Genomic DNA, 570726 nt, shown 5'->3' with positions numbered 1-570726 from the left:
GCTGTGAGTGTGTTTCTCAGAGAGAGAGAGAGAGATGACAGAGAGCTGTGAGTGTGTTTCAGAGCGAGAGAGAGAGATGACAGAGAGCTGTGAGTGTGTTTCGGAGAGAGAGAGAGAGATGACAGAGAGCTGTGAGTGTGTTTCTCATGGAGAGAGAGAGAGAGATGACAGAGAGCTGTGAGTGTGTTTCGGAGAGAGAGAGTGAGAGAGAGAGATGACAGAGAGCTGTGAGTGTGTTTCGGAGAGAGAGCGAGAGAGAGAGAGAGATGACAGAGAGCTGTGAGTGTGTTTCAGAGAGAGAGAGAGAGAGATGACAGAGAGCTGTGAGTGTGTTTCAGAGCGAGAGAGAGAGATGACAGAGAGCTGTGAGTGTGTTTCAGAGCGAGAGAGAGAGAGAGAGATGACAGAGAGCTGTGAGTGTGTTTCGGAGAGAGAGAGAGAGAGAGATGACAGAGAACTGTGATTGTGTTTCGGAGAGAGAGAGAGAGAGAGATGGCAGAGAGCTGTGAGCGTGTTTCGGAGAGAGAGAGAGAGAGAGATGACAGAGAGCTCTGATTGTGTTTCAGAGCGAGAGAGAGAGAGAGAGATGACAGAGAGCTGTGAGTGTGTTTCGGAGAGAGAGAGAGAGAGAGAGAGATGACTGAGAGCTGTGAGTGTGTTTCGGAGAGAGAGAGAGAGAGGGATGACAGAGAGCTGTGATTGTGTTTCAGAGCGAGAGAGAGAGAGATGACAGAGAGCTGTGAGTGTGTTTCTCAGAGAGAGAGAGAGCTGGGAGTGTGTTTCAGAGAGAGAGAGAGAGATGACAGAGAGCTGTGAGTGTGTTTCGGAGAGAGAGAGAGAGATGACAGAGAGCTGTGAGTGTGTTTCTCAGAGAGAGAGAGAGATAACAGAGAGCTGTGAGTGTGTTTCAGAGCGAGAGAGAGAGATGACAGAGAGCTGTGAGTGTGTTTCTCATAGAGAGAGAGAGAGAGATTACAGAGAGCTGTGAGTTTGTTTCGGATAGAGAGAGAGAGATGACAGAGAGCTGTGAGTGTGTTTCGGAGAGAGAGAGAGAGAGAGAGATGACAGAGAGCTGTGAGTGTGTTTCTCAGAGAGAGAGAGAGAGACGACAGAGAGATGTGAGTGTGTTTCAGAGCGAGAGAGAGAGATGACAGAGAGCTGTGAGTGCGTTTCAGAGAGAGAGAGAGAGAGATGACAGAGAGCTGTGAGTGTGTTTCTCAGAGAGAGAGAGAGAGAGATGACAGAGAGCTGTGAGTGTGTTTCTCAGAGAGAGAGAGAGAGAGAGATGACAGAGAGCTGTGAGTGTGTTTCGGAGAGAGAGAGAGCTGTGAGTGTGTTTCTCAGAGAGAGAGAGAGAGATGACAGAGAGCTGTGAGTGTGTTTCAGAGCGAGAGAGAGAGATGACAGAGAGCTGTGAGTGTGTTTCGGAGAGAGAGAGAGCTGTGAGTGTGTTTCAGAGCGAGAGAGAGAGATGACAGAGAGCTGTGAGTGTGTTTCGGAGACAGAGAGAGAGAGATGACAGAGAGCTGTGAGTGTGTTTCGGAGAGAGAGAGAGAGAGAGAGAGATGACAGAGAGCTGTGAGTGTGTTTCTCAGAGAGAGAGAGAGAGAGAGAGATGACAGAGAGCTGTGAGTGTGTTTCAGAGCGAGAGAGAGATGACAGAGAGCTGTGAGTGTGTTTCAGAGCGAGAGAGAGAGAGAGATGACAGAGAGTTGTGAGTGTGTTTCAGAGCGAGAGAGAGAGAGAGAGATGACAGAGAGCTGTGAGTGTGTTTCTCAGAGAGAGAGAGAGATGACAGAGAGCTGTGAGTGTGTTTCTCAGAGAGAGAGAGAGATGACAGAGAGCTGTGAGTGTGTTTCTCAGAGAGAGAGAGAGAGAGAGATGACAGAGAGCTGTGAGTGTGTTTCGGAGAGAGAGAGAGATGACAGAGAGCTGTGAGTGTGTTTCAGAGCGAGAGAGAGAGATGACAGAGAGCTGTGAGTGTGTTTCAGAACGAGAGAGAGAGAGAGAGAGATGACAGAGAGCTGTGAGTGTGTTTCAGAACGAGAGAGAGAGAGAGAGAGATGACAGAGAGCTGTGAGTGTGTTTCGGAGAGAGAGAGAGATGACAGAGAGCTGTGAGTGTGTTTCAGAGAGAGAGAGAGATGACAGAGAGCTGTGAGTGTGTTTCAGAGCGAGAGAGAGAGAGGGAGATGACAGAGAGCTGTGAGTGTGTTTCTCAGAGAGAGCGAGAGAGAGAGAGAGAGAGATGACAGAGAGCTGTGAGTGTGTTTCTCAGAGAGAGAGAGAGATGACAGTGAGCTGTGAGTGTGTTTCAGAGAGAGAGAGAGAGAGAGATGACAGAGAGCTGTGAGTGTGTTTCAGAGCGAGAGAGAGAGAGAGAGAGATGGCAGAGAGCTGTGAGTGTGTTTCAGAGCGAGAGAGAGAGAGAGAGAGATGACAGAGAGATGTGAGTGCGTTTTGGAGAGAGAGAGAGAGAGAGAGACAGATGACAGAGAGCTGTGAGTGTGTTTCGGAGAGAGAGAGAGATGACAGAGAGCTGTGAGTGTGTTTCAGAGCGAGAGAGAGAGAGAGAGATGACAGAGAGCTGTGAGTGTGTTTCTCAGAGAGAAAGAGAGATGACAGAGAGCTGTGTGTGTGTTTCGGAGAGAGAGAGAGAGCTGTGAGTGTATTTCAGAGAGAGAGAGAGAGAGAGAGATGACAGAGAGTTGTGAGTGTGTTTCAGAGCGAGAGAGAGAGAGAGAGATGACAGAGAGCTGTGAGTGTGTTTCTCAGAGAGAGAGAGAGATGACAGAGAGCTGTGAGTGTGTTTCAGAGAGAGAGAGAGAGGGAGATGACAGAGAGCTGTGAGTGTGTTTCGGAGAGAGAGAGAGAGAGAGATGACAGAGAGCTGAGAGTGTGTTTCAGAGAGAGAGAGAGAGAGGGAGATGACAGAGAGCTGTGAGTGTGTTTCAGAGCGAGAGAGAGAGAGAGATGACAGAGAGCTGTGAGTGTGTTTCTCAGAGAGAGAGAGATGACAGAGAGCTGTGAGTGTGTTTCGGAGAGAGAGAGAGAGAGAGAGATGACAGAGAGCTGTGAGTGTGTTTCAGAGAGAGAGAGAGAGGGAGATGACAGAGAGCTGTGAGTGTGTTTCAGAGCGAGAGAGAGAGAGAGATGACAGAGAGCTGTGAGTGTGTTTCTCAGAGAGAGAGAGATGACAGAGAGCTGTGAGTGTGTTTCGGAGAGAGAGAGAGAGAGAGATGACAGAGAGCTGTGAGTGTGTTTCTCAGAGAGAGAGAGAGATGACAGAGATCTGTGAGTGTGTTTCTCAGGGCGAGAGAGAGATGACAGTGAGCTGTGAGTGTGTTTCAGAGCGAGAGGGGAGAGAGATGACAGAGAGATGTGAGTGTGTTTCTCAGAGAGAGAGAGAGATGACAGAGAGCTGTGAGTGTGTTTCAGAGAGAGAGAGAGATGACAGAGAGCTGTGAGTGTGTTTCTCAGAGAGAGAGAGAGATGACAGAGAGCTGTGAGTGTGTTTCGGAGAGAGAGAGAGAGATGATAGAGAGCTGTGAGTGTGTTTCGGAGAGAGAGAGAGAGAGAGATGACAGAGAGCTGTGAGTGTGTTTCAGAGCGAGAGAGAGAGAGAGAGATGACAGAGAGCTGTGAGTGTGTTTCAGAGAGAGAGAGAGAGAGATGACAGAGAGCTGTGAGTGTGTTTCGGAGAGAGAGAGAGCGATGACAGAGAGCTGTGAGTGTGTTTCGGAGCGAGAGAGAGAGAGATGACAGAGAGCTGTGAGTGTGTTTCGGAGAGAGAGAGAGAGATGACAGAGAGCTGTGAGTGTGTTTCGGAGCGAGAGAGAGAGAGAGAGATGACAGAGAGCTGTGAGTGTGTTTCAGAGCGAGAGAGAGAGAGAGAGAGATGACAGAGAGCTGTGAGTGTGTTTCAGAGAGAGAGAGAGAGAGAGAGATGACAGAGAGCTGTGAGTGTGTTTCGGAGAGAGAGAGAGATGACAGAGAGCTGTGAGTGTGTTTCTCAGAGAGAGAGAGAGAGAGAGATGACAGAGAGCTGTGAGTGTGTTTCAGAGCGAGAGAGAGAGAGAGATGACAGAGAGCTGTGAGTGTGTTTCGGAGAGAGAGAGAGAGAGAGAGATGACAGAGAGCTGTGAGTGTGTTTCAGAGCGAGAGAGAGAGAGAGAGAGATGACAGAGAGATGTGAGTGTGTTTCTCAGAGAGAGAGAGAGATGACAGAGAGCCGTGAGTGTGTTTCTCAGAGAGAGAGAGAGATGACAGAGAGCTGTGAGTGTGTTTCAGAACGAGAGAGAGGGATGACAGAGAGCTGTGAGTGTGTTTCAGAGAGAGAGAGAGAGAGATGACAGAGAGCTGTGAGTGTGTTTCTCTGAGAGAGAGAGAGAGAGATGACAGAGAGCTGTGAGTGTGTTTCAGAGAGAGAGAGAGATGACAGAGAGCTGTGAGTGTGTTTCGGAGAGAGAGAGAGAGAGAGATGACAGAGAGCTGTGAGTGTGTTTCAGAGAGAGAGAGAGAGATGACAGAGAGCTGTGAGTGTGTTTCGGAGAGAGAGAGAGAGATGACAGAGAGCTGTGAGTGTGTTTCGGAGAGAGAGAGAGAGATGACAGAGAGCTGTGAGTGTGTTTCTCAGAGAGAGAGAGAGATGACAGAGAGCTGTGAGTGTGTTTCGGAGAGAGAGAGAGAGAGAGAGATGACAGAGAGCTGTGAGTGTGTTTCTCAGAGAGAGAGAGAGATGACAGAGAGCTGTGAGTGTGTTTCAGAACGAGAGAGAGAGAGCGAGATGACAGAGAGCTGTGAGTGTGTTTCGGAGAGAGAGAGAGAGAGATGACAGAGAGCTGTGAGCGTGTTTCGGAGAGAGAGAGAGAGAGAGATGACAGAGAGCTGTGAGTGTGTTTCGGAGAGAGAGAGAGAGATGACAGAGAGCTGTGAGTGTGTTTCTCAGAGAGAGAGAGAGAGATGACAGAGAGCTGTGAGTGTGTTTCCGAGAGAGAGAGAGAGAGAGATGACAGAGAGCTGTGAGCGTGTTTCGGAGAGAGAGAGAGAGATGACAGAGAGCTGTGAGTGTGTTTCAGAGCGAGAGAGAGAGAGAGAGATGACAGAGAGCTGTGAGTGTGTTTCAGAGAGAGAGAGATGACAGAGAGCTGTGAGTGTGTTTCAGAGCGAGAGAGAGAGAGAGAGATGACAGAGAGCTGTGAGTGTGTTTCTCAGAGAGAGGGAGAGATGACAGAGAGCTGTGAGTGTGTTTCGGAGAGAGAGAGAGAGAGATGACAGAGAGCTGTGAGTGTGTTTCAGAACGAGAGAGAGAGAGAGAGATGACAGAGAGCTGTGAGTTTGTTTCTCAGAGAGAGAGAGAGAGATGACAGAGAGCTGTGAGTGTGTTTCAGTGAGAGAGAGAGATGACAGAGAGCTGTGAGTGTGTTTCGGAGAGAGAGAGAGAGATGACGGAGAGCTGTGAGTGTGTTTCGCAGAGAGAGAGAGAGATGACAGAGAGCTGTGAGTATGTTTCGGAGAGAGAGAGAGAGAGAGAGATGACAGAGAGCTGTGAGTGTGTTTCTCAGAGAGAGAGAGATGACGGAGACCTGTGAGTGTGTTTCGGAGAGAGAGAGAGAGAGAGAGAGATGACAGAGAGCTGTGAGTGTGTTTCTCAGAGAGAGAGAGAGAGAGAGAGATGACAGAGAGCTGTGAGTGTGTTTCTCAGAGAGAGAGAGAGATGACAGAGAGCTGTGAGTGTGTTTCAGAACGAGAGAGAGAGAGAGATGACAGAGAGCTGTGAGTGTGTTTCAGAGAGAGAGAGAGAGAGATGACAGAGAGCTGTGAGTGTGTTTCTCAGAGAGAGAGAGAGAGAGATGACAGAGAGCTGTGAGTGTGTTTCAGAGAGAGAGAGAGAGATGACAGAGAGCTGTGAGTGTGTTTCGGAGAGAGAGAGAGTGTGTTTCTCAGAGAGAGAGAGAGAGATGACAGAGAGCTGTGAGTGTGTTTCGGAGAGAGAGAGAGAGAGAGATGACAGAGAGCTGTGAGCGTGTTTCGGAGAGAGAGAGAGAGATGACAGAGAGCTGTGAGTGTGTTTCAGAGCGAGAGAGAGAGAGAGAGATGACAGAGAGCTGTGAGTGTGTTTCAGAGAGAGAGAGATGACAGAGAGCTGTGAGTGTGTTTCAGAGCGAGAGAGAGAGAGAGAGATGACAGAGAGCTGTGAGTGTGTTTCTCAGAGAGAGAGAGAGATGACAGAGAGCTGTGAGTGTGTTTCAGAACGAGAGAGAGAGAGAGAGATGACAGAGAGCTGTGAGTTTGTTTCTCAGAGAGAGAGAGATGACAGAGAGCTGTGAGTGTGTTTCGGAGAGAGAGAGAGAGATGACGGAGAGCTGTGAGTGTGTTTCAGAGAGAGAGAGAGAGATGACAGAGAGCTGTGAGTGTGTTTCGGAGAGAGAGAGAGAGATGACAGAGAGCTGTGAGTGTGTTTCGGAGAGAGAGAGAGATGACAGAGAGCTGTGAGTGTGTTTCTCAGAGAGAGAGAGAGATGACAGAGAGCTGTGAGTGTGTTTCGGAGAGAGAGAGAGAGAGATGACAGAGAGCTGTGAGTGTGTTTCGGAGAGAGAGAGAGAGATGACAGAGAGCTGTGAGTGTGTTTCAGAGCGAGAGAGATGACAGAGAGCTGTGAGTGTGTTTCGGAGAGAGAGAGAGAGAGATGACAGAGAGCCGTGAGTGTGTTTCTCAGAGAGAGAGAGAGATGACAGAGAGCTGTGAGTGTGTTTCGGAGAGAGAGAGAGAGAGAGATGACAGAGAGCTGTGAGTGTGTTTCGGAGAGAGAGAGAGAGATGACAGAGAGCTGTGAGTGTGTTTCAGAGCGAGAGAGAGAGATGACAGAGAGCTGTGAGTGTGTTTCGGAGAGAGAGAGAGATGACAGAGAGCTGTGAGTGTGTTTCTCAGAGAGAGAGAGAGATGACAGAGAGCTGTGAGTGTGTTTCTCAGAGAGAGAGAGAGAGAGAGATGACAGAGAGCTGTGAGTGTGTTTCAGAGCGAGAGAGAGAGATGACAGAGAGCTGTGAGTGTGTTTCAGAGTGAGAGAGAGATGACAGAGAGCTGTGAGTGTGTTTCAGAGTGAGAGAGAGATGACAGAGAGCTGTGAGTGTGTTTCGGAGAGAGAGAGAGAGAGAGATGACAGAGAGCTGTGAGTGTGTTTCTCAGAGAGAGAGATGACAGAGAGCTGTGAGTGTGTTTCGGAGAGAGAGAGAGAGAGAGAGATGACAGAGAGCTGTGAGCGTGTTTCGGAGAGAGAGAGAGAGATGACAGAGAGCTGTGAGTGTGTTTCAGAGCGAGAGAGAGAGAGAGAGAGAGAGATGACAGAGAGCTGTGAGTGTGTTTCTCAGAGAGAGAGAGAGATGACAGAGAGCTGTGAGTGTGTTTCGGAGAGAGAGAGAGAGATGACAGAGAGCTGTGAGTGTGTTTCAGAACGAAAGAGAGAGAGAGAGATGACAGAGAGCTGTGAGTTTGTTTCTCAGAGAGAGAGAGAGAGAGATGACTGAGAGCTGTGAGTGTGTTTCAGTGAGAGAGAGAGAGAGATGACAGAGAGCTGTGAGTGTGTTTCGGAGAGAGAGAGAGAGATGACGGAGAGCTGTGAGTGTGTTTCGCAGAGAGAGAGAGAGATGACAGAGAGCTGTGAGTGTGTTTCGGAGAGAGAGAGAGAGAGAGAGATGACAGAGAGCTGTGAGTGTGTTTCTCAGAGAGAGAGAGATGACAGAGAGCTGTGAGTGTGTTTCGGAGAGAGAGAGAGAGAGAGAGAGATGACAGAGAGCTGTGAGTGTGTTTCGGAGAGAGAGAGAGAGAGAGAGAGATGACAGAGAGCTGTGAGTGTGTTTCTCAGAGAGAGAGAGAGAGAGATGACAGAGAGCTGTGAGTGTGTTTCTCAGAGAGAGAGAGAGATGACAGAGAGCTGTGAGTGTGTTTCAGAGAGAGAGAGAGAGAGAGAGATGACAGAGAGCTGTGATTGTGTTTCTCAGAGAGAGAGAGAGATGACAGAGAGCTGTGAGTGTGTTTCTCAGAGAGAGAGAGAGATGACAGAGAGCTGTGAGTGTGTTTCAGAGAGACAGAGAGAGAGAGATGACAGAGAGCTGTGAGTGTGTTTCTCAGAGAGAGAGAGAGATGACAGAGAGCTGTGAGTGTGTTTCGCAGAGAGAGAGAGAGATGACGGAGAGCTGTGAGTGTGTTTCAGAGTGAGAGAGAGAGAGAGAGAGAGAGATGACAGAGAGCTGTGAGTGTGTTTCAGAGTGAGAGAGAGAGATGACAGAGAGCTGTGAGTGTGTTTCGCAGAGAGAGAGAGAGATGACGGAGAGCTGTGAGTGTGTTTCGCAGAGAGAGAGAGAGACGACAGAAAGCTGTGAGTGTGTTTCGGAGAGAGAGAGAGAGATGACAGAGAGCTGTGAGTGTGTTTCGGAGAGAGAGAGAGAGAGAGAGATGACAGAGAGCTGTGAGTGTGTTTCTCAGAGAGAGAGAGATGACAGAGAGCTGTGAGTGTGTTTCTCAGAGAGAGAGAGATGACAGAGAGCTGTGAGTGTGTTTCAGAGTGAGAGAGAGAGAGAGAGAGAGAGATGACAGAGAGCTGTGAGTGTGTTTCAGAGTGAGAGAGAGAGATGACAGAGAGCTGTGAGTGTGTTTCGGAGAGAGAGAGAGAGATGACAGAGAGCTGTGAGTGTGTTTCTCAGAGAGAGCGAGAGCTGAGAGTGTGTTTCAGAGCGAGAGAGAGAGAGAGAGATGACAGAGAGCTGTGAGTGTGTTTCGGAGAGAGAGAGAGAGATGACAGAGAGATGTGAGTGTGTTTCTCAGAGAGAGAGAGAGATGACAGAGAGCTGTGAGTGTGTTTCAGAGAGAGAGAGATGACAGAGAGCTGTGAGTGTGTTTCGGAGAGAGAGAGAGAGAGATGACAGAGAGCTGTGAGTGTGTTTCGGAGAGAGAGAGAGAGAGAGAGAGATAACAGAGAGCTGTGAGTGTGTTTCAGAGAGAGAGAGAGAGAGATGACAGAGAGCTGTGAGTGTGTTTCAGAGCGAGAGATATGAGAGAGAGATGACAGAGAGCTGTGAGTGTGTTTCAGAACGAGAGAGAGAGAGATGACAGAGAGCTGTGAGTGTGTTTCAGAACGAGAGAGAGAGAGAGAGATGACAGAGAGCTGTGAGTTTGGTTCTCAGAGAGAGAGAGAGAGATGACTGAGAGCTGTGAGTGTGTTTCAGTGAGAGAGAGAGAGAGAGAGATGACAGAGAGCTGTGAGTGTGTTTCGGAGAGAGAGAGAGAGATGACGGAGAGCTGTGAGTGTGTTTCGCAGAGAGAGAGAGAGATGACAGAGAGCTGTGAGTGTGTTTCGGAGAGAGAGAGATGACAGAGAGCTGTGAGTGTGTTTCTCAGAGAGAGAGAGATGACAGAGAGCTGTGAGTGTGTTTCGGAGAGAGAGAGAGAGAGAGATGACAGAGAGCTGTGAGTGTGTTTCGGAGAGAGAGAGAGAGAGATGACAGAGAGCTGTGAGTTTGTTTCAGAGTGAGAGAGAGATAGATGACAGAGAGCTGTGAGTGTGTTTCTCAGAGAGAGAGAGAGCTGAGAGTGTGTTTCAGAGAGAGAGAGAGAGATGACAGAGAGCTGTGAGTGTGTTTCGGAGAGAAAGAGAGAGATGACAGAGAGCTGTGAGTGTGTTTCAGAGTGAGAGAGAGAGAGAGAGATGACAGAGAGCTGTGAGTGTGTTTCAGAGCGAGAGAGAGAGATGACAGAGAGCTGTAAGTGTGTTTCGGAGAGAGAGAGAGAGAGAGATGACAGAGAGCTGTGAGTGTGTTTCGGAGAGAGAGAGAGAGATGACAGAGAGCTGTGAGTGTGTTTCAGAGCGAGAGAGAGAGAGAGAGATGACAGAGAGCTGTGAGTGTGTTTCGGAGAGAGAGAGAGAGAGATGACAGAGAGCTGTGAGTGTGTTTCGGAGAGAGAGAGAGAGAGAGAGAGAGATGACAGAGAGCTGTGAGTGTGTTTCGGGGAGAGAGAGAGAGAGAGAGATGACAGAGAGCTGTGAGTGTGTTTCAGAGTGAGAGAGAGAGAGATGACAGAGAGCTGTGAGTGTGTTTCGGAGAGAGAGAGAGAGAGAGAGATGACAGAGAGCTGTGAGTGTGTTTCGGAGAGAGAGAGAGAGAGATGGCAGAGAGCTGTGTGTGTGTTTCGGAGAGAGAGAGAGATAACAGAGAGCTGTGAGTGTGTTTCGGAGAGAGAGAGAGAGAGATGACAGAGAGCTGTGAGTGTGTTTCGGAGAGAGAGAGAGAGAGAGATGACAGAGAGCTGTGAGTGTGTTTCGGAGAGAGAGAGAGAGAGAGATGGCAGAGAGCTGTGAGTGTGTTTCAGAGCGAGAGAGAGAGAGAGAGATGACAGAGAGCTGTGAGTGTGTTTCTCAGAGAGAGCGAGCGAGAGAGAGAGATGACAGAGAGCTGTGAGTGTGTTTCGGAGAGAGAGAGAGAGAGAGAGAGATGACAGAGAGCTGTGAGTGTGTTTCAGAGAGAGAGAGAGAGAGAGATGACAGAGAGCTGTGAGTGTGTTTCTCAGAGAGAGCGAGAGAGAGAGAGAGATGACAGAGAGCTGTGAGTGTGTTTCAGAGCGAGAGAGAGAGAGATGACAGAGAGCCGTGAGTGTGTTTCTCAGAGAGAGAGAGAGATGACAGAGAGCTGTGAGTGTGTTTCAGAACGAGAGAGAGAGAGATGACAGAGAGCTGTGAGTGTGTTTCAGAGCGAGAGAGAGATGACAGAGAGCTGTGAGTGTGTTTCGGAGAGAGAGAGAGAGAGATGACAGAGAGCTGTGAGTGTGTTTCTCAGAGAGAGAGAGAGAGAGAGAGATGACAGAGAGCTGTGAGTGTGTTTCTCAGAGAGAGAGAGAGAGAGATGACAGAGAGCTGTGAGTGTGTTTCGGAGAGAGAGAGAGAGATGACAGAGAGCTGTGAGTGTGTTTCTCAGAGAGAGAGAGAGAGAGATAACAGAGAGCTGTGAGTGTGTTTCAGAGCGAGAGAGAGAGATGACAGAGAGCTGTGAGTGTGTTTCTCATAGAGAGAGAGAGAGAGATTACAGAGAGCTGTGAGTGTGTTTCGGAGAGAGAGAGAGAGAGAGATGACAGAGAGCTGTGAGTGTGTTTCTCAGAGAGAGAGAGAGAGAGATGACAGAGAGCTGTGAGTGTGTTTCAGAGCGAGAGAGAGATGACAGAGAGCTGTGAGTGTGTTTCGGAGAGAGAGAGAGAGAGAGAGAGATGACAGAGAGCTGTAAGTGTGTTTCTCAGAGAGAGAGAGAGAGATGACAGAGAGCTGTGAGTGTGTTTCTCAGAGAGAGCGAGCGAGAGAGAGAGATGACAGAGAGCTGTGAGTGTGTTTCGGAGAGAGAGAGAGAGAGAGAGAGATGACAGAGAGCTGTGAGTGTGTTTCAGAGAGAGAGAGAGAGAGAGATGACAGAGAGCTGTGAGTGTGTTTCTCAGAGAGAGCGAGAGAGAGAGAGAGATGACAGAGAGCTGTGAGTGTGTTTCAGAGCGAGAGAGAGAGAGATGACAGAGAGCCGTGAGTGTGTTTCTCAGAGAGAGAGAGAGATGACAGAGAGCTGTGAGTGTGTTTCAGAACGAGAGAGAGAGAGATGACAGAGAGCTGTGAGTGTGTTTCAGAGTGAGAGAGAGAGATGACAGAGAGCTGTGAGTGTGTTTCAGAGTGAGAGAGAGAGATGACAGAGAGCTGTGAGTGTGTTTCGGAGAGAGAGAGAGAGATGACAGAGAGCTGTGAGTGTGTTTCTCAGAGAGAGAGAGAGAGAGATAACAGAGAGCTGTGAGTGTGTTTCAGAGCGAGAGAGAGAGATGACAGAGAGCTGTGAGTGTGTTTCTCATAGAGAGAGAGAGAGAGATTACAGAGAGCTGTGAGTGTGTTTCGGAGAGAGAGAGAGAGAGAGATGACAGAGAGCTGTGAGTGTGTTTCTCAGAGAGAGAGAGAGAGATGACAGAGAGCTGTGAGTGTGTTTCAGAGCGAGAGAGAGATGACAGAGAGCTGTGAGTGTGTTTCGGAGAGAGAGAGAGAGAGAGAGATGACAGAGAGCTGTAAGTGTGTTTCTCAGAGAGAGAGAGAGAGACGACAGAGAGCTGTGAGTGTGTTTCAGAGCGAGAGAGAGAGATGAGAGAGAGAGATGACAGAGAGCTGTGAGTGCGTTTCAGAGAGAGAGAGAGATGACAGAGAGCTGTGAGTGTGTTTCTCAGAGAGAGAGAGAGAGAGAGATGACAGAGAGCTGTGAGTGTGTTTCTCAGAGAGAGAGAGAGAGAGAGAGATGACAGAGAGCTGTGAGTGTGTTTCGGAGAGAGAGAGAGCTGTGAGTGTGTTTCTCAGAGAGAGAGAGAGAGATGACAGAGAGCTGTGAGTGTGTTTCAGAGCGAGAGAGAGAGATGACAGAGAGCTGTGAGTGTGTTTCGGAGAGAGAGAGAGCTGTGAGTGTGTTTCAGAGCGAGAGAGAGAGATGACAGAGAGCTGTGAGTGTGTTTCGGAGAGAGAGCGAGAGAGAGATGACAGAGAGCTGTGAGTGTGTTTCGGAGAGAGAGAGAGAGAGAGAGATGACAGAGAGCTGTGAGTGTGTTTCAGAGCGAGAGAGAGAGATGACAGAGAGCTGTGAGTGTGTTTCTCAGAGAGAGAGAGAGATGACAGAGAGCTGTGAGTGTGTTTCGGAGAGAGAGAGAGAGAGAGAGAGAGATGACAGAGAGCTGTGAGTGTGTTTCTCAGAGAGAGAGAGAGAGAGATGACAGAGAGCTGTGAGTGTGTTTCTCAGAGAGAGAGAGAGAGAGAGATGACAGAGAGCTGTGAGTGTGTTTCGGAGAGAGAGAGATGACAGAGAGCTGTGAGTGTGTTTCAGAGCGAGAGAGAGAGATGACAGAGAGCTGTGAGTGTGTTTCAGAACGAGAGAGAGAGAGAGAGAGATGACAGAGAGCTGTGAGTGTGTTTCAGAACGAGAGAGAGAGAGAGATGACAGAGAGCTGTGAGTGTGTTTCGGAGAGAGAGAGAGATGACAGAGAGCTGTGAGTGTGTTTCAGAGAGAGAGAGATGACAGAGAGCTGTGAGTGTGTTTCTCAGAGAGAGAGAGAGATGACAGAGAGCTGTGAGTGTGTTTCTCCGAGAGAGCGAGAGAGAGAGAGAGAGAGAGGACAGAGAGCTGTGAGTGTGTTTCGGAGAGAGAGAGAGAGATGACAGAGAGCTGTGAGCGTGTTTCAGAGTGAGAGAGAGAGAGAGAGAGATGACAGAGAGCTGTGAGTGTGTTTCAGAGCGAGAGAGAGAGAGAGAGAGAGATGACAGAGAGCTGTGAGTGTGTTTCTCAGAGAGAGAGAGAGATGACAGTGAGCTGTGAGTGTGTTTCAGAGAGAGAGAGAGAGAGAGATGACAGAGAGCTGTGAGTGTGTTTCAGAGCGAGAGAGAGAGAGAGAGAGATGGCAGAGAGCTGTGAGTGTGTTTCAGAGCGAGAGAGAGAGAGAGAGAGATGACAGAGAGCTGTGAGTGTGTTTCGGAGAGAGAGAGAGAGAGAGATGACAGAGAGCTGTGAGTGTGTTTCAGAGTGAGAGAGAGAGAGAGAGAGAGATGACAGAGAGCTGGTAGTGTGTTTCGGAGAGAGAGAGAGCGAGAGAGATGACAGAGAGCTGTGAGTGTGTTTCGGAGAGAGAGAGAGAGAGAGAGAGATGGCAGAGAGCTGTGAGTGTGTTTCGGAGAGAGAGAGAGATGACAGAGAGCTGTGAGTGTGTTTCGGAGAAAGAGAGAGAGAGAGAGAGATGACAGAGAGCTGTGAGTGTGTTTCGGAGAGAGAGAGAGAGAGAGAGATGACAGAGAGCTGTGAGTGTGTTTCGGAGAGAGAGAGAGAGAGAGATGGCAGAGAGCTGTGAGTGTGTTTCAGAGCGAGAGAGAGAGAGAGAGATGACAGAGAGCTGTGAGTGTGTTTCTCAGAGAGAGCGAGCGAGAGAGAGAGATGACAGAGAGCTGTGAGTGTGTTTCGGAGAGAGAGAGAGAGAGAGAGATGACAGAGAGCTGTGAGTGTGTTTCAGAGAGAGAGAGAGAGAGAGATGACAGAGAGCTGTGAGTGTGTTTCTCAGAGAGAGCGAGAGAGAGAGAGAGATGACAGAGAGCTGTGAGTGTGTTTCAGAGCGAGAGAGAGAGAGATGACAGAGAGCTGTGAGTGTGTTTCTCAGAGAGAGAGAGAGAGAGATGACAGAGAGCTCTGAGTGTGTTTCGGAGAGAGAGAGAGAGAGATGACAGAGAGCTGTGAGTGTGTTTCAGAGAGAGAGAGAGAGAGATGACAGAGAGCTGTGAGTGTGTTTCGGAGAGAGAGAGAGAGATGACAGAGAGCTGTGAGTGTGTTTCTCAGAGAGAGAGAGAGAGAGATGACAGAGAGCTGTGAGTGTGTTTCGGAGAGAGAGAGAGAGATGACAGAGAGCTGTGAGTGTGTTTCTCAGAGAGAGAGAGAGAGAGATAACAGAGAGCTGTGAGTGTGTTGCAGAGCGAGAGAGAGAGATGACAGAGAGCTGTGAGTGTGTTTCGGAGAGAGAGAGAGAGATGACAGAGAGCTGTGAGTGTGTTTCTCAGAGAGAGAGAGAGAGAGATGACAGAGAGCTGTGAGTGTGTTTCAGAGCGAGAGAGAGAGATGACAGAGAGCTGTGAGTGTGTTTCGGAGAGAGAGAGAGAGAGAGAGAGAGATGACAGAGAGCTGTGAGTGTGTTTCTCAGAGAGAGAGAGAGAGACGACAGAGAGCTGTGAGTGTGTTTCAGAGCGAGAGAGAGAGATGACAGAGAGCTGTGAGTGTGTTTCTCAGAGAGAGAGAGATGACAGAGAGCTGTGAGTGTGTTTCTCAGAGAGAGAGAGAGAGAGAGATGACAGAGAGCTGTGAGTGTGTTTCAGAGCGAGAGAGAGAGATGACAGAGAGCTGTGAGTGTGTTTCGGAGAGAGAGAGAGAGATGACAGAGAGCTGTGAGTGTGTTTCTCAGAGAGAGAGAGAGATTACAGAGAGCTGTGAGTGTGTTTCAGAGCGAGAGAGAGAGATGACAGAGCTGTGAGTGTGTTTCGGAGAGAGAGAGAGCTGTGAGTGTGTTTCAGAGCGAGAGAGAGAGATGACAGAGAGCTGTGAGTGTGTTTCGGAGAGAGAGAGAGAGAGATGACAGAGAGCTGTGAGTGTGTTTCTCAGAGAGAGAGAGAGAGAGAGATGACAGAGAGCTGTGAGTGTGTTTCAGAGCGAGAGAGAGAGATGACAGAGAGCTGTGAGTGTGTTTCTCAGAGAGAGAGAGAGATGACAGAGAGCTGTGTGTGTGTTTCGGAGAGAGAGAGAGAGAGAGAGATGACAGAGAGCTGTGAGTGTGTTTCTCAGAGAGAGAGAGAGAGAGAGAGATGACAGAGAGCTGTGAGTGTTTTTCTCAGAGAGAGAGAGATTGAGAGAGATGACAGAGAGCTGTGAGTGTGTTTCGGAGAGAGAGAGAGATGACAGAGAGCTGTGAGTGTGTTTCAGAGCGAGAGAGAGAGATGACAGAGAGCTGCGAGTGTGTTTCAGAACGAGAGAGAGAGAGAGAGAGATGACAGAGAGCTGTGAGTATGTTTCAGAACGAGAGAGAGAGAGAGAGAGAGATGACAGAGAGCTGTGAGTGTGTTTCGGAGAGAGAGAGAGATGACAGAGAGCTGTGAGTGTGTTTCAGAGAGAGAGAGAGAGAGAGATGACAGAGAGCTGTGAGTGTGTTTCTCAGAGAGAGAGAGAGATGACAGAGAGCTGTGAGTGTCTTTCTCAGAGAGAGCGAGAGAGCGAGAGAGAGAGATGACAGAGAGCTGCGAGTGTGTTTCAGAACGAGAGAGAGAGAGAGAGAGATGACAGAGAGCTGTGAGTGTGTTTCAGAGCGAGAGAGAGAGAGAGAGAGATGGCAGAGAGCTGTGAGTGTGTTTCAGAGCGAGAGAGAGAGAGAGAGAGATGACAGAGAGATGTGAGTGCGTTTTGGAGAGAGAGAGAGAGAGAGAGACAGATGACAGAGAGCTGTGAGTGTGTTTCGGAGAGAGAGAGAGAGATGACAGAGAGCTGTGAGTGTGTTTTAGAGCGAGAGAGAGAGATGACAGAGAGCTGTGAGTGTGTTTCTCAGAGAGAGAGAGAGATGACAGAGAGCTGTGAGTGTGTTTCGGAGAGAGAGAGAGCTGTGAGTGTATTTCAGAGAGAGAGAGAGAGATTGAGATGACAGAGAGTTGTGAGTGTGTTTCAGAGCGAGAGAGAGAGAGAGATGTCAGAGAGCTGTGAGTGTGTTTCTCAGAGAGAGAGAGAGATGACAGAGAGCTGTGAGTGTGTTTCAGAGAGAGAGAGAGAGAGAGAGATGACAGAGAGCTGTGAGTGTGTTTCGGAGAGAGAGAGAGATGACAGAGAGCTGTGAGTGTGTTTCTCAGAGAGAGAGAGATGACAGAGAGCTGTGAGTGTGTTTCAGAGAGAGAGAGAGAGAGAGATGACAGAGAGCTGTGAGTGTGTTTCAGAGCGAGAGAGAGAGAGAGATGACAGAGAGCTGTGAGTGTGTTTCGGAGAGAGAGAGAGAGAGAGATGACAGAGAGCTGTGAGTGTGTTTCAGAGCGAGAGAGAGAGAGAGATGACAGAGAGCTGTGAGTGTGTTTCGGAGAGAGAGAGAGAGAGAGATGACAGAGAGCTGTGAGTGTGTTTCAGAGCGAGAGAGAGAGAGAGATGACAGAGAGCTGTGAGTGTGTTTCAGAGCGAGAGAGAGAGAGAGATGACAGAGAGCTGTGAGTGTGTTTCCCAGAGAGAGAGAGAGATGACAGAGAGCTGTGAGTGTGTTTCTCAGAGAGAGAGAGAGATGACAGAGATCTGTGAGTGTGTTTCTCAGGGCGAGAGAGAGATGACAGAGAGCTGTGAGTGTGTTTCAGAGCGAGAGAGAGAGAGAGATGACAGAGAGATGTGAGTGTGTTTCTCAGAGAGAGAGAGAGATGACAGAGAGCTGTGAGTGTGTTTCAGAGAGAGAGAGAGATGACAGAGAGCTGTGAGTGTGTTTCTCAGAGAGAGAGAGAGATGACAGAGAGCTGTGAGTGTGTTTCGGAGAGAGAGAGAGAGATGATAGAGAGCTGTGAGTGTGTTTCGGAGAGAGAGAGAGAGAGAGAGATGACAGAGAGCTGTGAGTGTGTTTCAGAGCGAGAGAGAGAGAGAGAGAGAGATGACAGAGAGCTGTGAGTGTGTTTCGGAGCGAGAGAGAGAGAGATGACAGAGAGCTGTGAGTGTGTTTCGGAGAGAGAGAGAGAGATGACAGAGAGCTGTGAGTGTGTTTCGGAGCGAGAGAGAGAGAGAGAGAGATGACAGAGAGCTGTGAGTGTGTTTCAGAGCGAGAGAGAGAGAGAGAGAGAGATGACAGAGAGCTGTGAGTGTGTTTCAGAGAGAGAGAGAGAGAGAGATGACAGAGAGCTGTGAGTGTGTTTCGGAGAGAGAGAGAGATGACAGAGAGCTGTGAGTGTGTTTCTCAGAGAGAGAGAGAGAGATGACAGAGAGATGTGAGTGTGTTTCAGAGAGAGAGAGAGAGAGAGATGACAGAGAGCTGTGAGTGTGTTTCGGAGAGAGAGAGAGAGAGAGATGACAGAGAGCTGTGAGTGTGTTTCAGAGCGAGAGAGAGAGAGAGAGAGATGACAGAGAGATGTGAGTGTGTTTCTCAGAGAGAGAGAGAGATGACAGAGAGCCGTGAGTGTGTTTCTCAGAGAGAGAGAGAGAGAGATGACAGAGAGCTGTGAGTGTGTTTCAGAGAGAGAGAGAGAGATGACAGAGAGCTGTGAGTGTGTTTCGGAGAGAGAGAGAGAGAGATGACAGAGAGCTGTGAGTGTGTTTCAGAACGAGAGAGAGAGAGGGATGACAGAGAGCTGTGAGTGTGTTTCAGAGAGAGAGAGAGAGAGATGACAGAGAGCTGTGAGTGTGTTTCAGAGAGAGAGAGAGAGAGATGACAGAGAGCTGTGAGTGTGTTTCGGAGAGAGAGAGAGAGAGATGACAGAGAGCTGTGAGTGTGTTTCAGAGAGAGAGAGAGAGATGACAGAGAGCTGTGAGTGTGTTTCGGAGAGAGAGAGAGAGATGACAGAGAGCTGTGAGTGTGTTTCAGAACGAGAGAGAGAGAGAGAGATGACAGAGAGCTGTGAGTGTGTTTCAGAGAGAGAGAGATGACAGAGAGCTGTGAGTGTGTTTCAGAGCGAGAGAGAGAGAGAGAGATGACAGAGAGCTGTGAGTGTGTTTCTCAGAGAGAGAGAGAGATGACAGAGAGCTGTGAGTGTGTTTCGGAGAGAGAGAGAGAGATGACAGAGAGCTGTGAGTGTGTTTCAGAACGAGAGAGAGAGAGAGAGATGACAGAGAGCTGTGAGTGTGTTTCAGAGCGAGAGAGAGAGATGACAGAGAGCTGTGAGTGTGTTTCAGAGTGAGAGAGAGAGATGACGGAGAGCTGTGAGTGTGTTTCTCAGAGAGAGAGAGAGAGATGACAGAGAACTGTGAGTGTGTTTCGGAGAGAGAGAGAGAGATGACGGAGAGCTGTGAGTGTGTTTCGCAGAGAGAGAGAGAGATGACAGAGAGCTGTGAGTGTGTTTCGGAGAGAGAGAGAGAGAGATGACAGAGAGCTGTGAGTGTGTTTCTCAGAGAGAGAGAGATGACAGAGAGCTGTGAGTGTGTTTCGGAGAGAGAGAGAGAGAGAGAGATGACAGAGAGCTGTGAGTGTGTTTCTCAGAGAGAGAGAGAGAGAGAGAGTGAGATGACAGAGAGCTGTGAGTGTGTTTCAGAGAGAGAGAGAGATGACAGAGAGCTGTGAGTGTGTTTCTCAGAGAGAGAGAGAGATGACAGAGAGCTGTGAGTGTGTTTCGGAGAGAGAGAGAGAGATGATAGAGAGCTGTGAGTGTGTTTCGGAGAGAGAGAGAGAGAGAGAGATGACAGAGAGCTGTGAGTGTGTTTCTCAGAGAGAGAGAGAGATGACAGAGAGCTGTGAGTGTGTTTCGGAGAGAGAGAGAGAGAGAGAGATGACAGAGAGCTGTGAGTGTGTTTCAGAGCGAGAGAGAGAGAGAGAGAGATGACAGAGAGCTGTGAGTGTGTTTCGGAGCGAGAGAGAGAGAGATGACAGAGAGCTGTGAGTGTGTTTCGGAGAGAGAGAGAGAGATGACAGAGAGCTGTGAGTGTGTTTCGGAGCGAGAGAGAGATGACAGAGAGCTGTGAGTGTGTTTCAGAGCGAGAGAGAGAGAGAGAGAGAGAGAGATGACAGAGAGCTGTGAGTGTGTTTCAGAGAGAGAGAGAGAGAGAGAGAGATGACAGAGCTGTGAGTGTGTTTCGGAGAGAGAGAGAGATGACAGAGAGCTGTGAGTGTGTTTCTCAGAGAGAGAGAGAGAGATGACAGAGAGCTGTGAGTGTGTTTCAGAGAGAGAGAGAGAGAGAGGTGACAGAGAGCTGTGAGTGTGTTTCGGAGAGAGAGAGAGAGAGAGATGACAGAGAGCTGTGAGTGTGTTTCAGAGCGAGAGAGAGAGAGAGATGACAGAGAGATGTGAGTGTGTTTCTCAGAGAGAGAGAGAGATGACAGAGAGCTGTGAGTGTGTTTCTCAGAGAGAGAGAGAGAGAGATGACAGAGAGCTGTGAGTGTGTTTCAGAGAGAGAGAGAGAGATGACAGAGAGCTGTGAGTGTGTTTCGGAGAGAGAGAGAGAGAGATGACAGAGAGCTGTGAGTGTGTTTCAGAACGAGAGAGAGAGAGGGATGACAGAGAGCTGTGAGTGTGTTTCAGAGAGAGAGAGAGAGAGATGACAGAGAGCTGTGAGTGTGTTTCTCAGAGAGAGAGAGAGAGATGACAGAGAGCTGTGAGTGTGTTTCGGAGAGAGAGAGAGAGAGATGACAGAGAGCTGTGAGTGTGTTTCAGAGAGAGAGAGAGAGAGAGAGATGACAGAGAGCTGTGAGTGTGTTTCGGAGAGAGAGAGAGAGAGATGACAGAGAGCTGTGAGTGTGTTTCGGAGAGAGAGAGAGAGATGACAGAGAGCTGTGAGTGTGTTTCAGAACGAGAGAGAGAGAGAGAGATGACAGAGAGCTGTGAGTGTGTTTCAGAGAGAGAGAGATGACAGAGAGCTGTGAGTGTGTTTCTCAGAGAGAGAGAGAGATGACAGAGAGCTGTGAGTGTGTTTCGGAGAGAGAGAGAGAGATGACAGAGAGCTGTGAGTGTGTTTCAGAACGAGAGAGAGAGAGAGAGATGACAGAGAGCTGTGAGTTTGTTTCTCAGAGAGAGAGAGAGAGATGACAGAGAGCTGTGAGTGTGTTTCAGTGAGAGAGAGAGAGAGAGAGATGACAGAGAGCTGTGAGTGTGTTTCGGAGAGAGAGAGAGAGATGACGGAGAGCTGTGAGTGTGTTTCGCAGAGAGAGAGAGAGAGAGAGATGACAGAGAGCTGTGAGTGTGTTTCTCAGAGAGAGAGAGATGACAGAGAGCTGTGAGTGTGTTTCAGAGAGAGAGAGAGAGAGAGAGATGACAGAGAGCTGTGAGTGTGTTTCAGAGAGAGAGAGAGAGAGAGAGAGATGACAGAGAGCTGTGAGTGTGTTTCTCAGAGAGAGAGAGATGACAGAGAGCTGTGAGTGTGTTTCGGAGAGAGAGAGAGAGAGATGACAGAGAGCTGTGAGTGTGTTTTAGAGCGAGAGAGAGAGAGAGAGATGACAGAGAGCTGTGAGTGTGTTTCTCAGAGAGAGAGAGAGATGACAGAGAGCTGTGAGTGTGTTTCGGAGAGAGAGAGAGCTGTGAGTGTATTTCAGAGAGAGAGAGAGAGAGAGAGATGACAGAGAGTTGTGAGTGTGTTTCAGAGCGAGAGAGAGAGAGAGAGATGACAGAGAGCTGTGAGTGTGTTTCTCAGAGAGAGAGAGAGATGACAGAGAGCTGTGAGTGTGTTTCAGAGAGAGAGAGAGAGAGAGATGACAGAGAGCTGTGAGTGTGTTTCAGAGCGAGAGAGAGAGAGAGATGACAGAGAGCTGTGAGTGTGTTTCTCAGGGCGAGAGAGAGATGACAGAGAGCTGTGAGTGTGTTTCAGAGCGAGAGAGAGAGAGAGATGACAGAGAGATGTGAGTGTGTTTCTCAGAGAGAGAGAAATGACAGAGAGCTGTGAGTGTGTTTCAGAGAGAGAGAGAGATGACAGAGAGCTGTGAGTGTGTTTCTCAGAGAGAGAGAGAGATGACAGAGAGCTGTGAGTGTGTTTCGGAGAGAGAGAGAGATGATAGAGAGCTGTGAGTGTGTTTCGGAGAGAGAGAGAGAGAGAGATGACAGAGAGCTGTGAGTGTGTTTCAGAGCGAGAGAGAGAGAGAGAGAGATGACAGAGAGCTGTGAGTGTGTTTCAGAGAGAGAGAGGGAGAGATGACAGAGAGCTGTGAGTGTGTTTCGGAGAGAGAGAGAGCGATGACAGAGAGCTGTGAGTGTGTTTCGGAGCGAGAGAGAGAGAGATGACAGAGAGCTGTGAGTGTGTTTCGGAGAGAGAGAGAGAGATGACAGAGAGCTGTGAGTGTGATTTGGAGCGAGAGAGAGAGAGAGAGATGACAGAGAGCTGTGAGTGTGTTTCAGAGCGAGAGAGAGAGAGAGAGAGATGACAGAGAGCTGTGAGTGTGTTTCAGAGAGAGAGAGAGAGATGACAGAGAGCTGTGAGTGTGTTTCGGAGAGAGAGAGAGAGAGATGACAGAGAGCTGTGAGTGTGTTTCAGAACGAGAGAGAGAGAGGGATGACAGAGAGCTGTGAGTGTGTTTCAGAGAGAGAGAGAGAGAGATGACAGAGAGCTGTGAGTGTGTTTCTCAGAGAGAGAGAGAGAGATGACAGAGAGATGACAGAGAGCTGTGAGTGTGTTTCGGAGAGAGAGATGGAGAGATGACAGAGAGCTGTGAGTGTGTTTCAGAGAGAGAGAGAGAGAGATGACAGAGAGCTGTGAGTGTGTTTCGGAGAGAGAGAGAGAGAGATGACAGAGAGCTGTGAGTGTGTTTCGGAGAGAGAGAGAGAGATGACAGAGAGCTGTGAGTGTGTTTCAGAACGAGAGAGAGAGAGAGAGATGACAGAGAGCTGTGAGTGTGTTTCAGAGAGAGAGAGATGACAGAGAGCTGTGAGTGTGTTTCAGAGCGAGAGAGAGAGAGAGAGATGACAGAGAGCTGTGAGTGTGTTTCTCAGAGAGAGAGAGAGATGACAGAGAGCTGTGAGTGTGTTTCGGAGAGAGAGAGAGAGATGACAGAGAGCTGTGAGTGTGTTTCAGAACGAGAGAGAGAGAGAGAGATGACAGAGAGCTGTGAGTTTGTTTCTCAGAGAGAGAGAGAGAGATGACAGAGAGCTGTGAGTGTGTTTCAGTGAGAGAGAGAGAGAGAGAGATGACAGAGAGCTGTGAGTGTGTTTCGGAGAGAGAGAGAGAGATGACGGAGAGCTGTGAGTGTGTTTCGCAGAGAGAGAGAGAGATGACAGAGAGCTGTGAGTGTGTTTCGGAGAGAGAGAGAGAGAGAGATGACAGAGAGCTGTGAGTGTGTTTCTCAGAGAGAGAGAGATGACAGAGAGCTGTGAGTGTGTTTCAGAGAGAGAGAGAGAGAGAGAGATGACAGAGAGCTGTGAGTGTGTTTCAGAGAGAGAGAGAGAGAGAGAGATGACAGAGAGCTGTGAGTGTGTTTCTCAGAGAGAGAGAGATGACAGAGAGCTGTGAGTGTGTTTCGGAGAGAGAGAGAGAGAGAGAGAGATGACAGAGAGCTGTGAGTGTGTTTCTCAGAGAGAGAGAGAGAGAGAGAGATGACAGAGAGCTGTGAGTGTGTTTCTCAGAGAGAGAGAGAGATGACAGAGAGCTGTGAGTGTGTTTCGGAGAGAGAGAGAGAGAGATGACAGAGAGCTGTGAGTGTGTTTTAGAGCGAGAGAGAGAGAGAGAGATGACAGAGAGCTGTGAGTGTGTTTCTCAGAGAGAGAGAGAGATGACAGAGAGCTGTGAGTGTGTTTCGGAGAGAGAGAGAGCTGTGAGTGTATTTCAGAGAGAGAGAGAGAGAGAGATGACAGAGAGTTGTGAGTGTGTTTCAGAGCGAGAGAGAGAGAGAGAGATGACAGAGAGCTGTGAGTGTGTTTCTCAGAGAGAGAGAGAGATGACAGAGAGCTGTGAGTGTGTTTCAGAGAGAGAGAGAGAGAGAGATGACAGAGAGCTGTGAGTGTGTTTCAGAGCGAGAGAGAGAGAGAGATGACAGAGAGCTGTGAGTGTGTTTCTCAGGGCGAGAGAGAGATGACAGAGAGCTGTGAGTGTGTTTCAGAGCGAGAGAGAGAGAGAGATGACAGAGAGATGTGAGTGTGTTTCTCAGAGAGAGAGAGATGACAGAGAGCTGTGAGTGTGTTTCAGAGAGAGAGAGAGATGACAGAGAGCTGTGAGTGTGTTTCTCAGAGAGAGAGAGAGATGACAGAGAGCTGTGAGTGTGTTTCGGAGAGAGAGAGAGATGATAGAGAGCTGTGAGTGTGTTTCGGAGAGAGAGAGAGAGAGAGATGACAGAGAGCTGTGAGTGTGTTTCAGAGCGAGAGAGAGAGAGAGAGAGATGACAGAGAGCTGTGAGTGTGTTTCAGAGAGAGAGAGGGAGAGATGAGAGAGAGCTGTGAGTGTGTTTCGGAGAGAGAGAGAGCGATGACAGAGAGCTGTGTGTGTGTTTCGGAGCGAGAGAGAGAGAGATGACAGAGAGCTGTGAGTGTGTTTCGGAGAGAGAGAGAGAGATGACAGAGAGCTGTGAGTGTGATTCGGAGCGAGAGAGAGAGAGAGAGATGACAGAGAGCTGTGAGTGTGTTTCAGAGCGAGAGAGAGAGAGAGAGAGATGACAGAGAGCTGTGAGTGTGTTTCAGAGAGAGAGAGAGAGAGATGACAGAGAGCTGTGAGTGTGTTTCGGAGAGAGAGAGAGATGACAGAGAGCTGTGAGTGTGTTTCAGAGCGAGAGAGAGAGAGAGAGAGATGACAGAGAGCTGTGAGTGTGTTTCAGAGAGAGGGAGAGAGAGAGATGACAGAGAGCTGTGAGTGTGTTTCGGAGAGAGAGAGAGAGAGAGAGAGATGACAGAGAGCTGTGAGTGTGTTTCAGAGCGAGAGAGAGAGAGAGAGAGATGACAGAGAGATGTGAGTGTGTTTCTCAGAGAGAGAGAGAGATGACAGAGAGCTGTGAGTGTGTTTCAGAGAGAGAGAGAGAGATGACAGAGAGCTGTGAGTGTGTTTCGGAGAGAGAGAGAGAGAGATGACAGAGAGCTGTGAGTGTGTTTCAGAACGAGAGAGAGAGAGGGATGACAGAGAGCTGTGAGTGTGTTTCAGAGAGAGAGAGAGAGAGAGATGACAGAGAGCTGTGAGTGTGTTTCTCAGAGAGAGAGAGAGAGAGATGACAGAGAGCTGTGAGTGTGTTTCAGAGAGAGAGAGAGAGATGACAGAGAGCTGTGAGTGTGTTTCGGAGAGAGAGAGAGAGAGATGACAGAGAGCTGTGAGTGTGTTTCAGAGAGAGAGAGAGAGATGACAGAGAGCTGTGAGTGTGTTTCGGAGAGAGAGAGAGAGATGACAGAGAGCTGTGAGTGTGTTTCAGAACGAGAGAGAGAGAGAGAGATGACAGAGAGCTGTGAGTGTGTTTCAGAGAGAGAGAGATGACAGAGAGCTGTGAGTGTGTTTCAGAGCGAGAGAGAGAGAGAGAGAGAGATGACAGAGAGCTGTGAGTGTGTTTCAGAGCGAGAGAGAGAGAGAGAGATGACAGAGAGCTGTGAGTGTGTTTCTCAGAGAGAGAGAGAGATGACAGAGAGCTGTGAGTGTGTTTCGGAGAGAGAGAGAGAGATGACAGAGAGCTGTGAGTGTGTTTCAGAACGAGAGAGAGAGAGAGAGATGACAGAGAGCTGTGAGTTTGTTTCTCAGAGAGAGAGAGAGAGATGACAGAGAGCTGTGAGTGTGTTTCAGTGAGAGAGAGAGAGAGAGAGATGACAGAGAGCTGTGAGTGTGTTTTGGAGAGAGAGAGAGAGATGACGGAGAGCTGTGAGTGTGTTTCGCAGAGAGAGAGAGAGATGACAGAGAGCTGTGAGTGTGTTTCGGAGAGAGAGAGAGAGAGAGATGACAGAGAGCTGTGAGTGTGTTTCTCAGAGAGAGAGAGATGACAGAGAGCTGTGAGTGTGTTTCGGAGAGAGAGAGATGACAGAGAGCTGTGAGTGTGTTTCAGAGAGAGAGAGAGAGAGAGATGACAGAGAGCTGTGAGTGTGTTTCGGAGCGAGAGAGAGAGAGAGAGATGACAGAGAGCTGTGAGTGTGTTTCTCAGAGAGAGAGAGAGAGATGACAGAGAGCTGTGAGTGTGTTTCGGAGAGAGAGAGAGAGATGACAGAGAGCTGTGAGTGTGTTTCTCAGAGAGAGAGAGAGATGACAGAGAGCTGTGAGTGTGTTTCAGAGTGAGAGAGAGAGATGACAGAGAGCTGTGAGTGTGTTTCGGAGAGAGAGAGACAGATGACAGAGAGCTGTGAGTGTGTTTCGGAGAGAGAGAGAGATAGAGATGACAGAGAGCTGTGAGTGTGTTTCAGAGTGAGAGAGAGAGAGAGAGAGAGATGACAGAGAGCTGTGAGTGTGTTTCGGAGAGAGAGAGAGAGAGATGACAGAGAGCTGTGAGTGTGTTTCTCAGAGAGAGAGAGAGAGAGAGAGAGAGATGACAGAGAGCTGTGATTGTGTTTCAGAGTGAGAGAGAGAGAGAGAGATGACAGAGAGCTGTGAGTGTGTTTCTCAGAGAGAGCGAGAGCTGAGAGTGTGTTTCAGAGAGAGAGAGAGAGAGATGACAGAGAGCTGGGAGTGTGTTTCAGAGCGAGAGAGAGAGATGACAGAGAGCTGTGAGTGTGTTTCAGAGAGAGAGAGAGGGAGAGATGACAGAGAGCTGTGAGTGTGTTTCTCAGAGAGAGAGAGAGAGATGACAGAGAGCTGTGAGTGTGTTTCAGAGCGAGAGAGAGAGATGACAGAGAGCTGTGAGTGTGTTTCGGAGAGAGAGAGAGATGACAGAGAGCTGTGAGTGTGTTTCGGAGAGAGAGAGAGAGATGACAGAGAGCTGTGAGTGTGTTTCAGAGCGAGAGAGAGAGAGAGAGAGATGACAGAGAGCTGTGAGTGTGTTTCTCAGAGAGAGCGAGAGCTGAGAGTGTGTTTCAGAGAGAGAGAGAGAGAGAGAGGTGACAGAGAGCTGTGAGTGTGTTTCAGAGTGAGAGAGAGAGAGATGACAGAGAGCTGTGAGTGTGTTTCAGGGAGAGAGAGAGAGAGAGATGACAGAGAGCTGTGAGTGTGTTTCTCAGAGAGAGAGAGAGTGGAGAGTGTGTTTCAGAGAGAGAGAGAGAGAGAGAGAGAGATGACAGAGAGCTGTGAGTGTGTTTCGGAGAGAGAGAGAGAGATGACAGAGAGCTGTGAGTGTGTTTCAGAGTGAGAGAGAGAGAGAGAGATGACAGAGAGCTGTGAGTGTGTTTCAGAGTGAGAGAGAGAGAGAGAGATGACAGAGAGCTGTGAGTGTGTTTCAGAGTGAGAGAGAGAGAGAGAGAGAGATGACAGAGAGCTGTGAGTGTGTTTCGGAGAGAGAGAGAGAGAGAGATGACAGAGAGCTGTGAGTGTGTTTCTCAGAGAGAGAGAGAGAGAGAGATGACAGAGAGCTGTGAGTGTGTTTCAGAGCGAGAGAGAGAGAGAGAGATGACAGAGAGCTGTGAGTGTGTTTCGGAGAGAGAGAGAGAGAGATGACAGAGAGCTGTGAGTGTGTTTCGGAGAGAGAGAGAGAGAGAGATAACAGAGAGCTGTGAGTGTGTTTCAGAGAGAGAGAGAGAGAGAGAGATGACAGAGAGCTGTGAGTGTGTTTCAGAGCGAGAGAGAGATGACAGAGAGCTGTGAGTGTGTTTCAGAGAGAGAGAGAGATGACAGAGAGCTGTGAGTGTGTTTCAGAGTGAGAGAGAGAGAGATGACAGAGAGCTGTGAGTGTGTTTCAGAGAGAGAGAGAGAGAGAGATGACAGAGAGCTGTGAGTGTGTTTCTCAGAGAGAGAGAGAGCTGAGAGTGTGTTTCAGAGAGAGAGAGAGAGATGACAGAGAGCTGTGAGTGTGTTTCGGAGAGAGAGAGAGAGATGACAGAGAGCTGTGAGTGTGTTTCAGAGTGAGAGAGAGAGAGAGAGATGACAGAGAGCTGTGAGTGTGTTTCAGAGTGAGAGAGAGAGAGAGATGACAGAGAGCTGTGAGTGTGTTTCAGAGTGAGAGAGAGAGAGAGAGAGAGATGACAGAGAGCTGTGAGTGTGTTTCAGAGAGAGAGAGAGAGATGACAGAGAGCTGTAAGTGTGTTTCGGAGAGAGAGAGAGAGAGAGATGACAGAGAGCTGTGAGTGTGTTTCTCAGAGAGAGAGAGAGAGAGAGAGATGACAGAGAGCTGTGAGTGTGTTTCAGAGTGAGAGAGAGAGAGAGATGACAGAGAGCTGTGAGTGTGTTTCAGAGTGAGAGAGAGAGAGAGAGAGAGATGACAGAGAGCTGTGAGTGTGTTTCGGAGAGAGAGAGAGAGATGACAGAGAGCTGAGAGTGTGTTTCAGAGCGAGAGAGAGAGAGAGAGAGAGATGACAGAGAGCTGTGAGTGTGTTTCGGAGAGAGAGAGAGAGAGATGACAGAGAGCTGTGAGTGTGTTTCAGAACGAGAGAGAGAGAGGGATGACAGAGAGCTGTGAGTGTGTTTCGGAGAGAGAGAGAGAGAGATGACAGAGAGCTGTGAGTGTGTTTCGGAGAGAGAGAGAGAGATGACAGAGAGCTGTGAGTGTGTTTCAGAGAGAGAGAGATGACAGAGCTGTGAGTGTGTTTCAGAGTGAGAGAGAGAGAGAGAGAGAGATGACAGAGAGCTGTGAGTGTGTTTCGGAGAGAGAGAGAGAGAGAGAGATGGCAGAGAGCTGTGAGTGTGTTTCGGAGAGAGAGAGCGATGACAGAGAGCTGTGAGTGTGTTTCGGAGAGAGAGAGAGCTGGCAGAGAGCTGTGAGTGTGTTTCAGAGCGAGAGAGAGAGAGAGAGATGACAGAGAGCTGTGAGTGTGTTTCTCAGAGAGAGCGAGCGAGAGAGAGAGATGACAGAGAGCTGTGAGTGTGTTTCGGAGAGAGAGAGAGAGAGAGAGAGATGACAGAGAGCTGTGAGTGTGTTTCTCAGAGAGAGCGAGAGAGAGAGAGAGATGACAGAGAGCTGTGAGTGTGTTTCGGAACGAGAGAGAGAGATGACAGAGAGCTGTGAGTGTGTTTCAGAGCGAGAGAGAGAGAGAGAGAGAGAGATGACAGAGAGCTGTGAGTGTGTTTCTCAGGGAGAGAGAGAGATGACAGAGAGCTGTGAGTGTGTTTCAGAGTGAGAGAGAGAGAGATGACAGAGAGCTGTGAGTGTGTTTCAGAGAGAGAGAGATGACAGAGAGCTGTGAGTGTGTCTCAGAGCGAGAGAGAGAGAGAGAGAGAGATGACAGAGAGCTGTGAGTGTGTTTCTCAGAGAGAGAGAGAGATGACAGAGAGCTGTGAGTGTGTTTCGGAGAGAGAGAGAGAGATGACAGAGAGCTGTGAGTGTGTTTCAGAACGAGAGAGAGAGAGAGAGATGACAGAGAGCTGTGAGTTTGTTTCTCAGAGAGAGAGAGAGAGATGACAGAGAGCTGTGAGTGTGTTTCAGTGAGAGAGAGAGATGACAGAGAGCTGTGAGTGTGTTTCGGAGAGAGAGAGAGAGATGACGGAGAGCTGTGAGTGCGTTTCGCAGAGAGAGAGAGAGATGACAGAGAGCTGTGAGTGTGTTTCGGAGAGAGAGAGAGAGATGACAGAGAGCTGTGAGTGTGTTTCTCAGAGAGAGAGAGATGACAGAGAGCTGTGAGTGTGTTTCGGAGAGAGAGAGAGAGAGAGATGACAGAGAGCTGTGAGTGTGTTTCTCAGAGAGAGAGAGAGAGAGAGAGATGACAGAGAGCTGTGAGTGTGTTTCTCAGAGAGAGAGAGAGATGACAGAGAGCTGTGAGTGTGTTTCAGAGAGAGAGAGAGAGAGAGAGATGACAGAGAGCTGTGAGTGTGTTTCGGAGTGAGAGAGAGAGAGAGAGAGAGATGACAGAGAGCTGTGAGTGTGTTTCTCAGAGAGAGAGAGAGATGACAGAGAGCTGTGAGTGTGTTTCAGAGAGACAGAGAGAGAGAGATGACAGAGAGCTGTGAGTGTGTTTCGGAGCGAGAGAGAGAGAGAGAGAGATGACAGAGAGCTGTGAGTGTGTTTCTCAGAGAGAGAGAGAGATGACAGAGAGCTGTGAGTGTGTTTCGGAGAGAGAGAGAGAGATGACAGAGAGCTGTGAGTGTGTTTCTCAGAGAGAGAGAGAGATGACAGAGAGCTGTGAGTGTGTTTCAGAGTGAGAGATTGAGATGACAGAGAGCTGTGAGTGTGTTTCGGAGAGAGAGAGAGAGATGACAGAGAGCTGTGAGTGTGTTTCAGAGTGAGAGAGAGAGAGAGAGAGAGATGACAGAGAGCTGTGAGTGTGTTTCGGAGAGAGAGAGAGAGAGATGACAGAGAGCTGTGAGTGTGTTTCAGAGTGAGAGAGAGAGAGAGAGATGACAGAGAGCTGTGAGTGTGTTTCTCAGAGAGAGCGAGAGCTGAGAGTGTGTTTCAGAGAGAGAGAGACAGAGAGAGATGACAGAGAGCTGTGAGTGTGTTTCAGAGCGAGAGAGAGAGATGACAGAGAGCTGTGAGTGTGTTTCAGAGAGAGAGAGAGAGAGAGATGACAGAGAGCTGTGAGTGTGTTTCTCAGAGAGAGAGAGAGAGATGACAGAGAGCTGTGAGTGTGTTTCAGAGCGAGAGAGAGAGATGACAGAGAGCTGTGAGTGTGTTTCGGAGAGAGAGAGAGATGACAGAGAGCTGTGAGTGTGTTTCGGAGAGAGAGAGAGAGAGATGACAGAGAGCTGTGAGTGTGTTTCAGAGCGAGAGAGAGAGAGAGAGAGATGACAGAGAGCTGTGAGTGTGTTTCGGAGAGAGAGAGAGAGAGATGACAGAGAGCTGTGAGTGTGTTTCGGAGAGAGAGAGAGAGAGATGACAGAGAGCTGTGAGTGTGTTTCTCAGAGAGAGCGAGAGCTGAGAGTGTGTTTCAGAGAGAGAGAGAGAGAGAGAGGTGACAGAGAGCTGTGAGTGTGTTTCAGAGTGAGAGAGAGAGAGATGACAGAGAGCTGTGAGTGTGTTTCAGGGAGAGAGAGAGAGAGAGATGACAGAGAGCTGTGAGTGTGTTTCTCAGAGAGAGAGAGAGCGGAGAGTGTGTTTCAGAGAGAGAGAGAGAGAGATGACAGAGAGCTGTGAGTGTGTTTCGGAGAGAGAGAGAGAGATGACAGAGAGCTGTGAGTGTGTTTCAGAGTGAGAGAGAGAGAGAGAGATGACAGAGAGCTGTGAGTGTGTTTCAGAGTGAGAGAGAGAGAGAGAGATGACAGAGAGCTGTGAGTGTGTTTCAGAGCGAGAGAGAGAGATGACAGAGAGCTGTGAGTGTGTTTCGGAGAGAGAGAGAGAGAGAGATGACAGAGAGCTGTGAGTGTGTTTCTCAGAGAGAGAGAGAGAGAGAGATGACAGAGAGCTGTGAGTGTGTTTCAGAACGAGAGAGAGAGAGATGACAGAGAGCTGTGAGTGTGTTTCAGAGCGAGAGAGAGAGAGAGAGAGATGACAGAGAGCTGTGAGTGTGTTTCAGAGTGAGAGAGAGAGAGAGAGAGAGATGACAGAGAGCTGTGAGTGTGTTTCAGAGTGAGAGAGAGAGATGACAGAGAGCTGTGAGTGTGTTTCGGAGTGGGAGAGAGAGAGATGACAGAGAGCTGTGAGTGTGTTTCTCAGAGAGAGAGAGAGAGATGACAGAGAGCTGTGAGTGTGTTTCGGAGAGAGAGAGAGAGATGACAGAGAGATGTGAGTGTGTTTCTCAGAGAGAGAGAGAGATGACAGAGAGCTGTGAGTGTGTTTCAGAGCGAGAGAGAGAGAGAGAGATGACAGAGAGCTGTGAGTGTGTTTCGGAGAGAGAGAGAGAGAGATGACAGAGAGCTGTGAGTGTGTTTCGGAGAGAGAGAGAGAGAGAGATGACAGAGAGCTGTGAGTGTGTTTCAGAGAGAGAGAGAGAGAGAGAGATGACAGAGAGCTGTGAGTGTGTTTCTCAGAGAGAGAGAGAGCTGAGAGTGTGTTTCAGAGAGAGAGAGAGAGATGACAGAGAGCTGTGAGTGTGTTTCGGAGAGAGAGAGAGAGATGACAGAGAGCTGTGAGTGTGTTTCAGAGTGAGAGAGAGAGATGACAGAGAGCTGTGAGTGTGTTTCAGAGTGAGAGAGAGAGAGAGAGAGATGACAGAGAGCTGTGAGTGTGTTTCAGAGTGAGAGAGAGAGAGAGAGATGACAGAGAGCTGTGAGTGTGTTTCAGAGCGAGAGAGAGAGATGACAGAGAGCTGTAAGTGTGTTTCGGAGAGAGAGAGAGATGACAGAGAGCTGTGAGTGTGTTTCTCAGAGAGAGAGAGAGAGAGAGATGACAGAGAGCTGTGAGTGTGTTTCAGAGTGAGAGAGAGAGAGAGATGACAGAGAGCTGTGAGTGTGTTTCAGAGTGAGAGAGAGAGAGAGAGAGAGAGATGACAGAGAGCTGTGAGTGTGTTTCGGAGAGAGAGAGAGAGAGATGACAGAGAGCTGTGAGTGTGTTTCTCAGAGAGAGCGAGAGCTGAGAGTGTGTTTCAGAGCGAGAGAGAGAGAGAGAGAGAGAGATGACAGAGAGCTGTGAGTGTGTTTCGGAGAGAGAGAGAGAGATGACAGAGAGCTGTGAGTGTGTTTCTCAGAGAGAGAGAGAGATGACAGAGAGCTGTGAGTGTGTTTCAGAGCGAGAGAGAGATGACAGAGAGCTGTGAGTGTGTTTCGGAGAGAGAGAGAGAGAGATGACAGAGAGCTGTGAGTGTGTTTCGGAGAGAGAGAGAGAGAGAGAGAGAGATGACAGAGAGCTGTGAGTGTGTTTCGGAGAGAGAGAGAGAGAGAGATGACAGAGCTGTGAGTGTGTTTCAGAGTGAGAGAGAGAGAGAGAGAGAGATGACAGAGAGCTGTGAGTGTGTTTCGGAGAGAGAGAGAGAGAGAGAGATGGCAGAGAGCTGTGAGTGTGTTTCGGAGAGAGAGAGCGATGACAGAGAGCTGTGAGTGTGTTTCGGAGAGAGAGAGAGAGAGATGACAGAGAGCTGTGAGTGTGTTTCGGAGAGAGAGAGAGAGAGATGGCAGAGAGCTGTGAGTGTGTTTCAGAGCGAGAGAGAGAGAGAGAGATGACAGAGAGCTGTGAGTGTGTTTCTCAGAGAGAGCGAGCGAGAGAGAGAGATGACAGAGAGCTGTGAGTGTGTTTCGGAGAGAGAGAGAGAGAGAGAGAGATGACAGAGAGCTGTGAGTGTGTTTCAGAGAGAGAGAGAGAGAGAGAGAGATGACAGAGAGCTGTGAGTGTGTTTCTCAGAGAGAGCGAGAGAGAGAGAGAGATGACAGAGAGCTGTGAGTGTGTTTCAGAGCGAGAGAGAGAGAGATGACAGAGAGCCGTGAGTGTGTTTCTCAGAGAGAGAGAGAGATGACAGAGAGCTGTGAGTGTGTTTCAGAACGAGAGAGAGAGAGATGACAGAGAGCTGTGAGTGTGTTTCAGAGCGAGAGAGAGAGAGAGAGAGAGATGACAGAGAGCTGTGAGTGTGTTTCTCAGAGAAATAGAGAGATGACAGAGAGCTGTGAGTGTGTTTCAGAGTGAGAGAGAGAGAGATGACAGAGAGCTGTGAGTGTGTTTCAGAGTGAGAGAGAGAGAGAGATGACAGAGAGCTGTGAGTGTGTTTCAGAGTGAGAGAGAGAGAGAGAGAGATGACAGAGAGCTGTGAGTGTGTTTCGGAGAGAGAGAGAGAGATGACAGAGAGCTGAGAGTGTGTTTCAGAGCGAGAGAGAGAGAGAGAGAGAGAGATGACAGAGAGCTGTGAGTGTGTTTCTCAGAGAGAGAGAGAGATGACAGAGAGCTGTGAGTGTGTTTCAGAGCGAGAGAGAGATGACAGAGAGCTGTGAGTGTGTTTCAGAGTGAGAGAGAGAGAGAGATGACAGAGAGCTGTGAGTGTGTTTCGGAGAGAGAGAGAGAGAGAGAGATGGCAGAGAGCTGTGAGTGTGTTTCGGAGAGAGAGAGAGATGTCAGAGAGCTGTGAGTGTGTTTCGGAGAGAGAGAGAGAGAGAGAGATGACAGAGAGCTGTGAGTGTGTTTCTCAGAGAAATAGAGAGATGACAGAGAGCTGTGAGTGTGTTTCAGAGTGAGAGAGAGAGAGATGACAGAGAGCTGTGAGTGTGTTTCAGAGTGAGAGAGAGAGAGAGATGACAGAGAGCTGTGAGTGTGTTTCAGAGTGAGAGAGAGAGAGAGAGAGAGAGATGACAGAGAGCTGTGAGTGTGTTTCGGAGAGAGAGAGAGAGATGACAGAGAGCTGAGAGTGTGTTTCAGAGCGAGAGAGAGAGAGAGAGAGAGAGATGACAGAGAGCTGTGAGTGTGTTTCTCAGAGAGAGAGAGAGATGACAGAGAGCTGTGAGTGTGTTTCAGAGTGAGAGAGAGAGAGAGAGATGACAGAGAGCTGTGAGTGTGTTTCGGAGAGAGAGAGAGAGAGAGAGATGGCAGAGAGCTGTGAGTGTGTTTCGGAGAGAGAGAGAGATGTCAGAGAGCTGTGAGTGTGTTTCGGAGAGAGAGAGAGAGAGAGAGAGATGACAGAGAGCTGTAAGTGTGTTTCGGAGAGAGAGAGAGAGAGAGAGATGACAGAGAGCTGTGAGTGTGTTTCGGAGAGAGAGAGAGAGAGAGATGGCAGAGAGCTGTGAGTGTGTTTCAGAGCGAGAGAGAGAGAGAGAGATGACAGAGAGCTGTGAGTGTGTTTCTCAGAGAGAGCGAGCGAGAGAGAGAGATGACAGAGAGCTGTGAGTGTGTTTCGGAGAGAGAAAGAGAGAGAGATGACAGAGAGCTGTGAGTGTGTTTCGGAGCGAGAGAGAGAGAGAGAGATGACAGAGAGCTGTGAGTGTGTTTCTCAGAGAGAGAGAGAGAGATGACAGAGAGCTGTGAGTGTGTTTCGGAGAGAGAGAGAGAGATGACAGAGAGCTGTGAGTGTGTTTCTCAGAGAGAGAGAGAGATGACAGAGAGCTGTGAGTGTGTTTCAGAGTGAGAGAGAGAGATGACAGAGAGCTGTGAGTGTGTTTCGGAGAGAGAGAGACAGATGACAGAGAGCTGTGAGTGTGTTTCGGAGAGAGAGAGAGAGAGAGATGACAGAGAGCTGTGAGTGTGTTTCAGAGTGAGAGAGAGAGAGAGAGAGAGATGACAGAGAGCTGTGAGTGTGTTTCGGAGAGAGAGAGAGAGAGATGACAGAGAGCTGTGAGTGTGTTTCTCAGAGAGAGAGAGAGAGAGAGAGAGATGACAGAGAGCTGTGATTGTGTTTCAGAGTGAGAGAGAGAGAGAGAGATGACAGAGAGCTGTGAGTGTGTTTCTCAGAGAGAGCGAGAGCTGAGAGTGTGTTTCAGAGAGAGAGAGAGAGAGAGATGACAGAGAGCTGGGAGTGTGTTTCAGAGCGAGAGAGAGAGATGACAGAGAGCTGTGAGTGTGTTTCAGAGAGAGAGAGAGGGAGAGATGACAGAGAGCTGTGAGTGTGTTTCTCAGAGAGAGAGAGAGAGATGACAGAGAGCTGTGAGTGTGTTTCAGAGCGAGAGAGAGAGATGACAGAGAGCTGTGAGTGTGTTTCGGAGAGAGAGAGAGATGACAGAGAGCTGTGAGTGTGTTTCGGAGAGAGAGAGAGAGATGACAGAGAGCTGTGAGTGTGTTTCAGAGCGAGAGAGAGAGAGAGAGAGATGACAGAGAGCTGTGAGTGTGTTTCTCAGAGAGAGCGAGAGCTGAGAGTGTGTTTCAGAGAGAGAGAGAGAGAGAGAGGTGACAGAGAGCTGTGAGTGTGTTTCAGAGTGAGAGAGAGAGAGATGACAGAGAGCTGTGAGTGTGTTTCAGGGAGAGAGAGAGAGAGAGATGACAGAGAGCTGTGAGTGTGTTTCTCAGAGAGAGAGAGAGCGGAGAGTGTGTTTCAGAGAGAGAGAGAGAGAGAGAGATGACAGAGAGCTGTGAGTGTGTTTCGGAGAGAGAGAGAGAGATGACAGAGAGCTGTGAGTGTGTTTCAGAGTGAGAGAGAGAGAGAGAGATGACAGAGAGCTGTGAGTGTGTTTCAGAGTGAGAGAGAGAGAGAGAGATGACAGAGAGCTGTGAGTGTGTTTCAGAGTGAGAGAGAGAGAGAGAGAGAGATGACAGAGAGCTGTGAGTGTGTTTCGGAGAGAGAGAGAGAGAGAGAGATGACAGAGAGCTGTGAGTGTGTTTCTCAGAGAGAGAGAGAGAGAGAGATGACAGAGAGCTGTGAGTGTGTTTCAGAGCGAGAGAGAGAGAGAGAGATGACAGAGAGCTGTGAGTGTGTTTCGGAGAGAGAGAGAGAGAGATGACAGAGAGCTGTGAGTGTGTTTCGGAGAGAGAGAGAGAGAGAGATAACAGAGAGCTGTGAGTGTGTTTCAGAGAGAGAGAGAGAGAGAGAGATGACAGAGAGCTGTGAGTGTGTTTCAGAGCGAGAGAGAGATGACAGAGAGCTGTGAGTGTGTTTCAGAGAGAGAGAGAGATGACAGAGAGCTGTGAGTGTGTTTCAGAGTGAGAGAGAGAGAGATGACAGAGAGCTGTGAGTGTGTTTCAGAGAGAGAGAGAGAGAGAGATGACAGAGAGCTGTGAGTGTGTTTCTCAGAGAGAGAGAGAGCTGAGAGTGTGTTTCAGAGAGAGAGAGAGAGAGATGACAGAGAGCTGTGAGTGTGTTTCGGAGAGAGAGAGAGAGATGACAGAGAGCTGTGAGTGTGTTTCAGAGTGAGAGAGAGAGAGAGAGATGACAGAGAGCTGTGAGTGTGTTTCAGAGTGAGAGAGAGAGAGAGATGACAGAGAGCTGTGAGTGTGTTTCAGAGTGAGAGAGAGAGAGAGAGAGAGATGACAGAGAGCTGTGAGTGTGTTTCAGAGAGAGAGAGAGAGATGACAGAGAGCTGTAAGTGTGTTTCGGAGAGAGAGAGAGAGAGAGATGACAGAGAGCTGTGAGTGTGTTTCTCAGAGAGAGAGAGAGAGAGAGAGATGACAGAGAGCTGTGAGTGTGTTTCAGAGTGAGAGAGAGAGAGAGATGACAGAGAGCTGTGAGTGTGTTTCAGAGTGAGAGAGAGAGAGAGAGAGAGATGACAGAGAGCTGTGAGTGTGTTTCGGAGAGAGAGAGAGAGATGACAGAGAGCTGAGAGTGTGTTTCAGAGCGAGAGAGAGAGAGAGAGAGAGATGACAGAGAGCTGTGAGTGTGTTTCGGAGAGAGAGAGAGAGAGATGACAGAGAGCTGTGAGTGTGTTTCAGAACGAGAGAGAGAGAGGGATGACAGAGAGCTGTGAGTGTGTTTCGGAGAGAGAGAGAGAGAGATGACAGAGAGCTGTGAGTGTGTTTCGGAGAGAGAGAGAGAGAGAGAGAGATGACAGAGAGCTGTGAGTGTGTTTCAGAGAGAGAGAGATGACAGAGCTGTGAGTGTGTTTCAGAGTGAGAGAGAGAGAGAGAGAGAGATGACAGAGAGCTGTGAGTGTGTTTCGGAGAGAGAGAGAGAGAGAGAGATGGCAGAGAGCTGTGAGTGTGTTTCGGAGAGAGAGAGCGATGACAGAGAGCTGTGAGTGTGTTTCGGAGAGAGAGAGAGCTGGCAGAGAGCTGTGAGTGTGTTTCAGAGCGAGAGAGAGAGAGAGAGATGACAGAGAGCTGTGAGTGTGTTTCTCAGAGAGAGCGAGCGAGAGAGAGAGATGACAGAGAGCTGTGAGTGTGTTTCGGAGAGAGAGAGAGAGAGAGAGAGATGACAGAGAGCTGTGAGTGTGTTTCTCAGAGAGAGCGAGAGAGAGAGAGAGATGACAGAGAGCTGTGAGTGTGTTTCAGAGCGAGAGAGAGAGAGATGACAGAGAGCCGTGAGTGTGTTTCTCAGAGAGAGAGAGAGATGACAGAGAGCTGTGAGTGTGTTTCAGAACGAGAGAGAGAGAGATGACAGAGAGCTGTGAGTGTGTTTCAGAGCGAGAGAGAGAGAGAGAGAGAGATGACAGAGAGCTGTGAGTGTGTTTCTCAGAGAAATAGAGAGATGACAGAGAGCTGTGAGTGTGTTTCAGAGTGAGAGAGAGAGAGATGACAGAGAGCTGTGAGTGTGTTTCAGAGTGAGAGAGAGAGAGAGATGACAGAGAGCTGTGAGTGTGTTTCAGAGTGAGAGAGAGAGAGAGAGAGAGAGATGACAGAGAGCTGTGAGTGTGTTTCGGAGAGAGAGAGAGAGATGACAGAGAGCTGAGAGTGTGTTTCAGAGCGAGAGAGAGAGAGAGAGAGAGATGACAGAGAGCTGTGAGTGTGTTTCTCAGAGAGAGAGAGAGATGACAGAGAGCTGTGAGTGTGTTTCAGAGCGAGAGAGAGATGACAGAGAGCTGTGAGTGTGTTTCAGAGTGAGAGAGAGAGAGAGATGACAGAGAGCTGTGAGTGTGTTTCGGAGAGAGAGAGAGAGAGAGAGATGGCAGAGAGCTGTGAGTGTGTTTCGGAGAGAGAGAGAGATGTCAGAGAGCTGTGAGTGTGTTTCGGAGAGAGAGAGAGAGAGAGAGATGACAGAGAGCTGTGAGTGTGTTTCTCAGAGAAATAGAGAGATGACAGAGAGCTGTGAGTGTGTTTCAGAGTGAGAGAGAGAGAGATGACAGAGAGCTGTGAGTGTGTTTCAGAGTGAGAGAGAGAGAGAGATGACAGAGAGCTGTGAGTGTGTTTCAGAGTGAGAGAGAGAGAGAGAGAGAGAGATGACAGAGAGCTGTGAGTGTGTTTCGGAGAGAGAGAGAGAGATGACAGAGAGCTGAGAGTGTGTTTCAGAGCGAGAGAGAGAGAGAGAGAGAGAGAGATGACAGAGAGCTGTGAGTGTGTTTCTCAGAGAGAGAGAGAGATGACAGAGAGCTGTGAGTGTGTTTCAGAGTGAGAGAGAGAGAGAGATGACAGAGAGCTGTGAGTGTGTTTCGGAGAGAGAGAGAGAGAGAGATGGCAGAGAGCTGTGAGTGTGTTTCGGAGAGAGAGAGAGATGTCAGAGAGCTGTGAGTGTGTTTCGGAGAGAGAGAGAGAGAGAGAGAGATGACAGAGAGCTGTAAGTGTGTTTCGGAGAGAGAGAGAGAGAGAGAGATGACAGAGAGCTGTGAGTGTGTTTCGGAGAGAGAGAGAGAGAGAGATGGCAGAGAGCTGTGAGTGTGTTTCAGAGCGAGAGAGAGAGAGAGAGATGACAGAGAGCTGTGAGTGTGTTTCTCAGAGAGAGCGAGCGAGAGAGAGAGATGACAGAGAGCTGTGAGTGTGTTTCGGAGAGAGAAAGAGAGAGAGATGACAGAGAGCTGTGAGTGTGTTTCGGAGCGAGAGAGAGAGAGAGAGATGACAGAGAGCTGTGAGTGTGTTTCTCAGAGAGAGAGAGAGAGATGACAGAGAGCTGTGAGTGTGTTTCGGAGAGAGAGAGAGAGATGACAGAGAGCTGTGAGTGTGTTTCTCAGAGAGAGAGAGAGATGACAGAGAGCTGTGAGTGTGTTTCAGAGTGAGAGAGAGAGATGACAGAGAGCTGTGAGTGTGTTTCGGAGAGAGAGAGACAGATGACAGAGAGCTGTGAGTGTGTTTCGGAGAGAGAGAGAGAGAGAGATGACAGAGAGCTGTGAGTGTGTTTCAGAGTGAGAGAGAGAGAGAGAGAGAGATGACAGAGAGCTGTGAGTGTGTTTCGGAGAGAGAGAGAGAGAGATGACAGAGAGCTGTGAGTGTGTTTCTCAGAGAGAGAGAGAGAGAGAGAGAGATGACAGAGAGCTGTGATTGTGTTTCAGAGTGAGAGAGAGAGAGAGAGATGACAGAGAGCTGTGAGTGTGTTTCTCAGAGAGAGCGAGAGCTGAGAGTGTGTTTCAGAGAGAGAGAGAGAGAGAGATGACAGAGAGCTGGGAGTGTGTTTCAGAGCGAGAGAGAGAGATGACAGAGAGCTGTGAGTGTGTTTCAGAGAGAGAGAGAGGGAGAGATGACAGAGAGCTGTGAGTGTGTTTCTCAGAGAGAGAGAGAGAGATGACAGAGAGCTGTGAGTGTGTTTCAGAGCGAGAGAGAGAGATGACAGAGAGCTGTGAGTGTGTTTCGGAGAGAGAGAGAGATGACAGAGAGCTGTGAGTGTGTTTCGGAGAGAGAGAGAGAGATGACAGAGAGCTGTGAGTGTGTTTCAGAGCGAGAGAGAGAGAGAGAGAGATGACAGAGAGCTGTGAGTGTGTTTCTCAGAGAGAGCGAGAGCTGAGAGTGTGTTTCAGAGAGAGAGAGAGAGAGAGAGGTGACAGAGAGCTGTGAGTGTGTTTCAGAGTGAGAGAGAGAGAGATGACAGAGAGCTGTGAGTGTGTTTCAGGGAGAGAGAGAGAGAGAGATGACAGAGAGCTGTGAGTGTGTTTCTCAGAGAGAGAGAGAGCGGAGAGTGTGTTTCAGAGAGAGAGAGAGAGAGAGAGAGAGATGACAGAGAGCTGTGAGTGTGTTTCGGAGAGAGAGAGAGAGATGACAGAGAGCTGTGAGTGTGTTTCAGAGTGAGAGAGAGAGAGAGAGATGACAGAGAGCTGTGAGTGTGTTTCAGAGTGAGAGAGAGAGAGAGAGATGACAGAGAGCTGTGAGTGTGTTTCAGAGTGAGAGAGAGAGAGAGAGAGAGATGACAGAGAGCTGTGAGTGTGTTTCGGAGAGAGAGAGAGAGAGAGAGATGACAGAGAGCTGTGAGTGTGTTTCTCAGAGAGAGAGAGAGAGAGAGATGACAGTGAGCTGTGAGTGTGTTTCAGAGCGAGAGAGAGAGAGAGAGATGACAGAGAGCTGTGAGTGTGTTTCGGAGAGAGAGAGAGAGAGATGACAGAGAGCTGTGAGTGTGTTTCGGAGAGAGAGAGAGAGAGAGATAACAGAGAGCTGTGAGTGTGTTTCAGAGAGAGAGAGAGAGAGAGAGATGACAGAGAGCTGTGAGTGTGTTTCAGAGCGAGAGAGAGATGACAGAGAGCTGTGAGTGTGTTTCAGAGAGAGAGAGAGATGACAGAGAGCTGTGAGTGTGTTTCAGAGTGAGAGAGAGAGAGATGACAGAGAGCTGTGAGTGTGTTTCAGAGAGAGAGAGAGAGAGAGATGACAGAGAGCTGTGAGTGTGTTTCTCAGAGAGAGAGAGAGCTGAGAGTGTGTTTCAGAGAGAGAGAGAGAGAGATGACAGAGAGCTGTGAGTGTGTTTCGGAGAGAGAGAGAGAGATGACAGAGAGCTGTGAGTGTGTTTCAGAGTGAGAGAGAGAGAGAGAGATGACAGAGAGCTGTGAGTGTGTTTCAGAGTGAGAGAGAGAGAGAGATGACAGAGAGCTGTGAGTGTGTTTCAGAGTGAGAGAGAGAGAGAGAGAGAGATGACAGAGAGCTGTGAGTGTGTTTCAGAGAGAGAGAGAGAGATGACAGAGAGCTGTAAGTGTGTTTCGGAGAGAGAGAGAGAGAGAGATGACAGAGAGCTGTGAGTGTGTTTCTCAGAGAGAGAGAGAGAGAGAGAGATGACAGAGAGCTGTGAGTGTGTTTCAGAGTGAGAGAGAGAGAGAGATGACAGAGAGCTGTGAGTGTGTTTCAGAGTGAGAGAGAGAGAGAGAGAGAGATGACAGAGAGCTGTGAGTGTGTTTCGGAGAGAGAGAGAGAGATGACAGAGAGCTGAGAGTGTGTTTCAGAGCGAGAGAGAGAGAGAGAGAGAGATGACAGAGAGCTGTGAGTGTGTTTCGGAGAGAGAGAGAGAGAGATGACAGAGAGCTGTGAGTGTGTTTCAGAACGAGAGAGAGAGAGGGATGACAGAGAGCTGTGAGTGTGTTTCGGAGAGAGAGAGAGAGAGATGACAGAGAGCTGTGAGTGTGTTTCGGAGAGAGAGAGAGAGAGAGAGAGATGACAGAGAGCTGTGAGTGTGTTTCAGAGAGAGAGAGATGACAGAGCTGTGAGTGTGTTTCAGAGTGAGAGAGAGAGAGAGAGAGAGATGACAGAGAGCTGTGAGTGTGTTTCGGAGAGAGAGAGAGAGAGAGAGATGGCAGAGAGCTGTGAGTGTGTTTCGGAGAGAGAGAGCGATGACAGAGAGCTGTGAGTGTGTTTCGGAGAGAGAGAGAGCTGGCAGAGAGCTGTGAGTGTGTTTCAGAGCGAGAGAGAGAGAGAGAGATGACAGAGAGCTGTGAGTGTGTTTCTCAGAGAGAGCGAGCGAGAGAGAGAGATGACAGAGAGCTGTGAGTGTGTTTCTCAGAGAGAGCGAGAGAGAGAGAGAGATGACAGAGAGCTGTGAGTGTGTTTCAGAGCGAGAGAGAGAGAGATGACAGAGAGCCGTGAGTGTGTTTCTCAGACAGAGAGAGAGATGACAGAGAGCTGTGAGTGTGTTTCGGAACGAGAGAGAGAGATGACAGAGAGCTGTGAGTGTGTTTCAGAGCGAGAGAGAGAGAGAGAGAGAGATGACAGAGAGCTGTGAGTGTGTTTCTCAGGGAGAGAGAGAGATGACAGAGAGCTGTGAGTGTGTTTCAGAGTGAGAGAGAGAGAGATGACAGAGAGCTGTGAGTGTGTTTCAGAGAGAGAGAGATGACAGAGAGCTGTGAGTGTGTCTCAGAGCGAGAGAGAGAGAGAGAGAGAGATGACAGAGAGCTGTGAGTGTGTTTCTCAGAGAGAGAGAGAGATGACAGAGAGCTGTGAGTGTGTTTCGGAGAGAGAGAGAGAGATGACAGAGAGCTGTGAGTGTGTTTCAGAACGAGAGAGAGAGAGAGAGATGACAGAGAGCTGTGAGTTTGTTTCTCAGAGAGAGAGAGAGAGATGACAGAGAGCTGTGAGTGTGTTTCAGTGAGAGAGAGAGATGACAGAGAGCTGTGAGTGTGTTTCGGAGAGAGAGAGAGAGATGACGGAGAGCTGTGAGTGCGTTTCGCAGAGAGAGAGAGAGATGACAGAGAGCTGTGAGTGTGTTTCGGAGAGAGAGAGAGAGATGACAGAGAGCTGTGAGTGTGTTTCTCAGAGAGAGAGAGATGACAGAGAGCTGTGAGTGTGTTTCGGAGAGAGAGAGAGAGAGAGAGAGATGACAGAGAGCTGTGAGTGTGTTTCTCAGAGAGAGAGAGAGAGAGAGAGATGACAGAGAGCTGTGAGTGTGTTTCTCAGAGAGAGAGAGAGATGACAGAGAGCTGTGAGTGTGTTTCAGAGAGAGAGAGAGAGAGAGAGATGACAGAGAGCTGTGAGTGTGTTTCGGAGTGAGAGAGAGAGAGAGAGAGAGATGACAGAGAGCTGTGAGTGTGTTTCTCAGAGAGAGAGAGAGATGACAGAGAGCTGTGAGTGTGTTTCAGAGAGACAGAGAGAGAGAGATGACAGAGAGCTGTGAGTGTGTTTCGGAGCGAGAGAGAGAGAGAGAGAGATGACAGAGAGCTGTGAGTGTGTTTCTCAGAGAGAGAGAGAGATGACAGAGAGCTGTGAGTGTGTTTCGGAGAGAGAGAGAGAGATGACAGAGAGCTGTGAGTGTGTTTCTCAGAGAGAGAGAGAGATGACAGAGAGCTGTGAGTGTGTTTCAGAGTGAGAGATTGAGATGACAGAGAGCTGTGAGTGTGTTTCGGAGAGAGAGAGAGAGATGACAGAGAGCTGTGAGTGTGTTTCAGAGTGAGAGAGAGAGAGAGAGAGAGATGACAGAGAGCTGTGAGTGTGTTTCGGAGAGAGAGAGAGAGAGATGACAGAGAGCTGTGAGTGTGTTTCAGAGTGAGAGAGAGAGAGAGAGATGACAGAGAGCTGTGAGTGTGTTTCTCAGAGAGAGCGAGAGCTGAGAGTGTGTTTCAGAGAGAGAGAGACAGAGAGAGATGACAGAGAGCTGTGAGTGTGTTTCAGAGCGAGAGAGAGAGATGACAGAGAGCTGTGAGTGTGTTTCAGAGAGAGAGAGAGAGAGAGATGACAGAGAGCTGTGAGTGTGTTTCTCAGAGAGAGAGAGAGAGATGACAGAGAGCTGTGAGTGTGTTTCAGAGCGAGAGAGAGAGATGACAGAGAGCTGTGAGTGTGTTTCGGAGAGAGAGAGAGATGACAGAGAGCTGTGAGTGTGTTTCGGAGAGAGAGAGAGAGAGATGACAGAGAGCTGTGAGTGTGTTTCAGAGCGAGAGAGAGAGAGAGAGAGATGACAGAGAGCTGTGAGTGTGTTTCGGAGAGAGAGAGAGAGAGATGACAGAGAGCTGTGAGTGTGTTTCGGAGAGAGAGAGAGAGATGACAGAGAGCTGTGAGTGTGTTTCTCAGAGAGAGCGAGAGCTGAGAGTGTGTTTCAGAGAGAGAGAGAGAGAGAGAGGTGACAGAGAGCTGTGAGTGTGTTTCAGAGTGAGAGAGAGAGAGATGACAGAGAGCTGTGAGTGTGTTTCAGGGAGAGAGAGAGAGAGAGATGACAGAGAGCTGTGAGTGTGTTTCTCAGAGAGAGAGAGAGCGGAGAGTGTGTTTCAGAGAGAGAGAGAGAGAGAGATGACAGAGCTGTGAGTGTGTTTCAGAACGAGAGAGAGAGAGATGACAGAGAGCTGTGAGTGTGTTTCAGAGCGAGAGAGAGAGAGAGAGAGATGACAGAGAGCTGTGAGTGTGTTTCAGAGTGAGAGAGAGAGAGAGAGAGAGATGACAGAGAGCTGTGAGTGTGTTTCAGAGTGAGAGAGAGAGATGACAGAGAGCTGTGAGTGTGTTTCGGAGTGGGAGAGAGAGAGATGACAGAGAGCTGTGAGTGTGTTTCTCAGAGAGAGAGAGAGAGATGACAGAGAGCTGTGAGTGTGTTTCGGAGAGAGAGAGAGAGATGACAGAGAGATGTGAGTGTGTTTCTCAGAGAGAGAGAGAGATGACAGAGAGCTGTGAGTGTGTTTCAGAGCGAGAGAGAGAGAGAGAGATGACAGAGAGCTGTGAGTGTGTTTCGGAGAGAGAGAGAGAGAGATGACAGAGAGCTGTGAGTGTGTTTCGGAGAGAGAGAGAGAGAGAGATGACAGAGAGCTGTGAGTGTGTTTCAGAGAGAGAGAGAGAGAGAGATGACAGAGAGCTGTGAGTGTGTTTCTCAGAGAGAGAGAGAGCTGAGAGTGTGTTTCAGAGAGAGAGAGAGAGATGACAGAGAGCTGTGAGTGTGTTTCGGAGAGAGAGAGAGAGATGACAGAGAGCTGTGAGTGTGTTTCAGAGTGAGAGAGAGAGATGACAGAGAGCTGTGAGTGTGTTTCAGAGTGAGAGAGAGAGAGAGAGAGATGACAGAGAGCTGTGAGTGTGTTTCAGAGTGAGAGAGAGAGAGAGAGATGACAGAGAGCTGTGAGTGTGTTTCAGAGCGAGAGAGAGAGATGACAGAGAGCTGTAAGTGTGTTTCGGAGAGAGAGAGAGATGACAGAGAGCTGTGAGTGTGTTTCTCAGAGAGAGAGAGAGAGAGAGATGACAGAGAGCTGTGAGTGTGTTTCAGAGTGAGAGAGAGAGAGAGATGACAGAGAGCTGTGAGTGTGTTTCAGAGTGAGAGAGAGAGAGAGAGAGAGAGATGACAGAGAGCTGTGAGTGTGTTTCGGAGAGAGAGAGAGAGAGATGACAGAGAGCTGTGAGTGTGTTTCTCAGAGAGAGCGAGAGCTGAGAGTGTGTTTCAGAGCGAGAGAGAGAGAGAGAGAGAGAGATGACAGAGAGCTGTGAGTGTGTTTCGGAGAGAGAGAGAGAGATGACAGAGAGCTGTGAGTGTGTTTCTCAGAGAGAGAGAGAGATGACAGAGAGCTGTGAGTGTGTTTCAGAGCGAGAGAGAGATGACAGAGAGCTGTGAGTGTGTTTCGGAGAGAGAGAGAGAGAGATGACAGAGAGCTGTGAGTGTGTTTCGGAGAGAGAGAGAGAGAGAGAGAGAGATGACAGAGAGCTGTGAGTGTGTTTCGGAGAGAGAGAGAGAGAGAGATGACAGAGCTGTGAGTGTGTTTCAGAGTGAGAGAGAGAGAGAGAGAGAGATGACAGAGAGCTGTGAGTGTGTTTCGGAGAGAGAGAGATGGCAGAGAGCTGTGAGTGTGTTTCGGAGAGAGAGAGCGATGACAGAGAGCTGTGAGTGTGTTTCGGAGAGAGAGAGAGAGAGATGACAGAGAGCTGTGAGTGTGTTTCGGAGAGAGAGAGAGAGAGATGGCAGAGAGCTGTGAGTGTGTTTCAGAGCGAGAGAGAGAGAGAGAGATGACAGAGAGCTGTGAGTGTGTTTCTCAGAGAGAGAGAGCGAGAGAGAGAGATGACAGAGAGCTGTGAGTGTGTTTCGGAGAGAGAGAGAGAGAGAGAGAGATGACAGAGAGCTGTGAGTGTGTTTCAGAGAGAGAGAGAGAGAGATGACAGAGAGCTGTGAGTGTGTTTCTCAGAGAGAGCGAGAGAGAGAGAGAGATGACAGAGAGCTGTGAGTGTGTTTCAGAGCGAGAGAGAGAGAGATGACAGAGAGCCGTGAGTGTGTTTCTCAGAGAGAGAGAGAGATGACAGAGAGCTGTGAGTGTGTTTCAGAACGAGAGAGAGAGAGATGACAGAGAGCTGTGAGTGTGTTTCAGAGCGAGAGAGAGAGAGAGAGAGAGATGACAGAGAGCTGTGAGTGTGTTTCTCAGAGAAATAGAGAGATGACAGAGAGCTGTGAGTGTGTTTCAGAGTGAGAGAGAGAGAGATGACAGAGAGCTGTGAGTGTGTTTCAGAGTGAGAGAGAGAGAGAGATGACAGAGAGCTGTGAGTGTGTTTCAGAGTGAGAGAGAGAGAGAGAGAGAGAGATGACAGAGAGCTGTGAGTGTGTTTCGGAGAGAGAGAGAGAGATGACAGAGAGCTGAGAGTGTGTTTCAGAGCGAGAGAGAGAGAGAGAGAGATGACAGAGAGCTGTGAGTGTGTTTCTCAGAGAGAGAGAGAGATGACAGAGAGCTGTGAGTGTGTTTCAGAGCGAGAGAGAGATGACAGAGAGCTGTGAGTGTGTTTCAGAGTGAGAGAGAGAGAGAGATGACAGAGAGCTGTGAGTGTGTTTCGGAGAGAGAGAGAGAGAGAGAGATGGCAGAGAGCTGTGAGTGTGTTTCGGAGAGAGAGAGAGATGTCAGAGAGCTGTGAGTGTGTTTCGGAGAGAGAGAGAGAGAGAGAGATGACAGAGAGCTGTGAGTGTGTTTCTCAGAGAAATAGAGAGATGACAGAGAGCTGTGAGTGTGTTTCAGAGTGAGAGAGAGAGAGATGACAGAGAGCTGTGAGTGTGTTTCAGAGTGAGAGAGAGAGAGAGATGACAGAGAGCTGTGAGTGTGTTTCAGAGTGAGAGAGAGAGAGAGAGAGAGAGATGACAGAGAGCTGTGAGTGTGTTTCGGAGAGAGAGAGAGAGATGACAGAGAGCTGAGAGTGTGTTTCAGAGCGAGAGAGAGAGAGAGAGAGAGAGATGACAGAGAGCTGTGAGTGTGTTTCTCAGAGAGAGAGAGAGATGACAGAGAGCTGTGAGTGTGTTTCAGAGTGAGAGAGAGAGAGATGACAGAGAGCTGTGAGTGTGTTTCGGAGAGAGAGAGAGAGAGAGAGATGGCAGAGAGCTGTGAGTGTGTTTCGGAGAGAGAGAGAGATGTCAGAGAGCTGTGAGTGTGTTTCGGAGAGAGAGAGAGAGAGAGAGAGATGACAGAGAGCTGTAAGTGTGTTTCGGAGAGAGAGAGAGAGAGAGAGATGACAGAGAGCTGTGAGTGTGTTTCGGAGAGAGAGAGAGAGAGAGATGGCAGAGAGCTGTGAGTGTGTTTCAGAGCGAGAGAGAGAGAGAGAGATGACAGAGAGCTGTGAGTGTGTTTCTCAGAGAGAGCGAGCGAGAGAGAGAGATGACAGAGAGCTGTGAGTGTGTTTCGGAGAGAGAAAGAGAGAGAGATGACAGAGAGCTGTGAGTGTGTTTCAGAGAGAGAGAGAGAGAGAGAGATGACAGAGAGCTGTGAGTGTGTTTCTCAGAGAGAGCGAGAGAGAGAGAGATGACAGAGAGCTGTGAGTGTGTTTCAGAGCGAGAGAGAGAGAGAGATGACAGAGAGCTGTGAGTGTGTTTCAGAGTGAGAGAGAGAGAGAGAGATGACAGAGAGCTGTGAGTGTGTTTCAGAGTGAGAGAGAGAGAGAGAGAGATGACAGAGAGCTGTGAGTGTGTTTCAGAGTGAGAGAGAGAGAGAGAGAGAGATGACAGAGAGCTGTGAGTGTGTTTCAGAGCGAGAGAGAGAGATGACAGAGAGCTGTAAGTGTGTTTCGGAGAGAGAGAGAGAGAGAGAGAGATGACAGAGAGCTGTGAGTGTGTTTCAGAGTGAGAGAGAGAGAGAGAGAGAGATGACAGAGAGCTGTGAGTGTGTTTCAGAGTGAGAGAGAGAGAGAGAGAGATGACAGAGAGCTGTGAGTGTGTTTCGGAGAGAGAGAGAGAGATGACAGAGAGCTGTGAGTGCGTTTCTCAGAGAGAGCGAGAGCTGAGAGTGTGTTTCAGAGCGAGAGAGAGAGAGAGAGAGAGATGACAGAGAGCTGTGAGTGTGTTTCTCAGGGAGAGAGAGAGATGACAGAGAGCTGTGAGTGTGTTTCAGAGTGAGAGAGAGAGAGATGACAGAGAGCTGTGAGTGTGTTTCAGAGAGAGAGAGATGACAGAGAGCTGTGAGTGTGTCTCAGAGCGAGAGAGAGAGAGAGAGAGAGATGACAGAGAGCTGTGAGTGTGTTTCTCAGAGAGAGAGAGAGATGACAGAGAGCTGTGAGTGTGTTTCGGAGAGAGAGAGAGAGATGACAGAGAGCTGTGAGTGTGTTTCAGAACGAGAGAGAGAGAGAGAGATGACAGAGAGCAGTGAGTTTGTTTCTCAGAGAGAGAGAGAGAGATGACAGAGAGCTGTGAGTGTGTTTCAGTGAGAGAGAGAGATGACAGAGAGCTGTGAGTGTGTTTCGGAGAGAGAGAGAGAGATGACGGAGAGCTGTGAGTGCGTTTCGCAGAGAGAGAGAGAGATGACAGAGAGCTGTGAGTGTGTTTCGGAGAGAGAGAGAGAGAGAGAGAGAGATGACAGAGAGCTGTGAGTGTGTTTCTCAGAGAGAGAGAGATGACAGAGTGCTGTGAGTGTGTTTCGGAGAGAGAGAGAGAGAGAGAGATGACAGAGAGCTGTGAGTGTGTTTCTCAGAGAGAGAGAGAGAGAGAGAGATGACAGAGAGCTGTGAGTGTGTTTCTCAGAGAGAGAGAGAGATGACAGAGAGCTGTGAGTGTGTTTCAGAGAGAGAGAGAGAGAGAGAGATGACAGAGAGCTGTGAGTGTGTTTCGGAGTGAGAGAGAGAGAGAGAGAGAGATGACAGAGAGCTGTGAGTGTGTTTCTCAGAGAGAGAGAGAGATGACAGAGAGCTGTGAGTGTGTTTCAGAGAGACAGAGAGAGAGAGATGACAGAGAGCTGTGAGTGTGTTTCGGAGCGAGAGAGAGAGAGAGAGAGATGACAGAGAGCTGTGAGTGTGTTTCTCAGAGAGAGAGAGAGATGACAGAGAGCTGTGAGTGTGTTTCGGAGAGAGAGAGAGAGATGACAGAGAGCTGTGAGTGTGTTTCTCAGAGAGAGAGAGAGATGACAGAGAGCTGTGAGTGTGTTTCAGAGTGAGAGAGAGAGATGACAGAGAGCTGTGAGTGTGTTTCGGAGAGAGAGAGAGAGATGACAGAGAGCTGTGAGTGTGTTTCAGAGTGAGAGAGAGAGAGAGAGAGAGATGACAGAGAGCTGTGAGTGTGTTTCGGAGAGAGAGAGAGAGAGATGACAGAGAGCTGTGAGTGTGTTTCAGAGTGAGAGAGAGAGAGAGAGATGACAGAGAGCTGTGAGTGTGTTTCTCAGAGAGAGCGAGAGCTGAGAGTGTGTTTCAGAGAGAGAGAGACAGAGAGAGATGACAGAGAGCTGTGAGTGTGTTTCAGAGCGAGAGAGAGAGATGACAGAGAGCTGTGAGTGTGTTTCAGAGAGAGAGAGAGAGAGAGATGACAGAGAGCTGTGAGTGTGTTTCTCAGAGAGAGAGAGAGAGATGACAGAGAGCTGTGAGTGTGTTTCAGAGCGAGAGAGAGAGATGACAGAGAGCTGTGAGTGTGTTTCGGAGAGAGAGAGAGATGACAGAGAGCTGTGAGTGTGTTTCAGAGCGAGAGAGAGAGAGAGAGATGACAGAGAGCTGTGAGTGTGTTTCGGAGAGAGAGAGAGAGAGATGACAGAGAGCTGTGAGTGTGTTTCGGAGAGAGAGAGAGAGAGAGAGAGATGACAGAGAGCTGTGAGTGTGTTTCAGAGAGAGAGAGAGAGAGAGATGACAGAGAGCTGTGAGTGTGTTTCTCAGAGAGAGAGAGAGCTGAGAGTGTGTTTCAGAGAGAGAGAGAGAGATGACAGAGAGCTGTGAGTGTGTTTCGGAGAGAGAGAGAGAGATGACAGAGAGCTGTGAGTGTGTTTCAGAGTGAGAGAGAGAGATGACAGAGAGCTGTGAGTGTGTTTCAGAGTGAGAGAGAGAGAGAGAGAGATGACAGAGAGCTGTGAGTGTGTTTCAGAGTGAGAGAGAGAGAGAGAGATGACAGAGAGCTGTGAGTGTGTTTCAGAGCGAGAGAGAGAGATGACAGAGAGCTGTAAGTGTGTTTCGGAGAGAGAGAGAGATGACAGAGAGCTGTGAGTGTGTTTCTCAGAGAGAGAGAGAGAGAGAGATGACAGAGAGCTGTGAGTGTGTTTCAGAGTGAGAGAGAGAGAGAGATGACAGAGAGCTGTGAGTGTGTTTCAGAGTGAGAGAGAGAGAGAGAGAGAGAGATGACAGAGAGCTGTGAGTGTGTTTCTCAGAGAGAGCGAGAGCTGAGAGTGTGTTTCAGAGCGAGAGAGAGAGAGAGAGATGACAGAGAGCTGTGAGTGTGTTTCGGAGAGAGAGAGAGAGATGACAGAGAGCTGTGAGTGTGTTTCTCAGAGAGAGAGAGAGATGACAGAGAGCTGTGAGTGTGTTTCAGAGCGAGAGAGAGATGACAGAGAGCTGTGAGTGTGTTTCGGAGAGAGAGAGAGAGAGAGATGACAGAGAGCTGTGAGTGTGTTTCGGAGAGAGAGAGAGAGAGAGAGATGACAGAGAGCTGTGAGTGTGTTTCGGAGAGAGAGAGAGAGAGAGATGACAGAGCTGTGAGTGTGTTTCAGAGTGAGAGAGAGAGAGAGAGAGATGACAGAGAGCTGTGAGTGTGTTTCGGAGAGAGAGAGAGAGAGAGAGATGGCAGAGAGCTGTGAGTGTGTTTCGGAGAGAGAGAGCGATGACAGAGAGCTGTGAGTGTGTTTCGGAGAGAGAGAGAGAGAGAGAGAGATGACAGAGAGCTGTGAGTGTGTTTCGGAGAGAGAGAGAGAGAGATGGCAGAGAGCTGTGAGTGTGTTTCAGAGCGAGAGAGAGAGAGAGAGATGACAGAGAGCTGTGAGTGTGTTTCTCAGAGAGAGCGAGCGAGAGAGAGAGATGACAGAGAGCTGTGAGTGTGTTTCGGAGAGAGAGAGATGACAGAGAGCTGTGAGTGTGTTTCAGAGAGAGAGAGAGAGAGAGAGAGATGACAGAGAGCTGTGAGTGTGTTTCTCAGAGAGAGCGAGAGAGAGAGAGAGATGACAGAGAGCTGTGAGTGTGTTTCAGAGCGAGAGAGAGAGAGATGACAGAGAGCCGTGAGTGTGTTTCTCAGAGAGAGAGAGAGATGACAGAGAGCTGTGAGTGTGTTTCAGAACGAGAGAGAGAGAGATGACAGAGAGCTGTGAGTGTGTTTCAGAGCGAATGAGAGAGAGAGAGAGAGATGACAGAGAGCTGTGAGTGTGTTTCTCAGGGAGAGAGAGAGATGACAGAGAGCTGTGAGTGTGTTTCTCAGAGAAATAGAGAGATGACAGAGAGCTGTGAGTGTGTTTCAGAGTGAGAGAGAGAGAGATGACAGAGAGCTGTGAGTGTGTTTCAGAGTGAGAGAGAGAGAGAGATGACAGAGAGCTGTGAGTGTGTTTCAGAGTGAGAGAGAGAGAGAGAGAGAGAGATGACAGAGAGCTGTGAGTGTGTTTCGGAGAGAGAGAGAGAGATGACAGAGAGCTGAGAGTGTGTTTCAGAGCGAGAGAGAGAGAGAGAGAGAGAGATGACAGAGAGCTGTGAGTGTGTTTCTCAGAGAGAGAGAGAGATGACAGAGAGCTGTGAGTGTGTTTCAGAGCGAGAGAGAGATGACAGAGAGCTGTGAGTGTGTTTCAGAGTGAGAGAGAGAGAGAGATGACAGAGAGCTGTGAGTGTGTTTCGGAGAGAGAGAGAGAGAGAGAGAGATGGCAGAGAGCTGTGAGTGTGTTTCGGAGAGAGAGAGAGATGTCAGAGAGCTGTGAGTGTGTTTCGGAGAGAGAGAGAGAGAGAGAGAGATGACAGAGAGCTGTAAGTGTGTTTCGGAGAGAGAGAGAGAGAGAGAGATGACAGAGAGCTGTGAGTGTGTTTCGGAGAGAGAGAGAGAGAGAGAGATGGCAGAGAGCTGTGAGTGTGTTTCAGAGCGAGAGAGAGAGAGAGAGATGACAGAGAGCTGTGAGTGTGTTTCTCAGAGAGAGCGAGCGAGAGAGAGAGATGACAGAGAGCTGTGAGTGTGTTTCGTAGAGAGAAAGAGAGAGAGATGACAGAGAGCTGTGAGTGTGTTTCAGAGAGAGAGAGAGAGAGAGAGAGATGACAGAGAGCTGTGAGTGTGTTTCTCAGAGAGAGCGAGAGAGAGAGAGATGACAGAGAGCTGTGAGTGTGTTTCAGAGCGAGAGAGAGAGAGAGATGACAGAGAGCCGTGAGTGTGTTTCTCAGAGAGAGAGAGAGATGACAGAGAGCTGTGAGTGTGTTTCAGAACGAGAGAGAGAGAGATGACAGAGAGCTGTGAGTGTGTTTCAGAGCGAGAGAGAGAGAGAGAGAGAGATGACAGAGAGCTGTGAGTGTGTTTCTCAGGGAGAGAGAGAGATGACAGAGAGCTGTGAGTGTGTTTCTCAGAGAAATAGAGAGATGACAGAGAGCTGTGAGTGTGTTTCAGAGTGAGAGAGAGAGAGATGACAGAGAGCTGTGAGTGTGTTTCAGAGTGAGAGAGAGAGAGATGACAGAGAGCTGTGAGTGTGTTTCTCAGAGAGAGAGAGAGAGAGATGACAGAGAGCTGTGAGTGTGTTTCAGAGAGAGAGAGAGAGAGAGATGACAGAGAGCTGTGAGTGTGTTTCGGAGAGAGAGAGAGAGAGATGACAGAGAGCTGTGAGTGTGTTTCAGAGTGAGAGAGAGAGAGATGACAGAGAGCTGTGAGTGTGTTTCAGAGAGAGAGAGAGAGAGAGAGAGATGACAGAGAGCTGTGAGTGTGTTTCTCAGAGAGAGAGAGAGCTGAGAGTGTGTTTCAGAGAGAGAGAGAGAGATGACAGAGAGCTGTGAGTGTGTTTCGGAGAGAGAGAGAGAGATGACAGAGAGCTGTGAGTGTGTTTCAGAGTGAGAGAGAGAGAGAGAGAGAGATGACAGAGAGCTGTGAGTGTGTTTCAGAGTGAGAGAGAGAGAGAGAGAGAGAGAGATGACAGAGAGCTGTGAGTGTGTTTCGGAGCGAGAGAGAGAGATGACAGAGAGCTGTGAGTGCGTTTCTCAGAGAGAGCGAGAGCTGAGAGTGTGTTTCAGAGCGAGAGAGAGAGAGATGACAGAGAGCTGTGAGTGTGTTTCGGAGAGAGAGAGAGAGATGACAGAGAGCTGTGAGTGTGTTTCTCAGAGAGAGAGAGAGATGACAGAGAGCTGTGAGTGTGTTTCAGAGTGAGAGAGAGAGAGAGAGATGACAGAGAGCTGTAAGTGTGTTTCGGAGAGAGAGAGAGAGAGAGAGATGACAGAGAGCTGTGAGTGTGTTTCGGAGAGAGAGAGAGAGAGAGATGGCAGAGAGCTGTGAGTGTGTTTCAGAGCGAGAGAGAGAGAGAGAGAGATGACAGAGAGCTGTGAGTGTGTTTCGGAGAGAGAGAGAGAGAGAGATGACAGAGAGCTGTGAGTGTGTTTCTCAGAGAGAGCGAGCGAGAGAGAGAGATGACAGAGAGCTGTGAGTGTGTTTCGGAGAGAGAGAGAGAGAGAGATGACAGAGAGCTGTGAGTGTGTTTCAGAGAGAGAGAGAGAGAGAGAGATGACAGAGAGCTGTGAGTGTGTTTCTCAGAGAGAGCGAGAGAGAGAGAGAGATGACAGAGAGCTGTGAGTGTGTTTCAGAGCGAGAGAGAGAGAGATGACAGAGAGCTGTGAGTGTGTTTCAGAACGAGAGAGAGAGATGACAGAGAGCTGTGAGTGTGTTTCAGAGCGAGAGAGAGAGAGAGAGAGAGATGACAGAGAGCTGTGAGTGTGTTTCTCAGAGAAATTGAGAGATGACAGAGAGCTGTGAGTGTGTTTCAGAACGAGAGAGAGAGATGACAGAGAGCTGTGAGTGTGTTTCGGAGAGAGAGAGAGAGATGACAGAGAGCTGTGAGTGTGTTTCTCAGAGAGAGCGAAAGCTGAGAGTGTGTTTCAGAGCGAGAGAGAGAGAGAGAGAGAGATGACAGAGAGCTGTGAGTGTGTTTCGGAGAGAGAGAGAGAGATGACAGAGAGCTGTGAGTGTGTTTCTCAGAGAGAGAGAGAGATGACAGAGAGCTGTGAGTGTGTTTCAGAGCGAGAGAGAGATGACAGAGAGCTGTGAGTGTGTTTCGGATAGAGAGAGAGAGAGATGACAGAGAGCTGTGAGTGTGTTTCGGAGAGAGAGAGAGAGAGAGAGATGGCAGAGAGCTGTGAGTGTGTTTCAGAGCGAGAGAGAGAGAGAGAGAGATGACAGAGAGCTGTGAGTGTGTTTCAGAGAGAGAGAGAGAGAGAGAGAGATGACAGAGAGCTGTGAGTGTGTTTCAGAGAGAGAGAGAGAGAGATGACAGAGAGCTGTGAGTGTGTTTCTCAGAGAGAGCGAGAGAGAGAGAGAGATGACAGAGAGCTGTGAGTGTGTTTCAGAGCGAGAGAGAGAGAGATGACAGAGAGCCGTGAGTGTGTTTCTCAGAGAGAGAGAGAGATGACAGAGAGCTGTGAGTGTGTTTCAGAGAGAGAGAGATGACAGAGAGCTGTGAGTGTGTTTCAGAGAGAGAGAGATGACAGAGAGCTGTGAGTGTGTTTCAGAGAGAGAGAGATGACAGAGAGCTGTGAGTTTGTTTCTCAGAGAGAGCGAGCGAGAGAGAGAGATGACAGAGAGCTGTGAGTGTGTTTCAGAGAGAGAGAGAGAGAGATGACAGAGAGCTGTGAGTGTGTTTCTCAGAGAGAGCGAGAGAGAGAGAGAGATGACAGAGAGCTGTGAGTGTGTTTCAGAGCGAGAGAGAGAGAGATGACAGAGAGCCGTGAGTGTGTTTCTCAGAGAGAGAGAGATGACAGAGAGCTGTGAGTGTGTTTCAGAACGAGAGAGAGAGAGAGAGAGATGACAGAGAGCTGTGAGTGTGTTTCTCAGGGAGAGAGAGAGAGAGAGATGACAGAGAGCTGTGAGTGTGTTTCTCAGAGAAATAGAGAGATGACAGAGAGCTGTGAGTGTGTTTCAGAGTGAGAGAGAGAGAGATGACAGAGAGCTGTGAGTGTGTTTCAGAGTGAGAGCGAGAGAGAGAGAGAGATGACAGAGAGCTGTGAGTGTGTTTCGGAGAGAGAGAGAGAGATGACAGAGAGCTGTGAGTGTGTTTCTCAGAGAGAGCGAGAGCTGAGAGTGTGTTTCAGAGCGAGAGAGAGAGAGAGAGAGAGATGACAGAGAGCTGTGAGTGTGTTTCGGAGCGAGAGAGAGAGAGAGAGATGACAGAGAGCTGTGAGTGTGTTTCAGAGTGAGAGAGAGAGAGAGATGACAGAGAGCTGTGAGTGTGTTTCAGAGTGAGAGAGAGAGAGAGAGAGAGAGATGACAGAGAGCTGTGAGTGTGTTTCGGAGAGAGAGAGAGAGATGACAGAGAGCTGTGAGTGTGTTTCTCAGAGAGAGCGAGAGCTGAGAGTGTGTTTCAGAGCGAGAGAGAGAGAGAGAGAGATGACAGAGAGCTGTGAGTGTGTTTCGGACAGAGAGAGAGAGATGACAGAGAGCTGTGAGTGTGTTTCTCAGAGAGAGAGAGAGATGACAGAGAGCTGTGAGTGTGTTTCAGAGCGAGAGAGAGATGACAGAGAGCTGTGAGTGTGTTTCGGATAGAGAGAGAGAGAGATGACAGAGAGCTGTGAGTGTGTTTCGGAGAGAGAGAGAGAGAGAGAGATGACAGAGAGCTGTGAGTGTGTTTCGGAGAGAGAGAGAGAGAGAGATGACAGAGAGCTGTGAGTGTGTTTCAGAGTGAGAGAGAGAGAGAGAGAGAGATGACAGAGAGCTGTGAGTGTGTTTCGGAGAGAGAGAGAGAGAGAGAGATGGCAGAGAGCTGTGAGTGTGTTTCGGAGAGAGAGAGAGATGTCAGAGAGCTGTGAGTGTGTTTCGGAGAGAGAGAGAGAGAGAGAGAGATGACAGAGAGCTGTAAGTGTGTTTCGGAGAGAGAGAGAGAGAGAGAGATGACAGAGAGCTGTGAGTGTGTTTCTCAGAGAGAGCGAGCGAGAGAGAGAGATGACAGAGAGCTGTGAGTGTGTTTCGGAGAGAGAGAGAGAGAGAGAGAGATGACAGAGAGCTGTGAGTGTGTTTCAGAGAGAGAGAGAGAGAGAGATGACAGAGAGCTGTGAGTGTGTTTCAGAGCGAGAGAGAGAGAGATGACAGAGAGCCGTGAGTGTGTTTCTCAGAGAGAGAGAGAGAGATGACAGAGAGCTGTGAGTGTGTTTCAGAACGAGAGAGAGAGAGATGACAGAGAGCTGTGAGTGTGTTTCAGAGCGAGAGAGAGAGAGAGATGACAGAGAGCTGTGAGTGTGTTTCTCAGGGAGAGAGAGAGATGACAGAGAGCTGTGAGTGTGTTTCTCAGAGAAATAGAGAGATGACAGAGAGCTGTGAGTGTGTTTCAGAGTGAGAGAGAGAGAGATGACAGAGAGCTGTGAGTGTGTTTCAGAGTGAGAGAGAGAGAGAGAGATGACAGAGAGCTGTGAGTGTGTTTCTCAGAGAGAGAGAGAGAGATGACAGAGAGCTGTGAGTGTGTTTCAGAGAGAGAGAGAGAGAGAGAGATGACAGAGAGCTGTGAGTGTGTTTCAGAGCGAGAGAGAGAGAGAGAGATGACAGAGAGCTGTGAGTGTGTTTCGGAGAGAGAGAGAGAGAGATGACAGAGAGCTGTTAGTGTGTTTCAGAGTGAGAGAGAAAGAGATGACAGAGAGCTGTGAGTGTGTTTCAGAGAGAGAGAGAGAGAGAGATGACAGAGAGCTGTGAGTGTGTTTCTCAGAGAGAGAGAGAGCTGAGAGTGTGTTTCAGAGAGAGAGAGAGAGATGACAGAGAGCTGTGAGTGTGTTTCGGAGAGAGAGAGAGAGATGACAGAGAGCTGTGAGTGTGTTTCAGAGTGAGAGAGAGAGAGAGAGATGACAGAGAGCTGTGAGTGTGTTTCAGAGTGAGAGAGAGAGAGAGAGAGATGACAGAGAGCTGTGAGTGTGTTTCAGAGTGAGAGAGAGAGAGAGAGAGAGATAACAGAGAGCTGTGAGTGTGTTTCAGAGCGAGAGAGAGAGATGACAGAGAGCTGTAAGTGTGTTTCGGAGAGAGAGAGAGAGTTAGATGACAGAGAGCTGTGAGTGTGTTTCTCAGAGAGAGAGAGAGAGAGAGATGACAGAGAGCTGTGAGTGTGCTTCAGAGTGAGAGAGAGAGAGAGAGAGAGATGACAGAGAGCTGTGAGTGTGTTTCAGAGTGAGAGAGAGAGAGAGAGAGAGAGAGATGACAGAGAGCTGTGAGTGTGTTTCGGAGAGAGAGAGAGAGAGAGAGATGGCAGAGAGCTGTGAGTGTGTTTCGGAGAGAGAGAGAGATGACAGAGAGCTGTGAGTGTGTTTCGGAGAGAGAGAGAGAGAGAGAGAGATGACAGAGAGCTGTGAGTGTGTTTCGGAGAGAGAGAGAGAGAGAGAGATGACAGAGAGCTGTGAGTGTGTTTCGGAGAGAGAGAGAGAGAGAGAGATGGCAGAGAGCTGTGAGTGTGTTTCAGAGCGAGAGAGAGAGAGAGAGATGACAGAGAGCTGTGAGTGTGTTTCAGAGCGAGAGAGAGAGAGATGACAGAGAGCTGTGAGTGTGTTTCGGAGAGAGAGAGAGAGATGACAGAGAGCTGTGAGTGTGTTTCTCAGAGAGAGAGAGCGAGAGAGAGAGATGACAGAGAGCTGTGAGTGTGTTTCGGAGAGAGAGAGAGAGAGAGATGACAGGGAGCTGTGAGTGTGTTTCAGAGAGAGAGAGAGAGAGAGATGACAGAGAGCTGTGAGTGTGTTTCTCAGAGAGAGCGAGAGAGAGAGAGAGATGACAGAGAGCTGTGAGTGTGTTTCAGAGCGAGAGAGAGAGAGATGACAGAGAGCTGTGAGTGTGTTTCAGAGCGAGAGAGAGAGAGAGAGAGAGATGACAGAGAGCTGTGAGTGTGTTTCAGAGAGAGAGAGATGACAGAGAGCTGTGAGTGTGTTTCTCAGAGAAATAGAGAGATGACAGAGAGCTGTGAGTGTGTTTCAGAGTGAGAGAGAGAGAGAGAGAGATGACAGAGAGCTGTGAGTGTGTTTCAGAGTGAGAGAGAGAGAGAGAGAGATGACAGAGAGCTGTGAGTGTGTTTCTCAGAGAGAGAGAGAGAGAGATGACAGAGAGCTGTGAGTGTGTTTCAGAGAGAGAGAGAGAGAGAGAGATGACAGAGAGCTGTGAGTGTGTTTCAGAGCGAGAGAGAGAGAGAGAGAGAGAGATGACAGGGAGCTGTGAGTGTGTTTCAGAGAGAGAGAGAGAGAGATGACAGAGAGCTGTGAGTGTGTTTCGGAGAGATAGAGAGAGAGAGATGACAGAGAGCTGTGAGTGTGTTTCTCAGAGAGAGAGAGATGACAGAGAGCTGTGAGTCTGTTTCAGAGTGAGAGAGAGAGAGAGAGAGATGACAGAGAGCTGTGAGTGTGTTTCGGAGAGAGAGAGAGAGAGAGATGACAGAGAGCTGTGAGTGTGTTTCAGAGCGAGAGAGAGAGAGAGAGATGACAGAGAGCTGTGAGTGTGTTTCGGAGAGAGAGAGAGAGAGAGACGACAGAGAGCTGTGAGTGTGTTTCGGAGAGAGAGAGAGAGAGAGAGATGACAGAGAGCTGTGAGTGTGTTTCGGAGAGAGAGAGAGAGAGAGATGGCAGAGAGCTGTGAGTGTGTTTCAGAGCGAGAGAGAGAGAGAGAGAGATGACAGAGAGCTGTGAGTGTGTTTCTCAGAGAGAGAGAGAGATGACAGAGAGCTGTGAGTGTGTTTCAGAGTGAGAGAGAGAGAGAGAGATGACAGAGAGCTGTAAGTGTGTTTCGGAGAGAGAGAGAGAGAGAGAGATGACAGAGAGCTGTGAGTGTGTTTCGGAGAGAGAGAGAGAGAGAGATGGCAGAGAGCTGTGAGTGTGTTTCAGAGCGAGAGAGAGAGAGAGAGAGATGACAGAGAGCTGTGAGTGTGTTTCGGAGAGAGAGAGAGAGAGAGATGACAGAGAGCTGTGAGTGTGTTTCTCAGAGAGAGCGAGCGAGAGAGAGAGATGACAGAGAGCTGTGAGTGTGTTTCGGAGAGAGAGAGAGAGAGAGATGACAGAGAGCTGTGAGTGTGTTTCAGAGAGAGAGAGAGAGAGAGAGATGACAGAGAGCTGTGAGTGTGTTTCTCAGAGAGAGCGAGAGAGAGAGAGAGATGACAGAGAGCTGTGAGTGTGTTTCAGAGCGAGAGAGAGAGAGATGACAGAGAGCTGTGAGTGTGTTTCAGAACGAGAGAGAGAGAGATGACAGAGAGCTGTGAGTGTGTTTCAGAGCGAGAGAGAGAGAGAGAGAGAGATGACAGAGAGCTGTGAGTGTGTTTCTCAGAGAAATTGAGAGATGACAGAGAGCTGTGAGTGTGTTTCACAGTGAGAGAGAGAGAGATGACAGAGAGCTGTGAGTGTGTTTCAGAGTGAGAGAGAGAGAGAGATGACAGAGCTGTGAGTGTGTTTCAGCGTGAGAGAGAGAGAGAGAGAGAGAGATGACAGAGAGCTGTGAGTGTGTTTCGGAGAGAGAGAGAGAGATGACAGAGAGCTGTGAGTGTGTTTCTCAGAGAGAGCGAAAGCTGAGAGTGTGTTTCAGAGCGAGAGAGAGAGAGAGAGAGAGATGACAGAGAGCTGTGAGTGTGTTTCGGAGAGAGAGAGAGAGATGACAGAGAGCTGTGAGTGTGTTTCTCAGAGAGAGAGAGAGATGACAGAGAGCTGTGAGTGTGTTTCAGAGCGAGAGATGACAGAGAGCTGTGAGTGTGTTTCGGATAGAGAGAGAGAGAGATGACAGAGAGCTGTGAGTGTGTTTCGGAGAGAGAGAGAGAGAGAGAGATGGCAGAGAGCTGTGAGTGTGTTTCAGAGCGAGAGAGAGAGAGAGAGAGATGACAGAGAGCTGTGAGTGTGTTTCAGAGAGAGAGAGAGAGAGAGAGAGATGACAGAGAGCTGTGAGTGTGTTTCAGAGAGAGAGAGAGAGAGATGACAGAGAGCTGTGAGTGTGTTTCTCAGAGAGAGCGAGAGAGAGAGATGACAGAGAGCTGTGAGTGTGTTTCAGAGCGAGAGAGAGAGAGATGACAGAGAGCCGTGAGTGTGTTTCTCAGAGAGAGAGAGAGATGACAGAGAGCTGTGAGTGTGTTTCAGAGAGAGAGAGATGACAGAGAGCTGTGAGTGTGTTTCAGAGAGAGAGAGATGACAGAGAGCTGTGAGTGTGTTTCAGAGAGAGAGAGATGACAGAGAGCTGTGAGTTTGTTTCTCAGAGAGAGCGAGCGAGAGAGAGAGATGACAGAGAGCTGTGAGTGTGTTTCAGAGAGAGAGAGAGAGAGATGACAGAGAGCTGTGAGTGTGTTTCTCAGAGAGAGCGAGAGAGAGAGAGAGATGACAGAGAGCTGTGAGTGTGTTTCAGAGCGAGAGAGAGAGAGATGACAGAGAGCCGTGAGTGTGTTTCTCAGAGAGAGAGAGAGATGACAGAGAGCTGTGAGTGTGTTTCAGAACGAGAGAGAGAGAGAGAGAGATGACAGAGAGCTGTGAGTGTGTTTCTCAGGGAGAGAGAGAGAGAGAGATGACAGAGAGCTGTGAGTGTGTTTCTCAGAGAAATAGAGAGATGACAGAGAGCTGTGAGTGTGTTTCAGAGTGAGAGAGAGAGAGATGACAGAGAGCTGTGAGTGTGTTTCAGAGTGAGAGCGAGAGAGAGAGAGAGATGACAGAGAGCTGTGAGTGTGTTTCGGAGAGAGAGAGAGAGATGACAGAGAGCTGTGAGTGTGTTTCTCAGAGAGAGCGAGAGCTGAGAGTGTGTTTCAGAGCGAGAGAGAGAGAGAGAGAGAGATGACAGAGAGCTGTGAGTGTGTTTCGGAGCGAGAGAGAGAGAGAGAGATGACAGAGAGCTGTGAGTGTGTTTCAGAGTGAGAGAGAGAGAGAGATGACAGAGAGCTGTGAGTGTGTTTCAGAGTGAGAGAGAGAGAGAGAGAGAGAGATGACAGAGAGCTGTGAGTGTGTTTCGGAGAGAGAGAGAGAGATGACAGAGAGCTGTGAGTGTGTTTCTCAGAGAGAGCGAGAGCTGAGAGTGTGTTTCAGAGCGAGAGAGAGAGAGAGAGAGATGACAGAGAGCTGTGAGTGTGTTTCGGAGAGAGAGAGAGAGATGACAGAGAGCTGTGAGTGTGTTTCTCAGAGAGAGAGAGAGATGACAGAGAGCTGTGAGTGTGTTTCAGAGCGAGAGAGAGATGACAGAGAGCTGTGAGTGTGTTTCGGATAGAGAGAGAGAGAGATGACAGAGAGCTGTGAGTGTGTTTCGGAGAGAGAGAGAGAGAGAGAGATGACAGAGAGCTGTGAGTGTGTTTCGGAGAGAGAGAGAGAGAGAGATGACAGAGAGCTGTGAGTGTGTTTCAGAGTGAGAGAGAGAGAGAGAGAGAGATGACAGAGAGCTGTGAGTGTGTTTCGGAGAGAGAGAGAGAGAGAGAGATGGCAGAGAGCTGTGAGTGTGTTTCGGAGAGAGAGAGAGATGTCAGAGAGCTGTGAGTGTGTTTCGGAGAGAGAGAGAGAGAGAGAGAGATGACAGAGAGCTGTAAGTGTGTTTCGGAGAGAGAGAGAGAGAGAGAGATGACAGAGAGCTGTGAGTGTGTTTCTCAGAGAGAGCGAGCGAGAGAGAGAGATGACAGAGAGCTGTGAGTGTGTTTCGGAGAGAGAGAGAGAGAGAGAGAGATGACAGAGAGCTGTGAGTGTGTTTCAGAGAGAGAGAGAGAGAGAGATGACAGAGAGCTGTGAGTGTGTTTCAGAGCGAGAGAGAGAGAGATGACAGAGAGCCGTGAGTGTGTTTCTCAGAGAGAGAGAGAGAGATGACAGAGAGCTGTGAGTGTGTTTCAGAACGAGAGAGAGAGAGATGACAGAGAGCTGTGAGTGTGTTTCAGAGCGAGAGAGAGAGAGAGATGACAGAGAGCTGTGAGTGTGTTTCTCAGGGAGAGAGAGAGATGACAGAGAGCTGTGAGTGTGTTTCTCAGAGAAATAGAGAGATGACAGAGAGCTGTGAGTGTGTTTCAGAGTGAGAGAGAGAGAGATGACAGAGAGCTGTGAGTGTGTTTCAGAGTGAGAGAGAGAGAGAGAGATGACAGAGAGCTGTGAGTGTGTTTCTCAGAGAGAGAGAGAGAGATGACAGAGAGCTGTGAGTGTGTTTCAGAGAGAGAGAGAGAGAGAGAGATGACAGAGAGCTGTGAGTGTGTTTCAGAGCGAGAGAGAGAGAGAGAGATGACAGAGAGCTGTGAGTGTGTTTCGGAGAGAGAGAGAGAGAGATGACAGAGAGCTGTTAGTGTGTTTCAGAGTGAGAGAGAAAGAGATGACAGAGAGCTGTGAGTGTGTTTCAGAGAGAGAGAGAGAGAGAGATGACAGAGAGCTGTGAGTGTGTTTCTCAGAGAGAGAGAGAGCTGAGAGTGTGTTTCAGAGAGAGAGAGAGAGATGACAGAGAGCTGTGAGTGTGTTTCGGAGAGAGAGAGAGAGATGACAGAGAGCTGTGAGTGTTTTTCAGAGTGAGAGAGAGAGAGAGAGATGACAGAGAGCTGTGAGTGTGTTTCAGAGTGAGAGAGAGAGAGAGAGAGATGACAGAGAGCTGTGAGTGTGTTTCAGAGTGAGAGAGAGAGAGAGAGAGAGATAACAGAGAGCTGTGAGTGTGTTTCAGAGCGAGAGAGAGAGATGACAGAGAGCTGTAAGTGTGTTTCGGAGAGAGAGAGAGAGTTAGATGACAGAGAGCTGTGAGTGTGTTTCTCAGAGAGAGAGAGAGAGAGAGATGACAGAGAGCTGTGAGTGTGCTTCAGAGTGAGAGAGAGAGAGAGAGAGAGATGACAGAGAGCTGTGAGTGTGTTTCAGAGTGAGAGAGAGAGAGAGAGATGACAGAGAGCTGTGAGTGTGTTTCGGAGAGAGAGAGAGAGAGAGAGATGGCAGAGAGCTGTGAGTGTGTTTCGGAGAGAGAGAGAGATGACAGAGAGCTGTGAGTGTGTTTCGGAGAGAGAGAGAGAGAGAGAGAGATGACAGAGAGCTGTGAGTGTGTTTCGGAGAGAGAGAGAGAGAGAGAGATGACAGAGAGCTGTGAGTGTGTTTCGGAGAGAGAGAGAGAGAGAGAGATGGCAGAGAGCTGTGAGTGTGTTTCAGAGCGAGAGAGAGAGAGAGAGAGATGACAGAGAGCTGTGAGTGTGTTTCAGAGCGAGAGAGAGAGAGATGACAGAGAGCTGTGAGTGTGTTTCGGAGAGAGAGAGAGAGATGACAGAGAGCTGTGAGTGTGTTTCTCAGAGAGAGAGAGCGAGAGAGAGAGATGACAGAGAGCTGTGAGTGTGTTTCGGAGAGAGAGAGAGAGAGATGACAGGGAGCTGTGAGTGTGTTTCAGAGAGAGAGAGAGAGAGAGATGACAGAGAGCTGTGAGTGTGTTTCTCAGAGAGAGCGAGAGAGAGAGAGAGATGACAGAGAGCTGTGAGTGTGTTTCAGAGCGAGAGAGAGAGAGATGACAGAGAGCTGTGAGTGTGTTTCAGAGCGAGAGAGAGAGAGAGAGAGAGATGACAGAGAGCTGTGAGTGTGTTTCAGAGAGAGAGAGATGACAGAGAGCTGTGAGTGTGTTTCTCAGAGAAATAGAGAGATGACAGAGAGCTGTGAGTGTGTTTCAGAGTGAGAGAGAGAGAGAGAGAGATGACAGAGAGCTGTGAGTGTGTTTCAGAGTGAGAGAGAGAGAGAGAGAGATGACAGAGAGCTGTGAGTGTGTTTCTCAGAGAGAGAGAGAGAGAGATGACAGAGAGCTGTGAGTGTGTTTCAGAGAGAAAGAGAGAGAGAGAGATGACAGAGAGCTGTGAGTGTGTTTCAGAGCGAGAGAGAGAGAGAGAGAGAGAGATGACAGGGAGCTGTGAGTGTGTTTCAGAGAGAGAGAGAGAGAGATGACAGAGAGCTGTGAGTGTGTTTCGGAGAGATAGAGAGAGAGAGATGACAGAGAGCTGTGAGTGTGTTTCTCAGAGAGAGAGAGATGACAGAGAGCTGTGAGTCTGTTTCAGAGTGAGAGAGAGAGAGAGAGAGATGACAGAGAGCTGTGAGTGTGTTTCGGAGAGAGAGAGAGAGAGAGATGACAGAGAGCTGTGAGTGTGTTTCAGAGCGAGAGAGAGAGAGAGAGATGACAGAGAGCTGTGAGTGTGTTTCGGAGAGAGAGAGAGAGAGAGACGACAGAGAGCTGTGAGTGTGTTTCGGAGAGAGAGAGAGAGAGAGAGATGACAGAGAGCTGTGATTGTGTTTCAGAGCGAGAGAGAGAGAGAGAGAGATGACAGAGAGCTGTGAGTGTGTTTCTCAGAGAGAGCGAGAGCTGAGAGTGTGTTTCAGAGAGAGAGAGAGAGAGAGATGACAGAGTGCTGTGAGTGTGTTTCGGAGAGAGAGAGAGAGGGAGAGAGATGACAGAGAGCTGTGAGTGTGTTTCGGAGAGAGAGAGAGAGATGACAGAGAGCTGTGAGTGTGTTTCTCAGAGAGAGAGAGAGAGAGAGATGACAGAGAGCTGTGAGTGTGTTTCTCAGAGAGAGAGAGAGAGAGAGATGACAGAGAGCTGTGAGTGTGTTTCGTAGAGAGAGAGAGAGATGACAGAGAGCTGTGAGTGTGTTTCTCAGAGAGAGAGAGAGAGAGATGACAGAGAGCTGTGAGTGTGTTTCTCAGAGAGAGAGAGAGAGATGACAGAGAGCTGTGAGTGTGTTTCAGAGCGAGAGAGAGAGATGACAGAGAGCTGTGAGTGTGTTTCGGAGAGAGAGAGAGAGATGACAGAGAGCTGTGAGTGTGTTTCTCAGAGAGAGAGAGAGAGAGATGACAGAGAGCTGTGAGTGTGTTTCGGAGAGAGAGAGTGAGAGAGAGAGATGACAGAGAGCTGTGAGTGTGTTTCGGAGAGAGAGCGAGAGAGAGAGAGAGATTACAGAGAGCTGTGAGTGTGTTTCAGAGAGAGAGAGAGAGAGATTACAGAGAGCTGTGAGTGTGTTTCAGAGAGAGAGAGAGAGAGATGACAGAGAGATGTGAGTGTGTTTCAGAGCGAGAGAGAGAGAGAGATGACAGAGAGCTGTGAGTGTGTTTCGGAGAGAGAGAGAGAGAGAGAGAGATGACAGAGAGCTGTGATTGTGTTTCGGAGAGAGAGAGATGGCAGAGAGCTGTGAGTGTGTTTCGGAGAGAGAGAGAGAGAGAGATGACAGAGAGCTCTGATTGTGTTTCAGAGCGAGAGAGAGAGAGAGAGAGAGATGACAGAGAGCTGTGAGTGTGTTTCGGAGAGAGAGAGAGAGAGAGAGATGACAGAGAGCTGTGAGTGTGTTTCAGAGCGAGAGAGAGAGAGAGAGATGACAGAGAGCTGTGAGTGTGTTTCGGAGAGAGAGAGAGAGAGATGACAGAGAGCTGTGAGTGTGTTTCAGAGTGAGAGAGAGAGAGATGACAGAGAGCTGTGAGTGTGTTTCAGAGAGAGAGAGAGAGAGAGATGACAGAGAGCTGTGAGTGTGTTTCTCAGAGAGAGAGAGAGCTGAGAGTGTGTTTCAGAGAGAGAGAGAGAGATGACAGAGAGCTGTGCGTGTTTCGGAGAGAGAGAGAGAGATGACAGAGAGCTGTGAGTGTGTTTCAGAGTGAGAGGGAGAGAGAGAGATGACAGAGAGCTGTGAGTGTGTTTCAGAGCGAGAGAGAGAGAGAGATGACAGAGAGATGTGAGTGTGTTTCTCAGAGAGAGAGAGAGAGAGAGATGACAGAGAGCTGTGAGTGTGTTTCAGAGTGAGAGAGAGAGATGACAGAGAGCTGTGAGTGTGTTTCAGAGTGAGAGAGAGAGAGAGATGACAGAGAGCTGTGAGTGTGTTTCGGAGAGAGAGAGAGAGATGACAGAGAGCTGTGAGTGTGTTTCTCAGAGAGAGCGAGAGCTGAGAGTGTGTTTCAGAGCGAGAGAGAGAGAGAGAGATGACAGAGAGCTGTGAGTGTGTTTCAGAGAGAGAGAGAGAGAGATGACAGAGAGCTGTGAGTGTGTTTCTCAGAGAGAGAGAGAGATGACAGAGAGCTGTGAGTGTGTTTCAGAGCGAGAGAGAGAGAGAGAGATGACAGAGAGCTGTGAGTGTGTTTCGGAGAGAGAGAGAGAGAGATGACAGAGAGCTGTGAGTGTGTTTCGGAGAGAGAGAGAGAGAGAGAGATGACAGAGAGCTGCGAGTGTGTTTGAGAGTGAGAGAGAGAGAGAGAGAGAGATGACAGAGAGCTGTGAGTGTGTTTCGGAGAGAGAGAGAGAGAGATTACAGAGAGCTGTGAGTGTGTTTCGGAGAGAGAGAGAGAGAGAGATGGCAGAGAGCTGTGAGTGTGTTTCGGAGAGAGAGAGAGATGACAGAGAGCTGTGAGTGTGTTTCGGAGAGAGAGAGAGAGAGATGACAGAGAGCTGTGAGTGTGTTTCGGAGAGAGAGAGAGAGAGATGACAGAGAGCTGTGAGTGTGTTTCGGAGAGAGAGAGAGAGAGAGAGATGGCAGAGAGCTGTGAGTGTGTTTCAGAGCGAGAGAGAGAGAGAGAGATGACAGAGAGCTGTGAGTGTGTTTCTCAGAGAGAGCGAGCGAGAGAGAGAGATGACAGAGAGCTGTGAGTGTGTTTCGGAGAGAGAGAGAGAGAGAGAGAGATGACAGAGAGCTGTGAGTGTGTTTCAGAGAGAGAGAGAGAGAGAGAGATGACAGAGAGCTGTGAGTGTGTTTCTCAGAGAGAGCGAGAGAGAGAGAGAGATGACAGAGAGCTGTGAGTGTGTTTCAGAGCGAGAGAGAGAGAGAGAGATGACAGAGAGCTGTGAGTGTGTTTCTCAGAGAGAGAGAGAGAGAGATGACAGAGAGCTGTGAGTGTGTTTCAGAGAGAGAGAGAGAGAGAGAGATGACAGAGAGCTGTGAGTGTGTTTCAGAGCGAGAGAGAGAGAGAGAGATGACAGAGAGCTGTGAGTGTGTTTCGGAGAGAGAGAGAGAGAGATGACAGAGAGCTGTTAGTGTGTTTCAGAGTGAGAGAGAAAGAGATGACAGAGAGCTGTGAGTGTGTTTCAGAGAGAGAGAGAGAGAGAGATGACAGAGAGCTGTGAGTGTGTTTCTCAGAGAGAGAGAGAGCTGAGAGTGTGTTTCAGAGAGAGAGAGAGAGATGACAGAGAGCTGTGAGTGTGTTTCGGAGAGAGAGAGAGAGATGACAGAGAGCTGTGAGTGTGTTTCAGAGTGAGAGAGAGAGAGAGAGATGACAGAGAGCTGTGAGTGTGTTTCAGAGTGAGAGAGAGAGAGAGAGAGATGACAGAGAGCTGTGAGTGTGTTTCAGAGTGAGAGAGAGAGAGAGAGAGAGAGATAACAGAGAGCTGTGAGTGTGTTTCAGAGCGAGAGAGAGAGATGACAGAGAGCTGTAAGTGTGTTTCGGAGAGAGAGAGAGAGTTAGATGACAGAGAGCTGTGAGTGTGTTTCTCAGAGAGAGAGAGAGAGAGAGATGACAGAGAGCTGTGAGTGTGTTTCAGAGTGAGAGAGGGAGAGAGAGAGAGATGACAGAGAGCTGTGAGTGTGTTTCAGAGTGAGAGAGAGAGAGAGAGAGAGAGAGATGACAGAGAGCTGTGAGTGTGTTTCGGAGAGAGAGAGAGAGAGAGAGATGGCAGAGAGCTGTGAGTGTGTTTCGGAGAGAGAGAGAGATGACAGAGAGCTGTGAGTGTGTTTCGGAGAGAGAGAGAGAGATGACAGAGAGCTGTGAGTGTGTTTCGGAGAGAGAGAGAGAGAGAGAGATGACAGAGAGCTGTGAGTGTGTTTCGGAGAGAGAGAGAGAGAGAGAGATGGCAGAGAGCTGTGAGTGTGTTTCAGAGCGAGAGAGAGAGAGAGAGATGACAGAGAGCTGTGAGTGTGTTTCAGAGCGAGAGAGAGAGAGATGACAGAGAGCTGTGAGTGTGTTTCGGAGAGAGAGAGAGAGATGACAGAGAGCTGTGAGTGTGTTTCTCAGAGAGAGAGAGCGAGAGAGAGAGATGACAGAGAGCTGTGAGTGTGTTTCGGAGAGAGAGAGAGAGAGAGATGACAGGGAGCTGTGAGTGTGTTTCAGAGAGAGAGAGAGAGAGAGATGACAGAGAGCTGTGGGTGTGTTTCTCAGAGAGAGCGAGAGAGAGAGAGAGATGACAGAGAGCTGTGAGTGTGTTTCAGAGCGAGAGAGAGAGAGATGACAGAGAGCTGTGAGTGTGTTTCAGAGCGAGAGAGAGAGAGAGAGAGAGATGACAGAGAGCTGTGAGTGTGTTTCAGAGAGAGAGAGATGACAGAGAGCTGTGAGTGTGTTTCTCAGAGAAATAGAGAGATGACAGAGAGCTGTGAGTGTGTTTCAGAGCGAGAGAGAGAGAGAGAGAGAGAGATGACAGGGAGCTGTGAGTGTGTTTCAGAGAGAGAGAGAGAGATGACAGAGAGCTGTGAGTGTGTTTCTCAGAGAGAGAGAGATGACAGAGAGCTGTGAGTCTGTTTCAGAGTGAGAGAGAGAGAGAGAGAGATGACAGAGAGCTGTGAGTGTGTTTCGGAGAGAGAGAGAGAGAGAGATGACAGAGAGCTGTGAGTGTGTTTCAGAGCGAGAGAGAGAGAGAGAGATGACAGAGAGCTGTGAGTGTGTTTCGGAGAGAGAGAGAGAGAGAGACGACAGAGAGCTGTGAGTGTGTTTCGGAGAGAGAGAGAGAGAGAGAGAGATGACAGAGAGCTGTGATTGTGTTTCAGAGCGAGAGAGAGAGAGAGAGAGATGACAGAGAGCTGTGAGTGTGTTTCTCAGAGAGAGCGAGAGCTGAGAGTGTGTTTCAGAGAGAGAGAGAGAGAGATGACAGAGAGCTGTGAGTGTGTTTCGGAGAGAGAGAGAGAGGGAGAGAGATGACAGAGAGCTGTGAGTGTGTTTCGGAGAGAGAGAGAGAGATGACAGAGAGCTGTGAGTGTGTTTCTCAGAGAGAGAGAGAGAGAGAGATGACAGAGAGCTGTGAGTGTGTTTCTCAGAGAGAGAGAGAGAGAGAGATGACAGAGAGCTGTGAGTGTGTTTCGTAGAGAGAGAGAGAGATGACAGAGAGCTGTGAGTGTGTTTCTCAGAGAGAGAGAGAGAGAGATGACAGAGAGCTGTGAGTGTGTTTCTCAGAGAGAGAGAGAGAGATGACAGAGAGCTGTGAGTGTGTTTCAGAGCGAGAGAGAGAGATGACAGAGAGCTGTGAGTGTGTTTCGGAGAGAGAGAGAGAGATGACAGAGAGCTGTGAGTGTGTTTCTCAGAGAGAGAGAGAGAGAGATGACAGAGAGCTGTGAGTGTGTTTCGGAGAGAGAGAGTGAGAGAGAGAGATGACAGAGAGCTGTGAGTGTGTTTCGGAGAGAGAGCGAGAGAGAGAGAGAGATTACAGAGAGCTGTGAGTGTGTTTCAGAGAGAGAGAGAGAGAGATTACAGAGAGCTGTGAGTGTGTTTCAGAGAGAGAGAGAGAGAGATGACAGAGAGATGTGAGTGTGTTTCAGAGCGAGAGAGAGAGAGAGATGACAGAGAGCTGTGAGTGTGTTTCGGAGAGAGAGAGAGAGAGAGAGAGATGACAGAGAGCTGTGATTGTGTTTCGGAGAGAGAGAGATGGCAGAGAGCTGTGAGTGTGTTTCGGAGAGAGAGAGAGAGAGAGATGACAGAGAGCTCTGATTGTGTTTCAGAGCGAGAGAGAGAGAGAGAGAGAGATGACAGAGAGCTGTGAGTGTGTTTCGGAGAGAGAGAGAGAGAGAGAGATGACAGAGAGCTGTGAGTGTGTTTCAGAGCGAGAGAGAGAGAGAGAGATGACAGAGAGCTGTGAGTGTGTTTCGGAGAGAGAGAGAGAGAGATGACAGAGAGCTGTGAGTGTGTTTCAGAGTGAGAGAGAGAGAGATGACAGAGAGCTGTGAGTGTGTTTCAGAGAGAGAGAGAGAGAGAGAGAGATGACAGAGAGCTGTGAGTGTGTTTCTCAGAGAGAGAGAGAGCTGAGAGTGTGTTTCAGAGAGAGAGAGAGAGATGACAGAGAGCTGTGCGTGTTTCGGAGAGAGAGAGAGAGATGACAGAGAGCTGTGAGTGTGTTTCAGAGTGAGAGGGAGAGAGAGAGATGACAGAGAGCTGTGAGTGTGTTTCAGAGCGAGAGAGAGAGAGAGATGACAGAGAGATGTGAGTGTGTTTCTCAGAGAGAGAGAGAGAGAGAGATGACAGAGAGCTGTGAGTGTGTTTCAGAGTGAGAGAGAGAGATGACAGAGAGCTGTGAGTGTGTTTCAGAGTGAGAGAGAGAGAGAGATGACAGAGAGCTGTGAGTGTGTTTCGGAGAGAGAGAGAGAGAGATGACAGAGAGCTGTGAGTGTGTTTCGGAGAGAGAGAGAGAGAGAGAGATGACAGAGAGCTGTGAGTGTGTTTGAGAGTGAGAGAGAGAGAGAGAGAGAGATGACAGAGAGCTGTGAGTGTGTTTCGGAGAGAGAGAGAGAGAGATTACAGAGAGCTGTGAGTGTGTTTCGGAGAGAGAGAGAGAGAGAGATGGCAGAGAGCTGTGAGTGTGTTTCGGAGAGAGAGAGAGATGACAGAGAGCTGTGAGTGTGTTTCGGAGAGAGAGAGAGAGAGATGACAGAGAGCTGTGAGTGTGTTTCGGAGAGAGAGAGAGAGAGATGACAGAGAGCTGTGAGTGTGTTTCGGAGAGAGAGAGAGAGAGAGAGATGGCAGAGAGCTGTGAGTGTGTTTCAGAGCGAGAGAGAGAGAGAGAGATGACAGAGAGCTGTGAGTGTGTTTCTCAGAGAGAGCGAGCGAGAGAGAGAGATGACAGAGAGCTGTGAGTGTGTTTCGGAGAGAGAGAGAGAGAGAGAGAGATGACAGAGAGCTGTGAGTGTGTTTCAGAGAGAGAGAGAGAGAGAGAGATGACAGAGAGCTGTGAGTGTGTTTCTCAGAGAGAGCGAGAGAGAGAGAGAGATGACAGAGAGCTGTGAGTGTGTTTCAGAGCGAGAGAGAGAGAGAGAGATGACAGAGAGCTGTGAGTGTGTTTCTCAGAGAGAGAGAGAGAGAGATGACAGAGAGCTGTGAGTGTGTTTCAGAGAGAGAGAGAGAGAGAGAGATGACAGAGAGCTGTGAGTGTGTTTCAGAGCGAGAGAGAGAGAGAGAGATGACAGAGAGCTGTGAGTGTGTTTCGGAGAGAGAGAGAGAGAGATGACAGAGAGCTGTTAGTGTGTTTCAGAGTGAGAGAGAAAGAGATGACAGAGAGCTGTGAGTGTGTTTCAGAGAGAGAGAGAGAGAGAGATGACAGAGAGCTGTGAGTGTGTTTCTCAGAGAGAGAGAGAGCTGAGAGTGTGTTTCAGAGAGAGAGAGAGAGATGACAGAGAGCTGTGAGTGTGTTTCGGAGAGAGAGAGAGAGATGACAGAGAGCTGTGAGTGTGTTTCAGAGTGAGAGAGAGAGAGAGAGATGACAGAGAGCTGTGAGTGTGTTTCAGAGTGAGAGAGAGAGAGAGAGAGATGACAGAGAGCTGTGAGTGTGTTTCAGAGTGAGAGAGAGAGAGAGAGAGAGAGATAACAGAGAGCTGTGAGTGTGTTTCAGAGCGAGAGAGAGAGATGACAGAGAGCTGTAAGTGTGTTTCGGAGAGAGAGAGAGAGTTAGATGACAGAGAGCTGTGAGTGTGTTTCTCAGAGAGAGAGAGAGAGAGAGATGACAGAGAGCTGTGAGTGTGTTTCAGAGTGAGAGAGGGAGAGAGAGAGAGATGACAGAGAGCTGTGAGTGTGTTTCAGAGTGAGAGAGAGAGAGAGAGAGAGAGAGATGACAGAGAGCTGTGAGTGTGTTTCGGAGAGAGAGAGAGAGAGAGAGATGGCAGAGAGCTGTGAGTGTGTTTCGGAGAGAGAGAGAGATGACAGAGAGCTGTGAGTGTGTTTCGGAGAGAGAGAGAGAGATGACAGAGAGCTGTGAGTGTGTTTCGGAGAGAGAGAGAGAGAGAGAGATGACAGAGAGCTGTGAGTGTGTTTCGGAGAGAGAGAGAGAGAGAGAGATGGCAGAGAGCTGTGAGTGTGTTTCAGAGCGAGAGAGAGAGAGAGAGATGACAGAGAGCTGTGAGTGTGTTTCAGAGCGAGAGAGAGAGAGATGACAGAGAGCTGTGAGTGTGTTTCGGAGAGAGAGAGAGAGATGACAGAGAGCTGTGAGTGTGTTTCTCAGAGAGAGAGAGCGAGAGAGAGAGATGACAGAGAGCTGTGAGTGTGTTTCGGAGAGAGAGAGAGAGAGAGATGACAGGGAGCTGTGAGTGTGTTTCAGAGAGAGAGAGAGAGAGAGATGACAGAGAGCTGTGGGTGTGTTTCTCAGAGAGAGCGAGAGAGAGAGAGAGATGACAGAGAGCTGTGAGTGTGTTTCAGAGCGAGAGAGAGAGAGATGACAGAGAGCTGTGAGTGTGTTTCAGAGCGAGAGAGAGAGAGAGAGAGAGATGACAGAGAGCTGTGAGTGTGTTTCAGAGAGAGAGAGATGACAGAGAGCTGTGAGTGTGTTTCTCAGAGAAATAGAGAGATGACAGAGAGCTGTGAGTGTGTTTCAGAGCGAGAGAGAGAGAGAGAGAGAGAGATGACAGGGAGCTGTGAGTGTGTTTCAGAGAGAGAGAGAGAGATGACAGAGAGCTGTGAGTGTGTTTCTCAGAGAGAGAGAGATGACAGAGAGCTGTGAGTCTGTTTCAGAGTGAGAGAGAGAGAGAGAGAGATGACAGAGAGCTGTGAGTGTGTTTCGGAGAGAGAGAGAGAGAGAGATGACAGAGAGCTGTGAGTGTGTTTCAGAGCGAGAGAGAGAGAGAGAGATGACAGAGAGCTGTGAGTGTGTTTCGGAGAGAGAGAGAGAGAGAGACGACAGAGAGCTGTGAGTGTGTTTCGGAGAGAGAGAGAGAGAGAGAGAGATGACAGAGAGCTGTGATTGTGTTTCAGAGCGAGAGAGAGAGAGAGAGAGATGACAGAGAGCTGTGAGTGTGTTTCTCAGAGAGAGCGAGAGCTGAGAGTGTGTTTCAGAGAGAGAGAGAGAGAGATGACAGAGAGCTGTGAGTGTGTTTCGGAGAGAGAGAGAGAGGGAGAGAGATGACAGAGAGCTGTGAGTGTGTTTCGGAGAGAGAGAGAGAGATGACAGAGAGCTGTGAGTGTGTTTCTCAGAGAGAGAGAGAGAGAGAGATGACAGAGAGCTGTGAGTGTGTTTCTCAGAGAGAGAGAGAGAGAGAGATGACAGAGAGCTGTGAGTGTGTTTCGTAGAGAGAGAGAGAGATGACAGAGAGCTGTGAGTGTGTTTCTCAGAGAGAGAGAGAGAGAGATGACAGAGAGCTGTGAGTGTGTTTCTCAGAGAGAGAGAGAGAGATGACAGAGAGCTGTGAGTGTGTTTCAGAGCGAGAGAGAGAGATGACAGAGAGCTGTGAGTGTGTTTCGGAGAGAGAGAGAGAGATGACAGAGAGCTGTGAGTGTGTTTCTCAGAGAGAGAGAGAGAGAGATGACAGAGAGCTGTGAGTGTGTTTCGGAGAGAGAGAGTGAGAGAGAGAGATGACAGAGAGCTGTGAGTGTGTTTCGGAGAGAGAGCGAGAGAGAGAGAGAGATTACAGAGAGCTGTGAGTGTGTTTCAGAGAGAGAGAGAGAGAGATTACAGAGAGCTGTGAGTGTGTTTCAGAGAGAGAGAGAGAGAGATGACAGAGAGATGTGAGTGTGTTTCAGAGCGAGAGAGAGAGAGAGATGACAGAGAGCTGTGAGTGTGTTTCGGAGAGAGAGAGAGAGAGAGAGAGATGACAGAGAGCTGTGATTGTGTTTCGGAGAGAGAGAGATGGCAGAGAGCTGTGAGTGTGTTTCGGAGAGAGAGAGAGAGAGAGATGACAGAGAGCTCTGATTGTGTTTCAGAGCGAGAGAGAGAGAGAGAGAGAGATGACAGAGAGCTGTGAGTGTGTTTCGGAGAGAGAGAGAGAGAGAGAGATGACAGAGAGCTGTGAGTGTGTTTCAGAGCGAGAGAGAGAGAGAGAGATGACAGAGAGCTGTGAGTGTGTTTCGGAGAGAGAGAGAGAGAGATGACAGAGAGCTGTGAGTGTGTTTCAGAGTGAGAGAGAGAGAGATGACAGAGAGCTGTGAGTGTGTTTCAGAGAGAGAGAGAGAGAGAGAGAGATGACAGAGAGCTGTGAGTGTGTTTCTCAGAGAGAGAGAGAGCTGAGAGTGTGTTTCAGAGAGAGAGAGAGAGATGACAGAGAGCTGTGCGTGTTTCGGAGAGAGAGAGAGAGATGACAGAGAGCTGTGAGTGTGTTTCAGAGTGAGAGGGAGAGAGAGAGATGACAGAGAGCTGTGAGTGTGTTTCAGAGCGAGAGAGAGAGAGAGATGACAGAGAGATGTGAGTGTGTTTCTCAGAGAGAGAGAGAGAGAGAGATGACAGAGAGCTGTGAGTGTGTTTCAGAGTGAGAGAGAGAGATGACAGAGAGCTGTGAGTGTGTTTCAGAGTGAGAGAGAGAGAGAGATGACAGAGAGCTGTGAGTGTGTTTCGGAGAGAGAGAGAGAGATGACAGAGAGCTGTGAGTGTGTTTCTCAGAGAGAGCGAGAGCTGAGAGTGTGTTTCAGAGCGAGAGAGAGAGAGAGAGATGACAGAGAGCTGTGAGTGTGTTTCAGAGAGAGAGAGAGAGAGATGACAGAGAGCTGTGAGTGTGTTTCAGAGAGAGAGAGATGACAGAGAGCTGTGAGTGTGTTTCAGAGTGAGAGAGAGAGAGAGAGAGAGAGATGACAGAGCTGTGAGTGTGTTTCTCAGAGAGAGAGAGAGAGAGATGACAGAGAGCTGTGAGTGTGTTTCAGAGTGAGAGAGAGAGAGAGAGAGAGAGATGACAGAGAGCTGTGAGTGTGTTTCTCAGAGAGAGAGAGAGAGAGATGACAGAGAGCAGTGAGTGTGTTTCAGAGAGAGAGAGAGAGATGACAGAGAGCTGTGAGTGTGTTTCAGAGCGAGAGAGAGAGAGAGAGAGAGATGACAGGGAGCTGTGAGTGTGTTTCAGAGAGAGAGAGAGAGATGACAGAGAGCTGTGAGTGTGTTTCGGAGAGACAGAGAGAGAGAGATGACAGAGAGCTGTGAGTGTGTTTCTCAGAGAGAGAGAGATGACAGAGAGCTGTGAGTCTGTTTCAGAGTGAGAGAGAGAGAGAGAGAGATGACAGAGAGCTGTGAGTGTGTTTCGGAGAGAGAGAGAGAGAGAGACGACAGAGAGCTGTGAGTGTGTTTCGCAGAGAGAGAGAGAGAGAGAGATGACAGAGCTGTGAGTGTGTTTCGGAGAGAGAGAGAGAGAGAGACGACAGAGAGCTGTGAGTGTGTTTCGGAGAGAGAGAGAGAGAGAGAGAGATGACAGAGAGCTGTGATTGTGTTTCAGAGCGAGAGAGAGAGAGAGAGAGATGACAGAGAGCTGTGAGTGTGTTTCAGAGAGAGAGAGAGAGAGAGATGACAGAGAGCTGTGAGTGTGTTTCAGAGTGAGAGAGAGAGAGAGAGAGATGACAGAGAGCTGTGAGTGTGTTTCAGAGTGAGAGAGAGAGAGAGAGAGATGACAGAGAGCTGTGAGTGTGTTTCTCAGAGAGAGAGAGAGAGAGATGACAGAGAGCTGTGAGTGTGTTTCAGAGAGAGAGAGAGAGAGAGAGATGACAGAGAGCTGTGAGTGTGTTTCAGAGCGAGAGAGAGAGAGAGAGAGAGAGATGACAGGGAGCTGTGAGTGTGTTTCAGAGAGAGAGAGAGAGATGACAGAGAGCTGTGAGTGTGTTTCGGAGAGATAGAGAGAGAGAGATGACAGAGAGCTGTGAGTGTGTTTCTCAGAGAGAGAGAGATGACAGAGAGCTGTGAGTCTGTTTCAGAGTGAGAGAGAGAGAGAGAGAGATGACAGAGAGCTGTGAGTGTGTTTCGGAGAGAGAGAGAGAGAGAGATGACAGAGAGCTGTGAGTGTGTTTCAGAGCGAGAGAGAGAGAGAGAGATGACAGAGAGCTGTGAGTGTGTTTCGGAGAGAGAGAGAGAGAGAGACGACAGAGAGCTGTGAGTGTGTTTCGGAGAGAGAGAGAGAGAGAGAGAGAGATGACAGAGAGCTGTGATTGTGTTTCAGAGCGAGAGAGAGAGAGAGAGAGATGACAGAGAGCTGTGAGTGTGTTTCTCAGAGAGAGCGAGAGCTGAGGGTGTGTTTCAGAGAGAGAGAGAGAGAGAGAGATGACAGAGAGCTGTGAGTGTGTTTCGGAGAGAGAGAGAGAGGGAGAGAGATGACAGAGAGCTGTGAGTGTGTTTCGGAGAGAGAGAGAGAGATGACAGAGAGCTGTGAGTGTGTTTCTCAGAGAGAGAGAGAGAGAGAGATGACAGAGAGCTGTGAGTGTGTTTCTCAGAGAGAGAGAGAGAGAGAGATGACAGAGAGCTGTGAGTGTGTTTCGTAGAGAGAGAGAGAGATGACAGAGAGCTGTGAGTGTGTTTCTCAGAGAGAGAGAGAGAGAGATGACAGAGAGCTGTGAGTGTGTTTCTCAGAGAGAGAGAGAGAGATGACAGAGAGCTGTGAGTGTGTTTCAGAGCGAGAGAGAGAGATGACAGAGAGCTGTGAGTGTGTTTCGGAGAGAGAGAGAGAGATGACAGAGAGCTGTGAGTGTGTTTCTCAGAGAGAGAGAGAGAGAGATGACAGAGAGCTGTGAGTGTGTTTCGGAGAGAGAGAGTGAGAGAGAGAGATGACAGAGAGCTGTGAGTGTGTTTCGGAGAGAGAGCGAGAGAGAGAGAGAGAGATTACAGAGAGCTGTGAGTGTGTTTCAGAGAGAGAGAGAGAGAGATGACAGAGAGCTGTGAGTGTGTTTCAGAGCGAGAGAGAGAGATGACAGAGAGCTGTGAGTGTGTTTCAGAGCGAGAGAGAGAGAGAGATGACAGAGAGCTGTGAGTGTGTTTCGGAGAGAGAGAGAGAGAGAGAGAGAGATGACAGAGAGCTGTGATTGTGTTTCGGAGAGAGAGAGATGGCAGAGAGCTGTGAGTGTGTTTCGGAGAGAGAGAGAGAGAGAGATGACAGAGAGCTCTGATTGTGTTTCAGAGCGAGAGAGAGAGAGAGAGAGAGATGACAGAGAGCTGTGAGTGTGTTTCGGAGAGAGAGAGAGAGAGAGAGATGACAGAGAGCTGTGAGTGTGTTTCAGAGCGAGAGAGAGAGAGAGAGATGACAGAGAGCTGTGAGTGTGTTTCGGAGAGAGAGAGAGAGAGAGATGACAGAGAGCTGTGAGTGTGTTTCAGAGTGAGAGAGAGAGAGATGACAGAGAGCTGTGAGTGTGTTTCAGAGAGAGAGAGAGAGAGAGATGACAGAGAGCTGTGAGTGTGTTTCTCAGAGAGAGAGAGAGCTGAGAGTGTGTTTCAGAGAGAGAGAGAGAGATGACAGAGAGCTGTGCGTGTTTCGGAGAGAGAGAGAGAGATGACAGAGAGCTGTGAGTGTGTTTCAGAGCGAGAGAGAGAGATGACAGAGAGCTGTGAGTGTGTTTCGGAGAGAGAGAGAGAGATGACAGAGAGCTGTGAGTGTGTTTCTCAGAGAGAGAGAGAGAGAGATGACAGAGAGCTGTGAGTGTGTTTCGGAGAGAGAGAGTGAGAGAGAGAGATGACAGAGAGCTGTGAGTGTGTTTCGGAGAGAGAGCGAGAGAGAGAGAGAGATTACAGAGAGCTGTGAGTGTGTTTCAGAGAGAGAGAGAGAGAGATTACAGAGAGCTGTGAGTGTGTTTCAGAGAGAGAGAGAGAGAGATGACAGAGAGATGTGAGTGTGTTTCAGAGCGAGAGAGAGAGAGAGATGACAGAGAGCTGTGAGTGTGTTTCGGAGAGAGAGAGAGAGAGAGAGAGATGACAGAGAGCTGTGATTGTGTTTCGGAGAGAGAGAGATGGCAGAGAGCTGTGAGTGTGTTTCGGAGAGAGAGAGAGAGAGAGATGACAGAGAGCTCTGATTGTGTTTCAGAGCGAGAGAGAGAGAGAGAGAGAGATGACAGAGAGCTGTGAGTGTGTTTCGGAGAGAGAGAGAGAGAGAGAGATGACAGAGAGCTGTGAGTGTGTTTCAGAGCGAGAGAGAGAGAGAGAGATGACAGAGAGCTGTGAGTGTGTTTCGGAGAGAGAGAGAGAGAGATGACAGAGAGCTGTGAGTGTGTTTCAGAGTGAGAGAGAGAGAGATGACAGAGAGCTGTGAGTGTGTTTCAGAGAGAGAGAGAGAGAGAGAGATGACAGAGAGCTGTGAGTGTGTTTCTCAGAGAGAGAGAGAGCTGAGAGTGTGTTTCAGAGAGAGAGAGAGAGATGACAGAGAGCTGTGCGTGTTTCGGAGAGAGAGAGAGAGATGACAGAGAGCTGTGAGTGTGTTTCAGAGTGAGAGGGAGAGAGAGAGATGACAGAGAGCTGTGAGTGTGTTTCAGAGCGAGAGAGAGAGAGAGATGACAGAGAGATGTGAGTGTGTTTCTCAGAGAGAGAGAGAGAGAGAGATGACAGAGAGCTGTGAGTGTGTTTCAGAGTGAGAGAGAGAGATGACAGAGAGCTGTGAGTGTGTTTCAGAGTGAGAGAGAGAGAGAGATGACAGAGAGCTGTGAGTGTGTTTCGGAGAGAGAGAGAGAGATGACAGAGAGCTGTGAGTGTGTTTCTCAGAGAGAGCGAGAGCTGAGAGTGTGTTTCAGAGCGAGAGAGAGAGAGAGAGATGACAGAGAGCTGTGAGTGTGTTTCAGAGAGAGAGAGAGAGAGATGACAGAGAGCTGTGAGTGTGTTTCAGAGAGAGAGAGATGACAGAGAGCTGTGAGTGTGTTTCAGAGTGAGAGAGAGAGAGAGAGAGAGAGATGACAGAGAGCTGTGAGTGTGTTTCTCAGAGAGAGAGAGAGAGAGATGACAGAGAGCTGTGAGTGTGTTTCAGAGTGAGAGAGAGAGAGAGAGAGAGAGATGACAGAGAGCTGTGAGTGTGTTTCTCAGAGAGAGAGAGAGAGAGATGACAGAGAGCAGTGAGTGTGTTTCAGAGAGAGAGAGAGAGATGACAGAGAGCTGTGAGTGTGTTTCAGAGCGAGAGAGAGAGAGAGAGAGAGATGACAGGGAGCTGTGAGTGTGTTTCAGAGAGAGAGAGAGAGATGACAGAGAGCTGTGAGTGTGTTTCGGAGAGACAGAGAGAGAGAGATGACAGAGAGCTGTGAGTGTGTTTCTCAGAGAGAGAGAGATGACAGAGAGCTGTGAGTCTGTTTCAGAGTGAGAGAGAGAGAGAGAGAGATGACAGAGAGCTGTGAGTGTGTTTCGGAGAGAGAGAGAGAGAGAGACGACAGAGAGCTGTGAGTGTGTTTCGCAGAGAGAGAGAGAGAGAGAGATGACAGAGCTGTGAGTGTGTTTCGGAGAGAGAGAGAGAGAGAGACGACAGAGAGCTGTGAGTGTGTTTCGGAGAGAGAGAGAGAGAGAGAGAGATGACAGAGAGCTGTGATTGTGTTTCAGAGCGAGAGAGAGAGAGAGAGAGATGACAGAGAGCTGTGAGTGTGTTTCAGAGAGAGAGAGAGAGAGAGATGACAGAGAGCTGTGAGTGTGTTTCAGAGTGAGAGAGAGAGAGAGAGAGATGACAGAGAGCTGTGAGTGTGTTTCAGAGTGAGAGAGAGAGAGAGAGAGATGACAGAGAGCTGTGAGTGTGTTTCTCAGAGAGAGAGAGAGAGAGATGACAGAGAGCTGTGAGTGTGTTTCAGAGAGAGAGAGAGAGAGAGAGAGAGAGATGACAGGGAGCTGTGAGTGTGTTTCAGAGAGAGAGAGAGAGATGACAGAGAGCTGTGAGTGTGTTTCGGAGAGATAGAGAGAGAGAGATGACAGAGAGCTGTGAGTGTGTTTCTCAGAGAGAGAGAGATGACAGAGAGCTGTGAGTCTGTTTCAGAGTGAGAGAGAGAGAGAGAGAGATGACAGAGAGCTGTGAGTGTGTTTCGGAGAGAGAGAGAGAGAGAGATGACAGAGAGCTGTGAGTGTGTTTCAGAGCGAGAGAGAGAGAGAGAGATGACAGAGAGCTGTGAGTGTGTTTCGGAGAGAGAGAGAGAGAGAGACGACAGAGAGCTGTGAGTGTGTTTCGGAGAGAGAGAGAGAGAGAGAGAGATGACAGAGAGCTGTGATTGTGTTTCAGAGCGAGAGAGAGAGAGAGAGAGATGACAGAGAGCTGTGAGTGTGTTTCTCAGAGAGAGCGAGAGCTGAGGGTGTGTTTCAGAGAGAGAGAGAGAGAGAGAGATGACAGAGAGCTGTGAGTGTGTTTCGGAGAGAGAGAGAGAGGGAGAGAGATGACAGAGAGCTGTGAGTGTGTTTCGGAGAGAGAGAGAGAGATGACAGAGAGCTGTGAGTGTGTTTCTCAGAGAGAGAGAGAGAGAGAGATGACAGAGAGCTGTGAGTGTGTTTCTCAGAGAGAGAGAGAGAGAGAGATGACAGAGCGCTGTGAGTGTGTTTCGTAGAGAGAGAGAGAGATGACAGAGAGCTGTGAGTGTGTTTCTCAGAGAGAGAGAGAGAGAGATGACAGAGAGCTGTGAGTGTGTTTCTCAGAGAGAGAGAGAGAGAGATGACAGAGAGCTGTGAGTGTGTTTCGGAGAGAGAGAGTGAGAGAGAGAGATGACAGAGAGCTGTGAGTGTGTTTCGGAGAGAGAGCGAGAGAGAGAGAGAGAGATTACAGAGAGCTGTGAGTGTGTTTCAGAGAGAGAGAGAGAGAGATGACAGAGAGCTGTGAGTGTGTTTCAGAGCGAGAGAGAGAGATGACAGAGAGCTGTGAGTGTGTTTCAGAGCGAGAGAGAGAGAGAGATGACAGAGAGCTGTGAGTGTGTTTCGGAGAGAGAGAGAGAGAGAGAGAGAGATGACAGAGAGCTGTGATTGTGTTTCGGAGAGAGAGAGATGGCAGAGAGCTGTGAGTGTGTTTCGGAGAGAGAGAGAGAGAGAGATGACAGAGAGCTCTGATTGTGTTTCAGAGCGAGAGAGAGAGAGAGAGAGAGATGACAGAGAGCTGTGAGTGTGTTTCGGAGAGAGAGAGAGAGAGAGAGATGACAGAGAGCTGTGAGTGTGTTTCAGAGCGAGAGAGAGAGAGAGAGATGACAGAGAGCTGTGAGTGTGTTTCGGAGAGAGAGAGAGAGAGAGATGACAGAGAGCTGTGAGTGTGTTTCAGAGTGAGAGAGAGAGAGATGACAGAGAGCTGTGAGTGTGTTTCAGAGAGAGAGAGAGAGAGAGATGACAGAGAGCTGTGAGTGTGTTTCTCAGAGAGAGAGAGAGCTGAGAGTGTGTTTCAGAGAGAGAGAGAGAGATGACAGAGAGCTGTGCGTGTTTCGGAGAGAGAGAGAGAGATGACAGAGAGCTGTGAGTGTGTTTCAGAGTGAGAGGGAGAGAGAGAGATGACAGAGAGCTGTGAGTGTGTTTCAGAGCGAGAGAGAGAGAGAGATGACAGAGAGATGTGAGTGTGTTTCTCAGAGAGAGAGAGAGAGAGAGATGACAGAGAGCTGTGAGTGTGTTTCAGAGTGAGAGAGAGAGATGACAGAGAGCTGTGAGTGTGTTACAGAGTGAGAGAGAGAGAGAGATGACAGAGAGCTGTGAGTGTGTTTCGGAGAGAGAGAGAGAGATGACAGAGAGCTGTGAGTGTGTTTCAGAGAGAGAGAGAGAGATGACAGAGAGCTGTGAGTGTGTTTCAGAGCGAGAGAGAGAGAGAGAGAGAGATGACAGAGAGCTGTGAGTGTGTTTCTCAGAGAGAGAGAGAGAGAGATGACAGAGAGCAGTGAGTGTGTTTCAGAGAGAGAGAGAGAGATGACAGAGAGCTGTGAGTGTGTTTCAGAGCGAGAGAGAGAGAGAGAGAGAGATGACAGGGAGCTGTGAGTGTGTTTCAGAGAGAGAGAGAGAGATGACAGAGAGCTGTGAGTGTGTTTCGGAGAGACAGAGAGAGAGAGATGACAGAGAGCTGTGAGTGTGTTTCTCAGAGAGAGAGAGATGACAGAGAGCTGTGAGTCTGTTTCAGAGTGAGAGAGAGAGAGAGAGAGATGACAGAGAGCTGTGAGTGTGTTTCGGAGAGAGAGAGAGAGAGAGACGACAGAGAGCTGTGAGTGTGTTTCGGAGAGAGAGAGAGAGAGAGAGAGATGACAGAGAGCTGTGATTGTGTTTCAGAGCGAGAGAGAGAGAGAGAGAGAGATGACAGAGAGCTGTGAGTGTGTTTCAGAGAGAGAGAGAGAGAGAGATGACAGAGAGCTGTGAGTGTGTTTCAGAGTGAGAGAGAGAGAGAGAGAGATGACAGAGAGCTGTGAGTGTGTTTCAGAGTGAGAGAGAGAGAGAGAGAGATGACAGAGAGCTGTGAGTGTGTTTCTCAGAGAGAGAGAGAGAGAGATGACAGAGAGCTGTGAGTGTGTTTCAGAGAGAGAGAGAGAGAGAGAGATGACAGAGAGCTGTGAGTGTGTTTCAGAGCGAGAGAGAGAGAGAGAGAGAGAGATGACAGGGAGCTGTGAGTGTGTTTCAGAGAGAGAGAGAGAGATGACAGAGAGCTGTGAGTGTGTTTCGGAGAGATAGAGAGAGAGAGATGACAGAGAGCTGTGAGTGTGTTTCTCAGAGAGAGAGAGATGACAGAGAGCTGTGAGTCTGTTTCAGAGTGAGAGAGAGAGAGAGAGAGATGACAGAGAGCTGTGAGTGTGTTTCGGAGAGAGAGAGAGAGAGAGATGACAGAGAGCTGTGAGTGTGTTTCAGAGCGAGAGAGAGAGAGAGAGATGACAGAGAGCTGTGAGTGTGTTTCGGAGAGAGAGAGAGAGAGAGACGACAGAGAGCTGTGAGTGTGTTTCGGAGAGAGAGAGAGAGAGAGAGAGATGACAGAGAGCTGTGATTGTGTTTCAGAGCGAGAGAGAGAGAGAGAGAGATGACAGAGAGCTGTGAGTGTGTTTCTCAGAGAGAGCGAGAGCTGAGGGTGTGTTTCAGAGAGAGAGAGAGAGAGAGAGATGACAGAGAGCTGTGAGTGTGTTTCGGAGAGAGAGAGAGAGGGAGAGAGATGACAGAGAGCTGTGAGTGTGTTTCGGAGAGAGAGAGAGAGATGACAGAGAGCTGTGAGTGTGTTTCTCAGAGAGAGAGAGAGAGAGAGATGACAGAGAGCTGTGAGTGTGTTTCTCAGAGAGAGAGAGAGAGAGAGATGACAGAGAGCTGTGAGTGTGTTTCGTAGAGAGAGAGAGAGATGACAGAGAGCTGTGAGTGTGTTTCTCAGAGAGAGAGAGAGAGAGATGACAGAGAGCTGTGAGTGTGTTTCTCAGAGAGAGAGAGAGAGATGACAGAGAGCTGTGAGTGTGTTTCAGAGCGAGAGAGAGAGATGACAGAGAGCTGTGAGTGTGTTTCGGAGAGAGAGAGAGAGATGACAGAGAGCTGTGAGTGTGTTTCTCAGAGAGAGAGAGAGAGAGATGACAGAGAGCTGTGAGTGTGTTTCGGAGAGAGAGAGTGAGAGAGAGAGATGACAGAGAGCTGTGAGTGTGTTTCGGAGAGAGAGCGAGAGAGAGAGAGAGATTACAGAGAGCTGTGAGTGTGTTTCAGAGAGAGAGAGAGAGAGATGACAGAGAGCTGTGAGTGTGTTTCAGAGCGAGAGAGAGAGATGACAGAGAGCTGTGAGTGTGTTTCAGAGCGAGAGAGAGAGAGAGATGACAGAGAGCTGTGAGTGTGTTTCGGAGAGAGAGAGAGAGAGAGAGAGAGATGACAGAGAGCTGTGATTGTGTTTCGGAGAGAGAGAGATGGCAGAGAGCTGTGAGTGTGTTTCGGAGAGAGAGAGAGAGAGAGATGACAGAGAGCTCTGATTGTGTTTCAGAGCGAGAGAGAGAGAGAGAGAGAGATGACAGAGAGCTGTGAGTGTGTTTCGGAGAGAGAGAGAGATGACAGAGAGCTGTGAGTGTGTTTCAGAGCGAGAGAGAGAGAGAGAGATGACAGAGAGCTGTGAGTGTGTTTCGGAGAGAGAGAGAGAGAGAGATGACAGAGAGCTGTGAGTGTGTTTCAGAGTGAGAGAGAGAGAGATGACAGAGAGCTGTGAGTGTGTTTCAGAGAGAGAGAGAGAGAGAGATGACAGAGAGCTGTGAGTGTGTTTCTCAGAGAGAGAGAGAGCTGAGAGTGTGTTTCAGAGAGAGAGAGAGAGATGACAGAGAGCTGTGCGTGTTTCGGAGAGAGAGAGAGAGATGACAGAGAGCTGTGAGTGTGTTTCAGAGTGAGAGGGAGAGAGAGAGATGACAGAGAGCTGTGAGTGTGTTTTAGAGCGAGAGAGAGAGAGAGATGACAGAGAGATGTGAGTGTGTTTCTCAGAGAGAGAGAGAGAGAGAGATGACAGAGAGCTGTGAGTGTGTTTCAGAGTGAGAGAGAGAGATGACAGAGAGCTGTGAGTGTGTTTCAGAGTGAGAGAGAGAGAGAGATGACAGAGAGCTGTGAGTGTGTTTCGGAGAGAGAGAGAGAGATGACAGAGAGCTGTGAGTGTGTTTCTCAGAGAGAGCGAGAGCTGAGAGTGTGTTTCAGAGCGAGAGAGAGAGAGAGAGATGACAGAGAGCTGTGAGTGTGTTTCAGAGAGAGAGAGAGAGAGATGACAGAGAGCTGTGAGTGTGTTTCTCAGAGAGAGAGAGAGATGACAGAGAGCTGTGAGTGTGTTTCAGAGCGAGAGAGAGAGAGAGAGATGACAGAGAGCTGTGAGTGTGTTTCGGAGAGAGAGAGAGAGAGATGACAGAGAGCTGTGAGTGTGTTTCGGAGAGAGAGAGAGAGAGAGAGATGACAGAGAGCTGTGAGTGTGTTTGAGAGTGAGAGAGAGAGAGAGAGAGAGATGACAGAGAGCTGTGAGTGTGTTTCGGAGAGAGAGAGAGAGAGATTACAGAGAGCTGTGAGTGTGTTTCGGAGAGAGAGAGAGAGAGAGATGGCAGAGAGCTGTGAGTGTGTTTCGGAGAGAGAGAGAGATGACAGAGAGCTGTGAGTGTGTTTCGGAGAGAGAGAGAGAGAGAGATGACAGAGAGCTGTGAGTGTGTTTCGGAGAGAGAGAGAGAGAGAGAGATGACAGAGAGTTGTGAGTGTGTTTCGGAGAGAGAGAGAGAGAGAGATGGCAGAGAGCTGTGAGTGTGTTTCAGAGCGAGAGAGAGAGAGAGAGATGACAGAGAGCTGTGAGTGTGTTTCTCAGAGAGAGCGAGCGAGAGAGAGAGATGACAGAGAGCTGTGAGTGTGTTTCGGAGAGAGAGAGAGAGAGATGACAGAGAGCTGTGAGTGTGTTTCAGAGAGAGAGAGAGAGAGAGAGATGACAGAGAGCTGTGAGTGTGTTTCTCAGAGAGAGCGAGAGAGAGAGAGAGATGACAGAGAGCTGTGAGTGTGTTTCAGAGCGAGAGAGAGAGAGAGATGACAGAGAGCCGTGAGTGTGTTTCTCAGAGAGAGAGAGAGATGACAGAGAGCTGTGAGTGTGTTTCAGAACGAGAGAGAGAGATGACAGAGAGCTGTGAGTGTGTTTCAGAGCGAGAGAGAGAGAGAGAGAGATGACAGAGAGCTGTGAGTGTGTTTCTCAGAGAGAGAGAGAGATGACAGAGAGCTGTGAGTGTGTTTCTCAGAGAAATAGAGAGATGACAGAGAGCTGTGAGTGTGTTTCAGAGTGAGAGAGAGAGAGAGAGAGATGACAGAGAGCTGTGAGTGTGTTTCAGAGTGAGAGAGAGAGAGAGAGAGAGATGACAGAGAGCTGTGAGTGTGTTTCTCAGAGAGAGAGAGAGAGAGATGACAGAGAGCTGTGAGTGTGTTTCAGAGTGAGAGAGAGAGAGAGAGAGAGATGACAGAGAGCTGTGAGTGTGTTTCTCAGAGAGAGAGAGAGAGAGATGACAGAGAGCAGTGAGTGTGTTTCAGAGAGAGAGAGAGAGATGACAGAGAGCTGTGAGTGTGTTTCAGAGCGAGAGAGAGAGAGAGAGAGAGATGACAGGGAGCTGTGAGTGTGTTTCAGAGCGAGAGAGAGAGAGAGAGAGAGATGACAGAGAGCTGTGAGTGTGTTTCAGAGTGAGAGAGAGAGAGAGAGAGAGATGACAGAGAGCTGTGAGTGTGTTTCTCAGAGAGAGAGAGAGAGAGATGACAGAGAGCAGTGAGTGTGTTTCAGAGAGAGAGAGAGAGATGACAGAGAGCTGTGAGTGTGTTTCAGAGTGAGAGAGAGAGAGAGAGAGAGATGACAGAGAGCTGTGAGTGTGTTTCTCAGAGAGAGAGAGAGAGAGATGACAGAGAGCTGTGAGTGTGTTTCAGAGTGAGAGAGAGAGAGAGAGAGAGATGACAGAGAGCTGTGAGTGTGTTTCTCAGAGAGAGAGAGAGAGAGATGACAGAGAGCAGTGAGTGTGTTTCAGAGAGAGAGAGAGAGATGACAGAGAGCTGTGAGTGTGTTTCAGAGCGAGAGAGAGAGAGAGAGAGAGATGACAGGGAGCTGTGAGTGTGTTTCAGAGAGAGAGAGAGAGATGACAGAGAGCTGTGAGTGTGTTTCGGAGAGACAGAGAGAGAGAGATGACAGAGAGCTGTGAGTGTGTTTCTCAGAGAGAGAGAGATGACAGAGAGCTGTGAGTGTGTTTCAGAGCGAGAGAGAGAGAGAGAGATGACAGAGAGCTGTGAGTCTGTTTCAGAGTGAGAGAGAGAGAGAGAGAGAGATGACAGAGAGCTGTGAGTGTGTTTCGGAGAGAGAGAGAGAGAGAGAGATGACAGAGAGCTGTGAGTGTGTTTCAGAGCGAGAGAGAGAGAGAGAGATGACAGAGAGCTGTGAGTGTGTTTCGGAGAGAGAGAGAGAGAGAGACGACAGAGAGCTGTGAGTGTGTTTCGGAGAGAGAGAGAGAGAGAGAGATGACAGAGAGCTGTGATTGTGTTTCAGAGCGAGAGAGAGAGAGAGATGACAGAGAGCTGTGAGTGTGTTTCGGAGAGAGAGAGAGAGAGAGATGACAGAGAGCTGTGATTGTGTTTCAGAGCGAGAGAGAGAGAGAGAGAGATGACAGAGAGCTGTGAGTGTGTTTCTCAGAGAGAGCGAGAGCTGAGAGTGTGTTTCAGAGAGAGAGAGAGAGAGAGAGAGATGACAGAGAGCTGTGAGTGTGTTTCGGAGAGAGAGAGAGAGGGAGAGAGATGACAGAGAGCTGTGAGTGTGTTTCGGAGAGAGAGATGACAGAGAGCTGTGAGTGTGTTTCTCAGAGAGAGAGAGAGAGAGAGATGACAGAGAGCTGTGAGTGTGTTTCTCAGAGAGAGAGAGAGATGACAGAGAGCTGTGAGTGTGTTTCGGAGAGAGAGAGAGAGATGACAGAGAGCTGTGAGTGTGTTTCTCAGAGAGAGAGAGAGAGAGATGACAGAGAGCTGTGAGTGTGTTTCTCAGAGAGAGAGAGAGAGGTGACAGAGAGCTGTGAGTGTGTTTCAGAGCGAGAGAGAGAGATGACAGAGAGCTGTGAGTGTGTTTCGGAGAGAGAGAGAGAGATGACAGAGAGCTGTGAGTGTGTTTCTCAGAGAGAGAGAGAGAGAGATGACAGAGAGCTGTGAGTGTGTTTCGGAGAGAGAGAGTGAGAGAGAGAGATGACAGAGAGCTGTGAGTGTGTTTCGGAGAGAGAGCGAGAGAGAGAGAGATGACAGAGAGCTGTGAGTGTGTTTCAGAGAGAGAGAGAGATGACAGAGAGCTGTGAGTGTGTTTCAGAGCGAGAGAGAGAGATGACAGAGAGCTGTGAGTGTGTTTCAGAGCGAGAGAGAGAGAGAGATGACAGAGAGCTGTGAGTGTGTTTCGGAGAGAGAGAGAGAGAGATGACAGAGAGCTGTGATTGTGTTTCGGAGAGAGAGAGAGAGAGAGAGATGGCAGAGAGCTGTGAGCGTGTTTCGGAGAGAGAGAGAGAGAGAGATGACAGAGAGCTGTGATTGTGTTTCAGAGCGAGAGGGAGAGAGATGACAGAGAGCTGTGAGTGTGTTTCGGAGAGAGAGAGAGAGAGATGACTGAGAGCTGTGATTGTGTTTCTCAGAGAGAGAGAGATGACAGAGAGCTGTGAGTGTGTTTCAGAGAGAGAGAGAGAGATGACAGAGAGCTGTGAGTGTGTTTCGGAGAGACAGAGAGAGAGAGATGACAGAGAGCTGTGAGTGTGTTTCTCAGAGAGAGAGAGATGACAGAGAGCTGTGAGTCTGTTTCAGAGTGAGAGAGAGAGAGAGAGAGATGACAGAGAGCTGTGAGTGTGTTTCGGAGAGAGAGAGAGAGAGAGAGATGACAGAGAGCTGTGAGTGTGTTTCAGAGCGAGAGAGAGAGAGAGAGATGACAGAGAGCTGTGAGTGTGTTTCAGAGAGAGAGAGAGAGAGAGAGACGACAGAGAGCTGTGAGTGTGTTTCGGAGAGAGAGAGAGAGAGAGAGATGACAGAGAGCTGTGATTGTGTTTCAGAGCGAGAGAGAGAGAGAGATGACAGAGAGCTGTGAGTGTGTTTCGGAGAGAGAGAGAGAGAGAGATGACAGAGAGCTGTGATTGTGTTTCAGAGCGAGAGAGAGAGAGAGAGAGATGACAGAGAGCTGTGAGTGTGTTTCTCAGAGAGAGCGAGAGCTGAGAGTGTGTTTCAGAGAGAGAGAGAGAGAGAGATGACAGAGAGCTGTGAGTGTGTTTCTCAGAGAGAGAGAGAGAGAGAGATGACAGAGAGCTGTGAGTGTGTTTCGGAGAGAGAGAGAGAGATGACAGAGAGCTGTGAGTGTGTTTCTCAGAGAGAGAGAGAGAGATGACAGAGAGCTGTGAGTGTGTTTCGGAGAGAGAGAGAGAGATGACAGAGAGCTGTGAGTGTGTTTCTCAGAGAGAGAGAGAGAGATGACAGAGAGCTGTGAGTGTGTTTCAGAACGAGAGAGAGAGAGGGAGAGATGACAGAGAGCTGTGAGTGTGTTTCGGAGAGAGAGAGAGAGATGACAGAGAGCTGTGAGTGTGTTTCTCAGAGAGAGAGAGAGAGAGATGACAGAGAGCTGTGAGTGTGTTTCTCAGAGAGAGAGAGAGAGATGACAGAGAGCTGTGAGTGTGTTTCAGAGCGAGAGAGAGAGATGACAGAGAGCTGTGAGTGTGTTTCGGAGAGAGAGAGAGAGATGACAGAGAGCTGTGAGTGTGTTTCTCAGAGAGAGATAGAGAGAGATGACAGAGAGCTGTGAGTGTGTTTCGGAGAGAGAGAGTGAGAGAGAGAGATGACAGAGAGCTGTGAGTGTGTTTCGGAGAGAGAGCGAGAGAGAGAGAGAGATGACAGAGAGCTGTGAGTGTGTTTCAGAGAGAGAGAGAGAGAGATGACAGAGAGCTGTGAGTGTGTTTCAGAGCGAGAGAGAGAGAGAGATGACAGAGAGCTGTGAGTGTGTTTCGGAGAGAGAGAGAGAGAGAGAGAGATGACAGAGAGCTGTGATTGTGTTTCGGAGAGAGAGAGAGAGAGAGAGATGGCAGAGAGCTGTGAGCGTGTTTCGGAGAGAGAGAGAGAGAGAGATGACAGAGAGCTCTGAATGTGTTTCAGAGCGAGAGAGAGAGAGAGAGAGATGACAGAGAGCTGTGAGTGTGTTTCGGAGAGAGAGAGAGAGAGAGATGACTGAGAGCTGTGATTGTGTTTCAGAGCGAGAGAGAGAGAGAGAGAGAGATGACAGAGAGCAGTGAGTGTGTTTCTCAGAGAGAGAGAGAGAGATGACAGAGAGCTGTGAGTGTATTTCTCAGAGAGAGAGAGAGAGAGATGACAGAGAGCTGTGAGTGTGTTTCAGAGAGAGAGAGAGAGAGATGACAGAGAGCTGTGAGTGTATTTCTCAGAGAGAGAGAGAGAGAGATGACAGAGAGCTGTGAGTGTGTTTCGGAGAGAGAGAGAGAGATGACAGAGAGCTGTGAGTGTGTTTCTCAGAGAGAGAGAGAGAGAGAGATGACAGAGAGCTGTGAGTGTGTTTCAGAGCGAGAGAGAGAGATGACAGAGAGCTGTGAGTGTTTTTCTCATAGAGAGAGAGAGAGAGATTACAGAGAGCTGTGAGTGTGTTTCGGAGAGAGAGAGAGAGATGACAGAAAGCTGTGAGTGTGTTTCTCAGAGAGAGAGAGAGATGACAGAGAGCTGTGAGTGTGTTTCAGAGCGAGAGAGAGAGATGACAGAGAGCTGTCAGTGTGTTTCGGAGAGAGAGAGAGAGATGACAGAGAGCTGTGAGTGTGTTTCTCAGAGAGAGATAGAGAGAGATGACAGAGAGCTGTGAGTGTGTTTCGGAGAGAGAGAGTGAGAGAGAGAGATGACAGAGAGCTGTGAGTGTGTTTCGGAGAGAGAGCGAGAGAGAGAGAGAGATGACAGAGAGCTGTGAGTGTGTTTCAGAGAGAGAGAGAGAGAGATGACAGAGAGCTGTGAGTGTGTTTCAGAGCGAGAGAGAGAGAGAGATGACAGAGAGCTGTGAGTGTGTTTCGGAGAGAGAGAGAGAGAGAGAGAGATGACAGAGAGCTGTGATTGTGTTTCGGAGAGAGAGAGAGAGAGAGAGATGGCAGAGAGCTGTGAGCGTGTTTCGGAGAGAGAGAGAGAGAGAGATGACAGAGAGCTCTGAATGTGTTTCAGAGCGAGAGAGAGAGAGAGAGAGATGACAGAGAGCTGTGAGTGTGTTTCGGAGAGAGAGAGAGAGAGAGATGACTGAGAGCTGTGATTGTGTTTCAGAGCGAGAGAGAGAGAGAGAGAGAGATGACAGAGAGCAGTGAGTGTGTTTCTCAGAGAGAGAGAGAGAGATGACAGAGAGCTGTGAGTGTATTTCTCAGAGAGAGAGAGAGAGAGATGACAGAGAGCTGTGAGTGTGTTTCAGAGAGAGAGAGAGAGAGATGACAGAGAGCTGTGAGTGTATTTCTCAGAGAGAGAGAGAGAGAGATGACAGAGAGCTGTGAGTGTGTTTCGGAGAGAGAGAGAGAGATGACAGAGAGCTGTGAGTGTGTTTCTCAGAGAGAGAGAGAGAGAGAGATGACAGAGAGCTGTGAGTGTGTTTCAGAGCGAGAGAGAGAGATGACAGAGAGCTGTGAGTGTTTTTCTCATAGAGAGAGAGAGAGAGATTACAGAGAGCTGTGAGTGTGTTTCGGAGAGAGAGAGAGAGATGACAGAAAGCTGTGAGTGTGTTTCTCAGAGAGAGAGAGAGATGACAGAGAGCTGTGAGTGTGTTTCAGAGCGAGAGAGAGAGATGACAGAGAGCTGTCAGTGTGTTTCGGAGAGAGAGAGAGAGAGAGAGATGACAGAGAGCTGTGAGTGTGTTTCTCAGAGAGAGAGAGAGAGACGACAGAGAGCTGTGAGTGTGTTTCAGAGCGAGAGAGAGAGATGACAGAGAGCTGTGAGTGTGTTTCAGAGAGAGAGAGAGAGAGATGACAGAGAGCTGTGAGTGTGTTTCTCAGAGAGAGAGAGAGAGAGAGATGACAGAGAGCTGTGAGTGTGTTTCTCAGAGAGAGAGAGAGAGAGAGATGACAGAGAGCTGTGAGTGTGTTTCGGAGAGAGAGAGAGCTGTGAGTGTGTTTCTCAGAGAGAGAGAGAGAGATGACAGAGAGCTGTGAGTGTGTTTCAGAGCGAGAGAGAGAGATGACAGAGAGCTGTGAGTGTGTTTCAGAGCGAGAGAGAGAGATGACAGAGAGCTGTGAGTGTGTTTCGGAGAGAGAGAGAGCTGTGAGTGTGTTTCAGAGCGAGAGAGAGAGATGACAGAGAGCTGTGAGTGTGTTTCGGAGAGAGAGAGAGAGATGACAGAGAGCTGTGAGTGTGTTTCAGAGCGAGAGAGAGAGAGAGAGAGATGACAGAGAGCTGTGAGTGTGTTTCAGAGCGAGAGAGAGAGATGACAGAGAGCTGTGAGTGTGTTTCTCAGAGAGAGAGAGAGATGACAGTGAGCTGTGAGTGTGTTTCAGAGAGAGAGAGCGAGAGAGATGACAGAGAGCTGTGAGTGTGTTTCAGAGCGAGAGAGAGAGATGGCAGAGATGGCAGAGAGCTGTGAGTGTGTTTCAGAGCGAGAGAGAGAGAGAGATGACAGAGAGCTGTGAGTGTGTTTCTCAGAGAGAGAGAGAGATGACAGAGAGCTGTGAGTGTGTTTCTCAGAGAGAGCGAGAGAGATGACAGAGAGCTGTGAGTGTGTTTCAGAGAGAGAGAGATGACAGAGAGCTGTGAGTGTGTTTCAGAGCGAGAGAGAGAGAGAGAGAGATGACAGAGAGCTGTGAGTGTGTTTCTCAGAGAGAGAGAGAGATGACAGTGAGCTGTGAGTGTGTTTCAGAGAGAGAGAGAGATGACAGAGAGCTGTGAGTGTCTTTCAGAGCGAGAGAGAGAGAGAGAGAGATGGCAGAGAGCTGTGAGTGTGTTTCAGAGCGAGAGAGAGAGAGAGATGACAGAGAGCTGTGAGTGTGTTTCGGAGAGAGAGAGAGAGAGAGAGACAGATGACAGAGAGCTGTGAGTGTGTTTCGTAGAAAGAGAGAGAGATGACAGAGAGCTGTGAGTGTGTTTCGGAGAGAGAAAGAGCTGTGAATGTATTTCAGAGAGAGAGATGACAGAGAGTTGTGAGTGTGTTTCAGAGCGAGAGAGAGAGAGAGAGATGACAGAGAGCTGTGAGTGTGTTTCGGAGAGAGAGAGAGAGATGACAGAGAGCTGTGAGTGTGTTTCTCAGAGAGAGAGAGAGAGAGAGATGACAGAGAGCTGTGAGTGTGTTTCAGAGAGAGAGAGAGAGAGAGAGATGACAGAGAGCTGTGAGTGTGTTTCAGAGCGAGAGAGAGAGAGATGACAGAGAGCTGTGAGTGTGTTTCTCAGAGAGAGAGAGAGATGACAGAGAGCTGTGAGTGTGTTTCTCAGGGAGAGAGAGAGATGACAGAGAGCTGTGAGTGTGTTTCTCAGGGAGAGAGAGAGATGACAGAGAGCTGTGAGTGTGTTTCAGAGAGAGAGAGAGAGAGAGATGACAGAGAGCTGTGAGTGTGTTTCTCAGAGAGAGAGAGAGATGACAGAGAGCTGTGAGTGTGTTTCGGAGAGAGAGAGAGAGAGAGATGACAGAGAGCTGTGAGTGTGTTTCTCAGAGAGAGAGAGAGATGACAGAGAGCTGTGAGTGTGTTTCAGAGAGAGAGAGAGAGAGAGATGACAGAGAGCTGTGAGTGTGTTTCTCAGAGAGAGAGAGAGATGACAGAGAGCTGTGAGTGTGTTTCGGAGAGAGAGAGAGAGAGAGATGACAGAGAGCTGTGAGTGTGTTTCTCAGAGAGAGAGAGAGATGACAGAGAGCTGCGAGTGTGTTTCGGAGAGAGAGAGAGAGAGAGATGACAGAGAGCTGTGAGTGTGTTTCTCAGAGAGAGAGAGAGATGACAGAGAGCTGTGAGTGTGTTTCAGAGAGAGAGAGAGAGAGAGAGAGATGACAGAGAGCTGTGAGTGTGTTTCTCAGAGAGAGAGAGAGATGACAGAGAGCTGTTAGTGTGTTTCGGAGAGAGAGAGAGAGAGAGAGAGATGACAGAGAGCTGTGAGTGTGTTTCTCAGAGAGAGAGAGAGATGACAGAGAGCTGTGAGTGTGTTTCGGAGAGAGAGAGAGAGATGATAGAGAGCTGTGAGTGTGTTTCGGAGAGAGAGAGAGAGAGAGATGACAGAGAGCTGTGAGTGTGTTTCAGAGCGAGAGAGAGAGAGATGACAGAGAGCTGTGAGTGTGTTTCTCAGAGAGAGAGAGAGAGAGATGACAGAGAGCTGTGAGTGTGTTTCAGAGCGAGAGAGAGAGATGACAGAGAGCTGTGAGTGTGTTTCGGAGAGAGAGAGAGAGATGACAGAGAGCTGTGAGTGTGTTTCTCAGAGAGAGAGAGAGAGAAATGACAGAGAGCTGTGAGTGTGTTTCGGAGAGATAGAGTGAGAGAGAGAGATGACAGTGAGCTGTGAGTGTGTTTCGGAGAGAGAGAGAGAGAGAGAGATGACAGAGAGCTGTGAGTGTGTTTCTCAGAGAGAGAGAGAGAGAGAGATGACAGAGAGCTGTGAGTGTGTTTCGGAGAGAGAGAGAGATGACAGAGAGCTGTGAGTGTGTTTCAGAGCGAGAGAGAGAGATGACAGAGAGCTGTGAGTGTGTTTCAGAACGAGAGAGAGAGAGGGAGAGATGACAGAGAGCTGTGAGTGTGTTTCAGAACGAGAGAGAGAGAGAGAGAGAGATGACAGAGAGCTGTGAGTGTGTTTCGGAGAGAGAGAGAGATGACAGAGAGCTGTGAGTGTGTTTCAGAGAGAGAGAGAGAGAGAGATGACAGAGAGCTGTGAGTGTGTTTCTCAGAGAGAGAGAGAGATGACAGAGAGCTGTGAGTGTGTTTCGGAGAGAGAGAGAGAGATGACAGAGAGCTGTGATTGTGTTTCAGAGCGAGAGAGAGAGAGAGAGAGAGATGACAGAGAGCTGTGAGTGTGTTTCGGAGAGAGAGAGAGAGATGACAGAGAGCTGTGAGTGTGTTTCAGAGCGAGAGAGAGAGAGAGAGAGAGATGACAGAGAGCTGTGAGTGTGTTTCAGAGCGAGAGAGAGAGAGAGAGAGAGATGACAGAGAGCTGTGAGTGTGTTTCGGAGAGAGAGAGAGAGATGACAGAGAGCTGTGAGTGTGTTTCAGAGCGAGAGAGAGAGAGAGAGAGAGATGACAGAGAGCTGTGAGTGTGTTTCAGAGCGAGAGAGAGAGAGAGAGATGACAGAGAGCTGTGAGTGTGTTTCTCAGAGAGAGAGAGAGATGACAGTGAGCTGTGAGTGTGTTTCAGAGAGAGAGAGAGAGAGAGATGACAGAGAGCTGTGAGTGTGTTTCAGAGCGAGAGAGAGAGAGAGAGAGATGGCAGAGAGCTGTGAGTGTGTTTCAGAGCGAGAGAGAGAGAGAGAGAGATGACAGAGAGATGTGAGTGCGTTTCGGAGAGAGAGAGAGAGAGAGACAGATGACAGAGAGCTGTGAATGTGTTTCGGAGAGAGAGAGAGCTGTGAGTGTATTTCAGAGAGAGAGAGAGAGAGAGAGATGACAGAGAGTTGTGAGTGTTTCAGAGCGAGAGAGAGAGAGAGAGAGATGACAGAGAGCTGTGAGTGTGTTTCGGAGAGAGAGAGAGCTGTGAGTGTATTTCAGAGAGAGAGAGAGAGAGAGATGACAGAGAGTTGTGAGTGTGTTTCAGAGCGAGAGAGAGAGAGAGAGATGACAGAGAGCTGTGAGTGTGTTTCTCAGAGAGAGAGAGAGATGACAGAGAGCGTGAGTGTGTTTCGGAGAGAGAGAGAGAGAGAGATGACAGAGAGCTGTGATTGTGTTTCAGAGCGAGAGAGAGAGAGAGATAACAGAGAGCTGTGAGTGTGTTTCAGAGACAGAGAGAGAGAGAGATGACAGAGAGCTGTGAGTGTGTTTCAGAGCGAGAGAGAGAGAGAGATGACAGAGAGCTGTGAGTGTGTTTCTCAGAGAGAGAGAGAGATGACAGAGAGCTGTGAGTGTGTTTCTCAGGGAGAGAGAGAGATGACAGAGAGCTGTGAGTGTGTTTCAGAGCGAGAGAGAGAGAGAGATGACAGAGAGATGTGAGTGTGTTTCTCAGAGAGAGAGAGAGATGACAGAGAGCTGTGAGTGTGTTTCAGAGAGAGAGAGAGATGACAGAGAGCTGTGAGTGTGTTTCTCAGAGAGAGAGAGAGATGACAGAGAGCTGTGAGTGCGTTTCGGAGAGAGAGAGAGAGATGATAGAGAGCTGTGAGTGTGTTTCGGAGAGAGAGAGAGATGACAGAGAGCTGTGAGTGTGTTTCAGAGCGAGAGAGAGAGATGACAGAGAGCTGTGAGTGTGTTTCAGAACGAGAGAGAGAGAGAGAGAGATGACAGAGAGCTGTGAGTGTGTTTCAGAACGAGAGAGAGAGATGACAGAGAGCTGTGAGTGTGTTTCGGAGAGAGAGAGAGATGACAGAGAGCTGTGAGTGTGTTTCAGAGAGAGAGATGACAGAGAGCTGTGAGTGTGTTTCTCAGAGAGAGAGAGAGATGACAGAGAGCTGTGAGTGTGTTTCTCAGAGAGAGCGAGAGAGAGAGAGAGAGATGACAGAGAGCTGTGAGTGTGTTTCGGAGAGAGAGAGAGAGAGAGATGACAGAGAGCTGTGAGTGTGTTTCAGAGCGAGAGAGAGAGAGAGAGAGATGACAGAGAGCTGTGAGTGTGTTTCTCAGAGAGAGAGAGAGATGACAGTGAGCTGTGAGTGTGTTTCAGAGAGAGAGAGAGAGATGACAGAGAGCTGTGAGTGTGTTTCAGAGCGAGAGAGAGAGAGAGAGAGATGGCAGAGAGCTGTGAGTGTGTTTCAGAGCGAGAGAGAGAGGGAGAGAGATGACAGAGAGATGTGAGTGCGTTTCGGAGAGAGAGAGAGAGAGAGAGACAGATGACAGAGAGCTGTGAGTGTGTTTCGGAGAGAGAGAGAGAGATGACAGAGCTGTGAGTGTGTTTCGGAGAGAGAGAGAGCTGTGAGTGTATTTCAGAGAGAGAGAGAGAGAGATGACAGAGAGTTGTGAGTGTGTTTCAGAGCGAGAGAGAGAGAGAGATGACAGAGAGCTGTGAGTGTGTTTCTCAGAGAGAGAGAGAGATGACAGAGAGCTGTGAGTGTGTTTCAGAGAGAGAGAGAGAGAGAGATGACAGAGAGCTGTGAGTGTGTTTCAGAGCGAGAGAGAGAGAGAGATGACAGAGAGCTGTGAGTGTGTTTCAGAGAGAGAGAGAGAGAGAGAGATGACAGAGAGCTGTGAGTGTGTTTCTCAGAGAGAGAGAGAGATGACAGAGAGCTGTGAGTGTGTTTCGGAGAGAGAGAGAGAGAGATGATAGAGAGCTGTGAGTGTGTTTCGGAGAGAGAGAGAGACAGATGACAGAGAGCTGTGAGTGTGTTTCAGAGAGAGAGAGAGAGAGATGACAGAGAGCTGTGAGTGTGTTTCGGAGCGAGAGAGAGAGAGATGACAGAGAGCTGTGAGTGTGTTTCGGAGAGAGAGAGAGAGAGATGACAGAGAGCTGTGAGTGTGTTTCGGAGCGAGAGAGAGAGATGACAGAGAGCTGTGAGTGTGTTTCAGAGCGAGAGAGTGAGAGAGAGAGATGACAGAGAGCTGTGAGTGTGTTTCAGAGAGAGAGAGAGAGAGAGAGATGACAGAGAGCTGTGAGTGTGTTTCGGAGAGAGAGAGAGATGACAGAGAGCTGTGAGTGTGTTTCTCAGAGAGAGAGAGAGATGACAGAGAGCTGTGAGTGTGTTTCAGAGAGAGAGAGAGATGACAGAGAGCTGTGAGTGTGTTTCGGAGAGAGTGAGAGAGAGATGACAGAGAGCTGTGATTGTGTTTCAGAGCGAGAGAGAGAGAGAGAGAGATGACAGAGAGCTGTGAGTGTGTTTCTCAGAGAGAGCGAGAGCTGAGAGTGTGTTTCAGAGAGAGAGAGAGAGAGAGATGACAGAGAGCTGTGAGTGTGTTTCGGAGAGAGAGAGAGAGGGAGAGAGATGACAGAGAGCTGTGAGTGTGTTTCGGAGAGAGAGAGAGAGATGACAGAGAGCTGTGAGTGTGTTTCTCAGAGAGAGAGAGAGAGAGAGATGACAGAGAGCTGTGAGTGTGTTTCTCAGAGAGAGAGAGAGAGATGACAGAGAGCTGTGAGTGTGTTTCAGAGCGAGAGAGAGAGATGACAGAGAGCTGTGAGTGTGTTTCGGAGAGAGAGAGAGAGATGACAGAGAGCTGTGAGTGTGTTTCTCAGAGAGAGAGAGAGAGAGATGACAGAGAGCTGTGAGTGTGTTTCGGAGAGAGAGAGTGAGAGAGAGAGATGACAGAGAGCTGTGAGTGTGTTTCGGAGAGAGAGCGAGAGAGAGAGAGAGAGATGACAGAGAGCTGTGAGTGTGTTTCAGAGAGAGAGAGAGAGAGAGATGACAGAGAGCTGTGAGTGTGTTTCAGAGCGAGAGAGAGAGATGACAGAGAGCTGTGAGTGTGTTTCAGAGCGAGAGAGAGAGAGAGATGACAGAGAGCTGTGAATGTGTTTCGGAGAGAGAGAGAGAGAGAGATGACAGAGAGCTGTGATTGTGTTTCGGAGAGAGAGAGAGAGAGAGAGATGGCAGAGAGCTGTGAGCGTGTTTCGGAGAGAGAGAGAGAGAGAGATGACAGAGAGCTCTGATTGTGTTTCAGAGCGAGAGAGAGAGAGAGAGAGATGACAGAGAGCTGTGAGTGTGTTTCGGAGAGAGAGAGAGAGAGAGAGATGACAGAGAGCTGTGAGTGTGTTTCAGAGCGAGAGAGAGAGAGAGAGATGACAGAGAGCTGTGAGTGTGTTTCGGAGAGAGAGATGACAGAGAGCTGTGAGTGTGTTTCAGAGTGAGAGAGAGAGAGATGACAGAGAGCTGTGAGTGTGTTTCAGAGAGAGAGAGAGAGAGAGATGACAGAGAGCTGTGAGTGTGTTTCTCAGAGAGAGAGAGAGCTGACAGTGTGTTTCAGAGAGAGAGAGAGAGATGACAGAGAGCTGTGCGTGTTTCGGAGAGAGAGAGAGAGATGACAGAGAGCTGTGAGTGTGTTTCAGAGTGAGAGGGAGAGAGAGAGATGACAGAGAGCTGTGGGTGTGTTTCAGAGCGAGAGAGAGAGAGAGAGAGATGACAGAGAGATGTGAGTGTGTTTCTCAGAGAGAGAGAGAGAGAGAGATGACAGAGAGCTGTGAGTGTGTTTCAGAGTGAGAGAGAGAGATGACAGAGAGCTGTGAGTGTGTTTCAGAGTGAGAGAGAGAGAGAGAGAGAGAGATGACAGAGAGCTGTGAGTGTGTTTCGGAGAGAGAGAGAGAGATGACAGAGAGCTGTGAGTGTGTTTCTCAGAGAGAGCGAGAGCTGAGAGTGTGTTTCAGAGCGAGAGAGAGAGAGAGAGATGACAGAGAGCTGTGAGTGTGTTTCAGAGAGAGAGAGAGAGAGATGACAGAGAGCTGTGAGTGTGTTTCTCAGAGAGAGAGAGAGATGACAGAGAGCTGTGAGTGTGTTTCAGAGCGAGAGAGAGAGAGAGAGATGACAGAGAGCTGTGAGTGTGTTTCGGAGAGAGAGAGAGAGAGATGACAGAGAGCTGTGAGTGTGTTTCGGAGAGAGAGAGAGAGAGAGATGACAGAGAGCTGTGAGTGTGTTTGAGAGTGAGAGAGAGAGAGATGACAGAGAGCTGTGAGTGTGTTTCGGAGAGAGAGAGAGAGATGACAGAGAGCTGTGAGTGTGTTTCGGAGAGAGAGAGAGAGAGAGAGATGGCAGAGAGCTGTGAGTGTGTTTCGGAGAGAGAGAGAGATGACAGAGAGCTGTGAGTGTGTTTCGGAGAGAGAGAGAGAGAGAGAGATGACAGAGAGCTGTGAGTGTGTTTCGGAGAGAGAGAGAGAGAGAGAGATGACAGAGAGCTGTGAGTGTGTTTCGGAGAGAGAGAGAGAGATGGCAGAGAGCTGTGAGTGTGTTTCAGAGCGAGAGAGAGAGAGAGAGATGACAGAGAGCTGTGAGTGTGTTTCAGAGAGAGAGAGAGAGAGAGAGATGACAGAGAGCTGTGAGTGTGTTTCTCAGAGAGAGCGAGCGAGAGAGAGAGATGACAGAGAGCTGTGAGTGTGTTTCGGAGAGAGAGAGAGAGAGAGAGATGACAGAGAGCTGTGAGTGTGTTTCAGAGAGAGAGAGAGAGAGAGAGATGACAGAGAGCTGTGAGTGTGTTTCTCAGAGAGAGCGAGAGAGAGAGAGAGATGACAGAGAGCTGTGAGTGTGTTTCAGAGCGAGAGAGAGAGAGAGATGACAGAGAGCCGTGAGTGTGTTTCTCAGAGAGAGAGAGAGATGACAGAGAGCTGTGAGTGTGTTTCAGAACGAGAGAGAGAGAGATGACAGAGAGCTGTGAGTGTGTTTCAGAGCGAGAGAGAGAGAGAGAGAGAGATGACAGAGAGCTGTGAGTGTGTTTCTCAGAGAGAGAGAGAGATGCCAGAGAGCTGTGAGTGTGTTTCTCAGAGAAATAGAGAGAGAGATGACAGAGAGCAGTGAGTGTGTTTCAGAGTGAGAGAGAGAGAGAGAGATAGATGACAGAGAGCTGTGAGTGTTTCTCAGAGAGAGAGAGAGAGAGATGACAGAGAGCAGTGAGTGTGTTTCAGAGAGAGAGAGAGAGAGAGATGACAGAGAGCTGTGAGTGTGTTTCAGAGCGAGCGAGAGAGAGAGAGAGAGAGAGATGACAGAGAGCTGTGAGTGTGTTTCAGAGCGAGCGAGAGAGAGAGAGAGAGAGAGATGACAGAGAGCTGTGAGTGTGTTTCAGAGCGAGCGAGAGAGAGAGAGAGAGAGAGATGACAGAGAGCTGTGAGTGTGTTTCGGAGAGACAGAGAGAGAGAGATGACAGAGAGCTGTGAGTGTGTTTCTCAGAGAGAGAGAGATGACAGAGAGCTGTGAGTCTCTTTCAGAGTGAGAGAGAGAGAGAGAGAGATGACAGAGAGCTGTGAGTGTGTTTCAGAGAGAGAGAGAGAGAGAGAGATGACAGAGAGCTGTGAGTGTGTTTCAGAGCGAGAGAGAGAGAGAGAGATGACAGAGAGCTGTGAGTGTGTTTCGGAGAGAGAGAGAGAGAGAGACGACAGAGAGCTGTGAGTGTGTTTCGGAGAGAGAGAGAGATGACAGAGAGCTGTGATTGTGTTTCAGAGCGAGAGAGAGAGAGAGATGACAGAGAGCTGTGAGTGTGTTTCGGAGAGAGAGAGAGAGAGAGATGACAGAGAGCTGTGATTGTGTTTCAGAGCGAGAGAGAGAGAGAGAGAGATGACAGAGAGCTGTGAGTGTGTTTCTCAGAGAGAGCGAGAGCTGAGAGTGTGTTTCAGAGAGAGAGAGAGAGAGAGAGATGACAGAGAGCTGTGAGTGTGTTTCGGAGAGAGAGAGAGAGGGAGAGAGATGACAGAGAGCTGTGAGTGTGTTTCGGAGAGAGAGAGAGAGATGACAGAGAGCTGTGAGTGTGTTTCTCAGAGAGAGAGAGAGAGAGAGATGACAGAGAGCTGTGAGTGTGTTTCTCAGAGAGAGAGAGAGAGAGAGATGACAGAGAGCTGTGAGTGTGTTTCGGAGAGAGAGAGAGATGACAGAGAGCTGTGAGTGTGTTTCTCAGAGAGAGAGAGAGAGAGATGACAGAGAGCTGTGAGTGTGCTTCTCAGAGAGAGAGAGAGAGATGACAGAGAGCTGTGAGTGTGTTTCAGAGCGAGAGAGAGAGATGACAGAGAGCTGTGAGTGTGTTTCGGAGAGAGAGAGAGAGATGACAGAGAGCTGTGAGTGTGTTTCTCAGAGAGAGAGAGAGAGAGATGACAGAGAGCTGTGAGTGTGTTTCGGAGAGAGAGAGTGAGAGAGAGATGACAGAGAGCTGTGAGTGTGTTTCGGAGAGAGAGCGAGAGAGAGAGAGAGATGACAGAGAGCTGTGAGTGTGTTTCAGAGAGAGAGAGAGAGAGATGACAGAGAGCTGTGAGTGTGTTTCAGAGCGAGAGAGAGAGATGACAGAGAGCTGTGAGTGTGTTTCAGAGCGAGAGAGAGAGAGAGAGATGACAGAGAGCTGTGAGTGTGTTTCGGAGAGAGAGAGAGAGAGAGAGAGATGACAGAGAGCTGTGATTGTGTTTCGGAGAGAGAGAGAGAGAGAGAGAGATGGCAGAGAGCTGTGAGCGTGTTTCGGAGAGAGAGAGAGAGAGAGATGACAGAGAGCTCTGATTGTGTTTCAGAGCGAGAGAGAGAGAGAGAGAGATGACAGAGAGCTGTGAGTGTGTTTCGGAGAGAGAGAGAGAGATAGATGACTGAGAGCTGTGATTGTGTTTCAGAGCGAGAGAGAGAGAGAGAGAGATGACAGAGAGCTGTGAGTGTGTTTCGGAGAGAGAGAGAGAGGGGGATGACAGAGAGCTGTGATTGTGTTTCAGAGCGAGAGAGAGAGAGAGAGAGATGACAGAGAGCAGTGAGTGTGTTTCTCAGAGAGAGAGAGAGCTGGGAGTGTGTTTCAGAGAGAGAGAGAGAGAGATGACAGAGAGCTGTGAGTGTGTTTCGGAGAGAGAGAGAGAGAGAGAGATGACAGAGAGCTGTGAGTGTGTTTCAGAGCGAGAGAGAGAGATGACAGAGAGCTGTGAGTGTTTTTCTCATAGAGAGAGAGAGAGAGATTACAGAGAGCTGTGAGTGTGTTTCGGAGAGAGAGAGAGAGATGACAGAAAGCTGTGAGTGTGTTTCTCAAAGAGAGAGAGATGACAGAGAGCTGTGAGTGTGTTTCAGAGCGAGAGAGAGAGATGACAGAGAGCTGTGAGTGTGTTTCGGAGAGAGAGAGAGAGAGAGAGATGACAGAGAGCTGTGAGTGTGTTTCTCAGAGAGAGAGAGAGACGACAGAGAGCTGTGAGTGTGTTTCAGAGCGAGAGAGAGAGATGACAGAGAGCTGTGAGTGTGTTTCAGAGAGAGAGAGAGAGAGATGACAGAGAGCTGTGAGTGTGTTTCTCAGAGAGAGAGAGAGAGAGATGACAGAGAGCTGTGAGTGTGTTTCTCAGAGAGAGAGAGAGAGAGAGATGACAGAGAGCTGTGAGTGTGTTTCAGAGCGAGAGAGAGAGAGAGAGATGACAGAGAGCTGTGAGTGTGTTTCGGAGAGAGAGAGAGGGAGGGATGACAGAGAGCTGTGAGTGTGTTTCAGAGCGAGAGAGAGAGAGAGAGAGAGATGACAGAGAGCTGTGAGTGTGTTTCTCAGAGAGAGAGAGAGAGAGATGACAGAGAGCTGTGAGTGTGCTTCTCAGAGAGAGAGAGAGAGATGACAGAGAGCTGTGAGTGTGTTTCAGAGCGAGAGAGAGAGATGACAGAGAGCTGTGAGTGTGTTTCGGAGAGAGAGAGAGAGATGACAGAGAGCTGTGAGTGTGTTTCTCAGAGAGAGAGAGAGAGAGATGACAGAGAGCTGTGAGTGTGTTTCGGAGAGAGAGAGTGAGAGAGAGATGACAGAGAGCTGTGAGTGTGTTTCGGAGAGAGAGCGAGAGAGAGAGAGAGATGACAGAGAGCTGTGAGTGTGTTTCAGAGAGAGAGAGAGAGAGATGACAGAGAGCTGTGAGTGTGTTTCAGAGCGAGAGAGAGAGATGACAGAGAGCTGTGAGTGTGTTTCAGAGCGAGAGAGAGAGAGAGATGACAGAGAGCTGTGAGTGTGTTTCGGAGAGAGAGAGAGAGAGAGAGAGATGACAGAGAGCTGTGATTGTGTTTCGGAGAGAGAGAGAGAGAGAGAGAGATGGCAGAGAGCTGTGAGCGTGTTTCGGAGAGAGAGAGAGAGAGAGATGACAGAGAGCTCTGATTGTGTTTCAGAGCGAGAGAGAGAGAGAGAGAGATGACAGAGAGCTGTGAGTGTGTTTCGGAGAGAGAGAGAGAGATAGATGACTGAGAGCTGTGATTGTGTTTCAGAGCGAGAGAGAGAGAGAGAGAGATGACAGAGAGCTGTGAGTGTGTTTCGGAGAGAGAGAGAGAGATGACAGAGAGCAGTGAGTGTGTTTCTCAGAGAGAGAGAGAGCTGGGAGTGTGTTTCAGAGAGAGAGAGAGAGAGATGACAGAGAGCTGTGAGTGTGTTTCGGAGAGAGAGAGAGAGAGATGACAGTGAGCTGTGAGTGTGTTTCTCAGAGAGAGAGAGAGAGAGAGATGACAGAGAGCTGTGAGTGTGTTTCAGAGCGAGAGAGAGAGATGACAGAGAGCTGTGAGTGTGTTTCTCAGAGAGAGAGAGAGCTGAGAGTGTGTTTCAGAGAGAGAGAGAGAGATGACAGAGAGCTGTGCGTGTTTCGGAGAGAGAGAGAGAGATGACAGAGAGCTGTGAGTGTGTTTCAGAGTGAGAGGGAGAGAGAGAGATGACAGAGAGCTGTGGGTGTGTTTCAGAGCGAGAGAGAGAGAGAGAGAGATGACAGAGAGATGTGAGTGTGTTTCTCAGAGAGAGAGAGAGAGAGAGATGACAGAGAGCTGTGAGTGTGTTTCAGAGTGAGAGAGAGAGATGACAGAGAGCTGTGAGTGTGTTTCAGAGTGAGAGAGAGAGAGAGAGAGAGAGATGTCAGAGAGCTGTGAGTGTGTTTCGGAGAGAGAGAGAGAGATGACAGAGAGCTGTGAGTGTGTTTCTCAGAGAGAGCGAGAGCTGAGAGTGTGTTTCAGAGCGAGAGAGAGAGAGAGAGATGACAGAGAGCTGTGAGTGTGTTTCAGAGAGAGAGAGAGAGAGATGACAGAGAGCTGTGAGTGTGTTTCTCAGAGAGAGAGAGAGATGACAGAGAGCTGTGAGTGTGTTTCAGAGCGAGAGAGAGAGAGAGAGATGACAGAGAGCTGTGAGTGTGTTTCGGAGAGAGAGAGAGAGAGATGACAGAGAGCTGTGAGTGTGTTTCGGAGAGAGAGAGAGAGAGAGAGAGAGATGACAGAGAGCTGTGAGTGTGTTTGAGAGTGAGAGAGAGAGAGATGACAGAGAGCTGTGAGTGTGTTTCGGAGAGAGAGAGAGAGAGATGACAGAGAGCTGTGAGTGTGTTTCGGAGAGAGAGAGAGATGGCAGAGAGCTGTGAGTGTGTTTCGGAGAGAGAGAGAGATGACAGAGAGCTGTGAGTGTGTTTCGGAGAGAGAGAGAGAGAGAGAGATGACAGAGAGCTGTGAGTGTGTTTCGGAGAGAGAGAGAGAGAGAGAGATGACAGAGAGCTGTGAGTGTGTTTCGGAGAGAGAGAGAGAGATGGCAGAGAGCTGTGAGTGTGTTTCAGAGCGAGAGAGAGAGAGAGAGATGACAGAGAGCTGTGAGTGTGTTTCAGAGAGAGAGAGAGAGAGAGAGATGACAGAGAGCTGTGAGTGTGTTTCTCAGAGAGAGCGAGCGAGAGAGAGAGATGACAGAGAGCTGTGAGTGTGTTTCGGAGAGAGAGAGAGAGAGAGAGATGACAGAGAGCTGTGAGTGTGTTTCAGAGAGAGAGAGAGAGAGAGAGATGACAGAGAGCTGTGAGTGTGTTTCTCAGAGAGAGCGAGAGAGAGAGAGAGATGACAGAGAGCTGTGAGTGTGTTTCAGAGCGAGAGAGAGAGAGAGATGACAGAGAGCCGTGAGTGTGTTTCTCAGAGAGAGAGAGAGATGACAGAGAGCTGTGAGTGTGTTTCAGAACGAGAGAGATAGAGATGACAGAGAGCTGTGAGTGTGTTTCAGAGCGAGAGAGAGAGAGAGAGAGAGATGACAGAGAGCTGTGAGTGTGTTTCTCAGAGAGAGAGAAAGATGACAGAGAGCTGTGAGTGTGTTTCTCAGAGAAATAGAGAGAGAGATGACAGAGAGCAGTGAGTGTGTTTCAGAGTGAGAGAGAGAGAGAGAGATAGATGACAGAGAGCTGTGAGTGTGTTTCTCAGAGAGAGAGAGAGAGAGATGACAGAGAGCAGTGAGTGTGTTTCAGAGAGAGAGAGAGAGAGAGATGACAGAGAGCTGTGAGTGTGTTTCAGAGCGAGCGAGAGAGAGAGAGAGAGAGAGATGACAGAGAGCTGTGAGTGTGTTTCAGAGCGAGCGAGAGAGAGAGAGAGAGAGAGATGACAGAGAGCTGTGAGTGTGTTTCAGAGCGAGCGAGAGAGAGAGAGAGAGAGAGATGACAGAGAGCTGTGAGTGTGTTTCGGAGAGACAGAGAGAGAGAGATGACAGAGAGCTGTGAGTGTGTTTCTCAGAGAGAGAGAGATGACAGAGAGCTGTGAGTCTGTTTCAGAGTGAGAGAGAGAGAGAGAGAGATGACAGAGAGCTGTGAGTGTGTTTCAGAGAGAGAGAGAGAGAGAGAGATGACAGAGAGCTGTGAGTGTGTTTCAGAGCGAGAGAGAGATGACAGAGAGCTGTGAGTGTGTTTCGGAGAGAGAGAGAGAGAGAGAGAGATGACAGAGAGCTGTGAGTGTGTTTCGGAGAGAGAGAGAGAGAGAGACGACAGAGAGCTGTGAGTGTGTTTCGGAGAGAGAGAGAGATGACAGAGAGCTGTGATTGTGTTTCAGAGCGAGAGAGAGAGAGAGATGACAGAGAGCTGTGAGTGTGTTTCGGAGAGAGAGAGAGAGAGAGATGACAGAGAGCTGTGATTGTGTTTCAGAGCGAGAGAGAGAGAGAGAGAGATGACAGAGAGCTGTGAGTGTGTTTCTCAGAGAGAGCGAGAGCTGAGAGTGTGTTTCAGAGAGAGAGAGAGAGAGAGAGATGACAGAGAGCTGTGAGTGTGTTTCGGAGAGAGAGAGAGAGGGAGAGAGATGACAGAGAGCTGTGAGTGTGTTTCGGAGAGAGAGAGAGAGATGACAGAGAGCTGTGAGTGTGTTTCTCAGAGAGAGAGAGAGAGAGAGATGACAGAGAGCTGTGAGTGTGTTTCTCAGAGAGAGAGAGAGAGAGAGATGACAGAGAGCTGTGAGTGTGTTTCGGAGAGAGAGAGAGAGATGACAGAGAGCTGTGAGTGTGTTTCTCAGAGAGAGAGAGAGAGAGATGACAGAGAGCTGTGAGTGTGCTTCTCAGAGAGAGAGAGAGAGATGACAGAGAGCTGTGAGTGTGTTTCAGAGCGAGAGAGAGAGATGACAGAGAGCTGTGAGTGTGTTTCGGAGAGAGAGAGAGAGATGACAGAGAGCTGTGAGTGTGTTTCTCAGAGAGAGAGAGAGAGAGATGACAGAGAGCTGTGAGTGTGTTTCGGAGAGAGAGAGTGAGAGAGAGATGACAGAGAGCTGTGAGTGTGTTTCGGAGAGAGAGCGAGAGAGAGAGAGAGATGACAGAGAGCTGTGAGTGTGTTTCAGAGAGAGAGAGAGAGAGATGACAGAGAGCTGTGAGTGTGTTTCAGAGCGAGAGAGAGAGATGACAGAGAGCTGTGAGTGTGTTTCAGAGCGAGAGAGAGAGAGAGATGACAGAGAGCTGTGAGTGTGTTTCGGAGAGAGAGAGAGAGAGAGAGAGATGACAGAGAGCTGTGATTGTGTTTCGGAGAGAGAGAGAGAGAGAGAGAGAGAGATGGCAGAGAGCTGTGAGCGTGTTTCGGAGAGAGAGAGAGAGAGAGATGACAGAGAGCTCTGATTGTGTTTCAGAGCGAGAGAGAGAGAGAGAGAGATGACAGAGAGCTGTGAGTGTGTTTCGGAGAGAGAGAGAGAGATAGATGACTGAGAGCTGTGATTGTGTTTCAGAGCGAGAGAGAGAGAGAGAGAGATGACAGAGAGCTGTGAGTGTGTTTCGGAGAGAGAGAGAGAGGGGGATGACAGAGAGCTGTGATTGTGTTTCAGAGCGAGAGAGAGAGAGAGAGAGATGACAGAGAGCAGTGAGTGTGTTTCTCAGAGAGAGAGAGAGCTGGGAGTGTGTTTCAGAGAGAGAGAGAGAGAGATGACAGAGAGCTGTGAGTGTGTTTCGGAGAGAGAGAGAGAGAGATGACAGTGAGCTGTGAGTGTGTTTCTCAGAGAGAGAGAGAGAGAGAGATGACAGAGAGCTGTGAGTGTGTTTCAGAGCGAGAGAGAGAGATGACAGAGAGCTGTGAGTGTTTTTCTCATAGAGAGAGAGAGAGAGATTACAGAGAGCTGTGAGTGTGTTTCGGAGAGAGAGAGAGAGATGACAGAAAGCTGTGAGTGTGTTTCTCAGAGAGAGAGAGAGATGACAGAGAGCTGTGAGTGTGTTTCAGAGCGAGAGAGAGAGATGACAGAGAGCTGTGAGTGTGTTTCGGAGAGAGAGAGAGAGAGAGAGATGACAGAGAGCTGTGAGTGTGTTTCTCAGAGAGAGAGAGAGACGACAGAGAGCTGTGAGTGTGTTTCAGAGCGAGAGAGAGAGATGACAGAGAGCTGTGAGTGTGTTTCAGAGAGAGAGAGAGAGAGATGACAGAGAGCTGTGAGTGTGTTTCTCAGAGAGAGAGAGAGAGAGATGACAGAGAGCTGTGAGTGTGTTTCTCAGAGAGAGAGAGAGAGAGAGATGACAGAGAGCTGTGAGTGTGTTTCAGAGCGAGAGAGAGAGAGAGAGATGACAGAGAGCTGTGAGTGTGTTTCGGAGAGAGAGAGAGGGAGGGATGACAGAGAGCTGTGAGTGTGTTTCAGAGCGAGAGAGAGAGAGAGAGAGAGATGACAGAGAGCTGTGAGTGTGTTTCTCAGAGAGAGAGAGAGAGAGAGATGACAGAGAGCTGTGAGTGTGTATCGGAGAGAGAGAGAGAGATGACAGAGAGCTGTGAGTGTGTTTCTCAGAGAGAGAGAGAGAGAGATGACAGAGAGCTGTGAGTGTGCTTCTCAGAGAGAGAGAGAGAGATGACAGAGAGCTGTGAGTGTGTTTCAGAGCGAGAGAGAGAGATGACAGAGAGCTGTGAGTGTGTTTCGGAGAGAGAGAGAGAGATGACAGAGAGCTGTGAGTGTGTTTCTCAGAGAGAGAGAGAGAGAGATGACAGAGAGCTGTGAGTGTGTTTCGGAGAGAGAGAGTGAGAGAGAGATGACAGAGAGCTGTGAGTGTGTTTCGGAGAGAGAGCGAGAGAGAGAGAGAGATGACAGAGAGCTGTGAGTGTGTTTCAGAGAGAGAGAGAGAGAGATGACAGAGAGCTGTGAGTGTGTTTCAGAGCGAGAGAGAGAGATGACAGAGAGCTGTGAGTGTGTTTCAGAGCGAGAGAGAGAGAGAGATGACAGAGAGCTGTGAGTGTGTTTCGGAGAGAGAGAGAGAGAGAGAGAGATGACAGAGAGCTGTGATTGTGTTTCGGAGAGAGAGAGAGAGAGAGAGAGATGGCAGAGAGCTGTGAGCGTGTTTCGGAGAGAGAGAGAGAGAGAGATGACAGAGAGCTCTGATTGTGTTTCAGAGCGAGAGAGAGAGAGAGAGAGATGACAGAGAGCTGTGAGTGTGTTTCGGAGAGAGAGAGAGAGATAGATGACTGAGAGCTGTGATTGTGTTTCAGAGCGAGAGAGAGAGAGAGAGAGATGACAGAGAGCTGTGAGTGTGTTTCGGAGAGAGAGAGAGAGGGGGATGACAGAGAGCTGTGATTGTGTTTCAGAGCGAGAGAGAGAGAGAGAGAGATGACAGAGAGCAGTGAGTGTGTTTCTCAGAGAGAGAGAGAGCTGGGAGTGTGTTTCAGAGAGAGAGAGAGAGAGAGATGACAGAGAGCTGTGAGTGTGTTTCGGAGAGAGAGAGAGAGAGAGGACAGTGAGCTGTGAGTGTGTTTCTCAGAGAGAGAGAGAGAGAGAGATGACAGAGAGCTGTGAGTGTGTTTCAGAGCGAGAGAGAGAGATGACAGAGAGCTGTGAGTGTTTTTCTCATAGAGAGAGAGAGAGAGATTACAGAGAGCTGTGAGTGTGTTTCGGAGAGAGAGAGAGAGATGACAGAAAGCTGTGAGTGTGTTTCTCAGAGAGAGAGAGAGATGGCAGAGAGCTGTGAGTGTGTTTCAGAGCGAGAGAGAGAGATGACAGAGAGCTGTGAGTGTGTTTCGGAGAGAGAGAGAGAGAGAGAGATGACAGAGAGCTGTGAGTGTGTTTCTCAGAGAGAGAGAGAGACGACAGAGAGCTGTGAGTGTGTTTCAGAGCGAGAGAGAGAGATGACAGAGAGCTGTGAGTGTGTTTCAGAGAGAGAGAGAGAGAGATGACAGAGAGCTGTGAGTGTGTTTCTCAGAGAGAGAGAGAGAGAGATGACAGAGAGCTGTGAGTGTGTTTCTCAGAGAGAGAGAGAGAGAGAGATGACAGAGAGCTGTGAGTGTGTTTCAGAGCGAGAGAGAGAGAGAGAGATGACAGAGAGCTGTGAGTGTGTTTCGGAGAGAGAGAGAGAGGGAGGGATGACAGAGAGCTGTGAGTGTGTTTCAGAGCGAGAGAGAGAGAGAGAGAGAGAGATGACAGAGAGCTGTGAGTGTGTTTCTCAGAGAGAGAGAGAGAGATGACAGTGAGCTGTGAGTGTGTTTCAGAGAGAGAGAGCGAGAGAGATGACAGAGAACTGTGAGTGTGTTTCAGAGCGAGAGAGAGAGAGAGAGAGATGGCAGAGAGCTGTGAGTGTGTTTCAGAGCGAGAGAGAGAGAGAGATGACAGAGAGCTGTGAGTGTGTTTCTCAGAGAGAGAGAGAGATGACAGAGAGCTGTGAGTGTGTTTCTCAGAGAGAGCGAGAGAGAGAGAGAGAGATGACAGAGAGCTGTGAGTGTGTTTCAGAGCGAGAGAGAGAGAGAGAGATGACAGAGAGCTGTGAGTGTGTTTCTCAGAGAGAGAGAGAGATGACAGTGAGCTGTGAGTGTGTTTCAGAGAGAGAGAGAGATGATAGAGAGCTGTGAGTGTCTTTCAGAGCGAGAGAGAGAGAGAGAGAGATGGCAGAGAGCTGTGAGTGTGTTTCAGAGCGAGAGAGAGAGAGAGAGATGACACAGAGATGTGAGTGCGTTTCGGAGAGAGAGAGAGACAGATGACAGAGAGCTGTGAGTGTGTTTCGGAGAAAGAGAGAGAGATGACAGAGAGCTGTGAGTGTGTTTCGGAGAGAGAAAGAGCTGTGAATGTATTTCAGAGAGAGAGATGACAGAGAGTTGTGAGTGTGTTTCAGAGCGAGAGAGAGAGAGAGAGATGACAGAGAGCTGTGAGTGTGTTTCTCAGAGAGAGAGAGAGATGACAGAGAGCTGTGAGTGTGTTTCAGAGAGAGAGAGAGAGAGAGAGATGACAGAGAGCTGTGAGTGTGTTTCAGAGCGAGAGAGAGAGAGATGACAGAGAGCTGTGAGTGTGTTTCTCAGAGAGAGAGAGAGATGACAGAGAGCTGTGAGTGTGTTTCAGAGAGAGAGAGAGAGAGAGATGACAGAGAGCTGTGAGTGTGTTTCGGAGAGAGAGAGAGAGAGAGAGAGAGATGACAGAGAGCTGTGATTGTGTTTCGGAGAGAGAGAGAGAGAGAGAGATGGCAGAGAGCTGTGAGTGTGTTTCAGAGCGAGAGAGAGAGAGAGAGAGATGACAGAGAGCTGTGAGTGTGTTTCGGAGAGAGAGAGAGAGATAGATGACTGAGAGCTCTGATTGTGTTTCAGAGCGAGAGAGAGAGAGAGAGAGATGACAGAGAGCTGTGAGTGTGTTTCGGAGAGAGAGAGAGAGATAGATGACTGAGAGCTGTGATTGTGTTTCAGAGCGAGAGAGAGAGAGAGAGAGATGACAGAGAGCTGTGAGTGTGTTTCGGAGAGAGAGAGAGAGGGGGATGACAGAGAGCTGTGACTGTGTTTCAGAGCGAGAGAGAGAGAGAGAGAGATGACAGAGAGCAGTGAGTGTGTTTCTCAGAGAGAGAGAGAGCTGGGAGTGTGTTTCAGAGAGAGAGAGAGAGAGATGACAGAGAGCTGTGAGTGTGTTTCGGAGAGAGAGAGAGAGAGATGACAGAGAGCTGTGAGTGTGTTTCTCAGAGAGAGAGAGAGAGAGATGACAGAGAGCTGTGAGTGTGTTTCGGAGAGAGAGAGAGAGATGACAGAGAGCTGTGAGTCTGTTTCTCAGAGAGAGAGAGAGATGACAGAGAGCTGTGAGTGTGTTTCAGAGCGAGAGAGAGAGATGACAGAGAGCTGTGAGTGTTTTTCTCATAGAGAGAGAGAGAGAGATTACAGAAAGCTGTGAGTGTGTTTCTCAGAGAGAGAGAGAGATGACAGAGAGCTGTGAGTGTGTTTCAGAGCGAGAGAGAGAGATGACAGAGAGCTGTGAGTGTGTTTCGGAGAGAGAGAGAGAGAGAGAGATGACAGAGTGCTGTGAGTGTGTTTCTCAGAGAGAGAGAGAGACGACAGAGAGCTGTGAGTGTGTTTCAGAGAGAGAGAGAGAGAGATGACAGAGAGCTGTGAGTGTGTTTCAGAGCGAGAGAGAGAGATGACAGAGAGCTGTGAGTGTGTTTCAGAGCGAGAGAGAGAGATGACAGAGAGCTGTGAGTGTGTTTCAGAGAGAGAGAGAGAGAGATGACAGAGAGCTGTGAGTGTGTTTCTCAGAGAGAGAGAGAGAGAGATGACAGAGAGCTGTGAGTGTGTTTCTCAGAGAGAGAGAGAGAGAGAGATGACAGAGAGCTGTGAATGTGTTTCGGAGAGAGAGAGAGAGATGACAGAGAGCTGTGAGTGTGTTTCTCAGAGAGAGCGAGAGAGAGAGAGAGAGAGAGATGACAGAGAGCTGTGAGTGTGTTTCGGAGAGAGAGAGAGAGATGACAGAGAGCTGTGAGTGTGTTTCAGAGCGAGAGAGAGAGAGAGAGATGACAGAGAGCTGTGAGTGTGTTTCGGAGAGAGAGAGAGAGAGGGATGACAGAGAGCTGTGAGTGTGTTTCAGAGCGAGAGAGAGAGAGAGCGAGAGATGACAGAGAGCTGTGAGTGTGTTTCTCAGAGAGAGAGAGAGATGACAGTGAGCTGTGAGTGTGTTTCAGAGAGAGAGAGCGAGAGAGATGACAGAGAACTGTGAGTGTGTTTCGGAGAGAGAAAGAGCTGTGAATGTATTTCAGAGAGAGAGATGACAGAGAGTTGTGAGTGTGTTTCAGAGCGAGAGAGAGAGAGAGAGATGACAGAGAGCTGTGAGTGTGTTTCTCAGAGAGAGAGAGAGATGACAGAGAGCTGTGAGTGTGTTTCAGAGAGAGAGAGAGAGAGAGAGATGACAGAGAGCTGTGAGTGTGTTTCAGAGCGAGAGAGAGAGAGAGAGAGATGGCAGAGAGCTGTGAGCGTGTTTCGGAGAGAGAGAGAGAGAGAGATGACAGAGAGCTCTGATTGTGTTTCAGAGCGAGAGAGAGAGAGAGATGACAGAGAGCTGTGAGTGTGTTTCGGAGAGAGAGAGAGAGAGGGGGATGACAGAGAGCTGTGATTGTGTTTCAGAGCGAGAGAGAGAGAGAGAGAGATGACAGAGAGCAGTGAGTGTGTTTCTCAGAGAGAGAGAGAGCTGGGAGTGTGTTTCAGAGAGAGAGAGAGAGAGATGACAGAGAGCTGTGAGTGTGTTTCGGAGAGAGAGAGAGAGAGATGACAGAGAGCTGTGAGTGTGTTTCTCAGAGAGAGAGAGAGAGAGATGACAGAGAGCTGTGAGTGTGTTTCGGAGAGAGAGAGAGAGATGACAGAGAGCTGTGAGTGTGTTTCTCAGAGAGAGAGAGAGAGAGAGATGACAGAGAGCTGTGAGTGTGTTTCAGAGCGAGAGAGAGAGATGACAGAGAGCTGTGAGTGTTTTTCTCATAGAGAGAGAGAGAGAGATTACAGAGAGCTGTGAGTGTGTTTCGGAGAGAGAGAGAGAGATGACAGAGAGCTGTGAGTGTGTTTCAGAGCGAGAGAGAGAGATGACAGAGAGCTGTGAGTGTGTTTCGGAGAGAGAGAGAGAGAGAGAGATGACAGAGAGCTGTGAGTGTGTTTCAGAGAGAGAGAGAGACGACAGAGAGCTGTGAGTGTGTTTCAGAGCGAGAGAGAGAGATGACAGAGAGCTGTGAGTGTGTTTCAGAGAGAGAGAGAGAGATGACAGAGAGCTGTGAGTGTGTTTCAGAGAGAGAGAGAGAGAGATGACAGAGAGCTGTGAGTGTGTTTCTCAGAGAGAGAGAGAGAGAGATGACAGAGAGCTGTGAGTGTGTTTCTCAGAGAGAGAGAGAGACGACAGAGAGCTGTGAGTGTGTTTCAGAGCGAGAGAGAGAGATGACAGAGAGCTGTGAGTGTGTTTCAGAGCGAGAGAGAGAGATGACAGAGAGCTGTGAGTGTGTTTCAGAGAGAGAGAGAGAGATGACAGAGAGCTGTGAGTGTGTTTCTCAGAGAGAGAGAGAGAGAGATGACAGAGAGCTGTGAGTGTGTTTCTCAGAGAGAGAGAGAGAGAGAGATGACAGAGAGCTGTGAGTGTGTTTCTCAGAGAGAGCGAGAGAGAGAGAGAGAGAGATGACAGAGAGCTGTGAGTGTGTTTCGGAGAGAGAGAGACAGATGACAGAGAGCTGTGAGTGTGTTTCAGAGCGAGAGAGAGAGAGAGAGATGACAGAGAGCTGTGAGTGTGTTTCGGAGAGAGAGAGAGAGAGGGATGACAGAGAGCTGTGAGTGTGTTTCAGAGCGAGAGAGAGAGAGAGAGAGAGATGACAGAGAGCTGTGAGTGTGTTTCTCAGAGAGAGAGAGAGATGACAGTGAGCTGTGAGTGTGTTTCAGAGAGAGAGAGCGAGAGAGATGACAGAGAACTGTGAGTGTGTTTCAGAGAGAGAGAGAGAGAGAGATGACAGAGAGCTGTGAGTGTGTTTCTCAGAGAGAGCGAGAGAGAGAGAGAGAGAGATGACAGAGAGCTGTGAGTGTGTTTCAGAGCGAGAGAGAGAGAGAGAGATGACAGAGAGCTGTGAGTGTGTTTCTCAGAGAGAGAGAGAGATGACAGTGAGCTGTGAGTGTGTTTCAGAGAGAGAGAGAGATGATAGAGAGCTGTGAGTGTGTTTCAGAGCGAGAGAGAGAGAGAGAGAGATGGCAGAGAGCTGTGAGTGTGTTTCAGAGCGAGAGAGAGAGAGAGAGAGATGACACAGAGATGTGAGTGCGTTTCGGAGAGAGAGAGACAGATGACAGAGAGCTGTGAGTGTGTTTCGGAGAAAGAGAGAGAGATGACAGAGAGCTGTGAGTGTGTTTCGGAGAGAGAAAGAGCTGTGAATGTATTTCAGAGAGAGAGATGACAGAGAGTTGTGAGTGTGTTTCAGAGCGAGAGAGAGAGAGAGAGATGACAGAGAGCTGTGAGTGTGTTTCTCAGAGAGAGAGAGAGATGACAGAGAGCTGTGAGTGTGTTTCAGTGAGAGAGAGAGAGAGAGAGATGACAGAGAGCTGTGAGTGTGTTTCAGAGCGAGAGAGAGAGAGATGACAGAGAGCTGTGAGTGTGTTTCTCAGAGAGAGAGAGAGATGACAGAGAGCTGTGAGTGTGTTTCAGAGAGAGAGAGAGAGAGAGAGATGACAGAGAGCTGTGAGTGTGTTTCAGAGCGAGAGAGAGAGAGATGACAGAGAGCTGTGAGTGTGTTTCTCAGAGAGAGAGAGAGATGACAGAGAGCTGTGAGTGTGTTTCAGAGAGAGAGAGAGATGACAGAGAGCTGTGAGTGTGTTTCTCAGAGAGAGAGAGAGATGACAGAGAGCTGTGAGTGTGTTTCGGAGAGAGAGAGAGAGATGATAGAGAGCTGTGAGTGTATTTCGGAGAGAGAGAGAGAGAGAGATGACAGAGAGCTGTGAGTGTGTTTCAGAGCGAGAGAGAGAGAGAGAGAGATGACAGAGAGCTGTGAGTGTGTTTCTCAGAGAGAGAGAGAGAGAGATGACAGAGAGCTGTGAGTGTGTTTCAGAGTGAGAGAGAGAGAGAGAGAGAGAGATGACAGAGAGCTGTGAGTGTGTTTCAGAGAGAGAGAGAGAGATGACAGAGAGCTGTGAGTGTGTTTCAGAGCGAGAGAGAGATGACAGAGAGCTGTCAGTGTGTTTCGGAGAGAGAGAGAGAGATGACAGAGAGCTGTGAGTGTGTTTCTCAGAGAGAGAGAGAGAGAGATGACAGAGAGCTGTGAGTGTGTTTCGGAGAGAGAGAGTGAGAGAGAGAGATGACAGTGAGCTGTGAGTGTGTTTCGGAGAGAGAGAGAGAGAGAGAGATGACAGAGAGCTGTGAGTGTGTTTCTCAGAGAGAGAGAGAGAGAGAGATGACAGAGAGCAGTGAGTGTGTTTCTCAGAGAGAGAGAGAGCTGGGAGTGTGTTTCAGAGAGAGAGAGATGACAGAGAGCTGTGATTGTGTTTCTCAGAGAGAGAGAGAGATGACAGAGAGCAGTGAGTGTGTTTCTCAGAGAGAGAGAGAGAGAGAGATGACAGAGAGCTGTGAGTGTGTTTCAGAGAGAGAGAGAGAGACGACAGAGAGCTGTGAGTGTGTTTCGGAGAGAGAGAGAGAGAGATGACAGAGAGCTGTGAGTGTGTTTCTCAGAGAGAGAGAGAGAGAGATGACAGAGAGCTGTGAGTGTATTTCTCAGAGAGAGAGAGAGAGAGAGAGATGACAGAGAGCTGTGAGTGTGTTTCGGAGAGAGAGAGAGAGATGACAGAGAGCTGTGAGTGTGTTTCTCAGAGAGAGAGAGAGAGAGAGATGACAGAGAGCTGTGAGTGTGTTTCAGAGCGAGAGAGAGAGATGACAGAGAGCTGTGAGTGTTTTTCTCATAGAGAGAGAGAGAGAGATTACAGAGAGCTGTGAGTGTGTTTCAGAGCGAGAGAGAGAGATGACAGAGAGCTGTGAGTGTGTTTCGGAGAGAGAGAGAGAGAGAGAGATGACGGAGAGCTGTGAGTGTGTTTCGGAGAGAGAGAGAGAGATGACAGAAAGCTGTGAGTGTGTTTCTCAGAGAGAGAGAGAGATGACAGAGAGCTGTGAGTGTGTTTCAGAGCGAGAGAGAGAGATGACAGAGAGCTGTGAGTGTGTTTCGGAGAGAGAGAGAGAGAGAGAGATGACAGAGAGCTGTGAGTGTGTTTCTCAGAGAGAGAGAGAGACGACAGAGAGCTGTGAGTGTGTTTCAGAGCGAGAGAGAGAGATGACAGAGAGCTGTGAGTGTGTTTCAGAGAGAGAGAGAGAGAGATGACAGAGAGCTGTGAGTGTGTTTCTCAGAGAGAGAGAGAGAGAGATGACAGAGAGCTGTGAGTGTGTTTCTCAGAGAGAGAGAGAGAGAGAGATGACAGAGAGCTGTGAATGTGTTTCGGAGAGAGATAGAGCTGTGAGTGTGTTTCTCAGAGAGAGAGAGAGAGATGACACAGAGCTGTGAGTGTGTTTCAGAGCGAGAGAGAGATGACAGAGAGCTGTGAGTGTGTTTCTCAGAGAGAGAGAGAGAGATGACACAGAGCTGTGAGTGTGTTTCTCAGAGAGAGAGAGAGATGACAGAGAGCTGTGAGTGTGTTTCTCAGAGAGAGCGAGAGAGAGAGAGAGAGAGATGACAGAGAGCTGTGAGTGTGTTTCGGAGAGAGAGAGAGAGATGACAGAGAGCTGTGAGTGTGTTTCAGAGCGAGAGAGAGAGAGAGAGATGACAGAGAGCTGTGAGTGTGTTTCGGAGAGAGAGAGAGAGAGAGAGAGATGACAGAGAGCTGTGAGTGTGTTTCTCAGAGAGAGAGAGAGATGACAGTGAGCTGTGAGTGTGTTTCAGAGAGAGAGAGCGAGAGAGATGACAGAGAACTGTGAGTGTGTTTCAGAGCGAGAGAGAGAGAGAGAGAGATGGCAGAGAGCTGTGAGTGTGTTTCAGAGCGAGAGAGAGAGAGAGATGACAGAGAGCTGTGAGTGTGTTTCTCAGAGAGAGAGAGAGAGAGAGAGATGACAGAGAGCTGTGAGTGTGTTTCGGAGAGAGAGAGAGAGAGAGAGAGAGATGACAGAGAGCTGTGAGTGTGTTTCGGAGAGAGAGAGAGAGAGAGATGACAGAGAGCTGTGAGTGTGTTTCAGAGCGAGAGAGAGAGAGAGAGAGATGACAGAGAGCTGTGAGTGTGTTTCAGAGCGAGAGAGAGAGAGAGAGATGACAGAGAGCTGTGAGTGTGTTTCTCAGAGAGAGCGAGAGAGAGAGAGAGAGAGATGACAGAGAGCTGTGAGTGTGTTTCGGAGAGAGAGAGAGAGAGAGATGACAGAGAGCTGTGAGTGTGTTTCAGAGCGAGAGAGAGAGAGAGAGAGATGACAGAGAGCTGTGAGTGTGTTTCAGAGCGAGCGAGAGAGAGAGAGATGACAGAGAGCTGTGAGTGTGTTTCTCAGAGAGAGAGAGAGATGACAGTGAGCTGTGAGTGTGTTTCAGAGAGAGAGAGAGAGAGAGAGAGATGACAGAGAGCTGTGAGTGTCTTTCAGAGCGAGAGAGAGAGAGAGAGAGATGGCAGAGAGCTGTGAGTGTGTTTCAGAGCGAGAGAGAGAGAGATGACAGAGAGATGTGAGTGCGTTTCGGAGAGAGAGAGAGAGACAGATGACAGAGAGCTGTGAGTGTGTTTCGGAGAAAGAGAGAGAGATGACAGAGAGCTGTGAGTGTGTTTCGGAGAGAGAAAGAGCTGTGAATGTATTTCAGAGAGAGAGATGACAGAGAGTTGTGAGTGTGTTTCAGAGCGAGAGAGAGAGAGAGAGATGACAGAGAGCTGTGAGTGTGTTTCTCAGAGAGAGAGAGAGATGACAGAGAGCTGTGAGTGTGTTTCAGAGCGAGAGAGAGAGAGAGAGATGACAGAGAGCTGTGAGTGTGTTTCTCAGAGAGAGCGAGAGAGAGAGAGAGAGAGATGACAGAGAGCTGTGAGTGTGTTTCGGAGAGAGAGAGAGAGAGAGATGACAGAGAGCTGTGAGTGTGTTTCAGAGCGAGAGAGAGAGAGAGAGAGATGACAGAGAGCTGTGAGTGTGTTTCAGAGCGAGCGAGAGAGAGAGAGATGACAGAGAGCTGTGAGTGTGTTTCTCAGAGAGAGAGAGAGATGACAGTGAGCTGTGAGTGTGTTTCAGAGAGAGAGAGAGAGAGAGAGATGACAGAGAGCTGTGAGTGTCTTTCAGAGCGAGAGAGAGAGAGAGAGAGATGGCAGAGAGCTGTGAGTGTGTTTCAGAGCGAGAGAGAGAGAGATGACAGAGAGATGTGAGTGCGTTTCGGAGAGAGAGAGAGAGACAGATGACAGAGAGCTGTGAGTGTGTTTCGGAGAAAGAGAGAGAGATGACAGAGAGCTGTGAGTGTGTTTCGGAGAGAGAAAGAGCTGTGAATGTATTTCAGAGAGAGAGATGACAGAGAGTTGTGAGTGTGTTTCAGAGCGAGAGAGAGAGAGAGAGATGACAGAGAGCTGTGAGTGTGTTTCTCAGAGAGAGAGAGAGATGACAGAGAGCTGTGAGTGTGTTTCAGAGCGAGAGAGAGAGAGATGACAGAGAGCTGTGAGTGTGTTTCTCAGAGAGTGAGAGAGATGACAGAGATCTGTGAGTGTGTTTCAGAGCGAGAGAGAGATGACAGAGAGCTGTGAGTGTGTTTCGGAGAGAGAGAGAGATGACAGAGAGCTGTGAGTGTGTTTCTCAGAGAGAGAGAGGGAGAGATGACAGAGAGCTGTGAGTGTGTTTCGGAGAGAGAGAGTGAGAGAGAGAGATGACAGTGAGCTGTGAGTGTGTTTCGGAGAGAGAGAGAGAGAGAGAGATGATAGAGAGCTGTGAGTGTGTTTCGGAGAGAGAGAGAGAGAGAGAGATGACAGAGAGCTGTGAGTGTGTTTCTCAGAGAGAGAGAGAGAGAGAGATGACAGAGAGCTGTGAGTGTGTTTCGGAGAGAGAGAGAGATGACAGAGAGCTGTGAGTGTGTTTCAGAGCGAGAGAGAGAGATGACAGAGAGCTGTGAGTGTGTTTCAGAACGAGAGAGAGAGAGGGAGAGATGACAGAGAGCTGTGAGTGTGTTTCAGAACGAGAGAGAGAGAGATGACAGAGAGCTGTGAGTGTGTTTCGGAGAGAGAGAGAGATGACAGAGAGCTGTGAGTGTGTTTCAGAGAGAGAGAGAGAGAGAGATGACAGAGAGCTGTGAGTGTGTTTCTCAGAGAGAGAGAGAGATGACAGAGAGCTGTGAGTGTGTTTCTCAGAGAGAGCGAGAGAGAGAGAGAGAGAGATGACAGAGAGCTGTGAGTGTGTTTCGGAGAGAGAGAGAGAGATGACAGAGAGCTGTGAGTGTGTTTCAGAGCGAGAGAGAGAGAGAGAGATGACAGAGAGCTGTGAGTGTGTTTCAGAGCGAGAGAGAGAGAGAGAGAGAGATGACAGAGAGCTGTGAGTGTGTTTCTCAGAGAGAGAGAGAGAGATGACAGTGAGCTGTGAGTGTGTTTCAGAGAGAGAGAGAGAGAGAGATGACAGAGAGCTGTGAGTGTGTTTCAGAGCGAGAGAGAGAGAGAGAGAGATGGCAGAGAGCTGTGAGTGTGTTTCAGAGCGAGAGAGAGAGAGAGAGATGACAGAGAGATGTGAGTGCGTTTCGGAGAGAGAGAGAGAGAGAGAGACAGATGACAGAGAGCTGTGAATGTGTTTCGGAGAGAGAGAGAGCTGTGAGTGTATTTCAGAGAGAGAGAGAGAGAGAGAGATGACAGAGAGTTGTGAGTGTGTTTCAGAGCGAGAGAGAGAGAGAGAGATGACAGAGAGCTGTGAGTGTGTTTCTCAGAGAGAGAGAGAGATGACAGAGAGCTGTGAGTGTGTTTCAGAGAGAGAGAGAGAGAGAGATGACAGAGAGTTGTGAGTGTGTTTCAGAGCGAGAGAGAGAGAGAGAGATGACAGAGAGCTGTGAGTGTGTTTCTCAGAGAGAGAGAGAGATGACAGAGAGCTGTGAGTGTGTTTCTCAGGGAGAGAGAGAGATGACAGAGAGCTGTGAGTGTGTTTCAGAGCGAGAGAGAGAGAGAGATGACAGAGAGATGTGAGTGTGTTTCTCAGAGAGAGAGAGAGATGACAGAGAGCTGTGAGTGTGTTTCAGAGAGAGAGAGAGATGACAGAGAGCTGTGAGTGTGTTTCTCAGAGAGAGAGAGAGATGACAGAGAGCTGTGAGTGCGTTTCGGAGAGAGAGAGAGAGATGATAGAGAGCTGTGAGTGTGTTTCGGAGAGAGAGAGAGATGACAGAGAGCTGTGAGTGTGTTTCAGAGCGAGAGAGAGAGATGACAGAGAGCTGTGAGTGTGTTTCAGAACGAGAGAGAGATGACAGAGAGCTGTGAGTGTGTTTCAGAACGAGAGAGAGAGAGAGAGAGAGATGACAGAGAGCTGTGAGTGTGTTTCGGAGAGAGAGAGAGATGACAGAGAGCTGTGAGTGTGTTTCAGAGAGAGAGAGAGATGACAGAGAGCTGTGAGTGTGTTTCTCAGAGAGAGAGAGAGATGACAGAGAGCTGTGAGTGCGTTTCAGAGAGAGAGAGAGATGACAGAGAGCTGTGAGTGTGTTTCAGAGAGAGAGATGACAGAGAGCTGTGAGTGTGTTTCAGAGCGAGAGAGAGAGAGAGAGAGAGATGACAGAGAGCTGTGAGTGTGTTTCAGAGCGAGAGAGAGAGAGAGAGAGAGATGACAGAGAGCTGTGAGTGTGTTTCAGAGCGAGAGAGAGAGAGAGAGAGAGATGACAGAGAGCTTTGAGTGTGTTTCTCAGAGAGAGAGAGAGATGACAGTGAGCTGTGAGTGTGTTTCAGAGAGAGAGAGAGAGATGACAGAGAGCTGTGAGTGTGTTTCAGAGCGAGAGAGAGAGAGAGAGAGATGGCAGAGAGCTGTGAGTGTGTTTCAGAGCGAGAGAGAGAGGGAGAGAGATGACAGAGAGATGTGAGTGCGTTTCGGAGAGAGAGAGAGAGACAGATGACAGAGAGCTGTGAGTGTGTTTCGGAGAGAGAGAGAGAGATGACAGAGCTGTGAGTGTGTTTCGGAGAGAGAGAGAGCTGTGAGTGTGTTTCAGAGCGAGAGAGAGAGAGAGAGATGACAGAGAGCTGTGAGTGTTTTTCTCAGAGAGAGAGAGAGATGACAGAGAGCTGTGAGTGTGTTTCAGAGAGAGAGAGAGAGAGAGATGACAGAGAGCTGTGAGTGTGTTTCAGAGCGAGAGAGAGAGAGAGATGACAGAGAGATGTGAGTGTGTTTCTCAGAGAGAGAGAGAGAGATGACAGAGAGCTGTGAGTGTGTTTCAGAGAGAGAGAGAGATGACAGAGAGCTGTGAGTGTGTTTCTCAGAGAGAGAGAGAGATGACAGAGAGCTGTGAGTGTGTTTCGGAGAGAGAGAGAGAGAGATGATAGAGAGCTGTGAGTGTGTTTCGGAGAGAGAGAGAGAGACAGATGACAGAGCTGTAAGTGTGTTTCAGAGCGAGAGAGAGAGAGAGAGAGATGACAGAGAGCTGTGAGTGTGTTTCATAGAGAGAGAGAGAGAGATGACAGAGAGCTGTGAGTGTGTTTCGGAGAGAGAGAGAGCGATGACAGAGAGCTGTGAGTGTGTTTCGGAGCGAGAGAGAGAGAGAGATGACAGAGAGCTGTGAGTGTGTTTCGGAGAGAGAGAGAGAGATGACAGAGAGCTGTGAGTGTGTTTCGGAGCGAGAGAGAGAGATGACAGAGAGCTGTGAGTGTGTTTCAGAGCGAGAGAGAGAGAGAGAGAGATGACAGAGAGCTGTGAGTGTGTTTCAGAGAGAGAGAGAGAGAGATGACAGAGAGCTGTGAGTGTGTTTCGGAGAGAGAGAGAGATGACAGAGAGCTGTGAGTGTGTTTCTCAGAGAGAGAGAGAGATGACAGAGAGCTGTGAGTGTGTTTCAGAGAGAGAGAGAGAGAGAGAGATGACAGAGAGCTGTGAGTGTGTTTCGGAGAGAGAGAGAGAGAGAGATGACAGAGAGCTGTGAGTGTGTTTCGGAGAGAGAGAGAGAGAGATGACAGAGAGATGTGAGTGTGTTTCTCAGAGAGAGAGAGAGATGACAGAGAGCTGTGAGTGTGTTTCAGAGCGAGAGAGAGAGAGAGAGAGAGATGACAGAGAGCTGTGAGTGTGTTTCGGAGAGAGAGAGAGAGAGATGACAGAGAGATGAGAGTGTGTTTCTCAGAGAGAGAGAGAGAGAGAGAGATGACAGAGAGCTGTGAGTGTGTTTCAGAACGAGAGAGAGAGAGATGACAGAGAGCTGTGAGTGTGTTTCGGAGCGAGAGAGAGAGAGAGAGATGACAGAGAGCTGTGAGTGTGTTTCTCAGAGAGAGAGAGAGATGACAGAGAGCCGTGAGTGTGTTTCTCAGAGAGAGAGAGAGATGACAGAGAGCTGTGAGTGTGTTTCAGAACGAGAGAGAGAGAGAGAGAGATGACAGAGAGCTGTGAGTGTGTTTCAGAGAGAGAGAGAGAGAGAGATGACAGAGAGCTGTGAGTGTGTTTCTCAGGGAGAGAGAGAGATGACAGAGAGCTGTGAGTGTGTTTCAGAGCGAGAGAGAGAGAGAGACAGATGACAGAGAGCTGTGAGTGTGTTTCAGAGAGAGAGAGAGAGAGAGATGACAGAGAGCTGTGAGTGTGTTTCAGAACGAGAGAGAGAGGGATGACAGAGAGCTGTGAGTGTGGTTGAGAGAGAGAGAGAGAGAGATGACAGAGAGCTGTGAGTGTGTTTCTCAGGGAGAGAGAGAGAGAGATGACAGAGAGCTGTGAGTGTGTTTCAGAGAGAGAGAGAGAGATGACAGAGAGCTGTGAGTGTGTTTCGGAGAGAGAGAGAGAGAGATGACAGAGAGCTGTGAGTGTGTTTCAGAGAGAGAGAGAGATGACAGAGAGCTGTGAGTGTGTTTCGGAGAGAGAGAGAGAGATGACAGAGAGCTGTGAGTGTGTTTCGGAGAGAGAGAGAGAAATGACAGAGAGCTGTGAGTGTGTTTCTCAGAGAGAGAGAGAGATGACAGAGAGTTGTGAGTGTGTTTCAGAACGAGAGAGAGAGAGCGAGATGACAGAGAGCTGTGAGTGTGTTTCGGAGAGAGAGAGAGAGAGAGAGATGACAGAGAGCTGTGAGCGTGTTTCGGAGAGAGAGAGAGAGAGAGATGACAGAGAGCTGTGAGTGTGTTTCGGAGAGAGAGAGAGAGATGACAGAGAGCTGTGAGTGTGTTTCTCAGAGAGAGCGAGAGAGAGAGAGAGATGACAGAGAGCTGTGAGTGTGTTTCGGAGAGAGAGAGAGAGATGACAGAGAGCTGTGAGTGTGTTCAGAGCGAGAGAGAGAGAGAGAGAGATGACAGAGAGATGTGAGTGTGTTTCTCAGAGAGAGAGAGAGATGACAGAGAGCTGTGAGTGTGTTTCTCAGAGAGAGAGAGAGATGACAGTGAGCTGTGAGTGTGTTTCGGAGAGAGAGAGAGAGAGAGATGACAGAGAGCTGTGAGTGTGTTTCGGAGAGAGAGAGAGAGAGAGAGATGACAGAGAGCTGTGAGTGTGTTTCAGAGCGAGAGAGAGAGAGAGAGAGATGACAGAGAGATGTGAGTGTGTTTCTCAGAGAGAGAGAGAGATGACAGAGAGCTGTGAGTGTGTTTCAGAGCGAGAGAGAGAGAGAGAGAGATGACAGAGAGCCGTGAGTGTGTTTCTCAGAGAGAGAGAGAGATGACAGAGAGCTGTGAGTGTGTTTCAGAACGAGAGAGAGAGGGATGACAGAGAGCTGTGAGTGTGTTTCAGAGAGAGAGAGAGAGAGATGACAGAGAGCTGTGAGTGTGTTTCTCAGAGAGAGAGAGAGAGAGATGACAGAGAGCTGTGAGTGTGTTTCAGAGAGAGAGAGAGAGATGACAGAGAGCTGTGAGTGTGTTTCGGAGAGAGAGAGAGAGAGAGATGACAGAGAGCTGTGAGTGTGTTTCAGAGAGAGAGAGAGAGATGACAGAGAGCTGTGAGTGTGTTTCGGAGAGAGAGAGAGAGATGACAGAGAGCTGTGAGTGTGTTTCGGAGAGAGAGAGAGAGATGACAGAGAGCTGTGAGTGTGTTTCAGAACGAGAGAGAGAGCGAGATGACAGAGAGCTGTGAGTGTGTTTCACAGAGAGAGAGAGAGATGACAGAGAGCTGTGAGTGTGTTTCGGAGAGAGAGAGAGAGAGAGAGATGACAGAGAGCTGTGAGTGTGTTTCTCAGAGAGAGAGAGAGATGACAGTGAGCTGTGAGTGTGTTTCAGAACGAGAGAGAGAGCGAGATGACAGAGAGCTGTGAGTGTGTTTCGGAGAGAGAGAGAGAGAGAGAGAGATGACAGAGAGCTGAGAGCGTGTTTCGGAGAGAGAGAGAGAGAGAGATGACAGAGAGCTGTGAGTGTGTTTCGGAGAGAGAGAGAGAGATGACAGAGAGCTGTGAGTGTGTTTCTCAGAGAGAGCGAGAGAGAGAGAGAGAGAGATGACAGAGAGCTGTGAGTGTGTTTCGGAGAGAGAGAGAGAGATGACAGAGAGCTGTGAGTGTGTTTCAGAGCGAGAGAGAGAGAGAGAGATGACAGAGAGCTGTGAGTGTGTTTCAGAGCGAGAGAGAGAGAGAGAGAGAGATGACAGAGAGCTGTGAGTGTGTTTCTGAGAGAGAGAGAGAGATGACAGAGAGCTGTGAGTGTGTTTCGGAGAGCCAGAGAGATGACAGAGAGCTGTGAGTGTGTTTCAGAGAGAGAGAGAGAGATGACAGAGAGCTGTGAGTGTGTTTCAGAGAGAGAGAGAGAGAGAGATGACAGAGAGCTGTGAGTGTGTTTCTCAGAGAGAGAGAGAGATGACAGAGAGCTGTGAGTGTGTTTCTCAGAGAGAGCGAGAGAGAGAGAGAGAGAGATGACAGAGAGCTGTGAGTGTGTTTCGGAGAGAGAGAGAGAGATGACAGAGAGCTGTGAGTGTGTTTCAGAGCGAGAAAGAGAGAGAGAGAGATGACAGAGAGCTGTGAGTGTGTTTCAGAGAGAGAGAGAGAGAGAGATGACAGAGAGCTGTGAGTGTGTTTCTCAGAGAGAGAGAGAGATGACAGTGAGCTGTGAGTGTGTTTCAGAGAGAGAGAGAGAGAGAGATGACAGAGAGCTGTGAGTGTGTTTCAGAGCGAGAGAGAGAGAGAGAGAGATGGCAGAGAGCTGTGAGTGTGTTTCAGAGCGAGAGAGAGAGGGAGAGAGATGACAGAGAGATGTGAGTGCGTTTCGGAGAGAGAGAGAGAGAGACAGATGACAGAGAGCTGTGAGTGTGTTTCGGAGAGAGAGAGAGAGATGACAGAGAGCTGTGAGTGTGTTTCGGAGAGAGAGAGAGAGCTGTGAGTGTATTTCAGAGAGAGAGAGAGAGAGAGATGACAGAGAGTTGTGAGTGTGTTTCAGAGCGAGAGAGAGAGAGAGATGACAGAGAGCTGTGAGTGTGTTTCTCAGAGAGAGAGAGAGAGAGATGACAGAGATCTGTGAGTGTGTTTCTCAGAGAGAGAGAGAGATGACAGAGAGCTGTGAGTGTGTTTCAGAGAGAGAGAGAGATGACAGAGAGCTGTGAGTGTGTTTCGGAGAGAGAGATGACAGAGAGCTGTGAGTGTGTTTCAGAGCGAGAGAGAGAGAGAGAGAGATGACAGAGAGCTGTGAGTGTGTTTCGGAGAGAGAGAGAGATGACAGAGAGCTGTGAGTGTGTTTCAGAGAGAGAGAGAGAGATGACAGAGAGCTGTGAGTGTGTTTCGGAGAGAGAGAGAGATGACAGAGAGCTGTGAGTGTGTTTCTCAGAGAGAGAGAGAGATGACAGAGAGCTGTGAGTGTGTTTCAGAGAGAGAGAGAGAGAGAGATGACAGAGAGCTGTGAGTGTGTTTCGGAGAGAGAGAGAGAGTTGACAGAGAGCTGTGAGTGTGTTTCGGAGAGAGAGAGAGAGAGAGAGATGACAGAGAGCTGTGAGTGTGTTTCAGAGCGAGAGAGAGAGAGAGAGAGATGACAGAGAGATGTGAGTGTGTTTCTCAGAGAGAGAGAGAGATGACAGAGAGCCGTGAGTGTGTTTCTCAGAGAGAGAGAGAGATGACAGAGAGCTGTGAGTGTGTTTCAGAACGAGAGAGAGAGAGGGATGACAGAGAGCTGTGAGTGTGTTTCAGAGAGAGAGAGAGAGAGATGACAGAGAGCTGTGAGTGTGTTTCTCAGAGAGAGAGAGAGAGAGATGACAGAGAGCTGTGAGTGTGTTTCAGAGAGAGAGAGAGAGATGACAGAGAGCTGTGAGTGTGTTTCGGAGAGAGAGAGAGAGAGATGACAGAGAGCTGTGAGTGTGTTTCAGAGAGAGAGAGAGAGAGATGGCAGAGAGCTGTGAGTGTGTTTCGGAGAGAGAGAGATGACAGAGAGCTGTGAGTGTGTTTCGGAGAGAGAGAGAGAGATGACAGAGAGCTGTGAGTGTGTTTCTCAGAGAGAGAGAGATGACAGAGAGCTGTGAGTGTGTTTCGGAGAGAGAGAGAGAGAGAGAGATGACAGAGAGCTGTGAGTGTGTTTCTCAGAGAGAGAGAGAGATGACAGAGAGCTGTGAGTGTGTTTCGGAGAGAGAGAGAGAGAGAGAGAGATGACAGAGAGCTGTGAGCGTGTTTCGGAGAGAGAGAGAGAGAGAGATGACAGAGAGCTGTGAGTGTGTTTCGGAGAGAGAGAGAGAGATGACAGAGAGCTGTGAGTGTGTTTCTCAGAGAGAGAGAGAGAGATGACAGAGAGCTGTGAGTGTGTTTCGGAGAGAGAGAGAGAGAGAGAGATGACAGAGAGCTGTGATCGTGTTTCGGAGAGAGAGAGAGAGATGACAGAGAGCTGTGAGTGTGTTTCAGAGCGAGAAAGAGAGAGAGAGATGACAGAGAGCTGTGAGTGTGTTTCAGAGAGAGAGAGATGACAGAGAGCTGTGAGTGTGTTTCAGAGCGAGAGAGAGAGAGAGAGAGATGACAGAGAGCTGTGAGTGTGTTTCAGAACGAGAGAGAGAGAGAGAGATGACAGAGAGCTGTGAGTTTGTTTCTCAGAGAGAGAGAGAGAGATGACAGAGAGCTGTGAGTGTGTTTCAGTGAGAGAGAGAGAGAGATGACAGAGAGCTGTGAGTGTGTTTCGGAGAGAGAGAGAGAGATGACGGAGAGCTGTGAGTGTGTTTCTCAGAGAGAGAGAGAGATGACAGAGAGCTGTGAGTGTGTTTCAGAGCGAGAGAGAGAGAGAGAGAGAGATGACAGAGAGCTGTGAGTGTGTTTCGGAGAGAGAGAGAGAGAGAGATGACAGAGAGCTGTGAGTGTGTTTCTCAGAGAGAGAGAGAGATGACAGAGAGCTGTGAGTGTGTTTCGGAGAGAGAGAGAGAGAGAGAGATGACAGAGAGCTGTGAGTGTGTTTCTCAGAGAGAGAGAGAGAGAGAGATGACAGAGTGCTGTGAGTGTGTTTCGGAGAGAGAGAGAGAGAGAGAGAGATGACAGAGAGCTGTGAGTGTGTTTCTCAGAGAGAGAGAGAGAGATGACAGAGAGCTGTGAGTGTGTTTCTCAGAGAGAGAGAGAGAGAGAGATGACAGAGAGCTGTGAGTGTGTTTCAGAGCGAGAAAGAGAGAGAGAGATGACAGAGAGCTGTGAGTGTGTTTCAGAGAGAGAGAGATGACAGAGAGCTGTGAGTGTGTTTCAGTGAGAGAGAGAGAGAGAGAGAGGACAGAGAGCTGTGAGTTTGTTTCTCAGAGAGAGAGAGAGAGATGACAGAGAGCTGTGAGTGTGTTTCAGTGAGAGAGAGAGAGAGAGAGATGACAGAGAGCTGTGAGTGTGTTTCGGAGAGAGAGAGAGAGATGACGGAGAGCTGTGAGTGTGTTTCTCAGAGAGAGAGAGAGATGACAGAGAGCTGTGAGTGTGTTTCGGAGAGAGAGAGAGAGAGATGACAGAGAGCTGTGAGTGTGTTTCTCAGAGAGAGAGAGATGACAGAGAGCTGTGAGTGTGTTTCGGAGAGAGAGAGAGAGAGAGATGACAGAGAGCTGTGAGTGTGTTTCAGAGAGAGAGAGAGAGAGATGACAGAGAGCTGTGAGTGTGTTTCGGAGAGAGAGAGAGAGAGATGACAGAGAGCTGTGAGTGTGTTTCAGAGAGAGAGAGAGAGATGACAGAGAGCTGTGAGTGTGTTTCGGAGAGAGAGAGAGAGATGACAGAGAGCTGTGAGTGTGTTTCAGAACGAGAGAGAGAGCGAGATGACAGAGAGCTGTGAGTGTGTTTCTCAGAGAGAGAGAGAGATGACAGAGAGCTGTGAGTGTGTTTCGGAGAGAGAGAGAGAGAGAGAGATGACAGAGAGCTGTGAGTGTGTTTCTCAGAGAGAGAGAGAGATGACAGAGAGCTGTGAGTGTGTTTCAGAACGAGAGAGAGAGCGAGATGACAGAGAGCTGTGAGTGTGTTTCGGAGAGAGAGAGAGAGAGAGAGAGATGACAGAGAGCTGTGAGCGTGTTTCGGAGAGAGAGAGAGAGAGAGATGACAGAGAGCTGTGAGTGTGTTTCGGAGAGAGAGAGAGAGATGACAGAGAGCTGTGAGTGTGTTTCTCAGAGAGAGCGAGAGAGAGAGAGAGAGAGATGACAGAGAGCTGTGAGTGTGTTTCGGAGAGAGAGAGAGAGATGACAGAGAGCTGTGAGTGTGTTTCAGAGCGAGAGAGAGAGAGAGAGAGAGAGATGACAGAGAGCTGTGAGTGTGTTTCAGAGCGAGAGAGAGAGAGAGAGAGAGATGACAGAGAGCTGTGAGTGTGTTTCTGAGAGAGAGAGAGAGATGACAGAGAGCTGTGAGTGTGTTTCGGAGAGCCAGAGAGATGACAGAGAGCTGTGAGTGTGTTTCAGAGAGAGAGAGAGAGAGAGATGACAGAGAGCTGTGAGTGTGTTTCTCAGAGAGAGAGAGAGATGACAGAGAGCTGTGAGTGTGTTTCTCAGAGAGAGCGAGAGAGAGAGAGAGAGAGATGACAGAGAGCTGTGAGTGTGTTTCGGAGAGAGAGAGAGAGATGACAGAGAGCTGTGAGTGTGTTTCAGAGCGAGAGAGAGAGAGAGAGAGATGACAGAGAGCTGTGAGTGTGTTTCAGAGCGAGAGAGAGCGAGAGAGAGAGATGACAGAGAGCTGTGAGTGTGTTTCTCAGAGAGAGAGAGAGATGACAGTGAGCTGTGAGTGTGTTTCAGAGAGAGAGAGAGAGAGAGATGACAGAGAGCTGTGAGTGTGTTTCAGAGCGAGAGAGAGAGAGAGAGAGATGGCAGAGAGCTGTGAGTGTGTTTCAGAGCGAGAGAGAGAGGGAGAGAGATGACAGAGAGATGTGAGTGCGTTTCGGAGAGAGAGAGAGAGAGACAGATGACAGAGAGCTGTGAGTGTGTTTCGGAGAGAGAGAGAGAGATGACAGAGAGCTGTGAGTGTGTTTCGGAGAGAGAGAGAGAGCTGTGAGTGTATTTCAGAGAGAGAGAGAGAGAGAGAGATGACAGAGAGTTGTGAGTGTGTTTCAGAGCGAGAGAGAGAGAGAGAGATGACAGAGAGCTGTGAGTGTGTTTCTCAGAGAGAGAGAGAGATGACAGAGAGCTGTGAGTGTGTTTCAGAGAGAGAGAGAGATGACAGAGAGCTGTGAGTGTGTTTCTCAGAGAGAGAGAGAGATGACAGAGAGCTGTGAGTGTGTTTCTCAGAGAGAGAGAGAGATGACAGAGAGCTGTGAGTGTGTTTCTCAGAGAGAGAGAGAGATGACAGAGAGCTGTGAGTGTGTTTCAGAGAGAGAGAGAGATGACAGAGAGCTGTGAGTGTGTTTCGGAGAGAGAGAGAGAGAGATGACAGAGAGCTGTGAGTGTGTTTCAGAGCGAGAGAGAGAGAGAGAGAGAGATGACAGAGAGCTGTGAGTGTGTTTCAGAGAGAGAGAGAGAGATGACAGAGAGCTGTGAGTGTGTTTCGGAGAGAGAGAGAGATGACAGAGAGCTGTGAGTGTGTTTCAGAGAGAGAGAGAGAGTTGACAGAGAGCTGTGAGTGTGTTTCGGAGAGAGAGAGAGAGAGAGAGATGACAGAGAGCTGTGAGTGTGTTTCAGAGCGAGAGAGAGAGAGAGAGAGATGACAGAGAGATGTGAGTGTGTTTCTCAGAGAGAGAGAGAGATGACAGAGAGCCGTGAGTGTGTTTCTCAGAGAGAGAGAGAGATGACAGAGAGCTGTGAGTGTGTTTCAGAACGAGAGAGAGAGAGGGATGACAGAGAGCTGTGAGTGTGTTTCAGAGAGAGAGAGAGAGAGATGACAGAGAGCTGTGAGTGTGTTTCTCAGAGAGAGAGAGAGAGAGATGACAGAGAGCTGTGAGTGTGTTTCAGAGAGAGAGAGAGAGATGACAGAGAGCTGTGAGTGTGTTTCGGAGAGAGAGAGAGAGAGAGATGACAGAGAGCTGTGAGTGTGTTTCAGAGAGAGAGAGAGAGAGATGACAGAGAGCTGTGAGTGTGTTTCGGAGAGAGAGAGATGACAGAGAGCTGTGAGTGTGTTTCGGAGAGAGAGAGAGAGATGACAGAGTGCTGTGAGTGTGTTTCTCAGAGAGAGAGAGAGATGACAGAGAGCTGTGAGTGTGTTTCGGAGAGAGAGAGAGAGAGAGAGATGACAGAGAGCTGTGAGTGTGTTTCTCAGAGAGAGAGAGAGATGACAGAGAGCTGTGAGTGTGTTTCAGAACGAGAGAGAGAGAGCGAGATGACAGAGAGCTGTGAGTGTGTTTCGGAGAGAGAGAGAGAGAGAGAGAGATGACAGAGAGCTGTGAGCGTGTTTCGGAGAGAGAGAGAGAGAGAGAGATGACAGAGAGCTGTGAGTGTGTTTCGGAGAGAGAGAGAGAGATGACAGAGAGCTGTGAGTGTGTTTCTCAGAGAGAGAGAGAGAGATGACAGAGAGCTGTGAGTGTGTTTCGGAGAGAGAGAGAGAGAGAGAGATGACAGAGAGCTGTGATCGTGTTTCGGAGAGAGAGAGAGAGATGACAGAGAGCTGTGAGTGTGTTTCAGAGCGAGAAAGAGAGAGAGAGATGACAGAGAGCTGTGAGTGTGTTTCAGAGAGAGAGAGATGACAGAGAGCTGTGAGTGTGTTTCAGAGCGAGAGAGAGAGGGAGAGAGATGACAGAGAGCTGTGAGTGTGTTTCAGAACGAGAGAGAGAGAGAGAGATGACAGAGAGCTGTGAGTTTGTTTCTCAGAGAGAGAGAGAGAGATGACAGAGAGCTGTGAGTGTGTTTCAGTGAGAGAGAGAGAGAGAGAGAGATGACAGAGAGCTGTGAGTGTGTTTCGGAGAGAGAGAGAGAGATGACGGAGAGCTGTGAGTGTGTTTCAGAGCGAGAGAGAGAGAGAGAGAGATGACAGAGAGCTGTGAGTGTGTTTCAGAACGAGAGAGAGAGAGAGAGATGACAGAGAGCTGTGAGTTTGTTTCTCAGAGAGAGAGAGAGAGATGACAGAGAGCTGTGAGTGTGTTTCAGTGAGAGAGAGAGAGAGAGAGAGATGACAGAGAGCTGTGAGTGTGTTTCGGAGAGAGAGAGAGAGATGACGGAGAGCTGTGAGTGTGTTTCTCAGAGAGAGAGAGAGATGACAGTGAGCTGTGAGTGTGTTTCGGAGAGAGAGAGAGAGAGAGAGAGATGACAGAGAGCTGTGAGTGTGTTTCTCAGAGAGAGAGAGATGACAGAGAGCTGTGAGTGTGTTTCGGAGAGAGAGAGAGAGAGAGAGATGACAGAGAGCTGTGAGTGTGTTTCTCAGAGAGAGAGAGAGAGAGAGATGACAGAGTGCTGTGAGTGTGTTTCGGAGAGAGAGAGAGAGAGAGAGAGATGACAGAGAGCTGTGAGTGTGTTTCTCAGAGAGAGAGAGAGAGATGACAGAGAGCTGTGAGTGTGTTTCTCAGAGAGAGAGAGAGAGAGATGACAGAGAGCTGTGAGTGTGTTTCAGAGCGAGAAAGAGAGAGAGAGATGACAGAGAGCTGTGAGTGTGTTTCAGAGAGAGAGAGATGACAGAGAGCTGTGAGTGTGTTTCAGAGCGAGAGAGAGAGAGAGAGAGATGACAGAGAGCTGTGAGTTTGTTTCTCAGAGAGAGAGAGAGAGATGACAGAGAGCTGTGAGTGTGTTTCAGTGAGAGAGAGAGAGAGAGAGAGAGATGACAGAGAGCTGTGAGTGTGTTCAGTGAGAGAGAGAGAGAGAGAGATGACAGAGAGCTGTGAGTGTGTTTCGGAGAGAGAGAGAGAGATGACGGAGAGCTGTGAGTGTGTTTCGGAGAGAGAGAGAGAGATGACGGAGAGCTGTGAGTGTGTTTCTCAGAGAGAGAGAGAGATGACAGAGAGCTGTGAGTGTGTTTCTCAGAGAGAGAGAGAGAGAGATGACAGAGAGCTGTGAGTGTGTTTCAGAGCGAGAGAGAGAGATGACAGAGAGCTGTGAGTGTGTTTCTCAGAGAGAGAGAGAGATGACAGAGAGCTGTGAGTGTGTTTCGGAGAGAGAGAGAGAGAGTGAGAGAGATGACAGAGAGCTGTGAGTGTGTTTCGGAGAGAGAGAGAGAGATGACGGAGAGCTGTGAGTGTGTTTCAGAGCGAGAGAGAGAGAGAGAGAGATGACAGAGAGCTGTGAGTGTGTTTCAGAACGAGAGAGAGAGAGAGAGATGACAGAGAGCTGTGAGTTTGTTTCTCAGAGAGAGAGAGAGAGATGACAGAGAGCTGTGAGTGTGTTTCAGTGAGAGAGAGAGAGAGAGAGAGATGACAGAGAGCTGTGAGTGTGTTTCGGAGAGAGAGAGAGAGATGACGGAGAGCTGTGAGTGTGTTTCTCAGAGAGAGAGAGAGATGACAGTGAGCTGTGAGTGTGTTTCGGAGAGAGAGAGAGAGAGAGAGAGATGACAGAGAGCTGTGAGTGTGTTTCTCAGAGAGAGAGAGATGACAGAGAGCTGTGAGTGTGTTTCGGAGAGAGAGAGAGAGAGAGAGATGACAGAGAGCTGTGAGTGTGTTTCTCAGAGAGAGAGAGAGAGAGAGATGACAGAGTGCTGTGAGTGTGTTTCGGAGAGAGAGAGAGAGAGAGAGAGATGACAGAGAGCTGTGAGTGTGTTTCTCAGAGAGAGAGAGAGAGATGACAGAGAGCTGTGAGTGTGTTTCTCAGAGAGAGAGAGAGAGAGATGACAGAGAGCTGTGAGTGTGTTTCAGAGCGAGAAAGAGAGAGAGAGATGACAGAGAGCTGTGAGTGTGTTTCAGAGAGAGAGAGATGACAGAGAGCTGTGAGTGTGTTTCAGAGCGAGAGAGAGAGAGAGAGAGATGACAGAGAGCTGTGAGTTTGTTTCTCAGAGAGAGAGAGATGACAGAGAGCTGTGAGTGTGTTTCAGTGAGAGAGAGAGAGAGAGAGAGAGATGACAGAGAGCTGTGAGTGTGTTCAGTGAGAGAGAGAGAGAGAGAGATGACAGAGAGCTGTGAGTGTGTTTCGGAGAGAGAGAGAGAGATGACGGAGAGCTGTGAGTGTGTTTCGGAGAGAGAGAGAGAGATGACGGAGAGCTGTGAGTGTGTTTCTCAGAGAGAGAGAGAGATGACAGAGAGCTGTGAGTGTGTTTCTCAGAGAGAGAGAGAGAGAGATGACAGAGAGCTGTGAGTGTGTTTCAGAGCGAGAGAGAGAGATGACAGAGAGCTGTGAGTGTGTTTCTCAGAGAGAGAGAGAGATGACAGAGAGCTGTGAGTGTGTTTCGGAGAGAGAGAGAGAGAGTGAGAGAGATGACAGAGAGCTGTGAGTGTGTTTCTCAGAGAGAGAGAGATGACAGAGAGCTGTGAGTGTGTTTCGGAGAGAGAGAGAGAGAGAGAGAGATGACAGAGAGCTGTGAGTGTGTTTCTCAGAGAGAGAGAGAGAGAGATGACAGAGTGCTGTGAGTGTGTTTCGGAGAGAGAGAGAGAGAGAGAGAGATGACAGAGAGCTGTGAGTGTGTTTCTCAGAGAGAGAGAGAGATGACAGAGAGCTGTGAGTGTGTTTCAGAGAGAGAGAGAGAGAGATGACAGAGAGCTGTGAGTGTGTTTCAGAGAGAGAGAGAGAGAGATGACAGAGAGCTGTGAGTGTGTTTCTCAGAGAGAGCGAGAGAGAGATGACAGAGAGCTGTGAGTGTGTTTCGGAGAGAGAGAGAGATGACAGAGAGCTGTGAGTGTGTTTCTCAGAGAGAGAGAGAGAGATGACAGAGATCTGTGAGTGTGTGTCAGAACGAGAGAGAGAGAGAGCTATGAGCGTTTTTCTGAGAGAGAGATGAGTGTTTCTGAGAGAGGGAGAGAGAGCCGAGTGTGTTTCTCAGAGAGAGAGATGACAGAGAGCTGTGAGTGTGTGTCCGAGCGAGAGAGAGAGAGAGATGACAGAGAGCTGTGAGTGTGTTTCTCAGAGAGAGAGAGAGATGACAGAGATCTGTGAGTGTGTTTCAGAGCGAGAGAGAGAGAGAGATGACAGAGAGCTGTGAGTGTGTGTCAGAACGAGAGAGAGAGAGAGAGAGATGACAGAGAGCTGTGAGTGTGTGTCCGAGCGAGAGAGAGAGAGCTATGAGTGTTTTCCTGAGAGAGAGAGAGCTGTGAGTGTGTGATGAACGGTTACTGTATTACTATACCCTTATCATCATGTAAGATGATGTCCCCTTTAAGACCAGGCATGGAACTCTGGGGGCTCTGCCTCCGGCTCCGCCCATCTGGGAGTCGTATATAAGGAGCCGCCTTGCAGGTGGTACCCAGTAAGCACCCGACTCGGCACCGGTGGGCCAGCAGGACGGCCTTCCAGACCGTTCCATTCTCCCTTTCTACCTGCCTGTTCCCCCGGGGGTTTTAACTGGTCGTCCTGCTCGAGGCTATGCCCCTGCTGAGCAGGAATTGACGCAGTTCGTCACTCATAAAGGAGTGACGAACTGTCGCTGTGGATATAGTCGGGGAAACCGAACAGTGTAAAAATGGTACCGAGGGCTTAAATGACCGTGGACGCTGTCATGTCGGGGCAGGGGATGGCGAAAGGGAAACGGGAGTATTCGTCAACGACGTTCAGGAAGTACGCGTTGCGATCGGTGGTGTGGAGGGGGCCTTTGAAATCCAAACTGAGGCGTTCAAAGGGTCGAGAGGCCTTAACCAGGTGCGCTCTATCTGGCCTGAAAAAGTGCGGTTTGCACTCAGCGCAGATCTGGCAGTTTCTGGTGACTGTTCGGACGTCCTCGACGGAGTAAGGGAGGTTGCGGGCCTTAAGGAAGTGGTAGAAACGAGTGACCCCCGGGTGGCAGAGGTCCTCATGGAGGGCTTGTAGACGGTCCACTTGTACATTGGCACATGTACCACAAGATATGGCATCGGATGGCTCGTTCAGCTTTCCGGGACGATACAAGATCTCATAATTGAAGGTGGAGAGTTCGATCCTCCACCGCAAGATCTTGTCGTTCTTGATCTTGCCCCACTGTGTATTATCGAACATGAAGGCAACGACCGTTGGTCAGTGAGGAGAGTGAATCTCCTACCGGCCAGGTAATGCCTCCAATGTCGCACAGCTTCCACTATGGCTTGGGCTTCCTTTTCCACTGAGGAGTGGCGGATTTCTGAAGCGTGGAGGGTTCGGGAGAAAAAGGCCACGGGTCTGCCCGCTTGGTTGAGGGTGGCCGCCAGAGCTACATCCGATGCGTCGCTCTCGACCTGGAAGGGGAGGGACTCGTCGATGGCGCGCATCGTGGCCTTTGCGATAAGGGAAAAGTAGTGGACTGGATTAGCGCACAGGCCTTGTCGGCGTATTGTGGAACCCACTGGGCGTAATAAGAAAAGAAGCCCAGGCAACGTTTCAGGGCTTTGGCACAGTGGGGGAGAGGGAACTCCATGAGGGGGCGCATGCGTTCAGGGTCGGGGCCTATCACTCCATTACGCACTACGTAGCCCAGGATGGCTAGACGATCGGTGCGGAACACGCATTTTTCTTTGTTGTAAGTGAGGTTCAGGGCGTGAGCGGTCTGGAGGAATTTTTGGAGATTGGCGTTGTGGTCTTGCTGGTCGTGGCCGCAGATGGTGACGTTGTCGAGATACGGGAACGTGGCCCGTGAACCGTGCTGGTCAACCATTCGGTCCATCTCTCGTTGGAAGACCGAGACTACCCTTAAAAAGTGGTATAACCGCCCGTCTGCTTCGAAGGCAGTATAGTTGCGGTTACCGGGACGGATGGGGAGCTGGTGGTAGGCGGACTTGAGGTCCACGGTGGAAAAGACCTTGTACTGTGCAATCCGATTGACCATGTCGGATATGCGGGGGAGAGGGTACGCATCTAGCTGAGTGTACCTGTTGATGGTCTGACTATAGTCAATGACCATCCTCTGTTTCTCCCCGGTCTTAACGACTACCACCTGGACTCTCCAGGGACTTTTGCTCGCCTGGATGATGCCTTCCTTCAGCAGCCTCTGGACTTCAGACCGGATAAATGCTCGGTCCTGGGCACTGTACTGTCTGCTCCTTGTGGCGACGGGTTTGCAATCCGGGGTGAGGTTCGCAAACAAGGAAGGCGGTTCAACCTTGAGGGTCGCAAGGCCGCAGACAGTCAGTGGGGGTATAGGGCCGCCAAATTTAAATGTTAAACTCTGGAGGTTGCGTTGGAAGTCCAACCCTAGGAGTGTGGGCGCACAGAGATGGGGGAGGACATACAGCCGGTAATTTCGGAACTCCCTCCCCTGCACCGTTAGGTTAGTGATGCAGAACCCCGCGATCTGAACGAAGTGGGATCCTGCCGCCAGGAACTTTTTCTGGGTGCTTGGCCGAATTACGAGGGAACAGCGCCTTATCGTGTCCGGATGAATTAAGCTCTTTGTGCTCCCAGAGTCGATAAGACACGGCGTCTCGTAGCCATTCACTAGGACTGTAGTGGTTGCAGTTTGGAGTGTCCGGGGTCGCGACTGGTCGAGGGTCGTCGAAGCCAGACGTGGTTGTTGAAGTTGAGCATCGTAATCAGGCAGTCTGTGGCCGTCTGTGCCGGGGTCCTTCAGCCAAGATGGCGGCGTCCACGGATCGAGTGCGGTCAGGGGTGGACAAAATGGCGGCGCCCATCCCTCGTGGCGTCCGGGGTCCAAAACGGCGCCGTCCGTTGGTCGCATGTGGATCGCTGGGGGGGTTGGGTCTGTGGTCCCGTTTCTTCCCCGGAGATAGCGGCGACCCCGCGGGACTTGCACACCGTCGCGTAGTGGCCCTTCTTCCCGCAGCTTTTGCAGGTAGCCGCGCGGGCCGGGCAGCGCTGCCGAGGGTGTTTCGGCTGGCCGCAAAAATAGCAGCGGGGCCCCCCGGTTGGTCTGGTGTTTTGGCCGCGCAGGTTTGCGGGGGTGGGGGGGGTGTCGGAGAGTCGACCGCAGCGGGGGTCCACGTAGCAAGGGGCTGTAGTGCGGTCGGGGGCGTAGGCGCGGGCGTTACGCGAGGCCACATCAAGGGATGCCGCCAGGGCCCGAGCTTCTGTAAGTCCCAGAGATTCTTTCTAATAGAAACTCCATTCCAATTAGAATTTCTTTTGGATCTGGGAAGAGGCCAAACCTGCCACATACGCATCGCGGACCAGGAGTGTGTTCACTCGCTGTTACCGCCGGGCAGTTGCAGTTTCGACCCAGGATCTGCAGGGCGTTATAAAACTTGTCCAGCGATTTCCCCCGGAAATTGCCGTCGTGTGGCGAGCTGATAGCGAGCAAAAACCTGGTTGGCGGGCCGGATGTAGATATCCTTCAGCGCGGCGATGGTACCGGTGAAACCGTCCTCGTCCTCGATAAGGGCTCAGGACTCACCCTGGAATAGAGGACCTGCATCTTTTGTTCGTCTGTCGGTGTGCCGGGGGCTGTTCGGAGATAGCCCTCAAAGCATGCCAGCCAGTGCTTGAAAATAGATGTCGAGTTAGCTGCTTGGGGTGCGATGCGCAGGCACTCCGGGGTGATTCGGAGCTCCATGTTCCCACGTCGTTTTCTTCAATTTAAATTCGGCTTAATAAATTGTAGCACCATCAATATGACGTGAGGCAGGTTGAGATAATGTCAATTGAAGGCTTTATTAAGCAGAACTTAGCAGAATTTCCCCCAGCAGCGCGGTTACAGAATGCAGCTGCTGAGGGAAATGGAGGGAAAAGCTGGGTTCTTATACCGGCATTTCTGGGTGGAGTCCAGTAGGTGGCAGATCCTATCAGGACCTGGCATCACTCCACCAATAGCCTGTCGACACGCGGTGTACCGTATTACCCCTAATACATACCACCACACCGCCTTTCCTACATTCCATTATCTTCACTTCGTAAAGTTCTTCAGGAACTGACTGCATTTGGAATGGAGTTTCTATTAGTCACGGTGTAAATGCAGCTTGTGTTAGATTTAGAAGATCGGAGCTGATCATCCAACTCAAATAGATACAGAGAGTGTTGTTGCCATGTCCGCAATGTTGTCCTGAACAGTGTCTCCTTGATCTCTCTGACAGAGCGATTCAACGTTTACCTGATCCCCTCCCCTTACCTGGATATCTATGGTGAATGTATGATGCAGATAACCCACGAGAACATCTACCTCTGGGACATTCACAACACTCGCAACAAACTCATCACCTGGCCCTTGTGCTCACTACGGAGATATGGACGAGACAGCACTCGCTTCACCTTCGAGACAGGACGGTAGGAAAACCTTATCGAGGCGAGGCAGAAGGGAGATTGTGAACAGAAAGAGCCAGGAGAGAACATTAGAACATCAGAACTAGGAGCAGGAGTAGGCCATCTGGCCCCTCGAGCTCCGCCATTCAATGAGATCATGGCTGATCTTTTGTGGACTCAGCTCCACTTTTCGGCCCGAACACCATCACCCTTAATCCCTTTATTCTTCAAAAACTATCTACATCTTAAAAACATTTAATGAAGGAGCCTCAACTGCTTCACTGGGCAAGGAAGTCCATAAATTCACAACCCTTTGGGTGAAGAAGTTCCTCCTAAACTCAGCCCTAAATCTACTTCCCCTTATTTTGAGGCTATGCCCCCTAGTTCTGCTTTCACCCGCCAGTGGAAACAACCTGCCCGCATCTATCCTATCTATTCCCTTCATAATTTTATACGTTTCGATAAGATCCCCCCATATCCTTCTAAATTCCAACGAGTACAGTCCCAGTCTACTCAACCTCTCCTCGTAATCCGACCCCTTCAGCTCTGGGATTAACCTAGTGAATCTCCTCTGCACACCCTCCAGCGCCAGTGCGTCCTTTCTCAAGTAAGGAGACCAAAACTGAACACAATGCTCCAGGTGCGGCCTCACTAACACCTTATACAATTGCAGCATAACCTCCCTAGTCTTAAACTCCATCCCTCTAGCAATGAAGGACAAAATTCCATTTGGCTTCTTAATCACCTATTTTACCCTTAATGCCATGCATCTTTATCTTATGCAGCAACCTTTTGTGTGGCACCTTGTCCAAGGCTTTTTGGAAATCCAGATATACCCCATCCATTGGCTCCCCATTATCTACCGCACTGGTAATGTCCTCAAACAATTCCACTAAATTAGTTAGGCACGACCTGCCCTTTATGAACCCATGCTGCGTCTGCCCAATGGGACAGAGGTGGGAGTGTTGGGGCGGGAGGATGAGGAGAAGGGATGGGGGGGGGGGTGAGGAGAGTGGAAGAGAGAGGCTGAGGAGATGGAAGACGGGGAGAGAGTGGTTGAGGGGAATGGGAGAAGATGAGGAGAGGGAGGGAGGGTGAGGGGAATGAAGATAGGGGGAGGGAGGGGAGAGTGAGGGGCGAGGATGAGGACAGGTGATAGGGTGAGGGCAAATGTTGGGGGAGGAGGAGGTTGGGTTAAGCCATGTTAATGGGAGTGAGAGGATGGGGTGGGGAGAGGAGAATGGAGGAGTGAGGGTTAGGATGGTGGGGGAGGGGAGCACCAGTGGAAGGTTCTGTATAAATACCAATGTTTCTCAGATTAGACCATAAGATATAGGAGCAGAATTAGGCCACTCGGCCCATCGAGTCTGCTCCGCCATTCAATCATGGCTGATATATTCTCATCCCCATTCTCCTGCCTTCTCCCATAACCCCTGATCCTCTTATTAATCAAAAACCTATCTATCTCTGTCTGAAAGACACTCAGTGATTTGACCTCCACAGCCTTCTGTGGCAAAGAGTTTCTCAGATTCACCACCCTCTGGCTGGAGAAATTCCTCCTCATCTCTGTTTTAAAGGACCGTCGCTTTCGTCTGAGATCGTGTCCCCTGGTTCTAGTTTTTCCTACAAGTGGAAACATCCTCTCCACGTCCACTCTATCCAGACTTTGCAGTATCCTGTAAGTTTCAATCAGATCCCTCCTCATCCTTCTAAACTCCAACAAGTACAGACCCAGAGTCCTCAACCGTTCCTCATATGACAAGCTCTTCATTCCAGGGATCATTCTTGTGAACCTCTTCTGGACCCTCTCCAAGGCCAGCACAACCTTCCTTAGATACGGGGCCCAAAACTGCTCGCAATACTCTAAATGGGGTCTGACCAGAGCCTTATACAGCCTCAGAAGCACATCCCTGGTCTTGTATTCTAGCCTTCTTGACGTGAATGCTAACATTGCATTTGCCTTCTTTTTAAAAAGAATTTAGAGTACCCAATTCATTTTTTTTCCAATTAATGGGCAATTTAGCATGGCCAATCCACCTAACCTGCACATCTTTGGGTTGTGGGGGCGAAACCCACGCAAAGACGGGGAGAATGTGCAAACTCCACACGGACAGTGACCCAGAGTCGAGATCGAATCTGGGACCTCAGCGCCTTGAGGCAGCAGTGCTAACCCACTGCGCCACCGCCGCATTTGCCTTCTTCACTGCCGACTGAACCTGCACCAAGAGAATCTTGAACCAGGACTCCCAAGTCCCTTTGTGCTTCTGATTTCCTAAGCATTTCACCATTTAGAAAATAGTCTATGCCTAAATTCCTCCTTCCAAAGTGCATAACCTCACACTTTTCCACATTGTATTTCATCTGCCACTTCTTTGCCCACTCTGCTAACCTGTCCAAATCCTTCTGCAGCCCCCTTGCTTCCTTAATACTACCTGTCCCTCTACAGATCTTTGTATCATCTGCAAACTTAGCAACAGTGCCTTCAGTTCCTTCTTCCAGATCATTAATAAGTTGTGGTCCCAGCACAGACCCCTGAGGCACACCACTAGTCACCGGCTGCCATCCTGAAAAAGGCCCCTTTATCCCCACTCTCTGCCTTCTGCCAGTCAATACTCTATCCATGCCAAGATCATACCCGTAACACCATGAGCTCTTAACTTATTTAACAGCCTCCTGAGCAGCACCTTGTCAAAGGCCTTCTGTAAATCAAAATAAATCACGTCCACTGGTTCTCCTTTGTCTAACTTCCTTATTACCTCCTCAAAGAACTTTTGATTGGAGGGAGCAGTGTGTGTTTGCAGTTCTCTCTGACTTTGGACAATGATTTTGTGCTTTCAGTTTGTGTGACACAGGTGAAGGATTATACACATTCCAAACACGAGAAGGTGAAGAGATTTACCAACGAGTGCATTCAGCAACTCTGTGTATCGCAGAGCAACACAGACATAACATCCTGGACATAGAGAAGAATATGAGAGTTAGTACCAGTTCTTTCTCAAATAAAGGGGAGCAGGGAATAAATAGAATGTTTCAGTGTTTCTCACCAGTGTTTCTCACCACAAAACCCCCCTAGTCACTACCGACACTGTCTACTCCCAAGATGTGGGCTTCGCGAGGTAGGTTAGCATTTATTGGCCATCCCTAGTTGCCTTTGAGAAGGTGGTGGTGAGCTGCATTCTTGAACCGCTGCAGTCCATGTGGTGTAGGTACACCCACAGTTCTGTTAAGGAGGGAGTTCCAGGATTGTGACCCAGCGACAGTGGAGGAACAACGATATTTCCAAGTCCGGATGGTGACTGACTTGGAGGGGAACCTCCAATTGGTGGGAGTGTAGCCACCTAAGTTGGCCAACTCCTGATTTAAAATGGAGAACAGCAAAGGCTGAAGGGAAATTCAGCCAACACAGGCAGAAACCAGCAGGTGCAGGTTTGCTGTGTATTTAACTCTGCAAAAGCCCAGACAGCATCGATACCAGCGATCATCAGCATAATAATGTACCAGCCACCTACATACTAATAAGCAATCCCCGGGAACAATCGCAACATTTAGGACAAACAAAGCTAAGCCAGACTCCCCGGCGCCAGCAGGAGCCAACACAACAGAAGTTAACGAACACCTCAAGACCGCCCATCGATCAGGGAACCGCTCCAGTATTGGCGAAATCGAACCAAGCAATTGGAACAAAGTCCAATCACCTAGAACCAGGTACAGGGTCCGCCCCGAAAGGCAGGAAGCCCCTGGGGACTATAAAAGTTAAGCCCCAAGTTCAAATCGTTCTCCTTGACCGGGTCACTCAGCAACGCGAAGCAACCCCTGAGAGTGAAGGGTCCAAGCTGCCCATCACTGAAGTAAGTCTCAAGTCGACACTCGCTACGAGATAGGCGCCCCTAGCTACCAGTCCATACCGTCTTTGAATCCCGCAGTTTCAGATTCCGAATGAAAGGCCATTTGTTCCCCTGACCTGGTGGGCCAGTCCGAAGTTATGTATAGGCCTGTTAGTTGTAGAAGTAGCTTAGACGTAGAATTTGTGCATGCGTAGCGATTACTGTGTATAATAAATGTGCTTTGATTTGAATCTTACCAATTGGTGTGTTGACTTATTGATCATTACTTGGACTTGAACCTCGTGGCGGTATAAAGATACCTGGCGACTCTAGAGCAAAGGTTATAAAACAGAGCCAATTGAACCAACCAAAAGTTAGCAATGGGGTTCGCAGGTATCTGCTGCCTTTATCCTTATAGATGGTAGTGGTTGTGGGTTTGCCAGATGCTGTCGTAACACCCCCCCCTCCCTAATATCAAAAAACAAAGAACAATATAGCACAGGAACAGGCCCTTCGGCCCTCCAAGCCTGTACCGGCCATGATACCAATCTTGGCCAAAACCCTCAGCACTTCCTTGTGCCGTATTCCTCTATACCCATCCTATCCATATATTCGTCAAGATGCCTTTTGAACGCCGTTAATGTATCTGCTTCCACAACCTCCCCTGGCAACGCGTTCCAGACACTCACCACCCTCCGTGTAAAATACCTGCCTTTCACATCTCCTCTAAACTTTGCCCCATGGACCTTAAACCGATGCCCCCTGGTGAGTGACCCTCCACCCTGGGAAAGAGTGCCTGCCCACCCACTCTGTCTGTGTCCCTCATGTCCTAAATGATCGGCCCCTTTTCCTGAGGCACTGTGACATGTTGGACTCGATGGCCTACCAGGGAGACATCTTCACAACAACTATCCCTTCAAGCATTTTCAGTAGCTGACCCCATTTCCAAAATATCACCTCACATTTTTCAGAATTCCGAAGACTATTAACCCAATTTTCTTCATCTTTCCTCACAGGCCAATCCTCTCATCACCCAAACCAATCTAGTCAATCTTGTTGCACCAAGGCAAAATCTCATCTGTTCCAAGTAGACCTTGTGTTGTTATAACGTTATGAAAGCACCAATCACGAATAAGGGATTAGGTAAACCTATTGTAGGTTTGTTTATTAAGACCACGCACTTGGGAACAGATATACACAGATAGAAAGCTGGAACGCATCAACAACAGAGCTGTGTGCGTCTGTGCGTCAAAAGCAAAACTGAGATGAGGTTACATGACACACTTTCCTTAAAGTGGGCAGCAGCACAGTGGCACGGAGGGGGTGGTAGGGTGGTTAGCATTGGTGCTTCACAGCGCCAGGGATTCGGGTTCAATGTCGACCTTGAGTGACTGTGTGGAAGTTGCACATTCTCCCTTTGTGTGCGTGGATTTCAGTGCAGTGAATATGAGGTGTCTGTGCGGTGTCTGTGAGGTGTCTGTGAGGTGTCTGTGAGGTGTCTGTGAGGTGTCTGCGGTGTCTGCGGTGTCTGTGCGGTGACTGAGGTGACAGTGCGGTGTCTGTACGGTGTCTGTGCGGTGTCTGCGGTGTCTGTGAGGTGTCTGTGAGGTGTCTGTGAGGTGTCTGTGAGGTGTCTGTGAGGTGACAGTGCGGTGTCTGTGAGGTGTCTGTACGGTGACTGTGAGCTGTCTGTGCGGTGACGGTGAGGTGTCTTTGCGGTGTCTGTGAGGTGTCTGTGAGGTGTCTGTGCGGTGTCTGTGCGGTGTCTGTGCGGTGTCTGTGCGGTGACTGTGCGGTGACTGAGGTGACAGTGCGGTGTCTGTGAGGTGTCTGTGAGGTGTCTGTGCGGTGTCTGTACGGTGTCTGTACGGTGACTGAGGTGACAGTGCGGTGTCTGTGAGGTGTCTGTACGGTGACTGTGAGGTGTCTGTGCGGTGACGGTGAGGTGTCTGTGAGGTGACTGTGAGGTGTCTTTGCGGTGTCTGTGAGGTGTCTGTGCGGTGTCTGTGAGGTGTCTGTGCGGTGTCTGTGCGGTGACTGGGGTGTCAGTGCAGTGAATATGAGGTGTCTGCGCGGTGTCTGTGAGGTGTCTGTGCAGTGTCTGTGCGGTGTCTGTGCGGTGTCTGTACGGTGACTGTGAGGTGTCTGTGCGGTGACGGTGAGGTGTCTGTGAGGTGATTGTGAGGTGTCTTTGCGGTGTCTGTGAGGTGTCTGTGCGGTGTCTGTGCGGTGTCTGTGCGGTGACTGGGGTGTCAGTGCAGTGAATATGAGGTGTCTGCGCGGTGTCTGTGAGGTGTCTGTGAGGTGTCTGTGCAGTGTCTGTGCGGTGTCTGTGCAGTGTCTGTGCGGTGTCTGTGCGGTGATTGTCAGTGCAGTGAATGTGAGGTGTCTGTATGGTGACTGTGAGGTGTCTGTGCAGTGAATATGAGGTGTCTGTGCGGTGACTGGGGTGTCAGTGCAGTGAATATGAGGTGTCTGCGCGGTGTCTGTGAGGTGTCTGTGAGGTGTCTGTGCAGTGTCTGTGAGGTGTCTGTGCGGTGTCTGTGCGGTGTCTGTGCGGTGTCTGTGCGGTGTCTGTGCGGTGATTGTCAGTGCAGTGAATGTGAGGTGTCTGTATGGTGACTGTGAGGTGTCTGTGCAGTGTCTGTGCAGTGTCTGTGTAGTGTCTGTGTAGTGTCTGTGCGGTGACTGTGAGGTGACTGAGGTGTCAGTGCATTGAATATGAGGTGTCTGTGTGGTGTCTGTGCAGTGTCTGTGCGGTGTCTGTGCAGTGTCTGTGCGGTGTCTGTGCAGTGTCTGTGCGGTGTCTGCGCAGTGTCTGCGCAGTGTCTGCGGTATCTGTGCGGTGTCTGCGCAGTGTCTGTGCGGTGTCTGCGCAGTGTCTGCGCAGTGTCTGCGGTATCTGTGCGGTGTCTGTGCGGTGTCTGCGCAGTGTCTGTGCGGTATCTGTGCGGTGTCTGCGCAGTGTCTGTGCGGTATCTGTGCGGTGTCTGCGCAGTGTCTGTGCGGTGTCTGCGCAGTGTCTGTGCGGTATCTGTGCGGTGATTGTCAGTGCAGTGAATATGAGGTGTCTGTGTAGTGTCTGTGCGGTATCTGTGAGGTGTCTTTGCGGTGTCTTTGCGCTGTCTGTGCGGTGTCTGTGAGGTGTCTGTACGGTGACTGTGTGGTGTCTGTGCGGTGACGGTGAGGTGTCTGTGAGGTGACTGTGAGGTGTCTTTGCGGTGTCTGTGAGGTGTCTGTGCGGTGACTGTACTGTGACTGTGCGGTGACTGTGCGGTGTCTGTGCGGTGTCTGTGCGGTGACTGGGGTGTCAGTGCAGTGAATATGAGGTGTCTGTGAGGTGACTGTGAGGTGACTATCAGGTGACTGTGCGGTGTCTGTGCGGTGTCTGTGCGGTGTCTGTGCGGTGACTGTGCGGTGACTGTGCGGTGTCTGTGCGGTGTCTGTGCGGTGACTGTGCGGTGACTGTGCGGTGACTGGGGTGTCAGTGCAGTGAATATGAGGTGTCTGTGAGGTGACTATCAGGTGTCTGTGCAGCGTCTGTGCGGTGTCTGTGCAGTGTCTGTGAAGTGACTGTGAAGTGACTGTGAGGTGACTGAGGTGTCAGTGCAGTGAATATGAGGTGTATGTGCCGTGTCTGTGAGGTGTCTGTGCGGCGTCTGTACGCCGTCTGTGCGGTGATTGTGAGGTGTCTGTGCGGTGTCTGTGAGGTGTCTGTGAGGTGTCTGTGCGGTGACTGTGCCGTGACTGTGCCGTGACTGTGCGGTGACTGTTCGGTGACTGTTCGGTGACAGTGCATTGACTGTCCGGTGATTGTGCATTGACTGTTTGGTGACTGTGCATTGACTGTTCGGTGACTGTGCATTGACTGTGCGGTGGCTGAGTGGTGACTGTGCGGTGACTGTGCGGTGACTGTGCGTTCGCTGAGTGGTGACTGTGCATTGACTGCAGTGACTGAGTGGTGACTGCGCGGTTGCTGTGTGGTGACTGCACTGACCGTGTGGTGACTGCACTGACCGTGTGGTGACTGCATTGACCGTGTGGTGACTGCATTGACCGTGTGGTGACTGCATTGACTGTGCGGTGACTGTGCATTGACTGTGCGGTGGCTGTCCGGTGACTGTGCATTGACTGTTCGGTGACTGAGTGGTGACTGTGCGGTGACTGTGTGGTGACTGTATTGACTGAGTGGTGACTGTGCATTGACTGTGCGGTGACTGTGCGGTGGCTGTCCGGTGACTGTGCATTGACTGTTCGGTGACTGAGTGGTGACTGTGCGGTGACTGTGTGGTGACTGTATTGACTGAGTGGTGACTGTGCATTGACTGTCCGGTGACTGTGTGGTGACTGCATTGACTGTGCGGTGACTGTGCATTGACTGTGCGGTGACTGTGCGGTGACTGCATTGACTGTGCGGTGACTGTGCGGTGACTGCATTGACTGTGCGGTGACTGTTCGGTGACTGAGTGGTGACTGTGCATTGACTGTTCCGTGACTGTGTGGTGACTGTGTGGTGACTGTGCATTGACTGGTGACTGAGTGGTGACTGCATTGACTGCGGTGGCTCAGTGGTGACTGTGAATTGACTGTGCGGTGGCTGAGTGGTGACTGCTTTGACTGTTCGGTGACTGAGTGGTTGCTGTGCGGTGGCTGAGTGGTGACTGTGCGGTGACTGTGCGGTGACTGTGCGTTCGCTGAGTGGTGACTGTGCATTGACTGCAGTGACTGAGTGGTGACTGCGCGGTTGCTGTGTGGTGACTGCACTGACCGTGTGGTGACTGCATTGACCGTGTGGTGACTGCACTGACCGTGTGGTGACTGCATTGACCGTGTGGTGACTGCATTGACCGTGTGGTGACTGCATTGACCGTGCGGTGACTGTGCATTGACCGTGCGGTGACTGTGCATTGACCGTGCGGTGACCGTGCGGTGACCGTGCGGTGACCGTGCGGTGACCGTGCGGTGACCGTGCGGTGACCGTGCGGTGACCGTGCGGTGACCGTGCGGTGACAGTGCGGTGACAGTGCGGTGACTGTGCGGTGACTGTGCGGTGACTGTGCGGTGACTGTGCGGTGACAGTGCGGTGACTGTGCGGTGACAGTGCGGTGACAGTCCGGTGATTGTGCATTGACTGTTTGGTGACTGTGCATTGACTGTTCGGTGACTGTGCATTGACTGTGCGGTGGCTGAGTGGTGACTGTGCATTGACTGCGGTGACTGTGCATTGACTGTTTGGTGACTGTGCATTGACTGTTCGGTGACTGTGCATTGACTGTGTGGTGACTGTGCATTGACTGCGGTGACTGAGTGGTGACTGTGCATTGACTATGCGGTGACTGAGTGGTGACTGTGCATTGACTGCAGTGACTGAGTGGTGACTGCGCGGTTGCTGTGTGGTGACTGCACTGACCGTGTGGTGACTGCATTGACCGTGTGGTGACTGCATTGACCGTGTGGTGACTGCATTGACCGTGTGGTGACTGCATTGACCGTGCGGTGACTGTGCATTGACCGTGCGGTGACTGTGCATTGACCGTGCGGTGACCGTGCGGTGACCGTGCGGTGACCGTGCGGTGACCGTGCGGTGACAGTGCGGTGACAGTGCGGTGACAGTGCGGTGACTGTGCGGTGACAGTCCGGTGACAGTCCGGTGACAGTCCGGTGACAGTCCGGTGATTGTGCATTGACTGTTTGGTGACTGTGCATTGACTGTTCGGTGACTGTGCATTGACTGTGCGGTGGCTGAGTGGTGACTGTGCATTGACTGTGCATTGACTGTGCGGTGACTGTTCGGTGACTGAGTGGTGACTGTGCATTGACTGTTCCGTGACTGTGTGGTGACTGTGCATTGACTGCGGTGACTGAGTGGTGACTGTGCATTGACTATGCGGTGACTGAGTGGTGACTGCACTGACTGCGGTGATTGTGCATTGACAGTTTGGTGACTGAGTGTGACTGTGCATTGACTGTTTGGTGACTGAGTGGTGACTGTGCACTGACTGCGGTGACTGAGCGGTGACTGTGCATTGACTGTGTGGTGGCTGAGTGGTGACTGCTTTGACTGTTCGGTGACTGCGTGGTGACTGCATTGACTGCAGTGGCAGGTTGGGGCTGCATTGACTGCTCGGTGACTGAGTGGTGACTGTGCATTGACTGTGCGGTGGCTGTTCGGTGACTGTGCATTGACTGTTTGGTGATGGAGTGGTGACTGCATTGACTGTGCAGTGACTGAGTGGTGACTGCATTGACTGCGGTGACTGAGTGGTGACTGCATTGACTGCGGTGACTGAGTGGTGACTGCACTGACTGTGGTGACTGAGCGGTGACTGTGCATTGACTGTGTGGTGGCTGAGTGGTGACTGCTTTGACTGTTCGGTGACTGCGTGGTGACTGCATTGACTGCAGTGGCAGGTTGGGGCTGCATTGACTGCTCGGTGACTGAGTGGTGACTGTGCATTGACTGTGCGGTGGCTGTTCGGTGACTGTGCATTGACTGTGTGGTGGCTGAGTGGTGACTGTGCATTGACTGCAGTGACTGAGTGGTGACTGTGCATTGACTGTGCGGTGACTGTGCATTGACTGTTCGGTGACTGAGTGGTGACGGTGCGGTGACTGAGCGGTGACGGTGCGGTGACTGTGCGGTGACTGTGCGGTGACTGTGCGGTGACTGTATTGACTGAGTGGTGACTGTGCACTGACTGTGCGGTGACTGTGCATTGACTGTTCGGTGACTGAGTGGTGACTGTGCGGTGACTGTATTGACTGTGCGGTGACTGTGCATTGACTGTTCGGTGACTGTGCATTGACTGTTCGGTGACTGAGTGGCGACTGTGCGGTGACTGTGCGGTGACTGTATTGACTGAGTGGTGACTGTGCATTGACTGTGCGGTGACTGTGCGGTGACTGTGCATTGACTGTTCGGTGACTGAGTGGTGACTGTGAGGTCTCTTTGCGGTGACTGTGAAATGTCTGTGCGATGACTGCATTGACTGTGCGGTGACTGTTCGGTGACTGAGTGGTGACTGTGCATTGACTGTTCCGTGACTGTGTGGTGACTGTGCATTGACTGCGGTGACTGAGTGGTGACTGTGCATTGACTGTGCATTGACTATGCGGTGACTGAGTGGTGACTGTGCATTGACTGTGAATTGACTATGCGGTGACTGAGTGGTGACTGCACTGACTGCGGTGATTGTGCATTGACAGTTTGGTGACTGAGTGGTGACTGCATTGACTGTGCGGTGACTGAGTGGTGACTGCATTGACTGCGGTGACTGAGTGGTGACTGCATTGACTGCGGTGGCTGAGTGGTGACTGTGCATTGACTGTGCGGTGGCTGTTCGGTGACTGTGCATTGACTATGCGGTGACTGAGTGGTGACTGCACTGACTGCGGTGATTGTGCATTGACAGTTTGGTGACTGAGTGTGACTGTGCATTGACTGTTTGGTGACTGAGTGGTGACTGTGCACTGACTGCGGTGACTGAGTGGTGACTGTGCATTGACTGTTTGGTGACTGAGTGGTGACTGCATTGACTGCGGTGGCTCAGTGGTGACTATGAATTGACTGTGCGGTGACTGAGTGGTGACTGTGTATTGACTGTGTGGTGGCTGAGTGGTGACTGCTTTGACTGTTCGGTGACTGAGTGGTTGCTGTGCGGTGGCTGAGTGGTGGCTGAGTGGTGGCTGTGCGGTGACTGTGCATTGACTGTGTGCTGACTGTGCGGTGACTGTGTGGTGACTGCATTGACCGTGTGGTGACTGCATTGACCGTGTGGTGACTGCATTGACCGTGTGGTGACTGCATTGACCGTGCGGTGACTGTGCGGTGGCTGCCCGGTGGCTGCCCGGTGACTGTGCGGTGACTGTGCGGTGACTGTGCGGTGACTGTGCGGTGACAGTGCGGTGACAGTGCATTGACTGTCCGGTGATTGTGCATTGACAGTTTGGTGACTGTGCATTGACTGTTCGGTGACTGTGCATTGACTGTGCGATGACTGTGCATTGACTGCATTGACTGTGCGGTGACTGTGCATTGACTGTGCGGTGACTGCATTGACTGTGCGGTGACTGTACGATGACTGAGTGGTGACTGTGCATTGACTGTTCCGTGACTGTGTGGTGACTGTGCATTGACTGCGGTGACTGAGTGGTGACTGTGCATTGACTATGCGGTGACTGAGTGGTGACCGTGCATTGACTATGCGGTGACTGAGTGGTGACTGCACTGACTGCGGTGACTGTGCATTGACTGTTTGGTGACTGAGTGGTGACTGTGCACTGACTGCGGTGACTGAGTGGTGACTGTGCATTGACTGTTTGGTGACGGAGTGGTGACTGCATTGACTGTGCAGTGACTGAGTGGTGACTGCATTGACTGCGGTGACTGAGTGGTGACTGCACTGACTGTGGTGACTGAGTGGTGACTGCACTGACTGTGGTGACTGAGCGGTGACTGTGCATTGACTGTGTGGTGGCTGAGTGGTGACTGCTTTGACGGTTCGGTGACTGAGTGGTGACTGCATTGACTGCAGTGGCAGGGTGGTGGCTGCATTGACTGCTCGGTGACTGAGTGGTGACTGTGCATTGACTGTGCGGTGGCTGTTTGGTGACTGTGCATTGACTGTGCGGTGGCTGAGTGGTAACTGTGCATTGACTGCAGTGACTGTGTGGTGACTGTGCATTGACTGTGCGGTGACTGTGCATTGACTGTTCGGTGACTGAGTGGTGACTGTGCGGTGACTGTGCGGTGATTGTGTGGTGACTGTGTGGTGACTGTGTGGTGACTGTGGTGACTGTGGTGACTGTGCGGTGACTGTGTGGTGACTGTATTGACTGAGTGGTGACTGTGCGGTGACTGTGCATTGACTGTTCGGTGACTGTGTGGTGACTGTATTGACTGTGCGGTGACTGTGCATTGACTGTTCGGTGACTGTGCATTGACTGTTCGGTGACTGTGCATTGACTGTTCGGTGACTGAGTGGTGACTGAGTGGTGACTGTGCGGTGACTGTGCGGTGACTGTATTGACTGAGTGGTGACTGTGCATTGACTGTGCGGTGACTGTGCATTGACTGTTCGGTGACTGAGTGGTGACTGTGCGGTGACTGTGCGGTGACTGTGTGGTGACTGTGTGGTGACTGTATTGACTGTGCGGTGACTGTGCATTGACTGTTCGGTGACTGTGCATTGACTGTGCATTGGATTAGTACTTGGAACTATGATGTTGTTGCCATTACAGAGACCTGGTTGAGGGAAGGGCAGGATTGGCAGCTAAACATTCCAGGATTTAGATGTTTCAGGCGGGAGAGAGGGGGTTGTAAAAGGGGAGGCGGAGTTGCGCTACTGGTTCGGGAGAACATCACAGCTGTACTGCGCGAGGACACCTCAGAGGGCAGTGACGCTATATGGGTAGAGATCATGAATAAGAAGGGTTCAGTCACAATGTTGGGGGTATACTACAGGCCTCCCAACAGCCAGCGGGAGATAGAGGAGCAGATAGGTAGACAGATTTTGGAAAAGAGTAAAAACAACAGGGTTGTGGTGATGGGAGACTTCAACTTCCCCAGTATTGACTGGGACTCACTTAGTGCCAGGGGCTTAGACGGGGCGGAGTTTGTAAGGAACATCCAGGAGGGCTTCTTAAAACAATATGCAGACAGTCCAACTAGGGAAGGGGCGGTACTGGACCTGGTATTGGGGAATGAGCCCGGCCAGGTGGTAGATGTTTCAGTAGGGGAGCATTTCGGTAACAGTGACCACAATTCAGTAAGTTTTAAAGTACTGGTGGACAAGGATAAGAGTGGTCCTAGGATGAATGTGCTAAATTGGGGGAAGGCTAATTATAACAATATTAGGCGGGAACTGAAGAACCTAGATTGGGGGCGGATGTTTGAGGGCAAATCAACATCTGACATGTGGGAGGCTTTCAAGTGGCAGTTGAAAGGAATTCAGGACCGGCATGTTCCTGTGAGGAAGAAGGATAAATACGGCAATTTTCGGGAACCATGGATGACGAGAGATATTGTAGGCCTCGTCAAAAAGAAAAAGGAGGCATTTGTCAGGGCTAAAAGGCTGGGAACAGACGAAGCCTGCGTGGAATATAAGGAAAGTAGGAAGGAACTTAAGCAAGGAGTCAGGAGGGCTAGAAGGGGTCACGAAAAGTCATTGGCAAATAGGGTTAAGGAAAATCCCAAGGCTTTTTACACGTACATAAAAAGCAAGAGGGTAGCCAGGGAAAGGGTTGGCCCACTGAAGGATAGGCAAGGGAATCTATGTGTGGAGCCAGAGGAAATGGGCGAGGTACTAAATGAATACTTTGCATCAGCATTCACCAAAGAGAAGAAATTGGTAGATGTTGAGTCTGGAGAAGGGTGTGTAGATAGCCTGGGTCACATTGAGATCCAAAAAGACGAGGTGTTGGGTGTCTTAAAAAATATTAAGGTAGATAAGTCCCCAGGGCCTGATGGAATCTACCCCAGAATACTGAAGGAGGCTGGAGAGGAAATTGCTGAGGCCTTGACAGAAATCTTTGGATCCTCGCTGTCTTCAGGGGATGTCCCGGAGGACTGGAGAATAGCCAATGTTGTTCCTCTGTTTAAGAAGGGTAGCAAGGATAATCCCGGGAACTACAGGCCGGTGAGCCTTACTTCAGTGGTAGGGAAATTACTGGAGAGAATTCTTCGAGACAGGATCTACTCCCATTTGGAAGCAAATGGACGTATTAGTGAGAGGCAGCACTGTTTTGTGAAGGGGAGGTCGTGTCTCACTAACTTGATAGAGTTTTTCGAGGAGGTCACTAAGATGATTGATGCAGGTAGGGCAGTGGATGTTGTCTATATGGACTTCAGGAAGGCCTTTGACAAGGTCCCTCATGGTAGACTAGTACAAAAGGTGAAGTCACACAGGTTCAGGGGTGAGCTGGCAAGGTGGATACAGAACTGGCTAGGCCATAGAAGGCAGAGAGTAGCAATGGAAGGATGCTTTTCTCATTGGAGGGCTGTGACCAGTGGTGTTCCACAGGGATCAGTGCTGGGACCTTTGCTCTTTGTAGTATATATAAATGATTTGGAGGAAAATGTAACTGGTCTGATTAGTAAGTTTGCAGACGACACAAAGGTTGGTGGAATTGCGGATCGCGATGAGGACTGTCGGAGGATACAGCAGGATTTAGATTGTTTGGAGACTTGGGCAGAGAGATGGCAGATGGAGTTTAATCCGGACAAATGTGAGGTAATGCATTTTGGAAGGTCTAATGCAGGTATACAGTGAATGGTAGAACCCTCAAGAGTATTGAAAGTCAAAGAGATCTAGGAGTACAGGTCCACAGGTCATTGAAAGGGGCAACACAGGTGGAGAAGGTAGTCAAGAAGGCATACGGCATGCTTGCCTTCATTGGCCGGGGCATTGAGTATAAGAATTGGCAAGTCATGTTGCAGCTGTATAGAACCTTAGTTATACACTTGGAGTATAGTGTTCAATTCTGGTCGCCACACTACCAGAAGGATGTGGAGGCTTTAGAGAGGGTGCAGAAGAGATTTACCAGAATGTTGCCTGGTATGGAGGGCATTAGCTATGAGGAGCGGTTGAATAAACTCGGTTTGTTCTCACTGGAACGAAGGAGGTTGAGGGGCGACCTGATAGAGGTCTACAAAATTATGAGGGGCATAGACAGAGTGGATAGTCAGAGGCTTTTCCCCAGGGTAGAGGGGTCAATTACTAGGGGGCATAGGTTTAAGGTGAGAGGGGATAGGTTTAGAGTAGATGTACGAGGCAAGTTTTTTACGCAGAGGGTAGTGGGTGCCTGGAACTCGCTACTGGAGGAGGTGGTAGAAGCAGGGACGATAGTGACATTTAAGGGGCATCTTGACAAATACATGAATAGGATGGGAATAGAGGGATACGGACCCAAGAAGTGAAGAAGATTGTAGTTTAGTCGGGCAGCATGGTCGGCACGGGCTTGGAGGGCCGAAGGGCCTGTTCCTGTGCTGTACATTTCTTTGTTCTTTGTACTGACTGTGCGGTGACTGTGCGGTGACTGTGCGGTGACTGTGCGGTGACTGTGCATTGACTGTGCATTGACTGTGCATTGACTGTGCATTGACGGTGCATTGACGGTGCATTGACTGTGCATTGACTGTGCATTGACTGAGCGGTGACTGAGTAGTGACTGTGCGTTGACTGTGCGTTCGCTGAGTGGTGACTGTGCATTGACTGCAGTGACTGCGCGGTGACTGTACATTGACTGTGCGGTGACTGTGCGGTGACTGTGCGGTGACTGTTCGGTGACTGTTCGGTGACTGTGCATTGACTGCGGTGACTGTGCATTGACTGGTGACTTTTCGGTGACTGTGCATTGACTGTTCGGTGACTGTGCATTGACTGAGTGGTGACTGTGCGGTGACTGTGCATTGACTGTGCATTGACTGTGCGGTGGCTGAGTGGTGACTGTGCATTGACTGTGCGGTGACTGTGCATTGACTGTTCGGTGACTGTTCGGTCGGTGACTGTGCATTGACTGTTCGGTGACTGAGTGGTGACTGTGCGGTGCTTAATTTTCAATTGCTGCCACTTCTTTTAAATTTAGAAAACCCATTTTTTTTCCAATTGTGGGCAGTTTAGTGTGGCCAATCCACCTACCCTGCTCATCTTTTTGGGTTGTGGTTGTGGTTGTGAGACCCATGCAGACACGGGGAGAATGTGCAAACTCCACATGGCCATTGATCCGGGCTGGGGATCGAACCCAGGTCCCTGGCGCCATGAGGCAACAGTGCGAACCACTGCGCTGCCGTGCTGTCCCTATTGCTGGTAAATATATAATGGCTTGCTTGTCTGGTTCAGGCACACCTGATGCACCTGAATCAAGAACCCATAGCTCTGTACGCTGCTTAAACATTTTGAATTCATATAGTAGTTCTTAAGAGTTCTAGGTGGGAATCTAGGTGGGAATTGGAAGCTGGGTGGGGAGGAAGTGCTTTTTATCCCTGGTAAGTGACTGGTAAGTAGTGTTTCTGTTTTTCTGTTTCTTTTCATTGGTATATTCATTTATTTTTTCTTTGTTGTTTTTTTTGTTGAAATTGTAGTTGTTGAAGTTAACCGAAGGTTTAAGACATGGCAGGAGATCTCAGACCCGTGTCATGCTCCTCGTGTGCGATGTGGGAGCTCAGGGACACGTCCACTGTCCCTGGCTCCTTCACGTGCAAGAAGTGTGTCCAGTTGCAGCTCCTGTTAGACCGCTTGACGGCTCTGGAGCTGCGGATGGACTCACCTTGGGGCATCCGCGATGCTGAGGACGTCGTGGATAGCACGTTTAGTGAGTTGGCCACACCGCAGGTGAAAGGTACTGAGGGAGATAGAAAATGGGTGACCAAAAGACAGAGCAAGAGTAGGAAGGCAGTGCAGGTGTCCTCTGCGGTCATCTCCCTGTAAAACAGATATACCGCTTTGGATACTGTTGAGGGAGATGGCTCACCAGGGGAAGGCAGCAGCAGCCAGGTTCATGGCACCATGGCTGGCTCTGCTGCGCAGCTGGGCAGGAAGAAGAATGGCAGGGCTATAGTGATAGGGGACTCAATTGTAAGGGGAATAGACAGGCGGTTCTGCGGACGCAATCGAGACTCCAGGATGGTATGTTGCCTCCCTGGTGCAAGGGTCAAGGCTGTCTCGGAGCGGCTGCAGGACATTCTGGGGGGGGGGGGGTGGGGAAAGAGGGTGAACAGCCAGCTGTCGTGGTGCACATAGGCACCAACGATATAGGTAAAAAACGGGACGAGGTCCTTCAAGCTGAATTTAGGGAGCTAGGAGTTAAACTAAAAAGTAGGACCTCAAAGGTAGTAATCTCAGGATTGCTACCAGTGCCACGAGCTAGTCAGAGTAGGAATGTCAGGATAGATAGGATGAATGCGTGGCTCGAGAGATGGTGCAAGAGGGAGGGATTCAAATTCCTGGGACATTGGAATCGGTTCTGCGGGAGGTGGGACCAGTACAAACCGGACGGTCTGCACCTGGGCAGGACTGGAACCAATGTCCTAGAACCGTGTTTGCTAGAGCTGTTGGGGAGAGTTTAAACTAATGTGGCAGGGGGATGGGAACCGATGCAGGGAGTTGGAAGGTAGTAAAACAGGGACAAAAATAAAAGGCAGTAAGGGGGAAAGTGTAAGGCAGAGAAGCCGCAGTCAAAAATCAAAAAGGGCGACAGTACAAGGCACAGTGACTGAGGGGAGCTCAGTGAATAGGACCAGGAATACTAAAAGTAATAAAATGGGAAGTGAAAACATTAATGGTAAGCGACGCGGCAGGTTGTTACATGAAGATATGGGTTCAACGACAAGGAAAATTAGGAGAAAGGTTAAGAGGAAATATAACTTAGGAGAGGTTACTGATCGAGGTGTTAAGATTCAGAACAGAGGTAAAAAAGCCAACATAAGTGTACTTTACCTGAATGCTCGTAGTATTCTGAATAAGGTAAATGAGTTGATGGCGCAAATCATCGTGAATGACTATGATTTAGTGGCCATTACTGAAACATGGTTAAAGGATGGTCACGACTGGGAGTTAAATATCCGAGGGTATCAAACTTTTCGGAAGGACAGAGTGGATGGTAAGGGAGGTGGTGTTATTTAAGGATGACATCCGTGCAACAGTAAGGGATGACATCGGTGCTATGGAGGATAAGGTTGAATTCATTTGGGTGGAAATCAGGAATAGTAAGGCGAAAAAGTCACTGATAGGAGTAATCTATAGGCCACCAAATAGTAACATTATGGTGGGGCAGGCAATAAACAAAGAAATAACTGATGCATGTAGAAATGGTACAGCAGTTATCATGGGGGATTTTAATCTACATGTCGATTGGTTTAACCAGGTCGGTCAAGGCAGCCTTGAGGAGGAGTTTATAGAATGTATCCGTGATAGTTTCCCAGAACAGTATGTAATGGAACCTACAAGGGAACAAGCGGTCCTAGATCTGGTCCTGTGTAATGAGACAGGATTGATTCAGGATCTCATAGTTAGGGATCCTCTCGGAAGGAGCGATTACAATATGGTGGAATTTAAAATACAGATGGAGGGTGAGAAGGTAAAATCAAGCACTAGTGTTTTGTGCTTAAACAAAGGAGATTACAATGGGATGAGAGAAGAACTAGCTAAGGTAGACTGGGAGCAAAGACTTTATGGTGAAACAGTTGAGGAACAGTGGAGAACCTTCCAAGTGATTTTTCACAGTGCTCAGCAAAGGTTGATACCAACAAAAAGGAAGGACAGTAAAAAGAGGGAAAATCGACCGTGGATATCTAAGGAAATAAGGGAGAGTATCAAATTGAAGAAAAAAACATACAAAGTAGCAAACTAGAGGACTGGGAAATCTTTAGGGGGCAACAGAAAGCTACTAAAAAAGCGATAAAGAAGAGTAAGATAGATTATGAGAGTAAGCTTGCTCAGAATATAAAAACAGATAGTAAAATTTTCTACAAATACATAAATCAAAAAAGAGTGGCTAAGGTAAATATTGGTCCTTTAGAGGATGAGAAGGGAGATTTAATAATGGGAAATGAGGAAATGGCTGAGGTACTGAACAGGTTTTTTGGGTCGGTCTTCACAGTGGAAGACACAAATAACATGCCAGTGACTGGTGGAAATGAGGCTATGACAGGTGAGGACCGTGAGAGGATTGTTATCACCAAGGAGGTAGTGATGGGCAAGCTAATGGGGCTAAAGGTAGACAAGTCTCCTGGACCTGATGGAATGCATCCCAGAGTGCTAAAAGAGATGGCTAGGGAAATTGCAAATGCACTAGTGATAATTTACCAAAATTCACTAGACTTGAGGGTGGTCCCGGCGGATTGGAAATTAACAAACGTGACACCACTGTTTAAAAAAGGAGGTAGGCAGAAAGCGGGTAATTATCGGCCAGTGAGCTTAACTTCGGTAGTAGGGAAGATGCTGGAATCTATCATCAAGGAAGAAATAGCGAGGCATCTGGATGGAAATTGTCCCATTGGGCAGACGCAGCATGGGTTCATAAAGGGCAGGTCGTGCCTAACTAATTTAGTGGAATTTTTTGAGAACATTAACAGTGCGGTAGATAACAGGGAGCCAATGGATGTGGTATATCTGGATTTCCAGAAAGCCTTTGACAAGGTGCCACACAAAAGGTTGTTGCATAAGATAAAGATGCATGGCATTAAGGGGAAAGTAGTAGCATGGATAGAGGATTGGTTAATTAATAGAAAGCAAAGAGTGGGGATTAATGGGTGTTTCTCTGGTTGGCAATTAGTAGCTAGTGGTGTCCCTCAGGGATCAGTGTTGGGCCCACAACTATTCACAATTTACATAGATGATTTGGAGTTGGGGACCAAGGGCAATGTGTCCAAGTTTGCAGACGACACTAAGATAAGTGGTAAAGCAAAAAGTGCAGAGGATACTGGAAGTCTGCAGAGGGATTTGGATAGGTTAAGTGAATGGACAAGGGTCTGACAGATGGAATACAATGTTGACAAATGTGAGGTTATCCATTTTGGTAGGAATAACAGCAAAAGGGATTATTATTTAAATGATAAAATATTAAAACATGCTGCTATGCAGAGAGACCTGGGTGTGCTAGTGCATGAGTCGCAAAAAGTTGGTTTATAGGTGCAACAGGTGATTAAGAAGGCAAATGGAATTTTGTCCTTCATTGCTAGAGGGATGGAGTTTAAGACTAGGGAGGTTCTGCTTCAATTGTATAAGGTGTTAGTGAGGCCACACCTGGAGTATTGTGTTCAGTTTTGGTCTCCTTACTTGAGAAAGGACGTACTGGCACTGGTGAATGTGCAGAGGAGATTCACTCGGTTAATCCCAGAGCTGAAGGGGTTGGATTACGAGGAGAGGTTGAGTAGACTGGGACTGTACTCGTTGGAATTTAGAAGGCTGAGGGGGGATCTGGTAGAAACATATAAGATTATGAAGGGAATGGACAGGATAGATGCGGGCAGGTTGTTTCCACTGGCGGGTGAAAGCAGAACTAGGGGGCATAGCCTCAAAATAAGGGGAAGTAGATTTAGGACTGAGTTTAGGAGAAACTTCTTCACCCAAAGGGTTGTGAATCTATGGAATTCCTTGCCCAGTGAAGCAGTAGAGGCTCCTTCATTAAATGTTTTTAAGATAAAGATAGATAGTTTTTTGAAGAATAAAGGGATTAAGGATTATGGTGTTGGGGCCGGAAAGTGGAGCTGAGTCCACAAAAGATCAGCCATGATCTCATTGAATGGCGGAGCAGGCTCGAGGGGCCAGATGGCCTACTCCTGCTCCTAGTTCTTATGTTCTTATGTTCTACAGCACAGAAAAGGCCTTTTGGCCTGTTGCGTCGGTGCAGGTCAAAAACAACCACCTAACTATTTTCCAGCACTTGGCCCATAGCCTTGGCATCGCAAGTGCACATCTAAATACTTCTTAAATGTTATGAGGGTCTCTGCCTCCACCACACTTCCAGGGAGTGAGTTCCACACTCCTTCCACCCTCTGGCCAAAGTTTTTTTCCTCACATATCCCCTCAAACTCTTGCCCCCTTGCTTAAATCTATGCCCCCCCGGTTATTGATCCCTCCACTGTGGTTATTTCGGTCTACTCTACCTATGCCCCTCATAATTTTAAACTTCTTAATCATGCCCCTTCTCAGTCTCCTCTGCTCTAAGGACAATAATCCATGGAACCGAAGAATCATAGAAAGGTTACAGCACAGAAGGAGGCCATTCGGCTGACCTTGTCCATGCCAGCCCGAGGACGCCCAGGTGCCCTTTCTAATCCGACTTTCCTGCACCCAGTCCAGAGCCCTGTATCTTACAGCACGTAAGGTGCAGATCCCGGTACTTTTTAAAAAGAGTTTGCACTGTAAATTCTATGATAATCTATGAGTTTAGGGTCTCTGCCTCCACCACCAACTGAGGCAGCAAATTCCAGACTCCCACTGTCCTCTGCGTAAAAATGTTCTTCCTCATGTCCCCTCTGCACTGTCTGCCACTCGTCTTGAATCTATGTCTCCTGGTTCTAGAATTCTCCACCAAGGGAAGCAATTTTATCCTGCCATTCTATCTCTTCCCCTCATAATTTTGTGCACCTCAATTAAGTCATCCCTCAGCCTTCTTTGTTCCAAGGAAAATAACCCCAACTTATCTAATCTCTCCTCATAGGCACACTTTTCCAGCCTTGGCAACATACTTGTAAACCTCCTCTGCACTCTCTCCAGAGCAATCATGTCCTTCTTGTAATATGTAATATCGATGAAGATGAACATCTTGCCAAGGTCATCTCCACACCCCCACTACTTGCCTTCAAACAACCGCGCAACCTCAAACAAACCATTGTTTGCAGCGAACTACCCAGTCTTCAGAACAGCGACCACGACACCACACAACCCTGCCATGGCAATCTCTGCAAGATGTGCCAGATCATCGACATGGATACCACCATTACACGTGAGAGCACCACCCACCACAACGGATGAATGGACATCGCGTGACAATCACCAGGCAGGAATGTTCCCTTCCAGTCGGGGAACACTTCAGCAGTCAAGGGCATTCAGCCTCTGATCTTCGGGTAAGCGTTCTCCAAGGCGGCCTTCAGGATGCGCAACAACGCAGAATCGCCGAGCAGAAACTTATAGCCAAGTTCCGCACACGAGTACGGCCTCAACCGGGACCTTTGATTCATGTGGCATTAGATTCACCCCCCACCATCTGGCCTGACCGTGGAAAATCCTACCAACTGTCAATTCACATTATCCCTCTCTCCAGTTGTTCCGTCTGGACCTGTAAAGGCTTAATTACCTGCAAAGACTCGCATTCCAAGTATCGTCTTGCATCATTGACTTGCTCTCTATATAATTTTCTGGAACCCACCTCTTCATTCACCTGAGGAAGGAGCTGCGCTCCGAAAGCTAGTGATTCAAAACAAGCCTGTTGGACGTTAACCTGGTGTTGTAAGAACATAAGACCATGAGAACATAAGAACGAGGAACAGGAGTAGGCCATCTTGCCCCTCGAGCCTGCTCCGCCATTTAATGAGATCATGGCTGATCTTTGTAGACTCAGCTCCACTCTCCGGCCCGTACACCATATCCCCGACTTCTAATATGGTGACCAGAGCTGCACACAATATTCCAGTTGGGGCCTCACCAGTGTTTTATACAATTCCAACATCATATCCTTACTTTTAAATTCTATACCTCTGCCAATGAAGGAGAGCATTCCATATGCTTTCTTTACAACCTTGTCTAAATCAACTGCTGCCTATAGTGAACTGTGTACTTGTACGGCAAGATCTCTTACTTCATCTATCCCTCTTAGTATATTCCCATGTATTGTGTATTCCCTATAACTTTTTGACCTCTCTAAATGCATGACCTCACACTTGTGTGGTAAATTCCATTTTGCCACTTTACCGCCCTCTCCACCAATCAATCTATATCACTCTGGAGATTCGAGCTATCCTCTGCACTGTCCCCCACTCAGCCAATCTTTGTGCCATCTGCAAATTTCACAATTATGTTTCCCACATTCACTCCCAAATCCTTAATATACAACACAAACAGTAAGGGTCCCAACACCACTTGAAATAACTTTCCAATTGCAAGGGCAGCCATCGACCATTATCCTTGGTTTCCTGTTACAAAGCCAACGTTTTATCCAGTTTGCTACATTGCCCTATATCCCATGGGCTTTCACTTTCTTGATCAATCTGCCATGTGATACTTTGTCAAATGCCTTGCTAAAATCCATGCACCCAACATCCACTGTACTACCTTCATCAACCCTTCTTTTCACTTCCTCAAAGAATTCAATCAAATTTGTGAAGCAAGACTTTACTTTAAAAAATCCATGCTGACTATCCCTGACTAGTCCATGTGACAGTTAATCCTATCTCTTAGGATTGATTCTACTAATTTCCCAATTCTGCGTAAGACTAACTGGCTAATAAATGGGAATATACTAAGAGGGATAGAAGAAGTAAGAGATCTTGCCGTAAAAGTACACAGGTCCCTAAAGGCAGCAGTTCAAATAGACAAAGTTGTTAAGAAAGCATATGGAATGCTCTCCTTCATTGGCAGAAGTATAGAATATAATGTAAGGATATAATGTTAGAATTGTATAAAACAGGGCAGCACAGTGGCGCAGTGGGTTAGCACAGCTGCCTCATGGCGCTGAGGTCCTAGGTTTGATGCCGGCTCTGGGTCACTGTCCGTGTGGAGTTTGCACATTCTCCCCGTGTTTGCGTGGGTTTCGCCCCCACAACCCAAAGATGTGCAGGCGAGGTGGATTGGCCACGCTAAATTGCCCCTTAATTGGAAAAAATGAATTGGGTACTCTAAATTTATTTAAGAAAAAGAAAAAAAAAAGAATTGTATAAAACACCAGTGAGGCCACAACTGGAATATTGTTTGGCATTTCCTTTGATCCCTGTTTAAACAGTGGAACCATGTTTGCATTTCTCCAGTCCTCCAGTACCTCCCCTGTATCTAGTGAGGATTGGAAAATCATCCTCATAATATCTGCTATCTCCTCCCTGACCTCCTTCAGTAACCTCGGAAACAATCCACCTGGCCCTGGCAACTTATCAACTTTCTAGGATTTCAACCATTCGACTACTTCCTCACTCTTTATGATTATGCAATCCAATATAGAACATACAACATAGAACGATACAGCGCAGTACCCACGATGTTGCACCGACATGGGAAGTCAAAAAACAAAAGCCATCTAACCTACACTATGCCATTATCATCCATATGCTTATCCAATAAACTTTTAAATGCCCTCAATGTTGGCGAGTTCACTACTGTTGCAGGTAGGGCATTCCACGACCTCACCACTCTTTGTGTAAAGAACCTACCTCTGACCTCTGTCCTATATCTATTACCCCTCAGTTTAAAGTTATGTCCCCTCGTGCTAGCCATTTCCATCCGCGGGAGAAGGCTCTCACTGTCCACCCTACCTAACCCCCTGATCATTTTGTATGCCTCTATTAAGTCTCCTCTTAACCTTCTTCTCTCCAACGAAAACAACCTCAAGTCCATCAACCTTTCCTCATGCGATTTTCCCTCCATACCAGGCAGCATCCTGGTAAATCTCCTCTGCACCCACTCCAAAGCTTCCACGTCCTTCCTATAATGCGGTGACCAGAACTGTACGCAATACTCCAAATGCGGCCGTACCAGAGTTTTGTACAGCTGCAACATGACCTCATGACTCCGGAACTCAAACCCTCTACCAATAAAGGCCAATACTCCATAGGCCTTCTTCACAACCCTATCAACCTGGGTGGCAACTTTCAGGGATCTATGTACATGGACACCTAGATCCCTCTGCTCATCCACACTTCCAAGAACTTTACCATTAGCCAAATATTCCACATTCCTGTTATTCCTTCCAAAGTGAATCACCTCACACTTCTCTACATTAAACTCCATTTGCCACCTCTCAGCCCAGCTCTGCAGCTTATCTATGTCCCTCTGTAACATGCTACATCCTTCCGCACTGTCGACAACACCACTGACTTTAGTGTCGTCTGCAAATTTACTCAATCACCCTTCTGCGCCCTCCTCTAGGTCATTGATAAAAATGACAAACAGCAACGGCCCCAGAACAGATCCTTGTGGTACGCCACTTGTAACTGAACTCCATTCTGAACATTTCCCAACAACCACCACCCTCGGTCTTCTTTCAACTAGCCAATTTCTGATCCACATCTCTAAATCACCCTCAATCCCCAGCCTCCGTATTTTCTGCAGTAGCCTACCGTGGGGAACCTTATCAAACGCTTTACTGAAATCCATATACACCACATCAACTGCTCTACCCTCATCTACCTGTTCAGTCACCTTCTCAAAGAACTCACTGAGGTTTGTGAGGCATGACCTACCCTTCACAAAGCCATGCTGACTATCCCTAATCATATTATTCCTATCTAGATGATTATAAATCTTGTCTCTTATAATCCCCTCCAAGAGTTTACCCACAACAGACGTGAGGCTCACCGGTCTATAGTTGCCGGGGTTGTCTCTACTCCCCTTCTTGAACAAAGGGACCACATTTGCTATCCTCCAGTCCTCTGGCACTATTCCTGTAGCCAATGATGACATAAAAATCAAATATCTCAGTGTTCCTCCTGGACTACTATATCTGAATCATTCACTTCTTTTGTAAACACGGAGACAAAGTATTACTTTACAACCCTTCCCATTTCCAAGTCTATCCAATCTCTCTTCATAACTAACACACTCCGGCCCAGGCAACATCCTGGTAAATCTTCTACGCACCCATTCCAGTGTTATCAAATCCGTCCTATAGTGTGGATTCCAGAACACAATACTCTAGCTGTGGTCTAACCAATGTTTTATCCAGTTCTACCATAACCTCCCTGTTCTTAAACTCTTTGCCTTGGCTAATAAAGGCAAGTATACCACATGCCTTCTTATTTTTTAAAAATGTATTATATTCTAAACGTTAATAAAAGGTTCCAAAGGGCAGCACGATGGCGTAGTGGTTAGCACTGCTGTCTCACGGCGCCGCAGTCCCAGGTTTGATCCCGACTCTGGGTCACTGTCCGTCTGGAGTTTGTACATTCTCCCCGTGTCTGCGTGCGTTTCACCCCCACAACCCAAAATATGTGCAGAGTAGGTGGATTGGCCACGCTAAATTGCCCCTTAATTGAAAAAAAATGAATTGGATACTCTAAATGTATTTTTAAAATTCAAAAAAATTAAATAAAAGGTTACAAAACCTAAACAATTTGGGGAACAAACTCCCCAACACACAACTATACAGTTTGTGCAAATTCTCCCCTTTTTATCGCCACCAATAGGTCGCTCAACCTCCACCCCCACTATCCTTGACCCGCCCCGAATCTCTCTAACTGTTTGCAGCCCCAGAACAAACATGCATGGTTCGCTGGTCCCCGCCCACACTTCTCACACTCGTCTGTCAACTTATGAACTTTCTGGAGCGAACCTCCACACAAAGTCACTTACCATGTCATTGGTCCCCACACTCGCCATCGGTGCCATGTATAACAGCCATAAACTCTAACTTTCACACAGGTACCACCACCCCACCCGGTTGAATACCTTCTGCACGTTCATGGACAGCACTACCTCCAGCACCTGGGCTCTCGACAAGGTCATGATCACTTTTAACAGCCTCCTTATATCACTAGAAAGCTGCCTGTTTGGTCCTCAGCAACCACCCCCAGGAGACAATCATCCATCCTTCCCGCCACCATCAAGGGCCTATACAACCCACATTCCAACAGGTCCTTCCCCTTTTTTGGTATGAACGTGATCGCTGCCTGTGTCATCGTCTCCGGCAGCTTCTCCAACGCCTAAAATCTGAGAATTTACACTGCAGGAGGAGGCCATTCGGCCCAGCGGGTCTGCACCGGCTCTTGGAAAGAACTTACGACACAAGTCCACGCTTCCACCCCATCCCCATAACTCAGTAACCCGACCTAACCTTTTGGACACTGAGAGCCAATTTAGCATGGCCAATCCAATCCACATAACCTGCACATCTTTGGACTGTGGAAGGAAATTGGAGCACCTGGAGGAAACCCACGCAGTCACGGGGAGAAAGTGCAAACCCCAGATGTATTGTCACCCGAGGCCGGAATTGAACCTGGGACTCTGGAGCTGCGAGGCAGCAGTGCTAACCACTGTACCATCATGCTGCTGCAAATGACCCCAAGAGATGTGGTGCCAGGTCCGCTGTGAACTCCTTATAGAATTTCGCCGGGTAGCCATCGGTGCTTCCCTGACAGTCATCCCTCTAAGCCCCTTCATTCCCTGGGGGGGCAGTATAACTGGGCTGAGTGTCCTGTGTGTGTGTGTGGGGGGGGGGGGGGGGCAGTATAACTGGGCTCAGTCTCCTGTGTGTGTGGGGGGGGGGCAGTACAACTGGGCTCAGTATCCTGTGTGTGTGTGGGGGGGGGGGGCAGTACAACTGGGCTCAGTATCCGGTGTGTGTGTGTATGGGGGGGGGGGGGGGGCGGGCAGTATAACTGGGCTCAGTATCCTGTGTGTGTGTGGGGGGGAGGCAGTACAACTGGGCTCAGTATCCTGTGTGTGTGTGTGTGTGTGGGGGGGGGTGCAGTACAACTGGGCTCAGTATCCTGTGTGTGTGTGGGGGGGAGGGGACAGTATAACTGAGCTCAGTGTCCTGTGTGAGGGGGGGGCAGTATAACGGGGCTCAGTGTCCTGTGTGAGGGGGGGGGCAGTATAACTGGGCTCAGTGTCCTGTGTATTTGTGGGGGGCAGTATAACTGGGCTCAGTGTCCTGTGTGTGTGGGTGGGGGCAGTGTAACTCGGCTCAGTGTCCTGTGTGTGGGGGGGGGAGGGTAGTATAAATGGGCTCAGTGCCCTATTTGGGGCGCGGGGGGCAGAGTGCAACTCGGCTCAGTGTCCTGTGTGGGGGTGGGGGGGTAGTATAACTGGGCTCAGTGTCCTGTGTGTGGGGGGGCAGTATAACTGGGCTCAGTGTCCTGTGTGTGTGGGGGGAAGTGACCTGTGTGGGGGGTGGGGGCAGTATAACTGGGCTCAGTGTCCTGTGTGGGGGGGGGGGCAGTATAACTGGGCTCAGTGTCCTGTGTGTGGGGGGGGGGGGGCAGTATAACTGGGCTCAGTGTCCTGTGTGTGTGGGGGGGGGGGTGCAGTATAACAGGGCACAGTGTCCTGTGTGAATGTGTGTGTGGGGGAGGGGGCAGTATAACTGACAGTATAATCCTGTGTGTGTGTCTGGGGGGGGGGGGCAGTATAACGGGGCTCAGTATCCTGTGTGTGTGTGGGGGGGAGGGGACAGTATAACTGAGCTCAGTGTCCTGTGTGAGGGGGGGGCAGTATAACGGGGCTCAGTGTCCTGTGTGAGGGGGGGGGCAGTATAACTGGGCTCAGTGTCCTGTGTATTTGTGGGGGGGCAGTATAACTGGGCTCCGTGTCCTGTGTGGGTGGGTGGGGGCAGTGTAACTCGGCTCAATGTCCTGTGTGTGTGGGGGGGGGTGCAGTATAACTGGGCTCGGTGTCCTGTATATGTGGGGGGGGGGGGGGGGGAGGGTAGTATAAATGGGCTCAGTGCCCTATTTGGGGGGCGGAGTGCAACTCGGCTCAGTGTCCTGTGTGGGGGGGGGGGGGGGGGGGTAGTATAACTGGGCTCAGTGTTCTGTGTGTGGGGGGGGCAGTATAACTGGGCTCAGTGTCCTGTGTGTGTGGGGGGGGGGGGCAGTGTAACTGGGCTCAGTGACCTGCGTGGGGGGGGGGAGCAGTATAACTGGGCTCAGTGCCCTAAGTGGGGGGGGCAGTATAACTGGGCTCAGTGTCCTGTGTGTGGGGGGGGGGGGGCAGTATAACTGGGCTCAGTGTCCTGTGCGTGGAGGGGGTGCAGTATAACAGGGCACAGTGTCCTGTGTTAATGTGTGTGTGGGGGGGGGGGCAGTATAACTGGGCTCAGTGTCCTGTGTATTTGTGGGGGGGCAGTATAACTGGGGTCAGTGTCCTGTGTGTGTGGGTGGGGGCAGTGTAACTCGGCTCAGTGTCCTGTGTGTGGGGGGGGGGGGGGTGCAGTATAACTGGGCTCAGTGTCCTGTATATGTGGGGGGGGAGGGTAGTATAAATGGGCTCAGTGCCCTATTTGGGGCGCAGGGGGCGGAGTGCAACTCGGCTCAGTGTCCTGTGTGGGGGTGGGGGGGTAGTATAACTGGGCTCAGTGTCCTGTGTGTGGCGGGGGCAGTATAACTGGGCTCAGTGTCCTGTGTGTGTGGGGGGGGGCAGTGTAACTGGGCTCAGTGACCCGTGTGGGGGGTGGGGGCAGTATAACTGGGCTCAGTGTCCTGTGTGGGGGGGGGGGGCAGTATAACTGGGCTCAGTGTCCTGTGTGTGTGGGGGGGGGGGCGGTGCAGTATAACAGGGCACAGTGTCCTGTGTGAATGTGTGTGTGGGGGAGAGGGCAGTATAATCCTGTGTGTGTGTCTGGGGGGGGGCAGTATAACGGGGCTCAGTGTCCTATGTGTGGGGGGGGGGCAGTGTACCTCGGCTCAGTGCCCGATGTGGGGGGGGGGGCAGTATAACTGGGCTCAGTGTCCTGTGTGTGTGGGGGGGGTGGCAGTGTAACTGGGCTCAGTGACCTGTGTGGGGGGGGGGGGGGCAGTATAACTGGGCTCAGGGTCCTGTGTGTTGTGGGGGGCAGTATAACTGGGCTCAGTGTCCTGTGTGTGGGGGGGGGGCAGTATAACTGGGCTCAGTGTCCTGTGTGTGGGGAGGGGGGGGTGCAGTATAACAGGGCACAGTGTCCTGTGTGTGTGTGGGGGGGGGGGGCAGTGTAACTGGGCTCAGTGTCCTGTGTGTGTGGGGGGGGTGGCAGTGTAACTGGGCTCAGTGACCTGTGTGGGGGGGGGGGGGGCAGTATAACTGGGCTCAGGGTCCTGTGTGGGGTGGGGGGGGGGCAGTATAACTGGGCTCAGTGTCCTGTGTGTGGGGGGGGGCAGTATAACTGGGCTCAGTGTCCTGTGTGTGGGGGGGGGGGTGCAGTATAACAGGGCACAGTGTCCTGTGTGTGTGTGGGGGGGGGGGGCAGTGTAACTGGGCTCAGTGACCTGTGTGGGGGGGGGGCAGTATAAATGGGCTCAGTGTCCTGTGTGTGTGTGCGGGGGGGGCGCAGTGTAACTGGGCTCAGTGTCCTGTGTGTGTGGGGGGGGGGGGGCAGTATAACAGGGCACAATGTCCTGTGTGAATGTGTGTGTGGGGGAGGGGGCACTACAACTGGCAGTATAATCCTGTGTATGTGTCTGGGGGGGGGGGGGGGCTGTATAACGGGGCTCAGTGTCCTATGTGTGGGGGGGGGGCAGTGTACCTCGGCTCAGTGCCCTATGAGGGGGGGGCAGTATAACTGGGCTCAGTGTCCTGTATGTGTGTGTGTGTGTGTGAGGGGGGGGCAGTGTAACTCGGCTCAGTGTCCTGTGGGGGGGGGCAGTATAAATGGGCTCAGTGTCCTGTGTTGAGGGGGGGTCAGTATAACTGGGCTCAGTGACCTGTGTGTGTGTGGGGGGGGGGGGGCAGTATAACTGGGCTCAGCGTCCTGTGTGGGGGGGGGCAGTATAACTGGGCTCAGTGTCCTGTGGGGGGTGGGGCAGTATAACTGGGCTCTGTGTCCTGTGTGTGGGGGGGCAGTATAACTGGGCTCAGTGTCCTGTGTGTGTGTGGGGGGGTGGGGGGGGGGGGAGTATAACTGGGCTCAGTGTCCTTTGTGGAGGGGGGGCAGTATAACTGGGCTCAGTGTCCCGTGTGGGGGGGGCAGTGTAACTGGGCTCAGTGTCCTGTGTGTGTGTGTGGGGGGGGGGCAGTGTAACTGGGCTCAGTGTCCTGTGGGGTGGGGTCAGTATAACTGGGCTCAGTGACCTGTGTGTGGGGGGGGGGGGGCAGTGTAACTGGGCTCAGTGTCCTGTGTGCGGGGGGGGGGGGGGCGGGGGGGCAGTATAACTGGGCTCAGTGTCCTGTATCTGTGTGTGTGTGTGTGTGGGGGGGGAGGGGGGAGGCAGTATAACTCGGCTCAATGCCCTATGAGGGGGGGGGCAGTGTAACTCGGCTCAGTGTCCTGTGTGTGTGTGGGGGGGTGGGAGGGGGGGGGAGTATAACTGGGCTCAGTGTCCTTTGTGGAGGGGGGGCAGTATAACTGGGCTCAGTGTCCCATGTGGGGGGGGCAGTGTAACTGGGCTCAGTGTCCTGTGTGTGTGTGTGGGGGGGGGGGCAGTGTAACTGGGCTCAGTGTCCTGTGGGGTGGGGTCAGTATAACTGGGCTCAGTGACCTGTGTGGGGGGGGGGGGCAGTATAACTGGGCTCAGGGTCCTGTGTGTTGTGGGGGGCAGTATAACTGGGCTCAGTGTCCTGTGTGTGGGGGGGGGCAGTATAACTGGGCTCAGTGTCCTGTGTGTGGGGAGGGGGGGGTGCAGTATAACAGGGCACAGTGTCCTGTGTGTGTGTGGGGGGGGGGGCAGTGTAACTGGGCTCAGTGTCCTGTGTGTGTGGGGGGGGTGGCAGTGTAACTGGGCTCAGTGACCTGTGTGGGGGGGGGGGGCAGTATAACTGGGCTCAGGGTCCTGTGTGGGGTGGGGGGGGGCAGTATAACTGGGCTCAGTGTCCTGTGTGTGGGGGGGGGCAGTATAACTGGGCTCAGTGTCCTGTGTGTGGGGGGGGGGTGCAGTATAACAGGGCACAGTGTCCTGTGTGTGTGTGGGGGGGGGGGGGCAGTGTAACTGGGCTCAGTGACCTGTGTGGGGGGGGGGGGCAGTATAAATGGGCTCAGTGTCCTGTGTGTGTGTGCGGGGGGGGCGCAGTGTAACTGGGCTCAGTGTCCTGTGTGTGTGGGGGGGGGGGGGGGGCAGTATAACAGGGCACAATGTCCTGTGTGAATGTGTGTGTGGGGGAGGGGGCACTACAACTGGCAGTATAATCCTGTGTGTGTGTCTGGGGGGGGGGGGGGGGGGCTGTATAACGGGGCTCAGTGTCCTATGTGTGGGGGGGGGGCAGTGTACCTCGGCTCAGTGCCCTATGAGGGGGGGGCAGTATAACTGGGCTCAGTGTCCTGTATGTGTGTGTGTGTGTGTGAGGGGGGGGCAGTGTAACTCGGCTCAGTGTCCTGTGGGGGGGGGGCAGTATAAATGGGCTCAGTGTCCTGTGTTGAGGGGGGGTCAGTATAACTGGGCTCAGTGACCTGTGTGTGTGTGGGGGGGGGGGGCAGTATAACTGGGCTCAGCGTCCTGTGTGGGGGGGGGCAGTATAACTGGGCTCAGTGTCCTGTGGGGGGTGGGGCAGTATAACTGGGCTCTGTGTCCTGTGTGTGGGGGGGCAGTATAACTGGGCTCAGTGTCCTGTGTGTGTGTGGGGGGTGGGGGGGGGGGAGTATAACTGGGCTCAGTGTCCTTTGTGGAGGGGGGGCAGTATAACTGGGCTCAGTGTCCCGTGTGGGGGGGGCAGTGTAACTGGGCTCAGTGTCCTGTGTGTGTGTGTGGGGGGGGGGCAGTGTAACTGGGCTCAGTGTCCTGTGGGGTGGGGTCAGTATAACTGGGCTCAGTGACCTGTGTGTGGGGGGGGGGGGCAGTGTAACTGGGCTCAGTGTCCTGTGTGCGGGGGGGCGGGGGCGGGGGGGCAGTATAACTGGGCTCAGTGTCCTGTATCTGTGTGTGTGTGTGTGTGGGGGGGGAGGGGGGAGGCAGTATAACTCGGCTCAATGCCCTATGAGGGGGGGGGCAGTGTAACTCGGCTCAGTGTCCTGTGTGTGTGTGGGGGGGTGGGAGGGGGGGGGAGTATAACTGGGCTCAGTGTCCTTTGTGGAGGGGGGGCAGTATAACTGGGCTCAGTGTCCCATGTGGGGGGGGCAGTGTAACTGGGCTCAGTGTCCTGTGTGTGTGTGTGGGGGGGGGGCAGTGTAACTGGGCTCAGTGTCCTGTGGGGTGGGGTCAGTATAACTGGGCTCAGTGACCTGTGTGTGGGGGGGGGGCAGTGTAACTGGGCTCAGTGTCCTGTGTGCGGGGGGGGGCAGTATAACTGGGCTCAGTGTCCTGTATCTGTGTGTGTGTGTGTGTGGGGGGGGGAGGGGGGGAGGCAGTATAACTCGGCTCAATGCCCTATGAGGGGGGGGGCAGTGTAACTAGGCTCAGTGTCCTGTGTGTGTGTGTGGGGGGGGGGGGGGGTGGCAGTATAACTGGGCTCAGTGTCCCGTGGGGGTGGGGGGGGGCAGTGTCACTTGGCTCAGCGTCCTGGGTGGGGTGGGGGGGGGCAGTGTAACTGGGCTCAGTGTCCTGTGTGGGGTGGTGGGGGCAGTGTAACTCGGCTCAGTGTCCTGTGTGGGGGGTGGGGGGCAGTATAACTGGGCTCAGTGTCCCGTGTGGGGGGGCAGTATAACTGGGCTCAGTGTCCCGTGTGGGGGGGCAGTATAACTGGGCTTAGTGTCCTGTGGGGGTGGCAGTATAACTGGGCGCAGTGTCATAGAATCATAGAAGTTTACAGCATGGAAACAGGCCCTTCGGCCCAACCAGTCCATGCCGCCCAGTTTTTAACCATTAAGCTAGTCCCAGTTGCCCGCACTTGGCCCATAACCCTCTATACCCATCTTACCCCTGTAACTTTATAAATGCTTTTTAAAAGACACAATTGTACCCGCCTCTACTACTACCTCTGGCAGCACATTCCAGACACTCACTACCCTCTGAGTGAAGAAATTGCCCCGCTGGGCCCTTCTGAATCTCTCCCCTCTCACCTTAAACCCATGCCCTCTAGTTTTAGACTCCCCTACCTTTGGGAAAAGATGTTGACTATCTATCTTATCTATGCCCCTCATTATTTTATAGACCTCTATAAGATCACCCCTAAGCCTCCTACGCTCCAGGGAAAAAAGTCCCAGTCTATCCAGCCTCTCCTTATAACTCGAACCATCAAGTCCCAGTAACATCCTAGTAAATCCTTTCTGCACTCTTTCTAGTTTAATAATATCCTTTCTATAATAGGGTGACCAGAACTGCACACAGTATTCCAAGTGTGGCCGTACCAATGTCTTGTACAACTTCAACAAGACGTCCCAACTCCTGTATTCAATGTTCTGACCAATGAAACCAAGCATGCCGAATGCCTTCTTCACCACCCTGTCCACCTGCGACTCCACCTTCAAGGAGCTATGAACCTGTACTCCTAGATCTCTTTGTTCTATAACTCTCCCCAACGCCATACCATTAACTGAGTAGGTCCTGGCGTGATTCGATCTGCCAAAATGCATCACCTCACATTTATCTAAATTAAACTCCATCTGCCATTCGTCGGCCCACTGGCCTAATTGATCAAGATCCCGTTGCAATCCTAGATAACCTTCTTCACTATCCACTGTGCCACCAATCTTGGTGTCATCTGCAAACTTACTAACCATGCCTCCTAAATTCTCATCCAAATCATTAATATAAATCACAAATAACAGTGGACCCAGCACCGATCCCTGAGGCACACCACTGGTCACAGGCCTCCAGTTTGAAAAACAACCCTCTACAACCACCCTCTGTCTTCTGTCGTCCAGCCAATTTTGAATCCAATTGGCAACCTCACCCTGGATCCCGTGAGCTTTAACCTTCTGCAACAACCGACCATGCGGTACCTTGTCAAAGGCTTTGCTAAAGTCCATGTAGACAACGTCTACTGCACTGCCCTCATCTACCTTCTTGGTCACCCCCTCAAAAAACTCAATCAAATTTGTGAGACATGATTTTCCACGCACAAAGCCATGCTGACTGCCCCGAATCAGTCCTTGCCTCTCTAAATGCTTGTAGATCCTGTCTCTCAGAATACCTTCTAGCAACTTACCTACTACAGACGTTAGGCTCACCGGTCTGTAGTTCCCAGGCTTTTCCCTGCTGCCCTTCTTAAACAAGGGCACAACATTCGCCACTCTCCAATCTTCAGGCACCTCACCTGTGGCTGCCGATGATTCAAATATCTCGGTTAGGGGACCCGCAATTTCCTCCCTAGCCTCCCACAACATCCTGGGATACATTTCATCAGGTCCCGGGGATTTATCTACCTTGATGCGCTTTAAGACTTCCAGCACCTCCTCCTCTGTAATATGCACACTTCTCAAGACATCACTATTTATTTCCCTTAGTTTCCTAACATCCATGCCTTTCTCCACCGTGAATACCGATGAGAAATATTCATTCAGGATCTCACCCAACTCTTGTGGCTCTGCACATAGATGTCCTTGTTGATCCTTAAGAGGCCCTACTCTGTCCCTAGTTACTCTTTTTCCCTTTATGTATCTGTAGAAGCTCTTTGGATTCTCCTTTGCATTATTTGCCAAAGCAATTTCATGTCCCCTTTTTGCCCTCCTGATTTCCCTCTTAACTCTATTTCGACAATCTCTATACTCTTCAAGGGATCCACTTGATCCCAGTTGTTTATGTACGTCATATGCCTCCTTATTTTTGACCAGAGTCTCAATATCTCGAGTCATCCAGGGTTCCCTACATCTACCAGCCTTGCCCTTCACTCTAAAGGGAATGTGCTTACCCTGAACCCTGGTTCACACATTTTTAAAAGCCTCCCATTTACCAGCCGTCCCTTTGCCTGCCAACAGTCTCCCCCAATCTACCTCTGAAAGTTCCTGTCTGATACCATCAAAATTGGCCTTGCGCCAATTAAGAATTTTAACTCTTGGGCCAGACCTATCATTCTCCATAGCTATCTTAAAACTAATGGAGTTATGGTCACTTGTCCCAAAGTGATCCCTCACTAACACTTCTGTCACTTGCCCTTCCTTATTTCCCAAGACGAGGTCAAGTTTTGCCCCCTCTCTAGTCTGTCCATCCACATACTGAATGAGAAATTCCTCCTGAATACACTCAACAAATATCCCTCCATCCAAGCCCCTAATGCTATGGCTGTCCCAGTCAATGTTGGGAAAGTTAAAGTCCCCTACTATTACCACCCTATTATTCTTGCAGCTATCTGTAATCTCCTTACATATTTGCTCCTCAATTTCCCGCTGACTATTTGGGGGCCTGTAGTACAGTCCTATCAAGGTGATCTCTCCCTTCTTATTTTTCAGTTCCACCCATATCGACTCAGTGGGCGAACCCTCGGATATATCCCCTCTAAGCACTGCCGTGATGTTCTCCCTAATCAAAAACGCCACTCCCCCTCCTCTCTTACCTCCTGTTCTATCCTTTCTATAGCATCTGTACCCCGGAACATTGAGCTGCCAGTCCTGCCCCTCCCTTAGCCATGTTTCAGTCATAGCTATAATATCCCAGTCCCATGTGCCCATCCATGCCCTGAGTTCATCCGCTTTGCCCGTCAGGCCCCTTGCATTGAAATAAATGCAGTTTAATGTAGACTTTCCTTGCTCTCTGCCCTGCTTTCTCTGGTCATGCTTTACACACTCTCCCTTCCTGCCTTTTGTTTCCGTCCCCAGAACCGGTCCCAATGTCCCAGGAATTTGAAACCCTCCCTCTTGCACCATCTCTCAAGCCACGTATTCATCCTAGCTATGCTGTCATTCCTACTCTGACTATCACGTGGCACTGGTAGCAATCCTGAGATTACTACCTTTGAGGTCCTACTTTTTAGTTTAACTCCTAACTCCCTAAATTCAGCTTGTAGGACCTCATCCCGTTTTTTACCTATATCGTTGGTGCCTATATGCACCACGACAGCTGGCTGTTCACCCTCCCCCTCCAGAATGCCCTGCAGCCGCTCCGAGACATCCTTGACCCTTGCACCAGGGAGGCAACATACCAACCTGGATTCTCGTTTGCGTCCGCAGAAACGCCTGTCTATTCCCCTTACAATTGAATCCCCTATCACTATAGCTCTGCCACTCTTTTTCCCGCCCTTCTGTGCAGCAGAGCCAGCCACGGTGCCATGAACCTGGCTGCTGCCACCTTCCCCTGGTGAGCCATCTCCCCCAACAGTTTCCAAAACGGTAAATCTGTTTCGGAGGGAGATGACCGCAGGGGATCCCTGCACTGCCTTCCTACTCTTGCTCTGTCTTTTGGTCACCCATTCCCTATCTGCCTCAGTAATTTTAATCTGCGGTGTGACCAACTCACTGAATGTGCCATCCACAACTTCCTCAGCATCGCGGATGCTCCAAAGTGAATCCATCCGCAGCTCCAGAGCCGTCAAGCGGTCTAACAGGAGCTGCAGTTGGACACACTTCTTGCAGATGAAGGAGTCAGGGACACCAGAAGGGTCCCTGACTTGCCACATCTCACAAGAGGAGCATGACACGGGTCTGAGCTCTACTGCCATGACTTAAACCTGAAGTTAAATTTGAACTACACTACACAGCTAAGAGAAAGTCAAAGAGAGAAAAATCACTTACCAGTCACAAGCCAATCACATACCTGCTGGCTGTGATGCAATTGCTCCCGAGACTCCCTCACAGGTCTGCTTCTCTGCACCTCCTTAAGATGAGCACCAAATTCCCTTAACTAGTTAATTAATTTACTTAATTAATTGGATTTTTTTTTTTGGAAACTCAACCCCAAACACCAAACTCCAAAAAACACAGCCCTCACTCACCTCTTACCCGAACTCAGCCTTACCCAAACTCAGATACACTCTGTTTGCTTCCAGCACTCTGTTTCTAAAGGCACTTCAGCCACACCTTTTGTATCCTTCCTGATTTACAGTCAGCCATAGGCCTGAAGAAGGCCTATGGAGTGTTGGCCTTTATTGGTAGAGGGATTGAGTTCCGGAGTCAGGAGGTCATGTTGCAGCTGTACAGAACTCTGGTACGGCCGCATTTGGAGTATTGCGTACAGTTCTGGTCACCGCATTATAGGAAGGACGTGGAGGCTTTGGAGCGGGTGCAGAGGAGATTTACCAGGATGTTGCCTGGTATGGAGGGAAAATCTTATGAGGAAAGGCTGATGGACTTGAGGTTGTTTTCGTTGGAGAGAAGAAGGTTAAAAGGAGACTTAATAGAGGCATACAAAATGATCAGGGGGTTAGATAGGGTGGACAGTGAGAGCCTTCTCCCGCGGATGGAAATGGCTGGCACGAGGGGACATAACTTTAAACTGAGGGGTAATAGATATAGGACAGAGGTCAGAGGTAGGTTCTTTACGCAAAGAGTAGTGAGGCCGTGGAATGCCCTACCTGCTACAGTAGTGAACTCGCCAACATTGAGGGCATTTAAAAGTTTATTGGATAAACATATGGATGATAATGGCATAGTGTAGGTTAGATGGCTTTTGTTTCTGTGCAACATCGTGGGCCGAAGGGCCTGTACTGCGCTGTATTGTTCTATGTTCTATGTTCTATAACTGGGCTCAGTGTCCTGTATGTGTGTGGGGGGGGGCAGTATAACTGGGCTCAGTGTCCTGTGTGTGGGGGGGGGGGGGGCAGTATAACTGGGCTCAGTGTCCTGCATGGGAGGGGGGCAGTATAACTGGGCTCAGTGTCCTGTGTGTGTGTGTGTGTGTGTGTGTGGGGGGGGGGGGGGGGGGGGGTCAGTGTAACTGGGCTCAGTGTCCTGTGCGGGGGGGGACAGTATACCTGGGCTCAGTGTCCTGTGTGGGGGGGCGGGGGGGGCAGTGTAACTGGGCTCGGTGTCCTGTGTGGGGGGGGGGGGGGGGCAGTATAACTTGGCTCAGTGTCCTGTGTGTGTGTGTGGGGGGGGGGGGGGGGGAGAGCAGTGTAACTCAGCTCAGTGTCCTGTGTGTGGGGGGGGCAGTGTAACTCAGCTCAGTGTCCTGTGTGGGGGGAGGGGGGGCAGTGTAACTGGGCTCAGTGTCCTGTGTGGGGGGGGGGCAGTGTAACTGGGCTCAGTGTCCTGTGTTGGGGGGTGCAGTATAACTGGGCTCAGTGTCCTGTGTGGGGGGGCGGGGGCAATATAACTGGGCTCAGTGTCCCGTTGGGGGGGGGGGGGGCTGTATAACTCGGCTCAGCGTCCTGTGTGGGGGGGGTGCAGTGGAACTGTGCTCAGTGTCCCGTGTGGGGGGGCGGGGGCACTATAACTGGGCTCAGTGTCCTGTGTGGGGGGTGGGGGCATTGTAACTGGGCTCAGTGTCCTGTATGTGTGTGTGTGGGGTGGGGGCAGTATAACTGGGCTCAGTGCCCTGTGTGGGGGGGCGGGGGGGGGGGGGGGGCAGTGTAACTGGGCTCGGTGTCCTGTGTGGGGGGGGGGGGCAGTATAACTTGGCTCAGTGTCCTGTGTGTGTGTGTGTGGGGGGGGGGGGGGAGCAGTGTAACTCAGCTCAGTGTCCTGTGTGTGGGGGGGGCAGTGTAACTCAGCTCAGTGTCCTGTGTGGGGGGAGGGGGGGCAGTGTAACTGGGCTCAGTGTCCTGTGTGGGGGGGGGCAGTGTAACTGGGCTCAGTGTCCTGTGTTGAGGGGGGTGCAGTATAACTGGGCTCAGTGTCCTGTGTGGGGGTGCGAGGGCAATATAACTGGACTCAGTACCCTTTGTGGGGGGTGGGGGCTGTGTAACTGGGCTCAGTGTCCTGTGTGGGGGGGTGGGCAGTATAACTGGGCTCAGTGCCCTATGTGGGGGGTGGGGCAGTGTAACTCGGCTCAGTGTCCTGTGTGGGAGGGGGGGGGGGGGGGGAGAAGTATAACTGGGCTCTGTGTTCTGTGTGGGGGTGGGTGGGGCAGTGAAACTGGGCTCAGTGTCCCGTTTGGGGGGGGGGGGGGGGGGGCGGGCGGAGTATAACTTGGCTCAGTGTCCTGTTTTGCGGGGGGCAGTATAACTGGGCTTTGTGTCCTGTGTGTGGGGGGGGGGGAGGAGATGTGTAACTGGGCTCAGTGTCCTGTGTGTGGGGGGCATTATAACTGGGCTCAGTGTCCTGTGTGTGGGGGGGGGCAGTATAACTGGACTCAGCGTCATGTGTGTGTGTGTGGGGGGGGGGGGCAGTATAACTGGGCTCAGTGTCCTGCGTGGGGAGGGGGGCAGTATAACTGGGCTCAGTGTCCTGTGTGTGTGTGTGTGTGGGGGGGGGGGGGGGGGGGTGGTCAGTGTAACTGGGCTCAGTGTCCTGTGTGGGGGGGGCAGTATAACTGGGCTCAGTGTCCTGTGTGGGGGGGGGGGGGCAGTATAACTCGGCTCAGTGCCCTATGTGGGGGGGGGGGGCAGTGTAACTGGGCTCAGTGTCCTTTGTTGTGAGGGGGGGGGGCAGTGTAACTGGGCTCAGTGTCCTGTGTGGGGGGGGGGGGGGGAGTGTAACTGGGCTCAGTGTCCTGTGTGGGGGGGGGGGCAGTGTAACTGGGCTTGGTGTCCTGTGTGGGGGGGGGGGGCAGTATAACTGGGCTCAGTGTCCTGTGTGTGTTGGGGGGGGGGGCAGTATAACTCGGCTCAGTGCCCTATGTGGGGGGGGGGCAGTGTAACTGGGCTCAGTGTCCTTTGTTGTGCGGGGGGGGAGGGGGGGGGGGCAGTGTAACTGGGCTCAGTGTCCTGTGTGGGGGGGGGGGGGGAGTGTAACTGGGCTCAGTGTCCTGTGTGTGGGGGGGGGGGGGAGGGGACAGTGTAACTCGGCTCAGTGTCCTGTGTGGGGGGGCGGGGGCAGTATAACTGGGTTCAGTGTCCCGTGGGGGGGGGGGGCAGTATAACTCGGCTCAGCGTCCTGTGTGGGGGGGGTGCAGTGGAACTGTGCTCCGTGTCCTGTGTGGGGGTGGGGGCAGTGTAACTGGGCTCAGTGTCCTGTGTGGGGGAGGGGCAGTGTAACTGGGCTCAGCGTCCTGTGTGGGGGGGGGGCAGTGTAACTCGGCTCAGTGTCCTGTGTGGGGGGGGCGGGGGCAGTATAACTGGGTTCAGTGTCCCGTGGGGGTGGGGGGGCAGTATAACTCGGCTCAGCGTCCTGTGTGGGGGGGGTGCAGTGGAACTGTGCTCCGTGTCCTGTGTGGGGGTGGGGGCAGTGTAACTGGGCTCAGTGTCCTGTGTGGGGGAGGGGCAGTGTAACTGGGCTCAGCGTCCTGTGTGGGGGGGGGGCCAGTGTAACTCGGCTCAGTGTCCTGTGTGGGGGGGGCGGGGGCAGTATAACTGGGTTCAGTGTCCCGTGGGGGTGGGGGGGCAGTATAACTCGGCTCAGCGTCCTGTGTGGGGGGGGTGCAGTGGAACTGTGCTCCGTGTCCTGTGTGGGGGGGGGGGGGGGGGACCAGTGTAACTCGGCTCAGTGTCCTGTGTGGGGGGCGGGGGCACTATAACTGGGCTCAGTGTCCTGTGGGGGTGGGGGGGGGGCGGTATAACTGGGCTCAGTGTCCTGTATGTGAGTGTGGGGTGGGGGCAGTATAACTGGGCTCAGTGCCCTATGTGGGGGGTGGGGCAGTGTAACTCGGCTCAGTGTCCTGTGCGGGGGGGACGACAGTATAACTGGGCTCAGTGTCCTTTGGGGGCGTTCAGTATAACTGGGCTCAGTGTCCTGTGTGGAGGGGGTGGTCAGTATAACTGGGCTCAGTGTCCTGTGTGTGTGTGTGGGGGGGGGGGTTATAACTGGGCTCAGTTATAATCCCGGGAACTACTGGCCGGTGAGCCTTACTTCAGTGGTAGGGAAATTACTGGAGAGAATTCTTCGAGACAGGATCTACTCCCATTTGGAAGCAAATGGACGTATTAGTGAGAGGCAGCACGGTTTTGTGAAGGGGAGGTCGTGTCTCACTAACTTGATAGAGTTTTTCGAGGAGGTCACTAAGATGATTGATGCAGGTAGGGCAGTAGATGTTGTCTATATGGACTTCAGTAAGGCCTTTGACAAGGTCCCTCATGGTAGACTAGTACAAAAGGTGAAGTCACACGGGATCAGGGGTGAGCTGGCAAGGTGGATACAGAACTGGCTAGGCCACAGAAGGCAGAGAGTAGCAATGGAGGGATGCTTTTCTAATTGGAGGGCTGTGACCAGTGGTGTTCCACAGGGATCAGTGCTGGGACCTTTGCTCTTTGTAGTATATATAAATGATTTGGAGGAAAATGTAACTGGTCTGATTAGTAAGTTTGCAGACGACACAAAGGTTGGTGGAATTGCGGATAGCGATGAGGACTGTCGGAGGATACAGCAGGATTTAGATTGTCTGGAGACTTGGGCGGAGAGATGGCAGATGGAGTTTAATCCGGACAAATGTGAGGTAATGCATTTTGGAAGGTCTAATGCAGGTAGGGAATATACAGTGAATGGTAGAACCCTCAAGAGTATTGAAAGTCAAAGAGATCTAGGAGTACAGGTCCACAGGTCATTGAAAGGGGCAACACAGGTGGAGAAGGTAGTCAAGAAGGCATACGGCATGCTTGCCTTCATTGGCCGGGGCATTGAGTATAAGAATTGGCAAGTCATGTTGCAGCTGTATAGAACCTTAGTTAGGCCACACTTGGAGTATAGTGTTCAATTCTGGTCGCCACACTACCAGAAGGATGTGGAGGCTTTAGAGAGGGTGCAGAAGAGATTTACCAGAATGTTGCCTGGTATGGAGGGCATTAGCTATGAGGAGCGATTGAATAAACTCGGTTTGTTCTCACTGGAACGAAGGAGGTTGAGGGGAGACCTGATAGAGGTATATAAAATTATGAGGGGCATAGACAGAGTGGATGGTCAGAGGCTTTTCCCCAGGGTAGAGGGGTCAATTACTAGGGGGCATAGGTTTAAGGTGAGAGGGGCAAGGTTTAGATTAGATGTACGAGGCAAGTTTTTTACGCAGAGGATAGTGGGTGCCTGGAACTCGCTACCGGAGGAGGTAGTGGAAGCAGGGACGATAGGGACATTTAAGGGGCATCTTGACAAATATATGAATAGGATGGGAATAGAAGGATACGGACCCAGGAAGTGTAGAAGATTGTAGTTTAGTCGGGCAGCATGGTCGGCACGGGCTTGGAGGGCCGAAGGGCCTATTCCTGTGCTGTACATTTCTTTGTTCTTTGTTTGTTCTTTGTTCAGTGTCCTGTGTGGGGGGGGGTGGTCAGTGTAACTAGGCTCAGTGTCCTGTGTGGAGGGGGGGGGTCAGTATAACTGGGCTCAGTGTCCTGTGTGTGTGTGTGTGTGTGTGTGTGTGGGGGGGGGGGGGGGGCGGTATAACTGGGCTCAGTGTCCTGTGCGGCGGGGGGGAGGGGGGGTGCCAGTGTAACTGGGCTCAGTGTCCTTTGGGGGGGGGGGGGTGCAGTATAACTGGGCTCAGTGTCCTTTGGGGGGGGGGGTGCAGTATAACTGGGCTCAGTGTCCTGTGTGGAGGGGGGGGGGGTCAGTATAACTGGGCTCAGTGTCCTGTGTGTGTGTGTGTGGGGGGGGGGGTCTGTATAACTGGGCTCAGTGTCCTGTGCGGGGGGGGTCAGTGTAACTGGGCTCAGTGTCCTGTGCGGGGTGGGGTGGGGCAGTGTAACTGGGCTCAGTGTCGTGTCTGTGTTTGTGGGGGGGGGGGGGGGGCGGTCAGTGTAACTGGGCTCAGTGTCCTGTGTGGGGGTGGGCAGTGTAACTGGGCTCAGTGTACTGTGTGGGGAGGGCAGTGTAACTGGGCTCAGTGTCCTGTGGGGGGGGCAGTATAACTGGGCTCAGTGTCCTGTGTGTGTGTGTGTGTGAGGGGGGGGGCGTGTAACTCGGCTCAGTGTCCCGTGTGTGGGGGTGGGGGGGGGGGGTGGGGGGTGGGGGGGGGGTGGCAGTATAACTTGGCTTCGTGTCCCATGTGGGGGGGGGGGGGGGGCAGTATAACTGGGCTCAGTGTCCCATGTGGGGGAGGTGGCACTACAAATGTTGGATGTGGATTGGTTTTGAACTCATTATGCTGTGCGAGTTACAGCAGAGACTTACAGGATCCGGGCTATCTCAGGGTGTGGGATCCAGGAAGTTTGTTTCTGGGATTAAGTGTTTTTTTTGTGTTATATTTGCAGCTTTTGAACAAGAATGCGGAATTGGAACGTTTTCCATCTCCAGGTAGCGGCGTACTCCCACGCAGTGCTTTCTGGCACCACATAACAAGCTCACAGCACAGCGCAGAAATGGAGCAAAACAACCGTAAGAGGGGACATTGTACCCAGAGCCACGTTCACACTTTTATTGTACACTCAGGAGGCCATTTTGCCCCTCGGGCCTGCTGATTTAATTATGGCCTCAAGTCCACTTTCCTGTCTGCTTCCCATAATTAACTTCCTTGCAAGGCGAGGGACAATAGCTTATTATGTACATAGTGTGTGAATCATGAATGCTTCATAAATAGAGGCATGAAGTACAAAAACAGGGAAGTTGCGCTGAAACTTTATAAAACTCTGGTTAGGACCCAACTGTTGTTTTGTATCCAGTTCTGGTCATCACACTTCAGGAAGGATGAGGGTCCTCGAGAGGGTGCGGAGGGATATTTGCCAGAATGGGTCCAGGGAGTGGGGAAATTTTAGTTACAAGATTAGGTTGGAGAAGCTGGAGTTGTTCACCTTGAACGAAGGAGATTGAGGTGAGATTTGACAGAGGATAATGGCAGGTTTAGCAGACAAGAACATGCTGTTCCCACTGGCAGATGTTTAAGGACTAGGAGACAGATTTAAGGTTTTGGGAAGAAGTACAACTGGGGTGTGAGGAAGGAGGTTTTGACACAGCGATTGGTAATGAGCTAGAACTCACTGCCCACGAGGGTGTAGGAATCAGAGACGTTGAATGAATTTTTAAAAAATTGAACAGGCTCTTGAAGAAATAAACTTGCTGGGCCATTGATCAAGCGGGGGAATGGGACTGATTGGTTTGTTCGACAGAGAGCCAGTATTGATTCAACTGGTCGAATGGCTTCCTCCTGTGATTCTATAATCAGTTCTGTACCTGGCCAGGGAGTGGGGACCGTGCAAGGGGAGCTTTATTCTGTACCTAACTCCATGCTGTACCTGTCCTGGAAGTGTTTGATCGGGACAGTGTAGAGGGAGCTTTACTCTGTATCTAACCCGTGCTGTACCTGTGGACGTGAAAGAGACTCCAGGATGGTATGTTGCCTCCCTGGTGCCAGGGTCCAGGATGTCTCCGAACGGGTAGAGGGCATCCTGAAGGGGGAGGGCAGACAGGCAGAGGTTGTTGTACATATTGGTACTAACGACATAGGCAGGAAGGGGCATGAGGTCCTGCAGCAGGAGTTCAGGGAGCTAGGCAGAAAGTTAAAAGACAGGACCTCTAGGGTTGTGATCTCGGGATTACTCCCTGTGCCACGTGCCAGTGAGGCTAGAAATAGGAAGATAGAGCAGCTAAACACGTGGCTAAACAGCTGGTGTAGGAGGGAGGGTTTCCGTTATCTGGACCACTGGGAGCTCTTCCGGGGCAGGTGTGACCTATATAAGGTCGGGTTGCATCTAAACCGGAGAGGCATAAATATCCTGGCCGTGAGGTTTGCTAGTGTCACACGGGAGGGTTTAAACTAGTATGGCAGGGGGGTGGGCACGGGAGCAATAGGTCAGAAGGTGAGAGCATTGAGGGAGAACTAGGGAATAGGGACAGTGGGGCTCTGAGGCAGAGCAGACAGGGAGAAGTTGCTGAACACAGCGGGTCTGGTGGCCTGAAGTGCATATGTTTTAATGCAAGAAGTATTACGGGTAAGGCAGATGAACTTAGAGCTGGATTAGTACTTGGAACTATGATGTTGTTGCCATTACAGAGACCTGGTTGAGGGAAGGGCAGGATTGGCAGCTAAACGTTCCAGGATTTAGATGTTTCAGGCGGGATAGAGGGGGATGTAAAAGGGGAGGCGGAGTTGCGCTACTGGTTCGGGAGAATATCACAGCTGTACTGCGGGAGGACACCTCAGAGGACAGTGAGGCTATATGGGTAGAGATCAGGAATAAGAAGGGTGCAGTCACAATGTTGGGGGTTTACTACAGGCCTCCCAACTGCCAGTGGGAGATAGAGGAGCAGATAGGTAGACAGATTTTGGAAAAGAGTAAAAACAACAGGGTTGTGGTGATGGGAGACTTCAACTTCCCCAGTATTGACTGGGACTCACTTAGTGCCAGGGGCTTAGACGGGGCGGAGTTTGTAAGGAGCATCCAGGAGGGCTTCTTAAAACAATATGTAGACAGTCCAACTAGGGAAGGGGCGGTACTGGACCTGGTATTGGGGAATGAGCCCGGCCAGGTGGTAGATGTTTCAGTAGGGGAGCATTTCGGTAACAGTGACCACAATTCAGTAAGTTTTAAAGTACTGGTGGACAAGGATAAGAGTGGTCCTAGGATGAATGTGCTAAATTGGGGGAAGGCTAATTATAACAATATTAGGCGGGAACTGAAGAACCTAGATTGGGGGCGGATGTTTGAGGGCAAATCAACATCTGACATGTGGGAGGCTTTCAAGTGTCAGTTGAAAGGAATTCAGGACCGGCATGTTCCTGTCAGGAAGAAGGGTAAATACGGCAATTTTCGGGACCCGTGGATGACGAGAGATATTGTAGGCCTCGTCAAAAAGAAAAAGGAGGCATTTGTCAGGGCTAAAAGGCTGGGAACAGACGAAGCCTGCGTGGAATATAAGGAAAGTAGGAAGGAACTTAAGCAAGGAGTCCGGAGGGCTAGAAGGGGTCACGAAAAGTCATTGGCAAATAGGGTTAAGGAAAATCCCAAGGCTTTTTACACGTACATAAAAAGCAAGAGGGTAGCCAGGGAAAGGGTTGGCCCACTGAAGGATAGGCAAGGGAATCTATGTGTGGAGCCAGAGGAAATGGGCGAGGTACTAAATGAATACTTTGCATCAGCATTCACCAAAGAGAAGAAATTGGTAGATGTTGAGTCTGGAGAAGGGTGTGTAGATAGCCTGGGTCACATTGAGATCCAAAAAGACGAGGTGTTGGGTGTCTTAAAAAATATTAAGGTAGATAAGTCCCCAGGGCCTGATGGGATCTACCCCAGAATACTGAAGGAGGCTGGAGAGGAAATTGCTGAGGCCTTGACAGAAATCTTTGGATCCTCACTGTCTTCAGGGGATGTCCCGGAGGACTGGAGAATAGCCAATGTTGTTCCTCTGTTTAAGAAGGGTAGCAAGGATAATCCAGGGAACTACAGGCTGGTGAGCCTTACTTCAGTGGTAGGGAAATTACTGGAGAGAATTCTTCGAGACAGGATCTACTCCCATTTGGAAGCAAATGGACGTATTAGTGAGAGGCAGCACTGTTTTGTGAAGGCGAGGTTGTGTCTCACTAACTTGATCGAGTTTTTCGAGGAGGTCACTAAGATGATTGATGCAGGTAGGGCAGTGGATGTTGGCTATATGGACTTCAGTAAGGCCTTTGACAAGGTCCCTCATGGTAGACTAGTACAAAAGGTGAAGTCACACGGGATCAGGGGTGAGCTGGCAAGGTGGATACAGAACTGGCTAGGTCATAGAAGGCAGAGAGTAGCAATGGAAGGATGCTTTTCTAATTGGAGGGCTGTGACCAGTGGTGTTCCACAGGGATCAGTGCTGGGACCTTTGCTCTTTGTAGTATATATAAATGATTTGGAGGAAAATGTAACTGGTCTGATTAGTAAGTTTGCAGACGACACAAAGGTTGGTGGAATTGCGGATAGCGATGAGGACTGTCAGAGGATACAGCAGGATTTAGATTGTTTGGAGATTTGGGCGGAGAGATGGCAGATGGAGTTTAATCCGGACAAATGTGAGGTAATGCAGTTTGGAAGGTCTAATGCAGGTAGGGAATATACAGTGAATGGTAGAACCCTCAAGAGTATTGAAAGTCAAAGAGATCTAGGAGTACAGGTCCACAGGTCATTGAAAGGGGCAACACAGGTGGAGAAGGTAGTCAATTCTGGTCGCCACACTACCAGAAGGATGCGGAGGCTTTAGAGAGGGTGCAGAAGAGATACCAGAATGTTGCCTGGTATGGAGGGCATTAGCTATGAGGAGCGGTTGAATAAACTCGGTTTGTTCTCACTGGAATGAAGGAGGTTGAGGGGAGACCTGATAAGAGGTCTACAAAATTATGAGGGGCATAGACAGAGTGGATAGTCAGAGGCTTTTCCCCAGGGTAGAGGGGTCAATTACTAGGGGGCATAGGTTTAAGGTGAGAGGGGCAAGGTTTAGAGTAGATGCACGAGGCAAGTTTTTTATGCAGAGGGTAGTGGGTGCCTGGAACTCGCTACCGGAGGAGGTGGTGGAAGCAGGGACGATAGGGACATTTAAGGGGCATCTTGACAAATACATGAATAGGATGGGAACAGAGGGATACGGACCCAGGAAATGTAGAAGATTGTAGTTTAGTCGGGCAGCATGGTCGGCACGGGCTTGGAGGGCCAAAGGGCCTGTTCCTGTGCTGTACATTTCTTTGTTTGTTCTTTGTACCCGTCATAGAATCATAGAATTTACAGTGCCAAAAGTTCGGCCCATCAAGTCTGCACCGACTCTTGGAAAGAGCACCCTACTTAAGCCCACACCTCCACCCTAGCCCCATAACCCCACCTAACCTAATAGCAATTTAGCATAGCCAATCCACCTAACACTGCACATCTTTGGACTGTGGAGGAAACTGGAGCACCCGGAGGAAACCCACGCAGACACGGGGAGAACGTGCAAACTCCGCACAGACAGTGACCCAAGCTGGGAATTGAATCTGGGACCCTGGAGCTGTGAAGCAACTGTGCTAACCACTGTGCTACCATGCTGTGCTGGGAGTGTTTGATAGGGACAGTGTAGAGGGAGCTTTATTCTGTATCTAACCCTGTGCTGTACTAGTCCTGCGCGTATTTGATGGGGACAGTATAGAGGGAGCTTTACTCAGTATCTAACCCAGTGCTAGGAGTGTTTGATGACAGAGGGGAGAGAGGTCTCGAGATGGCAAAGCAGTGGAAGATAATTGGCAAGATTATCTGTGGGGACATGAAAAGGATTTCTTTTCAGTGAGTTACAATGATCTGCAGCAGATTCAATAGCACCGTTCAAAAAGGAATTGGGTAAATAATTGGAAAGGAGTTTTTCAGAGCAGGGGAGTGGGACTAATCGGTTTCCTCTTTCACAGGAGCAAGGCCAATGCTCTCCGGTTCTATACACTGGAATGATTCAGGGAGAGCTGTGTAGATGGTATGAGATGGAGGAGAAACAAAGACACAAGTGTGTGAGAGGAGAGTTTAAGTACAAACCTATGATATTGTACATTCTGATCACAGAATAATACGGTGCAGAAGACGTCTTTAAGCCCATCAAGTCTGCACCTAATCCCATTTTCCAGCACTTGGCCCATAGCCTTGAATGCTATGATGTGCCAAGTGCTCATCCAGGTACTTTTTAAAGGATGTGAGGCAACCTGCCTCCACCACCCTCCCAGGCAATGCATTCCAGATCGTCACCATCCTTTGGGTTAAAAGGTTTTTCCTCAAATCCCCCCTAAACCTCCTGCCCCTCACCTTGACCTTGTAACTGACCCCTCAGCTAAGGGGAACAATGCTCCTTATCCAGCCTGTCCGTGCCTCTCATAATCTTGTACACCTCGATCAGGTCACCCCTCTTCTCTGTTCCAACGAAAACAACTCAAGCCTATTCAACCTCTCTTCATAACTAAAATCCATCCCAGGCAACATCCTGGTGAAACGCCTCTGCACCTGCTCCAGTGCAATCACAGTACTCCAGCTGTGGCCTCACCAAGGTTTTATACAACTCCAACATGACCTCCTTGCTTTTGTAATAATCTATGCCTCGATTGATAAAGGCAAGTATCCCGCATGTCTTTTTCACCTCCCTAATGATGCAGTATAATATTTAGTTTCAGTAATGAGGATTGAGAGTTTTACATGATTTCCAACAGAAAATGACTTATCTTTGTTTTCCAGCAGAATTGTATTGTGCGGGACATGCAGCAGAGGACACAGACTGCTTCCCTGGACAAGGAAGTCCTTTAACGAGTGACTGCAGACTTTCTCCACACTTCCCTGCTCAATGAGTGCCTGCGTCTAGAGATAGCTGGGCCATATCTGCAGAAAGGACCAATAGGACATTGGGACAAAGCACTTTAACTCCCTCACTATTGTGCACCCAACTAGGAACAAGACATGGAACCACTGCCCAAAGCAGCAGGCAACACTGGGAGAGGACAGGGACTGGATGAAACATTATCAAACACTTCAGGAGGTATTGAAGAAAGCTCCGGACAAAAGCTCACTTCACTTTAACGGGATATATGGAAACCTAGAGCAATCGAGGACATGGCAGCAGGAGCAGGTCTGAAGGGGCCTCCATTTGCACATTCACTCAGGAGAATTAATGCTGCTTTGTTTCCAGCATGCAAAATGTCCGGCTACTTTGCTGAAGAGAACTTTTATTCTTGGCATCTGTACATAGGGCAGACTGACACAAGGACTCGTTCCGTATGAAGATTGTCAACTTTCTTCCAATGCTGGAATCCAATCAGTCACTTTATAACAGTTACTAATATCACAATCAGAAGGGCTTTTTGTGCTTTTATTGGATCACAGGTTCCTTTCAGCTTTAGGTGTCCTCTAGACAAGCTGAAATGAAACAATTGCTGACCTTTTCCTCTTCACTCACTGACCACTGCAGCCAGTGTCTGAGATGGATATAGGTGGGTTGAGAGGTCCAGTTGCTGTTTTAATCCCGTGTTTCTTAAGTGTTTTTAGAGATCCTGGCTGGCCAAAGCGAATGGAGCTCTTTACAAGAAGTAGGTCTGTTGAGTTTATGGATTCTCACACCTACTCCCAGCAGCAGTGATCAATCCCTGTAACCAGGACACATCAGACAGACTCGAACTGAAATAACCTCTTGCAGTAACAGTTTAACTGAACCTGCTCACTCCATTACACAGGGTGTAGCTCAATACTTGACCAAGGACTGCACTCATTAGCTCGTTCAGGGGCGGAGTGCGGAATGGGCAGGGGTGCAAAGGGTTTTGGAGGGTAGTCTGTGCATGGGGTCTCCGCTCTCTCCAATGTCTGTTACAAACCAATCATACCACCAAACAGCAAATGGTTCATACATCACACAAGGCTCCCTCATCCCTCCCCACACTAAAATTACAAATAGCCTGGAGTGAAGGGGAGGACAGATTAGTCAGTTAGAAGGTGTTCTGCAGTTTCTGCCTTGTCTGGAGTGCAGCAAGCTGGAACACAGGTGCTCTGCAAAATGTACAGGCCAATTATTGACTGAAAAGCCAAGTTCCTGGAATCTCCTTCCCCAGTTCACCAGCCTAGTTCTCCCAGCAGCTTCTAGAGCGACCCACTACACCCCTCTCAACGTTGGGTCCCAGCCAACCTGTTCCAACTCACCTGGAGTACACCACCCCTCAACGGGGCTCACCTTGACACCCCCTCCTCCTCCAGGCTCCACGACGACGCAACAGAATCCCATCCGAGTGGAGTTGCAGGAACACAGTCCTCGAACTTTGAACTGTTGGGAAGGACTGTGTGGCAATTGTAGGCAGCAGTGTTAGACAGCGGCTTGGAAGGGGTGTGACCATTGTGTTAGCCCTCAGATAGGCAGCTAGGAGGAGGACTGATAGGTCAGTGTGCAGGCTGCTCCCCCTCTCTCCAGTGACCCTCTGCTGTAGTTCCTGGAGTCTCACTGGGTTAGTCACCAATCACATTTTAAACAGGCAGTTCAAAAGAAGATCAGAACTGAACTGTTCACTGAGGCAATGGTATAAACAATAAGGTACTGTTACTGTCAGCTCCTGCACTCTATGTCTGAACAGGCAGCATGAACCCTCACAAACATTTCAATTCCAATATCTCCCCCCCCCCCCCCCCCCCCCAGTGACACAGACAAAACAATGGAGCCCTCTCCCACACACCAGGACTCTTCCTGTCATCTTTCCATGTATGTGAATACTGTGTCACCATGCTGACCATAACATTCCCGTTTCCGGGTCCAGGGATTGTGGGCAGGAGAAGCAGCAAGCACATGAAAAACAAAGATAACTGTCAGACAGTACAAGAGCAGTGTTGAGGACTATTTACACAGCCATGTCACATTCACTAAAGTGTGAATACTGATCAATCTCTGCCTGCGGTCTGAGTAGGTTCAGCTGTCCAGGAACAGGCAACAGCACACATTGTACCGGAGAATGTTTCCCATCTCCATCTGATCCTGAGCTACAGTGCGTGTCTCAGCCACCAATTTATTAGCAGCATGAACAGGTCTACATTATTATCGTACTCATTGTCTACCCGCATGTGACGAGAATTAGCAGCCCAGTTTATAACAGTGAGGCAGCCAATCAGCAGCTTTTCAATAAAGTCAATAAAGTTTCTTCTGCATTTATTAATATGACTAACCACAAAAAACATTAACCCCCAGGTTTAACTCCTATCCCCCAATACAGTAATCCCCAATTTAACCTCCATTTCCCCAATACAGTAATCCCCAATTTAACCCCCATTCCCCAATACAGTAATCTCACTTTAACCCCCATTCCCCAATACAGTAATCCCACTTTAACCCCCATTCCCCAATACAGTAATCCCACTTTAACCCCCATTCCACAATACAGTAATCCCCACTTTAACCCCCATTCTACAATACAGTAATCCCCACTTTAACCCACATTCCAATACAGTAGTCCCCAATTTAACCCCCACTCCAATACAGTAATCCCCAAATTAACCCCATGCCGCAATACAGTAATCCCCACTTTCACCCCCATTCCCCTGACCAGTTATCCCCACTTTAACACCCATTCCCCTGAACAGTAATCCCCACTTTAAACCCCATTCCACAATACAGTAATTCCCACTTTAACCCCCATTCCACAATAGTCACCCCCAATTTAACTCCATATCACAATACAGTCACCCCCAATTTAACACACATTCCCCTGAACAGTAATCTCCACTTTAACCCCCATTCCCCAATACAGTAATCCCCACTTGAACCCCATTCCCAAATACAGTAATCCCCATTCTCCAATGCAGTAATTCCCCATTCCTCCAATACAGTAATCCCCAGTTTAACCTCCATTCCCATGAACAGTAATCCCCACTTTAACCCCCAATCCAGTAATCCCCACATTAACCCCCATTACTCCTCTACACTAACCCCCATTCCCCCTCGACACTAACCCCCATTCTCCCTCTATATTTACCCCCATTCCGCCTTGACACTAACTCCCATTCCCCCTCTACACTAACCCATATTCTCCCTCTACATTAACCCCCATTCTCCCTCTACACCAACCCTCATTCTCCCTCTACACCAACCCCCATTCCCTCTCAACAGTAATCCCCAGTTTAATCCCCATTCACCCAATAGAGTAATCCCCACTTTAACCCCCATTCTCCATCTACACTAACTCCCATTCCCTCTCTACACTAACCCCCATTCCCCCTCTACACTAACCCCCATTCCTCATCTGCACTAACACCCATTCCCCCTCTACACAAATCCCCATTCCCCCTCTACCAAACCCCCATTCCCCCTCTACACAAACCCCCATTCCCCCTCGACACTAACCCCATTCCCCAATTCAGTAATCCCGAGTTTAACCCCATTCCACAATATAGTAATCCCCACTTTAACCCCCATTCCCCTGAACAGTAATCCCCAATTTAACTCCATTCCCCTGAACAGTAATCCCCACTTTAACCCCCCATTCTCCGGAACAGTAATCCCCAATTGAACCCCATTCCCCTGAACAGTAATCCCCACTTTCATCCCCATTCCAATGCAGTAATCCCCAATTTAACCCCATGCCACAATACAGTAATCCCCACTTTAACCCCCATTCTCCCTCAACACTAACCCCCATTCCCCCTCGACACTAACCCCCAGTCCCCCTCGACACTAACCCCCATTCTCCCGACACTAACCCCCATTCACCCTCGACACTAACCCCCATTCCCCCTCGACACTAACCCCCATTCCCCCTCTACACTAACCCCCATTCCACTCTACACTAACCCCCATTCCCCCTCGACACGAACCCCCATTCTCCCTCTACACTAACCCCCGTTCCCCCTCGACACTAACCCCCATCGACACGAACCCCTATTCCCCCTCGACACGAACCCCCATTCCCCTTCGACACTAACCCCCATTCTACCTCGAAACTAACCCCCACTTTAACACTCATTCCCCTGAACAGTAATCCGCACTTTAAACCCCATTCCCCAATACAGTAATCCCCACTTTAACCTGCATTCCCCCAATACAGTAACCCCCATTCCCCCTCTACACTAACCCCCATTCTCCCTCTACATTAATCCCCATTCCCCCTCGACACTAACCCCCACTTTAACCCCCATTCCCCAATAAAGTAATCCCCACTTTCACCCCCATTCCACAAGACAGTAATCCCCACTTTAGCACCCATTCCAATACAGTAATCCCAATTTAACCCGCCACAATACAGCAATCCCCACTTTAACCCTATTCCCCTGAACAGTAATTCCCTCTATAACCCCCATTCCCCAATACAGTAATTCCCTCTATAACCCATTCCCCAATACAGTAATTCCCACTTTCATCCCCATGACAATACAGTAATTCCCACTTTAACCCCCATTCCCCCTCTACACTATTCCCCATTCCCCCTCGACACTAACCCCCATTCTCCCTTGACACTAACCCCCATTCCCCCTCGACACTAACCCCCACTTTAACACTCATTCCCCTGATCAGTAATCCCCACTTTAAACCCAATTCCACAATACAGTAATCCCCACTTTAACCCCCATTCCACAATACAGTAATCCCCACTTTAACCCCCCATTCCCCAATAAAGTAATCCCCACTTTCATCCCCTTTCCACAAGACCGTAATCCCCACTTTAACCTCCATTCCCCCAATACAGTAACCCCCAATTTAATCCCCATTCCCCTGAACAGTAATCCCCACTTTAAACCCCATTCCACAATATAGTAATCCTCACTTTAACCCCCATTACCCTGAACAGTAATCTCCAATTTAACCCCATTCCCCTGAATAGTAATCCCCACTTTCACCCCCATTCCAATGCAGTAATCCCCAATTTAACCCCATGCCACAATACAGTAATCCCCATTTTAACCCCCATTCCCCCTCGGCACTGACCCCCAATCCCCCTCTACACTGACCCTCATTCCCTCTCTATACTAATCCCCATTTCCCCTCTACACGAACCCCCGTTCCCCCTCGACACTAACCCCCATCGACACATACCTACCTCTATTCCCCCTCGACACAAACCCCCATTCCGTTTCGACACGAACCCCCATTCCCCTTCGACACTAACCCCCCTTCCCCCTCGACAATAACCCCCACTTTAACACTCATTCCCCTGAACAGCAATCCTCATTTTAAACCCCATTCCACAATACAGTAATCCGCACTTTAACCCCCATTCACCAATACAGTAATCCCCACTTTAACCCCATTCCCCAATACAGTAATCCCCACTTTAACCCCATTCCCCAATAAAGTAATCCCCACTTTCACCCGATTCCACAAGACACTAATCCCCACTTTAACCTGCATTCCCCCAATATTCAATACAGTAACCCCCATTCCCCTGCACTAACCCCCATTCCCTCTCGACACTAACCCCCATTCTCCCTCTACATTAATCCCCATTCTCCCTCTACATTAAACACCATTCCCCCTCTACACTAACCCCCATTCTACCTCAACACTAACCCCCATTGTCCCTCGACACTAACCCCCATTGTCCCTCGACACTAACCCCCATTGTCCCTCGACACTAACCCCCACTTTAACACCCATTCCCCCTCGACACTAACCCCCACTTTAACCCCCATTCCCCAATAAAGTAATCCCCACTTTCACCCCCATTCCACAAGACAGTAATCCCCACTTTAGCACCCATTCCAATACAGTAATCCCAATTTAACCCCATGCCACAACACAATCCCCACTTTAACCCTATTCCCCTGAACAGTAATTCCCTCTATAACCCCCATTCCCCAATACAGTAATCCCCACTTTCATCCCCATGACAATACAGTAATTCCCACTTTAACCCCCATTCCCCCTCTACACTATTCCCCATTCCCCCTCGACACTAACCCCCATTCCCCCTCGACACCAACCCCCATTCCCTCGACAAACCCCCATTCCCCCTCGACACTAACCCCCACTTTAACACTCATTCCCCTGAACAGTAATCCCCACTTTAAACCCAATTCCACAATACAGTAATCCCCACTTTAACCCCCATTCCCCAATAAAGTAATCCCCACTTTCATCCCCTTTCCACAAGACCGTAATCCCCACTTTAACCTCCATTCCCCCAATACAGTAACCCCCATTCCCCTGAACAGTAATCCCCACTTTAAACCCCATTCCACAATACAGTAATCCCCACTTTAACCCCCATTCCCCTGAACAGTAATCCCCAATTAACCCCATTCCCCAGAACAGTAATCCCCACTTTAACCCCCATTCCCCCTCTACACTAACCCCTATTCCCCCTCGACACTGACCCCCAATCCCCCTCGACACTGACCCTCATTCCCTCTCTACACTAACCCCCATTCCCCCTCGACACTAACCCCCATTCCCCCTCTACAAACACCCATACCCCCTCTACAAACCCCCATTCCCCCTCCACACTAACCCCCATTCTCCCTCTACACTAATCCCCATTCTCCCTCTATATTAACCACCATTCCCCCGAGACACTAACCCCTATTCCCCCTCTACGCTAACCCCCATTCTCCCTACATTAACTTCTACTTTAACTCCCTGTCTTCAGATTCGTTCTTTTGACTATAAAAACAGAAAATGCTGGAATCTCAGCAGGTCAGGCAGCATCTGCTAAGGAAGAAACAGAGTTAACGTTTTAGGTCTGTGACCTTATATCAGACCTGCTGACTCCATCCAGCAGTGTAATGTGTACCCACACACGATGTCTGGCCGAATTCAAAGAATCTCCTTATCTTTACAAAAATGACAACACTGGGACCAGAGCAGATTGAATAATGTTTAAAAATGGACAAAGGTACAATGGGCAGGCTCCAAAACACTGCACTGTAAATGTACAGTTCTGCATGTGAGGGTGCACTGAAAATGTACAGTTCTGCATGTGAGGGTGCAGTGAGTGCGGAGCAGCTGCTCCTGTGGTCTGGACAAGCCCAGATTTGGACATCGGCAGACGCTCCCACACTGGTAGCATGATGGTGGCCAACAGGCAGCGGCAGTCTGGATCTCGCTAATTGATGGTGAGCACATCACTCTGGATTTCATGACTCAGCATTGTCTGCAGATCACTCAGCTTCTTTTTCAGGCCGGAGAGAGCTGACAACACGATGGTCTCAGGACGCAGAGCTCCGGAAGATTCCACATTGAAAAAAAACCTGATGGCAATAAAAGTCAAAAATATGACGCTCATCGGAAAGGTGAAACAGAGCCTCATAGTTTAATAACATTCACACCACACAAGTGCCAAGCTATGAACATCTCCAACCATTGAAAGAATCACACCATTGCCCTTGACAATCAATGGCATTACCATCACTGAATCCCCCACTTGACTGGCACCACATCCACCCCCTTAAAAATTTACCCCTCAAACATTCCAACCCTCCACCACCGATTACCAGTGGCAACCGTGTGTACCATCTACAAGATGCATTGCAGTAAATTACCAAGGCTCCTCAGACAGCACCTTCCAAACCAACAACCATTACCATAGCATTTACAGAGTATAAGGAGGCCATTCAGCCCATCGAGTCTGCATCGGCCCTTGGAAAGATCACCCTATCCAAGCCCACCCCCCCACTCTATCCCTGCAATCCAGTAACCCCACCTAACCTTTTGGACACTAAGGGCAATTTATCATGGCCAATCCACCTAACCTGCACGTCTTTGGACTGTGGGAGGAAACCCACGCAGACACGGGGAGAATGTGCAGACACCGCACAGACAGTGACCCAAGCCGGGAATCAAACCTGGGACCCTAGAGCTGTGAAGCAATAGTGCTAACCACTGCTACTGTGCCGTACCATCTAGAAGGACAGGAGCAGCAGCTACCAGAGGACCCCACCAACTGGAGGTTCCCCTCCAAGTCACTCACCACCCTGACTTGGAAATATATCGCTATTTCTTCACTGTTGCTGGGTCAAAATCCTGGAACTCCCTCCCTAACAGGACTATCAAGGTACCTACACCTTGAGGACTGCAGCGGTTAAGTCAGCTCTGCAGTATCTTCTCTAGGGCTGGATTCTCCGTTCCTGAGGCTAAGTGCTGACGGCAACGGAGGACTGGATTGGAGTTGTGTATTGTCATGTGTACCGAGGTAGTGAAAAAGTATTTTTCAGCAAGCAGCTCAAACAGATTAAGTACATGAAAATAAAATAAAATAAAAATACATAATAGGGCAACACAAGGTGCACAATGTAAATACATAGACACCGGCACCGGGTGGAGCATACAGGGTGTAGTATTAATCAGGTCAGTCCATAAGAGGGTCGTTTAGGAATCTGGTAACAGTGAGGAAGAAGCTGTTTTTGAATCTGTTTGTCCGTGTTCCCAGACTTTCGTATCTCCTGCTCGATGGAAGAACGAGTAAGCCAGGTGGTGTGCTCAAGACGGGAAAATCGGCACGAAACCCTCACCGATTCCGGTGAGTGGCCCGTCCCTACACACTCACCGGTCGTGCTGGAAAACATGGAGCCAGCCGTGCTGGACCACGTACCAGCCCACCACCGCCCCACAGCCCACTCCCCCCAGCCCAGATCTCGGCAGTGTGGTGGTGCTAGTCACCGTCTGCACACCGGCACGCCAGGCCCACGACCGCTGGACCACACGAGGTCCGCGCCATTGGGCCGGCTGATGACACATGAACGGTGTTGCGACTGCGCGTGGCTTGATGACGCCGATTGGGAGGAGGTGGTGCATCGCAAACCGGCGTCAAACCGACGCCTGCCCCGATTTTGGCATCGGGAGCCATTCTCCGCCCGATCGCCATTCCCGATTTCGGCATCGGGCTACGGAGAATGCCACCCCTCATCTGAAAAATGAGAATAAAAGTGTGTACCTTTCTGGTTTGCCATTTGGATCATATGGAGCCTGAATCTCCTCATCGTCCAGTTCAGAATACTCACTTTTGGGCCTTAAAATTTCATAGAAATGAACAACATTTAGAAACAGGAACACAGAATTTAAACATCTCCCCAGCCTAACCTCACCCAGCAATGCCCCTCCCCACGTAGCAGCACAGCATTTAAACATCTTCCTTCTACCTGTCACCCTGTCCTCCCCCATCCTGTACCCCCTTCCCCTCTTCCATCCCCCATCATGGCCCTTCCCCTCCCAAAACCCCATCACTCCCATCAAGTACACCTCCTCCTGTCTCCACAAACTGTACGTCCCCACAACAGTCCACGCCCATTCACTCACTTGCATTCCGCTCCCCACCCACCCCCTCGCCCCAGTTCCCTCTCCACCTCCCCCTCCACTTCCTCGCCGAACTCCCTCTTCACCCCGTCTCCCTCTCCACCCACTTAGGGTTGGATGAAGAATGGAATGGGAGTTGGTGCCATTAAAAACGCAGAGTGAGCCTCACCATTCCTCAGGTTTAGGGTACACCGTGTGCCGCAGTGCGTTGTCAGGGTCGTATTCGAAAGACACCCCAGCTGTTGGGTTCCATTTGGCATGTTCCTTCCCAAAACCCTTCTTGGCATAAGCTCGGAGCCTCAGTTCCTGGCCCTTCCTTAACTTCACAATCAGGATATCTGAGAGAGAAAGAGAGACCAGACTGACTGCCCATTCATCAACATATCATACCCAGCTCAGAAATCAAAGCTCCAACACCAATACCCACCATCTCCCACCACCCACACTAACAATCCCCCAATTCATCCCAGAAATCCAGAATGCCCTCTAATGATCAACTATATCGACAATCCATAGCTCCCTACTGCCATCACATCCTCAATCATTTCCCCATCCACTGCCATCAATACCACCCTCTGCTGCCCACCCCCATTGCCCTAGTTACCCCCTCAAGAATCGTTGCCCTGCATTCAAAAGTCTCAATCGCTGAGCTCGAGACCTGGTTCTTCCCTCATCGCCCCGTTCTGCTGTTCATTCCCCACATCTGGCTTCGGCCTTCAAGTCACAGCTTTTTTCAGCAAATAATGGATTCCTGCTGTCAGCTTCACCCAGGGGCAACAGCTATCTTCAAACGTTCTAAATCATAGATTAGGCCTCAATTAAACAATCTTAGGCCCCACACTTCAATAAAGACATAAACATCTTTGAAAACACAGGAGAGGTTTAACCCGGATGTTAACAGGGAAGTTGGGGGGTGGGGGTGGTTTAACATTGATGTTATCAGCGACGTGTGTGTGGGAGGTTGGGGGAGGGGGGGGGGGGTTGGCTTAACACAGATGTTTATAGGGATGAGGATCCTTTATCACATGCATCTCCAATTTCCTGTTCAATGCCATTCCCAACATCACCACTGTAATTTGGGGGTCTATATGTTTTTTGTCCCATTTTGATTTTCAGCTCTACCTATACAGCTTCCATATTGTCAGAACTAATACCCTGCCTCACTAATTTCCTCTTTAACCAGCACTACCACTGTTCAGCCTTTTCCTTTTCGTCTGTCCTTCCTAAATACCGAATACCACTGGACATTCAGTTCCTATTTCTGGTCACTCTGCAGTTATGTCTCCGTAATCCCGATTATATCATACCTGTTTACGCCTATTTGTGTGATTAGTTCATCTGTTTTATTGCGAATGCTCCGCGCAATAAAGCACAAACTCTTTAAGCTTATCTTTTTAACATTTTTTGCCTTGGTCCCAATATTTTTCACTGAGGCGCTGGTTGAATCTGGCCCTTGGTTTCTGTGCCTATCACTTTTCTTATTCCCCTTTCTGTCCCCTTTTTGGGAACACTGATGTTAACAGGTATGAAGGAGGGGGTCTAACATGGACGTTAACAGGGATGTGGGAGAGTTAACACCGGTGTTAACAGGGATGAAGGGGGGTTTAACATGGATGTTAACGGGGATGAGGGGGGTTTGACATGGATGTAAACAGAGGTGTGGGAGGGTTTAACACGGATGTTAACAGGGGTGGGGGAGTGGTTTAACATGGATGTTAACAGGGATGGGGTGGTTTAATACAGATGTTAACAGGAATGAAAGGAGGGCTTAACACAGATTGGGGGGGCGGTTTAACATGGATGTTATCAGGAATGTGGGTGGTTTCACAGGGTTGTGGGGAGGGGAGTTTAACACGGATGTTAACAGGGATGAGGGGGTCGAATACATGCTAACAGGGATGGGGGGAGGGTTTAACATGGATGTTAGCAGGGATGGGGGGGGGAGAGAAGAGTTTAACATGGATGTTAACAGATGAACAGGGATGAAGGGGGGTTTAACACAAACGTTAACAGGGATGTTGGGGGCTTTAAACGGATGTTAACAGGATCTAAGCTCGGCAGCATGGTGGCGCAGTGGTTAGCATTGCTGCCTCCCGGCGCCGAGGTCGCAGGTTCGATTCCGGCCCCGGGCTACTGTCCGTGTGGAGTTTGTACATTCTCCCCGTGTTTGCGTGGGTTTCAACCCCACAACCCAAAGATGTGCAGGGTAGGTGGATTGGCCACGCTAGATTGCCCCTTAATTGGAAAGATTTAATTTTTAAAAACAGGATCTAAGCTTATCAAACAGTTATCGAAACGTTAGCTCCCTTTTCCCTCCAGATGCCGTCAGACCTGCTGAGATTGTCCAGTATGTTCTGTTTTTGTTTCAGATTCCAGCATCCGCAATAATTTGCTTTTACCCTATACTAGGTACTCTGTAATGAGAGCGGAATCATTGGCACCTAGTTGTGAGAGACCCCTCTGGGATGAGCAACCATAATATGATAGAATTTTGCATAAAGATGGAGTGTAGTAGTTGATTCATCGACTAGGGTCTTGAATCTTAATAAAGGAAACTACCAAGATGTGAGGCACGCGTTGGCTTCGATCGATTGGGAAACAATACTTAAAGGGATGATGGTGGATGCATATGGAATGCTCCCCTTCATTGGCAGAGGTGTAGAATGTAAAGGTAAGGATATAATGTTGGAATTGTATAAAACACTGGTGAGGCCACAACTGGAATACTGTGTATAGTTCTGATCACATTACAGGAGGGATGTTATTGCTCTGGAGAGAGTGCAGAGGAAGTTTCCAAGAATGTTGTCAAGGCTGGAAAAGTGGAGCTACGAGGAGAAATTGGATAGATTGCTGTTATTTTCCTTGGAAAAAAGGTTGAGGGGTAACTTAATTGAGGTGTACAAAATTATGAGGCGGAACAAGATAAAATTGTTTCCCTAGGTGGAGAATCCTAGACTAGGGGACACAGATTCAAAATAAGTGGCAGAAAGTGTAACGGTGACATGAGGAAGAACGTTTTTTATGCAGAGGGTAGTGGAGTCTGGAATTCACTCCACTGGTGGTGGAGGCAAAGACCCTAGACTCTATTAAGGGGAGGTGGTGGCGTAGTGGTATTGTCACTGGGCTAGTAATCCAGAGACCAAGGGTCCTGGGTTTGAATCCCAGCATGGCAGATCGTGAAATTCGAATTCAATAAAAATCTGGAATTAAAAGTCGAATGATGACCATGAGAATTCGAGTTCTTTTTGCCCTCAGTCTGGTTCAGTAAATATACTGAGTTGGAATTGTAGGTAAAATTAATTACTGTATTTGCGCGGTTCGCCGGCGGACGTACTCTGATACAATGGCACTGACTCCACCAGAGTCTGTCGAATCCACCAGAGTAAGTGAGAAAAAACAAACATGCTTTTACATATATATTGCTATCTTTTCAGTAAATTGAATGAGGTTCCATACATGACCAAATAAGGTAACTTGGCAACTATAAGGTTCACATTAGTTCTTCTTAACTTCTTAATATGATCAAATAAGGTAACTTGGCAACTGTAAGGTTCTCATAGGTTCTCCTTACATTCCTTTGGTCTAACAGTCCTTTGCCAGTATCTGCCTTCACAGAGCAACTCAGTGGCTACCCACCCCGCGTCATACATTCTCAGAATTCCACAGTCACAGAACTGCACCTCTTTGCAAGCACAAGCCAGAGGGCAGCACGGTAGCATAGTGGATAGCACAATTGCTTCACAGCTCCAGGGTCCCAGGTTCGATTCCTGGCTTGGGTCACTGTCTGTGCGGAGTCTGCACGTCCTCCCCGTGTGCGCGTGGGTTTCCTCCGGGTGCTCCGGTTTCCTCCCACAGTCCAAAGGTGTGCAGGTTAGGTGGATTGGCCATGTTAAATTGTCCTTAGTGTCCAAAATTGCGCTTAGTGTTGGGTGTGGTTACTGGGTTAAGGGGTTATGGGGATAGGGTGGAGGTGTGGGCCCCGGTAGGGTGCTCTTTCCAAGAGCCGGTGCAGACTCGATGGGCCGAATGGCCTCCTTCTGCACTGTAAATTCTATGAAATCTTTGCAAAGTCTGACAACCTAGCTCCTCCCTCCCCCATAGCAAGATCCAATCCTGACTTGGCGTAATTACCCATCAAGCTGTAGTGCCATGCCTTTCTGTTCATTTCCTCAACCATGATTTCGGCGGGAGCATTGCGGAAGTGGCTGCTGGGAGGTAAGTCAACCTTTAAAAGCACTTGTCTTTGCAGGGGCAGGCCAGTCGATTTTGGCGGCGGGAGAACAGCTGGTGAGTCAGTTTCAGCGGGAGCATTGCGGAAGTGGTTGCTGGGAGGTAAGTATGTCCTTTAAAAGCACTTGTCTTTGCAGGGGCAGGCCAGTCGATTTTGGCGGCGGGAGAACAGCTGGTGAGTCAGTTTCAGCGGGAGCATTGCGGAAGTGGTTGCTGGGAGGTAAGTATGTCCTTTAAAAGCACTCGTCTTTGCAGGGGCAGGCCAGTCGATTTCGGCGGGAGTGGAGCTGGCTGGTTAGTCAATTTCAGCAGGAGCTGAGAATTTTTCTTTTTTTTTTAAATTAGTTTTTTAGGCGGGAACAGGAAGTCGACCCGCGGACGTCTGGGAAGACCCTCACCAATAAATTCTGGTGGAGAGGAAACCCGAGACACTACACGTGTCTCCCACCCGCCCTCCTCCTCTAACCTAATAATAAAACCCATTGGTCTGAGGTAAGTACCATATTTTATTATATTATTATTATTTTTTATAAAAATTTAATTTAGTTGTTAGCCAGATCTTGGTAGAAAGTTAGAGGAATGGCAGGGAAGGGAGTGCAATGTTCCTCCTGCAGGATGTTTGAGGTGAGGGATGCAGTTAGTGTCCCTGCTGATTTTACCTGCAGGAAGTGCTGCCATCTCCAGCTCCTCCAAGACCGAGTTAGGGAACTGGAGCTGGAGTTGGAAGAACTTCGGATCATTCGGGAGGCAGAAGGGGTCATAGATAGCAGCTTCAGGGAATTAGTTACACCAAAGATTGGAGATAGGTGGGTAACTGTAAGGGGGACTGGGAAAAAGCAGTAAGTGCAGGGATCCCCTGCGGTCGTTCCCCTGAGAAACAAGTATACCGCTTTGGATACTTGTGGGGGGGGGACTTACCAGGGGTAAGCCATGGGATACGGGCCTCTGGCACGGAGTCTGTCCCTGTTGCTCAGAAGGGAAGGGGGGAGAGGAGCAGAGCATTAGTAATTGGGGACTCTATAGTCAGGGGCACAGATAGGAGATTTTGTGGGAGCGTGACAGACTCACGTTTGGTATGTTGCCTCCCAGGTGCAAGGGTACGTGATGTCTCGGATTGTGATTTCCGGGTCCTTAGGGGGAGGGGGAGCAGCCCCAAGTCGTGGTCCACATTGGCACTAACGACATAGGTAGGAAAGGGGACAAGGATGTCAGGCAGGCTTTCAGGGAGCTAGGATGGAAGCTCAGAACTAGAACAAACAGAGTTGTTATCTCTGGGTTGTTGCCGGTGCCACGTGATAGTGAGATGATGAATAGGGAGAGAGAGCATTTAAACACGTGGCTACAGGGATGGTGCAGGCGGGAGGGATTCAGATTTCTGGATAACTGGGGCTCTTTCTGGGGAAGGTGGGACCTCTACAGACAGGATGGTCTACATCTGAACCTGAGGGGCACAAATATCCTGGGGGGGAGATTTGTTAGTGCTCTTTGGGGGGGTTTAAACTAATGCAGCAGGGGCATGGGAACCTGGATTGTAGTTTTAGGGTAAGGGAGAATGAGAGTATAGAGGTCAGGAGCACAGATTTGACGTCGCAGGAGGGGGCCAGTGTTCAGGTAGGTGGTTTGAAGTGTGTCTACTTCAATGCCAGGAGTATACGAAACAAGGTAGGGGAACTGGCAGCATGGGTTGGTACCTGGGACTTCGATGTTGTGGCCATTTCGGAGACATGGATAGAGCAGGGACAGGAATGGATGTTGCAGGTTCCGGGGTTTAGATGTTTTAGTAAGCTCAGAGAAGGAGGCAAAAGAGGGGGAGGTGTGGCGCTACTAGTCAAGAGCAGTATTACGGTGGCGGAGAGGATGCTAGATGGGGACTCTTCTTCCGAGGTAGTATGGGCTGAAGTTAGAAACAGGAAAGGAGAGGTCATCCTGTTGGGAGTTTTTTATAGGCCTCCTAATAGTTCTAGGGATGTAGAGGAAAGGATGGCGAAGATGATTCTGGATATGAGCAAAAGTAACAGGGTAGTTATTATGGGAGACTTTAACTTTCCAAATATTGACTGGAAAAGATATAGTTTGAGTACAATAGATGGGTCGTTTTTTGTACAGTGTGTGCAGGAGGGTTTCCTGAAACAATATGTTGACAGGCCAACAAGAGGCGAGGCCACGTTGGATTTGGTTTTGGGTAATGAACCAGGCCAGGTGTTGGATTTGGAGGTAGGAGAGCACTTTGGGGACAGTGACCACAATTCGGTGACGTTTACGTTAATGATGGAAAGGGATAAGTATACACCGCAGGGCAAGAGTTATAGCTGGGTGAAGGGCAATTATGATGCCATTAGACGTGACTTGGGGGGGGATAAGGTGGAGAAGTAGGCTGCAAGTGTTGGGCACACTGGAGAAGTGGGGCTTGTTCAAGGATCAGCTACTGCGTGTTCTTGATAAGAATGTACCGGTCAGACAGGGAGGAAGGCGTCGAGCGAGGGAACCGTGGTTTACCAAGGAAGTGGAATCTCTTGTTAAGAGGAAGAAGGAGGCCTATGTGAAGATGAAGTGTGAAGTTTCGGTTGGGGCGATGGATAGTTACAAGGTAGCGAGGAAGGATCTAAAGAGAGAGCTAATACGAGCAAGGAGGGGACATGAGAAGTATTTGGCAGGAAGGATCAAGGAAAACCCAAGAGCTTTCTATAGGTATGTCAGGAATAAGCGAATGACTAGGGAAAGAGTAGGACCAGTCAAGGACAGGGATGGGAAATTGTGTGTGGAGTCTGAAGAGATAGGCGAGATACTAAATGAATATTTTTCGTCAGTATTCACTCAGGAAAAAGATAATGTTGTGGAGGAGAATGCTGAGCCCTAGGCTAATAGAATAGATGGCATTGAGGTACGTAGGGAAGAGGTGTTGGCAATTCTGGACAGGCTGAAAATAGATAAGTCCCCGGGACCGGATGGGATTTATCCTAGGATTCTCTGGGAGGCCAGGGAAGAGATTGCTGGATCTTTGGCTTTGATTTTTATGTCATCATTGGCTCCAGGAATAGTGCCAGAGGACTGGAGGACAGCAAATGTGGTCCCTTTGTTCAAAAAGGGGAGCAGAGACAACCCCGGCAACTATAGACCGGTGAGCCTCACGTCTGTAGTGGGTAAAGTCTTGGAGGGGATTATAAGAGACAAGATTTATAATCATCTAGATAGGAATAATATGATCAGGGATAGTCAGCATGGCTTTGTGAAGGGTAGGTCATGCCTCACAAACCTTATTGAGTTCTTTGAGAAGGTGACTGAACAGGTAGACGAGGGTAGAGCAGTTGATGTGGTGTATATGGATTTCAGCAAAGCGTTTGATAAGGTTCCCCACAGTAGGCTATTGCAAAAAATACGGAGGCTGGGGATTGAGGGTGATTTAGAGATGTGGATCAGACATTGGCTAGCTGAAAGAAGACAGAGGGTGGTGGTTGATGGGAAATGTTCAGAATGGAGTACAGTCACAAGTGGAGTACCACAAGGATCTGTTCTGGGGCCGTTGCTGTTTGTCATTTTTATCAATGACCTAGAGGAAGGCGCAGAAGGGTGGGTGAGTAAATTTGCAGACGATACTAAAGTCGGTGGTGTTGTCGATAGTGTGGAAGGATGTAGCAGGTTACAGAGGGATATGGATAAGCTGCAGAGCTGGGCTGAGAGGTGGCAAATGGAGTTTAATGTAGAGAAGTGTGAGGTGATTCCCTTTGGAAGGAATAACAGGAATGCGGAATATTTGGCTAATGGTAAAGTTCTTGAAAGTGTGGATGAGCAGAGGGATCTAGGTGTCCATGTACATAGATCCCTGAAAGTTGCCACCCAGGTTGATAGGGTTGTGAAGAAGGCCTATGGAGTGTTGGCCTTTATTGGTAGAGGGATTGAGTTCCGGAGTCGGGAGGTCATGTTGCAGCTGTACAGAACTCTGGTACGGCCGCATTTGGAGTATTGCGTACAGTTCTGGTCACCGCATTATAGGAAGGACGTGGAGGCTTTGGAGCGGGTGCAGAGGAGATTTACCAGGATGTTGCCTGGTATGGAGGGAAAATCTTATGAGGAAAGGCTGATGGACTTGAGGTTGTTTTCGTTGGAGAGAAGAAGGTTAAGAGGAGACTTTAATAGAGGCATACAAAATGATCAGGGGGTTGGATAGGGTGGACAGTGAGAGCCTTCTCCCGCGGATGGATATGGCTGGCACGAGGGGACATAACTTTAAACTGAGGGGTAATAGATATTGGACCAAGGTCAGAGGTAGGTTCTTTACGCAAAGAGTAGTGAGGCCGTGGAATGCCCTACCTGCTACAGTAGTGAACTCGCCAACATTGAGGGCATTTAAAAGTTTATTGGATAAACATATGGATGATAATGGCATAGTGTAGGTTAGATGGCTTTTGTTTCGGTGCAACATCGTGGGCCGAAGGGCCTGTACTGCGCTGTATTGTTCTATGTTCTATGTTCATGAAACCATTGTCGATTGTTGTAAAAACCCATCTGGTTCAGTAATGTCCTTTAGGGAAGGAAATCTGCCATCCTTACCTGGTCTGGCCTACATGTGGCTCCACACTGAGCAAGCAACTCAGTTCAAGGGCAATTAGGGATGGGCAACAAATGCTGACCTTGTCAGCGACACCCACATCCCAAGAACGAACAAATAAAGACTTACAACACCAGGTTAAAGTCCAACAGGCTTGTTTCGAATCACTAGCTTTCAGAGCACTGCTCCTTCATCAGGTGAGTGCCCCTGATGGAGGAGCAGCGCTCCGAAAGCTAGTGATTCAAAACAAACCTGTTGGACTTTAACCTGGTGTTGTAAGACTTCTTACTGTACACACTCCAGTCCAACGTCGGCACCTCCACATCATGAATAAAAGAAGCACCTTAAGTGCTCTAAGTGACAGGGCTAAGGACCGGGTACAGGAAGGTGGAATTAGAAAGGGCACCTGGGTGTCCACGGGCTGACATGGAGAAGATGGGCCGAATGTCCTTCGGTGCTGTAACTTCTCTATGGTTCTAAGTTGAATGAGTGGACAAATGCATGGCAGCTGCAGTATAATGCGGATAAATGTGAGGTTATCCATTTTGGTAGCAAAAAAGGAACGCAGATTATCTGAGTGGCTATAGATTGGGAAATGGGAATGTGCAACAAGACCTGGGTGTCCTCGTACACCAGTCACTGAAGGTAAGCATGCAGGTACAGCAGGCGGTAAAGAAGGCTAATGATATGTTGGCCTTGACAGCAAGATGATTCGAGCACAGGACCAGGAATGTCTTGCTGCAATCACAATCATACAGGGCCTTGGTGAGGGAACATCTGGAATACTGTGTGCAGTTATGGCCTCTTTATCAAAGGAAGGATGTTCTTACTCTAGAGGGACTGCAGAGAAGGTTTACCAGACTGATTCCTCGCATGGTAGGGCTGACGTATGAGGAGAGATTGATTTGGTTAGGATTGTATTCGGTGGAGTTAAGATGAGGAGGGATCTCATAGAAACTTATAAAACTCTTAACAGGACTAGACAGGGTAGATGTAGGACTTTTCTGATACTGGGTGTGTCCAGAACCAGGGGTTACAGTCTGAGGCTAGACTTAGGACAGAGATGAGAAATTTCTTCACCCAGAGATCGGTGAGCCTGTGGAATTCACAGGACGTAGATGAGGCCAAAACATTTTATGTTTTCAAGAAGCAGTTAGATTTAGTACTTGGGGCAAAGGGGTTCAATGGATATGGGGGTTGGGGGGGGGGGGGGTGAGGAGGAGGAAGGTGGAATCGGGTTATTGAGTTGGATGATCAGCCATGATCATAATGAATGGTGGAGCAGGCTCGAATAGCCTCCTCCTATTTTCTATGCTAACCGTTGTGAGGGGTGGTTTAACCCAGGTGCTAAGAACATAAGGACTAGGAGCAGGAGTAGGCCATCTGGCCCCTCGAGCCTGCTCCGCCATTCAATGAGATCATGGCTGATCTTTTGTGGACTCAGCTGCCCTTTCTGGCTCGAACAACATAACCCATCATTCTTCAAAAAACTATCTATCTTTATCTTGAAAACATTTAATGAAGGAGCCTATTCTGCTTCACTGGGGAAGGAATTCCATAGATTCACAACCCTTTGGGTGAAGAAGTTCCTCCTAAACTCAGTCCTAAATCTACTTCCCCTTATTTTGAGGCTATGCCCCCTAGTTCTGCTTTCACCCGCCAGTGGAAACAACCTCCCTGCATCTATCCTATCTATTCCCTTCATAATTTTATGTTTCTATAAGATCCCCCCTCATCCTTCTAAATTATAACGAGTACAGTCCCAGTCTACTCAACCTCTCCTCGCAATCCAACCCCTTCAGCTCTGGGATTAACCTAGTGAATCTCCTCTACACACCCTCCAGCGCCAGTACGTCCTTTCTCAGGTAAGGAGACCAAAACTTAACACAATACTTCAGGTGTGGCCTCACTAACGCCTTATACAATTGCAGCAAAACCTCCCGAGTCTTAAACTCCATCCCTCTGTCAATGAAGGACAAAACTCCATTTGCCTTCTTAGTCACCTGTTGCACCTGTAAACCAACTTTTTGTGACTCATGCACTAGCACACCCAGGTCTCTCTGCACAGCAGCATGTTTTAATATTTTATCATTTAAATAATAATCCCTTTTGCTGTTATTCCTACAAAAATGGATAACCTCACATTTGTCAATAGTGTATTCCATCTGCCAGACCCTAGCCCATTCACTTAACCTATCCAAATCCCTCTGCAGACTTCCGGTATAGAACATAGAACGATACAGCGCAGTACAGGCCCTTCGGCCCACGATGTTGCACCAAAACAAAAGCCATCTAACCTACACTATGCCATTTTCATCCATATGTTTATCCAATAAACTTTTAAATGCCCTCAATGTTGGCGAGTTCACTACTGTTGCAGGCAGGGCATTCCACGCTCTTACTACTCTCGGAGTAAAGAACCTACCTCTGACCTCTGTCCTATATCTATTACCCCTCAGTTTAAAGCTATGTCCCCTCGTGCCAGCCATTTCCATCCGCGGGAGAAGGCTCTCACTGTCCACCCTATCTAACCCCCTGATCATTTTGTATGCCTCTATTAAGTCTCCTCTTAACCTTCTTCTCTCCAACGAAAACAACCTCAAGTCCATCAGCCTTTCCTCATAAGATTTTCCCTCCATACCAGGCAACATCCTGGTAAATCTCCTCTGCACACGCTCCAAAGCCTCCACGTCCTTCCTATAATGCGGTGACCAGAACTGTACGCAATACTCCAAATGCGGCCGTACCAGAGTTCTGTACAGCTGCAACATGACCTCCTGACTCCGGAACTCAATCCCTCTACCAATAAAGGCCTTCTTCACAACCCTATCAACCTGGGTGGCAACTTTCAGGGATCTATGTACATGGACACCTAGATCCCTCTGCTCATCCACACTTCGAAGAACTTTACCATCAGCCAAATATTCCGCATTCCTGTTATTCCTTCCAAAGTGAATCACCTCACACTTCTCTACATTAAACTCCATTTGACACCTCTCAGACCAGCTCTGCAGCTTATCTATATCCCTCTGCAACCTGCTACATCCTTCCACACTATCGACAACACCACCGACTTTAGTATCGTCTGCAAATTTACTCACCCACCCTTCTGCGCCTTCCTCTAGGTCATTGATAAAAATGACAAACAGCAACGGCCCCAGAACAGATCCTTGTGGTACTCCACTTGTAACTGAACTCTATTCTGAACATTTCCCATCAACCACCACCCTCTGTCTTCTTTCAGCTAGCCAATTTCTGATCCACATCTCTAAATCACCCTCAATCCCCAGCCTCCGTATTTTCTGCAATAGCCTACCGTGGGGAACCTTATCAAACGCTTTGCTGAAATCCATATACACCACATCAACTGCTCTACCCTCGTCTACCTGTTCAGTCACCTTCTCAAAGAACTCGATAAGGTTTGTGAGGCATGACCTACCCTTCACAAAGCCATGCTGACTATCCCTGATCATATTATTCCTATCTAGATGATTATAAATCTTGTCTCTTATAATCCCCTCCAAGACTTTACCCACTACAGACGTGAGGCTCACCGGTCTATAGTTGCCGGGGTTGTCTCTGCTCCCCTTTTTGAACAAAGGGACCACATTTGCTATCCTCCAGACCTCTGGCACTATTCCTGTAGCCAATGATGACATAAAAATCAAAGCCAAAGGTCCAGCTATCTCTTCCCTGGCCTCCCAGAGAATCCTAGGGTAAATCCCATCAGGCCCCGTGGACTTATCTATTTTCAGCCTGTCCATAATTGCCAACACCTCTTCCCTACGTACCTCAATGCCATCTATTCTATTAGCCTGGGTCTCAGCATTCTCCTCCACAACATTATCTTTTTCCTGAGTGAATACTGACGAAAAATATTCATTTAGTATCTCGCCTATCTCTTCAGACTCCACACACAACTTCCCATCCCTGTCCTTGACTGGTCCTACTCTTTCCCTAGTCATTCGCTTATTCCTGATATACCTATAGAAAGCTTTTGGGTTTTCCTTGATCCTACTTGCCAAATACTTCTCATGTCCCCTCCTTGCTCGTCTTAGCTCTCTCTTTAGATCCTTCCTCGCTACCTTGTAACTATCCATCGCCTCAACTGAAACTTCACACCTCATCTTCACATAGGCTTCCTTCTTCCTCTTAACAAGAGATTCCACTTCTTTGGTAAACCACGGTTCCCTCGCTCGACACCTTCCTCCCTGCCTGACCGGTACATACTTATCAAGAACACGCAGTAGCTGATCCTTGAACAAGCTCCACTTATCCAGTGTGCCCAACACTTGCAGCCTACTTCTCCACCTTATCCCCCCCAAGTCACGTCTAATGGCATCATAATTGCCCTTCCCCCAGCTATAACTCTTGCCCTGCGGTGTATACTTATCCCTTTCCATCAGTAACGAAAACGTCACCGAATTGTGGTCACTGTCCCCAAAGTGCTCTCCTACCTCCAAATCCAACACCTGGCCTGGTTCATTACCAAAAACCAAATCCAACGTGGCCTCGCCTCTTGTTGGCCTGTCAACATATTGTGTCAGGAAACCCTCCTGCACACACTGTACAAAAAATGACCCATCTAATGTACTCGAACTATATATTTTCCAGTCAATATTTGGAAAGTTAAAGTCTCCCATAATAACTACCCTGTTACTTTCGCTCTTATCCTGGATCATCCTCGCCATCCTTTCCTCTACATCCCTAGAACTATTTGGAGGCCTATAGAAAACTCCCAACAGGGTGACCTCTCCTTTCCTGTTTCTAACCTCAGCTCATACAACTCGGAAGATGAGTCCCCCATCTAGCATCCTCTCCGCCACTGTAATACTGCTCTTGACTAGCAGCGCCACACCTCCCCCTCTTTTGCCTCCTTCTCTGAGCTTACTAAAACACCTAAACCCCGGAACCTGCAACATCCATTCCTGTCCCTGCTCTATACATGTCTCCGAAATGGCCACAACATCGAAGTCCCAGGTACCAACCCATGCTGCCAGTTCCCCTACCTTATTTCGTATACTCCTGGCATTGAAGTAGACACACTTCAAACCACCTACCTGAACACTGGCCCCCTCCTGCGACGTCAAATCTGTGCTCCTGACCTCTATACTCTCATTCTCCCTTACCCTAAAACTACAATCCTCTGCACTTTTTGCTTTACCACTCATCTTAGTGTCGTCTGCAAACTGCCTTTGGTCCCCAACTACAAATCATCAATGTAAATTGTGAACAATTGTGGGCCCAACACTGATCCCTGAGGGACACCACTAGCTACTGATTGCCAACCAGAGAAACACCCATTAATCCCCACTCTTTGCTTTCTATTAATTAACCAATCCTCTATCCATGCTACTACTTTACCCTTAATGCCATGCATCTTTATCTTATGCAGCAACCTTTTGTGTGGCACCTTGTCAAAGTCTTTCTGGAAATCCAGATATACCACATCCATTGGCTTCCCGTTATCTACCACACTGGTAATGTCCTCAAAAAATTCCACTAAACGACCTGCCCTTTATGAACCCATGCTGCGTCTGCCCAATGGGACAATTTCCATCCAGGTGCCTCGCTATTTCTTCCTTGATGATAGATTCCAGCATCTTCACTACTACCGAAGTTAAGCTCACTGGCCTCTTACCCGCTTTCTGCCTACCTCCTTTTTTAAACAGTGGTGTCACGTTTGCCGGGACCACCGCAGAGTCTAGTGAATTTTGGTAAATTATCACTAGTGCATTTGCAATTTCCCTAGCCATCTCTTTTAGCACTCTGCTAACAGGATTTATTTCCCATCACAGGTGTGGCGCTGCTAGTCAAGAGCAGTATGACTATGAATTGCATGGCTTGCAATTGCATGGGTCACATGTAGGCAGATTTCTTTCCTTAAAGGATGGTAGTGAACCAGATTTTTTTTTACAACAATCGACAATGGCTTCATGGCTATCATTAGACTTTTAATTCCAGATTTTTATTGAATACAAATTTCACCATCTGCTATGGTGGGATTTGAACCTAGGTCCCCAGAGCATTACCCTGGGTCTCTGCATTACTAGACCAGTGACGATACCACTACACCACTGCCTCCGCACAGGAATTAGGGATTTTTGTTATGAGGAGAGATTGGAAAGGTTAAGGCAGTTCACATTAAAACAGAGGTCAAACAATGAAGAATTACTTGTTTTTACTGCAAAGAGACATGTTGTTGAAGCTTTTTGTCTGGAACTCATCAGACAAATACAAGAATACCAAATTTCAAACTATCACAACCATTTATACTACAGGGGAAAAGGCTACGGATTGGTTGGCAAGTTAACTTATTGGCAGGTACCCATTTTCTGTAAACAAACAGAATCTGTTCAAGCCTTGTACCCTTTTTGAATTACCCAGGAGCAACACTTTGGCCAATCAGAATTGAGGGGAGTTGACAGGTATTTGAGGAGGAAGAACTGACAGAATCACAGACAAAAATATAGAATCCCTATGGTGCAGGAGGCCAATCGGCCCTTTGGGTTTACACCAACCCTCTGAAAGAGCACCCTACCAGGCCCACTCCCCCGCCCTATCCACATAACCCTGCCCAACCTGCACATCTTTAGACAGTGCAATGAATGCAGGAATTTCAGATATATTGTATTACAGATTTTTGTTGCGGTATGGGTTAAAGGGCAGCATGGTAGCACAGTGGTTAGCACAGTTGCTTCACAGCTCCAGGGTCCCAGATTCGATTCCCGGCTTGGGTCACTGTCTGTGCGAAGTCTGCATGTTCTCCCCGTGACTGCGTGGGTTTCCTCCGGGTGCTGCGGTTTCCTCCCACAATCCAAAGATGTGCAGGTTAGGTGGATTGGCCATGATAAATTGCCCTTAGTGTCCAAAAATGTTAAGTGGGGTTACTGGGTGAGGGTGTGGGCATGGGTTTAGGTGGAAAGCTCTTTCCAAGGGCCTGTGGAGACCCGACGGGCCAAATAGCCTCCTTCTGCACTGTAAACTCTATGATTCTACGAAAGACCTGGGTTATAGTGTGTGACTGCTGCAATCATGTTTTAAAAGAAATCCTAGTTTGAAAGTCAACAAAGATTTTGAGGGCCGGGGTGCAATCAGGGCTAATGTAGTTTTGTTCGGATTAAGGGGATTTCCTGCGGAGTTAATTAGATTTCAGTTTAGTATGGTGATGTTACTGGGTGGAGGTAATATATCTGGCACTTAACAGAAAAGCAGGTTCAGTTGACAGTTAGATGGTGATGTGAGCAGAAGTCAAACATTTTGCTCTCTCTGCAGTTCAGCTAAAGTTATGCCTGTAGACAGATTAACGGTCTTTCCAAGCAGCTCAGATTTGTCTGATTGAGCAGAAGCAGTTGCTGCTCAAAAACAGCCAGAGTTTCTGCATGGTTCTGACAGGGTTCAGGTCTTTTCTTTAAAGCAGTGGCACAAGATCTCTCCTTCTCAAAGAACATCTCTGTAATGCTGGTAATCCTATGTGTTAATGGTAGTTAAAGTGGATTGAGAGCCGAGGTGGTATTTTTTGTTGTTGTACAGATATAATTAATGGTTATTTTATTCACTGTGTTGAGTAGCATTGTTAAAGGGGTAATTGTCAGTTATTTTCTTGTGTGATGTTAAAGATATTTTAATACTGTGTTAGTAATAAAGTTCGTTTTAATATATCATACCTTATTTTGTGTAAAATCAATCCTGGAGTGAGGTATCCTTTCCTCATAGTCTTACAAAATTAAGATAAAATATTGGGGTTTCTGTCCAGTATCCTAGTCACTATTGGGGTCTGCTCTGGGATCGTGAGACACTAAGGGGCAATTTAGAATGGCCAATCCACCTGACCTGAACATGTGGGAGGAAATCGGAATACCCGACGGAAATCCATGTGAACATGGGGAGAATGTGCAAACTCCACACAGTGAGCGTGACTGCTCTTTCAAAACGTCAGAACAAGTAGAATGGGACAATCGGCCTCCTCCTGTGCAGTGAGGCTCACATCCAATTTAAACATGCAGAGAATCGAAAGAGCCACAAGTCACACACTGTCGATCTTCATTATATCAGTAACACATTCCCCAGCCCATAATAACCCAGAACAAACTCACCATCTTGTTCCACATAATCATTGGGATCATTGTCTCGGCTACGAGATGTGACCTGGTTGAATGAAAAGGAAAGTATTGAGTTTGTAACTGTTATTCCTCCTGTGGGAAGGGAGTTGACAGTGTGGCACCTTTATAAAGGCAGCTTCCATTCCAACTGTGACACCAACTGACCTGAACGGCACCAACCCGATAGAGGTCTACACCATTATGAGAGGCATAGACAGGGTGGATAGTCAGAGGCTCTTTCCAAGGGTGGAAGGTCAATTACAAGGGGGCACAGGTTCAGGGTGAGAGGGGGAAGATTTTCACACAGAGAGTGGTGGGTGCCTGGAACGCGCTGCCAGAGGATGTGGTGGAAGCAGGCATATTAGCAACATTTAAAAGGCATCTGGATGGATACATGAATAGGGAGGAAATAGAGGGATACGGACTGAGTGAGGGCAGAAGGTTTTTTTAAGTTAGAGCATCATAATTGACACAGGCTTGGAGGGCCTAAGGGCCTGTTCCTGTGCTGTACTTTTCTTTGTTCTTTCTTTGAAACGACTATACCAATCAGCTGTCACTCTGGAGCCTTGACTATCCAGGTTGAGATATAGAACATAGAACAATACAGTGCAGTACAGGCCCTTCGGCCCACGATGTTGCACCGAAACAAAAGCCATCTAACCTACACTATGCCATTATCATCCATATGTTTATCCAATAAACTTTTAAATGTCCTCAATGTTGGCGAGTTCACTACTGTAGCAGGTAGGGCATTCCACGGCCTCACTACTCTTTGCGTAAAGAACCTACCTCTGACCTCGGTCCTATATCTATTACCCCTCAGTTTAAAGTTATGTCCCCTCGTGCCAGCCATATCCATCCGCGGGAGAAGGCTCTCACTGTCCACCCTATCCAACCCCCTGATCATTTTGTATGCCTCTATTAAGTCTCCTCTTAACCTTCTTCTCTCCAACGAAAACAACCTCAAGTCCATCAGCCTTTCCTCATAAGATTTTCCCTCCATACCAGGCAACATCCTGGTAAATCTCCTCTGCACCCGCTCCAAAGCCTCCACGTCCTTCCTATAATGCGGTGACCAGAACTGTACGCAATACTCCAAATGCGGCCGTACCAGAGTTCTGTACAGCTGCAACATGACCTCCCGACTCCGGAACTCAATCCCTCTACCAATAAAGGCCAACACTCCACAGGCCTTCTTCACAACCCTATCAACCTGGGTGGCAACTTTCAGGGATCTATGTACATGGACACCTAGATCCCTCTGCTCATCCACACTTTCAAGAACTTTACCATTAGCCAAATATTCCGCATTCCTGTTATTCCTTCCAAAGTGAATCACCTCACACTTCTCTACATTAAACTCCATTTGCCACCTCTCAGCCCAGCTCTGCAGCTTATCTATATCCCTCTGTAACCTGCTACATCCTTCCACACTATCGACAACACCACCGACTTTAGTATCGTCTGCAAATTTACTCACCCACCCTTCTGCGCCTTCCTCTAGGTCATTGATAAAAATGACAAACAGCAACGGCCCCAGAACAGATCCTTATGGTACTCCACTTGTGACTGTACTCCATTCTGAAAATTTCCCATCAACCACCACCCTCTGTCTTCTTTCAGCTAGCCAATTTCTGATCCACATCTCTAAATCACCCTCAATCCCCAGCCTCCGTATTTTTTGCAATAGCCTACCGTGGGGAACCTTATCAAACGCTTTGCTGAAATCCATATACACCACATCAACTGCTCTACCCTCGTCTACCTGTTCAGTCACCTTCTCAAAGAACTCAATAAGGTTTGTGAGGCATGACCTACCCTTCACAAAGCCATGCTGACTATCCCTGATCATATTATTCCTATCTAGATGATTATAAATCTTGTCTCTTATAATCCCCTCCAAACCTTTACCCACTACAGACGTGAGGCTCACCGGTCTATAGTTGCCGGGGTTGTCTCTGCTCCCCTTTTTGAACAAAGGGACCACATTTGCTGTCCTCCAGTCCTCTGGCACTATTCCTGTAGCCAATGATGACATAAAAATCAAAGCCAAAGGTCCAGCAATCTCTTCCCTGGCCTCCCAGAGAATCCTAGGATAAATCCCATCAGGTCCCGGGGACTTATCTATTTTCAGCCTGTCCAGAATTGCCAACACCTCTTCCCTACGTACCTCAATGCCATCTATTCCATTAGCCTGGGTCTCAGCATTCTCCTCCACAACATTATCTTTTTCCTGAGTGAATACTGACGAAAAATATTCATTTAGTATCACGCCTATCTCTTCAGACTCCACACACAATTTCCCATCCCTGTCCTTGACTGGTCCTACTCTTTCCCTAGTCATTCGCTTATTCCTGACATACCTATAGAAAGCTTTTGGGTTTTCCTTGATCCTTCCTGCCAAATACTTCTCATGTCCCCTCCTTGCTCGTCTTAGCTCTCTCTTTAGATCCTTCCTCGCTACCTTGTAACTATCCAGCGCCCCAACCGAAACTTCACACTTCATCTTCACATAGGCCTCCTTCTTCCTCTTAACAAGAGATTCCAATTCCTTGGTAAACCACGGTTCCCGCGCTCGACGCCTTCCTCCCTGTCTGACCGGTACATACTTATCAAGAACACGCAGTAGCTGATCCTTGAACAAGCCCCACTTATCCAGTGTGCCCAACACTTGCAGCCTACTTCTCCACCTTATCCCCCCCAAGTCACGTCTAATAGCATCATAATTGCCCTTCCCCCAGCTATAACTCTTGCCCTGCGGTGTATACTTATCCCTTTCCATCATTAACGTAAACGTCACCGAATTGTGGTCACTGTCCCCAAAGTGCTCTCCTACCTCCAAATCCAACACCTGGCCTGGTTCATTACCCAAAACCAAATCCAACGTGGCCTCGCCTCTTGTTGGCCTGTCAACATATTGTTTCAGGAAACCCTCCTGCACACACTGTACAAAAAAACGACCCATCTATTGTACTCGAACTATATCTTTTCCAGTCAATATTTGGAAAGTTAAAGTCTCCCATAATAACTACCCTGTTACTTTCGCTCATATCCAGAATCATCCTCGCCATCCTTTCCTCTACATCCCTAGAACTATTAGGAGGCCTATATAAAAAACTCCCAACAGGGTGACCTCTCCTTTCCTGTTTCTAACTTCAGCCCATACTACCTCGGAAAAAGAGTCCCCATCTAGCATCCTCTCCGCCACCGTAATACTGCTCTTGACTAGCAGCGCCACACCTCCCCCTCTTTTGCCTCCTTCTCTGAGCTTACTAAAACACCTAAACCCCGGAACCTGCAACATCCATTCCTGTCCCTGCTCTATATTTCACAAGTTTCTTGCTCAAAGCCACAGCTCTGCCCAAATTCGGCTCAAAATTTATATTTCAACCATGGAAGACGGGTAGTCCGAGCAAAGGTCCTGAGCTTAATATATCTCGGTGTTCCCAGCCCCCAACTGGACATGGTGCACACACTCTGACCAACCCTGCACCACCACCCCAAATCCCACCTCTGGTCAGGATCCTCCTGACCTTGTTAGAATGGCTTGGCCTACACCCCACCTCCCCCAATAGCCATTGACAGTCCAACAGGGTCGTCGTTGAGCACCATCTGATTGTGATGCACTGTGAAAATTCAACTCCCACCCCCACCTCACATTGTGCCAGATTGGGAATACTCTGTGAATGATTACACTCCCACTGTCACCAAACTATAGAAAGAGATAAGTTGAGTTATCGGTGTTCAGCACTCACAGGGATAACCCGGGAATTGTTCGATAGTAAATCCCGAGAGGTGACATGTCGAGTCTGATCTTCGTTACACTTCACATCGAGTGACAACTCCACTGAACATTCTGGGCAGAACTCATCACAGGTACAGTCCTGGGGGAGAAACAAAACAGTCAGTGGAATAAGTACAGCAACTTTACTGAAAAACTCAGCAATAGCTCTCAGCTACAACACAGGTGAGACAGCACAGCAAACCTGACACCCGAGCGCACACACCCACGCTGACCGACGCGCGCGCTGACCGACGCACACGCTGACCGACGCACACGCTGACCGACGCGCGCGCTGACCGACGCACACGCTGACCGACGCACACGCTGACCGACGCACACGCTCAGGGAGTTTGATGCCTTCTCAAGTTACAAACTCAACCTGGGAAAGAGCAAAATCTTCCCGCTGAACCCCCAAGAGGGAGGAGCGGAGCTGGAAGAACAACGGTTTAAAGTGACCCAAACCAAGTTCAGTACCTGGGGATACAAGTGGCCCACACCTGGATGAGGCCCCACAAAGAACAAAGAGAAGTGCTGCACAGGAACAAGCCCTTTGGCCCTCTAAGCCTGTGCCAATCGTGATGCCCTAACTAAAAAAAAAAACTCCTGTTCATGTATCCATCCAGATGCCTCTTAAATGTTGCTAATATGCCTGCTTCCAACACATCCTCTGGCAGCGCGTTCCAGGCACCCACCACTCTGTGTGGAAAAACTTACCCCGTACTTCTCCGTTAAACGTTCCCCCTCTCATCCTGAACCTGTGCCTCCTTGTAATTGACACTTCCACCCTTGGAAACAGCCTGTGACTATCCACCCTGTCTGTGCCTCTCATAATTGTGTAGCCCTCTATCAGGTCTCCCCTCAGCCTCCGTCTTTCCAGTGAAAACAATCCTAGTTTATTCAACCTCTTCTCATAGCCAAAACCCTCGAGACAACATCTTGGTGAACCTCCTTTGCACTCTCTCCAAAGCTTCTACATCCTTCTGATAATGCGGTGACCAGAACGGCATCAATACTCCAAATGCGGCCTAAGCAAGGTTTTATATAGCAAATAAATGGAACCTCTACAGCCGGGTGGTGCAGGTGAAGAGGATTTGCAATGGCAGGACTCGCTCCCTCTTTTGCAAGCGGGAAAGGTACAGACGGTCAAAATGAACGTGCTGCCTCGGTTCCAGTTCGTATTCAGATCACTCCCGATCTTCCATCCTCAAATCCTTCTACACCAGGACCGACAAACTAATCGCGGGCAAGACCATCTTACAGCGAGAGCGACAAGTGGGAGGCCTGGCCCTACCGAAACACTTATTCTCCCACTGCCCAGCAAATGCAAAGAGAGTGAGGAGGTGCTGAGGGAACTGGAGGCGGACTGGGTTCGAATGGCCACAGCACCACATCCGGACCCCCACACACATATTCCAGGAGCCCGGTGGTCATGGCCACAATAAGGACATCGAACCAGTTCAGATGACTCTTCAAGATGGCGAGATGTCCATAAAAGCCCCCATCTGCAACAATCATAGGTTCACACCGACAAGGACAGACGCCACATTTGGTGCATGGAGGGAGGACAGAGGGGCACGGAGCGTGAAGGACATGTAGATGGATGATAGACTGCCGACTCTCGGAACCCTCGGGAGGCCTCAACTCCCGAAAGGGAGTGAGCTCAGGAAGCTGCAGCTGCCTGATCTTCTCTGCAAGGAGACAAAAACGTTGCCCCAGAGAGCCGGAAACACACTTCTGGACACAATGGTAGGGCTGGACTGGTTGGGGGTCGACAAATGTGGAGACGTCGACAGACCACTCATGGAAAAGGTCAGGACCCCACTGGACGAGACCAGATGGAAATGGAGGGAGGAGCTAAGCATGGAGATAGGGAGTGGACCCTGGATTGAGGCGCTGCACAGGATCAGCGCCACCTCATCTTTCACCAGGGCTTCGCCTGATGTAGCTCAAGGTGGTGCACCTCCCCAAGACATGCATGAGCGGGTTCTTCCACAAGATGGAGAATAGGTGCGAGTGGTGTCGGGGTGCCCGGCCAACCACACCCAGGTGTTGTGGTCCTGCCCCAAACTCGGTGCTCTGGATGGCCTTTTTCGAGGTTATGTACAGAGTGGTGGGGGTCGAGATGGAGCCGTGCCCATCTGTGGCATTTGGAGCTCTGGACAGGGAAGGGGGTGGCCTTGGCCTTCATATAACTGATCGTCAGACAGCGCCACCTTGGACATCGGAGAGGCTCTCAGACCTGCCCGAGTTTCTGCAACTAGAAACAATAAAATTCTTGATAAGGGGATCTGAGGAAGGATTGCATGACACGTGGAAGTTGTTCACAAACCTCTTTTCAGAGCTGTTCACAGGCACCATCTAACTGGGGTGGGAGGAGCGGGTGGGGGGGAGAAAGAGGAGGAGGAAGGATGGATAGGAAGTTGTGCGGACACACTGACCGACATGCACGATTGACCATGCTGGCTAATGCGCGCCTGCGCTGGCTGGCACATGCGCCGACGCCCTCCGCCCACCCTCGGCCGACGCCCTCCGCCCACCCTCGGCCGACGCCCTCCGCCCACCCTCGGCCGACGCCCTCCACCCACCCTCGGCCGACGCCCTCCGCCCACCCTCGGCCGACGCCCTCCGCCCACCCTCGACCGACGCCCTCCGCCCACCCTCGACCGACGCCCTCCGCCCACTCTCGACCGACGCACCCCCCCCACTCTCGACCGACGCACTCCACCCCCACTCTCGACCGACGCACCCCCCCCCCTCTCGACCGACGCACCCCCCCCCCCACTCTCGACCGACGCACCCCCCCCCCACTCTCGACCGACGCACCCCCCCCCCCTCGACCGACGCACCCCCCCCCCTCGACCGACGCACCCCCCCCCTCGACCGACGCACCCCCCCCCCACTCTCGACCGACGCACCCCCCCCTCTCGACCGACGTACTCCCCCCCCACTCTCGACCGACGTACACTCCGCCCACTCTCGACCGACGCACTCCGCCCAATCTCGACCGACGCACTCCGCCCAATCTCGACCGACGCACCCCCCCCCCTCGACCGACGCACTCCCCCCCCCCACTCTCGACCGACGTACTCCCCCCCCACTCTCAACCGACGCACTCCGCCCACTCTCGACCGACGCACTCCGCCCAATCTCGACCGGCGCACTCCCCCCAACTCTCGACCGACGCACTTCCCCCCCCCACCACCACTCTCGACCGACTCATTCCCCCCACTCTCGACCGGCGCACTCCCCCTACTCTCGACCGACGCACTCCCCCCCACTCTCGACCGACGCACTCCCCCCACTCTCGACCGACGCACTCCCCCCCACTCTCGACCGACGCACTCCCCCCACTCTCGACCGACGCACTCCCCCCACTCTCGACCGACGCACTCCCCCCACTCTCGACAGACGCACTCCCCCCACTCTCGACCGAAGCACTCCCCCCACTCTCGACCGACGCACTCCGCCCCCCCCCACTCTCGACCGACGCACTCCCCCCACTCTCGACCGACGCACTCCCCCCACTCTCGACTGACGCACTCCCCCCACTCTCGACCGACGCACTCCCCCCCCCACTCTCGACCGACGCACTCCCCCCACTCTCGACCGGCGCACTCCCCCCACTCTCGACCGATGCACTCCCCCCCCACTCTCGACCGACGCACTCCCCCCCACTCTCGACCGACGCACTCCCCCCACTCTCGACCGACGCACTCCCCCCACTCTCGACCGGCGCACTCCCCCCACTCTCGACCGATGTACTCCCCCCCACTCTCGACCGACGCACTCCCCCCCACTCTCGACTGACGCACTCCCCCCCCCCCCCCCCCCCACTCTCGACCGATGCACTCCCCCCCACTCTCGACCGACGCACTCCCCCCCACTCTCGACTGACGCACTCCCTCCCCCCACTCTCGACCGACACACTCCCCCCACTCTCGACTGACGCACTCCCCCCACTCTCGACCGGCGCACTCCCCCCACTCTCGACCGGTGCACTCCCCCCACTCTCGACCGGCGCACTCCCCCCACTCTCGACCGGCGCAGTCCCCCCCCCACTCTCGACCGACGCACTCCCCCCACTCTCGACCGACGCACTCCCCCCCCACTCTCGACCGACACACTCCCCCCCCACCCACTCTCGACCGACGCACTCCCCCCACTCTCGACCGACGCACTCCCCCCCCACTCTCGACCGACACACTCCCCCCCCACCCACTCTCGACCGACGCACTCCCCCCACTCTCGACCGACGCACTCCCCCCACTCTCGACCGACGCACTCTCCCCACTCTCGACCGACGCACTCCCCCCACTCTCGACCGACGCACTCCCCCCAATCTCGACCGACGCACTCCCCCTACTCTCGACCGCGCGCTCCCTCCCCCCCCCCACTCTCGACCGACGCGCTCCCCCCCCCCCCACTCTCGATCGACGCGCTCCGACACACGCCCACGCTCCGACACACGCCCACGCTCCGACCGACACACGCACTCTGACTGGCACGCACACTAGCAGGCCAGCATGTTTCCCCACCTACCATTCACGATTCTGCTGTTTCTCCGATGCACAACCCCTTGTCACATTATTATTCTACTATACATACAGTCGCATGTCTCACTCCGATGTTCACATACCCTTGAATACTGCATCTTATCCACAATGTCATCACTTGTTAGAGGAATTAATCCTGAAAATAAAGAAAACCATTTTACTGAAATGTACTCAGCTACTTATTTCAAAATGGAACTCCACAAAGATGTCAGGGTTTGTGGTGAGAGATCATTAAAATGTCACAGATAGAGAAAATAATCACAAAGGTTAATGGAGACGGCACACGGCGCAGTGGTTAGCACTGGGACTGCAGCGCTGAGGACCCGGGTTCGAATCCCGGCCCTGGGTCACTGTCCGTGTGGAGTTTACACATTCTCCCAGTGTCTGCGTGGGGTTCACCCACACAACCCAAAGATGTGCAGGTTAGGTGAATTAGCCACGCTAAAATTGCCCCTTAATTGGAAAAAAAATAATTGGGCACTCTAAATTTTAAATAAAGGCTAACGGAATGCTGGCCTTCATATCGTGAGGACGAGAGTACAAGGGGGTAGAAGGACTGGTTTCAGTTCTACAAAATCTTGGTAAAACCACACCCAGAGTTACTGGGAGCAGCTCTGGGCACCGCATCTTAGTGAGGTTCGGAGGGAGGGCAGTGTAGATTTACCAGAATCAAACTAGAAATGCAAAGAGGCGATTGTATCCCCCGGAATTTAGAAGATCAAAGGGGGATTTGATTAAAATGAAATGAGGAAACATGGAGACAGAAAGGGTGCTAGAAGTTTGAAACTCTTCTCTAAATGGCAGATGATCCACGATTGGGAGGGGAGAAGCCATGGAGAGGTTTGAAAATAAGGATTAGGATTTTAAAAGTGAGGCTTGCTTAACGAGTGCGTGAGTACAGGGCCAAGATATAGCAGCTTTGAACGAGCACAGGTTTATGTGCACAGACAGAGACCCAAGCCGTGAATCGAACCTGGGACCCTGGAGCTGTGAAGCAACCCTGTCTCCGTGTGTAGGGAGAAGGGGAATGGGTGATCACCAGTCAAGTAGTATCTGGCAGGTAGTGCAGGAGACACGTGTGCATCCTGCTCTCCAAACAGTATTCTCTTCCAAGTCTGATGAAATCAATGGTTCTTCTGGGGAGGGCAGTGAGAGACTAGTGTCCATGGCACCCTGGGAGGATCAGCTGTACAATGGGAATGAAAGCGACCGGAAGATAGCGATAGGTGGTTCGATATTTGTTGGAATAGACTGCCATTTCTGTGGCTGCAGATGTGAATCCAGGACGGTGTGTTACCTCCCTGGTGTCAGGGTCAAGGATGTCACTGAATGGCTGCAGAGCACCCCGAGGGGGAAGGTGAACAGCCGGCAGTTGTGGTCAACATTGGTACCAATTGGCATGGGTAGAGATGTGGTCCTGCAGTCAGCATTCAGGGAACAGGGCAGGAAATGAGCACCTCAAATATCGCGATCTCCGGATTCCTCCCAGAGCCACATGCAAGTGAGTATGGGCAGCACGGTAGCATACTGGTGAGCACTGTTGCTTCGCAGCGCCAAGGTCCCAGTTTGATTCCCGGCATGGATAACTGCCTGTGTGGAGTCTGCACGTTCTCCCCGTGTCTGCGTGGGTTTTGCTCCGGTTTCCTCCCACATGTCCCGAAAGACGTGCTGTTAGGTAATTTGGACATTTTGAATTCTCCCTCAGTGTACCCGAACAGGCGCTGGATTGTGGCGACTAGGGGATTTTCACAGTAACTTCATTACTATTATAGATCATTATTATCATTACTATTACAGGAGGATAAGGGACATCAATGTGTGGCTGGAAAGGTGGTGCAGGAGGCAGGGCTTTAGATTCCGGAGACACTGGGACTGACTCTGGGGGAGACTGGAACTGTACAAACTGGATGGACTGCATCGGAGCAGAGCTGGAACCAATTCCACTGTCAGCTGTTTTGTTAGTGCCAGTGACAGAGGAAGGCCATCCCACCTTGCCAGATCAGCTTTCACTCTCCCCACCAAACTAGTGATGTTGTACCTGCGAAGCCTCCCCCACTCCCGGGCAACCTGCACCCCCCCGATACCTAAAATGAGTCCCTGCTCTACGGAATGGCAGCCCCCCCATCCCTGTCCCCACCCCCGGCCGAGACACCACAAAGTACTCACTCTTGTCCAGGTTCAACTTGTACCCCGAGAAAGACCCAAATACCCGCAGTAGCTCCAATATTCCTATCAACGCACTCGGCTCCGACACATACAGCAGCAAGTCGTCGGCATATAAGGACACCCTCTGCTCTATCCCCCCCCCCCGCACTATTCCTTTCCATGCTCCCGAACTTCTCAATGCGATGGCCAACGGCTCAATTGCAAGTGCAAACAGCAGGGGGGACATAGGACATCCCTGTCTCGTCCCACGGTGGAGAGAAAAGTATCTCGAACTGATATTATTTGCGCGGACACTCGCCTTTGGTTCCTTATATAACCCAGTTCACAAACCTTGGTCCAATCCCAAACCGCTCCAGCACTGCCATCAGGTACCCCCATTCTACCCGATCAAACGCCTTCTTGGCGTCCAATGCCACAACTACCTCTGTTTCCTTTCTTTCCGTCGGTGCCATAACAACGTTCGAAACCCTCCTAATGTTCGAAAACAGCTTCCTCCCTTTCACGAACCCAGTCTGATCCTCCCCGATCACCTTCGGAAGGCACTCCTCCAGCCTACCCGCCAGTACCTTCGCCAACACTTTTACGTCCACATTCAGAAGTGATATGGGCCGATGCGACCCACACTCCGTCGGATCCTTATCTTTTTTTAGTAACAGGGAAATCGATGCCTGCCCCAAGGTTTGCGGCAACACCCCCTTCCCTATCGCCTCCTTAAACATCCCCACCATCAGGGGTGCCAACCTATCCTTAAATTTTTTATAATATTTCACCGGAAATCCATCCGGCCCTGCCACCTTCCCCGACTGCATCCTCCCAATCGCATCCTTTATCTCCTGCTCCACTATTGCTCCTTCTAATGTAGCCCTGTCCCCCTCCCCTAGCCTCGGGTACTCCAACCCATCTAGAAATTCCTGCATCTCACGGTCTCCCCCGAGTGGCTCTGACTTGTCCAACCTCTCATAAAACTCCTCAAAAACCTTGTTAATCAGCACTGGGGCCACCACCAACTTCCCTACCCTATCCTTCACTTGAAGAATTTCCCTTGCCGCTGCCTCCCTCCGGAGCTGACCTGCTAACATTTCTCCATGTTCATAAACTGCACCCCTTGATCGTCTCAGTTGGCGCACTGCCTTCCTGGTGGACAGTCGGTCGAAGCTCGTCTGTAGTTCCTTCCTCTTTTCCAGCTTTGCCGGGTCCCCATCCTCTGCATACCTCCTATCTACCTCCAACATCTCTTCTATTACCCTCTGCCACTCCAACCTCTCCTCTTTATCCACCCTGGCATTAAACAAAATTACCTCACCTCTCACCACTGTCTTTAGAGCCTCCCAGACGACTGCCTTTGACACCTCACCCGTACAATTGAAACCTACATATTCCTTAATTACCTTTTCAAATTTCTCACAGAACACTTGGTTCCCCAAAAGCCCCACATCCAGTTTCCACCCCGGTCTCTGCGCTGCCCCCTTCTCCAGCACCATATCCACCCAATGTGGAGCGTGATCTGACACTGCAATTGCAGAGTATTCCGACCCCTTGACTCCAGCCAGCAAAGCCTTCCCCACCACAAAAAAGTCGATCCGCGAGTATACCTTATGGACCGCTGAGAAAAACGAATACTCCCGTTCCCTTGGCTGCAGGAACCTCCAAGGGTCCACCCCTCCCATTTCCACCATGAGCCCAGCCAGCACCTTCGCCCTCCCTGATGGGACCAGCCAGCGCAGCCGTGATCTGTCCAACCTTGGCTCCTGCACCAAGTTCCAGTCCCCACCCACAATCAGCTCATGCGTGTCCAAGTCGGGAATAGCCCCAAACACCTTCCTCGCGAATCCCACATCGTCCCAATTGGGGCCTTTTACACTTAACAGCGCCACTAATCTCTCCTCCAGTGCCCCTGTCACAATCACATATCTACCCCCCTGATCTGCAACCACCTTCTCCACCTGGAAGCGTACCCTTTTGCTGACCAGCACCGCTACCCCTCGAGCCCTTCCATCAAATCCATAAGACCATAAGACATAGGAGCGGAAGTAAGGCCATACGGCCCATCAGGTCCACTCCACCATTCAATCATGGCTGATTTCAACTCCATTTACCCGCTCTCTCTCCATAGCCCTTAATTCCTCGAGAAATCAAGAATTTATCAACTTCTGTCTTAAAGACACTCAACGTCCCGGCCTCCACCGCCCTCTGTGGCAATGAATTCCACAGACCCACCACTCTCTGGCTGAAGAAAATTCTCCTCATCTCTGTTCTAAAGTGACTCCCTTTTATTCTAAGGCTGTGCCCCCGGGTCCTAGTCTCCCCTGCTAATGGAAACAACTTCCCTACGTCCACCCTATCTAAGCCATTCATTATCTTGTAAGTTTCTATTAGATCTCCCCTCAACTCCAATGAATATAATCCCAGGATCCGGAGTGAAACACTTGGCTAACCCAGCCCTTTTTAAGTCTCACCTGGTCCTTCACCCTCAAGTGAGTCTCCTGCAGCATTGCTACATCGGCTTTCAAACTTTTAAGATGTGCAAGCACCCTTGACCGGACCTCCTAACCCTCTCATGTTCCACGTGATTATCCTTACTGGGGGTCTCTCACCCCCCCCCCACCTTTCTTATCCACCATCACCATACCACCGGGCTCTGCCCCATAAGCCTGACCCGCCCCTGACCATTGTTAACATCGAACCCCTTCCCCCCCCCCTCCCAAGAACACCCCCGACAAAAACATCCCCCAACATCCATCCCCCCACCCCCTCTTGCTCACCTCGTAGGCCCATTGAAGCCTGCTATCCAGGCTCCAACTTCCGCAGTCCTCCTCTCACCTCACCCCCGTTCACTAACTGACTTTAGTTAGCTAGGTCTTGGCGGGGGGTGGCTCCCCCCGCCAAGACCTCTCGCCCCCTTCCACCCAGTCCCAGAGAAAGAAACACCAAAACAAACCCAACAATCCACTGACATAACATTTAACCGTCGCAACACAGAACACCATTAACTTGAACTCTGTAACAATGCAAAGAGAAGTAAATTTCAATACAATTCAGTAAAAAGAAAGTTGTAACATTTGTACATTTTCCAACCGCTCAAACACAGTCCACAGTCTCTCTTCCAGTTCCGCTCTTCACGTCTGTCCCAAGCCTTCTGCCCTCACGAACACCTCAGCCGCCTCCGCTGTCTCAAAATAAAAGTCTTTGGCGTTATATGTTACTCTCAACTTCGCCGGGTACACCACACCAAATCGCACCCCCTTCTTGTACAAAGCCGCCTTCACTCGCCCAAACGCCGCTCGTCTTTTTGCCAACTCCACCGTCAAGTCCTGGTAGATCCGAACCGCAGTACCATCCCACAGCACCTCACACTCCTGCTTCGCCCAGCTTAATACCTTCTCCTTCATGCAAAACTTATGGAAGCAGATAATTACTGCCCTTGGCAGCTCGTTCACTTTGGGCTTCGGCCTTAATGACCGATGAGCTCGGTCTAGCTCATACAGGGTGGGGCTCTCACCCTCCCCATCAGCTCCGCCAACTTCTTAGCGAAGTATTGCGTTGGCCTTGGGCCCTCTTCCGCAAGCCCACAATTCTCAAATTGTGCCGCCTTGGAGCGGTTTTCCAAGTCTTCCAGCTTTGCTCGGAGTCCTCTGTTAACCTCCACCACCCTCCGCAGCTCGTCACCCATCGAGGTGACCTGGTTGCTGTGTCGTATCACGGCCTCCTCCATCTCCTTCATCTTCTCGCCCTGTTCTCTCACCTCGGCCGATGCCGTTGCCACCTCCACCCTCATCAGGCCGATTGCCTCCTCCACCCATGACCTCAACACGACCGCCGTTTCTTTCCTCAAGGCCTCCATGTGCCTCACCAAATGTTTTCCAGCTCCATCTCCATCACCTCGGTCATCTTCTCCACCTGTCTTGCATCTCGGCTTCCGCCATCCTGTCAACACTTTTGCTCGTCTTCTCCTTCGGCGGCGAACCCGCGTTTCCTCCTTTCTTCGACGCTGCTCTTCGCATCCTTTAGCGGCTTATTGTTTTTTATCTTCTTTCTTTTCTCCTCTCTCCCCCTTCACCCTCCTGCCCTTCATCAATCTGACATTCTTCTTTTTTGAAAAAAAAGGGGGGAGAAAACAAAACTTTCACCAAACTTCCTTAAATCTTTTCTTTCTCCTCTGCGTTCACCTGGGACCAGGCTTCAACCTTCTTTCTTCTTCCTAGGTGGGAGCCATCCGACGTGGAGCACCCTCCCTACATGGTGCCCTGGCCTCGGGCCTGCCGCCTCGGCCTCCTCGTAGCTCTGCCCCCGCTACTCTGACCTGCCACGCCGGGCCCGGCGCCTCAGCCTCCCGCCGCCCGCGCGGGGTTCTTTGCCGGTTTTTAAACCGCTGGCTGCTCGTGGTGGCCCCAAAGGCCGGTTTAAAAACCGATTGTCGGGGGGTGCCTGAGGACTCGGGGATTTCATCGAAATCGCCGTGAATCGCGGCCACCGGCGGGAGCTCTTGTTGCTGCGGCCGCCCTGCTCGCCCACGCCACCGGAAGAAGTTCAGTATCACTTGACAACTATTAATTATTTCTGGATACAAAGTGTTCAGGAAAGACATGAAAGGAAGGAAAGGAGGGGCCGGGAATGGTATTGATTCAGAAGAACATTGCAGTGCCAGAGAGCTGGGGGATAGAGGAGATGTTGTGTGGCACTATTCCTGTGCTAAATGGGATAGATTCAGAACACATCTAGCAGCTCAAGACTGGACATCAATGAGGCGCTGTGAGCCATCAGCAGCAGAAGAATTGTATTCAACCACAACCTGTAACCTCAGGGCCCGGCATATCCTCCACTCTACTATTACCACCAAGCTCGGGCATTAACCTTGGTTCAATGAAGAGTGCAGGAGAGCATGCCAGGAGCACCACCAGCCATATCTAAAAATGAGGTGTCAACTTGATGAAGCTGCAACAGCCAAACAGCTAAAGCAGCAAGTAATAGACAGAGTTAAGCAATTCCACAACCAATCGATCAGGTATAATCTCTGCAATCCTGCCACATCCAGTCATGAATGGTGGTGGACAATTAAACAACTCACTGAATGAGGAGGCTCCACAAAGGCAGCAGTGGCTAGCACGCTGCCTCTCAGTGCAAGGGACCCGGATTCAATTCCAACCTTGGGTGACTGTGCGGAGTTTGTACTTTCTCCCTGTGTTTCCTCCGGGTGTTCCGGTTTCCTTCCATAGTTCAAGGATGTGGTGAGGTGGAAGATCCTGTTTCTGTGCTGTACTTTTCTTTATGTTTTTAATGTTCTTATTGCATGGGGATACGGGGATAGCGTGGAAAGTGGGCCTAAGTAGAGTGCTCTTTGTTCCAGCTTGTTTGATTAGCACCTCATCCACCACCTGCAACATTCACTCCCTTCACCACCGCCGAACAGTGGCAGCCCTGTGTACCATCTAAAAGATGCACTGCATCTTTGGTGTGGGTATCAGGAGGGTCAAGGAGCAATCAGTCATGCCACTACCGATTGCAGGAGAAGCGCCCAAAAGCTGCGAGCGGCTTTCAAGAATGCCATCCATGTGTCTCCTCAGCCGCATCCAGCAGTGCGCAGGCCCAGAATCCAGCGGGGCAGACTGCCTCCCCCTGACGGCAATGTGCTGTCCCAGGGCCAGATTTATTTTTAAAAACGGTGGAGTCTTCCCACAAACAGTGGCAGCAGAGATCACGTGTCCTGTACATCTGTGCTTTTGTCACAAAATCACAGAGGAGAGATTTGTCTATTTTGTAGCTGCCAGCAAGCAAGCAACAGGACTGAGTGAAGAACTCAAGATTGGTCATTTTCTAACAAGGAATTTGTAATAAGGAATCCATGATGTGGAGATGCCGGCGTTGGACTGGGGTGAGCAGTCCTTACAACACCGGGTTAAAGTCCAACAGGTTTGGTTCAAATCACTAGCTTTCGGAGCACTGCTCCTTCCTCAGGTGAATGGAAGGCCTCCTCACCCGAGGAAGGAGCTGTGCTCCGAAAGCTAGTGATTTGAAACAAACCTGTTGGACTTTAACCTGGTGTTGCAAGACTTCTTACTGTAATAAGGAGAGAGCCAGTGACACAAACAGGCCAGGATCTCACTACTGAATCTGCTGGAGAGCTTCTCAGGAAAGTCCATGGCAGGACAAAGCAGCACTAGTGAGCTGTGTGCAGAGCTCCACGGCCTCTGGAACACCCAACAAAGAAAAAACTGAAATCAGGAACAAAGCAGTATCAAAATAATTTCTTGAGGTGTGGCTTTGTTAATTGTGCCAATGCAAATCAGAATGTAAGCCCATGTGCGTTATATGTAGGGAAGAACTGTTAAATGAAAGTTTAAAACTCTCGAAACTTCAAAGGCATTTGAAAACTAAGCATGGTCAGTTTGAGGACAAACCTCTTGATTTTTTCAAAGGATGCAGCAAGAATTTAAATCATCAGATGAGGTCCTTAGCAGAAATGTAACATGAATGATAAAGTAAGTGAGATTGTCAGGACCAAACAGGTTCATTTGTCGCATTAAAAGTAAGAAATAATGGGCAGCACGGGGGTGCAGTGGGTTAGCCCTGCTCCCTCACGGCGCTGAGGTCCCAGGTTCGATCCCGGCTCTGGGTCACTATCCGTGTGGAGTTTGCACATTCTCCCCGTGTTTGCGTGGGTTTCGCCCCCACAACCTAAAGATGCGCAGGGTAGGTGGATTAGCCACGCTAAATTGCCCATTTGGGTACTCTAAATTTTAAAAAAAAGAAAGAAATAATGGTGGGTCGTGAAGGTCAGCTGGCGTGGGTCGTGGAAGTTGGCCAGTTGGTAAAAGTGGGTCCCGGGGAGAAAAGTTTGAAAAACACTGATCTGGAATGACAAGAGCAGCAGATACCTGGGACAGCACCACCTGGAGGCTCCCCTCCAAATCAGTCACCATCCTGACTTGGAAATATATCATCGTTCCTTCACTGTCGCTGGGTCAACATCCTGGAACTCCCTCCCTAACAGCACTGTTGGTGTACCTACAGCACATGGCCGACAGCGGTTCAAGAAGGCAGCTCACCACCACCTTCTGAAGGGCAATTAGAGATGTGCAATAAATGCTGGTCGAGCCAGCTATGCCCACATCCCAGAGAGAGCAACAAACCCATCCCCCTCCTCCTTTATTTTGCCCCACTGATGGAGAGATGAAATGAGTTGGTTACACTCACCGATTCTGTGTGCAATGAATTCATCATGGAGCACTGAGGAATTGGCATCAATCTGAACCCAGTCAATCGCTGTGACAAAATATATCAGAAAAGCACTTGTACATCTGTCAGTAACACACAGAGTTAGTCTAACATAAGTCGGAGAGAAATGCTGGAATCTATTACAGAAGACATGACAACAGGACATTTCAAAAATATCAACGTGATTAGGCAAAGTCAACATGGATTCACAAATGGAAAATAATGTTTGAGAAACATACTGGAATGTTTGGCGATCTATTGGAGGGGTGTCATGGGAGGCGTGGTGGGACGGGGGCGCGTGGTGGGACAGGGGGGGCGGGGGTGGGACGGGGGGCCGCGTGGTGGGACGGAGGGGCAGCGTGGTGGGACGGGGGGGCAGCGTGGTGGGACGGGGGGGCAGCGTGGTGGGACGGGGGGGCAGCGTGGTGGGACGGGGGGGCAGCGTGGTGGGACGGGGGGGCAGCGTGGTGGGACGGGGGGGCAGCGTGGTGGGACGGGGGGGCAGCGTGGTGGGACGGGGGGGCAGCGTGGTGGGAGCATCGTGGTGGGACGGGGGGGGCAGCGTGGTGGGACGGGGGGGCAGCGTGGTGGGACGGGGGGGCAGCGTGGTGGGACGGGGGGGCAGCGTGGTGGGACGGGGGGGGCAGCGTGGTGGGACGGGGGGGGGCAGCGTGGTGGGACGGGGGGGGCAGCGTGGTGGGACGGGGGGGGGCAGCGTGGTGGGACGGGGGGGGGCAGCGTGGTGGGGCGGGGGGGCAGCGTGGTGGGACGGGGGGGGCAGCGTGGTGGGACGGGGGGGGGGGGGCAGCGTGGTGGGACGGGGGGGCAGCGTGGTGGGACGGGGGGGCAGCGTGGTGGGACGGGGGGGCAGCGTGGTGGGACGTGGGGGCAGCGTGGTGGGACGTGGGGGCAGCGTGGTGGGACGGGGGGGCAGCGTGGTGGGACGGGGGGGCAGCGTGGTGGGACGGGGGGGCAGCGTGGTGGGACGGGGGGGCAGCGTGGTGGGACGGGGGGGCAGCGTGGTGGGACGGGGGGGCAGCGTGGTGGGACGGGGGGGGCAGCGTGGTGGGACGGGGGGCAGCGTGGTGGGACGGGGGGGCAGCATGGTGGGACGGGGGGGCGCGTGGTGGAACGGGGGGGGGCGCGTGGTGGAACGGGGGGGGGCGCGTGGTGGAACGGGGGGGCGCGTGGTGGAACGGGGGGGCGCGTGGTGGAACGGGGGGGGCGCGTGGTGGAACGGGGGGGCGCGTGGTGGAACGGGGGGGGCGCGTGGTGGAACGGGGGGGGGCGCGTGGTGGAACGGGGGGGGCGCGTGGTGGAACGGGGGGGCGCGTGGTGGAACGGGGGGGCGCGTGGTGGAACGGGGGGGCGCGTGGTGGAACGGGGGGGCGCGTGGTGGAACGGGGGGGCGCGTGGTGGAACGGGGGGGCACGTGGTGGAACGGGGGGGCACGTGGTGGAACGGGGGGCACGTGGTGGAACGGGGGGGCACGTGGTGGAACGGGGGGGCACGTGGTGGAACGGGGGGGCACGTGGTGGAACGGGGGGGCACGTGGTGGAACGGGGGGGCACGTGGTGGAACGGGGGGGCACGTGGTGGAACGGGGGGGCACGTGGTGGAACGGGGGGGCACGTGGTGGAACGGGGGGGCACGTGGTGGAACGGGGGGGCACGTGGTGGAACGGGGGGGCACGTGGTGGAACGGGGGGGCACGTGGTGGAACGGGGGGGCACGTGGTGGAACGGGGGGGCACGTGGTGGAACGGGGGGGCACGTGGTGGAACGGGGGGGCACGTGGTGGAACGGGGGGGCACGTGGTGGAACGGGGGGGCACGTGGTGGAACGGGGGGGCACGTGGTGGAACGGGGGGGCACGTGGTGGAACGGGGGTGGCGTGTGGTGGAACGGGGGCGCGTGTGGTGGAACGGGGGCGCGTGGTGGAATGGGGGCGCGTGGTGGAACGGGGGGGCGCGTGGTGGGACGGGGGGCGCGTGGTGGGACGGGGGGCGCGTGGTGGGACGGGGGGCGCGTGGTGGGACGGGGGGCGCGTGGTGGGACGGGGGGGCGCGTGGTGGAACGGGGGGGCACGTGGTGGAACGGGGGGGCACGTGGTGGAACGGGGGAGCACGTGGTGGAACGGGGGGCACGTGGTGGGACGGGGGGCGCGTGGTGGGACGGGGGGCGCGTGGTGGGACGGGGGGGCGCGTGGTGGGACGGGGGGCGCGTGGTGGGACGGGGGCGGGGCGTGGTGGGACGGGGGGGGAGCGCATGGTGGGTCGGGGGTGCGCGTGGTGTCGGGGGGGCGCGTGGTGGGACGGGTGGGGGGGGGGCGTGTGGTGGAACGGGGCGTAGTGGGACGGGGGGGGCACATGTTGGGACGGGGGGGGCACGTGGTGGGACGGGGGGGGGCACGTGGTGGGACGGGGGGGGGGCAGCGTGGTGGGACGGGGGCAGCGTGGTGGGCCGGGGGGGGGCAGCGTGGTGGGACGGGGGGGGCAGCGTGGTGGGACGGGGGGGGCAGCGTGGTGGGACGGGGGGGGGGGGCAGCGTGGTGGGACGGGGTGGGGCAGCGTGGTGGGACGGGGGGGCAGCGTGGTGGGACGGGGGGGCAGCGTGGTGGGACGGGGGGGCAGCGTGGTGGGACGGGGGGGGGCAGCGTGGTGGGACGGGGTGGGGCAGCGTGGTGGGACGGGTGGGGCAGCGTGGTGGGACGGGGGGGGGCAGCGTGGTGGGACGGGGGGGCAGCGTGGTGGGACGGGGGGGGGCAGCGTGGTGGGACGGGGGGGGCAGCGTGGTGGGACGGGGGGGCAGCGTGGTGGGACGGGGGGGCAGCGTGGTGGGACGGGGGGGGGGCAGCGTGGTGGGACGGGGGGGGGCAGCGTGGTGGGACGGGGGGGGGCAGCGTGGTGGGACGGGGGGGGCAGCGTGGTGGGACGGGGGGGGGCAGCGTGGTGGGACGGGGGGGGGCAGCGTGGTGGGACGGGGGGGGCAGCGTGGTGGGACGGGGTGGGGCAGCGTGGTGGGACGGGGGGGCAGCGTGGTGGGACGGGGGGGCAGCGTGGTGGGACGGGGGGGGGCAGCGTGGTGGGACGGGGCCGCGTGGTGGAACGGGGGGGGGGCGTGGTGGAAAGGAGGGGGGGGGGGCGCGTGGTGGAACAGGGGGGGGGGGCGCATGGTGGGACGGGGGGGGCGCGTGGTGGGGCGGGGGGGGGCGCGTGGTGGGACGGGGGGGCGCGTGGTGGGACGGGGGGGGGGCGCGTGGTGGGACGGGGGGGGGCGCGTGGTGGGACGGGGACGGGGGGGCACGTGGTGGGACGGGGGGGGGCGCGTGGTGGGACGGGGGGGCGTGGTGGAACGGGGGCGCGCGTGGTGGGACGGGGGGGGGGCACGTAGTGGGACGGGGGGGCAGCGTGGTGGGACGGGAGACGGGGGCAGCGTGGTGGGACGGGGGGGCAGCGTGGTGGGACGGGGGGGGGGGCGCGTGGTGGGACGGGGGGGGGGCGCGTGGTGGGACGGGGGGGGGGGCGCGTGGTGGGACGGGGGGGCGTGGTGGAACGGGGGCGCGCGTGGTGGAACGGGGGGGGGCGCGTGGTGGAACGGGGGGGCGCGTGGTGGAACGGGGGGGGGGCGCGTGGTGGAACGGGGGGGGGGCGCGTGGTGGAACGGGGGGGCGCGTGGTGGAACGGGGGGGCGCGTGGTGGAACGGAGGGGCGCGTGGTGGAACGGAGGGGCGCGTGGTGGAACGGAGGGGCGCGTGGTGGAACGGAGGGGCGCGTGGTGGAATGGGGGCGCGTGGTGGAACGGGGGGGCGCGTGGTGGAACGGGGGGGGCGCGTGGTGTGACGCGTGGTGGGACGGGGGGCGGGGCGTGGTGGGACGGGGGTGGGAGGAGCGCATGGTGGGTCAGGGGGGCGCGTGATGTCGGGGGGGCGCGTGGTGGGACGGGTGGGGGGGGCGTGTGGTGGGACGGGGGGGCACATGTTGGGACAGGGGGGGGGCACGTGGTGGGACGGGGGGGCGCGTGGTGGGACGGGGACGGGTGGTGGGGCACGTGGTGAGACGGGGGGGCGTGGTGGGACAGGGGGGGCGCGTGGTGGGACGGGGGGGGGCACGCGGCGGGACGGGGGGGGGGCACGTGGTGGGACGGGGGGCACGGGGAGGGCGTGGTGGGACGGGGAGGCGTGCTGGGACGGGGGGGGGCGTTGTGGGACGTGGGGGCTGACGTGGTGAGACGGGGGGGCAGCGTGGTGGGACGGGGGGGCAGCGTGGTGGGACGGGGGGGCAGCGTGGTGGGACGGGGGGGGCAGCGTGGTGGGACAGGGGGGCAGCGTGGTGGGACGGGGGGGCAGCGTGGTGGGACGGGGGGGCAGCGTGGTGGGACGGGGGGGCAGCGTGGTGGGAGCATCGTGGTGGGACGGGGGGGGCAGCGTGGTGGGACGGGGGGGCAGCGTGGTGGGACGGGGGGGCAGCGTGGTGGGACGGGGGGGCAGCGTGGTGGGACGGGGGGGGCAGCGTGGTGGGACGGGGGGGGCAGCGTGGTGGGACGGGGGGGGCAGCGTGGTGGGACGGGGGGGGCAGCGTGGTGGGACGGGGGGGGCAGCGTGGTGGGGCGGGGGGGGCAGCGTGGTGGGACGGGGGGGGCAGCGTGGTGGGACGGGGGGGGGGGGGGGCAGCGTGGTGGGACGGGGGGGCAGCGTGGTGGGACGGGGGGGCAGCGTGGTGGGACGGGGGGGCAGCGTGGTGGGACGGGGGGGCAGCGTGGTGGGACGGGGGGGCAGCGTGGTGGGACGGGGGGGCAGCGTGGTGGGACGGGGGGGCAGCGTGGTGGGACGGGGGGGCAGCGTGGTGGGACGGGGGGGCAGCGTGGTGGGACGGGGGGGCAGCGTGGTGGGACGGGGGGGCAGCGTGGTGGGACGGGGGGGCGCGTGGTGGGACGGGGGGGCAGCGTGGTGGGACGGGGGGGGCAGCGTGGTGGGACGGGGGGGCAGCGTGGTGGGACGGGGGGGCAGCGTGGTGGGACGGGGGGGCAGCGTGGTGGGACGGGGGGGCAGCGTGGTGGGACGGGGGGGCAGCGTGGTGGGACGGGGGGCAGCGTGGTGGGACGGGGGGGCAGCATGGTGGGACGGGGGGGCGCGTGGTGGAACGGGGGGGGCGCGTGGTAGAACGGGGGGGGCGCGTGGTGGAACGGGGGGGGCGCGTGGTGGAACGGGGGGGGCGCGTGGTGGAACGGGGGGGGCGCGTGGTGGAACGGGGGGGGCGCGTGGTGGAACGGGGGGGGGCGCGTGGTGGAACGGGGGGGGCGCGTGGTGGAACGGGGGGGCGCGTGGTGGAACGGGGGGGCGCGTGGTGGAACGGGGGGGCGCGTGGTGGAACGGGGGGGCGCGTGGTGGAACGGGGGGGCGCGTGGTGGAACGGGGGGGCACGTGGTGGAACGGGGGGGCACGTGGTGGAACGGGGGGGCACGTGGTGGAACGGGGGGGCACGTGGTGGAACGGGGGGGCACGTGGTGGAACGGGGGGGCACGTGGTGGAACGGGGGGGCACGTGGTGGAACGGGGGGGCACGTGGTGGAACGGGGGGGCACGTGGTGGAACGGGGGGGCACGTGGTGGAACGGGGGGGCACGTGGTGGAACGGGGGGGCACGTGGTGGAACGGGGGGGCACGTGGTGGAACGGGGGGGCACGTGGTGGAACGGGGGGGCACGTGGTGGAACGGGGGGGCACGTGGTGGAACGGGGGGGCACGTGGTGGAACGGGGGGGCACGTGGTGGAACGGGGGTGGCGTGTGGTGGAACGGGGGCGCGTGTGGTGGAACGGGGGCGCGTGGTGGAATGGGGGCGCGTGGTGGAACGGGGGGGCGCGTGGTGGGACGGGGGGCGCGTGGTGGGACGGGGGGCGCGTGGTGGGACGGGGGGCGCGTGGTGGGACGGGGGGCGCGTGGTGGGACGGGGGGCGCGTGGTGGGACGGGGGGGCGCGTGGTGGGACGGGGGGCGCGTGGTGGAACGGGGGGGCACGTGGTGGAACGGGGGGGCACGTGGTGGAACGGGGGAGCACGTGGTGGAACGGGGGGCACGTGGTGGGACGGGGGGCGCGTGGTGGGACGGGGGGCGCGTGGTGGGACGGGGGGCGCGTGGTGGGACGGGGGGCGCGTGGTGGGACGGGGGCGGGGCGTGGTGGGACGGGGGGGAGCGCATGGTGGGTCGGGGGTGCGCGTGGTGTCGGGGGGGCGCGTGGTGGGACGGGTGGGGGGGGGCGTGTGGTGGAACGGGGCGTAGTGGGACGGGGGGGCACATGTTGGGACGGGGGGGGCACGTGGTGGGACGGGGGGGGGCACGTGGTGGGACGGGGGGGGGGGCAGCGTGGTGGGACGGGGGCAGCGTGGTGGGCCGGGGGGGGGCAGCGTGGTGGGACGGGGGGGGCAGCGTGGTGGGACGGGGGGGGGCAGCGTGGTGGGACGGGGGGGGCAGCGTGGTGGGACGGGGGGGGGGGGGCAGCGTGGTGGGACGGGGTGGGGCAGCGTGGTGGGACGGGGGGGGCAGCGTGGTGGGACGGGGGGGCAGCGTGGTGGGACGGGGGGGCAGCGTGGTGGGACGGGGGGGGGCAGCGTGGTGGGACGGGGTGGGGCAGCGTGGTGGGACGGGTGGGGCAGCGTGGTGGGACGGGGGGGGGCAGCGTGGTGGGACGGGGGGGCAGCGTGGTGGGACGGGGGGGGGCAGCGTGGTGGGACGGGGGGGGCAGCGTGGTGGGACGGGGGGGCAGCGTGGTGGGACGGGGGGGCAGCGTGGTGGGACGGGGGGGGGGCAGCGTGGTGGGACGGGGGGGGGGCAGCGTGGTGGGACGGGGGGGGGCAGCGTGGTGGGACGGGGGGGGGCAGCGTGGTGGGACGGGGGGGGGCAGCGTGGTGGGACGGGGGGGGCAGCGTGGTGGGACGGGGTGGGGCAGCGTGGTGGGACGGGGGGGCAGCGTGGTGGGACGGGGGGGCAGCGTGGTGGGACGGGGGGGGGCAGCGTGGTGGGACGGGGCCGCGTGGTGGAACGGGGGGGGGGCGTGGTGGAAAGGAGGGGGGGGGGGGGCGCGTGGTGGAACAGGGGGGGGGGGCGCATGGTGGGACGGGGGGGGCGCGTGGTGGGGCGGGGGGGGGCGCGTGGTGGGACGGGGGGGCGCGTGGTGGGACGGGGGGGGGCGCGTGGTGGGACGGGGGGGGGCGCGTGGTGGGACGGGGACGGGGGGGCACGTGGTGGGACGGGGGGGGGCGCGTGGTGGGACGGGGGGGCGTGGTGGAACGGGGGCGCGCGTGGTGGGACGGGGGGGGGGGCACGTAGTGGGACGGGGGGGCAGCGTGGTGGGACGGGAGACGGGGGCAGCGTGGTGGGACGGGGGGGCAGCGTGGTGGGACGGGGGGGGGGCGCGTGGTGGGACGGGGGGGGGGCGCGTGGTGGGACGGGGGGGGGGGGCGCGTGGTGGGACGGGGGGGGCGTGGTGGAACGGGGGGCGCGCGTGGTGGAACGGGGGGGGGCGCGTGGTGGAACGGGGGGGCGCGTGGTGGAACGGGGGGGGGGCGCGTGGTGGAACGGGGGGGGGGCGCGTGGTGGAACGGGGGGGCGCGTGGTGGAACGGGGGGGCGCGTGGTGGAACGGAGGGGCGCGTGGTGGAACGGAGGGGCGCGTGGTGGAACGGAGGGGCGCGTGGTGGAACGGAGGGGCGCGTGGTGGAACGGAGGGGCGCGTGGTGGAATGGGGGCGCGTGGTGGAACGGGGGGGCGCGTGGTGGAACGGGGGGGCGCGTGGTGTGACGCGTGGTGGGACGGGGGGCGGGGCGTGGTGGGACGGGGGTGGGAGGAGCGCATGGTGGGTCAGGGGGGCGCGTGATGTCGGGGGGCGCGTGGTGGGACGGGTGGGGGGGGCGTGTGGTGGGACGGGGGGGCACATGTTGGGACAGGGGGGGGGCACGTGGTGGGACGGGGGGGCGCGTGGTGGGACGGGGACGGGTGGTGGGGCACGTGGTGAGACGGGGGGGCGTGGTGGGACAGGGGGGGCGCGTGGTGGGACGGGGGGGGCACGCGGCGGGACGGGGGGGGGCACGTGGTGGGACGGGGGGCACGGGGAGGGCGTGGTGGGACGGGGAGGCGTGCTGGGACGGGGGGGGCGTTGTGGGACGTGGGGGCTGACGTGGTGAGACGGGGGGGGGGGGGGGGGGCGAGGTGGGACAGGGGATGCGTGTGGTGGGACGGGAGGGGGGGTGAGTGGTGGGATGGGGGGGGGGGATGTGGTGGGACGTGGGGGGTGCATGGTGGACCGGGAGGGGGGGTGAGTGTTGGGACGGGTGGGGGGCGCGTGGTGGGACAGGGAGGCGTGTGGTGGGACGGGGAGGCGTGTGGTGGGACGGGGGACGGGGGGGGGGGGCGTTGTGGGACGGGGGGCGTGTGGTGGGACGGGGGATGCGTGTGGTGGGACGGGACGGGGGTGACGGGACGGGAGGGGGGTGAGTGGTGGGACGGTGTTGCGTGTGGTGGGGCGGGGGTGCGTGGTGGGACGGGTGAGTGGTGGGACGGGGGGGACGGGGGGGGGGGGCGGGGGTGGTGGGACGGGGGGGGAGGCGTGGGGGGAGGGGGTGAGTGGTGGGACGGGGGGGCTCGTGGTGGGATGGGGTGGGGCATGGTGGGACGGGGAGGCGTGTGGTGGGATGGGGGTGCGTGGTGGGACGGGAGGGGGGTGAGTGGTGGGACATGGTGGGCGGTGATGTGTTGGGTCGATGTGAACTGCACTTGATGCAGTGTAGCGAGAGACAGACCTCCAACACTTGATAAGATGCAATGCGACATCTAAACTATTATACATGTTCAACTGTGGGTTGACACTATGCTGACTTGACTGGAGACCTGATACTAGCCTAACCAGACTTTCTAGCTACCACATGGTGTTTGCACTGGCCAGCTCACTAACTCTGGCTGTCTCAGAGCTGGGTCCCGAGAGCGCGGGAAAACTGGTGCCCTCTGGCTTTATAGTGGTGGTGTCCTGTCTGGTGATTGGCTGCTCTGTTCTGTGTGCTTACTGGTCATCCTGTGTGTCAGTCACTGCCTGTCTGCACTCCATTGTATACATAGATGTATATTATGACATCACCCCCCACTTCTTTTTTTGTTCTGTATTGTGTGTGTTAAGATAATAAATATTAAGGTGCATGTGCGTGTGGATGTGTATATGTGCGTGACTATATACAGAATGTACTAAAATGACCTTATGTACACAGGAAGGTGTCGCTCGTGCAGATATAGAACAGATGAAACGGTAACAACGATATTTACTGAGGTCAAAACGATAAGGTAACACAGTTGTGCAAAAGTTCAGTCTATAAGTTTAGTCTCTGCGGCGGGTGACGAATTCTGGTTGACCGCCTCAAGGGTGGATCAGGGGCCGCCTGCACTTGGATAGGCGGGACCGCCGCCAATGCGGTGGTCGCAGGGGTCGACAGTATTGCTGGTAGATCAGTGGCCTTGTGGTAAGCACGTCCGGAGGAATCATTGTGTGAGGCAGGACATCATGGTTAGGTGGCGGGCATGGAACTCTGCGCAGCGCCCGTCTGTTGCGTCGTAGGAAGGAGCCATCAGCCATGCAGACGAGGAATGATCTCGGCCCACTTGCTGGACCACCACAGCTGTGGCGGACCAGCCGCCGCCAGGCAACTGCACACAAACACGATCAGTTGGGACCAGCTAGGGGAGATCTGTGGCATGAGCGTCGTATGCTGATTTCTGTTGGGCCTGAGACTGCTGCATCTTTTGTATGACCGTGAGGTGGTCAAGGTCTGGAAAGTGGATGGCTGGAACCGTGGTTCGCAGAGTGTGATTCATGAGCATCTGCGCGGGAGACAACCCAGTGGACAGCGGGGATGCTCTGTATGCCAGCAGCGCCAGGTTGAAGTCGGAGCCTGAGTCTGCAGCCTTGCATAGTAATCTCTTGACGATATGTGTAGCCATCTGGGATGGCCACGTCCCAATTACAAAATGGACACTTGCAAAGACTGCAGGGAAAATTGGACAATGCTAAGAAACAAGCAGGTGCAAGCCCTGTCTGTTGATTAGAACCTTAAACGCTCACAGGACAGAAACTACCAAACGATTTACATACTAATGAGCCATTTCCGGGGACAAAAGGGAAACATTTAGATACACAATGTTAGGACAGACTCCCACCGGCGGTGCCAGAAGAAGCTAAGACAAAGCAGACTGAGTCACCAGGACACGCCCAGCGATCAGGGAACCACCCCTCTATTGGAGGAAAATCGATACCGATGATTGGGAAAGACCCAATTAGTTGAGGCCAAGTTCAAGGCCCGCCCAAAAGAGCGCGAAGCCCTTTTGGGTATAAAAGGTATTCCCCAAGGGAGAACGCCCTCCTTTGGCTTTGGCTCTCAGCGAAGAGAGAGACCAGCCGAGCAGCTACAGCAGCTCAAGTAAGTTCCAAGTCAACGCACGCTACGAGATAGACGCTCCTAGTTGCTACCCTGTAAACAGCTCAACCCAGCAGCCTCAGAACCGAGCAACGGCCATTGTTCCTCTGACTGAGTGGGTGCCCGAAGCTAAGTATAGGCTTTAGTAATAGTGGTAGTTTAGTTTGTAGAGTTTATGCACAAGTAGATTTGACTGTATGTAAATAAATGAGCATTGCTTTTGAACTTACTAACTGGTGCATCGAGTCATTGATCAGTATTCGGTTCTGAACCTTGTGGCGATGCCGAAAGATACCTAGCAACTCTTGGGCAAACGTGATTAAATAGAGCCAAATTAAGAGCCAACCAAAAGTTAGCAGCATATGGACCCCTTTTTCGGCCTTCCCGTTTGATTGCGGGTAGTGGGGGGCTGGAGGTTACGTGACGAAAGTTGCATAGGCGGGCAAAATCAGACCATTCCTGGCTGTAAAAACAGGGACCGTTGTCACTCATCACCGTGAGCGGTATCCCATGCCTGGCAAACGTTTCTTTGCATGCTTTAATCACCGCCTTCGACGCGAGGTCGGACAGTTTCACCACTTCAGGGTAATTGGAGTAGTCGACCAGGAGGACATAGTCACTCCCCTTGGCGTGGAAAAGGTAGACACCAACTTTGGACTATGGGGAGGTCATGTTGCAGAGTCTCTTTGAGTTGAGCTGGCTGAAATTTCTGACATGTGGGGCAGTTGAGGACCCGTGTTGGCAACGTCCTGGCTGATGCCCGGCCAATAGACTGCCTCTCGAGCTCTGCGTCGACATTTCTCGACCCCCAGGTGACCCTCATGGAGTTGGCCGAGCACCATAGCTCGCATGCTCTGCGGAATCACAATCCTATCAAGCTTCAGGAGGATGCCATCCACCACCGTCAGGTCGTCCTTGACGTTGTAAAACTGGGGACGCTGTCCCTTCTGCCAGTCATTCGTGAGGTGCTGCATCACACGCTGTAGCTGAGGATCCTTGGCCGTTTCCTCACAAATTTGAATGACCCTCTCATCAGTGGAAGGTTGGAGGCACACTATTGCACCTGCGCATCGATTTGGCGGACAAAGTCAGTTTGTTCACACGGTGTGGTGATCGACCTGGAAAGGGCATCTGCAACAATGAGTTCTTTGCCTGGCGTGTAGACAAGTGCAAAGTCATAGCGGCGTAGCTCGAGAAGGATTTGTTGTAACCGAGGCGTCATGTCATTCAAATCCTTCTTGATTATGTGGACTAGTGGGCTGTGGTCGGTGTCAAACGTGAATTTTGGGAGGCCATACACATAGTCTTGAAATTTTTTGACTCCCGTTAGGAGGCCCAGGTATTCCTTCGCGATCTGAGCTTACCGTTGCTCAGTGGGCGCCATGGCTCTGGAGGCATACGCAACTGGGGCCCATGAGGACGAGTCATCGCGTTGGAGGAGCACCGCCCCAATACCGTCCTGGCTCGCGTCAGTGGATATTTTGGTCTCTTTGGTAGGGTCGAAGAACGCCAGAACCGGGGCTGTGGTAAGTTTTGCCCTCAGCTCACGCCATTCGTTCTCATGAGCGGGCAGCCACTGGAATTCCGTCGACATTTTGACGAGATGGCGGAGGGCTGTGATGTGTGCTGCCATGTTGGGAATGAACTTCCCGAGGAAGTTGACCATCCCTAGAAAGCGGAGGACCGCCTTCTTGTCCTCTGGGGTCTTCATGGCATTGCTCGCCGAGACCTTGTCGGCATCTGGCCGCATGCCTTGCTGCAAGATGTGGTCATCAAGGAATTTGATTTCTGATTGACCGAACGAGCAATTGGCTCTGTTGAGTCGGAGGCCACGCTCATGGATTCTGTGGAATACCTGCTTGAGGCGATCGATGTGTTCTTGAGGAGTTGTGGACCAGACGATGACATTGTCAACATACACGCGCACCCCCTCGATACCCTCCATCATCTGTTCCATGATGCAGTGAAATACCTCTGAGGCAGAGATTATGCCAAAAGGCATCCGGTTGTAGCAGGAGCGACCGAACGGGGTATTGAATGTGCACAGCTTGCGACTGGATGAATCCAGCTGTATTTGCCAGAACCCCTTGGAACAGCTTTGTAAAGAGTTTGGCATGAGCCATCTCGCTGGTCAACTCCTTGAAGTGGTATCAGGTAATGTTCCCCCATGATGTTGCGGTTTAAATCCTTGGGGTCGATGCAGATTCGAAGTTCCCCTGACGGCTTCTTGACGCAGACCATGGAGCTGACCCAGTCCGTGGGCTCTGTGACCTTTGATATCATGCCCTGGTCTTGGAGGTCCTGTAACTGCTGCTTGAGGCGGTCCTTGAGGGGTGTCGGCACCCGACGTGGTGCGTGGATCACAGGGGTGTCATTCGGTTTGAGCAGGATTTTGTATTGGTCTGGGAGTGTGAATGAAATTAATGAATGAAAATCGCTTATTGTCACAAGTAGGCTTCAAATGAAGTTACTGTGAAAAACCCCTAGTCGCCACATTCCGGCGGCTGTTCGGGGAGGCTGTTACGGGAATCGAACCGTGCTGCTGGCCTGCCTTGGTCTGCTTTAAAAGCCAGCGATTTAGCCCTGTGCCAAACAGCCCATTCCGTCGAACACGCTGTGGTACTGCGTGATGATGTCATCAATTTCAGTCTGTAAGTTCTCATCAGGTGAGGCCGTCGCCTGTGAGGATGACATGGTGTGGACCCGCTGAACCAAGTTCATGAGTTTGCAGGCCCGAGCATCGAGCAGGGATGCTGTGTCAGGTCCCACGATCTCAAATTGCAGTCGCTTTTAATGACTTATTGGAAACTCCGAGTTGGCATGAGCCACTGGCAGCTATAGCATTGCCATTGTAGTCAAGGAGCTGGCAGGCCGGTGGAAGAATGCTTGGTCTGACGCGGTGGTGTCGAGATCGGATTTGGAGATGAGGTTCACCGATGCGCCAGTGTCCAGTTTGAACCAGATGCGAGCCTTGTTGACTGTGAGGACAGCATACCACTCGTCGTCGGGATCCACGCTGAGGATCAGGAAGTGTGTCGCTGTCTTGGAGAAAGGCAGCGCATGCTTCGTAATGATGCCCACCTGGTTTGTAGATTTGAGGCATGCAGCATCGGGGAAACTTGTGCTTTCTGGCTTTATAGTGGTGGTGTCCTGTCTGGTGATTGGCTGCTCTGTTCTGTGTGCTTACTGGTCAGCCTGTGTGTCAGTCACTGCCCGTCTGCACTCCACTGTATACATAGGTATATTATGACAGGCGGGGGGGGGGGGGGGGGCATGGTGGGCCGGGGGGGGAGGATGGTGGGCCGGGGGGGGAGGATGGTGGGCCGGGGGGGGGGGGAGGATGGTGGGCCGGGGGGGGGGGGGGGGAGGATGGTGGGCCGGGGGGGGGGGGGGAGGATGGTGGGCCGGGGGGGGGGGGGGGGGGAGGATGGTGGGCCAGTGGGGGGGGGGGGGGGGAGGGGGATGGTGGGCCGGGGGGGGGGGAGGAGGGAGGGGATGGTGGGCCGGGGAGAGACGCAGAGATGATTCATAATTACCCAAAGTTGCCACTTCTGCCATGAGAACTCTGCGTAAAGCATTCGCCACCCTGCAATGAAACATAACAATCACTGACACAGCTGGAGCAACACAGCCCCCATAGGAACCCCGGGCCCCATCCTGCCCCCGGGACTCACGATAACTCTGTGTTCTCCACGATGAATTTCACATTCTCGTCTGTCAGCTCCGTGATTCGCACCGTCGGTTGGTTCGCATACGGCATGTCAGCGAAAGCAGGATTCCTCCAGAGGTCTCAGCCAGTATCCCATGAGCCACCGCAAAACCAGCACCGCCAGTATCCCATCAACCCCCGCTGGACCAGCACCGCCAGTATCCCGTCAACTCCTGCTGGGCCAGTACCGCCAGTATCCCATCGACCCCCGCTGGACCTGCACCGCCAGTATCCCGTCAATCCCCGCTGGTCTACCACGCTGTCATGATTCACGTCGCAGTTGTGTGGCGTTGGCTTAGGGTTTGATGTTTCGGGAAAGATATTAAGCCAGATTTTTAAATTAATTTACAGGATGTGGGTGTCACTAAACAGACCAGCATTCATTGCCCGTCCCAAATTGCCCTGGAGAAGGTGGTGTTGAGCTGCCCTTTGAAGCGCCCCCTGTGGAGTAGATACACCCACCCATGCAGTGAGGGGGGAACTCGGATCCTGACACTAATCCAGGCCGATCTTTATTTTTTTAGTTATAGAGGACCCAATTCATTTTTTCCCAATTAAGGGCAATTTAGCATAGCCAATCCACCTATCCTGCATATAAGACCATAAGACATAGGAGTGGAAGTAAGGCCATTCGGCCCATCGAGTCCACCACCATTCAATCATGGCTGATTTCAACTCCATTTACCCGCCCTCCATAGCCCTTAATTCCTCGAGAAATCAAGAATTTATCAACTTCTGTCTTAAAGACACTCAACGTCCCGGCCTCCACCGCTCTCTGGCAATGAATTCCACAGACCCACCACTCTGGCTGAAGAAAATTCTCCTCATCTCTTCTAAAGTGACTCCCTTTTATTCTAAGGCTGTACCCCCGGGTCCTAGTCTCCCCTGCTAATGGAAACAACTTCCCTACGTCCACCCTATCGAAGCCATTCATTATCTTGTAAGTTTCTATTAGATCTCCCCTCAACCTCCTAAACTCCAATGAATATAATCCCAGGATCCTCAGACGTTCATCATATGTTAGGCCTACCATTCCTGGGATCATCCGTGTGAATCTCCGCTGGACCCGCTCCAGTGCCAGTATGTCCTTCCTGAGGTGTGGGGCCCAAAATTGCGCACAGTATTCTAAATGGGGCCTAACTAATGCTTTATAAAGCTTCAGAAGTACATCCCTGCTTTTATATTCCAAGCCTCTTGAGATAAATGACAACATTGCATTTGCTTTCTTAATTACGGACTCAACCTGCAAGTTTACCTTTAGAGAATCCTGGACTAGGACTCCCAAGTCCCTTTGCACTTCATCATTATGAATTTTGTCACCGTTTAGAAAATAGTCCATGCCTCTATTTTTTCCAAAGTGCAAGATCTTGCACTTGCCCACGTTGAATTTCATCAGCCATTTCTTGGACCACTCTCCTAAACTGTCTAAATCTTTCTGCAGCCTCCCCACCTCCTCCATACTACCTGCCCCTCCACCTATCTTTGTATCATCGGCAAACTTAGCCAGAATGCCCCCAGTCCTGTCATCTAGGTCGTTAATATATATAGAGAACAGCTGTGGCCCCAACACTGAACCCTGCGGGACACCACTCGTCACCGGTTGCCATTCCGAAAAAGAACCTTTTATCCCAACTCTCTGCCTTCTGCCTGACAGCCAATTGTCAATCCATGTTAGTACCTTGCCTCGAATACCATGGGCCCTTATTTTACTCAGCAGTCTCCCGTGAGGCACCTTATCAAAGGCCTTTTGGAAGTCTAGATAGATAACATCCATTGGCTCTCCTTGGTCTAACCTATTTGTTATCTCTTCAAAGAACTCTTAACAGGTTTGTCAGGCACTCCCCCTTACTAAATCCATGCTGACTTGTCCTAATCCGACCCTGCACTTCCAAGAATTCAGAAATCTCATCCTTAACAATGGATTCTAGAATCTTGCCAACAACCGAGGTTAGGCTAATTGGCCTATAATTTTCCATCTTTTTCCTTGTTCCCTTCTTGAACAGGGGGGTTACAACAGCGATTTTCCAATCCTCTGGGATTTTCCCTGACTCCAGTGACTTTTGAAAGATCATAACTAACACCTCCACTATTTCTTCAGCTATCTCCTTTAGGACTCTAGGATGTAGCCCATCTGGGCCCGGAGATTTATCAATTTTTAGACCTCTTCGTTTCTCTAGCACTTTCTCCTTTCTGATGGCTACCATATTCAACTCTGCCCCCTGACTCTCCTGAATTGTTGGGATATTACTCATGTCTTCTACTGTGAAGAGTGACGCAAAGTACTTATTTAGTTCCTCAGCTATTTCCTGGTCTCCCATCACTATATTACCAGCGTCATTTTGGAGCGGCCCAATGTCTACTTTTGCCTCCCGTTTTTAATGTATTTAAAGAAACTTTTACTATCATTCCTAATGTTACTGGCTAGCCTACCTTCATATTTGATCCTCTTTCCTTATTTCTCTCTTTGTTATCCTCTGTTTGTTTTTGTAGCCTTCCCAATCTTCTGACTTCCCACTACTCTTTGCCACATTATAGGCTTTCTCTTTTGCTTTGATGCATTCCCTAACTTCCTTTGTCAGCTTAGGCTGCCTAATTCCCCCTCTGATAACCTTTATTTTCTTTGGGATGAACCTCGGTACTGTGTCCTCAATTACTGGGTTGTGGGTGAGAGACCCCCACATCAACAGGGGGACAGGATCGAACCTGGGTCCTTGGCGCCGTGAGGCACCACCATGCTGCCCAAGGCCAGACTTTATAACCAGAAGTTGGAGCTCAGAATAGACCCCAGAGCAGCCTATTACCAACATAGCAGAAAGGCCAATGAGTCTCTGCTACCACGGATCCTGGAATGCATACCGACTTACACCCTTGCCCAACCCCCCAGACACCAACTTTCCCACCCGACGTGATGCCGACTCTACCACTGGACAGTGACTCCCTGACTGGACCAGGAAAAGGCGTTTCCCAGATTTGAGTATCATCCCTGTATTGTGTAGCTGGTTATTTGATTTGGATGTTTGGGGAACAGTTCGGGCATTCAGACATATTGTAGAGCAAGTGGTAAGTTTTAGAGAAGCTGTGTTTAATAATTCATACATCTTAATTGTGTGACAGAAGTGTCATCCTGTTTGTATCTTTTTTTATAAATTTAAAGTCCCGATTTTTTTTTCCAATTAAGGGGCAATTTAGCATGGCCAATCCACCTAACCTGCCCATCTTTGGGCTGTGGGGGTGAGACCCACACAGACACAGCGAGAATGTGCAAACACCACACGGACAGTGACCCAGGGCCGGGATCAGACCCGGGTCCTTGGTGCCATGAGGCAGCAGTGCTAACCACTGCGCCATCGTGCTGCCCATGTGTATATATCTTTAAAAAATTATCTAATAATTGTTACCCAACGACTGGAATGTTTATTCTCACCGGAGTTTCACTTGTCTCCTCACAACAAAACTAAATTACATCCCCACACAGAGTTCCAGGCTGGGATACCCTCGCAGATAACATCAGTGTGATTTGTAACAACACACACCCCTACACCACACCCCCACCTTACCTCCCCTTCTGCACACAAGTGTTCATTTTTTGGAGGAATAAATATTTCCCAGGACGCTCCCCCTCTTCAAATCTTCCAACATCTACCTAAATGGGCAGCTCAAGTTAATGTCCCATTCATAAAACAGCACATCTAACAATGCTGCACTCTCCCATCACCGCATAGAAATATCAACCTGGAAAAGGCACCCAGGCCCCTGCCTACACTGCTGCCCACACCGCGCAGACTGCCCACACTGCCCAGGCTGCTGCCCACACAGCTCAGTCTGCTGCCCACACGACCTAGGCTGCTGCCCACACTGCCCAGGCCCCTGCCCACAATGCAGACCGCTGCTCACACCGTGCAGACTGCTGCCCAGACTCTTGCCCACACTGCCCAAGCTGCTGCCCACACCACGCAGACCACGGCCCAGACTGCTGCCCATTTAGTCTGCTGCGCAGGCTGCTGGCCACTGCGCAGACTTCTGCCACACTGTTGCCCACTGTGCAGACTTCTGCTCACACTGCCCAGACTGCTGCCACACTGCTGCCCAGACTTTCCCACACTGCTCAGACTTCTGCCCAGGCTGCTGCCCACTGCCCAGACTTGCCCAAACTGCTCAGACTTCTGCCCACATGGCCCAGGCTGCTGCCCAGGCTGCTTCCCGCTACCCAGACTGCTGCCGCCTGCGCAGAGTGCTGCCCATTTACAGTCAGTTGCCTGCTGTCCAGACAGCTGCTCAGTCTGCTGCCCAGACTGCTGCCCGCTGTCCAGTAACTTGAAGTGTAAATAATCCACAGTGACCATCAGTCTGCACAGCACGTTGAGAGTATAACTTTATTTTCTCATTGGATTGCTCTTTATTTTAACACTTAACACATCACTGTACACATTAGAGAATCCCTTGGGACAGTCTCACACTCACACACACACACAGTCACTCAGCCACACGGACACACAGTGCCCGTCCCAGTTGCTGCTCTTCTTGATGTTCACAGACCGCTCATCGATTCTGGGCAACACCACTTAGGTTTTTGAGCTGTTCAAGTAGAAAAAAGGAATCATAATTATTCTGGGTAAGTATGGTAGGTGAAAGAGAGGGGTCGGGAGAGGAGGGTGGGGTGTCATATGAGAGTACCTTTAAGACATGGATGTTTAAGCAATGTACCTTTAAGAAAACATTGATGTCAGAGAGTGGGTGGAGCTGGGCTTTAGGTCAGCCATTTTGCAGTTTTTAGTTTCAGTTTGAAAAAGCAGCTTGTGTGTGTCTGTGTGTTTCCAGAGAGCTGCAGTTTGGAGGAAAAGAGCTTGGGGAGTGTCTGTGTTTTGCAGTGAGCTGGATTTGCTGTGATATCTGCCATGAAAGATTATCTCTGGATCATTTGGGTGATTTAAACTCAACAGTAAAGCCTTTAACCTGATGTGATTCTGTTTAAAGGTGTTAAGTCTCTTGGAAGTTTGAAGGAACATTTTGAGGAATTATTTACTGTTGCAATATTTTCTGAGTTATCTTTGAAGTAAGGGGTGTTAAGAGATCCAATGTTTATTTAAGATGTTAAGTTGAGTTCATGGAATAAACATTGTTTTGTGTTTAAAAACCCACATGTCCATAATTGTAATCCCACACCTAGGGAACAAGCCGTGTGCTAGGAAAAGCAACAAACACATTAAAGGGGAGGTTGGTTGAACTCCATGATACATTTTGGGGTTCTGAAAACGTCTCGCCCATATCAATTGGGGGCTCGTCCGGGATAAAAAACTATCTATTGGATTGGCTTTTGTGAACTTAAAGACAGTGAAGGATTGTTGCTTTTCCGGTGTGGTATTTTAGATTAAGTGGGGAGTGTGTTGTGGACAATGGTTCTTTCAGAGGCTCAGAAGTTTTTGGGGGTGGAGACTGTCACACACAGTACTTGATGGACATAAAGCAGACTGTTGGGCCTGGCAAAAACATTGCAGTTAACATTACCTGACCAAAATGCGAAAAGATGAGGCAATTATGGCGGTGGTTAAGCATTTAAAGTTGCCTGAGATAGAGTTTGACTCATGGCAAATGGCAAAAATTCAGTTGCAAATTAAACAAATGGAACACAAGAAAGAATTAAAGCAGCTGGAATACAAAAGAGATAGAGAGGAAAAAGAAAGGGAGAGAGAAGAAAGAGACAAAGAAAGAGATAGAGAGGAAAGGGAAAAAGCGAGAGAGTTTGAACTTCGGAAAATGGCTCTGAAACATGAAAATCAGTTAAAATTGGCAGACGCAAAGGGACACGTACAATTGGAGGAGATGGATGAGGATAATGAGACAGAGCGTCATAGTCGAAGACGTGGTGGGGATCTATTTAAAGATGTCCAAGCACTGCCAAGGTTTGACGAGAAGGAGGTAGAAGCCTTTTTCATTTCATTTGAAAAGGTAGCTATACAAATGCAATGGCCACAGGACATGTGGGTATTACTGATTCAAACAAAGCTGGTAGGTAGGGCTAGTGAAGTGTTTGCATCACTACCGGAGGAGGTATCTGGAACGTATGAGGAGGTGAAGAAATCCATCTTAAGTGCATATGAGCTCGTGCCTGAAGCTTACAGACAAAGGTTTAGAAATTTAAGGAAAGAATTTGGTCAAACATACATGGAGTTTGAAAGGCTCAAACAGAGTAATTTTGATAGGTAGATAAGGGCTTTGAAAATAGACCAAACGTATGAAGCTCTCAGAGAAATTATACTTTTGGAGGAGTTTAAAAATTCAATTCCTGATGTAGTGAGAACTCATGTGGAAGAACAGAAGGTTAAAACTGCGAGATTGGCAGCAGAAATGGCAGATGATTATGAATTTGTTCATAAATCAAAGATTGGTTTCCGACATTAGTTTCAGCTGGTGAGGGATAGAAACTGGGGACATGAGAAATACTCAAGTAGAAAAGGTAAAGGTGATCTGATGGGAGACAATAAAGAGAGTGTACCTCAGATTAAAAAAGAAATCCAGGAGGGTGGAAAAGAAATGAAAAGTTTCAGATGTTTTCACTGTAATAAACTAGGCCATGTAAAGTCAGTGTTGGTGGTTGAAGAAAAGCAGTGGGAAGGCAGATGTGGTAAAACAAGATAAGACAGTGGGGTTTGTTAGAGTGGTAAAGGAAAGCCGAAGGGAAGCGAAGGAAGTGCAAATGATTGTAAGGCCTGTTCGAGAAGAAATTGTTAAGAAGGTGCCAGATGTATTTAAAGAATTTACTTGTGTGGGTAAAGTTTACTCATGTGTATCAGGAGGAGCAGGTAAAGAAGTCACAATTTTAAGAGATACAGGGGCTAGTCAATCTTTAATGGTAAGAGATGAGGAATTATGTAGCCAGAAAAGGTGGTGATGTGTGGAATTCAGGGTGAGAGGAGTAGCATTCCATTATATAAGGTAAGGTTGGAAAGTCCAGTGAAGAGTGGTGAAGTGGTAGTAAGAGTAATAGATAAACTATCTTGTCCAGGAATACAGTTTATCTTGGGTAATGATGTAGCTGTATCGCAGGTGGGAGTGATGCCTACTGTGGTTGATAAGCCACTGGAAAATCAGACAACTGAAGGGTTGAAGGATGAATATCCTGGGAATTTTCCGGATTGTGTAGTAACAAGGTCGCAAAGTCATAGGTTAAGACAAGAGGAGAAATCAAAGAGTGAAGATGAAGTTGAAGTGCAATTATCAGAAACGATTTTTGATCAGATGGTTGAAAAAGAACAACAGGTGGAGGATGAGGCGGATATTTTTAGTTCAGGAAAATTGGCGGAGTTACAACAGAAAGATGTAGAAATAAAACGGATATATCAGAAAGCATATACGGAAGAGGAATCTGAGAGTATACCAGAGTGTTATTACCGTAAAAATGATGTCTTGACGAGAAAATGGAGACCTGTACATATGCAGGCGGATGAAAAGTGGTATTGCTGGTAGGGTATAGAAAGGAGGTGTTGCGAGTTGCACATGAGGTACCAGTGGGAGGTCACTTGGGAATAAGAAAAACTCAAGCTAAAATTTAGAAACATTTTTACTGCCCTGGACTACATAAAGATGTAGTAAAATTTTGTCAATCATGTCACACATGTCAAGTGATAGGGAAACCTCAAGCAGTGATAAAACCAGTGCCCTTAATACCCATTCCAGCATTTGAGGAACCTTTTACGAGGGTCATAATTGATTTTGTAGGACCGCTTCCTAAAACAAAAAGTGGGACTCAATATCTTTTGACTATAATGGATGTGCCTACTCGGTTTCCAGAGGCCATTCCAGTACGTAATATTACAGCTAAAAGGATTGTGGAGGAGTTACTTAAATTCTTTACTAGATATGGACTACCCACAGAAATTCAATCGGATCAAGGATCAAATTTTACTTCAAAGTTATTCAAAGAAGTTATGGATAGCTTAGGAATAAAACAATTTAAATCAACTGCGTACCATCCAGAATCGCAGGAAGCGTTAGAAAGGTGGCATCAGACATTAAAGACAATATTGAGGGCGTATTGTCAAGATTATCCAGAGGATTGGGATAAAGGAATTCCATTCGTATTGTTTGCAATTAGGGATGCACCTAATGAGTCTACCAAATGTAGTCCTTTTGAACTAGTTTTTGGTCATGAAGTAAGAGGACCACTTAAATTGATTAAGGAAAAATTGGTGGGTGAGAAATCGGAAATTACACTATTGGATTACATGTCAAATTTCAGGGAATGATTAAATAGAGCAGGTGAATTGGCTAGACACCATTTGAAAAGTTGCACAAAATGTGATGAAACGGGCAGCGGACAAGAAATCCAAAGTTCGTAGTTTTGCCAGTGGGGATAAAGTTTTAGTGTTGTTACCAGTGGTAGGTGAGCCTTTAAAAGCTAGGTTTTGTGGACCGTATCAGATTGAAAGGAAATTAAATGAGGTGAATTATGTGGTAAAAACACGAGATAGAAGAAAGACTCACCGAGTGTGTCATGTGAATATGCTTAAAAGGTATTTTGAAAGGGAAAAGGGAAGGAGAGAAAAATGAGGTTTTAATGATTCTAACTCAAAGTGACGAACCAAATCCAGATGACTGAATTTGACATACCTCAATTTAAATTGGAAAATGAGGATGTTCTTAAAAGTTGGGATGAATTGTTAAGTTACCTTCCAGAGGAAAAACAAACTGACCTGAAAGAGTTATTGATATCACATGGGCAAGTTTGTAGAGATAAGTTGGGAAGTACTAAAATGGCTATACATGATGTAGATGTAGGAAATGCTGTTTCTATGAAACAACATCCATATAGACTTAATCCTTTAAAATTGGCACAGGTTAACAAAGAAATTGAGAGTATGCTTAAAAATGGCATAATTGAAGTGGGTTGCAGCCAATGGAGCTCACCCATAGTGATGGTACCTAAACCAGAGGGTACCCAACGGTTGTGTGTGGACTATCGAAAGGTAAATGCAGTTACAAGAACGGACTCTTATCGTATCCCACGTTTGGAGGATTGCATTGAGAAACTGGGACAATTTGCTTTTATTTCCAACTTCCACAAATGGAAAGAACATTTAAAACATCGTATGGAGTTCTTCGATCGACGTCAGGAGCCGGGTTTGATGATGAACCTAACCGAAAGTGAATTTGAAGAAGCCCGAATCACTTTCCTTGCGGAGATTCCGATACCCTCAAGACGAAGGGAAATAATGCGATTTCTTAGCATGAGTGGATTTGATCGTACAGTTGTGCAAAGGTTTTGTGGCGTGATTACTCCACTGATGGAATTGCTGAAGAAACGTAAAAAGATTCAATGGACAGCGGACTTTCAACAGGCATTTGACTGCCTGAAAGCTGTGATCACCAATGCTCCTGTATTGGAGAATTGCAAGGGACTCTGGTCAGATTGAACTAAAGTATCTGATTCTAAAGAGAAATGCCGAGGAATAGAGGAATGGATGGATCGTGCAGAGACTTTGTTCAAAGAGACTGTCAATCGAGAAGGATTTCGGTTGGAGGAAGAAGAACGAAGAAAAATGGACTATTATACCTGTTTGAGTGTGTTGCTTTCTTTAAATGAAAAAATGTGTGCATTTCTTAATTGATGGTGCAAAGGTGAAAAATGAAACCATCTTGAAGTTGATGGTTTATTTTTTTTTCTTGGGGGGAGCTGTCATGTGAACAGCTCCCCCCAAGAAAATGTTCTATGAGACTACCTTTAAGACATGGATGTTTAAACAATGTACCTTTAAGAAAACAACGATGTCACAGAGTGGGTGGAGCTGGGCTTTAGATCAGCCATTTTGCAGTTTTTAGTTTCAGTTCGAAAAAGCAGCTTGTGTGTGTGTGTGTGTTTCCAGAGAGCTGCTGTTTGGAGGAAAAGAGCTTGGGGCGTGTCTGTGTTTTGCAGTGAGCTGGATCTCTGCCATGAAAGATTATCTCTGGATCATTTGGGTGATTTAAACTCATAATAGTGAAGCCTTTAACCTGATGTGATTCTGTTTAAAGGTGTTAAGTCTCTTGGAAGTTTGAAGGAACATTTTGAGGAATTATTTACTGTTGCAATATTTTATGAGTTATCTTTGAAGTAAGGGGTGTTAAGGGATCCAGTGTTTATTTAAGATGTTAAGTTGAGTTCATGGAATAAACATTGTTTTGTGTTTAAAAACCCACGTGTCCATAATTGTAACCCCACACCTAGGGAACAGGCCGTGTGCTCGGAAAAGCAACAAATACATTAAAGGGGGAGGTTGGTTGAACTCCATGATACATTTTGGGGTTCTGAAAACGCCTCGCCCAGAACAGGGGCCACAAGGGGAGCGATGTTGGGACTTCTGACCCATTAATCCCCCCTGTCTCCTGAAGATTACGGCTACCGCTAGGATAGTCAGTGAAAGACCACCAGGTGGCCTTCAGAGTGTCGCCCAAGTAGCCATATTTGAAATATGAAGGTGCCAACCAGCTATTCACCTGCAGCAGGCATCGTTGCAGCCCTCCTCCCATATACACTTTTCAACACTGGTTGCTGGCTAAAGATTGGGGGGGGGGGGGATTCCTACATTGACCAATTTAACCTAACCCAGGCCCACCCCAGAGCTTTGACATTTAGTCATCCAGACTCGACACGTGAGCTCCCTTCTCTCTCCATGATGCTGTCAGACTTGCTGAGATCATCCAGTATTTTCTGTTTCTGTTCCACCTCACTGGGCAGTATTCAGCCTGGGGCCCTCGAGCATAGTGTGTGTAACTCAGTACCACAGTGCGCACTTGGGGCGGAGGCAGTATTCAGCCTGGGCCCCTCGAGCAGGGCGTGTGTGACTCAGTACCACAGCCTGGGCCCCTCAAGCAGGGCGTGTGAGACTCAGTACCACAGCCTGGGCCCCTCGAGCAGGGCCTGTGTGACTCAATACCACAGCCTAGGCCACTCGAGCAGGACGTGTGTGACTCAGTACCAGAGCACTTGGGACTGAGGGGTCAGCTTGACTCCCAACAGAAAGGTTTGGTTCTAAATAAAGACTCACCGTCACCGCAGCACCAACAAATCCCTGGAAAAGGGCTTTGCCTGTTGATCCAACCTGGAAAAAAAAACTGGATTAATGAGAGATCCCAGAGTGAGTGATCCCAGAATGAGTGAGTGATCCCAGAGTGAGTGAGTGATCCGAGTAAGTGAGTGATCCCACAGTGAGTGAGTGATCCGAGTGAGCTGACCCGGAGTGAGTGAGTGATCCCAGAGTGAGTGAGTGATCCCAGGGTCAGTGATCACAGAGTGAGCGGTCCCGGAATGAGTGAGTGATCCCAGAGTGAGTGAGCGATCCCAGAGTGAGAGAACGATCCCAAAGTGAGTGAACGATCCCAGAGTGAGTGAACCCAGAGTGAGAGAGCGATCCCAGAGTGAGCGATCCCAGAGTGAGTGAGCGATCCCAGAGTGAGTGAGCGATCCCAGAGTGAGTGAGCGATCCCAGAGTGAGTGAGCGATCCCAGAGTGAGTGAGTGATCCCAGAGTGAGTGAGCGATCCCAGAGTGAGTCAGTGAGTGACCGATCCCCGAGTGAGTGAGCGAACCCAGAGGGAGTGATCTGAGAGTGAGTGAGTGACCCCAGAGTGAGTGAGTGACCCCAGAGTGAGTGAGTGATCTCAGAGTGAGTGAGTGATCCCAGAGTGAGCGGTCCCTGAGTGAGTGAGTGATCCCAGAGTGAGTGAGTGATCTCAGAGTGAATGAGTTATCCCAGAGTGAGTGAGCGATCCCAGAGTGAGCGATCCCAGAGTGAGCGAGCGATCCCAGAGTGAGTGAGCAATCCCAGAGTGAGTGAGTGATCCCAGAGTAAGTGAGCGATCCCAGAGTGAGAGACCCCAGAGTGAGTGAGTGATCCAACAGAGAGTGAGTGATCCCAGAGAGAGTGAGCGATCGTAGAGAGAGTGAGCAGCACGGTAGCATTGTGGATAGCACAAATGCTTCACAGCTCCAGGGTTCCAGGTTCGATTCCGGCTTGGGTCACTGTCTGTGCGGAGTCTGCACATCCTCCCCGTGTGTGCGTGGGTTTCCTCCAGGTGCTCCGGTTTCCTCCCACAGTCCAAAGATGTGCAGGTTAGGTGGATTGGCCATGATAAATTGCTATTAGTGTCCAAAATTGCCCTTAGTGTTGGGTGGGGTTACTGGGTTATGGGGATAGGGTGGAGGTGTGGACCTTGGGTAGGGTGCTCTTTCCAAGAGCCGGTGCAGACTCGATGGGCCGAATGGCCTCCTTCTGTACTGTAAAATCTATGATCTATGATGAGCGATCCCAGAGAGTGTGAGCGATCCCAGAGAGACTGAGCGATCCCTGAGTGTGAGATCCAGAGTGAGTGATCCCAGGGTGAGCAATCCCGGAGTGAGTGAGCAATCCCAGAGTGAGCGATCCCAGAGTGAGCGATCCCGGAGTGAGTGAGCAAGCCCAGAGTGAGTCAGTGAGTGAGCGATCCCAGAGTGAGTGAGTGATCCCAGAGTGAGTGAGCGATCCCAGAGTGAGTCAGTGAGTGACCGATCCCCGAGTGAGTGAGCGAACCCAAAGGGAGTGATCTGAGAGTGAGTGAGTGACCCCAGAGTGAGTGAGTGACCCCAGAGTGAGTGAGTGATCCCAGAGTGAGTGAGTGATCCCAGAGTGAGCGGTCCCTGAGTGAGTGAGTGATCCCAGAGTGAGTGAGTGATCCCAGAGTGAGTGAGTGATCTCAGAGTGAATGAGTTATCCCAGAGTGAGTGAGCGATCCCAGAGAGAGTGAGCGATCCCAGAGTGAGTGAGCGATCCCAGAGTGAGTGATCCCAGAGTAAGTGAGCGATCCCAGAGTGAGCGACCCCAGAGTGAGTGAGTGATCCAACAGAGAGTGAGTGATCCCAGAGAGAGTGAGCGATCGTAGAGAGAGTGAGCAGCACGGTAGCATTGTGGATAGCACAAATGCTTCACAGCTCCAGGGTTCCAGGTTCGATTCCGGCTTGGGTCACTGTCTGTGCGGAGTCTGCACATCCTCCCCGTGTGTGCGTGGGTTTCCTCCAGGTGCTCCGGTTTCCTCCCACAGTCCAAAGATGTGCAGGTTAGGTGGATTGGCCATGATAAATTGCTATTAGTGTCCAAAATTGCCCTTAGTGTTGGGTGGGGTTACTGGGTTATGGGGATAGGGTGGAGGTGTGGACCTTGGGTAGGGTGCTCTTTCCAAGAGCCGGTGCAGACTCGATGGGCCGAATGGCCTCCTTCTGTACTGTAAAATCTATGATCTATGATGAGCGATCCCAGAGAGTGTGAGCGATCCCAGAGAGACTGAGCGATCCCTGAGTGTGAGATCCAGAGTGAGTGATCCCAGGGTGAGCAATCCCGGAGTGAGTGAGCAATCCCAGAGTGAGCGATCCCAGAGTGAGCGATCCCGGAGTGAGTGAGCAAGCCCAGAGTGAGTCAGTGAGTGAGCGATTCCAGAGTGAGTGAGCGATCCCAGAGTGAGTGAGCGATCCCAGAGTGAGTGAGCGATCCCAGAGTGAGTCAGTGAGTGACCGATCCCCGAGTGAGTGAGCGAACCCAAAGGGAGTGATCTGAGAGTGAGTGAGTGACCCCAGAGTGAGTGAGCGATCCCAGAGTGAGTCAGTGAGTGACCGATCCCCGAGTGAGTGAGCGAACCCAGAGGGAGTGATCTGAGAGTGAGTGAGTGACCCCAGAGTGAGTGAGTGACCCCAGAGTGAGTGAGTGAGATCCCAGAGTGATCCCAGGGTGAGTGAGTGATCCCAGGGAGAGTGAGTGATCCCAGAGAGAGTGATCCCAGGGTGAGTGAGTGATCTCAGAGTGAATGAGTTATCCAAGAGAGAGTGAGCGATCCCAGAGAGAGTGAGCGATCCCAGACTGAGTGAGCGATGCCAGAGTGAGTGAGCGATCCCAGAGTCAGCGATCCCAGAGTGTGTGATCCAGTGTGAGTGATCCCAGGGTGAGCAATCCCAGAGAAAGTGAGCAATCCCAGAGTGAGTGATCCCAGAGTGTGTGCGCGATCCCAGAGTGAGCGATCCCAGTATGAGTGAGCGATCCCAGAGTGAGTGAGTGATCCCAGAGTGAGAGACCCCAGAGTGAGTGAGTGATCCCAGAGAGAGTGAGCGATCCCAGAGAGAGTGAGCGATCCCAGAGAGAGTGATCCCAGGGAGAGCAATCCCAGAGTGAGTGAGCAATCCCAGAGTGAGTGATCCCAGAGTGAATGAACGGTCCCGGAGTGAGTGGGCGACCCCAGAGTGAGTGGGCGACCCCAGAGTGAGTGAGCGACCCCAGTGTGAGTGAGCGACCCGAGGGGGAGTGAGCGATCCCAGAGTATGCAGTCCCGGAATGAGTGAGTGATCCCAGAGTTAGCGATCCTGGAGGGATTGAGCGACCCTGGAGTGAGTGAGCGATCCCAGAGTGAGTGAACGATCCCAGAGTGAGTGAGCGAACCCAGAGGGAGTGATCTGAGAGTGAGTGAGTGACCCCAGAGTGAATGAGTTATCCCAGAGTGAGTGAGTGATCTCAGAGAGAGTGAGCGATCCCAGAGTGAGTGAGCGATCCCAGAGTGAGTGATCCCAGAGTAAGTGAGCGATCCCAGAGTGAGCGACCCCAGAGTGAGTGAGTGATCCAACAGAGAGTGAGTGATCCCAGAGAGAGTGAGCGATCGTAGAGAGAGTGAGCAGCACGGTAGCATTGTGGATAGCACAAATGCTTCACAGCTCCAGGGTTCCAGGTTCGATTCCGGCTTGGGTCACTGTCTGTGCGGAGTCTGCACATCCTCCCCGTGTGTGCGTGGGTTTCCTCCAGGTGCTCCGGTTTCCTCCCACAGTCCAAAGATGTGCAGGTTAGGTGGATTGGCCATGATAAATTGCTATTAGTGTCCAAAATTGCCCTTAGTGTTGGGTGGGGTTACTGGGTTATGGGGATAGGGTGGAGGTGTGGACCTTGGGTAGGGTGCTCTTTCCAAGAGCCGGTGCAGACTCGATGGGCCGAATGGCCTCCTTCTGTACTGTAAAATCTATGATCTATGATGAGCGATCCCAGAGAGTGTGAGCGATCCCAGAGAGACTGAGCGATCCCTGAGTGTGAGATCCAGAGTGAGTGATCCCAGGGTGAGCAATCCCGGAGTGAGTGAGCAATCCCAGAGTGAGCGATCCCAGAGTGAGCGATCCCGGAGTGAGTGAGCAAGCCCAGAGTGAGTCAGTGAGTGAGCGATTCCAGAGTGAGTGAGCGATCCCAGAGTGAGTGAGCGATCCCAGAGTGAGTGAGCGATCCCAGAGTGAGTCAGTGAGTGACCGATCCCCGAGTGAGTGAGCGAACCCAAAGGGAGTGATCTGAGAGTGAGTGAGTGACCCCAGAGTGAGTGAGCGATCCCAGAGTGAGTCAGTGAGTGACCGATCCCCGAGTGAGTGAGCGAACCCAGAGGGAGTGATCTGAGAGTGAGTGAGTGACCCCAGAGTGAGTGAGTGACCCCAGAGTGAGTGAGTGATGCCTGAGTGATCCCAGGGTGAGTGAGTGATCCCAGGGAGAGTGAGTGATCCCAGAGAGAGTGATCCCAGGGTGAGTGAGTGATCTCAGAGTGAATGAGTTATCCAAGAGAGAGTGAGCGATCCCAGAGAGAGTGAGCGATCCCAGACTGAGTGAGCGATGCCAGAGTGAGTGAGCGATCCCAGAGTCAGCGATCCCAGAGTGTGTGATCCAGTGTGAGTGATCCCAGGGTGAGCAATCCCAGAGAAAGTGAGCAATCCCAGAGTGAGTGATCCCAGAGTGTGTGCGCGATCCCAGAGTGAGCGATCCCAGAGTGAGTGAGTGATCCCAGAGTGAGAGACCCCAGAGTGAGTGAGTGATCCCAGAGAGAGTGAGCGATCCCAGAGAGAGTGAGCGATCCCAGAGAGAGTGATCCCAGGGAGAGCAATCCCAGAGTGAGTGAGCAATCCCAGAGTGAGTGATCCCAGAGTGAATGAACGGTCCCGGAGTGAGTGGGCGACCCCAGAGTGAGTGGGCGACCCCAGAGTGAGTGAGCGACCCCAGTGTGAGTGAGCGACCCGAGGGGGAGTGAGCGATCCCAGAGTATGCAGTCCCGGAATGAGTGAGTGATCCCAGAGTTAGCGATCCTGGAGGGATTGAGCGACCCTGGAGTGAGTGAGCGATCCCAGAGTGAGTGAACGATCCCAGAGTGAGTGAGCGATCTCAGAGTGAGTAATCCCAGAGTGAGCGAGCGATCCCAGAGTGAGCGGTCCCAGAGTGAGTGAGTGATCCCTGAGTGAGCGATCCCAGAGGTAGTGCGCGTTCCTAGAGTGAGTGAGTGATCCCAGAGGGAGTGCGCGTTCCTAGAGTGAGTGATCTCGGAGTGAGTGAACGTTCCCACAGAGAGTGAATCTGGAGTGAGTGATCCCAGAGGGAGTGCGCGATCTCAGAGTGAGTGATCCCAGTGTGAGGGAGGGATCCCAGAGTGAGTGAGCGGTCCCAGTGAGTGATCCCAGAGTGAGTGAGCGATCCCAGAGTGAGTGATCCGAGAGTGAGTGAGTGATCCCAGAGTGAGTAGTGATCCCAGAGTGCGGGATCCGAGAGTGAGTGAGCGATCCCAGAGTGAGTGAGTGATCCCAGAGCGAGTCATCTCAGAATGAGCGTGTGATCCCAGAATGAGTGATTGATCCCAGAGTGAGTGAGCGATCCCAGAATGAGTGAATGGTCCCAGAGTGAGTGAGCGAACCCAGAATGAATGATCCAAGAGTGAGTGATCCAAGAGTGAGCGAGCGAGCGATCCCAGAGTGAGCGATCCCAGAGTGTGTGACCCGGAGATGGGCAATCCCGGAGTGAGTGAGCGATTCCAGAGTGAGTGATCCCGGAGTGTTTGATCCAAAGTGAGTGATCCCAGAGTGAGTGAGCGATCCCAGAGTGAGTGAGCAATCCCAGGGTGAGTGAGCGCAGTATTCCAGGTTGAGTGAGCGATCCCAGAGTGAGTGAGCGATCCCAGCGTGAGTGATCCTAGGGTGAGTGAGTGACCCTAGGGTGAGCGATCCGAGGGTGAGTGAGCAATCCCAGGTTGAGTGAGCGATCCCAGGGTGAGTGAGCGAACCCAGGGTGAGTTATCCCAGGGTGAGTGAGTGACCCTAGGGTGAGCGGTCCGAGGGCGAGTGAGCGATCCAAGGGTGAGTGAGCGATCCCAGGGTGAGTGGGCAAGCCCAGAGTGAGTGAGTGATCCCAGGGTGAGCGATCCGAGGGTGAGTGAGCGATCCCAGGGTGAGTGAGCGATCCCAGAGAGAGTGAGCGATCCCAGAGTGAGTGATCGATCCCAGGGTGAATGAGTGATCCCAGGTTGAGCAATCCCGGAGTGATCGAGCAATCCCAGAGCAAGTGTGTTCGGGTGAAGGCTGCATCCCTGGAAGGATGTGCAGAGTGTGACTGGTGTGCGGTTCTGAACAAACTGCTTTTCAGTGTGCTGCATGGCAGCCAGGCTTTTCCAATGGTAACTGCCCAGTGTGGCGAGCTTCAAGACTGCCACCTGGTTCTGCAAGTTAGAGGAATGTTTAATGTGACGATCATGCACACTGAGTGATGCCGCGGGGCGGTGTGGAAGCTGGCAGCTTGGGAGGCTGTGTGGCAGATTGCCAGGATTCCTGGAGTCTGACCTGTTTGACAGATTGAGCCATGTTGACAGCATCATTAACACGGTTTTTCAGGAAGTTCCAAGTCTCTTCATAACCCGGAGAGGTATCCTGTAGCAGCACCAGCTCTGTACTGTTGTAGATTCCCGCTAGAATGGCTCGCTTTGTGTACCAGTTAGACTGCCCAGGAGACAACAAAAAACTGTTGGTCAATGGACAATCACAAAAAAAAACCCATTCACCCTATCATCCTATTTAGTGCTCTGCTGGATGATTGCAGTTCGTAAACTCACTTGTTCCTCAGATACTGCGTTCCCTGGGTGACAAGTCAGATCAGCCCAGCCTCCAGGACGTGAAGGAGTGAGAGTGGATCCTGAATCAGGACAGGACAAGCTTCAGCTCTGAAACTCCCCATTATCGAATCGCCTCACACATGACGAGGGAGGTCCCAGGACGGCTGAGAAATGGCAAACCTGTACTCCAGCCAGTATCAGCTGGTAAACCTGTACTCCAGCCAGTACCAGCTGGTAAACCTGTACTCCAGCCAGTATCAGCTGGTAAACCTGTACTCCAGCCAGTATCAGCTGGTAAACCTGTACTCCAGCCAGTATCAGCTGGTAAACCTGTACTCCAGCCAGTATCAGCTGGTAAACCTGTACTTCAGGCAGTATCAGCTGGCAAACCTGTACTTCAGGCAGTATCAGCTGGTAAACCTGTACTCCAGCCAGTATCAGCTGGTAAACCTGTACTCCAGCCAGTATCAGCTGGTAAACCTGTACTCCAGCCAGTATCAGCTGGTAAACCTGTACTCCAGCCAGTATCAGCTCGTAAACCTGTACTCCTGCCAGTATCAGCTGGTAAACCTGTGCTCCAGCCAGTATCAGCTGGTAAACCTGTACTCCAGCTAGTACCAGCTGGTAAACCTGTACTCCAGCCAGTATCAGCTCGTAAACCTGTACTCCTGCCAGTATCAGCTGGTAAACCTGTGCTCCAGCCAGTATCAGCTGGTAAACCTGTACTCCAGCTAGTACCAGCTGGTAAACCTGTGCTCCAGCCAGTATCAGCTGGTAAACCTGTACTCCAGCCAGTACCAGCTGGTAAACCTGTGCTCCAGCCAGTATCAGCTGGTAAACCTGTACTCCAGCTAGTATCAGCTGGTAAACCTGTACTCCAGCCAGTACCAGCTGGTAAACCTGTACTCCAGCCAGTATCAGCTGGTAAACCTGTACTCCTGCCAGTATCAGCTGGTAAACCTGTACTCCAGCCAGTATCAGCTGGTAAACCTGTACTCCAGCCAGTATCAGCTGGTAAACCTGTACTCCAGCCAGTACCAGCTGGTAAACCTGTGCTCCAGCCAGTATCAGCTGGTAAACCTGTACTCCAGCTAGTATCAGCTGGTAAACCTGTACTCCAGCCAGTACCAGCTGGTAAACCTGTACTCCAGCCAGTATCAGCTGGTAAACCTGTACTCCAGCCAGTACCAGCTCGTAAACCTGTACTCCAGCCAGTATCAGCTGGTAAACCTGTACTCCAGCCAGTATCAGCTGGTAAACCTGTACTCCAGCCAGTATCAGCTGGTAAACCTGTACTCCAGCCAGTATCAGCAGATAAACCTGTACTCCAGCCAGTATCAGCAGATAAACCTGTACTCCAGGCAGTATCAACTGGTAAACCTGTAGTCCAGCCAGTATCAGCTGGTAAACCTGTACTCCAGCCTGTATCAGCTGGTAAACCTGTTGTCATGTGAGAGTACCTTTAAGAAATGGGTGTTTATGAAATGTACCTTTAAGAAATGGAACTGATCATGTTACTGGAGTGATGTCAGAGTGTGGGTGGAGCTGAGCTCTACTTCTGCTTTTTAGTTTCAGTTTGAGAAAAAGTGTGGGTGTGTCTGTGTTTGTCAGTGAGCTGCATCTGGAGTGTAAACAAAGAGAAGTAATGTTGATCTCTGCCATCCAAAGACTATCTATGGATCATTTGATGAACCCAGAATTGTAAAAGGTCTCAGTATTGAATGTAAACCGTAATGTGCTCCTGTTTGAAGGTTTGTTAAGTCTTTTTGGATGTAAAAGGACAGCATACAGGTTACTTAGTGTTGTATTCTTTGGGGGGTGTATTTGATTTACTGGTTGCTAAGATATTCACTATTTGTTTTAAAAAGGTTAACTAATTAAAAAAACATTTTTTTTAATTAAAGGTTTTCATAAAATATCAATAACAAAATGAGAAAGAAAAAAGAACCCAGAAGGGTTAAGTACAAAACACAATCTAAAAAAGCAAACCCCCAAACCCCTCCCCCCCTGTACATAAATAATAAATTAACATTAACACCCCGACTTAACACAACAGGTGTATACATCCCCTCAGACCCTCCAGTGTAAATAACATAAACAAAAATAAAGTAACCCCCCCCCCACCCCCGAGCTGCTGCTGCCATTGACCAATGTCTATTGTTCTGCCAGAAAGTCTAAGAACGGTTGCCACCGCCTAAAGAACCCTTGTAACGACCCTCTCCAGGCGAATTTCACCCTCTCCAATTTAATGAACCCTGCCATATCGCTGATCCAGGATTCCACCCTTGGGGGCCTCGCATCTTTCCACTGAAGGAGAATCCTTCGCTGGGCTACCTGGGACGCAAAGGCCAGAATTCCGGCCTCTTTCGCCTCCTGCACTCCCGACTCCTCTGCCACCCCAAATATTGCAAGCCCCCAGCCCGGTCTGACCCTGGATCCTACCACCCTCGACACTGTCCTCGCTACGCCCTTCCAAAATTCCTCCAGCGCTGGGCATGCCCAGAACATATGGGTGTGATTTGCTGGGCTCCCTGAGTACCTAACACACCTGTTCTCACCCCCAAAGAACCGGCTCATCCTTGTCCCGGTCATGTGTGCCCTGTGCAGCACCTTAAACTGTATGAGGCTGAGCCTCGCGCACGAAGAGGAAGAATTCACCCTCCCTAGGGCATCTGCCCACGTCCCCTCTTCGATCTCCTCTCCCAACTCCTCCTCCCACTTACCTTTCAACTCCACCACCGAGTCCTCCTCCTCCTCCTGCATCACCTGGTAAGTTTCCGAGATCTTCCCCATTCCCACCCACCCCCCCCCGAGAGCACCCTGTCCCGTACTGTGTGTGGCAGTAGCCGCGGGAATTCCACCACCTGCCTCGCGCCCACACAAACCCCATTATACTCCTGTTAACCCGCCTGAAAAAAGCCTTCGGATTAACACGGGAAGGCACTGGAACAGGAACAAAAACCTTGGGAGCACCGTCATTTTGATTGACTGCACCCTACCCGCCAGGGATAGCGGCAACGCGTCCCACCTCTTGAACTCCTCCTCCATTTGCTCCACAAACCTTGTAAAATTAAGCCTATGCAGGGCCCCACAGCTCCTGGCCACCTGGACCCCCAAATATCTGAAGCTCCTCTCTGCCCTTTTTAGTGGGAGCTCGCCAATCCCCCTCTCCTGGTCCCCGAGCTGAACTACGAACAGCTCGCTCTTCCCCATATTGAGCTTGTACCCCGAAAAGTCCCCGAATTCCCTTAGGATCCTCATTACCTCCAGCATTCCTCCCACCGGGTCCGCCACATACAGCAGCAGGTCGTCCGCCTAAAGCAACACCCTATGCTCCTCCCCACCCCGCACCAACCCCCTCCAGTTCCTCGACTCTCTCAGTGCCATAGCCAGGGGTTCAATCGCCAGTGCGAAGAGCAGGGGGGACAGGGGACACCCCTGTCTCGTCCCTCGGTGCAACCAAAAGTACTCGGACCTCCTCCTGTTTGTGGCCACACTCGCCATCGGGACCTCATACAACAGCCTAACCCACATGACAAACCCCTCCCCAAACCCAAACCTCTTCAGCACCTCCCACAGGTACCCCCACTCTACCCTATCGAAGGCTTTCTCAGCGTCCATCGCCACCACTATCTCCGCCTCCCCCTCCCTCGCCGGCATCATGATAACGTTCAAAAGCCTCCGCACATTTGCGTTCAACTGTCTCCCCTTCACAAACCCCGTCTGGTCTTCATGGATGATCTGCGGCACACAATCCTCAAGGCTAAGACCTTCGCCAGCACCTTGGCATCTACATTTAGCAAGGAAATCGGTCTGTAAGACCCACATTGCAGGGGATCCTTGTCCCGCTTCAGGATCAAGGAGATCAGAGCCCGGGGCATCGTCGGGGGTAAAGCCCCCCCCCTCCCTTGCCTCATTAAAGGTCCGAACTAACAGCGGGCCCAATAGGTCCATACATTTTTTATAGAATTCGACCGGGAAACCGTCCGGCCCCGGTGCCTTCCCCGCCTGCATGCTTCCTATCCCTTTGATCAGCTCCTCCAGCCCAATCGGGGCCCCCAGTCCCGCCACCAGTCCCTCTTCCACCTTTGGAAACCTCAATTGGTCCAGGAAACGGCCCACCCCTCCCTCCTCCCGTGGGGGCTCGGATCAGTACAATTCCTCGTAGAAGTCCCTGAAGACCCCATTGATGCCAACCCCATTCCGCACCACGCTCCCTCCCCTGTCCTTAACTCCTCCGATCTCCCTAGCTGCGTCCCGCTTCCGAAGCTGATGCGCCAGCATCTGGCTTGCCTTTTCCCCATACTCGTAGACCGCCCCCTGGGCCTTCCTCCACTGCACCTCCGCCTTCCTGGTGGTCACCAGGTCGAATTCGGCCTGGAGGCTGCGCCTCTTCCTCAACAATCCTTCCTCAGGCTCTTCCGCATACATCCTGTCTACCCTCACTATCTCCCCCACCAGCCTCTCCCTCTCCCCCCGCTCCTTGTGGGCCCTAATGGAGATCTGCTCTCCCCTCACCACCGCCTTCAGTGCCTCCCATACCATCCCCACCCGGACCTTCCCATTGTCGTTGGTCTCCAAGTACCTCTCTATACTTCCTCGGACCCGCTCGCTCACCTCCTCGTCCGCCAACAGCCCCACCTCCAAGCGCCACAGCGGGCGCTGGTCCCTCTCCTCCCCCATCTCCAAGTCCACCCAGTGCGGGGCGTGGTCCGAAATGGCTATTGCCGAATACTCGGTATCCTCTACTCTCGCTATCAGCGCCCTACTCAAAATGAAAACGTCGATTCAAGAATAAGCCTTATGGACATGTGAGAAGAATGAAAATTCCCTAGCCCCCGGCCTTGCAAATCTCCAAGGGTCCACCCCTCCCATTTGGTCCATAAATCCCCTCAACACTCTAGCCGCCGTCGGCTTCCTATCCGTCCTAGACCAGGAGCGATCCAGTGCCGGATCCAACACCGTGTTAAAGTCTCCCCCCATTATCAGGCTCCACACTTCCAAGTCTGGGATCCGACCCAACATATGCCGCATAAAACCCGCATCGTCCCAGTTCGGAGCATACACATTGACCAGTACCACCCTCTCTCCTTGCAACTTACCACTTACCATTATGTACCTACCGCCATTATCTGCCACAATGCTCGACGCCTCGAATGACACCTTCTTTCCCACCAAGATCGCCACCCCTCGATTTTTGGCATCTAGCCCCGAGTGAAACACCTGACCTGCCCACCCTTTCCTCAGTCTTACCTGGTCTGCCACCTTCAGGTGTATCTCCTGGAGCATAACCACATCCGCCTTAAGCCCCTTCAGGTGCGCGAACACGCGGGCCCGCTTAACCGGCCCATTCAGTCCCCTTACATTCCAGGTTATCAGCCGGATCAGGGGGCTACCCGCCCCCCCTCCCCCGCCGACTAGCCATGACCCCTCCTCGGCCAGCCACGCGCCCGCACCCCACACCCGGCCCGTTCCCCACAGCGGCATACCCCCGTCTCGACTCCCCCCACTCGCTCCAGCTCCTCATTGACCTTAGCAGCAGCAACTCGATTCCCCCCCCCCCAAACCCCGGCTAGGACCCATCCTAGCTGGTTTACTCCCGCCATTGCACTTCCGCAAGTCAGCTGACGCCTGCTGACCCCGGCCACTCCCGCCTCCCCTTCGACTCCTCCCATTGTGTGGCACACCCTCCTCTCCCGCTCCCCATCGACAGGCTCTCCCCCGCCCCCCTCCATTCTAAGCGCGGGAAACAATCCACGCTTCCCCGCCCTCCCAGTCTTCGGCGCGGGAAAAAAGCCCGCGCTCTCCACCTACCAGGCCCCGGCATCAACCAAAACAGTGCCCAACCCGCCCCATCCACCCTCCCCAACCCGAAAGAGAAAAACACAGAGAAAAAGAAACCCAAAACAATGCAAAGGCCCCCCCCAACCCCCGGCGAACCAAAAATGGGCATAACATATCCACCGCAGTCCCCAATCGCCCATCCCGACCCTCAGTCTGTGTCCAGCTTCTCGGCCTAAACAAAGGCCCACGCCTCCTCCGGAGACTCAGACTAATGGTGCCGGTCCTTGTAGGTAACCCAGTCTCTCCGGCTGCAACATGCCAAACTTCACCCCCTTCCTGTGCAGCACCGCCTTCGCTCGATTGCACCCGGCCCTCCTCTTCGTCACCTCCGCACTCCAGTCCTGATATATCCGAACATCCGCGTTCTCCCACCTGCTGCTCCTCTCCTTCTTGGCCCACCTGAGCACACACTCCCGATCGACGAACCGATGGAACCGCACCAGCACCGCCCGCGGAGGCTCGTTAGCCTTGGGCCTCCTCGCCAACACTCTATGGGCCCCTTTCAGCTCCAGGGGCCCCTGGAAGGACCCCGCTCCCATCAGCGAGTTTAACATGGTGACCACATAGGCCCCCATGTCCGGCCCCTCCAGCCCCTCCGGGAGGCCCAGAATCCGCAGATTCTTCCGCCTCGACCGATTCTCCATCTCCTCAAACCGCTCCTGCCATTTCTTGTAGAGCGCCTCGTGCGCCTCCACCTTTACCGCCAGGCCTAAGATCTCATCCTCATTGTCAGAGATCTTTTGTCGAGCCTCTCGGATCGCCACCCCCTGGGCCGTCTGTGTCTCCAGCAGCTTATCAATAGAAGCCTTCATCGGCTCTAGCAGGTCCGGTTTAATCTCTCTGAGGCAGCGCTGGATACCCTCCTGTTGCTCCTCCGCCCACTGCCTCCACGCTGCCTGGTCTCCACCCGCCGCCATTTTGTCCTTCCCTCCCTTCTTCTGTTCCACCACCACCTTTTTTGTCGCCCCGCTCCTAGTTAAAAGCCATATACTGACGGGGAGCTATTATTAACTCCTTCCCACACCGGGAAACGTCGAAAAAGTGCCCTTGGGGGCCCTGAAAAGAGCCCAAAAGTCCGTTTTAAAAAGGTTAACTTGAGTTCATAGAATAAACCTTGTTTTGTTTTCAAAAATACCCGTCCATTTCTGCTGTACCATACCTGTAGAGTGAGCCATGTGCTCTCCATACCACAAGCTATTAAATGTTGTGGGTCAGGTGAACTCCATGATACACTTTGGGGTTCTCTAAACCCTGACCCATAACAATTGGGGGCTCAAGGGGGATAAAAGTCTATCTATTGGATTGGCTCAGTGAACTTAAAGACAGTGAGGGGTGAGCATATTGTGGTTGCTTTTCAGGTGTGGTATTTCAGTTAAGTAGGGAGTGTGTTGTGGACAATGGCCCTTTCAGAGACTCTGAAGTTTTTGGGGGTGGAGACGGTCACACGCAGTACCTTATGGACAGAGACTAAAAGCAGACTGTTAGATTTGGCAAGAACATTGCAGTTAACATTACCTGACAAAATGCGGTGGCTAAGCATTTAAAGTTGCCTGTTTGACTCATTGGAAATGGCAAAAATTCAGTTGCAAATTAAGCAAATGGAACATGAGAAAGAATTAAAGCAGCTTGAATACAAAAGAGAGAGAGAGGAAAAAGAAAGAGAAAGGGAGATACAGATCAGGGAAAAAGATAAAGAGAGAGAGTTTGAACTTCATAAAATGGCCATGAAACATGACAGTCAGTTAAAATTGGCAGGCACAAAGGGAAACGTACAGTTGGATTATAGTGATGAGGATAGTGAGAAAGAGCGTTGAAGTCGAAGGCGTGGTGGGGATCTATTTAAATCTGTCCAAGCATTGCCAAGGTTTGATGAGAAGGAGGTAGAAGCCTTTTTCATTTCATTTGAGAAGGTACCTAAACAAATAAAATGGCCACAGGACATGTGGGTATTACTGATTCAAACAGAGCTGGTAGATAGGGCTAGTGAAGTGTTTGCATCACGACCTGAGGAGGTATCTGAGAAGTATGAGGAGGTGAAAAAGTCCATCTTAGGTGCATATGAACTAAATCCTGAAGCCGACAGACAAAAGGTTTAGAAATTTAAGTAAAGAACCTGGTCAAACATACATGGCGTTTGAAAGGCTCAAACAGAGTCATTTTGATAGGTGGATAAGGGCTTTGAAAATAGACCAAACGTATGAAGCTCTTAGAGAAATTATACTTTTGGAGGAGTTTAAAAATTCAATCCCTGATGTAGTGAGAACTCATGTGGAAGAACAGAGGGTTAAAACTGCGAGATTAGCAGCAGAAATGGCAGATGATTATAAATTAGTTCATAAATCAAAGCTTGCTTTCAGACATCAGTTTCAGCCTGTGAGGGATAGAAACTGGGGACATGAGAAATACTCAAGTAGTAAAGGTAAAGGTGATCTGATGGGAGATAATAAGGAGAGTGTACCTCAGATTAAAAAAGAAATCCAGGAGGGTGGAAAAGAAATGAAAAGTTTCATTTTGAAATGTTTTTACTGTAATAAACTAGGCCATGTAAAGTCACAGTGTTGGTGGTTGAGGAAAAGCACTGGGAAGGCTGATCTGGTAAAACAGGATAAGACAGTGGGGTTTGTTAAAGTGGTAAAGGAAAGCCCAAGTGAAGCGAAGGTGATGCAAAAGATTGTACAGCCTGTTCAAGTGGTGATTGATAAGAAGGTGCCAGATGTCTTTAAAGAATTTACTTGCGTGGGTAAAATTTATTCATGTGTATCAGGAAGAGCAGGTAAAGAAGTCACAATTTTAAGAGATACGGGAGCTAGTCAATCTTTAATGGTAAGACATGAGGAGTTATGTAGTTTGGGAAGAATGTTGCCAGAAAAGGTGGTAATATGTGGAATACACGGTGAGAGGAGTAGCGTTCCATTATATAAGGTAAGGTTGGAAAGTCCAGTGAAGAGTGGTGAAGTGCTGGTAGAATAGAGAAACTGTCTTGTCCAGGAATACAGTTTATCTTGGGTAATGATGTAGCTGGATCGCAGGTGGGAGTGATGCCTACTGTGGTTGATAAGCCAGTGGAAATCAGTCAACTGAAGTGTTGAAGGACGAATATCCTGGGATTTTTCCGGATTGTGTCGTAACAAGGTCACAAAGTCACAGGTTAAGACAAGAGGTGAAATCAAAGAGTGAAGATGAAGTTGAAGTGCAATTATCAGGAACGATTTTTGATCAGATGGTTGAAAAAGAACAAGAACAGGTGGAGGATGAGGCGGATATTTTAGTTCAGGAAAACTGGAGGAGTTACAACAGAAAGATACAAAAATAAAACGGATGTATCAGAAAGCATATACGGAAGAGGAAGAGGAGTGTATACGGAAGAGGAATCTGAGTGTATACCAGAGTGTTATTACCGTAAAAATGATGTCTTGATGAGAAAATGGAGACCTTTACATATGTAGGCGGATTAAAAGTGGGCAGAAGTTCATCAAATAGTATTGCCGGTAGGGTATAGAAAGGAGGTGTTGCGAGTTGCACATGAGGTATCATGGCCTGGACTACATAAAGATGTAGTTAAATTTTGTCAATCATGTCACACATGTCAGGTGATAGGGAAACCTCAAGCAGTGATAAAACCAGCACCCTTAATACCCATTCCAGCATTTGAGGAACCTTTTACAAGGGTCCTAATTGATTGCATTGCACCGCTTCCTAAAACGGAAAATGGGAATCAATATCTTTTGACTATAATGGATGTGTCTACTAGGTTTCCAGAGGCCATTCCAGTATGTAATATTACAGCTAAAAAGATTGTGGAAGAGTTACTTAAATTCTTTACTAGATATGGACTACCCACAGAAATACAATCGGATAAAGGATCAAATTTTATCTCAAAGTTATTCAAAGAAGTTATGGATAGTTTAGGAATAAAACAATTTAAATAACATGCGTACCGTCCAGAATCGCAGGGTGCGTTAGAAAGGTGGCATCAGACATTGAAGACAATGTTGAGGGCTTATTGTCAAGATTATCCAGAGGAGTTGGTAATGGGGGGAGACTTCAATACGGTGCTGGACCCGGGGCTTGACAGATCGAGGTCCAGGACCGGGAGGAGGCCGGCTGCAGCTAGGGTGCTCAAGGACTTTATGGAGCAGATGGGAGGAGTAGACCCCTGGAGATTTTGCAGGCCTAGGAGTAAGGAGTTCTCATTTTTCTCCTATGTCCATAAAGTATATTCACGGATAGACTTTTTTGTTTTGGGAAGGGCGCTGATCCCGAAGGTGACAGGGATGGAGTACACAGCTATAGCTATCTCGGACCACGCTCCACATTGGGTGGACCTGGAGATAGGGGAGGAAAAAGAACAGCACCCGTCCTGGAGAATGGACATGGGATTATTGGCAGATGAGGGGGTATGTTTAAGGGTGAGGGGGTATATTGAAAGGTACTTGGAGCTTAATGACAATGGGGAGGTTCAGGTGGGAGTGGTCTGGGAGGTGTTGAAGGCAGTGGTTAGAGGGGAGCTGATATCTATCAGGGCACATAAAGGAAAGCAGGAGGGTAGGGAAAGGGAGCGGTTGCTGAAAGAACTTTTGAGGGTGGACAGACAATATGCGGAGGCACCGGAGGAGGGACTGTACAGGGAAAGGCAAAGGCTACATGTAGAATTTGACTTGTTGACTACGGGTAATGCAGAGGCACAATGGAGGAAGGCACAGGGTGTACAGTATGAATATGGGGAGAAGGCGAGCCGGTTGCTGGCCCACCAACTGAGGAAGAGGGGAGCAGCGAGGGAGATAGGGGGGGTGAGAGATGAGGAGGGAGAGATGGAGCGGGGAGAGTGAATGGGGTGTTCAAGGCATTCTACGAAAGATTATATAAAGCTCAGCCCCCGGAAGGGAAGGAGAGAATGATGTGCTTTCTGGATCAGCTGGAATTCCCTAAGGTGGAGGCGCAGGAGAGGGCGGGACTGGGAGCACAGATTGAGATGGAGGAGGTAGTGAAAGGGATTGGGAGCATGCAGGCGGGGAAGGCCCCGGGACCAGACGGATTCCCGGTGGAATTTTATCGGAAGTATATGGACTTGCTGGCCCCGCTTCTGACGAGAACCTTTAATGAGGCTAGGGAAAGGGGGCAGTTGCCCCCGACTATGTCAGAGGCAACGATATCGCTCCTCCTAAAGAAGGAAAAAGACCCGCTGCAATGCGGGTCCTATAGGCCCATTTCTCTTTTAAATGTGGATGCTAAGATTCTGGCCAAGGTAATGGCGATGAGGATAGAGGACTGTGTCCCGGGGGTGGTTCATGAGGACCAAACTGGGTTTGTGAAGGGGAGACAGCTGAACACGAACATACGGAGGTTGCTAGGGGTAATGATGATGCCCCTGACGAATGTGATATAAAATAGTTACTTTAGAGATACTAGTTAATGTAATGTAGAAATAAGCCACTTTGATTCTGGCAGTTAGGGAGAAAGGGATTTGAGACCGCATGGAAAAAGCAGGAAGAGGTGTGTCTATGAGAGTGATGCTGCATTGATAGGGGCCAGAGAAAGGGATTGGAAGTGAGCCAATCAGAATAGATCAAACAGGTCAGGAGGGATATAGGCTGACATATGGGCGTCGAGTATGTGAAACTTGATACCATTTGAATTGATTTGCAGAGATCCCTTTGTTTCTTTGTTCATTCGCTTTCTGGGATATAGGAAACTGGATGTCTCTTATATTTCTATGAAATGAATCAAGCTTGCAAGCTAAATAAATAACTTCTTTTTACGTGCGAATCCATCTCAACTTTTATTGAGGCCAGACTGACAGAGAAAGAAATTTGGGAATCAACACCCCCGCCACAGGGGGAAGCGGAGATAGTGGTGGCGATGGATGCCGAGAAAGCATTTGATAGAGTGGAGTGGGATTATCTGTGGGAGGTGCTGAGGAGATTTGGCTTTGGAGATGGGTATATCGGATGGGTACAGTTGCTGTATAGTGTGGTTACGAATGGACGGGGGTCTGATTATTTCCGGCTTTACAGAGGGACGAGGCAGGGGTGTCCCCTGTCTCCGTTATTGTTTGCACTGCCGATTGAGCCCCTGGCCATAGCACTGAGGGGTTCCAGGAAGTGGAGGGGAGTGTTTAGGGTAGGAGAAGAACACCGGGTATCTTTGTATGCGGATGATTTGATGTTGTATGTGGCGGACCCGGTGGAGGGGATGCCAGAGATAATGCGGATACTTGGGGAGTTTGGGGATTTTTCGGGGTATAAATTGAACATGGGGAAAAGTGAGTTGTTTGTGGTGCATCCGGGGGAGCAGAGCAGGGAAATAGAGGATTTACCGCTGAGGAAGGTAACAAGAGACTTCCGGTACTTGGGGATTCAGATAGCCAAGAATTGGGGAACCTTACACCGGCTTAATTTAACACGATTGGTGGAACAGATGGAGGAGGACTTCAAGAGATGGGACATGGTGTCCCTGTCACTGGCAGGTAGGGTGCAGGCAGTTAAAATGGTGGTTCTCCCGAGATTCCTCTTTGTGTTTCAGTGCCTCCCGGTGATGGTCACGAAGGCTTTTTTTAAGAGAATCGAGAAAAGCATTATGGGTTTTGTGTGGTCCGGGAAGACCCCGAGAGTGAGGAGGGGGTTCTTGCAGCGTAGTAGGGATAGGGGGGGGGGCTGGCACTACCGAGCCTAAATGATTATTACTAGGCCGCCAATATTTCAATGGTGTGTAAGTGGATGGGAGAAGGAGAAGGAACGGCGTGGAAGAGATTGGAGAGGGCGTCCTGCAGGGGGACCAGCTTACAAGCAATGGTGACGGCACCGTTGCCGTTCTCACCGAAGAAATACACTACAAGCCCGGTGGTGGTGGCATCATTAAAAATTTGGGGGCAGTGGAGACGGCATAGGGGAAGGACGGGAGCCTCGGTGCGGTCCCCGATAAGAAATAACCATAGGTTTGTTCCGGGGAGAATGGATGGGGGATTTGGAGCATGGCAAAGAGCTGGAGTAGTACAATTGAGAGATCTGTTCGTAGATGGGACGTTTGCGAGTCTGGGAGCGCTGACGGAAAAATATGGGAAGCCCCAAGGGAATGCATTTCGGTATATGCAACTGAGGGCTTTTGCGAGGCAACAGGTGAGGGAATTTCCACAGCTCCCGACGCAGGAGGTGCAGGATAGAGTGATCTCAGAGACATGGGTGGGGGATGGTAGGGTGTCGGACAGAGACAGGGAAATGAGGGACGAGGGGGAGATCATGGTAGATGAGCTGAAAGGGAAATGGGAAGAAGAGCTGGGGGAGGAGATTGAGGAGGGGCTGTGGGCTGATGCCCTACCTAGGGTAAACTCGTCGTCCTCGTGTGCCAGGCTAAGCCTGATACAATTCAAGGTTCTACACAGGGCGCATATGACTGGAGCACGGCTCAGTAAATTTTTCGGGGTAGAGGATAGGTGTGGGAGATGCTCGAGAAGCCCAGCGAATCACACCCACATGTTCTGGTCATGTCCGGCATTACAGGGGTTCTGGGTGGGGGTGGCGAAGGTGCTTTCGAAGGTGGTGGGGGTCCGGGTCGAGCCAAGCTGGGGGTTGGCTATATTCGGGGTTGCAGAAGAGCCGGGAGTGCAGGAGGCGAGAGAGGCTGATGTTTTGGCCTTTGCGTCCCTAGTAGCCTGGCGCAGGATATTGCTTATGTGGAAGGAAGCCAAACCCCCGGGCGTGGAGACCTGGATAAACGACATGGCAGGGTTTATAAAGTTAGAACGGATCAAGTTCGTATTAAGGGGTTCGGCCCAAGGGTTCACCAGGCGGTGGCAACCGTTCGTCGGGGGGGGGGGGGAGATCCGGGCGGGCTCTCAGGGATGTCATTGTATATGTATAGACATTTGTTATAGGTAATGTATATTGGACTGTTGGATTGTATCTGGAGAGTAACTATTTTTGACAAGGCAGTTGCCATTTAGTTTTGTTTTTGTTTCTGTTTATATATTATTTATTTATTTGTTTAAAACTGGCCACTGTTATTTATATTGCTTTATTGTTGTTTAAAAGAAAAACTATGTACTGTTATGTTTGGCCAAAAAATCTTGAATAAAATATATTTTTTAAAAAAAAGATTATCCAGAGGATTAGGATAAAGGAATTCCATTCGTACTGTTTGCAATTCGGGATGCACCTAATGAGTCAACCAAATTTAGTCGTTTTGAACTAATTTTTGGTCTTGAGGTAAGAGGACCACTTAAATTGATTAAGGAAAAATTGGTGAGTGTGAAATCAGAAATTACATTATTGGATTACGTGTCAAATTTTAGAAACGATTAAATAGAGCAGGTGAATTGGCTAGACAACATTTAAAAGTTGCACAAAATGTGATGAAACGGGTAGCAGACAAGAAATCCAAAGTTCGTAATTTTGCCAGTGGAGATAAAGTTTTAGTATTGTTACCAGTGGTAGGTGAGCCTTTAAAAGATAGGTTTTGTGGACCTTATCAGATTGAAAGGAAATTAAGTGAGGTGAATTATGTGGTAAAAACACCAGATAGAAGGAAGACTCACCGAGTGTGTCATGTGAATATGCTTACAAGGTACTTTGAAAGGGAAGGTGAGAAAAAGGAGGTTTTAATGATTCTAAGTCAAAGTGACGAACCAAATCCAGATGACTGTGAGGGACATACCTCAAATTAAATTGGAAAACGAGGTAGCATGGTGGTTAGCACAATTACTTCACAGCTCCAGGGTCCCAGGTTCGATTCCCCGCTGGGTCACTGTCTGTGCGGAGTTTGCACGTTCTCCCCGTGTCTGCGTGGGTTTCCTCCGGATGCTCCGGTTTCCTCCCACAGTCCAAAGATGTGCAGGTTAGGTGGATTGGCCATGCTAAATTGCCCTTAGTGTCCAAAATTGCCCTTAGTGCTGGGCGGGGTTACTGGGTTATGGGGATAGGGTGGAGGTGTGGACTTAGGTAGGGTGCTCTTTCCATGAGCCGGTGCAGACTCGATGGGCCGATTGGCCTCCTTCTGCACTGTAAATTCTATGTAATCTATGAAAACGAGGATGTTCTTAATCATTGGGATAAATTGTTGAGTTACCTTCCAGAGGACAGATGGACTGACCTGAAAGAGCTATCCCGGCCAGGTGGTATAGGTTTCAGTAGGGGAGCATTTCGGGAACAGTGACCACAATTCAGTAAGTTTTAAAGTGCTGGTGGACAAGGATAAGAGTGGTCCTAGGGTGAATGTGCTAAATTGGGGGAAGGCTAATTATAACAATATTAGGCGGGAACTGAAGAACATAGATTGGGGGCGGATGTTTGAGGGCAAATCAACATCTGACATGTGGGAGGCTTTCAAGTGTCAGTTGATAGGAATACAGGACCGGCATGTTCCTGTGAGGAAGAAGGATAAATACGGCAATTTTCGGGAACCTTGGATAACGAGAGATATTGTAGGCCTCGTCAAAAAGAAAAAGGAGGCATTTGTCAGGGCTAAAAGGCTGGGAACAGACGAAGCCTGTGTGGAATATAAGGAAAGTAGGAAGGAACTTAAGCAAGGAGTCATGAGGGCTAGAAGGGGTCACGAAAAGTCATTGGCAAATAATTGGTTAAGGAAAATCCCAAGGCTTTTTACACGTACATAAAAAGCAAGAGGGTAGCCAGGGAAAGAGCAGTCCCACTGAAGGATAGGCAAGGGAATCTATGTGTGGAGCCAGAGGAAATGGGCGAGGTACTAAATGAATACTTTGCATCAGTATTCACCAAAGAGAAGGAATTGGTAGATGTTGAGTCTGGAGAAGGGTGTGTAGATAGCCTGGGTCACATTGAGATCCAAAAAGACGAGGTGTTGGGCGTCTTAAAAAATATTACGGTAGATAAGTCCCCAGGGCCTGACGGGATCTACCCCAGAATACTGAAGGAGGCTGGAGAGGAAATTGCTGAGGCCTTGACAGAAATCTTTGGATGCTCACTGTCTTCAGGTGATGTCCCGGAGGACTGGAGGATAGCCAATGTTGTTCCTCTGTTTAAGAAGGGTAGCAAGGATAATCCAGGGAACTACAGGCCGGTGAGCCTTACTTCAGTGGTAGGGAAATTACTGGAGAGAATTCTTCGAGACAGGATCTACTCCCATTTGGAAGCAAATGGACGTATTACATAGAACATAGAACATAGAACAATACAGCGCAGTACAGGCCCTTCGGCCCACGATGTTGCACCGAAACAAAAGCCATCTAACCTACACTATGCCATTATCATCCATATGTTTATCCAATAAACTTTTAAATGCCCTCAATGTTGGCGAGTTCACTACTGTAGCAGGTAGGGCATTCCACGGCCTCACTACTCTTTGCGTAAAGAACCTACCTCTGACCTCTGTCCTATATCTATTACCCCTCAGTTTAAAGTTATGTCCCCTCGTGCCAGCCATTTCCATCCGCGGGAGAAGGCTCTCACTGTCCACCCTATCTAACCCCCTGATCATTTTGTATGCCTCTATTAAGTCTCCTCTTAACCTTCTTCTCTCCAACGAAAACAACCTCAAGTCCATCAGCCTTTCCTCATAAGATTTTCCCTCCATACCAGGCAACATCCTGGTAAATCTCCTCTGCACCCGCTCCAAAGCCTCCACGTCCTTCCTATAATGCGGTGACCAGAACTGTGCGCAATACTCCAAATGCGGCCGTACCAGAGTTCTGTACAGCTGCAACATGACCTCCTGACTCCAGAACTCAATCCCTCTACCAATAAAGGCCAACACTCCATAGGCCTTCTTCACAACCCTATCAACCTGGGTGGCAACTTTCAGGGATCTATGTACATGGACACCTAGATCCCTCTGCTCATCCACACTTTCAAGAACTTTACCATTAGCCAAATATTCCGCATTCCTGTTATTCCTTCCAAAGTGAATCACCTCACACTTCTCTACATTAAACTCCATTTGCCACCTCTCAGCCCAGCTCTGCAGCTTATCTATATCCCTCTGTAACCTGCTACATCCTTCCACACTATCGTCAACACCACCGACTTTCGTATCGTCTGCAAATTTACTCACAAATATTCTGCGCCTTCCTCCAGGTCATTGATAAAAAATACAAACAGCAACGGCCCCAGAACAGATCCTTGTGGTACTCCACTTGTGACTGTACTCCATTCTGAACATTTCCCATCAACCACCACCCTCTGTCTTCTTTCAGCTAGCCAACTTCTGATCCACATCTATAAATCACCCTCAATCCCCAGCCTCCGTATTTTCTGCAATAGCCTACCGTGGGGAACCTTATCAAACGCTTTGCTGAAATCCATATACACCACATCAACTGCTCTACCCTCATCTACCTGTTCAGTCACCTTCTCAAAGAACTCAATAAGGTTTGTGAGGCATGACCTACCCTTCACAAAGCCATGCTGACTATCCCTGATCATATTATTCCTATCTAAATGATTATAAATCTTGTCTCTTATAATCCCCTCCAAGACTTTACCCACTACAGACGTGAGGCTCACCGGTCTATAGTTGCCGGGGTTGTCTCTGCTCCCCTTTTTGAACAAAGGGACCACATTTGCTGTCCTCCAGTCCTCTGGCACTATTCCTGTAGCCAATGATGACATAAAAATCAAAGCCAAAGGTCCAGCAATCTCTTCCCTGGCCTCCCAGAGAATCCTAGGATAAATCCCATCAGGTCCCGGGGACTTATCTATTTTCAGCCTGTCCAGAATTGCCAACACCTCTTCCCTACGTACCTCAATGCCATCTATTCTATTAGCCTGGGGCTCAGCATTCTCCTCCACAACATTATCTTTTTCCTGAGTGAATACTGACCTTACCTTTACAGGAGCAGCCCTTTGGATTTCGGCGGCAGCGGTGCGCAGGGGCCTTCTGGGAGGTGAGTAGTTAGTTTAAAAGCTCTTACCTTTACAGGAGCAGCCCATTGGATTTCGGCGGCAGCGGTGCGCAGGGGCCTTCTGGGAGGTGAGTAGTTAGTTTAAAAGCTCTTACCTTTACAGGAGCAGCCCATTGGATTTCGGCGGCAGCGGTGCGCAGGGGCCTTCTGGGAGGTGAGTAGTTAGTTTAAAAGCTCTTACCTTTACAGGAGCAGCCCATTGGATTTCGGCGGCAGCGGTGCGCAGGGGCCTTCTGGGAGGTGAGTAGTTAGTTTAAAAGCTCTTACCTTTACAGGAGCAGCCCATTGGATTTCGGCGGCAGCGGTGCGCAGGGGCCTTCTGGGAGGTGAGTAGTTAGTTTAAAAGCTCTTACCTTTACAGGAGCAGCCCATTGGATTTCGGCGGCAGCGGTGCGCAGGGGCCTTCTGGGAGGTGAGTAGTTAGTTTAAAAGCTCTTACCTTTACAGGAGCAGCCCATTGGATTTCGGCGGCAGCGGTGCGCAGGGGCCTTCTGGGAGGTGAGTAGTTAGTTTAAAAGCTCTTACCTTTACAGGAGCAGCCCATTGGATTTCGGCGGCAGCGGTGCGCAGGGGCCTTCTGGGAGGTGAGTAGTTAGTTTAAAAGCTCTTACCTTTACAGGAGCAGCCCATTGGATTTCGGCGGGAACCGGAAGTTCGACCTCTGGCAAGTCCCCCCCCCCCCCCCCCCAATAAATTCTGGTGGAGAGGAAACCCGAGACCCATTGGTGTAAGGTAAGTGCCATATTATATTATATATTATTAGCATTGTGCAGGCCAAGGATTGGAGGTGGAGGAGCAGTCTCTGTCAGCGAGAGAACCTGAGAACATCTCAGAAGGTAAGCAAGTGATTTTTACTTTTATACCTTTTTTCAAATTGTGTGTGTCGGGGGGAAACTGAAGTGACATCACAGAAAAGCTGTGACCTGAGTGGCTGGTTGGGATTCTAACCTAAATTTTTTTGACTATTTGGGAACTAATTAAACATAATAACTTAATTATAATTTAGAGGATATCTAAGCCAGAGATCGGAGGATATTATAGTTAGCTATCGCATTTCTATTAGAAATCTAGTGCTAGGAAACAGATAGTTGACAGTAACTTTGTAATTTAAAAAAAAAAAAGTATTTATTAAAAAAAAAAAGACAAATTTTAATTTTAATTAATTGACGCAATGTCAGTTAGAGGGGTGCTGTGCTCTGACTGTGAGATGTGGCAGGTCCGGGAGGCTTCCAGCGTCCTGGATGGCTTCATCTGCAGAAAGTGCACCCAACTGCAGCTCCTCACAGACCGCATGGTTCGGTTGGAGCAGCAATTGGATGCACTTAGGAGCATGCAGGTGGCGGAAAGCGTCATAGATCGCAGTTATGTAAGTGTGGTCACACCCAAGGTGCAGGCAGAGAAATGGGTGACCACCAGAAAGGGCAGGCAGTCAGTGCAGGAATCCCCTGTGGTTGTCCCCCTCTCGAACAGATATACCCCTTTGGATACTGTCGGGGGGGATAGCCTATCAGGGGAAAACAGCAGCAGCCAGAGCAGTGGCACCACGGCTGGCTCTGATGTTCAGAAGGGAGGGTCAAAGCGCAGAAGAGTAATAGTTATAGGGGACTCTATAGTCAGGGGAACAGATAGGCGCTTCTGTGGACGTGAAAGAGACTCCAGGATGGTATGTTGCCTCCCTGGTGCCAGGGTCCAGGATGTCTCCGAACGGGTAGAGGGAATCCTGAAGGGGGAGGGCAAACAGGTAGAGGTCGTTGTACATATTGGTACTAACGACATAGGCAGGAAGAGGCATGAGGTCCTGCAGCAGGAGTTCAGGGAGCTAGGCAGAAAGTTAAAAGACAGGACCTCGAGGGTTGTAATCTCGGGATTACTCCCTGTGCCACGTGCCAGTGAGGCTAGAAATAGGAAGATAGAGCAGACAAACACGTGGCTAAACAGCTGGTGTAGGAGGGAGGGTTTCGGTTATCTGGACCACTGGGAGCTCTTCCGGGGCAGGTGTGACCTGTATAAGATGGACGGGTTGCATCTAAACCGGAGAGGCATAAATATCCTGGCCGCGAGATTTGCTAGTGTCACACGGGAGGGTTTAAACTAGTATGGCAGGGGGGTGGGCACGGGAGCAATAGGTCAGAAGGTGAGAGCGTTGAGGGAGAACTAGGGAATATGGACAGTGTGGCTCTGAGGCAGAGCAGACGGGGAGAAGTTGCTGAACACAGCGGGTCTGGTGGCCTGAAGTGCATATGTTTTAATGCAAGGAGCATTACGGGTAAGGCAGATGAACTTAGAGCTTGGATTACTACTTGGAACTATGATGTTGTTGCCATTACAGAGACCTGGTTGAGGGAAGGGCAGGATTGGCAGCTAAACGTTCCAGGTTTTAGATGTTTCAGGCGGGATAGAGGGGGATGTAAAAGGGGAGGCGGAGTTGCGCTACTTGTTCAGGAGAGTATCACAGCTATACAGCGAGAGGACACCTCAGAGGGCAGTGAGGCTATATGGGTAGAGATCAGGAATAAGAAGGGTGCAGTCACAATGTTGGGGGTATACTACAGGCCTCCCAACAGCCAGCGGGAGATAGAGGAGCAGATAGGTAGACAGATTTTGGAAAAGAGTAAAAACAACAGGGTTGTGGTGATGGGAGACTTCAACTTCCCCAATATTGACTGGGACTCACTTAGTGCCAGGGGCTTAGACGGGGCAGAGTTTGTAAGGAGCATCCAGGAGGGCTTCTTAAAACAATATGTAAACAGTCCAACTAGGGAAGAGGCGGTACTGGACCTGGTATTGGGGAATGAGCCCGGCCAGGTGGTAGATGTTTCAGTAGGGGAGCATTTCGGTAACAGTGACCACAATTCAGTAAGTTTTAAAGTACTGGTGGACAAGGATAAGAGTGGTCCGAGGATGAATGTGCTAAATTGGGGGAAGGCTAATTATAACAATATTAGGCGGGAACTGAAGAGCATAGATTGGGGGCGGATGTTTGAGGGCAAATCAACATCTGACATGTGGGAGGCTTTCAAGTGTCAGTTGATAGGAATACAGGACAGGCATGTTCCTGTGAGGAAGAAAGACAAATACGGCAATTTTCGGGAACCTTGGATGACGAATGATATTGTAGGCCTCGTCAAAAAGAAAAAGGAGGCATTTGTCAGGGCTAAAAGGCTGGGAACAGACGAAGCCTGTGTGGCATATAAGGAAAGTAGGAAGGAACTTAAGCAGGGAGTCAGGAGGGCTAGAAGGGGTCATGAAAAGTCATTGGCAAATAGGGTTAAGGAAAATCCCAAGGCTTTTTACACTTACATAAAAAGCAAGAGGGTAGCCAGGGAAAGGGTTGGCCCACTGAAGGATAGGCAAGGGAATCTATGTGTGGAGCCAGAGGAAATGGGCGAGGTACTAAATGAATACTTTGCATCAGTATTCACCAAAGAGAAGGAATTGGTAGATGTTGAGTCTGGAGAAGGGGGTGTAGATAGCCTGGGTCACATTGTGATCCAAAAAGACGAGGTGTTGGGTGTCTTAAAAAATATTAAGGTAGATAAGTCCCCAGGGCCGGATGGGATCTACCCCAGAATACTGAAGGAGGCTGGAGAGGAAATTGCTGAGGCCTTGACAGAAATCTTTGGATCCTCGCTGTCTTCAGGGGATGTCCCGGAGGACTGGAGAATAGCCAATGTTGTTCCTCTGTTTAAGAAGGGTGGCAGGGATAATCCCGGGAACTACAGGCCGGTGAGCCTTACTTCAGTGGTAGGGAAATTACTGGAGAGAATTCTTCGAGACAGGATCTACTCCCATTTGGAAGCAAATGGACGTATTAGTGAGAGGCAGCACGGTTTTGTGAAGGGGAGGTCGTGTCTCACTAACTTGATAGAGTTTTTCGAGGAGGTCACTAAGATGATTGATGCAGGTAGGGCAGTAGATGTTGTCTATATGGACTTCAGTAAGGCCTTTGACAAGGTCCCTCATGGTAGACTAGTACAAAAGGTGAAGTCACACGGGATCAGGGGTGAACTGGCAAGGTGGATACAGAACTGGCTAGGCCATAGAAGGCAGAGGGTAGCAATGGAGGGATGCTTTTCTAATTGGAGGGCTGTGACCAGTGGTGTTCCACAGGGATCAGTGCTGGGACCTTTGCTCTTTGTAGTATATATAAATGATTTGGAGGAAAATGTAACTGGTCTGATTAGTAAGTTTGCAGACGACACAAAGGTTGGTGGAATTGCGGATAGCGATGAGGACTGTCTGAGGATACAGCAGGATTTAGATTGTCTGGAGACTTGGGCGGAGAGATGGCAGATGGAGTTTAACCTGGACAAATGTGAGGTAATGCATTTTGGAAGGGCTAATGCAGGTAGGGAATATACAGTGAATGGTAGAACCCTCAAGAGTATTGAAAGTCAAAGAGATCTAGGAGTACAGGTCCACAGATCACTGAAAGGGGCTACACAGATGGAGAAGGTAGTCAAGAAGGCATACGGCATGCTTGCCTTCATTGGCCGGGGCATTGAGTATAAGAATTGGCAAGTCATGTTGCAGCTGTATAGAACCTTAGTTAGGCCACACTTGGAGTATAGTGTTCAATTCTGGTCGCCACACTACCAGAAGGATGTGGTGGCTTTAGAGAGGGTGCAGAAGAGATTTACCAGAATGTTGCCTGGTATGGAGGGCATAAGCTATGAGGAGCGATTGAATAAACTCGGTTTGTTCTCACTGGAACGAAGGAGGTTGAGGGGCGACCTGATAGAGGTATACAAAATTATGAGGGGCATAGACAGAGTGGATAGTCAGAGGCTTTTCCCCAGGGTAGAGGGGTCAATTACTAGGGGGCATAGGTTTAAGGTGAGAGGGGCAAAGTTTAGAGTAGATGTACGAGGCAAGTTTTTTACGCAGAGGGTAGTGGGTGCCTGGAACTCACTACCGGAGGAGGTAGTGGAGGCAGGGACGATAGGGACATTTAAGGGGCATCTTGACAAATATATGAATAGGATGGGAATAGAAGGATACGGACCCAGGAAGTGTAGAAGATTGTAGTTTAGTCGGGCAGTATGGTCGGCACGGGCTTGGAGGGCCGAAGGGCCTGTTCCTGTGCTGTACATTTCTTTGTTCTTTGTTCTTTGTTCTTTGACGAAAAATATTCATTTAGTATCTCGCCTATCTCTTCAGACTCCACACACAATTTCCCATCCCTGTCCTTGACTGGTCCTACTCTTTCCCTAGTCATTCGCTTATTCCTGACATACCTATAGAAAGCTTTTGGGTTTTCCTTGATCCTTCCTGCCAAATACTTCTCATGTCCCCTCCTTGCTCGTCTTAGTGAGAGGCAGCATGGTTTTGTAAAGGGGAGGTTGTGTCTCACTAACTTGATAGAGTTTTTTGAGGAGGTCACAAAGATGATTGATGCAGGTAGGGCAGTGGATGTTGTTTGTATGGATTTCAGTAAGGCCTTTGACAAGGTCCCTCACGGTAGACTAGTGCAAAAGGTGAAGTCACACGGGATCAGGGGTGAGCTGGCAAGGTGGATACAGAACTGGCTAGGTCATAGAAGGCAGAGAGTAGCAATGGAAGGATGCTTTTCTAATTGGAGGGCTGTGACCAGTGGTGTTCCGCAGGGATCAGTGCTGGGACCTTTGCTGTTTATAGTATATATAAATGATTTGGAGGAAAATGTAACTGGTCTGATTAGTAAGTTTGCAGACGACACAAAGGTTGGTGGAATTGCGGATAGCGATGAGGACTGTCAGAGGATACAGCAGGATTTAGATTGTTTGGAGACTTGGGCGGAGAGATGGCAGATGGAGTTTAATCCGGGCAAATGTGAGGTAATGCATTTTGGAAGGTCTAATGCAGGTAGGGAATATATAGTGAATGGTAGAACCCTCAAGATTATTGAAAGTCAGAGTGATCTAGGTGTACAGGTCCACAGGTCACTGAAAGGGGCAACACAGGTGGAGAAGGTAGTCAAGAAGGCATACGGCATGCTTGCCTTCATTGGCCGGGGCATTGAGTATAAGAATTGGCAAGTCATGTTGCAGCTGTATAGAACCTTAGTACGGCCACACTTGGAGTATAGTGTTCAATTCTGGTCGCCACACTACCAGAATGTTGCCTGGTATGGAGGGCATTAGCCATGAGGAGCGGTTGAATAAACTCGGTTTGTTCTCACTGGAACGACGGAGGTTGAGGAGCGACCTGATAGAGGTCTACAAAATTATGAGGGGCATAGACAGAGTGGATAGTCACAGGCTTTTCCCCAGGGTAGAGGGGTCAATTACTAGGGGGCATAGGTTTAAGGTGAGAGGGGCAAGGTTTAGAGGCAACTTTTTTACACAGAGGGTAGTGGGTGCCTGGAACCCGCTACCGGAGGTGGTGGTGGAGCAGGGACGATAGTGACATTTAAGGGGCATCTTGACAAATACATTAATAGGATGGGAATAGAGGGATACGGACCCAGGAAGTGTAGAAGATTGTAGTTTAGTCGGGCAACATGGTCGGCACGGGCTTGGAGGGCCGAAGGGCCTGTTCCTGTGCTGTACATTTCTTTGTTCTTTGATATCACATGACCATAGAACATACAGTGCAGAAGGAGGCCATTCGGCCCATCGAGCCTTAAGCCCCATCCCTATAACCCAATCACCCCTCCTAATCATTTTTGGTCACTAAGGGTAATTTATCATGGCCAATCCACCTAACCTGCACGTCTTTGGACTGTGGGAGGAAACCTGAGCACCCGGAGGAAACCCACGCAGACACGGGGAGAACGTGCAGATTCCGCACAGACAGTGACTCAGCGGGGAATCGAACCTGGGACCCTGGCGCTGTGAAGCCACAGTGCTAATCACTTGTGCTACCGTGCTGCCCTAATGGGCAAGTTTGTGGAGATAAATTGGGATGTACTAAAATGGCTATACATGATGTAGATGTGGGAAATGCTGTTCCAATCAAACAACCCTTTAAAATTGGCACAGGTTAACAAAGAGATTGAGGGTATGCTTAAAAATAGCATAATTGAAGTGGGTTGCAGCCAATGGAGCTCACCCAGAGTGATGGTACCTAAACCAGACGGTACCCAACGGTTGTGTGTGGACTATAGAAAGGTTAATTCAGTTACAAGAACGGACTCTTATCCTATCCCACGTTTGGAGGATTGCATTGAGAAAATGGGATGATCAGCTTTTCTTTCCAAATTGGATTTACTTAAAGGTTACTGGCAGGTACCTTTATCCGAAAGGGCGAAGGAGATTTCAGCTTTTGTGACTCCAGATGGTATATACCAATTCAAAGTTAGGCCATTTGGCATGAAAAAAGCCCCAGCCACATTTCAACGGTTAACTAACAAAGTTGTTTCAGGATTACCAAATTGTGCGGTGTACATCGACGATCTGGTAATTTTCAGCCAGACGTGGAAAGACCATTTAAAACATCTGATGGAGTTATTCGATCGACTTCAGGAGGCGGGGTTGGTGGTAAACCTAGACAAAAGTGAATTTGGAAAAGCCCAAGTCACTTTCCTTGGTCATACAACCGGACAGGGTCGAATGGTCCCACGGGATGTGAAAACAAAAGTTATTGGGGAGTTTCCGATACCCTCGACACAACGGGAAATAATGCGATTTCTTGGTATGAGTGGATTTTACCGGAAATTTGTTCCAAATATTAGCAGTGTGGTCGCTTCACTGACGGACTTGCTCAAGAAGCGTAACAAATTCCAGTGGACAGCGGAGTGTCAACAGGCATTTGACGGCCTGAAAGCTGTGTTAACCACTGCTCCTGTGTTAGCCATCCCAAATTATACCAGACCATTCAAAGTGGCTGTTGATGCGAGTAATGTGGGCGTAGGTGCGGTGCTTCTACAAGACGACGAAGGGTTCGCGCAGCCTATTGGTTATTTTTCAAAGAAATTGAATTCTCACCAGAAAAAGTATTCAATGATTGAGAAGGAGAGTTTGGTGCTGGCTTTGCAACATTTTCACATTTATGTGACCAGCAATCTGTCTGACCCCATTGTATAGACTGATCATAATGTTTTTGGAGCGATTCCAGAATAACAATGCAAGGCTGTTTCGCTGGAGTTTATTGTTACAGCCATTTCATTTAAAAATTGTACATGTGGCAGAACGGGAAAACGTGATAGCCGACGCTTTGTCACGAATGTGATGAACAGAAGGATTTCAGTTGGAGGAAGAAGAACGGAAAAAATGGACTATATTATTATACCTGTTTGCGTGTGTTGTTTTTTTAAACAAACAAGTATGTTTGTTTAAATTGGGACATTGGGACCGGTTCTGGGGGAGGTGGGACCTGTACAAATCGGACGGTCTGCATCTGGGTGGGACCGGAACCAATGTTCTCGGGGGGGTGTTTGCTAGTGCAGTTGGGGAGGGTTTAAACGAATGTGGCAGGGGGATGGGAACCGATGTAGGAAGTCAGTGGGGACAGAAACAAAAGGCAGGAAGGGAGAGTGTGTAAAGCATGACCAGACGGCTGGTAAATGGGAGGCTTTTAAAAATGTGTTAACCAGGGTTCAGGGTAAGCACATTCCCTTTAGAGTGAAGGGCAAGGCTGGTAGAAGTAGGGAACCCTGGATGACTCGAGATATTGAGACTCTGGTCAAAAAGAAGAAGGAGGCATATGACGTACATAAGCAACTGGGATCAAGTGGATCCCTTGAAGAGTATAGAGATTGTCGAAATAGAGTTAAGAGGGAAATCAGGAGGGCAAAAAGGGGACATGAAATTGCTTTGGCAAATAATGCAAGGGAGAATCCAAAGAGATTCTACAGATACATAAAGGGGAAAAGAGTAACTAGGGACAGAGTAGGGCCTCTTCAGGATCAACAAGGACATCTATGTGCAGAGCCACAAGAGTTGGGTGAGATCCTGAATGAATATTTCTCATCGGTATTCACGGTGGAGAAAGGCATGGATGTTAGGAAACTAAGGGAAATAAATAGTGATGTCTTGAGAAGTGTGCATATTACAGAGGAGGAGGTGCTGGAAGTCTTAAAGCGCATCAAGGTAGATAAATCCCCGGGACCTGATGAAATGTATCCCAGGATGTTGTGGGAGGCTAGGGAGGAAATTGCGGGTCCCCTAACAGAGATATTTGAATCATCGGCAGCCACAGGTGAGGTGCCTGAAGATTGGAGAGTGGCGAATGTTGTGCCCTTGTTTAAGAAGGGCAGCAGGGAAAAGCCTGGGAACTACAGACCGGTGAGCCTAATGTCTGTAGTAGGTAAGTTGCTAGAAGGTATTCTGAGAGACAGGATCTACAAGCATTTTGAGGGGCAAGGACTGATTCGGGGCAGTCAGCATGGCTTTGTGCGTGGAAAATCATGTCTCACAAATTTGATTGAGTTTTTTGAGGGGGTGACCAAGAAGGTAGATGAGGGCAGTGCAGTAGACGTTGTCTACATGGACTTTAGCAAAGCCTTTGACAAGGTACCGCATGGTAGGTTGTTGCAGAAGGTTAAAGCTCACGGGATCCAGGGTGAGGTTGCCAATTGGATTCAAAATTGGCTGGACGACAGAAGGCAGAGGGTGGTTGTAGAGGGTTGTTTTTCAAACTTGAGGCCTGTGACCAGTGGTGTGCCTCAGGGATCGGTGCTGGGTCCACTGTTATTTGTGATTTATATTAATGATTTGGATGAGAATTTAGGAGGCATGGTTAGTAAGTTTGCAGATGACACCAAGATTGGTGGCACAGTGGATAGTGAAGAAGGTTATCTAGGATTGCAACGGGATCTTGATCAATTAGGCCAGTGGGCCGACGAATGGCAGATGGAGTTTAATTTAGATAAATGTGAGGTGATGCATTTTGGCAGATCGAATCAGGCCAGGACCTACTCAGTTAATGGTATGGCGTTGGGGAGAGTTATAGAACAAAGAGATCTAGGAGTACAGGTTCATAGCTCCTTGAAGGTGGAGTCGCAGGTGGACAGGGTGGTGAAGAAGGCATTCGGCATGCTTGGTTTCATTGGTCAGAACATTGAATACAGGAGTTGGGACGTCTTGTTGAAGTTGTACAAGACATTGGTACGGCCACACTTGGAATACTGTGTGCAGTTCTGGTCAACCTATTATAGAAAGGATATTATTAAACTGGAAAGAGTGCAGAAAAGATTTACTAGGACTTGATGGTTTGAGTTATAAGAAGAGGCTGGATAGACTGGGACTTTTTTCCTTGGAGCGTAGGAGGCTTAGGGGTGATCTTATAGAGGTCTATAAAATAATGAGGGGCATAGATAAGGTAGATAGTCAACATCTTTTCCCAAAGGTAGGGGAGTCTAAAACTAGAGGGCATAGGTTTAAGGTGAGAGGGGGGAGATTCAGAAGGGCCCAGGGGGGCAATTTCTTCACTCAGAGGGTAGTGAGTTTCTGGAATGGGCTGCCAGAGGTAGTAGTAGAGGCGGGTACAATTGTGTCTTTTAAAAAACATTTAGATAGTTACATGGGTAAGATGGGTATAGAGGGTTATGGGCCAAGTGCGGGCAACTGGGACTAGCTTAATGGTAAAAACTGGGCGGCATGGACTGGTTGGGCCGAAGGGCCTGTTTCCATGCTGTAAACTTCTATGATTCTATGATTCTAAGTATATTTACTGTGTGTATTTCTTAAAGGATAGTGCAAAGGTGAAAAATGAAACCATCTTGAAGTTGATGGGTTTTTTTTTTCTTGGGGGGTGGTGTCATGTGAGAGTACCTTTAAGAAATGGGTGTTTATGAAATGTACCTTTAAGAAATGGAGCTGCTCATGTTACTGGAGTGATGTCAGAGTGTGAATGTAAACCCTAATGTGCTCCTGTTTGAAGGTTTGTTAAGTCTTTTGGGTGTAAAAGGACAGCATACAGGTTACTTAGTGTTGTATTCTTTGGGGTGTGTATTTGATTTACTGGTTGCTAAGATGCTCAGTTTGTTTTAAAAAGGTTAACTTGAGTTCATAGAATAAACCTTGTTTTGCTTTAAAAAAACGTTTCCATTTTCTGTTGTACCACACCTGTAGAGTGGGCCGTGTGCTCCCCATACCACAATCAATTAAAAGTTGTGGGTCAGATGAACTCCATGATACACTTTGGGGTTCTCTAAACCCTGGCCTTTAACTGTACTCCAGCCATTATCAACTGGTAAACCTGCACTCACTCCTCAGATTCACCCCTCGCTCTCTAATAGTCGAACACCTCCTTCCCCCCCTTCAGTCTGATCCCCCTCCTTCCAAGTTCAGCACTGCTAATATAACACAGAGACACTTTTGTTACTCACGTCTGTGGACCTGTCTCCAGCGTAGTACCAGACTTCATCCACGATATTCATCAGGCTCGACAAACTCTCGGTAATGTTTTGTGGCAGCAGTAATATACTCATAGCCTGCCGGAATTGGTGAGATTTGTTTTAGTGAATTACTCATAACAGCTGCACAAGGACTATTAATGAAATGAAATGAAAATCGCTTATTGTCACGAGTAGGCTTCAATGAAGTTACTGTGAAAAGCCCCTAGTCGCCACATTCCGGCGCCTGTTCGGGGAGGCTAGTACGGGAATTGAACCGTGCTGCTGGCCTGCCTTGGTCTGCTTTAAAAGCCAGCGAATTAGCCCAGTGAGCTAAACCTGCCCCTCTAAAATGCCATGGTCATGGTAGTCATGGCGAGAAGTCAAGGGCGTTCCAGCAAAGTCAGACTAGTCAGTTTCTGAACAACAGTCACCCTGTGTAAGACATAACTGCAAATAGCAATTGGGTAAAAGCTTCAGAGAGTGGCCCACGCCACTCTCACTTGTCCCTTTTATTTTCACCTTGCAATCTCCTCTCGCCTTCTCTTCAGTGGGTAATTGTACATTCAACCCACACTCCAGAGAATTCAACATATAATTCGGACAGATATTCCAGGGCAATATAATATCGACTGATATTCCAGCAAAATATAATTTATACTGATATTCTAGCACAATATAATCTAGACTAATATTCCAGCACAATATAATCTGGACTAATATTCCAGCACAATATAATCTGGACTGATATTCCAGCAAAATATAATCTAGACTGATACTCCAGCAAAATATAATCTAGACCGATATTTCAGCGCAATATAATTTATACTGATATTCCAGCACAATATAATCTAGATTGATATTCCAGATCAATATAATCTAGATTGATATTCCAGCAAAATATAATTCAAACTGATATTCCAGCACAATATAATCTAGACCGATATTCCAGCAATATAATCTAGATTGATATTCCAGCGCAATATAATCCAGACTGATATTCCAGCAGAATATAATTTATACTGATATTCCAGCATATAATCCAGACTGACATTCCAGCACATTATAATCTAGACTGATATTCAACCCAATATATTCAAGACTGATATTCCAGCAAAATATAATTTATACTGATATGCCACCACATTATAATCCAGACTGATATTCCATCACAATATAAAAAAGGCTGATATTCCAGCAAAATAAAATTGATACTGATATTCCAGCGCAATATAATCTAAACTGATATTCCAGCACATTATAATCTAGACTGATATTCCAGTGCAATATAATCTAGACTGATATTCCAGCGGAATATAATCTAGACTGATCTTCCAGCGCAATATAATCTAGACTGATAATCCAGCGGAATATAATCTAGACTGATATTCCAGCAAAATATAATCTGGACTGATCTTCCAGCGCAATATTATCTAGTCTGATATTCCAGCAAAACATAATTTATACTGGTATTCCAGCACAATATCATCTAGAGACATTCCAGCACAATTTAATGTAGACTGATATTCCAGCACAATTTTATCTAGACTGATATTCCAGCGCAATATAATCTTGACTGATATTCCAGCACAATTATAATCTAGACTGATATTCCAGCAAAATATAATTTATACTGATGTTCCAGCACATTATAATATAGACTGATATTCCAGCACAATAGAATCAAGACCGATATTCCAGCAGATTATAATCTAGATTGATATTCCAGCACATTATAATCTAGACCGATATTCCAGCACATTATAATCTATACTGATATTCCAGCAAAATATAATTTATACTGGTATTCCAGCACAATATAATCTAGACATTCCAGCACAACATAATCTATACTGATATTCCAGCACATTATAATGTAGACTGATATTCCAGTGCAACATAATCTAGACTGATATTCCAGCAAAAGATAATTTATACTGCTATTCCAGCACAATATAATCTAGACCAATATTCCAGCACATTATAACCAAGACTGATACTCCAGCACATTATAATCTAGATTGATATTCCAGCACAATATAATCTAGACTGATATTCCATCAAAATATAATTTATATTGATATTCCAGTACAATATAAATTAGACCGATATTCTAGCGCAATATAATCTCGACTGATATTCCAGCAAAATATAATTTATACTGATATTCCAGCAAAATATAAATTATACTGATATTCCAGCAAAATATAATCTAGACTGATACTCCAGCAAAATATAAATTATTCTGACGTTCCAGGACAATATAATCTCGACCGATATTCCAGCACAATATAATCTGGACCGATAATACAGCACATTATAATCTATACTGATATTCCAGCAAAATATTATTTATACTTATATCCCAGCGCAATATAACCTAGACCGATATTCCAGCACATTATAATCTATAGTGATATTCCAGCAAAATATAATTTGTACTGATATCCCAGAGCAATATAACCGAGACTGATATTCCAGCAAAATATAATTTATACTGATATTCCAGCACATTATAATGTAGACTGATATTCCAGTGCAACATAATCTAGACTGATATTCCAACAAAAGATAATTTATACTGCTATTCCAGCACAATATAATCTAGACCAATATTCCAGCACATTATAACCAAGACTGATACTCCAGCACAATATAACCTAGACTGATATTCCAGCACATTATAATCAAGACTGATATTCCAGCACATTATAATCTAGACTGATATTCCAGCACATTATAATCTAGACAGATACTCCAGCACAATATAATCTAGACTGATATTCCAGCACAATATAGTCTAGACCGTTATTCCAGCACAATATAATCTGGTCTGATATTCCAGGGCAATATAACCTAGGCTGATATTCCAGTGCAATATAACCTGGACTGATATTCCCGCAAAATATAATTTGTACTGATATTCCAGCAAAATATAATCTAGACTGATACTCCAGCACATTATAATCTAGACCGATATTCTGGCACAATATAATCTCGACTGATATTCCAGCAAAATATAATTTATTCTGATATTCCAGAACAATATAATCTAAACCGATATTCCAGCACAATATAATCTAGACCAATATTCCAGCACATTATAATCTATACTGATATTCCTGCAAAATATAATTTATACTGATATTCCAGCACAATATAATCTAGACTGATATTCCAGCACAATATAATCTAGACTGATATTCCAGCACAATATAATCTAGACCGATATTCTGGCACAATATAATCTAGACTGATATTCCAGCAAAATATAATTTATTCTGATATTCCAGAACAATATAATCTAAACCGATATTCCAGCACAATATAATCTAGACCAATATTCCAGCACATTATAATCTATACTGATATTCCTGCAAAATATAATTTATACTGATATTCCAGCACAATTTAATGTAGACTGATATTCCAGCACAATATAATCTAGACTGATATTCCAGCACAATATAATCTAGACGATCATCCACTCATTACTTCTGGCTGAAGATGGTTGAAAATGCTTCAGCAATTGTCTGCCACCATCATGACTGGACTGCAGGGCTTTGATCTGATCAATGCATTTGGAATCGCTTAGCGTCGGCTATAACACACTGTTTCCACAGTTCACCGTGTATGTAGTTCTGTGTTGTAGCTTCACCAGGTTGGCACCTCATTTTTAGGTTTGCCCTTTGCTGCAGCATGCCCTTCTATTCTCTGCATTGTGGGCCTCTGGTGAAAACCAGCAAAGCATCCCTCTGGTGGGCGCAGTGGCTTCACAATAATTAAACTGAACCTCTTCAAAAATCCAGGCAACCTATTGGAGTGACAGCGAATCCAATCCCATCAGTGGCTTGTGATGGTGAATTCAGTCTGCTTCATGATCCATACATAAAGACTGTTCCCCAGACTGCATGTTTATTAATGTATCAGGCCCAAGAAGCAGCGAGTGCTGGAATGTACATGTGAGGTCTCATTGCTTTGCCTTTACCTGTGGCCAGGTGTCTATATAAGGGATCACCATCCGTAGCCTGGCCTCCACTGCATCCTTCACAAATCTATCAGTCTTCTTGGCTCTGTGTACAGACAAGGAAAACTTCAGACAACAGCAAGAAAGAGTTGGGTCTGGTGGGTATGATTTCCTGATTCACCCATCAGGCCCTGAAAGTAGAGGATGGGGCGTGGTTCAGGGATTAGGGAGGTTGGATGGGGCGAGGGGGTGTGGGGCGAGGGGGCCTGGGTGAGGGGGGCCTGGGGCGAGGGAGGTCTGGGGCGAGGGGGGTCTGGGGCTAGGGGGGGCCTGGGGCAAGAGGGACCTGGGGCGAGGGGGGTCTGGGGTGAGGGGGGTCTGGGGTGAGGGGGGCCTGGGGCGAGGGCGGTCTGGGGAGAGGGGGCCTGGGGGGTCTGGGGCGAGGGGGGTCTGGGGCGAGGGGGGTCTGGGGCGAGGGGGGTCTGGGGCGAGGGGGGTCTGGGGCGAGGGGGGTCTGGGGCGAGGGGGGTCTGGGGCGAGGGGGGTCTGGGGCGAGGGGGGTCTGGGGCGAGGGGGGTCTGGGGCGAGGGGGGTCTGGGGCGAGGGGGGTCTGGGGCGAGGGGGGTCTGGGGCGAGGGGGGTCTGGGGCGAGGGGGGTCTGGGGCGAGGGGGGTCTGGGGCGAGGGGGGTCTGGGGCGAGGGGGGTCTGGGGCGAGGGGGTCTGGGGCGAGGGGGGTCTGGGGCGAGGGGGGTTTGGGTCGATGTGGTGAGGGTGTGTGAGGTGAGGGGGGTTGTGGCGAGGGGGGTCTGGGGCGAGGAGGGTCTGGGGCAAGGGGGGGTCTGGGGTGATGGTGGTTTGGGGTGAGGGGGGTTGGGGTGAGGGGGGTTGGGGTGAGGGGGGTTGGGGTGAGTGGGGTTGGGGTGAGTGGGGTTGGAGTGAGTGGGGTTGGGGTGAGTGGGGTTGGGGTGAGTGAGGTTGGGGTGAGTGGGGTTGGGGTGAGTGGGGTTGGGGTGAGTGGGGTTGGGGTGAGTGGGGTTGGGGTGAGTGGGGTTGGGGTGAGTGGGGTTGGGGTGAGTGGGGTTGGGGAGGGTGGGGTTGGGGTGAGTGGGGTTGGGGTGAGGGGGGTTGGGGTGAGGGGGGTTGGGGTGAGTGGGGTTGGGGTGAGTGGGGTTGGGGTGAGTGGGGTTGGGGTGAGTGGTGTTGGGGTGAGTGGTGTTGGGGTGAGTGGGGTTGGGGTGAGTGGGGTTGGGGTGAGTGGGGTTGGGGTGAGTGGGGTTGGGGTGAGTGGGGTTGGGGTGAGTGGGGTTGGGGTGAGTGGGGTTGGGGTGAGTGGGGTTGGGGTGAGTGGGGTTGGGGTGAGTGGGGTTGGGGTGAGTGGGGTTGGGGTGAGTGGGGTTGGGGTGAGTGGGGTTGGGGTGAGGGGGGTTGGGGTGAGGGGGGTTGGGGTGAGGGGGGTTGGGGTGAGGGGGGTTGGGGTGAGGGGGGTTGGGGTGAGGGGGGTTGGGGTGAGCGGGGTTGGGGTGAGCGGGGCTGGGGTGAGCGGGGCTGGGGTGAGCGGGGCTGGGGTGAGCGGGTTTGGGGTGAGCGGGGTTGGGGTGAGCGGGGTTGGGGTGAGCGGGGTTGGGGTGAGCGGGGTTGGGGTGAGCGGGGTTGGGGTGAGCGGGGTTGGGGTGAGTGAGGTTGGGGTGAGTGGGGTTGGGGTGAGTGGGGTTGGGGTGAGTGGGGTTGGGGTGAGTGGGGTTGGGGTGAGTGGGGTTGGGGTGAGTGGGGTTGGGGTGAGTGGGGTTGGGGTGAGTGGGGTTGGGGTGAGTGGGGTTGGGGTGAGGGGGGTTGGGGTGAGGGGGGTTGGGGTGAGGGGGGTTGGGGTGAGTGGGGTTGGGGTGAGTGGGGTTGGGGTGAGTGGTGTTGGGGTGAGTGGGGTTGGGGTGAGTGGGGTTGGGGTGAGTGGGGTTGGGGTGAGTGGGGTTGGGGTGAGTGGGGTTGGGGTGAGTGGGGTTGGGGTGAGTGGGGTTGGGGTGAGTGGGGTTGGGGTGAGTGGGGTTGGGGTGAGTGGGGTTGGGGTGAGTGGGGTTGGGGTGAGTGGGGTTGGGGTGAGTGGGGTTGGGGTGAGTGGGGTTGTGGTGAGTGGGGTTGGGGTGAGGGGGGTTGGGGTGAGGGGGGTTGGGGTGAGGGGGGTTGGGGTGAGTGGGGTTGGGGTGAGTGGGGTTGGGGTGAGCGGGGCTGGGGTGAGCGGGGCTGGGGTGAGCGGGGTTGGGGTGAGCGGGGTTGGGGTGAGCGGGGTTGGGGTGAGCGGGGTTGGGGTGAGCGGGGTTGGGGTGAGCGGGGTTGGGGTGAGTGGGGTTGGGGTGAGTGGGGTTGGGGTGAGTGGGGTTGGGGTGAGTGGGGTTGGGGTGAGTGGGGTTGGGGTGAGTGGGGTTGGGGTGAGTGGGGTTGGGGTGAGTGGGGTTGGGGTGAGTGGGGTTGGGGTGAGTGGGGTTGAGGTGAGTGGGGTTGGGGTGAGTGGGGTTGGGGTGAGTGGGGTTGAGGTGAGGGGGGTTGGGGTGAGGGGGGTTGGGGTGTGTGGGGTTGGGATGAGTGGGGTTGGGGTGAGTAGTGTTGAGGTGAGGGGGGTTGGGGTGAGTGGGGTTGGGGTGAGGGGGTTGGGGTGAGTGGGGTTGTGGTGAGTGGGGTTGAGGTGAGGGGGGTTGGGGTGAGTGGGGTTGGGGTGAGTGGGGTTGGGGTGAGTGGGGTTGAGGTGAGGGGGGTTGGGGTGAGTGGGGTTGAGGTGAGGGGGGTTGGGGTGAGTGGGGTTGGGGTGAGTGGGGTTGGGGCGAGTGGGGTTGGGGCGAGTGGGGTTGGGGCGAGTGGGGTTGGGGTGAGTGGGGTTGGGGTGAGTGGGGTTGGGGTGAGTGGGGTTGGGGTGAGTGGGGTTGGGGTGAGTGGGGTTGGGGTGAGTGGGGTTGAGGTGAGGGGGGTTGGGGTGACTGGGGTTGGGGTGACTGGGGTTGTGGTGAGTGGGGTTGTGGTGAGGGGGGTTGGGGTGACTGGGGTTGTGGTGAGTGTGGGTTGAGGTGAGGGGGGTTCGGGTGACTGGGGTTGTGGTGAGTGGGGTTGTGGTGAGGGGGGTTGGGGTGAGTGGGGTTGTGGTGAGTGGGGTTGAGGTGAGGGGGGTTGGGGTGAGTGGGGTTGGGGTGAGCGGGGTTGGGGTGAGTGGGGTTGAGGTGAGGGGGGTTGGGGTGAGTGGGGTTGGGGCGAGTGGGGTTGGGGCGAGTGGGGTTGGGGCGAGTGGGGTTGGGGCGAGTGGGGTTGGGGCGAGTGGGGTTGGGGCGAGTGGGGTTGGGGCGAGTGGGGTTGGGGTGAGTGGGGTTGGGGTGAGTGGGGTTGGGGTGAGTGGGGTTGGGGTGAGTGGGGTTGAGGTGAGGGGGGTTGGGGTGACTGGGGTTGTGGTGAGTGGGGTTGAGGTGAGTGGGGTTGGGGTGAGTGGGGTTGGGGTGAGGGGGGTTGGGGTGACTGGGCTTGTGGTGAGTGGGGTTGAGGTGAGGGGGGTTGGGGTGACTGGGGTTGTGGTGAGTGTGGGTTGAGGTGAGGGGGGTTCGGGTGACTGGGGTTGTGGTGAGGGGGGTTGGAGTGAGTGGGGTTGTGGTGAGTGGGGTTGAGGTGAGGGGGTTTGGGGTGAGTGGGGTTGTGGTGAGTGGGGTTGTGGTGAGGGGGGTTGGAGTGAGTGGGGTTGGGGTGAGTGGGGTTGTGGTGAGTGGGGTTGAGATGAGGGGGTTGGGGTGAAGGGTGATGATAATGGAGAATACAGCAGGTGTCTGAATGACCGCTATGCCTGGCATTTATTATCCTTTCTTCTTCACCCAGAGGTGTAGTTAGTGATGAAGCATTGATCAATGAGGGAGAGGACAGCAGCTTCCTATCCCTGATGGATACTCATGAACCAGGTGGGTTTTTCATTTGTCAAAGTTTTCTCATCACTCTTACTGATCTCAGCTTTTTAAATCCAGTTTCTTTAAACCAAATCTATATTCTCAAACTGATACAATGAGTTTGAACGCTCCGGATTATTATCCATCTGTTTAAATGAGACAAGCAAGGTGTGAAAGGACATTGCTTGTCTGGTGTTATACTCACTCCTGCTGTCCAGTCTGGACCTGTTGGTGTTGCTCAGTCAGCTGTCCAGACAGCTGCTTGTTACACTGACACACAAAGTGCAGGACTAAATCTCCCGGGCCATGGCTGAACATTCCTGTAACTGCCGGTGATAAATCCAGTACCTGAAAACCAACAGAGGCCACGTTGGTGATTATACTGCAGCTTATCACCACCTTAACCCCCATCATCCTGCAACAAAATCAATCACCGAGGCCAAGGTTGGTGTGGGAGAGGGAGAGCCAATAGGGAGAGAGTGAGCGAGAGACAGCGGTTGGGGAGAGCGAGGGGGTGGAGAGCGAGAGGGTGGAGAGCGAGGGGGGTGGAGAGCGAGGGGGTGGAGAGCGAGGGGGGTGGAGAGCGGAGGGGGTGGAGAGCGAGGGGGTGCAGAGCGAGGGGGGTGGAGAGCGAGGGGGGTGGAGAGGGAAGGGGGTTGGAGAGCGAGGGGGGTGGAGAGGGAGGGGGGTGGAGCACGAGGGGGTGGAGCGCGAGGGGGGTGGAGCGCGAGGGGGGTGGAGAGTGAGGGGGTGGAGAGTGAGGGGGTGCAGAGCGACGGGAGGTAGAGAGGGAAGGGGGTTGGAGAGCGAGGGAGGGGGTGGAGCGTGAGGGGGTGGAGCGTGAGGGGGTGGAGAGCGAGGGGGGTGGAGAGTGAGGGAGGTGGAGAGTGAGGGGGGTGGAGAGCGAGGGGGGTGGAGAGCGAGGGGGGTGGAGAGCGAGGGGGTGGAGAGCGAGGGGGTGGAGAGCGAGGGGGGTGGAGAGCGAGGGGGTGGAGAGTGAGGGGGTGGAGAGCGAGGGGGGTGGAGCGCGAGGGTGGTGGAGCGCGAGGGGGTGGAGAGCGAGGGGGGTGGAGAGTGAGGGGGTGGAGAGCGAGGGGGTTGGAGAGTGAGGGGGTGGAGAGCGAGGGGCTGGAGAGCGAGGGGGTTGGAGAGCGAGGGGGTGGAGAGGGAGGGGGTGGAGAGGGAGGGGCGTGGAGAGCGAGGGGCGTGGAGAGCGAGGGGCGTGGAGAGCGAGGGGCGTGGAGAGCGAGGGGCGTGGAGAGCGAGGGGCGTGGAGAGCGAGGGGCGTGGAGAGCGAGGGGCGTGGAGAGCGAGGGGCGTGGAGAGCGAGGGGCGTGGAGAGCGAGGGGCGTGGAGAGCGAGGGGCGTGGAGAGCGAGGGGCGTGGAGAGCGAGGGGCGTGGTGAGCGAGGGGCGTGGAGAGCGAGGGGCGTGGAGAGCGAGGGGCGTGGAGAGCGAGGGGCGTGGAGAGCGAGGGGCGTGGAGAGCGAGGGGCGTGGAGAGCGAGGGGCGTGGAGAGTGAGGGGGTGGAGAGTGAGGGGGTGGAGAGCGAGGGGGGTGGAGCGCGAGGGTGGTGGAGCGCGAGGGGGTGGAGAGCGAGGGGGGTGGAGAGTGAGGGGGTGGAGAGCGAGGGGGTTGGAGAGTGAGGGTGTGGAGAGCGAGGGGCTGGAGAGCGAGGGGGTTGGAGAGCGAGGGGGTGGAGAGGGAGGGGGTGGAGAGGGAGGGGCGTGGAGAGCGAGGGGCGTGGAGAGCGAGGGGCGTGGAGAGCGAGGGGCGTGGAGAGCGAGGGGCGTGGAGAGCGAGGGGCGTGGAGAGCGAGGGGCGTGGAGAGCGAGGGGCGTGGAGAGCGAGGGGCGTGGAGAGCGAGGGGCGTGGAGAGCGAGGGGCGTGGAGAGCGAGGGGCGTGGAGAGCGAGGGGGTGGAGAGCGAGGGGGTGGAGAGCGAGGGGAGCGGAGAGCGAGGGGGGTGGAGAGCGAGGGGGGTGGAGAGCGAGGGGGTGGAGAGCGAGGGGGGTCGAGAGCGAGGAGGGTGGAGAGCGAAGGGGCGGAGAGTGAGGGGGTGGAGAACGAGGGGGGTGGAGAGTGAGGGGGTGGAGAGGGAAGGGGGTTGGAGAGCGAGGGGGGTGGAGAGGGAGGGGGTGGAGCGCGAGGGGGTGGAGAGCGAGGGGGGTGGAGAGTGAGGGGGGTGGAGAGCGAGGGGGGTGGAGAGTGAGGGGGGTGGAGAGCGAGGGGGTGCAGAGCGAGGGGGTGCAGAGCGAGGGGGGTGGAGAGGGAAGGGGGTTGGAGAGCGAGGGGGGTGGAGAGGGAGGGAGTGGAGCGCGAGGGGGTGGAGAGCGAGGGGGGTGGAGAGCGTGGGGGGTGGAGAGCGAGGGGGTGGAGAGTGAGGGGGTGGAGAGTGAGGGGGTGGAGAGGGAAGGGGGTTGGAGCGCGAGGGGGTGGAGAGCGAGGGGGGTGGAGAGCGTGGGGGGTGGAGAGCGAGGGGGTGGAGAGTGAGGGGGTGGAGAGTGAGGGGGTGGAGAGGGAAGGGGGTTGGAGAGCGAGGGGGTGGAGAAGGAGGGGGTGGAGCGCGAGGGGGTGGAGAGCGAGGGGGGTGGAGAGTGAGGGGGGTGGAGAGCGAGGGGTGTGGAGAGTGAGGGGGGTGGAGAGCGAGGGGGGTGGAGAGCGAGGGGGGTGGAGAGTGAGGGGGGTGGAGAGCGAGGGGGGTGGAGAGCGAGGGGGTGGAGAGCGAGGGGGGTGGAGAGCGAGGGGGTGGAGAGTGAGGGGGTGGAGAGGGAAGGGGGTTGGAGAGCGAGGGGGGTGGAGAAGGAGGGGGTGGAGCGCGAGGGGGTGGAGAGCGAGGGGGGTGGAGAGTGAGGGGGGTGGAGAGCGAGGGGGTGGAGCGCGAGGGGGTGGAGAGCGAGGGGGGTGGAGAGCGAGGGGGGTGGAGAGCGAGGGGGGTGGAGAGTGAGGGGGGTGGAGAGCGAGGGGGGTGGAGAGCGAGGGGGTGGAGAGCGAGGGGGGTGGAGCGCGAGGGGGTGGAGAGCGAGGGGGGTGGAGAGTGAGGGGGTGGAGAGCGAGGGAGTTGGAGAGCGAGGGAGTTGGAGAGCGAGGGGGTGGAGAGGGAGGGGGGTGGAGAGCGAGGGGCGTGGAGAGCGAGGGGCGTGGAGAGCGAGGGGCGTGGAGAGCGAGGGGCGTGGAGAGCGAGGGGCGTGGAGAGCGAGGGGCGTGGAGAGCGAGGGGGTGGAGAGCGAGGGGGTGGAGAGCGAGGGGGGTGGAGAGCGAGGGGGGTGGAGAGCGAGGGGGGTGGAGAGCGAGGGGGGTGGAGAGCGAGGGGGGTGGAGAGCGAGGGGGGTGGAGAGCGAGGGGGGTGGAGAGCGAGGGGGGTGGAGAGTGAGGGGGTGGAGAGTGAGGGGGTGGAGAGTGAGGAGGGTGGAGAGCGAGGAGGGTGGAGAGCAAGGGGGCGGAGAGTGAGGGGGTGGAGAGCGAGGGGGTGGAGAGCGAGGGGGTTGGAGAGTGAGGGGGTTGGAGAGCGAGGGGGTGGAGAGCGAGAGGGGTGGAGAGCAAGGGGGGAGAGCGAGGGGGTGGAGAGCGAGGGGGGTGGAGAGCGAGGGGGTTGGAGAGCGAGGGGGTTGGAGAGCGAGGGGGTTGGAGAGCGAGGGGGGTGGCGAGCGAGGGGGGTGGAGAGAGAGAGGGGGAGAGAGAGAGAGAGAGAGAGAGAGAAGAGAGCGGAGGGGGGGGGGGTGAATGGAGCCAGGGGGGGGGTGAAGAGAGTCTGGGGGGGGCGGAGCAGGGAGATGGGTGGTGAAAGAGAACTGTCAGGGGGGAGAGAGCAGGTGGCGGGGGTGGGGGTGGGTAAGCCCGTCTGCATGTTCTCCCCATGTTGGTGTGGGTTTCCTCCGGGTGCTCCGGTTTCCTCCCACAGTCCTGAAAGATGTGCTGTGAGGTAATTTGGACATTCCGAATTCTCCTTCAGTGTACCCGAACAGGGGCTGGAATGTGGCGACTAGGGGCTTTTCACAGTAACTTCATTGGAGTGTTAATGCAAGTCTCCTTGTGACAATAATAAAGATTATTATATTATTATCATTTGACAGTGAGGGGTGGGGGAGTAACAGCTGGGTGTTTATGTGAATTGATGGTGACAGGACCGGCTGAGAGGACATTTGGTAAAGTAAACTGATTTCCAGGCTTTAATAATAGAGGCAAGGAGCTTATCTTATACATGTCTGAAACACGAGTTCAGTCTTAGCTGGAGTATTGCATCCATATCTGGGCAATGCACTTTAAGATGGATAAATAAAATAAATAAATAATCTTTTATTGTCACAAGTAGGCTTACATTAAGACTGCAATGAAGTTACTGTGAAAAGCCCCGAGTCGCCACATTCCGCCGCCTGTTCGTGTACACAGAACGAGAATTCAGAATGCTCAGCTGGTACTGGAATTGAACCAGTGCTGCTGGCCTTGTTCTGCATCACAAACCAGCAAACTAGCCCACTGAGTTAAATCAGATGTGACGATATTAGAGAGCACAGAAAATTTCACGAAAATGGTCCCAGAATTGAGGATAGATTTGAGATGTTAGGACTGTTCTCCTTTGAGAAGAGAAAGTTGAGAGGAGAGGGGTCTGGACAGAGTGGAGAGGGAGAAACTGTTCTCACACATGAAAGGATCAAGAACGAGAGGACACAGATTTGAGGAGATTGTGAAGACTGCAATGCTCTGCCTTCAGGTCCAATGCCGGCATCTCCACATCATGGGGCGAGATTCTCCACTCCTGCGCCGGTTGGGAGAATCGCCTGGGCCGCCAAAATTTCCCGGGACGCCAGTCCGACGCCCTCCTGCGATTCTCCCAAGCAGTGGGAATGGCCCGGTCGAGTTTCGCGGGCCGCAGGACGGAGAATCGCCGGAGACACCCAAAATGGCGATTCTCCGGCCCCCCCGCTATTCTCAGGCCCGGATGGGCCGAGCGGCCAGGCCAAAACGGCGGGTTCCCCCCGACGCCGTCCACACCTGGTCGCTGCCGTCGTGAACGGTGCCCTTTACGCGGGCGACAAGGCCTGGTGCGTGTAGATGACGCGGCCTTGATCCTAGCCCATTGTCAGGGCTGAATCGGTTGGGATCATGGCCGTTTCGCACCGTCGTGAACCTCAACGGCGTTCACGACGGCGCGGCCACTTTGGCGCGGGAGTGGAGAATCCCGCCCCATGTCTCCCACCCACACCGCAAACTACCGGATCAAAGTGGAGAGGATCTCCAAGAAGAACGTGCATATAGACTCTCCCAGTCGAACGCCAGCATCTCCACATCTTCGAGTGTTATGGAGGCAGATTGAATTGAGACATTCAAAAGGTAATTAGATAAACAGCAGAACAGAGATTAACTCTAACTCCTTGCTGTACCTGTCCTGGGAATGTTTGATGGGGACAGTGTAGAGGGAGCTTTACTCTGTCTCTAACTCCTTGCTGTGCCTGTCCTGGGAATGTTTGATGGGGACAGTGTATACGGAGCTTTACTCTGTCTCTAACCCCCTGCTGTACCTGTCCTGGGAATGTTTGATGGGGACAGTGTATAGGGAGCTTTATTCTGTCTCTAACTCCTTGCTGTTCCTGTCCTGGGAGTGTTTGATGGGGACAATGTAGGGGAGCTTTACTCTGTCTCTAACTCCTTGCTGTACCTGTCCTGGGAATGTTTGATGGGGACAGTATATAGGGAGCTTTACTCTGTCTCTAACTCCTTGCTGTTCCTGTCCTGGGATTATTTGATGGGGACAGTGTTGAGAGAGATTTACTCTGTCTCTAACCCCGTGCTGTACCTGCCCTGCGAGTATTTGATCGGACAGTTTGGAGAGTAATGTAAAACATGAAGTGATTTATTATCACCCATGGCGAGAGGCTATAATTACAGTGACTTCTTTATGAAGGCTGTTTCCACTGTAAATGTAAATTTGGAAAAAGTGTGACAACAGTAAGTTGTGATGTGGAGATGCCGGCATTGGACTGGGGTGAGCACAGTAAGAAGTCTTACAACAGGTTTGTTTTGAATCACTAGCTTTCGGAGCACTGCTCCTTCCTCAGGTGAAACAGTAAGTTACAACAGTAAGTTGAGTTGAACAGATCGGCAGTACAACAGTTTTTAATAATTTACAGCTATGAGAAGAGCTTGGATCCTCTACCTTGGCTCCTTCTGCTATGGCCTCCATTGACCAGCCAAAGTGGGGAACAAATTCCAGGGCTGCGGACAGGAGCTGCTGTCGGAGCTCTTCCTCAGATTCAAAACCCTCTGCTTTCTCCCCATGCTGTTCGGAATGACAGCTAGAAGAAGAGGAATAGAAGAGTGAGAAATGTACCGAGTTCTTCCATTACATCTGATTAACCCAGTGGAGCGGAGTCACACCACCTTTCAGCTGTGGTGTTCCCCAGTGATTCACTGCAGTGGGTCCATGTGTACCATTTTATAACACAACGGTGTTCCAGAAGGAGGGTGTGAAAGAGCAGTGATCCCGTCACACTCAATACAATTCAGATAGACAGGGAGTGAAGGAAGGAACTGAAATCTTTATCCAGTTACAGATCATTCACAGACAGACTGGACATATCATATTTCTTCAATCCAGGCAGCACAGTGGTGCAGTGGTAGCACTGCATTCTCACGGCGCCGAGGTCCCAGGTTCGATTCCGGCTCTGGGTCACTGTCCGTGTGAAGTTTGCACATTCTCCCCGTGTTTGCGAGGGTTTTGCCCCCACAACCCAAAGATGTGCAGGGAAGGTGGATTGGCCACGCTAAATTGCCCCTTAATTGGAAAAAAATGAATTGGGTACTATAAATTTATTATTTTTTAAAAATAAAATATTTCTTCAATCCAATAACTCTGTTCCAGTAAATGCTGCAAAATCTCAGCAGGTCTGGCAGCACTTGTGGAGAGAGAGAGACAGAGTTAATGTTTCGAGTCCACATGACTCTTCTTCAGACTCTCCTCCTTTCACACGGACTCAAAACTGATTGTATTTCAGATTTCCAGCATCCGCAGTATTCTGCTTTGAACCCTATTTCAGTCTGTTCTTATTTGTTCGGAATTGAGTGTCCCATTTGAAACGGGCATTATGACCCCACTGTAACAGAAACAAAATCTTTCAAGGAAACTTATCAGCTTATATTGAAATAACATTCCCAGGAGTGATGTTGTACTCCTGTCGCCCACTGGGTGTGGAAAACTATAAGCATACTGGTGAACAACACATGCCCCCTCTCCAGACACACCCGAGCACAGACGGAAGAGGAGCAGGTGGTCAGGCATAAAGACCCCTTGATTTCCCACTGCCTGGATTTGTTAATGGCCATCTTGGGCAGGCCCACGTACAGGCTATCGAGGAGGTCCTTTCCGCAAAAGGTGGCATCATTAGTGTGGGTCTTTCTATCTATAGGAATACAGGTCAGTTCCCAGACCACCATTTCAAGACAAATAAACACTCAATTAATGTACAATTAACAACGGCGGAACGGTGGCACAGTGGTTAGCACTGCTTCCTCACATGCCAGGGACCCGGGTTCAATTCCAGCTTCGAATGATTGTCTGTGTGGAGTTTGCACTTTCTTCCTGTGTGTGCGTGGGTTTCCTCCGGGTGCTCTGGATTCCTCCCACAGTCCAGAGATGTGCAGGTTAGGTGGATTGGCCATGCTAAATTGCACTTAGTGTCCAAGGACAGACATGTGGGCATGGGAGCAGGTCCTTTTGTTAAAATGGCAAGCAACGGGAAGGTCCGGGTCCTGAATGCGCACAGACCGAAGATGCTCAGCAAAGCGATCACCCAGTCTGCGTTTGGTACCCTGCTCCCATGCGCACATGTCTGTCCTTGGCCTGCTGCAATGTTCCAGTGGAGCTCAACGCAAACTGGAGGAACCAGTTCCGGGTAGGCACACCACAGCCTTCCGGTCTCAACATTGAATCAACAACTTCAGATGATTAGCTCTACCTCACCTCGACCCATTTGTTTTCATCCATTTCATTTGAACTGTCTTTTACCATTTCTTTCTTTCTGGTCTTTCTTAATATATATTTAACCCCCCCCCCCCCAAATCTTATCCACCTTTCCTTACCCATTCTCCTCTTTGCTTCCCCCTTCCCTTCCCCCCCCCCCCCCCCCCCCCCCCCCACATCTCCATCTGTCCCAGTTCACCCTCTGATGTTAGTTTCTCTGCTGTTTGGCCTCTCACATCTCTTGTTCTCTCTGGGACTCTTTCCCCTTGGTGTCTGTGGCCATTAGCACCCGGTTTCCTTGGGTTTCTGTGGCTATGACTCATCTTTCATTCTCACTCCACAGCATAAATATTCCCCACATTCTCTGACTGTTAGCTTTGACAGAGTCATTGGACTCGGAACGTTAGCTATTTTCTCTCCCTACAGATGGCTGACCCAGCAGCCGGTATCTCCGGCTGACCCAGCAGCCGGCATCTCCGGCTGACCCAGCAGCCGGCATCTCCGGCTGACCCAGCAGCCGGCATCTCCGGCTGACCCAGCAGCCGGTATCTCCGGCTGACCCAGCAGCCGGTATCTCTGGCTGACCCAGCAGCCGGTATCTCCGGCTGACCCAGCAGCCGGTATCTCCGGCTGACCCAGCAGCCGGTATCTCCGGCTGACCCAGCAGCCGGCATCTCCGGCTGACCCAGCAGCCGGCATCTCCGGCTGACCCAGCAGCCGGTATCTCCGGCTGACCCAGCAGCCGGTATCTCCGGCTGACCCAGCAGCCGGCATCTCCGGCTGACCCAGCAGCCGGCATCTCCGGCTGACCCAGCAGCCGGCATCTCCGGCTGACTCAGCGGCTGGAATATACCTGTATTTGGACCAATATCTCCATATTGGGGTTCACCCAGCTCAGGAGCACTATTCCAATCCCATGTTCCTGATCCTATTCCCATCACCATTCTTCCCTTCTACAACCTATCTAAACTATTACTAACATGCTCTCAGTAAGAAGTCTCACAACACCAGGTTAAAGTCCAACAGGTTTGTTTCAAATCACTAGATTTCGGAGCGCTGCTCCTTCCTCAGATGAATAGGGTGTGCTCACTCACCAAGTCCAACGCCGGCATCTCCACAACATGCTCTCAACTGAGTCACTGACTCCAATAACACAATCCAGACTCCAACTCCTCTATCCTAAAAATTGTCAATTTAAACTTGTAACTCTTTATTGGTGTAACTTCATTTCAATAATGTGGAATCCAAAAACTACAAATACGATATCAACTCTAATACTCTAAAACTTCATATAGCTTTATCTTTACACTGGAGCACACAGCACAGAACTGCTCATTTTATTCTTTCTCAAGATGTGGCGTCGCTGGCTAGGTAAGCATTTATTACTCATCCCTAATTGCCCTTGAGGAAGTGGTGATGAGCTGCCTTCTTGAACCACTGCAGTCCATGTGGTGTAGGTGCACCCACAGTGCTGTTAGGGAGGGAGTTCCAGGATTTTGACCCACTGACAGTGAAGGAACGGCGATATATTTCCCAGTCAGGATGGTGAGTGACTAAGAAGGGAACCTCCAGGTGGTGCTGTTCCCTTGTGTCTGCTGCCCTTGTCCTTCTAGATGGTAAAGAGAAGAGGTGGAGTCGCAGTGAGGGGGATGGGGGAGACTCACAACAGGGAGACTTGCAATTTTCAAATCTAGTAAGGACATTAGTGTGTAATTTGAGCTGAAGGCTATTGTCATAATATACACCAGTATACCATGGTGCAGATACACACACACTGAAGGACACACAGTGGGACCAATCAACACACACAACACCGCAGCCAATCACCAGTTAGAGCACACTCACTATAAAGACAGGGGGCATCAGAGTTCCCGCTCATTCGGGATGCAGCCTCCTAGAAGGACAGAGCTTGCAGCTTACAGCACAGATCTTCACGATGTGCTGAGTGCATAGACTGGTTAGGACAGGCATAGGTCTTTAGTTTAATCTAACATCGTGTTAACCCACAGTGAAAGTATGTTCAACAGTTTCGAACTTAATAAAATAGTGTTGCACTATTTTAAGTGTTGGTGGCCTGTATGTGTTCCACGGATCCAGAGCACCCAACACATCAGCTATGTCATTATTTCGTAGAACATGGAACTTACAGTGCAGGAGGCCATTCGGCCCATTAAGTCTGAACTTAAGCCCTCACTTGCACCCTATCCCCATAACCCAATAACCCCTCCTAACTTTTTGGTCACTAAGGGCAATTTATCATGGCCAATCCACCTAACATGCACATCTTTGGACTGTGGAAGGAAACTGGAGCACCCGGAGGAAACCCACGCAGACACGGGGAGAACGTGCAGACTCCGCACAGACAGTGACCCAGCAAGGAATCGAACCTGGGAACCTGGCGCTGTGAAGCCACAGTGCTATCCACTTGTGCTACCGTACTACCCGGTAGTTCCTCCAGTTTTCATGTCTACACCGTTAGATGACCTGTCTTTTTGTAGGTCACATCTTTTTCTTGTGATCTGATCAAGTAGAGATGTAGATTTTAAATCCTATGAAGCCCATTCCACTTGATATGGTGAATGATGTAGGTGTACTACTCATCTGCACCAGCTTCAGAGCAGCTGACCATACCTGGAGCTGGATTCCTGAGCCGCTGTGTATGTCTGTGAAGTATGGTGATACTGTCCGGGCTGCTGATCCACACCAACCATTCGTAAGTATGCTGATGTTCGCAGACCCCTGCGTATTCCACCACAGGACAGAGCAGTTGCTGCAAGAGAAAATATGCTTCAGATCTCTCATTCAATCATGACAAAAAACTTCAAACTCACCAAACCCATCAAACACTCCCAAGACTGGTACAGCACAGCTTAGATACAGAGTAAACCTCTATCTACACTGTCCCCATCAAACACTCCCAGGACAGGTATAGCACAAATTAGTGAGTAAAGTTCCCTCTACAGTGTCCCCATTGTGGTAGTCGGTATTAGGGGTATTACGGTACCTAGGTTGAGGCTGTAAGATCATTGGTGTGGGAGGTACCTGAGACAGGAAGATCATTGGTGAAGCCTGCCTGCTGGTTCCGCCCAGTCAGGCGGTGTATAAGAGTCTGTGTCTCACGAGCAGCTGCATTCTGTGCCTGCGCTGCTGTGGGAAACATCTAGTCCAATAAAGCCTTCAATTGTCATCCAATCTCGCTTCTGGAGTCATTGATTGAGCATCAATTTATTGGACTAGATTTTAAAGAATGGAGCTCCGAATCAAGCCGGAGTGTCTGCAATTCAGCCCCCACGCGGCAAACTCAGTCAACCTTCAAACACTGGCTGGTGTGCTTCAAAGGGTACCTCAGGACGGCCACGACTGCACCCACGGAGGACCAGAAACTGCAAGTTCTCCACTCGAGGGTGAGCTCAGAGATCTACACCCTCATCGAGGATGCAGACGATTTTGAGGCCGCGATGGTCCTGTTGAAAGGACACTACATTCGCCCAGTAAACCAGATTTACGCCCGACATCTGCTAGCGACAAGGTGACAAATCCCGAGGGAATCGCTGGATGAATTCTACCGCGCGCTCCAGGTACTAGGTAGGAACTGTGACTGCCCACAAGTTTCAGCCAGCGACCACACAGAACTTTTAATCTGGGACGCATTCGTTGCAGGTATGCTGTCCTCCAAATCCGTCAGCGGCTGCTGGAGAAAGAGACTCTCGGCCTCAAGGAGGCACGGGCCCTTGCTAGCTCCCTGGATGTGGCCTCCCGAAACGCCCACGCGTAGGTCCCCGACCGCGCGGCAGCCCCTTGGGCAGCGTGGAACCCACCCGCGGCCAACCCCGATGCATCCCCCATCCCCCCACAAGCTTGTGCCGTGCGGCTACCAGGCAACCCCGGGGGCCCCACTGTTATTTTTGCAGGTAAGCCAAGCACCCATGGCGGCGCTGCCCGGCCCGCCCCTCCAACCGCAAAGGTTGTGGCAAAATGGGCCATTTTGTGGCGGTATGCCAGGCCCGGGCGGTCGCCGCTGTCTCCGGGGGTAAGCCGGGGCCGCCACCACAACTCTCTCCACGGGCCACGTGCGGGCCGCGGGCGCCGCCATCTTCATTTTCCCATGCCATGTGCGGGCCCCGGGCGCCGCCATCTTGTTCCCCAGGGACCACGTGCGATGCGTGGGCGCCGCCATCTTGCCCACCCCCAGCCATGTGCAACCCATGGGCGCCGCCATCTTGGTTGGAGTCTCAGGATCCCGATTCGGATATCCACACACCGCCGAGGAAAATCTTCAACTTTTACCACTACTCGCCTCGGTGACCCTGGACCAGTCTCGGCCCCGAACACCTCGACCGCGACGACGACCGTGCTCATCAACGGGCGCAAAACATCCTGCCTGATCGACTCCGGTTGCACCGAGAGCTTCATACACCCCAACACGGGAAGGCTCAGTTCTCTTCCCATACACCCAGTTAACCAAAGAATCTCCCTGGCCTCCGGGTCTCACTCTGTAGAGATCAAGGGGTTCTGCGTAGCGAATTGAATTAAAAAATTTCCGACTCTACGTCCTCCCTCACCTCTGCGCTGCCACGCTCCTGGGATTGGACTTCGAATACAACCTCCAGAGCTTAACCTTTAAATTTGGCGGCCCTATACCCCCCCTCACTGTCTGCAGCCTCGCGACCTTCAAGGTCGACCCGCCTTCCCTTTTTGCGAACCTCACCCCGGATTGCAAGCCCGTCGCCACCAGGAGCAGACGGTACAGTGCCCAGGACTGGACCTTCATTAGGTCGGAAGTCCAGCGGCTACTGAAGGACGATATTATCGAGGCTAGCAACAGCCCCTGGAAAGCTCAAGTAGTGGTTGTAAAGATCGGGGAGCAGCACAGGATGGTCATCGATTATAGTCAGACCATCAACAGGTAGACGCAGCTCAACGCGCACCCTCTCCCCTGCATATCTGATTTGGTCAATCAGATTGCACAATACAAGGTCTTTTCCACTGTGGACCTCAAATCCGCCTACCACCAGCTTCCCATCCGCCCGGGCGACCGCAAGTACACTGCATTCGAAGCAGATGGGTGGCTCTACCACTTCCTAAGGGTTCCCTTCGGTGTCACAAATGGAGTCTCGGTCTTCCAACGGGAGATGGGCCGAACGGTTGACTGGTACGGTTTGCGGGCCACGTTTGCGTACCTCGACAACGTCACCATCTGCGGCCACGACCAGCAGAACCATGACACCAACCTCCGCAAATTCCTCCATACCGCAAAAACCCTCAACTTAACCTACAACAAGGACAAATGCATGTTCAGCACCGACCGTCCAGCCATCCTCGGCTACGTAGTGCATGATGGAGTCCTAGGCCCAGATCCCGAACGCATGCGCCCCCTCATGAAGTTTCCCCTCCCCCACTGCTCCAAGGCCCTGAAACGCTGCCTGCGATTTTTATATTACGCCCAGTGGGTCCCCAATTATGCGGACACGGCACGCCCACTAATCCAATCCTCGGTTTTCCCCCTGTCTGCAGAGGCCCGCCAGGCCTTCAGCCGCATAAAGGCGGGCATCGCAAAGGCCACGATGCACGCAATCGATGAATCCCTTCCCTTCCAAGTCGAGAGCGACGCGTCCGACATAGCTCTGACGGCCACCCTCAACCAAGCGGGCAGGCCCGTGGCCTTCTTCTCACGCACCCTCCATGCTTCAGAAATCCGTCATTCCTCCGTTGAAAAGGAGGCCCAGGCCATAGTAGAAGCTGTGCGGCACTGGAGGCATTACCTGGCCGGCAGGAGATTCACGCTCCTCACTGACCAACGGTCGGTAGCTTTCATGTTCGATAATGCACAGTGGGGCAAGATAAAGAATGATAAGATCTTACGGTGGAGGATCGAGCTCTCCACCTACAACTATGAGATCTTGTATCGTCCCGGGAAGCTAAATGAGCCTCCTGATGCCCTATCCCGCGGCACATGTGCCAACGTACCAGTAGACCGACTCTGGGCCCTCCATGAGGACCTCTGCCACCTGGGGGGGTCACTCGATTCTTCCATTTTATCAAGACCCGCAACCTTCCCTACTCCCTCAAGGTCAGGACCGCCACCAGGAACTGCCAAATCTGCGCCGAGTGCAAGCCGCACTTCCACAGGTCAGAGAAAGCGCACCTGATAAAGGCTTCCCGTCCCTTTGAACGCCTCAGCATGGACTTCAAAGGGCCCCTCCCCTCCACCGACCACAACACGTACTTCCTGAACGTGATTGACGAGTACTCCCGGTTCCCATTCGCCATCCCCGACATGACCACAACCACCGTCATAAAAGCCCTCCACAGTATCTTTACCCTGTTCGGTTTCCCCACCTACATACACAGCGATAGGGGGTCCTCCTTCATGAGCGACGAACTGTGTCAATTCCTGCTCAGCAAGGGCATCGCCTCGAGCAGGACGACCATTTATAACCCGCGGGGAAACGGACAGGTAGAGAAGGAGAACGGAACGGTCTGGAAGACCGTCCTACTGGCCCTATGGTCCAGGAATCTCCCAGTCTCCCGCTGGCAGGAGGTTCTTCCCGATGCACTCCACTCCATCCGATCACTGCTGTGTGCCATGACAAACTAAACACCTCATTAACATCTCGTCTTCCCTAGGAAGTCCTCTGGGACCTCGCTCCCAACATGGCTGGCAGCTCCTGGACCCATTCTGCTCCGCAAACACGTGCGGGCGCACAAGTCGGACCCATTGGTAGAGGGTCCACCTCCTTCACGCTAACCCTCAGTACGCCTACGTGGCATATCCCGACGGCTGGCAGGATACGGTCTCCCTACGGGACCTGGCGCCCGCTGGATCCCCACCCACACCCCCCCCACCAATCCCACCCTCCCTCCCATCGGCGCACCCCATGGCTGCCCCCTTTCCAGGTGGATCGGTTCTTCCACTGGTCCCACCCAGGGGTGATGATGCTACCGAAAAAGCCAAAGTCACGCTCCCGGAGTCACGGATGTCCGAGCCGGCGCCTGCATCACCGCCGAAACTGCGACAATCACAGAGGACGACCAGGGCCCCTGATCGACTAATTGCTTCATTCTGATATGTACATGTAAAATGAATACTGTAAATAGTTGTGACATGTAATAAGGCAAAACACTGTACCACCGACGGGTACCACCATAACCTCTACCACTGTGTGACGCGAGACCACCACCCCCGGTGGACTCTTTTTTAACAGGGGGTGAATGTGGTAGTCGGTATTAGGGATATTACGGTACCTAGGTTGAGCATGTAAGATCATTGGTGTGGGAGGTACCTGAGACAGGAAGATCATTGGTGAAGCCTGCCTGCTGGTTCCGCCCAGTAAGGCGGCGTATAAGAGTCTGTGTCTCCCTAGCAGCTGCATTCTGTGCCTGCACTGCTGGGGGAAACATCTAGTCCAATAAAGCCTTCAATTGTCATCCAATCTCGCTTCTGGAGTCATTCATCGAGCCATCAAACACTCTCAGGACAGGTACAGCACGGGTTAGATGCAGAGTAAAGCTCCCTCGACACTGTCCTCATCAAACACTCCCAGGACAGGTACAGCAAGGGGTTAGATACAGAGTAAAGCTCCCTCTACACTGTCCCCATCAAACACTCCCAGGACAGGTACAGCACGGGGTTAGATAAAGTGTAAACCTCTATCTACACCAGTATTTTTCAAACTTTTTTTCAGGCGACCCATTTTTACAAAATGGCCACCTCTTGCGACCCACACCACGTTCACAATAGATTCTCCAATTACTTTTTAAAACATCACGTTCGTTGTTGGCACTTCTGTATTTTTAAAGCTAAAAAAATTGTAAATGAAAATATATTTTCTGTTTTTGTTTTTATTTGGAGATCTAAATAACTTATTATTTGATAAGTTAGCCTTCAGACTCCTCAGGTGTTTGAAGGCGGAATGCGGAAATTCTTGGAAACACACCTGGATTTTGGGTTGATGGGGAAGGAAGGAGACTCACCATTGAGTTAAAAGACAGGACCTCGAGGGTTGTAATCTCGGGATTACTCCCTGTGCCACGTGCCAGTGAGGCTAGAAATAGGAAGATAGAGCAGACAAACACGTGGCTAAACAGCTGGTGTAGGAGGGAGGGTTTCGGTTATCTGGACCACTGGGAGCTCTTCCGGGGCAGGTGTGACCTGTATAAGATGGACGGGTTGCATCTAAACCGGAGAGGCATAAATATCCTGGCCGCGAGATTTGCTAGTGTCACACGGGAGGGTTTAAACTAGTATGGCAGGGGGGTGGGCACGGGAGCAATAGGTCAGAAGGTGAGAGCGTTGAGGGAGAACTAGGGAATATGGACAGTGTGGCTCTGAGGCAGAGCAGACGGGGAGAAGTTGCTGAACACAGCGGGTCTGGTGGCCTGAAGTGCATATGTTTTAATGCAAGGAGCATTACGGGTAAGGCAGATGAACTTAGAGCTTGGATTACTACTTGGAACTATGATGTTGTTGCCATTACAGAGACCTGGTTGAGGGAAGGGCAGGATTGGCAGCTAAACGTTCCAGGTTTTAGATGTTTCAGGCGGGATAGAGGGGGATGTAAAAGGGGAGGCGGAGTTGCGCTACTTGTTCAGGAGAGTATCACAGCTATACAGCGAGAGGACACCTCAGAGGGCAGTGAGGCTATATGGGTAGAGATCAGGAATAAGAAGGGTGCAGTCACAATGTTGGGGGTATACTACAGGCCTCCCAACAGCCAGCGGGAGATAGAGGAGCAGATAGGTAGACAGATTTTGGAAAAGAGTAAAAACAACAGGGTTGTGGTGATGGGAGACTTCAACTTCCCCAATATTGACTGGGACTCACTTAGTGCCAGGGGCTTAGACGGGGCAGAGTTTGTAAGGAGCATCCAGGAGGGCTTCTTAAAACAATATGTAAACAGTCCAACTAGGGAAGAGGCGGTACTGGACCTGGTATTGGGGAATGAGCCCGGCCAGGTGGTAGATGTTTCAGTAGGGGAGCATTTCGGTAACAGTGACCACAATTCAGTAAGTTTTAAAGTACTGGTGGACAAGGATAAGAGTGGTCCGAGGATGAATGTGCTAAATTGGGGGAAGGCTAATTATAACAATATTAGGCGGGAACTGAAGAGCATAGATTGGGGGCGGATGTTTGAGGGCAAATCAACATCTGACATGTGGGAGGCTTTCAAGTGTCAGTTGATAGGAATACAGGACAGGCATGTTCCTGTGAGGAAGAAAGACAAATACGGCAATTTTCGGGAACCTTGGATGACGAATGATATTGTAGGCCTCGTCAAAAAGAAAAAGGAGGCATTTGTCAGGGCTAAAAGGCTGGGAACAGACGAAGCCTGTGTGGCATATAAGGAAAGTAGGAAGGAACTTAAGCAGGGAGTCAGGAGGGCTAGAAGGGGTCATGAAAAGTCATTGGCAAATAGGGTTAAGGAAAATCCCAAGGCTTTTTACACTTACATAAAAAGCAAGAGGGTAGCCGGGGAAAGGGTTGGCCCACTGAAGGATAGGCAAGGGAATCTATGTGTGGAGCCAGAGGAAATGGGCGAGGTACTAAATGAATACTTTGCATCAGTATTCACCAAAGAGAAGGAATTGGTAGATGTTGAGTCTGGAGAAGGGGGTGTAGATAGCCTGGGTCACATTGTGATCCAAAAAGACGAGGTGTTGGGTGTCTTAAAAAATATTAAGGTAGATAAGTCCCCAGGGCCGGATGGGATCTACCCCAGAATACTGAAGGAGGCTGGAGAGGAAATTGCTGAGGCCTTGACAGAAATCTTTGGATCCTCGCTGTCTTCAGGGGATGTCCCGGAGGACTGGAGAATAGCCAATGTTGTTCCTCTGTTTAAGAAGGGTGGCAGGGATAATCCCGGGAACTACAGGCCGGTGAGCCTTACTTCAGTGGTAGGGAAATTACTGGAGAGAATTCTTCGAGACAGGATCTACTCCCATTTGGAAGCAAATGGACGTATTAGTGAGAGGCAGCACGGTTTTGTGAAGGGGAGGTCGTGTCTCACTAACTTGATAGAGTTTTTCGAGGAGGTCACTAAGATGATTGATGCAGGTAGGGCAGTAGATGTTGTCTATATGGACTTCAGTAAGGCCTTTGACAAGGTCCCTCATGGTAGACTAGTACAAAAGGTGAAGTCACACGGGATCAGGGGTGAACTGGCAAGGTGGATACAGAACTGGCTAGGCCATAGAAGGCAGAGGGTAGCAATGGAGGGATGCTTTTCTAATTGGAGGGCTGTGACCAGTGGTGTTCCACAGGGATCAGTGCTGGGACCTTTGCTCTTTGTAGTATATATAAATGATTTGGAGGAAAATGTAACTGGTCTGATTAGTAAGTTTGCAGACGACACAAAGGTTGGTGGAATTGCGGATAGCGATGAGGACTGTCTGAGGATACAGCAGGATTTAGATTGTCTGGAGACTTGGGCGGAGAGATGGCAGATGGAGTTTAACCTGGACAAATGTGAGGTAATGCATTTTGGAAGGGCTAATGCAGGTAGGGAATATACAGTGAATGGTAGAACCCTCAAGAGTATTGAAAGTCAAAGAGATCTAGGAGTACAGGTCCACAGATCACTGAAAGGGGCTACACAGGTGGAGAAGGTAGTCAAGAAGGCATACGGCATGCTTGCCTTCATTGGCCGGGGCATTGAGTATAAGAATTGGCAAGTCATGTTGCAGCTGTATAGAACCTTAGTTAGGCCACACTTGGAGTATAGTGTTCAATTCTGGTCGCCACACTACCAGAAGGATGTGGAGGCTTTAGAGAGGGTGCAGAAGAGATTTACCAGAATGTTGCCTGGTATGGAGGGCATAAGCTATGAGGAGCGATTGAATAAACTCGGTTTGTTCTCACTGGAACGAAGGAGGTTGAGGGGCGACCTGATAGAGGTATACAAAATTATGAGGGGCATAGACAGAGTGGATAGTCAGAGGCTTTTCCCCAGGGTAGAGGGGTCAATTACTAGGGGGCATAGGTTTAAGGTGAGAGGGGCAAAGTTTAGAGTAGATGTACGAGGCAAGTTTTTTACGCAGAGGGTAGTGGGTGCCTGGAACTCACTACCGGAGGAGGTAGTGGAGGCAGGGACGATAGGGACATTTAAGGGGCATCTTGACAAATATATGAATAGGATGGGAATAGAAGGATACAGACCCAGGAAGTGTAGAAGATTGTAGTTTAGTCGGGCAGTATGGTCGGCACGGGCTTGGAGGGCCGAAGGGCCTGTTCCTGTGCTGTACATTTCTTTGTTCTTTGTTCTTTGATAGCAAAGACATTCTCACTGAGAGAGCAACTGTTCTCAGAAAGTGACAATTGTAAAAGTGGCAGACATTAAACATGCATTCGATTCAGAACGTTAACCCTAAAGCTCTTTGTGTGATCATTGACTCTGTGTTTCTTGTGAGCTGTACTTAAACAGATGCATTTCCCCTGACTGGGATGGATGGAGTTCCTAAATCCACACCCGTCACCCCAGAGCCGAGTTCAGAATCGGACAAACATGAATCAGCTTTGTGACAATGGATCAATTGAAAGGTGGGGTGACACCCACAGGATACACAGGAATTATCTGCTAGATCCTATATAAGGCAGTACTCTGGCTATATGTTACCGACTGGGGTATTTGTGGAAACATTCCAGTCAGCAGTCACTTTGTTTTGGGTGGGGGATGCAGGCCTGAAACAAAAAAGAGCGCGAAGCACTGCTGGAAACTAACATTGTGCAGAAGGAGTATCTGCAGGAAATAAATTTAAAGAGAATTGATTTTTTTTCTTTGAAACTCTTTAGTTGTACGTGCAGGTGTTGACTAACCTGGCTGATCAGGTGCTGCAGAAACAGGAGTGGCTGCGAGAGGCTGTGTCAGTGGCGGTGACAGTAGCAGTGACCCCGGGAGGCAGAAAGTCCACGGCACCGGCCTCTACATCAGCCTCATGTGGCCACACACTGTACTGCAGCGAGATTTTACCCAGAGAGAAAATGGGAAACAAGGTCAGGCAATCCTCAGGGATAACTTTTGGAGACATTTTGGTGATCCGTTTTACATCATCCCACAACCCACCCGCAGGTCACGACAACCACTTTCAAAAACACTGATCTACACTGTCCCCATCAAACACTCCCAGGACAGGTACAGCACAGCGTCAGATACAATGGTTTATCAGATTCTTTCATAGAATCCCTAGAGTGCAGAAGGAGGCCATTCAGCCCATCGAGTCTGCTCCGACCCTCCGAAAGAGAACTCTACCCATGTTCACGCACCCATTCACCCAGCCCTATCTCCACAACCGAACACACACCTCCCTCAACACTAAGGGACAAATTATCATGGCCAATCCTCCACCCAGATGAAACCCACGCAGACAAGGAGAGAACCTGCAGACTCCCCAGTTTCATAAGACAGGAATTGAACTGGGGACCCTGGCGCTGTGAGGCAGCAGTGCTAACCACTGTGCTGCCACAGAAACTGCACCAGAATTCACCCTGATTAAAAACATGGAGCTGGCTGCCCGGACGGAACAGGCTCCGGACGCCAGACATTAGGTTCCCCGTCCCCCGCGATCGGGTCCCCGGGTGGATTACCGATCCTCAGTCCTCTCTGCAGTCCGCACCGCCACAACGCCGCCATCACCGCCTCTGTGATGTCACCGGGGAGTCGCGAACTGATTACGTCAGAGCGGCGCCGGAGGAAGAAAACTGTGAGTGGGAAAATAAAGAGAGAGAGAGGAAAGGGGATGGTTAGAGTCTAACACCCCCACTCCCAGTGAATGTGAAAATAGAGAGGAAAGGGGACGGTTAGTCTAACACCCCCACTCCCAGTGAGTGTGAAAATAGAGAGAGAGGAAAGGGGATGGTTAGAGTCTAACACTCCCCCTCCCAGTGAGTGTGAAAATAGAGAGGAAAGGGGACGGTTAGAGTCACACCCCCACTCCCAGTGAGTGTGAAAATAGAGAGCGAGAGAGGAAAGGGGACGGTTAGAGTCTAAGACCCCCCACTCCCAGTGAATGTGAAAATAGAGAGGAAAGGGGACGGTTAGAGTCACACCCCCACTCCCAGTGAGTGTGAAAATAAAGAGCGAGAGACAAAAGGGGATGGTTAAGGTTTTAACACCCCACTCCAAGTGGGTGTGAAAGTAGAGAGAGGGGAGCACAGTGTTTAGTTGTTTCACACGTTTTATTCCCGGCTTGGGTCACTGTCTGCACGTTCTCCCCGTGTCTGTGTGGGTTTCCTTCCACAGTCCAAAGATGTGCAGGTTAGGTGGATTGGCCATGTTAAATTGTCCTTAGTGCCTGAAAAGTTTAGGTGTGGTTACGGGGACAGGTTGGAGGTGTGGACTTATGTAGGGTGCACTTTCCAAGAGCCGGTGCAGACTTGATGGGCCGAATGGCCTCCTTCTGCACTGTAAATCCTATGAAAGGGGATGGTTAAAGTCTAACACCCCTGGAGTTTGCACATTCTCCCCGTGTTTGCGTGAGTTTCGCCCCCACAACCCAAAGATGTGCAAGGTAGGAGGATTGAACACGCTAAATTGCCCCTTAATTGGAAAAAATGAATTAGGTACTCGTAAGTTTATTTTAAAAAAGAAGAAAAAAAAAGTCTAACACCCCCACTCCAAGTGAGTGTGAGAGAGAGGAAAGGGGATGGTTAGGGTCGAACATCCCCACTCCCAGTGAGTGTGAAAATAGAAAAAGAGAGGAAAGGGGACGGTTAGAGTCTAACACCCCCACTGAGAGTGAAGGAAATGGGCACCATCCTGAATGTGAAGATTGGGGTGGGGGCAGAGTGTAGTGTCTGCACTTTTGAGTCTTTTCTCTGACATTGATGCTGAGAGTATTTACTGATGAGTGTTATCAGGGGCATATCCGCTCCATTCAACTGCCAGTATTTTCTAATGAGTTGTGTTTTCAGGATTTGTAATGGATCGATTTGATATAAAGACAGGCCACAATGTGGCTGTTATCTGGGACAATTCAACCACTGCTGAGTCACAAACCAGGTTGGTGCAGGACATTCGGGCAGTCACTGGGGAATTAGGATATGTGGCAATGGAGAACATCGAGAGGCTGCGGATGTGTAAGTTCAAAATCTACTTTGCTTTCTCCTCTTCATACATAGTCTATCTCATTCCTGCTCCTCGTGTTATTACCACTTTACTCAGCCCTGGGGAGCCCTGACCGTAACCTTCATTGAGCCTGATTTCCCAGCCTGCTGTGCATTCTCTCATTTCTGTCAGTTTTGCATCAAACAGACCAGCCCTATCAAAAAATTCTCAAAATCTAAGTGTGTATTTGAATGTACAGAAATCAGTGAGAGAAAAGCATCAGTCCATCATTCACTGCGCAGCCAGTAGCCATCTTATTTCAAAGGGAATGGAGTATCAAAATAAGGAAGTCTTTCTAAAACTATACATGTTTTAGCGAGTTAGACCACACCTGGAATACTGTGAACAGTTTTGGTCCCCTTACCTAAGGAAAGATATGTTGGCATTGGAGGCAGTCCAGAGAAGGTTAACTGGGTTGATCCCGGGTATGGAGGGATTTTCTTATGAGGAGAGGTTGTGTAGATTAGGGCTGCACTCATTGGACTTCATCCATAGAATCCCTCCTGTAAAATTGAGGCATGTTTTCCAAGGCCTGAGTATTGAGCCAGCCTTAAACGTGGGGTTCATCCCACATTGTTAGGCCTTAGCTTAATAAACAGAGCAGACACACAACAACCTTGGATAAGATGGCTTCTATTATCTCAATCTTGGTTTCGTGTACACGAGAGATGGACCTGGATAGTGCCAAGATCGACCTGCTGAACACTGATAACAACACATCAATTATACGATTTCCAAAAATCAATAGCCCACCCCAGTTGGACTCGATCCAATCCCTGAAGCTGTCATGTTCAAACTATCCATATAAATTGTGACCAACCCATGATTTGACCTCATTCTGTCACCTGTTGTTTACCAAGGTTCCGTGTCCATTTTAAGTTGTTTTTCCCATTCTAATATCGCTATCAGATCCTGTCCACCCATTGTCCAGCTAGGGACAGGATGTCAAAACTGGCTTCCTCTTTACTTCATGGATTGTTTCAGAGGATATTGGGGGCCACTGATAAACATAGAACATAGAACAATACAGCGCAGTACAGGCCCTTCGGCCCACGATGTTGCACCGAAACAAAAGCCATCTAACCTACACTATGCCATTATCATCCATATATTTATCCAATAAACTTTTAAATGCCCTCAATGTTGGCGAGTTCACTACTGTAGCAGGTAGGGCATTCCACGGCCTCACTACTCTTTGCGTAAAGAACCTACCTCTGACCTCTGTCCTATATCTATTACCCCTCAGTTTAAAGTTATGTCCCCTCGTGCCAGCCATTTCCATCCGCGGGAGAAGGCTCTCACTGTCCACCCTATCTAACCCCCTGATCATTTTGTATGCCTCTATTAAGTCTCCTCTTAACCTTCTTCTCTCCAACGAAAACAACCTCAAGTCCATCAGCCTTTCCTCATAAGATTTTCCCTCCATACCAGGCAACATCCTGGTAAATCTCCTCTGCACCCGCTCCAAAGCCTCCACGTCCTTCCTATAATGCGGTGACCAGAACTGTACGCAATACTCCAAATGCGGCCGTACCAGAGTTCTGTACAGCTGCAACATGACCTCCTGACTCCGGAACTCAATCCCTCTACCAATAAAGGCCAACACTCCATAGGCCTTCTTCACAACCCTATCAACCTGGGTGGCAACTTTCAGGGATATATGTACATGGACATCTAGATCCCTCTGCTCAGCCAGCTCCACTCCCGCCGAAATCGACTGGCCTGCCCCTGCAAAGACAAGTGCTTTTAAAGGACAGACTTACCTCCCAGCAGCCACTTCCACACTGCTCCCGCTGAAACTGACTCACCAGCTGTTCTCCCGCCGAAATCGACTGGCCTGCCCCTGCAAAGACAAGTGCTTTTAAAGGACAGGCTTACCTCCCAGCAGCCACTTCCGCACTGCTCCCGCTGAAACTGTCTCACCAGCTGTTCTCCCGCCGAAATCGACTGGCCTGCCCCTGCAAAGACAAGTGCTTTTAAAGGACAGACTTACCTCCCAGCAGCCACTTCCGCATTGCTCCCGCTGAAACTGACTCACCAGCTGTTCTCCCGCCGAAATCGACTGGCCTGCCCCTGCAAAGACAAGTGCTTTTAAAGGACAGACTTACCTCCAGCAGCCACTTCCGCACTGCTCCCGCTGAAACTGACTCACCAGCTGTTCTCCCGCCGAAATCCTTGTCCCCTTTCCTACCTATGTCGTTAGTGCCAATGTGGACCACGACTTCGGACTGCTCCCCCTCCCCCCTAAGGACCTGGAAACCACGTCCGCTATGTAATCTGCTGACCACAAATCTTGGGTGTCTCAAAAACATGGGCCAGTTAGCTTGCCTAAATCCCATCATGCATTGTGGCCACTGCTTGTAGCTGGAGTTTACATGATTGGCACTGCTATGTCACTGGAGTCAGGGAAAGTCCCAGAGGATTGGAAAATCGCTGTTGTATCCCCCCTGTTCAAGAAGGGAACAAGGAAAAAGATGGAAAATTATAGGCCAATTAGCCTATCCTCGGTTGTTGGCAAGATTCTAGAATCCATTGTTAAGGATGAGATTTCTAAATTCTTGGAAGTGCAGGGTCGGATTAGGACAAGTCAGCATGGATTTAGTAAGGGGAGGTCGTGCCTGACAAACCTGTTAGAGTTCTTTGAAGAGATAACAAATAGGTTAAACCAAGGAGAGCCAATGGATGTTATCTATCTTGACTTCCAAAAGGCCTTTGATAAGGTGCCTCACGGGAGACTGCTGAGTAAAATAAGGGCCCATGGTATTCGAGGCAAGGTACTAACATGGATTGACGATTGGCTGTCAGGCAGAAGGCAGAGAGTTGGGATAAAAGGTTCTTTTTCGGAATGGCAACCGGTGACGAGTGGTGTCCCGCAGGGTTCAGTGTTGGGGCCACAGCTGTTCTCTTTATATATTAACGATCTAGATGACGGGACTGGGGGCATTCTGGCTAAGTTTGCCGATGATACAAAGATAGGTGGAGGGGCAGGTAGTATGGCGGAGGTGGGGAGGCTGCAGAAAGATTTAGACAGTTTAGGAGAGTGGTCCAAGAAATGGCTGATAATTCAACGTGGGCTTGCACTTTGGAAAAAAGAATAGAGGCATGGACTATTTTCTAAACGGTGACAAAATTCATAATGCTGAAGTGCAAAGGGACTTGGGAGTCCTAGTCCAGGATTCTCTAAAGGTAAACTTGCAGGTTGAGTCCGTAATTAAGAAAGCAAATGCAATGTTGTCATTTATCTCAAGAGGCTTGGAATATAAAAGCAGGGATGTACTTCTGAAGCTTTATAAAGCATGAGTTAGGCCCCATTTAGAATACTGTGAGCAATTTTGGTCCCCACACCTCAGGAAGGACATACTGGCACTGGAGCGGGTCCAGCGGAGATTCACACGGATGATCCCAGGAATGGCAGGCCGAACATACGATGAATGCCTGAGGATACTGGGATTATATTCATTGGAGTTTAGGAGGTTGAGGGGAGATCAAATAGAAACTTACAAGATAATGAATGGCTGAGATAGGGTGGACGTAGGGAAGTTGTTTCCATTAGCAGGGGAGACTAGGACCTGGGGGCACAGCCTTAGAATAAAAGGGAGTCACTTTAGAACAGAGATGAGGAGAAATTTCTTCAGCCAGAGAGTGGTGGGTCTGTGGAATTCATTGCCACAGAGGGCGGTGGAGGCCGGCACGTTGAGTGTCTTTCAGACAGAAGTTGATAAATTCTTGATTTCTCGAGGAATTAAGGGCTATGGAGAGAGAGCGGGTAAATGGAGTTGAAATCAGCCATGATTGAATAGTGGAGTGGACTCGATGGGCCGAATGGCTTATTCCTCTCCTATGTCTTATGGTCTTATGTCCTAAAATACAGGTTTAATGTTTAATAATGATTATTGAACATAAGAACTAGGAGCAGGAGTAGGCCATCTGGCCCCTCGAGCCTGCTCCGCCATTCAATGAGACCATGGCTGATCTTTTGTGGACTCAGCTCCACTTTCCGGCCCGAACACCATAACCCTTAATCCCTTTATTCTTCAAAAAACTATCTATCTTTATCTTAAAAACATTTAATGAAGGAGCCTCTACTGCTTCACTGGACAAGGAATTCCATAGATTCACAACCCTTTGGGTGAAGAAGTTCCTCCTAAACTCAGTCCTCAATCTACTTCCCTTTATTTTGAGGCTATGCCCGCTAGTACTGCTTTCACCCGCCAGTGGAAACAACCTGCCCGCATCTATCCTATCTATTCCCTTCATAATCGACCTCTCCTCATAATCCAACCCCTTCAACTCTGGGATTAACCTAGTGAATCTCCTCTGCACACCCTCCGGTGCCAGTACGTCCTTTCTCAAGTGAGGAGACCAAAACTGAACACAATACTCCAGGTGTGGCCTCACTAACACCTTATACAGTTGCAGCATAACCTCCCTAGTCTTAAACTCCATCCCTCTAGCAATGAAGGACAAAGTTCCATTTGCCGCCTTAATCCCTGTTGCACCTGTAAACCAACTTTTTGCGACTCATGCACAAGCACACCCAGGTCTCTCTGCACAGCAGCATGTTTTAATATTTTATCATTTAAATAATAATCCCTTTTGCTGTTATTCCGACCAAAATGGATAACCCCACATTTGTCAACGTTGTATTCCATCTGCCAGACCCTAGCCCATTCACTTAACCTATCCAAATCCCTCTGCAGACTTCCAGTATCCTCTGCACTTTTTGCTTTACCACTCATCTTAGTGTTGTCTGCAAACTTGAACACATTGCCCTTGGTCCCCAACTCCAAATCATCTATGTAAATTGTGAACAATTGTGGGCCCAACATTGATCCCTTCGGGACACCACCAGCTATTGATTGCCAACCAGAGAAACGCCCATGAATCCCCACTCTTTGCTTTCTATTAATTAACCAATTCTCTATCCATGCTACTACTTTACCCTTAATGCCATGCATCTTTATCTTATGCAGCAACCTTTTGTGTGGCACCTTGTCAAAGGCTTTCTGGAAATCCAGATATACCACATCCATTGGCTCCCCATTACCTACCGCACTGGTAATGTCCTCAAAAAATTCCACTAAATTAGTTAGGCACGACCTGCCCTTTATGAACCCGTGCTGCGTCTGCCCAATGGGACAATTTCCATCCAGATGCCTCGCTATTTCTTCCTTGATGATAGATTCCAGCATCTTCCCTACTACTGAAGTTAAGCTCATTGGCCTATAATTACCCGCTTTCTGCCTATCTCCTTTTTTAAACAGTGGTGTCACATTTGCTAATTTCCAATCCGCCGGGACCACCCCAGAGTCTAGTGAATTTTGCTAAATTGTCACTAATGCATTTGCAATTTCCTTAGCCATCTCTTTTAGCACTCTGGGATGCATTCCATCAGGGCCAGGAGACTTGTCTACCTTTAGCCCCATTAGCTTGCCCATCACTACCTCCTTAGTGATAACAATCATCTCAAGGTCCTCACCTGTCATAGCCTCATTTCTGTCAGTCACTGGCATGTCATTTGTGTCTTCCACTGTGAAGACCGACCCAAAACACCTGTTCAGTTCCTCAGCCATTTCCTCATCTCCCATTATTAAATCTCCCTTCTCATCCTCTAAAGGACCAATATTTACCTTAGCCATTCTTTTTTGTTTTATATATTTGTAGGAACTTTTACTGTCTGTTTTTATATTCTGAGCAAGTTTACTCTCACAATCTATCTTACTTTTCTTTATAGCTTTTTTAATAGCTTTCTGTTGCCCCCTAAAGATTTCCCAGTCCTCAGTCTCCCACTAATTTTGCCACTTTGTATGCTTTTTCCTTCAATTTGATACTCTCCCTTATTTCCTTAGATATCCACGGTCGATTTCCCTCTTTCTACCGTCCTTCCTTTTTGTTGGTATAAACCTTTGCTGGGCACTGTGAAAAATCGCTTGGAAGGTGCTCCACTGTTCCTCAACTGTTTCACCATAAAGTCTTTGCTCCCAGTCTACCTTAGCTAGTTCTTCTCTCATCCCATTGTAATCTCCTTTGTTTAAGCACAAAACACTCGTGCTTGATTTTACCTTCTCACCCTCCATCTGTATTTTAAATTCCACCATATTGTGATCGCTCCTTCCGAGAGGATCCCTCACTATGATGTCATTAATCAATCATGTCTCATTACACAAGACCAGATCTAGGACCACTTGTTCCCTCGTAGGTTCCATTACATACTGGACTAAGTCTAACATTTAATAGTTTATCTGTGTGCGTTAATAAATAAGCTGTATTTAATGCAGGGTGACTGTGCTGTGATTGTTGATACAGCCTCTTGACTATCCTGATGTGTCATTGTAGCTCTGTGCTCACCACGCTGTCTCATGACTAATCACTGCTCTCTTTCTGTACCATTGCAGCTGCTCACAGGGAGTCCACCTTTGACCTCGTGTTTTCGGGCCTAGCACCAGGCTCTGCTACCGTGCACAGTTCGGAGATCTTTGCTGAAATAGCTCGAATTCTAAAGCCTGGGGGAAGATTTTATTTCAGGGAGCCCGTGTGTGTATCAGGTGACATTCTACTTTGGACTTCTGCTGGGTAAATTCAGATATGATATTTCTTTAGATCACAAAGGTACTGAAACCAAACATTGATGATGTGAACTATATTAGATTGGGGGAATAAGACACAACATGCTGTTCAAGAACGTCTGAGGACAGTGTTGGAGTTAGTATTTCAGCTCAATGACCTTGGATGAGAACTGGAGAAAGTTGAGTGGAACAGCTTATAAACATGTCTAGAGGTGGGGAGGGAAGAGCAACAAAGGAGATAAGTAATCATAGAATCCCTATAGTGCAGAACGAGGCCATTCAGCCCATCGAGTCTACACCAACCCTCTGAAAGAGCACCCTACTACCCCCCCTATCCCTGTAACTCCATAATCCCACCTAACCTCTGGACACAAAGGGACAATTTGGAATGTCCATCCACCTAACCTGCACATATTTGGACATCTTTGGTAATAGGATGGAAGCCAGGAGGAATTAAATTTCAGAACAGCAAAAGGCAACGGGACAAATAGAAAGAGACGAAAGATGGGACTACCGGAGCTGTAAATGAGAATAGAAGTTTCGAGCAACTTCTGTCCAAAATAATGGAAAGAGTGATTGTGGTTTGAAATTGTCGCACTCATTGTTGAGTCTGGGAGGTTGTAAAGTTTTCTTAGAAATAGTGGCTTAGCCATTTGTTTACCTTGCAAGCTTGGTGCAGAATGAGAACACATCAAAGCTGTCCTGTGGGACGTTGGCTATCTTGATCAGATAACTGTTCGCTGTGTATCGTGCTAACTCACAAATGGGCCTGAAAAGTGCCTGGTCTACCTCAAAGGCAAAGTATCTGAAAAATTTGAACAGCAAGCTAAGCAAGCCATTTTGCTCTGCGTGCAGTGGCTACACAAGTGTTAATTACCACTAACAGGATGTTGCTGTCCGTCCTAAAATATCTGCTGCCAACCACACAATTGAACAATGTCACGTGAATTTCAGCACCGGTGCAATGCCAGGCACGTAGGTTGTATGTCACAACAATTGGCTGATCGAATCAAATAGCATACTCATGCAGCTGTTTGCGATAGGTAGAGTACAGGCACAGACCATACTCAACCAGCCCACATGGATAAAAGCAAATTACTGCGGATGCTGGAATCGGAAACGAAAGAGAAAATGCTGGAAAATCTCAGCAGGTCTGGCAGCATCTGTAGGGAGAGACAAGAGCTAACGTTTAGAGTCCGATGACTCTTTGTCAAAGCTTTGACAGAGAAAGTGGGAAATATTTATGCTGTGGAGTGAGAATGAAAGATGAGTCATAGCCACAGAAACTCAAGGAAACCGGGTGCTAATGGCCACAGACACCAAGGGGAAAGAGTGCTAATGGCAGTCGCCAGAGAGAACAAAAGATGTGAAAGGTCAAACAGCAGAGAAACTAACATCAGAGGGTGAACTGTAGATGTGGGGGGAGGGGAAGGGGCAAGCAAAGCGGAGAAAGGTTAAGGAAAGGTGGATAAGGTTGCGGGGGTGGGGGGGGAGAATTAAATATATATTAAGAAAGAAAGAAATGGTAAAAGACAGTTAAAATGAAATGGATGAAAACAAATGGGTCGAGGTGGGGTAGAGCTGATCATCTGAAGTTGTTGAATTCGATGTTGAGACCGGAAGGCTGTAGCGTGCCTAACTGGAAGATGAGATGTTGTTCCTCCAGTTTGCGTTGAGCTGCACTGGAACATTGCAGCAGGCCAAGGACAGACATGTGGGCATGGGAGCGGGGTCTTTTGTTAAAATGGCAAGCAACAGGAAGGTCAGGGTCCTGAATGAGACCATTCCCTCTGAGACCATCTAGTCCACTCCTCCACCATACCCAGTACCTCTCCCATCACCCATGGCACCTTCCCATGCAATCGCAGAAGGTGTAACACCTGCCTCTTTACCTCTTCCATGCTTAACATCCCAGTCCCAAAACTCTCATTCCAGGTTAAGCAGCGTTTCACTTGCATCTCTTCCAATTTGGTCTCCTGCGTTCGCTGCTCCCAATGTGGTGGTCTCTATATCGGAGAGACCAAACGCAGACTGGGTGATCGCTTTGCTGAGCATCTTCGGTCTGTGCGCATTCAGTACCCTGACCTTCCTGTTGCTTGCCATTTTAACAAAAGACCCCGCTCCCATGCCCACATGTCTGTCCTTGGCCTGCTGCAATGTTCCAGTGAAGCTCAACGCAAACTGGAGAAACAACATCTCATCTTCCCGTTAGGCACGCTACAGCCTTCCGGTCTCAACATCGAATCAACAACTTCAGATGATCAGCTCTCCACCTCGACCCATTTGTTTTCATCCATTTCATTTGAACTGTCTTTTACCATTTCTTTCTTTCCTAATATATATTTAATTCCCCCCCCATGCAACCTTATCCACCTTTACTTAACCTTTCTCCTCTTTGCTTTCCCCTTCCCCTCCCCCCACATCTACAGTTCACCCTCTGATGTTAGTTTCTCTGCTGTTTGACCTTTCACATCTTTTTTCTCTCTGGGCATTGCCAATAGCACTCTTTCCCCTTGGTTTCTGTGGCCATTAGCACCCGGCTTCCCTGGGTTTCTGTGGCTATGACTCATCTTTCAGTACTCCACAGTATAAATATTTCCCACTTTCTCTGTCTGTTAGCTTTGACAGAGTCATTGGACTCGAAACAGTAGCACCTTTCCCTACAGATGCTGCCAGACCTGTTGAGAGTTTCCAGCATTTTCTCTTTCGTTTCAACCAGCCCACACTCGCAAAACCCTAAACAAAATGTCTGCTGTTAGATGTGATTGCACGATTGGACAGCACTTGCTGAACAATCCCGAATGCGCTGCACTTGCTGAACAATCCCGAATGCGCTGATAGCTACACGAAAAAACAATTTAAGATGATCAAGATTTTAATGTGATTCAGATAAGATAATAAAACTTGTAATGTGGTTCGTTTACGCTTACTAGAAGCGGCATTCGTATGCAAGGATCCATTCTCTGTAAACAAAAGGAATTTGTTCAAGCCTTGCAGCTTTTTGGAATGACCCAGAAGCATGGGTTCCGTTGCTTTCTCCATGGCATGGCAGCAGCTCAGCCTATCAGAGTTGGCTTGCCAACAAATCAGCAGCCTTTTCTCTTGTGATGCAAATTGTTGTTCCCTTAGTAATTTTACATTCTTGCATTTGACCTGAAGAGTGCAGTATGGAAAGTTTTGACAACATGTCACTTCAGCAACATTCATGTTCTATACTACAAAGCAACTAAAGTGTATTTTTCTTCATTCATGGGGTTGGGGTGTCATTATCACCCATCCCTAATTGCCCTTGAGAAGGTGGTGGTGATTTGCCTTTTTAACAACTGAGTACCTTGCTCAGCCACTTCAGAAGACAGTGAAGAGGTAACTGTATTGCTTTGGATCTGGCCAGATAAGGTCAGGGTGACCTATTTCGTTCCTGGATCACAAACTGATTGGTTAGTGCTACTGAAGAAGGTTTAAACTAACTTGGTTGGGGCAAGGAATCAGGAGGTCATGTTGGTGAGAGAATGACAAGAGACAGCACCAGAGAAGAATGTTGTAAAGTATTAGGTGGGTTTGGAGTAAGAGTGAAATTGTGTATTTATGTGAATATGCAGATTGTAACAAATGAGATAGATCATAGACTTTACAGTGCAGAAGGAGGCCATTCGGCCCATCGAGTCTGCACCGGCCCTTGGAAAAAGCATCCCACACCTCCACCCTATCCCCGTAATCCAGTAACCCCACCTAACCTTTTGGACACTAAGGAACAATTTAGAAAAGTCAATCCACCTAACCTGCACATCTTCGGACTGTGGGAGGAAACCGGAGCACCCGGAGAAAACCCACAGACACGAGGAGAAAGTGCAGATTCTACGCAGACAGTCACCCGAGGCCAGAATTGATCCTGGGACCCTGGAGCTGTGAAACAACAGTGCTAACTACTGTGCCACCTGCTGCCCTGAGCTGCAGGCTGATAGCCACTTGGAAAGCACAGGACTGGGTACAAGGTGGTCAAGGAAGGCAGGAAAGGAGGAGAGGTGGCAGTATTGAAGGAGAACATTAGTGCTGGAGAGAGAGGATGTCCAAGAGGGGTCAAAGGATAGAATCTATTTGGTTAGACCTGCAAAACCATAGAGGCACAGCTACTAGACTCCTCAACGACTATGCTGCTCTTGCTCATGTATTTGCTTTGTTTGGTCCCTTGTTCCGCACTGTAACCATCACTGTTTGTTTATGTACCATTTGTAAACGTACCCTGTCGATTAATCTTTTTTGTCCACCGTGTACGTTCCCTTGGCTGTTGAAAAATACTTTTCACTGTACTTCAGTACACGTGACAAATCAAATCAATAGGGGACTTCTAGTTACTCAAATATAGACTGGGGTAGCAGCAGTATGAAAGGCAGGGAGAGGCAAGAGTTCTTGGAGTGTGTTCAGGAAACATTTCCACTGTAGTATGTTTCCAGCCCAATGAGAAAGGAAGCACTGCTGGACCTGTTTTTTGGGAATGAGGTGGGCCAGTGGATCAAGTGTCAGTGGGAGAACATTTAGGTAATAGTGATTATTGTATCATATGGTTTGGGTTGTCTTTGGAAAAAGACTTAGGAACAAAGGAGATTAAGAATGGTAAACTGGGAGAAAGCCAACTTCAATGGGGTAATAATGGAGGTGGTGGCAGAAAAAACAATCACTGAAGAATGGACTGACATTAAAGAGATTGTTTGAGTACACTGGGAGTAGTAGCGTTTATTGTTTACAAAGAAAATGAATGAATTTAAACATAATAAAAATGGCAGGCAGATTGTGGGAGCTCCTGGGTGCCAGGGTGATCCAGGGCCAACACAACTGTAGTGTCTGCAGCTGGGGAGCTTTGGCTCAGAGACCTTGAGTTGGAGACCAAGCTGCAAACATTGTGTTGCATCAGGGAAGTTACCTGGCCAGTTTGTACCAAGAGGGTACAAACTCGATGGACAAAAGGGTGTGACTGCGAGTGAGGCAGCTAAGGGAATCGAGAAGGTAGATGTGAGGGACTCCCAACCCTTGCAGTTGTCCAATAGATTCAAGGGTCTTGCAGCCTGTGGGCAAACTGAGAGTTGCAAGTTGGATGGGCGACCTGGCCACAGCACCATGGTGCAGGAAGTAATTCAAGCGGGGGAGTTAATAGAAATATAATAGTAGTTTGGAACAGCATAGTCAGAGGGATAGACATGCAGTCGTAAACAGGAACCCAGATAGCTGTGTTGCCTGGCTGGTGCCAGGGTTTTAGATATTTGCTCAGTACTGGAGAGGAGCTTACAGTGGGAGAGGGGGGAATCCCGTGGTCATAGTTTACTTTATGTACCAACGACATAGATAAGACTAGGAAAGAGGTTCTGCTTCGGGATTATGAGCAGCTAGGAGCCAAATTTTAAAAAGCAGAACCTCAAAGTTAATTATTTCCGGATTACCACCTGAGCTACAAGGAAATTGGCACAGGGTAAATACGATTAGAATGTTAAATATGTGACTCAGAGACTGGCGCAGGAGAAATAAGTTTCAATTCATGGGACACTGGCACCAGTCCTGGGGAATGTAGGAGCTGCACCATTGGGTGTCTTCATCGGAACCGTGCTTGGACCGGTGTCCTGGGGAGTCTTATAACTAGGGTGGTAGAGAGAGCTTTAAACTAAATACTGGGGGAAGGGCTCATGCAGGAGGAGATTTAGTAAATCACAGCGAAACAACGAGGTAATGGAGCAGGGAAGCAATTTAGGTAAAGATAACCAGAGTGTGAAGGAAGGGACAGAGAATACAAACTTAATAATGCACCAGCAGATAAGGCCAGAGGTTGTAAAATTAATAAAAATATAGAGTTAAAGCTTCTGTATCTGAATGCGTGCAGCATTCTTAACAACATAGATGAATTGTTAGCACAGATAGAAATACATTTATTTGTCCTGATAGTCATCATAGACACATGGTAGCAGTGTGTTCAAGGCTGGGATCTGAATATTGGAGAGTATATGACGTTTTGAACAGATATGAAGCTAGGAGGTGGTGGGGTAGTTCTGTTAATTAAGGATGTTATTAGTACAGTAGTGAGAAATGACCAATGCTCGAAAGAGGAAGATGTAGAATCAGTTTAGGTAAAGTTAAGAAATACCAAAGGTGAGAGGTCCCTTGTGGGAGTAGCTTGTAGCTCCCTTAACACTGTAGCACAAAGTATACAAAAAGAAATAAATAGGGCATGTAAGAAAGGTACTGTAATAACCTTGGGTGACTTTAACCTACATGTCGATTGGGTGCCAGATAGCTGGGAACATGAGTTCATAGAGTGTAGTTGGGATAGTTTCTTAAAGCAGTATGTTCTGAAGCCAATCAAGGAGCAGGCTTCTACACCTGGTAATGAGCAATGAGGCTGGAATAATCAATAACCTAAAAATAATGTCCAAGCAACAGGGATCATAACATGATAGGTGGGGTACTGGGTTACAGGGATAGGGTGGAGGCTTGGGTTGAAGTGGGGTGCTCTTTCCTAGAGCCGGTGCACACTCGATGGGCCAGATGGCCTCCTTCTCCACTGTAAATCCTATGATAGCATTTCATGTTCAGTTTGAAAGGGAGAAGTGCAGTCCAGACTAGTGTTTTAAACATGAGTAAAGAGTAAGAAGCAGATCTAGGTGAATTGGGTAACTACATCAGGCAGTAGAGACGGTGGCAGACTTTGAATAAGATATTTCACAATTCTCAGAAAAGGGGACTTCCTGTGGTGGCCATGGAGTGAGTGGTCGAATTTTGGTAGCTCCCGCTTGTGATGGACCTTTGGGACCTGTTTCTCCGATTTACGGTGGATTTGATCGACAAAACAGGAGATTGGTAATGGTAGAGGAGAAGGATTCCCCACCCCGGAACCAGGCTGATCACATGGAACGTGGGAGAGCTGAATGGGCCGTCAAGAGGGCTCGCGTGTTCGCGCATTTGAAGAGTTTGAAGGCGGACGTGGCAATGCCACAGGTGACACACCTGAGGGTAGTGGATCAGACTAGGCCGAGGAAGGGGTGGGTCGGGCAGGTATTTCATTTGGGGCTGGATTCTAAAATTAGGGGGTCAGCGATCTCGATCAATAAGTGGGTGTCATTTGAAGTAGGGAATATAGTGGCAGACTCGGGGTGGGTATATGTACGTTATGGTGAGTGGGAAGCTGGTGGTATTAGCTAATATTTGCACACCAAACTAGGATGACGTTGAGTTTATGAGGCGGGTGCTGGGGAGGATCCCGGACTTGGATTCACGTAGGCTGATCATGGGGGGGACTTTAATATGGTCATTGAACCAAGGTTGGATCGGTCGTGTTCGAGGACAGGGAAGGTGCCAGCTGCGGCAAAGGAACTAAAGGGGTTTATGGAACAGATGGGAGGGTTAGATCCGTGGAGGTTCGGACGACCAATAGCGAAGGAGTTTTCTTTTTTTCCTCCCATGTTCACAAAGTGTGCTCCCTGATTGATTTTTTTGTTTTGAACAAGGCTTTGCTGGCGTGGGTGGTAGAAGCCGAGTATTCGGCGATTGTTGTGTCGGATCATGCCCCACACTGGGTGGATTTGTGGGTGAGCAAAGAGGGGGGCCAGCACCCGCAATGGAGATTGGATGCAGGACTGCTAGCAGATGAGGGGGTGTGCAGGCAGGTGAGGGAGGCCATCCAACATTATTTGGAGATAAATGACACGGGAGGTTTCAGCAGCAACGGTATGGGAGGCACTGAAGGCAGTAGTTAAGGGCGAGCTGATTTCGATACGGGATCATAGGGAGAAGGTGAAGTGGGCAGAGAGGTTAGGCTGGTTAGGGAGATCCTCCAGGTGGATGGAAGATACTCGGAAGCCCCGGAGGCGGGACTGTTGAAGGAACGACAGAAGCTGCAGATGGAGTTTGGGCTGATATCCACAGGAAAGGCAGTGGGGCAGTTGAGGAAGGCGAGGGGGAGGTATATGAGCATGGGGAGAAGGCCAGCAGGATGCTAGCACACCAGCTCAGGAAAAGGGAGGCGACCAGGGAGATAGGAAGAGTGAAGGATAGAGGGGAGAACACTGTCTTTGACCCAGCGGGAGTGAATGGGGTGTTCAAGGAATTTTGCAGTCGGTTGTATGAGACGGAGCCCCCTGCTGGGGTGGAAGAGATGAGGCAATTGTTGGAGGGTTTGGAGTTTCCGAAGGTGAGGAAGGGTTGGTGGAGGGGCTGGGAGCCCCGATCAGGATTGTGGAAGTAGTAGAGGTATTGGAGGTCATGCAGTCTAGCAATGCCCAGGGACCGGGTGGTTATCCAGTGGAATTTTATAAGATATTTTCTGGGGTGCTGGGTCTGCTGCTGGTGAGGGCATTTAATGAGGCAAGGGAGCGGGGTGTTCTCCCTCCAACAATGTCACAGACTTCGATCTCATTGATTCTGAAGCAGGAGAAAGACCCAGAACAATGCGGGTCATACCAAGCTCCTAAATGTTGACGCCAAATTGCTGGCCAAGATTTTGGCCTCGAGAATAGAGGATTATGGTCCGGAGGTGATAGGGTAGGACCAGGCGGGTTTGTTAAAGGCAGGCAGTTAACGGCCAAAAGTGAGGTTTTCGTGATCCAGACGAGGAGGCAGGAGCAGTTGCCGTTCAAGGTGGTGGGAGGGAGTTTTCGATACTTGGGAATCTAGGTGGCACGGGGATAGGAGCAGTTACATAAATTAAATCAAATCTGGCCCGGTTAATTGAGGAAATGAAGGAGGTCTTCCGGAGGTGGGAAATGCTCCCGTTGGCACTGGCGGGGAGGGTACAGAACGTAAAGATTACAGTTCTCCCGAGATTTTTGTTTGTTTTCCAGTGTCTCCCTATTTTTATACCAAAGACCTTTTTTAAACGGGTTAATGCGGTGATCTCTGAGTGGGTAAAACTGGGTGGGTAAGGAAAGTTCTGTTGGAGCTGAGCCGAGTCGGGGAGGGTTAGCCCTGCCAGACTTTAGGAATTACTATTGGGTGGCAAATATAGCCATGATCAGGAAGTGGGTAGTGGGGGAGGGGTCGGTTTGGGAGCGGGTGGAGGCGGCATCATGTACGGGTACAAATTTAGGAGCACTGGTAACGGCACCTCTGCCGTTCTCGTCGGCCCGGTACTCTACAAGCCCGGTGGTGGTGGCGGCTCTGAAGGTTTGGGGACAGTGGCGGGAAGCATATGGGAGTGGAGGGAACGTCGGTCTGTGGCAATCACCAATTTGTCCTGGGGAGGTTGGATGGGGTTTCGGAGGTGGCAGAGAGCAGGTATTGAGAGACTGGGAGATCTGTTTATTAAAATAAGAAAAGGAAATTACTGCAGATGCTGGAATCTGAAACCAAAAAGAAAATGCTGGAAAATCTCAGCAGGTCTGGCAGCATCTGTAGGGAGAGAGAAGAGCTAATATTTCGATTCCAGATGAGTCTTTGGTTATTGATGGGAGCTTTCCTTGTTTGGAGGATCTGGAGGAGGAGTTTGAATTGCCGGGTGCGAATGGGTTTCGCTATCTGCAGGCGAGGGAGTTTATGCGAAGGCAGGTTTCGACCTTTCCGCTTCTACCACCACAGGGGATACAGGACAAGGTAGTTTCAAAAATGGGAGTGGGGGAGAGGAAAGTCTCCAAAATTTTCAAGAGCACATGGAGTGGGAGGGAACCCAGATAGGGGAGGTAAAGCGTAAGTGGGAAGATGAGCTGGGTAAGGAGCTAGAGGCAGGTCTGTGGTAGGATGCTCTGACTAGAGTCAACATGTCCTCATCATGTGCCAGGCTCAGCCTGATACAATTCGAGGTCGTTCACCGGGCACCATGAGCAGTTTTTTTGGTTGGGGTGGAGGACAGGTGTGCGAGGTGTGGAGGAGGGCCCGCAAATCATGTCGACATGTTTGGGGCATGTCCAAAGCTTGGGGGATTCTGGCAGGGATTTGGCGATGTCATGTCCACAGTGCTAAAAATGAGGGTGGTGCCGATCTTTGGCGATCTTTGGAGTGTCGGAAGACCCGGGAGACGCAGAAGAATCATATGAACTCGTAAAGTTAACTCTGTTTCTTTCTCCTCAGATGCTGCTAGACCTGCTGAGCTTTTCCAGGATTTTCTGTTATTATTTCAGATTTCCAGCATCCGCAGTCTTTTGCCTTTGATTTGATTTAATTTATTGTCCCATGTACCGAAGTACAGTGAAAAGTATTTTTCTGCGGCTGAGGGAAAGGGGCTAAGCGGCTAAGGGGCTGGCTTTGAAAGCAGACCAAGGCAGGCCAGCAGCACGGTTCAATCCCCGTACCAGCCTCCCCGAACAGGCGCCAGAATGTGGCGACTAGGGGCTTTTCACAGTAACTTCATTTGAAGCCTACTTGTGACAATAAGCGATTTTCATTTCAAAGTACACTACGTACATAGTAGACAAAAAGAATAATCAACAGAGAACATTGATAAATGGTATATCGACAAACAGTGATTGGTTAAAGTGCAGAACAGGGGCCAAACAAAGCAAATACATGAGCAAGAGCAGCATCGGGCATCACGAATAGTGTTCTTCCAGGGAACAGATCAATCCGAGGGGGAGTCGTTGAGGAGTCTTGTAGCTGCGGGGAAGAAGCTATTCCTATGTCTGGATGTGCGGGTATTCTGACTTCTGTACCTTCTGCCTGATGGAAGGGTCTGGAAGAAGGCAATGCCTGGTGGGAGGAGTCTCTGATAATGCTGTCTGCCTTGCTGAGGCAGCGGGAGGTGTGTCCAGAATCAATGTGCAGGTGGCAAGCTTGTGTGATATGTTGGGCTGAGTTCACCACATTCTGCAGTTTCTTGCGATCTTGGACCAAGCAGTTGCCATTCCAGGCTGTGATGCAGCCGGATAGGATGCTCTCTCTTGCACATCTGTAGAAGTTTGTGAGAGTCGATGCAGACATGCCAAATTTCTTTCGCTTCCGTAGGAAGTAGACATTGTTGGGCTTTCTTGACTGTTGCATCAACGTGAGTGGACCAGGACAGACTGTTGGTGATGGTGACCCCCAGGAACTGAAAGCTATCGACCGTCTCCACTTCGGAACCATTAGATCATAGAATTTACAGTGCAGAAGGAGGCCATTTGGCCCATTGAGTCTGCACCGGTGCTTACAAAGAGCACCCTGCTCAAGCCCACGTATCTACCCTATCCCAGTAACCCCACTTAACCTTTTTGGACAATTTAGCATGGCCAATCCACCTAACCCGCACATCTTTGGACTGTGGGAGGAAACCAGAGCACCCGGAGGAAACCCATGCAGACACGGGGAGAATGTGCAGACTCCGCACAGACAGTGACCCTGCCAGGAATTGAACCTGGGACCCAGGAGCTGTGAAGCAACTATGCTAACCACTATGCTACCAGGCTGCCATTGATGCAGACGGGAGTGTGTGCCGTGCTGCGCTTCCTGAAGTCGATGATCAGTTCCTTGGTCTTTCCGACATTTAGAGAGAGGTTGTTTTCAGTACACCATGCAACCAAGTGATTTATCTCCCTTCTGTAGTCTGATTCGTCGTTGTTTGAGATACGGCCCACCACAGTCATATCATCCGCAAACTTATAGATTGAGTTGGAGTTAAATCTTGCCACTCAGTCATGTGTGTATAGGGAGTACAGTAGAGGACTGAGCACACACCCAGTGTTGAGGACTATTGTGGAGGAGGTGCTGTTGCCTATCCTAACAGATTGCGGTCTGCTGGTGAGGAAGTCAAGGATCCAGCTGCACAGGGAAGGGTCAAGTCCAAGATTGCAGAGTTTGGTCGGGATAATGGTGTTGAAGGCGGAGCTGTAGTCGACGAACAGCAGTCTTACATAGGTGTCCTTGTTGTCAAGGTGTTGGAGTGTTGATTATAGAGCGAGGGAGATAACATCTGCTGTGGATCGATTGCGGTGATGGGCAAACTGCAATGGATCGAGACCGTCTGGGAGGCTGGCAGTGATCCGTTTCATGACTAGCCGCTCGAAACATTTCATGATAACAGACGTCAGGGCCACCGGTCGGTAGTCGTTGAGGCAGGCTACCCTATTCTTCTTTGGTACTGGTATTATGGTGGTGGCCTTGAAGGAGGTGGGGACCTCAGAGCAGAGGAATGAGGTGTTGAAGATATCAAAGAACAAAGAAAATTACAGGCCCTCCCAGCCTGCGCTGATCCAGATCCTTTATCCAAACCTGTCTTCTATTTTCCAAGGATCTACTTCCCTCTATTCCCTGACCGTTCATATATCTGTCTAGATGCATCTTAAGTGATGCTATCGTGCCCGCCTTTACCACCTCCGCTGGCAAAGCGTTGCAGGCACCCACCACCCTTTGCGTAAAATACTTTCCACGCACATCTCCCTTAAACTTTCCCCCTCTCACCTTGAAATTGTGACCCCTTGTAATTGACACCCCCACTCTTGGAAAAAGCTTGTTGCTATCCACCCTGTCTATACCTCTCATAATTTTGTAGACCTCAATCAGGTCCCCCCTCAACCTCCGTCTTTCCAACGAAAACAATCCTAATCTACTCAACCTTTCTTCATAGCTAGCACCGTCCATACCAGGCAACATCCTAGTGAACCTCCTCTGCACCCTCTCAAAAGCATCCACATCCTTCTGGTAATGTGGCGACCAGAACTGCATGCAGTATTCCAAATGTGGCCTAACCAAAGTCCTATACAACATATAGTCATATGGATGATAATGGCATAGTGTAGGTTAGATGGCTTTTGTTTCGGTGCAACATCGTGGGCCGAAGGGCCTGTACTGCGCTGTATTGTTCTATGTTCTATGTTCTTACTGTAACATGACCTGCCGACTCTTGTACTCAATACCCCTTCCGATGAAGGCAAGCATGCTGTATGCCTTCTTGACCACTCTAGCTACCTGCGTTGCCACCTTCAGGGTACAATGGACCTGAACTCCCAGATCTCTCTACATCAATTTTACCCAGGACTCTTCCATTGACTGTATAGTCCGCTCTTGAATTAGATCTTCCAAAATGCATCACCTCGCATTTGCCTGGATTGAACTCCATCTGCCATTTCTCTGCCCAACTCTCCAATCTATCTATATTTTGCTGTATTCTCTGACAGTCCTCCTCGCTATCTGCAACTCCACCAATCTTAGTATCATCTGCAAATTTGCTAATCAGACCACCTATACCTTCGTCCAGATCATTTATGTATATCACAAACAACAGTGGTCCAAGCACGGATCCCTGTGGAACACCACTAGTCACCTTTCTCCATTTTGAGACACTCCTTTCCACCACTACTCTCTGTCTCCTGTTGCCCAACCAGTTCTTTATCCATCTAGCTAGTACACCCTGAACCCCATACAACTTCACTATTTCCATCAACCTGCCATGGGATACTTTTTCAAACGCCTTACTGAAATCCATGTATATGACATCTACAGCCCTTCCCTCATCAATTAACTTTGTCACTTCCTCAAAGAATTCGATTAGGTTTGTAAGACATCTACAGCCCTTCCCTGCACAAAACCATGCTGCCTTTCACTGTTAAGTCTGTTTTCTTCCAAATGTGAATAGATCATATCCCTCAGTATCTTCTCCAACAGTTTGCCTACCACTGACGTCAAGCTCACAGGTCTATAATTCCCTGGATTATCCCTGCTACCCTTCTTAAACAAAGGGACAACATTAGCCTTCTGGATTCTCCAGTCCTCCGGGACCTCACCCGTGCTCAAGGATGCTGCAAAGATATCTGTTAAGGCCCCAGCTATTTCGTCCCTCGCTTCCCTCGGAAACCTGGGATAGATCCCATCCGGACCTGGGGACATGTCCACTTTAATGCCTTTTAGAATACCCAAAACTTCCTCCTTCCTTATGCTGACTTGACCTAGAGTATTTAAACATCCATCCCGAGCCTCAACATCCTTGGCGAATACCGATGCAAAGTACTCATTAAGAATCTCACCCATTTCCTATGACTCCACGCATAAATTCCCTCTTTTGTCTTTGAGTGGGCTTGTCTTTCTCTAGTTACCCTCATTCTGATATACGAATAAAAGGCTTTGGGATTTTCCTTAACCCTGTTAGCCAAAGATATTTCATGACCCCTTTTAGCCCTCCATAGAACATATAAAAATACAGCGCAGAACAGGCCCTTCGGCCCACGATGTTGTGCTGAACCTTTGTCCTAGATTAATCATAGATTATCATAGAATTTACAGTGCAGAAGGAGGCCATTCGGCCCATTGAGTCTGCACCGGCTCTTGGAAAGAGCACCCTACCCAAGGTCAACACCTCCACCCAACACTAAGAGCAATTTTGGACACTAAGGGCAATTTATCATGGCCAATCCACCTAACCTGCACATCTTTGGACTGTTGATATTGCGCGTTTGAGACTTGTGCTACTTTCCCGATATTCCTCCAAAGCTTCATCAGTTTTCAGTCGCCTAGATCTTATGTATGCTTCCTTTTTCATCTTAGCTAGTCCCACAATTCCACCCGTCATCCATGGTTCCCCAATCTTGCCATTTCTATCCATCATTTTCACAGGGACATGTCTGTCCTGCACTCTAATCAATGTTTCCTTAAAAGACTCCCATATTTCAAATGTGGATTTACCCTTAAACAGCTGCTCCCAATGCACATTCCCTAGCTCCTGCCGAATTTTGTTATACTTGGCCTTTCCTCAATTTAGCACTCTTCCTTTAGGACCACTCTCGTTTTTGTCCATGAGGATTCTAAAACTTACGGAATTGTGATCGCTATTCCCAAAGTCATCACCAACTGAAACTTCAACCATCTGGTCGGGATCATTCCCCAATACCAGGTCCAGTATGACCCCTTCCCGAGTTGGACTATTTACATACTGCTCTAAAAAACTCTCCTGGATGCTCCTTACAAATTCTGCTCCATCTACGCCTCCAACACTACAAGAGTCGATTTCAGCGGGAGAAGAGCTGGTTAGTCAATTTCAGCGGGGGCAGTGCGGAAGTGATTGCTGGGAGGTAAGTCTCTCCTTTAAAAACACTTGTCTTTGCAGGGGCAGGCCAGTCGATTTCAGCGGGAGAAGAGCTGGTTAGTCAATTTCAGCGGGGGCAGTGCAGAAGTGATTGCTGGGAGGTAAGTCTCTCCTTTAAAAACACTTGTCTTTGCAGGGGCAGGCCAGTCGATTTCAGCGGGAGAAGAGCTGGTTAGTCAATTTCAGCGGGGGCAGTGCGGAAGTGATTGCTGGGAGGTAAGTCTCTCCTTTAAAAACACTTGTCTTTGCAGGGGCAGGCCAGTCGATTTCAGCGGGAGAAGAGCTGGTTAGTCAATTTCAGCGGGGGCAGTGCGGAAGTGATTGCTGGGAGGTAAGTCTCTCCTTTAAAAACACTGACCTGGCCCCGTTTTCGGTCCCTCTTTTCTGTTTTTTAAAAAAAATTTTAGTATTTAAGGCGGGAACAGGAAGTTCGACCCGCGGACTTCTGGGAAGACCCTCACCAATAAATTCTGGTGGAGAGGAAACCCGAGACACTACACGTGTAGTGTCTCCCACCCGCCCTCCTCCTCTAACCTAATAATAAAACCCATTGGTGTGAGGTAAGTACCATATTTTATTATTAACACTGAGAAGGTAAGTAAGTGATTTTTACTCATTTTTACTTTCGTACCTTTTTCAAATTGTGTGTGTGTCGGGGGGGGGAAACTGAAGTGACATCACAGAAAAGCTGTGGCCTGAGTGGCTGGTTGGGATTCTACACTAAATTAAAAAATTAAGCATTGGTAACTAATTAAACATAATTACTTAATTATAATTTAGAGGGATATCTAAGCCAGAGATCGGAGAGTACTATATTTAGCTTTCGCATTTCTATTAGAAATCTAGTGCTAGGAAACAGATAGTTAACAGTAACTTTGAAATTTAAAAAAAATATATTTTAAAAAAATTTTAATTTTAATTAATTGACGCAATGTCAGTTAGAGGGGTGCAGTGCTCTGACTGTGAGATGTGGCAGGTCCGGGAGGCTTCCAGCGTCCCGGATGGTTTCATCTGCAGAAAGTGCACCAAACTGGAGCTCCTCACAGACCGCATGGTTCGGTTGGAGCAGCAATTGGATGCACTTAGGAGCATGCAGGTGGCGGAAAGCGTCATAGATCGCAGTTATGTAAATGTGGTCACACCCAAGGTGCAGGCAGAGAAATGGGTGACCACCAGAAAGGGCAGGCAGTCAGTGCAGGAATTCCCTGTGGTTGTCCCCCTCTCGAACAGATATACCCCTTTGGATACTGTCGGGGGGGATAGCCTATCAGGGGAAAACAGCAGCAGCCAGAGCAGTGGCACCACGGCTGGCTCTGATGTTCAGAAGGGAGGGTCAAAGCGCAGAAGAGTAATAGTAATAGGGGACTTTATAGTCAGGGGCACAGATAGGCGCTTCTGTGGACGTGAAAGAGACTCCAGGATGGTATGTTGCCTCCCTGGTGCCAGGGTCCAGGATGTCTCCGAACGGGTAGAGGGCATCCTGAAGGGGGAGGGCAAACAGGCAGAGGTCGTTGTACATATTGGTACTAACGACATAGGCAGGAAGGGGCATGAGGTCCTGCAGCAGGAGTTCAGGGAGCGAGGCAGAAAGTTAAAAGACAGGACCTCGAGGGTTGTAATCTCGGGATTACTCCCTGTGCCACGTGCCAGTGAGGCTAGAAATAGGAAGATAGAGCAGCTAAACACGTGGCTAAACAGCTGGTGTAGGAGGGAGGGTTTCCATTATCTGGACCACTGGGTGCTCTTCCGGGGCAGGTGTGACCTGTATAAGAAGGACGGGTTGCATCTAAACCGGAGAGGCATAAATATCCTGGCCGCAAGGTTTGCTAGTGTCACATGGGAGGGTTTAAACTAGTATGGCAGGGGGGTGGGCACGGGAGCAATAGGTCAGAAGGTGAGAGCATTGAGGGAGAACTAGGGAATAGGGACAGTGTGGCTCTGAGGCAGAGCAGACAGGGAGAAGTTGCTGAACACAGCGGGTCTGGTGGCCTGAAGTGCATATGTTTTAATGCAAGAAGTATTACGGGTAAGGCAGATGAACTTAGAGCTTGGATTAGTACTTGGAACTATGATGTTGTTGCCATTACAGAGACCTGGTTGAGGGAAGGGCAGGATTGGCAGCTAAACGTTCCAGGATTTAGATGTTTCAGGCGGGATAGAGGGGGATGTAAAAGGGGAGGCGGAGTTGCGCTACTGGTTCGGGAGAATATCACAGCTGTACTGCGGGAGGACACCTCCGAGGGCAGTGAGGCTATATGGGTAGAGATCAGGAATAAGAAGGGTGCAGTCACAATGTTGGGGGTTTACTACAGGCCTCCCAACAGCCAGCGGGAGATAGAGGAGCAGATAGGTAGACAGATTTTGGAAAAGAGTAAAAGCAACAGGGTTGTGGTGATGGGAGACTTCAACTTCCCCAGTATTGACTGGGACTCACTTAGTGCCAGGGGCTTAGACGGGGCGGAGTTTGTAAGGAGCATCCAGGAGGGCTTCTTAAAACAATATGTAGACAGTCCAACTAGGAAAGGGGCGGTACTGGACCTGGTATTGGGGAATGAGCCCGGCCAGGTGGTAGATGTTTCAGTAGGGGAGCATTTCGGTAACCGTGACCACAATTCAGTAAGTTTTAAAGTACTGGTGGACAAGGATAAGAGTGGTCCTAGGATGAATGTGCTAAATTGGGGGAAGGCTAATTATAACAATATTAGGCGGGAACTGAAGAACATAGATTGGGGGCGGATGTTTGAGGGCAAATCAACATCTGACATGTGGGAGGCTTTCAAGTGGCAGTTGAAAGGAATTCAGGACCGGCATGTTCCTGTGAGGAAGAAGGATAAATACGGCAATTTTCGGGAACCTTGGTTGACGAGAGAAATTGTAGGCCTCGTCAAAAAGAAAAAGGAGGCATTTGTCAGGGCTAAAAGGCTGGGAATAGACGAAGCCTGCGTGGAATATAAGGAAAATAGGAAGGAACTTAAGCAAGGAGTCAGGAGGGCTAGAAGGGGTCACGAAAACTCATTGGCAAATAGGGTTAAGGAAAATCCCAAGGCTTTTTACACGTACATAAAAAGCAAGAGGGTAGCCAGGGAAAGGGTTGGCCCACTGAAGGATAGGCAAGGCAATCTATGTGTGGAGCCAGAGGAAATGGGCGAGGTACTAAATGAATACTTTGCATCAGTATTCACCAAAGAGAAGAAATTGGTAGATGTTGAGTCTGGAGAAGGGTGTGTAGATAGCCTGGGTCACATTGAGATCCAAAAAGACGAGGTGTTGGGTGTCTTAAAAAATATTAAGGTAGATAAGTCCCCAGGGCCTAATGGGATCTACCCCAGAATACTGAAGGAGGCTGGAGAGGAAATTGCTGAGGCCTTGACAGAAATCTTTGGATCCTCGCTGTCTTCAGGGGATGTCCCGGAGGACTGGAGAATAGCCAATGTTGTTCATCTGTTTAAGAAGGGTAGCAAGGATAATCCCGGGAACTACAGGCCGGTGAGCCCGAACCCTCAAGAGTATTGAAAGTCAAAGAGATCTAGGCGTACAGGTCCACAGGTCATTGAAAGGGGCAACACAGGTGGAGAAGGTAGTCAAGAAGGCATATGGCATGCTTGCCTTCATTGGCCGGGGCATTGGGTATAAGAATTGGCAAGTCATGTTGCAGCTGTATAAAACCTTAGGCCACATTTGGAGTATAGTGTTCAATTCTGGTCGCCACACTACCAGAAGGATGTGGAGGCTTTAGAGAGGGTGCAGAAGAGATTTACCAGAATGTTGCCTGGTATGGAGGGCATTAGCTATGAGGAGCGGTTGAATAAACTCGGTTTGTTCTCACTGGAACGAAGGAGGTTGAGGGGAGACCTGATAGAGGTATACAAAATTATGATGGGCATAGACAGAGTGGATAGTCAGAGGCTTTTCCCCAGAGTAGAGGGGTCAATTGCTAGGGGGCATAGGTTTAAGGTGAGAGGGGCAAGGATTAAAGTAGATGTACGAGGCAAGTTTTTTACGCAGAGGGTAGTGGGTGCCTGGAACTTGCTACCGGAGGAGGTGGTGGAAGCAGGGACGATAGTGACATTTATGGGGCATCTTGACAAATACATGAATAGGATGGGAATAGAGGGATACGGACACAGGAAGTGTAGAAGATTGTAGTTTAGTCGGGCAGCATGGTCGGCACGGGCTTGGAGGGCCGAAGGGCCTGTTCCTGTGCTGTACATTTCTTTGTTCTTTGTAGTCCCGTTCAATGTTGGGGAAGTTAAAATCTCCCATCACGACCACCTATTGCTCCTACATTTTTCTATAATCTGTCTACAAATTTGTACCTCTACTTCACGCTCGCTTTTGGGAGGCCTGTAGTAAAGTCCCAACAGTGTTACTGCACCCTTCCTATGTTTTAGCTGTACCCATGTTGCCTCAGTGCTCGAATCCTCCATCATGCCCTCCTTAATCACAACTGTGATATCATCTCTGACCAGTAATGCAACTCCTCCACCCCTTTTACCTCCCTCTCTATCCCTCCTGAAGCATCTATACCCTGGGGTATTTAGTTGCCAGTCTTGCCCTTCCCTCAACCAAATCTCAGTAATACCAATAACATCATATTCCCAGATACTAATCCAAGCCCTAAGTTCATCTGCCTTACCTGCTACACTTCTCGCATTGAAACAAATGCACCTCAGACCACCTGTCCCTTTGCGTTCATCATCTATTCCCTGTCTACTCTTCCCCTTAGTCACATTGAGTTTATAATCTAGTACTTTACTGGCTTTAGTTGCTGCCTCTTTACTGACCTCTAACTTCCTAATCTGGTTCCCATCCCCCTGCCACATTAGTTTAAAACCTCCCCAGCAGTGTTAGCAAAAGCACCCCCTAGGACATTGGTTCCAATACTGCCCAGATGTAGACCATCCAATTTGTAATGGTCCCACCACCCCCAGAACCGGTTCCAATGTCCCAAAAATCTGAACTCCTCCCTCCTGCACCATCTCTCAAGCCACGTATTCATTCTGACTATTCTTGAATTTTTACTCTGACTGTCTCGTGGCACTGGTAGCAATCCTGAGATTACTACCTTTGAGGTCCTACTTTTTAACTTATCTCCTAACTCCCTAAATTCTGATTGTAGGACCTCATCCCATTTTTTACCTGTATCGTTGGTGCCTATATACACCACAACAACTGGCTGTTCACCCTCCCCCTTCAGTATGTCCTGCCGCCGATCTGAGACATCCCTGACCCGTGCACCCGGGAGGCAACATACCATTCGGGATTCTCGTTTTCGACCACAGAAACGCCTGTCTACTCCCCTTACGATTGAATCCTCTATGACTATAGCCCTGCCAGTCTCTTTCCCGCCCTTCTGTGCAGCAGAGCCAGACACGGTGCAGTGAGCCTGGCTACTACTACCTTCTCCTAGTGAGTCATCTCCCCTAACAGTATCCAAAACGGTATACCTGTTTTGGAGGGAGATGACTGCAGGGGACACCTGCACTGCCTTCCTGCTCTTTCTCTGCCTTTTGGTCACCCATTCCCTGTCTCCCTCACCAATCCTAATCTGCGGTGTGACCAACACACTGAACGTGCTAGCCACAACCTCCTCAGCATCGCGGATGCTCCAGAGTGAGTCCATCCGCAGCTCCTGAGTCGTCATGCGATCTAACAGGAGCTGCAGCTGGACACACCTCCCGCACATGAAGGCGTCAGGTGCATCGGTTGTGTCCCTTAACTCCCACATTGAGCACGAGGAGCATTGTGGATAGCACAATTGCTTCACAGCTCCAGGGTCCCAGGTTCGATTCCGGCTTGGGTCACTGTCTGTGCGGAGTCTGCACGTCCTCCCCTTGTGTGCGTGGGTTTCCTCCGGTTGCTCCGATTTCCTCCCACAGTCCAAAGATGTGCAGGTTAGGTGGATTGGCCATGATAAATTGCCCTTAGTGTCCAAAATTGCCCTTAGTGCTGGGTGGGGTTACTGGGTTACGGGGATAGGGTGGAGGTGTTGACCTTGGGTAGGGTGCTCTTTCCAAGAGCCAGAACAGACTCGATGGGCCGAATGGCCTCCTTCTGCACTGTAAATTCTATGATAACACGGGTCTGGGATCTCCTGCCATTTTTACACTTTACCTTAACTGATTACAAATATAATATCAAATAATGAATACGTGAAAGGAATAAAGATTTTACTCACCAATCACAATACTTACCAATACACGAAGAGTTAAATTTCTCCCAACTACTGCTAATTGGAGCACTTTCCTTAACAGCCAATTAGGTCACTGCTTTGCTGTGATGTCACTCTTCAAGGTAAGTTTTTAAAGAGGAAAACTTGCCTTCCCGACAGACCCCTGGCCACTGCTCCCGCCGAAAATCTGAAGTCTAATTCTCCGGCACCTGTGTCCCCGCCGCTCTCCTCGCACCCGTTTATCCTGTGTCCCCGCCGCTCTCCTCGCGCTCTTTTATCCTGTGTCCCCGCCGCTCTCCTCGCGATCTTTCACTGTGTCCTTGCCGCTCTCCTCGCGCTCTTTTATCCTGTGTCCCCGCCGTTCTCCTCGCGCTCTTTCACTGAGTCTCCGCCGCTCTCCTCGCGCTCTTTCACTGAGTCTCCGCCGCTCTTCTCGCGTTCTTTCACTGAGTCCCCGCCGCTCTTTCATTGCAGGATGTGACGTCACAGTTCAACTTCTTTCCACTTCTACCTGCCCTCGACTCTCCCTCTTGATCTTTACTCAGCTGGGATCCTTACAGTGATTGCCTTTTTTTTTGGTTAGAGGAGGAGGTAGGGAGGGAAACACTGAAGAAGTGTTTTGGGTTTAACTGTCACTTGACAACAGCTCCTCCACAAACCACCTTCAAGATACGGTGACCGCAATGCACTGATGCAAATTTTCCCCACATCAGCCAATCAGCAGCTCTGCTCCACTGCCCTCTGCTGGTTTTTATATCTGCAAATTTGAAACTAATGTTGGTTCTCTAGAGAGCGACTCTGAGAAATTGCTAACAGAAAACAATGAAATGGCAGAGGTGTTGAATAGGCATACTTGAACAGTGTAGAAGACTGAGAGAACTTTGCAATGGTACTTGAAAATCAAGAAGTGAACGGGAAGGAGGAACTTAAAACCATCACCGTGGAAAATGCTGGGAAAGCTATTAGACCAAAGGCTGCGTCCTCGGCTTAAAAGAAGGGCCTGCAGAGACAGTAGAGACAATGGTTATAATATTGCAAAATTCCTTAGATTCTGGAAGGGTCCCAGTGAATTGGAAAATAGTGAATATAACACCTTTATTCAAGAAAGGAGGGAGTCAGAAATCAAAAAACTAACACCTGCCAGAAATTGTTAAAATCCATTATTAAAGAGGTTATGGCAGGATACTTAGAAATCAAAATGTGATCAGACTGAGTCGTGATGAAGTTGTGAAAGTGAAATTGTTTTTAACTAATTTATTAAAGTTTTTTGAGGAAGAAAGAAGCAAGGTTGATGAAGGGGAGACTGGTGCACTTCGATTTTCAAAAAGCATTTGATAAACTGCCACATCAAGAGAACATGCTGTAGGGCATAACATATTAGCCTGTGTTATGGGCCAGGGTTTAGAGAATCCCAAAGTGTATCATGGAGTTCACCTGACCCACAACTTTTACTAGATTGTGGTATGGAGAGCACATGGCCCACTCTACAGGTGTGGTATAGCAGAAATTTAAAAGTAATTTTTAAAGCAAAACAATGTTTATTCCATGAACTCAGTTAACTTTTTAAAAACATAACAGTGAACATCTTAGCAACCATCAATTCAAATACACCCCCCAAAGAATTCAATACTCTTAAGTAATCCTTTAACTTTCCTTTTAACATCTATAAGACAAAAATACTTTTTGCAGAAGCACAGGTTTAAATTCTCTACTGAGAACAGTTATCACTCTGAATTCACCAAATGATCTAGAGATAGTCTTTAGATGGCAGAGATCAAAATTATGCCTTCTTTGGCTGGCTGCAGCTCCGACAGTAAAACGAAACTCAAAAACACAGACACACCCAAGCTTTTCCTCAAAGCATATCTAAAAAGCAGAGCCAGAGCTCAGCTCCACCCCACACTCTGACATCACTGCAGCCACTTGAGCAGACAAACATTTCTTAAAGTGACATTCCAATGACACCTGGGTAAAGAATTGGCTGACTGTAACTAGCTGATGAGCTGTAACTAGCAGTGTGCCACAGGAATCGATGGTGGGACATCACAGTTTACAATCCATATCAATGATTTGGATGCAGGGACCAAATGTATAGTGAATTAATTTACTGCTCACCAAGATGAGGAGGAACATTTTTGACAGACAAGGGAGTTGGGTGCAGACAGTAAAATGGGAGTTGAGACCACAGCCAGATCCGTCATAATATTTTTCACAGTAACTTCATTGCAGTGTTCATGTAAGCCTACTTGTGACACTAATAAAGATGATTATTCTTACAGAATATGGGAACAGGCTCGAAAGGTTGAATGGCCAACTCCTAAGTCCTATGTAGTCAAGTTACATTCCTATGCAGAGCCCCCTAGATGATGAAAGAGATAGAGATTAAGATGGAGAAGAAAACATGTGCTCATGACCGATCCATAGAATATCTGCAGTGTGGAAGGAGGCCATTCGGCCCATCAAGTTTGCACCAACCTCGGAAAGAGCACACTTTATCTAGGATCACTCCCTGTAACCCCGCACATTGATCATGACTATCACACCTAATCTGCACATCTTTGGACTGTGGGAGGAAATCGGAGCATCCGGAGAAAACCCTCAGACATGGGGAGAACGTAGAAACTCCACACACAGGTCAGATTTGAACCCGGATCCCTGGTGCTGTGGGGCAGCAGTGCTAACCACTGTGCCACAGTCCTGCTGTCAGGTGGATAATGCAATTGAGAACCAGACTGAAGGTAGATGATTCAATGGGGAAGTGAAAGAGTAAATAAGAGAAGCAAAATGAGAGTATGTGAAGAGTCTGGCAGCTGACCTAAAAGGTGATGGAAGCTCAGCATGTTTTGAATGGAGCAGTTATAGAAAAATAGAACATTACAGCGCAGTACAGGCCCTTCGGCCCTCGATGTTGCACCAACCTGTGAAATCAATCTAAAGCCCATCTACACTATTCCATTATCATCCATTTGTTTATCCAATGACCTTTAAATGCCCTTAATTATAGCTGCCCTTAGTTATAGCTGGGGGAAGGGCAATTATGATGCCATTAGATGTGACTTGGGGGGGATAAGGTGGAGAAGTAGGCTGCAAGTGTTGGGCACACTGGATAAGTGGGGCTTGTTCAAGGATCAGCTACTGCGTGTTCTTGATAAGTAGGTACCGGTCAGACAGGGAGGAAGGCGTCGAGCGAGGGAACCGTGGTTTACCAAGGAAGTGGAATCTCTTGTTAAGAGGAAGAAGGAGGCCTATGTGAAGATGAGGTGTGAAGTTTCGGTTGGGGCGATGGATAGTTACAAGGTAGAGAGGAAGGATCTAAAGAGAGAGCTAAGACGAGCAAGGAGGGGACATGAGAAGTATTTGGCAGGAAGGATCAAGGAAAACCCAAAAGCTTTCTATAGGTATGTAAGGGATAAGCGAATGACTAGGGAAAGAGTAGGACCAGTCAAGGACCGGGATGGGAAATTGTGTGTGGAGTCTGAAGAGATAGGCGAGATACTAAATGAATATTTTTCGTCAGTATTCACTCAGGAAAAAGATAATGTTGTGGAGGAGAATGCTGAGCCCCAGGCTAATAGAATAGATGGCATTGAGGTACGTAGGGAAGAGGTGTTGGCAATTCTGGACAGGCTGAAAATAGATAATTCCCCGGGACCTGATGGGATTTATCCTAGGATTCTCTGGGAGGCCAGGGAAGAGATTGCTGGACCTTTGGCTTTGATTTTTATGTCATCATTGGCTACAGGAATAGTGCCAGAGGACTGGAGGACAGCAAATGTGGTCCCTTTGTTCAAAAAGGGGAGCAGAGACAACCCCGGCAACTATAGACCGGTGAGCCTCACGTCTGTAGTGGGTAAAGTCTTGGAGGGGATTATAAGAGACAAGATTTATAATCATCTAGATAGGAATAATATGATCAGGGATAGTCAGCATGGCTTTGTGAAGGGTAGGTCATGCCTCACAAACCTTATTGAGTTCTTTGAGAAGGTGACTGAACAGGTAGACGAGGGTAGAGTAGTTGATGTGTATATGGAGTCCAGCAAAGCGTTTGCAAAAAATACGGAGGCTGGGGATTGAGGGTGATTTAGAGATGTGGATCAGAAATTGGCTAGCTGAAAGAAGACAGAGGGTGGTGGTTGATGGGAAATGTTCAGAATGGAGTTCAGTTACAAGTGGAGTACCACAAGGATCTGTTCTGGGGCCGTTGCTGTTTGTCATTTTTATCAATGATCTAGAGGAAGGCGCAGAAGGGTGGGTGAGTAAATCTGCAGACGATACTAAAGTCGGTGGTGTTGTCGATAGTGTGGAAGGATGTAGCAGGTTACAGAGGGATATAGATAAGCTGCAGAGCTGGGCTGAGGTGGCAAATGGAGTTTAATGTAGAGAAAGTGTGAGGTGATTCACTTTGGAAGGAATAACAGGAATGCGGAATATTTGGCTAATGGTAAAGTTCTTGGAAGTGTGGATGAGCAGAGGGAACTAGGTGTCCATGTACATAGATTCCTGAAAGTTGCCACCCAGGTTGATAGGGTTGTGAAGAAGGCCTATGGAGTGTTGGCCTTTATTGGTAGAGGGATTGAGTTCCGGAGTCAGGAGGTCATGTTGCAGCTGTACAGAACTCTGGTACGGCCGCATTTGGAGTATTGCGTACAGTTCTGGTCACCGCATTATAGGAAGGCTTTGGAGCGGGTGCAGAGGAGATTTACCAGGATGTTGCCTGGTATGGAGGGAAAATCTTATGAGGAAAGGCTGATGGACTTGAGGTTGTTTTCGTTGGAGAGAAGAAGGTTAAGAGGAGACTTAATAGAGGCATACAAAATGATCAGGGGGTGAGGTAGGGTGGACAGTGAGAGCCTTCTCCCGCGGATGGAAATGGCTGGCACGAGGGGACATAGTTTTAAACTGAGAGGTAATAGATATAGGACAGAGGTCAGAGGTAGGTTCTTTACGCAAAGAGTAGTGAGGCCGTGGAATGCCCTACCTGCTACAGTAGTGAACTTGCCAACATTGAGGGCATTTAAAAGTTTATTGGATAAACATATGGATGATAATGGCAGAGTGTAGGTTAGATGGCTTTTGTTCCGGTGCAACATCATGGGCCGAAGGGCCTGTACTGCGCTGTATCGTTCTATGTTCTATATCAAATGTAGATTTACCTTCAAACAGCTGCTCCCAATCCACATTCCTCAGCTCCTGCCGAATTTTGTTACAGTTGGCCTTCCCTCAATTTAGCACTCTTCCTTTGGACCACTCTCGTCTTTGTCCATGATTATTCTAAAACTTACGGAATTGTGATCACTATTCCCAAAGTAATCCCCGACTGAAACTTCCAACCAGCTGGCCTGGCTCATTCCCCAACACCAGGTCCAGTATGGCCTCTTCCTGAGTTGGACTATTTGCATACTGCCCTGGAAACCCTCCTGGATGCTCCTTACAAATTCTGCTCCATCTAGACCTCTGACACTAAGTGTATCCCAGTCAATGTTGGGAAAATTGAAATCTCCTATCACCATCACCCTGTTGCTCCTACATCTTTCCATAATCTGTTTACATATTTGTACCTCTATCTCACGCTCCCTGTTGGGATGTCTGTAGTACAGCCCCAACAGTGTTACCGCACCCTTCCTATTTCTGAGCTCTGCCCATATCGCCCCACTGCTCGAGTCCTCCATAGTGCCCTCCTTCAGCACAGCTGTGATATCCTCTCTGACCAGTAATGCAACTCCTCCACCCCTTTTACCTCCCTCTCTATCCCGCCTGAAGCATCAATATCCTGGGATACTTAGCTGCCAATCATGCCCTTCCCTCAACCAAGTCTCAGTAATAGCAATAACATCACACTCCCAGGTACTAATCCAAACCCTAAGTTCATCTGCCTTACCTACTACACTTCTTGCATTAAAACAAATGCACCTCAGACCACCAGTCCCTTTGCGTTCATCATCTGCTCCCTGCCTACTCTTCCCCTTTGTCATGCTGACTCCATGATCTAGTTCCTTACAGGCTTTAGTTACTACCTCCCGACTGTCCACTAATCTCCTCATTTGGTTCCCATCCCCCTGCCACATTAGCTTAAACCGTCCCCAACAGCGTTAGCAAAAGCACACCCAAGGGCATTGGTTCCAGTCCAGCCCAGATGTAGACCGTCCAATTTGTAGTTGTCCCACTTCCCCCAGAACCAGTCCCAATGTCCCAAAAATCTGAACCCCTCCCTCCTGCACCATCTCTCAAGCCACGCATTCATCCTGCCGATTCTTTCATTTCTGCTCTGACTACCCCGTGGCACTGGTAGCAATCCTGAGATTACTACTCCGAGGTACGACTTTTTAACTTGGCTCCTAACTCCCTAAATTCTGCTTGTAGGACTTCATCCCGTTTTTTACCTATACCATTGGTGCTTATGTGCACCACGACAACTGGCTGTTCACCCTCCCCCTTCAGAATGTTCTGCAGCCGATCTGAGACATCCCTGACCCGTGCACCTGGGAGGCAACATACCATTCGGGAGTCTCGTGTTCGACCACAGAACCGCCTATCTACTCCGCTTACGATTGAATCCCCTATGACTGTAGCCCTTCCATTCTTTTTCCCGCCCTTCTATACAGCAGAGCCAGCCACGGTGCCATGAACCTGGCTACTACTGCCTTCCCCTGGTGAGTCATCTCCTCCAACAGTATCCAAAACGGTATACCTGTTTTGGAGTGAGATGACCGCAGGGGACACCTCCCACAAGTCCCGAAAGACGTGCTTGTTAGGTGGATTGGACATTCTGAATTCTCCCTCAGTGTACCCGAACAGGTGCCAGAATGTGGCGACTAGGGGCTTTTCACAGTAACTTCATTGCAGTGTTAATGTAAGCCTAATTGTGACAATAATAAAGATTATTATTATTAATACTTAGTTCAAGGCATGATGTGGAGATGCCAGCGTCGGACTGCGGTGAGCACAGTAAGAAGTCTTACAACACCAGGTCCTATTTGAGGCCGTACTCGTGTGCGGAACTTGGCTATAAGTTTCTGCTCGGCGATTTTGCGTTGTCACGCGTACTGCAAAGAAGTGTACCGACGACTCAACAGCCAGGAACACTACAGACAGTTACCCTCAGATCCGACCAAGGAACACACCCGCCAACTCCACAGACTGATCAAGACCTTGGATCCAGACCTTCAGAGCACCCTACGTGCTCTCATCCCACGTACTCCCCGCGTTGGAAATCTCTACTGCCTCCCGAAAATACACAAGGCCAACAAGCCAGCCCGTCCTATCATATCAGGCAATGGGACCCTGTGTGAGAACCTCTCTGGCTACATCGAGGGCATCTTGAAACCCATCGTACAAGGAACGCGTAACTTCTGTCGCGACACGACGGACTTTCTACAGAAACTCAGCACCCATTGACCAGTTGAACCAGGAACATTGCTCGTCACAATGGACGTCTCGGCACTCTACACCAGCATCCCCCATTGCTGCAACAGCCTCAGTACTCAACACCTACAACTGCCAATCTCCAGACGCAATTCTGCAACTCATCCGCTTCATTCTGGATCACAACGTTTTCACCTTTCACAACAAGTTCTTCATCCAGATGCACGGAACAGCCATGGGGACCAAATTCGCACCTCAATATGCCAACATTTTCATGCACAAGTTTGAACAAGTCCTCCTCACCGCACAGGACCTTGAACCAACGTTATACACCAGATACATCGATGACATTTTTTTCCTTTGGACCCACGGCGAAGAATCACTGAAACGACTACACGATGACATTAATAAGTTCCATTCTACCCTCAGACTCACCATGGACTACTCTTCAGAATTGGTTGCATTCTTGGACACACTCATCTCCCTCAAGGACGACTCAGCACTTTGCTTTACCGCAAGCCCACGGATAACCTCACGATGCTCCACTTCTCCCGCTTACACCCTAAACACATGAAAGAAGCCATTCCCTATGGACAAGCTGTCCATATACACAGGATCTGCTCAGACGAGGAAATGAAAATCGCTTATTGTCACAAGTAGGCTTCAAATGAAGTTACTGTGAAAAGCCCCTAGTCGTCACATTCCAGCTCCTGTTCGGGAAGGCTGGTACGGGAATTGAACCGTGCTGCTGGCCTGCCTTGGTCTGCTTTCAAAGCCAGCGATTTAGCCCTGTGCTAAATCAGGCGGAGCGTAACAGACATCTACAGACGCTTAAAGATGCCCTCGCACGAACGGGATATGGCGCTCGACTCATCGATCAACAGTTCCAACGTGCCACAGCAAAAAAACGCACCGACCTCCTCGGAAGACAAACACGGGACACAACCGACAGAGTACCCTTCATCGACCAGTACTTCCCCGGAGCGAAGAAACTACGACATCATCTTCGCAGCCTTCAACACGTCATCGATGAAGACGAACATCTTGCCAAGGTCATCCCCACACCCCCACTACTTGCCTTCAAACAACCGCGCAACCTCAAACAAACCATTGTTTGCAGCAAACTACCCAGTCTTCAGAAGAGCGACCACGACACCACACAACCCTGCCATGGCAATCTCTGCAAGATGTGCCAGATCATCGACATGGGTACCACCATGACACGTGAGAACACCACCCACCAGGTACGCAGTACATACTCGTGCGACTCGGCCAACGTTGTCTACCTCATACGCTGCAGGAAAGGATGTCCCGAAGCGTGGTACATTGGCGAGACCATGCAGACGCTGCGACAACAGATGAACGGACATCGCGCAACAATCACCAGGCAGGAATGTTCCCTTCCAGTCTGGGAACACTTCAGCAGTCAAGGGCATTCAGCCTCTGATCTCCAGGTAAGCGTTCTCTAAGGTAGCCTTCAGGACGTGCGGCAACGCAAAATCGCCGAGCAGAAACTTATAGCCAACTTCTGCACACATGAGTGCGGCCTCAACCGGGACCTGGGATTCATGTTGCATTACATTCATCCCCCACCATATGGCCTGGGCTTGCGAAATGCTACCAACTGTCCTGGCTTGAGACAATTCACACCTCTTTAACCTGGGGTTACCCCATCTCTGGATCTGTAAAGACTTAATTACCTGCAAATGCTTACATTCAAAGCATTGTCTTGCATCTTTGACTTTGTATATGTATGTCTCTGGAACATACCTCTTCATTCACCTGAGGAAGGAGCAGTGCACCGAAAGCTAGTGATTCAAAACAAACCTGTTGGACTTTAGCCTGGTGTTGTAAGACTTCTTACCTAGTTCAAGGCAGGCAGAGGGAGCTTTACTCTGCACTGTCCTTATTCAGTCTGGTAACACGCAAGTGTTAGCTCTGAATACCCAATGTAGGACAGAGAAAGATCTGATTGGGTGTCTTTCTAATTAGCTTTCTCAGTCATGTCTCCTAACGTGGTGATGTCGGAGCACAAGCTTAGCTGACTTTGCAGTTGTAATGTCATTGGGCTGGTAATCCAGAGGATCAGGCTAATCCTGAACGTGAGTACAAATCCCACCAGAGCAGCTGGTGAAATGCAAATTCAATAAATAAAAATCTGGAATTGAAAGCTAATGTCCGGAATGGTGCAAAAATGAAACCATTGTTGATTGTTGTTAAAACCCATTTGGTTCACTAATGTCCTTTCGGAACAGAAATCTGCTGTCCTTACCTGGTTTGAGCTACATGTGACTCCAGACCCACAGCAATGTAATTGCCCTCTGATACAGCCCAGCAAGCCACTCAGTTCATGGACAGTTGGGGAAGTGCAATAATTGCTGGTCATGCCAGAGATGGCTTTAAACCATTAAAGAGTAAAAGAAAAACAATTTGCTGTGCCTCATACCCCAGTTCTAGCAGGTGTCATTGGGTGGTGCTAGATTCCGGATGGGATGGTAACACTTGGTTGTGTGGAGCAAGATTGCACCCCCCTGTGAGGATCATTGCCCTGAGTTGTAGGGGTATCTGTCATGTCCGTCCACCTCAGTGCTTCAATGGGCAATGTCATCAACTCCCTTCATATCAGCCGTGGAGCAGTGTGATGCTCAGACCCTCTGCTCTCTTGTGTTTGCATTAGGTGATTTCAACAAACTGAAGACTGGATCCCAGCTCAGCACTACCCTGAAGCTCGCCGGATTTACAGAGATCACTGAGGTAGGGCTCCTTATGCTGCCTAAAGGACACCCAGCTGTGGCAGAGCAGGGGGAGGATGTTGCAAGAGAGACAGTATGGTGGGGAAAGGCTACATTGAGTGAGGGGGGGGGTTTGGGGGGGGGGAAGGTGCCAAAAAGAGTGGTGGGGGAGCTGCAGATGAGAGGGGGGCTAGGAGAGGGAGAGGGGGGCTAGGAGAGGGAGAGGGGGGCTAGGAGAGGGAGAGGGGGGCTAGGAGAGGGAGAGGGGGGCTAGGAGAGGGAGAGGGGGTCGAGGGGAAGGAGGGGGGGTCGAGGGGAAGGAGGGGGGGTCGAGGGGAAGGAGGGGGGGTCGAGGGGAAGGAGGGGGGGTCGAGGGGAAGGAGGGGGGGTCGAGGGGAAGGAGAGGGGGCGAGGGGAGGGAGGGGGGGGCGAGGGGAGGGAGGGGGGGGCGAGGGGAGGGAGGGGGGGGCGAGGGGAGGGAGGGGAGGGAGAGGGGGGGCGAGGGGAGGGAGGGGGGGGCGAGGGGAGGGAGGGGGGGGCGAGGGGAGGGAGAGGGGGGGCGAGGGGAGGGAGGGGGGGGCGAGGGGAGGGAGGGGGGGGCGAGGGGAGGGAGAGGGGGGGCGAGGGGAGGGAGAGGGAGAGGGGGGGCGAGGAGAGGGAGAGGGGGGGCGAGGAGAGGGAGAGGGGGGCGAGGAGAGGGAGAGGGGGGGCGAGGAGAGGGAGAGGGGGGGCGAGGAGAGGGAGAGGGGGGGCGAGGTGAGGGAGAGGGGGGGCGAGGAGAGGGAGAGGGGGGGCGAGGAGAGGGAGAGGGGGGGCGAGGAGAGGGAGAGGGGGGGCGAGGAGAGGGAGAGGGGGGGCGAGGAGAGGGAGAGGGGGGCGGGGAGAGGGGGGGGCGAGGAGAGGGAGAGGGGGGGCGAGGAGAGGGAGAGGGGGGGCGAGGAGAGGTGGGACAGGAGCGGGAAAGGGGGGGCCAGGAGTGGGAGAGGGGGTGGGCCAGGAGAGGGAGAGGGGGGGGGCGAGGAGAGGGAGAGGGGGGGGCGAGGAGAGGGAGGGGGGGGGGCGAGGAGAGGGAGGGGGGGGGCGAGGAGAGGGAGAGGGGGGGGCGAGGAGCGGGAGAGGGGGGGGCGAGGAGCGGGAGAGGGGTGGCGAGGAGAGGGAGAGGGGGGTCGAGGAGAGGGAGATGGGGGGGCCGGGTGAGGAGAGGGAGGGGGGGCCAGGCGAGGCGAGGGAGAGGGGGGGGGCTGGGCGAGGAGAGGGAGAGGGGGAGCCGGGCGAGGAGAGGGGGGGCCGGGAGAGGGGGGGGCCAGGCGAGGAGAGGGGGTACGGGGGGGGCGAAGAGAGAACGGGAGAGGGGGTGGGGAGAGGGAGAAGGGGGGTGGGGAGAGGGAGAAGGGGGTGGGGAGAGGGAGAAGGGGGGTGGGGAGAGGGAGAAGGGGGGTGGGGAGAGGGAGAAGGGGGGTGGGGAGAGGGAGAAGGGGGGTGGGGAGAGGGAGAAGGGGGGTGGGGAGAGGGAGAAGGGGGGTGGGGAGAGGGAGAAGGGGGGTGGGGAGAGGGAGAAGGGGGGTGGGGAGAGGGAGAGGGGGGGCGGGGAGAGGGAGAGGGGGGGCGGGGAGAGGAGAGGGGGGGGCTGGGAGAGGGAGAGGGGTGGGGCGGGGAGAGGGAGAGGGGTGGGGCGGGGAGAGGGAGAGGGGGGGCGGGAGAGGGAGAAGGGTGGGGGCGGGGAGAGGGAGTGGGGGGGGCGGGGAGAGGGAGTGGGGGGGCGGGGAGAGGGAGTGGGGGGGCGGGGAGAGGGAGTGGGGGGGCGGGGAGAGGGAGAGGGGGGGGAGAGGGAGAGGGAGAGGGGGGGGCGGGAGAGGGAGAAGGGTGGGGCGGGGAGAGGGGGAGGGGGGGCGGGGAGAGGGAGTGGGGGGGGCGGGGAGAGGGAGAGGGGGGGAGAGGGAGAGGGAGAGGGGGGCGGGAGAGGGAGAAGGGTGGGGCGGGGAGAGGGGGAGGGGGGGGCGGGGAGAGGGAGAGGGGGGGGCGGGGAGAGGAGAGGGAGTGGGGGGGGCGGGGAGAGGGAGAGGGGTGGGGCGGGGAGAGGGAGAGGGGTGGGGCGGGGAGAGGGAGAGGGGGGGGGAGAGGGAGAGGGAGAGGGGGGGGCGGGAGAGGGAGAAGGGTGGGGCGGGGAGAGGGGGAGGGGGGGGGCGGGGAGAGGGAGAGGGGGGGGCGGGGAGAGGAGAGGAAGTGGGGGGGGCGGGGAGAGGGAGAGGGGTGGGGCGGGGAGAGGGAGAGGGGGGGGGGAGAGGGAGAGGGAGAGGGGGGGGGGAGAGGGAGAGGGAGAGGGAGAGGGGGGGCGGGGAGAGGGAGAGGGTGGGTGGCCTGAGGGAGAGACGGGCGGGGAGAGAGTGGTCTGTGGTCCAGGGAGAATGGGACCTCAGTCTCGTCGCCATTCTTCCAGACACAACCCAGCCTTGTGTAACTTCAAAATTATCCTCATGATTCACCCTGACACAGTTGACAGCTGAGACTCGGGTACTTTACCCTGGCAACTGCACAGTTGGCTGGTCTACATTGAAGGTGTATGTACCTAATGAGCTGGCGTGAGGCTCTCTTGCTTCACAAGAAGTTTATCCTGTTCACACACCCAGCAGCACTAACACGATCCACAAACTCTGCTTCTTTGTAGATACATACTGACCCTCCAACAGCTGAAGAGCTGAGCTCCATAAAACAATCTGTCGGTTACCAAGGTAACAACTTGATAAAGAAGGAGTTGATGGCTAAGAAACCAAACTTTGAAGTTGGATCTTCTGCTCAACTGAAACTGTCCTTTTTGAAGAAAGCAAAAGCAGCAATGGGTAAGAACATGAGAACTCGGAGCAGGAGTAGGCCATCTGGCCCCTCGAGCCTGCTCCGCCATTCAATGAGATCATGGCTGATCTTTTGTGGACTCAGCTCCACTTTCCGGCCCGAACACCATAACCCTTAATCCCTTTATTCTTCAAACAACTATCTATCTTTATCTTAAAAACATTTAATGAAGGAGCCTCTACTGCTTCACTGGGCAAGGAATTCCATAGATTCACAACCCTTTGGGTGAGGAAGTTCCTCCTAAACTCAGTCCTAAATCTACTTCCCCTTATTTTGAGGCTATGCCCCCTAGTTCTGCTTTCACCCGCCAGTGGAAACAACCTCCCCATATCTATCCTATCTATTCCCTTCATAATTTTATATGTTTCTATAAGATCCCCCCTCATCCTCCTAAATTCCAACGAGTACAGTCCCAATCTACTCAACCTCTCTTCGTAATCCAATCTAAGTATAGCACCATTGCCTGAAGACTTTGTAATATGCTCTGTGGGGGAATGGACTAATCATTTCTCTTTGTGTGGTTATGTAGCCGAGGCAATACAAACATGAACATCCACATCCATTCCAGAAATTAATGAAATCCTAAATTGCCCCTTGTCAATCTGGCTGCTGACTCCGAGAGACCAGACCTGCGCCATGTTTCTCAGCCGATCCGCTGCTGTAATCACCATCATCACTTCAAAGAATATTCTGTGTATTTTTAAGTATGTGCTGCTCAATGTGAGGGGAACAAATCAATTAGAAATGCAGGCAGCAAGCATAACCCCAACTTTCCAGCTGCCTGCCATTTTAATTCTCCACCGTGCTCACATTTCTGTCCTCAACTTGCTGTGATGTTCCATTGAAGCTCAGCGCAAACTGGAAGAACAGTGCATAAACTTCTGATTACGCCTTCTGGACTCAATGTTGAGTTCAGAAACTTAATCTTTTTCCCCCACGCCTATTTAATCTGTTTTGCTTTTAGTCTCCATTTTGTTTTTCTCATTTTTGCTTTTGGACAGAAGTTGTTTGGAATTGTGCCATTCAATTCTTTTCTGGACACTTTTCTTTTTACTTGTCTCATTCTCACCCCTTTTTCTCTGACTCATCATCTCTTTGTTGTGTAGTCACTGCCACCTTTTGCCATATCAGTTCTCCCCCTCCTCATTTCACCTTGATAAAAGCTTTCATATCTAACTTTCCCCAGTTGAAATGGAAGTTCACAGCCTGAAATATTAACTCTGTTTCTCTCTGCACTGTTACTGCCGGATCTTCGGTTCCTGTTTTTCTGAATTTGCCTTATGGAACTGTGCCTGTGGTCAGATGCTGAGAATGTGAGCAATGTGAGGTCACACTAACCCGTGGAACTTATTGTTATAGAGAAACCTCAGCTGGACGCCAACACGAGGAAGGCCTGGACGCTGTCAGCCATGGACATGAATGACGATGATGTGGTGAGCTCTCCTTCTCAAATCCTGTGGTTCCCTGTGCTTCAGGTCTCCAAGGGACCTCCCTGGGTGGGGGAGAACGGAGGTAAAATTGCCCAGCCCCTGAACTACACCGGGGATCCCAGTACAAGAAGGTGCAGAGATGGTGGTGCCCTTTTAATCTTTGTGCCCACTCAGTGCTGCTCCCTCCCAGCTCATCCCACTCTCCTGTATGGGGAATTGCAGCACAATGTGATGTGCTGGGTGAACGAAGAGCTTGTGTTCATAGAATTTACAGTGCAGAAGGAGGCCATTCGGCCCATCGAGTCTGCACCCGACTTAAATCCACACCTCCACCCTATCACTGTAATCCAGTAACCCCACTTAAGCTTTTTCTGGACACTAAGGGCAATTTAGCATGGCCAATCCACCTAACCTGCACATCTTTGGACTGTGGGAGGAAACCGGAGCACCCGGAGGAAACCCACGGAGAAACGGGGAGAATGTGCAGACTCCACACAGGCAGTCACCCAATCGGGAATGGAACCTGGGACCCTGGAGCTGTGAAGCGACAGTGCTAACCACTGTGCTACCTCGCTATCACAGACATCACAAGCAGTCAGGAGGACCCTGTAGGCAGCACTGTGAAGGATTATTGAAGTCAGCTCCCGTGTGGAGGGCATGAACTAGTAAATTACTGACTCCAGGAAGAGTCAAGCCAAGCTGTGACTACACCAAGCTGGGAGGGTGTTTACCCGGATTTGGGGGAGATCCCAGTGTTTACACGGACCGGCGAGATCCCGGTGTTTACCCGGATTTGGGGGAGATCCCGGTGTTTACACGGATCGGGGAGATCCCGGTGTTTACACAGACCGGCGAGATCCCGGTGTTTACACGGACTGGGGAGAACCCGGTGTTTACACGGATCGGGGAGATCCCGGTGTTTACACGGACCGGCGAGATCCCGGTGTTTACACGACCGGGGAGATCCCGGTGTTTACACGACCGGGGAGATCCCGGTGTTTACACAGATCGGGGAGATCCCGGTGTGTACGCGGATTGGGGAGATCCCGGTGTTTACACAGACCGGCGAGATCCTGGTGTTTACATGGATCGGGGAGATCCCGGTGTTTACACGGACCGGCGAGATCCCGGTGTTTACGCGGATCGGGGAGATCCCGGTGTTTACACGGACCGGGGTGATCCCGGTGTTTACACGGACCGGCGAGATCCCGGTGTTTACAAGGATCGTGGAGATCCCGGTGTTTACACGGATCGGGGAGATCCCGGTGTTTACACGGACCGGGGGTGGTGGCGATATCCCAGCGATTACACGGATCGGTGGTGGTGAGGATATTCCAGTGTTTACCCGGGTGCGGGGGGGGAGGAGATTATGGAATTTACAGTGCAAAAGGAGGCCATTAGGCCCATCGAGTCTGCATCAGCCCTTGGAAAGAGCATATTACTTAAGCCCATGCCCCCCATGCTATCCCCTAACCTAGTTACTCGACTTAACCGTTTGGACAAAGGGGCAATTTAGCATGGCCAATCCACCTAACCGGCACATCTTTGGACTGTAGGAGGAAACCAGAGCAACCGACGGAAACCCACGCACACACGGGGAGAAAATGCAAACCGCACACAGTCACCCGAGGTCGGAATTCAACCTGGGTCCTTGGTGCAGTGAGGCAGCAGTGCTAACCACTGTGCTGCCCACAGACCCTGGCATTTAGTTGTGCAGTGCTGAATCACCTATCACCACGTTGTGGATTGTCCACAATAAATCCTCAATGGCGTAACTCTGCACAAGCCCACCCTGCTTATGTAGGCCCAGACCACGGCTATAGGAGTGAGGTGATGTTAATGGCCTCTGAATTCAGGGACTGAGAGTTCAAATTGTACCATGGCAGTTTGAGGCTGTGATTTATAGAAACTGTACAACTCATGTGGTTTCATTAATCTGCTGTCTGCCCTAGATATCCTCATCTGCGTGAGTCATTCTGAACTGCCCTCTGCATTGGCCAAGCACACTGCTCAGCAACAAAATGCTTCAACGCAATTAGCAATGGCTTGAAATGCTGACCACACTAGCGTTGCTCACACCTTGTGAATAAAGAAAATAATGCCATAAGACATAGGAACAGAATTAGGCCACTCGGCCCATCGAGTCTGCTCTGCCATTCAATCATGGCTGATATGTTTCTCATCCCCCATTCTCCTGCCTTCTCCCTATAACACTGGGCTGGTTTAGCACAGGGCGAAATCACTGGCTTTGAAAGCAGACCAAGGCAGGCCAGCAGCACGGTTCAATTCCCGTATCAGCCTCCCCGAACAGACGCCAGAATGTGGCGACTAGGGGCTTTTCACAGTAACTTCATTTGAAGCCTACTTGTGACAATAAGCGATTTTCACTTCACTTTTTTCACACCTGATCCCCTTATTAATCAAGAACTTATCTAACTCTGTCTTAAAGACACTCAGTGATTTGGCCTCCATAGCCTTAAATAAGATTCTGCCCTCATCCTTCTGAACTCCAGCAAGTCCAGACCCAGAGTCCTCAACCGTTCCTCATATGACAAGCTCGTAAGTCATTTTATCCCTCTGTAACACCAGGGACATGATAACTGGAGCTGCCGGGGAGAAAGTCAATGTCTGGGGTACCAGACGTCACCAAACCTTATCACAATTCACTTTGGAGATTCACGACCAAACAAATCAATATGTAGTTATCAGGCAGAGCTGATATTCGTAATTCTGATTCACTGCAAAACGAAGGAATGTTGATAACACCCGATCATAACAGCAGCTGCAATTATATAAATCTACCCCAGAGCCAGCAGGCGCACAGTCTCCACAGGGCCAAGAGTCAAAGCTGCACTGAGTGACAACCAGTCCATATCTCTCTCTGTCTTTCCTCAGGATCTCATTGATTCTGATGAGCTGCTTGATGAGGCCGATTTGAAGAAACCCGATCCGGCCTCGCTCCGGACCATGGACTGCGGCGATGGCAAGAAGAAGAAACGGGCCTGTAAAAATTGGTCAGTGTGAATGACTCCCATCATCTGCTGGGAAATAGTGATCACAATAAGAACCTCCAAGCCTGTGCCGATCATGATGTCCTAAGTAAAAAAAGAAAGTTTGAAAATGACACATTCCAATTACGAACAAGAATTTTAATACCAATTGTATCGGTATGAGGGGAGATTGATTGGCAAATAAACTAAAGCGTATGACGGTGAACAAACAGTGGGAAACGTTTAAAGGAACAGTTCAAAATATTCAACAAAAATCCATTCCATCGAAAAACAAAACCTGAGCAAGAAAGATCCATGTGTGGCTCATGCAGCTGTTTATGGATAGTATTTTTAAAATTCCTTCATGGTAATGGGCGTCACAGGCTCGGCCAGCATTGGCCTGACCTCTGACCTGCTCTTGTAGCTGCAGTATTTAAATTACTGGTCCAGTCAGTTTCTCATCAATGGGAACAGCCCGACCTGGACCTACCCCCTCAAGTCACTCACCATCCTGACCTGGAAATATGTCGCCGTTCCTTCACTGGCGCTGGGTCAAAATGCTGGAACACACTCCCTAACAGCACTGTGGGTGTACCTACACCACATGGACAAGTAAGTGGCTTGTGGCCAGGAAATAAATGCTGGACTAACCAGTGACGCTGGTTAAAAATCCCTAACTGCCTTTGAACTGCTCAGCTATTTCAGACGCACATATTTAATTTCTCTGCGTCTGGAGTCACTCAGGCCAGGTAAGGAAGGCAGATTGATTTGCAGCCCACCCTCAAACATCCACTCCCTCTCGTTCTGCACATTAGCAGCCGTGTGTACCATTTGCAAGATGCACTGCAGGAACTCACCAAGACTCCTTGGACAGCACATTCCAAATCCACATCTCCCATCCAGAAGGATGGGAGCAGATACCTGGGAACACCACCACCTGGAAGTTCACCTCCAAGTCACGGGCAGCACGGTAGCACAAGTGAATAGCACTCTGGCTTCACAGCTCCAGGGTTCCAGGTTCGATTCCCCGCAGGGTCACTGTGTGCGGAGTCTGCATGTTCTCCCCGTGTCTGTGTGGGATTCCTCCGGGTGCTCCGGCTTCCTCCCACAGTCCAAAGACGTGCAGGTTAGGTGGATTGGCCATGCTAAATTGCCCTTTGTGTCCAGAAAAAGGTTAGGAGGGGTTATTGGGTTACGGGTACAGAACAAAGAACAAAGAAATGTACAGCACAGGAACAGGCCCTTCGGCCCTCCAAGCCCGTGCCGACCATACTGCCCGACTAAACTACAATCTTCTACACTTCCTGGGTCCGTATCCCTCTATTCCCATCCTATTCATATATTTGTCAAGATGCCCCTTAAATGTCCCGATCGTCCCTGCTTCAACCACCTCCTCCGGTAGCGAGTTCCAGGCACCCACTACCCTCTGTGTAAAAAAACTTGCCTCGTACATCTTCTCTAAACCTTGCCCCTCTCACCTGAAACCTATGCCCCCTAGTAATTGACCCCTCTACCCTGGGGAAAAGCCTCTGACTATCCACTCTGTCTATGCCCCTCATAATTTTGTACGGTGGAAGTGAGGGCTTAAGTGGGTTGGTGCAGACTCGATGGGCCGAATGGCCTCCTTCTGCACTATGCTCTATGTTCTAAGTCACTCAGCAGCCTGACTTGGAAATATATCGCCGTTCCTTCACTGTCGCTGAGTCAACATCCAGATCTTCCTCCGGAATAGATTTAGATTTATTGTTCGTGTACCAAAATACAATGAAAAATATTATTCTATGTGCAGCACTGTGGGTGTACCGACACCGCAGGGACTGCAGCGGTTGACGAAGGCAGCTCACCACCAACTTGTCCAGGGAAATTGGAGAGGGGCAATAACAGCTGACCGAATAAAATAACATACACCCTCCCCTTGCTCACCTATCTCCTCATTCCCTCATACGCTGCTCCTCCCCCTCTCAGGTTGTTATGTTATTCAGCTGAGTGTGTGTTGCATGTTGGATCTAATGGATATTTGAGCTGCTCATTACTGGTGTTGCTAAAAGGAGCTGAAAAGTAATTGTCAGTCTCTGTTTTGCAGCACCTGTGGCCTGGCTGAAGAACTAGGGGGGAAAGGATCAAAAGATGTCAAGATGTTGCAGGTGAAATCATCTTGTGGAAGTGTGAGTATCATCAGCCTGTCAAATTAGCAAAGCTAGCAGGAGTCTGAACACGCAAGCTAATCATTCTCCAGCTTGCAATGACAAAAACAATCAATACGGTGTGCACAGTCCCACAGCATCTATTTTCCCTTCTCTCAATAGATTAATTCTCTCTCTCGTTGCACTGGGGGCCCTCTGATGGCTGTGTGTCTCTGTCTCTCTCTCGCGCTGTGTGTATCTCTCGCGTGTTATGTGTGTGTCTCTCTCACACGCTATGTGTATGTATCTCTTGTGTGCCCTGTGCGTGTCTTTTGCGTGCCCTGTGCGTGTCTCTTGCGTGCCCTGTGCGTGTCTCTTGCGTGCCCCGTGCGTGTCTCTTGCGTGCCCCGTGCGTGTCTCTTGCGTGCCCTGTGCGTGTCTCTTGTGAGCGTTGTGTGTCTCGCGTGCGTTGTCTCACGTGCGTTGTGTGTGTCTCGCGTGCGTTGTGTGTATCTCGCGTGCGTTGTGTGTGTCTCGCGTGCGTTGTGTGTGTCTCGCATACGCTGTGTGTGTCTCGCGTGCGCTGTGTGTGTCTCGCGTGCGCTGTGTGTGTCTCGCGTGCGCTGTGTGTGTCTCGCGTGCGCTGTGTGTGTCTCGCGTGCGCTGTGTGTGTCTCGCGTGCGCTGTGTGTCTCGCGTGCGCTGTGTGTGTCTCGCGTGCGCTGTGTGTGTCTCGCGTGCGCTGTGTGTGTCTCGCGGGCGCTGTGTGTGTCTCGCGGGCGCTGTGTGTCTCGCGGGCGCTGTGTGTCGCGTGCGCGGTGTGTGTCTCGTGCGCGGTGTGTGTCTCGCGCGCGGTGTGTGTCTCGGGCGGTGTGTGTGTGTGTGTCGGGCGGTGTGTGTGTGTGTCGGGCGGTGTGTGTGTGTGTCGGGCGGTGTGTGTGTGTGTCGGGCGGTGTGTGTCGGGCGGTGTGTGTGTGTGTCGGGCGGTGTGTGTGTGTGTCGGGCGGTGTGTGTGTGTGTCGGGCGGTGTGTGTGTGTGTCGGGCGGTGTGTGTGTGTGTCGGGCGGTGTGTGTGTGTGTCGGGCGGTGTGTGTGTGTGTCGGGCGGTGTGTGTGTGTGTCGGGCGGTGTGTGTGTGTGTCGGGCGGTGTGTGTGTGTGTCGGGCGGTGTGTGTGTGTGTCGGGCGGTGTGTGTGTGTGTCGGGCGGTGTGTGTGTGTGTCGGGCGGTGTGTGTGTGTGTCGGGCGGTGTGTGTGTGTGTCGGGCGGTGTGTGTGTGTGTCGGGCGGTGTGTGTGTGTGTCGGGCGGTGTGTGTGTGTGTCGGGCGGTGTGTGTGTGTGTCGGGCGGTGTGTGTGTGTGTCGGGCGGTGTGTGTGTGTGTCGGGCGGTGTGTGTGTGTGTCGGGCGGTGTGTGTGTGTGTCGGGCGGTGTGTGTGTGTGTGTCGGGCGGTGTGTGTGTGTGTGTCGGGCGGTGTGTGTGTGTGTGTCGGGCGGTGTGTGTGTGTGTGTCGGGCGGTGTGTGTGTGTGTGTCGGGCGGTGTGTGTGTGTGTGTCGGGCGGTGTGTGTGTGTGTGTCGGGCGGTGTGTGTGTGTGTGTGTCGGGCGGTGTGTGTGTCGGGCGGTGTGTGTGTGTGTGTCGGGCGGTGTGTGTGTGTGTGTCGGGCGGTGTGTGTGTGTGTGTCGGGCGGTGTGTGTGTGTGTGTCGGGCGGTGTGTGTGTGTGTGTCGGGCGGTGTGTGTGTGTGTGTCGGGCGGTGTGTGTGTGTGTGTCGGGCGGTGTGTGTGTGTGTGTCGGGCGGTGTGTGTGTGTGTGTGTGTGTCGGGCGGTGTGTGTGTGTGTGTCGGGCGGTGTGTGTGTGTGTGTCGGGCGGTGTGTGTGTCGGGCGGTGTGTGTGTGTGTGTGTCGGGCGGTGTGTGTGTGTCGGGCGGTGTGTGTGTGTGTGTCGGGCGGTGTGTGTGTGTGTGTCGGGCGGTGTGTGTGTGTGTGTCGGGCGGTGTGTGTGTGTGTCGGGCGGTGTGTGTGTGTGTCGGGCGGTGTGTGTGTGTGTGTCGGGCGGTGTGTGTGTGTGTGTCGGGCGGTGTGTGTGTGTGTGTCGGGCGGTGTGTGTGTGTGTGTCGGGCGGTGTGTGTGTCGGGCGGTGAGTGTGTGTGTGTGTGTGTCGGGCGGTGTGTGTGTGTGTGTCGGGCGGTGTGTGTGTCGGGCGGTGTGTGTGTGTGTGTGTCGGGCGGTGTGTGTGTGTCGGGCGGTGTGTGTGTGTGTGTCGGGCGGTGTGTGTGTGTGTGTCGGGCGGTGTGTGTGTGTGTGTCGGGCGGTGTGTGTGTGTGTCGGGCGGTGTGTGTGTGTGTCGGGCGGTGTGTGTGTGTGTGTCGGGCGGTGTGTGTGTGTGTGTCGGGCGGTGTGTGTGTGTGTGTCGGGCGGTGTGTGTGTGTGTGTCGGGCGGTGTGTGTGTCGGGCGGTGAGTGTGTGTGTGTGTGTGTCGGGCGGTGTGTGTGTGTGCGTGTCGGGCGGTGTGTGTGTGTGCGTGTCGGGCGGTGTGTGTGTGTGCGTGCGTGTCGGGCGGTGTGTGTGTGTGTGCGTGTCGGGGGGGGGGTGTGTGTGCGTGTCGGGCGGGGGGTGTGTGCGTCGGGCGGGGGGTGTGTGCGCGTGTCGGGCGGGGGGTGTGTGCGTGTGTCGGGCGGGGGGTGTGTGCGCGTGTCGGGCGGGGGGTGTGTGCGCGTGTCGGGCGGGGGGTGTGTGCGCGTGTCGGGCGGGGGGTGTGTGTGCGTGTCGGGCGGGGGGTGTGTGTGCGTGTCGGGCGGGGGGTGTGTGTGCGTGTCGGGCGGGGGGTGTGTGTGCGTGTCGGGCGGGGGGTGTGTGTGCGTGTCGGGCGGGGGGTGTGCGTGCGTCTGTCGCGCCCGCTGGGTGTGCGTGCGTCTGTCGCGCCCGCTGGGTGTGCGTGCGTCTGTCGCGCCCGCTGGGTGTGCGTGCGTCTGTCGCGCCCGCTGGGTGTGCGTGCGTCTGTCGCGCCCGCTGGGTGTGCGTGCGTCTGTCGCGCCCGCTGGGTGTGCGTGCGTCTGTCGCGCCCGCTGGGTGTGCGTGCGTCTGTCGCGCCCGCTGGATGTGCGTCTGCCTGTCGGTGTGTCTTTCTCGTTATATTAGGCATTATTGTATCTAGTCTGTTTTGTCATTTGGGTTAAGTATATTGATATCACTCACTCTGACTGTTGCAGTGCTATCTTGGTGATGCCTTCCGCTGTGCCAGCTGTCCTTACATGGGGATGCCCGCCTTCAAACCGGGTGAAAAAATCCTGTTGGCTGACCAGACTCTGACTGATGCGTGAACTGTTTCAATGGAGTGTGTGAGGCTGGCATTGCTATCTCGAGGGAGTGTCCCTCTTTAATCTGGACTCTTGGATCTTTGTTGTTTTGACTCTCGCAGAGCAATTGACCTTTATTTGAATTGGGTACATTCAGAATGATGCTGTAATCACCTTGCTGCCAAGATTAGGTTTATTTGTATTCAATGTGAGTATTTACTAAGATGAGGGAATAAATGCTGAACTGTTCTACCGTTTCCCAGTGCCGCTCCGTATATTGAATGATTTTGTGCTGATTCATTTCCCTGTGTTGAACTGTGTATTAAATTGTTGCCAACCTTCACACTTCTCCCTGTTTTCTGGGGCTGTCTCCCCTTCTTGCAAAATCTGTTAGTCGACCCATTTGGTTCTCCACCAGCGCCACATCAAAGTTTTAATAATAATAATAATGGCTTATTGTCACAAGTAGGCTTCAATGAAGTTACTGTGAAAAGCCCCTAGTCGCCACATTCCGGCGCCTGTTCGGGGAGGCAGGTACGGCCAGAATCATTCCCATCATTCCTTTCTATAGGATATTTCACCATGCGGTTCTTTGTCACCCGTCTCCATCCCTGTGCTTTATCAAATCCACTGTTGCCCAAATAACCTCTCCACCAGCAGCACCCTCCCCTCCCCAGTTCCGGAGCCTGCTGAGGTGAATTGTCACCCCCTCCATTTCTCCACTAGCCTTTGTGAGTTCTCCCGTCCACATCAGATGCAGTCCTATTCACAGAAGCGCCTAGCAATTGGTGCTGAATTACCTCCAATTATTTGTTATTCTCTCTCAGTATGTGGGCCTATTGTTCATGCCTCGTTGCCCTTGAAAAGATGGTGGTGACTCAGTGACAGTGAAGGAACAGTGATATATTTCCAAGTCAGGATGGTGAGTGGCTTGGAGGGGTTCCATTGTGTCTGCTGCTCTTGTCCTAGATGGTAGTGGTCGTGGGTTTGGAATGTGCTGTCAAAGGAGCCTTGGTGAGTTCCTGCAGTGCATCTTGTAGATGGTGCACACGGCTGCTACTGTACGTTGATGGTGGAGGGAGTGAATGTTTGCGGTGGTGGATGGGGTGCAAATCAAGCGGGCTGCTTTGTCCTGGATGGTGTCGAGCTTCTTGAGTGGTGTTGGAGCTGCACTCACCCAGGCAAGTGGAGAGTATCCATTGCACTCCTGACTTGTGCCTTGAAGAATCAGGACTTGAGTTACCTGACCTGATTTATTTGTGTTTGGCTGGAATTTAGATAAGCACAGTTTGATGGGAAGTGGACCCGAGGTAATAATGAATTACACTTGTCTGCAAAAGATGGGCAGCACGGTACCATAGTGGTTAGCACAGTGGCTTCACAGTGCCAGGGTCCCAGGTTCGATTCCCCGCTGGGTCACTGTCTGTGCGGAGTTTGCATGTTCTCCCCGTGTCTGCGTGGGTTTCCTCCGGGTGCTCCAGTTTCCTCCACGGTCCAAAGATGTGCAGGTTGCCCTTAGTGACCAAAAAAAGGTAGGAGGGGTTATTGGGTTACGGGGATAGGGTGGAAGTGAGGGCTTAAGTTGGCCAGTGCAGACTCGATGGGCCCCAATGGCCTCCTTCTCACTGTATGTTCTATGGCAGAGCTATTTTTATTATTATCTGACGCAGCTCAATATTCCAGATTATAAAGAATTACCATTCAACCACTGTGTCAGGAAATACAACAAAATAGCAAAGATCCCAGTAGATAGATACTTAATAATAATAGTCTTTATTAGTGTCGCAAGTAGGCTTACATTAACACTGCAATGAAGTTACTGTGAAAATTACTGGAAAGGATGTAAACTTCAGGAAAATATTTTTCCCTGGAGGAACACGAAATGGAAAGATGAAAGCGCAAAATAAATTGGCAGTTTCACAGAAATTGAGTGCTGCAAAGGATTGATTAAGCAGCAAAGTGATTGGATGGATAGGCACAGTGTTCTCTAGTGTTATTGATACGATGATCAGTGTGGGCTCCTGGGTCAAAACTCTGTCCAGATTCATCACTCTGCAGAGCTTCTCCATGACCTTGGTTTCTATCTCTCTTCAAACCGTTTCTTCAGGATGCCCAGTGCTTTTTGCATCCACATCCCTTTTGGGTCAACACAGATCTCCAAACCTCCTGTGGTCTTGAACCTGTGTAGAGAACATGGAGTTTAGAAAGTGGCAGGGTGTCAGTATAATACAGCGAGTAAAAACTCCCCTCTGAACCTAGGAGCACAACCCTGCACTCTCCACAACTCAACGCCATTTTCTTTGTGCAACGCACTCCCGAGTGTTTGTTGGGGAGAGTGTAGAGGGAGCTTTACTCTGTATCTAACCCCGTGCCCTCCTGTCCTGGGAGTGTTTGATGGGACAGTGTAGCGGGAGCTTGACTCTATCTAACCCCTTGCTGTACCTGCCCTGGGAGTGCTGATTGGGACTGTAGAGGGTGCTTTACTCTGTATCTAACCGTTTGCTGGAGGCATAGACTATTTTCTAAATGGGAAGATGCTTAGGAAATCAGAAGCACAAAGGGACTTGGGAGTCCTTGTTCACGATTCTCTTATGGTTAACGTGCAGGTTCAGTCGGCTGTTAGGAAGGCAAATGCAATATTAGCATTCATGGGGAGAGGGCTAGAGTACAAGAGCAGGGATGTACTTCTGAGGCTATATAAGGCTCTGGCCAGACCCCATTTGGAGTATTGTGAGCGGTTTTGGGTCTAAGGAAGGATGTGCTGGCCTTGGAAAGGGTCCAGAGGGGTTTCACAAGAATGATCCCTGAATGAAGAGCTTGTTGTATGAGGAATAGTTGAGGATTCTGGGTCTGGACTCGTTGGAGTTTAGAAGGATGAGGGGAGGATCTTATTAAAGCTTACAGGATACTTCGTGGCCTGGATGGAGTGGACGTGGAGAGAATGTTTTCACTTGTAGGAAAAACTAGAAGTAGAGGACACAATCTCAGACTAAACGGGCGATCAGGAATTTCTTCAGCCAGAGGTTGGTGAATCTGTGGAACTCTTTGCCGCAGAAGGCTGTGGAGGCCAATTCACTGAGTGTCTTTAAGACAGAGATAGATAGATTTTTGATAATAAGGCGATCAGGGGTTATGGGGAGAAGGCAGGAGAATGGGGGATGAGAAACATATCAGCCATGATTGAATGGCGGAGCAGAGTCGATGGACTGAGTGGCCTAATTCTGCTCCTATGTCTTATGGTCTATGGTCTTACGGGAGCTTTACTCTCTATTTAACCCCGTCCTGTACCTGTCCTGGGAGTGTTTGATGGGGACAGTGCAGAGGGAGTTTTACTCTGTATCTAATCCTTTGTACCTGTCCTGGGAGTGTTTGATGGGGACTTTCCTCTGTATCTAACATGCTCTGTGGATGGCTGCATGCATGTGTTTCTCTAATATGAAACTAGCATAGTGGAAATGCCACTGAGCTACAAATGCAGAGAGTCAATGGGCACATGGGTTCAAATCCCACCATGGCAGCTGCACGAATTTAACTTCAATTAATATCTGGAATATCAGTGTTGGTGACCAGGAAACTATCGTCAGTTTCTGCAAAAACTATGCTTCAAATGGGTTTTATTATTTCTCGCTATCATACGATTATAAGAGTTAGGAACCCGGAGTAGGTTATTTGGTCCTTCGAACCTGTTCTACCATTTAATAAGATCATGGCTGATTTAACCCCACTTTTCTTTCTGTTTCACCATTACTCTCGACTCTTGCAGATCAAAATTGTAGTCCGCCTTGAATATATTCAATAACCCAGCCTCCACTGTCCTCTGCGTTAGAGAATTCCAAAGATTAACAATCTTCTGAGAGAAGAAATATCCCTTCATCCTGCTAACATTTTGTGCTTCATGTCATGCGTCTCTCGAACCTCTGTGTGTGATCAATAGTGTGCAGTGGTGACAGTGTATTGGAGAGCAGTATCCAGTCCATTACTGATGGAGATTTGTCAAGACTCACCACTCACAGCTTCCCAAACTGAAGCAACTTGAAATCTTTAGGTTGACGGAGTCTTTGCTAGACTCTTAATTGAATAGTGTGTGGGCATCAATACCTATGATCAGAGCTCTACATAGCATACTGGTTTGTACAGTACATTTACCATTTGAGTGAAGTCTGAATTTAAACGCCTGTTACTAACAACTTACAAGACAGCAGGAGGGGGGCAGTCATGCGCTGCCTTGGAGGAATCAGTGAGTCCTTCTTCTGGAATTGCTGTGAATAAAAGAGAATAATTCTAGAAACTTGAAAGCAGAGCCATTACTTTAAACCGTTGCTGGAGATTGTGCTCTGTAAAATGGGACCAACACTGGCTCTAGATTCCCAACAGCTTTGTGTTATCTTCAGTCAGTGTGTTAGATTCAGTCAGTATGTTATTCAGCATTGGGCAAGTTTTGCTGGAGTGAGGCCCTTTGTTCTGTACACCATTATTTAGACTTTTTCCTCACAAATAGGAATATTGGCTGTCATTAATCATGCAGAAGAAAGCTGTAGACTGTGGAAGATATCAGTGGACATAATAAAAATCGTTATTATTGTCACAAGTAGGCTTACAGTACTGCAATGAAGTTCCTGTGAAAATTCCCTAGTTGCCACATTCCGGCGCCTGTTCAGGTACACAGAGGGAGAATTCCGAATGTCCAATTCACTTAACAGTACGTCTTTCGGGGCTGTGGGAGGAAACCGGAGTACCTGGAGGAAACCTACGCAGACACAGGGAGAATGTGCAGACTCTGCACAGGAAGTGGCCCAAGCCAGGAATCTAACCTGGGACACTGGAGCTGTGAAGCAACAGGTGGATGGAACAGTGGCAAATGGACTTCAGTCTGAAAAAATGCATTTGAGGAAGGCTAACAAGGCAAGAGGAGACATAAATGGTAGGAAGTGAGCAGTGTAGAGGGACAGAAGAACCTTTGCATACATGCAGGCACAAAGATTGAGGATAGCTATAATCTCCAAAATGATATAGATGGGTTGGTGGAGTGGGCGATAAAGTGGCAGTTGGAATTTAACACAAGTGTGAGGTCATGGATTTAGGGAGGTCAAACAGTTATAGCGAGTACACAATAAATGGGAATATACTAAGCGGGATAGGTGAAGTAAGAGATCTTGGTGTACAAATACACAGGTCCCTGAAGACAGCAGTACAAGTAGACAAGGTTGTAAAGAAAGCATATGGAATGCTCTCCTTTGGCAGAGGCATACAATATAAAAGTAAGAATATAGGGCTGGATTCTTCCGCCCCACCCACCGCAAGATGACCATGGGTGGACAATGGAAAAGTCCATTGGCTTTGGGCGAGATTCTCTGATCGCTGGGTGGGCATGGCCGAAGAATCCGCCCATAATGTTGGAATTGTATAAAACACTGGTGAGGCCACAACTGGAGTCTTGTGTGCAGTTTTGGTCACCACATTACAGGATGGGCACAATTGCTTTGGAGAGAGTGCAGGGGAGGTTTACAAGAATGTTGTCCGAGCTGAAAAAGTGTAGTTACGAGGAGAGATTGGATAAGTTGGGGTTATTTTCCTTGGAACAAAGAAGACTGAGGGGTGACTTAATTGAGGTGCACAAAATTGAGGGGGAAAATAAAATTGTTTCCCTTGGTGGAGAATTCTAGAACTAGGGGACATAGATTTAAGATAAATGGCAGAAGGTGCACAGAGGACTTGAGAAAAACGTTTTTACCCAAAGGGTAGTGGGAGTCTGGAATTTGCTACCTGAGTTGGGGGTGGAGGCAGAGATCCTAAACTCTTCTAAAATGAGCTGGATCTGCACCTTAGGTGCTGTAGCGAGAGGGCTATGGACCGGGTGCAGGAAGGTGGGATTAGAAAGGGAAAGTGGGTGTCCTCGGCTGGCATGGACAAGATGGACCGATAGAACAGCTTTTTTTTCTATGATTCTATTCTATTCGATCACTGAAGGTGGCTGGGCAGGTAGATAAGGTGGGCTGGATTCTCCCAAAATGAGACTGTCCCTTTTGTTTTCAATATATAAAAGGTAAGAGAAGCAAAAATAGGCATTGGACCACTGGGAAATGTGGCTGGAGAAGTAATAATAGGAAACAAAGAAATGGCAGATGACTGAATAGCTACTTTGCATCAGTCTTCACGGTGGAAGACACCAGTGGGATGCCAGAGAACCATGGGGCAGAGGTGAGTGTAGTGACCATTACTAAGGTGAAGGTTCTGGGGAAACTGAAAGGTCTGAAGGTGGATAATGGGTCATAGATAGCAGCTTCAGGGAATTAGTTACACCAAAGATTGGAGATTGGTGGGTAACTGTAAGAGGGGCTGGGAAAAAGCAGTCAGTGCAGGGATCCCCTGCGGTCGTTCCCCTGAGAAACAAGTATACCGCTTTGGATACTTGTGGGGGGGATGACTTACCAGGGGTAAGCCATGGGGTACGGGCCTCTGGCACGGAGTCTGTCCCTGTTGCTCAGAAGGGAAGGGGGGGAGAGGAGCAGAGCATTAGTAATTGGGGACTCTATAGTCAGGGGCACAGATAGGAGATTTTGTGGGAGCGTGAGAGACTCACGTTTGGTATGTTGCCTCCCAGGTGCAAGGGTACGTGATGTCTCGGATCGTGTTTTCCGGGTCCTGAGGGGGAGGGGGAGCAGCCCCAAGTCGTGGTCCACATTGGCACGAACGACATAGGTAGGAAAGGGGACAAGGATGTCAGGCAGGCTTTCAGGGAGTTAGGATGGAAGCTCAGAACTAGAACAAACAGAGTTGTTATCTCTGGGTTGTTGCCCGTGCCACGTGATAGTGAGATGAGGAATAGGGAGAGAGAGCATTTAAACACGTGGCTACAGGGATGGTGCAGGCGGGAGGGATTCAGATTTCTGGATAACTGGGGCTCCTTCTGGGGAAGGTGGGACCTCTACAGACAGGATGGTCTACATCTGAACCTGAGGGGCACAAATATCCTGGGGGGGAGATTTGTTAGTGCTCTTTGGGGGGTTTAAACTAATGCAGCAGGGGCATGGGAACCTGGATTGTAGTTTTAGGGTAAGGGAGAATGAGAGTATAGAGGTCAGGAGCACAGATTTGACGTCGCAGGAGGGGGCCAGTGTTCAGGTAGGTGGTTTGAAGTGTGTCTACTTCAATGCCAGGCGTATACGAAACAAGGTAGGGGAACTGGCAGCATGGGTTGGTACCTGGGACTTCGATGTTGTGGCCATTTCGGAGACATGGATAGAGCAGGGACAGGAATGGATGTTGCAGGTTCCGGGGTTTAGGTGTTTTAGTAAGCTCAGAGAAGGAGGCAAAAGAGGGGGAGGTGTGGCGCTGCTAGTCAAGAGCAGTATTATGGTGGCGGAAAGGATGCTCGATGGGGACTCTTCTTCCGAGGTAGTATGGGCTGAAGTTAGAAACAGGAAAGGAGAGGTCACCCTGTTGGGAGTTTTTTATAGGCCTCCTAATAGTTCTAGGGATGTAGAGGAAAGGATGGCGAAGATGATTCTGGATAAGAGCGAAAGTAACCAGGTAGTTATTATGGGAGACTTTAACTTTCCAAATATTGACTGGAAAAGATATAGTTCGAGTACAATAGATGGGTCGTTTTTTGTACAGTGTGTGCAGGAGGGTTTCCTGAAACAATATGTTGACAGGCCAACAAGAGGCGAGGCCACGTTGGATTTGGTTTTGGATAATGAACCAGGCCAGGTGTTGGATTTGGAGGTAGGAGAGCACTTTGGGGACAGTGACCACAATTCGGTGACGTTTACGTTAATGATGGAAAGGGATAAGTATACACCGCATGGCAAGAGTGAGAGCTGGGGGAAGGGCAATTATGATGCCATTAGACGTGACTTGGGGGGGATAAGGTGGAGAAGTAGGCTGCAAGTGTTGGCCACACTGGATAAGTGGGGCTTGTTCAAGGATCAGCTACTGCGTGTTCTTGATAAGTATGTACCGGTCAGGCAGGGAGGAAGGCATCGAGCGAGGGAACCGTGGTTTACCAAGGAAGTGGAATCTCTTGTTAAGAGGAAGAAGGAGGCCTATGTGAAGATGAGGTGTGAAGTTTCGGTTGGGGCGATGGATAGTTACAAGGTAGCGAGGAAGGATCGAAAGAGAGAGCTAAGACGAGCAAGGAGGGGACATGAGAAGTATTTGGCAGGAAGGATCAAGGAAAACCCAAAAGCTTTCTATAGGTATGTCAGGAATAAGCGAATGACTAGGGAAAGAGTAGGACCAGTCAAGGACAGGGATGGGAAATTGTGCGTGGAGTCTGAAGAGATAGGCGAGATACTAAATGAATATTTTTCGTCAGTATTCACTCAGGAAAAAGATAATGTTGTGGAGGAGAATGCTGAGCCCCAGGCTAATAGAATAGATGGCATTGAGGTACGTAGGGAAGAGGTGTTGGCAATTCTGGACAGGCTGAAAATAGATAATTCCCCGGGACCTGATGGGATTTATCCTCGGATTCTCTGGGAGGCCAGGGAAGAGATTGCTGCACCTTTGGCTTTGATTTTTATGTCATCATTGGCTACAGGAATAGTGCCAGAGGACTGGAGGACAGCAAATGTGGTCCCTTTGTTCAAAAAGGGGAGCAGAGAGAACCCCGGCAACTATAGACCGGTGAGCCTCACGTCTGTAGTGGGTAAAGTCTTTGAGGGGATTATAAGAGACAAGATTTATAATCATCTAGATAGGAATAATATGATCAGGGATAGTCAGCATGGCTTTGTGAAGGGTAGGTCATGCCTCACAAACCTTATTGAGTTCTTTGAGAAGGTGACTGAACAGGTAGACGAGGGTAGAGCAGTTGATGTGGTGTATATGGATTTCAGCAAACGTTTGATAAGGTTCCCCACGGTAGGCTATTGCAAAAAATACGGAGGCTGGGGATTGAGGGTGATTTAGAGATGTGGATCAGAAATTGGCTAGCTGAAAGAAGACAGAGGGTGGTGGTTGATGGGAAATGTTCAGAATGGAGTACAGTCACAAGTGGAGTACCACAAGGATCTGTTCTGGGGCCGTTGCTGTTTGTCATTTTTATCAATGACCTAGAGGAAGGCGCAGAAGGGTGGATGAGTAAATTTGCAGACGATACTAAAGTCGGTGGTGTTGTCGTTAGTGTGGAAGGATGTAGCAGGTTACAGAGGGATATAGATAAGCTGCAGAGCTGGGCTGAGAGGTGGCAAATGGAGTTTAATGTAGAGAGGTGTGAGGTGATTCACTTTGGAAGGAATAACAGGAATGCGGAATATTTGGCTAATGGTAAAGTTCTTGAAAGTGTGGATGAGCAGAGGGATCTAGGTGTCCATGTACATAGATCCCTGAAAGTTGCCACCCAGGTTGATAGGGTTGTGAAGAAGGCCTATGGAGTGTTGGCCTTTATTGGTAGAGGGATTGAGTTCCGGAGTCGGGAGGTCATGTTTCAGCTGTACAGAACTCTGGTACGGCCGCATTTGGAGTATTGCGTACAGTTCTGGTCACCGCATTATAGGAAGGACGTGGAGGCTTTGGAGCGGGTGCAGAGGAGATTTACCAGGATGTTGCCTGGTATGGAGGGAAAATCTTATGAGGAAAGGCTGATGGACTTGAGGTTGTTTTCGTTGGAGAGAAGAAGGTTAAGAGGAGACTTAATAGAGGCATACAAAATGATCAGGGGGTTGGATAGGGTGGACAGTGAGAGCCTTCTCCCACGGATGGATATGGCTGGCATGAGGGGACATAACTTTAAACTGAGTGGTAATAGATATAGGACAGAGGTCAGAGGTAGGTTCTTTACGCAAAGAGTACTGAGGCCGTGGAATGCCCTACCTGCTACAGTAGTGAACTCGCCAACATTGAGGGCATTTAAAAGTTTATTGGATAAACATATGGATGATAATGGCATAGTGTCGGTTAGATGGCTTTTGTTTTGGTGCAACATCGTGGGCCGAAGGGCCTGTACTGCGCTGTATTGTTCTATGTTCTATGTAAGTCACCTGGACTGGATGGACTACACCCCAGGGTTCCAAAAGAGATAGTTGAGATTGTGGAGGCATAGGTGGTGATCTTTCAGGAATCACCGGAGGCAGGAAGGGTCCCAGAGGACTGCAAAGTGTCTAATGGAACACCATTATTTAAGAAGGGAGGGAGGCAGAAGAGGTGAAATTATAGGCCGGTTAGCCTGACTTTGGTTATTGGTAAGATTTTAGAGTCCATTATTAAAGATGCGATCGCGGAATATTTGGAAGTGCATGATAAAATAGGACTGAGTCAGCACGGCCCTCACTTCCACCCTATCCCCGTAACCCAATAACCCCAAAGAAACGTTTTTGGTCACTAAGGGCAATTTATCATGGCCAATCCACCTAACCTGCATATCTTTGGACAGTGGAAGGAAACCGGAGCACCCGGAGGAAGCCCACGCAGACACGGGGAGAACGTGCAGAATCCGCACAGACAGTGACCCAGCGGGGAATCTAACCTGGGACCCTGGCGCTGAGAAGCCACAGTGCTATCCGCTGTGCTACCGGGCTGCCCACTTACCTTCCCCCACACAGCACTCTGCTTCTCCTGGCCACTTACCTTCCCCACACAGCACTCTGCTTCTCCTGGTCACTAATCCCTCCACACAGCACTCTGCTTCTCCTGGTCACTCACCTTCCCCCACACAGCACTCTGCTTCTCCTGGTCACTAATCCCCCCACACAGCACTCTGCTTCTCCTGGTCACTTACCTTCCCCCACACAGCACTCTGCTTCTCCTGGTCACTAATCCCCCCACACAGCACTCTGCTTCTCCTGGTCACCTACCTTCCACCACACAGCACTCTGCTTCTCCTGGTCACTAATCCCCCCTCACAGCACTCTGTTTCTCCTGGTCACTAATCCCCCCCCACACAGCACTGTGCTTCTCCTGGTCACTAATCCCCCCCACACAGCACTCTGCTTCTAGGGGAAGGGTAAATATGATGTCAGACAAGAATTGAAGTGCATAAGTTGGGAACATAGGCTGTCAGGGAAGGACACAAGTGAAATGTGGAACTTGTTCAAGGAACAGGTACTACGTGTCCTTGATATGTATGTCCCTGTCAGGCAGGGAAGAGATGGTCGAGTGAGGGAACCATGGTTGACAAGAGAGGTTGAATGTCTTGTTAAGAGGAAAAAGGAGACTTGTGTAAGGCTGAGGAAACAAGGTTCAGACAGGGCATTGGAGGGATACACGATAGCCAGGAGGGAACTGAAGAAAGGGATTAGGAGAGCTAAGAGAGGGCATGAACAATCTTTGGCGGGTAGGATCAAGGAAAACCCCAAGGCCTTTTACACATATGTGAGAAATATGAGAATGACTAGAGCGAGGGTAGGTCCGATCAAGGACAGTAGCGGGAGATTGTGTATTGAGTCTGAAGAGATAGGAGAGGTCTTGAACGAGGACTTTTCTTCTGTATGTACAAATGAGAGGGCGATATTGTTGGAGAGGACAGTGTGAAACAGATTGGTAAGCTCGAGGAAATACTTGTTAGGAAGGAAGATGTGTTGGGCATTTTGAAAAACTTGAGGATAGACAAGTCCCCCGGGCCTGACGGGATATATCCAAGGATTCTATGGGAAGCAAGAGATGAAATTGCAGAGCCGTTGGCAATGATCTTTTCGTCCTCACTGTCAACAGGGGTGGTACCAGGGGATTGGAAAGTGGCGAAGGTCGTGCCCCTGTTCAAAAAAGGGACTAGGGATAACCCTGGAAATTACAGGCCAGTTAGTCTTACTTCGGTGGTAGGCAAAGTAATGGAAAGGGTACTGAAGGATAGGATTTCTGAGCATCTGGAAAGACACTGCTTGATTAGGGATAGTCAGCACGGATTTGTGAGGGGTAGGTCTTGCCTTACAAGTCTTATTGAATTCTTTGAGGAGGTGACCAAGCATGTGGATGAAGGTGAAGCAGTGGATGTAGTGTACATGGATTTTAGTAAGGCATTTGATAAGGTTCCCCATGGTAGGCTTCTGCAGAAAGTAAGGAGGCATGGGATAGTGGGAAATTTGGCCAGTTGGATAACGAACTGGCTAACCGATAGAAGTCAGAGAGTGGTGGTGGATGGCAAATATTCAGCCTGGATCCCAGTTACCAGTGGTGTACCGCAGGGATCAGTTCTGGGTCCTCTGCTGTTAGTGATTTTCATTAATGACTTGGATGAGGGAGTTGAAGGGTGGGTCAGTAAATTTGCAGACGATACGAAGATTGGTGGAGTTGTGGATAGTAAGGAGGGCTGTTGTCGGCTGCAAAGAGACATAGATAGGATGCAGAGCTGGGCTGAGAAGTGGCAGATGGAGTTTAACCCTGAAAAGTGTGAGGTTGTCCATTTTGGAAGGACAAATATGAATGCGGAATACACGGTTAACGGTAGAGTTCTTGGCAATGTGGAGGAGCAGAGAGATCTTGGGGTCTATGTTCATACATCTTTGAAAGTTGCCACTCAAGTGGATAGAGCTGTGAAGAAGGCCTATGGTGTGCTCGCGTTCATTAACAGAGGGATTGAATTTAAGAGCCGTGAGGTGATGATGCAGCTGGAGAAATCTTTGGTAAGGCCACATTTGGAGTACTGTGTACAGTTCTGGTCGCCTCATTTTAGGAAGGATGTGGAAGCTTTGGAAAAGGTGCAAAGGAGATTTACCAGGATGTTGCCTGGAATGGAGAGTAGGTCTTACGAGGAAAGGTTGAGGGTGCTAGGCCTTTTCTCATTAGAACGGAGAAGGATGAGGGGCGACTTGATAGAGGTTTATAAGATGATCAGGGGAATAGATAGAGTAGACAGTCAGAGACTTTTTCCCCGGGTGGATCAAACCATTACGAGGGGACATAAATTTAAGGTGAAAGGTGGAAGATATAGGAGGGATATCAGAGGTAGGTTCTTTACCCAGAGAGTAGTGGGGGCATGGAATGCACTGCCTGTGGAAGTAGTTGAGTCGGAAACATTAGGGACCTTCAAGCAGCTATTGGATAGGTACATGGATTACGGTAAAATGATATAGTGTAGATTTATTTGTTCTTAAGGGCAGCACGGTAGCATTGTGGATAGCACAATTGCTTCACAGCTCCAGGGTCCCAGGTTCGATTCCGGCTTGGATCACTGTCTGTGCGGAGTCTGCACATCCTCCCCGTGTCTGCGTGGGTTTCCTCCGGGTGCTCCGGTTTCCTCCCACAGTCCAAAGATGTGCAGGTTAGGTGGATTGGCCATGATAAATTGCCCTTAGTGTCCAAAATTGCCCTTGGTGTTGGGTGGAGGTGTTGAGTTTGGGTAGGGGGCTCTTTCCAAGAGCCAGTGCAGACTCAAAGGGCCGAATGGCCTCCTTCTGCACTGTAAATTCAATGATAATCTATGATTAATCTAGGACAAAGGTTCGGCACAACATCGCGGGCCGAAGGGCCTGTTCTGTGCTGTATTTTCTATGTTCTATGTTCTATGTACTGGTCACTGTGGTGGTATGTATTAGGGGTAGTACGGTACCCAGTGATGCCGAGAGGCTATTGGTGGATAGACACTGGGTCCTGATTGGATTTGCCGCCTGCTGGCTCCACCCAGTAAGGCGGAGTATAAGAACCCGCAGTCGCATTCTGTAACCAAGCTGCTGGGGAACAAGTCTGCGTAATAAAGCCTTCGATTGACCATCTCTTCTCGCCTAGTGAGTAATTGATTGTGCTACAGTTTATTACGCAAACTTAAAAGACTGTGGAGCCCCGGATCGCCCCAGAGTGTCTGCGAATCAGCCCCCATGCAGCAAACTCAGCGGCCACGTTTAAACACTGGCTAGCGTGCTTTGAGGGATACCTACAGAAGACCAGAAAATGCAGGTCCTGCATTCCAGGGTGAGTCCGGAGATCTACACGCTCATCGAAGACGCGGAGGATTTCCCGACGGCGCTCACCATGCTGAGAAGGATCTACATTCGGCCCGTAAATCAAGTCTACGCACGCCACCAACTCGCGATGATATGGCAAATCCCCGGAGAATCGCTGGATGGGTTTTACAGCGCGCTGCTAATATTGGGATGAAGCTGCAACTGTCCACCGGTGACGGCTAACGAACATACGGAACTCCTAATCAGGGATGCTTTTGTAGCAGGTATGACCTCATCCCAAATTCACCAGCGACTGCTGGAGAGAGACTCATTGGGCCTCACGGAGGCACGGGGCCTTGCGGCCTCCCTCGATGTGGCCTCACAGAATGCCCGCGCTTACGTCCCCGACCACGCGGCAACTCCTTGGGCTCCGTGGACCCCCGCCGCGACCGACTCCCCGGCACCCCCCATCCCCCCGCAAGCCTGCGCGGCCAGAGCACCAGACCACCTGGGGGGGCCCCGCTGCTATTTTTGCCGGCAGTCGAAACACCCCCAGCAGCGCTACCCGGCCCGCCCGGCCATCTGTAAAAGTTGCGGCAAGAAGGGGCACTGTTCAGCGGTGTGCCAGTCCTGGGGGATCGCCGCAATCTCCGGGGGAGAACTGGGACCACAGACTCAACCTTCCACCCCCCCCCCACCAACGATCCATGTGCGGCCAACGGGCGCCACCATTTTGGGTCCCGGACTCCATGCCCCCGGACGGGTGCCGCTATCTTGTGACCCTCCCGCCACGTGCGATTCATGGGCGCGGCCATTTTGTCCGCCCCCGACCGCGTGCGATCCGTGGACGCCGCCATTTTGGCTGACAGCCAAGGACGCCAGCATGGACGGCTCCACGGGGCCTGAAGAAAACTTCCCGATGCAGCAACCGCGACTGGCTTCGGTGACCCTGAAACAGTCGCGGCCCCGGACGCTCCAAACGGCAACGACGGCGGTGCTGGTTAACAGGTACGAAACGCCATGTCTGATCGACTCTGGGAGCACGGAAAGTTTTATCCATCCGGATACGGTAAGATGCTGTTTTCTTTCAATCCACCCGAGTACCCAAAAGATCTTTCTGGCAGCGGGATCCCATTCCGTAGAAATCAAAGGGTTCTGCATCGCGAACCTAACGGTGCAGGGGAGAGAGTTTAAGAATTATCAACTTTGTCCTCCCCCACCTCTGCGCTCCCATTCTCCAGGGGTTAGATTTTCAATGTAACCTTCAGCGTTTAATTCCAATTCAGCGGCCCTATACCCCCACTCACTATCTGCAGCCTCACGACCCTCAAGGTTGAACCGCCTTCCTTGTTTGCGAACCTCACCCCACAAGGAGCAGACGGTACAGCACCCAGGACCGAACATTTATCCGGTCTGAAGTCCAACGGCTGCTGAATGAAGGCATAATCCAGGCCAGCAATAGTCCCTGGAGAGCTCAGGTGGTAGTTGTAAAGACCGGGGAGAAGCAGAGGATGGTCGTAGACTACAGTCAAGCCATCAATAGGTACACGCAGCTAGATACGTACCCTCTCCCCCGCATATCCGACATGGTCAATCGGATTGCACAGTACAAGGTCTTTTCCACCGTGGACCTTAAGTCCGCATACCATCAGCTCCCCATCCGCCCGACCGACCGCAAGTACACTGCCTTCGAAGCAGACGGCTCTACCACTTTTTAAGAGTTCCATTTGGCGTCACTACGGAGTCTCGGTCTTCCAACCGAATGGTTGACCAGCACGGTTTGCGGGCCATGTTCCCGTACCTCGACAACGTAACCATCTGCGGCCATGACCAGCAGGACCATGACGCCAACCTCCGCAGATTCCTCCAGACCACTAGCGCCCTGAACCTCAGCTACAACAGGGAAAAATGTGTGTTTAGTACCGACCGTCTAGCCATCCTTGGCTACGTAGTGCGTAATGGAGTGATAGGCCCCGACCCTGGAAGCATGCGCCACCTTATGGAGTTCCCCCTCCCCCACTGCTCCAAAGCCTTGAAATGCTGCCTGGGCTTCTTCTCTTATTACGCCCAGTGGGTCCCCCACTACGCGGACAGGGCCCGCCCGTTAATCCAGTCCACTACCTTCCGTCTGTTGACAGAGGCCCGCCAGGACTTCAGCCGCATCAAAGAGGACTTTGCAAAAGCCACGATGCACGCAATCGACGAGTCCCTCCCCTTCCAAGTCGAGAGCGACGCACCTGACGTAGCTGGCAGCCACACTCAACCAAGCGGGCAGACCCGTGGCCTTTTTCTCCCGGACCCTCCACGCTTCAGAAATCCGCCACTCCTCAGTGGAAAAGGAAGCCCAAGCCATAGTAGAAGCTGTGCGGCATTGGAGGCATTACCTGGCCGGTAGGAGATTCACTCTCCTAACTGACCAACCGTCGGTAGCCTTTATGTTCGATAATGCGCAGCGGGGCAAGATCAAGAACGACAAGATCTTTTGGTGGAGGATCGAACTCTCCACATATAATTATGAGATCTTGTATTGTCCCAGAAAGCTGAATGAGCCGTCCGATGCCCTATCCCACGGCACATGTGCCAACGCACGAGTGGACCGTCTCCAAGCCCTCCACGAGGACCTCTGCCACCCGGGGGTAAATCGGTTCTACCACTTTGAGAAGACCCGCAACCTCCCCTACTTGGTTGAGGAGGTCCGAACAGCCACCAGGAACTGCCAAATCTGCGCAAAGTGCAAGCCGCATTTTTTCAGGCCAGATAGAGCGCACCTGATAAAGGCTCCATAGCACTCTGCTTCTCCTGGGCATTGATCCCCCCACACACAGCACTCTGCTTCTCCTGGTCACTAATCCCCCCACACAGCACTCTGCTTCTCCTGGGCACTGATCCCCCCGCACACAGCACTCTGCTTCTCCTGGTCACTAATCCCTCCACACAGCACTCTGCTTCTCCTGGGCACTGATCCCCCCACACACAGCACTCTGCTTCTCCTGGTCACTAATCCCCCCACACAGCACTCTGCTTCTCCTGGGCACTGATCCCCCCACACACAGCACTCTGCTTCTCCTGGTCACTAATCCCCCCACACAGCACTCTGCTTCTCCTCGTCACTAATCCCCCCACACAGCACTCTGCTTCTCCTGGGCACTGATCCCCCCACACACAGCACTCTGCTTCTCCTGGTCTCTAATCCCCCCACACAGCACTCTGCTTCTCCAGGGCACTGATCCCCACACACACAGCACTCTGCTTCTCCTGGTCACTAATCCCCCCACACAGCACTCTGCTTCTCCTGGGCACTGATCCCCCCACACACAGCACTCTGCTTCTCCTGGTCACTAATCCCCCCACACAGCACTCTGCTTCTCCTCGTCACTAATCCCCCCACACAGCACTCTGCTTCTCCTGGGCACTGATCCCCCCCACACACAGCACTCTGCTTCTCCTCGTCACTAATCCCCCCACACAGCACTCTGCTTTTCCTGGGCACTGATCCCCCCACACACAGCACTCTGCTTCTCCTGGTCACTAATCCCCCCACACAGCACTCTGCTTCTCCTCGTCACTAATCCCCCCACACAGCACTCTGCTTTTCCTGGGCACTGATCCCCCCACACACAGCACTCTGCTTCTCCTGGTCACTAATCCCCCCACACAGCACTCTGCTTCTCCTCGTCACTAATCCCCCCACACAGAACTCTGCTTTTCCTGGTCATTAATCCCCCTGCGCACAGCACTCTGCTTCTCCTGGTCACCTACCTTCCCCCACACAGCACTCTGCTTCTCCTGGTCACTTCCCCTCCCTCACACAGCACTCTGCTCCTCCTGGTCACTAACACCCTCCGCACAGCACTCTGCCTCTCCTGCTCACTAATCCCCCCACACAGCACTCTGCTTCTCCTGGTCACTAGAACATTACAGCGCAGTACAGGCCCTTCGGCCCTCGATGTTGCACCAACCTGTGAAACCACTCTAAAATCCATTTACACTTTCCCCTTATCGTCCATATGTCTATCCAATGACCATTTGAATGCCCTTAGTGTTGGCGAGTCCACTACTGTTGCAGGAAGGGCATTCCACGCCCTTACTACTCTCTGAATAAAGAACCTACCCCTGACATCTGTCATATCTATCTCCCCTCAATTTAAAGTTATGTCCCCTCGTGCTAGACATCACCATCCGAGGAAAAAGACTCTCACTGTCCACCCTATCCAATCCTCTGATCATCTTGTCTCAATTAAGTCACCTCTTAACCTTCTTCTCTCCAGCGAAAACAGCCTCAAGTCCCTCAGCCTTTCCTCATATGGTCTTCCCTCCATTCCAGGAAACATTCTGGTAAGTCTCCTCTGCACCCTTTCCAATGCTTCCACATCCTTCAGAACCAGAATTGCACGCAATACTCCAAATGCGGCCGCACCAGAGTTTTGTACAGCTGCAACATGACCTCATGGCTCTGAAACTCAATCCCTCTACCAATAAAAGGTAACACACCGTACGCCTTCTTAACAACCCTCTCAACCTGGGTGGCAACTTTCAGGGATCTATGTACATGGACACCGAGATCTCTCTGCTCATCCACACTGCCAAGAATCTTACCATTAGCCCAGTACTCAGTCTTCCTGTTATTCCTTCCAAAATGAATCACCTCACACTTTTCTGCATTAAACTCCATTTGCCACCTCTCAGCCCAACGCTGCAGCTTATCTATGTTCCTCTGTAACTTGTAATATCCTTCCGCACTGTCCACAACTCCACCGACTTTAGTGTCATCTGCAAATTTACTCACCTATCCTTCTACGCCCTTCTCCAGGTCATTTATAAAAATGACAAACAACAGTGGCCCCAAAACAGATTCTTGTGGTACACCACTAGTAACTGGACTCCAGTCTGAACATTTCCCATCAACCACCACACTTTGCCTTCTTCCAGCTAGCCAATTTCTGATCCAAATTGCTAAATCACCCTGAATCCCATGCCTCCGTATTTTCTGCAGTAGCCTACCGTGGGGAACCTTATCAAATGCTTTACTGAAATCCATATACACCACATCAACTGCTTTACCCTCATCCACCTGTTTGGTCACCTTCTCAAAGAACTCAATAAGGTTTGTGAGGCACGACCTACCCTTCACAAAACCGTGTTGACTATCTCTAATCAAATTATTCCTTTCCAGATGATTATACATCCTATCTCTTATAAATCATTCCAAGATTTTTCCCACAACAGAAGTAAGGCTCACTGGCCTATAGATACCGGGGTTGTCTCTACTCCCTTTCTTGAACAAGGGGACAACATTTGCTATCCTCCAGTCTTCTGGCATTATTCCTGTAGACAAAGATAACTTGAAGATCAAAGCCAAAGGCCCAGCAATCTCCTCCCTAGCTTCCCAGAGAATCCTAGGATAAATCCCATCCGGCCCAGGGGACTTATCTATTTTCACACTTTCCAGAATTTCTAACACCTCCTCCTTACGAACCTAAAGCCCTTCTAGTCTAGGAGTCACAATCTCAGTATTCTCCTCGGCAACACTGTCTTTTTCCTGTGTGAACACTGACGAAAAATATTCATTTAGCACCTCTCCTATCTCCTCGGAACTCTGCTTCTCCTGGTCACTAATCCCCCACACAGCACTCTGCTTCTCCTGGTCACTAATCCCCCCCCCCCCCCCACCCCCCCACACACACAGAACTCTGCTTCTCCTGGTCACTAATCCCCTACGCAGCACTCTGCTTCACCTGGTAACTAATCCCCCCATACAGCACTCTGCTTCTCCTGGTCACTAATCCCCCACACAGCACTCTGCTCCTCCTGGCCACGTACACCCCCCCCCCCCCCCTCACACACACACACACAGCACTCTGCTTCTCCTGGTCACTAATCCCTCCACACAGCACTCTGCTTCTCCTGGTCACTAATCCCCCACACAGCACTCTGCTTCTCCTGGTCACTAATCCCCCCACACAGCACTCTGCTTCTCCTGGTCACTAACTGAACCCACAGCACTCTGCTTCTCTTGGTCACTAATCCCACCACACAGCACTCTGCTTCTCCTGGTCACTTACCCCACACACAGCTCTCTGCCTCTCCTAATCACTAATCCCTCCTCACAGCACTCTGCTTCTCCTGGTCACATACCTCCGCCACACAGCACTCTGCTTCTCCTGGTCACTAATCCCCCCACACAGCACTCTGCTTCTCCTGGTCACTAATCCGTCCGCACAGCACTCTGCTTCTCCTGGTCACTAATCCCCCCACACAGCACTCTGCTTCTCCTGGTCACTAATCCCCCACACAGCACTCTGCGTCTCCTGGTCACTAACCCCCCACACATCACTCTGCTTCTCCTGGTCACTAATCCCACCACACAGCACTCTGCTTCTGCTGGTCACTAATCCCCCCACACAACTCTCTGCTTCTCCTGATCACTAATCCCCCTACACAGCACTCTGATTCGCCTGGTCACCAATCCCCCCACACAGCACTCTGCTTCTCCTGGTCACTAATCACCCCACACAGCACTCTGCTCTGTCTGGTCACTATTCCCCCCTCACAGCACTCTGTTTCTCCTGGTCACTATTCCCCCCACACAGAACTCTTCTTCTCCTGGTCACTATTCCCCCCACACAGCACTCTGCTTCTGCTGGTCACTAATCCCTCCACACAGCACTCTGCTTCTGCTGGTCACTAATCCCTCCACACAGCACTCTGCATCTCCTGGTCACTAATCCCCCCACACAGCACTCTGCTTCTCCTGGCCACTAATCCCCCCTCCCCCCCACTCAGCACTGCTTCTCCTGGTCACTAATCCATCCACACAGCACTCTGCTTCTCCTGGTCACTTACCTCCCCTCACACAGCTCTCTGCCTCTCCTGGTCACTAATCCCTCCACACTTAACTCTACTTCTCCTGGTCACTTACCTCCCCAACACAGGACTCTGCTTCTCCTGGTCACTAATCCCTCCACACAGCACTCTGCTTCTCCTGGTCACTCTCCCCCCCCCTCCCCCGCCCCCTCCCCACACACACACATACATCCCTTGTAGCCACCTAGGTTGGCCAACACACGATGTAAAATGGAGAACAGCAAAGGCTGCAGGGAAATTCAGCGAACAGGCAGAAACCAGCAGGTGAAAGTTTACTGTGTATTAAACTCTGCAAAAGCCCAAGCAACATCGATACAAGCAGCCATCTGCATAGTAATGTAGCAGCCATCTACATACTAATGAGCGATCCGTGGGAACAATCGAAACATTTGGGATAAACAAGGCCAAGCCAGACTCCTCGGCGCCAGCAGGAACCAACACAAAAGAGGTTAACGGACACCTCAAGACCGCCCATCGACCAGGGAACCGCTCCAGTATTGGAGAAATCGAACCAACGATTGTAACAAAGTCCAATCACTTGGAACCAGGTGCAGGGTCCGCCCCGAAAGGCGGGAAGCCCCTGGGGACTATAAAGTTGAGCCCCCAAGTTCAAATCGTTCTTCTTGACCGGGTCACTCAGCAATGCGAACCAACCCTTGACAGTGACCGGTGCAGCTGCCGCCAAGAGAATGTAAGCCTTAAGTCAACGCTCGCTACGAGATACGCGATTACCGTGTACAATAAATGTGCTTTGATTGGAATTTTACTAATTGGTGTATTGAGTTATTGATCATTATTTGAACTTGAATCTCATGGCGGTATCATAAAGATCCCTGGCGACTCGAAAGCAAAGGTTATAAAACAGAGCCAATTCAACCAACCAAAAGTTAGCAACACCCTCTGCTTTACCTGGTCACTTCCCTTCCCACACACTGCACTCTGCTTCTCCTGGTCACTAATCTCACATGAACAGCACTCTGCTTCTCCTGGTTACTAATCCCCCACAAACAGCACTCTGCTCTCCTGGTCACTAATCCCCCCGCACAGAACTCTGCTTCTCCTCGTCACTAATTCCCCCACACAGCACTCTGCTTCTCCTCGTCACTTACCTAGCCCCACACAGCACTCTGCTTCTCCTGCTCAGTAATCCCCCCACACAGCACTCTCCTTCTTCTGGTCACAAATCCCCCCACACAGCACTCTGCTTCTCCTGGTCACAAATCCCCCCACACAGCACCCTGCTTCTCCTGGTCACTAAGGTCCCACACAACAGCCTGCTTCTCCTGGTCATGTACCTTCCCCCACACAGCACTCTCCTTCTCCTGGTCACTTACCTTCCCCCCACACAGAACTCAGCTTCTCCTGGTCACAAATCACCCCCCCCCCCCCAATACAGCACTCTGCTTCTCATGGTCATTAATCCCCCCTCACAGCACTCTGATTCTCCTGGCCAATAACCGCCCCACACAGCACTCTGCTTCGCGTGGTCACTAATCACCCCACACAGCACTCTGCTTCTCCTGGTCACTTACCTACCCCCACACAGCATTCTGCATCTCCTGGTCACTAATCCCCCTCCGCACAGCACTCTGCTTCTCCTGCTCACTTATCCCCCCACACAGCACTCTGCTTCTGCTGGTCACTAATCCTCCCAAACAGCACTCTGCTTCTGCTGGTCACTAATCCCCCCACACAGCACGCTGCATCTCCTGGTCATTTACCTATCCCCACACAGTACCCTGCTTCTCCTAGTCACTACTCCCCCCACACAGCACTCTGCTTCTCCTGGTTACCAAACCCCCACACAGCACTCTGCTTCTCCTGGTCACGTTCCTTCCCCCAACTGAGCACTCTGCTTCTCCTGGTCACTAAACCACCCACACAGCATCCTGCTTCTCCTGCTCACCTACCTCCCCCACACAGCACTCTGCTTCTCCTGGTCACTAATCCCACCACACAGCACTCTGCTTCTCCTGGTCACTAATCACCCCCCACACAGCACTCTGCTTCTCCTGGTCACTTACCTCCCCCACACAGCACTCTGCTTTGCCTGGTCACTAATCACCCCACACAGCACTCTGCTCTGTCTGGTCACTATTCCCCCCTCACAGCACTTTGCTTCGCCTGGTCACTAAACACCCCACACAGCACTCTGCTCTGTCTGGTCACTATTCCCCTCACACAGCACCCTGCTTCTCCAGATCACTATTCCCCCCACACAGCACTCTGCTTCTCCTGGTCATTAATCCCCCCCCACAGCACTCTGCATCTCCTGGTCACTAATCCCCCCACACAGCACTCTGCATCTCCTGGTCACTAATCCCCCTCCGCACAGCACTCTGCTTCTCCTGCTCACTAAGCCCCCCACACAGCACTCTGCTTCTCCTGGTCACTAATCCCCCCTCACAGCATTCTGTTTCTCCTGGTCACTATTCCCCCCACACAGCACTCTTCTTCTCCTGGTCACTATTCCCCCCACACAGCACTCTGCTTCTGCTGGTCACTAGTCCCTCCACACAGCACTCTGCATCTCCTGGTCACTAATCCCCCCACACAGCACTCTGCTTCTCCTGGCCACTAATCCCCCCTCCCCCCCACTCAGCACTGCTTCTCCTGGTCACTAATCCGTCCACACAGCACTCTGCTTCTCCTGGTAACTTACCTCCCCTCACACACCTCTCTGCCTCTCCTGGTCACTAATCCCTCCACACTTAACTCTACTTCTCCTGGTCACTTACCTCCCCAATACAGGACTCTGCTTCTCCTGGTCACTAATCCCTCCACACAGCACTCTGCTTCTCCTGCTCACTAAGCCCCCCACACAGCACTCTGCTTCTCCTGGTCACTAATCCCCCCACACAGCACTCTGCTTCTCCTGGCCATCAACCGCCCCACACAGCACTCTGCTTCGCGTGGTCACTAATCACCCCACACAGAACTCTGCTTCTCCTGGTCACTCATCCCCCCCCCCCCCCCATATATCACTGTGCTTCTCCTGGTCAATAAGCCCCCCCACAGAGCACTCTGCTTCTCCTGGTCACTTACCTTCCTCCACACAGCACTCTGCTTCCCCTGGTCACTTACCTTCCTCCACACAGCACTCTGCTTCTCCTGGTCACTAATCGCCCACACACAGGACTCTGCTTCTCCTGGTCACTAATCCCCCCACACAGCACTCTGCTTCTCCTGGTCACTTACCTACCCTCACACAGCTCTCTGCCTCTCCTGATCACTAATCCCTCCACACAGCACTCTGCTTCTGCTGGTCACTAATCCCCCACACAGCAGTCGGCATCTCCTGGTCACTAATACCCTCACACAGCACTCTGCTTCTGCTGGTCACCAATCCCCCCACACAGATATTAGCATCTCCTGGTCATTAATCCCACCACACAGCACTCTGATTCTCCTGGCCACTAACCGCCCCACACAGCACTCTGCTTCACGTGGTCACTAATCACCCCACACAGCACTCTGCTTCTCCTGGTCACTTACCTACCCCCACACAGCACTCTGCATCTCCTGGTCACTATTCCCCCTCCGCACAGCACTCTGCTTCTCCTGCTCACTTATCCCCCCACACAGCACTCTGCTTCTGCTGGTCACTAATCCTCCCAAACAGCACTCTGCTTCTGCTGGTCACTAATCCCCCCACACAGCACGCTGCATCTCCTGGTCACTTACCTGTCCCCACACAGTACCCTGCTTCTCCGAGTCACTACTCCCCCCACACAGCACTCTGCTTCTCCTGGTTACCAAACCCCCACATAGCACTCTGCTTCTCCTGGTCACGTTCCTTCCCCCAACAGAGCACTCTGCTTCTCCTGGTCACTAAACCACCCACACAGCATCCTGCTTCTCCTGCTCACCTACCTCCCCCACACAGCACTCTGCTTCTCCTGGTCACTATTCCCCCCACAGAGCACTCTGCTTCTCCTGGTCACTAATCCCACCACACAGCACTCTGCTTCTCCTGGTCACTAATCACCCCACACAGCACTCTGCGCTGTCTGGTCACTATTCCCCCCTCACAGCACTTTGCTTCGCCTGGTCACTAATCACCCCACACAGCACTCTGCTCTGTCTGGTCACTATTCCCCTCACACAGCACCCTGCTTCTCCAGATCACTATTCCCCCCACACAGCACTCTGCTTCTCCTGGTCATTAATCCCCCCCCACAGCACTCTGCATCTCCTGGTCACTAATCCCCCCACACAGCACTCTGCATCTCCTGGTCACTAATCCCCCCACACAGCACTCTGCATCTCCTGGTCACTAATCCCTCTCCGCACAGCACTCTGCTTCTCCTGCTCACTAATCCCCCCACACAGCACTCTGCTTCTCCTGGTCACTTACCTACCCTCACACAGCTCTCTGCCTCTCCTGGTCACTAATCCCTCCACACTTAACTCTACTTCTCCTGGTCACTTACCTCCCCAATACAGGACTCTGCTTCTCCTGGTCACTAATCCCTCCACACAGCACTCTGCTTCTCCTGCTCACTAAGCTCCCCACACAGCACTCTGCTTCTCCTGGTCACTAATCCCCCCACACAGATATTAGCATCTCCTGGTCATTAATCCTACCACACAGCACTCTGCTTCTCCTGGCCACTAACCGCCCCACACAGCACTCTGCTTCGCGTGGTCACTAATCACCCCACACAGCACTCTGCTTCTCCTGGCCACTAACCACCCCACACAGCACTCTGCTTCGCGTGGTCACTAATCACCCCACACAGCACTCTGCTCTGTCTGGTCACTATTCCCCCCTCACAGCACTCTGCTTCTCCTGGTCACTATTCCCCCCACACAGCACTCTGCTTCTCCTGGTCACTTACCTACCCCGACACAGCACTCTGCTTCTCCTGGTCACTAATCCTCCCACACAGCACTGTGCTTCTCCTGGTCACTAATCCCCCCACACAGCACTCTGCTTCTCCTGGTCACTTACCTCTCCCCCACACAGCACTCTGCTTCTCCTGGTCACTAATCCCCCCACACAGCACTCTGCATCTACTGGCCACTGATCCCCTCAAACAGCACTCTGCTTTTGCTGGTCACTAATCCCCCCACACAGCACTCTGCATCTCCTGGTCACTAATCCCCCCCACACAGCACTCTGCTTCTCCTGGTCTCTAATCCCCCCACAAAGCACTCTGCATCTCCTGGTCACTATCCCCCTCCGCACAGCACTCTGCTTCTCCTGCTCACTAATCCCCCCACACAGCACTCTGCTTCTGCTGGTCACTAATCCCCCCACACAACTCTTTGCTTCTCCTGGTCACTAATCCCCCCCACACAGCACTCTGCTTTGCCTGGTCACTAATCACCCCACACAGCACTCTGCTCTGTCTGGTCACTAATCCCCCCACACAGCACTCTGCTTCTCCTGGTCACTAATCACCCCACACAGCACTCTGCTCTGTCTGGTCACTATTCCCCCCTCACAGCACTCTGTTTCTCCTGGTCACTATTCCCCCCACACAGCACTCTTCTTCTCCTGGTCACTATTCCCCCCACCACAGCACCCTGCTACTGCTGGTCACTAGTCCCTCCACACAGCACTCTGCATCTCCTGGTCACTAATCCCCCCACACAGCACTCTGCTTCTCCTGGCCACTAATCCCCCCTCCCCCCACTCAGCACTGCTTCTCCTGGTCACTAATCCGTCCACACAGCACTCTACTTCTCCTGGTTACTTACCTCCCCTCACACAGCTCTCTGCCTCTCCTGGTCACTAATCCCTCCACACTTAACTCTACTTCTCCTGGTCACTTACCTCCCCAATACAGGACTCTGCTTCTCCTGGTCACTAATCCCTCCACACAGCACTCTGCTTCTCCTGCTCACTATGCCCCCCACACAGCACTCTGCTTCTCCTGGTCACTAATCCCCCCACACAGATATTAGCATCTCCTGGTCATTAATCCCACCACACAGCACTCTGCTTCTCCTGGCCACTAACCGCCCCAAACAGCACTCTGCTTCGCGTGGTCACTAATCACCCCACACAGCACTCTGCTTCTCCTGGTTACTAATCCCCCCACACAGCACTCTGCTTCTCCTGGTCACTTACCTCTCCCCCACACAGCACTCTGCTTCTCCTGGTCACTAATCCCCCCACACAGCACTCTGCATCTCCTGGTCACTAATCCCCCCCACACAGCACTCTGCTTCTCCTGGTCTCTAATCCCCCCCACAAAGCACTCTGCATCTCCTGGTCACTATCCCTCTCCGCACAGCACTCTGCTTCTCCTGCTCACTAATCCCCCCACACAGCACTCTGCTTCTGCTGGTCACTAATCCCCCCACACAACTCTCTGCTTCTCCTGGTCACTAATCCCCCCTCACAGCATTCTGTTTCTCCTGGTCACTATTCCCCCCACACAGCACTCTTCTTCTCCTGGTCACTATTCCCCCCACACAGCACTCTGCTTCTGCTGGTCACTAGTCCCTCCACACAGCACTCTGCATCTCCTGGTCACTAATCCCCCCACACAGCACTCTGCTTCTCCTGGCCACTAATCCCCCCTCCCCCCCACTCAGCACTGCTTCTCCTGGTCACTAATCCGTCCACACAGCACTCTGCTTCTCCTGGTAACTTACCTCCCCTCACGCACCTCTCTGCCTCTCCTGGTCACTAATCCCTCCACACTTAACTCTACTTCTCCTGGTCACTTACCTCCCCAATACAGGACTCTGCTTCTCCTGGTCACTAATCCCTCCACACAGCACTCTGCTTCTCCTGCTCACTAAGCCCCCCACACAGCACTCTGCTTCTCCTGCTCACTAAGCCCCCCACACAGCACTCTGCTTCTCCTGGTCACTAATCCCCCCACACAGCACTCTGCATCTCCTGGTCACTAATCCCCCACACAGCACTCTGCTTCTCCTGGTCACTTACCACCCCCCCGCACAGAACTCTGCTTCTCCTCGTCACTAATTCCCCCACACAGCTCTCTGCTTCTCCTCGTCACTTACCTAGCCCCACACAGCACTCTGCTTCTCCTGCTCAGTAATCCCCCCACACAGCACTCTCCTTCTTCTGGTCACAAATCCCCCCACACAGCACTCTGCTTCTCCTGGTCACAAATCCCCCCACACAGCACCCTGCTTCTCCTGGTCATGTACCTTCCCCCACACAGCACTCTCCTTCTCCTGGTCACTTACCTTCCCCCCACACAGAACTCAGCTTCTCCTGGTCACAAATCACCCCCCCCCCCCCCCAATACAGCACTCTGCTTCTCATGGTCACTAAGGACCCACACAACAGCCTGCTTCTCCTGGTCATGTACCTTCCCCCCACACAGAACTCAGCTTCTCCTGGTCACAAATCACCCCCCCCCCCAATACAGCACTCTGCTTCTCATGGTCATTAATCCCCCCTCACACACAGCTCTCGGCATCTCCTGGTCACAAAGGCCCCACACAGCAATCTGCTTTTCCTGGTCACGTACCCTCCCCCACACAACACTCTGGTTCTCCTGGTCACTTACCTTCCCCCCACACAGAACTCTGCTTCTCCTGGTCACTCATCCCCCCCCCCCCCCATATATCACTGTGCTTCTCCTGGTCACTCATCCCCCCCCCCCATATATCACTGTGCTTCTCCTGGTCAATAAGCCCCCCCACAGAGCACTCTGCTTCTCCTGGTCACTTACCTTCCTCCACACAGCACTCTGATTCCCCTGGTCACTTACCTTCCTCCACACAGCACTCTGCTTCTCCTGGTCACTAATCGCCCCCCACAGCACCCTGCTTCTCCTGGTCGCTTACCTACCCTCACACAGCTCTCTGCCTCTCCTGATCACTAATCCCTCCACACAGCACTCTGCTTCTGCTGGTCACTAATCCCCCCACACAGCAGTCGGCATCTCCTGGTCACTAATACCCTCACACAGCACTCTGCTTCTGCTGGTCACCAATCCCCCCACACAGATATTAGCATCTCCTGGTCACTAATCCCCCCCACACAGCACTCTGCTTCTCCTGGTCTCTAATCCCCCCCACAAAGCACTCTGCATCTCCTGGTCACTATCCCCCTCCGCACAGCACTCTGCTTCTCCTGCTCACTAATCCCCCCACACAGCACTCTGCTTCTGCTGGTCACTAATCCCCCCACACAACTCTCTGCTTCTCCTGGTCACTAATCCCCCCTCACAGCATTCTGTTTCTCCTGGTCACTATTCCCCCCACACAGCACTCTTCTTCTCCTGGTCACTATTCCCCCCACACAGCACTCTGCTTCTGCTGGTCACTAGTCCCTCCACACAGCACTCTGCATCTCCTGGTCACTAATCCCCCCACACAGCACTCTGCTTCTCCTGGCCACTAATCCCCCCTCCCCCCCACTCAGCACTGCTTCTCCTGGTCACTAATCCGTCCACACAGCACTCTGCTTCTCCTGGTAACTTACCTCCCCTCACGCACCTCTCTGCCTCTCCTGGTCACTAATCCCTCCACACTTAACTCTACTTCTCCTGGTCACTTACCTCCCCAATACAGGACTCTGCTTCTCCTGGTCACTAATCCCTCCACACAGCACTCTGCTTCTCCTGCTCACTAAGCCCCCCACACAGCACTCTGCTTCTCCTGCTCACTAAGCCCCCCACACAGCACTCTGCTTCTCCTGGTCACTAATCCCCCCACACAGCACTCTGCATCTCCTGGTCACTAATCCCCCACACAGCACTCTGCTCTCCTGGTCACTAATCCCCCCGCACAGAACTCTGCTTCTCCTCGTCACTAATTCCCCCACACAGCACTCTGCTTCTCCTCGTCACTTACCTAGCCCCACACAGCACTCTGCTTCTCCTGCTCAGTAATCCCCCCACACAGCACTCTCCTTCTTCTGGTCACAAATCCCCCCACACAGCACTCTGCTTCTCCTGGTCACAAATCCCCCCACACAGCACCCTGCTTCTCCTGGTCACTAAGGTCCCACACAACAGCCTGCTTCTCCTGGTCATGTACCTTCCCCCACACAGCACTCTCCTTCTCCTGGTCACTTACCTTCCCCCCACACAGAACTCAGCTTCTCCTGGTCACAAATCACCCCCCCCCCCCAATACAGCACTCTGCTTCTCATGGTCACTAAGGACCCACACAACAGCCTGCTTCTCCTGGTCATGTACCTTCCCCCCACACAGAACTCAGCTTCTCCTGGTCACAAATCACCCCCCCCCCCAATACAGCACTCTGCTTCTCATGGTCATTAATCCCCCCTCACACACAGCTCTCGGCATCTCCTGGTCACAAAGGCCCCACACAGCAATCTGCTTTTCCTGGTCACGTACCCTCCCCCACACAACACTCTGGTTCTCCTGGTCACTTACCTTCCCCCCACACAGAACTCTGCTTCTCCTGGTCACTCATCCCCCCCCCCCCCATATATCACTGTGCTTCTCCTGGTCAATAAGCCCCCCCACAGAGCACTCTGCTTCTCCTGGTCACTTACCTTCCTCCACACAGCACTCTGATTCCCCTGGTCACTTACCTTCCTCCACACAGCACTCTGCTTCTCCTGGTCACTAATCGCCCCCCACAGCACCCTGCTTCTCCTGGTCGCTTACCTACCCTCACACAGCTCTCTGCCTCTCCTGATCAATAATCCCTCCACACAGCACTCTGCTTCTGCTGGTCACTAATCCCCCCACACAGCAGTCGGCATCTCCTGGTCACTAATACCCTCACACAGCACTCTGCTTCTGCTGGTCACCAATCCCCCCACACAGATATTAGCATCTCCTGGTCATTAATCCCACCACACAGCATTCTGATTCTCCTGGTCACTTACCTACCCCCACACAGTATTCTGCATCTCCTGGTCACTAATCCCCCTCCGCACAGCACTCTGCTTCTCCTGCTCACTTATCCCCCCACACAGCACTCTGCTTCTGCTGGTCACTAATCCTCCCAAACAGCACTCTGCGTCTGCTGGTCACTAATCCCCCCACACAGCACGCTGCATCTCCTGGTCACTTACCTATCCCCACACAGTACCCTGCTTCTCCTAGTCACTACTCCCCCCACACAGCACTCTGCTTCTCCTGGTTACCAAAGCCCCACACAGCACTCTGCTTCTCCTGGTCACGTTCCTTCCCCCAACTGAGCACTCTGCTGCTCCTGGTCACTAAACCACCCACACAGCATCCTGCTTCTCCTGCTCACCTACCTCCCCCACACAGCACTCTGCTTCTCCTGATCACTAATCCCACCACACAGCACTCTGCTTCTCCTGGTCACTAATCACCCCACACAGCACTCTGCTCTGTCTGGTCACTATTCCCCCCTCACAGCACTTTGCTTCGCCTGGTCACTAAACACCCCACACAGCACTCTGCTCTGTCTGGTCACTATTCCCCTCACACAGCACCCTGCTTCTCCAGATCACTATTCCCCCCACACAGCACTCTGCATCTCCTGGTCACTAATCCCCCCACACAGCACTCTGCATCTCCTGGTCACTAATCCCCCTCCGCACAGCACTCTGCTTCTCCTGCTCACTAAGCCCCCCACACAGCACTCTGCTTCTCCTGGTCACTAATCCCCCCCCACAGCACTCTGCATCTCCTGGTCACTAATCCCCCACACAGCACTCTGCTTCTCCTGGTCACTTACCACCCCCCCACACAGCACTCTGCTTCTCCTCGTCACTTATCGACCCCGAGACAGCACTCTGCTTCTCCTGGTCACTAATCCCCCCACACAGCACTCTGATTCTCCTGGTCACTAATCCCCCCACACAGCACTCTGCATCTCCTGGTCACTAATCCCCCTCCGCACAGCACTCTGCTTCTCCTGCTCACTAATCCCCACACACAGCACTCTGCTTCTGCTGTTCACTAATCCCCCCACACAGCACTCTGCATCTCCTGGTCACTAATCCCTCTCCGCACAGCACTCTGCTTCTCCTGCTCACTAATCCCCCCACACAGCACTCTGCTTCTCCTGGTCACTTACCTACCCTCACACAGCTCTCTGCCTCTCCTGGTCACTAATCCCTCCACACTTAACTCTACTTCTCCTGGTCACTTACCTCCCCAATACAGGACTCTGCTTCTCCTGGTCACTAATCCCTCCACACAGCACTCTGCTTCTCCTGCTCACTAAGCTCCCCACACAGCACTCTGCTTCTCCTGGTCACTAATCCCCCCACACAGATATTAGCATCTCCTGGTCATTAATCCCACCACACAGCACTCTGCTTCTCCTGGCCACTAACCGCCCCACACAGCACTCTGCTTCGCGTGGTCACTAATCACCCCACACAGCACTCTGCTTCTCCTGGCCACTAACCACCCCACACAGCACTCTGCTTCGCGTGGTCACTAATCACCCCACACAGCACTCTGCTCTGTCTGGTCACTATTCCCCCCTCACAGCACTCTGCTTCTCCTGGTCACTATTCCCCCCACACAGCACTCTGCTTCTCCTGGTCACTTACCTACCCAGACACAGCACTCTGCTTCTCCTGGTCACTAATCCTCCCACACAGCACTGTGCTTCTCCTGGTCACTAATCCCCCCACACAGCACTCTGCTTCTCCTGGTCACTTACCTCTCCCCCACACAGCACTCTGCTTCTCCTGGTCACTATCCCCCTCCGCACAGCACTCTGCTTCTCCTGCTCACTAATCCCCCCACACAGCACTCTGCTTCTGCTGGTCACTAATCCCCCCACACAACTCTCTGCTTCTCCTGGTCACTAATCCCCCCCACACAGCACTCTGCTTTGCCTGGTCACTAATCACCCCACACAGCACTCTGCTCTGTCTGGTCACTAATCCCCCCACACAGCACTCTGCTTCTCCTGGTCACTAATCACCCCACACAGCACTCTGCTCTGTCTGGTCACTATTCCCCCCTCACAGCACTCTGTTTCTCCTGGTCACTATTCCCCCCACACAGCACTCTTCTTCTCCTGGTCACTATTCCCCCCACACAGCACTCTGCTTCTGCTGGTCACTAGTCCCTCCACACAGCACTCTGCATCTCCTGGTCACTAATCCCCCCACACAGCACTCTGCTTCTCCTGGCCACTAATCCCCCCTCCCCCCACTCAGCACTGCTTCTCCTGGTCACTAATCCGTCCACACAGCACTCTACTTCTCCTGGTTACTTACCTCCCCTCACACAGCTCTCTGCCTCTCCTGGTCACTAATCCCTCCACACTTAACTCTACTTCTCCTGGTCACTTACCTCCCCAATACAGGACTCTGCTTCTCCTGGTCACTAATCCCTCCACACAGCACTCTGCTTCTCCTGGTCACTAATCCCTCCACACAGCACTCTGCTTCTCCTGCTCACTAAGCCCCCCACACAGCACTCTGCTTCTCCTGGTCACTAATCCCCCCACACAGATATTAGCATCTCCTGGTCATTAATCCCACCACACAGCACTCTGCTTCTCCTGGCCACTAACCGCCCCAAACAGCACTCTGCTCCGCGTGGTCACTAATCACCCCACACAGCACTCTGCTTCTCCTGGTTACTAATCCCCCCACACAGCACTCTGCTTCTCCTGGTCACTTACTTCTCCCCTACACAGCACTCTGCTTCTCCTGGTCACTAATCCCCCACACAGCACTCTGCATCTCCTGGTCACTAATCCCCCCCACACAGCACTCTGCTTCTCCTGGTCTCTAATCCCCCCCACAAAGCACTCTGCATCTCCTGGTCACTATCCCCCTCCGCACAGCACTCTGCTTCTCCTGCTCACTAATCCCCCCACACAGCACTCTGCTTCTGCTGGTCACTAATCCCCCCACACAACTCTCTGCTTCTCCTGGTCACTAATCCCCCCTCACAGCATTCTGTTTCTCCTGGTCACTATTCCCCCCACACAGCACTCTTCTTCTCCTGGTCACTATTCCCCCCACACAGCACTCTGCTTCTGCTGGTCACTAGTCCCTCCACACAGCACTCTGCATCTCCTGGTCACTAATCCCCCCACACAGCACTCTGCTTCTCCTGGCCACTAATCCCCCCTCCCCCCCACTCAGCACTGCTTCTCCTGGTCACTAATCCGTCCACACAGCACTCTGCTTCTCCTGGTAACTTACCTCCCCTCACACACCTCTCTGCCTCTCCTGGTCACTAATCCCTCCACACTTAACTCTACTTCTCCTGGTCACTTACCTCCCCAATACAGGACTCTGCTTCTCCTGGTCACTAATCCCTCCACACAGCACTCTGCTTCTCCTGCTCACTAAGCCCCCCACACAGCACTCTGCTTCTCCTGGTCACTAATCCCCCCACACAGATATTAGCATCTCCTGGTCATTAATCCCACCACACAGCACTCTGCTTCTCCTGGCCATCAACCGCCCCACACAGCACTCTGCTTCGCGTGGTCACTAATCACCCCACACAGAACTCTGCTTCTCCTGGTCACTCATCCCCCCCCCCCCATATATCACTGTGCTTCTCCTGGTCAATAAGCCCCCCCACAGAGCACTCTGCTTCTCCTGGTCACTTACCTTCCTCCACACAGCACTCTGCTTCCCCTGGTCACTTACCTTCCTCCACACAGCACTCTGCTTCTCCTGGTCACTAATCGCCCACACACAGGACTCTGCTTCTCCTGGTCACTAATCCCCCCACACAGCACTCTGCTTCTCCTGGTCACTTACCTACCCTCACACAGCTCTCTGCCTCTCCTGATCACTAATCCCTCCACACAGCACTCTGCTTCTGCTGGTCACTAATCCCCCACACAGCAGTCGGCATCTCCTGGTCACTAATACCCTCACACAGCACTCTGCTTCTGCTGGTCACCAATCCCCCCACACAGATATTAGCATCTCCTGGTCATTAATCCCACCACACAGCACTCTGATTCTCCTGGCCACTCACCGCCCCACACAGCACTCTGCTTCACGTGGTCACTAATCACCCCACACAGCACTCTGCTTCTCCTGGTCACTTACCTACCCCCACACAGCACTCTGCATCTCCTGGTCACTATTCCCCCTCCGCACAGCACTCTGCTTCTCCTGCTCACTTATCCCCCCACACAGCACTCTGCTTCTGCTGGTCACTAATCCTCCCAAACAGCACTCTGCTTCTGCTGGTCACTAATCCCCCCACACAGCACGCTGCATCTCCTGGTCACTTACCTGTCCCCACACAGTACCCTGCTTCTCCGAGTCACTACTCCCCCCACACAGCACTCTGCTTCTCCTGGTTACCAAACCCCCACATAGCACTCTGCTTCTCCTGGTCACGTTCCTTCCCCCAACAGAGCACTCTGCTTCTCCTGGTCACTAAACCACCCACACAGCATCCTGCTTCTCCTGCTCACCTACCTCCCCCACACAGCACTCTGCTTCTCCTGGTCACTATTCCCCCCACAGAGCACTCTGCATCTCCTGGTCACTAATCCCCGCACACAGCACTCTGCTTCTCCTGGTCACTAATCCCACCACACAGCACTCTGCTTCTCCTGGTCACTAATCACCCCACACAGCACTCTGCGCTGTCTGGTCACTATTCCCCCCTCACAGCACTTTGCTTCGCCTGTTCACTAATCACCCCACACAGCACTCTGCTCTGTCTGGTCACTATTCCCCTCACACAGCACCCTGCTTCTCCAGATCACTATTCCCCCCACACAGCACTCTGCTTCTCCTGGTCATTAATCCCCCCCCACAGCACTCTGCATCTCCTGGTCACTAATCCCCCCACACAGCACTCTGCATCTCCTGGTCACTAATCCCTCTCCGCACAGCACTCTGCTTCTCCTGCTCACTAATCCCCCCACACAGCACTCTGCTTCTCCTGGTCACTTACCTACCCTCACACAGCTCTCTGCCTCTCCTGGTCACTAATCCCTCCACACTTAACTCTACTTCTCCTGGTCACTTACCTCCCCAATACAGGACTCTGCTTCTCCTGGTCACTAATCCCTCCACACAGCACTCTGCTTCTCCTGCTCACTAAGCCCCCCACACAGCACTCTGCTTCTCCTGGTCACTAATCCCCCCACACAGATATTAGCATCTCCTGGTCATTAATCCTACCACACAGCACTCTGCTTCTCCTGGCCACTAACCGCCCCACACAGCACTCTGCTTCGCGTGGTCACTAATCACCCCACACAGCACTCTGCTTCTCCTGGCCACTAACCACCCCACACAGCACTCTGCTTCGCGTGGTCACTAATCACCCCACACAGCACTCTGCTCTGTCTGGTCACTATTCCCCCCACACAGCACTCTGCTTCTCCTGGTCACTATTCCCCCCACACAGCACTCTGCTTCTCCTGGTCACTTACCTACCCCGACACAGCACTCTGCTTCTCCTGGTCACTAATCCTCCCACACAGCACTGTGCTTCTCCTGGTCACTAATCCCCCCACACAGCACTCTGCTTCTCCTGGTCACTTACCTCTCCCCCACACAGCACTCTGCTTCTCCTGGTCACTAATCCCCCCACACAGCACTCTGCATCTACTGGCCACTGATCCCCCCAAACAGCACTCTGCTTTTGCTGGTCACTAATCCCCCCACACAGCACTCTGCATCTCCTGGTCACTAATCCCCCCCACACAGCACTCTGCTTCTCCTGGTCTCTAATCCCCCCACAAAGCACTCTGCATCTCCTGGTCACTATCCCCCTCCGCACAGCACTCTGCTTCTCCTGCTCACTAATCCCCCCACACAGCACTCTGCTTCTGCTGGTCACTAATCCCCCCACACAACTCTCTGCTTCTCCTGGTCACTAATCCCCCCCACACAGCACTCTGCTTTGCCTGGTCTCTAATCACCCCACACAGCACTCTGCTCTGTCTGGTCACTAATCCCCCCACACAGCACTCTGCTTCTCCTGGTCACTAATCACCCCACACAGCACTCTGCTCTGTCTGGTCACTATTCCCCCCTCACAGCACTCTGTTTCTCCTGGTCACTATTCCCCCCACACAGCACTCTTCTTCTCCTGGTCACTATTCCCCCCACACAGCACTCTGCTTCTGCTGGTCACTAGTCCCTCCACACAGCACTCTGCATCTCCTGGTCACTAATCCCCCCACACAGCACTCTGCTTCTCCTGGCCACTAATCCCCCCTCCCCCCACTCAGCACTGCTTCTCCTGGTCACTAATCCGTCCACACAGCACTCTACTTCTCCTGGTTACTTACCTCCCCTCACACAGCTCTCTGCCTCTCCTGGTCACTAATCCCTCCACACTTAACTCTACTTCTCCTGGTCACTTACCTCCCCAATACAGGACTCTGCTTCTCCTGGTCACTAATCCCTCCACACAGCACTCTGCTTCTCCTGCTCACTAAGCCCACCACACAGCACTCTGCTTCTCCTGGCCACTAACCGCCCCAAACAGCACTCTGCTTCGCGTGGTCACTAATCACCCCACATAGCACTCTGCTTCTCCTGGTTACTAATCCCCCCACACAGCACTCTGCTTCTCCTGGTCACTTACCTCTCCCCCACACAGCACTCTGCTTCTCCTGGTCACTAATCCCCCCACACAGCACTCTGCATCTCCTGGTCACTAATCCCCCCCACACAGCACTCTGCTTCTCCTGGTCTCTAATCCCCCCCACAAAGCACTCTGCATCTCCTGGTCACTATCCCCCTCCGCACAGCACTCTGCTTCTCCTGCTCACTAATCCCCCCACACAGCACTCTGCTTCTGCTGGTCACTAATCCCCCCACACAACTCTCTGCTTCTCCTGGTCACTAATCCCCCCTCACAGCATTCTGTTTCTCCTGGTCACTATTCCCCCCACACAGCACTCTTCTTCTCCTGGTCACTATTCCCCCCACACAGCACTCTGCTTCTGCTGGTCACTAGTCCCTCCATACAGCACTCTGCATCTCCTGGTCACTAATCCCCCCACACAGCACTCTGCTTCTCCTGGCCACTAATCCCCCCTCCCCCCCACTCAGCACTGCTTCTCCTGGTCACTAATCCGTCCACACAGCACTCTGCTTCTCCTGGTAACTTACCTCCCCTCACACACCTCTCTGCCTCTCCTGGTCACTAATCCCTCCACACTTAACTCTACTTCTCCTGGTCACTTACCTCCCCAATACAGGACTCTGCTTCTCCTGGTCACTAATCCCTCCACACAGCACTCTGCTTCTCCTGCTCACTAAGCCCCCCACACAGCACTCTGCTTCTCCTGGTCACTAATCCCCCCACACAGATATTAGCATCTCCTGGTCATTAATCCCACCACACAGCACTCTGCTTCTCCTGGCCATCAACCGCCCCACACAGCACTCTGCTTCGCGTGGTCACTAATCACCCCACACAGAACTCTGCTTCTCCTGGTCACTCATCCCCCCCCCCCCCCATATATCACTGAGCTTCTCCTGGTCAATAAGCCCCCCCACAGAGCACTCTGCTTCTCCTGGTCACTTACCTTCCTCCACACAGCACTCTGCTTCCCCTGGTCACTTACCTTCCTCCACACAGCACTCTGCTTCTCCTGGTCACTAATCGCCCAACACAGCACTCTGCTTCTCCTGGTCACTAATCCCCCCACACAGCACTCTGCTTCTCCTGGTCACTTACCTACCCTCACACAGCTCTCTGCCTCTCCTGATCACTAATCCCTCCACACAGCACTCTGCTTCTGCTGGTCACTAATCCCTCACACAGCAGTCGGCATCTCCTGGTCACTAATACCCTCACACAGCACTCTGCTTCTGCTGGTCACCAATCCCCCCACACAGATATTAGCATCTCCTGGTCATTAATCCCACCACACAGCACTCTGCTTCTCCTGGCCACTAACCGCCCCACACAGCACTCTGCTTCACGTGGTCACTAATCACCCCACACAGCACTCTGCTTCTCCTGGTCACTTACCTACCCCCACACAGCACTCTGCATCTCCTGGTCACTATTCCCCCTCCGCACAGCACTCTGCTTCTCCTGCTCACTTATCCCCCCACACAGCACTCTGCTTCTGCTGGTCACTAATCCTCCCAAACAGCACTCTGCTACTGCTGGTCACTAATCCCCCCACACAGCACGCTGCATCTCCTGGTCACTTACCTGTCCCCACACAGTACCCTGCTTCTCCGAGTCACTACTCCCCCCACACAGCACTCTGCTTCTCCTGGTTACCAAACCCCCACATAGCACTCTGCTTCTCCTGGTCACGTTCCTTCCCCCAACAGAGCACTCTGCTTCTCCTGGTCACTAAACCACCCACACAGCATCCTGCTTCTCCTGCTCACCTACCTCCCCCACACAGCACTCTGCTTCTCCTGGTCACTATTCCCCCCACAGAGCACTCTGCATCTCCTGGTCACTAATCCCCGCACACAGCACTCTGCTTCTCCTGGTCACTAATCCCACCACACAGCACTCTGCTTCTCCTGGTCACTAATCACCCCACACAGCACTCTGCGCTGTCTGGTCACTATTCCCCCCTCACAGCACTTTGCTTCGCCTGGTCACTAATCACCCCACACAGCACTCTGCTCTGTCTGGTCACTATTCCCCTCACACAGCACCCTGCTTCTCCAGATCACTATTCCCCCCACACAGCACTCTGCTTCTCCTGGTCATTAATCCCCCCCCACAGCACTCTGCATCTCCTGGTCACTAATCCCCCCACACAGCACTCTGCATCTCCTGGTCACTAATCCCCCTCCGCACAGCACTCTGCTTCTCCTGCTCACTAAGCCCCCCACACAGCACTCTGCTTCTCCTGGTCACTAATCCCCCCACACAGCACTCTGCATCTAATGGTCACTAATCCCCCACACAGCACTCTGCTTCTCCTGGTCACTTACCACCCCCCCACACAGCACTCTGCTTCTCCTCGTCACTTATCGACCCCGAGACAGCACTCTGCTTCTCCTGGTCACTAATCCTCCCACACAGCACTCTGATTCTCCTGGTCACTAATCCCCCCACACAGCACTCTGCATCTCCTGGTCACTAATCCCCCTCCGCACAGCACTCTGCTTCTCCTGCTTACTAATCCCCACACACAGCACTGTGCTTCTGCTGTTCACTAATCCCCCGAAACAGCACTCTGCTTTTGCTGGTCACTAATCCCCCCACACAGCACTCTGCATCTCCTGGTCACTAATCCCCCCAGACAGCACTCTGCTTCTCCTGGTCACAAATCCCCCCACACAGCACTCTGCATCTCCTGGTCACTAATCCCTCTCCGCACAGCACTCTGCTTCTCCTGCTCACTAATCCCTCCACACAGCACTCTGCTTCTCCTGGCCACTAACCGCCCCACACAGCACTCTGCTTCGCGTGGTCACTAATCACCCCACACAGCACTCTGCTTCTCCTGGTCACTAATCCACCCACACAGCACTCTGCTTCTGCTGGTCACCAATCCCCCCACACAGATATTAGCATCTCCTGGTCATTAATGCCACCACACAGCACTCTGCTTCTCCTGGCCACTAAACACCCCACACAGCACTCTGCTTCGCGTGGTCACTAATCACCCCACACAGCACTCTGATCTGTCTGGTCACTATTCCCCCCTCACAGCACTCTGCTTCTCCTGGTCACTTACCTACCCCGACACAGCACTGTGCTTCTCCTGGTCACTAATCCCCCCACACAGCACTCTGCTTCTCCTGGTCACTTACCTCTCCCCCACACAGCACTCTGCTTCTCCTGGTCACTAATCCCCCCACACAGCACTCTGCATCTACTGGCCACTGATCCCCCCAAACAGCACTCTGCTTTTGCTGGTCACTAATCCCCCCACACAGCACTCTGCATCTCCTGGTCACTAATCCCCCCCACACAGCACTCTGCTTCTCCTGGTCTCTAATCCCCCCACAAAGCACTCTGCATCTCCTGGTCACTATCCCCCTCCGCACAGCACTCTGCTTCTCCTGCTCACTAATCCCCCCACACAGCACTCTGCTTCTGCTGGTCACTAATCCCCCCACACAACTCTCTGCTTCTCCTGGTCACTAATCCCCCCTCACAGCATTCTGTTTCTCCTGGTCACTATTCCCCCCACACAGCACTCTTCTTCTCCTGGTCACTATTCCCCCCACACAGCACTCTGCTTCTGCTGGTCACTAGTCCCTCCACACAGCACTCTGCATCTCCTGGTCACTAATCCCCCCACACAGCACTCTGCTTCTCCTGGCCACTAATCCCCCCTCCCCCCCACTCAGCACTGCTTCTCCTGGTCACTAATCCCCCACACAGCACTCTGCTTCTCCTGGTAACTTACCTCCCCTCACACACCTCTCTGCCTCTCCTGGTCACTAATCCCTCCACACTTAACTCTACTTCTCCTGGTCACTTACCTCCCCAATACAGGACTCTGCTTCTCCTGGTCACTAATCCCTCCACACAGCACTCTGCTTCTCCTGCTCACTAAGCCCCCCACACAGCACTCTGCTTCTCCTGGTCACTAATCCCCCCACACAGATATTAGCATCTCCTGGTCATTAATCCCACCACACAGCACTCTGCTTCTCCTGGCCATCAACCGCCCCACACAGCACTCTGCTTCGCGTGGTCACTAATCACCCCACACAGAACTCTGCTTCTCCTGGTCACTCGTCCCCCCCCCCCCCCATATATCACTGAGCTTCTCCTGGTCAATAAGCCCCCCCACAGAGCACTCTGCTTCTCCTGGTCACTTACCTTCCTCCACACAGCACTCTGCTTCCCCTGGTCACTTACCTTCCTCCACACAGCACTCTGCTTCTCCTGGTCACTAATCGCCCACACACAGCACTCTGCTTCTCCTGGTCACTAATCCCCCCACACAGCACTCTGCTTCTCCTGGTCACTTACCTACCCTCACACAGCTCTCTGCCTCTCCTGATCACTAATCCCTCCACACAGCACTCTGCTTCTGCTGGTCACTAATCCCTCACACAGCAGTCGGCATCTCCTGGTCACTAATACCCTCACACAGCACTCTGCTTCTGCTGGTCACCAATCCCCCCACACAGATATTAGCATCTCCTGGTCATTAATCCCACCACACAGCACTCTGCTTCTCCTGGCCACTAACCGCCCCACACAGCACTCTGCTTCACGTGGTCACTAATCACCCCACACAGCACTCTGCTTCTCCTGGTCACTTACCTACCCCCACACAGCACTCTGCATCTCCTGGTCACTATTCCCCCTCCGCACAGCACTCTGCTTCTCCTGCTCACTTATCCCCCCACACAGCACTCTGCTTCTGCTGGTCACTAATCCTCCCAAACAGCACTCTGCTACTGCTGGTCACTAATCCCCCCACACAGCACGCTGCATCTCCTGGTCACTTACCTGTCCCCACACAGTACCCTGCTTCTCCGAGTCACTACTCCCCCCACACAGCACTCTGCTTCTCCTGGTTACCAAACCCCCACATAGCACTCTGCTTCTCCTGGTCACGTTCCTTCCCCCAACAGAGCACTCTGCTTCTCCTGGTCACTAAACCACCCACACAGCATCCTGCTTCTCCTGCTCACCTACCTCCCCCACACAGCACTCTGCTTCTCCTGGTCACTAATCCCACCACACAGCACTCTGCTTCTCCTGGTCACTAATCACCCCACACAGCACTCTGCGCTGTCTGGTCACTATTCCCCCCTCACAGCACTTTGCTTCGCCTGGTCACTAATCACACCACACAGCACTCTGCTCTGTCTGGTCACTATTCCCCCCTCACAGCACTTTGCTTCGCCTGGTCACTAATCACACCACACAGCACTCTGCTCTGTCTGGTCACTATTCCCCTCACACAGCACCCTGCTTCTCCAGATCACTATTCCCCCCACACAGCACTCTGCTTCTCCTGGTCATTAATCCCCCCCCACAGCACTCTGCATCTCCTGGTCACTAATCCCCCTCCGCACAGCACTCTGCTTCTCCTGCTCACTAAGCCCCCCACACAGCACTCTGCTTCTCCTGGTCACTAATCCCCCCACACAGCACTCTGCATCTAATGGTCACTAATCCCCCACACAGCACTCTGCTTCTCCTGGTCACTTACCACCCCCCAACACAGCACTCTGCTTCTCCTCGTCACTTATCGACCCCGAGACAGCACTCTGCTTCTCCTGGTCACTAATCCCCCCACACAGCACTCTGATTCTCCTGGTCACTAATCCCCCCACACAGCACTCTGCATCTCCTGGTCACTAATCCCCCCAGACAGCACTCTGCTTCTCCTGGTCACAAATCCCCCCACACAGCACTCTGCATCTCCTGGTCACTAATCCCTCTCCGCACAGCACTCTGCTTCTCCTGCTCACTAATCCCCCCACACAGCACTCTGCTTCTCCTGGCCACTAACCGCCCCACACAGCACTCTGCTTCGCGTGGTCACTAATCACCCCACACAGCACTCTGCTTCTCCTGGTCACTAATCCACCCACACAGCACTCTGCTTCTGCTGGTCACCAATCCCCCCACACAGATATTAGCATCTCCTGGTCATTAATGCCACCACACAGCACTCTGCTTCTCCTGGCCACTAAACACCCCACACAGCACTCTGCTTCGCGTGGTCACTAATCACCCCACACAGCACTCTGATCTGTCTGGTCACTATTCCCCCCTCACAGCACTCTGCTTCTCCTGGTCACTTACCTACCCCGACACAGCACTCTGCTTCTCCTGGTCACTAATCCTCCCACACAGCACTGTGCTTCTCCTGGTCACTAATCCCCCCACACAGCACTCTGCTTCTCCTGGTCACTTACCTCTCCCCCACACAGCACTCTGCTTCTCCTGGTCACTAATCCCCCCACACAGCACTCTGCATCTACTGGCCACTGATCCCCCCAAACAGCACTCTGCTTTTGCTGGTCACTAATCCCCCCACACAGCACTCTGCATCTCCTGGTCACTAATCCCCCCCACACAGCACTCTGCTTCTCCTGGTCTCTAATCCCCCCACAAAGCACTCTGCATCTCCTGGTCACTATCCCCCTCCGCACAGCACTCTGCTTCTCCTGCTCACTAATCCCCCCACACAGCACTCTGCTTCTGCTGGTCACTAATCCCCCCACACAACTCTCTGCTTCTCCTGGTCACTAATCCCCCCCACACAGCACTCTGCTTCGCCTGGTCACCAATCCCCCCACACAGCACTCTGCTTTGCCTGGTCACTAATCACCCCACACAGCACTCTGCTCTGTCTGGTCACTAATCCCCCCACACAGCACTCTGCTTCTCCTGGTCACTAATCACCCCACACAGCACTCTGCTCTGTCTGGTCACTATTCCCCCCTCACAGCACTCTGTTTCTCCTGGTCACTATTCCCCCCACACAGCACTCTTCTTCTCCTGGTCACTATTCCCCCCACACAGCACTCTGCTTCTGCTGGTCACTAGTCCCACCACACAGCACTCTGCATCTCCTGGTCACTAATCCCCCCACACAGCACTCTGCTTCTCCTGGCCACTAATCCCCCCTCCCCCCACTCAGCACTGCTTCTCTTGGTCACTAATCCGTCCACACAGCACTCTGCTTCTCCTGGTCACTTACCTCCCCTCACACAGCTCTCTGCCTCTCCTGGTCACTAATCCCTCCACACTTAACTCTACTTCTCCTGGTCACTTACCTCCCCAATACAGGACTCTGCTTCTCCTGGTCACTAATCCCTCCACACAGCACTCTGCTTCTCCTGGCCACTAACCGCCCCACACAGCACTCTGCTTCGCGTGGTCACTAATCACCCCACACAGCACTCGGCTTCTCCTGGTCACTAATCCCCCCCACACAGCACTCTGCTTCGCCTGGAGACCATTCCCCCCACACAGCACTCTGCTTTGCCTGGTCACTAATCACCCCACACAGCACTATGCTTCTCCTGGTCACTAATCACCCCACACAGCACTCTGCTCTGTCTGGTCACTATTCCCCCCTCACAGCACTCTGTTTCTCCTGGTCACTATTCCCCCCACACAGCACTCTTCTTCTCCTGGTCACTATTCCCCCCACACAGCACTCTGCTTCTGCTGGTCACTAGTCCCTCTACACAGCACTCTGCATCTCCTGGTCACTAATCCCCCCACACAGCACTCTGCTTCTCCTGGCCACTAATCCCCCCTCCCCCCACTCAGCACTGCTTCTCCTGGTCACTAATCCGTCCACACAGCACTCTGCTTCTCCTGGTCACTTACCTCCCCTCACACAACTCTCTGCCTCTCCTGGTCACTAATCCCTCCACACTTAACTCTACTTCGCCTGGTCACTTACCTCCCCAATACAGGACTCTGCTTCTCCTGGTCACTAATCCCTCCACACAGCACTCTGCTTCTCCTGCTCACTAAGCCCCCCACACAGCACTCTGCTTCTCCTGGTCACTAATCCCCCCACACAGATATTAGCATCTCCTGGTCATTAATCCCACCACACAGCACTCTGCTTCTCCTGGCCACTAACCGCCCCACACAGCACTCTGCTTCGCGTGGTCACTAATCACCCCACACAGCACTCTGCTTCTCCTGGTCACTAATCCCCCCACACAGCACTCTGCTTCTCCTGGTCACTAATCCCCCCACACAGCACTCTGCTTCTCCTGGTCACTTACCTCTCCCCCACACAGCACTCTGCTTCTCCTGGTCACTAATCCCCCCACACAACACTCTGCATCTCCTGGTCACTAATCCCCCCCACACAGCACTCTGCTTCTCCTGGTCTCTAATCCCCCCCACAAAGCACTCTGCATCTCCTGGTCACTATCCCCCTCCGCACAGCACTCTGCTTCTCCTGCTCACTAATCCCCCCACACAGCACTCTGCTTCTGCTGGTCACTAATCCCCCCACACAACTCTCTGCTTCTCCTGGTCACTAATCCGCCCACACAGCACTCTGCTTCGCCTGGTCACCAATCCCCCCACACAGCACTCTGCTTTGCCTGGTCACTAATCACCCCACACAGCACTCTGCTCTGTCTGGTCACTAATCACCCCACACAGCACTCTGCTTCTCCTGGTCACTAATCACCCCACACAGCACTCTGCTCTGTGTGGTCACTATTCCCCCCTCACAGCACTCTGTTTCTCCTGGTCACTATTCCCCCCACACAGCACTCTTCTTCTCCTAGTCACTATTCCCCCCACACAGCACTCTGCTTCTGCTGGTCACTAGTCCCTCCACACAGCACTCTGCATCTCCTGGTCCCTAATCCCCCCACACAGCACTCTGCTTCTCCTGGTCACTAATCCCCCCACACGGCACTCTGCTTCTCCTGGCCACTAATCCCCCCTCCCCCCCCACTCAGCACTGCTTCACCTGGTCACTAATCCGTCCACACAGCACTCTACTTCTCCTGGTCACTTACCTCCCCAATACAGGACTCTGCTTCTCCTGGTCATTAATCCCTCCACACAGATATTAGCATCTCCTGGTCATTAATCCCACCACACAGCACTCTGCATCTCCTGGTCACTAATCCCCCCACACAGCACTCTACTTCTCCTGGTCACTTACCTCCCCAATACAGGACTCTGCTTCTCCTGGTCATTAATCCCTCCACACAGATATTAGCATCTCCTGGTCATTAATCCCACCACACAGCACTCTGCTTCTCCTGCTCACTAATCCCCCCACACAGATATTAGCATCTCCTGGTCATTAATCCCACCACACAGCACTCTGCATCTCCTGGTCACTAATCCCTCTCCGCACAGCACTCTGCTTCTCCTGCTCACTAATCCCCCCACACAGCACTCTGCTTCTCCTGGCCACTAACCGCTCTACACAGCACTCTGCTTCGCGTGGTCACTAATCACCCCACACAGCACTCTGCTTCTCCTGGTCACTTACCTTCCCCCCACACAGCACTCTGCTTCTCCTGGTCACTTACCTACCCCCACGCAGCACTCTGCTTCTGCTGGTCAGTAATCCTCCCAAACAGCACTCTGCTTCTGCTGGCCACAAATCCCCCCACACAGCACGCTGCATCTCCTGGTCACTTACCTATCCCCACACAGTACCCTGCTTCTCCTAGTCACTACTCCCCCGACACAGCACTCAGCTTCTCCTGGTTACCAAACCCCCACACAGCACTCTGCTTCTCCTGGTCACTTTCCTCCCCCCCACAGAGCACTCTGCTTCTCCTGGTCACTAAACCACCCACACAGCATCCTGCTTCTCCTGCTCACCTACCTCCCCCACACAGCACTCTGCTTCTCCTGGTCACTAATCCCACCACACAGCACTCTGCTTCTCCTGGTCACTAACCCCCCCACACAGCACTCTGCTTCTCCTGGTCACTTACCTCATCCCACACAGCACTCTCCTTCTCCTGGTCACCAATCCCCCCACACAGCACTCTGCTTCTCCTGGTCACTTACCTCATCCCACACAGCACTCTCCTTCTCCTGGTCACCAATCCCCCCACACAGCACTCTGCTTCTCCTGGTCACTAACCCTCCCACACAGCACTCTGCTTCGCCTGGTCACTAATCACCTCACACAGCACTCTACTCTGTCTGGTCACTATTCCCCCCTCACAGCACTCTGCTTCTCCTGGTCACTATTCCCCCCACAGAGCACTCTGCATCTCCTGGTCACTAATCCCCGCACACAGCACTCTGCTTCTCCTGGTCACTAATCCCACCACACAGCACTCTGCTTCTCCCGGTCACTAACCCCCCCACACAGCACTCTGCTCTGTCTGGTCACTAATCCCCCCACACAGCACTCTGCTTCTCCTGGTCACTAATCACCCCACACAGCACTCTGCTCTGTCTGGTCACTATTGCCCCCTCACAGGACTTTGCTTCGCCTGGTCACTAATGACCCCACACAGCACTCTGCTCTGTCTGGTCACTATTCCCCCCACACAGCACCCTGCTTCTCCAGATCATTAATCCCCCCACACAGCACTCTGCATCTCCTGGTTACTAATCCCCCCACACAGCACTCTGCATCTCCTGGTCACTAATCCCCCTCCGCACAGCACTCTGCTTCTCCTGCTCACTAAGCCCCCCACACAGCACTCTGCTTCTCCTGGTCACTAATCCCCCCACACAGCACTCTGCATCTCCTGGTCACTAATCCCCCACACAGCACTCTGCTTCTCCTCGTCACTTATCGACCCCAAGACAGCACTCTGCTTCTCCTGGTCACTAATCCCCCCACACAGCACTCTGATTCTCCTGGTCACTAATCCCCCCACACAGCACTCTGCATCTCCTGGTCACTAATCCCTCTCCGCACAGCACTCTGCTTCTCCTGCTCACTAATCCCCCCACACAGCACTCTGCTTCTCCTGGTCACTTACCTACCCTCACACAGCTCTCTGCCTCTCCTGATCACTAATACCTCCACACAGCACTCTGCTTCTGCTGGTCACTAATCCCCCCACACAGCAGTCTGCATCTCCTTGTCACTAATACCCTCACACAGCACTCTGCTTCTCCTGGTCACTAATCCCCCCACACAGCACTCTGCATCTCCTGGTCACTAATCCCCCACACAGCACTCTGCTTCTCCTCGTCACTTATCGACCCCAAGACAGCACTCTGCTTCTCCTGGTCACTAATCCCCCCACACAGCACTCTGATTCTCCTGGTCACTAATCCCCCCACACAGCACTCTGCATCTCCTGGTCACTAATCCCTCTCCGCACAGCACTCTGCTTCTCCTGCTCACTAATCCCCCCACACAGCACTCTGCTTCTCCTGGTCACTTACCTACCCTCACACAGCTCTCTGCCTCTCCTGATCACTAATACCTCCACACAGCACTCTGCTTCTGCTGGTCACTAATCCCCCCACACAGCAGTCTGCATCTCCTTGTCACTAATACCCTCACACAGCACTCTGCTTCTCCTGGTCACTAATCCCCCACACAGCACTCTGCTTCTGCTGGTCACTAATACCCTCACACAGCACTCTGCTTCTGCTGGTCACCAATCCCCCCACACAGATATTAGCATCTCCTGGTCATTAATGCCACCACACAGCACTCTGCTTCTCCTGGCCACTAACCGCCCCACACAGCACTCTGCTTCGCGTGGTCACTAATCACCCCACACAGCACTCTGCTCTGTCTGGTCACTATTCCCCCCTCACAGCACTCTGCTTCTCCTGGTCATTATTCCCCCCACACAGCACTCTGCTTCTCCTGGTCACGTACCTACCCCCATACAGCAATCTGCTTCTCCTGGTCACTCATCCCCCCACACAGCACTCTGCATCTACTGGCCACTGATCCCCCCCAAACAGCACTCTGCTTTTGCTGGTCACTAATCCCCCCGCCCCCCCCCCACACAGCACTCTGCATCTCCTGGTCACTAATCCCCCCCACACAGCACTCTGCTTCTCCTGGTCTCTAATCCCCCCACACAGCACTCTGCTTCTGCTGGTCACTAATCCCCCCACACAACTCTCTGCTTCTCCTGGTCACTAATCCCCCCACACAGCACTCTGCTTTGCCTGGTCACTAATCACCCCACACAGCACTCTGCTCTGTCTGGTCACTAATCCCCCCACACAGCACTCTGCTTCTCCTGGTCACTAATCACCCCACACAGCACTCTGCTCTGTCTGGTCACTATTCCCCCGTCACAGCACTCTGTTTCTCCTGGTCACTATTCCCCCCACACAGCACTCTTCTTCTCCTGGTCACTATTCCCCCCACACAGCACTCTGCGTCTGCTGGTCACTAGTCCCTCACACAGCACTCTGCATCTCCTGGTCCCTAATCCCCCCTCCCCCCCACTCAGCACTGCTTCTCCTGGTCACTAATCCGTCCACACAGCACTCTGCTTCTCCTGGTCACTTACCTCCCCTCACACAGCTCTCTGCCTCTCCTGGTCACTAATCCCCCCACACAGCACTCTGCTTCTCCTGGTCACTAATCCCTCCACACAGCACTCTGCTTCTCCTGCTCACTAAGCCCCCCACACAGCACTCTGCTTCTCCTGGTCACTAATCCCCCCACACAGATATTAGCATCTCCTGGTCATTAATCCCACCACACAGCACTCTGCTTCTCCTGGCCACTAACCGCCCCACACAGCACTCTGCTTCGCGTGGTCACTAATCCCCCCACACAGCACTCTGCTTCTCCTGGTCACTTACCTACCCCCACGCAGCACTCTGCATCTCCTGGTCACTAATCCCCCTCCGCACAGCACTCTGCTTCTCCTGCTCACTTATCCCCCCACACAGCACTCTGCTTCTCCTGCTCACTTATCCCACCACACAGCACTCTGCTTCTGCTGGTCACTAATCCTCCCAAACAGCACTCTGCTTCTGCTGGTCACAAATCCCCCCACACAGCACGCTGCATCTCCTGGTCACTTACCTATCCCCACACAGTACCCTGCTTCTCCTAGTCACTACTCCCCCGACACAGCACTCAGCTTCTCCTGGTTACCAAACCCCCACACAGCACTCTGCTTCTCCTGGTCACTTTCCTCCCCCCCACAGAGCACTCTGCTTCTCCTGGTCACTTACCTCATCCCACACAGCACTCTCCTTCTCCTGGTCACCAATCCCCCCACACAGCACTCTGCTTCTCCTGGTCACTTACCTCATCCCACACAGCACTCTGCTTCGCCTGGTCACTAACCCCCCCACACAGCACTCTGCTTCGCCTGGTCACTAACCCCCACACACAGCACTCTGCTTCTCCTGGTCACTAACCCCCCCACAGAGCACTCTGCATCTCCTGGTCACTAATCCCCGCACACAGCACTCTGCTTCTCCTGGTCACTAATCCCACCACACAGCACTCTGCTTCTCCTGGTCACTAACCCCCCCACACAGCACTCTGCTTCGCCTGGTCACTAACCCCCACACACAGCACTCTGCTTCGCCTGGTCACTAACCCCCCCACACAGCACTCTGCTTCGCCTGGTCACTAACCCCCCCACACAGCACTCTGCTTCGCCTGGTCACTAATCACCTCACACAGCACTCTACTCTGTCTGGTCACTATTCCCCCCTCACAGCACTCTGCTTCTCCTGGTCACTATTCCCCCACAGAGCACTCTGCATCTCCTGGTCACTAATCCCCGCACACAGCACTCTGCTTCTCCTGGTCACTAATCCCACCACACAGCACTCTGCTTCTCCTGGTCACTAATCACCCCACACAGCACTCTGCTCTGTCTGGTCACTATTCCCCCCTCACAGCACTTTGCTTCGCCTGGTCACTAATCACCCCACACAGCACTCTGCTCTGTCTGGTCACTATTCCCCCCACACAGCACCCTGCTTCTCCAGATCATTATTCCCCCCACACAGCACTCTGCATCTCCTGGTTACTAATCCCCCCCACACAGCACTCTGCATCTCCTGGTCACTAATCCCCCTCCGCACAGCACTCTGCTTCTCCTGCTCACTAAGCCCCCCACACAGCACTCTGCTTCTCCTGGTCACTAATCCCCCACACAGCACTCTGCATCTCCTGGTCACTAATCCCCCACACAGCACTCTGCTTCTCCTGGTCACTTACCTACCCTCACACAGCTCTCTGCTTCTCCTGGTCACTAATCCCCCCACACAGCACTCTGATTCTCCTGGTCACTAATCCCCCCACACAGCACTCTGCATCTCCTGGTCACTAATCCCTCTCCGCACAGCACTCTGCTTCTCCTGCTCACTAATCCCCCCACACAGCACTCTGCTTCTCCTGGTCACTTACCTACCCTCACACAGCTCTCTGCCTCTCCTGATCACTAATACCTCCACACAGCACTCTGCTTCTGCTGGTCACTAATCCCCCGACACAGCAGTCTGCATCTCCTTGTCACTAATACCCTCACACAGCACTCTGCTTCTGCTGGTCACCAATCCCCCCACACAGATATTAGCATCTCCTGGTCATTAATGCCACCACACAGCACTCTGTTTCTCCTGGCCACTAACCGCCCCACACAGCACTCTGCTTCGCGTGGTCACTAATCACCCCACACAGCACTCTGCTCTGTCTGGTCACTATTCCCCCCTCACAGCACTCTGCTTCTCCTGGTCACTATTCCCCCCACACAGCACTCTGCTTCTCCTGGTCACTTACCTACCCCGACACAGCACTCTGCTTCTCCTGGTCACTAATCCCCCCACACAGCACTGTGCTTCTCCTGGTCACTAATCCCCCCACACAGCACTCTGCTTCTCCTGGTCACTTACCTCTCCCCCACACAGCACTCTGCTTCTCCTGGTCACTAATCCCCCCACACAGCACTCTGCAGCTACTGGCCACAGATCCCCCCCAAACAGCACTCTGCTTTTGCTGGTCACTAATCCCCCCACACAGCACTCTGCATCTCCTGGTCACTAATCCCCCCCACACAGCACTCTGCATCTCCTGGTCACTAATCCCCCCACACAGCACTCTGCTTCTCCTGGTCTCTAATCCCCCCACAAAGCACTCTGCATCTCCTGGTCACTATCCCCCTCCGCACAGCACTCTGCTTCTCCTGCTCACTAATCCCCCCACACAGCACTCTGCTTCTGCTGGTCACTAATCTCCCCACACAACTCTCTGCTTCTCCTGCTCACTAATCCCCCACACAGCACTCTGCTTCGCCTGGTTACCAATCCCCCCACACAGCACTCTGCTTTGCCTGGTCACTAATCACCCCACACAGCACTCTGCTCTGTCTGGTCACTAATCCCCCCACACAGCACTCTGCTTCTCCTGGTCACTAATCACCCCACACAGCACTCTGCTCTGTCTGGTCACTATTCCCCCCTCACAGCACTCTGTTTCTCCTGGTCACTATTCCCCCCACACAGCACTCTTCTTCTCCTGGTCACTATTCCCCCCACACAGCACTCTGCTTCTGCTGGTCACTAGTCCCTCCACACAGCACTCTGCATCTCCTGGTCACTAATCCCCCCACACAGCACTCTGCTTCTCCTGGCCACTAATCCCCCCTCCCCCCCACTCAGCACTGCTTCTCCTGGTCACTAATCCCCCACACAGCACTTTGCTTCTCCTCGTCACTTATCGACCCCAAGACAGCACTCTGCATCTCCTGGTCACTAATCCCTCTCCGCACAGCACTCTGCTTCTCCTGGTCACTTACCTACCCTCACACAGCTCTCTGCCTCTCCTGATCACTAATACCTCCACACAGCACTCTGCTTCTGCTGGTCACTAATCCCCCCACACAGCAGTCTGCATCTCCTTGTCACTAATACCCTCACACAGCACTCTGCTTCTGCTGGTCACCAATCCCCCCACACAGATATTAGCATCTCCTGGTCATTAATGCCACCACACAGCACTCTGCTTCTCCTGGCCACTAACCGCCCCACACAGCACTCTGCTTCGCGTGGTCACTAATCACCCCACACAGCACTCTGCTCTGTCTGGTCACTATTCCCCCCTCACAGCACTCTGCTTCTCCTGGTCACTATTCCCCCCACACAGCACTCTGCTTCTCCTGGTCACTTACCTACCCCGACACAGCACTCTGCTTCTCCTGGTCACTAATCCCCCCACACAGCACTGTGCTTCTCCTGGTCACTAATCCCCCCACACAGCACTCTGCTTTTCCTGGTCACTTACCTCTCCCCCACACAGCACTCTGCTTCTCCTGGTCACTAATCCCCCCACACAGCACTCTGCATCTACTGGCCACTGATCCCCCCCAAACAGCACTCTGCTTTTGCTGGTCACTAATCCCCCCACACAGCACTCTGCATCTCCTGGTCACTAATCCCCCCCACACAGCACTCTGCTTCTCCTGGTCTCTAATCCCCCCACAAAGCACTCTGCATCTCCTGGTCACTATCCCCCTCCGCACAGCACTCTGCTTCTCCTGCTCACTAATCCCCCCACACAGCACTCTGCTTCTGCTGGTCACTAATCTCCCCACACAACTCTCTGCTTCTCCTGGTCACTAATCCCCCCACACAGCACTCTGCTTCGCCTGGTTACCAATCCCCCCACACAGCACTCTGCTTTGCCTGGTCACTAATCCCCCCACACAGCACTCTGCTTCTCCTGGTCACTAATCACCCCACACAGCACTCTGCTCTGTCTGGTCACTATTCCCCCCTCACAGCACTCTGTTTCTCCTGGTCACTATTCCCCCCACACAGCACTCTTCTTCTCCTGGTCACTATTCCCCCCACACAGCACTCTGCTTCTGCTGGTCACTAGTCCCTCCACACAGCACTCTGCATCTCCTGGTCACTAATCCCCCCTCCCCCCCACTCAGCACTGCTTCTCCTGGTCACTAATCCGCCCACACAGCTCTCTGCCTCTCCTGGTCACTAATCCCTCCACACTTAACTCTACTTCACCTGGTCACTTACCTCCCCAACACAGGACTCTGCTTCTCCTGGTCACTAATCCCTCCACACAGCACTCTGCTTCTCCTGGCCACTCTCCCCCCTCCCCCGACCCCTCCCCACACACACACATACATCCCTTGTAGCCACCTGGGTTGGCCAACACACGATGTAAAATGGAGAACAGCAAAGGCTGCATGGAAATTCGGCGAACAGGCAGAAACCAGCAGGTGAAAGTTTACTGTGTATTAAACTCTTCAAAAGCCCAAGCAACATCGATACAAGCAGCCATCTGCATAATAATGTAGCAGCCATCTACATACTAATGAGCGATCCGTGGGAACAATCAAAACATTTGGGATAAACAAGGCCAAGCCAGACTCCTCGGCGCCAGCAGGAGCCAACACAAAAGAGGTTAACGGACACCTCAAGACCGCCCATCGACCAGGGAACCGCTCCAGTATTGGAGAAATCGAACCAACGATTGTAACAAAGTCCAATCACTTGGAACCAGGTGCAGGGTCCGCCCCGAAAGGCGGGAAGCCCCTGGGGACTATAAAGTTGAGCCCCCAAGTTCAAATCGTTCTTCTTGACCGGGTCACTCAGCAATGCGAACCAACCCTTGACAGTGACCGGTGCAGCTGCCGCCAAGAGAATGTAAGCCTTAAGTCAACGCTCGCTACGAGATACGCGATTACCGTGTACAATAAATGTGCTTTGATTGGAATCTTACTAATTGGTGTATTGAGTTATTGATCATTATTTGAACTTGAACCTCATGGCGGTATCATAAAGATACCTGGCGACTCGAAAGCAAAGGTTATAAAACAGAGCCAATTCAACCAACCAAAAGTTAGCAACACCCTCTGCTTCACCTGGTCACTAACCTTCCCACACACTGCACTCTGCTTCTCCTGGTCACTAATCTCACATGCACAGCACTCAGCTTCTCCTGGTCACTAATCTCACATGCACAGCACTCTGCTTCTCCTGGTTACTAATCCCCCACAAACAGCACTCTGCTCTCCTGGTCACTAATCCCCCCCGCACAGAACTCTGCTTCTCCTCATCACTAATTCCCCCACACAGCATTCTGCTTCTCCTGGTCACTAATCCCCCCCACACAGCACTCTGCTTCTCCTGGTCATTAATATCCCCACACAGCACTCTGCTTCTCCTGGTCACTTACCTACCCCCACACAGCACTCTGCCTCTCCTGGTCACTAATCCCCCCACACAGCACTCTGCTTCTCCTGGTCACTAATCCCCCCCACACAGCACTCTGCCTCTCCTGGTCACTAATCCCCCCACACAGCACTCTGCTTCTCCTGGTCACTAATCCCCCCCACACAGCACTCTGCTTCTCCTGGTCATTAATATCCCCACACAGCACTCTGCTTCTCCTGGTCACTAATCCACGCACACAGCGCTCTGCTTCTCCTGGTCACTAATCCCCCCCACACAGCACTCTGCTTCTCCTGGTCACTGATCCCCCCCACACAGCACTCTGCTTCTCCTGGTCATTAATATCCCCACACAGCACTCTGCTTCCCCTGGTCACTAATCCCCCCCACACAGCACTCTGCTTCTCCTGGTCATTAATATCCCCAAACAGCACTCTCCTTCTCCTGGTCACCAATCCCCTCACACAGCTCTCTGCTTCCCTTGGTCACTAATCCCCCCACACAGCACTCTGCTTCTCCTGGTCACTAATACCCGCACACAGCACTCTCCTTCTCCTGGTCACTAATCCCCCCACACAGCACTCTGCTTCTCCTGGTCATTAATATCCCCAAACAGCACTCTCCTTCTCCTGGTCACCAATCCCCTCACACAGCTCTCTGCTTCCCTTGGTCACTAATCCCCCCACACAGCACTCTGCTTCTCCTGGTCACTAATCCCCCCACACAGCACTCTGCTTCTCCTGGTCACCAATCCCCTCCCACAGCACTCTGCTTCTCCTGGTCACTAATCCCCCCACACACAGCACTCTGCTTCTCCTGGTCACTTACCTTCCCCCACACAGCACTCTGCTTCTCCTGGTCACTAATCCCCCCACACAGCACTCTGCTTCTCCTGGTCACTAATCCCCCCACACAGCACTCTGCTTCTCCTGGGCACTGATCCCCCCCACACAGCACTCTGCTTCTCCTGGTCACTAATCCCCCCACACAGCACTCTGCTTCTCCTGGGCACTGATCCCCCCCACACAGCACTCTGCTTCTCCTGGTCACTAATCCCCCCACACAGCACTCTGCTTCTCCTGGGCACTGATCCCCCCCACACAGCACTCTGCTTCTCCTGGTCACTAATCCCCCACACAGCACTCTGTTTCTCCTGGGCACTAATCCCCTCACACAGAACTCTGCCTCTCCTGGTCACTAATCCCCCCACACAGCAATCTGCTTCTCTTGGTCACTTACCTCGCCCCACACAGCACTCTGCTTCCCCTGGTCACTTACCTTCCCCCACACAGCACTCTGCTTCTCCTGGTCACTAATCCCCTCACACAGCACTCTGCTTCTCCTGGTCACTAATCCCCCCACACAGCACTCTGCTTCTCCCGGTCACTAACCCCCCCACACAGCACTCTGCTTCTCCTGGTCATTAATTCCCCCACACATCACTCTGCTTCTCATGGTCACTAATCCCCCCCACACAGCACTCTGCTTCTCCTGGTCACTAATCCCCCCCACACAGCACTCTGCTTCTCCTGGTCACTAATCCCCCCACACAGGACCCTGCGTCTCCTGGTCACTAAGGCCCCACACAACAGCCTGCTTCTCCTGGTCATGTACCTTCCCCCACACAGAACTCAGCTTCTCCTGGTAACAAATCTCCTCCCCCCCGCCCCCCCCCATACAGCATTCTGCTTCCCCTGGTCATTAATACCCCACCCCCCTCACACACAGCACTCTGCTTCTCCTGGTCACTAATCGCCCACCACAACACTCTGCTTCTCCTGGTCACTTACCTTCCCCCACACAGAACTCAGCTTCTCCTGGTCACAAATCTCCTCCCCCCCGCCCCCCCCCATACAGCATTCTGCTTCTCCTGGTCATTAATACCCCACCCCCCTCACACACAGCACTCTGCTTCTCCCGGTCCCTAACCTCCCACACAGCACTCTGCTTCTCCTGGTCACTAATCCTCCCCACACAGCACTCTGCTTCTCCCGGTCCCTAACCTCCCACACAGCACTCTGCTTCTCCTGGTCACTAATCCTCCCCACACAGCACTCTGCTTCTCCCGGTCCCTAACCTCCCACACAGCACTCTGCTTCTCCTGGTCACTAATCCTCCCCACACAGCACTCTGCTTCTCCCGGTCCCTAACCCCCCACACAGCACTCTTCTTCTCCTGGTCACTCAACCCCCACACAGCACTCTGCTTCTCCTGGTCACTAATCCCCCCACACAGCACTCTGCTTCTCCTGGTCACTAATCCCCCCCACACAGCACTCTGCTTCTCCTGGTCACTAATCCTCCCCACACAGCACTCTGCTTCTCCTGGTCAGCATTCGCCCACACACAGCACTCTGCTTCTCCTGCTCACTAATCCCCCCACACAGCACACTGCTTCCCTTGGTCACTAATCTGCACACACAGAACTCTGCTTCTCCTGGTCACTAGTCACCAAACTCAGCACTCTGCTTCTCCTGCTCACTAACCCCCACATAGCACTCTGCTTCTCCTGCTCACTAACCCCCACTCCCCCCACACACACAGCACTCTGTTCTCCTGGTCACAACCCCCCCCCCCCCCCCCACACACACACAGCACTCCGCTTCTCCTGGTCACTAATCCCCCCACACAGCGCTCTGCTTCCCCTGGTCACTAATCTCCCCCACACAGCACTCTGCTTCCCTTGGTCACTAATCTGCACACACAGAACTCTGCTTCTCCTGGTCACTAGTCACCAAACTCAGCACTCTGCTTCTCCTGCTCACTAACCCCCACATAGCACTCTGCTTCTCCTGCTCACTAACCCCCACTCCCCCCACACACACAGCACTCTGTTCTCCTGGTCACAACCCCCCCCCCCCCCACACACACACACACAGCACTCTGCTTCTCCTGGTCGCTAATCCCCCACACAGCACTCTGCTTCTCCTGGTCGCTAATCCCCCACACAGCACTCTGCTTCTCCTGGTTACTAACCCCCCCACACAGCACTCTGCTTCTCCTGGTCACTAATCCCCCACACAGCACTCTGCTTCTCCCGGTCCTTAATCCCCCCACACAGCACTCTGCTTCTCCTCGTCACTAGTCCCCCCCACACAGCATTCTGCTTCTCCTGGTCACTAATCCCCCACACAGCACTCTGCTTCACCTGGTCACGAACACCATCCGCACAGCACTCTGCTTCTCCTGGTCACTAATCCCCGCACACAGCACTCTCCTTCTCCTGGTCACTAATCCCTACACAGCACTCTGCTTCTCCTGGTCACTAATCCCCCACACAGCACTCTGCTTCTCCTGGTCACTAATCCCCCACACAGCACTCTGCTTCATCTGGTCACTAATCCCCCCACACAGCACTCTGCTTCATCTGGTCACTAATCCCCCACACAGCACTCTGCTTCTCCTGGTCACTTACCTACCCCGACACAGCACTCTGCTTCTCCTGGTCACTAATCCCCCCACACAGCACTGTGCTTCTCCTGGTCACTAATACCCCCACACAGCACTCTGCTTCTCCTGGTCACTTACCTCTCCCCCACACAGCACTCTGCTTCTCCTGGTCACTAATCCGCCCACACAGCACTCTGCATCTACTGGCCACTGATCCCCCCAAACAGCACTCTGCTTTTGCTGGTCACTAATCCCCCCACACAGCACTCTGCATCTCCTGGTCACTAATCCCCCCCACACAGCACTCTGCTTCTCCTGGTCTCTAATCCCCCCACAAAGCACTCTGCATCTCCTGGTCACTATCCCCCTCCGCACAGCACTCTGCTTCTCCTGCTCACTAATCCCCCCACACAGCATCTGCTTCTGCTGGTCACTAATCTCCCCACACAACTCTCTGCTTCTCCTGGTCACTAATCCCCCCACACAGCACTCTGCTTCGCCTGGTTACCAATCCCCCCACACAGCACTCTGCTTCTCCTGGTCACTAATCCCCCCACACAGCACTCTGCTTCGCCTGGTTACTAATCCCCCCACACAGCACTCTGCTTCGCCTGGTCACGAATCACCCCACACAGCACTCTGCTCTGTCTGGTCACTAATCCCCCCACACAGCACTCTGCTCTGTCTGGTCACTATTCCCCCCTCACAGCACTCTGCTTCTCCTGGTCACTAATCCCCCCACACAGCACTCTGCTCTGTCTGGTCACTATTCCCCCCTCACAGCACTCTGCTTCTCCTGGTCACTAATCACCCCACACAGCACTCTTCTTCTCCTGGTCACTATTCCCCCCACACAGCACTCAGCTTCTGCTGGTCACTAGTCCCTCCACACAGCACTCTGCATCTCCTGGTCACTAATCCCCCCACACAGCACTCTGCTTCTCCTGGCCACTAATCCCCCATCCCCCCCACTCAGCACTGCTTCTCCTGGTCACTAATCCCCCACACAGCACTCTGCTTCTCCTCGTCACTTATCGACCCCAAGACAGCACTCTGCTTCTCCTGGTCACTAATCCCCCCACACAGCACTCTGATTCTCCTGGTCACTAATCCCCCCGCACAGCACTCTGCTTCTGCTGGTCACCAATCCCCCCACACAGATATTAGCATCTCTTGGTCATTAATGCCACCACACAGCACTCTGCTTCTCCTGGCCACTAACCGCCCCACACAGCACTCTGCTTCGCGTGGTCACTTATCACCCCACACAGCACTCTGCTCTGTCTGGTCACTATTCCCCCCTCACAGCACTCTGCTTCTCCTGGTTACTATTCCCCCCACACAGCACTCTGCTTCTCCTGGTCACTTACCTACCCTCACACAGCTCTCTGCCTCTCCTGATCACTAATACCTCCACAAAGCACTCTGCTTCTGCTGGTCACCAATCCCCCCACACAGATATTAGCATCTCCTGGTCATTAATGCCACCACACAGCACTCTGCTTCTCCTGGCCACTAACCGCCCCACACAGCACTCTGCTTCGCGTGGTCACTAATCACCCCACACAGCACTCTGCTCTGTCTGGTCACTATTCCCCCCTCACAGCACTCTGCTTCTCCTGGTCACTTACCTACCCCACACAGCACTCTGCTTCTCCTGGTCACTAATCCCCCCACACAGCACTGTGCTTCTCCTGGTCACTAATCCCCCCACACAGCACTCTGCTTCTCCTGGTCACTTACCTCTCCCCCACACAGCACTCTGCTTCTCCTGGTCACTATCCCCCTCCGCACAGCACTCTGCTTCTCCTGCTCACTAATCCCCCCACACAGCACTCTGCTTCGCCTGGTTACCAATCCCCCCACACAGCACTCTGCTTTGCCTGGTCACTAATCACCCCACACAGCACTCTGCTTCGCCTGGTTACCAATCCCCCCACACAGCACTCTGCTTTGCCTGGTCACTAATCACCCCACACAGCACTCTGCTCTGTCTGGTCACTAATCCCCCCACACAGCACTCTGCTTCTCCTGGTCACTAATCACCCCACACAGCACTCTGCTCTGTCTGGTCACTATTCCCCCCTCACAGCACTCTGTTTCTCCTGGTCACTATTCCCCCCACACAGCACTCTTCTTCTCCTGGTCACTATTCCCCCCACACAGCACTCTGCTTCTGCTGGTCACTAGTCCCTCCACACAGCACTCTGCATCTCCTGGTCACTAATCCCCCCACACAGCACTCTGCTTCTCCTGGCCACTAATCCCCCCTCCCCCCCACTCAGCACTGCTTCTCCTGGTCACTAATCCCCCACACAGCACTCTGCTCCTTCTCGTCACTTATCGACCCCAAGACAGCACTCTGCTTCTCCTGGTCACTAATCCCCCCACACAGCACTCTGATTCTCCTGGTCACTAATCCCCCCACACAGCACTCTGCATCTCCTGGTCACTAATCCCTCTCCGCACAGCACTCTGCTTCTCCTGCTCACTAATCCCCCCACACAGCACTCTGCTTCTCCTGGTCACTTACCTACCCTCACACAGCTCTCTGCCTCTCCTGATCACTAATACCTCCACACAGCACTCTGCTTCTGCTGGTCACTAATCCCCCCACACAGCAGTCTGCATCTCCTTGTCACTAATACCCTCACACAGCACTCTGCTTCTGCTGGTCACCAATCCCCCCACACAGATATTAGCATCTCTTGGTCATTAATGCCACCACACAGCACTCTGCTTCTCCTGGCCACTAACCGCCCCACACAGCACTCTGCTTCGCGTGGTCACTTATCACCCCACACAGCACTCTGCTCTGTCTGGTCACTATTCCCCCCTCACAGCACTCTGCTTCTCCTGGTTACTATTCCCCCCACACAGCACTCTGCTTCTCCTGGTCACTTACCTACCCCGACACAGCACTCTGCTTCTCCTGGTCACTAATCCCCCCACACAGCACTGTGCTTCTCCTGGTTACTAATCCCCCCACACAGCACTCTGCTTCTCCTGGTCACTTACCTCTCCCCCACACAGCACTCTGCTTCTCCTGGTCACTAATCCCCCCACACAGCACTCTGCATCTACTGGCCACTGATCCCCCCCAAACAGCACTCTGCTTTTGCTGGTCACTAATCCCCCCACACAGCACTCTGCATCTCCTGGTCACTAATCCCCCCCACACAGCACTCTGCTTCTCCTGGTCTCTAATCCCCCCACAAAGCACTCTGCATCTCCTGGTCACTATCCCCCTCCGCACAGCACTCTGCTTCTCCTGCTCACTAATCCCCCCACACAGCACTTTGCTTCTGCTGGTCACTAATCTCCCCACACAACTCTCTGCTTCTCCTGGTCACTAATCCCCCCACACAGAACTCTGCTTCGCCTGGTTACCAATCCCCCCACACAGCACTCTGCTTTGCCTGGTCACTAATCACCCCACACAGCACTCTGCTCTGTCTGGTCACTAATCCCCCCACACAGCACTCTGCTTCTCCTGGTCACTAATCACCCCACACAGCACTCTGCTCTGTCTGGTCACTATTCCCCCCTCACAGCACTCTGTTTCTCCTGGTCACTATTCCCCCCACACAGCACTCTTCTTCTCCTGGTCACTATTCCCCCCACACAGCACTCTGCTTCTGCTGGTCACTAGTCCCTCCACACAGCACTCTGCATCTCCTGGTCACTAATCCCCCCTCCCCCCCACTCAGCACTGCTTCTCCTGGTCACTAATCCGCCCACACAGCACTCTGCTTCTCCTGGTCACTTACCTCCCCTCACACAGCTCTCTGCCTCTCCTGGTCACTAATCCCTCCACACTTAACTCTACTTCACCTGGTCACTTACCTCCCCAACACAGGACTCTGCTTCTCCTGGTCACTAATCCCTCCACACAGCACTCTGCTTCTCCTGGCCACTCTCCCCCCTCCCCCGACCCCTCCCCACACACACACATACATCCCTTGTAGCCACCTGGGTTGGCCAACACACGATGTAAAATGGAGAACAGCAAAGGCTGCATGGAAATTCGGCGAACAGGCAGAAACCAGCAGGTGAAAGTTTACTGTGTATTAAACTCTTCAAAAGCCCAAGCAACATCGATACAAGCAGCCATCTGCATAGTAATGTAGCAGCCATCTACATACTAATGAGCGATCCGTGGGAACAATCGAAACATTTGGGATAAACAAGGCCAAGCCAGACTCCTCGGCGCCAGCAGGAGCCAACACAAAAGAGGTTAACGGACACCTCAAGACCGCCCATCGACCAGGGAACCGCTCCAGTATTGGAGAAATCGAACCAACGATTGTAACAAAGTCCAATCACTTGGAACCAGGTGCAGGGTCCGCCCCGAAAGGCGGGAAGCCCCTGGGGACTATAAAGTTGAGCCCCCAAGTTCAAATCGTTCTTCTTGACCGGGTCACTCAGCAATGCGAACCAACCCTTGACAGTGACCGGTGCAGCTGCCGCCAAGAGAATGTAAGCCTTAAGTCAACGCTCGCTACGAGATACGCGATTACCGTGTACAATAAATGTGCTTTGATTGGAATTTTACTAATTGGTGTATTGAGTTATTGATCATTATTTGAACTTGAATCTCATGGCGGTATCATAAAGATCCCTGGCGACTCGAAAGCAAAGGTTATAAAACAGAGCCAATTCAACCAACCAAAAGTTAGCAACACCCTCTGCTTCACCTGGTCACTAACCTTCCCACACACTGCACTCTGCTTCTCCTGGTCACTAATCTCACATGCACAGCACTCAGCTTCTCCTGGTCACTAATCTCACATGCACAGCACTCTGCTTATTCTGGTTACTAATCCCCCACAAACAGCACTCTGCTCTCCTGGTCACTAATCCCCCCGCACAGAACTCTGCTTCTCCTCGTCACTAATTACCCCACACAGCATTCTGCTTCTCCTGGTCACTAATCCCCCCCACACAGCACTCTGCTTCTCCTTGGTCATTAATATGCCCACACAGCACTCTGCTTCTCCTGATCACTTACCTACCCCCACACAGCACTCTGCCTCTCCTGGTCACTAATCCCCCCACACAGCACTCTGCTTCTCCTGGTCACTAATCCCCCCCACACAGCACTCTGCCTCTCCTGGTCACTAATCCCCCCCACACAGCGCTCTGCTTCTCCTGGTCACTAATCCCCCCCACACAGCACTCTGCTTCTCCTGGTCACTAATCCCCCCACACAGCACTCTGCTTCTCCTGGTCACCAATCCCCTCACACAGCACTCTGCTTCTCCTGGTCACTTACCTTCCCCCACACAGCACTCTGCTTCTCCTGGGCACTAATCCCCCCCACACAGCACTCTGCTTCTCCTGGTCACTAATCCCCCCACACAGCACTCTGCTTCTCCTGGGCACTGATCCCCCCCACACAGCACTCTGCTTCTCCTGGTCACTAATCCCCCCACACAGCACTCTGCTTCTCCTGGGCACTGATCCCCCCCACAGCACTCTGCTTCTCCTGGGCACTGATCCCCCCCACAGCACTCTGCTTCTCCTGGGCACTGATCCCCCCACACAGCACTCTGCTTCTCCTGGTCACTAATCCCCCCCACACAACACTCTGCTTCTCCTGGTCACTAATCCCCCCCATACAGCACTCTGCTTCTCCTGGTCACTAACCCCCCCACACAGCACTGTGCTTCTCTTGGTCACTTACCTCGCCCCACACAGCTCTCTGCTTTTCCTGGTCACTAATCCCCCCCACACAGCACTCTGCTTCTCCTGGTCACTAATCCCCCCCATACAGCACTCTGCTTCTCCTGGTCACTTACCTACCCCGACACAGCACTCTGCTTCTCCTGGTCACTAACCCCCCCACACAGCACTGTGCTTCTCCTGGTCACTAATCCCCCCACACAGCACTCTGCTTCTCCTGGTCACTAACTGCACCCACACAGCACTCTGCTTCTCCTGGTCACTAACCCCCCCACACAGCACTCTGCTTCTCCTGGTCACTAATCCCCCCACACAGCACTCTGCTTCTCTTGGTCACTTACCTCGCCCCACACAGCACTCTCCTTCTTCTGCTCACTAATCCCCCCACACAGCCCTCTGCTTCTCCTGGTCACTAATCCCCCCACACAGGACCCTGCGTCTCCTGGTCACTAAGGCCCCACACAACAGCCTGCTTCTCCTGGTCATGTACCTTCCCCCACACAGAACTCAGCTTCTCCTGGTAACAAATCTCCTCCCCCCCGCCCCCCCATACAGCATTCTGCTTCTCCTGGTCATTAATACCCCACCCCCCTCACACACAGCACTCTGCTTCTCCTGGTCACTAACCCCCCCACACAGCACTCTGCTTCTCCTGGTCACTAATCCCCCCACACAGCACTCTGCTTCTCCTGGTCTCTAATCCCCTCACACAGCACTCTGCTTCTCCTGGTCTCTAATCCCCTCACACAGCACTCTGCTTCTCCTGGTCACTTACCTTCCCCCACAAGGCACACTGCTTCTCCTGGTCACTAATCCCCTCACACAGCACTCTGCTTCTCCTGGTCACTAATCCCCCCACACAGCACTCTGCTTCTCCTGGTCACCAATCCCCTCACACAGCACTCTGCTTCTCCTGGTCACTAATCCCCCTACACAGCACTCTGCTTCTCCTGGTCACTAATCCTCCCCACACAGCACTCTGCTTCTCCTGGTCAGCAATCGCCCACACACAGCACTCTGCTTCTCCAGCTCACTAATCCCCCCAGACAGAACACTGCTTCCCTTGGTCACGAATCTGCACACACAGAACTCTGCTTCTCCTGGTCACTAGTCACCAAACTCAGCACTCTGCTTCTCCTGCTCACTAACCCCCACATAGCACTCTGCTTCTCCTGCTCACTAACCCCCACTCCCCCCACACACACAGCACTCTGTTCTCCTGGTCACAACCCCCCCACCCCCACACACAGCACTCCGCTTCTCCTGGTCACTAATCCCCCCACACAGCGCTCTGCTTCCCCTGGTCACTAATCTCCCCCACACAGCACTCTGCTTCTCCTGGTCGCTAATCACCCCACACTGCACTCTGCTTCTCCCGGTCCTTAATCCCCCCACACAGCACTCTGCTTCTCCTCGTCACTAGTCCCCCCCACACAGCTCTCTGCTTCTCCTGGTCACTAATCCCCCACACAGCACTCTGCTTCTCCTGGTCGCTAATCACCCCACACAGCACTCTGCTTCTCCTGGTCAATAACTCCCCCATACAGCAATCTGCTTCTACTGGTCACTAATCCCCCCACACAGCACTCTGCTTCTCCGGGTCACTTACATCCCCCACACAGCACTCTGCGTCTACTGGTCACTAATCCCCCACACAGCACTCTGCTTCTCCTGGTCACTAATCCCCCCCACACAGCACTCTGCTTCTCCTGGTCACTAATCCCCCCCACACAGCACTCTGTTCTCCTGGTCACAACCCCCCCCCCCCAACACACAGCACTCCGCTTCTCCTGGTCACTAATCCCCCCACACAGCACTCTGCTTCTCCTGGTCGCTAATCCCCCACACATCACTCTGCTTCTCCTGGTCGCTAATCACCCCACACAGCACTCTGCTTCTCCTGGTCACTAACCCCCCACACAGCACTCTGTTTCTCCTGGTCACTAATCCCCCACACAGCACTCTGCTTCTCCCGGTCCTTAATCCCCCACACAGCACTCTGCTTCTCCTGGTCACTAACCCCCCACACAGCACTCTGCTTCTCCTGGTCACTAACTGCACCCACACAGCACTCTGCTTCTCCTGGTCACTAACCCCCCCACACAGCACTCTGCTTCTCCTGGTCACTAATCCCCCCACACAGCACTCTGCTTCTCTTGGTCACTTACCTCGCCCCACACAGCACTCTCCTTCTTCTGCTCACTAATCCCCCCACACAGCCCTCTGCTTCTCCTGGTCACTAATCCCCCCACACAGGACCCTGCGTCTCCTGGTCACTAAGGCCCCACACAACAGCCTGCTTCTCCTGGTCATGTACCTTCCCCCACACAGAACTCAGCTTCTCCTGGTCACAAATCTCCTCCCCCCCGCCCCCCCATACAGCATTCTGCTTCTCCTGGTCATTAATACCCCACCCCCCTCACACACAGCACTCTGCTTCTCCTGGTCACTAACCCCCCCACACAGCACTCTGCTTCTCCTGGTCACTAATCCCCCCACACAGCACTCTGCTTCTCCTGGTCACTTACCTTCCCCCACAAGGCACTCTGCTTCTCCTGGTCACCAATCCCCTCACACAGAACTCTGCTTCTCCTGGTCACTAATCCCCACACCCAGTACTCTGCTTCTCCTGGTCACTAATCCCCCTACACAGCACTCTGCTTCTCCTGGTCACTAATCCTCCCCACACAGCACTCTGCTTCTCCTGGTCAGCAATCGCCCACACAGCACTCTGCTTCTCCAGCTCCCTAATCCCCCCAGACAGAACACTGCTTCCCTTGGTCACGAATCTGCACACACAGAACTCTGCTTCTCCTGGTCACTAGTCACCAAACTCAGCACTCTGCTTCTCCTGCTCACTAACCCCCACATAGCACTCTGCTTCTCCTGCTCACTAACCCCCACTCCCCCCACACACACAGCACTCTGTTCTCCTGGTCACAACCCCCCCCCCCCACACACAGCACTCCGCTTCTCCTGGTCACTAATCCCCCCACACAGCGCTCTGCTTCCCCTGGTCACTAATCTCCCCCACACAGCACTCTGCTTCTCCTGGTCGCTAATCCCCCACACAGCACTCTGCTTCTCCTGGTCACTAATCCCCCACACAGCACTCTGCTTCTCCCGGTCCTTAATCCCCCCACACAGCACTCTGCTTCTCCTCGTCACTAGTCCCCCCCACACAGCATTCTGCTTCTCCTGGTCACTAATCCCCCACACAGCACTCTGCTTCTCCTGGTCGCTAATCACCCCACACAACTCTCTGCTTCTCCTGGTCACTAACTCCCCCATACAGCAATCTGCTTCTACTGGTCACTAATCCCCCACACAGCACTCTGCTTCTCCTGGTCACTAATCCCCCACACAGCACTCTGCTTCTCCTGGTCACTAATCACCCCACACAACTCTCTGCTTCTCCTGGTCACTAACTCCCCCATACAGCAATCTGCTTCTACTGGTCACTAATCCCCCCACACAGCACTCTGCTTCTCCGGGTCACTTACATCCCCCACACAGCACTCTGCTTCTCCTGGTCACTAATCCCCCCCACACAGCACTCTGCTTCTCCTGGTCACTAATCCCCCACACACAGCACTCTGTTCTCCTGGTCACAACCCCCCCCCCCCCCAACACACAGCACTCCGCTTCTCCTGGTCACTAATCCCCCCACACAGCGCTCTGCTTCCCCTGGTCACTAATCTCCCCCACACAGCACTCTGCTTCTCCTGGTCGCTAATCCCCCACACAGCACTCTGCTTCTCCTGGTCGCTAATCCCCCACACAGCACTCTGCTTCCCCTGGTCACTAATCTCCCCCACACTGCACTCTGTTTCTCCTGGTCACTAATCCCCCACACAGCACTCTGCTTCTCCCGGTCCTTAATCCCCCCACACAGCACTCTGCTTCTCCTCGTCACTAGTAACCCCAAACAGCATTCTGCGTCTCCTGGTCACTAATCCCCCCACACAGCACTCTGCTTCTCCTGGTCACTAACTCCCCCATACAGCAATCTGCTTCTACTGGTCACTAATCCCCCCACACAGCACTCTGCTTCTCCGGGTCACTTACATCCCCCACACAGCACTCTGCTTCTCCTGGTCACTAATCCCCCCCACACAGCACTCTGCTTCTCCTGGTCACTAATCCCCCCCACACAGCACTCTGTTCTCCTGGTCACAACCCCCCCCCCCCCAACACACAGCACTCCGCTTCTCCTGGTCACTAATCCCCCCACAGAGCGCTCTGCTTCCCCTGGTCACTAATCTCCCCCACACAGCACTCTGCTTCTCCTGGTCGCTAATCCCCCACACAGCACTCTGCTTCTCCTGGGCACTAATCTCCCCCACACAGCACTCTGCTTCCCCTGGTCACTAATCTCCCCCACACAGCACTCTGCTTCTCCTGGTCGCTAATCACCCCACACTGCACTCTGTTTCTCCTGGTCACTAATCCCCCACACAGCACTCTGCTTCTCCCGGTCCTTAATCCCCTCACACAGCACTCTGCTTCTCCTCGTCACTAGTCCCCCCCACACAGCACTCTGCTTCTCCTGGTCGCTAATCACCCCACACAGCACTCTGCTTCTCCTGGTCACTAACCCCCCCACACAGCACTCTGCTTCTCCTGGTCACGAACACCATCCGCACAGCACTCTGCTTCTCCTGGTCACTAATCCCCGCACACAGCACTCTCCTTCTCCTGGTCACTAATCCCTACACAGCACTCTGCTTCTCCTGGTCACTAATCCCCCACACAGCACTCTGCTTCATCTGGTCACTAATCCCCCCACACAGCACTCTGCTTCATCTGGTCACTAATCCCCCACACAGCACTCTGCTTCTCCTGGTCACTTACCTTCCCCCACACAGCACTCTGCTTCTCCTGGTCACTAATCTCCCACACAGCACTCTGCTTCTCCTGGTCACTAATCTCCCACACAGCACTCTGCTTCTCCTGGTCACTAATCCCACCACACAGCACTCTGCTTCTCCTGGTCACTAACCCCCCCACACAGCACTCTGCTTCTCCTGGTCACTAATCCCCCACACAGCACTCTGCTTCTCCTGGTCACTAATCCCCCCACACAGCACTCTGCTTCTCCCGGTCCCTAACCCCCCACACAGCACTCTGCTTCTCCTGGTCACTAATTCCCCACACAGCACTCTGCTTCTCCTGGTCACTAATCCCCCACACAGCACTCTGCTTCTCCCAGTCCTTAATCCCCCCACACAGCACTCTGCTTCTCCTCGTCACTAATCCCCCCCACACAACATTCTGCGTCTCCTGGTCACTAATCCCCCCACACAGCACTCTGCTTCTCCAGGTCACTAATCCCCCACACAGCACTCTGCTTCTCCCAGTCCTTAATCCCCCCACACAGCACTCTGCTTCTCCTCGTCACTAATCCCCCCCACACAGCATTCTGCTTCTCCTCGTCACTAATCCCCCCCACACAGCATTCTGCTTCTCCTGGTCACTAATGCCCCACACAGCTCTCTGCTTCTCCTGGTCACTAATCTCCCACACAGCTCTCTGCTTCTCCTGGTCACTAATCTCCCACACAGCACTCTGCTTCTCCCGGACCCTAATCCCCCCTAACAACACTCTGCTTCTCCTGGTCACAAATCCCACCACACAGCACTCTGCTTCTCCTGGTCACTAATCCCCCCACACACCACTGTGCTTCTCCCGCTCCCTAAACCCACCACACAGCACTCTGCTTCTCCTGGACACTAATCCCCCCACACAGCACTCTGCTTCTCCTGGTCACTAATCCCCCACACAGCACTCTGCTTCTCCTGGTCACTAATCCCCCCACACAGCACTCTGCTTCTCCAGGTCACTAATCCCCCACACAGCACTCTGCTTCTCCCGGTCCCTAATCCCCCCACACAGCACTCTGCTTCTCCTGGTCACTAATCCCCCACACAGCACTCTGCTTCTCCCGGTCCCTAATCCCCCCACACAGCACTCTGCTTCTCCTGGTCACTAATCCCCACACACTGCTCTCTGCATCCCCTGGTCACTAATCCCACGCCCACTCAGCATTCTGCTTCTCCACGTCACTTACCTTCGCCCACACAGCACTCTGCTTCTCCTGGTCACTAATCCCCCCACACAGCACTCTGCTTCTCCTGGTCACTAATCCCCCCACACAGCACTCTGCTTCGCCTGGTCACTAATCCCCCACACAGCACTCTGCTTCTCCCGGTCCCTCATCCCCCCACACAGCACTCTGCTTCGCCTGGTCACTAATCCCCCCACACAGCTCTCTGCTTCACCCGGTCCCTCATCCCCCCACACAGCACTCTGCTTCTCCTGGTCACTAATCCCCCACACAGCACTCTGCTTCTCCCGGTCCCTAATCCCCCCACACAGCACTTTGCTTCACCTGGTCACTAATCCCCCACACAGCACTCTGCTTCTCCCAGTCCCGAATCCCCCCACACAGCACTCTGCTTCTCCTGGTCACTAATCCCCCACACAGCACTCTGCTTCTCCCGGTCCCTAATCCCCCCACACAGCACTTTGCTTCTCCTGGTCACTAATCCCCCACACAGCACTCTGCTTCGCCCGGTCCCTAAACCCCCCACACAGCACTCTGCTTCTCCTGGTCACTAATCCCCCCACACAGCACTCTGCTTCTCCTGGTCACGTACCTACCCCCACACAGCACCATGCTTCTCCTGGTCACTAATACCGACACACAGCACTCTGCTTCTCCTGGTCACTTACCTTCCCCCACACAGCACTCTGCTTCTCCTGGCCACTAAACCCCCACACAGCACTCTGATTCTCTTGGTTACTAATTCCCCACACAGCACTCTGCTTCTCCTGGTCACTAACCCCCCCCCCCCCCACACAGCACTCTGCTTCTCCTGGTCACTAAACCCCCACACAGCACTCTGCTTCTCCTGGTCACTAATCCCACCACACAGCACTCTGCTTCTCCTGGTCACTAAACCCCCACACAGCACTCTGCTTCTCCTGGTCACTAATCCCACCACACAGCACTCTGCTTCTCCTGGTCACTAATCCCCCACACAGCACTCTGCTTCTCCTGGTCACTAATCCCCCCACACACAGCACTCTGCTTCTCCTGGTCACTAAACCCCCACACAGCACTCTGCTTCTCCTGCTCACTAACCCCCACTCCCCCCACACACACAGCACTCTGCTTCTCCTGGTCACTAAACCCCCACACAGCACTCTGCTTCTCCTGCTCACTAACCCCCACTCCCCCCACACACACAGCACTCTGCTTCTCCTGGTCACTAATCCCACCACACAGCACTCTGCTTCTCCTGGTCACTAACCCCCCCACACAGCACTCTGCTTCTCCTGGTCACTAATCCCCCACACAGCACTCTGCTTCTCCTGGTCACTAATCCCCCCACACAGCACTCTGCTTCTCCCGGTCCCTAACCCCCCACACAGCACTCTGCTTCTCCTGGTCACTAATCCCACCACACAGCACTCTGCTTCTCCTGGTCACTAACCCCCCCACACAGCACTCTGCTTCTCCTGGTCACTAATCCCCCACACAGCACTCTGCTTCTCCTGGTCACTAATCCTCCCACACAGCACTCTGCTTCTCCCGGTCCCTAACCCCCCACACAGCACTCTGCTTCTCCTCGTCACTAATCCCCCCCACACAGCATTCTGCGTCTCCTGGTCACTAATCCCCCCACACAGCACTCTGCTTCTCCAGGTCACTAATCCCCCACACAGCACTCTGCTTCTCCCAGTCCTTAATCCCCCCACACAGCACTCTGCTTCTCCTCGTCACTAATCCCCCCCACACAGCATTCTGCTTCTCCTGGTCACTAAACCCCCACACAGCTCTCTGCTTCTCCTGGTCACTAATCTCCCACACAGCACTCTGCTTCTCCCGGACCCTAATCCCCCCTAACAACACTCTGCTTCTCCGGGTCACTAATCCCACCACACAGCATTCTGCTTCTCCTGGTCACTAATCCCCCACACAGCACTCTGCTTCTACTGGTCACTAATCCCCCACACAGCACTCTGCTTCTCCTGGTCACTAATCCCCCACACAGCACTCTGCTTCTCCTGGTCACTAACTCCCCCATACAGCAATCTGCTTCTACTGGTCACTAATCCCCCCACACAGCACTCTGCTTCTCCGGGTCACTTACATCCCCCACACAGCACTCTGCTTCTCCCGGTCCCTCATCCCCCCACACAGCACTCTGCTTCGCCTGGTCACTAATCCCCCCACACAGCTCTCTGCTTCACCCGGTCCCTCATCCCCCCACACAGCACTGTGCTTCTCCTGGTCACTAATCCCCCACACAGCACTCTGCTTCTCCCGGTCCCTAATCCCCCCACACAGCACTTTGCTTCACCTGGTCACTAATCCCCCACACAGCACTCTGCTTCTCCCAGTCCCGAATCCCCCCACACAGCACTCTGCTTCTCCTGGTCACTAATCCCCCACACAGCACTCTGCTTCTCCCGGTCCCTAATCCCCCCACACAGCACTTTGCTTCTCCTGGTCACTAATCCCCCACACAGCACTCTGCTTCGCCCGGTCCCTAAACCCCCCACACAGCACTCTGCTTCTCCTGGTCACTAATCCCCCCACACAGCACTCTGCTTCTCCTGGTCACGTACCTACCCCCACACAGCACCATGCTTCTCCTGGTCACTAATACCGACACACAGCACTCTGCTTCTCCTGGTCACTTACCTTCCCCCACACAGCACTCTGCTTCTCCTGGCCACTAAACCCCCACACAGCACTCTGATTCTCTTGGTTACTAATTCCCCACACAGCACTCTGCTTCTCCTGGTCACTAACCCCCCCCCCCCCACACAGCACTCTGCTTCTCCTGGTCACTAAACCCCCACACAGCACTCTGCTTCTCCTGGTCACTAATCCCACCACACAGCACTCTGCTTCTCCTGGTCACTAAACCCCCACACAGCACTCTGCTTCTCCTGGTCACTAATCCCACCACACAGCACTCTGCTTCTCCTGGTCACTAATCCCCCACACAGCACTCTGCTTCTCCTGGTCACTAATCCCCCCACACACAGCACTCTGCTTCTCCTGGTCACTAAACCCCCACACAGCACTCTGCTTCTCCTGCTCACTAACCCCCACTCCCCCCACACACACAGCACTCTGCTTCTCCTGGTCACTAAACCCCCACACAGCACTCTGCTTCTCCTGCTCACTAACCCCCACTCCCCCCACACACACAGCACTCTGCTTCTCCTGGTCACTAATCCCACCACACAGCACTCTGCTTCTCCTGGTCACTAACCCCCCCACACAGCACTCTGCTTCTCCTGGTCACTAATCCCCCACACAGCACTCTGCTTCTCCTGGTCACTAATCCCCCCACACAGCACTCTGCTTCTCCCGGTCCCTAACCCCCCACACAGCACTCTGCTTCTCCTGGTCACTAATCCCACCACACAGCACTCTGCTTCTCCTGGTCACTAACCCCCCCACACAGCACTCTGCTTCTCCTGGTCACTAATCCCCCACACAGCACTCTGCTTCTCCTGGTCACTAATCCTCCCACACAGCACTCTGCTTCTCCCGGTCCCTAACCCCCCACACAGCACTCTGCTTCTCCTCGTCACTAATCCCCCCCACACAGCATTCTGCGTCTCCTGGTCACTAATCCCCCCACACAGCACTCTGCTTCTCCAGGTCACTAATCCCCCACACAGCACTCTGCTTCTCCCAGTCCTTAATCCCCCCACACAGCACTCTGCTTCTCCTCGTCACTAATCCCCCCCACACAGCATTCTGCTTCTCCTGGTCACTAAACCCCCACACAGCTCTCTGCTTCTCCTGGTCACTAATCTCCCACACAGCACTCTGCTTCTCCCGGACCCTAATCCCCCCTAACAACACTCTGCTTCTCCGGGTCACTAATCCCACCACACAGCACTCTGCTTCTCCTGGTCACTAATCCCCCCACACACCACTGTGCTTCTCCCGCTCCCTAAACCCACCACACAGCACTCTGCTTCTCCTGGACACTAATCCCCCCACACAGCACTCTGCTTCTCCTGGTCACTAATCTCCCACACAGCACTCTGCTTCTACTGGTCACTAATCCCCCCACACAGCACTCTGCTTCTCCAGGTCACTAATCCCCAACACAGCACTCTGCTTCTCCTGGTCACTAATCCCCCCACACAGCACTCTGCTTCTCCTGGTCACTAATCCCCCCACACAGCACTCTGCTTCTCCTGATCACTAATCCCCCACACAGCACTCTGCTTCTCCCGGTCCCTAATCCCCCCACACAGCACTCTGCTTCTCCTGGTCACTAATCCCCACACACTGCTCTCTGCATCCCCTGGTCACTAATCCCACGCCCACTCAGCATTCTGCTTCTCCACGTCACTTACCTTCGCCCACACAGCACTCTGCTTCTCCTGGTCACTAATCCCCCCACACAGCACTCTGCTTCTCCTGGTCACTAATCCCCCCACACAGCACTCTGCTTCGCCTGGTCACTAATCCCCCACACAGCACTCTGCTTCTCCCGGTCCCTCATCCCCCCACACAGCACTCTGCTTCGCCTGGTCACTAATCCCCCCACACAGCTCTCTGCTTCACCCGGTCCCTCATCCCCCCACACAGCACTCTGCTTCTCCTGGTCACTAATCCCCCACACAGCACTCTGCTTCTCCTGGTCACTAATCCCCCACACAGCACTCTGCTTCTACTGGTCACTAATCCCCCCACACAGCACTCTGCTTCTCCAGGTCACTAATCCCCCACACAGCACTCTGCTTCTCCTGGTCACTAATCCCCCACACAGCACTCTGTTTCTCCTGGTCACTAATCCCCCCACACAGCACTCTGCTTCTCCTGGTCACTAATCCCCCCACACAGCACTCTGCTTCTCCTGATCACTAATCCCCCACACAGCACTCTGCTTCTCCCGGTCCCTAATCCCCCCACACAGCACTCTGCTTCTCCTGGTCACTAATCCCCACACACTGCTCTCTGCATCCCCTGGTCACTAATCCCACGCCCACTCAGCATTCTGCTTCTCCACGTCACTTACCTTCGCCCACACAGCACTCTGCTTCTCCTGGTCACTAATCCCCCCACACAGCACTCTGCTTCTCCTGGTCACTAATCCCCCCACACAGCACTCTGCTTCGCCTGGTCACTAATCCCCCACACAGCACTCTGCTTCTCCCGGTCCCTCATCCCCCCACACAGCACTCTGCTTCGCCTGGTCACTAATCCCCCCACACAGCTCTCTGCTTCACCCGGTCCCTCATCCCCCCACACAGCACTCTGCTTCTCCTGGTCACTAATCCCCCACACAGCACTCTGCTTCTCCCGGTCCCTAATCCCCCCACACAGCACTTTGCTTCACCTGGTCACTAATCCCCCACACAGCATTCTGCTTCTCCCAGTCCCGAATCCCCCCACACAGCACTCTGCTTCTCCTGGTCACTAATCCCCCACACAGCACTCTGCTTCTCCCGGTCCCTAATCCCCCCACACAGCACTTTGCTTCTCCTGGTCACTAATCCCCCACACAGCACTCTGCTTCGCCCGGTCCCTAAACCCCCCACACAGCACTCTGCTTCTCCTGGTCACTAATCCCCCCACACAGCACTCTGCTTCTCCTGGTCACTAATCCCCCACACAGCACTCTGCTTCTCCCGGTCCCTAATCCCCCCACACAGCACTTTGCTTCTCCTGGTCACTAATCCCCCACACAGCACTCTGCTTCGCCCGGTCCCTAAACCCCCCACACAGCACTCTGCTTCTCCTGGTCACTAATCCCCCCACACAGCACTCTGCTTCTCCTGGTCACGTACCTACCCCCACACAGCACCATGCTTCTCCTGGTCACTAATACCGACACACAGCACTCTGCTTCTCCTGGTCACTTACCTTCCCCCACACAGCACTCTGCTTCTCCTGGCCACTAAACCCCCACACATCACTCTGATTCTCTTGGTTACTAATTCCCCACACAGCACTCTGCTTCTCCTGGTCACTAACCCCCCCCCCCCCACACAGCACTCTGCTTCTCTTGGTCACTAATCCCACACAGCACTCTGCTTCTCCTGGTCACTAAACCCCCACACAGCACTCTGCTTCTCCGTCTCACTAACCCCCACACAGCACTCTGCTTCTCCTGGTCACTAATCCCACCACACAGCACTCTGCTTCTCCTGGTCACTAATCCCCCACACAGCACTCTGCTTCTCCTGGTCACTAATCCCCCCACACACAGCACTCTGCTTCTCCTGGTCACTAAACCCCCACACAGCACTCTGCTTCTCCTGTTCACTAACCCCCACTCCCCCCACACACACAGCACTCTGCTTCTCCTGGTCACTAATCCCCCACACAGCACTCTGCTTCTCCTGGTCACTAATCCCACCACACAGCACTCTGCTTCTCCTGGTCACTAACCCCCCCACACAGCACTCTGCTTCTCCTGGTCACTAATCCCCCACACAGCACTCTGCTTCTCCTGGTCACTAATCCCCCCACACAGCACTCTGCTTCTCCCGGTCCCTAACCCCCCACACAGCACTCTGCTTCTCCTGGTCACTAATCCCCCACACAGCACTCTGCTTCTCCCAGTCCTTAATCCCCCCACACAGCACTCTGCTTCTCCTCGTCACTAATCCCCCCCACACAGCATTCTGCGTCTCCTGGTCACTAATCCCCCCACACAGCACTCTGCTTCTCCAGGTCACTAATCCCCCACACAGCACTCTGCTTCTCCCAGTCCTTAATCCCCCCACACAGCACTCTGCTTCTCCTCGTCACTAATCCCCCCCACACAGCATTCTGCTTCTCCTGGTCACTAAACCCCCACACAGCTCTCTGCTTCTCCTGGTCACTAATCTCCCACACAGCACTCTGCTTCTCCCGGACCCTAATCCCCCCTAACAACACTCTGCTTCTCCGGGTCACTAATCCCACCACACAGCACTCTGCTTCTCCTGGTCACTAATCCCCCCACACACCACTGTGCTTCTCCCGCTCCCTGAACCCACCACACAGCACTCTGCTTCTCCTGGACACTAATCCCCCCACACAGCACTCTGCTTCTCCTGGTCACTAATCCCCCACACAGCACTCTGCTTCTACTGGTCACTAATCCCCCCACACAGCACTCTGCTTCTCCAGGTCACTAATCCCCCACACAGCACTCTGCTTCTCCTGGTCACTAATCCCCCCACACAGCACTCTGCTTCTCCTGGTCACTAATCCCCCCACACAGCACTCTGCTTCTCCTGATCACTAATCCCCCACACAGCACTCTGCTTCTCCCGGTCCCTAATCCCCCCACACAGCACTCTGCTTCTCCTGGTCACTAATCCCCACACACTGCTCTCTGCATCCCGTGGTCACTAATCCCACGCCCACTCAGCATTCTGCTTCTCCACGTCACTTACCTTCGCCCACACAGCACTCTGCTTCTCCTGGTCACTAATCCCCCCACACAGCACTCTGCTTCTCCTGGTCACTAATCCCCCCACACAGCACTCTGCTTCTCCTGGTCACTAATCCCCACACACTGCTCTCTGCATCCCGTGGTCACTAATCCCACGCCCACTCAGCATTCTGCTTCTCCACGTCACTTACCTTCGCCCACACAGCACTCTGCTTCTCCTGGTCACTAATCCCCCCACACAGCACTCTGCTTCGCCTGGTCACTAATCCCCCACACAGCACTCTGCTTCTCCCGGTCCCTCATCCCCCACACAGCACTCTGCTTCGCCTGGTCACTAATCCCCCCACACAGCTCTCTGCTTCACCCGGTCCCTCATCCCCCCACACAGCACTCTGCTTCTCCTGGTCACTAATCCCCCACACAGCACTCTGCTTCTCCCGGTCCCTAATTCCCCCACACAGCACTTTGCTTCACCTGGTCACTAATCCCCCACACAGCACTCTGCTTCTCCCAGTCCCGAATCCCCCCACACAGCACTCTGCTTCTCCTGGTCACTAATCCCCCACACAGCACTCTGCTTCTCCCGGTCCCTAATCCCCCCACACAGCACTTTGCTTCTCCTGGTCACTAATCCCCCACACAGCACTCTGCTTCGCCCGGTCCCTAAACCCCCCACACAGCACTCTGCTTCTCCTGGTCACTAATCCCCCCACACAGCACTCTGCTTCTCCTGGTCACTAATACCGACACACAGCACTCTGCTTCTCCTGGTCACTTACCTTCCCCCACACAGCACTCTGCTTCTCCTGGCCACTAAACCCCCACACAGCACTCTGCTTCTCCTGGCCACTAACCCCCCCCCACACAGCACTCTGCTTCTCTTGGTCACTAATCCCACACAGCACTCTGCTTCTCCTGGTCACTAAACCCCCACACAGCACTCTGCTTCTCCGGCTCACTAACCCCCACACAGCACTCTGCTTCTCCTGGTCACTAATCCCACCACACAGCACTCTGCTTCTCCTGGTCACTAATCCCCCACACAGCACTCTGCTTCTCCTGGTCACTAATCCCCCCACACACAGCACTCTGCTTCTCCTGGTCACTAAACCCCCACACAGCACTCTGCTTCTCCTGCTCACTAACCCCCACTCCCCCCACACACACAGCACTCTGCTTCTCCTGGTCACTAATCCCCCACACAGCACTCTGCTTCTCCTGGTCACTAATCCCACCACACAGCACTCTGCTTCTCCTGGTCACTAACCCCCCCACACAGCACTCTGCTTCTCCTGGTCACTAATCCCCCACACAGCACTCTGCTTCTCCTGGTCACTAATCCCCCCACACAGCACTCTGCTTCTCCTGGTCACTAATCCCCCACACAGCACTCTGCTTCTCCTGGTCACTAATCCCCCACACAGCACTCTGCTTCTCCCGGTCCCTAACCCCCCACACAGCACTCTGCTTCTCCTGGTCACTAATCCCCCACACAGCACTCTGCTTCTCCTGGTCACTAATCCCCCACACAGCACTCTGCTTCTCCCAGTCTTTAATCCCCCCACACAGCACTCTGCTTCTCCTCGTCACTAATCCCCCCCACACAGCATTCTGCGTCTCCTGGTCACTAATCCCCCCACACAGCACTCTGCTTCTCCAGGTCACTAATCCCCCACACAGCACTCTGCTTCTCCCAGTCCTTAATCCCCCCACACAGCACTCTGCTTCTCCTCGTCACTAATCCCCCCCACACAGCATTCTGCTTCTCCTGGTCACTAATCCCCCACACAGCTCTCTGCTTCTCCTGGTCACTAATCTCCCACACAGCACTCTGCTTCTCCCGGACCCTAATCCCCCCTAACAACACTCTGCTTCTCCTGGTCACTAATCCCACCACACAGCACTCTGCTTCTCCTGGTCACTAATCCCCCCACACACCACTGTGCTTCTCCCGCTCCCTAAACCCACCACACAGCACTCTGCTTCTCCTGGACACTAATCCCCCACACAGCACTCTGCTTCTACTGGCCACTAATCCCCCCACACAGCACTCTGCTTCTCCTGGTCACTAATCCCCCCACACACCACTGTGCTTCTCCCGCTCCCTAAACCCACCACACAGCACTCTGCTTCTCCTGGTCACTAATCCCCCACACAGCACTCTGCTTCTACTGGCCACTAATCCCCCCACACAGCACTCTGCTTCTCCTGGTCACTAATCCCCCCACACAGCACTCTGCTTCACCTGGTCACTAATCCCCCACACAGCATTCTGCTTCTCCCAGTCCCGAATCCCCCCACACAGCACTCTGCTTCTCCTGGTCACTAATCCCCCACACAGCACTCTGCTTCTCCCGGTCCCTAATCCCCCCACACAGCACTTTGCTTCTCCTGGTCACTAATCCCCCACACAGCACTCTGCTTCGCCCGGTCCCTAAACCCCCCACACAGCACTCTGCTTCTCCTGGTCACTAATCCCCCCACACAGCACTCTGCTTCTCCTGGTCACGTACTTACCCCCACACAGCACCATGCTTCTCCTGGTCACTAATACCGACACACAGCACTCTGCTTCTCCTGGTCACTTACCTTCCCCCACACAGCACTCTGCTTCTCCTGGCCACTAAACCCCCACACAGCACTCTGATTCTCTTGGTTACTAATTCCCCACACAGCACTCTGCTTCTCCTGGTCACTAACCCCCCCCCCCCCCACACAGCACTCTGCTTCTCTTGGTCACTAATCCCACACAGCACTCTGCATCTCCTGGTCACTAAACCCCCACACAGCACTCTGCTTCTCCGTCTCACTAACCCCCACACAGCACTCTGCTTCTCCTGGTCACTAATCCCACCACACAGCACTCTGCTTCTCCTGGTCACTAATCCCCCACACAGCACTCTGCTTCTCCTGGTCACTAATCCCCCCACACACAGCACTCTGCTTCTCCTGGTCACTAAACCCCCACACAGCACTCTGCTTCTCCTGCTCACTAACCCCCACTCCCCCCACACACACAGCACTCTGCTTCTCCTGGTCACTAATCCCCCACACAGCACTCTGCTTCTCCTGGTCACTAATCCCACCACACAGCACTCTGCTTCTCCTGGTCACTAACCCCCCCACACAGCACTCTGCTTCTCCTGGTCACTAATCCCCCACACAGCACTCTGCTTCTCCTGGTCACTAATCCCCCCACACAGCACTCTGCTTCTCCCGGTCCCTAACCCCCCACACAGCACTCTGCTTCTCCTGGTCACTAATCCCCCACACAGCACTCTGCTTCTCCTGGTCACTAATCCCCCACACAGCACTCTGCTTCTCCCAGTCCTTAATCCCCCCACACAGCACTCTGCTTCTCCTCGTCACTAATCCCCCCCACACAGCATTCTGCGTCTCCTGGTCACTAATCCCCCCACACAGCACTCTGCTTCTCCAGGTCACTAATCCCCCACACAGCACTCTGCTTCTCCCAGTCCTTAATCCCCCCACACAGCACTCTGCTTCTCCTCGTCACTAATCCCCCCCACACAGCATTCTGCTTCTTCTGGTCACTAAACCCCCACACAGCTCTCTGCTTCTCCTGGTCACTAATCTCCCACACAGCACTCTGCTTCTCCCGGACCCTAATCCCCCCTAACAACACTCTGCTTCTCCGGGTCACTAATCCCACCACACAGCACTCTGCTTCTCCTGGTCACTAATCCCCCCACACACCACTGTGCTTCTCCCGCTCCCTAAACCCACCACACAGCACTCTGCTTCTCCTGGACACTAATCCCCCCACACAGCACTCTGCTTCTCCTGGTCACTAATCCCCCACACAGCACTCTGCTTCTACTGGTCACTAATCCCCCCACACAGCACTCTGCTTCTCCAGGTCACTAATCCCCCACACAGCACTCTGCTTCTCCTGGTCACTAATCCCCCCACACAGCACTCTGCTTCTCCTGGTCACTAATCCCCCCACACAGCACTCTGCTTCTCCTGATCACTAATCCCCCACACAGCACTCTGCTTCTCCCGGTCCCTAATCCCCCCACACAGCACTCTGCTTCTCCTGGTCACTAATCCCCACACACTGCTCTCTGCATCCCCTGGTCACTAATCCCACGCCCACTCAGCATTCTGCTTCTCCACGTCACTTACCTTCGCCCACACAGCACTCTGCTTCTCCTGGTCACTAATCCCCCCACACAGCACTCTGCTTCTCCTGGTCACTAATCCCCCCACACAGCACTCTGCTTCGCCTGGTCACTAATCCCCCACACAGCACTCTGCTTCTCCCGGTCCCTCATCCCCCCACACAGCACTCTGCTTCGCCTGGTCACTAATCCCCCCACACAGCTCTCTGCTTCACCCGGTCCCTCATCCCCCCACACAGCACTCTGCTTCTCCTGGTCACTAATCCCCCACACAGCACTCTGCTTCTCCCGGTCCCTAATCCCCCCACACAGCACTTTGCTTCACCTGGTCACTAATCCCCCACACAGCACTCTGCTTCTCCCAGTCCCGAATCCCCCCACACAGCACTCTGCTTCTCCTGGTCACTAATCCCCCACACAGCACTCTGCTTCTCCCGGTCCCTAATCCCCCCACTCAGCACTTTGCTTCTCCTGATCACTAATCCCCCACACAGCACTCTGCTTCGCCCGGTCCCTAAACCCCCCACACAGCACTCTGCTTCTCCTGGTCACTTACCTTCCCCCACACAGCACTCTGCTTCTCCTGGCCACTAAACCCCCACACAGCACTCTGCTTCTCCTGGCCACTAACCCCCCCCCCCACACAGCACTCTGCTTCTCTTGGTCACAAATCCCACACAGCACTCTGCTTCTCCTGGTCACTAAACCCCCACACAGCACTCTGCTTCTCCGGCTCACTAACCCCCACACAGCACTCTGCTTCTCCTGGTCACTAATCCCACCACACAGCACTCTGCTTCTCCTGGTCACTAATCCCCCACACAGCACTCTGCTTCTCCTGGTCACTAATCCCCCCACACACAGCACTCTGCTTCTCCTGGTCACTAAACCCCCACACAGCACTCTGCTTCTCCTGCTCACTAACCCCCACTCCCCCCACACACACAGCACTCTGCTTCTCCTGGTCACTAATCCCCCACACAGCACTCTGCTTCTCCTGGTCACTAATCCCACCACACAGCACTCTGCTTCTCCTGGTCACTAACCCCCCCACACAGCACTCTGCTTCTCCTGGTCACTAATCCCCCACACAGCACTCTGCTTCTCCTGGTCACTAATCCCCCCACACAGCACTCTGCTTCTCCCGGTCCCTAACCTCCCACACAGCACTCTGCTTCTCCTGGTCACTAATCCCCCACACAGCACTCTGCTTCTCCTGGTCACTAATCCCCCACACAGCACTCTGCTTCTCCCAGTCCTTAATCCCCCCACACAGCACTCTGCTTCTCCTCGTCACTAATCCCCCCCACACAGCATTCTGCTTCTCCTGGTCACTAATCCCCCACACAGCTCTCTGCTTCTCCTGGTCACTAATCTCCCACACAGCACTGTGCTTCTCCCGGACCCTAATCCCCCCTAACAACACTCTGCTTCTCCTGGTCACTAATCCCACCACACAGCACTCTGCTTCTCCTGGTCACTAATCCCCCCACACACCACTGTGCTTCTCCCGCTCCCTAAACCCACCACACAGCACTCTGCTTCTCCTGGACACTAATCCCCCCACACAGCACTCTGCTTCTCCTGGTCACTAATCCCCCACACAGCACTCTGCTTCTACTGGTCACTAATCCCCCCACACAGCACTCTGCTTCTCCTGGTCACTAATCCCCCCACACAGCACTCTGCTTCTCCTGGTCACTAATCCCCCCACACAGCACTCTGCTTCTCCTGATCACTAATCCCCCACACAGCACTCTGCTTCTCCCGGTCCCTAATCCCCCCACACAGCACTCTGCTTCTCCTGGTCACTAATCCCCACACACTGCTCTCTGCATCCCCTGGTCACTAATCCCACGCCCACTCAGCATTCTGCTTCTCCACGTCACTTACCTTCGCCCACACAGCACTCTGCTTCTCCTGGTCACTAATCCCCCCACACAGCACTCTGCTTCTCCTGGTCACTAATCCCCCCACACAGCACTCTGCTTCGCCTGGTCACTAATCCCCCACACAGCACTCTGCTTCTCCCGGTCCCTCATCCCCCCACACAGCACTCTGCTTCGCCTGGTCACTAATCCCCCCACACAGCTCTCTGCTTCTCCCGGTCCCTCATCCCCCCACACAGCACTCTGCTTCTCCTGGTCACTGATCCCCCCACACTGCTCTCTGCTTCTCCTGGTCACGAATCCCACCAGACAGCACTCTGCTTCTCCTGGTCACTAATCCCCCCACACAGCACTATGCTTCTCCTGATCTCTAATCCCCCCACACAGCACTCTGCTTCTCCTGGTCACTAATCCCCCCACACAGCACTCTGCTTCTCCTGGTCACTAATCCCCCCACACAGCACTCTGCTTCTCCTGGTCACTACTCCCACCACACAGCACTCTGCTTCTCCTGGTCACTAATCCCCCACACAGCACTCTGCTTCTCCTGGTCACGTACCTACCCCCACACAGCACCATGCTTCTCCTGGTCACTAATACCGACACACAGCACTCTGCTTCTCCTGGTCACTTACCTTCCCCCACACAGCACTCTGCTTCTCCTGGTCCCTAATTCCCCACACAGCACTCTGCTTCTCCTGGTCACTAATCTCCCCCACACAGCACTCTGCTTCTCCTGGCCACTAACCCCCCCCCCCCCCCACACAGCACTCTGCTTCTCCCGGTCCTTAATCCCCCCACACAGCACTCTGCTTCTCCTCGTCACTAGTCCCCCCCACACAGCATTCTGCTTCTCCTGGTCGCTAATCCCCCACACAGCACTCTGCTTCTCCTGGTCGCTAATCACCCCACACAGCACTCTGCTTCTCCTGGTCACTAACTCCCCCATACAGCACTCTGTTTCTCCTGGTCACTAGCTCCCCCACACAGCACTCTGCTTCTACTGGTCACTAATCCCCCCACACAGCACTCTGCTTCTCCTGGTCACTTACATCCCCCACACAGCACTCTGCTTCTCCTGGTCACGAACACCATCCGCACAGCACTCTGCTTCTCCTGGTCACTAATCCCCGCACACAGCACTCTCCTTCTCCTGGTCACTAATCCCTACACAGCACTCTGCTTCTCCTGGTCACTAATCCCCCACACAGCACTCTGCTTCATCTGGTCACTAATCCCCCCACACAGCACTCTGCTTCATCTGGTCACTAATCCCCCACACAGCACTCTGCTTCTCCTGGTCACTTACCTTCCCCCACACAGCACTCTTCTTCTCCTGGTCACTAATCACCCCACACAGCACTCTGCTTCTCCTGCTCACTAACCCCCACTACCCCCACACACACAGCACTCTGTTCTCCTGGTGACTAACCCCCCCCCCCCCCCCCACACACACAGCACTCTGCTTCTCCAGCTCACGAATCCCCCACACAGCGCTCTGCTTCCCCTGGTCACTAATCTCCCCCACACAGCACTCTGCTTCTCCTGGTCACTAATCCCCCACACAGCGCTCTGCTTCCCCAGGTCACTAATCTCCCCCACACAGCACTCTGCTTCTCCTGGTCGCTAATCCCCCACACAGCACTCTGCTTCTCCTCGTCACTAATCCCCCCCACACAGCATTCTGCTTCTCCTGGTCACTAATGCCCCACACAGCACTCTGCTTCTCCTGGTCGCTAATCACCCCACACAGCACTCTGCTTCTCCTAGTCACTAATCCCACCACACAGCACTCTGCTTCTCCTGGTCATTAATCCCCCCACACAGCACTCTGGTTCTCCTGGTCACTAACACCCCCCCCCCCCCGCCCCGCCCCCACCCCCCCCCCCCCCGCCCAACACAGCACTCTGCTTCTCCTGGTCACTAATCCCCCCACACAGCACTCTGCTTCCCCTGGTCACTAATCCCCCACACAGCACTCTGGTTCTCCTGGTCACCAACACCCCCCCCCGCCCCCCCCCCGCCCAACACAGCACTCTGCTTCTCCTGATCACTAATCCCCCACACAGCACTCTGCTTCTCCCGGTCCCTAATCCCCCCACACAGCACTCTGCTTCTCCTGGTCACTAATCCCCACACACTGCTCTCTGCATCCCCTGGTCACTAATCCCACGCCCACTCAGCATTCTGCTTCTCCACGTCACTTACCTTCGCCCACACAGCACTCTGCTTCTCCTGGTCACTAATCCCCCCACACAGCACTCTGCTTCTCCTGGTCACTAATCCCCCCACACAGCACTCTGCTTCGCCTGGTCACTAATCCCCCACACAGCACTCTGCTTCTCCCGGTCCCTCATCCCCCCACACAGCACTCTGCTTCGCCTGGTCACTAATCCCCCCACACAGCTCTCTGCTTCTCCCGGTCCCTCATCCCCCCACACAGCACTCTGCTTCTCCTGGTCACTGATCCCCCCACACTGCTCTCTGCTTCTCCTGGTCACGAATCCCACCAGACAGCACTCTGCTTCTCCTGGTCACTAATCCCCCCACACAGCACTATGCTTCTCCTGATCTCTAATCCCCCCACACAGCACTCTGCTTCTCCTGGTCACTAATCCCCCCACACAGCACTCTGCTTCTCCTGGTCACTAATCCCCCCACACAGCACTCTGCTTCTCCTGGTCACTACTCCCACCACACAGCACTCTGCTTCTCCTGGTCACTAATCCCCCCACACAGCACTATGCTTCTCCTGATCTCTAATCCCCCCACACAGCACTCTGCTTCTCCTGGTCACTAATCCCCCCACACAGCACTCTGCTTCTCCTGGTCACTAATCCCCCCACACAGCACTCTGCTTCTCCTGGTCACGTACCTACCCCCACACAGCACCATGCTTCTCCTGGTCACTAATACCGACACACAGCACTCTGCTTCTCCTGGTCACTTACCTTCCCCCACACAGCACTCTGCTTCTCCTGGTCCCTAATTCCCCACACAGCACTCTGCTTCTCCTGGTCACTAATCTCCCCCACACAGCACTCTGCTTCTCCCGGTCCTTAATCCCCCCACACAGCACTCTGCTTCTCCTCGTCACTAGTCCCCCCCACACAGCACTCTGCTTCTCCTGGTCGCTAATCACCCCACACAGCACTCTGCTTCTCCTGGTCACTAACTCCCCCATACAGCACTCTGTTTCTCCTGGTCACTAGCTCCCCCACACAGCACTCTGCTTCTACTGGTCACTAATCCCCCCACACAGCACTCTGCTTCTCCTGGTCACTTACATCCCCCACACAGCACTCTACCTCTCCTGGTCACTAATCCCCCCACACAGCACTCTGCTTCTCCTGGTCACGAACACCATCCGCACAGCACTCTGCTTCTCCTGGTCACTAATCCCCGCACACAGCACTCTCCTTCTCCTGGTCACTAATCCCTACACAGCACTCTGCTTCTCCTGGTCACTAATCCCCCACACAGCACTCTGCTTCATCTGGTCACTAATCCCCCCACACAGCACTCTGCTTCATCTGGTCACTAATCCCCCACACAGCACTCTGCTTCTCCTGGTCACTTACCTTCCCCCACACAGCACTCTTCTTCTCCTGGTCACTAATCACCCACACACAGCACTCTGCTTCTCCTGCTCACTAACCCCCACTACCCCCACACACACAGCACTCTGTTCTCCTGGTGACTAACCCCCCCCCCCCCCCACACACACAGCACTCTGCTTCTCCAGCTCACGAATCCCCCACACAGCGCTCTGCTTCCCCTGGTCACTAATCTCCCCCACACAGCACTCTGCTTCTCCTGGTCACTAATCCCCCACACAGCGCTCTGCTTCCCCAGGTCACTAATCTCCCCCACACAGCACTCTGCTTCTCCTGGTCGCTAATCCCCCACACAGCACTCTGCTTCTCCTCGTCACTAATCCCCCCCACACAGCATTCTGCTTCTCCTGGTCACTAATGCCCCACACAGCACTCTGCTTCTCCTAGTCACTAATCCCACCACACAGCACTCTGCTTCTCCTGGTCATTAATCCCCCCACACAGCACTCTGGTTCTCCTGGTCACTAACACCCCCCCCCCCCCCCGCCCCGCCCCCCCCCCCCCCCCCCCCCCGCCCAACACAGCACTCTGCTTCTCCTGGTCACTAATCCCCCCACACAGCACTCTGCTTCCCCTGGTCACTAATCCCCCACACAGCACTCTGGTTCTCCTGGTCACCAACACCCCCCCCCCGCCACCCCCCCCCCCCGCCCAACACAGCACTCTGCTTCTCCTGGTCACTAATCCCCCCACACAGCACTCTGCTTCTCCCAGTCCCTAATCCCCCCACACATCACTCTGCTTCTCCTGGTCACTTATCCCCCACACAGCACTCTGCTTCTCCTGGTCACTAAACCCCCACACAGCACTCTGCTTCTCCCGGTCCCTAATCCCCACACACAGCACTTTGCTTCACCTGGTCACTAATCCCCCACACAGCACTCTGCTTCTCCCTGTCCCGAATCCCCCCACACAGCACTCTGCTTCGCCTCGTCACTAATCCCCCACACAGCACTCTGCTTCTCCCGGTCCCTAATCCCCCACACAGCACTCTGCTTCTCCCGGTCCCTAATCCCCCCACACAGCATTTTGCGTCTCCTGGTCACTAATCCCCCACACAGCACTCTGCTTCGCCCGGTCCCTAAACCCCCCACACAGCACTCTGCTTCTCCTGGTCACTAATCCCCCCACACAGCACTCTGCTTCTCCTGGTCACGTACCTACCCCCACACAGCACCATGCTTCTCCTGGTCACTAATACCGACACACAGCACTCTGCTTCTCCTGGTCACTTACCTTCCCCCACACAGCACTCTGATTCTCTTGGTTACTAATTCCCCACACAGCACTCTGATTCTCCTGGTCACTAATCTCCCCCACACAGCACTCTGCTTCTCCTGGCCACTAACCCCTCCCCCACACAGCACTCTGCTTCTCTTGGTCACTAATCCCACACAGCACTCTGCTTCTCCTGGTCACTAAACCCCCACACAGCACTCTGCTTCTCCGGCTCACTAACCCCCACACAGCACTCTGCTTCTCCTGGTCACTAATTCCACCACACAGCACTCTGCTTCTCCTGGTCACTAATCCCCCACACAGCACTCTGCTTCTCCTGGTCACTAATCCCCCCACACACAGCACTCTGCTTCTCCTGGTCACTAAACCCCCACACAGCACTCTGCTTCTCCTGCTCACTAACCCCCACTCCCCCCACACACACAGCACTCTGCTTCTCCTGATCACTAATCTCCCACACAGCACTCTGCTTCTCCTGGTCACTAATCCCACCACACAGCACTCTGCTTCTCCTGGTCACTAACCCGCCCACACAGCACTCTGCTTCTCCTGGTCACTAATCCCCCACACAGCACTCTGCTTCTCCTGGTCACTAATCCCCCCACACAGCACTCTGCTTCTCCCGGTCCCTAACCCCCCACACAGCACTCTGCTTCTCCTGGTCACTAATCCCCCACACAGCACTCTGCTTCTCCTGGTCACTAATCCCCCACACAGCACTCTGCTTCTCCCAGTCCTTAATCCCCCCACACAGCACTCTGCTTCTCCTCGTCACTAATCCCCCCCACACAGCATTCTGCGTCTCCTGGTCACTAATCCCCCCACACAGCACTCTGCTTCTCCAGGTCACTAATCCCCCACACAGCACTCTGCTTCTCCCAGTCCTTAATCCCCCCTAACAGCACTCTGCTTCTCCTCGTCACTAATCCCCCCCACACAGCATTCTGCTTCTCCTGGTCACTAATCCCCCACACAGCTCTCTGCTTCTCGTGGTCACTAATCTCCCACACAGCACTCTGCTTCTCCCGGACCCTAATCCCCCCTAACAACACTCTGCTTCTCCTGGTCACTAATCCCACCACACAGCACTCTGCTTCTCCTGGTCACTAATCCCCCCACACACCACTGTGCTTCTCCCGCTCCCTAAACCCACCACACAGCACTCTGCTTCTCCTGGACACTAATCCCCCCACACAGCACTCTGCTTCTCCTGGTCACTAATCCCCCACACAGCACTCTGCTTCTACTGGTCACTAATCCCCCCACACAGCACTCTGCTTCTCCAGGTCACTAATCCCCCACACAGCACTCTGCTTCTCCTGGTCACTAATCCCCCACACAGCACTCTGTTTCTCCTGGTCACTAATCCCCCCACACAGCACTCTGCTTCTCCTGATCACTAATCCCCCACACAGCACTCTGCTTCTCCCGGTCCCTAATCCCCCACACAGCACTCTGCTTCTCCTGGTCACTAATCCCCACACACTGCTCTCTGCATCCCCTGGTCACTAATCCCACGCCCACTCAGCATTCTGCTTCTCCACGTCACTTACCTTCGCCCACACAGCACTCTGCTTCTCCTGGTCACTAATCCCCCCACACAGCACTCTGCTTCTCCTGGTCCCTCATCCCCCCACACAGCACTCTGCTTCGCCTGGTCACTAATCCCCCCACACAGCTCTCTGCTTCACCCGGTCCCTCATCCCCCCACACAGCACTCTGCTTCTCCTGGTCACTAATCCCCCACACAGCACTCTGCTTCTCCCGGTCCCTAATCCCCCCACACAGCACTTTGCTTCACCTGGTCACTAATCCCCCACACAGCACCCTGCTTCTCCCAGTCCCGAATCCCCCCACACAGCACTCTGCTTCTCCTGGTCACTAATCCCCCACACAGCACTCTGCTTCTCCCGGTCCCTAATCCCCCCACACAGCACTTTGCTTCTCCTGGTCACTAATCCCCCACACAGCACTCTGCTTCGCCCGGTCCCTAAACCCCCCACACAGCACTCTGCTTCTCCTGGTCACTAATTCCCCACACAGCACTCTGCTTCTCCTGGTCACGTACCTACCCCCACACAGCACCATGCTTCTCCTGGTCACTAATACCGACACACAGCACTCTGCTTCTCCTGGTCACTTACCTTCCCCCACACAGCACCATGCTTCTCCTGGCCACTAAACCCCCACACAGCACTCTGATTCTCTTGGTTACTAATTCCCCACACAGCACTCTGCTTCTCCTGGCCACTAACCCCCCCCCCCCCCACACAGCACTCTGCTTCTCTTGGTCACTAATCCCACACAGCACTCTGCTTCTCCTGGTCACTAAACCCCCACACAGCACTCTGCTTCTCCCGGTCCCTAACCCCCCACACAGCACTCTGCTTCTCCGGCTCACTAACCCCCACACAGCACTCTGCTTCCCCTGGTCACTAATCCCACCACACAGCACTCTGCTTCTCCTGGTCACTAATCCCCCACACAGCACTCTGCTTCTCCTGGTCACTAATCCCCCCACACACAGCACTCTGCTTCTCCTGGTCACTAAACCCCGACACAGCACTCTGCTTCTCCTGCTCACTAACCCCCACTCCCCCCACACACACAGCACTCTGCTTCTCCTGGTCACTAATCCCCCACACAGCACTCTGCTTCTCCTGTTCACTAATCCCCCACACAGCACTCTGCTTCTCCTGGTCACTAATCCCCCACACAGCACTCTGCTTCTCCTGGTCACTAATCACCCCACACAGCACTCTGCTTCTCCCGGTCCCTAACCCCCCACACAGCACTCTGCTTCTCCTGGTCACTAATCCCCCACACAGCACTCTGCTTCTCCTGGTCACTAATCCCCCACACAGCACTCTGCTTCTCCCAGTCCTGAATCCCCCCACACAGCACTCTGCTTCTCCTCGTCACTAATCCCCCCCACACAGCATTCTGCGTCTCCTGGTCACTAATCCCCCCACACAGCACTCTGCTTCTCCAGGTCACTAATCCCCCACACAGCCCTCTGCTTCTCCCAGTCCTTAATCCCCCCACACAGCACTCTGCTTCTCCTCGTCACTAATCCCCCCCACACAGCATTCTGCTTCTCCTGGTCACTAATCCCCCACACAGCTCTCTGCTTCTCCTGGTCACTAATCTCCCACACAGCACTCTGCTTCTCCCGGACCCTAATCCCCCCTAACAACACTCTGCTTCTCCTGGTCACTAATCCCACCACACAGCACTCTGCTTCTCCTGGTCACTAATCCCCCACACAGCACTCTGCTTCTCCCGGTCCCTAATCCCCCCACACAGCACTCTGCTTCTCCTGGTCACTAATCCCCACACACTGCTCTCTGCATCCCCTGGTCACTAATCCCACGCCCACTCAGCATTCTGCTTCTCCACGTCACTTACCTTCGCCCACACAGCACTCTGCTTCTCCTGGTCACTAATCCCCCCACACAGCACTCTGCTTCTCCTGGTCCCTCATCCCCCCACACAGCACTCTGCTTCGCCTGGTCACTAATCCCCCCACACAGCTCTCTGCTTCACCCGGTCCCTCATCCCCCCACACAGCACTCTGCTTCTCCTGGTCACTAATCCCCCACACAGCACTCTGCTTCTCCCGGTCCCTAATCCCCCCACACAGCACTTTGCTTCACCTGGTCACTAATCCCCCACACAGCACTCTGCTTCTCCCAGTCCCGAATCCCCCCACACAGCACTCTGCTTCTCCTGGTCACTAATCCCCCACACAGCACTCTGCTTCTCCCGGTCCCTAATCCCCCCACACAGCACTTTGCTTCTCCTGGTCACTAATCCCCCACACAGCACTCTGCTTCGCCCGGTCCCTAAACCCCCCACACAGCACTCTGCTTCTCCTGGTCACTAATTCCCCACACAACACTCTGCTTCTCCTGGTCACTTACCTTCCCCCACACAGCACTCTGCTTCTCCTGGCCACTAAACCCCCACACAGCACTCTGATTCTCTTGGTTACTAATTCCCCACACAGCACTCTGCTTCTCCTGGTCACTAATCTCCCCCACACAGCACTCTGCTTCTCCTGGCCACTAACCCCCCCCCCCCCCCCCCCCCCACACAGCACTCTGCTTCTCTTGGTCACTAATCCCACACAGCACTCTGCTTCTCCTGGTCACTAAACCCCCACACAGCACTCTGCTTCTCCCGGTCCCTAACCCCCCACACAGCACTCTGCTTCTCCTGGTCACTAATCCCACCACACAGCACTCTGCTTCTCCTGGTCACTAATCCCCCACACAGCACTCTGCTTCTCCTGGTCACTAATCCCCCCACACACAGCACTCTGCTTCTCCTGGTCACTAAACCCCGACACAGCACTCTGCTTCTCCTGCTCACTAACCACCACTCCCCCCACACACACAGCACTCTGCTTCTCCTGGTCACTAATCCCCCACACAGCACTCTGCTTCTCCTGGTCACTAATCCCACCACACAGCACTCTGCTTCTCCTGGTCACTAACCCCCCCACACAGCACTCTGCTTCTCCTGGTCACTAATCCCCCACACAGCACTCTGCTTCTCCTGGTCACTAATCCCCCCACACAGCCCTCTGCTTCTCCCGGTCCCTAACCCCCCACACAGCACTCTGCTTCTCGTGGTCACTAATCCCCCACACAGCACTCTGCTTCTCCTGGTCACTAATCCCCCACACAGCACTCTGCTTCTCCCAGTCCTTAATCCCCCCACACAGCACTCTGCTTCTCCTCGTCACTAATCCCCCCACACAGCATTCTGCGTCTCCTGGTCACTAATCCCCCCACACAGCACTCTGCTTCTCCAGGTCACTAATCCCCCACACAGCACTCTGCTTCTCCCAGTCCTTAATCCCCCCACACAGCACTCTGCTTCTCCTCGTCACTAATCCCCCCCACACAGCATTCTGCTTCTCCTGGTCACTAATCCCCCACACAGCTCTCTGCTTCTCCTGGTCACTAATCTCCCACACAGCACTCTGCTTCTCCCGGACCCTAATCCCCCCTAACAACACTCTGCTTCTCCTGGTCACTAATCCCACCACACAGCACTCTGCTTCTCCTGGTCACTAATCACCCCACACACCACTGTGCTTCTCCCGCTCCCTAAACCCACCACACAGCACTCTGCTTCTCCTGGACACTAATCCTCCCACACAGCACTCTGCTTCTCCTGGTCACTAATCCCCCACACAGCACTCTGCTTCTCCAGGTCACTAATCCCCCACACAGCACTCTGCTTCTCCTGGTCACTAATCCCCCACACAGCACTCTGCTTCTCCTGGTCACTAATCCCCCCACACAGCACTCTGCTTCTCCTGATCACTAATCCCCCACACAGCACTCTGCTTCTCCCGGTCCCTAATTCCCCCACACAGCACTCTGCTTCTCCTGGTCACTAATCCCCACACACTGCTCTCTGCATCCCCTGGTCACTAATCCCACGCCCACTCAGCATTCTGCTTCTCCACGTCACTTACCTTCGCCCACACAGCACTCTGCTTCTCCTGGTCACTAATCCCCCCACACAGCACTCTGCTTCTCCTGGTCACTAATCCCCCCACACAGCACTCTGCTTCGCCTGGTCACTAATCCCCCACACAGCACTCTGCTTCTCCCGGTCCCTCATCCCCCCACACAGCACTCTGCTTCGCCTGGTCACTAATCCCCCCACACAGCTCTCTGCTTCTCCCGGTCCCTCATCCCCCCACACAGCACTCTGCTTCTCCTGGTCACTGATCCCCCCACACTGCACTCTGCTTCTCCTGGTCACGAATCCCACCAGACAGCACTCTGCTTCTCCTGGTCACTAATCCCCCCACACAGCACTATGCTTCTCCTGATCTCTAATCCCCCCACACAGCACTCTGCTTCTCCTGGTCACTAATCCCCCCACACAGCACTCTGCTTCTCCTGGTCACTAATACCGACACACAGCACTCTGCTTCTCCTGGTCACTTACCTTCCCCCACACAGCACTCTGCTTCTCCTGGCCACTAAACCCCCACACAGCACTCTGATTCTCTTGGTCCCTAATTCCCCACACAGCACTCTGCTTCTCCTGGTCACTAATCTCCCCCACACAGCACTCTGCTTCTCCTGGCCACTAACCCCCCCCCCCACACACAGCACTCTGCTTCTCCTGGTCCCTAATCCCACACAGCACTCTGCTTCTCCTGGTCACTAAACCCCCACACAGCACTCTGCTTCTCCGGCTCACTAACTCCCACACAGCACTCTGCTTCTCCTGGTCACTAATCCCACCACACAGCACTCTGCTTCTCCTGGTCACTAATCCCCCACACAGCACTCTGCTTCTCCTGCTCACTAACCCCCACTCCCCCCACACACACAGCACTCTGCTTCCCCTGGTCACTAATCCCCCACACAGCACTCTGCTTCTCCTGGTCACTAATCCCACCACACAGCACTCTGCTTCTCCTGGTCACTAACCGCCCCCCCCCCCCCACACACAGCACTCTGCTTCTCCTGGTCACTAATCCCCCACACAGCACTCTGCTTCTCCTGGTCACTAATTCCCCACACAGCACTCTGCTTCTCCTGGTCACTAATCTCCCCCACACAGCACTCTGCTTCTCCTGGCCACTAACCCCCCCCCCCCCCCACCCTCCCCCCACACAGCACTCTGCTTCTCCTGGTCACTAATCCCACACAGCACTCTGCTTCTCCTGGTCACTAAACCCCCACACAGCACTCTGCTTCTCCGGCTCACTAACCCCCACACAGCACTCTGCTTCTCCTGGTCACTCATCCCACCACACAGCACTCTGCTTCTCCTGGTCACTAATCCCCCACACAGCACTCTGCTTCTCCTGGCCACTAAACTCCCACACAGCACTCTGATTCTCTTGGTCACTAATTCCCCACACAGCACTCTGCTTCTCCTGGTCACTAATCTCCCCCACACAGCACTCTGCTTCTCCTGACCACTAACCCCCTCCACACACCACTCTGCTTCTCCTGGTCACTAATCCCACACAGCACTCTGCTTCTCCTGGTCACTAAACCCCCACACAGCACTCTGCTTCTCCGGCTCACTAACCCCCACACAGCACTCTGCTTCTCCTGGTCACTAATCCCCCACACAGCACTCTGCTTCTCCTGCTCACTAACCCCCACTCCCCCCAGACACACAGCACTCTGCTTCCCCTGGTCACTAATCCCCCACACAGCACTCTGCTTCTCCTGGTCACTAATCCCACCACACAGCACTCTGCTTCTCCTGCTCACTAACCCCCCACACAGCACTCTGCTTCTCCTGGTCACTAATCCCCCACACAGCACTCTGCTTCTCCTGGTCACTAATCCCCCCACACAGCACTCTGCTTCTCCCGGTCCCTAACCCCCCACACAGCACTCTGCTTCTCCTGGTCACTAATCCCCCACACAGCACTCTGCTTCTCCTGGTCACTAATCCCCCACACAGCACTCTGCTTCTCCCAGTCCTTAATCCCCCCACACAGCACTCTGCTTCTCCTCGTCACTAATCCCCCCCACACAGCATTCTGCTTCTCCTGGTCACTAATCCCCCCACACAGCACTCTGCTTCTCCAGGTCACTAAGCCCCACACAGCACTCTGCTTCTACCAGTCCTTAATCCCCCCACACAGCACTCTGCTTCTCCTCGTCACTAATCCCCCCCACACAGCATTCTGCTTCTCCTCGTCACTAATCCCCCACACAGCTCTCTGCTTCTCCTGGTCACTAATCCCCCACACAGCACTCTGCTTCTCCCGGTGCCTAATCCCCCCACACAGCACTCTGCTTCTCCCGGACCCTAATCCCCCCTAACAACACTCTGCTTCTCCTGGTCACTAATCCCACCACACAGCACTCTGCTTCTCCTGGTCACTAATCCCCCCACACACCACTGTGCTTCTCCCGCTCCCTAAACCCACCACACAGCACTCTGCTTCTCCTGGACACTAATCCCCCCACACAGCACTCTTCTTCTCCTGGTCACTAATCCCCCACACAGCACTCTGCTTCTCCTGGTCACTAACCCCCCCATACAGCAATCTGCTTCTCCTGCTCACTAATCCCTAACACAGCACTCTGCTTCTCCTGGTCACTAATCCCACACACAGCACTCTGCTCCTCCTGGTCACTAATCCCACACACAGCACTCTGCTTCTACTGGTCACTAATCCCCCACACAGCTCTCTGCTTCTCCCGGTCCCTCATCCCCCCACACAGCACTCTGCTTCTCCTGGTCACTAATCCCCCACACAGCACTCTGCTTCTCCCGGTCCCTAATCCCCCCACACAGCACTTTGCTTCACCTGGTCACTAATCCCCCACACAGCACTCTGCTTCTCCCAGTCCCGAATCCCCCCACACAGCACTCTGCTTCTCCTGGTCACTAATCCCCCACACAGCACTCTGCTTCTCCCGGTCCCTAATCCCCCCACACAGCACTTTGCTTCTCCTGGTCACTAATCCCCCACACAGCACTCTGCTTCGCCCGGTCCCTAAACCCCCCACACAGCACTTTGCTTCACCTGGTCACTAATCCCCCACACAGCACTCTGCTTCTCCCAGTCCCGAATCCCCCCACACAGCACTCTGCTTCTCCTGGTCACTAATCCCCCACACAGCACTCTGCTTCTCCCGGTCCCTAATCCCCCCACACAGCACTCTGCTTCTCCTGGTCACTAATCCCCCCACACAGCACTCTGCTTCGCCCGGTCCCTAAACCCCCCACACAGCACTTTGCTTCACCTGGTCACTAATCCCCCACACAGCACTCTGCTTCTCCCAGTCCCGAATCCCCCCACACAGCACTCTGCTTCTCCTGGTCACTAATCCCCCACACAGCACTCTGCTTCTCCCGGTCCCTAATCCCCCCACACAGCACTCTGCTTCTCCTGGTCACTAATCCCCCACACAACACTCTGCTTCTCCTGGTCACTAATCTCCCCCACACAGCACTCTGCTTCTCCTGGCCACTAACCCCCCCCCCCCCCACACAGCACTCTGCTTCTCTTGGTCACTAATCCCACACAGCACTCTGCTTCTCCTGGTCACTAAACCCCCACACAGCACTCTGCTTCTCCGGCTCACTAACCCCCACACAGCACTCTGCTTCTCCTGGTCACTAATCCCACCACACAGCACTCTGCTTCTCCTTGTCACTAATCCCCCACACAGCACTCTGCTTCTCCTGTTCACTAATCCCCCCACACACAGCACTCTGCTTCTCCTGGTCACTAAACCCCCACACAGCACTCTGCTTCTCCTGCTCACTAACCCCCACTCCCCCCACACACACAGCACTCTGCTTCTCCTGGTCACTAATCCCCCACACAGCACTCTGCTTCTCCTGGTCACTAATCCCACCACACAGCACTCTGCTTCTCCTGGTCACTAACCCCCCCACACAGCACTCTGCTTCTCCTGGTCACTAATCCCCCACACAGCACTCTGCTTCTCCTGGTCACTAATCCCCCCACACAGCACTCTGCTTCTCCCGGTCCCTAACCACCCACACAGCACTCTGCTTCTCCTGGTCACTAATCCCCCACACAGCACTCTGCTTCTCCTGGTCACTAATCCCCCACACAGCACTCTGCTTCTCCCAGTCCTTAATCCCCCCACACAGCACTCTGCTTCTCCTCGTCACTAATCCCCCCCACACAGCATTCTGCGTCTCCTGGTCACTAATCCCCCCACACAGCACTCTGCTTCTCCAGGTCACTAATCCCCCACACAGCACTCTGCTTCTCCTGGTCACTAATCTCCCACACAGCACTCTGCTTCTCCCGGACCCTAATCCCCCCTAACAACACTCTGCTTCTCCTGGTCACTAATCCCACCACACAGCACTCTGCTTCTCCTGGTCACTAATCCCCCCACACACCACTGTGCTTCTCCCGCTCCCTAAACCCACCACACAGCTCTCTGCTTCTCCTGGACACTAATCCCCCCACACAGCACTCTGCTTCTCCTGGTCACTAATCCCCCACACAGCACTCTGCTTCTACTGGTCACTAATCCCCCCACACAGCACTCTGCTTCTCCAGGTCACTAATCCCCCACACAGCACTCTGCTTCTCCTGGTCACTAATCCCCCACACAGCACTCTGTTTCTCCTGGTCACTAATCCCCCCACACAGCACTCTGCTTCTCCTGGTCACTAATCCCCCCACACAGCACTCTGCTTCTCCTGAACTCTAATCCCCCACACAGCACTCTGCTTCTCCCGGTCCCTAATCCCCCCACACAGCACTCTGCTTCTCCTGGTCACTAATCCCCACACACTGCTCTCTGCATCCCCTGGTCACTAATCCCACGCCCACTCAGCATTCTGCTTCTCCACGTCACTTACCTTCGCCCACACAGCACTCTGCTTCTCCTGGTCACTATTCCCCCCACACAGCACTCTGCTTCTCCTGGTCACTAATCCCCCCACACAGCACTCTGCTTCGCCTGGTCACTAATCCCCCACACAGCACTCTGCTTCTCCCGGTCCCTCATCCCCCCACACAGCACTCTGCTTCGCCTGGTCACTAATCTCCCCCACACTGCTCTCTGCTTCTCCCGGTCCCTAATCCCCCCACACAGCACTCTGCTTCTCCTGGTCACTGATCCCCCCACACTGCACTCTGCTTCTCCTGGTCACTAATCCCACCACACAGCACTCTGCTTCTCCTGGTCACTACTCCCCCCACACAGCACTCTGCTGCTCCTGATCACTAATCCCCCAACACAGCACTCTGCTTCTCCTGGTCACTAATCCCCCCACACAGCACTCTGCTTCTCCTGGTCACTAATCCCCCCACACAGCACTCTGCTTCTCCTGGTCACGTACCTACCCCCACACAGCACCATGCTTCTCCTGGTCACTAATACCGACACACAGCACTCTGCTTCTCCTGGTCACTGACCTTCCCCCACACAGCACTCTGCTTCTCCTGGCAACTAAACCCCCACACAGCACTCTGCTTCTCCTGGTCACTAATTCCCCACACAGCACTCTGCTCCTCCTGGTCACTAATCTCCCCCACACAGCACTCTGCTTCTCCTGGTCACTAAGCCCCCCACACAGCACTCTGCTTCTCCTGGGCACTAATCCCCCACACAGCACTCTGCTTCTCCTGGTCACTAATCCCACCACACAGCACTCTGCTTCTCCTGGTCACTAATCACCCCACACAGCACTCTGCTTCTCCTGGTCACTAATCCCACCACACAGCACTCTGCTTCTCCTGGTCACTAATCACCCCACACAGCACTCTGCTTCTCCTGGTCACTAATCCCCCACACAGCACTCTGCTTCTCCTGCTCACTAACCCCCACTCCCCCCACACACGCAGCACTCTGCTTCTCCTGGTCACTAATCCCACCACACAGCACTCTGCTTCTCCTGGTCACTAATCCCCCACACAGCACTCTGCTTCTCCTGGTCACTAATCCCCCCACACACAGCACTCTGCTTATCCTGGTCACTAAACCCCCACACAGCACTCTGCTTCTCCTGCTCACTAACCCCCACTCCCCCCACACACGCAGCACTCTGCTTCTCCTGGTCACTAATCCCACCACACAGCACTCTGCTTCTCCTGGTCACTAATCCCCCACACAGCACTCTGCTTCTCCTGGTCACTAATCCCACCACACAGCACTCTGCTTCTCCTGGTCACTAACCCCCCCACACAGCACTCTGCTTCTCCTGGTCACTAATCCCCCACACAGCACTCTGCTTCTCCTGGTCACTAATCTCCCCACACAGCACTCTGCTTCTCCCGGTCCCTAACCTCCCACACAGCACTCTGCTTCTCCTGGTCACTAATCCCCCACACAGCACTCTGCTTCTCCCAGTCCTTAATCCCCCCACACAGCACTCTGCTTCTCCTCGTCACTAATCCCCCCCACACAGCATTCTGCGTCTCCTGGTCACTAATCCCCCCACACAGCACTCTGCTTCTCCAGGTCACTAATCCCCTACACAGCACTCTGCTTCTCCCAGTCCTTAATCCCCCCACACAGCACTCTGCTTCTCCTCGTCACTAATCCCCCCCACACAGCATTCTGCTTCTCCTGGTCATTAATCCCCCACACAGCTCTCTGCTTCTCCTGGTCACTAATCTCCCACACAGCACTCTGCTTCTCCCGGACCCTAATCCCCCCTAACAACACTCTGCTTCTCCTGGTCACTAATCCCACCACACAGCACTCTGCTTCTCCTGGTCACTAATCCCCCCACACACCACTGTGCTTCTCCCGCTCCCTAAACCCACCACACAGCACTCTGCTTCTCCTGGACACTAATCCCCCCACACAGCACTCTGCTTCTCCTGGTCACTAATCCCCCCACACAGCACTCTGCTTCGCCTGGTCACTAATCCCCCACACAGCACTCTGCTTCTCCCGGTCCCTCATCCCCCCACACAGCACTCTGCTTCGCCTGGTCACTAATCCCCCCACACAGCTCTCTGCTTCTCCCGGTCCCTCATCCCCCCACACAGCACTCTGCTTCTCCTGGTCACTGATCCCCCCACACTGCTCTCTGCTTCTCCTGGTCACGAATCCCACCAGACAGCACTCTGCTTCTCCTGGTCACTAATCCCCCCACACAGCACTCTGCTTCTCCTGGTCACTAACCCCCCACACAGCACTCTGCTTCTCCTGGTCACGTACCTACCCCCACACAGCACCATGCTTCTCCTGGTCACTAATTCCGACACACAGCACTCTGCTTCTCCTGGTCACTTACCTTCCCCCACACAGCACTCTGCTTCTCCTGGCCACTAAACCCCCACACAGCACTCTGATTCTATTGGTCCCTAATTCCCCACACAGCACTCTGCTTCTCCTGGTCACTAATCTCCCCCACACAGCACTCTGCTTCTCCTGGCCACTAACCCCCCCCCCCACACACAGCACTCTGCTTCTCCTGGTCCCTAATCCCACACAGCACTCTGCTTCTCCTGGTCACTAAACCCCCACACAGCACTCTGCTTCTCCGGCTCACTAACTCCCACACAGCACTCTGCTTCTCCTGGTCACTAATCCCACCACACAACACTCTGCTTCTCCCGGTCACTAATCCCCCACACAGCACTCTGCTTCTCCTGGTCACTAAACCCCCACACAGCACTCTGCTTCTCCTGCTCACTAACCCCCACTCCCCCCACACACACAGCACTCTGCTTCCCCTGGTCACTAATCCCCAACACAGCACTCTGCTTCTCCTGGTCACTAATCCCACCACACAGCACTCTGCTTCTCCTGGTCACTAACCCCCCCCCCCCCCAACACAGCACTCTGCTTCTCCTGGTCACTAATCCCCCACACAGCACTCTGCTTCTCCTGGTCACTAATTCCCCACACAGCACTCTGCTTCTCCTGGTCACTAATCTCCCCCACACAGCACTCTGCTTCTCCTGGCCACTAACCCACCCCCCTCCCCCCCACACAGCACTCTGCTTCTCCTGGTCACTAAACCCCCACACAGCACTCTGCTTCTCCGGCTCACTAACCCCCACACAGCACTCTGCTTCTCCTGGTCACTCATCCCACCACACAGCACTCTGCTTCTCCTGGCCACTAACCCCTCCCCCCTCCCCCCCACACAGCACTCTGATTCTCTTGGTCACTAATTCCCCACACAGCACTCTGCTTCTCCTGGTCACTAATCTCCCCCACACAGCACTCTGCTTCTCCTGACCACTAACCCCCCCCCACACAGCACTCTGCTTCTCCTGGTCACTAATCCCACACAGCACTCTGCTTCTACTGGTCACTAAACCCCCACACAGCACTCTGCTTCTCCGGCTCACTAACCCCCACACAGCACTCTGCTTCTCCTGGTCACTAATCCCCCAGACAGCACTCTGCTTCTCCTGGTCACTAAACCCCCACACAGCACTCTGCTTGTCCTGCTCACTAACCCCCACTCCCCCCACACACACAGCACTCTGCTTCCCCTGGTCACTAATCCCCCACACAGCACTCTGCTTCTCCTGGTCACTAATCCCACCACACTGCACTCTGCTTCTCCTGGTCACTAACCCCCCACACAGCACTCTGCTTCTCCTGGTCACTAATCCCCCACACAGCACTCTGCTTCTCCTGGTCACTAATCCCCCCACACAGCACTCTGCTTCTCCCGGTCCCTAACCCCCCACACAGCACTCTGCTTCTCCTGGTCACTAATCCCCCACACAGCACTCTGCTTCTCCTGGTCACTAATCCCCCACACAGCACTCTGCTTCTCCCAGTCCTTAATCCCCCCACACAGCACTCTGCTTCTCCTCGTCACTAATCCCCCCCACACAGCATTCTGCTTCTCCTGGTCACTAATCCCCCCACACAGCACTCTGCTTCTCCAGGTCACTAATCCCCCACACAGCACTCTGCTTCTACCAGTCCTTAATCCCCCCACACAGCACTCTGCTTCTCCTCGTCACTAATCCCCCCCACACAGCATTCTGCTTCTCCTGGTCACTAATCCCCCACACAGCTCTCTGCTTCTCCTGGTCACTAATCCCCCACACAGCACTCTGCTTCTCCCGGTGCCTAATCCCCCCACACAGCACTCTGCTTCTCCCGGACCCTAATCCCCCCTAACAACACTCTGCTTCTCCTGGTCACTAATCCCACCACACAGCACTCTGCTTCTACTGGTCACTAATCCTCCCACACACCACTGTGCTTCTCCCGCTCCCTAAACCCACCACACAGCACTCTGCTTCTCCTGGACACTAATCCCCCCACACAGCACTCTGCTTCTCCTGGTCACTAATCCCCCACACAGCACTCTGCTTCTCCTGGTCACTAACCCCCCCATACAGCAATCTGCTTCTCCTGCTCACTAATCCCTAACACAGCACTCTGCTCCTCCTGGTCACTAATCCCACACACAGCACTCTGCTTCTACTGGTCACTAATCCCCCACACAGCACTCTGCTTCTCCTGGTCACTAATCACCCCCACACAGCACTCTGCTTCTCCTGGTCACTAATCCCCCACACAGCACTCTGCTTCTCCCGGTCCCTAATCCCCCCACACAGCACTCTGCTTCTCCAGGTCACTACCCCCTCCACACAGCACTCTGCTTCTCCTGGTCACTAATCCCCCCACACAGCACTCTGGTTCTCCTGGTCACTAAACCCCCCACACAGCACTCTGCTTCTCCTGGTCACTAATCCCCCACACTGCTCTCTGCATCCCCTGGTCACTAATCCCACGCCCACTCAGCACTCTACTTCTCCACGTCACATACCTTCCCCCACACAGCACTCTGCTTCTCCTGGTCACTAATCAGCCACACACAGCACTCTACTTCTCCTGGTCACTAATCACCCCCCACACAGCACTCTGCTTCTCCTGGTCACTAATCACCGACACACAGCACTCTGCTTCTCCTGGTCACTAATCCCCACTCCCCCCACACACACAGCACTCTGCCTCTCCTGGTCACTAATGACCCGCACACAGCGCTCTGCTTCTCCTGGTCACTAACCCCCCCACACAGCACTCTGCTTCTCCTGGTCACTAATCCCCCACACAGCACTCTGCTTCTCCTGGTCACTAATCCCCCACACAGCACTCTGCTTCTCCTGGTCACTAATCCCCCACACAGTACTCTGCTTCTCCTGGTCACTAATCCCCCACACAGCACTCTGCTTCTCCTGGTCACTTATCCCCCACACAGCACTCTGCTTCTCCTGGTCACTAATCCCCCACACAGCACTCTGCTTCTCCTGGTCACTAATCCCCCACACAGTACTCTGCTTCTCCTGGTCACTAATCCCCCACACAGCACTCTGCTTCTCCTGGTCACTAATCCCCCACACAGCACTCTGCTTCTCCTGGTCACTAACCCCCCCATACAGCAATCTGCTTCTCCTGCTCACTAATCCCTAACACAGCACTCTGCTCCTCCTGGTCACTAATCCCACACACAGCACTCTGCTTCTACTGGTCACTAATCCCCCACACAGCACTCTGCTTCTCCTGGTCACTAATCACCCCCACACAGCACTCTGCTTCTCCTGGTCACTAATCCCCCACACAGCACTCTGCTTCTCCCGGTCCCTAATCCCCCCACACAGCACTCTGCTTCTCCAGGTCACTACCCCCTCCACACAGCACTCTGCTTCTCCTGGTCACTAATCCCCCCACACAGCACTCTGGTTCTCCTGGTCACTAAACCCCCCACACAGCACTCTGCTTCTCCTGGTCACTAATCCCCCACACTGCTCTCTGCATCCCCTGGTCACTAATCCCACGCCCACTCAGCACTCTACTTCTCCACGTCACATACCTTCCCCCACACAGCACTCTGCTTCTCCTGGTCACTAATCAGCCACACACAGCACTCTACTTCTCCTGGTCACTAATCACACCCCACACAGCACTCTGCTTCTCCTGGTCACTAATCACCGACACACAGCACTCTGCTTCTCCTGGTCACTAAGCCCCACTCCCCCCACACACACAGCACTCTGCCTCTCCTGGTCACTAATGACCCGCTCACAGCGCTCTGCTTCTCCTGGTCACTAACCCCCCCACACAGCACTCTGCTTCTCCTGGTCACTAATCCCCCACACAGCACTCTGCTTCTCCTGGTCACTAATCCCCCACACAGCACTCTGCTTCTCCTGGTCACTAATCCCCCACACAGTACTCTGCTTCTCCTGGTCACTAATCCCCCACACAGCACTCTGCTTCTCCTGGTCACTTATCCCCCACACAGCACTCTGCTTCTCCTGGTCACTAATCCCCCACACAGCACTCTGCTTCTCCTGGTCACTAATCCCCCACACAGTACTCTGCTTCTCCTGGTCACTAATCCCCCACACAGCACTCTGCTTCTCCTGGTCACTTATCCCCCACACAGCACTCTGCTTCTCCTGGTCACTTATCCCCCACACAGCACTCTGCTTCTCCTGGTCACTTATCCCCCACACAGCACTCTGCTTCTCCTGGTCACTACTCCCACCACACAGCACTCTCCTTCTCCCGGTCCCTAATCCCCCCACACAGCACTCTGCTTCTCGTGGTCACTACTCCCACCACACAGCACTCTGCTTCTCCTGGTCACTAATCCCCCACACAGCACTCTGCTTCTCCTGGTCACTAACCCCCCCCCCCCACCCCCATACAGCAATCTGCTTCTCCTGCTCACTAATCCCCAACACAGCACTCTGCTTCTCCTGGTCACTAATCCCCCACACAGCACTCTGCTTCTCCTGGTCACTAATCCCCCACACAGCACTCTGCTTCTCCTGGTCATTAATCCCCCCACACAGCACTCTGCTTCTCCTGGTCACTAATCACCCCCACACAGCACTCTGCTTCTCCTGGTCACTAATCCCCCAAACAGCACTCTGCTTCTCCCATCCCTAATCCCCGCACACATGACTCTGCTTCTCCTGGTCACTACTCCCACCACACAGCACTCTTCTTCTCCTGGTCACTAATCCCCCCACACAGCACTCTGGTTCTCCTGGTCACTAGTACCCCCACACTGCTCTCTGCATCCCCTGGTCACTAATCCCACGCCCACTCAGCATTCTGCTTCTCCACGTCACTTACCTTCCCCCAGACAGCACTCTGCTTCTCCTGGTCACTAATCTCCCCCACACTGCTCTCTGCTTCTCCCGGTCCCTAATCCCCCCACACAGCACTCTGCTTCTCCTGGTCACTGATCCCCCCACACTGCTCTCTGCTTCTCCTGGTCACTAATCCCACCACACAGCACTCTGCTTCTCCTGGTCACTAATCCCCCCACACAGCACTCTGCTGCTCCTGATCACTAATCCCCCAACACAGCACTCTGCTTCTCCTGGTCACTAATCCCCCCACACAGCACTCTGCTTCTCCTGGTCACTAATCCCCCCCACACAGCACTCTGCTTCTCCTGGTCACGTACCTACCCCCACACAGCACCATGCTTCTCCTGGTCAATAATACCGACACACAGCACTCTGCTTCTCCTGGTCACTAATTCCCCACACAGCACTCTGCTTCTCCTGGTCACTAATCTCCCCCACACAGCACTCTGCTTCTCCTGGTCACTAAGCCCCCCACACAGCACTCTGCTTCTCCTGGGCACTAATCCCCCACACAGCACTCTGCTTCTCCTGGTCACTAATCCCCCACACAGCACTCTGCTTCTCCTGGTCACTAATCCCACCACACAGCACTCTGCTTCTCCTGGTCACTAATCCCACCACACAGCACTCTGCTTCTCCTGGTCACTAATCCCACCACACAGCACTCTGCTTCTCCTGGTCACTAATCCCACCACACAGCACTCTGCTTCTCCTGGTCACTAATCCCACCACACAGCACTCTGCTTCTCCTGGTCACTAATCACCCCACACAGCACTCTGCTTCTCCTGGTCACTAATCCCCCACACAGCACTCTGCTTCTCCTGCTCACTAACCCCCACTCCCCCCACACACGCAGCACTCTGCTTCTCCTGGTCACTAATCCCACCACACAGCACTCTGCTTCTCCTGGTCACTAATCCCCCACACAGCACTCTGCTTCTCCTGGTCACTAATCCCCCCACACACAGCACTCTGCTTCTCCTGGTCACTAAACCCCCACACAGCACTCTGCTTCTCCTGCTCACTAACCCCCACTCCCCCCACACACACAGCACTCTGCTTCTCCTGGTCACTAATCCCCCACACAGCACTCTGCTTCTCCTGGTCACTAATCCCACCACACAGCACTCTGCTTCTCCTGGTCACTAACCCCCCCACACAGCACTCTGCTTCTCCTGATCACTAATCCCCCACACAGCACTCTGCTTCTCCTGGTCACTAATCCCCCCACACAGCACTCTGCTTCTCCCGGTCCCTAACCCCCCACACTGCTCTCTGCATCCCCTGGTCACTAATCCCACGCCCACTCAGCATTCTGCTTCTCCACGTCACTTACCTTCCCCCAGACAGCTCTCTGCTTCTCCCGGTCCCTAATCCCCCCACACAGCACTCTGCTTCTCCTGGTCACTGATCCCCCCACACTGCTCTCTGCTTCTCCTGGTCACTAATCCCACCACACAGCACTCTGCTTCTCCTGGTCACTAATCCCCCCACACAGCACTCTGCTGCTCCTGATCACTAATCCCCCAACACAGCACTCTGCTTCTCCTGGTCACTAATCCCCCCACACAGCACTCTGCTTCTCCTGGTCACTAATCCCCCCCACACAGCACTCTGCTTCTCCTGGTCACGTACCTACCCCCACACAGCACCATGCTTCTCCTGGTCAATAATACCGACACACAGCACTCTGCTTCTCCTGGTCACTAATTCCCCACACAGCACTCTGCTTCTCCTGGTCACTAATCTCCCCCACACAGCACTCTGCTTCTCCTGGTCACTAAGCCCCCCACACAGCACTCTGCTTCTCCTGGGCACTAATCCCCCACACAGCACTCTGCTTCTCCTGGTCACTAATCCCACCACACAGCACTCTGCTTCTCCTGGTCACTAATCACCCCACACAGCACTCTGCTTCTCCTGGTCACTAATCCCACCACACAGCACTCTGCTTCTCCTGGTCACTAATCACCCCACACAGCACTCTGCTTCTCCTGGTCACTAATCCCCCACACAGCACTCTGCTTCTCCTGCTCACTAACCCCCACTCCCCCCACACACGCAGCACTCTGCTTCTCCTGGTCACTAATCCCACCACACAGCACTCTGCTTCTCCTGGTCACTAATCCCCCACACAGCACTCTGCTTCTCCTGGTCACTAATCCCCCCACACACAGCACTCTGCTTCTCCTGGTCACTAAACCCCCACACAGCACTCTGCTTCTCCTGCTCACTAACCCCCACTCCCCCCACACACACAGCAATCTGCTTCTCCTGGTCACTAATCCCCCACACAGCACTCTGCTTCTCCTGGTCACTAATCCCACCACACAGCACTGTGCTTCTCCTGGTCACTAACCCCCCCACACAGCACTCTGCTTCTCCTGGTCACTAATCCCCCACACAGCACTCTGCTTCTCCTGGTCACTAATCCCCCCACACAGCACTCTGCTTCTCCCGGTCCCTAACCCCCCACACAGCACTCTGCTTCTCCTGGTCACTAATCCCCCACACAGCACTCTGCTTCTCCTGGTCACTAATCCCCCACACAGCACTCTGCTTCTCCCAGTCCTTAATCCCCCCACACAGCACTCTGCTTCTCCTCGTCACTAATCCCCCCCCCACACAGCATTCTGCGTCTCCTGGTCACTAATCCCCCCACACAGCACTCTGCTTCTCCAGGTCACTAATCCCCCACACAGCACTCTGCTTCTCCCAGTCCTTAATCCCCCCACACAGCACTCTGCTTCTCCTCGTCACTAATCCCCCCCACACAGCATTCTGCTTCTCCTGGTCACTAATCCCCCACACAGCTCTCTGCTTCTCCTGGTCACTAATCTCCCACACAGCACTCTGCTTCTCCCGGACCCTAATCCCCCCTAACAACACTCTGCTTCTCCTGGTCACTAATCCCACCACACAGCACTCTGCTTCTCCTGGTCACTAATCCCCCCACACACCACTGTGCTTCTCCCGCTCCCTAAACCCACCACACAGCACTCTGCTTCTCCTGGACACTAATCCCCCCACACAGCACTCTGCTTCTTCTGGTCACTAATCCCCCACACAGCACTCTGTTTCTCCTGGTCACTAATCCCCCCACACAGCACTCTGCTTCTCCTGGTCACTAATCCCCCCACACAGCACTCTGCTTCTCCTGATCACTAATCCCCCACACAGCACTCTGCTTCTCCCGGTCCCTAATCCCCCCACACAGCACTCTGCTTCTCCTGGTCACTAATCCCCACACACTGCTCTCTGCATCCCCTGGTCACTAATCCCACGCCCACTCAGCATTCTGCTTCTCCACGTCACTTACCTTCGCCCACACAGCACTCTGCTTCTCCTGGTCACTAATCCCCCCACACAGCACTCTGCTTCTCCTGGTCACTAATCCCCCCACACAGCACTCTGCTTCGCCTGGTCACTAATCCCCCACACAGCACTCTGCTTCTCCCGGTCCCTCATCCCCCCACACAGCACTCTGCTTCGCCTGGTCACGAATCCCCCCACACAGCACTCTGCTTCTCCCGGTCCCTCATCCCCCCACACAGCACTCTGCTTCACCTGGTCACTAATCCCCCACACAGCACTCTGCTTCTCCTGGTCACTAATCCCCCCACACAGCACTCTGCTTCGCCTGGTCACTAATCCCCCACACAGCACTCTGCTTCTCCCGGTCCCTCATCCCCCCACACAGCACTCTGCTTCTCCCGGTCCCTCATCCCCCCACACAGCACTCTGCTTCTCCTGGTCACTGATCCCCCCACACTGCTCTCTGCTTCTCCTGGTCACGAATCCCACCAGACAGCACTCTGCTTCTCCTGGTCACTAATCCCCCCACACAGCACTATGCTTCTCCTGATCTCTAATCCCCCCACACAGCACTCTGCTTCTCCTGGTCACTAATCCCCCCACACAGCACTCTGCTTCTCCTCGTCACTAATCCCCCCACACAGCACTCTGCTTCTCCTGGTCACGTACCTACCCCCACACAGCACCATGCTTCTCCTGGTCACTAATACCGACACACAGCACTCTGCTTCTCCTGGTCACTTACCTTCCCCCACACAGCACTCTGCTTCTCCTGGTCACTAAACCCCCACACAGCACTCTGCTTCTCCTGCTCACTTACCCCCACTCCCCCCACACACACAGCACTCTGCTTCCCCTGGTCACTAATCCCCCACACAGCACTCTGCTTCTCCTGGTCACTAATCCCACCACACAGCACTCTGCTTCTCCTGGTCACTAACCCCCCACACAGCACTCTGCTTCTCCTGGTCACTAATCCCCCACACAGCACTCTGCTTCTCCTGGTCACTAATCCCCCCACACAGCACTCTGCTTCTCCCGGTCCCTAACCCCCCACACAGCACTCTGCTTCTCCTGGTCACTAATCCCCCACACAGCACTCTGCTTCTCCTGGTCACTAATCCCCCACACAGCACTCTGCTTCTCCCAGTCCTTAATCCCCCCACACAGCACTCTGCTTCTCCTCGTCACTAATCCCCCCCAGACAGCATTCTGCTTCTCCTGGTCACTAATCCCCCCACACAGCACTCTGCTTCTCCAGGTCACTAATCCCCCCACACAGCACTCTGCTTCTCCCGGTCCCTAACCCCCACACAGCACTCTGCTTCTCCTGGTCACTAATCCCCCACACAGCACTCTGCTTTTCCCGGTGCCTAATCCCCCCACACAGCACTCTGCTTCTCCTGGTCACTAATCCCCCCACACACCACTGTGCTTCTCCCGCTCCCTAAACCCACCACACAGCACTCTGCTTCTCCTGGACACTAATCCCCCCACACAGCACTCTGCTTCTCCTGGTCACTAATCCCCCACACAGCACTCTGCTTCTCCTGGTCACTAACCCCCCCATACAGCAATCTGCTTCTCCTGCTCACTAATCCCTAACACAGCACTCTGCTCCTCCTGGTCACTAATCCCCCACACAGCACTCTGCTTCTCCTGGTCACTAATCACCCCCACACAGCACTCTGCTTCTCCTGGTCACTAATCCCCCACACAGCACTCTGATTCTCCTGGTCACTAATCACCCCCACACAGCACTCTGCTTCTCCTGGTCACTAATCACCCCCACACAGCACTCTGCTTCTCCTGGTCACTAATCCCCCACACAGCACTCTGCTTCTCCTGGTCACTAATCACCCCCACACAGCACTCTGATTCTCCTGGTCACTAATCACCCCCACACAGCACTCTGCTTCTCCTGGTCACTAATCCCCCCACACAGCACTCTGGTTCTCCTGGTCACTAAACCCCCCACACAGCACTCTGCTTCTCCTGGTCACTAATCCCCCACACTGCTCTCTGCATCCCCTGGTCACTAATCCCACGCCCACTCAGCACTCTACTTCTCCACGTCACATACCTTCCCCCACACAGCACTCTGCTTCTCCTGGTCACTAATCAGCCACACACAGCACTCTACTTCTTCTGGTCACTAATCACCCCCCACACAGCACTCTGCTTCTCCTGGTCACTAATCACCGACACACAGCACTCTGCTTCTCCTGGTCACTAATCCCCACTCCCCCCACACACACAGCACTCTGCCTCTCCTGGTCACTAATGACCCGCACACAGCGCTCTGCTTCTCCTGGTCACTAACCCCCCCACACAGCACTCTGCTTCTCCTGGTCACTAATCCCCCACACTGCACTCTGCTTCTCCTGGTCACTAATCCCCCACACAGTACTCTGCTTCTCCTGGTCACTAATCCCCCACACAGCACTCTGCTTCTCCTGGTCACTTATCCCCCACACAGCACTCTGCTTCTCCTGGTCACTAATCCCCCCACACAGCACTCTGCTTCTCCTGGTCACTAATCACCCCCACACAGCACTCTGCTTCTCCTGGTCACTAATGCCCCACACAGCACTCTGCTTCTCCCGGTCCCTCATCCCCCCACACAGCACTCTGCTTCTCCTGGTCACTACTCCCACCACACAGCACTCTCCTTCTCCCGGACCCTAATCCACCCACACAGCACTCTCCTTCTCCCGGTCCCTAATCCCCCCACACAGCACTCTGCTTCTCGTGGTCACTACTCCCACCACACAGCACTCTGCTTCTCCTGGTCACTAATCCCCCACACAGCACTCTGCTTCTCCTGGTCACTAACCCCCCCCCCCCCCATACAGCAATCTGCTTCTCCTGCTCACTAATCCCCAACACAGCACTCTGCTTCTCCTGGTCACTAATCCCCCACACAGCACTCTGCTTCTCCTGGTCATTAATCCCCCCACACAGCACTCTGCTTCTCCTGGTCACTAATCACCCCCACACAGCACTCTGCTTCTCCTGGTCACTAATCCCCCAAACAGCACTCTGCTTCTCCTGGTCACTAATCCCCCCACACTGCTCTCTGCATCCCCTGGTCACTAATCCCACGCCCACTCAGCATTCTGCTTCTCCACGTCACTTACCTTCCCCCAGACAGCACTCTGCTTCTCCTGGTCACTAATCTCCCCCACACTGCTCTCTGCTTCTCCCCGTCCCTAATCCCCCCACACAGCACTCTGCTTCTCCTGGTCACTGATCCCCCCACACTGCTCTCTGCTTCTCCTGGTCATTAATCCCACCACACAGCACTCTGCTTCTCCTGGTCACTAATCCCCCCACACAGCACTCTGCTGCTCCTGATCACTAATCCCCCAACACAGCACTCTGCTTCTCCTGGTCACTAATCCCCCCACACAGCACTCTGCTTCTCCTGGTCACTAATCCCCCCACACAGCACTCTGCTTCTCCTGATCACTAATCCCCCCACACAGCACTCTGCTTCTCCTGATCACTAATCCCCCCACACAGCACCATTCTTCTCCTGGTCACTAATACCGACACACAGCACTCTGCTTCTCCTGGTCACTTACCTTCCCCCACACAGCACTCTGCTTCTCCTGGCAACTAAACCCCCACACAGCACTCTGCTTCTCCTGGTCACTAATTCCCCACACAGCACTCTGCTTCTCCTGGTCACTAATCTCCCCCACACAGCACTCTGCTTCTCCTGGTCACTAAGCCCCCCACACAGCACTCTGCTTCTCCTGGGCACTAATCCCCCACACAGCACTCTGCTTCTCCTGGTCACTAATCCCACCACACAGCACTCTGCTTCTCCTGGTCACTAAGCCCCCCACACAGCACTCTGCTTCTCCTGGGCACTAATCCCCCACACAGCACTCTGCTTCTCCTGGTCACTAATCCCACCACACAGCACTCTGCTTCTCCTGGTCACTAATCCCCCACACAGCACTCTGCTTCTCCTGGTCACTAATCCCACCACACAGCACTCTGCATCTCCTGGTCACTAATCACCCCACACAGCACTCTGCTTCTCCTGGTCACTAATCCCCCACACAGCACTCTGCTTCTCCTGCTCACTAACCCCCACTCCCCCCACACACGCAGCACTCTGCTTCTCCTGGTCACTAATCACCCCACACAGCACTCTGCTTCTCCTGGTCACTAATCCCACCACACAGCACTCTGCTTCTCCTGGTCACTAAACCCCCACACAGCACTCTGCTTCTCCTGCTCACTAATCCCCACTCCCCCCACACACGCCGCACTCTGCTTCTCCTGGTCACTAATCCCCCACACAGCACTCTGCTTCTCCTGGTCACTAACCCCCCCACACAGCACTCTGCTTCTCCTGGTCACTAATCCCCCACACAGCACTCTGCTTCTCCTGGTCACTAATCCCCCACACAGCACTCTGCTTCTCCTGGTCACAAATCCCCCACACAGCACTCTGCTTCTCCTGGTCACTAAACCCCCACACAGCACTCTGCTTCTCCTGCTCACTAACCCCCACTCCCCCCACACACGCAGCACTCTGCTTCTCCTGGTCACTAATCCCCCACACAGCACTCTGCTTCTCCTGGTCACTAATCACCACACACAGCACTCTGCTTCTCCTGGTCACTAATCACCCCACACAGCACTCTGCTTCTCCTGGTCACTAAACCCCCACACAGCCCTCTGCTTCTCCTGCTCACTAACCCCCACTCCCCCCCCACACGCAGCACTCTGCTTCTCACTGGTCACTAACCCCCCCACACAGCACTCTGCTTCTCCTGGTCACTAATCCCCCACAAAGCACTCTGCTTCTCCTGGTCACTAATCCCCCACACAGCACTCTGCTTCTCCTGGTCACTAATCCCCCACACAGCACTCTGCTTCTCCTGGTCACTAAACCCCCACACAGCACTCTGCTTCTCCTGCTCACTAACCCCCACTCCCCCCACACACGCAGCACTCTGCTTCTCCTGGTCACTAATCCCCCACACAGCACTCTGCTTCTCCTGGTCACTAATCCCCCACACAGCACTCTGCTTCTCCTGGTCACTAATCCCCCACACAGCACTCTGCTTCTCCTGGTCACTCAACCCCCACACAGCACTCTGCTTCTCCTGCTCACTAACCCCCACTCCCCCCACACACGCAGCACTCTGCTTCTCCTGGTCACTAATCCCCCACACAGCACTCTGCTTCTCCTGGTCACTAATCCCACCACACAGCACTCTGCTTCTCCTGGTCACTAACCCCCCCACACAGCAGTCTGCTTCTCCTGGTCACTAATCCCCCACACAGCACTCTGCTTCTCCAGGTCACTAATCCCCCACAGAGCACTCTGCTTCTCCCGGTCCTTAATCCCCCCACACAGCACTCTGCTTCTCCTGGTCACTAATCCTCCACACAGCACTCTGCTTCTCCCGGTGCCGAATCCCCCCACACAGCACTCTGCTTCTCCCGGACCCTCATCCCCCCACACAACACTCTGCTTCTCCTGGTCACTAATCCCACCACACAGCACTCTGCTTCTCCTGGTCACTAACAGCCCCCCCCCCCCCCCCGTTCCCACCCCCCCCCCCACACACAGCACTCTGCTTCTCCTGGTCACTAATCCTCCCACACAGCACTCTGCTTCTCCTGGTCACTAATCCCCCACACAGCACTCTGCTTCTCCTGGTCACTAACCCCCCATACAGCAATCTGCTTCTCCTGCTCACTAATCCCCAACACAGCACTCTGCTTCTCCTGGTCACTAATCCCCCACACAGCACTCTCCTTCTCCTGGTCACTAATCCCCCACACAGCACTCTGCTTCTCCTGGTCACTAATCCCCAACACAGCACTCTGCTTCTCCTGGTCACTAATCCCCCACACAGCACTCTGCTTCTCCCGATCCCTAATCCCCCCACACAGCACTCTGCTTCTCCTGGTCACTACTGCCACCACACAGCACTCTGCTTCTCCTGGTCACTAATCCCCCCACACAGCACTCTGGTTCTCCTGGTCACTAAACCCCCCACACAGCACTCTGCTTCTCCTGGTCACTAATCCCCCCACACAGCACTCTGCTTCTCCTGGTCACTAAACCCCCCACACAGCACTCTGCTTCTCCCGATCCCTAATCCCCCCACACAGCACTCTGCTTCTCCTGGTCACTACTGCCACCACACAGCACTCTGCTTCTCCTGGTCACTAATCCCCCCACACAGCACTCTGGTTCTCCTGGTCACTAAACCCCCCACACAGCACTCTACTTCTCCCGGTCCCTAATCCCCCCACACAGCACTCTGCTTCTCCTGGTCACTAATCAGCCACACACAGCACTCTGCTTCTCCTGGTCACTAATCCCCCACACAGCACTCTGCTTCTCCTGGTCACTACTCCCACCACACAGCACTCTGCTTCTCCTGGTCACTAACCCCCCACACAGCACTCTGCTTCTTCTGGTCACTAACCCCCCCCACACAGCACTCTGCTTCTCCCGGTGCCTAATCCCTTCACACAGCACTCTGCTTCTCCTGGTCACTACTCCCTCTCCGCACAGCACTCTCCTTCTCCCGGTCCCTAACCCCCCACACAGCACTCTGCTTCTCCTGTTCACTAATCCCCCCACACAGCACTCTGCTTCTCCTGGTCACTAACCCCCCACACAGAGCACTCTGCTTCTCCCGGTGCCTAATCCCCCCACACAGCACTCTGCTTCTCCTGGTCACTAATCCCCAACACAGCACTCTACTTCTCCCGGTCCCTAATCCCCCCACACAGCACTCTGCTTCTCCTGGTCACTAAACCCCCCACACAGCACTCTACTTCTCCCGGTCCCTAATCCCCCCACACAGGACTCTGCTTCTCCTGGTCACTAATCCCCCCACACAGCACTCTGGTTCTCCTGGTCACTAAACCCCCCACACAGCACTCTGCTTCTCCTGGTCACTAATCCCCCCCCACACAGCACTCTGGTTCTCCTGGTCACTAAACCCCCCACACAGCACTCTACTTCTCCCGGTCCCTAATCCCCCGACACAGCACTCTGCTTCTCCTGGTCACTAATCCCTCCTCACAGCACTCTGCTTCTCCTGGTCACTAATCCCCAACACAGCACTCTGCTTCTCCCGGTCCCTAATCCCCCCACACAGCACTCTGCTTCTCCTGATCACTAACCCCCCCACACAGCACTCTGCTTCTCCTGGTCACTTATCCCCCACACAGCACTCTGCTTCTCCCGGTCCCTAATCCCCCCACACAGCACTCTGCTTCTCCTGGTCACTTATCCCCCACACAGCACTCTGCTTCTCCTGGTCACTAATCCCCAACACAGCACTCTGCTTCTCCCGGTCCCTAATCCCCCCACACAGCACTCTGCTTCTCCTGATCACTAACCCCCCCACACAGCACTCTGCTTCTCCTGGTCACTTATCCCCCACACTGCACTCTGCTTCTCCCGGTCCCTAATCCCCCCACACAGCACTCTGCTTCTCCCGGTCCCTAATCCCCCCACACAGCACTCTGCTTCTCCTGATCACTAATCCCACCACACAGCACTCTGCTTCTCCTGGTCACTAACCCCCCCACACAGCACTCTGCTTCTCCTGGTCACTAATCCCCCCACACAGCACTCTGCTTCTCCTGATCACTAATCCCCCCACACAGCACTCTGCTTCTCCTGGTCACTAATCTCACCCACACAGCGCTCTGCTTCTCCTGGTCACTAACCCCCCCACACAGCACTCTGCTTCTCCTGCTCACTAATCCCCCACACAGCACTCTGCTTCTCCTGCTCACTAATCCCCCACACAGCACTCTGCATCTCCTGCTCAATAATCCCCCCACACAGCACTCTGCTTCTCCTGGTCACTATCCCCCCCACACAGCACTCTGCTTCTCCTGGTCACTAATCCCACCACACAACACTCTGCTTCTCCTGGTCACTAATCTCACCACACAGCACTCTGCTTCTCCTGGTCACTAATCCCACCACACAGCACTCTGCTTCTCCTGGTCACTAATCACCCCACACAGCACTCTGCTTCTCCTGGTCACTAACCCCCACTCCCCCCACACACACAGCACTCTGTTCTCCTTGTCACATCTCCTGAAATGAGGTACGTCTTTATATCACTTACATTCCCAGGATGCTCTCTGGATCTCTCCCTGCAGATTACCAGTGACAAAACCAGAAGAAAGAAAAGAAAATAAAAAGGGAAAATGCACCTCCTCCCACAGTGCTCCTCATTACCTCATTGCTCCAAATGACCAATTCTCACTCGGGATCTCTCACTCAGGCTGTTTCTAACTTTACCTGCACAAAGCTTAATGTCCTTCGTCAAACTGGGAGACCAAAACTGCACACAATATTCAAGGTGTGGCCTCACAAAGGCCCTGTATAACTGCAACAGGTTTGGCCTCCTTATCTGAGGAAGAATGTTCTTGCTCTAGAAGGAGTGCAGCGAAGGTTTATCAAGCTGATTCCTGGGATGTCAGGACTGATATATGACGGGAGATTGAAACAGTTAGGATTGCGTTCGCTGGAGTTCAGAAGAATGAGGGGAGATGTCACAGAAACCTATAAAATTCTAACAAGACAAGCCAGGGTAGATGCAGGAAGGATGTTCCTGATGGTGGGTGTGTCCAGAACCAGGGGGCACAGTCTGAGGATTCGGGGTAAACCATTAAGGCCTGAGATGAGTGGATGTTATTTCACCCAGAGAGTGTTGAGTCTGTGAAATTCAGTATCACAGGAAGTAGTTGAGGCCAAAACATTTTTAGCAGGATTCTCCGACCCCCCCCGCCGGGTCAGAGAATCCCCGGGGGTCAGCACGAATCCTGCCCCACCACCCTGACGTCGGCTGCGATATTCGCCGGCACAATTTTTCGGGTGGGGGCGTGGTTCATGCCACGCCGGTCGGGGCCGTTGGCAGCGGCCCCCCCGTAAATTCCCCATGCCCCGATGGGCCGAGCGGCCGTCCGTTTTTTGCCAGAACCGCCTTTGTGGGTTATACATGGTCTGACACGGCGGGACCTGGCAGGTAAGTCAGCGGGGGCGGTCCTCGGGGGGTCGCGGGGGGATCCGACCCCGGAGGGGGCCCCCACGGTGGCCTGGCCCGCGATCGGGGCCCACCGATCTGCGGGCGGGCCTGTGCCGTGGGGGCACTCCTTCTTTCTGCGCCAGCCTCTGTAGGGCTACGCCATGTCCAGCGCGGAGAAGAGAAACCCCCCACGCATGCACCAAAACACGCCAGCGGTTCCACGCATGCGCGGGATCATGCCGGCCCTTTGGCGCATGTGCAAACTCACGCAGTCGCTATGGCTCCGGCTGGTGCGGCGCCAACCCGTCCGGGGAGAATTCCGCACTTTCGGGGGCTGTTGACGGCGGAGTGGTTCGCGCCGGTTTTCCCGCCGCCGTGGGGACTTAGTACCTGGAAAGGAGAATCCCGCCCTTTATGTTTAAAGAGACGGCTAGATATAGCACTTACGGTGAAGTCAATCGAAGGATATGGGGAAAGCGGGATTAGGCTATTTAGTTGGATGATCAGTCAGATGTTCCTTTCTGGTAGAGTATTAGACATGCATTAAAAATTATAATATCATTCAAAGAATATTTACACTTAATTACCTTGTAAATTGATATCTGATATGTTGCAGAATGACTAAATAGCAGCAGGTTAGATGTTTACATTTTCCATTCCATCACATTACTAATTAAAAACTATTGCCCAACACATGCAGGCAATCAAGCATGAGTCGTTGGACAGTGATCAGGAGCAGGAGCCCTGGCTGATTTCCCCTTTCTGTCTAACCCAGGAGTCACTGGACAGTGATCAGGAGCAGGAGCCCTGGCTGATTTCCCCTTTCTGTCTAACCCAGGAGTCACTGGACAGTGATCAGGAGCAGGAGCCCTGGCTGATTTCCCCTTTCTGTCTAACCCAGGAGTCATTGGACAGTGATCAGGAGCAGGAGCCCTGGCTGATTTCCCCTTTCTGTCTAACCCAGGAGTCGTTGGACAGTGATCAGGAGCAGGAGCCCTGGCTGATTTCCCCTTTCTGTCTAACCCAGGAGTCATTGGACAGTGATCAGGAGCAGGAGCCCGGGCTGATTTCCCCTTTCTGTCTAACCCAGGAGTCAGTGGACAGTGATCAGGAGCAGGAGCCCGGGCTGATTTCCCCTTTCTGTCTAACCCAGGAGTCATTGGACAGGGATCAGGAGCAGGAGCCCGGGCTGATTTCCCCCCTCACTAACCCAGGAGTCACTGGACAGTGATCAGGAGCAGGAGCCCTGGCTGATTTCCCCTTTCTGTCTAACCCAGGAGTCACTGGACAGTGATCAGGAGCAGGAGCCCGGGCTGATTTCCCCTTTCTGTCTAACCCAGGAGTCATTGGACAGGGATCAGGAGCAGGAGCCCTGGCTGATTTCCCCCTCACTAACCCAGGAGTCATTGGACAGTGATCAGGAGCAGGAGCCCTGGCTGATTTCCCCTTTCTGTCTAACCCAGGAGTCACTGGACAGTGATCAGGAGCAGGAGCCCTGGCTGATTTCCCCTTTCTGTCTAACCCAGGAGTCACTGGACAGTGATCAGGAGCAGGAGCCCTGGCTGATTTCCCCCCTCACTGACCCAGGAGTCATTGGACAGGGATCAGGAGCAGGAGCCCTGGCTGATTTCCCCTTTCTGTCTAACCCAGGAGTCACTGGACAGTGATCAGGAGCAGGAGCCCTGGCTGATTTCCCCCCTCACTGACCCAGGAGTCATTGGACAGGGATCAGGAGCAGGTGCCCTGGCTGATTTCCCCCCTCACTGACCCAGGAGTCATTGGACAGTGATCAGGAGCCCTGGCTGATTTCCCCTTTCTGTCTAACCCAGGAGTCACTGGACAGTGATCAGGAGCAGGAGCCCTGGCTGATTTCCCCTTTCTGTCTAACCCAGGAGTCACTGGACAGTGATCAGGAGCAGGAGCCCTGGCTGATTTCTCCTTTCTGTCTAACCCAGGAGTCACTGGACAGTGATCAGGGGCAGGAGCCTTGGCTGATTTCCCCTTTCTGTCTAACCCAGGAGTCACTGGACAGTGATCAGGAGCAGGAGCCTTGGCTGATTTCCCCCCTCACTAACCCAGGGGTAGCGCAGGCGTATTGGGTGGGTAGCGCTCCCGCTGGGGCGGCTGTCTGTGGGGCCTATGAAGCATAGGAGGAGTGGGCCGTGCGATTGGGGGTGTAGGACTGGACATTGCGCAGGGCGACCGTCATGGAGAGCGCTAGTGTTTTAGTCTCTGCGAGGTCGCGCGTGGTCCCTTCTAGGAGCCGCTGCCTGAATACATCAGAACCAATCCCAGTTACAAATGAGTCCCGCATAAGGAGATCTGAGTGCTCCTTAGCTGTAATGTCCTGGCAGTCACAGTCCCGAACTAATGGGATCAGGGCCCTCCTGAAGTCCTCGACTGACTCACCAGGTAGTTGAGTACGCGTTGCGAGTGCGTGTCTGGCGAAGAGCGTGTTCGTCTTCTATTCATAATTTTCTTTGAGTCGAGTCATGGCATCAGCATAATTGGGCGCATCCTGGATTAGCGGGAAGACTTTGGAGCTGAGTCTGGAGTACAATATTTGAATCTTCTGAGCCTCTGGAAGAGGGGTCGGCGCCGCTTTGATATACGCTTCAAAACAAGCTAGCCAGTGCTGAAAGTCCTTTCTGGCGTCGCTTGCGTGTGGATGCAGCTGCAGGCGAACTGGTTTAATCGGGAGGTCCATCTTCTGAGCCTGATACTAATAAATTGAGGCACGATCAATTTGATTGGAGACAAAGTTGAATCCAAACTGAGGGTTTATTAGTATCAGATGTGTGGCCTCCCACAGCAGCTGGCGAAATGGCTGCGAGCTGGAGGCCACGCATATTTATAATCCGCCTCCTGGGCGGAGCTAGCATGCAGGGGCCACAGGTGAACCTGTAGTGCAGTTTCTACCTTACAACCCCTAATATCAGAACACAATGGTTTACCACACCTAGGAGTCAGTGGACAGTGATCAGGAGCAGGAATCCTGGCTGATTTCCTGTTTCTGTCTAACCCAGGAGTCAGTGGACAGTGATCAGGAGCAGGAGCCCTGGCTGATTTCCCCCCTCACTAACCCAGGGGTAGCGCAGGCGTATTGGGTGGGTAGCGCTCCCGCTGGGGCGGCTGCCTGTGGGGCCCATGAAGCGTTGGAGGAGTGGGCCGCGCGATTGGGGGCGTAGGACTAGACATTGCACAGGGTGACCGTTATGGCGAGCACTAGTGTTTTAGTCTCTGCGAGGTTGCTTCTAGTGACAGGGATCAGGAGCAGGAACCCGTGTTGATTTCCCCTTTCTGTCTAACCCAGGAGTCAGTGATCAGGAGCAGGAGCCCTGGCTGATTTCCCCCCTCACTAACCCAGGAGTCATTGGACAGTGATGAGGAGCAGGAGCCCTGGCTGATTTCCCCTTTCTGTCTAACCCAGGAGTCACTGGACAGTGATCAGGAGCAGGAACCCTGGCTGATTTCCTCTTTCTGTCTAACCCAGGAGTCATTGGACAGGGATCAGGAGCAGGAGCCCTGGCTGATTTCCCCCCTCACTAACCCAGGAGTCATTGGACAGGGATCAGGAGCAGGAGCCCTGGCTGATTTCCCCTTTCTGTCTAACCCAGGAGTCACTGGACAGTGATCAGGAGCAGGAGCCCTGGCTGATTTCCCCTTTCTGTCTAACCCAGGAGTCATTGGACAGGGATCAGGAGCAGGAGCCCTGGCTGATTTCCCCTTTCTGTCTAACCCAGGAGTCACTGGACAGTGATCAGGAGCAGGAGCCCTGGCTGATTTCTCCCACTCACTAACCCAGGAGTCACTGGACAGTGATCAGGAGCAGGAGCCCTGGCTGATTTCCCCTTTCTGTCTAACCCAGGGGTCAGTGGACAGTGATCAGGAGCAGGAGCCCTGGCTGATTTCCCCCCTCACTAACCCAGGAGTCACTGGACAGTGATCAGGAGCAGGTGCCCTGGCTGATTTCCCCCCTCACTAACCCAGGAGTCACTGGACAGGGATCAGGAGCAGGAGCCCGGGCTGATTTCCCCTTTCTGTCTAACCCAGGAGTCACTGGACAGTGATCAGGAGCAGGAGCCCTGGCTGATTTCCCCTTTCTGTCTAACCCAGGAGTCACTGGACAGTGATCAGGAGCAGGAGCCCTGGCTGATTTCCCCTTTCTGTCTAACCCAGGAGTCACTGGACAGTGATCAGGGGCAGGAGCCTTGGCTGATTTCCCCCCTCACTAACCCAGGGGTAGCGCAGGCGTATTGGGTGGGTAGCGCCCCCGCTGGGGCGGCTGCCTGTGGGGCCCATGAAGCGTTGGAGGAGTGGGCCGCGCGATTGGGGGTGTAGGACTGGACATTGGGTGACCGTCATGGAGAGCGCTAGTGTTTTAGTCTCTGCGAGGTCGCGCGTGGTCCCTTCTAGGAGCCGCTGCCTGAATACATCAGAACCAATCCCAGTTACAAATGAGTCCCGCATAAGGAGATCTGAGTGCTCCTTAGCTGTAATGTCCTGACAGTCACAGTCCCGAACTAATGGGTCAGGGCCCTCCTGAAGTCCTCGACTGACTCACCAGGTAGTTGAGTACGCGTTGCGAGCGCGTGTCTGGTGAAGAGCGTGTTCGTCTTCTGTTCATGATTTTCTTTGAGTCGAGTCATGGCATCAGCGTAATTGGAACTGGCCCCGGGGGGTGCCCCCACGGTGGCCTGGCCCGCGCTCGGGGCCCACCGATCCGCGGGCAGGCCTGAGCCGTGGGGGCACTCTTTCCCTTCCGCCTCCGCCACGGTCTCCACCATGGCGGAGGCGGAAGAGACTCCCTCCACTGCGCATGCGTGGGAAACTGTCAGCGGCCGCTGATTCTCCCGCGCATGCGCCGCCCGGAGATGTCATTTCCGCGCCAGCTGGCGGGGCAACAAAGGCCGTTTCCGCCAGCTGGCGGGTCGGAAATTCCTCCGGCACCGGCCTAGCCCCTCAATGTTGGGGCTCGGCCCCCAAAGATGCGGAGCATTCCGCACCTTTGGGGCAGCGCGATGCCCGTCTGATTGGCACCGTTTTGGGCGCCAGTCGGCGGACATCGCGCCGTTTCGGGAGAATTTCGCCCCAGGAGCAGGAAGCCTGGCTGATTTCCCCTTTCTGTCTAACCCAGGAGTCAGTGGACAGTGATCAGGAGCAGGAACCCTGGCTGATTTCCCCTCTCCCGCACCCAGGGGTCATTGGACAGTGATCAGGAGCAGGAAGCCTGGCTGATTTCCCCTCTCCCTAACCCAGAAGTCAGTGGACAGTGATCAGGGGCAGGAACCCTGGCTGAGTTCCCCTCTCCCGCACCCAGGAGTCAGTGGACAGGGATCAGGGGCAGTAACCCGTGTCGATTTTCCCTCTCTATCTCTCTGACGTATTCATTACTGGACAGTGATGAGGAGCAGGAGCCCTGGCTGATTTCCCCTTTCTGTCTAACCCAGGTGTCAGCGGACAATGATCAGGAGCAGGAACCCTGGCTGATTTCCTCTCTCCCTAACCCAGGAACCCTGGCTGATGTCCTCTTTCTCTCTCTCTCTGACGCAGGGGTCCCCTCTCTCTATTCTGGACATCACTGGGCAATGCCATTCCTGTTCTGTGTGGAACTCAGCTTGCCAAGAATGACATTCACCTCAAAGTGTTGATTTGATACCAAGAAACTGCCAGAAGCTATTTAAATTGGAATGAAACTTTTCCGGATTGTGACTGCCTCGATGTTTACCTGCAGCATCAGTGACCCTGATCCAGAAAATGCCCAGCAGGATTCCGATGTGAAGGTAGTACTTCATACCTCAAGGCTGCTCACACCACAAGTGAGCAATAGCGGTGAGGAGACGGGTGAGCAGTGTCCTGGGAACAACTCCTTATTTATACTGAAGCAGGAGAATTTTCCTGGCCTTGACTAGAACAGGAATGTGACTGTGGTCCTGCTGCATTATTACATTGGAAATGTTTCAAGTCAGGGTTCAATTGAGAGGAGATTTACTGCATTCCAACATCAATTTCAACAAAGCTGATTATTTGGATTCCTATTCTTGGTAAAGTCTCTTTGTGAAAAGCAGCGTCAGATGGGGCTCTGTGGTGGAATGTGAAGCTTTGCTGGAGTTTCGTTTGTGCTGAGCTGTCTGCCCTCAAAATGACTGTTTCCGTAGAAATGGAGCCCGGAATCTGCACTTCAAACACACAGATTAATCACCAAGGATAATAGTGATACTGGATCGTGGGACAGAGAGAAGCTACAATCATAGGAAGCATACGGCACAGAAAGAGGCCACGCTGTCCATCGTGTCAGCAAGGGGCAGCACGGTAGCATGGTGGTTAGCACAATTGCTTCACAGCTCCAGGGTCCCAGGTTCGGTTCCGGCTTGGGTCACTGTCTGTGCGGAGTCTGCACATCCTCCCCGTGTGTGCGTGGGTTTCCTCCGGGTGCTCCGGTTTCCTCCCACAGTCCAAAGATGTGCAGGTTAGGTGGATTGGCCATGCTAAATTGCCCTTAGTGCCCAAAATTGCCCTTAGTGTTGGGTGGGGTTACTGGGTTATGGGGATAGGGTGGAGGTGTTGACCTTGGGTAGGGTGCTCTTTCCAAGAGCCGGTGCAGACTCGATGGGCCGAATGGCCTCTTTCTGCACTGTAAATTCTATGATCTATGTGTCTGTACTGGCCTATAACCGAACCACCCAGCCTAATCTGTAGCTCTGCAGGGTTACAGCTCTTGAGGTGCAAATCCAGATACATTTTAAATGAATTGAGGGTACCTGCCTCTACCACCCTTTCAGGCAGTGAGTTCCACACACCTACCACCCTCTGGATGAAAAAATGTTTTCTCATCTCCCCAAACTTTCCAATCAATCACTTTAAATCTATGTGGCAGTCTCTGAGCTCTCTGCTGAGGTAAATAGGATCCTCCCATCCATTCTATGCAGGCCCCTCACTATTTTCTACATCTCAATCAAATCTCCCCTCAGCCTCCTCAGTTCCAAGGCAAACAATCCCAGCCTATCCATTCTTTCCTCAAAGCTGCAATTTTCCAGTCCTGCAACATCCTCATAAATCTCCTCTGTGCCCTCTCTAACATCCTGAATGAAATGGGGTCACCAGATATGGATGAGGTAGCAGCGGCAACGGTCTGGGAGGTTCTGAAGGCAACAAACAAAACAAAGAACAAAGAAATGTACAGCACAGGAACAGGCCCTTCGGCCCTCCAAGCCCGTGCCGACCATACTGCCCGACTAAACTACAATCTTCTACACTTCCTGGGTCCGTATCCTTCTATTCCCATCCTATTCATATATTTGTCAAGATGCCCCTTAAATGTCCCTATCGTCCCTGCCTCCACTACCTCCTCCGGTAGTGAGTTCCAGGCACCCACTACCCTCTGCGTAAAAAACTTGCCTCGTACATCTACTCTAAACTTTGCCCCTCTCACCTTAAACCTATGCCCCCTAGTAATTGACCCCTCTACCCTGGGGAAAAGCCTCTGACTATCCACTCTGTCTATGCCCCTCATAATTTTGTATACCTCTATCAGGTCGCCCCTCAACCTCCTTCGTTCCAGTGAGAACAAACCGAGTTTATTCAATCGCTCCTCATAGCTTATGCCCTCCATACCAGGCAACATTCTGGTAAATCTCTTCTGCACCCTCTCTAAAGCCTCCACATCCTTCTGGTAGTGTGGCGACCAGAATTGAACACTATACTCCAAGTGTGGCCTAACTAAGGTTCTATACAGCTGCAACATGACTTGCCAATTCTTATACTCAATGCCCCGGCCAATGAAGGCAAGCATGCCGTATGCCTTCTTGACTACCTTCTCCACCTGTGTAGCCCCTTTCAGTGATCTGTGGACCTGTACTCCTAGATCTCTTTGACTTTCAATACTCTTGAGGGTTCTACCATTCACTGTATATTCCCTACCTGCATTAGCCCTTCCAAAATGCATTACCTCACATTTGTAGGCAGTTGTCAGAGGGGAGCTCATCTCAATTCGATCCCATAGGGAAAAGAGAGAAAGAGCAGAGAGGGAGAGACTGGTGGAGGAGATACTCCGAGTGGACAGGAGATACGCAGAGGCCCCCGAGGCGGGGCTACTGAGGGAGCGGTGGAGTCTGCAGGCGGAGTTTGAACTGCTGACCACAGGGAAAGCGGTAGCACAGCTGAGGAAGGCAAGGGGGGCAGTCTATGAGTACGGGGAGGAAGCGAGTCGAATGCTGGCACACCAACTGCGAAACAGGGAGGCGGCCAGGGAAATCGGGAGAGTAAAGAATTAGGAGGGTAACATGGTACTGGATTCAGGGGGGTGAACAGAGTCTTTAAAGAGTTCTATAGTAAACTATACGAGTCAGAACCCCCGACGGGAGGGGAAGGGATGAGGCAATTTTTGGACCAGTTGAGGTTTCTTTTGTAAGGGCCACGAAGAATCCAGCACGAGTTTTAAGGATACAAAGTAATAACATTTATTTACTATAACATATATACATAACAGTAGCAATAACTTCCCTTGCTACATACTCCTTCCTGCTGGTTCCAGAACTGGCCAGGAGTTTACTAGTGGTTTCTCCGCCCCCCTCATTGGGGAAGCTCATACTCCCACAGGATTGTGGGCTAGTCATTAGTCCCGAGCCAATGGTAAGTAGGCAGATTATAACATCCCTCCCCCCAAAGTCCAAGGAATCCACCGAAGACCCTGGCGAAGGAGGGCGTCGGACTCGTTTGGCCGCAGGCCGGACACCATTTGCACACACGATCAGGCGGCGTGTAACGAGACGGAGACCGGAGCTTCCGTGATGAACGGCGCAACAGTTGTACATCCACGGCCCGTGGACCCGAGAATTCCCCCTCTGATGCATCCTGTGTCTCCATCTCGGAGTCAGAGTCTGCTGCCTCCGTCATGTCAGCGTCTCTATCTCCATTCGGTCCCGTAACGACCTGCGCAGGCTTCGAGTGAGGCACCAGTGGAAGATTGTGAGAACTACCTTCCCTTGTCTCTGGTCTCTGCGGCTGTTGAAATGAGCTCCGGGGGCGGGGAATCTTTTGAGGGGATGGTCTTCTGGACCGAACGTGGTCTACATGTTTTTGCTGGAGCCGACCCTGGGCTTGCACTTGGTAAGATATAGGGCCCGTTTGGCGAAAGATTACACCAGGAACCCATTGGGCACCACCAGCAAAATTCCGAACGAACACTGGGTCACCGGGCGCAAACTGCCGAATCGGCCGATGCCGAGAAAATCCCTGTCCCTGTCGTTCTTGTGTGCGGCGTACTTTTGCGCCAATGTCCGGGAAAACCATACTAAGGCGGGTGCGAAGCCTCCGGCCCATTAGGAGTTCTGCGGGAGCTACCCCAGTCACTGCATGGGGGGTGGTCCTGTACGTAAACAAAAAGCGAGCCAGTCTTGTGTCCATTGATCTGGAAGACTGCTTCTTTCGGCCTCTTTTGAATGTCTGCACTGCGCGCTCTGCCAACCCATTTGAAGCCGGGTGGTAATGGGCAGTGCGGATATGGCGGATGCCGTTCACCTTCGTGAACCTCGCAAACTCCTCACACGTGAATGGAGTGCCGTTATCCGTGACCAGCACCTCGGGGAGGCCATGCATACTAAACGATAAACGCATTTTTTCAATTGTTGCGCAGGACGTTGTCCCCTGCATCTTATGCACCTCTAGCCATTTGGACTGGGCGTCAATTAGTAGAAGGAACATGGATCCTTGAAAAGAGCCTGCGAAATCTGCATGAGGAGATTTACCAGGATGTTGCCTGGTATGGAGGGAAAATCTTATGAGGAAAGGCTGATGGACCTGAGGTTGTTTTCGTTGGAGAGAAGAAGGTTAAGAGGAGACTTAATAGAGGCATACAAAATGATCAGGGGGTTAGATAGGGTAGACAGTGAGAGCCTTCTCCCGCGGATGGAAATGGCTGGCACGAGGGGACATAGCTTTAAACTGAGGGGTAGTAGATATAGGACAGAGGTCAGAGGTAGGTTCTTTACGCAAAGAGTAGTGAGGCCGTGGAATGCCCTACCTGCAACAGTAGTGAACTCACCAACATTGAGGGCATTTAAAAGTTTATTGGATAAGCATATGGATGATAATGGCATATTGTAGGTTAGATGGCTTTTGTTTCGGTGCAACATCGTGGGCCGAAGGGCCTGTACTGCGCTGTATTGTTCTATGTTCTATGTTCTATGTAAGTCGAAAGCGACGCACGGACGCCGCCCTTGCCGCCACCCTCAACCAGGCAGGCAGGCCCGTGGCATTCTTTTCCCGCACCCTCCATGCCTCTGAAATTCGGCACTCATCCGTCAAAAAGGAGGCCCAGACTATCGTTGAAGCTATGCGACATTGGAGGCATTACCTGGCCGGCAGGAGATTCACTCTCCTCACTGACCAACGGTCGGTAGCCTTCATGTTCAACAACACGCAGCGGGGTAAGATCACAAATGACAAAATCTTGCGGTGGAGAATCGAGCTCTCCACCTATAACTACGAGATTAAGTATCGCCCTGGCAAACTCAACGAGCCCCCAGACGCCCTATCCCGAGGTACATGTGCCAGCGCACAGGTAGACCGACTCCGGACCCTGCACGACAGCCTTTGTCACCCAGGGGTCACACGGTTGTACCACTTCATTAAGGCACAAAATTTGCCCTACTCCATCGAGGAAGTAAGGACAATCACCAAGGATTGCCAGGTCTGTGCGGAGAGCAAACCGCACTTCTACCGGCCAGACCGCGCGCTCCTGGTGAAGGCCTCCCGCCCCTTTGAACGCCTCAGCGTGGATTTCAAAGGCCCCCCCCCTCCTCCGACCGACACACGTATTTCCTCAGTGTGATCGATAAATACTCCCATTTTCCCTTCCTCATCCCATGCCCCGACATGACGTCTGCCACCGTTATTAAAGCCCTTAATTCTATCTTCACTCTGTTCGGCTTCTGTAGCCACTTAAAATGGCTAACTCCCGATTTCAAATGGCGAACGGCAAAGGCTGATGGGAAAGTCAGCGGTCAGGACAAAAATGAGCAGCTGCAGGTTGGCTGTGTATTTACCTCTGGAAAGGCCAGACAAGATCGATACCAGCAACCATCAGCATAACAAAACACCGGCCATCTGCATATTAATGAGCAATCCCCGGGAACAAAAAGCAACATTTAGTCACGCAAAGCAAAACCAGACTCTTCGGCGCCAGCAGAAGCCTACACAAAAGGAGGTGAACGACCACCTCAAGACCGCCCATCGATCAGGGAACCGCTCCAGCATTGGAGAAAATCGAAGCAAGTGATTGGGACAAAGTCCAATCACTTGGGACCAGGTACAGGGTCTGCCCAGGAAACCTTTGGAGAAAAATAAGATCAGGAAGACGGCCCTGATTGGGAAGAATTGAACGAAACAGCGCAGAGATATGTTCAGGGAACATGTGCGCAGGGAAAGCCACAAAAGAGAAAAGCGCCCCAACCCCCCATACAGCACATAGTTCAAACTCCAATGAACCCTGTAACCACCCACCGCACAGCCACCCACGATGCGGAATTTCTATATTCCACCCCCTTAACAGTGACCCAATTACGGGACGCGTGCGATAAGATCACACCGTTCCTCCCCACCTCAGACCCCCACCATTTCTTTGCCACAGTTAAGCATCAGGCGACCATGTACGGCCTGGATGAGTGAGAGTATGTAAAGCTCACAGTTTTAAGTTTAGACCCTTCAGTAGCAGCAGCCCTTCCCGACCCACTGAATGTAGGAGGAGGCACCCTTTCAGAAATGCAAACCGCGATCCTGGATGCGATCGGGTATAACCGGGGTGACCCCATAGGTGACCTCAACAAATGTAGGCAAAATAAATCCGAGCACCCCACAGCGTTTGCTGGGCGCCTGTGGATCCACTTTGCAGCAGTCTTTGGAGACGTAGACCGTGCCCATTTGTCCCCAGACAACATGGCCAAATGGACCCTCACCCTTATCTCCCATGCCACCAAAACAGGACAGAAAGCCTGTCCGAGTTATGATCCCTCAGAGGAGGCCCATAACGAGAAGTAGGTAGTGAAAAGATTGTCCCGCACTTGGGAGCAATCTATACAAAGTAAACCCGCAGTCAAGAATACCGAGGAAAAACAGGCCGCCGCAGATACGCAGGCAGTAAAAACAACACACCACAACCCCGCATGGGTGAATGAGGGAAAGAACAGCCCCCCACCCAAGTCACAGGTGTGTTACAACTGCGGACAGTTGGCACACTTCGCAAGAGAGGGCAATGCCCCTAAAAAGCGACAGAGAGACCAGCAGACGGGCACTCTGAGTAAGAAAAAGACAGAGCCCATCCATAGCGTTAGCGCCCATTCAGATCAGACGGACTTGACCGGAACGGACTGACGGTGTACGGGCTCCCCCAGTTGGGTCTGTGACACCCTTTGGGATAGGTCCGGATGACCGGTAGTTGCAGCGAAAATTCGGGGACAGCCAATCGAATTTCTCTGGGACACAGGAGGGACCACGATACATTCCTCCACCATATTTCAAAAAGACACGTGGCCCACTACAGCCACTATCACCCTCAGCGGCTTTACAGGCCACTCACAGCAGGGACACATCACAGCCCCTGTACCCTTCAAATCGGTAACATCACCACCAAGCACCCCATAGTTTTAGTTGACCTGCCCCACACAGCAGAACACATTCTGGGAATTGATTTCATGATTTCCCACAACTTATCATTCGATCCAGTCAACCAGTGTGTCTGGAAGATGGCAAAATCCGCAAGAGCCCCCGCAACGCTCAACATAGGAGAGTACACGAACAAAATTAGCGCCGTAGGCGAATTTTGGTTCAACCCGACCATGCTTAGTACAGACAAGCAGGTTAGGGCAGTTCTGCAAAAGAACAGGGCAGCATTCGCGACCCACAAACACGACTGTGGATGGACGACTGGCTCCGTACAGATAACCGGACCTGACCCTAGACCCCTAAAACATTACGGATTTCCTCAAGAGGCAGAGGGAGAAATCTCAAAGGTAATAGAAAGCTTATTAGAGCAGGGCGTACTTAGATCATTAGCCTCCACTAATAATGCCCCGATTTGTCCAGTGAGGAATCCCGATGTATCATGGCGACTGACCATCGATTACCGGGAACTCAACAAAATCACCCCCGCAACAGCCCCCACAGTAGCAACAAGTCCCGAGACCATGCTCAAGCAGGGACTCAATTCCCGATTCTTTACGGTTTTGGATGTCAGTAATGGATTCTGGTCCATTCCATTGGCAAAGGCGTGCCAATACAAATTTGCCTTCACCTTTAAAAACCAGCAGTACACGTGGACATGCCTGCCTCAAGGATTCCACAACTCCCCCTCCATTTTCCACCGACAGCTGGCAAATGGTTTAGCCAAATTCTCTCACCCCGAAAGTCTGGTTCAGTATGTAGACGACCGACTACTGCAGACAGACACCAAGGAAGAGCATATTGAGCTTCTGTCCGAACTCCTGGAACTATTACACTCAATCGGTTGTAAAGTCAACCCCAAAAAGGCCCAGATTTTGGAAGATAAAGTGATATATTTGGGAACAGTTATCACACATGGTAAACGCGAGATCGAGCATAAAAGAATTGACTCGATCGCTAAATTACCCCTTCCCCAGAACGTTTCAGCCCTCCGGTCGTTTTTAGGACTGGTTGGCTACTGTCGAAACCACATTGACGGTTTCGCCAGCAAGGCAGCGCCCCTCTCAGACCTCCTAAAGAAAGGAGCCCCCTGGGAATGGCTTCCGCAGCATACGGATGCTGTGGACTCTTTAAAACAGGCACTCATAGCAGCACCCGCACTACAAGTTCCAGACCCGGTTTCCCCTTACGCCATAGAGGTAGCGACCACAGACCGCACCCTTTCGGCCGTGCTCCTCCAGGAACGGCACGACCAGTTAAGGCCCGTAGCTTACCCCGTCCAAAATTTTCAATGCTGTGGAGCAGGGATTTTCAGCCTGTGAGAGGCACCTGCTCGCAGTATTTTGGGCAGTGCAGTATTTTTCATATATTACCGGACTGAACCCCATTACAATTCTCACCGAACACACCCCACCCAACTTTTACTGGACGGACGACTCAAGGACGGTACAGTCAGTCAAATAAGAGCAGCCAGATGGACCCTTCTCTTGCAGGGACGGGACATCACTGTTAAAAGGACAAAGACGCACACCTATTTAGCCGACAACTTACAGTACCCCGGAACCCCCCATGAATGTGAAATTATCTCTCCACACCACAACACAGGCCCCTTTATCACTAAAACACCCCCCAGAAAGATAGGTAGTTCAACCCTGAGCCCCCAGCACACGGACACGTGTGAGCCCATAAAGATCTATGTGGATGGATCTTCCACAGTCTTGGGTGGGAAGCGTATAACAGGATGCGGTATCTATGGCGAGGACGCGCAGTGACGCGCCCTTGAGGAAATATTGTTAAATCTTCCAGGCCACTTAGGCACGCAGGCAGCAGAGCTTGCGGCCATCGCATATATAGTGGAACACCCAGAGCAGACATATACTCGGACAGCCTCTATGTCTGCAACAGCCTCACGGAATTTCTGCCCCTGTGGAAAGCAAGAGTATTTGTTTCCGCAGACGGAAAAACCCTCCCCTCAGCCCCATTGCTCCGTCACATTTTAGAGCGAGCCCAGAACAGGACTTATGGGATAATCAAAGTCCGCAGCTACCATCGTTCCTCCCCCCTGGAAATGTAAAAGCCGACGCACTGGCTAAAGCAGGTTCCAGGCATGGATATTTTTGGACACCCCCCGAAAGCGCACCAGTGAGTGCAGTTCAGGTCTCGCAGACAAAGATCGAGGATCTAGTGGAGGCCCAGAAGCAGGACAGCAATCTCAGGGAGATTGTAAAGGGAAAATATCCAGCTCCCTATGAGAGGTTTAAGAATGCACTGACCACACATGACGGTGTGGTGTTAAAAGACACCCTTTATGTGGTTCCTGAACAGGGCAGGAATCAACTGATTTGTTTATTCCATGACGGTCATGGACATCAGGGAATCGATCCCACTACCGCCCACCTCAAGCAGCTTTGTTGGTGGCCGAATTTAAAGGATGATGTAAACCACTACATCGAGAATTGTCTTATCTGTGCCCAGAATAATCCCGACAGATATGCCAAAAAGGCTCAACTCAGCCACACCCGACCCGTTAATGGCCCCTGGACTAACCTCCAGATTGATTTTATAGGACCATTGCCCCCTTGCAGGAATGGCTATAAATATGTACTTGTGGTAATTGACACATTTACGAAATGGGTGGAAGCATTTCCAGCCCACACAAACACTGCAAAAACCACAGCCAAGATTTTGACCCACCACATCTTTACAAGATGGGGACTCCCCCGCAGCATTGAATCAGACCAAGAATCATTTTACGGGACGTGTCATGCAGACCGTCCTCACGATATTTGGTATCACCCAAAAATTCCACCATCAGAAAAATGGTCCAGCAGAACAACACCACTTGGGACTCAGTTCTCCCTTTTGCGCTGATGTTTATACGTAACACAATTTCTACTTCCACAGGTTACACCCAACACACCCTCATGACCGGACGCCCCATGAAAGGCACAGAATTTTTATTAGGCTTAGACTTGACCAGCCCCGAAGTGACAGCCCTCACACACGAGAAAGCAGTACAGCAATTAATTGCAAATGTTAAAACGGCTCAGCTAGCAGCCGCAGTAAAATTGGGCACCAGAAAGAAACAGAGCAAGGCTTGTTTTGACAAGACAGTGCATGCGACTGAGTACAGTATAGGACAGCAAGTTATGCTCTCCGTATATAACCCCAACACATTCCTGTCACCAAAATACTCAGGTCCGTACTCCATTGCGGACAAAGTAAGCCTTTCCATGTATAAAATAAAGTACCCCAACAGTAAGACTGCGTGGTTCCATAAAAACCAGCTGAAGGCATATGGAAGGCATATGGAACACAGTCGAGCCACGCACACCACGTCATGCTTGACGCAGCAGACCACACCCCGCCCACAGCCAACGTACCCCTACCAACCCCCACCACGTCCAGCCGAGCCACGGACTCGACCTCAACTCCACCCCCGAAATATACACTCCGCCCCGGAACGCCCACAGACTGCAGCAGCGGAGACAGCGACTGTGACTCGGACGATAGCCACAGCACGCCTCCCTACTATCCCCATGCAACAGGACCCACACCCAGCGATTCCGACTACGATCCAAGTGACCCCTTCATGATCACTTTCCTAAATAAACCCCACAACCGACCACCGAACCACACTGACGACCCCGATTCTGTCCCCACACAACTAGACACCAATTATTGTCACCGAGATAACTCGTTCCGACTCGTCTGCAATGTCGAGAGCGACCCCACCTCATACCAAGCAGCCCTTTCAGCCCTGATACACTCCAGAGTTTGGCACCCGGGAGAAGATGACGACCTTGGGTCTGACTCCCAACTCCTTTGCGACCCTGTTCGCAACCGAAACTGAGGTGTCCAGATGATGTTTTAAAAGGAACCGCTTGGGAGAAGTGGTATCCTTTCTGATGGAACCTGCAGAATGTTTTATGTCGTTAGTAAGTTTGTTAAATGTTGTATGTCCGACAGGAGGATTTTTTTTCTCACTGCCCCACGCTTATTCGGCCAAAACCTCTGCGGACTTGCCTCCAGAGACTCACCATTGCCAGATACTAGTTCAGCAGAAACCTCTGAGAGCTTGTCTGCAGAGACTGGTTAAGGAACCAGACGCCCGTACGTAACTGCCATTCTGGTTCAAAGGTAGAACCATTACGGCAACCCCACCACGATGACTACATTTCTTGTCGGTTGCTCAGGCAGTGGAGAAATGGCTTGGGACCTGCCCTGCCTGGGAAACCCCCTCTGGTCAACTACGCTTGGGTAGGAGAGAGAAGGCATTGGTAGCCGTCCTACCCGGGGACTCCATCCAACTCTTACCCGTCGCGGCCCATAGCACCTCATTTTGGCACTTTACGTTCAAAAAGTTTTGTTTTGTTTAGGTAACCTTTAGGTTGACAACCACATGCTATTTACATCCTGAAACATTTGGATGGTAAATTGCACAGTCTGCGAGACGGCTCGCGCTGGTTCATTATTGGGAAGTGTGTCTTGTCCTAAAATTCGATTTTTGAAAAAAAATGAGGGAGTCACACATAGCGACCAATTATAAAGGGAGTAATTGGCCCTACAGGGCAGACACACTATCGTACGAGATATTAAACAAAGATAGTTACAGACACTATGCTTGTTACCACAGAACTCCAGAAGCTCCAGGACCGGAGAAGAGAAGAAAAGAAAAGGAAAGAGAAGAGCCACGAGGACTTCCTTCACATGGATCAGCATCATCTTTATGGACATTTGGTTGCGCATGAACGCGAACCCCATGACTTCAAGCCCCCCAGCCGTTAATGTTTCACTTCCCCGCAGTACCCAGAGCCCAGTCACCAGCAACACCACAGCATCTTGGTGTGCCAGGTTTATAACCTGGTACTCTCTGTCCTATGTAATAGAAACATTACTGGTATTAGCGATACTCTGCTGCATAGTGCAGACTATGCGTCTACGGAAATGGAGAAGGAGAGCCTACCGCGCTCGAACCCCGGTATATAGGATCAGATCCCCTATTTTCGGATACGACCAGACCCCCAACCCCACGATCTATAATAAAGAGCAATCACTTGCGTTTTATTGTAAATAAAGAAATGTAAAGAACTGTTCATGAGCAAATTGTATGATCCTGAGTTTGACTGCCAAGCCAGGAAAACTGTGTATAAAATGCTATGATTTTGTTTGTATGATTGAGGAAGTTAGGATGATGAAATGTTTAAGTGAGTGTAGTGTATTAAGGATAGTTAGAGGTTCCCAGTTTGTTGTTTTGTAATGCATGTCCCTGTTTGACATAGCGCCCTTGGAATTGTTAGTTAAAATTTTTTAGCTCAGCTATGGTCAGTGCAGAGGCCATGAAGGAAGTGTCCCCCCCCAGGTCAGCGAATGGAAAGCAACATAGTTATGTGATCCTTCACGCTTTGCGTTAGGATCACAAGGAGGGACTGTAGCCACTTAAAATGGCTAACTCCCGATTTAAAATGGCGAATGGCAAAGGCTGATGGGAAAGTCAGCCAACAGGACAAAAATGAGCAGCTGTAGGTTGACTGTGTATTTACCTCTGGAAAGACCAGACAAGATCGATACCAGCAACCATCAGCATAACAAAACACCAGCCATCTGCATATTAATGAGCAATCCCCGGGAACAATGAGCAACATTTAGACACATAAACCAAAACCAGACTCTTTGGCGCCAGCAGAAGCCGACACAAAGGGAGGTGAACAACCACCTCAAGACTGCCCATCGATCAGGGAACTGCTCCAGCATTGGAGAAAATCGAAGCAAGTGATTGGGACAAAGTCCAATCACTTGGGACCAGGTACAGGGTCCGCCCCGAAAGGCGGGAAGCCCCTGGGGACCATAAGAATTGAGCCCCAAGTTCAAGGCGCTCTCTCTTCCAGCTCGCTTAACTCTTCAACAGCCACTCAAAAACTGTAAGTCTTACTTCAACGCTCGCTACTAGATAGGCGCTCCTAGCTACCAATCTGTACCAACTTCGAATCCCGCAGGCTCAGAACCCGAACGAAAGGCCATTTGTTTCCCTGACCTGGTGGGCCAGTTCCAAGTTAAGTATTGGCCTGTTAGCTGTAGAAGTAGCTTAGACGTAGAATTTGTACATGAGTAGTGATTGCTGTGTATAATAAATGTGCTTTGATTTAAATCTTACTAAGCGGTGTATTGGATTATTGATCATTACTCGGACTTGAACCACATGGCGGTATCATAAAGATACCTGGCGACTCAAGAGCAAAGGTGATAAAACAGAGCAATTAAACTAAGGCAAAGTTAGCAACACTTCCCCGCCTACATACACAGTCATGATGTGGAGATGCTGGCGTTGGACTGGGGTGAGCACAGTAAGAAGTTTTACAACACCAGGTTAAAGTCCAACAGGTTTGTTTCGATGTCACTAGCTTTCGGAGCGCTGCTCCTTCCTCAGGTGAATGAAGAGGTATGTTCCAGAAACATATATATAGACAGATTCAAAGATGCCAGACAATGCTTGGAATGCGAGCATTAGCAGGTGATTAAATCTTTACAGATCCAGAGATGGGGTAACCCCAGGTGAAAGAGGTGTGAATTGTCTCAAGCCAGGACAGTTGGTAGGATTTCGCAGGCCAGATGGTGGGGGATGAATGTCATGCGACATGAATCCCAGGTCCCGGTTGAGGCCGCACTCATGTGTGCGGAACTTGGCTATAAGCTTCTGCTCGGCGATTCTGCGTTGTCGCGCGTCCTGAAGGCCGCCTTGGAGAACGCTTACCCGGAGATCAGAGGCTGAATGCCCTTGACTGCTGAAGTGTTCCCCGACTGGAAGGGAACATTCCTGCCTGGTGATTGTTGCGCGATGTCCGTTCATTCGTTGTCGCAGCGTCTGCATGGCCTCGCCAATGTACCACGCTTCGGGACATCCTTTCCTGCAACGTATGAGGTAGACAACGTTGGCCGAGTCGCACGAGTATGTACCGCGTACCTGGTGGGTGGTGTTCTCGCGTATAATGGTGGTATCCATGTCGATGATCTGGCACGTCTTGCAGAGATTGCCATGGCAGGGTTGTGTGGTGTCGTGGTCACTGTTCTGAAGACTGGGTTGTTTGCTGCAAACAATGGTTTGTTTGAGGTTGCGCGGTTGTTTGAAGGCAAGTAGTGGGTGTGTGGGGATGACCTTGGCAAGATGTTCATCTTCATCGATGACGTGTTGAAGGCTGTGAAGAAGATGTCGTAATTTCTCTGCTCCGGGAAAGTACTGGACGACGAAGGGTATTCTGTCGGTTGTGTCCCATGTTTGTCTTCTGAGGAGGTCGGTGCGGTTTTTTGCTGTGGCGCGTTGGAACTGTCGATCAATGAGTCGAGCGCCATATTCCGTTCGTACGAGGGCACCTTTCAACGTCTGTAGATGTCTGTTACGCTCCTCCTCGTCTGAGCAGATCCTGTGTATACGGAGAGCTCGTCCATAGGGGATGGCTTCTTTAATGTGTTTAAGGTGGAAGCTGGAGAAGTGGAGCATCGTGAGGTTATCCGTGGGTTTGCAGTAAAGCGAAGTGCTGAGGTGACCGTCCTTGATGGAGACGAGTGTGTCCAAGAATGCAACAGATTTTGGAGAGTAGTCCATGGTGAGTCTGATGGTTGGATGGAACTTATTGATGTCATCGTGTAGTCGTTTCAGTGATTCTTCGCCGTGGGTCCAAAGGAAAAAAATGTCATCGATGTATCTGGTGTATAACGTCGGTTGAAGGTCCTGTGCAGTGAGTAGGTCTTGTTCAAACTTGTGCATGAAGATGTTGGCGTATTGGGGTGCGAATTAGGTCCCCATGGCTGTTCCGTGTGTCTGGATGAAGAACTTGTTGTCGAAGGTGAAGACGTTGTGATCCAGAATGAAACGGATGAGTTGCAGAATTGCGTCTGGAGATTGGCAGTTGTCGGTGTTGAGTACTGAGGCTGTTGCAGCAATGCCATCGTCATGGGGGATGCTGGTATAGAGTGCCGAGACGTCCATTGTGACGAGGAATGTTCCTGGTTCAACTGGCCCATGGGTGCTGAGTTTCTGTAGGAAGTCTGTCGTGTCGCGACAGAAGCTGGGCGTACCTTGTACGATGGGTTTCAAGATGCCCTCGATGTAGCCAGAGAGGTTCTCACACAGGGTCCCAACTAATGAACCCCTCCCCGAACCCAAACCTGCTCAACGCTTCCCAGAGGTACCCCCGCTCCACCCTATCGAAGGCCTTCTCCGCATCCATCGCCGCCACTATCTCCACTTCCCTCTCCACTGCAGGCATAATGATTACGTTAAGGAGCCCCCGCACATTGGTATTCAGCTGCCTTCCCTTCACAACACCCGTCTGGTCCTCGTGAATCACCCCCGGGACACAGTCCTCAATTCTGGTAGCCAACACCTTCGCTAACAGCTTTGCGTCCACGTTCAGGAGCAAGATTGACCTATACAACCCACACTGTAATGGGTCCTTGTCCCGCTTCAAGATCAGCGAGATCAACGCCCTGGACATCGTTGGGGGCAGGCCCCCCCCCCCACCATCGCTTCATTGAAAGTCCTCACTAGTAGAGGGCCCAGCAGATCCATGTACTTCCGTTAAAATTCCACCGCGAACCCATCTGGCCCCGGTGCCTTCTCCGCCTGCATACTCCCCTTAGTCAGCTCCTCCAGCCCTACCGGTGCCCCAAGCCCAGCCACCTGCTCCTCCTCCACCCTCGGGAACTGCAGCCGATCCAAAAATCGACGCATTCCCCCCCCCCTCCTCCATCGGGGGCTCAGACCTATACAGCCCCTCATAAAAGTCTCTAAATACCCCATTTATTCCCACCGCACTCCGCACCGTGTTTCCCCCGTCATCCCTAACTCCCCCAATCTCCCTCGCTGCCTCCCGCTTCCGAAGCTGGTATGCCAACATCCGGCTAGCCTTCTCCCCGTACCCTTGCACTTTCCTCCACTGCACCTCTGCCTTCTTGGTGGTCAACAGGTCAAACTCGGCTTGGAGGCTTCATCACTCCTTGAGTAATCCCTCCTCGGGGACCTCTGCATACCTTCTAACCACCCTTAAAATCTCCCCCACCAATCTCTCCCTCTCTCTCCTCTCCTTCCTCGCCTTGTGGGCCCTAGTGGAGATTAGCTCTCCCCTAATCACCGCCTTCAGCGCCTCAAGTTCAGAATAATAAGGGTAGTGGGAAGCAGGCAGTGCATCAATTCTCCAGGAGTGTGTATGTCCACTCAAATTAGTATTAAGCCTTGAATACTGGTGAGCATGGCAACATCACAAAGGATCACAACCCTGACTCTGGCTCCGTGAGAGGATGGATTGCACAGAGAATGGAGGAACACTGGAATAATTTGTGATTTGATAGCGTTAGGACAGTGTTGTAAAATCATTTGTTCATCCTATGCCCTTTTTATCCCCGTCCTGCTGCCTGCTTTGATCTGCAGTCTTCTGGTTAGCTGCTACAACATTGCTGCACCATTTGGGATTTCTGTTAAACTGCAGATTTTGGGCAAAGCTGGAGCACCCCTGCTCTGATGGACTGACCCAAAACATCCCTTTATGTTCTGTGGCAGAACCCAAGATGTCAATGTGATAGACTTGGTCAGCAGCCAATACGGTGAATGTAGGGTTCTCCTCCAGCTCCTATAGTTGCCTGTGATTGGTGGGGCCAGTCAGGAGCTACCAGAAAGGAGGCGGGTCTTCTGCAGAGTTCCATCTTTGTTTCAGTTTTGTGAAGGAAGCCAGCTAGTCAGGAGTTTGAATATTCTTTCTCTCCTTTTCTCTCTTTGCCAGACAATTTTTAAGAGGCATTCTAGCTAAATCTGCGGAGACTTTCTTGTTGAAAAGTGTGTCTTGGTGGAGGGTTGGATGGAGTTTTGGGAATAGGTAGATTAGTAGACCATTGTTCTATTATTTCTTCATATATTCATATTTTCCTCTTGTTATTAATGAGCAGTTTGTTAATGTTTCACTTATAAATCTGGTGTCTGTGACTCATTGGAGAAGTCAAGGCTTAACAATCTTTGGAAAACACAAATTATTGGTTAATTCGCTTATGTTGGGACCCTGGGGTCTGTGGGGTTGGAATTGACTGTGAACTTGCTCAGTGTGTCATAACAATAATCAAGGGTACAGACAGACAGTTCTACTTCTGTGAAGTCTGTGAGCTATTTTATCTCCAGGATACAAGGGTAGTGATCTCACTGAGATATTGCAGAATATTTGATTGGAGGGGGGGAGGGGAAGAAGCACATGTCATGGTCCATGTGTTGGAAGCAGGAAGATGTGTTAGAGTATTCAGCGCTGAAATAATTAATGGGTGGAATTTTCCAATTGTTTCCGTCAGCAGGATCTTCCACTCCCACAGATGCCAACCACCCTCCCCACTGGTTCCCCAGCGGCAGAGAGTGTGAACAATGGGAATTCCCGTTAACTACAGTGGGACCAGAAGATCCCACCACTGGCCAATGATGGACTGCCTCTGCTGCTGTAAAACATGCCACAGGGTGGGGGATCACACCCTGTGTGTGGGACTGGAGATACAGTAAATAAGTAAAGTAGACTTTTCTCATTGGAGCGAAGGAGGATGAGAGGCGATTTAATAGAGGTTTATAAGATGATGAGGGGGATAGATAGACTGGACCTTCAGAGACTATTTCCTCGGGTGTATGTAGGGGGCATGACTATAAGGTTCAGGGTGGGAGATATAGGAGGGATGTCCGAGGTAGGTTATTTACTCAGTGGTTAGGGTGTGGAATGGACTGCCTGCTGTGATAGTGGAGTCGGACACTTTAGGAACTTTCAAGCGGTTATTGGATAGGCACATGGAGCACAGCAGAATGCTAGAGAGGGCTGGTTTAGCTCACTGGGCTAAATCGCTGGCTTTTAAAGCAGACCAAGGCAGGCCAGCAGCACGGTTCAATTCCCGTACCAGCCTCCCCGAACAGGCGCCGGAATGTGGCGACTAGGGGCTTTTCACATTAACTTCATTGAAGCCTACTCGTGACAATAAGCGATTTTCATTTTCAGAATGACAGGGAGTGGGATAGCTTGATCTTGGTTTCGGACAAAGCTCAGCACAACATCGAGGGCTGAAGGGCCTGTTCTGTGCTGTTCTATGTTCTATGTTGTAGATACAGTACCTCCCATATGGTGATATGAGTGCTCGTCACATGAAAAGAGTCTCGAAGCAGAAAGTTCATGACTTACACCGAGCAATATGTCGTGTTGTTCATCTGGAAATAGTTCTGTTCACCCAGTAAATATGTCTCTGCAGCCTTCCTTAAGCAGTAAAAACCAATATATAACATGGTGGAGGCAGTGAAGGACCTCCAAATCTTTGAAAATCAACTTTAAAATGATTACCAACCTGAAAAACGTACCAAAACTGAAGATTTTGGTATAATAGTTGAACATTGCCAAAAGAGGTCCGTAGAAGACATGGAGGCGGAGAGACAGAGAAAGGGGGATTTGAGAAAAAACGTTTTTCCCTGGAGGAGGTGCCAGTCTGAAATGCACTGCCTGGGAGAGTGGTAGAGACGGGTTGCCTCACATCCTTTAAAAAGTACCAGGATGAGCACTTGGCACATCATAACATTCAAGGCTATGGGCCAAGTGTTGGCAAATGGGATGGAACGAAGGGTCTTTTCTGCACTGTACTTTTCTGTCATTCTGATTCTGTGATTCTGAAAGAAAATGTCATGCTCAGCTTACTAGGGGCTACACCACAGCATGTGGAGATTTGTGAAAGCCCCGACCAGCAGCAGAGGGAAAGAGCTGGTGATGATCGAGGGAAGATGTGCCAACCTTGGAAAAGAAGCTTCACATAGATTGCGCAGTGAGCAGCAGCAGAATTCCATGTTAATGAGTATGGGTTTTGATGCACCCTGCAACCTGGTTCCTGTCAGTGTCAATACACATGGTAACCACGTGGTTGCAATTGGAAAATAAATTGGCTGCTCAATACAATTCACCAAAGGGAGGAAAGTAGCAAACTAGCCTTAAAAATTACTTAGAATAATATAATCCATACAGTGCAGAAGGAGATGTCATGTGAGAGTACCTTTAAGACATGGATGTTTAAGCAATGTATCTTTAAGAAAACAGTGACGTCAGAGAGTGGGTGGAGCTGAGGTCAGGTCAGCCATTTTGCAGTTTAGTTTTGCAGGTTTGAAAAAGAGCTTGTGTGTGTCTGGGTGTTTCCAGAGAGCTGCAGTTTTAAAAAGCAGCTTGTGTGTGTCTGTGTGTTTCCAGGAAGCTACAGTTTGGAGAAAAAGAGCTTGGGGAGTGTCTGTGTCAGTGAGCTGGATCTCTGCCATGAAAGACTATCTCTGGATTATTTGGGTGATTTAAACTCATAAGAGTAAAGCCTTTAACCTGATGTGATTCTGTTTAAAGTGTTAAGTCTCTTGAAAGTTTGAAGAAACATTTTGAGGAATTATTTACTGTTGCAATATTTTCGGAGTTATCTTTGAAGTAAGGGGTGTTAAGAGATCCAATGTTTATCCAATGGCTCTTTCAGAAGCTCAGAAGTTTTTGGGGATGGAGAATATCACACGTAGTACTTTACGGACGGAAACGAAAAGCAGACTGTTAGATTTGGCAAGAACATTGCAGTTAACACTACCTGACAAAATGCGAAAAGATGAGTTAATTATGGTGGTTAAGCATTTAAAGTTGCCTGAGATAGAATTTGACTCATTGGAAATTAAACAAATGGAACATGAGAAAGAATTAAAGCGACCTGAATACGAGAGTGAGAGAGAGGAAAAAGAAAGAGAGAGAGAGGAAATGGAAAGAGAAAGAGAGAGAGAGGAAAAAGAAAGAGAAAGAGAGAGAGAGGAAAAAAAAGCAGAGAGAAGGAAGGAGAAAAGAAAGAATAGCCCGAGCAGAACAAAAAGAAAAAGAAAGGGATATACAGATCAGGGAAAAAGATAAAGAGAGAGAGTTTGAACTTCAGAAAATGATCATGAAACATGACAATCCGTTAAAATTGGCAGACGTAAAGGGAAACGTACAGTTGGAAGATAGTGATGAGGATAGTGAGAAAGAGCGTCATAGTCGAAGGCTTGGTGGGAATCTATTTAAATATGCCCAAGCATTGCCAAGGTTTGACGAGAAGGAAGTGGAAGCTTTTTTTATTTCATTTAAGAAGGAAGCTAAACAAATGAAATGGCCACAGGACATGTGGGTGTTACTGATTCAAACAAAGCTGGTAGGTAGAGCTAGTGAAGTGTTTGCATCACAACCGGAGGAGGTATCTGGAACATATGAGGAGGTGAAAAAATCTATCTTAAGTGCATATGAGCTAGTGCCTGAAGCTTACAGACAAAGGTTTAGAAATTTAAGGAAAGAATTTGGTCAAACATACATGGGGTTTTAAAGGCTCAAACAGAGTAATTTTTGATAGGTGGATAAGGGCTTTGAAAATAGACCAAACGTACGAAGCTCTCAGAGAAATTATACTTTTGGAGGAGTTTAAAAATTCAATTCCTGATGTAGTGAGACCTCATGTGGAAGAACAGATGGTTAAAACTGCGAGATTAGCAGCGAAAATGGCAGATGATTATGAATTAGTTCATAAATCAAAGGTTGGTTTCCGACATCAGTTTCAGCCGGTGAGAAATAGAAACTGGGGACATGCGAAATACTCAAGTGGTAAAGGTAAAGGTAATCTGATGGGAGACAATAAAGAGAGTGTACCTCAGATTAAAAAAGATATCCAGGAGGGTGGAAAAGAAATGAAAAGTTTCAGATGTTTTCACTGTAATAAACTAGGCCATGTAAAGTCACAGTGTTGGTGGTTGAAGAAAAGCACTGGGAAGGCTGTTGTGGTAAAACATGATAAGACAGTGGGGTTTGTTAGAGTGGTAAAGGAAAGCCCAAGGGAAGAGAAGGAGGTGCAAACGATTGTACAGCCTGTTCAAGAAGTAATTGTTAAGAAGGTGCCAGATGTCTTTAAAGAATTTACTTGTGTGGGTAAAGTTTACTCATGTGTATCAGGAGGAGCAGGTAAAGAAGTCACAATTTTAAGAGATCCAGGGCTAGTAAATCTTTAATGGTAAGAGATGAGGAATTATGTAGTTTGGGAAGAATGTTGCCAGAAAAAGTGGTGATATGTGGAATTCAGGGTGAGAGGAGTAGTATTCCATTATACAAGGTAAGGTTGGAAAGTCCAGTGAAGAGTTGTGAAGTGGTAGTAGGAGTAATAGATAAACTATCTTGTCCAGGAATACAGTTTATCTTGGGTAATGATATAGCTGGATCGCAAGTGGGAGTGATGCCTACTGTGGTTGATAAGCCAGTGGAAAATCAGTCAACTGAAGTGTTGAAGGACGAATATCCTGGGATGTTTCCGGATTGTGTAGTAACAAGGTTGCAAAGTCACAGGTTAAGAGAAGAGGAGAAATCAAAGAGTGAAGGTGAAGTTGAAGTGCAATTATCAGAAACGATTTTTGATCAGATGGTTGAAAAAGAACAAGAACAAGTGGAGGATGAGGCGGATATTTTTAGTTCAGGAAAATTGGCGGAGTTATAACAGAAAGATGTAGAAATAAAACGGATATATCAGAAAGCATATACGGAAGAGGAATCTGAGAGTATACCAGAATGTTATTACTGTAAAAATGATGTCTTGATGAGAAAATGGAGACCTGTACATATGCAGGTGTAAGTGGACAGAAGTTCATCAAGTAGCATTGCCGGTAGGGTCTAGAAAGGAGGTGTTGCGAATTGCACATGAGGTACCAGTGGGAGGTCATTTGGGAATAAGGAAAACTCAAGCTAAAATCCAGAAACATTTTTATTGGCCTGGATTACATAAAGATGTAGTTAAATTTTGTCAATCATGTCACACATGTCAAGTGATAGGGGAGCCTCAAGCAGTGATAAAACCAGCGCCCTTAATACCCATTCCAGCATTTGAAGACCCTTTTACAAGGGTCCTAATCGATTGTGTAGGACCGCTTCCTAAAACAAAAAGTGGGAATCAATATGTTTTGACTGTAATGGATGTGTCTACTCGGTTTCCAGAGGCCATTCCAGTACGTAATATTACAGCTAAAAGGATTGTGGAGGAGTTACTTAAATTCTTTACTAGATATGGACTACCCACAGAAATTCAATCGGATCAAAGAACGAATTTTACTTCAAAGTTATTTAAAGAAATTATGGATAGCTTAGGAATAAAACATTTTAAATCAACTGCGTACTATCCAGAATTGCAGGGAGCATTAGAAAGGTGGCATCAGACATTAAAGACAATGTTGAGGGCGTATTGTCAAGATTATCCAGAGGATTGGGATAAAGGAATCCCATTTGTATTGTTTGCAATTAAGGATGCACCTAATGAGTCTACCAAAGTTAATCCTTTTGAACTAATTTTTGGTCATGAGGTAAGAGGACCACTTAAATTGATTAAGGAAAAATTGCTGGGTGAGAAATTGGAAATTACACTATTTGATTACGTGTCAAATTTTAGGGAATGATTAAATAGAGCAGGTGAATTGGCAAGACAACATTTGGAAGTTGCACAAAATGCGATGAAACGGGTTAGCGGACAAGAAATCCAAAGTTCGTAGTTTTGCCAGTGGAGATAAAGTTTTAGTATTGTTAACAGTCGTAGGTGAGCCTTTAAAAGCTAGGTTTTGTGGACCGTATCAGATTGAAAACAAAATTAAGTGAGGTGAATTATGTGGTAAAAACACCAGATAGAAGGAAGACTCACCGAGTGCGTCATGTGAATATGCTTAAAAGGTACTTTGAAAGGGAAGGAGAGGAAAAGGAGTTTTTCATGATTCTAACTCAAAGTGACGAACCAAATCCAGATGACTGTGAATTTGACATACCTCAAATTAAATTGGAAAATGAGGATGTTCTTAAAAATTGGGATGAATTGTTAAGCTACCTTCCAGAGGAAAAACAAACTGACCTGAAGGAGTTATTGATATCACATGGGCACGTTTGTGGAGATAAATTGGGAAATACTGAAATGGTTATATCTGATGTAGATGTGGGAAATGCTGTTCCTATCAAACAACATCCATATAGACTTAAATCTTTAAAATTGGCACAGGTTAACAAAGAGATTGAGAGTGTGCTTAAAAATGGCAGAATTGAAGTGGGTTGCAGCCAATGGAGCTCACCCATAGTGATGGTACCTAAACCAGACGGTACCCAACAGTTGTGTTGGACTATCGAAAGGTGAATGCAGTTACAAGAACGGACTCTTATCCTATTCCATGTTTAAAGGATTGCATTGAGAAAGTGGGACAATCTGCTTTTATTTCCAAATTCCAGACATGGAAGGAGAATTTAAAACATCGTATGGAGTTCTTCCATCGACTTCAGGCGACGGGTTTGGTGATGAATCTAGCCGAAAGTGAATTTGGAGAAGCCCAAATCACTTTCCTTGCGGAGTTTCCGATACCCTCAACACGAAGGGAAATAATGCGATTTCTCAGCATGAGTGGATTTGATCGAACAGTTGTGCAAAAGGTTTTGTGGCATGATGGAATTGCTGAAGAAACGTTAAAAATTTCAATGGACAGCGGACTTTCAACAGGCATTTGACTGCCTGAAAGCTGTGGTAACCAATGTTCCTGTATTGGAGAATTGCAAGGGACTCTGTGGTTAGATTGAACTAAAGTATCTGATTCTAAAGAGAAATGCCGAGGAGTAGAGGAATGGATGGATCGTGTAGAGACTTTGTTCAAAGAGACTGTCAATCGAGAAGGATTTTGATTGGAGGAAGAAGAACAAAGAAAAATGGACTATATTATTATACCTGTTTGCGTGTGTTTTTTTAAAAAACCGAAAAGGTATATTTACTGTGTACATTTCTTAGTGGATGGTGCAAAAGTGAAAAATGAAACCATCTTAAAGTTGATGGGTTATTTTTTTTTCTTGGGGGGAGGGGTCATGTCAGAGTTCCTTTAAGACATAGATGTTTAAGCAATGTACCTTTAAGAAAACAGTGATGTCAGAGAGTGGGTGGAGCTGAATGGGTCAGCCATTTTGCAGTTTAGTTTTGCAGGTTTGAAAAAGAGCTTGTGTGTGTCTGGGTGTTTCCAGAGAGCTGCAGTTTTAAAAAGCAGCTTGTGTGTGTCTGTGTGTTTCCAGGAAGCTGCAGTTTGGAGAAAAAGAGCTTGGGGAGTGTCTGTGTCAGTGAGCTGGATCTCTGCCATGAAAGACTATCTCTGGATCATTTGGGTGATTTAAACTCATAAGAGTAAAGCCTTTAACCTGATGTGATTCTGTTAATAGGTGTTAAGTCTCTTGGAAGTTTGAAGGAACATTTTGAGGAATTATTTACTGTTGCAATATTTTCTGAGTTATCTTTGGAGTAAGGAGTGTTAAGCGATCCAATGTTTATTTAAGATGTTAAGTTGAGTTCATGGAATCAACATTGTTTTGTGTTTAAAAACCCACGTGTCCATAATTGTAATCCCACACCTAGGGAACAAGCCGTGTGCTAGGAAAAGCAACAAATACATTAAAGGGAGTGATCGGTTGAACTCCATGATACATTTTGGGGATCTGAAAACGCCTCGCCCATAACAGAGGACATTCAGCGCATCGAGTCTGCATCCATCTTCTGAAAGAGCACCCTACCCTGGCCCAATTCCCCACCATATCCCCGTAACCCCACCTAATCTTTGGACACTAAGGGGCAATTTAGCGTGGCAAATCCACATATTATCCACATCTTTGGACGGTCGGAGGAAACCGGAGGAAACCCACACAGACACGGGGAGAAAGTGCAAACTCCACATAGAGTCACGCAAGGTCAGAATTGAACCAGGGTCCCTGGTGCTGTGAGGCAGCAGTGCTAACCACTGTGCCATTGTGCCGCTCTTCCAGTGATTAGTTTCACAAATTAGCACCGGGGAGCCAACACAAACTCGGAGTTCCTGGTCGCAGTAACAGAGAACATCTATTCCCCTGACTGCACTTTGTCCTTTGACTACCACATTCCTCTTCCCACCTCCCCACCACCAAACTAAGGGCATCCTTCACCATGGCGTGATAGCCAATTTGCTCATCCACCTTACAGTCCTCCTGCTCATCCACGCAGAGCCAGCATCTTGTAACTGTTGAGCAAAGTCGTCAACTGAGACACTTCCATCACTCGCTGACCTGCCTGACTCGCAGTCGTCTCCTCCTGTCCCGATTGCTGAAGGTCTGCCTAATCTAAGGAGTGTGCCTACCTCCTGGGACAAAGTGTCTGGATAACTCTCTCCGTCCCAGATGTCTCGCAAGGTCCACAACTCAGACTCCAGCGAAGAAACTCGGAGCTGAAGTTGCCTAAGCTGCAGACACTTTCTGCTGATATAGTTGTCGAGGATTTCAGTGCATTCCACACATTCTCATGTGCTGCAGTCACAGCATTAACAGCCCTGCCATTTCTGTCCAAGCTTAGGTATTTAATTAGTCAATTAGTTCATAATTCATACAGCTAAAGTAATGCAAAGTTGCAGGAACCTAGACCAAAGGAAAAAAAAACAACTAGCAGGAGAGTCTGTAAAAAAGCTTTTAAAAAGGAGCACCCCCTTCCCCCTCTGCACTGAACTCCCTCTGAATCAAATTGCTCCATCTACGGGTCACTCTGGCACAGCCTCCTCTCCCTGAATCACTTACCCTTTGTAGGGTTGAACAGTCTACTCTGTTCCTATCAAACCTCAATGTACTGTGGATACATGTGCAGCCTGTAATATAATCACATTATCATCATCAATCCTGCCTCAGACAAGCAGCTCACATTGTGTATGAATAGTAAGGGGCACAGATAGACACTTCTGTGGATGTGAAAGAGACTCCAGGATGGTATGTTGCCTCCCTGGAGCCAGGGTGAAGGATACCTCTGAGTGGACGTGGTACACATAGGTACTAACGACATAGGCAGGAAGAGTGATGCGGTCCTTCAGAAGGAGTTCAGGGTGTTAGGCAGTAAGCTAAAAAGCAGGACCTCTAGGGTTGTAATCTCAAGATTACTCCCTGTGCCATGTGCCAGTGAGGCCAGAAATAGGAGGACAGTGCAGCTAAATACGTAGCTAAACTGGTAGTGTAGGAGAAAGGGTTTCAGATTATTGGCCCACTGGGATCTCTTCCGGGGCATGTGTGACCTGTTCGAGAAGGACGGGTTGCATCTTAACTGCAGTGACCGGGAGGTTTGCTCGAGTCACTCGGGAGGATTTGAACTAGTATGGCAGGGGGGTGGGAACCAGAGCATTAGATTAGAAGGTGTAATAACTGAAGGGGAAATAGAGAACAAAAATAAGAGAACAACATCACCCTGTCTGCTCAAACATAGTGGTTTGAAGTGTATTTGTTTTAACGCCAGAACTATAGCAGGTAAGGCAGATGAACTTAGAGCACTTATTGGTTCTTGGAATTATGACATTGTAGCTATCACAGATATGTGATTAAAGGAAGGGCAGGATTGACAGCTGAACGTTGGAGGATATAGATGCTTCAGGAGAGATAGAGGGGGATGTAAAAGGGGTGGGGGAGTAGCATTACTGGTTCAGGAGAATATTATAGCCGTACTGCGGGAGGACACCTTGGAGGCAATCTGGAATGAGGCTCAGGAACAGGAAGGGTGCAATCACAATGTTGGGCGTTTATTACAGGGATCCCAACTGGCAGCGAGAGATAGATGCGCAGATAGGTAGAGAGATTTTGGAGAGGTGCAAAAGTAACAGGGTTGTTGTGGTAGAGGATTTTAATTTCCCTTATATTGACTGGGACTCACTTTGTGTTAGGGGTTTGGATGGAGCAGAGTTTGTGAGGTGTATCCAGAAAGCCTTATTGATGCAATACGTAGATAGTCCAACCAGGGAAGGGGCAGTATTGGGGAATGAGCCTGGACAGGTAGTCAAGGTTTCTGTCGGGGAACATATTGGGAGTAGTGACCACAATTCCGTAAATTTAGGGTATTTTTGCATCGGGGTGAGGGTAACCCTCGTGTGAAGGTGCTAAACTGGGGAAAGGCAAATTACGATAACATTAGCCAGGAACTGAAGAATTTGGATTGGGTGCGGCTGTTGGATAGTAAATCAACATCGGACATGTGGGAGTCTTTCAAGTGACAGTTGATTAGGATTCAGGAAAGTCTCTTCCGGTGGCGGCCATGGAGTGAATGGTCGCACATTTAGCAGCTCTCGCGATTAGTGGTCTTTTAATAGCTTTTAAGCTGGATATTTCTGGAAATTTCTCAACATAAGTTGATAAAAGTGAGAGGAAAAGGAGGTGACCCCCAATTTATGGAATCGTGATCAAAAAAGAGTCGAAAAAGAAGAAGCCATAAGATGAGTGAAAGGAAGGCTCAGAGGTCATCGAGTGCAATGGCAACGAGACAAAGCGTGTCCACGCCAGCTCAATGGACGATGGAGAAATGGGCTGAGTACCTGGATGAGAAGTTCGCCCGGCATCATAAGGAGTGTGCAGAAGACATGCCCCAGATGATAGCCTCGATTAAGGAGGTGGTCGACCGGGTGGAGGAGAAAATGACAACCCAGGGACAGAAGATTCAAAAGTTGCAGGAATTGGTGACTGAACGAGAGGAGGAGTCCACTGCGATGGCTTTAGAAATTAGCATTCTACAGGACAGCCAGAAACGGCTGCTGGAAAAGGTAGACGACCTGGAAAACCGGTCTCACAGGCAGAATATTCGAATCGTCGGTCGGCCAGAGGGAAAGGAGGGATCAGATGCCGGTACGTATGTGGGGAAGATGCTGGAGAAGATGATCGGGGCTGATGTGTTTGACAAGCCGCTGGAGGTGGACCAGGCACATAGGGTGCTCGTGCGTAATCCCCAGGGTCGTGAGCCCCCGAGGGCGATGGTGGTGAGGCTACATCGATTCCTCGACAAGGAGCACATTATGAAGTGGGCCATGTCATGATATTCAAACACACACATCATGATGGACACACCAACAGACAAATCAGAGCACACAACACCACAACCAATCACACACAAGGACACCAACCACATAAAAGCACGAGCACGACACCTAGTGGACAGTAGGTCTGGGGACAAAGACACGGACAAGACCTGTTACAAGATCACAAACAGGGAATCCCCACGTGCAGAGTATCAAGACAAAACTGTACATAGAAAGTTTAAATAAAATAGCGTTGTGCCATATACAACCGTGTTGGCTCATCTGTGTGTCAGAACGCCCAACACCACATGGTACAGGAGTGGATCGATACCTGCCAACTAACCTGCCATTCTGGACATGGACCGCACCGACAAACCGCAGCCGTTGCAAGTCGCGGGGATCCTAGATACCAATTGGAAGCTCTTCAGGCAGCGATTTGACCTGTACATCCGAGCCAACGAAAAACAGAGTGCCTCGGATGAAACGAAGATTGCAATGCTCCTCTTCTACGCAGGTCAGCACGCCCTCGACGTCTTCAACTCACTGGTGTTAGAAGAAGGCGAAAACCAATCCAAATATGACACGGTCATCCTCAAACTGGACCAGCACTTTAAGGTTGAAGTGAATGAAAGTTTTGAAAGATACCTCTTTCAGCAACGCCTGCAAGGTAAGGAGGAGCTTTTTCAACCCTTTTTGACGCACCTCCGAATTCTAGCGCAGTCCTGCGGTTAAGGCAGCACCACAGAGTCCATGATCAGGGACCAGATTGTTTTTGGCGTTGCCTCTAGTGGCCTACGCCAGCAGCTTCTTAAAATAAAAAGCCTCACCTTAGGGTCTGCTGTGGAAGCCTGTGTCCTCCACGAGAATGCAACCTGCCGTTTTGCCCGATTTCAGGCGTCCGAGTTGGCACGGAGGGGGTCCCCAGACGTCGAATCGGCAAGCCAGGCCGCCCACGACGCCGAACGCATCCAGGCCGTCGATTACTTCCCGACCCACGGCCTGGACGACAGCGGCCGCTTCCCGCGCTTTTCGCGGTCTCCCGCGCTGGTGCGCGCCAAAAATAACGGCCACATCGAGGGACGCACTGCGCAGGCGCGCCCACCGCAAGATCGCACTGCGCATGCGCAGTGGCACAACGAACGCCGTGACGTCATGACGTGCGGCAATTGTGGAGCTGTACACTTAAAAGGGCAATGTCCTGCTAAAAACCGACAGTGCCTCAGATGTGGCAAGATGGGCCACTATGCTGCCCACTGTCGTTCGGCTCAACCCATGGATCCTGCACATCCCCGACAATCTCGCAGACAAGTCAGGACCGTCCAGCCCACGCATCAAGACTTCCAGTTAAGTGATGCAGATGACCAGGATGCCTTCCGCGTTTCCGTCATCGATGTCAACAAGGTCCTACTAGGGAAGAGGCGGTACTGGACCTGGTATTGGGGAATGAGCCCGGCCAGGTGGTAGATGTTTCAGTAGGGGAGCATTTCGGTAACAGTGACCACAATTCAGTAAGTTTTAAAGTACTGGTGGACAAGGATAAGAGTGGTCCGAGGATGAATGTGCTAAATTGGGGGAAGGCTAATTATAACAATATTAGGCGGGAACTGAAGAGCATAGATTGGGGGCGGATGTTTGAGGGCAAATCAACATCTGACATGTGGGAGGCTTTCAAGTGTCAGTTGATAGGAATACAGGACAGGCATGTTCCTGTGAGGAAGAAAGACAAATACGGCAATTTTCGGGAACCTTGGATGACGAATGATATTGTAGGCCTCGTCAAAAAGAAAAAGGAGGCATTTGTCAGGGCTAAAAGGCTGGGAACAGACGAAGCCTGTGTGGCATATAAGGAAAGTAGGAAGGAACTTAAGCAGGGAGTCAGGAGGGCTAGAAGGGGTCATGAAAAGTCATTGGCAAATAGGGTTAAGGAAAATCCCAAGGCTTTTTACACTTACATAAAAAGCAAGAGGGTAGCCAGGGAAAGGGTTGGCCCACTGAAGGATAGGCAAGGGAATCTATGTGTGGAGCCAGAGGAAATGGGCGAGGTACTAAATGAATACTTTGCATCAGTATTCACCAAAGAGAAGGAATTGGTAGATGTTGAGTCTGGAGAAGGGGGTGTAGATAGCCTGGGTCACATTGTGATCCAAAAAGACGAGGTGTTGGGTGTCTTAAAAAATATTAAGGTAGATAAGTCCCCAGGGCCGGATGGGATCTACCCCAGAATACTGAAGGAGGCTGGAGAGGAAATTGCTGAGGCCTTGACAGAAATCTTTGGATCCTCGCTGTCTTCAGGGGATGTCCCGGAGGACTGGAGAATAGCCAATGTTGTTCCTCTGTTTAAGAAGGGTGGCAGGGATAATCCCGGGAACTACAGGCCGGTGAGCCTTACTTCAGTGGTAGGGAAATTACTGGAGAGAATTCTTCGAGACAGGATCTACTCCCATTTGGAAGCAAATGGACGTATTAGTGAGAGGCAGCACGGTTTTGTGAAGGGGAGGTCGTGTCTCACTAACTTGATAGAGTTTTTCGAGGAGGTCACTAAGATGATTGATGCAGGTAGGGCAGTAGATGTTGTCTATATGGACTTCAGTAAGGCCTTTGACAAGGTCCCTCATGGTAGACTAGTACAAAAGGTGAAGTCACACGGGATCAGGGGTGAACTGGCAAGGTGGATACAGAACTGGCTAGGCCATAGAAGGCAGAGGGTAGCAATGGAGGGATGCTTTTCTAATTGGAGGGCTGTGACCAGTGGTGTTCCACAGGGATCAGTGCTGGGACCTTTGCTCTTTGTAGTATATATAAATGATTTGGAGGAAAATGTAACTGGTCTGATTAGTAAGTTTGCAGACGACACAAAGGTTGGTGGAATTGCGGATAGCGATGAGGACTGTCTGAGGATACAGCAGGATTTAGATTGTCTGGAGACTTGGGCGGAGAGATGGCAGATGGAGTTTAACCTGGACAAATGTGAGGTAATGCATTTTGGAAGGGCTAATGCAGGTAGGGAATATACAGTGAATGGTAGAACCCTCAAGAGTATTGAAAGTCAAAGAGATCTAGGAGTACAGGTCCACAGATCACTGAAAGGGGCTACACAGGTGGAGAAGGTAGTCAAGAAGGCATACGGCATGCTTGCCTTCATTGGCCGGGGCATTGAGTATAAGAATTGGCAAGTCATGTTGCAGCTGTATAGAACCTTAGTTAGGCCACACTTGGAGTATAGTGTTCAATTCTGGTCGCCACACTACCAGAAGGATGTGGAGGCTTTGGAGAGGGTGCAGAAGAGATTTACCAGAATGTTGCCTGGTATGGAAGGCATAAGCTATGAGGAGCGATTGAATAAACTCGGTTTGTTCTCACTGGAACGAAGGAGGTTGAGGGGCGACCTGATAGAGGTATACAAAATTATGAGGGGCATAGACAGAGTGGATAGTCAGAGGCTTTTCCCCAGGGTAGAGGGGTCAATTACTAGGGGGCATAGGTTTAAGGTGAGAGGGGCAAAGTTTAGAGTAGATGTACGAGGCAAGTTTTTTACGCAGAGGGTAGTGGGTGCCTGGAACTCACTACCGGAGGAGGTAGTGGAGGCAGGGACGATAGGGACATTTAAGGGGCATCTTGACAAATATATGAATAGGATGGGAATAGAAGGATACGGACCCAGGAAGTGTAGAAGATTGTAGTTTAGTCGGGCAGTATGGTCGGCACGGGCTTGGAGGGCCGAAGGGCCTGTTCCTGTGCTGTACAGTTCTTTGTTCTTTGTTCTTTGTTCTTGTCAATGCCACCAATCCAGCCGATGAGTGGTGTGCCACCCTGACGGTCAACTGATCGCGCGTCACCTTCCGTCTGGACACCGGCGCATCCGCCAACCTGATTGCATATTCTGCATTCCAGGCCATGAAGGTCAAACCACCCATCACGCCATCCCGGCTCAAGATGGTTGATTATAACGGGAACGTCATCCCGTCCATAGGATCTTGCCAGCTACAGATAACTCACAAGATGCACACGGCCACACTCCCCTTCGAAGTTGTCGGCTCATCAAAAGACTCGTTACTGGGCGCACAGGCGTGTAAGGTCCTTCACCTGGTACAGCGCATTATGTCTCTCTCTCCAGATGAGATATCCGACTTCCCGGATGCTGAGTTCCACGCAAATCTCCATTCCCTCCTTGCTCACAACCAGGAGGTTTTTGAAGGCATGGGGACATTGCCATACACATACAAGATTCGACTCAAACCGGACGCCATTCCTGTCGTTCACGCACCTCGCAGGGTTCCTGCGCCACTCAAAGACCGCCTCAAGTTGCAGCTGCAGGATCTTCAGGACCAAGGGGTCCTATCCAGGCTCACGGAGCCCACGCCATGTGTCAGCTCCATGGTCTGTGTAAAGAAGCCCTCTGGCGAGCTCCGCATATGTATAGATCCTAAAGATCTGAATAACAACATCATGCGGGAACACTATCCCATCCCGAAACGAGAGGACCTCACCAGCGAGATGGCGCAAGCCAAAATATTTACCAAATTGGATGCGTCCAAAGGATTTTGGCAGATCCAATTGGACCCGGCCAGCCGAAGGCTATGCACGTTCAACACCCCTTTTGGCAGATTCTGCTACAACCGGATGCCATTCGGCATCATTTCAGCATCTGAAGTTTTCCACCGCATTATGGAGCAGATGATGGAAGGCATCGAAGGGTATATGTGGACGATATCATCATTTGGTCCACCACTCCGCAGGAACACATGCATCGTCTACGACGTGTCTTCACCCGCATACGACAAAATGGCCTGCGTCTCAACCGCCAAGTGTGCCTTCGGCCAGATGGAGCTGAAATTCCTCGGGGACCACATCTCACGATCAGGGGTCCGTCCCGATGCAGACAAAGTTAGCGCCATCACAGCCATGCCACGGCCGGCTGACAAGAAGGCTGTCCTAAGATTCCTGGGCATGGTCAACTTCCTTGGGAAGTTCATTCCCAACCTGGCTTCTCATACAACGAATATGCGCCATCTCGTAAAAAAATCAACAGAATTCCACTGGCAGCAATCACATCAGCTGGAATGGGAGGAGCTCAAGCACAAATTGGTCACGGCACCAGTGCTGGCGTTCTTTGACACGACTCGCCCTACAAAGATCTCAACGGATGCCAGCCAATCTGGCATTGGAGCGGTACTCCTGCAAAAAGACAGCACGTCGTCATGGGCCCCGGTTGCATATGCCTCACGAGCCATGACCCCTACCGAACAGCGCTACGCGCAAATAGAAAAAGAATGCCTGGGCTTGTTAACTGGACTGGACAAGTTCCACGACTATGTGTATGGCCTGCCACGATTTACGGTTGAAACTGACCACCGCCCCCTGGTCAACATCATTAACAAAGACCTGAACGACATGACCCCTCGCCTTCAGCGCATCTTACTTAAACTCAGGAGGTATGATTTCGAATTGATCTACACTCCGGGGAAGGATCTCATCGTGGCGGACACGCTCTCCCGAGCAGTGAGCACACCACCAGATGCGGAGGGGTTCGTGCGTCAAATTGAGGCACACGTGACTCTGACAGCAGCAAATCTGCCAGCTGATGATCCAAGTCTGGCCCACATACGCGCAGAGACGGCGACTGACCCCCTTCTGCAGCGAGTGATGCGCCACATGATGGAAGGGTGGCTCAAAGGGCAGTGCCCCCAGTTTTATAATGTGCGAGATGACCTTACCAACATAGACGGGGTCCTTATGAAATTAGACAGGATCGTTATTCCGCACAGCATGCGCCAGATGATTCTTAATCAACTACACGAAGGCCACTTGGGCGTCGAAAAATGCAGACGAAGGGCCCGAGAGGCGGTATATTGGCCGGGTATTAATGAAGACATAGCCAACATGGTGCTCAATTGCACAACCTGTCAGAGGTTTCAGCCGGCGCAACCTCCAGAGACGCTTCTACCACACGAGTTGGTGACGTCCCCCTGGGCGAAGGTGGGTGTTGACCTATTTCACGCGCTCGGCAGAGATCACATCGTTATTATAGACTACTTCTCAAACTACCCGGAAGTCATGCCTCTCCATGATCTGACGTCGTCCGCAGTCATTGGGGCCTGCAAGGAAACATTTGCTCGCCATGGCATTCCAAGGACTGTCATGTCAGACAATGGACCCTGCTTCGCCAGCCGTGAATGGTCGTCCTTTGCCGCAGCATATGGTTTCACTCATGTGACATCCAGCCCTCTACATCCACAGTCGAACGGGAAGGCTGAAAAGGGCGTCCACATTGCCAAGCGGCTCCTGTGCAAGGCGGCTGCTGCCGGATCGGACTTTAACCTCGCCTTGCTGGCCTATCGATCGGCCCCGCTATCCACGGGTCTCTCGCCAGCGCAGCTACTAATGGGTCGCTCCCTCAGGACGACGGTACCGTCCATCCTGGCACCAACAACAGACCATGAGACGGTTCTTCGGAACATGCAAATGCAGCGTGATCGCCAGAAAAGTCAGTACGACACACGAGCGATGGACCTGCCCCCCCTGTCCTCCGGGGACAAAGTACGCGTCCATCAACCGTATGGTGACTGGTCAGCACCGGCCGAAGTCCTCCGACATGTGGCTCCCCGCTCGTTCCTGGTTCGCATGCCGGATGGTTCAGTGCGTCGCCGCAATCGGCGCGCCCTTCGCCGACTTCCACGCTCGCAGCCACACAGTACGCACACGCCAGATCCTCAACAGGCTTTGTGGAGCTGCTGCAGATCACGCCCTCTCCATCGCCACCCATGGCCATGCTTGCACATCAGCCGGTGGTTCTTGACCCACCCTTGAGGCGGTCAACCCGAACTCGTCGCAAGCCCATTAGACTGGACTTATAACACCGTTCATATGTCTAACAAGTTACACAATTTTATATGATAACCTGTTGTTTATCGTTCCAGATATCGTCTGACTGGACCACTGTTCAAGTTTTTTTCTCGTTCGCATTCATGTTCTGTTATGGTACAACCTTGTTCATGTGACGCACGCGACATCGTCCCATGTAAATAGTTACGTCATATGCACATGCTGTACACAACACACACACACTCTTAGATGCACTCACGACGCGATCATATTTATTACCACGTAGGCACATATCTTTGTAAAAAAGGGGGGATGTCATGATATTCAAACACACACATCATGATGGACACACCAACCGACAAATCAGAGCACACAACACCACAACCAATCACACACAAGGACACCAACCACATAAAAGCACGAGCACGACACCTAGTGGACAGTAGGTCTGGGGACAAAGACACGGACAAGACCTGTTACAAGATCACAAACAGGGAATCCCCACGTGCAGAGTATCAAGACAAAACTGTACATAGAAAGTTTAAATAAAATAGCGTTGTACCATATACAACCGTGTTGGCTCATCTGTGTGTCAGAACGCCCAACACCACAGGCCAGGCAGACGAAACGGTGCATGTGGGAAGAATCAGAGATCCGGGTGCACCAAGACTGGGGAGCAGAACTCACAAAGAGGAGGGCAAGTTTCAACAAAGTTAAGGCGGCTCTATATGCGAAAGACATAAAATTTGGACTGCTATACCTGGCCCGTCTTTGGGTGACCTACGAGAATGGGGAGCTGTACTTTAGCTCGCCGGAAGATGTGGCAGCTTTCATGAAAGACAATAACCTGTCTTAAGGACTTCAACATCCAAACTGTGGTGGACTGAGCTTGGGGTCAGGAAAAAGCGGGGGCGGGGGGGGGGGAGAGAAAAATAGTTCTGTGTTTTGTCTTGTTTAAAATTTCAGTCTTTCAATTCTGTGAATTAAGTTGCGATGTTCAGGAAGAAAAGGATTTTTCTTGTGTGATTTCATTTCGATTTAATGCTCTATGTACTGGATTACAGAGAAAAAACTTTCAAGTTACGATGGGTTTTTGTGAAAAAGATGGTTGAGTTCTTGCATGCATAATTTTGTTTAAGCTGCTTGAAGCTTCTTCTTTTGTGTTTGATTCTGTTTGAAGGTGATGGGACTGATAAGAATCGGTTAAAGGGGAAGGGGTTGGCCTTTTTGCCTGTGCGTTGGGGGATGGTTTGTTTGCTCTTTGGGTTTGTTGTTACTGTGTTGAGTGCTTGTGTTAAGTTTAGGGGAAATAGGGATCTGGCAGATGGCAGGTTCCTTGGCAGTGAGGGGCGAGGGCTGCTGGGCTAGCTAGATAGCTGGTTCACGGGAGCAAAGTGGGGGGAGAGCTGAGGAGAGATGGAGTGGGGGTGGGTGGGGGGGGGGGGGGGCTGCTGCTGACAGGTAAGGGACAGCTAGGAGGCTGGAGACGGAGATCAAATGGTGGTCGCCGCTGAGTGGCAGACCAAGTGAGGTGCAGGCCATGGGCTAAGAGCTGGCCTAGGAAAGGTTATGGGTTGACCGACAGGGGAGGGGGGCAAGAGCCCCCCTGACCAGACTGGTTATGTGGAATGCTCGTGGACTGAACGGGCCGTGTGTTCGCACACCTGAGACAGTTAAAAGCAGACGTGGCCATGTTACAGGAGACACACTTGAAGCTGGGAGACCAAATTAGATTAAAGAAGGGCTGGGTCGGGCAAGTGTTTCATTCGGGACTGGACTTTAAAACAAGGGGGGATGCTGTCCTGATTAGCAAAAGGGTGACATTCGAGGTGGGGAGGATAGAGGTAGACCCGGGAGGCAGATTTATTATGGTTAGTGGGAAGTTGGAGGGAATGGCAGTGGTGCTGGTGAATATATACGCACCAAACTGGGATGATGTCGAGTTTGTCAGGAAGGTGCTGGGGAAGACTTCAGACCTTGACTCACACTGGCTGGTTATGTGGGGTGACTTTAATACGGTCCTGGATCCGAGATTGGACCGGTCGAGTTCTAGGTTGGGGAAACTATCAGCAATGGCGAAGGAACTGCGGGGGTTCATGGAGCTCATTGGAGGGGTGGATCCGTGGAGATTTGAGAGGCCAAGGAGCAGGGAATATTCATTCTACTCCCATGTACATAAGGCGTACTCCAGGATAGATTTCTTTGTGCTAGATAAAACACTGTTAGCAGGGGTTGAGGACACTGAGTACTCAGCAATTGTGGTTTCAGATCACTTACCACACTGGATAGACCTACGGGCAGACATGGGAATGTCCCAGCGCCCACAGTGGAGACTAGATACAGGGCTGTTAGCGGATGTGGAGATCTGTGAACGAGTGAGGGAGGCCATTCGGGGGTACATAAAGATCAATGATACGGGAGAGACTGCGGCTGGGGTGGTCTGGGAGGCATTGAAAGCGGTTATTAGAGAGGAATGTATTTCGATTCGAGCCCATAGGGATAAAACTGGACAGGTTGGTAGGTGAAATCTTACAGGCGGACAGGAGATATTCGCAGTCTCCAAGTGAGGAGCTCCTGAAGGAGCGTCAGAGACTTCAAATGGAGTTTGGGGTCCTTTCCACAGGTAAGCCGGAGGGTCAGCTGAGGAGGGTAAAAGGTGCAACATATGAACAAGGGGAGAAAGCTAGCATGATGCTGACACATCAGCTGAGGAAACAGGAGGCAGCGAGAGAAATAAGGAAAATAAAGGATGTGAGGGGGGACGATAGTGGTGGACCCGGGGGCGGTGAATGGCGTATTCCATGAATTTTACAGCCGGCCACATGAGTCAGAACTCCCGGATGGGGAGGAGGGCATGAATCAATTCCTGGCGAGGCTAGAGTTTCCGAAGGTAGGTGAGGAGCTGGTGGAGGCCCTGGGGGGCCTGATTGGGCTTGGGGAGGTGATAGATGGACTGGGGGCGATGCAATCAGGCAAAGCCCCGGGACCTGATGGATTCCCAGTGGAATTTTATGAGAAGTTTTCTGGGTTACTGGGGCTGCTTTTGGTTCAGGCTTTTAACGAGTCCAAGGAGCTGCGAGTACTCCCCCCAACGTTATCACAGGCATTAATTTCTCTCATCCTGAAGGGAGACAAGGATCTGGAGAGCTGTGGATCGTACAGGCCAATTTCCCTTTTGAATGTAGATGCTAAATTATTGGCAAACATCCTGGCCACTCGAATAGAGGATTGTGTCCTGGAGAGAATTGGGAAGGATCAGACGGAATTTGTAACGGGCAGGCACCTGACATCCAATATTAGACTGCTTCTCAATGTTATAGTGATGCCAGCGGAGGGGCGCGAGGTTGAGGTGGTAGTTGCCATGGATGCGGAGAATGCTTTCGACCGGGTGGAGTGGAAGTACCGATGGGATATTTCAGGCAGGTTTGGATTTGGGCAGGTATTTGTGGAGTGGGTCCGGCTGTTGTACCAGGCTCCGGTGGCAAACGTAAGAACTAACCGAGTTCGGTCGGAATACTTTAGTCCATGTCGGGGGGACAAGGCAGGGATGCCCGCTCTCCCCATTACTGTTTGCCATGGCCATAGAGCTCTTAGCAGTGCCCCTGAGGGCAGTGAATGCCTGGTGGGGTATAGTGAGGGGGGTGGGGGTGGGGGGGGGGGGGGGGGGGTGGAACACAGGGTCTCTCTCTATGCAGACGACTTGCTGCTTTATGTCACAGACCCGGTAAGGGGGGATGACCGAAATCATGGAGGTATTAGGAGAATTTGGGCGATTTTCAGGTTATAAATTAAATATGGGAAAGAGCGAGGTGTTCGTGATTCAGGCACGGGGGCAGGAATGGAGGCTGAAGGAGTTACCTTTTAAAGTGGTTGGGAGGAGCTTTAGATATCTGGGGATTCAAGTGGCTAAGAATTGGGGGCAGCTTCATAAGTTAAATTTGGGCAAAGCAGTGGATCAAATGAGAAGGGATTTCCGTAGATGGGACGTTCTCTCACTGACGCTGGCGGGGAGGGTTCAGACGGTAAAGATGACGGTCCTTCTGACACTGCTTTTCTTTTTTCAATGTCTCCTGATTTTTGGCCCAAAGTATGAACGCGGCGATATCGAGGTTTGTATGGGCGGGTAAAACCCCGAGAGTAAAGAGGGCACTCCTGGAACGGATCCGCGGAGAGGGGGGCTTGGGCCTCCCGAACTTTATTAACTATTACTGGGTGGCCAACATATCGATGGTCAGGAAGTGGGTAGTGGGGGAGGGGTCGGTCTGGGAGCGAGTAGAGGCGGATCCTGCAAGGGTACGAGACTGGAGGCTTTACTGACGGTGCCCCTGCCGTTCTCGCCGGCTCGATATTCTACAAGCCCTGTGGTGGTGGCAGCCCTAAGGGTGTCGGGGCAATGGAGGCAGCACATGAGACTGTCAGTGTGGTCACCGATCTGTGATAATCACCGGTTTGCCCCGGAGGGGCTGAATGGGGTCTTTAAGATATGGCAGCGGGCAGGAATTGAGAGGTTTGGGGATCTATTCATCCAGGAGGGCTTTCCGACCTTGGAGACATTAGAGGAGGAGTTTGATTTGCCGGGTGGGAACAGATTTCAGTACCTTCAAGTGCGGGACTTTGTACGGAGGCAGGTTCCAAGCTTTCCTCGCCTCCCCCTGAGGGGACTACTGGATAAAGTGCTGTCAAAAACAAGGGTGGGAGAAGGGAGGGTTTTGGACTTATACAGGGAATTGTTTGAGTGGGAAGGGGCCCCTGTCAGGGAGGTGAAGAAGAAGTGGGAAGAGGAGCTAGGAGGGGAGCTGGAAATTGAACTGTGGGAAAAAGCCTTGAAAAGGGTAAATGCATCCTCATCTTGTGTTCGACTTAGCTTGATTCAGTTCAAGGTAGTCCACAGGACCCACATAACGGTAGCTCGGATGAGTAGGTCCTTCGAGGAGGTGGAGGACAGATGTGGGCAGTATTGGGGTAGCCTAGGTAACCATGTACATATGTTTTGGGCATGTCCGAAACTGAGGGAATTCTGGCAGGGATTTGCGGATGTTATGTCAGAAGTCCTGGAAGGTAGGGTAACTCCGAGTCCAGAACTGGCAATATTTGGGGTGTCGGAGGATCCGGGGGCAAAGCGGGGAGGGAGGCCGATATCCTGGCCTTCTCCTCCCTGGTGGCCCGGAGACGGATTTTGCTGGGGTGGAGGGACTCAGAGCCCCAGATGTCAGGAGTGTGGGTCAGCGATATGGTAGGGTTTCTCAGTCTGGAGAAAATCAAGTTTGCTCTAAGAGGATCAATACAGGGATTCGGCGGGAGTTGGCAGCCATTGATCGATTTCTTCAAGGAAAATTGAATGTCAGCAGTAAGGGAGGAGGGGAAAAGGGGCGGGGGAGGAAAACAGGAGGCATGGTAATGTTAAATAAGGACAGGGAATTTAGTATAGGGATAATTGGGGATAGGGCGGGAGAAGTGGGGGACGTAGTTTACTTTTTGTTGTTCTTCGAGGGTGTTTTGCGTGTGTCGGCCCGCGCGGTTGTTTTAGAAATGTCAAAATGTTAAACTGAAAATTACAAATGCTTCAATAAAATATTTTCTAAACAAAAAGGATTCAGGAAAGTCAATATCTCAGAGAGAATGAAGGATAAGCATGGGAAGTTTAGGGAACCTTGGATAACGAGGGATATTGTGAACCTCGTTAAAAAGAAAAAGGAAGGGCAGCACAGTGGTGCAGTGGATGGTCCTGTATTCGGAATTGCAAGGGACTCTGTGGTCAGATTGAACTAAAGTATCTGATTCTGAACAGAAATGCCGAGGAGTAGAGGAATGGATGGATCGTGCAGAGACTTTGCTCAAAGAGACTGTCAATCGAGAAGGATTTTGGTTGGAGGAAGAAGAACAAAGAAAAATGGAATATATTATTATACCTGTTTGCATGTGTTTTTTTTTTTAAAAACGAAAAGGTATATTTACTGTGTGCATTTCTTAGTGGATGGTGCAAAAGTGAAAAATGAAACCATCTTGAAGTTGATGGTTTATTTTTTTTTCTTGGGGGGAGGTGTCATGTGAGAGTACCTTTAAGAACTGGATGTTTAAGCAATGTACCTTTAAGAAAACAGTGATGTCAGAGAGTGGGTGTGGCTGCGGTTAGGTCAGCCATTTTGCAGGTTTTTAGTTTCAGTTTTGAAAAAGAGCTGGTGTGTGTCTGTGTGTTTCCAGAGAGCTGCAGTTAGTTTGAAGAGAGCTTGTGAGTGTCTGTGTTTTGCAGTGAGCTGGATTTGCCGTGATGTCTGCCATAAAAGACCATCTCTGGATTGGTTTAGCACACTGGGCTAAATCACTGGCTTTGAAAGCAGACCAAGGCAGACCAGCAGCACGGTTCAATTCCCGTACCAGCCTCCCCGAACAGGCGCCGGAATGTGGCGACCAGGGGCTTTTCAGAGTAACTTCGTTTGAAGCCTACTTGTGACAATAAGCGATTTTCATTTCATTTCATTTGGGTGATTTAAACTCATAATAGTAAAACCTTTAACCTGATGTGATACTGTTTAAAGGTGTTAAGTCTCTTGGATGTTTGAAGGAACAGTTTAAGCAGTTATTTACTGTTGCAATATTTTCTGAGTTATCTTTGAAGTAAGGGGTGTTAAGAGATCCAATGTTTATTCAAGATGTTAAGTTGAGTTCATGGAATAAACAGTGTTTTGTGTTTAAAAACCCACGTGCCCATAATTGTAATCCCACACCTAGGGAAAAAGCCGTGTGCTCGGAAACGCAACAAATCCATTAAAGGGAGAGGTTGGTTGAACTCCATGATACATTTTGAGGTTCTGAAAATGCCTCGCCCATAACACTTCCCTTATATATATTCCCCCCCCCCTACTTATCCACCTTTCCTTACCCTTTCTCCCCTTTGCTTCCCCCTTCCCCTCCCCCCACATATGTCACAGTTTACCCTCTGATGTTAGCTTCTCTGCAGTTTTGCCTTTCACACCTTTTCTTCACTCTGGGGACTGCCATTTGCATTCTTTCCCCTTGCTTTCTGTGCTATCAGCACCCCATTCCTTGGGTTTCTGTGGCTATGACTCATCTTTCATTCTCACTCCACAGTATAAATATTTCCCACTTTCTCTGTCTTTTAGCTTTTGTAGCCACGTAAAATGGCTGCATTCCGATTAATCTGGCCAAAACCCAGTTTAAAATGGCTAACCCGAAAGACTGCTGGGAAAAGCAGCTAACAAGACACAAGCAGGCAGCTGCAGACAGTATTGCATATTCGGCTCTGGGAAGTTAGCCCAGATCGATACTCAGGGCTATCAACAGCCCATCAACCCAGGTATTTGCAGTTGCATTCAGGACTGTTTGCAGCCCATCTATTCAGACATCCACAGTTAAATCGGCTATCCCCGGGAACAATTGCAACATATTAGCAATTGAATACCGGGCCAGACCTGTCGGCGCCTGCAGTGGCCGAAACAAAGACAGGTGAGCGACCACCCCCCAATCGAGGAATCGACTCACCATTGGACACATCGACCCCAGAGATTGGGGACAGATCCAATCACTTGGGACTCAGGGTCAAGGGCCGCCCCGGGAGGCGGGAAGCCCCTGAGCCCTATAAAAGTAAAGGTCCAAGTTCAGATCTCTCTCTCTCTCCTCTTCGCCTGCTCGAGACCTTCGCAAGAACAGCAACCGGCAACAGTACGTTTGAATCCAGCGATTGCTATCCGGTAGAGACACCTAGCCACCGACCTGTAGCAGCCTTTTGAATCCCGCGGGCCAGATCTGATTGGACAAGCCATTCGTTTCCCTGACCTGGTGGGCTCTTCCTAAGTTAAGTATTGGCCAGTTTATTGTATAGAAAGTAGTATTAGGGTATTAATATTGCTTGTTGTATATAATAAATGACCGTTGTTTTAATCCTTACGAAGCGGTGTGCTGTGTTATTAATCATAACCTGAACATGAACCACGTGGCGGTATCAGAAAGATACCTGGCGACTCATGAGCAAAGGTGACGTAATCAGAGCCAATAGACTAAGGTTAAAAAGAGCAACACTTTGACAAAGGGTGAATGAAAATGAATGAAATGAAATGAAAATCACTTATTGTCACAAGTAGCCTTCAAACGAAGTTACTGTGAAAAACCCCGAGTCGCCACATTCCGGCGCCTGTTCGGGGAGGCTGGTACGGGAATTGAACCGTGCTGCTGGCCTGCCTTGGTTTGCTTTCAAAGCCAGTGATTTAGCCCAGTGTGCTAAACCAACCCCAGAGTCATCTGGATTCGAAACGTTAGCTCTTTTCTCTCCATACAGATACTGCCAGACCTGCTGAGATTTTCCAGCATTTTTTCTTTGGTTTCAGATTCCAGCATCCGCAGTACTTTGCTTTTATCCTCGGCTTATATTAACACTGCAATGAAGTTACTGTGAAATTCTACAGTCGCCACACTATGGCACCTGTTCGGGTACACTGAGGGACAATTCAGAATGTCAAATGCACCTAAAAGGCACATCTTTCGGGACTTGTGGGAGGAAACTGGAGCATCCGGAGGAACCCCATGCAGACATGGGGAGAATGTACAGACTCCACACAGACAGTGACCCAAGCCGGGAATCGAACCTGGGACCCTGGCTTTGTGAAGCAACAGTGCTAACCACAGTCCTATCGTGCCGCCTCAAACCTGTTTGTCTGTTTAATAAAAATGAGGAATGAAGTTGCTGAGAGATAACAAGAGAGTTTATTTCATGAATCTCCTTTATATCATCGTCACATTTTCAATTTACAAAAACACGAGCTGAGAGATCAATGAAGCATTGAGTGAAGAGAAGGGATTGAATAATAAAACACCACTTTTATTAATGAGACATAGGATCCTGTTGTCTCCCCACCCCGTCTTCCAGTATCACCCCATCCCCTCTTCCAGTGTCTCCCTCACCCCCTCTCCCAGTGTCTGATACTCCTCTACCTCCTCCCAGTGACTACCTCACCACCACACCAACCCCCTCCCAGTGTTACCCCCACCACTTGCTCCTATCACCGGCCCCTCATTGCTTCCCGGTGACGAGATTCATGGTTGTAATTCCGTCAATCTGCTCCGTGGCCAAGGGTAGTCGGGGTCTGAGGGACAAGCCCCAGTGAAATGTGGAGACTGATTGCCTATGCCGCTGTTGAATCGATGGAATATTGTCCTCCCACCGGGTTCTCATTGGCTGGGAGCCACATTTACACAATGACACCATCTTGTTTCTGTCACTTTTGCCGATTGTGGTTTCCAGGGGAATAGTTAGAGCCATGGAGAATCTTTAGTACTTAAATTTACAAATGAGTACAGAATTAGCATTTGGACCCAGTCCCGAAACACCTTCTACATTCTGCCTGTGACCCAGTAGGATATTGTGTCACTTCAACAGTCTCTGTATTTGAAATGGTTTTACAATACTGTGATTTCAATGTCTTCTTCTCTCTTCATTCTTCAGTCTCCTTTCCAGAAATCTGACAGCAGCTTGAACCCATTTCTCACTCGCTTTAGCACAGATCTTCTTATTCCGTCTGTTTGTAAAACTGTAAAAACAGGATGAAATGAGTTCAGAGAGTCACAGACTCCAGCTGCAAATCTTTCATTTAAACACACTGCCATCAAAACACCTTGAAATACTTACATAACGGTGGGAGTGGAACAGCCAATTGTTTCCTTGTAGCTCACCAGCCTTTTATGAATAATGGGAGTGGGTTTAAAATATTCACAGCATTCGAATGTTACAGTGCCAGCTGGAATGAGATAGAGAAATGGACACATTATATATCAAACAGGGATCACAGCAGATTCTCACAATAATAACATTATCCTTCATGTAGTTCCATAAAAATACATCATGTCTAGGTAACAAAAACAGGCCATTCGGCACAACTGGTCTATATCATAGAATTTACAGTGCAGAAGGAGGCCATTCGGCCCATCGAGACTGCACCGGCTCTTGGAAAGAGCACCCTACCCAAGGTCAACACCTCCACCCTATCCCTAGAACCCAGCAGCCCCACCCAACACTAAGGGCAATTTTGGACACTAAGGGCAATTTATCATGGCCAATCCACCTAACCTGCACATCTTTGGACTGTGGGAGGAAACCGGAGCACCCGGAGAAAACCCACGCAGACACGGGGAGGATGTGCAGAATCCGCACAGACAGTGACCCAAGCCGGAATCGAACCTGGGACCCTGGAGCTGTGAAGCAATTGTGCTATCCACAATGCTACCGTGCTGCCCCTAATTTTCTCTTTAAAATTAAGAGGTTTATCTACCTCTTCCCACAGACACCTCTCAGATTTCTCTTTTAAAGCGAAAACACACAACCTGTTCAATATTTCCTGATTAATATTTCCTCCCACATCTGGGATCATATTTTAAAATCATTTTGATCCCTCGCCAGTGCCACAACATGATTTTACTAACAAGGTGATCAGAATGATGACCAGTGCTCCAAGTGTGAACTATTCGGGTTTCTATAGAACATCAACATCACATCTCTGGTTTTCCGTTCTCTCCTGCAGGAATGATCTCCAGTTCTGTGTTTGATCTTTCCAATGAATTTCATGTCCTGTCTCATCACCTTCACTGATCCCTCTCTCTCTATTCCCAAATCCATTTTATCCTGAACTGCATTTTGACTCTTGGGCGGGATTCACCGACCCCCCGGCGGATATTCGGCGGGGGTGGGGATCGTGCCTCGCCGGTTGGTGGGCCCCCCCCCCGGCGATTCTCCGGCCCGCGATGGGCCGAAATCCCGCTGCTGGAATGCCTGTCCCGCCGACGAGAATCAAACCACCTCTCTTACCGGCGGGACAAGGCAGCGCGGGTGGGCTCCGGGGTCCTGGGGCAATCTGGCCCCGGGGGGGTGCCCCCACGGTGGCCTGGCCTGCGATCGGGGCCCACCGATCCGCAGACGGGCCTGTGCCGTGGGGGCACTCTTTTCCTTCCGCCTTCGCCATGGTCTCCACTATGGCGGAGGCGGAAGAGACCCCCTCCACTGCGCATGTGCGGAGATGCCGTGAGCGATCGCTGACGCTCCCGTGCATGCGCCGCACGGCAAAGTCATTTCCGCGCAGCTGGCGGGGCACCAAAGGCCTTTCCCGCCAGCTGGCGGGGCGGAAATCAGTCCGGCGCGGGCCTAGCCCCTCAAGGTGAGGGCTCGGCCCCTCAAGATGCGGAGAATTCCGCACCTTTGGGGCGGCGCGTTGCCGGACTGATTCGCGCCATTTTTGGCGCCGGTCGGCGGACATTGCGCCGATTGCGGAGAATCCCGCCCCTTATTTCCAAATGAATGAAAATCGCTTATTGTCACAAGCAGGTTTCAAATGAAGTTACTGTGAAAAGCCACCATGAATATGAAGCTTTCAAATTCCTGCTCCCAAAATCTGCACCTTGCACTGTTCGAGATTGAAGTTTACTTTCCCATTCTGAGAGATCCAATATGAAAGGTGTCTTTGGGAGCAGGAACAGAGAGAACTGCAGGTTTACACACACAAGTTAATCTCACAGTTAAAAAGCAAATGGATTCATAGAGACATTGAATATAAAAGATAATCTTTATAAATTAGAGGTTAGGGCTCAGTAATTTGACTGCTGCTTCCTCTGGACAGAGTGGGGAGTAATAATGACATTGGACACTAATAAATAACACAAGCAGTTGATGAATTGAGCAGTGGGTGAATAACGTGTTTGTAACAGTTTTGTCCATTCTAACATTCTCGGAGAACATTGCCAATAAGGAAGTCTCTCTCTCTTACCCGGTGAAGCAGCAACATCCTGGATCAAGCAGATCACCAATGTTCCCAAAACAGCAGCAGCCACACAGAGTGCTGTCTTCATCATGTCCTTTGCCAACTTGGACGTGTTGAGTGTTGAAGAGTGAGTGTGGACTGAGGAGTTAGATGTCACCTTACGGTTTATATTGTGTAAAAACTGCAGAGTCTGCAACACGGAGTCCCCCTGGAACTTTGCCCATTCTCCAGCAATGAAAGTTCCCCGGAGTAATTGTTCCCCCATTCTGACATTCCCTGAAATGAGAAGTCCATGTTATTCTGTGAAAGGGAGTTCTTGGGTTAATTAGGATGGAACGCCTGGAACTTCCTGGGTCAGTGATTCTTAGCAAACTGTCAGCTCATTTCCCTCAGACAATCTCATCACTTCCCCATCTGGGGCAAGGAGATAGCCAATGAGAAGTATTGAGCTTCCTGATTGGGCCATTGCACTCTGAGCACCCTGTGGGACACAGCTCTGAACAGGCAGTGAGTTTAACATCAAAATATAACAGTGTGTGTGTGCAAAATATGGAAAGGCTGCATTTCCAGAACAACATTCATCACCTCAGAATGTGTCAAAATGTTTCACAGTCACTGACACACTCCTGACGTGTAGTCACTGTTCTAATGATTCTCAGTGAGCGAGACAGCTGGTTTGTGATGCAGAACAAGGCCAGCAGCGCAGCTTCAATTCCCATACCAGCTGAGAATTTTGAATTCTCCCTCTGTGCACCCGGACTGGTGCCGGAATGTGGCGACTGGGGCTTTTCACAGTAACTTCATAAGCCTACTGTTGGAAAGACAGCAGGAGCAAGATCCCACTGCCAGCAGTGTAATTGCAGCTTGATAATCTGTAATGGTGTTCATTGAGGGGTAAATAATTCCCAGGACACCAGGGAACCATCTGTCCTTCTCTTCGCCCAAATAAAGACATTCAGATTTATTACATCCACTTGAGAGGGCAGACGGGGCAGGATTTTTCGTTGGCTGGCGCCAGAATCGGGAAAAGCGATTGGGCGGAGAATTGGTTCCAACGTAAAAATCACGCGAGCGTTGATTTGACCTCAAATCGTAATTCTCTGGCGCCACAACAGAGGCGTCAATGCATTTCAGAACACACATACAGTAAATACTGTTTGCAGATCATTAGCGAGCCCGACATGGTCTTCACGATTCTCCTCCCCCGAGGGGCCGAGTTCCCGACAGTGCAGTTCAATTGTGTGCTTTTAAAAGCTGTGAAACTGGCATCGTGGCTGAAGAGGGAGAGAGTGGAGGTAGGATACAGAGAGCCGCGACTGGCCTAGCTGGCTGGGGTGGGGGGCCTCTGTGCAGGCTGGGGGCAGGAAGGAGTGATGGGGGAGCGGGCCGTGTGGCTGAGGTGACCCCCCATGGGACTGGGGTGATGTCCAGGCACGGACCACCATTGTTACACCCTGCAAGGCAGCCATCTTGCTGCCCACCTCACTGACCATGCACCTTGGCTCCTGGTTCTGCAGAGGGATACCGGCTGTAAGGGTGACCCACCCCCTCACCCAACAACCCACTTTCCACCATACAGCCCCCCACCTGGCCATCACCCCCCGGTGTGGTATTACATGGCCCACTCTAGGGCAACGTCTACTCTAGCCCCTACGGGGTGGGGGATCATCAGTGTGAATAGATCCTCAGTGTGAATGGATCCTCAGTGTGAAATGGATCCTCAGAGTTAATGGATTCTCAGTGTGAATGGATCATCAGTGTGAATAGATCTTCAGTGTGAATGGATCCCCAGTGTGAATGGATCCTCAGTGTGAATGGATCCTCGGTGTGAATAGATCCTCAGTGTGAATGGATCCTCAGTGTGAATGGATCCTGAGTGGGAATGGATCCTCAGTGTGAATGGATCCTCAGTGTGAATGGATCCTCCGTGTGAATGAATCCTCAGTGTGGATTGAACCTCAGTGTGAATGGATCCTCAGTGTGAATGGATCCTCAGTGTGAATGGATCCTCGGTGTGAATGGATCCTCAGTGTGAATGGATCCTCAGTGTGAATGGATCCTCAGTGTGAATGGATCCTCAGTGTGAATGGATCCTCAGAGTGAATGGATCCTGAGTGGGAATTGATCCTCAGTGTGAATGGACCTCAGTGTGAATGGATCCTCAGTGTGAATGGATCTCTGTGTGAATTGATCCTCTGTGTGAATGGATCCTCAGTGTCAATGGATCCTCAGTGTGAATGGATGCTCAATGTGAATGGATCTCTGTGTGAATGGATCCTCAGTGTAAATGGATCCTCAGCGTGAATGGATACTCAGTGTGAATGGATGCTCAATGTGAATGGCCCTCAGTCAGAATGGATCCTCAGTGTGAATGGATCTCTGTGTGAATGGATCCTCAGTGTGAATGGATCCTCAGTGTCAATGGATCCTCAGTGAGAATGGATCCTCGGTGTGAATGGATATCTGTGTGAATGTATCCTCAGTGTGAATGGATCTCTGTTTGAATATATCCTCTGTGTGAATGGATCTCTGTGTGAATAGACCCTCCGTGTTAATGGATCTCTGCATGAATGGATCCTCAGCATGATTGGACCTCAGTGTGAATGGATCCTCAGTGTGAATGGATCTCTGTGTGGATTGATCTCTGTGTGGATGGATCCTTCATGTTAATGGATCTCTGTGTGAATGGATCCTCAGTGTGAATGGATCTCTGTGTGGATGGATCTCTGTGTGGATGGATCCTTCATGTTAATGGATCTCTGTGTGAATGGATCCTTCATGTTAATGGATCTATGTGTGAATGGATCCTCAGTGTGAATGGATCTCTGTGTGGATGGATCTCTGTGTGGGTGGATCCTTCATGTTAATGGATCTCTGTGTGAATGGATCCTTCATGTTAATGGATCTATGTGTGAATGGATCCTCAGTGTGAATGGATCCTCAATGTGAATGGATCCTCAGTGTGAATGGATCCTCAGTGTGAATGATCCTCTGTGTGAATGGATTCTCAATATTAATGGATCCTCAGTGTGAATGGATCCTCAGCATGATTGGATCCTCAGTGTGAATGGATCCTCAGTGTGATTGGATCCTCAGTGTGAATGGATCCTCAGTGTGAATGGATCCTCAGTGTGAATGGATCCTCAGTGTGATTGGATCCTCAGTGTGAATGGATCCTCAGTGTGAATAGATCCTCAATATTAATGGATTCTCAGTGTTAATGGATCCTCAGTGTGAATGGATCCTCAGTGTGAATGGATCCTCAGTGTGAATGGATCCTCAGTGTGAATGGATCCTCAGTGTTACTGGATCCTCGGTGTTAATGGATCCTCAGTGTGAATGGATCCTCAATGTGAATGGATCCTCAGTGTGAATGGATCCTCAGTGTGAATGATCCTCTGTGTGAATGGATTCTCAATATTAATGGATCCTCAGTGTGAATGGATCCTCAGCGTGAATGGATCCTCAGTGTGAATGGATCCTCAGTGTGATTGGATCCTCAGTGTGAATGGATCCTCAGTGTGAATGGATCCTCAGTGTGAATGGATCCTCAGTGTGATTGGATCCTCAGTGTGAATGGATCCTCGGTGTGAATAGATCCTCAATATTAATGGATCCTCAGTGTTAATGGATCCTCAGTGTGAATGGATCCTCAGTGTGAATGGATCCTCAGTGTGAATGGATCCTCAGTGTGAATGGATCCTCAGTGTTAATGGATCCTCAGTGTGAATGGATCATCAGTGTGAATTGATCATCAGTGTGTATTTATCCTCAGTGTGAATGGATCTCTGTGTGCATGGATCCTCAGTGTTAATGGATCCTCAGTGTCAATGGCTCCTCAGTGTTAATGGATCCTCAGTGTTGATGGATCCTCAGTGTAAATGGATCTCTGTGTGAATGGATCCTCAGTGTTAATGGACCCTCAGTGTTAATGGATCCTCTGTGTGAATGGAGCCTTCGTGTTAATGGATCTCTGTGTGAATATATCCTCAGTGTGAATGGATCCTCAGTGTGAGTGGATCCTTCGTGTGAATGGATCCTCAGTGTGAATGGATCTCTGTGTGATTAAGTCCTTTGTGTTAATGGATCTCTCTGTGAATGGATCCTCTGTGAATGGATCCTCAGTGTGAATGGATCCTTCATGTTAATGGATCCTTCATGTTAATGGATCTCTGTGTGAATGGATCCTCAGTGTGAATGGATGCTCAATGTGAATGGATCCTCAGTGTGAATGGATCCTCCGTGTGAATGAATCCTCAGTGTGGATTGAACCTCAGTGTGAATGGATCCTCAGTGTGAATGGATCCTCAGTGTGAATGGATCCTCGGTGGGAATGGACCTTCAGTGTGAATGGATCCTCAGTGTGAATGGATCCTCAGTGGGAATGGATCCTCGGTGGGAATGGATCCTCAGTGTGAATGGATCTCTGTGTGAATGGATCCTCAGTGTGAATGGATCCTCGGTGTTAATGGATCCTCAGTGTGAATGGTGTCAGTTTGATGATGTTGAATTAGATCAGACTGTGCCCTCTGTCTATTCTCTCTCTCTGTCAGCAGTGTTTTTTTTGTCCTTTTCCCACTATTACCAGGAGCTTCTCTCTTCCTGATGTAGCCATGTAAAATGGCTGCTTCCCGATTAATTTGGCCAAAACCCGATTTAAAATGGCTAACCGGAAAGGCTGATGGGAAAAGCAGGTAACAAGACATAAACGGACAGCTGCAGGCAGAATATCATATTCGGCTCTGGGGAAGTCGGCCCAGATCGATACTCAGGGCTATTAACATCCCATCAACCCAGACATCTGCAGTTTAATCGGCTATCCCCGGGAACAATTGCAACATATTAGCAATTGAATATCGGGCCAGACCTGTCGGCGCCTGCAGTGGCCAAAACAAAGGCAGGTGAATGACCACCCCCCGATCGGGGAATCGCCTCGCAATTGGACGTATCAAACCCAGTGATTGGGAACAAGTCCAATCACTTGGGACTCAGGGTCAAGGGCTGCCCCGAGAGGCGGGAAGTCCCAGGCCCTATAAAGTGAGGGGCCAAGTTCAGATCTCGCTCTCTATCCCTACTTCGCCTGCTCAAGACCTTCGCAAGAACATCAACCGGCAACTGTAAGTTTGAATCCAGCGATCGCTATCCGATAAAGACTCCTAGCCATCGACCTGTATCAGCCTTTTAAATCCCACGGGCCCGATCCGATTGGATAAGCCATTCGTTTCCCTGACCGGGTGGGCTCTTCCTAAAGTTAAGTATTGGCCAGTAGTGATAGGTTTATTATATCGATAGTAGGATTATTGTATAAACATTACTTGTTGTATATAATAAATGACCGTTGATTTCAATCTTACTAAGCGGTGTGCTGACTTATTCATCATAACTTGAACTTGAACCACGTGGCGGTATCAGAAAGATACCTGGCGACTCGTGAGCAAAGGTGACGTAATCAGAGCTAATAAACTCAGGCTAAAAAGAGCAACATAATTGGCGACTCTGCCGGGACCCGACATAGAAGTGGAAACCCACTCCGGGAGAACCCCAACAATTTGAATTAGAATCCAATCGGAAACAAAAACAAAAAAAACCACAAGTGTTCAAGCGGTTCTGGTTAATAATTCACAATTCGGAAGTGTGTGTATGCATGCGTAACTAACAGGGTTATAAGGTAAAACTGATAGATTTTGTTGCGTCAAAACTGTCGGAAGTCTGTATTTTCGGAAACTAGCGCAAGCCGTACCCGCATCTACGACACCACCTTAGCCCCCTGTTCCAAATTTGAACGTAACGAGCAGATAAGAGAGAGCCATGCAGGCAATGCAGCGCCTCATGAACCCCGAAGAATTTGCGGTTGCATCGATCAGCAGCGTTAGAGTGGGACAGTGTCCCATTTGGGAAGTGGAAATTCGCAAATTTCTGCAGGGCAAAGGATGGCCCATGTGGAGCGGTTTCTGTAATAATGGCGACTCAGGTCCTGGAAGTATAGGGCATACTTGGTGGGAGAACCTGAGTGAGATCCCTAAAAAGAGCTTAGCAAAAGTGCGCAAGCCGATGGTAATCGTGTCCTCCATGGCACAATTGCGAGGCACAGAGGAGGTCGTCAGGACGCTCCGAAAAGAAATAGAGGGCATACATCGTATGAGTAAAATCGATGTATGCGAGATGGAAAAAGAGAACCTGGAATTGAAAAGGCAGTTAGAAGCCAAGGATGAAGAGGTGGCTGACGCCAAACGGGGTCACCAGTCCTGTCTGGTGCATTTAAGCAGTTTTCAATCCCAGTATGAGAAGGCTTATCAGGACACGCAGCGTGCAGTCCTGGTTAAGAAAGAGACGGAGAAGCAGGTGGAGACACTACAGAAGCAATGTAGTGATCTCAAGGCAGCCTTGAGAGCGCTCCACACTGCAACCACGGAACAAAGGCAGAGTACCTTAGACCATGCAAAGTGCCGAAAGCAAATTGCAGACCTGCAATCAATGCTTTCTGTCCAAAAGGGATTCCAAGACACCTTTGGGGAAAGTTTAGACCGGGAAGTCAGCCCTGATTGGGAAGAACTGCAAGAGACAGCGCAGAGATATGTTCAGGGAGCATGTGCGCAGGGAAAACCCCAAAGGAGGAGAGCACCCCCACCCCCCACACAGCAGATAATGCAGGCTCCCATGAACCCTGTAACAACCCACCGCACCGCCACAGCAGACGAGGCGGAAGTCTTATATTCCACCCCCCTCACAGTGACCCAATTACGGGACGCGTGTGCTAAAATCACACCGTTCCTCCCCGCTTCAGACCCACACCATTTCTTTGCCACCGTCAAACACCAGGCGACCATGTACGGCCTGGATGAGAAAGAGCAGGTAAAGCTCATGGTCCTCAGCTTAGACCCATCGGTCGCAGCAGCCCTTCCCGACCCACAGAATGTAGGAGGAGGCACCCTTGCAGAAATGCATACCGCGATCCTGGATGCGATCGGGTACAACCGGGGCGACCCCGTAGACGGTCTAAATAACTGCAGACAGAAAAAGTCTGAACACCCCACAGCGTTCGCAGGACGCTTGTGGATTCGCTTTGAAGCCGTTTTCGGCAACGTAGACCGCGCCCATTTGTCCGCAGACAATATGGCCAAATGGACCCGCACCCTTATCTCCCATGCCACGGAAGCAGGACAGAATGCCTGTAGTAATTATGACCCCTCGGAGGAGGCTCATAATGAGAAGTGGGTGGTCAAAAGATTGTCCCGCGTTTGGGAACAAGCGGCTCACGGTAAATCCGCAGCTCGAACCCCCGAGGAAAACCAAGCCGCCGCAGACGTGCAGGCAGTAAGAACCACTCTCCACAACCCCGCCTGGGTAAACGAGGGAAAGAACAGCCCCCCAGCAAAACCGCAAGAATGCTACAATTGCGGACAGTTGGGACATTTTGCCAAAGAATGCAAGGCCCCCCAAAAAATCACAGAGAGCCCAACAGACAGGCACTCTCAATAAGAAAAAGGCAGAGCCCATACATAGCGTTAGCGCCCAGTTCGATCAGACAGACTTGACCGGAACGGACTGATGGTGTGCAGGCTCCCCCAGCTGGGTCTGCAATACCCTTTGGGATAGGTCAGGACGACCCGTAGTCGCAGCAAAGGTTAGGGGACAGCCAATCGAGCTTCTCTGGGACACAGGAGGGTCCCGCACAACCTTAAATTCCTCCACCCTTGGTAAGGACACGTGGCCCACCACAGCCACTATCACCCTCAGCGGCTTCACAGGCCACTCACAACAGGGACATATCACGACCCCTGTACCCATCCAGATCGGAACTATTAATACAAAACACCCCGTAGTGTTAGTCGACCTGCCCCCAGTAGCAGAGCACATTTTAGGGATCGACTTTATGATCTCTCGCCACCTCTCTTTCGATCCAGTCAACCAGTGTGTCTGGAAGATAGCAAAATCCGCTAGAGCCCCCGCAACACTCAATATAGGGGATTATATGAACATAATTAGCGCAGTAGGCGAGTTTTGGTTCAACCCCACCACACTCAGCACGGACCGCCAGGTTAGGGCAGTCCTGCAAAAGAACAGGGCAGCATTTGCAACCCACAACACGACTGTGGACGGATGACTGGTTCCGTACAGATAACAGGACCGGACCCAAGACCCCAGAAACAGTACGGATTTCCCCTGGAAGCAGAGGGAGAAATCCTGAAGGTCATAGAAAGTTTATTAGAGCAGAGCGTCCTAAGATCGGTAGCCTCAACTAATAATGCCCCGATTTGGCCAGTAAGGAAACCCGACGGATCATGGCGCTTGACCATTGATTATCGGGAACTCAATAAAGTCACCCCCGCAGCAGCCCCCACCGTTGCAACAAGTCCTGAGACCATGCTCAAACAGGGACTCCATGCCCGATATTTCACGGTTTTGGACGTCAATAATGGGTTCTGGTCCATTCCATTGGCAAAGGCGTGCCAGTACAAATTTGCCTTCACTTTCAGAGCGCAGCAGTACACGTGGACATGCCTGCCACAAGGCTTCCACAACTCCCCCTCCATTTTCCACTGACAGCTGGCAAATGGACTACAAAATGTTCTCGCCCCGAATGTCTGGTACAGTGCGTAGACGATCTACTACTGCAGACAGACACAAAGGAAGAGCACATTGAGCTTCTGTCCGAACTCCTGGAGTTACTACACTCCATTGGCTGTAAAGTAAACCCCAAAAAGGCCCAGATATTGGAAGAAAAGGTGATATATTTGGGTACAATTATCACACACGGCAAATGCGAGATCGAGCACAAAAGAATTGACTCGATCGCTAAATTGCCCCTTCCCCAACAAGTTTCAGCCCTCCGGTCGTTTTTAGGACTGGTTGGCTACTGCCGAAACCACATTGACGGTTTCGCCAGCAAGGCAGCGCCCCTCTCAGACCTCCTAAAGAAAGGAGCCCCCTGGGAATGGCTTCCGCAGCATACGGATGCTGTGGAATCACTAAAACAGGCACTCATAGCCGCCCCCGCACTACAAGTTCCCGACCCGCTTTCCCCTTACGCCATAGAGGTAGTGACCACAGACCGCACCCTTTCAGCTGTACTCCTGCAGGAACGGCACGACCAGCTAAGACCCGTAGCTTATGCCTCCCGGATTTTAGATGCTGTGGAGCAGGGATTCTCAGCCTGTGAGAGGCACCTGCTCGCAGTTTTCTGGGCAGTCCAGTACTTCTCATACATTACCGGACTGAACCCCATCACCATCTTAACCGAACACCCCCACCCAACTTTTACTAGACGGACGACTTAAAGACGGTATCGTCAGCCAAATCCGCGCTGCTAGGTGGACCCTTCTCTTATAAGGACGGGACATCACAGTAAAATGGACAAAGACTCACACATACTTAGCGGACAATCTACAGTACCCAGGAACCCCCCACGAGTGTGAAATCATCTCACCCCACCATAATACAGGCCCCTTTATAGCTAAAACACCCCCCAGAAAACTAGCCACTCCATCTCAGAACCCCCCTCACCCGGACACGTGTGACCCCATTAGGATTAATGTGGATGGATCTTCCACGATCCTGGATGGGCAACGCATAACAGGTTGTGGGATTTATGTGGAGGAAGCGCAGGGATGCGCCCTCGAGGAAATCGCATTAAAATTACCCGGACACTTAGGCGCGCAGGCAGCAGAGCTTGCGGCCATCGCTTACATTGTAGAGCACCCAGATTCCTTCCCCAGCCCAACAGACATATATTCAGACAGTCTATACGTCTGCAACAGCCTCACTGAATTTCTGCCCCTCTGGGAAACAAGAGGATTTGTTTCCGCGGATGGGAAACCCCTCCCCTCAGCCCCATTACTCCGCCATATTCTGGAAAAAGCCAAGGACAGGACTTTTGGCATTATAAAAGTCCGCAGCCACCATCGTTCCTCCCCCCTGGAAATGTAAAAGCCGATGCGCTGGCTAAGGCAGGATCCAGGCATGGGTACTTTTGGAAGCCCCCCGGGAGCGCCCCAGTGAGTGCGCCAGTGAGTGCAGTTCAGGTCGCGCAGACTAGGATCGAAGATCTAGTAGAGGCCCAGAAGCAGGACAGCGCTCTCACTGAAATCGTGAAAGGGAAGTTCATACTTCCTCATACGAGAGGTACAGAAATACAATAGCCACACATGACGGTGTGGTGCTAAAGGACACCCTTTATGTAGTCCCTGAGCAGGATAGGAATCAAATGATCTGTTTATTCCATGATGGTCATGGACACCAGGGAATAGAACCCACCGCAGCCCACCTCAAACAGCTTTGTTGGTGGCCTAATCTCAAAGAGGATGTATCCCATTACATCGAGAATTGCCTCATCTGCACTCAGAACAACCCAGACAGATATGCCAAAAAGGCACATCTCAGCCACACCCGACCCGTTAACGGCCCCTGGACTAACCTCCAGATCGATTTTATAGGTCCATTGCCCCCTTGCAGGAATGGCTATAAATATGTTCTGGTGGTCATAGATACTTTTACAAAGTGGGTGGAAGCATTTCCAGCCCGCACCAACACCGCGAAAACCACAGCCAAAATCCTAACCCACCACATTTTTACAAGATGGGGACTCCCCCGCAGTATTGAGTCGGACCAAGGTTCTCACTTTACGGGACGGGTCATGCAGAACATCCTCACAATATTTGGCATAACCCAAAAATTTCACATTGCGTACCACCCTCAGTCGAGTGGTGTAGTGGAGCGCATGAATTGGACCCTAAAAACCACCCTTAGAAAAATGGTCCAGCAGAACAACACCACCTGGGATTCGGTCCTCCCCTTTGCGCTGATGTTTTTGCGTAACACTGTTTCCACCTCCACAGGTTTCACCCCACACACCCTCATGACCGGACGCCCCATGAAAGGGACAGAGTACTTGTTGGGTTTAGACCTGACCAGCCCTGAAGTTACGGCCCTCACCCACGAGAAAGCCGTTGAACAATTACTCGCAAATGTAAAAACGGCTCAGTTAGCAGCCGCTGTTAAACTGGGTACTAAAAGAAAACAGAGCAAGGCCTGTTTTGATAAGGCAGTACATGCAACGGAGTACAATATAGGACAACAAGTGATGTTGTCCGTGTATAACCCCAGCACATTTCTGTCTCCGAAATACTCGGGTCCGTACTCCATTACGGATAAAGTAAGCCCATCGGTATATAAAATCAAATACCAAAATGGTAAGACTGCATGGTTTCACATAAACCAGCTAAAGGTTTATGGAGCACAGTCGGACCACACCCACCACGTCATGCTTGACGCAGCAGACCAAACCCCGCCCACAGCCAACGTAACCACACCCACCCCTTCCACGTCCAGCCCAGACACGGACTCGCCCCCGACTCCACCCACAAACTTTACGCTCCGCCCCGGAACGCCCACAGACTGCAGCAGCACAGACAGCGACTGTGACTCTGACGACAGCCACAGCACGCCTCCCTACTATCCTGGTCCCACACCCAGCAACTCCGACTTCGACTCCAGTGACCCCTTCCTCATCACTTACTTAAATAAACCACACCACCGACCACCGAACCACACGGACGACCCCGACTTTGTCCCCACCCAACTTGACCCAACTCATTGGCACCGCGACAACGCCTGCAAACTCGTCCGCAACGACGAGAGCGACCCCAACTCACACCACGCAGCCCTTTCCGCCCTAATTCACTCCAGAGTTTGGCACCCGGGAGAAGGTGACGACCTCGGGTCTGACTCCCAAGTCGCCAACCCCTTTGCGACCCTGTTCGCAACAGAGAATTGAGGTGTCCACATGATGATTTAAAGGAGACACTTGGTGAAAAGTGTTGTCCTTTCTGATGGAACCTGCAGGATGTTTTCCGTTGTTTGTATGTTTGTTTAATGTTGTTCGTCCAACAGGAGAATGTTCTCACCGCCACCCGCACATTCACCTGATCTTTTTAACTTTTTCCCACTGACACCCACTGCGGCCACACGCCCATTCTGCCGAAACCTCTGAGGACTTGCCTCAGACACCCACCACCGCCACACGCCCATTCTGCCGAAGCCTCTGAGGACTTGCCTCAGACACCCACCACCGCCAGACGCTTGTTCAGCGGAACTAACTTTTCAGCTGATACTTGTTCGGGTATCAGACGCCCGATCGTAACTGCTCTTCTGATTTGATGGGAGATTCAGAACAGTAACCCCACCATGATGACTACACTTTTGTCCGTTCTTGTCGGCTGCTCAGGCAGTGGAGAAACGGCGTGAGACCCGCCCTGCCTGGGGACCCCCCCCCCGTTGGTCAAAAACGCTCGGGTAGGGGACATACGGTATTGGTAGCCGTCCTACCCGGGGACTCCATCCAAATCTTACCCGTCACGGCCCATACGCACCTCATTCGACCTTTTCCTTTCAAAAACAGTTTTATTTATTTAGGCAACCTTTGGGTTGCCGCCAAATGCTATTTACATCCTAGAACATTTGGATGCTAAACTTAGCACTGGTCCACCACTGGGAAGTGTGCCGTGTCCTAACATTTGTCATGAAAAAAAAAATGGGGGAGGAGTCACATATTGTGACCAATTATAAGGGTTTAATTGGCCCCAAGAAGGACAGACACACTAACACACCGGATATTAAACCAAGGTAGTTACAGATACTATGCTTGTTTTGCAGAACTTCAGAAGCTCCAGGACCGGAGAAAAACAGAGAACACAGAGAAAGAAAAGAAAGAAGACAGCCATGAGGACTCCTTTCATCGTGCTCAACACTCTTTTTCTGAACATTTGGTTGCGTGGGAACGCGGACCCCATTACTCCAAACCCCCCTGCCGTTAATGTTTCACTGCCCCGCAGTACCGAGGGCCCAGTCACCAGCCACGCTGCATTATCCTGGTGTGCCAAGTTCATAACTTGGTACTCCTTATCGTACGTCATTGAGGCACTGTTAGCATTGGCCATACTCTGCTGTGCAGTACAGACCATGCGCCTCCGCAAGTGGAAAAGGAGAGCGTACCGCGCTCGAACCCCGGTCTATCAGATCCGATCCCCGATATTCGGCTATGACCAGACCCCAGACCCCCGCGACCTATAAAAAATAAAGAGTATTCACTTGTGTTATTACTGTAAATAAAGAGATGTACAAAATGTTTCATTTTAAAAAAGTATGATCCTGAGCTTGACTGCCAAGCCAGGAAAGAGTATATTAAATGTTGTGATTGTTGTATGTTTTAGGAAGATAGGATAATGCAATGTGTAGTGAGTAGAGAGTATTGAGGTAAAATTAGAGGTTCCCAGTTTTATTTTTTAGATACATGCCCCTGTCTGACATAGCGCCCTCAAGAATTGTTTAGGTAAATTTTTGTGCATAGCTAGGGTCAGAGTAGTGGCCATGTAGGAGGTGCCCCCCCCACCACCCCGGCAGGGAACGAAGAGGACAACATTTATGTGATCCTTCACGCTTCGCGTTAGGATCACAAGGCGGGATTGTAGCCACGTAAAATGGCTGCTTCCCGATTAATTTGGCCAAAACCCGATTTAAAATGGCTAACCGGAAAGGCTGATGGGAAAAGCAGGTAACAAGACATAAACGGACAGCTGCAGGCAGAATATCATATTCGGCTCTGGGGAAGTCGGCCCAGATCGATACTCAGGGCTATTAACAGCCCATCAACCCAGACATCTGCAGTTATACTCAGGACTATTAGCAGCCCGTCAACCCAGACATCTGCAGTTTAATCGGTTATCCCCGGGAACAATTGCAACATATTAGCAATTGAATACCGGGCCAGACCTGTCGGCGCCTGCAGTGGCCGAAACAAAGACAGGTGAACGACCACCCCCCGATCGGGGAATCGCCTCGCAATTGGACGTATCGAACCCAGTGATTGGGAACAAGTCCAATCACTTGGGACTCAGGGTCAAGGGCCGCCCCGAGAGGCGGGAAGCCCCTGGGCCCTATAAAGTGAGGGGCCAAGTTCAGATCTCTCTCTTTCTCCCTTCTTCGCCTGCTCAAGACCTTCGCAAGAACATCAACCGGCAACTGTAAGTTTGAATCCAGCGATCGCTATCCGATTGGATAAGCCATTCGTTTCCCTGACCTGGTGGGCTCTTCCTAAAGTTAAGTATTGGCCAGTAGTGATAGGTTTCTATATAGATAGTAGGATTATTGTATAAGCATTACTTGTTGTATATAATAAATGACCGTTGATTTCAATCTTACTAAGCGGTGTGCTGACTTATTAATCATAACTTGAACTTGAACCACGTGGCGGTATCAGAAAGATACCTGGCGACTCGTGAGCAAAGGTGACGTAATCAGAGCTAATAAACTAAGGCTAAAAAGAGCAACACTGGTCGCTCTGAATTCTCCCATCACAAATTGTCAGTGTCACAGAATTACCAAATTAATACATTGCAGAAGGGCCCATTGAGTCTGCATCGACACATGAAAAACACTTGACCTGCTTACCTAATCCCATTTTTAAATTTTTATTTCATAGAATTTACAGTGCAGAAGGAGGCCATTCGGCCCATCGAGTCTGCATGGCTCTTGGAAAGAGCACCCTACCCAAGGTCAACACCTCAACCCTACCCCCATAACCCAGTAACCGCACCCAACACTAAGGGCAATTTTGGACACTAAGGGGAATTTATCATGGCCAATCCACCTAACCTGCACATCTTTGGACTGTGGGAGGAAACCGGAGCACCCGGAGGAAACCCACGCACACACAGGGAGGATGTGCAGACTCCGCACAGACAGTGACCCAAGCCGGAATCGAACCTGGGATCCTGGAGCTGTGAAGCAATTGTGCTATCCACAATGCTACCATGCTGCCCACAAATTTGCCAGCACTTGACCCATAGCCTTGAATGTTAAGACCTGTCAAGTACTCTTCCAAGAACTTTTTAAAGGATGATGTGGAGATATCATAGATATCATAGAATTTACAGTGCAGAAGAAGGCCATTCGGCCCATTGAGTCTGCACCAGCTCTTGGAAAGAGCACAATACCCAAGGTCAACACCTCCACCCTATCCCCATAACCCAGTAACCCCACCCAACACTAAGGGCAATTTTGGACACTAAGGGCAATTTAGCATGGCCAATCCACCTAACCTGCACATCTTTGGACTGTGGGAGAAAACCGGAGCACCCGGAGGAAACCCACGCACACACGGGGAGGATGTGCAGACTCCGCACAGACAGTGACCCAAGCCGGAATCGAACCTGGGACCCTGGAGCTGTGAAGCAATTGTGCTATCCACAATACTACCGTGCTGCCCCAAGATGCCGGCGTTGGACTGGGGTGAGCACAGTAAGAAGTCTGACAGCACCACGTTAAAGTCCAACAGGTTTGTTTCAAACACTAGCTTTCGGAGCACTACTCCTTCCTCAGGTTTTTAAAGGATGTGAGGCAACCTTCCTCTCCCACCCTCCCTGGAGGAACCAGTGTGTTCCAGACCGCCACCACCCTCTGGGTAGCACAATTGCTTCACAGCTCCAGTGTCCCAGGTTCGATTCTGGCTTGGGCCACTGTCTGTGCGGAGTCTGCACATCCTCCTTGTGTGTGCGTGGGTTTCCTCCGGGTGCTCCGGTTTTCTCCCACAGTCCAAATATGTGCAGGTTAGGTGGATTGGCCATGATAAAATTGCCCTTAGTGTCCAAAGTTGCCCTTAGTGTTGGGTGGAGTTACTGGGTTATGGGGATAGGGTGGAGGTGTTGACCTTGGGTAGGGTGCTCTTTCCAAGAGCCGGTGCAGACTCGATGGGCCGAATGGCCTCCTTCTGCACTGTAAATTGTATGATAATCTATGAAAAAGGTTTTTCCTCACATGTCCCCTAAACCTCCTGCCCTTTACTTTGAACTTGTGTCCCCTTGTCACTGACCCTTCAACTAAGGGGAACAGCTGCTCCCTATCCACCCTGTCCATGCCCCTCATAATCTTGTCCACCCTGGTCAGGTCACCACTCCATCTTCTCTGCTCCAGCGAAAACACACCAAGCCTATTCATCCTCTCTTCATAACTTAAATGTTCCATCCCAGGCAACATTCCGGTGAATCTTCTCTGCTGCTCCTCCGGTACAATCACATCCTTTCTATAATGTGGCGACCAGAATTGCACACAGTGCTCCAGCTGTGACCTCACCAAAGTTCCATACAGCTCCATCATGACCTCACTGCCTTTGTAATGTATGCCCCGATTGATAAAGGGCTTTCTCACCACCCTATTAACTTGCCTTTCTGCCTTCAGAGATCTATGAACAAACACACCAAGGTCCCTTTGTTCCTCGGAACTTCCCAGTGTAATGCCGTTCATTGAATATTTCCTTGTCAAATTACTCCTTCCAAAGTGTACCGCCTCCCACTTTTCAGATTTAAATTCCATCTGCCACTTTTCTGCCCATTTGACCATCCCGTCTACATCTTCCTGTAACCCAAGACATTCAACCTCACTATAACCAGCCGGCCAATCTGTGTCCCTGCTGGGGAAGTGAAATCTGCTGCGGCTGATCTGCCCCACTTTCCATTTTCTTGTCCAGTTCTGTATTTCTAAGTAACTGTTTGCCTGGAGATTGTGTCAGTGATTCAGTGAATCAGATGAACATTAAATATCGACACAGCGAATTTCATGGTCTCAGAAATTAGATAAAATCTCTCTGTTTCACTGACAGAAACTTCCCCAGGGGTTTAACATTTTTGGTGTTGAACAGTGATGAATGGGGAAGACTCCAGGTATAGAGTTACTACCCTCAGGTGGAGAGAGATAGTGAGAGAGAAAGATAGAGGGAGAATGAGAGAGAGTGTGTGAGAGAGAAAGAGAGCAGCAGAGAGAGAGATAGAGAGAGAGAGGGACAAAGAGAGAGAGAGAGAGTCAGAGAGAGGGAGTGTCAGAGAGAGAGAAAGACAGGGAGGCAGAGAGATAGTCATAGAGCAAGACAGAGAGAGACAGACAGACAGAGAAAGATAGTGAGAGACAGAGAGAGAGACAGACAGTGAGAGACAGAGAGATGCAGAGAGAGAGACAGAGTCCGACAAAGAGAGAGATAGGGAGAGACAGAGTGAGAGACTGCGAGACAGAGCAAGAGACTAAGAGAGATACAGAGAGAGACAGAATAAGACAGGGAGAAAGAGCGGAACAGATTGAGAGAGATAAACAGAGAGAAAGAGGGGCAGAGAGAGAGAGAGAGGTGTTTAAACTGCCCTCAGTTCCTGGGTTCAGAAACACAGCCTGTCTCCCCAGTCTCCACACTCGCTCATGTCCATGGATGCCTTTAGTGATGGCTCCATAGTTCAATATCCTGACAGCTCTTGCTCTCTTGGAGCTGGTATATAGAAGTTCTCTTGGGAGAGGGAGGTGGTTCCCAGGCACCATGGTTACCTATGGAAGCTCACGACAGCTTCTCTCCATTTCAACCAGAAACACATCCTTGAATGCTTGGGGTTCACATAAATACCCCAAGACCTTCACAGACCATGCAGCCTCACCAATGCCACCGCTCCACTGAATGGGAGGAGACGGGGAGAGTAAAACTCAGAGAGAACAGTGTCTCATTGCTTCACTCTGAACCTTTTGAGTTCCAGTCTGGAGAATCCAACGGAAGAAAGGCAGGAACGCCCAGTAGGATAGGAATAGACAAAGGTTCATTCCAGTATACACAATAATTACAATAGCACAACTCCTCTCCCTGAAGGGCCACTCTCCCTGACCTGCACCCAGGCTGTGGTTTTTATAACTGCGAGGTTCCTGGAATGCCTGCCCCCAATTACCAGAGGAGTTCATACTCTGTGGTAAAGGCTTATTGAGCCCTTGGAGTCCTTGGACCCCAAGGGGGTCTTAACAACTATCCCCCCCCCCCCGCCAACCCCCTCTTTCTCCCCCCTCAAGTCCAGAGAAATGTCCATGTCCGTAGGCCGAGGCAGAGGCCCTCTCGTTCACTTGGAGGTTGGATAACAGTCTGCCGTCGACAGGGACAGGACAAATGTAATGTACAGGTGACCGCTGTTTTCGTGCAGAGCGTCGAGGGGACTGTGGCATGGCCGTTAAAGGCGCCGGCGCAGAAGGTGGCTGGACGATTACATCAGGAGGGCCCATATCCATGTGGGAATCTGTGTCAGAGTTCTCCAAGGGACCTTGGGCATCTCGGCCTCCTGGGTCTTGACAGGTGGAGGTGACAGCGATCGGTGCGGTGATCTTGGCGGTGCTCTAGGGGGCGACCTAGGTAGCGACATAGGCCGTGGGCGGACTGGGACTGGCGCATCCTGAACATCCTCTGGAGGCTCCTGTGTACGGCGGCAGATGTGGTCCAGGTGACAGCTGGCTTCACGGCCCTGTGCCCGGGATAGAGAAATAGGAAACCGGACCAGTCGCACTAAGCACCATGCCCCAGGATCCATGTGGCACCGAAAGTCTGAACGTAGACAGCATGCCCGGTTTAAAGTCAGGCAGCTGCGTGCGCCAACCAGTGTCTGTCTCTGAGCGGTCCGGCTGCTGGCAGATCCATGCACCTATGTCTGGAATGATGAGGCTGAGGCGAGTCCTGAGCCGATGCCCCATCAGCAACTCCGCCGGTGCCACTCCCGTGGTGACATGAGGGGTCGTTCGGTAACTGAAAAGGAACCAGGCCAGCCGCGTTCCCCAAGATTTGGTGGTCAGCTTCTTCATGTCCACTTGATGGTTTGGACTGCCTGTTCTGCCACCCGCTCGAGGCCGGGTGATACGGGGCAGTCTGCACGCGCCCGATTCCGTTCGAGGTCACAAGCGACTCAAACTCCCTGCTGGTGAAAGCTGCGCCATTATTGGACACCCACACTGGGTATCCCATGGGTACTGAACGTGTGCGTTAGCCTGTCTATGATCGCCTAAGTGGTCATGGTCTTAGAATTTACAGTGTAGAAGGAGGCCATTCGGAACAAAGTCTGCACCGGCCCTTGGAAAGATCACCCCACTGAAGCCCACGGCTCCACCCTGTCCCCGTAACCCCATAATTCAGTAACCCTACCCAACGTTTTTTGGACACTAAGGGCAATTTAACATGGCCAATCCACCTAACCTGCACATCTTTGGACTGTGGGAGGAAACCGGAACACCCGGAGGAAATACAATAGTGCAGACTTCTAGCCGGGAATCAAACCTGGGACCTTGGAGCTGTGAAGCAACTGTGCTAACCACTATGCTACCCTGCTGCCCTTGTGCACAATGGTAAGTACCTTGAGGACCTCGAGCCACTTTGAGTGGGCATTCACCATAATGAGGAATGGCGCCCCCTGGAATGGGCTGGCGAAGTCTACTTAGACATGGGACCATGCATTTCCAGGCCACTCCCAAGGTGCATCAGAGCAGCAAGTGGGACCTTCTGGTTCTCCTGGCAAGGGCTGCTGTGTTGGACCAACTTCCCGATGTCTGAGTATATCGTGGGGCACCAAATGTAGCTGCAGGCAAGCATCTTTATCTTGGATATCCCCGGGTGTCCATTGTGGAGATCTTATAGTAAACGCACGCGACCGCATGGTGGGAAAGCCCCTGGGACCCCCACAATAAAATGCCGTCCTCCATGTTTAGCTCTGGAAGCTTTGCCGTATAGGCCCGCAGATAGTCGGGCAGGGCTCTGTGCTGGGCCCTGTACTGGACCATGTGCTGGACCCAGGATAACTGCGGGTCCGTCTGGGGGTCCACTCTTTGATGCGACCAGCGGAGAGTCCCTGAAGTGGAGGGTCACTGTCACTTCTGTGGCCGAGGTGGGTGCCGGTGGCTTCGTGGAGAGGGCAGGCGGCTCAATGCATCGGCATGCGGGATCCGTATGTCCGAGCAGTGTTCCAGTGTATACTCGTACGCCGCTAGGAGTAAAGCTCACTGCTGAACCCTGGTGGACGCGATCGGGCGAATCACTCGATCCTCTTTCAACAGCCCAAGCACAGGTTTGTGGTCTGTATGGACCGTGAGTGCGTGGCTGTAGGTGCACTGGTAGATGTACTTCTTTTCGATCTGGGCATAGTTCCAGTCAGCATCGGCTAGTTTGCGAGACACAAAAGCTATTGTCCGCTCCGATCCGTCGGGCATCCGGTGTACAAGAATGGCCCCAACGCTGTAAGGGGAAGCATCACACATGACGAGAAGCGTTTTTTCCGGGTCCAAGTGTGCCAGCAGCTTCGCAGATGACAGCCACCGACTGATCTCTTGGAATGCCTTCTGGTGTGGGGGCCCATTCCCACTATTCCCTTTCTTTAACAATTGGTGGAGTAGACTAAGCAGCATGGCCAAGTTGGATATGAATTTTCCGTAATAATGTATGAGCCCTAAGAAAGAGCGGAGCTCGGTCTGATTTTGAGGGATGAGATGGCCCACTTTGCCTTCCACCAGGTGAAGGTAGTGCCTGTCTACCCAGTATCTCAAATAGGTGACCTCGAGGGCGTCAAAAACGCACTTCTCTCTGCAGAGGCTGATTCTGGCCTGCTCAAACCCCCTTCGGACTTCAGTCAGGTTCTCCAAATACTCCTTGATGGAAGCCCTGGTGAGGAGTATGTGATCCAGGTATTTGGCCACCCTAAGTAGGTTCCACAGGATGTTTTTTCCATCATGCGTGAGAAAATCGTACAGGCTGATGAAATTCCAAATAGCAGCAGAGTGTATAGAACAACCTCCTGTGATGTTGACTGTGACAGACCTCTGGGAGTACGGATCTAGGACCAGCTGCCTCATGTTAAATTTTGTGAACGTTGTACCCCGCTGAGTTTGGCATACAGATCTTCAATGGGAGGGACCATGTAACAATCGAGGCGAGAAACCCGATTCACTGCCAGCTTATTGTCCCCGGAGAGATGCATTTGTCCGTCAGGCTTTAACACCGGGACCACTGGCGCAGCCCAATCGGCAAAGTGAACAGGGCAGTTAACGCCCAAGCGCTCCAAGTGACCCAGCTCTGTGTTGACCTTGGGGCGTATGGTACTGGGCCCACGTGGAAAGAATGGGGTTGTGCGTTTTCATCCACACTGATTTCGGCCACTGCACCTTTTAACGTGCTGGGGCCTTCGGGGAAGACCCCAGAAAATTGTGCTAGCACTCCTTCCGAGCCGTGGGGATGGTGGCAAACGCATTGCCAATCCAATTTTAAATGGTGCAGCCAGTCGCGGCCCAGTAAGCTGGATCCTCGACTGCAGACTATCGCCAAGGACATATGTCAAGTTCACGTGGGTGCTGCCCTCAATGGTCAAGGGCTCTCCTGTGTATGTAGCCAACCAGGCAACTGTATCCTGAGGGTGCAAGGTCTGGAGATTGGCCCGGATCGTGGCGAATGTCCTGTGGCAGATCACCGAGACTGCCGCTCCATGTCAATGGAGTGTCCCTTTACCTTCAATGCAATCCGGATGGGCACAACCATGGGGCTGTAATGCAATGCAACTGCTGATATGTGCCCTCCTAGTCCTCAACATAATACGCTTGACCCTGTGGGGGAAGGAGGGGGCACAGTGCCACCTGGGTGGTTGACAGGGAATGGTGCCTTCATGGGCCTGCCTGGCATCCTGGCTCTAGCTGTGGTGCCTAGCCCGCTGCCTACAGCTGCCATTTTGGTTCACCAGCTTAGGGGAGTTTCACACGGGTGTGTCATGGCAACAGCCTGGGTTCCTGCGGTTGGCCCTCCTTTGCGGAGGCTTTTGAGTCTTGGGTCTAGTTATGCCGATCGGTGGTTGCTCCAGCGACCAAAGTTCAGGATTGCCATCCCTGTAACTCTTGGACCCCATGCTCCGTGCACTCCTGGGAAATGGCAATATCTACCGTCTGTTGGAAGGTTAAGTGGTCCTCCGTAAGGAGTTTCGGTGTCTCAGAGTCCACAGATGAAACGGTCCTCTGGCCCCAGCTGACTCATCAGCGGGTTGGGCACACTCCAGCACAACCAGTGCCATCTTGTTGGCTGGGATGGTGTGTGTGGGGAGTGACGCGTATATATGCAGCTGCAGCTTGTCAGCCTCCTGAGTGTCAATCGCGAATCCGGCACCGTTTCCCATTGGAACCGATTATGAAAATGAAATTAAATGAAAATCGCTTATTGTCACAAGTAGGTTTCAAATGAAGTTACTGTGAAAAGCCCCTAGTCGCCACATTCCGGCACCTGTTTGGGAATTGAACCGTGCTGCTAGCCTGCCTTGGTCTTCTTTAAAAGCCAGCGATTTAGCCCAGTGTGCTAAACCAGCCTCTATTGTTTTATGTTCCACTTGGTGCCGGTACTAGCCCCTTAACAGTCACTGAATCTGTCCAGGGTCAGCACCACATTGCCTGTCCTGGAAGTCCATGACTCCTGCCCCGGCGTCAATGCTTTTTCCACTCTTCCTGGCACCACTCCCTATCCAGATCTCTCCCCAACTGGGAATAAAACTCCCTAAACTTAAATAGAAACTTCAATGAACATCAGCTGCTCTCAATTCACTCTGAAGCTCACTTCCGGTGGCGGCGATGAGGGAGTAAGTCGCACACTTGGTGGCTCCCGCTCCGGTCGGACTTTTGGGCCTTTTCCCCTGACTTTTTTGCGCTTTTAAGTGCTGGATTGGAATCCATACAGAGGTGTTTGGAACTAAGAAGTAGGAAGGATCGCAAACAGATGAAGAAGTGGGCAAGCAAGGGCAAGCAAGGAGCTGTAGAAGACGGTGGAGGGGCGCGTGGACTTTCAAACAGTGGCGGACATGGAGATTCAAGGGTTGAGAGACCAAAAAAAAATGCTCCTGGAAAAGCTGGAGGACCTGGAGAACAGGTCTCGCCGGCAGAATTTAAGAACCGTTGGCCTCCCGGAGGGGGCCGAGGGGCTGGATGCTGCCGCGTATGTGGCAGATATGTTCCAGAAGCTGCTGGGGAACGAGGTGTTCCCTCGCCCGCCGGAGGTGGACAGGGCGCATAGAGCGCAGGTGAGGCAGTGAGGGGGTCCCTCATGAGTGATGGTGGTCCGGTTCCACAAGTTCCTGGATAAGAAGCGGGTTCTTCAATGGGCCAAGAGCACGTGGAGCTGCAACTGGGACAATAGCACCCTGCGCGTTTACCAAGACCTTATTTTTTTTGAATTTTTTTATTTTGCCCCCCCCCAACCGGGTGCCGCTGCTGTCGGTTTCCTGCGCTGTTCCCTGAGAGTCTGCAAGCGACCTTCTCCCCCGGGGATCCCTGGTCACCCCCCCTTGCCCACTTAAGTCTCCTCTGCTCTCCTTCCCGGCTGCACCCCCCGAACCTCCCCTACCCTCCCCCCCCCCCCCCCCCGAGGCCTGACCTGCCAGGCCAGCCCTGCGCTTGGCCCTAGCCTGCCCCTCCTCCTACTCTCCCTGGTGCCCCCTGACCTACGCTAGCTACGCTGAACACTGCCCTTGGCGCTCGACTGTCTCCCGCCCGAGTGCTCGGGCCCTCCCCCCACACCCAAGGACCCATTAACCTGATTGTATCTCCCCGTGCCCTTTCAAGTCCCTTAACCAGCCCCTAGCCTAACCCCTCTCCGAGGCCCCGATTTAACGCCAAAAGGTACCAAGCGCAGGACCCCCTTTGTAGGGCCCCTCTCTCTAACCCCCCCCCCCAATGCTATCCCACAAAACACCCTACACAATGCGCCCTCCTCCTCCAGACCCCGCTCTCTGTCCCGGCTGAAAACAATCTTTTTTTAAAAAAATAATTTTTATTCAAATTTTCACAAAATATCAACAAAATACAGAAAGAAAAGAACAAACCCCCCCCCCACACATATACATAAATAATAAATTAACAGCCCTCATCCACACAAAGGCAAACATACACGCCCACTCAAGAAAAACAAATTTTTTATTTTGCCCCCCCCCTCCACCCCCACCCCCGAGCCCCCCCCCCCCCCCCCTCTCTGCTGACCATCTTCTAATGCTCTGCCAGGAAGTCTAGGAACGGTTGCCACCGCCTGAATAACCCTTGCACCGATCCCCTCAAGGCAAATTTTACCATCTCCAACTTAATAAACCCCGCCATATCGCTGATCCAGGATTCCACGCTTGGGAGCCTCGCATCCTTCCACTGAAGAAGAATCCTTCGCCGGGCTACCAGGGACGCAAAGGCCAGAATACCGGCCTCTTTCGCCTCCTGCACTCCCAGCTCCTCTGCCACCCCAAATATTGCGAGCCCCCAGCTCGGCTTGACCCTGGAACCTACCACCCTCGACACCGTCCTCGCTACACCCTTCAGTCCTCCAGTGCTGGGCACGCCCAGAACATGTGGGTGTGGCTTGCTGGGCTCCCTGAGCACCTAGCACACCTGTCCTCGCCCCCAAAGAACCGGCTTATCCTTGCCCCGGTCATGTGAGCCTTGTGCAGCACCTTAAATTGTATGAGGCTGAGCCTCGTGCAAGAGGAGGAAGAGTTCACCCTCCCCAGGGCATCCGCCCACATTCCCTCGTCAATCTCCTTACCCAAACTTCTCCTCCAGCTCACTCAGGCTCGCGAACTTCCCGTCCACAAACAGGTCCCCCATCCTTCTAATACCTGCCCTGTGCCAGCTCAGAAACCCTCCGTCCATCCTCCCCGGGACAAACCGGTGGTTCCCCCGAATCGGGGACCACACCGAGGCTCCCACCTCCCCCCTGTGACGTCTCGATTGTGAGGGTAGCCGCCGCCACCGGGCTCGTGGTGTACCTTGTTGGAGGAAGCGGCAGTGGTGCCGTCACCAGCGCCTCCAGACTCGTGCCCACACAGGACGCCATCTCCAGCCTCTTCCATGCCGCCTCATCCCCCTCCATCACCCACTTACACACCATCGCCACGTTGGCGGCCCAATAATACCCACAGAGGTTAGGCAGCGCCAACCCCCCCCGCCCCCCCCCATCCCTGCACCGCTCCAGGAACACCCTTCTCATCCTCGGGGTCTTCTGCACCCACACAAACCCCATAACGCTCCTGTTAACCCGCCTGAAGAAGGCCCTAGGGATCAGGATGGGGAGGCACTGGAACAGGAACAAAAACCTCGGAAGCACCGTCATTTTAACTGACTGCACCATACCCGCCAGGGAGAGTGGCAGCACGTCCCACCTCTTAAACTCCTCCTCCATCTGCTCCACCAGCCTCGTGAAGTTAAGCTTATGTAGGGCCCCCCAGCTCCTAGCCACCTGGACCCCCAGGTACCTGAAACTCCTCTCCGCCCGTTTTAGCGGGAGCTCACCAATCCCCCTCTCCTGGTCCCCCGGGTGCACTACGAACAACTCGCTCTTCCCCATATTAAGCTTGTACCCGGAGAAATCTCCAAACTCCCTAAGGATCCTCATCACCACCGGCATTCCCCCCACCGGGTCCGCCACATTTAGCAGCAAATCATCCGCATAGAGCGACACCCGTTGCTCCTCCCCACCCCGCACCAGCCCCCTCCAGTTCCTCGACTCCCTCAACGCCATGGCCAGTGGTTCAATCGGCAGCGCAAAGAGCAGGGGGGACAGGGGGCACCCCTGCCTCTTCCCTCGGTGTAGCCAGACATACTCTGACCTCCTTCTGTTCGTGGCCACATTCGCCATCGGGACCTCATACAACAGCCTAACCCACCTGACGAACCCCTCCCCGAACCCGAACCTTTTTAACACCTCCCACAGGTACCCCCACTCCACCCTATCAAAGGCCTTCTCCGCATCCATCGCCGCCACTATCTCCGCCTCCCCTTCCATCGGCTGCATCATTATAACATTCAAGAGCCTCCGTACATTAGTATTCAACTGCCTCCCTTTCACGAACCCCGTCTGATCCTCGTGTATGACCTGCGGCACACAGTCCTCTATCCTCATGTTGCCTCTTTGCCAGCAACTTTGCATCTCCATTTAAGAGTGAACAAAGAACAAAGAAATGTACAGCACAGGAACAGGCCCTTCGGTCCTCCAAGCCCGTGCTGACCATGCTGCCCGACTAAACTACAATCTTCTACACTTCCTGGGTCTGTATCCTTCTATTCCCATCCTAGTCATGTATTTGTCAAGATGCCCCTTAAATGTCCCTATCCACCACCTCCTCCGGTAGCGAGTTCCAGGCACCCACTACCCTCTGCGTAAAAAACTTGCCTCGTACATCTACTCTAAACCTTGCCCCTCTCACCTTAAACCTATGCCCCCTAGTAATTGACCCCTCTACCCTGGGGAAAAGCCTCTGACTATCCACTCTGTCTATGCCCCTCATAATTTTGTAGACCTCAGGTCTCCCCTCAACCTCCTTTGTTCCAGTGAGAACAAACCGAGTTTATTCAACCGCTCCTCATAGCTTATGCCCTCCATACCAGGCAACATTCTGGTAAATCTCTTCTGCACCCTCTCTAAAGCCTCCACATCCTTCTGGTAGTGTGGCGACCAGAATTGAACACTATACTCCAAATGTGGCCTAACTAAGGTTCTATACAGCTGCAACATGACTTGCCAATTCTTATACTCAATGCCCCGGCCAATGAAGGCAAGCATGCCGTATGCCTTCTTGACTACCTTCTCCACCTGTGTTGCCCCTTTCTATGACCTGTGGACCTGTACTCCTAGATCTCTTTGACTTTCAATACTCTTGAGGGTTCTACCATTCACTGTATATTCCCTACCTGCATTAGACCTTCCAAAATGCATTACCTCACATTTGTCCGGATTAAACTCCATCTGCCATCTCTCCACCCAAGTCTCCAGACAATCTAAATCCTGCTGTATCCTCCGACAGTCCTCATCGCTATCCGCAATTCCACCAACCTTTGTGTCGTCTGCAAACTTACTAATCAGACCAGTTACATTTTCCTCCAAATCATTTATATATACTACAAAGAGCAAAGGTCCCAGCACTGATCCCTGTGGAACACCACTGGTCACAGCCCTCCAATTATAAAAGCATCCCTCCATTGCTACTCTCTGCCTTCTATGGCCTAGCCAGTTCTGTATCCACCTTGCCAGCTCACCCCTGATC

General features: G+C 51.4%; 6 protein-coding genes across 15 annotated transcripts; 2 read left to right on the top strand and 4 right to left on the bottom strand.

The window, feature by feature from the left end:
* Window positions 1–137481: 137481 nt before the first annotated feature.
* On the top strand, window positions 137482–189760 carry LOC140430898 (docking protein 4-like). Of its 2 annotated transcripts, none has more exons than XM_072518683.1 (4): window positions 137482–137797; window positions 140612–140750; window positions 181950–182073; window positions 187836–189760. In XM_072518683.1, the coding sequence occupies exons 1-4, from the start codon at window positions 137664–137666 to the stop codon at window positions 187943–187945; spliced, it is 507 nt and encodes a 168-aa protein (XP_072374784.1). In that variant the 5' UTR covers window positions 137482–137663; the 3' UTR covers window positions 187946–189760. The 2 variants fall into 2 exon arrangements, with proteins under 2 accessions (XP_072374784.1, XP_072374785.1); XM_072518684.1 differs by having other exon boundaries at window positions 137483–137797; window positions 187839–189760.
* A 5159-nt stretch (window positions 189761–194919) lies between these two features.
* polr2c (RNA polymerase II subunit C) lies at window positions 194920–246231 on the bottom strand. 2 transcript variants are annotated; one of them, XM_072518681.1, is made up of 9 exons: window positions 246058–246231; window positions 245920–245969; window positions 231919–231987; window positions 222645–222697; window positions 217980–218108; window positions 214219–214270; window positions 197516–197684; window positions 196988–197062; window positions 194920–195305 (listed from the first exon to the last, which is right to left on the bottom strand). In XM_072518681.1, the coding sequence occupies exons 1-9, from the start codon at window positions 246141–246143 to the stop codon at window positions 195161–195163; spliced, it is 828 nt and encodes a 275-aa protein (XP_072374782.1). In that variant the 5' UTR covers window positions 246144–246231; the 3' UTR covers window positions 194920–195160. The 2 variants fall into 2 exon arrangements, with proteins under 2 accessions (XP_072374782.1, XP_072374783.1); XM_072518682.1 differs by lacking the exon at window positions 231919–231987.
* On the top strand, window positions 241147–373606 carry ciapin1 (cytokine induced apoptosis inhibitor 1). 8 transcript variants are annotated; one of them, XM_072518672.1, is made up of 10 exons: window positions 241147–241256; window positions 300753–300832; window positions 322679–322843; window positions 329267–329416; window positions 360608–360684; window positions 363328–363499; window positions 364872–364945; window positions 367838–367956; window positions 370016–370097; window positions 373263–373606. In XM_072518672.1, exons 1-10 carry the CDS (start codon window positions 241174–241176, stop codon window positions 373371–373373), a joined length of 1113 nt encoding a protein of 370 aa, XP_072374773.1. In that variant the 5' UTR covers window positions 241147–241173; the 3' UTR covers window positions 373374–373606. The 8 variants fall into 8 exon arrangements, with proteins under 8 accessions (XP_072374773.1, XP_072374774.1, XP_072374780.1 ...); XM_072518673.1 differs by lacking the exons at window positions 241147–241256; window positions 300753–300832 and adding an exon at window positions 320689–320761; XM_072518679.1 differs by lacking the exons at window positions 241147–241256; window positions 300753–300832 and adding an exon at window positions 320882–320900.
* Window positions 250441–321484, bottom strand: coq9 (coenzyme Q9 homolog (S. cerevisiae)). Its single transcript, XM_072518680.1, has 9 exons — window positions 321353–321484; window positions 311404–311542; window positions 306970–307108; window positions 301023–301165; window positions 296933–297017; window positions 292939–293043; window positions 263706–263861; window positions 257114–257167; window positions 250441–250667 (listed from the first exon to the last, which is right to left on the bottom strand). Exons 1-9 carry the CDS (start codon window positions 321396–321398, stop codon window positions 250632–250634), a joined length of 903 nt encoding a protein of 300 aa, XP_072374781.1. The 5' UTR covers window positions 321399–321484; the 3' UTR covers window positions 250441–250631.
* Window positions 373607–375099: 1493 nt separating the features above from the next.
* LOC140430892 (C-C motif chemokine 18-like) lies at window positions 375100–497659 on the bottom strand. The gene is made up of 3 exons (XM_072518671.1): window positions 497481–497659; window positions 377542–377608; window positions 375100–375529 (listed from the first exon to the last, which is right to left on the bottom strand). The coding sequence occupies exons 1-3, from the start codon at window positions 497545–497547 to the stop codon at window positions 375430–375432; spliced, it is 234 nt and encodes a 77-aa protein (XP_072374772.1). The 5' UTR covers window positions 497548–497659; the 3' UTR covers window positions 375100–375429.
* A 43358-nt stretch (window positions 497660–541017) lies between these two features.
* On the bottom strand, window positions 541018–544208 carry LOC140384865 (C-C motif chemokine 5-like). The gene is given in 4 exon segments (XM_072466809.1): window positions 541018–541547; window positions 541549–541636; window positions 541735–541843; window positions 543860–544208. Coding segments are annotated over 4 exon segments (498 nt in total). The 5' UTR covers window positions 544119–544208; the 3' UTR covers window positions 541018–541505.
* Window positions 544209–570726: the final 26518 nt, after the last annotated feature.

The sequence above is a fragment of the Scyliorhinus torazame genome, chromosome 10 (genome assembly GCF_047496885.1).
Source record: "Scyliorhinus torazame isolate Kashiwa2021f chromosome 10, sScyTor2.1, whole genome shotgun sequence".
In the NCBI taxonomy this organism is placed as follows: Eukaryota; Metazoa; Chordata; class Chondrichthyes; order Carcharhiniformes; family Scyliorhinidae; genus Scyliorhinus; species Scyliorhinus torazame.
Note: the sequence above shows the minus strand (reverse complement) of the source record. Positions and strands in the feature narration are given on the sequence as shown.

Excerpts from the sequence above, each read along its gene's own strand:
- LOC140430898 (XM_072518683.1), top strand. The coding sequence starts at position 137,664 with ATGATGCAGATAACCCACGAGAACATCTACCTCTGGGACATTCACAAC. Across the intron at positions 137,798-140,611 it reads TTCACCTTCGAGACAGGACG|TTTGTGTGACACAGGTGAAG; the intron begins GTAGGAAAACCT and ends TTGTGCTTTCAG. Across the intron at positions 140,751-181,949 it reads ACATAGAGAAGAATATGAGA|CTTTTGAACAAGAATGCGGA; the intron begins GTTAGTACCAGT and ends TTATATTTGCAG.
- ciapin1 (XM_072518672.1), top strand. The coding sequence starts at position 241,174 with ATGTACACAGGAAGGTGTCGCTCGTGCAGATATAGAACAGATGAAACG. Across the intron at positions 322,844-329,266 it reads CATCGAGAGGCTGCGGATGT|CTGCTCACAGGGAGTCCACC; the intron begins GTAAGTTCAAAA and ends GTACCATTGCAG. Across the intron at positions 329,417-360,607 it reads GGAGCCCGTGTGTGTATCAG|GTGATTTCAACAAACTGAAG; the intron begins GTGACATTCTAC and ends TGTTTGCATTAG.
- polr2c (XM_072518681.1), bottom strand. The coding sequence starts at position 246,143 with ATGCCGTATGCGAACCAACCGACGGTGCGAATCACGGAGCTGACAGAC. Across the intron at positions 214,271-217,979 it reads ACAATTCCCGGGTTATCCCT|GTCACATCTCGTAGCCGAGA; the intron begins GTGAGTGCTGAA and ends TCATTCAACCAG. Across the intron at positions 195,306-196,987 it reads CCAAATGGCAAACCAGAAAG|GTTTTTTTTCAATGTGGAAT; the intron begins GTACACACTTTT and ends TATTGCCATCAG.
- coq9 (XM_072518680.1), bottom strand. The coding sequence starts at position 321,398 with ATGGCGGCGTTGTGGCGGTGCGGACTGCAGAGAGGACTGAGGATCG. Across the intron at positions 311,543-321,352 it reads GCAGAGAGGACTGAGGATCG|CAACTGCTCTGTCCTGTGGT; the intron begins GTAATCCACCCG and ends TTTCTCTTGCAG. Across the intron at positions 301,166-306,969 it reads CCATAGCAGAAGGAGCCAAG|GTACTGGATTTATCACCGGC; the intron begins GTAGAGGATCCA and ends GTTGGTTTTCAG.
- LOC140430892 (XM_072518671.1), bottom strand. The coding sequence starts at position 497,547 with ATGAAGTACTACCTTCACATCGGAATCCTGCTGGGCATTTTCTGGATC. Across the intron at positions 377,609-497,480 it reads CAGGGTCACTGATGCTGCAG|CAATTCCAGAAGAAGGACTC; the intron begins GTAAACATCGAG and ends TTTTATTCACAG. Across the intron at positions 375,530-377,541 it reads TGCCCCCCTCCTGCTGTCTT|GTTCAAGACCACAGGAGGTT; the intron begins GTAAGTTGTTAG and ends TTCTCTACACAG.